This window comes from Rhinoraja longicauda, chromosome 7, assembly GCF_053455715.1.
Source record: "Rhinoraja longicauda isolate Sanriku21f chromosome 7, sRhiLon1.1, whole genome shotgun sequence".
In the NCBI taxonomy this organism is placed as follows: domain Eukaryota; kingdom Metazoa; phylum Chordata; class Chondrichthyes; order Rajiformes; family Arhynchobatidae; genus Rhinoraja; species Rhinoraja longicauda.
The window spans coordinates 53126015-53702730 of NC_135959.1; the positions used below are offsets into that span (position 1 = coordinate 53126015).

At 41.6% G+C, this 576716-nt stretch overlaps 6 protein-coding genes and 1 non-coding gene across 14 annotated transcripts; 1 reads left to right on the plus strand and 6 right to left on the minus strand.

The window, feature by feature from the left end:
- Nucleotides 1-5876: 5876 nt before the first annotated feature.
- On the plus strand, nt 5877-5980 carry LOC144595656 (U6 spliceosomal RNA). The gene has a single exon (XR_013547519.1). It is a non-coding gene; the product is annotated as a U6 spliceosomal RNA (small nuclear RNA).
- Nucleotides 5981-7238: 1258 nt separating this feature from the next.
- Nucleotides 7239-35140, minus strand: LOC144595560 (interleukin-18 receptor 1-like). The gene is made up of 11 exons (XM_078403105.1): nt 35008-35140; nt 28070-28153; nt 27166-27445; nt 24156-24330; nt 23141-23285; nt 20274-20342; nt 17591-17708; nt 16132-16277; nt 10826-10969; nt 9571-9732; nt 7239-7936 (listed from the first exon to the last, which is right to left on the minus strand). Exons 2-11 carry the CDS (start codon nt 28125-28127, stop codon nt 7608-7610), a joined length of 1626 nt encoding a protein of 541 aa, XP_078259231.1. The 5' UTR covers nt 28128-28153; nt 35008-35140; the 3' UTR covers nt 7239-7607.
- A 9642-nt stretch (nt 35141-44782) lies between these two features.
- On the minus strand, nt 44783-82841 carry LOC144595561 (interleukin-18 receptor 1-like). Its single transcript, XM_078403106.1, has 11 exons — nt 82779-82841; nt 67700-67773; nt 65026-65305; nt 62032-62212; nt 59264-59411; nt 54324-54383; nt 50648-50783; nt 48415-48566; nt 47078-47221; nt 46124-46288; nt 44783-45120 (listed from the first exon to the last, which is right to left on the minus strand). The coding sequence occupies exons 1-11, from the start codon at nt 82805-82807 to the stop codon at nt 44783-44785; spliced, it is 1707 nt and encodes a 568-aa protein (XP_078259232.1). The 5' UTR covers nt 82808-82841.
- Nucleotides 82842-97754: 14913 nt separating this feature from the next.
- On the minus strand, nt 97755-111799 carry LOC144595637 (interleukin-1 receptor type 1-like). Its single transcript, XM_078403215.1, has 7 exons — nt 111721-111799; nt 111078-111140; nt 110140-110257; nt 102287-102435; nt 99986-100129; nt 99022-99189; nt 97755-98137 (listed from the first exon to the last, which is right to left on the minus strand). The coding sequence occupies exons 1-7, from the start codon at nt 111797-111799 to the stop codon at nt 97755-97757; spliced, it is 1104 nt and encodes a 367-aa protein (XP_078259341.1).
- A 30520-nt stretch (nt 111800-142319) lies between these two features.
- Nucleotides 142320-183477, minus strand: LOC144595562 (interleukin-1 receptor type 1-like). 7 transcript variants are annotated; one of them, XM_078403111.1, is made up of 13 exons: nt 183362-183477; nt 170955-171110; nt 169199-169312; nt 166263-166348; nt 161696-161951; nt 158244-158430; nt 156303-156477; nt 153412-153477; nt 151179-151308; nt 150917-151062; nt 147619-147762; nt 147314-147475; nt 142320-144752 (listed from the first exon to the last, which is right to left on the minus strand). In XM_078403111.1, exons 4-13 carry the CDS (start codon nt 166342-166344, stop codon nt 144409-144411), a joined length of 1692 nt encoding a protein of 563 aa, XP_078259237.1. In that variant the 5' UTR covers nt 166345-166348; nt 169199-169312; nt 170955-171110; nt 183362-183477; the 3' UTR covers nt 142320-144408. The 7 variants fall into 7 exon arrangements, with proteins under 7 accessions (XP_078259237.1, XP_078259239.1, XP_078259234.1 ...); XM_078403113.1 differs by having other exon boundaries at nt 161696-161899; nt 170934-171110; XM_078403108.1 differs by having other exon boundaries at nt 170934-171110.
- A 25514-nt stretch (nt 183478-208991) lies between these two features.
- LOC144595563 (uncharacterized) lies at nt 208992-225948 on the minus strand. Its single transcript, XM_078403115.1, has 5 exons — nt 225820-225948; nt 218724-218774; nt 215735-215864; nt 212605-212750; nt 208992-209120 (listed from the first exon to the last, which is right to left on the minus strand). Exons 1-5 carry the CDS (start codon nt 225908-225910, stop codon nt 208999-209001), a joined length of 540 nt encoding a protein of 179 aa, XP_078259241.1. The 5' UTR covers nt 225911-225948; the 3' UTR covers nt 208992-208998.
- A 2865-nt stretch (nt 225949-228813) lies between these two features.
- Nucleotides 228814-476337, minus strand: LOC144595288 (mitogen-activated protein kinase kinase kinase kinase 4). 2 transcript variants are annotated; one of them, XM_078402595.1, is made up of 32 exons: nt 476021-476337; nt 475612-475677; nt 363414-363470; nt 331305-331430; nt 320126-320236; nt 318840-318930; nt 316531-316661; nt 305352-305406; nt 300988-301066; nt 296911-297086; nt 295586-295658; nt 292737-292947; nt 285472-285633; nt 273208-273294; nt 270096-270275; nt 267001-267162; nt 264998-265104; nt 263853-264004; nt 258177-258271; nt 256818-256826; nt 254183-254364; nt 252335-252458; nt 251290-251460; nt 245236-245353; nt 243498-243668; nt 242694-242837; nt 239943-240077; nt 234296-234396; nt 232600-232749; nt 231688-231847; nt 231414-231553; nt 228814-231306 (listed from the first exon to the last, which is right to left on the minus strand). In XM_078402595.1, the coding sequence occupies exons 1-32, from the start codon at nt 476075-476077 to the stop codon at nt 231223-231225; spliced, it is 3867 nt and encodes a 1288-aa protein (XP_078258721.1). In that variant the 5' UTR covers nt 476078-476337; the 3' UTR covers nt 228814-231222. The 2 variants fall into 2 exon arrangements, with proteins under 2 accessions (XP_078258721.1, XP_078258722.1); XM_078402596.1 differs by lacking the exon at nt 251290-251460 and having other exon boundaries at nt 254183-254358.
- Between the last annotated feature and the right edge of the window lie 100379 nt (nt 476338-576716).

Consider the following 576716-nt stretch of genomic DNA (forward strand, 5'->3'; position numbering starts at 1 on the left):
GGAGGCTGAGGTTTGATCTTGCAGAGGTGTATAAGATCATGAAGAGAATAGATGGGGTAGATGCACAAAATCTTTTACCCAGAGTAGGGGAATTGAGAGGCAGAAGAAGCTTTAAACTGAGAGAGGAAAGATTTAATAGGAACCTGAGGGACCCCATTTTCACACCAAGGGTGGTGGGTATATGAAATGAGTTGCCAGGGGAGGTATTGAGGCAAGTACCAAAACAGCATTTAAAAGTCATTTGGACAGGTACATAGATAGGGAAAGTTTAGAGGCAAATGGGCCAAACACAGGCAGGCGAGACTAGTGTGCAGGACAGAACTAGTGTACGGGTCATCACTTTGTCGCTGGGGTCTCATTGGGCCGAGGGGCCTGTTTCCATGCTGCACCTCTAAACTAATCTAAACTTTATTGAGCTACTCAAAAAAAAGCATTTTAATTTAACACAGCAATTAAGTTCACACATGCCATCAACGTTTGTTGTGAGCTTGCTTTCTCACAGGAAGCGTGACATTAGAATTGCTTTTGTTTAGTGACCACATTGCTCAAACAATACCTACTTGAGTGGATCCGTTGCTCACCCAGAATATTCCAATGAAATCCCCCCATCCTGTTTTTATCGTCCCTTAGATGTTACATAGTACAATATTAAAGTTTCTGTTTGCTTATTTATGTAATAGTTATTCTCAGTTCTTTCATAAAACTACTTGTTTCATTTTTAGTTTCTTAACCGGACCGGATGGACTGCACCCTATGATTCTGAAGCAGATGGCTTGAGAGACTGTGGAGACATTAATATGATATTTCAACAATCGCTAGAGTCAGGAGTGGTTCCAGACCATGGGAAAATTGCCAATATTACCTTGCTGTACAAGAAGGGAGCAAAGCAGAATAGTGGAAATTATAGGCTAGTTAGTCTGACTTCCGTGGTTGGTAAGATTTTAGAGTGCATTATAAAGGATGAGGTTACGGAGTACTTAGAAGTTCGTGATAAACCAGGCCGGTCAGCATGGTTTTGTGAAGGGGAGATCTTGCCTGACGAGTCTGCTGGAATTCTTTGAAGAATAGCAGTACAGACCAAGGAGGGTCAGTGAATGTTCTTTTCCTAGATTTTCAGAAAGCCTTTGATAAGCTGCCACATGCGAGGTTGTTAAGGAAGCTGAGAGCCCATGGTAGATGACAGAACTTTATTTATCCCAGGAGGGAAATTGATCTGCTGATAGTCATAAAACACAAGATACATGAAACATGAAATGAAAGTGACGAATGGAACAGTTTGGGGATGTGCAAAAATTGGGGAGGGGAGGAGGGGAGTCTGTCAGTCTACCCCATGACAGAAGGGGGAGAAGTTATACAGTTTGATAGCCACAGGGCAAAAGGATTTCCTGTGGTGTTCTGTACTGCATCTTGATGGAACCAATATAAAGTGCTCCTCAGGTTAACCAGTGTGTCATGAAGGGGGTGAGCTGTATTGTCCAGGATGCTCCACAGTTTGAGGAGCATCCCCCCTCCAAGACCACCTCCCATGAGTCCAACTCCGCCCCCAGGACGGAGCCAGCCTTCATGATGAGCTTGTTAATCCTGTTGGCATCCGCGGCCTTCGCCCTGCTACCCCAGCACATGGCAGCAAAGAAGCTGGCACTGGCAACCACCGATTGGTAGAACATCTGCAGCATCTTACTGCAGACGTTGAAGGAGCGGAGCCTTCTCAAAAAGTACACCCGGCTCTGTCCCTTCTTGTACAGGGCCTCAGCGTTTCTGGACCAGTCCAGTTCAGTTTACTGTCCACACCATTGATGGAGACAGGGGACATGGGTGTTCCTCTCCTCCTAAAGTCCACCATTAATTCCTTAGTCTTGTCGGTGTTAAGCTGCAGGTGATTCAGCCCACACCACTCAACAAAGTTGTTGACTACACCTCTGTATTCAGCTTCCCCCCCCCCCCCCCTCACTGATGCAGCCCACAATTGCTGAGTCATCCGAGAACTTCTGCAGGTGGCAGAAGTTTGAGTTATATCTGAAGTCCGAGATGGTGAACAGGAAAGGAGAGAGGGCCGTCCCCTGTGGGGCCCCTGTGTTGCTCACCACTGCATCCGAGACAGTTCTGTAGCCTGACATATTGTGGTATCAAAGACCAGATACTAGCATGGATAGCAGGTTGGCTGGATGGCAGAAAGCAAAGAATGGCAATAAAGGGCACCTTTTTCTGTTGGTTGCTAGTAACTAGCAGAGTCCACAGGGGTCGGTGCTGGGGCCGCTACACTTCACGTGTACATTAATGGTTTGGACGAGGGGATTGAAGGCTTTGTGGCCAAATTTGCAGATGATACAAAAATAGGTGGAGGGGCAGGTAGTGTAGAGAAAGCAGGGACTCTTCAGAAGGACTTGGACAGGTTGGGAGAGTGGGCAGAGAAGTGGCAGATGGAATATATTATAGCAGAGTCATGCATTTTGGTAGTAGGAATAAAGGCACAGACTATTTTCTAAATGGGGAGAGAATCCTAAACCGTGGAATTGGGAGTGCTGGTGCAGGATTCTCAAAAAGTTAATTTGCAAGTTGAATCGATAGTTAGAAAGGCAAATGCAACGCTAGCATTTATTTCAAGAGGGCTAGAATACAAAAACAGGGATGTAATGCTGAGGCAGGCCGCATTTTGAGCAACTTTGGGCACCATATCCGAGGAAGGATGTGCTGGCTCTGGAGAGGGTCCAGAGGAGGTTTGTAAGAATGATCCCAGGAACGATTGGGTTAACATATGATGAGCGTTTGACGGCACTGAGCCTCTACTCACTGGAGTTTAGAAGGATGAGGGGGACCTCATTGAAACTTACTGAATTGTGAAATGCTTGGATAGAGTGGGTGTGGAGTGGATGTTTCCACTAGTGGGAGAGTCCAGGACTAGAAGTCATAGCCTCAGAATTAAAGTTTGTTCCTTTAGAAAGGAGATGAGGAGGAATTTCTTTAGTCAGAGAGTGGTAAAACTGTGGAATTCTTTGCCACAAAAGGCTGTGGAGGCCAAGTTAATGGATATTTTTAGGACAAAGATAGATAGATATGGCTGTACGGTAATTCGCATTTCACTGGACCTTAATCGGTACATGTGACAATAAAAGACCATTGAAACCTTTTACTTGATGGGCCGAATGACCTAATTCTGCTCCTATCACATGACCTTATAACAACCCATATTCCCTGTCTTTGTCACCTATCAGAATTTTAATTTCCATCTTGAACTAACTTGCAACGAACTACCACTACTACCAGATTTTAATAAAATAGTGTCTAACCACGGTGAACTCGGAGAACTTTTATCAAAACTGGAAACCATTTCTGCTCCAACATTGCCCGAGGCCACAATTGTGCCTCACTCCAGTTGTTCATAATTGCTAAATATTAGAGCATTCAGCATCTGTTCACTGTTTTTTTCCCCTCCTTAAAGGCCATGGCTTTGACTCTCATGATGTGCTTATGTACAAGGTCAGGTCCCTGCCTTTAATGGCAGGGTCAGCATGGTGGCACAGCTGTAGAGTTGCTGCCTTGCAGCGCCAGAGACCCAGGTTTGATCCTGACTACAGGTGCCGTCTGTATGGAGTTTGTACATTCTCCCTGTTCATTTTTAGTTTAGAGATACAGCACGGAAACAGGCCCTCGGCCCACCGAGTCCACGCCGACCAGCGATCTCCCCATACACTAGCACTATCCCACACACTTGGAACAATTTACAATTTTACCAAGGCCAATTAACCTACAAACCTGTGCATCTTTGGAGTGTGGGAGGAAACCCGAGATCCTGGAGAAAACCCACACAGTCACAGGGAGAATGTGCAAACTCCATACAGATCTTGGTTGGCATGAGTGAGTTAGGCTGAAGGTCCTGTTTCTATGCTTTAGGATTCTATCAAGTTCATGTAAATCTGATCATATCAAAGTAGAAAATGGAGACAGAAGAGCAGGAGTTTGGTTAATCATTTGGTTTCCTGTCAGTCACATCTTTCTGTCCAACAGCATGAGACAAGCAAGTTGACAAAACTCTTAAAGCGGTGAAATCAGAATTCTTTGCCCACTCATTGTCATGGAGAAAGTGAAAAACTAGAAAACACAAGGTAAAAGCAGGTAGGATTATGAGAGAAGAAACTCTTACATGAAGAAATAAATAGATTTTATGACCGGTGCAACAAAAACGACACATGGAAAACTCAGTGAAGGAAAGAGTGGGGATTTCACCTGACAACCCTGGGTGGGTGGGTGAATTTCCCAAACAGATAGGGTTTGAATATTGTCAGACATTTCGACAAATAAAACTGGTATCAATGACAACATACAAAACAAACTTAAAAGAGTCTTTACAGAAAAGAAACTCAACCGAAAAGGGCACAAATTTCAGAGGGCTGGAAAATGCTTAAACATACTTCTGCTCTCGTGCCCCCTCACCCCAGATGGAATAAAGATGGAGTTTCCCTCATCCTCACCTTTCACCCCACCAACCCCCTCATCCAACACATCATCTTTCGATATTTCCATCATCTCCAACGTGATTCCACCACCAGTCACATCTTCCCACCTCCACCCCTTTCTGCTTTCCGCAGATATCGTTCCTTCCACAACTCCTTAGTTCACTCATCCCTTCTCACCCAAACCACCCCTTCCCCAGGTACGCACCCCTGGAACTGCAGGAGTTGTAACACCTGTCCCTATATCTCCCCCATCCAGTGACCCTGACAGTCATTCCAGGTGAGACAGAGGTTCACGTGCATTTCGTCTAACCTCATCTATTGCATCCAGTGTTCCCAATGTGGCCTCCTGTACATCAGCGTATACTTGACGACCGATGTTATCTTCTCCATCAGCAAATTAATATTGTTCATTATATTGATCCTTGCTGAAGAATAAACAGTTATTAATTCCAAATTTCTGAAAAACACGCTAGCAATATAGGACATACATGTTTGCATTCCTTTTAAACATAAATGAACAAATTGAGAGTAGACACGCTATAATTTCACCATTGACAATAATCTCAACTTCATATTCAAGCCTACCCTTGGTAATCTTTTACTCCTTTGCTTATCAAAATATTTGATCCAGGATGATCGCAGTTTCCCGACGTTCTCCCACTCTTCTTGGATTCCTGATTCACTGCTATTTCTGGGAAGGTAGACACAAAATGCTGGAGTAACTCAGCGGGTCAGGCAGCATCTCAGGAGAGAAGGAATGGGTGACATTTCTGGGATGTTTATTGTATTCTCAAAATGCATCAGGTGGTTCGGCATATCTCCAATGATTCTTGCCAACTACTACAGATGCACTGTAGAATCCACCCTTTCGGGTTTTATCACAACTTGGTTTTGCAAGAGTTCTGCCCAAGATGGGAAGAAATTGCAGAGAATTGTGGATGTACCTCAGTCCACCATACAACCCAGTATCCCCACCAGTGACTTCATCTATACTTCACACTGCCTAGGGAAAGCAGCCAACATAATCAAGGACCATGTACATCCTGGTCATTCGTCCTTTGTCCCTCTTTGTCAGGTTGAAAATACAAAAGCTTGAAAGCATATACAATCAGATTCAGGAACAGCCTCTTCCCTACTGTTATCGGACTACTGAATGGTATTCTCACAACCTAAGGGTGTGGTCCTGATTTCACTACCTATCGCACTGCAGCCATTGAATTTTTAAAAATCTGTATATTCTCTGTAACAGTAATGTAATAATGTTCTAATACATTATTCTGTACTCTGGTATTTTTCTGTTTGTGCTACCTGTTGTCCTTGTGTATGGCTTGACTCTACTCATATATAGTATCATTTGACTGGATAGCACACAAGGTTTTTCGCTGCATACATGACAATAATAAACCAATACCATTACCAACATTTTCTTTAACGTCACATATACTAAAATTGGAACGATACAGAGAAGATTATCGTGGTATTTACAGAAGGATGACACGCAAATTCTTGAAGCGTTGCTTTTTTGAGGGTGGCACAGTGGTTCAACTGTAGAGCTGTTGCCTCACAGCGTGAGAGACCCAGATTCGATCCTGGCTGTGGTGCTGTCTGTGTGGAGTTTGTACATTCTCCCTGTGACCGCGTGGGTTTCTCCAGGTGCTCCAGTTTCCTCTCACATTCCAAAAACGTGTGGGTTTGTAGGACATAGAATCAAAGTACAGGTATTGGATGGCCTATGTGCACTTGGTGGGCCTGTTTCCACAATGTATCTCTAAACTAAACTAAACACAACACAATAGGTGTTTAAGGTTGATTTAATTCTTTAGGAGATCAAATTATTGTGCGGATGTATTGAGGTATGGTATTGTACATTGCAGATTAGAAGGGAGAGGATTTGTCAAATTTCCATTTTAGTTCCATACTTCTTTAGATTAGTTTAGGTTATTATTGTCACATGCACTGGGGTACTGTGAAAAACATTTTGTTGCATGCTATCCAGTCAGTGAAAAGATTATTGTAGAAGAAAAAATTAAAATTTGCAGATACTTAATTATGGTTGGAATTAAATAAGGTAACAAAAGGGTGTGCGGATGGGGTATTTGGCATCTCTGGTTGACCAGCTGCAGAGCAAAACAGGTTTCAGACACGTTATCTCCAGGAATGTGTTAATTGTCTGGGAAAGCGTGGTGTTGGTGAACAAAACACAACAACAATAGTTGGTTAGACCACCTGCACCCCCACCACCAGTAGTGCAGAAAAGTTGCAGACAATGGGGGCTTATGATCTGGCTCAGGGAGGGAGCAGTGGGGCAGTCTGCTTGAAAGATGAGATAGAGGAATGTCAAGATGCCCTTGTATTATTCACAAACTGCTCTCCCGAGATGCTGCCTGACCTGCTGAGTTACTCCAGCATTTTGTGAATAAATCGATTTGTACCAGCATCTGCAGTTATTTTCTTATGCCCTTGTATTATGTTTGACTTGTATTAACCATCCATTGTTGAATAAGATTAACATAAACAAAAAGTATATTATGACTAACGAGATAATTAATACCCATGTAGTAGATAGTAATAACAGGAAAACATATAGCCATGGACGAAGTATATTTTCGTACAATTGTATCTAACAAAACAAAAAGTTGTTTACTGCACTGTATAACTGTCGGCTAATTCTGTTGCAAAGACAGAGAACTGGTGAGCAGTTAACGGCTGCCATCTCTCCATGATATCATGCAATAAAGCCTCTTTAAGCAAAACTCGGTCTCCTTTTTTCCTTTAATTTGCCTCTGTTAATTTCCTCGACAATTACACACGATTTCAATCAAGTCATTCACATTGTACAGATACAGAATAACAGAAATAATGTTTAGTGGAAGATAAAGTCCAGTAAAGTCTGATTAAAGATAGTTCGAAGGTCTCCAATGAGGTCGATGGAAGGTCAGGACCGCACTGTAGTTGGTGATAGGATGGTTGAGTTGCGCTTGGATTATTGATTAGTCAATCATTTTGTAATTTCTTTTCAAGATTTCAACTACCTCCAAACTATTTATTCTATTGCCATAGACTTAATAGTTTCCCCAAATCAATATCAGTAATAGTACAGTTACTTGATCATCAGATTTCAGTGTCAAAGAGAATGTGAACACTTCTTCCATTTCAGTAGAATTCAGTTCTTTTAATGCATTTTGCTGGCATAAGGTATCTTATCTTTTTCCAAAAGTAGGAATTATGTGATAGAGATTCACTTGTCCACTTCACTGTCCTGTTTGATTTCAGAATAAGTTGAAGAGAATGTGGTAAAAATGTAACGTCTCTTATTGGATTATATTCAATAAGAATTGGCTTTATTAACCTCTCAACTAATGCCTGATGAAGACCTGACACCAGGCCATACATGGAACTCTCGTTTTCCATGAGATCAGCACAAAGTATTATAATCAATGTCCTGGATTTGTTAATGTAGGAAAATATATCATCTGCAGAAGCTGAAAAGGAAAAAAAAGTTGATGCTCAAATCAATCACATAGGCAGATATAAAAATACAAACATGAACAATTTTACAGATTATCAATCTTTATGTTCAGATATTTTTAATGCCTCATCTAATACTGTTCTGAGCTGGGGACCACATGGGTTTCTTCAGAAAATGCTGGAGTAACAGCAGGTCAGGCAGCATCTCGGGAGAGAAGGAATGGGTGACGTTTCGAGATGCTGCCTGACCTGCTGAGTTACTCCAGCATTTTCTGAATAAATCGATTTGTACCAGCATCTGCAGTTATTTTCTTATACTACTGGGTTTCTTCAGGGTGTTTTAGTTTCCTCTTGGGTCCCAAAGATGTGTGGGTTTGTAGGTTCATTGGCCTCTGTAAATTGCCCTTCATATGTAAGGAGTGGGTGAGAAAGTGGGTTAATGTATACATCAAGTGAGCAGGTGATCGACGGTCGGTGAATTTCGGTGGGCCACAGCTCCAGTATCTGTGCTGCATCTCTAAACTAAGACTAAATTAATTCAGATTTGTCAAATGTGTTAAATCAAGAATTTACTCTGAAAGGCAAATCTAAAATTACAAATTCTGACACTTAAGGTTGAAACTAAATTACTGAAAATGCTCAATAGACCAGGCAGCACCTGTGGAGAATTCTGATAAAAAATTGTTGACTGAAATGTGGAGTCTGTTTATCTCTCCATAAATGTTTCATGATTTTATCATTCCCGTGACACCCACATAAACTGGAGGAATACCTCTGGAACTCAGTACTGAATTCAACAGTTTCAGGTAATCTATGGCTGTAGCTCCATCTCATTGGCTGCAATAGTTGAACAACACACCTCACCTTGAGCTTCTCAAGGGTAATTAGTGATGGTTAATGAATGGTGGCTTTGCAATGTGCACATCCCATGAATGAATTGAAAACAAGGCATTATGTGAAGGAAGTGTTTACAATGATGGGCGACGCAGTGGAATGACTGGTTGACCTGCTGCCTCACAGCACCTCTGACCCTGGTTCGATCCTGACTCGGGTGCAGTCTGTGTGGTTTGCACATTCTCCCTGTGACCACGTGGGTTTCCTCTGGGTGCTCCAATTTCCTGCCACATCCCAAAGACATGCAGGCTTGAAGGTTAATTGGCCTGTAAAATTGCCTCTTATGTTTAAGAAGTGGATGCAAAAGTGGGTAACATAGGACTAGTGTGAATAGGTGACCAATGTTCAATGTGGTCCCATTGGGCCAAAGGGCATGTTTCTATGTTGTATGTATGAACAAAACTAAACTAAACAATGCCAGGTGAGATGCAGTCTCCAAAACAAAGTTGGGTAGACATTAAAGGAATGCATGAGTGCACTCTGAAAACATCAATTAGATAAGAAATTAGAGAGGGTGAGAGGCTTACTTAGAAATACAATGGGATAGGTTTGGCTCAGTAACAGCATTCGGAGCAGCATCAGAAACACAGAAATTGATGTAATCAATTAATCAATTTATTAATGTAATGTAATCATTCATGGTTGGTGAGACAATGAAAAGATTTAATGAACTAGATAGTGACTGCTAATCAATGTTTTCCTCATAAAAGTGTACTTTTTAAACACTGCAATTAAGTTGAAGAGACACTCCTACCTGCTCCAGGAAGAACATCACGTTCAAAAATACACAGCCGATAACCAAATTTTTGTTCTAGAATTGCAGGCAACAATTTCAAAGCAAAATATTCTCCCCCAGCGCAGATGAGAGCCTCGTTACTCTTAAGAAGCAGTACATATGCATCGTATTCCTTACTATCTGAAAGGCAAATCCAAAGCATCAGTATTAATTATTATATTCATTGTGCTAATATTTTCATATTTTTTCATATTTCAGATACAGCGCGGAAACAGGCCTTTTCGGCCCACCAAGTCCGCACCGCCCAGTGATCCCCACACACTAACACTACCCTACACACACTAGGGACAATTTTTACATTTACCCAGTCAATTAACCTACATAATTATTACATGCTGTTGAATGTTACCTTGAATACCAATGGATGAACTGCACTAAATGGAAAACTCCAGTCACGAATATGCATATTGTGAAAATCTGCTGGTCTAATGTTTTAGGCTTTCATCTAAAGCTCATTTGGGTAGTGCAGCGGTAGAGTTGCTGCCAGAGACCAGGGTTCGGTCCTGGCTACGGGTGCTGTCTGTACGGAGTTTGTACGTTCTCTCCGCGACCACGTGGGCATTCCCCGGGTCCTCCGGTTTCCTCCCACCCTCCAAAGACGTCCAGGTTTGTCGGTTAATTAGCTTCGGTAAAGATTGTAAATTGTCCCTAGCATGTAGTATAGTGTTAGTGTATAGGGATCGCTGGTCGGCGCGGACTCGGTGGGTCGAAGGGCCAGTTTCTGCGCTGTATATCTAAAATAAATTAAACTAAACCAAAGCAGACACCTTGAAAACAATATGTAATGACCTGCCCATTTTCACCAAACCTTTGGCCATTGAGTCATTCATGTCGTAGTGCTAATTTAAAATGAAATCCAAAGTTGGAGGATACATATTGGACTCGAGTTAAATGAGTTAAACAGATTTTTATTTAATGTCTTTGTGACAGGAATAGTGTGTCCCTGCTGATAATATGCAGTCTTTTGAAAATAAACTCCTCATGAAACAACTATACTTCCAATCACTATAACGTTGTAAATTAATTTTGCAGTTCCAGAATGGCAGAGATCACATTGCTACAGGAGGTTGGGGCTTGTGGGGAAGGGGAAAGGTGAAAGAAGCTGTGAAGTTTTCTGCAACTGACCTATCCCTTTGATTCAATGTTTAACTGATCAGCTTTGATGTGGATCAAAATAAGATTTGTATACAAAGGGTTTAGTTCAGAATTTTACCTTGTAGAGTTTCATCCTTGCACGTGAAATCCCTGATACAAAGGGCAAAGTATATCTTGAATCTGACATAAATCACTGCTCCAATAATGATAAGAGCCAAGGTTGTGAACAGTAGCAGGAATATTCGACCAGTATCATGCTTGTCTAAGGAAAGTAAATAATATTTGTAATTGGTCACATAAATACAGAATATTAATCACATATTGCAGCCTCTTAACCACAGGGAACATCAAGTACTACAGTTGCTGCAGTTATCTCCCACCTATGGAAGGATACACCTGACAGAGATGGAATGGGGCAATGGCTTAGATTGTTTTCCTGGATGGCAGATATGTGATGTAAGGAGATACTAAGTAAACTGGGACTATAATCTCTTGAATTTATATTTTTGAGAAGTTATTTCATTGATAACTGATAGGATGGATGCAGAGATAATATTTACTCCAGTTGGGTATCAAAAATCATATGCCACAATCTAAAAATACAGACACGGCCATCCAGAGCAGAGATGAGACAAAATGTATTTACAGGGAAGACTGTGAATCTTGGAATGGAATGTCCACTAGTCTTGTGAAGGCTTAGTCGCTGAGTACATTTATGATCTTTAGCAATCAAGGGATATGGGATTAGTGCAGGAAATCCTCTTGATGTAAAAATAATCACCTAGGACTTTATTGAAGGTGGAGCAGACATGAGGGATAGATCGGCCTTTTATTACTTTGTACTTAGTTGGTACTGGTACTGAGCAAATATCATTTGCTGGGCTTCAACATCAGCATTTTATTTTAAACATTTAATGACCTGATACCTTGATAGTCTAAATGTTGGTGTATATTGAAAATTCATAAATGGACTGTTTAGATGTAGAGGGATGCAGATTGCGAGAGCAGGTGGGCGCTGGTGAGCTGTGTGGCCCCGGTGAGCCGTGTGGCCCCGGTGAGCCATGTGGCCCCCATTTGCCGTGGCCATATGCGACATCAGGTCTGGCGCGATAACCGCAGGACCGGGAATGCACACGGAGATGGAAACAGCTGAGCTCGGCCCCTGCTCGCCCCGTGGGCAGGAGTTTGACAAGAGGACCAGTAAGCAGACTGGCTGCTGGAGGCAATGCACTGCCTCGATGGTGGAGTGGGCCGCTGGAGGCCCTGCAGCAGCCTGGGGCTCATCTGGACTGGGTGCCACTCCAAGAGGCCAATCACGAGGACTGGAAGCGACCTGCAGCAGCACAGAGCAGTGGAGCAGCGGTGAAGAACACCAACGGCCACACTTCGTCAGGCCAACCATGCAACACCTCCAGGACAACGGGCCTTCATGGCCAGGTTATGAACTCTACACCGATAACAATTGGGACTTGACAATGACGACAAATTTGGTGACTCTGTCTACTGTCTCAGTGTACCACTTGTTCTGTATCTGAGATGCTTCTCTAAGATGTACTTAAGTGCTTATGTATTGTGATACTTGTACTGATCGAAGGTATCACAAAATGCTGGAGTAACTCAGCAGGTCAGGCAGCATCTCGGAGAGAGGGAATGGGTGATGTTTCGGGTTGAGACCCTTCTTCAGACTGATGTCAGGGGGGCGGGACAAAGAAAGAATATAGGTGGAGCAGGAAGACAGTGGGAGAACTGGGAAGGGGGAGGGGAAGAGAGGGACAGAGGAACTATCTAAAGTTGGAGAAGTCAATGTTCATACCACTGGGCTGTAAGCTGCCCAGGCGAAATATGAGGTGCTGTTCCTCCAATTTTCAGTGGGCCTCACTATGGCACTGGAGGAGGCCCATGACAGAAAGGTCAGACTGGGAGTGGGAGGGGGAGTTGAAGTGCTCAGGTTGGAGATCAGGTTGGTTATGGCGGACTGAGCGAAGGTGTTGAGTGAAACGATCGCCGAGCCTGCGTTTGGTCTCGCCGATGTAGAGAAGTTGACATCTGGAACAGCGGATACAATAGGAGGTTGGTGGAGGTGCAGGTGAACCTCTGTCTCACCTGGAAAGATTGTTTGGGTCCTTGGATGGAGTCGAGGGGGGAGGTAAAGGGACAGATGTTGCATCTCCTGCAGTTGCAGGGGAAAGTGCCCGGGGATGGGATGGTTTGGGTAGGAAGGGACGAGTGGACCAGGGAGTTACGGAGGGAACGGTCTCTGCGGAATGCAGAAAGGGGAGGAGATGGGAAGATGTGGCCAGTAGTGGGGTCCCGTTGGAGGTGATGGAAATGTTGGAGGATGATTTGTTGGATACGCTGGCTGATGGGGTGGAAGGTGAGGATAAGGGGGATTCTGTCCTTGTTACGAATGGGGGGAGGGGGAGCAAGAGCGGAGCTGTGGGATATAGAGGAGGCCCTAGTGAGAGCCTCATCTACAATGGAAGAGGGGAAGCCCCATTTCCTGAAGAATGAGGACATCTCTGATGCCCTAGTGTGAAACACCTCATCCTGGGCACAGATGCGGTGTCGACGGAGGAATTGGGAGTAGGGGACAGGGTGGGAAGAAGTGTAGTCCAGATAGCTGTGGTAGTCAGTAGGTTTGTAGTAGATGTCAGTCACTAGTCTGTCTCCTGTGATGGAGATGGTGAGATCCAGAAACGGTAGGGAGATGTCGGAGATAGTCCAAGTATATTTAACAGCAGGATGGAAATTGGTAGTGAAATGTATGAAGTCAGTGAGTTCTGCATGGGTGCAAAGTGATACTTGTACTGAACTGTATACAAACATTACTTTCACTGTACCTCAGTACATGTGACAAATAAACTACCAATGAACCATTGAAGCATTGATCATTAATAGTTCCGTTCTTTAATAAACACAGTTCAATTACAATAGCATCAAAACACTTTCCAGTTTTACCTTGATCCATAGGTGATGTTTGAGTTTATTTCACACATTTAATTTTCTTCAAACAATGCAGAGAAATAGATACTGCCTGCTGAATTTTTCCAGCATTTCCTAGTTATATTCCAGACTTCTAGCATCAGCTGATATTTCAAATTTTATTGGAATCATTTATTTCAAGTGGGCATAAATGGATTTATCATCACAATAATTCTTAACATGTTCTAACTTGTTACTGAACGTCAATTTACAGTGGGTGCTGTGGAGTTCACGAGTGCAGACCTCACCTTCCCTCCTCTCATTCTCGCCTCCCCTTGGCTTCCACTGTAAATACCATGATACTTCCTTGTGCTGTGCCAAGCCTAGTGGAAATGACTAAATGGAAAATCCAGCAGTTTCTGGAAAAATATAAAGTGCTGAGAACATGAAGCAGGATAGACAGAAGGAAAAGGGCAGTCAAAATAATGATTATTTCAGGGTTGTACCCTTCCAAAGAAATGAAAGATGTAACAGATAATCAGCATTTAGAAATTAAACGAACACAAGGAAACAAAAAAATATCGCACAGTGCTATTTAGGTGCGAAGGGGAACAGCACATCTTTAAAGTGGTAGTGAAAAAGAATGCCATTTCTGTTTAAGTTGACCAACAGACATTTTTAAGGTTGGCACGGTGGACCAGTGGTAGAGTTGCTGCCTTACAGTGCGAGAGGTCCTGGTTCAATCCTGACCTTGGGTGCTATCTGTGCTAAGCTTGTTGCTCTCCCTGTGACCACATGGGTTTCCTCCGGGTGCTCCGGTTTCCCCCCACACTCCAAAAACATACAGGTTTGTATGTTCATTGGCTTTGGTAAAAATTGTAAATTGTCCCTAGTCTGTAGGATATTGCTAGTGTACAGGGTAGCTGGTTGGCGCGGATTTGGTGGATCGAAGACCCTGTTTCTGCACTGCATCTCTAAACTAAACCAAACTAAACTAAACATTTTACTTTGGTATTTTGTGATTTTCAATTTGCCTCCGTTTGAGTTATGTCATTAATCTATCTGGAGCTTTCAATAGTCATTTTACTGGTTTCCATTTGGTTTTTTTTCCTACCATGCCCTATCGTTCTATTCCTTAATAAATGTTGTTTGTCCACAATAGCATGATAACACCTTCCTGTTTTCCATAATCCATTGCTGATGTTTCTGAGTTCATCTCACACATTTAATTTTCCTGGAACAAAGTGATCCAATATTTGGAAAGAATTGGTAACTGCATTTCAATACAAAAAGAATTGTGATGAATTAGAACTGGGAAAGATCTCTTCTTTCATTCCCACGTTCCCTTTATACTAATTGCATCCCTCTTCAGTTTAGTTTAGTTTAGAGATACATCTCGGAAACAGGCCCTTCGGCCCACCGAGTCCGCGCCGACCAGCCGTACCCATACACTAGAACTGTCCCACACATACTAGGGACAATTCACATTTATACCAAGCTAATTAACCTACAAAACCGTATGTCTTTAGAGTGTGGGAGCAAACCGAAGATCTCAGAGAAAACCCACACAGGTCTCGTGGAGAATGTACAAATTCTGTACAGACAAGCAACCATAGTCAGGATTGAACCCGGGTCTCTGGCGCTGTAAAACAGTAGCTCTACCACTGTGCCACCATTCCACCCTTGTTTTGATGAACAGAGATTGGTGCTTGTGTAAAACTATATCGGTCAACAAAGACAGTCCAATCAAATTTATGGTGCAACATAGAATTATGAGACATAATCTCAGGGTAAGTGGTCAACTCAGATGAGGAGGAATCTCTATCCTTCTGAATCTTTGCAATTATCCACCTAAAGCAGCTGGATTCTGTGTTGTGAGGAATATTCCAAAGCAAGATAGATGGGTTTTGGATTGTTGGGACATCCAGCGCTACGGAGAACTGACAGAAAACGGGAAGCTAAATATCAAATAAGATAATTCATTAAATAGTGGTGGAGGTTCAGAGGACAAAATGGCCTACCTTTTGTTCTCTTTTGTATCTCCTTATTTTCTCCACAAGTCAATTCTATCCAAGTATCAACCACAGACACCACAGGCTAAAAACCCCACCAACAGCGTGGGTTTTCTCCGAGATCTTCGGTTTCCTCCCACACTCCAAAGACGTACAGGTATGTAGGTTAATTGGCTGGGCAAATGCAAAAAATGTCCCTAGTGGGTGTAGGATAGTGTTAGTGTGCGGGGATCGCTGGGCGGCGTGGACCCGGTGGGCCGAAGGGCCTTTTTCTGCACTGTATCTCTAAATCTAAAAATCTAAATCTAAAAAATTATTGCAAAAAACATAATTATTACTCGAGCTGAGGCTAGCTAATCTGACATAAAATAAACATGGAATTTTTTAAGTTACATGCTTAGCTTTTACTGATCTATATTGACCATTAGAAGTGATCTAGTGGACCAACTGCCATTTAATGTCCAACTATTAAAATGAAAGAATTAAGTACCTTGTTCCAGCAGAATGACGCTACAAATCATTTCAGTTTCTGGACATACTAAACAACAATAAAAAGCTTGATTCAAATGCTCTGCTTTGATTCTTTTGAACACAAGTTGTTTTATCAAATATACTCGATTGTTTTCTGTAATTGATCTAAAGGAAAAAGAAGTGTGAGAGTTTCATAGTTAAAAATACTGAATGGTGTTATTCAGGCATTCAGGACTCTGTGTGCAACAGAAATGCTCCTGTTTTAAGCTGTGTGTAATAGAATAAGGTGTAAGATGGAACATGTTATTAGAATTACACATTTACTCTGGATGGAACAGACGTTGGGATTTTGGATCAATAACATCAAGAAGAAAATTTACTTCTGTGAATTTTTTTCAATTAATATGAAAATAAATGTTGGTTATTTTCTTTGCTACGTGACCTGGGTGTCATGGTGCACCAGTCATTGAAAGCAAGCGTGCAGGTGCAGCAGGCAGTGAAGAACGCTAATGGTATGTTAGCATTCATAGCAAGAGGATTTGAGTATAGGAGCAGGGAGGTTCTGCTGCAGTTGTACAGGGCCTTGGTGAGACCGCACCTGGAGTATTGTGTACAGTTTTGGTCTCCTAATCTGAGGAAAGACATTCTAGCCTTAGAGGGAGTACAGAGAAGGTTCACCAGATTGATCCCTGGGATGGCAGGACTTTCATATGAAGAAAGACTGGATAGACTAGGCTTATATTCGCTGGAATTTAGAAGACTGAGGGGGGATCTTATTGAAACATATAAAATTCTTAAGGGGTTGGAGAGGCTAGATGCGGGAAGATTGTTCCCGATGTTGGGGAAGTCCAGAACCAGGGGTCACAGCTTAAGGATAAGGGGGAAGTCTTTTAGGACTGAGATGAGAAAACATTTCTTCACACAGAGAGTGGTGAGTCTGTGGAATTCTCTGCCACAGAAGGTAGTTGAGGCCAGTTCATTGGCTATATTTAAGAGGGAGTTAGATGTGGCCCTGGTGGCTAAAGGGATCAGGGGGTATGGAGAGAAGGCAAGTACAGGTTACTGAGCTGGATAATCAGCCATGATCATATTGAATGGCGGTGCAGGCTCGAAGGGCCGAATGGCCTACTCCTGCACCTATTTTCTATGTTTCTATGTTTGGTGATTGTCATCCAGCTGGAGCTCTCCATGCAGCAAAAGCTGATATGAAGCAGTAAATTATACGTTCATATGTTCATGACTTACGAGCAGGTTTAGGCCATTCGACCCATTGAGTCCACTCTGCCATTCAATCATGGCTGATCTATCATTCCCTCTCAACCCCATTCTCCTGCCTTCTCAATTAACCTTTGAGTTATGAGACAGAGAATTAACAGAGCCAATAATTGAACTCTGGAAGATATCACGTCCAATGGTCTATTTTCTCACACAGAAGGTGACATAGGATAGAGTATATTCTATATCAGTACACCTCTTACCTTGTATCTGTTTCAGTTGCATTTATCTCAAAATGGTCATATTCAGATGTCCAATATAGCATACAGTCTTTGTCTTTGTAGCCAAGAACAGCTTTGCATTCAATTTCTCTCTTATCTCCTAAAACAAAAATAGGCTCATTAATTTAAACTTTGCTTTTGTATAGGTAGTAAATTAATTTCCACCTTTGTCATTTTTTTCTTTAAAAAATAGTCTATGCCCTGATATAGGAGCAAGGAAATGCAGTTGCTGGTTTGCACAAAAGAACAAAAAGTGCTGGAGTAACTCAGCACATCAGGCAACATGTCTGGAGAATATGGATCGGTGATGTTTCTGGGCCAGAACAGATATGTCAGTTCTCCATGTTCTCCAGAGTTGCTGGTTGACCTGCTGAATTACTCCAGCACATTGTGTCCATCTATGCCCTAAGTCTATCTGCCTTACCTCTTGGGACTTTTTGCATTAAAATAAATGCTGTTTTGCCTATCAGACTTTACTCATAGACTTGGGAGCTGAATGGACTAGCTCACTTCAACCTCTATATCTGCTTCGACTTTCTGATCTGTTTCACTACCTCGCTGGGTCCCAGCTCCCATGCCAGACCAGTTTAATCCTCCTGAGTAGCTTTAGCAAATCTGTCGACCAGGATATTAGTCCCCCTCCAGTTCAGATGCAATCCTTTCCTTTTGCCCAGATTCTCTCTGGCCCAGATGAGATCCCAATGGTCCAAATAACAAATGACTCCCATCTGGATCCCCTTTTATATAAAATTCTGAATTGGGGCAGGGCCAACTTTGATAGCATTGGACAGGAACTTGCTAAAGTTGATGCGAGCAGGTGGTTTGTAGGCAAAGGGACGTCTGGAGAGTGAGATGTAATGATGAGAGTTCAGAGGATGCTTGTTTCTGTTAGAGTGAAGGGCAAGGAAGGTGGGAATAAGGAAGCTTGGAATAAGGTAGCTTGGATGACGAGAGAAACTCAGGAAAAGGAAGGACTCATGGGGCAGGCATAGACAGCTGAGATCAAATGTTTCCTTGGAAGAGTTTTGGGAACTGAGCAAGAAATCAAAAATGAGAGCAAAAACGGGGCAGGATATAGCTCCGGCAGATTAGGTTACAGAAAATCCAAAAAGACTTTATAAGTATATAGTGAAGTGTCAAAAATAGCAGCAGGATCTTGATCAGCTGGGCAGGTGGGCTGAAGAATGGTTGATGGAATTTAATACAGAGAAATGTGAGGTGTTGCCATTTTGGGAGCACTATCATGGGCATAACTTACACAGTGAATGGTAGGGCTCTGCTGTAGAGCAGAGGGATATAGGAGTGCAGGTACATAGTTCGTTGAAAGTGACATCGCAAGTAGAAAGGGTGGTCAAAAAGGCTTTTGGCACATTGGTCTTCATCAGTCAGAGCATTGAGTATAGAAGCTGGGAGGTCATGTATAGGAAGTTGGTGAGGCTGCATTTAGAGTATTGTGTTCAGTTTTGGGGATCTTGTTACAGGAAAGATGACGACAAGCTGGAAAGGGTGCAGAGAAGATATATAAGGACATTGCCAGGACACGAGGGCGTGAGCTATAGGGAGAGGTTGATTAGGCTTGGATTCTATTCCATGGAGCTCAGAAGGATGAGGGGTTTCGATTCACGACCATTGGTTCTAGCAGTTGGTTTCAGCTACAATCAGACCATGTGCCTGGAATTGTAAAGAAAAACTAAAGCTTTTGTTGTTTAATCATTCTTACAGGCAAGTAGGCAGGGGTTCAGCAATTTTGATTGTGAGACCTCCACCAATCTTGAATAACGTGTCGCATGGCACTTGAGTAAGATCCTTTCATCAGATATTGACCATTGGAAAGGGTCCAGAGGTTTACGAGAATGATCCAGGGAATGATTGGGTTAACATATGATGACAGCACTGGGCCTGTACTCGTTGGGGTTTAGAAGGATGAGGGGGGACCTCATTGAATCTTACCAAATAGAGAAAGGCATGGATAAAGTGGATGTGGAGAAGATGTTTCCACTAGTGGGAGAGTCTAGGACCAGAAAGCACAGCTTCAGAAAAAAAGGGCATCCTTTTAGAAAGGAGATGAGGAGGAATTTCTTCAGTCAGAGGGTGGTGAATCTATGGAATTCATTACCACGGAGGATAAGTCATTGGGTATTTTAAAGCAGAGATTTACAGAGTCTTAATTACTAACGGTTATGGGGAGAAGGCAGGAGAATGGGGTTGAGAGGGAAAGATAGATCAAGCTTGATTGAATGGCAGAGGGTGAAATGGCCTAATGCTGCTTCTATGACTTATGAACATGAATTTAATTATAGAATCATAGAATCATAGAGTTTTACAGCATGGAAACAGGCCTTTCGGCCCAACTTGCCTACACTGGCCAACATATCCCAACCACGTTAGTCCCACCTGCGTTTGGCCTGTATCCCTCTAAATCTGTCCTACCCTTGTACCTATCTAAACATTTACTAAACATTGCAATAGTACCTGCCTTAACTACCTCCTCCGGCAGCTCATTCCATACACCCACCACCCTTTGGGTGAAAAAATTACCCCTCAGGTTCCTACTACAGTATTTTTAAAAACGAATTATTTTAAAGAACTAAGAATTAAACTGTTCAATTGTCGATAAATATGACATTTAAACATCTATGACTTCACAATTCTAAATTGTACATACCCAGTTCAACCTCAATTTTTTCCTTTTTACCAGGATAAACTATTTTTGGTATAAATGGTTCAATATGCTCTGTGGGGAAAACAATATGATAGTTAAGAACAGATCTTTTTTTTTGTAATTAAAAAAAAATCACACCACATTTATACAATAAACATACTGAATTAAACAGCTTCCCAGCTGTTATCAGGCAACTGAATCATCCTACCACAACCAGAGAGCAGTACTGAACTACTATAAACCTCATTGATCGGACTTTGCTGGCTTTACCTTGCACAAAATGTTATTCCCTTGTCATGTATCTATCTACACACTGTAACTGGATCAATTGTAAACATGTATTGTATTTCTGCTGACTCGTTAGCATGCAAGAAAAACTTTTCACTGCACCTCGGTACACATGACAATAAACTAAACTGAAACAGAAATTAAACAAAAGCCTAAAATTCTTCCATTGCAAAACAGCCAGGATAAGGAATCGTCCTTCCATAAACTCAGGCACAGGTTCTGAACCAAAGTGCTGGATTGGGAACATTTACTTCTAATTATCTTTTGCAGGATTAGTATCTAGTGGTGGAATACGGGTTCCCTCTAGGCCAAACAAAATACTTCATCTCCACGGGAAGCAATATTGTCTGCAAAACAAATTGAATAATACAGCTATTATCCCAGACTGGGTTTAAAGTGCCATCTTTACCGTGTCGTATCTCCGTTCGCGCTACGGCCTAACATCGTGGAGTCGGCGGCCTCCAGCTGGGATCGACCTCAAAGACTCCGGTCGCAGGGCCTGGACTTACCATCTCAGAGGCTTCGGCCGTGGGCCCTGCAGACCGCAACATTGGGAGTTCGCAGGTCCCTGGCTGGCGACCGGCTTTTGGGAGCTCCAGCCGTAGCAGCTTCGACCGCCCCGAAGCGCGAGGTACGATCGACCCGCCCGCAGGCCCTTCATCACCCTGCGTGGCCCGGCCGCAGCACTTTCCATCGCCCGGTGGGGGCTCAGGACGTTCATCGGCCTGCTCGGCTCGGCCCTGGGACTTTCCATCGCCCGGTGGGGGCTCAGGACTTTCATCGGCCTGCTCGGCTCGGCCCTGGGACTTTCCATCGCCCGGTGGGGGCTTCAAAAAGTTGGGAGCTTTGATCACTTCGTGGCACCACGGGAGAAGAATGAGGAGGAGATAAGACTTTGCCTTCCATCACAGTGAGGGTATGCCTAGAGCAATCACTGTGATGGCTGTTTTGTGTAAAAAATTATATCTGTGTGTCTTGTGCTTTTTAATGTCTACTGCCGGACCCTGACGTGAGAGGACGCTGGCGTTGTGTATTCGCCGCTTTTCCGTCAGGATAGTTTGTCTGTTTGTTTCTATGTTAATTGTTTTTGTAAAGCGCTTTGAGCATGCGATAAGGCGCTATATAAAATAAATGGATTATTATTATTATTATTATCTTTCAAAAAGACCCAAATGAAGATCACACCGGATCTCAACTGACAAATATTTCGCTGAAAAACTTCCATCATGGGAGCGATCCTTGGATTTGCTGGGAAGTCTCTGAATTACATTTCCTACTTGATAATCACCTTTATTGTGACCCTATCACATGGCTAAATTAGCTAACTTTGGTACTGCTATTGGTATTTGTTTGTTGTCACATGTACAGACACAATGAAAATCTTTGTTTTGTGGGCAGCCAGGGCAAATCATACCATACGTGAGTGTACCTGGTAATGTAAAAGAGAAATTAAACAAAGTGCAGAATATAATGATACAGCTGCAAAAAGAGTGCAGATTACAAAAAAAATGCCATGGTCGCAACGAGGCAGATTGGGAGATTGGGCATTCATCCCAATCATATGCAAGGTCTGTGGAAGAGAATGATAACAGTGTGGAAGAAGCTGTTCCTAAATCTGGTGATACACATTTTCAAGCTTTTTATCTTTTGTCCAAAGAGGGGAGGAAAGGGAGTGACTGGGGTAAGAATGGTCCAAGATTACATTGGCTGTTTTCCTGAGGTAGAGTGAAGTGTAGATGGAGTCGATGGAGGAGAGGCTCGTTTGTGTGATGGACTGGGCTGCCTTCACAACTATGCAATTTCTTGTGGTCTTGGGTAGAGTAGTTGGCATATCAAGCTGTGAATTTTATGACCATAATTAAAATAGGATTGTAAATATAATAATAATGACTTTTCTTTTTAATTTTGTGACATCAGTACCAAACTTTGTGCAATAGATATATTGTTTTTCAGATGATTATTAAAAAGAGAAATGATCAAGAGGTTGTTGTGTTGTATCATGCCCTTGACTCACACTAATGGACAACCAAGATAGAGACAGGAATTCAAGTAGGTGTGATTCTAAATCTGACATAAACTATTGAAATCTTTTTGTCAAACCTTGAGTCACCACAATGGGCACCTGACCTTTTCCTTTCATTTTGTACCTGCGATCTGACTTCCTGTCAATTTTCAGCACAATCATTCTTTGCGTTTTCTCCCTGCATCATTATTGGAACAGAAGGTGGAGGATCCCACCTTGCCACATGACCTTGGTTGAGGACGAAAGAAAACTCTCTGAATTCCAATTTTGGACCATGGCTCTACAGACAAACAACAACTCATGTGGAGATGACATAAAAAAATGGGTGGGTTGAGGTATAAGTGGAACATTCCCTTGTGGGATTGAGAACAAGGAAACGGCGAGGAAGCTCTCTGGAATATATGCGACTGGTATTGTTCTATGAAGTGTTGATGAAGTGATGAATTTTAACTACAATTCATGGAAGTCAGTCTGATTGACAAATTTAGTTTTTGGTTCAATGAGGAAATGTTGTGAATAGAATGCAGGAGGTCAAAGAATTATTGATAATGACTTTTACCTATGCACAGTTTCACTGTTCTTGTAACATTATATTGCACTCCACCATTTTCTAGAGTGAGCACACACAAGTAACATCCAGCATTTGTTTCCTCCACTTTCTGAATGGTATATGTATACCCTGTGTGAACTTTGTCCTTTCGGTCCTGAAGGTTACAAGAATATAACAGCAGTACTTTCCATTAGCACCATCAGGGTTGCCATCTATTACACACTGAGAAAGTTAGTCATTTTTCATTCCATTGATACATAGTGATTAATTTCCGCAAGAGATAAGTGGTCTAATCTTAAAGATTATCACCTGAACGATGAAGGCAAATATTTTCTATTAATAGATTTTAACAGTTTCATGAATTACACTGTATAATAATCTGCAAAGTTGGCTGCTGTTGGCAGTGGGGGAATTTTTCAAGTGCAATTCTGCCTACGCAATTTAGATAGTACGGCATGTAAAGAGCCAACTCTTCCATTGCTTTGTTTTGATGGAATGTATTTAGCTTGCGGCCCACTGAGTCCACACTGACCATGAATCCCTGCATACTAACACTATCCTACACGCACTAGGGACAACTTACATTTTTACCAAGCCTATTACCCTACAAACCTGTATGTCTTTTGAATGTGGAAGGAAACCAGAGCTCCTGGAGAAAACCCACGCAGGTCATGGGGAGAACGCACAAACTCTATACAAACAGCAGCCATAGTCAGGATCTAACCTGGGTCTCTGGCACTATAAGGCAGCAACTTTACCGCTGCGCCACCGTGCCGCCCACTAGCCACCGTGCTGCTCACTTTTGAAGTGTTACTTCTTCGTGTTTTAACTAATATCTATAACTCTTCCAATAGATGTGTTTTTAACACAATATTCTCACAGACTTTATTTTAATCTTCATTTGAAGCTAACAAGATTTTTAGAACTTTTTCACATATCTTATGAAAGTAAGTAATTTAGCTCTTAAAATTGATATGTAATCTATGGGGATATATAGGTACATAAAATCTAAAAATGATTTTACCTTCAGCCATGTAACATTATTTTTCCCACAGTTGTAATCTTCCAGGTTTGGACAGGACAATGAGAAAAATCTTCCAACAATGCCGATGTATTTATAAAAGGGACCATCACACAATCGTTCCATCTTGTGCACATTTAAATATGTACCTGCACTACTAACATTATAAGTTCCATTGCTGTTAACAGAAAATCAATGCCATAAATGTAGCAATATTACAATTAATATTGATGTACAATCACAAAATAAGATAATGTTTAATCTCCACCTTTTTTAAGTGTTTTGGATATTTCTGCCTGATCCTGATTCAGATCATCAATCGTCTATAATCACTGGGTCTAAATGCTGGAATTCCCTTTGAACAATGCCGTGGGAGGACTCTCATCAGAATAATTACAGTGGTAAGGATGAGAGGAAATCTTATCGAAACGTATAAGATTATTAAGGGGTTGGACACGTTAGAGGCAGGAAACATGTTCCCAATGTTGGGGGAGTCCAGAACAAGGGGCCACAGTTTAAGAATAAGGGGTAGGCCATTTAGAACTGAGATGAGGAAAAACTTTTTCTGTCAGAGAGTTGTGAATCTGTGGAATTCTCTGCCTCAGAGGCAGTGGAGGCCAATTCTCTGAATGCATTCAAGAGAGAGCTAGATAGAGCTCTTAAGGATAGCGGAGTCAGGGGGTATGGGGAGAAGGCAGGAACGGGGTACTGATTGAGGATGATCAGCCATGATCACATTGAATGGCAGTGCTGGCTCAAAGGGCCGAATGGCCTCCTCCTGCACCTATTGTCTATTGCCTATTGTAAGGTGATCCACAACTAACTTCGCAAGGGCAGTAAGAGGCTAACAATAAATGCTGGCCTTTCCAGCAAAGGGAACATACACGGGAACAAATTAAAAACAAGTACTGTGAAACTTTGATATGTGGGTGTAGAGGAACAGACATTAGAAGAGGGTTAGAGTCATAAGGTCACTGCATTATACAGCTCACAAACAGGATATTCAGCCCAATTCATCCATGCTGCCCAAGATATCCATCTAAGCTAGTCTCATCTGCCCACATTTGACCAATACCCTTCTTGACCTTTCCTATCCACGTTGTCATTGTACCAGCCTCAACCACATTCTCATGCCAGGCATGATAATGAAAGAAGATAGACACAAAATGCTGGAGTAACTCAGTGGGACAGGCAACATCTCTGGAGAGAAGGAATGGGTGATGTTTCGGGTCGAGACCCTTCTTCAGATGAAGGGTCTCAACCCAAAACGTCATCCATTCCTTCTCTCCATATATGGTGCCTGTCCTGCTGAGTTACTCCAGCATTTTGTGTCTATCTTTATGAAAATCATTGTCAGGAGTCATTTGGGTGTTATAACAGTTGAGATCTTTGGTTTAAACTAGCATCTGCAGTTCCTTCCTACACATGATCGTGAAAGAGGGGTAGTTGCAGATCGAGTCAATCTGAACATCACTGGGGAAGATGTGGTTACCTAGTTGCAGGAGTCTAATTATATCAAGTTACATTTATCAATCTAGCATGAACCCCTCTCTGCCCTTTTTCAGCCACAGGTCATGTTGTAAAAGCGCTCAGTTCATGAGATGAGAAAGCAAAACAAGATGGAAATGTTGGTTAGCTGACATGGAAACAGAACAATTTGGAACTACTCAGTAGGGCAGGAAACACAAATTAACCTTTCAGATCAATGGCATTTCATATGGGCCAAATGCAGGCAGGTGGGATTTGATGGTTGGCATGGGCAGGTGAAGCCGAAAAGCCTGTTTCCATGCTGTATGACTACGACTCCAAGAACAGCTTTGTCCCAACAACCATCATGTTCGCCAACACTGCACACTAATCACTATCTCAGCAATAATGTCCTACTATGGACCATATCAGTTGCACAATAGACTTCAGTTTTGCACTATTTGGTCTGGTTATCTGGCATTACTAATTATTAATGTATTATATTATTGATTATTGTATATTTATTTATGGGATTTGCATAAATGAACCTACGAAGCTGCAGAAATGAAGAATCTCATTGTTCCTTTGTTGGTAAATATAAAAACACTCTTGATTCTTAAGAACTGAGGTAATTTGGCCTACCCCACGGAACTTTTCATACCATTGTATTTGTTCATTACAGAATTTAACTGTAAATATTATTTTAGATCAGATTATATCATGGCTGTTTTACTAGAAATGCTGCACATTCCTTCTGTATCAAAATCCATTACAAACAACATCTATGCATCCTCATATACAAACTAATAAATCCCTGCCTTTTTGAGGAGTGGCTACTCTAAGTTAAAAAAGTACTAGAATGCAAATGAATTGTTTTCTCTCGAACGCCAGAGGTTGAGGGGAGATCTGGTAGAAGTATATAACATTAAGGGGGGGATAGACAGGGTAAACAGTCAGAACCTTTTTTCCACAGTGGAAATGTTGGCTAGAGTGCATAGCTTTAAGGTGAGAGGGGAAAAGTTTAAAGGAGAAGTGTGCAGAGGGTGATGGATGCTGGGAATATGCTGCCAGGGTGGAAGTGGTGGAGTCAAATACAATAGTGGAGTTTTAAGAAGCTTTTAGACAGGCACATGGATATGCAGAGAATGAAGGGATGTGGATCATGTGCAGGTAGATGAAATGTGTTTATCTTGGCATCATGTTCAGCACAGATATTGTTAGCAATCGTGTCTGTTCATGTGCCACGTTCTAATGCAAAATTGTTGGTGCTCCACCAAAATAGGAATAGAATTTCTGAAAATCTTTATGTGTATGAATGAACTGCAGATGCTGGTTTAAACCAATTTCTTCTCTCCAGAGATGCTGCCTGTCCCGCTGAGTTCCTCCTGCATTTGAAACAATAGACAATAGGTGCAGGAGTAGGCCATTCGGCCCTTCGAGCCAGCATCTATCTTTATGAAAAACATTGCCAAGAGTCATTTGGGTGTTATAGCAGGTGCAATGTGAAAAATCTGTACTGTGGATAATCACTTTTATTGCTACTTACAAGATGGAACAAAAGTATTTCCCAGTGTCATTCATAAATGCAGGCCAAAATCCCAAAGAGATTCCATCATAGGTAATTCTGGCTGATTCTCCTGAAAGCTTCTCATGGCCACCTTCAGGTATATATTTGAACCAGGTGATGTTAAATCCGTGTACTTGAAAGTAGCTTGTGGCAAGTAGGGTGGTGGCATTGCACAGGTTACACTTTAGACGAGCATGCTCCCCTTCAGTAGTGACGACTGTTTCATATTTATCTGGAGAACACTTGCTAATGAGACTACCTACCAACAAAAGGAACAAAAATCAATCACTTGCAGAATGTACAATGAAGCACCAGTAACAGTGCACAGACACTGTTACATCGATTTGATCTTTGGACTTTTTACTGAGATGAGAGTTCATGCCTTTCAAAGACTTTCCTTTAATTCCTTTAAATAAGGGTAGCACGGTGGCGGAGCAGTTGAGTTGCTGCCTTACAGCACCAGAGACCCAGGTTCGATTCTGACCACGGGTGCTGGCTGTACGGAATTTGTACTTTCTCCCTATGACTGCGTGGGTTTTCTCCAGGATCGCCGGTTTCCTCCCAAGATGTGCAGGTTTGTAGGTTATAGGTAAGGTTGCAGTTAACCAGAGCACCTGGAGAAAACCCACATGGTCACGATGAGAATATACAAACTCCGCACAGACAGCACCCATAGTCAGGATCGAACCCGGGTCTCTGGCGCTGTCAGGCAGCAATTCTACCGCTGTGCTACCGTGACACCCTCTGAGCCTCCTTTCAGAAATAAAATATGTAACATATTGATAATAAATAAAATGTAATAAATAAATATAAAATGAAATTATAATAAATAAAAAACTAGATATAGCAAACTTTAGGAAGTACACACCACTGATTTGCTTACCTTGAATTCTTTCCACAACGTAATAGAAAGCAAGCAGTGCCAAATATTTCAAGTTCATTCCTATGATCTGAATACCGTTCAGCACTGCAATGACATATTATTAATGTTAATTAATTTATTAAAAACAACAAATGGCAATAACATTCAGAACACCTACCTCAATATTTGAAATTGAATTGAACTTACAAGAAAGAAAATCAGTTCATTTGTGCTGACTGGTCAAATATTCTGCTCAAAAGAGTTTTCTCCAGATCTGAAGAAAGCTTACATAGATCCATAGGCAATTAGTGCAGGAGTAGGCTATTCGGCCCTTCGAGCCAGCATCGCCATTCAATGTGATCATGGCTGATCATCCACAATCAGTACCCCGTTCCTGCCTTCTCGCCATACCCCTTGATTCCACTAGCCCTAAGAGCTCCAACTCTCTTTTGAATGCATCCAGTGAATCGGCCTCCATTGTCTTCTGAGGCAGAGAATTCCACAAATTCACAACTCTCTGCGCAAAAAAGTTTTTCCCCATCTCAGTTCTAAATGGCCTATCCCTTATTCTTAAGCTGTGGCTTCTGGACTCCCCCAACATCGGGAACATGTTTCCTGCATCTAACGTGTCCAATCCCTTAATAATTTTATATGTTTCTATAAGATCCCCTCTCATCCTTCTAAATTCCAGTGAATACAAGCCCAGTCGCTCCATTCTTTCATCATATGACAGTCCTGCCATCCCGGGAATTAACCTTGTGAACCTACACTGCACTCCCTCAATAGCAAGAATGTCCTTCCTCAAATTAGGAGACCAAAACTGCACACAATATTCCAGGTATTGTCTCACCAGGGCCCTGTACAACTGCAGAAGGACCTCTTTGCTCCTAAACTCAACTCCTCTCGTTATGTAGGCCAACATGCCATTAGCTTTCTTCACTGCCTGTTGTACCTGCATGCTTACTTTCAGTGACTGATGTACTAGGATACCTAGGTCTCATTGTACTTCCTCTTTTCCTAACCTGGCACCATTCAGATAATAATAATATAATAATAATAATAAACATTTATTTTATATAGCGCTTTTCCAAGTGCTCAAAGACGCTTTACAAAAACAGTCAAGACATAAAAACAAACAGACGAACTGTTCTGACGGAGAAGCGGCGAACAAATAGCGCCAGCGTCCTCTCACGTCAGGGTCCGGCAGTAGACAATAAAGAACACAAGACACACAATTACAATTTTAACACAAACAGCCATCAAAGTGATTGCTCCAGGCACACCCTCACTGTGATGGAAGGCAAAGAAAAGTCTTATCTCCTCCTCATTCTTCTCCCGTGGTGCCACGAGGCGATCGAGGCTCCCGACTTTTGAAGCCCCCACCGGGCGATGGAAAGTCCCAGGGCCAAGCCGAGCAGGCCGATGAAGGTCCTGAGCCCCCACCGGGCGATGGAAAGTGCAGCGGCCAGGCCACGCAGGGCGATGAAGGGCCTGCGAGCGGGTCGGTCAAACCTCGCGCTCGGGGGCGGTCGAAGCTGCTACGGCTGGAGCTCCCGAAAGCCGGTCGCCAGCCAGGGACCTGCGAGCTCCCGATGTTGCGGTCTGCAGGGCCCACGGCCGAAGCCTCCGAGATGGTAAGTCCAGGCCCTGCGACTGGAGTCTTCAAGGTCGATCCCAGCTGGAGGCCGCCGACTCCACGGTGTTAAGCCGTAGCGCAAACGGAGATACGACATGATAAAGGTCGCATCTCCGTTGAGGAGGAGATTGGAAAAAAGGTTTCCCCCACCCCCCCACCACCCCCCACATATACAGAGTTAAAAATAGATCAGAACGTACATTTAAACGATGACAATAGACAAAACAAAAAAAAAGACAGAGAGACCGCCAGTGAGCCGCAGCTGCAGAACCCAGCCACGCCCCCACTTTATAATAGAAACATAGAAAATAGGTGCAGGAGTAGGCCATTCGGCCCTTTGAGCCTGCACCGCCATTCAATATGATCATGGCTGATCATCCAGCTCAGTAACCTGTACCTGCCTTCCCTCCATACCCCCTGATCCCTTTAGCAAAAAGGGCCACATCTACCTCCCTCTTAAATATAGCCAATGAACTAGCCTCAACTACCTTCTGTGGCAGAGAATTCCACAGACTCACCACTCTCTGTGTGAAGAAATGTTTTCTCATCTCGGTCCTAAAAGACTTCCCCCTTATCCTTAAGCTGTGACCCCTGGTTCTGGACTCCCCCAACATCGGGAACAATCTTCCCGCATCTAGCCTCTCCAACCCCTTAAGAATTTTATATGTTTCTATAAGATCCCTCCTCAGTCTTCTAAATTCCAGCGAGTACAAGCCCAGTCTATCCAGTGTTTCTTCATATGAAAGTCCCGCCATCCCAGGGATCAATCTAGTGAACCTTCTCTATACTCTCCTCTAAGGCAAGAACGTCTTTCCTCAGATTAGGAGACCAAAACTGCACATAATACTCCAGGTGCGGTCTCACCAAGGCCCTGTACAACTGCAGTAGAACCTCCCTGCTCCTAATAATCTGCCTTCCCGTTCTTGCCACCAAAGTAGATAACCTCACATTTATCCACATTATACTGCATCTGCCATGCATCTGCCCACTCACCCAACCTGTCCAAGTCACACTGCATCCTCATAGCATCCTCTTCACAGTTCACACAACCTCCCCGCTTTGTTTCATCTACAAATTTGCTAGTTACTTTTAATTCCTTCATCTAAATCATTAATGTATATTGTAAATAGCTACGGTCCCAGCACCAAACCCTGCGACACTCCATTAGTCACTGCCTGCCATTCTGAAAAGGACCCGTTAATTCCTACTTTGTTTCCTGCCTGCCAACCAATTTTCTATCCACGTTAATACCCTACCCCCAATACCATGTGCTCTAATTTTGCCCACTAATCTCCTGTGTGGGACCTTATCAAAGGCTTTCTGAAAGTCCAGGTACACTACATCCACTGGCACTCCCTTGTCCATTTTTCTTGTTACATCCTCAAAAAATTCCAGAAGATTTTTAAAGCATGATTTCCTCTTCGTAAATCTATTACATCTTTGATAATCAACTTCAGCATCTTCCCCACCACTGATGTCAGGCTAACGGGTCTATAATTCCCTGCTTTCTCTCTCCCTCCTTTCTTGAAAAGTGGGATAACATTAGCTACCCTTCAATCCACAGGAACTAATCCAGAATCTATAGAACATTGGAAAATGATCATCAAAGCATCGACGATTTCGAGAGCCACCTCCTTGAGTACCCTGGGATGCAGACCATCAGGCCCTGGGGATTTATCAGCCTTCAGTCCCATCAGTCTACCCAACACCATGGCCTGACTAATGTGAATTTTCTTCAGTTCCTCCATCACTTTAGGTCCTCTGTCCCCTAGTGCATCTGGGAGATTGTTTGTGTCTTCCTTAGTGAAGACAGATCAAAAGTACCGGTTCAACTCGTCTGCCATTTCTTTGTTCCCCTTAATAGATTCACCTGTTTCTGCCTTCAGGGGACCCACATTTGTCTTAACTATTTTTTTCCTCTTCACATACCTAAAGAAGCTTTTACTATCCTCCTTTATATTCTTGGCTAGCTTACCTTCGCACTTCATATTTTCTCCCCATATTGCCTTTTAAATTACCTTCTGTTGATCTTTAAAGGTTTCCCAATCCTCTGGCTTCCCGCTCATCTTTGCTATGTAAATCGTCTTCTCTTTTATTTTTATACTGTCCTTGACTTCTCTTGTCAGCCACGGTCGCCTCTTACTCCCTTTAGAATCTTATCAGCATATCCTTCTTTATTTTCCACTTTGATGTATTTACCTATCTTCTGAATACATATATGATGTTTACTTTTCCTCAATTGCTCCATGAAATTGCAAATTCCTTCACTGTTACTTCTCCCAGGGTAAAGAAGCTTCTTCCAACTTACTTATTCTGTTTATTAGTGACCCTCACTCCTGTTTTGCTTTCCCACATTTAGGAATAGGAGGAAAAGACTGTTTCACCACTCAACAACACCTGGCTTATATGTCAGTCATCTCCCCATAATTACGTTTTTTCATCTATATACTAAAACTCTCGTTTGTTTGTTTGTTTGTGATCGAACTTCAGCCAAAACGGTACAAGATAGCGCGACAATTTTAGGCCAACCTTACTCACCGTCATCGCTTTCATGGTAAAAATTGTAGTTTTATAGAAATTGGTGTTATATTTTTAAAGTTATTCACATTTTAAAGTTTAAATCTATCTCCTTGGCAGCGAGGATGAAGTGAGGGAGGGAGGGAGATGGAGGGAGGGAGGTGGAGGGAGGGAGGTGGAGGGAGGGAGGGGTAGGAGGATAAGGGGGGTTGAGGGGGATGGGGGAGGGGAAGGGGAGGGGGAGGTGAGGGGGTAGAGGGAGGGGGAAGGGGAGGGGAGGGGGAGGGAGGGGGGAGGGTAGGGGAGTCGGGGGGGGGGGGGGGGAGAGGGTGCAGCACCAATCCAGGAGAGGTTTGGGCCCAACGGGTCCACTTGGTCTTATCCCTTAATATTCTCAATTAACAAATATTTATCAGTCCCAGATTTGGAAATAACAATTCAGCTAGTGCCAACTTCTCTGGCAGAAAGCAGTTCCACATATCTCCTACCTCTTACATGTCATTAAACTGGAAAGAGTGTGAAAAAGATTTACATGGATGTTACCGAGTCTGGATAACTTGAGTTATAAGGGGAGGCTGGATAGACTGGGGTTTATTGCCATGGAGTGGAGAAGACTGAGGGGTATGTTTATGCAAGTGTATAAATTCACAGTGGCCGTGAAGGTAATGTGAGTAGCCACAGTCTTGTCCCCAGGGCTGGGGAATCTGAAACTAGAGGGTATAGGTTTAAAGTGCAAGTAGGAAGATTTAAAAGGGAGATGAGGGGCAACTTTTTCCACAGAATATGATTAGGTACATGGCTCATTTATAAAAGCAAATCAAATCAGCCATATGTCTCATAAAGCAACAACACACTTCCACCTCTGTAAAGTTTCAGAAAAATAACTGTGAAAAGCAACAAAGACCCGGGTTTGATCCCGACTACGGGTGCTGTCTGTGCGGAGTTTGTATGTTCTACGTGTGACCACGTGGGTTTCTCCAGATGCTCCAGTTTCCTACCACACTCTAAAGATGTACAGGTTTGTAGGTTAATTGGCTTCTGTAAACTGCTCCCAGTGGTGCTAGTGTTCAGGGGCATTCTTGGGCATCATGGGCTTAGTGGGCCACTGTATCTCTAAAGTCTAAAGATGGAAATTCCCACATTTCTTCAACAGAAATAGATTTACTATTAAAATAAAGCAGGGTTGCAATTACAAAGCATCTCTTTAGTACTGCAGGATGTCTGAAACTATTTTACAATCAATGAAATATGGTCACAGTTGTAATATAGGAAATTGGACATAGTGAGTGATTGTAATATTGACTTTAATCTCATCTGCAAAATAAATCATTCTAACCACTATATTTTTGATATGAGGAAAAATGCTGGTTTAAATAATTTGTTTGATTCTCAGTATGGAGCATAAATATTTTGAACATAAGTTGATGTGATATTTCAACATTGCACAGACTTTCCACAGTTGAAATATAGTATTTCTTCATGAAAAATTGGAGATACACGTATACAGCATCACAATGGTCTACATCATTAACTAAACTAAGTTGTACTAAAAAACATAAATTATTGGAGAAAGTTTTCATGGCAGAAAATTACGACATTTATGTTTTAGAAATAATTTATTTAAAAAATGCATATTATAGTTAAATAATGTCTCAGCTTATGGTTAAAATAATTTTACCTGTAGAAATAGTATGCACTAACAATTTTACTGAAATCATCGTCGCTCACTTTTATTACACTGTTGGAAAACATCAGTCATTAACATACATTACATTAATTATGAACATAATGCAGTTTAACATAAAGCAGTCCACTTGCCTTTAGAGTATAGGAGCAAAGAGCTGATGATAAAACTAAACAAATGCAGCAGTGATTAATGGATGGGTTACAAGATCAACTCTTTAACATGGGTTACAAGACCAATTCTTTAACATCGAACCCAATTCTGGTAACCACCCACCAATCCAATTGAGACATCTAACCAGCAGAGATGAGAGATTGGCGTTAGTTTTGCTTGGTTTCTTTATATGGAGTCCTAGTATTATACATTATGGAAACAGGCCCTTCAGCCCAACTTGCTAATGCTGACCTAGGTGCTCCATCTATGCTATTCTCATCTGCCCGAGTTTAGCCCATCTCCCTCTAAACCTTATCTGAAGGGTCTCAACCCGAAACGTCACTGATTCCTTCTATCCAGAGATGTGCCTGTCCCGCTGAGTTACTCCAGCATTTTGAGTCTATCTTCCCTCCAAATTTTCCTATTCATGTGCCTGCCCAAATGTCTTTTACATATAGTTATGGCACCTGCCTCAACTACCTCCTCTGGCTTCTCATTCCATATACACACCACCCTTTGAGTGAAAAAGGTTGCCCCTCAGGCTCACATTGCCTTAAATCTTTCCCCTCTCACCTTAAACTTAATGTCCTCTAGATCACGATTTCCTGACTCTTGCCCTGCATTCACCCTATCTATTCTCCCCCGTGATTTTATACGCCGGTGTGCAACTTTAATGGCTTTGCTGGTAAGTAAGTATTGGGTTAACTTGCTCTCCAGAGGTCGCAACACAAACCCATCCACACTCAGGATGGGGAGCAGGTTGAATTGGCAACACGTTACAGTACTGCCCTTAATCTCTCGCGTTTACCTGCAGGGTGCGCATGGATTTAACTCCACGACTCCCGTAAACGCAAAGGGGGGGGGGGGGGGGATAGACAGTGGGTTAAGAGGCAGGCTGAGGTTATCCTTACGATTTAATTTTCTCAGGCAGTCGTGCAAGAACCCCCCCCCCCCCCTCTCCGCACCGACCTTCACAGTGACAGCTTGTGACGAGCAGAGGGGAGAGTGTCCGTCTTCCAGCCCCTGTCTGTGGTCGCAGTCCCAGTCCCAGTAGCCGCCCATCAGACGGAGCTCAGGTCTCGATGCGAGGAGGATGTGTCTGGCGAGGCAACCGAGAGAGGACGCGAGGTTTTTATTGAGCAAGTGGGGAAGGAAGGGAAGGGGGTGCTGGGCAATAAATAATACATTGTCCAAAAACCCCAGACCAGGTTTATGGTTGGAATGGCTCCAAGCTGCAGCCTGAGGAAGGCGGTGGATTCTCCAGGATGCACCGAGCAGCGCTCAGCAACAGGCAATGAATGGCAAACTGGCTTCTCTAGATTCATGTATCTCATTCATGTCTGTTCAAAGTGAAAATTGGAAAACGTCCAAAGGAACCAGTGAGTTTGCAATGCAGCAGCGAGCCCTTTTGGCAAGATCCTAAAAAAACAATCACAAAGTGCTGGAGCCACAGATGCAGCCTGCCCCCCTGAGTTTGTTGCCCACAGATGCAGCCTGACCCCCTGAGTTTGTTGCCCACAGATGCAGCCTGCCCCCCTGAGTTTGTTGCCCACAGATGCAGCCTGCCCCCCTGAGTTTGTTGCCCACAGATGCAGCCTGACCCCCTGAGTTTGTTGCCCACAGATGCAGCCTGACCCCCTGAGTTTGTTGCCCACAGATGCAGCCTGACCCCCCTGAGTTTGTTGCCCACAGATGCAGCCTGACCCGCTGAGTTTGTTGCCCACAGATGCAGCCTGACCCGTTGAGTTTCTCCAGCACTTTATGTTTTGCTCAAGATTCATCCCACCATCTGCAATTTCCTTGTGTCTACATTTTACTGCTCCACTGCGGAATCGCCTCAAAGTGTAGAAACAAGGGAAACGCAGATGCAGGATAACACACAAAAAAGGACACTAAGTGCTAGAGGAACTGAGCAGGCCAGGCACCATCCCTGTTCAGGTCGCGACTCCCGAAGAAGGGTCTCAATTGGAGACATCTGTGTTCTCCAGAGATGCTGCCCGACCTGCTGAGTTACTCCAGCACTTTGTGTCCTCTCCTCAAAATATGCCTACTTTGAGGAAAGTTTCCCTCTTCTCTCTGAGAGGAGGTCAGAGACCCTCTCTCAGTGGTCTCCCCCTTGATTCCTGCTGCGGTCCTGCTGTTGGATACTCCACAGATACTGCCTGACCCATTGAGTTAGTCCGGCACTTTGTGTCTATTTTGTAATGCAGCAATGTGGTTCCTTGTGTCAGCATTGTGAGCGATTTTCCAAATTATTCACGGTGCTGTTCCTACTTGGAATTTTCTTGAGTCCCTCAGGATTGAGGATGACTTACTTCCACTTGGGGTCTTTGAGTTCCCACGTGGTGATGAGGTTGATGTAGGAAAGCGCAGACTCTTCCACGGATGGAGGAGGTGATGCCTGGTGGGATGGTTTGTGAGACAGTGCGCTCCTCCCACCATCAGACAGGGTTTGTACGAGGTCCTGACATGTGGACTCAGAGTTCCCAATATGATCCTGGGTACTCCTTAAGCAATGATAGGCCAGAGATTCCCGGGAATCAATGGAGATGATGCTTCTCTTTCAAGAAAGACTTTAGACTTTAGAGATACAGCGCAGAAACAGGCCCACTTGACCCAACGACTCCTCGTCGACCAGCGATCAATCTGTACATGAGCACGATTCTACACACTAGGGACAATTTACAATTTTTACCAAAGTCAATTAACCTACAAACCTGCACGTCTTTGGAGTGTGGGAGGAAACCGGAGCACCCGGAGAAACCCCACACAGTCACAGGGAAAATGTACAAACTCTGTACAGACATCACCCATAGTCAGGATCGAACCCAGATCTCTGGCAGCAACTCTACAACTGTGCCACTGTGCCCGCTGAGAGCATTTGTTCTTATTCTCTGTCTGCCTGGTAATCTTCACTCACAACAGAGCTCAGGACAATCTGCTGTCAGCTGGGGTAAATATCTTACCAGCACCCAGTCTATTGAATCTATTTTGATGAAGTCTCCTCTTATTCTACAAAATTCTATTAAACACAGGCCTAATCAATCAAAACTTTCATTATATACTCAAGTGTCTTTGAGTATATGAAAAGCACTATATAAATGTAAAAATGTAATGCATTATTATTATATCATAGTCCTTTCATTGGAGGAGTCAGTCTAATGAACATACATTGCACTCACTCTGAGACAAGCACGTAATTTCTTATTAATTAAAACAAAACCACACACAATAAACCAGGTGACATCTCACCAAAGCCCTGTAAAATTGTGGTAAGACATCACAGCTCCTGCACCGAAAACCTCTTGCAATAGGTGCTAACATTCTTAGTACTACCCTGCACACTAGCACTATTCTGCACACTACAATTTTTTACCGAAGCCAATTAACCTACAAACCTGCACATCTTTGGAGTGTGGGAGGAAACCGGAGCACCCGGAGAAAACATATGCAGTCATAGGAAGAATGTACAAAATCCTTACAGACAGCACCCATAGTCAGGATCAAACCTGCATCTCTGGTGCTGTAAAGCAGCAAATCTACTGCTGCACCACTGTGCCACCTTCAATCTTTCAATCTATCCCCGTTTATCAACTCTGTTTCTGTTCTTTCCTCCAAAATGAGTATGTTAACATTTATTTCCTTAATGCTGCATCTCCCAAGTTATTTCCCTTTCACTCAACTTGTCCAAATTGCCTTGAAGCTCTTTTTTTTTTTGCATTCTCCTGATAACTCATGACCCCACCCAACATTGCTGCATCAACACATTTTGAAATGTTACATTCAGTTCCCTCATCTACGTCATTGACAAGCATTGAGAGTAGCTGAGACTCAAGCTGTGATCATTGTGGTACCCCATTACTTGGTGCTTTGTTCACCTCCATTCAACAACATTGTATTGATCACAAAATACTGGTGCACACGTACACCAAGTGATGAGAAGAGCAAGCAGAACGTTATCATTTAATTTGAGGGAAATTGAAGCCAAAAGTAGGGATGGAGACACAAGAGAGGGCAGATGCTGAAATCTTGAGTGGAAAACAAACCATTGCAGGAACTCAATGGGTCAGGCAGCATTCCGTGAAGGGAAAAGGACAGACAACATTTTGAGTCAGAACAAATCAATCTGAAGAAGGGTCCTGACACAAAATGTCATGAGTGACTCCATCAGTTTGTTTTGACACATAAGCAAGGATGTTATGCTGAAGTTAGATAGGGCACCCTTAAGGTGATCGCACTTAGAATACTATGCACTGGCCTTCTTATTTTTTGAAGGCTGTAAATGTGTTTGAAATAGATCAGGTTAACTAGATTATGACATGGATTGTGAATTTTATCATGTGAGGCATGGAAGGACAGGCTTGGCATATAGACAGTATGAAGGGATTAAGAACTAAAAGGGGACTTGATTGAAATTTATAAAATCCTAACAGTCTCGACAGGGTGCAAAGTGAGAGGATCTTTTCACTGGTGAGAAAAGTTAGAGCCAGCAGGTTCACTGCCTGGTAATGATTTACCCATTTAAGACAAATAAGATTACCTTTTTCTCACAGCGAGTTGTCATCTTTGGAACTGTCTTTCTTAAAGGGGAATGAAAACAGACAGAATATTTTTAAGATTGATGCTTGATTTACAGACTGGGGTTCGGTGAAATGTTACAATTGTTAGATGCAAATACCATGATTAGAATCAGATAAGGCGAGTACCAGAGCAAGCTTTTGGTGGCACATTGCATACTCCTGTTTCAAATTTATGTTTCCAAGTCATAAAGTCGTATAGCACACAAATGGGCACATATTTTGTTTGTTCACAATAATCTTATTTACCTGCATTAGTTCCTTATCCTTCTTTGCCTTGCCTATTCAAATGTCTGCCAAAATGCCTACTAAACGTAGTGAATTTATCTGATTTCATCACCTCTTCTAGCAGCATGCTCCACATATTAATCACTTTCTGTGAAAAATAATTTCCCCTCATATCCTCTTTAAAACCTATACTGTTCATGTTAAACCTATGCCTTTACATTTTTGATACCTGTACCATGGGTAAAAAAAGATTCTAACTTTATATTTAATTGATTAGTACAGGTGTCAGACGTGTTGGGGAGAAGGCAGGAGAATGGGGTTAGGAGGGAGAGATAGATCAGCCATGATTGAATGGTGGAGTAGACTTGATGGGCCGAATGGCCTAATTCTGCTCCTATCACTTATGACCTCATGATTTTCTATCCGATCCCTGCCTCTCATAATTTTATATTTCTCTGTCAGGGCATCCCTCAGCCTCTTCTGCTCTCGGGAAATTGACCCCAGCTTATCCAATCTCTCCCCATAACTCATGTCCTTCAATTCAGGCACCATCCTCTTCTGAAATCTCTCCAACACCATCATATTCTTATTGCAGTGTGGTACAACACAATACTATGCATAATAATCCATTTACAGTGTTTTGTAAAATAGTTACATAATGTACCAACTTTTACATTCTATACCCTGACTTTGAAAGCTAAGATGTTAATCCCTTTAACATCCTCTTTCCATATTTAACATGTGCCTTTCTCTGCCCCATATCATTGCCTCTTGAACACCTAGGTCGAACATCAACATTCCTGAGTGCACTACCATTTACCATAGAAATCAGAGTCGGCACTGATGACCATTATGGGCTCCGCCTTTCCTTGGTCATCAGTGCCAGCTTTGATTTGTTCGGAATCTTTTCAGACCTCTAGTTTCCCTCTCCGCTGATTCTCTGTCTGAAGAAGGGTTTCAACCCAACTTGTCACCCATTCCTTCTCTCCAGAGATGCTGCCTGACCCACTGAGTTACTCCAGCATTTTGTGTCTATCTTCAGTGAAACCAGCATCTGTGGTTCCTTCTTATTCATTGGAGACATGCCAGGCTTCCTTAGTCTTCTACGATAGTGAAGGCGTTGGTGTGCTTTCTTGGCCATAGCTTCAATGTGATTGGTCCAGACAAATTATTGGCAATGTTTACATCTAAGAATGTGAAACTCTCAACCATCCTCACTTCGGCACCATTGATGATGTACGTTACATTGACGATAATGATGTACGGCTCTATTGATGAGGCATGAACTTTACCTCCCTTCCTGAAGTCAATAGTTAGCTCTTTCATCTTATTGACATTGAGAGAGGTTGTTGCTATGCTTTTACGCTTAATATACCTGTGGAATCTCTTTGGATCTTCCTTTACCTTATCTGCCAATGCTAAGTCATGACCTTTTGTGCTCTTATGTCCCTCTTAAGTGCAGTTCTTGTTTTATGTATATTTGTTTATTAATTGATAAATTAACAAGCAGTGGTGAGATTTGAACCTTTTATCAAATATCTTAATCTAAATATATAATGCTGGTTGACATGGACGAATAGGGCCGAAGATCTGTTTCCATGCTGTCTGACTCTACTGCTCCAAATGCAACGCACACATAATATCCATTGTTGTGTTCACAAGTTATAGAAGTAGAATCCTCAATCGTCCACTCCACCATTCAATCATGGCTGATCTCTACCTCCTAATCTAATTTTCCTACCTTCTCCCCATAACCCTTGACACTCGTTCTAATCAAGAATTTGTCTATCTCTGCCTTAAAAATATCTACTGACTTGGCCTGCACAGCCCTCTGTTCCACAGATTAACTACCCTCTGACTAAAGACGTTCCTCCTCACCTCCTTTCTAAAAGAGTGCCCCTTAATTCTGAGGCTATGACCTCTGGTCCTAGACTCTCCCACCAGCGGAAACATCCTTTCCACATCCACTCTATATATGCCTTTCATTATTCTGTAAGTTTCAGTGAGTTCCCCCTCAACCTTTTAAACTTCAGTGAGTAGAGGCCCAGTGCTGTCAAACGCTCATCAGATGCTAACCCACTCATTCCTGGAATCATTCTTGTAAACCTCCTCTGGACCCTCTCCAGAACCAGCACATCCTTCCTCTGATATGGGACCCAAAATTGTTCACAGTACTCCAAATGTGGCATGACCAGTGCCTTACAGAGCCTCAGCATTACATCTCTGTTTTTGTATTCCAGTATTTATTTTCTGCTAGATTAAAAGGTATGATAAAATTAACTGTTATTTCAACACAACCCTGGCGGATTAAATCAATACACTGAGGCAACAAAAATGTAAATACTAAATAAGCCAATAAAATGTCTCAGTTTTATTAGCCTCTTGTTGCTTTAGTGATATTAATCATATGACTGACAATGTAAAATAATTCGAATTTGGAGCAGTAAAATACCACATGGTCCCTCTTCCTGCTCCACTATTCATTAAGATCAGAATGTAGCTTAAAATAATAATTTCGTAGGATTATCAATGAATGGACATGTTATTTTTATAGCCTCAAGCACCACTAAAACATATCTCTCCATTTCCTTCAGTGCTGTAGTCAAGTACCTGCTTCCATTTTGTAGAGTGGCCATCTGACACATTTTAGTGCAGGAGTGACACGCTGCATATTACACTGACAGTCCCAAATAGCAATCACAACACGGCAGATGGAAGTAAAAGCACAAATCATGAACAAACAATGTAGCAGAACCAAGTGGCAAACAACAGTCACTCCAACCCACGAAGTATGTGTTAAAACCAAAGAGCAAGTCTTCCCCTATTTGGTGCTTCAGTGGAACATTTAGAGTACACCGCAGAAGCCGAACAACAATTAAAGTGTAATGGATTATAAAACAATATTTTCTTAGCAGAAAGGCCATGAGTAAAGAAAATATGGAAGATAACAATGTTTGATAAATTTTATTTCAATAGTTATTCATAACTTGTTAATCAATTGCCGAGGTCTTGATTGACAATGCTTTATCTACATGACATTTATAAAGGATGCAACTGGGGCAAAATATAATTTTTAAAAAAAGATAAATTATGAATTTACCCGTACTGACAGCTTATAATAATATCATGAATCACACTATTAATCCCACAAACTATTTGGGCAAAGTTGGCGAAAAATTGTAATTCACTCTTTTTGGTGACCAAAGCCATCATTGAATGGAATGCAAGCAACAAGGTCACAAAATCACTCAGTAACATTTTTGGGGGGAACCTGAATTCCCAGCGCTGTAGTATTGCACATCTCTTGGTTTCCACTTGGAAAGTTACATTGAATCACAACCTACTTGGGTCCCAATGGGTGCGCTCCCAAAGTAGTTGCCACCACTTTACTGCACGGCAAGCAGAGAACGGCCTTAACAACGTACGCTCTGCCGACCAGCTGCAATACTGCTGATGGTTGCCACGTTGGAGAGAGTCTGGGCAGGGCATGGAGATCACACCAAGATTTCTGAGAGGGAACTGAAATGTGAGTAAATCCCACAAATGGTGTGAATTACAATCCATGTACAACAGAGCAAAAGGCAGATAAGACCTTACCCACACCCCACAAACCCCACTCCCTATTACGTCCCCAGGCCTGCTGCTCACATGCACCCCAACACCGGTTAAGCTATAAATGTGTTATGGTGCAGTGGAATGACACCGGTGTTTGGCAGTAACTACACCAACGCTTTACTCTCTTTATGGTGACAAGAAAGTCCAGGACTCTATGGGGTCACTGTCTCTCACGGGCAGAGCGCAAGTGCAATGACGCTGGCGATCTCGGGTTCGTCCCAACAGCTTGGTCCTGGTCTTCAAAGGTGGGAGGTTTGGCGGTCTCAGGCTTCTCCCTGTGGTTCACCCTTGCCTCGTGAGAGGTGGCTGACGGGACAGGCTTCTTTCTGGTGGATCAATTCTGGGCTTGAAAAGGCAACGCTGGTGGTCTCTGGATCATCCTGGCAGCCAGTCTTAGCAGGGGTGTGTGTGAGATGATTGGGTTAACGTATGAGGGGCATTTGACAGCTTTGAGCTATACTCGCTGGAGTTTTAAACAATTTCATTGAAACCTACCAGATAATGCAAGGCCTAGGTAGAGTGCACGTGGAAAGGATGCTTCCAGCTATGGGAGAGTCTTGCACCAGAGGGCCCAGCCTCAGAATAAAAGGATGTACCTTTAGAATTGAGATGAGAAGTAATGTATTTAGCCAGAGGGTGGTGAATCTATGTAACTGTTCTGTCATCATTTTTTAAATTCTCGGTTTGGACTTCAGTTCAGCTTGCAGTAATTCAATCTTGCCTGGTGTCAAATTTGTATGCCAAGTGATGACTGTACTACACTAGCAACGTACAGTGATAATAACAAGGGGAATGTTGCATGGCATAACTACTACTTAACTATCAACTGACTTAAAATCATGAGGTTTATTGCATTTATCCACTTTTTGCACAATCTCCTCCATTAAGCATTACCAAACTTTGAGATTCTTGCACAGAACACAAAGTGCTGATGTAACTCAATGTGTCAGGCAGCATCTGTGGAAGACATGCATAGGTGTTGTATCGGGTTGGTTATCCTTACTTCAGATGACCCGCAAAGAGAATCCTGACCCAAAATGTCACCTATCCATGCACTCCATAGAATGGCACAGATAGGCCACTATCACTCCAAAAAGGGCCCCAACCTGAAATGTGAGTCTGAAGAAGGATCCTGACTGGAAACATTACCTATCCATGTCCTCCAGAGATGCTGCCTGACCCGCTGAGTTACTCCAGCTCTTTGTGTTCTACACAAGATTTCAGCATCTGTACTTCATTATGTTCCCATTTTCAGAGGTTAGTTTAGTTTAGTTTATTATTGTCACATGTACCAAGATACAGTTAAAAGCTTTTGTTTGCATGCTATCCAAGCAAATAATATGTACTTGACTACAATCAAGCCATCCGCAATGCAAAGATAAAGGATAAAGGGATCCAAATTTAGTGCAAAGACTAGACCAAGTGGACCCGTTGGGCCCAAACCTCTCCTGCATTGGTGCAGCACCCTCTCCCCTCTTCCCCCCCTCCTCTCCCCCATTATCCCCCCCCCCCTCACTCCCTCCCTCCCCCTCCCCCTCAGGAGATAGATTTAAACTTTAAAATGTGAATTATGGCGAGCCTGGAGGCTTGTTCTTTGTTATAGAAGTTTATTGCGGTAGCAATATTCGATTACAAAGTATAACAAACGAAATTACAGACAACCATTAAATCAAACTGTTGACTTCTAAGTTCTCTTCCCACTGACTGGTTTTGGGCGCCAAAACCACCACCTGACCTTGCTGGCCAATCCGAGGGTTCGACTCTCAGGACCAATCCCTATGGTCGCTACAGAATAACTAAAAATATAACACCGATTTCAATGAAACTTCTTCCATTAACACCAAAAGGACGACGGTGAGTAAGGTGGGCTTAAAATTGTCGCACTATCGTGTAACATTTTGGTTGTAGTTCAGGAACAAACAAACAAGACTTTTAATATATAGATAGAACATTGAAGTCCAATTAAAGAAAGTTCAAATTATTCACAAAATGCTGGAGTAGTTCCAAGGTCTCCAATGAGGTGATGGAAAGTCAGGACCGCACACTAGCTGATGAAAATTGTTCAGTTGCCTGATAACATTCTTGATTAGATACACAAAAAGTAGGTTATTTTAATTAACACAAATAAATGCGCCATTTTTTAAAAATGTTGCCATTTTGTTGAATGTCTCTTTGGCACAACTGGTAGAATCTTTTCGTACCACTGCAGCACGTATTTTGCCAACCTGGTACAATTGCAGATTGATTTAAGCCTTGAAAAGATGAAATAACAGCATGCCTGAACGTACTTGCAAAAATAAAACTTTGATTTTCGAAACCATAAATTATTGATTCCCAGCTTGAACCCGGCGACCTTTTGCTGGCATCAAGTATCGTAGCTTCTTCCAGAAATAAGAATGTTTGAATTCAGATTTATTTCCTCTCCACTTCACTGTTCTTTTTGATTTTAGAAGAAGCTGAAGTGACTCTGGGAATGACTTTGTGTTGTTTATAGGCTTGAATTCAATTAGTATTGGTTTTATTTTTCTTTCAACTAATACCTGATGCAGCCCAGTCATCAATTCATACGTGGATTTGAAATCATCATCCACATAGTCTTTGCTGAGAATTATAATTAATCTTCGGCATTTGTTAATATAAAAAAGTACACTTTCTGCAGATGCTGTAAAACAAATTAAGCATTTTGTTACTAAAATACGACATGAAGAATTCCTAATATTCTGAACATAAAAACATTAAGCCAAAAGTTCTTGGCTGTTCTGCAAAGCCAGGTGATAAAGTGCTGATTTTAAGCTTTTTATGATCAACATTAACTAATTTTAAACAGTATTCCAAGTGGAGTAAAATAAAATTGAAAAAGAAAAATTGCATCTGCCACTACCTTTAGCCCTTTTACATATTTCAACATCAATGAAACCAATTTTCATTATTTGCTCCTTATAACACCAGTGATGGTGATCATCAATAATAATTTGTAGCCTGTGCATACATTGCTATAATATTGACTTGAATGTCATCAATGAAATGAAGAGAAATACAATGATGTGTATTCTCATCAGTGACATTAATATTAATGATAATCGTCATAATTTAAAAAAAATTAGCAGGTCTATTGCTAGATGTGATTTTCAAAATCTGTAAATACTATGAGCAAAGGTTCAAAGGTCAGTTTATTGTCACGTGTACCAATTAAGGTACAGTGAAACTCGAATTACCATACAGCCATACTAAAAAAAAGCAACAAGACACACAACTTCATAAAAGTTAACATAAACATCCTCCACAGCGGATTCCAATAAAGTCCAATCTGCTTCCTCTTTATTCTGCTGCGTCGGGGCAGTCAAACTATCCGCAGTTGGGGTGATCGAAGCCCCTGCATCGGGGCAATCGAAGCCCCCGCATCGGGGCAATCGAAGCCCCCGCATCGGGGCAATCGAAGCCCCCGCGTATAACACATAAAATAGAACAGAATCCATGCTTAGACACAAAGTAACTCAGCGGGTCAGGCAGGTTCTCTGAAGAAAAAGGATGGGTAGCATTTTGGTTCAGAACCCTTCTTCAGAAGGACTAAGGGTGTTCTCAATACGTTTGATTGAGCTTGAGGTCCCTCTATCTACCCGTGCTTCCTTTTTTGTATTAGCGAAACAAGAATGAATTAATCTTACCTTCTCCAGGGAGAACATCTCGTTCAAATATGCATAAGCGATAACCACATTTTTCTTCTAGTATTGCAGGTAACAGCTCAAAAGCAAATTGTTGTTCTTCATTAGCATTAAGGAGGATCTCGTCACTCTTCAGGAGTAATATATATGCATCGTATTCTTTACTATCTGAGAATTAAACAGAAGATAGAGTCATTTGATTGTTATGTTAACGTTGAAGTCATAGAGTTGTACAAAACTGGACCTTTGGCCCAACTCATCCATGCAGACCAAGGTGCCTTCCAGAGCTGACTTCCTGACTAAGAGTACACCCTTATTCCAAGAGAAAACTGCAGAAAGTTGGCTGAGCAATTCTGAATATTGAATCATCATATATTGAGGTTATTTAGTTTAAGGTTTTTGGGGATCCTTAACATTGAATGAATTCAATCTTGGGACATGTAGTTCAAGCATAAAAACTATGAGGATTGTAATGAAAAGTCACCACAATTGCTGGTAATTAACACTCAAATTTTATGTATGAGAGCTGTTTTTGTTGAACGCTACGACAGAACACAGTGAATGGATGAATTTACAGATATAATGGCAGCCATGACATTAATCAGAACACCAACACAAATGTTAAGGCTGTCTTTATTATCCTGGCCCTCACCACGAGAATCTGATGACAAACCTGATCCGAGGATTGCAACAGTTTCTGCAATACTCTTTGGTGATTTGAAATTGGTTATTGTAGCAACATAATTGAATAGATATGTCCAAATGAAGGTAGAATATGGGGGAGGGAAACTTAGAGGTGAAAGAAATATAATCATGCATTCATTTTGTAGCTTACATAAGCTTGGAAGTTCACATTAACTTTATGGTCAATGAAACTGGGACAATATACACAAACACTACGATATGAAAATGAGTGGTGGAGTTTTGTGAACATTTAGAACTTTCTCCTAATCTTACCTCCAAGAGTTTCATCTCTACCAGTCAGGTCCCTGAAGCAAAGGGCAATTTGTACATTGAAATGCACACAAACTATTGCCAGAGCGATTAGCACAACAATAATGGTAATTAAATATTTAACAGTTCGCTGCACACTACTTTTGCCTACAGGAGAAAAAAAAAGTTATTTCAGCTTCAATTTTGTTGTTCTACTGACTTTTTACATATAGATTTCTAATGATATCTAAGGAAAAAGCATTAAATGAAATATCCTTTAAAAGCAAACTTTTTGTTTAGTCTGACACGATCACAAAATTGTGACTGAATATTTCAATATAGGTTTCAGAGCCGCGAAAAGTGTGTAAAATAAATTGAAAATTTGCACGGGCTTCAAAATTAAAGCAACAATCCAAGATCTGAGTCATTTCAACTTTTCAACACATATCACTTATCTGGATAGAGTGTTTTACTTATCTTTACGTGGTTTTTATGAAGTTCCAGTAGCTTTGACAAATTTACCAAATCTATTTTCCTTAAAAGCCACTAATCTAATCCAGACGGTCTCCTAATTTATGTGTGCTATCCAAGGCCTAATGAGGCCACTAGTTCTGACTGCATTTTAACTTTGGAATAAGCAGGAAAGCCCATGAAGGTCAATGTACCAGAGACTGCGACGGAAGCAGAGATCATTCCCCAGTCTTTTTTTTTCATTATAGAACCAGAAAGACCAAAAGCAACAAGACCAACTGTAAGTTAGATATACCTCATAGATCGTAGGGCTAATGGAATCAAGGGATATAGGGAGAAAGCAGGAACGGGGTACTGATTGTGGATGATAGAAACATAGACATAGAAAATAGGTGCGGGACTAGGCCATTCGGTCCTTCGAGCCTGCACTGCCATTCAATATGATCATGGGTGATCATCCAACTCAGTATCCCGTACCTGCCTTCTCTCCATACCCCCTGATCCCTTTAGCCACAAGGGCCACATCTAACTCCCTCTTAAATATAGCCAATGAACTGGCCTCAACTACCTTCTGTGGCAGAGAATTCCACAGATTCACCACTCTCTGTGTGAAAAAAAACTTTCTCATCTCGGTCCTAAAAGACTTCCCCCTTATCCTTAAACTGTGACCGCTAGTTCTTCCCCAACATCGGGAACAATCTTCCTGCATCTAGCCTGTCCAACCCCTTAACCTGTCAAACATGATCATATTGAATATATGGCTCGTAGGGCTGAATGGCCTACTCTGCACCAATCTTTTATCTTTTATGTTTTTATCAAGGGTTGACCAAGTTTCCAATGCCCAGCTGCTTCCCCTCCCAGTAGCAGACAAGTAAATTGTTGGACTGTACCTTTCTCCTGGAGAAAGATGTATCCCATTGTCTGTGAAACCTTGTCTGATGTATGCAAAACACAGTTGAAATATTGATTCAGATGCTCTTTGTTAACTTGGGTAAATACCAATGGTCTTACAATATATATTCCTTTTTCTGTAGTTGTCTCTCTGAAATAAGCAAAGAATCTTACTTTGAAAAAGTAATATGAATGAAACATGAAAATAATCATCTCTCCACAGCTAAAGAAACTATATAAACATCAAATCAACAGTAACGTGTATTATTTGTCACCAAAAAAACAAACTTAGAGGAAGTCAGCGGGTCAGCTTGTTCCCTTTGCAGGGTCTTGACCCAAAATGTCCACCATCTCTCCACCTTCAAAGATGCTGCTTCACCTACTGAGTTCCTCCAGGAGTTTGTTTTTTACTTCAGATTCCAGAAATCTACAATCTCATGTGACTATTTTATTTACCAACTTTATCACAGAGAAAGACCCAGAGGTGAATCAAAGGCTAGTACAAAAACACATAGTTAACAAAAAACACGTAGTTAACAAACACAAGATTCAAAGAGAAAAATAAAAGCATTGATGACCATAGAGGCATGTTAGGCAAAAACCAGATGAATGAGGGGAGGGGGGGGGTGCAGGGGTGAACATTTGGGAGTGCAAATAGGTGCTGGTGGAAATGCTCTGGTTATGATATAATACAAATGTATTTTCCCTGATCTGGGCAATGGAGGTGGAACTTTGCAGGAAGCTGCTTTTATTAAACATTTCCAAGATTTGAAACAGGTGTATGAGCACACAAAGAGAAAACATACCCTGGTCATGGTTTTAGGGAATGACATTCCTGCCTTCGACACTATAGGAAAGAATGAGAGGAATTGAAAGAAAGACACCCAGTGTTTGAATAAATCAGCGGGTCAGGCAGCATCCCTGCAGAACATGGATAGGTGATGTTTCGGGTCGGGACCCTCTTCATCATTTTCTGCAGGATGCTACCTGACCCGTTGAGTTACTCCAGCATGTTGTGTCTTTCCTTGCTAAACCAACACCTGCAGTTTCTGGTTTCTAAAGCATTGAAAGATTTCATTTGGGGAGGAGTAAGATGAGTGTATCTCTAAATTAAACTAAACTAAAAGATATACTAAGTAGATTTTAATTATACTCCCTTGTGCAAAGATAAATCAAAATTCTTACAATGGAAGACAGCCTCTCAAACTGCTTCTGGACCCCATTGGACAGACTTCCTCATGTTGAAATTAAGTGACCTTTTTCCAGCTAAAATATTTACTTCCTTCTATTCTTTCCATTCCCCAGACACTGCTTGCACCTTAGCCCCCTTATGTCCCAGGGGCATTAACAGCCAGTCACTGGAAGAGTTGACTGCATCACATCAAGGTTTGTATATCCCACCCCCCCCCCACTTCCTTCTGTCAAAACTTGGAATGATGACACCCCCCCCACTTCCTTCTGTCAAAACTTGGAATGCTGACAGGAGGAAATGGAGCAGGCACTGAATAATAATGAGCAGATCCGTGGCCTCTAGCCAACCATTCAATCCGTATCACAAAAGTGTAGAGGTGGAAGATAAAAATGTAAATCTAAGCAAGGTCTTCCACCTAGTGTTTACACAGGGACAGTTTAATCTGAAACACAAAGAAAGGAAATATACTAAAGACTAAAGACTGTGTGCAGGAAGGAAATAACAATGCTCGTTTACAGTACACCCAAAGACAGATACAAAAAGTTGGAGTGACTCATCGAGTCAAGCAGCATCTCTGGAGAAAAGGAATAGGTGATGTTTCAGCTCGAGTCCTTTCTTCAGGCTGAGAGGCAGGGGAGAGGGAAACTAGAGATATGAAAAGGTACAAAGAAAAAATGAACGAAAGGCAGGAAAAAGGATAAGTGAAAGCCAGCAATGATGATCAAGGAAAGGTGGAACCCACAGCCAACAATTTAGGCCTGTGTCATATTTTGGATGCACCGCAAATTTGGAAAAAAATTATGAGGTGGCATTCGGCAAACCATTTTCATTTATTCTATTACATGAAAGAGCAATATGAAGTAGCTTCACTATAAATGTGCACTATAAATGTGCATTATCTCATCACAAACAAGTGGAAAGAAAAGCATACATCACCTCAGAAATATTGCTAAAGGTGTAATTGACAATAAATAACTTTAAGGTACAATGTGCATTAGTATGAAGGCAAATAACGAAAACAACAAGATCTAACTGCTTACCTCCTAGAATCTTTACAGACTGGCTCCATTCCCTTACAGGTGGTCACATCGCTTTTTCTGAAAAGCCAAGTTAGTACCACGTCCCGTTTACTTTCGGGGCCAGCATAAACTGTGCAATTAAAGACTCTTCTTTCTCCTAAATGTTTATGTAATTAGAGAGCAGAACATACCAGCAACAGTTGCATACCTTTTGAAGCGCTGCATTTAATTGTTTTACTGAAACATACTTAGTGTACTCTTAAACCCAGTTTACTGTTTCACATTCAATTTTGTTATTCCCTTGTAATTTATAAAAACACATTTTCTGAACATGAAGAATTCATGAGGGACATGATGTACTGAGAAGATATATATATTTTTTTTATTATCAAAAATTGTACTCAATTATTTAAAACCAATATTTACAATACAATAAAACAAAACATAACCCACCACCAGAATACTATACAAACAAATATACCAAATGAAACTATTATACAACGATATTACAATCCCCATCCAGGATACATCCAATCCCCAGCGGTCCCGGAAATCCTCCAGGGTGCCCGTGGACAGCGCATAGTCCTTCTCCAACACCACCCGGGCGCGGACGTAACCCCGGAAAAGGGGTAGGCAGCTGGCTCGGGCAGAGCCCTCTTCCGCCTGGCGCCGTGAGTCGCGGATGGCCAGCTTGGCCAGGCCCAGGAGCAACCCAACCAGGATATCTTCGGCCCTACCCTCTCCCCTACGCACAGGGTGTCCAAAGATGAGGATGGTGGGTGAGAAGTGCAGCCAAAAAGAAAGGAGAAGCCCCTTTAGATATTGAGTAAATTGTATTGGACTTCATCCCATCTTCCAACAATATCCCTTTCAGATGCGATTTTGAAATTCAGTGAGAATTAATTCAATTTGGCCACCATTCTGTCAAACATGGTATTGGTTCAGATGAGCGAAGGCAGTGAAAGACTGCTTAATCAGTGGAAGAAATGGAAAATGAAATAGGTAACAAGTATAAGAAAGCTGAATTATAGCAAGTGTTGTTTTTACAGCAAGGAGGGGTTTATGAGAACGTGAGATTTAAAATAATGGGTTTATATATGACTAGTGGAAATGGGTGGTGGATGGTCAGAATAAAACTCAATGAGTTAAAGGGTTTGTTTCTTTGTTGTATCTCTGCAATTAACTGGGAAAAAATGGGATAAGGAATTAGCCATCGAGCTGTGGGTATTTTAAAAGGGGCTTTAAAAAGCCTCAGTGTTCAAGGTCTATATCAGATATAGAGCAGTATTTTACATGTGGAATGTATAGATCACTCAGTCTGCAGAAGGGCCTCGACCCAAAACGTCACCCAGTCCTTCTCACCAGAGATGCTGCCTGCCCCACTGAGTTACTCCAGCATTCTGTGTCTTTCTAATATTCAGAAGTGTCATTAAGCATATTTAAAATTTGAGATTTTGATAATTTTTACTCCCAAAGCATATCAAAATGCTCTGATGCAATTTCTCTCAGGCAGCTGCCCTTTCTTTAAATAATCTTGCCATTTTGGTGACAATTTCTGAGCCTTTAAAAGGACTATGAACCATTTAGAGAATATGGAATGCAATGTTTTTTTTCCCTATTTTACATTCAAGAGCAAGATTCAAATGAAGAATGGCAAGATAGCAATGGATGTGTAAAAGGTGAAAATATGGGAAAACTGCCAGCAGGATTGGTAAACCATGAAACCATAGAGGTAAAGAAATGATATACAATACTGTACACATTCATTGTAGCAAATAGAATTTATTGTTACATTTAGGAATGTAGCAAAGTAACTTTTGGGAAATTTGTTTAATCGAATGGAACAATGGCATATTCCTGCTTTTTTTAGTTTAGCTTAGTTTAGTTTAGAGATACAGCGTGGAAACAAGCCCTGAGGCCTACCAAATCCATGCCGACCAGCGGTCACCCATACATTAGTTCTATCCGACACACTAGGGACAATTTACAGGAACCGATTAACCTGCAAACCTGTCCGTCTTTAGAATGTAGGAGGAAAGCAGAGCACCCGGAGAAAACCCATGCAGTCACAGGGAGAACGTACAAACTCCATACAGACAGCACCCATCGTCAGGATCGAACCCGGGTCTCTACCGCTGCACCACTGTGCCGCACTTATTAATTACTGGGCCGGATCTTACTAGCACAGACCTACTGTGCACGTTCAATCCCATGCCTAAACATATTTGCTCTATACAAAGAGGATCTACCCGGTTAGACTGAACTGTCAGAGTTTCCCGAACCAAGGTCAAAGTAGTGGCAGGGCTCCAATGCTGCCCTATGGGAGCTCTATACTAGAAATCTCCCTCAGAGTTTAATAGAAAACCTCCAGCACCCCCAGTTTTGCTGACTATTAAACCTGTAATGTAAAGCTGTCAAATATTTCAACCTAAATTGAGAAGCATTTAAAAGTTATCTGGAGCTAGTCACAGTTCTTAGTTCAGTGTAAGAAAATAACTGCAGATGCTGGTACAAATCAAAGGTATTTATTCACAAAATGCTGGAGTAACTCAGCAGGTCAGGCAGCAACTCAGGAGAGAAGGAATGGGTGACGTTTCGGGTCGAGACCCTTCTTCAGACTGATGTCAGGGGGGCGGGACAACGGAAGGATATAGGTGGCAGGAGAAATCACAGAGGGGGAGCAGCGAGAGAGCATGTTGCTAAACTCTCATCGAAGAGAGGAGGAGAACGCCTGGGCAGCTTACAGCCCAGTGGTATGAACATTGACTTCTCCAACTTTAGATAGTTCCTCTGTCCCTCTCTTCCCCTCCCCCTTCCCAGATCTCCCACTGTCTTCCTGTCTCCACCTATATCCTTCCTTTGTCCCGCCCCCCTGACATCAGTCTGAAGAAGGGTCTCGACCCGAAACGTCGCCCATTCCTTCTCTCCTGAGATGCTGCCTGACCTGCTGAGTTACTCCAGCATTTTGTGAATAAAAACAGTTCTTAGTTCTGTGTATTGAGGCTGACATCAAGGATTTACACAAAGTGCTGTATTAACTCAACGAGTCAGGCAGCATCCCTGGAGAAGGTGGGTAGGTGATAATTTGGGTCAGGACCCTTCTCCAGGATCCAAAGAAGACTCCCAACCCAAAATATCACCCATCCATGTTCTCCAGGGATGCTACCTAACCCTCCGAGTTACTCCAGCACTTTGTGTCTTTTTTTGTAAACCAACATCTGCACTTCCTTGTTTCTGCGGCACGGTAGCGCAGCGGTATAGTTGCTGCTTTACAGCGAATGCAGCGCCGGAGACTCAGGTTCGATCCTGACTATGGGTGCTGCACTGTAAGGAGTTTGTACGTTCTCCCCGTGACCTGCGTGGGTTTTCTCCGAGATCTTCGGTTTCCTCCCACACTCCAAAGACGTACAGGTATGTAGGTTAATTGGCTGGGTAAATGTAAAAAAAGATTTTTTAAAATTGTTCCTAGTGTGTGTAGGATAGTGTTAATGTACGGGGATCGCTGGGCGGCACGGCCTTGGAGGGCCGAAAAGGCCTGTTTCCGGCTGTATATATATGATATATGATATGATATGATACCTCAAGAATTTTGCATTTTCTTTTAACTCCATTCTACCTAATTTCTTCTCTTTGTACTTACCATGACTCATCTGACTATTTACATTGATAGATAGAAATCAATGCAAACTTTACCTACCCAGTGTAACTTCAATGCGTTCTTGATGTGGGTAAACCAATTTCGGTACAATAGAAGGTTCTGAAAAGGAGATTTTTATTTATAAAAAGGATAGAGAAATTAATTTCACAATTTCATTTATTAAGTTCATGACTATAATGGAACCCTGATTTTATGCACCTCTGATGTAATGTCACCAACTTCTTTAAAGAGAAGAAAGAAAGGATAAAGAACAGGAATGACGATGAAAATCATGGCCAGGAGAAAGATTTTGAGAAGGAAGAGCAATGTCTGAGGGAGATAAACTAATATTGGAATTAAATTGTTTAAAATATGCTATTAATAGCAAATAAAAAAAATGTGCAATCTATGATAATATTCCCAACATTAATTCCCATGTATCTATTGATGCCAGAGGTGAAATTTTGCAAAACAGATTGCTGGGCATTCATATGTGCTTGGCCTGGTTCTTTGATTAAAATCATATGTCAAAATGATTCTAGGAAGTTCAGTAATAATTTGAGACTGTGGGTCACAGGAATAGTTGTACCTTCTCGGTAGTATAAATGTTACAACATCCAAAAACCTATGTAATGTGCTGCTAGATTTCATTCAACCTCATTCTGAGTTGGAACCAATGGAATGGAGGGAAGGCAAGAAACAATAAGATATATATATATAGATAAATGTCACCAAAACTCATCTCAAAATTCCAAGACCTAGGACTTAGAACATAAACCAGTACAGCACAAGAACGGACCCTTTGGCCCACAATATCTGCACCAAACATGGTGTCAAGACCAACTCTCATTTGCCTGTACATAGAGAAATACAGCACAAAAACAGGCCCTTCGGCCCAACTTGCCTATCCTAACCAAGCTGCCCCATCTACACGAGTTTTACCTGCCGGCGTTTGGCCCTATCCCTCTAAACCTTTCCTATCCATGTACCAGTCTAAATGATTTTCAAATGTTGTTATAGTATGTGCCTCAACTGCCTCCTAGGGCAGCTCATTCCATATACCCATCACCCTCCGCGTGAAAAAGTTGCCCCTCCTATCAAATCTTCCAAATTTCACCATAAACCTATGTCCCCGGTACTTGATTTCCCTATTCTGGTAAAAGGGAAACTGCATTGACCCTATCTATTCCTCTTATGATCTTATACACCTCTATGAGATCTTTTGTTCCAAGGAACAAAATCCTCGAGGGATATAAAGTGCTGCAGTAACTTTGCAAGTCAGGTATCATCTCTGGAGAACATGGATAGGCGATGTAATGTCTGCTGTAAGACCCTGTTGTGGCTAGCACAATGAATATACGCCCGACATCTTGTAAGAAGATTTTAATAACGATCCTTCACCAGGAAACTTCTAGAAGGCCACCTGACCTCAATCACGAGGCACAAACACATTGGCCAGCTTCTGCTCTTGGCCTCAAGGGGGCACTGGCATTTATATTACATATACATCACATCTCCCCTTTACTTTAATTATATCTCATCTCCCCCTTCAACGTTGGGGTCAAAACTAATAACTTGAAGCTTTAATCAACTTAATGTGGATGAAACACCACAAATAACACAATGCTCTTCAAACTACAAAACTATGAATTTTACATAACAAGCCGTGCCGGGGGTTTGGACAATCGCCCACTTCTCGTGCAAGTCATATTTCCAACCCGTTCTGTGTCGTATTTATGTTGTATGCGTGTGTAGCTTGGCACGCTTTGAGCTGGTTCCCCCAACCACAGGACCTTGTGATGCGGCCTGTGATAGTTCTCTTGAATCTGGGAGACTAGCTCCTTCTAGGAGAGGGGCTCCTCTGTCTGGTTGACTCTCTGTCTCGTCTGGGAGACTAGCTCCTTCTGGGAGAGAGGGTCCTCCTTGTGGGAGAGTGCTCGCGCTGGTCTGCGTGTTGCCATGGCATTGCTCAGCTGCCTCGTGCGCAGGTCGTACGTCCTTCCTGTTTCTGCGGAACTCAGTACCGCTCGGTGTAGAGATGACGAAGCTCCGAGGGGACAGGTTTTCTCTTGCAATGCGGCCACGTTGCCACTTGGTTGGTTTGGCATGAAACCACACCTGTTGTTGTTGTTCCAGGCGCGGCAGCGGCTCGGCGCTTGCCTTCTCATTGAAGTATGCTGCCTGTTTTTCTTGCCGGGCGACCAGTTGTGGTCCCCTGCGAGGGACATGATGTGGCAGTAAGAGCGATAGAGGCGACGGCAATTTGCTTGTTAACAGTCTACTGCTCAGTAACTGTGAGGGGGCATAGCCGCCTGTCCCGTCAAGGGGGGTGTTGCGGTATTCGAGGATGGCATACATCGGGTCACGGCCGCTGCCTTTTGCTTTTCTCATGAGACCTTTCATAGTTTGTACACAGCGCTCTACCTGCCCGTTGCTCTGTGGATATATGGGACTTGAGGTGACATGGGCAAATTCCCAGTCCTCCTGGAACCTTCGAAACTCAGCACAGTCGAATTGTCTCACGTTGTTTGTCATCACCAAGTCAGGAATGCCATTCCGGGCAAACATGCCCGTCATCTCACGTATCACTGAATGTGACGTCATGTCTGACAACTGTGCTATTTCTGGGTACTTGGAGTAATAGTCCACTACAAGCAAATGGTCAACTCCATCCAGATGGAAGATGTCTGTGCCGACCTTAGACCAAGGTCTGCAGGGGATGAGGTGTGGTTGTAGCGGCTCGCTTGCTTGTGCTTTCCAAGTCACCTGGCATATCGAGCATGTTCCCACTGTGTCCTCAATCTGTGCATTCATTCCTGGCCACGCAAATAAATTGTGGGCTCGTTGTTTAAGTTTCACTACTCCCAGATTTGATTCATGTAGCGCGTTCAGCATCTGCCTTCGCATGCTTTGGGGGATGACGATTCGGTTTTCCCTCAAGACTAATCCATCGACTTCAACCAGCTCATCACGGTATGTATGAAACGGAGTCAAGTCCGAGGGCAAATCGCGCCTGTCACTAGGCCAACCCTTTCTTATGTACTCGCACAACATTGTCAGGGTTTGATCTTTTTTTGTTTCAGGTTTTTTTTTTTAGATTTAGAAATACAGCGCGGAAACAGGCCCTTCGGCCCACCAAGTCCGCGCCGCCCAGCGATCCCCGCACATTAACACTATCCTACACACACTAGGGACAATTTTTACATTTTCCCAGCCAATTAACCTACATACCTGTACGTCTTTGGAGTGTGGGAGGAAACCGAAGATCTCGGAGAAAACCCACGCAGGTCACGGGGAGAACGTACAAACTCCGTACAGACGGCGCCCGTAGTCAGGATCGAACCTGAGTCTCCGGCGTTGCATTTGCTGTAAGGCAGCAGCTCTGAACTGCGCAAGGTGCTCATCTGACATGTGTAGGATGGCTTCTACAGCCTGTATCACGATCGGCAGTGTGATGTGCTCTTCCGCAGGTGTGTCTGCATGGGGCAGCCAGCTCAGGGCATCGGGGACAAACATTTCACGTCCCGGCTTCCACCGTATTTCCATGTCGTACCGTAGCAGGTGCATTAGCATTCGCTGGAGTCTGGGGCTTAATTTGTGTAGCGGCTTGGCGAGCAAGCCCACTAATGCCTTGTGGTCAGTAAGGATCACTGTGCGCTGACCGACGATGAAGTCATGAAACTTTCTGCACGCGTACAATATGGAGCACAGCTCCTTCTCTATAGTCGCATCATTGCGCTCGGCCATGTTCACGAGTCATGATGCAGATGCAACCGGTCTCTCGTCTTGCATCAGGACTGCTCCAAATCCACTGTTGGAAATGTCTGTGGCAGCTTCTGACACCATGTAATGTCCGCTGTAAGACCCTGTTGTGGCTAGCACAATGAATATACGCCCGACATCTTGTAAGAAGATTTTAATAACGATGCTTCACCAGGAAACTTCTATAAGGTCACCTGACCTCAGTCACGAGGCACAAGCACATTGGCCAGCTTCTGCTCTTGGCCTCAAGGGGGCACTGGCATTTATATTACATATACATCACAGGTGACGTTTCAGGTCGAGACCCTTCTTCAGACATAAGAAAGTCAAGGTCCTAGCCTGCCCAACATAGAACAAAGTCCTAGCCTGCCCAACTGCTCCCTTTAGCTCAGGCCCTCAAGTCCTGGCAACATCCTTGTAAAACTTCTCTGCACTCTTTCCAGCTTAATGACATACCTCAATGAAATATGGGCAGGGGTTGTGGAAATTCTGAATAGGAGATCCAACCATGATGCCACCACCTCTACCAGGGAACAATTCCAATGAATAATACAGTCCAAAGAATAATAATGAATAATACAGTTGATGTATTGAATAAAATCAAAATCTAAGTTTTTAGATAAATTTGATGTTAAGAATTTGCTAAGTGATTAATATTGGAAACAAGCGCATTTTTGTTCCTTGTGACCCCCCTAGTTTCCAAATGCTTATTAATCTTTTTTTAAATTTTTAGTTTTAGTTTAGAGGTGCAGAACGAAAACAGGCCCTTCGGCCCATCGAGTCCGCACCGACCAGCTATCCCCGCATATTAACACTATCCTACACTCTAAGGACAATTTACACTTATTCCAAGCCAATTTACCTACAAACCCGCACGTCTTTGGAGTGTGGGAGGAAACCAAAGATCTTGGAGAAAACCCACGCGGTCACGGGAAGAAGGTACAAACTCCGCACAGCCAGCACCCGTAGTCGGGATCGAACCCGGGTCACTGGCGCTGCAAGCACTGTAAGACAACAACTCTACCGCTGTGCCAGCATGCCGCCCTTATCCGTCCTTAATGATGGATGGGTATACCAAGAGCAAAACAATGCTTCTCCAGGTCCAGCAATAATCACAGCACTCTTGCATCAGAGGAACAACATGCCGAAAGTTCCGTTTTACAAAATTGCACTTAATTGAGCCATTCCATATAACATTATCTCTTCAATCCTGACCCAAGCATTTAATCAAAAAATACCTTTCAATGTCAACTTCAATGTCCTTGTAACATTGTACTGCATTCCATAATGGCCAATGGTGAGTAGACAAGTGTAATGTCCAGCATTTTCCTTTTCTAGTCTCCCAAAGAGCAGTGATGATCCTGTGTGAACATTCTTCTGACAATCCTGCAGAACACATTGAACGAATTTAACACTGATACTTAAACGGACAATATGGCTATGGGCAATAAAATACTCAATTCTTTTCCCAATTTAACCTTCTGTATTGCAAGTAGTTACTGCATTTACAAATGAATTTCATGGTTCCCATCTCAGTTCGTATGGCAATTAAACACCCTTGGATTAATTGAGGGAACAGAAAAACACCAGTCCCAGCTTGCCAATGCACATAAAGAGCAGTATTGTCAGGAGCATGGAATCTGCAAGACAATAGTAACCAAAAGAACAAACCTGTGGCACATAGATCTCAATGTGGGCAAATAGTGTATTTCTAGTGGGGAGTCTAGGACTAGAGACCATAGCCTCAGAATAAAAGGATGTACCTTTAGAAAGGAAATGAGGAGGAACTTATTTAGTCAGAGGGTGGTGAATCTGATAGTTGTGGAGGCCAAGTCAATAGATATTTTTAAGGTGGAAATTGAGAGATGCTTGATGAGTCAGGGATTATGGGGAGAAGGCAGGAGAATGGAGTTGAGTGGGAAAAACAGATCAGTCATGATTGAATAGGGGAATAGTCTTGATGGGCCAAATGGCCTAATTCTGCTCCTATAACCTGCAAACTTATGTTTCCTAAACAGGTGAAAGAAGCTCCAATGAGCCTCTGGGGCCCACTTAGATCATTAAAAATGTGTTGGACACACTCAGAGAGTAATCAAAAAGGATAATGCACTGGACTTGCATCCAGAGGACTGGAGTACAAGAGAGAGAAGTAATGTAACAACTATACAATGCACTGATGACACCACACTTGGATTACTATGAATAATCCAGCACATCACAGTTAGGAAGGATATATTAGCTTGGACAGTGGGTAACGTAAAATTACCACAATGTACCTGGAATCTGTGGATTAAATTATGAGGCAAGGTAATAGTAACCAATAGTACTCTAATAAATTCTATTCTATATTCCAATTCTATACAGTTTTGCTTTTGATTAGAATTGAAAATTTATGGGTTAATTTCATTGTTTTCAAGATAAAACAGATAGAGAGGAATCATTTCCACTGATTGGAGAATCTAAAGCAAGGGTATAACATAAAATTAGAATCAGATCTTGCAGACATAAAATTGGAAAACTTCCAACCCCAAAGTGAAAGTGGTAGTTATTTGCAGGTAGATATTACTGAACTGGAAAGTTAGTGCTTTGCACAGGCGCTACCTAACTTGCTGAGTACTTCCAGCATTTCTCTTTATATTTCAGTGAAAACTATCAAAGTTGCATCATAAATCTTTACCATTGCTCATTCTCAGAATGAAAACCTTTCACATTTCTTAGAGGAAATAAAAACATTAAATACACAGTCCTTTTTCCTGGGCAGGGGAATCTAGAGCTAGAGTTCAAGGTGAGAGGGGAAAGATTTAATAGGAATTTGAGGGGCAACCTTTAGACACAGAGGATGGTAGAAAAACCCAAAATGGCGGCGCTGCCATAGCAGCTGCGGCTTACCTGCGGTCCATTTGTCTTTGTGTTTTGTTGTTTTTTTGTGTCTTAATTGTCGATGTGATGTCGTGTTTTTGTGTTTGTGTACTAAGTGTGGGTGTGGGGGGGAGGGGGGGAACTGTAAAATTGTAAATATGTGCCCCTTCCGAACGGAGACCCGACCTTTGTTTTCTGGGTCGGGTCTCCGTTCCTGCTGCGGCCTACCATCGGCCCAACTCCTGGAGCTGGCGGCCTCCAGGGCTCTGGTTCGCAGAGCCCGCGGATCGGACTTACCATCAGCGGAACCGGCCGTCTTCGGAGGCTGCGGGAGCGGCTGCGACTCGCCTTAGGCTCGGGCCGCATGGATGCCGACATCGGGAGCTCCGGCAGCGGCAGCGTGTTCGCCCGCCCCGGGTCGCGGACATTTCACCGTCCGGCGCGCCCTAAAATAGGCCGCGGGATTTTTCTCTGCTGGCCGGGGGCTTCAATGTCGGGAGCCACGACCGCCCCGACGTGCAGCAACAGCGGCAGCGTGTTCGCCCGCCCCGGATCGTGGGGCTTGGGTCGGCCTGCTGCGGACCGTCCGGCGCGGCCTGCAACCACAACAACCTGACCGCGGGAGAAGACGGCAGGGGAAGGGAAAAGACATTGTGGCCTTCCATCACAGTGAGGAGAGGACTGGAGGAGACTCACTGTGATGGATGTTTCTTTTTTGGGGTTGTGTAATTTGCCTATTTTAATGCTTTATTGTGTAATCTGCCTATTTTGGATGACAAATAAAGCTATCTTGAATCTTGAATCTATATGGAAGGAGCTGTCAGGGAAAGTAGTTAAGGCAAGTACATTAACAATATTAAAAACAACATTTAGGCATGCATTTGGATAGGAAAGGTTTCAAGAGATGGCCAAAAGCAGGCAAATGGGACTAACTTAGATGTGGCATCATGGTCGGTGTGGACGCATTTCAGTGCTGTATGACTATATTTAATGCCTTTACTATTATGGGTGCATCAAAGATTTGCTAGCCATAAATTGATGTTTCTTCCAATATTTTATGTTTCACTTCTCCTCACTAAAGTGCTATTCAAAGCAAGGAATAATTTCCAAAACTGGTAAGTTAATTGACTAAGCAGAATCTACTCACCTTATACCATTTCAAATCTTCTATATTATTCTTGTACTCTTCCATGTGTGGACAAGGCAATTCAATTGATGCTCCAATTACTCCATTCCGACTATATTCTATTTCTTCACTGTAACATCCGTCACTTACCAGGGTAACATCCAAACTTTCGTTTGGACCTGTAACATTGTGAGTTCCATTGCTATTAAGCAAAAAGAAAGGGTAAGAGTGAGGAATATGATGTAATTACAGTAATTACAATAAAGAAAAAATCCTAATGAAAGCAGTGGGACCGAGGACTGATAAATCCTTTGCCCCCTGATGCCCCACAAGTTAAAGTAATGTAAGAAATGACCGCAGAGATAACAGTTGCACTGGAAGTATCACCAAAATTCCTAGCTTCTGGAAGGCTTGGGCATATCAATAAACTGCAACAACGAAGGGAAAGAGAAGCAGGGAAGCTCAGGCCAACTAGTCTACAACTGTTATCCGACAATTGCAGGCCTCCATTAGTAGGAAGTAATAACAGGACGCTTTAGAGATCTACAGGATTGGTTAAATAGAAGGAGAGTTAGTTAAGTGGAAGGGAAATTGGTTAAATGGATAGCAGAGTTGGTTAAATGGAAGGAAATCCTACTTGCCAAATCCATTGGAATTGTTATGTAGAATGTGTAGGAAGGAACTGCACCAAAGATAGACACCAAAAGCTGGAGTAACTCAGGGAGTATCTCTGGAGGAAAGGAATAGGTGACGTTTTGGGTAGAGACCCTTCTTCAGACTGAGAGTCAGGAGAGAGGGAACAGAGAGATATGAAAAGGACATAGAACAAATTAATGAAAGATATACAAAAAGACAGATCAAAGCCAGCGACGATGATCAAGGAAAAGTGGAACCAACAATGGTCCCTTGTTAGCTGTGGGGAAGCTGATAACGAGTATTACAAACAGTAAGATCAAAGCCAGCGACGATGATCAAGGAAAAGTGGAACCAATAATGGTCCCTTGTTGGCTGTGGGGAAGCTGATAACGAGTAGTACAAACAGTAAAACCCAGCAGAGTTGATAAAGAGTAACCAATGGATGTCATACTTTTAGATTTTTTCCGAAAAGCATTTGATTACCATAAATGTTTTTTAACGAAATCAAAAGATCAGTTAACAAAAGCTACAGAGGTTTGGAATAACGTATTTCTCAGGTTGATAGGCTTTATGGGTTGCTATGAGGATTTCAGCTCAGGAGCCCTTGTATTGTTCATGACATCGTCGAAGGAATCAACTGTTGCCTCAGTTGATTTTTTTTTAACCACGCCAATCTCAAGAACATCCTACCTAAATTTCACCAGCATGTTTCCATTCCAACAAGGGGAGAGAACACACTGGATCACGTATACACCAACATTAAAGGTGCATACAAAGCGGTCCCACGCCCCCATCTGGGTCACTCTGATCACATCTCTGTACTGTTAACCCCGGCTAACCAACCATGGTTTAAAAAGGAAAAAACAGTCACCAGGAACATCACTGTGTGGCAGGAGGGAGCAACTTCAGCACTGCAAGACTGTTTTGAGACCACTGACTGGTTGGTTTTCAAAGAGGCAGCCACATGCAGAGGCCTCACGGACCTGGAGGAGTATGCAACGACTGTCAGCAGCTACATCAGCAAATGTGCGGGTGATGTTGCTGAGCTGTCTTGGTCTGAGCACCCTGCAGCGTGTTGTGAAGACAGCCCAGCACATCACTGGGACCAGATTCCCTGCCATCAGTGACATTTACAGAGGAAGGTGCAAAAGTAAAGCCTGCAGCATCATGAGGGACTCCTCTCACCCCTTCCAAGGTCTATTTGACCCGCTGCCTTCTGGAAGAAAGCTGAGAAGCATTAGCTGCAGAACCACAAGGTTCAGGAACAGCTTTTTCTCTCAGGCTGTTCGTCTACTGAACTACCCCGCCTGACTCGGGGGGAGGGGCGGGGGGGGGGGGGGGGGGGGGAGGGGGGGGTTAGCACCTTAGCACCTCACCTAGCACTCTGCACTTTATAATCTCATTTAATATGCAATCAATAATTTACCTGTTTTCATTGATGGTTTCAAATTCAATGCTTTACCTTTTATCGTTTATATGCTTTAATCCCCTGTCTATATGTATTGTATTGTATTGCACTGTCTAATTGTATTGCACTGTATCGTATTGTACTGCACTGTCATCCCCTGTCTATATGTTTTGCATTTGTATTGCACTATGGCCCCCGAAGGGACTCTGTTTTGTTCCATTCGTTGCATGATCTGTAAGGAGTGGAATGACAAATAAACTATATAATAAATAATAATAGTAAGTTTTTTGGTGATGCTAAGCCGTGTGGGAGAGTAAACTGAAGATGGTACATTAAAACCAGGGCTGAGCGAGTGGGAGGGAAAATGCCAGATGGAGTACAATGTGGGCAAATGTGAGATTATTCAGCTTGGAAGGAAGAAAAGAAAACGTGCCAATAAATGCATCCCTCTTTGGAAGAGCCAAATGAGTTTTACAGCAGTGGCAGTTCTTTTTCTCTACCTCGGCAATTCCAAATTTCATAGGCAAGAGCACACTGTGCAGCCATAAGAAATAAGTATTGGGATGCGAGGACTTGGCACGAGGATAGATTAAGTTGGTAGGCCTCTGTTCTTTGAAATATGCGAAGTGAGACACAAAGCATGGGAGTAACTCAGCGGGTCAGGCAGCATGTCTGGAGAAAAAGGATGGGTGATGTTTCAGGTCGGGACCCTTCTTCAGACTGAAAGTAGAGGGGAGGGTACTGGAGGTAAGAAAAGGCCAGAACAAAGCAGGGCTGGCAACAGATGACCGAGGAAGGGATGGAGCCCATAATGGGCAGTTGTTAGCTGAAGTCATTTTAGCATAAAAGATTCTCAAGGGGCCTGATGGTTTGGATGGTGAAAAGTTATTTCCCTTGACTGGAGTGTCAACCACACCCCACCACCCATCTCCATTTCCTGTATTTTACCTGGTAACCTTAATGCTACTTACAAGAGAGAACAAAAATATCTTCCAGTGTCATTGAAAGTTGCAGGCCAAAATCCTAACAAAGGTCCTTGAAGAGAAATTCTGGCCCCTTTGTTTAAGAGTTCCGCAAGGCCACGTTTGGTATTGTATTTAAACCAAGAGACTGTAAATCCATGTGTTTGAAGGTCACTTGTTTCAATTGGACTGGATCCATTGCACAACCGACATCTCAAGCGGGCATGTTCCCCTTCAAGGGCAAAGATCATCGTCGATTCAAACGGGAGACATCTGTCAATCTCGTATCCTAAACACACAGAATGATTTTTAGAAGCATTACAATCAAATAAAACAGATCTTTAACCCATAGGATAAAATGTACTTGCAAGTGGTACAAATGGAATAATAAAAAAATGAAGGAAAAATTCCAAAATCTCAGGGTTCTATTAAGGTATAATCAGGTATAGCTTGATGCTGAAACAAATATATTATTTGGTTAGGTAACTAACATCTTGGCCAATGCAATGCGTTTTTTAAAAATTTAACCTGCAAATGCTGGAAATCTGAATGTAAAAAAACAGAAAATTCTGTTACAGGTCAAAGATTTGAAATGTGTAGGAAGGAACTGCAGATGCTGGTTTATACCAAAGATAGACACAATGTGCTGGAGTAACTCAGCGGGTCAGGTAGCATCTCTGGAGATTGAGTTACTCCAGCACTGTGTGCCTTTCAAAGATCTGAAATGTGAGCTCTGTTTCTATTCCCACAAATGTGAACTGAGTACTTCCAGCATTTTCTGTTTTTACCTCAGATGTGTATTAAAGATTATCTTAAAAGAGGATGGAGCCAGAAAAATCTAGAGGCAATGCTGGTACTTGGAGCCTAGACAGTTGAAGATGCTGCTGATAGTTTGGAGACAAATTTACTGAGTAATGCACAGCCAACTTGGTGTGGAGGCAATGGAGATAGAGAAAGGTTTCGCTACAAATAGATTTAATAGAAAGACGAAGATATTAAGGTTGAACCTTTGGCAGAGAGGGAAAAAATGGAGAAATCATTTACAAAATGTTTGCTTGCTCCACACAGCCTTGGTCCTTACGTCAGTGTGGGAGTGCCTTTAATCCAAATATTCCAGCATTATTATTGCCCCCATTGTACTAAGGGAAAGAACTGCTTACCTTATCAGCAACACCACTTCCAATGAATGAACCGTAATAAATAATCTTACCATCATCAGTCTTAAAAAATGACACTCCAAATATCATTAGTTTTATTTTGTTTATTAACGTCTTGTGCACTAAGTTTCAATGGTTTTTCTGAAAATTCTACTTAATTGAATCTGGAGTAATTCTTATATGAAAAGCAAAAAATAGCAACAAAATAAAATGATCGAAGGTTATTTCCCTCCATTGTTGCTTAGCGACCTGCTAGTTACACCTCTAAAAACAGGTTTGCCAAACATAATTCACTTTCGTAGTAAAGTGTTGGATTCTGCTCAATAATTTTAGGATTTTCAAAATGCCATACTGCCAAGTCCCTAATAATCAATTTGATCACTTTCTCTGTCAGTAATAGCATAGCTAACTGACCCAAGGTTCCCTGACTGCTCTTCACTTTCTTGAATAGTATGGTCACATTACAATTTTGAAGGGACTAATTCTATACTTTTCAAAACGATTCCACCCATTAACTCAACAGTCATCATATCATATCATATCATATATATACAGCCGGAAACAGGCCTTTTCGGCCCTCCAAGTCCGTGCCGCCCAGTGATCCCCGTACATTAACACTATCCTACACCCACTAGGGACAATTTTTTACATTTACCCAGCCAATTAACCTACATACCTGTACGTCTTTGGAGTGTGGGAGGAAACCGAAGATTTCGGAGTAAACCCACGCAGGTCACGGGGAGAACGTACAAACTCCTTACAGTGCAGCACCCGTAGTCAGGATCGAACCTGAGTCTCCGGCGCTGCATTCGCTGTAAAGCAGCAACTCTACCGCTGCGCTACCGTCTTGCGTTATTCCTTTTGTCATGTACCTGTACTCTGTGGATGGCTCGATTGTAATCAAGCATTGTCTTTCCGCTGACTGGTTAGCACGCAACAAAACCTTTCACTGTATCTTGTTATACATGACAATAAACTAAACTCATAACTTTAAGCTGGTAAACTATTAGGTTCAGGTGATTTATTGGCCGTTTGGATTTATTGGCATTAACTTCTTCAGTACAATTCTCTCACTATCAGTAATTTCTAGCATAATTCCTCTTTTTAACTAGATTCTGATTACTGGTATTTTCTGAAATGTGTTTTTATTCTGTTTCAGAAAAAGAAAACTAATAAAAGTGCTTATTTCATGTTTTTGCCATTTCCTCATTTCGCAGATAATTCCCACTGTCTCTGCAAATAACCCACAGTTTTGGCAGTCCCATAACCATAGGTTTTATAAAGTGGTATTATGTCTATTGCTAGCTTACTTTCACATTTTATTTTCCCCTCTATCCATTCATTGGAGTGTTTTAGTGAATTCCAAAACAACCATCCACAGATCTACTAGGCAAAGATGATGAATGAAAAAGGCTAGCCCTTTTTGGACTGGTATTCCTGTGGTGATATTTCCCGATGCACTTTATATTCGCTGATGAATTATTTCTTTAAATGTTTGCCATTGATTATGTATTGTTATGTCTTACCTTCAGTAATGTCTCCATTTCTCATTTCAGATATGGTGAATATTAGAAAAAACATCCAGGGCAATGCATCCATCCTGCAATTCAGATAAAGTCATGAGAACATAGTTTGGCTCACTCCAGTAAATACATGGATAAACAGAGAAGTGGTGCAGCTGGTCGAGCCATGGTATTTTACAGTGCCTGTGACTTGGTTCTATCCTGACCTTGGGTGCTGTCTATGTGGAGTTTGCACATTCCAACTATGGGTCACTTTAGACTTTAGAGATACAACGTGGAAACTGGCCCTTCAGCCCAATGAGTTCATACCGACCAGCAATCCCTGTACACTAATGCTATCCTACACACTAGAGACAATTTACAATCTTTACCGTAGCCAATTAACCTACAAACCTGTTCATCTTTGGATTGTGGGAGGAAACCGGAGCACCCAGGGAAAATCCACGTGGTCATGGGGAAAACATACCATCTCCATACAGACAGCACCCATAGTCAGGATCGAACCCAGGTCACAAGGCGCTATAAGACAACTACTCTACTGCTGAGCGACTGTGCCACCCTACTGTGCTGTCTAACTGTGCCCACCTCCAGGAGCTCCAGTTTCCTCCCACATCCCAAGGACATGTGAGTTGGTAAGGTAATTGGCCATTGTGCATTGTCTTGAAAATGTAACAAAACCAGCCTCAGGAGCAGCTTTTCCCCCTCTGTTATCAGGCTTCTGAACAGTCCTTCAATAAGCTCGGGCAGGGGTCTCCAAACTATGGCCCGCGGGCCACATCCGGCCCACCATGAGATTTTATCCGGCCTGCCACAAACTCTTAACACGTTCCGTGCTGTGGGTTCTGTGGTAGCGCGGGAACATTTTTTTTAAATCGGCCTATATGAATGGTGGTTTATTGTCACGTGTGCACTGCACAGTGGAATTCTTTTAGCATAGATCACACGTGCACAAGGCACCATATTTTGGCGCCATTTACAAAAAGTCCAAAGTCCGGTCCGTGCACTGGATGTACTGGAGCAGCTCCCAATCCAGGCAAGCCCCAGGCTGCTGCAGGGCCTCCTCCGTCGGCCTCGACTGGCTCGGCCCGTCGATCGACATCCCTCTCCTTGCCCGACCAACCGCCTGTGTGTCCCGGGGGAAACGCCTTCTGCAGCCGACCTTGCAGGCGCTGGAGGCATTACCCCTCTCCTACTGGCCCCACTCACCGTGTCCGTCGTCGCCAGCGGCTCCCTCCTCCTCGGTTCTCCGGTCTTCAGGGACGTTCTCGACAGTTTCCGAACTTACACGTCATGTAGGCTATCAAGTTGACGGTTTTTATGCAGCTGCCGACTTCATAATAAGTCAGAAAAGGTCGGAAGCAGAGCAAGGACGACCGTTGGCTGAGAGCAAAGTAAGTGGTAATTGCAGAGTGAAAAGGCAGTTTAAAAAGAGCGCCAAGAGGACGCTGGTCAGAAAAGCGCATAACTCCAAGCTCGTCAGGAAGGCAGGATAGAAGTGAGTACATGGATTGGTTGATCAATCAAAGTAGAAGTTTGGTAAATTGGCCAATTAAGTAATTTAGTGACTGATATAAGCAAGACTTGCACAAGGGGTGCAGCCCTGTTGAGGGAAGTGCCCTGTGAGAAAAGTGCGAGTCTTTGGCTGCGAGTCTTCGGTGAGGAGGCTGAGGTGAGGAGGTTACGCTTGTTTTTGAGCCTGAATTGTTTTTTGACACTAAAGTAATGGCGGACAAGTTGGTGCAGTGTGTTTCCTGCAGGATGTGGGAAGGTAGGGACACCGCTGGAGCTTCTGGGAGCTACAACCTGCAAGAACTGTGTCCAGGTGCAGCTCCTGAATGGACGTGTGACGGAGTTGGAAAAGCAGCTCGAAGACCTCAGGGCCATCCGAGAATGCGAGAGTTTCCTGGACAGGACCTACTGTGAGGCTGTCACGCCAAGGGTCCAGGTCGAGCGAAGGTGGGAGACTGTTTCAGGGGGGAGCGAACGTGGACTACAGGAGACCCCGGTGGCTGTGCCTATTGCAAACAGGTACACCCTATTGGGAACCGTCGGGGCAGAAGACGCTTCCAGTCCGAGCGGCAGACATGTTGGCAGCTCTAACCCAGGCAAGGAAACTCGACCGGGGAGACCGAAGTCAGGAAGAGCCATAGTAATGGGTGACTCCATTGTCCGAGGTACGGACAGTAGATTCTGTGATGGCAGACGGGACTCGAGGATGGTCTGTTGCCTCCCTGGTGCCAGAGTTCAAGACATCACGGAGCGGCTTCAGAACATCCTAGCGAGGGAAGGCGATCAACCGGAAGTAGTTGTGCACGTGGGCACGACCGACGTCGGGAGGAAGAGGAAGGAGACACTGCAACGTGAGTTTAGAGAGTTAGGAAGAAGACTGAGAAGTAGGACGTTGAGGGTGGTTGTCTCTGGACTGCTACCTGTACCTTGTGCTGGTGAGGGCAGGAACAGAGAGATCGGGGATATCAATGTACGGCTGAGGGGCTGGTGCAGGGAGCAGGGATTTAGATTTCTAGACCACTGGGATCTCTTCTGGGGTAGGGGTGACCTGTACAAAAGGGACGGGCTACACCTTAACAGCAGGGGGACCAACATTCTGGCAGGCAGGTTTGCTAGTGCTACACATGTCGGTTTAAACTATGTAGTGGGGGGGACGGGTTGACAAATTGGGAATATGAAGATGGAATTAAAGGGGAAGTGAATACAGGAGAAATTGCAAAGGACTCTCGAATGAATGGGAAGGGAAGTTCTAGAAGGATAAGAGAGTAAGGTCAGGGCCAATTGTGACCGGTGTGAGAGGAGGTGAATACCAAAGTTAAAGTGTTGTATTTAAATGCGCGAAGTATAAAAAATAAAGTGGATGAGCTTGAGGCTCAGTTAGACATTGGCAAGTATGATGTTGTGGGAATCACTGAGACATGGCTACAAGAGAACCAGGGCTGGGAACTGAATATTCCCAACGTATAGAAAAGACAGACAGGTGGGGAGAGGGGGTGGGGTCGCTCTGTTGGTAAGGAATGATATTCACTCCCTTGCAAGGGGTGACATAGAATCAGGAGATGTAGAATCAGTATGGATAGAAATGAGGAATTGTAAGGGTAAAAAGACCCTAATGGGAGTCATCTACAGGCCCCCAAACAGTAGCCTCGACATAGGGTACAAGTTGAATCAGGAACTAAAATTGGCATGTCGCAAATGTAATGCTACGGTGGTTAAGGGAGATTTCAACATGCAGGTAGACTGGGATAATCAGGTTGGTAATGGACCCCAGGAAAGAGAGTTTGTGGAGTGCCTCCGAGATGGATTCTTAGAACAGCTTGTACTGGAGCCTACCAGGAAGAAGGCAATTCTGGATTTAGTGTTGAGTAATGAACCTGATCTGATAAGGGGACTCAAGATAAAAGAGCCGTTAGGAGGCTGTGACCACAATATGATAAGTTTTACTCTACAAATTGCGAGGGCGAAGGGAAAATCGGAAGTGTCAGTATTACAGTATAGCAAAGGGGATGACAGAGGCATGAGGCAGGAGCTGGCTAAAATTGACTGGAAGGAGGCCCTAGCAGGGAAGACGGTGGAACAGCAATGGCAGGTATTCCTGGGAATAATGCAGAAGTTGCAGGATCAATTTATCCCAAAGAGGAGGAAAGATTCTAAGGGGAGTAAGAGACACCTGTGGCTGACAAGGGAAGTCAAGGACAGCATAAAAATAAAAGAGAAGTACAACATAGCAAAGAAGAGTGGGAAGCCAGAGGATTGGGACTCTTTTAAAGAGCAACAGAAGATAACTAAAAAGGCAATACGGGGAGATAAGATGAGGTACAAGGGTAAACTAGCCAATAATATAAAGGAGGATAATAAAAGCTTTTTTAGGTATGTGAAGAGGAAAAAAATAGTCAAGGCAAATGTGGGTCCCTTGAAGACAGAAGCAGGGGAATTTATTATGGGGAACAAGGAAATGGCAGACGAGTTGAACCAGTACTTTGGATCTGTCTTCACAAAGGAGGATACAAACAATCTCCCAGATGTTCTAGTGGCCAGAGATCCTAGGGTGTCGGAGGAACTGGAGGAAATCCACATTAGGCAGGAAAAAGGTTTGGGTTGACTGATGGGATTGAAGGCTGATAAATTTCCAGGGCCTGATGGTCTGCATCCCAGGGTACTTAAGGAGGTGGCGCTAGAAATTGTGGACGCATTGGTGATCATTTTCCAATGTTCTATAGATTCAGGGTCAGTTCCTGTGGATTGGAGGGTAGCTAATGTTATCCCACTTTTTAAGAAAGGAGGGAGAGAGAAAATGGGAAATTATAGACCAATTATTGTCTGACATCAGTGGTGGGGAAGATGCTGGAGTCAATTATAAAAGACGAAATTGCGGAGCATTTGGATAGTAGTAACAGGATCGTTCCGAGTCAGCATGGATTTACGAAGGGAAAATTATGCTTGACTAATCTACTGGAATTTTTTGAGGATGTAACTAGGAAAATTGACAGGGGAGAGCCGGTGGATGTGGTGTCCCTCGACTTTCAGAAAGCCTTCGACAAGGTCCCACATAGGAGATTGGTGGGCAAAATTAGAGCCCATGGTATTGGAGGTAGGGTACTGACATAGATAGAAAATTGGTTAACAGACAGCAAGCAAAGACTGGGGATAAATGGGTCCCTTTCAGAATGGCAGGCAGTGACTAGTGGGGTGCCGCAAGGCTCGGTTCTGGGACCGCAGCTATTTACAATATACATCAATAACTTGGATGAAGGGATTAAAAGTACCATTAGCAAATTTGCAGATGATACAAAGCTGGGTGGCAGTGTGAACTGTGAGGAAGATGCTATGAGGTTGCAGAGTGACATGGACAGGTTGTGTGAGTGGGCAGATGCATGGTAGATGCAGTTTAATGTGGATAAGTGTGAGGTTATCCACTTTGGTGGTAAGAATAGGAAGGCAGAATATTATCTGAATGGTGTCAAGTTAGGAAAGGAGGATGTACAACGAGATCTGGGTGTCCTAGTGCATCAGTCACTGAAAGGAAGCATGCAGGTACAGCAGGCAGTGAAGAAAGCCAATGGAATGTTGGCCTTCATAACAAGAGGAGTTGAGTATAGGAGCAAAGAAGTCCTTCTGCAGTTGTACAGGTGTAAACAATCGTGGAGAAGTTGTTCTTCCCCTCCCCTGAGTTGAGATCTTTTCAGACACATTGATACAGGTCACATGCTCAGAAACCAAACCATTAATACAAGTCACATGCTTTTGGAGAAACACTTCAATTTACCTAGAGTGGTTTCAAAACTTTTCCTATTTTCACACGCACCCATATAAGGAGTTGTTGAGTGTGAGACCTCAGAACTGGAATGATGTGATTCACTTTCTTGGCCTTAGTGAAACTCGAGTGGCTGCTTCTGAAACCGCTGCAGCTATCCTGCTGAGCCATAAGTCCTTTAACCCTTGAGATATTCTTAAGGTGATAGTAGACTGACTGAAGTCAGTAAGCAGGCGGAGTAGCTGCTAAGAGAGAGAGGGAGAGAGGGAGAGGGGGAGAGGGGGGGAGGGAGGGAGGGAGAGAGGGAGAGGCAGGCAAGAAATGGAAGGAGGAATGGAAATATGAAGAAAGGGGTGTGGGAGGAGTTTTGGCATATTGGATGGATAATCCAAATTGTAGAGGGATAGAGTTACGTATGAAGGAAGGCGTAGTGAAAGGTTGGGATGTATTATTGGCAGAGTGCCAACGACATGATGATCAGGAGGAAAAAATGCAGTTGGCCAACAGAATTGTAAACAATTGGTAATGCAGAAATGGAAACCTAAGCGAAATAACCCCGAGGACTCCTTGTCTGGCATGGCGACCCTGTTTATAGAAGAGGAGGATGAGGAGTAAATTGGGAAAGTCAGGAATGGTGTAGAACACCTCCCCCATATGCCCCTAGCCACCTGTCCCCAAGAGCAGGAACTGCCCCACTAAGATCTCATCGGGGGGGGGGGGCATCGGCACCCCCAGAGGAAGATGATACCGATAGCGACCGGGAAACTGAAAAGGAGGACGAAAGGAGGGGAAGGGCTGAGGCAGAAGAGGAAGGAGCAGCAGTAATTGAATTCATCAGTGAGAGAGTGCAACGAAGAGCAAAGGAAACGCGAGGCTGAGAACCAGCAGGAAATTAAAAAGACTAAAAAGATAATGCTACTGAGAGCAATGCCAAATCCATTAGCAGGACAGAATGGGGCACAGGCAGTGATGCATGTATACACCCCATGGAAGTTGCAGGAAATGATGAAAAACGCAGTCTGGGGCATTCCTAGAAATTTTCATCATTTCTCAGATTTTGAAATTTGCAGATGAAATAATCCCGGAAAGACAAAGGGAATGACACTCGTATTGGACTGACCATCAGTCACTGAAAGAAAGCATGCAGGTACAGCAGGTAGTGAAGAAAGCCAATGGAATGTTGGCCATCATAACAAGAGGAGTTGAGTATAGGAGCAAAGAGGTCCTTCTGCAGTTGGAGAACCGCACCTGGAGTGAGACCGCACCTGGAGTATTGTGTGCAGTTTTGGTCTCCGAATTTGAGGAAGGATATTCTTGCTATTGAGGGTGTGCAGCGTAGGTTTACGAGGTTAATTCCCGGAATGGCGGGACTGTCGTATGTTGAAAGACTGGAGCGACTGGGCTTGTATACGCTGGAATTTAGAAGGATGAGAGGGGATCTTATTGAAACATAGGATTATTAAGGGATTGAACACGTTAGAGGCAGGAACGGGGTACTGATTTTGAATGATCAGCCATGATCACATTGAATGGCGGTGCTGGTTCGAAGGGCCGAGTGGCCTACTCCTGCACCTATTGTCTATTGACCCTTTGAGTGTATATAAGTAGATCTTATAGAGTTGTCAGGGGCACATTATGATTAAGTGTGTGGAAGTTATTCTGACCCACACGCCCTCAGCGATGAATTAATTATTTATGCACAGCAATTAACCCCTGCTTTACCAGTCCTGCATTCCCAGGTACAAGATGCACAGAAGCCACTACCAGTTACATAAGGGGACGGTCCATAATACCAGGAGACTACGTGCTGAAATCTCTCCTCGGAGTAGACAAGGTTAACGTATACTGAAAATGCACCTGGTGATCATCTGTCTTAAAGCCTTGCTGATTCCAGGTATGATGGAGGAAAGAAGTGCAGGCCGAACCAACCTAACCACGATCACCACCTGTGCCAAGGAGATGTACTCTAATGCGATGATGATAACCCGGAGGGATTTGGAAAATGGAACGTCAGCCGACTGAAGGCCTGTATTGGACTTTTGAGGCATCTTCACTTTTCGTGACTGTTGAAGGACTGTCATCATAAAATGTTACCTTGTTATTGGACTAAATGTAAAAATTGATGATGTATGTCTAAGTGCGGTAGGTTGGATTCCCATAGAACTATGTCTGGTCTCTCCATTACAGAGATGTAAACGTGATCTCAAGTTTCTCGGAGAAGTCCCAAGAGGTAACTTATTTCTCCGAGCTCACTCAGCTATGTACTCCCCACAGTCAGTTGTTGCTACCCACCCATGACCTCAGTACAGGCATTATTCCGCATGACCAGAATGGGACCCCCTAAAGTACCTTATATGTGATAATTGGAGGGAGAAAGCAAAAATAAAGGCACCTAAACCTATCCACCTTATTTATGAACCCTTTCCTGCCCCACCTGCTATTTGTCTCCCGTTACCAAAGGATAATTCACATTCACAGGATGTATGTTTGGTCACAGATATCGCCAAACCGTGCAAATTCACACCCAACGATGACCTCAGGTCATCCGAGAATTATTTCCACCAGGAAAAGGAGGGATGCTATATGTTGATAACCCGAGCAACATCACATGCTTGATGTCGTTTTGTGATAACAGGACCTGTCAGGTCAAAGACGGTCAAGGAAAGTGTAAATGTCACCACTATACCTGTGTTCCTCTTGCTATGGGAATCCAACTAGTCTGTGGAATATGCAATAGAACGCATGTGGTGGTGGGAAACTATACGTCCCCTTTTACCCAGATGACGAAAGAAAGAGGTGGCAGAGATGCGTGATGGTTCTCTGAGCAGTTTAGGATCTTGATAGAGGGAGGTGAGTTAAACATGTATTCAATATGTCATGGCACCTTGTTTTTAACGGATTCAAACCTTTTCTTTTTCTTTAATGGTACAGCCACTGAATCCACCATTCCCGAGGTGGCAATAGGAACCCCGATTCCTATGACAATAACCTGTCCCTCCCAGTGGGTCTCTCGTCAAAGGTTGGTGACTAAAACTGTTTCAGAAGAATTTTGTTCAAAGTGGAAAGATCCCACATCTCTAGGATCACATGGGAGCTCTGTGGGATAGGGATGGGCGAGCTTCTTTAGTCTAGGCTTCACTGGAGGTTATTTGGCTGCCAATAATCGCAATTACCTCATTTGTGGTCTCACTATCTTGGGTAATGCAACCACGGGGGCCCTCGACATGATTACCCAGGGACTTACTGAACTTAGGCTCTTTACTATGCAGAACAGATATGCCCTAGATTATTTGTTGGCTCGAGAAGGTGGTGTTTGTGCTATAGTGAAAGGCAGTTGTATGATGGGAGTTAGGGATCAGACAGAGAATATTACTCGTTTTATTATAAAGATAAGGGAGCAAATGGATAACATAAAGGAGTCGACTAGTTGGGGTGATTGGGGTTTCGGAGGCTGGTCAGACAAGTTGATTAATATAGCATTGTATCTGGGAATTTTAATTGTTTGTATATTTGTGGGGTTGGCTATTCTGAAATGTGTATTGAAAAGAATGCAGATGGCGTTAGAAAGTATTGGTACTTCAAGAATATTAGTGGTAAGACAAACTGAATTGTATGATAAGGAGGCTGAGGATGTTGATGGTGTGAAGGAAGAGTTTGAACGACTAGGAAGGCTATTAGATTAGGAGATAACAACGAAGGGGAAGATGAAGTGGTTTGGAGGCTGACCAACTTAATAGAATAGGTGTAGTAGATATGTGGCCTTTGGAGGGCGATACCAGAAGGATGATGCATGTGTGGAGTTTGGAACTGAAAGGGTTAAGGCGATGCAGGCAAGAAGCAGTTCATGTAAGAGATATTGTAGCAGGGCATAGTTTTTCTGGTGTCAGGGTTCATTGTTTAGAAGTGTTAATGGTGGTCTAGTATTGATGTAGTTTCCTTTCTGTAGATTAAACAAGGTTGGTTAGATTATATTTAGAAGTTTGGTTGTACTTAGTTTGTTTTCTATCCACCTGAGGGAATATGAAGGCGTTGTTTTACTCTTGAAGTGTTTAAGGTGATTTATTGTTTTAAGCTTTGATAGTTATCATAGAATGATAAAAGGAGGGAATGAGCATATAAGCATTCATTTTATATTAGCTAAAACAAGAAAAGAAACCATCTTTACTACAACAAAATACAATATCTCTAATTGACTATATCAGCTAATAGCGTAGATTCTCACAGGGCCCTAGTGAGACCGCACCTGGAGTACTGTGTGCAGTTTTGGTATCCAAATTTGAGGAAGGATATTCTTGCTATTGAGGGCGTGCAGCGTAGGTTTACTAGGTTAGTTCCCGGAATGGCGGGACTGTCATATGTTGAAAGACTGGAATGACTAGGCTTGTATACACTGGAATTTAGAAGGATGAGAGGGGATCTTATCGAAACGTATAAGATTATTAAGGGGTTGGACACGTTAGAGGCAGGAAACATGTTCCCAATGTTGGGGCAGTCCAGAACCAGGGGCCACAGTTTAAGAATAAGGGGTAGGCCATTTAGAACGGAGATGAGGAAAAACTTTATCAGTCAGAGAGTTGTGAATCTGTGGAATTCTCTGCCTCAGAAGGCAGTGGAGGCCAATTCTCTGAATGCATTCAAGAGAGAGCTAGATAGAGCTCTTAAGGATAGTGGAGTCAGGGGGCATGGGGAGAAGGCAGGAACGGGGTACTGATTGAGAATGATCAGCCATGATCACATTGAATGGTGGTGCTGGCTCGAAGGGCCGAATGGCCTCCTCCTGCACCTATTGTCTATAATAATTTTTAATATTAATGATTTCATAGTGGAGTGCCCACCTTTGAGTCGCTGCGACGGTGACACACATGGTCACTCCGCCATTATATCATATGATATTTCTATACTGTCTGCAGGCCCACTGGTGGTCACTGTATTTTTTCTGTTTTATAAATAATTATAAATAATTGTACGGTATATATATAATTCCAATATTTTAAGCTCTTTTTAAAAATTGATTACCATTTATTTGTTGCCATATAAACCTCCTTAAATTGATAAAACTAACATTTCTTTATTTTTTCCTATGGCCCGCAAAAAATGTGCCAAATATATAATGTGGCCCTCATGCTGAAATGTTTGGAGGCCCCTGAGCTAGGGTACTGTCTGGTTCACCTCTACCTCAGAGGACAAATGCCTCTTTCTATGGAGGTGATGTGTTACACTGTGGAGAACTATATTCTACACTTTGTATCTTCCCCTTTGCTCTACCTAGTGTACTTGAGCTACACATGATGCATTTATGTATGGTATAACAAAATGGGATTAATTTAGGAGTAACATAACTGGGTGGGTTGATTGACAATGCAGACTCAATGAGCCTAGGTGCCTGTTCCTGTACTGCAACTCTCTATAATTCTGAAACTTGAAACATAAATAAGCTGTTCAATCTCAAACGCCAGATACAATTACGTAATCAAAATTTAATAATGGATTTTCAAGATTTTCAAGGACAATAGTAGACTAGGATAGGTTTAGAAGGATATTGGCCAAATGCAGGCAGGTGGGACTAGTGAAGATGGTATATCTTGGATAGCGTGAGGAATTTGGGCCGAAGGTCTGTTTCCATGCTGCATGACTCTATGAGCTAAATTCACTGAAACATTCAAGTAAAATTGTTGCTGCCATTAAAGAGGGAAGCTATCCTCTAGTCATGTTTAACAAATGTGAACTCGGATGTAGAGGGAAAATGCAAATGTTAAACCCACATCCTTTACCAAAGTTACTTTGTGTTAAGTATTTAGTCGACCATGATTTTAAATCTATGATTTTGTTAAACTATGGAACTCAATTGTTGCACAACATTAATTTTCAATTGCTCAAAAGAAGCATTCGAACATTCGAACACACAATGATATATGTTAAGAAGTCAAAAGAAATGTAAATTGCAGTGACAGCAGAAACCCAACCACTGAAATCATGAGGTCTGTGGTATAAACTGTTCCCATATAGTCTGTGTGTTATTAGCTCATCTAAATGACCTACTTATTAGATATGTTCATATCTGTTGGAAAATCCCGTTTGAAAGCTGCACTAAATTATCTCGTCCCTGACTGGAAGGAGGCCCTTGCAGGGAAGACGGTGGAACAGCATTGGCAGGTATTCCTGGGAACAATGCAGAATTTGCAGGATCAATTTATCCCAAAGAGGAGGAAAGATTCTAAGGGGAGTAAGAGAAGCCCGTGGCTGACAAGGGCAGTCAATAGACAATAGGTGCAGGAGTAGGCCATTCAGCCCTTCGAGCCAGCACCGCCATTCAATGCGATCATGGCTGATCACTCTCAATCAGTACCCCGTTCCTGCCTTCTCCCCATACCCCCTCCCTCCGCTATCCTTAAGAGCTCTATCCAGCTCTCTCTTGAAAGCATCCAACGAACTGGCCTCCACTGCCTTCTGAGGCAGAGAATTCCACACCTTCACCACTCTCTGACTGAAAAAATTCTTCCTCATCTCCGTTCTAAATGGCCTACCCCTTATTCTTAAACTGTGGCCCCTTGTTCTGGACTCCCCCAACATTGGGAACATGTTTCCTGCCTCTAATGTGTCCAATCCCCTAATTATCTTATATGTTTCAATAAGATCCCCCCTCATCCTTCTAAATTCCAGTGTATACAAGCCTAATTGCTCCAGCCTTTCAACATACGACAATCCCGCCATTCCGGGAATTAACCTAGTGAACCTACGCCGCGCGCCCTCAATAGCAAGAATATCCTTCCTCAAATTTGGAGACCAAAACTGCACACAGTACTCCAGGTGCAGTCTCACCAGGGCCCGGTACAACTGTAGAAGGACCTCTTTGCTCCTATACTCAACTCCTCTTGTTATGAAGGCCAACATTCCATTGGCTTTCTTCACTGCCTGCTGTACCTGCATGCTTCCTTTCAGTGACTGATGCACTAGGACACCCAGATCTCATTGAACATCCCCTCTTCCTAGTCAAGGACAGCATAAAAATAAAAGAGAAGTATATCATAGCAAAGAAGAGTGGGAAGCCAGAGGATTGGGAATCTTTTAAAGAGCAACAGAAGATAACTAAAAAGGCAATACGGGGAGAAAAGATGAGGTACGAGGGTAAGCTAGCCAATAACATAAAGGAGGATAGTAAAAGCTTTTTTAGGTATGTGAAGAGGAAAAAATAGTCAAGGCAAATATGGGTCCCTTGAAGTCAGAAGCAGGGGAATTTATTATGGGGAACAAGGAAATGGCAGACAAGTTGAACTGTCTTTGGATCTGTCTTCACTAAGGAAGATACAAACAATCTCCCTGATGTTCTAGTGGCCAGAGATCTTAGGGTGACGGAGGAACTGAAGGAGATTCACATTAGGCAGGAAATAGTGTTGGGTAGACTGATGGGACTGAAGGCTGATAAATCCCCAGGGCCTGATGGTCTGCATCCCAGGGTACTTAAGGAGGTGGCTCTAGAGATTGTGGATGCATTGGTAATCATTTTCCAATGTTCTATAGATTCAGGATCAGTTCCTGTGGATTGGAGGGTAGCTAATGTTATCCCACTTTTTAAGAAAGGAGGGAGAGAGAAAACGGGAAATTATAGACCAGTTAGTCTGACATCAGTGGTGGGGAAGATGCTGGAGTAAATTATAAAAGATGAAATTGCGGAGCATTTGGATAGCAGTAACAGGATTGTTCTGAGTCAGCATGGATTTACGAAGGGGAAATCATGCTTAACTAATCTTCTGGAATTTTTTGAGGATGTATCTAGGAAAATTGACAGGGGAGAGCCGGTGGATGTGGTCTACCTCGACTTTCAGAAAGCCTTTGACAAGGTCCCACATAGGAGATTAGTGGGCAAAATTAGAGCACATGGTATTGGGGGTAGGGTACTGACATGGATAGAAAATTGGTTGACAGAAAGCAAAGAGTGGGGATAAATGGGTCCCTTTCAGAATGGCAGGCAGTGACTAGTGGGGTACCGCAAGGCTCGGTGCTGGAACCGCAGCTATTTACAATATACATTAATGACGGATGAAGGGATTAAAACCACCATTAGCAAATTTGCAGATGATACAAAGCTGGGTGGTGCTGTGAGGAAGATGCTATGAGGTTGCAGGGTGACTTGGACAGATTGTGTGAGTGGGCGGATGCAAGGCAGATGCAGTTTAATGTGGATAAGTGTGAGGTTATCCACTTTGGTGGTAAGAATAAGAGGGCAGATTATTATCTGAATGGTGTTGAGTTAAGATAAGGGGACGTACAACGAGATCTGGGTGTCCTAGTGCATCAGTCACTGAAAGAAAGCATGCAGGTACAGCAGGCAGTGAAGAAAGCCAATGGAATGTTGGCCTTCATAACAAGAGGAGTTGAGTATAGGAGCAAAGAGGTCCTTCTGCAGTTGTACAGGGCCCTAGTGAGACCGCACCTGGAGAACTGTGTGCAGTTTTGTTCTCCAAATTTGAGGAAGGATATTCTTGCTATTGAGGGCGTGCAGCGTAGGTTTACTAGGTTAATTCCCGGAATGGCGGGACTGTCATATGTTGAAAGATTGGAGCGGCTCAGCTTGTGTATACACTGGAATTTAGAAGGATGAGAGGGGATCTTATCGAAACATAAGATTATTAAGAGGTTGGACACGTTAGAGGCAGGAAACATGTTCCCAATGTTGGGGGAGTCCAGAACCAGGGGCCAGTTTAAGAATAAGGGGTAGGCCATTTAGAACGGAGATGAGGAAACACCTGTTCATTCGGGACTGTCATTTCTTGCGTTTTAACCATCAAATTTCCCCCAAACCGCCCCCACCTGCAAGAAGAGCTGCACCCAGAGAGTTGTGAATTTGTGGAATTCTGCAACAGAAGGCAGTGGAGGCCAATTCACTGGATGAAATTAAAAGAGTTAGATCGAGCTCTAGGGGCTAGTGGAATCAAGGGATATGGGGAGAAGGCAGGCACAGGTTACTGATTGTAGATGATCAGCCATGAGCACAATGAATGGCGGTGCTGGCCAAATGGCCTCCTCCTGCACCTATTCTCTGTTTCTAAGAAAAGGGTCCCAACCCGAAACGTCACCTACCCATGTTCCCCAGAGATGCTGCCTGACCCGCTGAGTTATTCCAGTACCGGCAAAAGGCCTTATTAGAGAAAAAAAAAAGAGACAACGTGCTGGAGTAACTCGGCGACATCTTTGGAGAATACGGACAGGCTTTTGTTTTTGTAAACTGGCATCTGCAGTTCCTTGTGTTTAAAGTATTGAATAGTCTTGAGTCTGAAGAAGGCTCCCGGTCCGAAATGTTGCCTGACCTGCTGAGTTCCACCACCACTACCTTGTGTGTGTGTTTGGCCTTATTTTATGTTCTAAGCCCCTTCTGTGGAGGACGTGGTGGCCTGAGCAGTGAGTGAGTCCACAGTGTAACCCACCCGGCTTTGGAGAGACATACATTTCAACGCTGCCACTGGCGGCTTCACTGTATCACTGGCGGCATCTCTCTCACTAACAAAGGCGGATGAAGTGTGACCACTGGAGATAACAAACCTTTCGAAAATGCACGTCCTCGCGGTCGGAAAACGCTGAAGCGATAGACGTTTTGATTAGAAAGCAGGAGAACTGCAAATTCTTGGTAAAACCAAGGTGAGATAACGAGAGTGGGCTGCGGGGCGAGGTGTCCCGGGACGTGCTACCCGCCCCCAAGCCCCTTGGCCGGGGGCCACAGGCAAGACCAGCAGAGAGAGATGCAACAACTAACTACCCGCTGGCGCTGGCGCTGGCTACTCACACGCCTTGACTGACCTTACACGCCCATTTCCAGCACAGTACCTGTTACTCGTTCTTTGAAGAAAGGGCATGAAGAAGGGTCTCGACCCGAAAGGTCATCTGTTCCTTTTCTCCAGAGATGCTGCCTGAGTTCCTCCAGCCTATTTTTTGTGCCTATTTTCGTTTTAAACCAGCATCTGCAGTTCCTTCCTCCACTCTCCCATTGCTCTTTTTTGTTGTCGTTGTTGTTGTTTGCTTCAGGAAGGCAGGCGACCCGTGAAGTTTGAGACTGTATCAGATGGACTAACTTACAGCCATAAATGGGTCACCAAGAGTCCCTGCCGTTTCGACTGCCCAGTGCCCAGGATTGTTCGACGCAATGCCGCTACTTTAGCAGCATGGAAGCGCACATTCCGGACTCCTCCATCCTTTATGGGGGGAAAAACAGCAGTGAGTTTCAGTTTTCAAAATGACTTCCTTCCGCCAGGAGCGTGGGTGTGTCACTCTCCCACTTCTCAAGAGTCGACAGTATCTGTTGCGGGAATGGAACCACAACGTTCTTACTTGCTCAGCTTTGGACGCAACAACTCAACAAATAAATATGCAATAACCAATGATGCAATCAATTATCCGTTAGGACCAGGCGACCAGACCATGACGGTGCAAGCCGGAGTGGTGGGTCTTGCAACCTGGAAGGATTTATAGTAGTTTGGTGCTGAGGTAGGGTTGTGGTTAGGGTGTGCACTGTGGTTCAAGAGCCTGGTCGCTGATGGAAAGAACCTGTTCGTCAACAGTTCTGAAGTTTTTTTTCCTGGAAGTAGCAGCGAGGCGAGAGAGAGAGAGAGAGAGAGAGAGAGGGTCAGGTTGGTGCTGTGAGTTTTTGATCATTTTTAGTCTTCTGGGCTGCGAAAAGTCCAACACTTTCGACTGCCTCCTTTGTTCTTGGGTGTTCGAGTTACCGATGCACCTAGTCAATATACTCTCTTTGCCATACACCTAAAGAGAAGTTCGATAGGGTATTTGGTGATATAGAAACATATAAAATAGGAATCAGTAACCCGTGCTTGCCTTCTCCCCAGATCCCTTGATTCCGCTAGCCCCTCGACCTCTATCTAACTAAATCCTTTATCCTATTCTTTACTGTAAAGTAAACTTCTTTTTTGCATTTTACGCCCCTTTCATCTACAAGGTTCGATGTGCACGAATTACTGAAAGTTAGCATGCAGGTAAAGCCAGTAATTAGGGGAGGAAAATGGTGCGCTGGCCTTTATGGTTAGAGGAGGGACATGCGAGAACAGAGACGTATTGTTCAAATTATACTGCGCTTTGGCTTGCACACACCTAGAATATTTTGATAAGGATAAGAATATTTCCCTGTCAAGGACACACAAGATAGAGGGAATGATGCAATGAGCTCAGCAGATTCATTCATGGAATGAGCGGGTTGTCCTACGAGGACCGATAAGAGATTGAGCTGATACACCCTTGAGTTTAGAAGACGCGAAGTGATCTCAGCAATGTGCAATACTCCTGCAGGATTTGACAAGGATCTTGCAGAGTGACATTCCCCTGGCTCCCGTGCCACAGTCTCAAAGTAAAGGATTGTCTCTTCAAAACTGATGATTCTTCCCCACAGAATGCAGTGAATCTTTGGAATTCACCCAAAAGTGCTGTGAATCAATGAGGTGTGAGTCGATGAACCACTAAGTCTACTCAAGGAGGAGATTAATATATTTTCAGGTGGGTTAGTCGCGAAAAATGGCACTGTGATAAAAGATCAGCCATGATTCTTTTAAAGCAGAGCTGGCATGAGTGGCTGATTGGCCTACTCCTGCATCTATTTCTTATGCTCTTTTTCTTAAATTGCCTAAATTTCCCTAATTTGCAGTCTATTTACCCCAGCTCTGAAGGACACATCACGTTTTATTAAACTAAAGGCTATACAATAGGATTCTTGTTTGCTGGCACCTTAATGATCTTTGTATAGTCACTAGTTACCCAGTTATGTAACATGTCTCTACTGCTGAATTTTGACACTTGACTTTTACAGTGGGTTATTACATTGATTATTTCTCATTCTGGTTTCCCATTTCTAGCACTACAACACAAGCTCTTAAGTAACAACATTTTATGGTAAAATGGACAATCGATAACAACATGAACTTTGTCACCAAGGTTTCAATCAGCAGAAAGGAACATAATAATGGTTAGTTCTTGCATAGATTACAGTTCACTTGCACTGAAACTTCAAATGTGACGCAGCTGGTAGAGCAGCTGCCTCACAGCGCCAGAGACCCAGGTTCAATCCAGACCTCAGGTGCAATCTGTGCAGAGTTTGCATGTTCTACCTCTGATCATGAGGACTTCCTTCAGGTGTCCTCCCACATCCCAAAGACAGCTTTATTGGTTAATTGCCCTCTGTGAAATGGCCCCTTGTGTGTAAGGAGTGGACGTGTAAATTGGATAACATAGAAGTGTGAATGGGTGATCAATGGTCGGCGTGGACTCAGTGGACAGAAGGGCTTTTTTTCCATGCCATTACTCCCCAAACTTCCTAGGAAATAGAGGCAATGATGAGCTTTCTTTGTGATTGCATCAATGTTCTGGGCCCAGGACAGATCTCCAGATATGAGAACCACCAAGAACTTGAAGCTATTGACTCCCTCCATTGTCGTCCTGCCCAAGGAAGACTAGTTCATGAACCCTAGGCTTTTCCCTCCTGCCATAAAAGCACAAAATACTGGAAACACCAGATAGCGTCAACGGAAAGACAAATGGGTCAGGGATAGTTTCTTCCCAGCTGTTATCAGGCAATTGAAACATTCTACCAACATCCAGAGAGCAGTCCTGAGCGACTATCTACCTCATTGGAGACCCTTGGACTATCTTTAATCGGACTTTACTGGAGTTTGGCTTGCAATAAATGTTATTTATGTTATTCCCTTTATCATGTATCTGTACACTGTGGATGGCACGATTGTAATCATGCATTGTCTTTCAGCTGACTGGTTAGTACGCAACACAAGCTTTTCACTGTACCTCAGTGCATGTGACTGTAAACTAAACTAAACTAATATCTTTTGCCATGTGCGAGCAAGAACAGGAATAGGAGATGAATGCTGGGCCGAAGGGATGATGTAGGAGAGAAGACTTCAGTTTTCTGGATCACAGAGACTATTGGGAGAGAGGGGAGGATCTGTACCAGTTGAAAGGTTGGCACCTGAACTGGAATGGTTAGACATCCTTGTGGGAGGACGTGGGTGGGTGCTAGCATTGTTGTTAGGGCTTAAACTAATTTTGCAATGGAAGGGAGAGAATAGATTATAGTAGAGGGTGGGAAACAGACGAATGTAGGAGAAAAACTAAATCTCTTCAGTAGCTAGGCAAATGGAACAGTAAGAGTACAAAAAGTAATACGATCTTAATATTGTAGTAGGAATTTTAAATTTCATTTTCAATATTAACAACTTCTGTTCTGACCAAAAGTAATCCTCGGTGTAATAACAAAAACAAATTATTCTTGAAGGATTTTCATTAAAAATAATTCTATTCAAACTAAATCAACTGCACAACAAAGGAAATAAATATTACTATCTGTATACTGAAACATTAGTGCATACCACAACAGTGGATAAGATAATATTTTTTCAAGACCCTTATTTGAGAATGCCTGAATACAGTAAAACAATAAGAAATTAAAAGGTCCTTCTTCAGGTCTGAAGAAGGGTTTTGACCCGAAACGTCACCTATTCCTATTCTCCAGAGATGCTACCTAACCAGTTGAGTTACTCCAGCTTTTTGTGTCTATCTTCGGTTTAAACCAGCATCTGCAGTTCCTTCCTACACAATAAGAAATTAAATGTGGAGATCCCTTTGGATATTCTACTTGCCTAAGATCAGTTTGGCCAAGCTTCCCTTAGGCTCCTTTTCCCTGGAGTTACTTGGAAACAGCCCTTGAACACAGTGGCACATTTGGTAGATCTGTTACGTCACTGCAATTTGGGATCAAACCTGATCTCGGGTGCTTTGCATATGGAGTTTGCCTGATCCTGTTCGCCTTGTGATCACATGGATTTCCTGCAGTGCTACAGTTTCCTCACACATACCAAAGACATGCACGTTGGTTGAGTAATTGGCCATCCTAATGTGTAGGTGAGTGGTAGTGGAGTTGATAGTAATGTGGGGAGAATAATATAATAGTTTAGAGATACAGTGTGGAAACAGGCCCTTCGGCCCAGCAAGTCTGCACCAACCCATTCACTAGTTCTATCCTACACACACAGGGCAATTTACAGAAGCTGCACGTCTTTGGAATGCAGGAGGAAACCGGAGCACCTGGAGAAAATCCAACATGGTCACAGGGAGGAAGTGCAAACTCCGTATAAACAGCACCCATAGTCAAGATTGAACTCGGGTGTCTGGCCCTGGAAGGCAGCAACTCTTCCGATGCACATCTGTGCCATCTGCCAAATAAGATTAGCGTAAATGGGTGGTTGGGGTGAACGGTGGGCTGAAGGGCCTGTTCCAAGCTGGATGACTCTAATGGGACTCTTATAATATAGATGCACTAAACCTATGCCACGTAGAAAATTTGCATCTGTTCATGCTTTAGTCACTAAGAAGTTATTTTCAATCTCCTACTGTACAAGGCATGTTAAGCACATCCCACATTGCTCAGCTTGTTAGTTATTTGTGTTCAAGAAGGCAGGGGAATGGGGTTGAGAGGGAAAGATAGATCAGCCATGATTAAATTTTGGAGGAGACTTGATGGGCCAAATGGCCTAATTCTGCTCCAATGACATGAATTTATGAAGAAACATGTACCCGTGGAGCAAGGCCTTTGCTAATTTCCATCATGTCTCCAGTACTGAATATAACCTGACTGATAAAGCACACAGCTGGAGCAGTCCATTACCAGGCTTCAAGGTCTCCCACAATTAATTTACCATTGGAGATTAAGGAAGAGAAGCAGCAGCCAGCACGGTTAGATGTGTCCTCTCAACAGTTTGTTGCAAATGCATGGTAGCTCCTGCTTTCCAGTAACAACATAGAAAGAATAATACACTCTTGCTGTAAAGGGTTCTCTTGCTCTGAAATCTGCATCTGCCTCAGGAGCACTCTACAACACTGCAGTGCTTTATAACATGTCAGCACTTTACTGTACAGGACAGCAGTTCAGGGAAACATTGTATGTCAGCAGTTCAGGGTTACATTATGTCAGGGCTAGCACCTTAAACATACATTTTTGCATGTCAGAACTTCAGGATTACACAGAGACATGCCACAAAACTGCATGTAAATCATGGCAGGCTAGTACTTTAGAAACTCATTAAAGGATGCCAGCAGGGAAACGGAACTGTAGATGCTGGAATCTTGAGCAAAACATAATGTGTTGGAAGGAATCAGCGGGTCAGGCAGCATCTACGGAGGAAAATAGACGGGCGATATTTCGGTTCGGGACCCTTCTTCAAATTGATCTGAAAAGGATGTCAGCATTTTGAACACACATATCGCATGCGAGTTGTTTTGGGTCACATTAATACAGGTCAGGGTGTTGAAGGCACAATATAACTTAGCAATGAACATAGCAATGATCGGGTTTTCAATGCTTGATGATCAATTGGGTGTCAAGCATCACATTCACAGATCTAACATGTTCCATAATTAGTCAGGATTGCACCCCGATTCCATGACTGCTCTGGGTACCAGATTGGTGACATTGTGCTCTCTAATACATGTTTTCATAAACTGCAGATGCTGGTAACCTGAAATAAAGCAGAAAATGGAGGAAAGGATCGTTGACCTAACATGTTATCTCTGCTTCTCTTTCCACAGATGCTGTCTAAGCTGCTGAATATAGACACAAAATGCTGGAATAACTCAGCGGGTCGTGTAAAATCTCTGGAGAAAAGGAATAGGTAGTGTTTCAAGTCAAGATCCTTCTCAGACCGAGAGTCGGGGAGACGGAAACTAGAGGTATGAAAATGTATAGAACCAAGTACAGAACTGTCTGAACTGCTAACTGGTTCCAGCATTTTCTTGCCAAAATGTCACATCGGTAAGAAGAATAGACTCTGTAATGCTCACGAGTATGTCAAATAAATAGATTGTGACATCAGTTCAACAGTTCAACAGTTCAACAGAGCTTTATTTCTCATTCGGTACCAAGGTACCGAACGAAACTACATAGCAGTCACACAAAAAAAAAGAACACAAGACACATGACCCCAACACAAACATCCATCACAGTGACTCCAAACACCCCTTCACTGTGATGGAGGCAACAAAACTTCCACTCTCTTCCCCACGCCCACGGACAGACAGCTCGTCCCCGACCAAACCGCACAGTCCCCGCAAGGGGATGGAAGTCCCCGCGGCCGAGCCGCACCGGGCGCTGAAACGTCTCGCGGCCGAGCCGGGCTGTGCGCAGCTAAGTCCCGCGGCCGAGCCGCACCGGGCGATGGAAGGCCCCGCGGCCGAGCCGTGCGCAGCTAAGTCCCGCGGCCGAGCCGCGCCGGGCGATGGAAGGCCCCGCGGCCGAGCCGCACCGGGCGATGGAAGGCCGCGCGGCCGAGCCGCACCGGGCGATGGAAGGCCCCACGGCCGAGCCGTGCGCAGCTAAGTCCCGCGGCCGAGCCGTGCGCAGCTAAGTCCCGCGGCCGAGCCGCACCGGGCGATGTTAAGTCCAGCGGCCGAGCCGCACCAGCGATGAAAAGTCCCGCGGCCGAGCCGCGCCGGGCGATGTTAGGCCCCGCGGCCGAGCCGCACCGGGCACTGTTAAGTCCAGCGGCCGAGCCGCACCGGGCGATGTAAAGTCCCGCGGCCGAGCCGCACCGGGCGATGTTAGGTCCCGCGGCCGAGCCGCACCAGGCGATGTTAAGTCCAGCGGCCGAGCCGCACCAGCGATGAAAAGTCCCGCAGCCGAGCCGGGCGATGTTAGGCCCCGCGGCCGAGCCGCACCGGGCACTGTTAAGTCCAGCAGCCGAGCAGCACCGGGCGATGTTAGGTCCCGCGGCCGAGCCGCACCGGGCGATGGAAGGCCCCGCGGCCGAGCCGCACCGGGCGATGGAAGGCCCCGTGGCCGAGCCGCACCCCACGCCGTGAGGAAGAGACCTAAAAGAGAAAGGTTTCCCCCACCACCCCACCCACACCACCACACCCACACCACCACCCCCCACACATACACAACCAAAAAAAAAAAAAAAAACATCCCAACACCGACACACAACAAAAAAAAAAGGAAAAAAGACAAACAGACTGCTAGCGAGCCGCAGCCGTTAGGCGCCGCCACTTCCACTTAAGGGTGAAACAATATATATGATGGCAGCATTTCCAATTTGGAGTGTGACACTCCAACTAACTATCACTTTTCATCTTAAGACAAAATAGACAGCAGATGTTGGAAACCAGAACAAAAAACAAAACTCAGCAGGTCAAGCAGGATCTGAGGAGGCAAAGAGTATAGGTGGACATTTTGGGGTGTCAGCCTGCATCAGGAGTGAGAGGTAAGAGGAAAGATTGGTAGTACTTAGCAGCATGTAGATAGGAGACGGCAGAGTCAGTGATTTGTAGCCAGAAGTTTGAGATGGCTGTCGTGGACTAACATGTGACATGTGCACCTCTGCTTCATTTAGAAGGATCGGTTAGGTCCTTGGATGGTGGAGGGAGGAGCTGAGGGGACAGGTGTTACACCTTTGTTTGCAGTCAAAGTCCAGACAACATGGCACAGTGGGTGCCGCATGATGAGTGGTCCAAGGACCTGAAGAAAGTGGTCCCTACGGAAAACAAAAAAAGTGGTGGGGACAGAGAAGGGGAAGGTGTGACAGGTTGTGGGATTACTTTGGAGTTGACATAAATGCTGGAGTGGGATGCAGTTGGATCTGGAGGCTAGTGGAGTGAAAGTGAAGACCAAGTGAATTCTATTGTGTTTCTGGCTGGAGAGGGTGAGGGTGGGGTGGGGTGTTCAGTTGGAAGGGCCCAATCAACTAGAGCAGAGGGAAACCTGAGGATTTATAAGGCACAGGTCAGATTACATTTGGAATATTGAGAGCAGTATTGGGCCCCAAATCTAAGGAGGGATGTCCTGGCATTGGAAAGGGTGAAGAGGAGGTTTATGTGAATGATTCTGGGGATGATTGGGGTAATGTATGAGGAATGTTTGAAGGTTCGGGGCCTATACGCGTTGTTTAGAAGAATAAGAGGGAATCCCATTGAAACCTACTGAATAATGAAAAGCCCAAATAGAATGGATGTGGAGAGTATGTTTTCAGTAGTGGGAGAGTTAGGACTAGAAGGCACAGACTCAGAGTAAAAGAACGTACCTTTGGAATGGAGATGAGGAGGAAATTCTTTAGCCCGAGGGTGGTGAATCTGTGGAATACATTGCCACATACAGTGGTGGAGGCCGTCATTGGGTTTTTTTAAAGAGGAGATTGAGAGGTTCTTGATTAGTAAGGGGTGAAAGGTTACGGGGAGAAGGCAAGAGAATTGGGTTGAGAGGGAAAAACATCAGCCATGATTGTATGACATAATTCTACTCCTATGACTTATGGTCCCAGAAGGAAAATATTTCATGAACTCGAGAGCAGAAGGTCCTTTCCAAAAACATGGGCGACAGGCAGAAATTTAAAAAATGGGATGGCATCCTTGCACACATGGTAGGTCGGAAGAGGTCTTGTTGAGGTAACTAAAGGAGGCAGTCGGTTTATAGAAAATGTTAATGACATCTCTAATTGCATGGACAGCATACACAGAGCAAGCCCTTGATAAAGATCATTAATTTAAATCAAACAAACACTGCGCCACATTGTGGCAGTATCAGAAAACACAATCTAACCAGTCAAAATACACTGTTGACAAAGCTAATCCAATATTGATACGTCTAAAATATTATAAATGTGAACATTATTTTGAACCCTTCATGCTTGCAAATCTGGTAATGACACCAAATACCAGGCATAAAACAACTGAAAACAAAATAAAAGTTTGCAATATGTTAGAACCTGAACCCAATATTAAAGGGAGACACAAAGTGACACAAAGTGCTGGAGTAACTCAGCGGGCCAGGCAGCATCTCTGGAGAAAAAGGGTGATGATTCGGGTCAGGACCCTTCCTCCATTTGGCCTGCCAGAGAACCACCTTGCACGATGTCATCTGTTGTCAGCCCTGATTTGGCCTAATCTTTTCTTGCCTCTAGTTCACAATGAGGTCTCATCTGCACTAGAGAAACTAAATGAGTGATCACTTTAGAGGCCAACTGAGTTCAGTACCCAGGAGGGAGAAGGTTCTGGTTGCCTGACACTTAAATTTTCCAAACACAGAGCTGGATTAACTCAGTGGGTCAGGCAGCATCTCTGGAGGATATGGATTGGTGACTTTTTGGGTCGGAACCCTTCTTCAGACTCCAGGCTCGGAACTTGTAGAAGTGTGCGCTTCAGGGTACTAAGGCAAGGCCTCCGCTGAGGACTGAAGGGTCCTGACCCAAAACATCATCTATTGATGTCCTCCAGAGATGCTGCCTGACCTGCTGAGTTACTCCAGCACTCTGTGTCTATTTTTGTAAACCAGTATCTGCAGTTCCTTGTTATCTGCATTTTCCATCCCAGTCCCAATCAACCTATGTGTACAGTGCATTAAAAGTATTCAGACCCCTTCACTTTTTTCACATTTTGTTATGTTACAGCCTTATTTTTAAATGGATTAAATTCATTGTTTTAATCATCAATCTACACACAATACCCCATAATAAAAAAGCAAAAACAGGCATTTAGAAATTTTTGAAAAGTAATTAAAAAGGAATAACTGAAATATCACATTTACATAAGTATTCATACCCTTTACTCAGTACTTTGTTGAGGCACCTTTGGCAGCGATTACAGCCTCAAGTCTTCTTGGGTATGACGCTACAAGCTTGGCACACCTGTATTTGGGTAGTTTCTCCCATTCTTCTCTGCAGTTCCTCTCAAGCTCTGTCAGGTTGGATGGGGAGCGTTGATGCACAGCTATTTTCAGGTCCCTCCAGAGATGTTCGATCGGGTTCAAGTGCGGGCTCTGGCTGGGCCACTCAAGGACATTCACAGACTTGTCACAAAGCCATTCCTGTGTGTGCTTAGGGTCGTTGTCTTGTTGGAATGCGAACCTCCACCCCAGTCTGAGGTCCAGAACGCTCTGGAGCAGGTTTTCATCAAGGATCTCTCTGTACTTTGCTCCGTTCATCTTTCCCTCGATCCTGACTATTCTCCCAGTTCCTGCCACTGAAAATATCCCCACAGCATGATGTCGCCACCACCATGCTTCACCGTAGGTATGGTACTGGCCAGGTGATGAGCGGTGCCTGGTTTCCTCCATACGTGACGCTTGGCATTCAGGCCAAAGAGTTCAATCTTAGTTTCATCAGACCAGAGAATCTTGTTTCTCATGGTCTGAGTCCTTTAGGTGCCTTTTGGCAAATTCCAAGCAGGCTGTCATGTGCCTTTTACTGAGGTGTGGCTTCCGTCTGGCCACTCTACCATAAAGGTCTGATTGGTGGAGTGCTGCAGATATAGTTATCCTTCTGGAAAGTTCTCCCATCTTCACAGAGGAACTCTGGAGCTCTATCAGAGTGACCATCGGGTTCTTGGTCACCCCCTGACCAAGGCCCTTCTCCCCCGATTGCTCAGTTTGGCTGGGCAGCCAGCTCTTTGCAGAGTCCTGGTGGTTTCAAAGATCTTCCATTTAAGAATGACGAAGGCCACTGCGCTCTTCGAGACCTGCAATGCTGCAGAAATTGTTTTATATCGTTCCCCAGATCTGTGTCTCGACACAATCTTGTCTCAGAGGTCTATGGACAATTCCTTCATCTTCATGGCTTGGTTTTTGCTCTGACATGCACTGTCAACTGTGGGACCTTATATACACAGGTGTGTGCCTTTCTAAATCATGTCCAATCAATTTAATTTACCACTGCTGGACTCCAATCAAGTTGTAGAAACATCTCAAGGATAATTTTAGATTTAGAGATGCAGCGCGGAAACAGGCCCTTCGGCCCACCGTGTCCGCGCCGCCCAGCGATCCCCGCACATTAATACTATCCTACACACACACTAGGGACAATTTTTACATTTACCCAGTCAATTAACCTATATACCTGTACGTCTTTGGAGTGTGGGAGGAAACCGAAGATCTCGGAGAAAACCCACGCAGGTCACGGGGAGAACGTACAAACTCCGTACAGACGGCGCCCGTAGTCAGGATCGAACCTGAGTCTCCGGCGCTGCATTCGCTGTAAGGCAGCAACTCTACCACTGCGCCACCGTGCCGCCCATGGTGGGCGGTGATAATCAGTGGAAACAGGATGAACCTAAGCTCAATTTTGAGTGTCATAGCAAAGGGTCTGAATATTTATGTCAATGTGAAATTTCAGTTATTTATTTTTAATTAATTTGCAAAAATTTCTAAACACCTGTTTTTGCTTCTTCATTCTGGAGTATTGTGTGTAGATTGATGATAATAAAAAATAATTTAATTCATTTTAAAATAAGGCTGTAATGTAACAAAATGTGGAAAAAGTGAAGGGGTCTGAATACTTTCTGAATGCACTGTATGTAGCCCTCCGGCACCATTACACCAAGGCCCAAAACCAGCTTGAGAAACATCTCACATTCCATCTGGTCAAGCATGTTACAGCCCTCCAGACACAAGAATCAAACTCTCAAAAGTTACCAGCTCTTTTTGTCCATATCAAAACTAGCCGTTTCTGCCAGTATTCCACCTGTGATTTTGGCTCAATATTTCTCTGTACATTAGTTCAAACTGACACGCTGGCCATGTCCCATAGCTCTGCTATAAGCAGTACATCACACACAACAATGCATGTGATCACCATCTAATTGCCCCATTAACCCCCTTGACCAGGTCTCAACCAGTCATAGATATTTCCTATGATTTCTCCATCCCACCCTCACCTTCTCTGCAACTTATCAATTACAATTACTTTTTTGTCTCTCATTCTCTCCCTACAGGTTTTAACAAATGGTTTCAGACCTGGAACATCTTTCTGAAGATGATGCTGCTAAATTGCAGAGTTTCTCTACGTGTCCTCATTGATTAGAAATCTGAAGCCTGAGTTTCAAAATGTATCACCACCTTTCCTGATACTAAAATAAATGAAGACTATGTGGTAGAGGTAGCTTCCCACTTGATATAATCTAAACACACCAGTAGAAATTAAAATTCCATTCTGTTGAAAGTGAATATTCAACAGAATGGTAAAGCTTAAACACCACTAAACAATCTCACCTGGACTGAAATTTTTACTTTTGATTGATTGATTGATTGATTGAAAGATACAACATGGAAACTGGGCCTTCGGCCCATCGAGTCCATGTCGACTAGTGATCACCCGTTCATACTAATTCTATTTTATCCCACATTTGCATCCACTTCCTACACATTTGGGACAATTTATAGAGGCTAATAAACCTGCAATCCCATACTTCCTTAGGATGTGGGAAGAAACCAGATCACCCGAAGGAAAGCCATTCGGTCACAGGGAGAACGTGCAAACCCCACACAGACAGCATCTGAGATCAGGATAGAATCTGGGTCACTGGCACTGTGAGGCAGCAGCTCTACCATAGTACCACCCTTTTGTAAGGGTGAAATCATATTCCTTCAATTTTAATCGTTAGAATTTTAAAATAATTTAATCTTTTTAACTTTCTGCTTCCAATTTTTAATCTCTTCAGTATCATCTTTCTTTCACTCTTAATTTCAGTTTCTGCACGTGATCTAACACCAAATTAATTTCCACTTCTTGTGTTTAAGCTGGTTATGACTCCAACAATATATTGGAGTGACACACAATGACTTTCTCAGCTCATATAGAATTCAGAACTTCTGCTTTGACTTTGATAACTGCAAATGGCAGCATGACCAAATATAAACCCAAGGAGCATAAGTAACAAACATTTGATGCTGAAAAGAAGATCTTGACCATATTTATATCTGTTGCTTATGAGCTTGATCACCTATGCATGATAGTATCATTATCCATTATCACCTGTGTTAAAATTATTTTCTAAACCAGAATGTTTATAAACAATAACCCCTGTATAAAATCTTATGGAACTGTATCTACATCACTCCAGCCTGACCACCTAACAATTTGATTTTTGTCCTTGCCCTGTCAGTCTAACCATGTGGCCACCTTTCCTTTGCTTCCATGTACCATTTCTGATAGAGGCACCTTCTCAGATGCCTTTTGATTAGTCACTTATTCTACAGCCATTTCATTTGCTTTGTTTCTTCTCTGAAATTTCTTTGAAGAATTTCATACAATTAGGATCAAGGTCCACTCCTTTTGAAGTCCTTGGCTGATTGTTTCATGAATCCTTCAGTACCTAGTACTTTCCTTTCTTATAGCAACCTAGAGGTTGGTTTTTCATGGATGCGGAACCCCGTGTGCCACCATTCCTTGCTGGTAGATTACCTCAGAATAATTCCTACAACTGAAACAAAATGAAAAAGGACACAAAATGCTGGAGTAACTCAGCGAGTCAGGCAGCATCACTGGAGAACATTTCAGGTCAGGACCCTTCTTCAGACTGCTATAATGTGGAGCTGTTCTTCAGTTGCCTCTGCCTCCAGGCCCTTTTCTATGGGAAGGGGTCCTCACATCCCAGTGATGACCACTTCTCCCATCTCCAGCATTCTTCCTCGTCACAGACCAACCCTCCTCCACCCGCCGGCCTACTACCCTCTCTGGTGTTACATTTTGGAATTGCTGAAACAAAACTAAATGGCCTGTGACCCTACCGATCCGTGCACCCGGTGGCGGGCGGGGAATGTCCCCCGGGGCCGTGGGCGGGAGCCGGTGGCGGGTGGGGAGTGTCCCCCGGGGCCGTGCCAGGTGCAAGAACCCTACCGATCCGTGGACCCGTTGGCGGCGAAAGCACTTACCTGTGCCCTGTGCGTGCAGCGCTGATCGGCGGCAATCAGCGGGAATCGGCGGCGACAGCCATTTGTTGGACCCTCTGCCGCCGCCTCTGGTGCCGCGTTGCACCACAGGATGAAGGCCAGGAGCGGGGGGAGTGCATTTGTTAAAGTCAGCTCCCCTCCCCATTTGCCGTGACTCCCTGCCCCCCTCCCTCATCGGCCGTCACTCGGGCGGGTCCCATTGTGACGTCACACGCTAAACATGGCAAGAAATCTTTTTTATTTAGGTCATTTTTAAACTTTAAAATCTCTCTAACTTTAAAAATATAACACCAATTTGAATGAAACTTGGACAAAAGGGTCCCCATGACAAAGGTGAGTAAGGTGGTCCTAAAATTGTCATGTTACCTTGTGACGAGGGCATGAAAATACGGTTACATCACAGGCATCGGATAACATCCCTTGGACTGACATCCCTCAGAATAACAAACAAACAGAGAGTTTTAGTAATATACTAGACCAAGTGGACCCCCTCCTTCCACCCCCCCCCCCCCCACCCCCCCTCCTTCCACCCCTCCCTCCCTAGGAGATAGATTTAAACTTTAAAATGTGAATAACTTTAAAAATATAACACCGATTTCAATGAAACTTCTTCCATTAGCACCAAAGTGACGACGGTGAGTAAGGTGGGCCTAAAATTGTCATGCTATTGTGTACCGTGTTGGCTGTAGTTCAGGAACAAACAAACAAACAAGAGTTTTAATATATAGATAAAGTATGTTTACTTTAAATATACAGCATGAAAACGGGTCATTTGGCCCATAAAATACATCAAAAGAGAGCAGAAAATCCACCTGATTAAAATTTACCTTTATATATGTCACTGTAATAAAGCAGAGAATGACTTAAAAATGCAAAAATAAACTAAAATCTATCCTATCCCAAGTTGTAATCGGGAATATTAATGTAACGTTGAAAGTTTCTAATAGTGAAGACTAACATAGAAACATAGAAAAATAGGTGCAGGAGTAGGCCATTTAACCCTTCGATATGGTTCCTGCTTTTCCCCATATCCCTTGATTCCTTTAGCCCTATGGAGCATGAACCCAAGTACAAGGTAAGGATTACACATCTGCTTTCATTTTGTGGCTTGCTGAATCATAGAAATTCCACCAGCAGGTCTTGTTTCTGGCTGGCATTTTGTATCTCACTTGCTTCCAAAATCTCGAGCAAGCTACATTAGGTTTACTTGTTTCAGGTGATTTCCATTTAATGGTGCCTTTTTTTTTAATGATATGTCTTAAGGATACTGGAAAGTCATTCAAGCAGTCAAATTTCTCCAACTCAATTAGAATCACTTTAATCTCATTCCGGATTAGAGCCTCAAATAATCCAACTTGGCGTTCAAATCCAGAGTATGCCTGATCATCAGCAGAAGGCTTCCGAGTCAAAATGATAATCAGTCTCCTGCTGCTCCGTATGCTATTTTCAATAACTTCAGCTGCAGCTGTAAATATAAACCATGGATAAAAGTTACTACAAATAAAAGTTAGCATCAAATTCAAAAATTGTTACTCATTGGTACATTGAAACCTTTGGGGGGATAATTTGTCTCTTATCATTTCTATTTTTTGGTAGTAAATTCACATGGGTGATCGATTTCCAGGTTCAGTTTCCCATACCCAATTTCATCTCCCACCACCTCCAAAAAATGGGATTACATATAAGTGGCAAACATTAAGCTGATCACAGGCTTCATGCATTCTTTAGACTTTACTTTAGAGATACAGCATGGAAACAGGACTTTCAGCCCACCGAGTCTGCTCCGACCAGTAAACACCCCATACACTAGCACTACCTTACACACAAGGGAAAATTGACAATTTTTACCAAAGCCAATTAATCTACAAACCTGTATGTTTTTGGAGTGTGGAAGGTAACTAGATCACCCGGAGAAAACCCATGGGGTCACAGAGAGAACATACAAACTCAGTGCAGACAACACCCATAGTCAGGCGCTCTAAAGCAGCAACTCTACCATTGTGCCACTGTGCCGTCCTTTCAGCAGAAACTGGTCTTAGCCTGAATAGATCTTAAACAGAGGAGTCTCTGATTTATGGGCTGTTTCCAGGGACACATTCAGAGACGGACATCAAGTGCAGCTGGAAGTCCTTCAACTGGAAAAAAGACACTCTTTTGGTCTGCCTGAAACATGTGGGTCTCCCAGCACAGTGAGATATCCGTTGGGGGAATTTTGCTGACTTTCCCATTCCAGACTGCAGGAATACAGTGTGTGCTGAGGACTGACACTGCCAACATGAAGATTCTGTGGGGGAGGACTCTTTTACCCAATGGGAACCCAACTCCCAATTTTAAATACTTTCTTCTTACCCTGGCCAGGAAGTTCATCTCTGCCATAAATGAATAATTTGTAGCCATACTTTTCTTCGAGTACTTGTGGTAAAATGTGGAGAGCAAAGTAGTTTGCATTACGTTTATCCAAAGAGCCTTTATTCTCCGATCTTGGATAAATTACATATGCGTCAAACTTCTTACCATCTGTTGGGATATCAGTAGTAATTAATAAAGATAATAATGGATAGAATAAATATTTGTTCAGAAGGATAAAAATCTATTAAAAAAATCTCTAATTTGAAGCGATACAATTCTTGACCTTCAAAAATAAACCAGAATTTATAGAACAAAACTACTTTATACTATCCTAAACTCACACTTAGCCATTAATTGATGTAAATATAAAACCAGTAATGCTACACACTGATGTGTTAATCCCTAATTGCAAGTGGTATTGTATAACTGGAGCAAAAATTGAATCATATGCTTGAAATCTATAATAAAAACCGAGGAAACAAAAGAAAACTGAGCTAGTTAGGCAGCAACTGTGCAGAGAAACTGATTCAACAATTTGGGTCAAAGACCTTCATCAGAATTCAATGTGAGAAACTAGGCATGTTTTTAATTGCAGACAGGGGGAGACAGAGAGAACAGAGACAGAGTGCAGACAAAAATTGTCAATGGTAACAATTGCTTTAAAACCCACAGTTGAAACAAAGTGATATGGAGATCATTTAACATGTAACACATTAAAATGAAGGCCAAACAATGCCTATGGAAATATGGGTTCTATCTGAAGTTGTTAACTCAATATGAAGTCCCAAGATAAGGAGATCATTAGAAATGGAAGAAAAATGGAAAGAAGAATCTAATGATCTAAAATTTGCATGACATTGTGTGTTTGATGTTCATTGCCTGGGTAATTGTCCATATATATGATACGGTTATTCACTGGATAAAATCTACAGTGAACCAAATAAAGAAATAATATTGTACTTACCATGGATGATATTTGGGGATATGAATGAATCTCTATACCAAAGGACAATCTCCACCTTGAAAATAACGTACATTGTGACACAGGCTAGAAACCCAAAGATTAGTGGAATGAAGACTGTAATCACATCATATGTCCCATCTGATGCTAGAAAAGGAAAGAAAGAATTCAACTGTAAGAAACATTGAATAATATGTTATATTTCCTTGCATGGACCAAGAGACTTAGTGGGCAAATATAGAGTATGAGAGCAAAACTAGCAATAAACATAAAAGTGTATCGCAAAATGCTTCTTTAAGTGTGTGAAACAGATTACTAAAGTAAAATGTCAGACCTTTACAGTCAAAAATGTGTTCATTAATAATGGGAGACAAAGAAATGGTGGAGGAATGAAATAAAAAGTTTGGCTCTGTCATCATGGAAGAGGCCCAATTACTTCTTAAAATACCAGGGAATTAGGAATGAATAAAAATAATTAAAATAAATTTATATTATGAAAGAATTCTAGTCACAGCATTAGTTAAGAAAATGAGTGCCGGAGAAATTAATAGGATCTAAAAGCAGTTAATTCCATGGGGCCCATATCCTGAACCCAAGAGTCCTTAAAAGACGATAGACACAAAATGGTGGAGTAACTCAGCAGGTCAGGCAGCATCTCTGGAGAAAAGGAATAGGTGATGTTTCAGGTTGAGATCCTTCCTCAGACTGAGAGTCAGGGGAGAGAGAAACTAGAGATATGAACAGGTACAGAACAAATCGGAGCTGGCACCAATGGCCAAATAGCCCAAAATGGTGCATTGTTGGCTGTGAAGGAGGTCCTCACAAGAGGTAGCCGCAGAAACAACGGATGCATTGGTTGTCATTTCCAAAATGCTGCAGATTATGGAATGGTCGCTACAGATGGAAAATTTAACCCCAAAATTTTAAATGCGAGGAAAATCAAAAATAGAATGACAGATCATATAGTCTAACGTTAAAAGACAGAAAATTGCTAGTCTATTGCAGTGGAATTTGACAAAGTAAACTTGGACTTATGAAAGAGAAATCATGTTTGGGAAATCTACTGGAGTTTTTTGAGGAAGTTATTGTTGGAATAGATAAAGGAGAAAATAGTGGTGAATTTGGATTTACAGAATGCCTTTGAATGAATCCCATGTAAGGGGATAGTGCGCAAAATGAAATCACATAGGATTGGGGCAATGCACTAGCTTGGGTTGCAAATTAGTGGACAGATTGAAAATAAGGATGTATACATCTTTTTACAGCATGCCAAATGGTGATTGGCAGGGAACAGCAAGAATCAATACTTGCGCCCCAGCCATTCACAAGATATACCAATGACTTGGATGTAATATTTCTAAGTTTTCCTAAAGTACAAAATAAGGTGGAATCATGAATTGCCCCTTGAGAGTCAAGAGTGGGGTCGGAAGCTGGGGCTTGAAATGGCCCAGAAGAAGGTGGGAGCCAGGGATGGGTCGGCAGGTCATTCCATTCACACTCAGTTTACATTTTATATTTGTTTTATTCAAGTTTCTGGCACTCCCTGGTGTTTTAGAGACACAGGAGGGGTGTCATGAGCGAGCCAGGGGTGTATTGTTGTTTCATTATCACGTGACCTCTGCTGGTCCAGAAAAAGGGATAATCAAGAAAGGCTGTGGAACCGAGGGTGCCGGAAAATCAGTGTTCAACCAGTGCCAGCATTCATCTTGCAGGTTCCGGGGGGGATTAAATCTAGTTTTGCAAAGCAAAGGAATTCAGCAACAGAAGTTCCTGCCATTTATCTTATTAGTTGGTTATGCTCAATAGGCAAGGATTACACAATTACCAGCAATAAGAATTCAGCATCACCAATGTGCCAGGGATTTATACATTCATGACACCATTATGAAGTTGCTTCAAAATCATACCAGCAAAGAGAATAGAATAACATTCAGCTCATTAACAAAATCATCTAATAGCACACAATTTAACAGATTGAATCACTTTTGTTGCCTACTTTGATGGAATGGCATTATAACAATTACTCATTTTAACAAGAAATTGAGGTCACAACAAAAATTGTTGAATAAACCAATTTGAAAATTATAGGTAATGTTGACACCTTGTGTTGTTTCTCAAGAAAGAATTAAACTAATTTTCAGTTAATAGCCAAGCCATTTTTGGACCACACTAATCCCCACACGGGGTGCACTCAATAAGTAACAAATCTTAACATTATCTCAGACTTAAATGTTGCCATACATTTATTTGGTTCACTATATAGAAATATGGAAACTTATTCTTATTTCATAATCAAAGTCTTACATTGACGTGAAAGTTTTAGAAAAGCATTTTCATATCCAAGGGAATTGTGTGCTACACAATGAAATTTGGTTTCAAAGTCTTCTTCATTGATCTTGGAGATAATTAGGGTTCTCCTGATAATTAAACCCTGACCAGTTCCTTTTTTACTTCTGTGAAAACAATAAAATAAAGGTAAGCATTTTGTCAAGACAAGTTACACCTTTTCACTGTTGTTGGCAGGCCAGCCAATCTACTTTTGATGCTTCTCGTTCCTTAAAAAAAAAATTGAATTGCATAGGTTGATAGGTTGGGTGAAGAAGCCACGTGACACACTTGCTCTCGTAGGTTGGGCAGTAGAATTAGCAAAAACACAAAGTGCTGGAGTAACTCATACCCCCAGACCAGGCATCATCCTGGTAAACCACCTCAGCGGGTCAGCTGCAGCCCTGGAGAACATGGATAGGTGAGGTTTCGGGTCAGGATCCTTCTTCAGACTGATTGTGTTGGGGGGAGGAAGGAAACCTACATTTTAATGCGAGATGTAGTTTAGTGTGAGGTGTTGAACTTTGGGAGATCAAATGTAAAAGGAAAATATATAATGAACAGCAAGACCCTTAACAGCATTGATGTACAGAGGGATCTTGGGTTCGAAGTCCATAACTCCTTGAAAGTGGCAGCACAAGTAGATAGAGTGGTAAAGAAGGCATATGGTATGCTTGCCTTCATTGGTCGGGGCATTGAGTCAGGAAGTCATGATGCAGTTTTTTACGACTTTGGTTAGGCTGTATTTGGAATTTTGACTGCAGTTTTCATCACCCCATTACAAGAAGGACATGGAGGCATTGGAAATGATGTAGTGGAGATTTACCAGGATGATGCCTGGTCTGGGGGTATTAGATACAGGGAGAGGTTGGACAGACTTGCATATTTTTCTCTGGCATGCCAGAGATAACAGGGAGACCTGACAGACATATATAAAATTATGAGTGGTATAGATAATGTAAACATAGAAAATAGGTGCAGGAGGAGGCCATTCGGCCCTTTGAGCCAGCACCGCCATTCATTGTGATCATGGCTGATCGTCCCCAATCAATACCTGCTTTCTCCCCATATCCCTTGATTCCACTAGCCCCTAGAGCTCTATCTACCTCTCTCTTAAATCCATCCAGTGATTTGGCTTCCACTGCCCTCTGTGGCAGAGAATTCCACAAATTCACAACTCTCTGGGTGAAAAGGTTTTTTCTCACCTCAGTTTTAAATGGCCTCCCCTTTATTCTAAGACTGTAGCCCCTGGCTCTGGACTCGCCCAACATTGGGAACATTCTTCCTGCATCTAGCTTGTCCAGTCCTTTTATAATTTTATATGTTTCTATAAGATCCCCTCTCATCCTTCTAAACTCCAGTGAATACAAGCCTAGTCTTTTCAATCTTTCCTCATATGTCAGTCCTGCCATCCCATGGATCAATCTCGTGAATCTACGCTGCACTGCCACAATTACAAGGATGTCCTTCCTCAAATTAGGAGACCAAAACTGTACACAATACTCCAGATGTGGTCTTACCAGGGCCCTATACAACTGCAGAAGAACCTCTTTACTCCTATACTGAAATCCTCTTGTTATGAAGGTCAACATTCCATTAGCTTTCTTCACTGCCTGCTGTACCTGCACGCCAACTGTCAGTGACTGGTGTACAAGGACACCCAGGTCTCGCTGCACCTCCCCCTTACCTAACCTAACTCCATTGCGATAATAATCTGCCTCCTTGTTTCTGCCGCCAAAGTGGATAACCTCACATTTATCTATATTATACTGCATCTGCCACCTCACTCAACCTGTCCAGGTCACCCTGCAACCTCCTAACATCCTCTTCACAGTTTACACTGCCACCCAGCTTTGTGTCATCCGCAAACTTGCTAGTTTTGCTTCTAATTCCCTCTTCCAAATCATTAATATATATGGTAAACAGTTGCGGCCCCAACACCGAGCCTTGCGGCCACTCGCCACTGCCTGCCATTCTGAAAAGGACCCGTTTACTCCTACTCTTTGCTTCCTGTCTGCCAGCCAATTTTCTATCCATGTCAACACCCTACCCCCAATACCATGTGCTCTAATTTTAGTCACCAATCTCCCGTGTGGGACCTTATCAAAAGCTTTCTGAAAGCCTAGATACACTACATCCACTGGCTCCCCTTCATCCATTTTACTTGTCACGTCCTCAAAAAATAGCAGCATGGGCAGTGGGGCAAAGAGACCATTTCTCTGTTGTACAATTCTGTCACTGTAGGACTCTTTAAATAAAAAATTCTGTTGAATGAAATAAAACTGAAGTTTTGGGTGCCAATGAGTGATCAAGTGCGTGTTTCAGTTTAGTTTACGTGTGCCGAGGGACAGTGGAAAGCTTTTGTTTGTGTGCTTTCCAGTCAATGAAAAGACTATACAGATATACAATCAAACTACTCACAGTGCACGGGTAAAGGATAAAGGGTACAACATTCTGTGCAAGGGCGGCACAGTGGCACAGTGGTAGAAATGCTGCCTTACAGCGCCAGAGATCCGGGTTAGATCTTGACTATGGATGCTATCTGAATGGACTTTGTACGTTCTCCCCATGACCTGCATGGGTTTTCTCCGAGAGCTCCTGATTCCTCTCACCATCTAACGACGTGCAGGTTTGTAGGCGAATGACTTCAGTAAAATTGTAAGTTGGCCCAAGTGAGTGTAGGATATTGTTTCGGTGTGGGGATCGCTGGTTGGCACGAACTCGGTGGGCTGAACAGCCTGTTTCTCTGAACTAGGCTAAAAATTCAAGATCGAGCTGTGTTTAAACTTTGTACTGGAGTATCTTATTAAGGCATTGCCCAGGCTCATTTGGAAATTGAATGGAATCACATGAAGACATATTGTCAAAGCTCTGATCCCCATTCTAACTCCAAACATCAGGTAATTTCCAGCAGGGCGATCCAGTCCGAGTGATCCTTTACACATCCCATTTACATGTGATCCTGGGCACAAACTACAAAATAAGTTTCTGTCTGCATAGCTGTAGAGAGAATCAAACCAACTTTATCATTTATTTATAACTCTTTCATTATTATGCTGTATGATGGATGTAGAGGAAATCAGGTGATGGTATAACTCCAGCAATGCTTTCTTTTATGAAAATTAAATGAATACAGTGTAGCGACCATAGAGAATGGTCCAGGTCGTCGAACCCTCGGATTGGCCAGCGAGGTCACGTGGGAACGCGACCATGAGGATTGGTCCAGCAAACGACATCGCTGATTGGCCAGCGATGTCAGGTGCGCGTTTGGCGCCCGATTTAGCCAGTTCGGCGAAGTCTTCAAGGAAGACAGTAAGTTTATATTGGTTGTCCTGTAACTTGTTGTTTTGATTCTGTATTCGTGTATTGCGGCTGCAATAAACTTCGTCTACAACTAGCAAGTTTCGGACTCGCCATATTGGTGACCCCGAACGTGATCTGGACGATCACCAACTGAGCAGGAACCCGACGCCTCGTTGACGATGACCGAGCAGGGCACACCGGAGTCAAGCGCGGCAGGCGTTCATCTTCCGTTATTTTGGACGTACGCACCGCAAGCTTGGTTTATCCACGCCGAGGCTCAATTCCACATAAAGAAGGTGTCGGACGATTCCACGAAGTACTTCTACCTCGTCAGCGCTCTATCGCCGGACACAACCAAGCGCATGATGCGGTTTATCATAAATTCACCTGCGGAAGACAAATACGAAACCATGAAGAAGGCATTACTGCGAACCTTCGGGTTAAATAAGCATGGTGGTGCGGCAAAACTTCTGCACCTACCGGAGCTTGGAGACCAACTGCCTTCCGTCCGCATGGCTGAAATGATGGTGCTAGCCGGTGAGCATACGGATTGCCCGATGTTTGAACAGGCATTCCGCGAGAAACTTCCCGAGGATGTCCGACTGCTGCTTACGGATTGTTCTTTTAAGGACCCCGAAGCATATGCAGCGAAAGCGGACGCGCTCATAGCGGGAAAAAACAAGGCAAGTGATTCCATCAACAAAGTCTCGACATCGGTGACCACGCCACAGCGACGGAAAGATGGCGCCACGTCTCCCGCCAATTCCCCGAAAGCCCGCCAAAAAGATCCGCACAAGCGCGGCTGGTGCTATTATCACCTACGATGGGGTAACGAATCCCGCAACTGTCGTTTGCCTTGTACCTTCGCGGGAAATGCCTCGGCCGATCGTACATAGGGGCAGTTACGATTGGCCAGAACCGGCGCCTCTATGTCCATGATCGATTCACGGACACAGAATTTTTGGTAGACACCGGAGCCATCGTCAGCATAGTGCCGCCGACCGACCTCGAAACCAGATCGGGTAAGACAGGTCCCACCCTCATCGCGGTTAACGGCAGCCCAATTCGCACTTTCGGCACACGGAAGATGTCCCTTGCTTTAGGCCTCCGCACGTACGAATGGCCATTCATCATAGCCGACGTCAAACAAGCGATCCTGGGCGCAGATTTTCTCTGGGCTTTTTCACTGGTTCCTGATGTCTGCGGTAACGACCTCCGACCCGCTGCTGAAGACGAGCACGTCGCTCCGGCAATCGCCTCCTCGCCCAGCCCTACTGTCCAGGCCGTCGTCGCGGCCCCCGACTCGTATGCTGCGATTCTGGCAGAGTTCCCAGAGCTGCTCGTCCAACGTTTTGACGCACCTTCAGCTAAGCACGGTGTGGTCCATCACATCCGCACTGAAGGCCCTCCCGTTTTCGCTCGGGCCAGGAGACTACCGCCAGACAAACTGGTGGTGGCACGGGCGGAGTTCAGGAAGATGGAGGAAATGGGAATTGTTCGTCAGTCTGACAGCCCGTGGGCCTCGCCGTTACACATGGTCTCCAAGGCATCTGGGGGGTGGAGGCCATGTGGCGATTATCGGCGTCTCAATGCTGTCACCACGGCTGATCGCTACCCCATACCGCACCTACAGGACTTTTCATCTGGACTGGAAGGAGCGGTGGTGTTTTCCAAAATCGATTTGGTGCGAGGATACCATCAGATTCCGGTGCGACCGGAGGACATACAAAAAACTGCAACTATTACTCCGTTCGGGTTGTTTGAATGGTTGCGTATGCCTTTCGGTTTAAAGAACGCGGCACAGGCTTTCCAGCGACTGATGGACCGCGTGGGCAGGGGTTTACCCTTTGTGTTTATTTATTTAGACGACATCCTGGTAGCCAGCCCCTCAGTGCAAGAACACCAGGCCCATTTGCGGACCGTGTTCCAGCGGCTCCAAGACCACGGGCTCATTATTCAACCCTCCAAATGTCAATTCGGCCTGCCTGCTCTCGATTTTCTAGGACACAGAATTACCCCTGCCGGCGCTGTCCCTTTGCCAGAGAAGGTGGAGGCTATCCGGGCTTTCCCCAGGCCTACCACAGTAAAAGGGCTGCAGGAGTTCGTAGGCATGGTTAATTTCTACCATAGATTCGTTCCGGCAGCGGCGCGAGTCCTGCGCCCACTGTTCCAATGCCTTGCAGGTAATCCGGTAGAGTTGTTGTGGTCCCCGACCGCAGAGTCGGCTTTTACGGCAGCTAAGGCAGCCTTGGCAGACGCCACCATGCTGGTCCATCCGAGCCCCTCCGCCCCCACGGCCCTGACTGTTGACGCCTCTGACGTGGCGGTGGGCGGGGTTCTGGAGCAGCAGGTTGGTGGCCGTTGGCAGCCTTTAGCGTTTTTCAGCCGGCAACTAAATTTGGCCGAGCTGAAATATAGCGCATTTGACCGAGAGCTTCTAGCTCTCCATTTAGCTGTCCGTCATTTCAGGTATTTCCTCGAGGGCCGCCCATTTGTGGCATTTACGGACCACAAGCCATTAACATTTGCTTTTTTGAAATTGTCTGACCCATGGTCGGCCCGCCAGCAGCGGCACCTGACTGCTATCTCAGAATTTACCACAGATGTCCGTCATATCGCGGGTAAGCTGAATGCCGTTGCTGACGCCCTGTCTAGACCTGCTTTTCCCCCTATTTCGGCGGTGGACTGCGAAGTGGATCCCCAGGAGCTCGCGGAGGCACAGCTCCTGGCGGATACCGTTTCGACGTACCAGTCCACCACTTCGGGATTGAAGTTGGCCCAGGTAGCTTGTGGGTCGGAGGGCACGAAAGTCTGGTGCGATGTTTCTCTTCCTCGCCCCAGGCCGGTAGTACCGCCCTCCCTTCAGCGCCGGGTTTTCGATGCCATTCATGGGCTGGCACACCCGTCCATCCGCTCCACCTCTGCCTTGGTGGCAGCGAGGTTTGTCTGGCATGGCCTGCGGAAACAGGTAGCGGGATGGGCACGTTCCTGCGTGCCCTGTCAGACCGCTAAGGTCCAGCGTCACGTCCAGCCCCCCGTACAGGATTTCGAAGTCCCGGCTTTTCGTTTTTTCCACATCCACGTGGATTTGGTCGGGCCTTTGCCTTCCTCCCGGGGCTACACCCACCTCCTCACGGTGGTGGATCGGTTCACCCGGTGGCCAGAGGCTTTCCCATTGTGTGATATCTCGTCAGCGTCTTGTGCTAGGACTTTGGCCCTTCACTGGGTAGCTCGTTTCGGGGTCCCGGCAGTTATTACAACTGACAGAGGACCACAGTTCACTTCGTCCCTCTGGGCCGCGCTGGCGGAACTGTACGGGTCCAAATTACAACCCACAACTGCATATCACCCCCAGGCAAATGGACTCGTAGAAAGGTTCCACCGCCAACTTAAGGCGTCCCTCTGTGCAAGGCTTGAAGGCCCAGACTGGGTAGACCAACTCCCTTGGGTTCTGTTGGGCATCCGGACGGCTCCTAAGCCAGATCTCGGTGCGTCGTCCGCAGAGCTGGTATATGGCTCGACCCTTCGAGTACCTGGAGATCTGTTTCCGGACACTTCAGCCCTGCTCCCTACAGTCCCATCAGCGTTAGCAGCTCTCCGGGAACGGGTGGGCTCCCTGGCTCCAGTGCCGACTTCACGTCATGGGTGTCCCATGGTACATGAACCGTCTTCCCTGAAGGACTGTGAGTTTGTTTTTTTGCGTAAAGATGCCCATCGCGCCCCGTTGCAGAGGGTCTATCAAGGGCCGTTTCGGGTTTTACGTAAGGGAACGGCTACTTTCACCTTAGACATGGGCGGCAAGAGTGAACTCGTCTCGGTGTCCCGGCTCAAACCTGCCCATTTGGACCCAGATCAACCAGTCCTGGTCGGTCAAACCCCTAGAAGAGGCCGACCTCCGTTAGTTCCACCCAGTCCACAAACCCCCATTCCGACAGTTCCTCCGGGACCTCCAGTTTCGGCAGTTCCCCTAGGACCCCCCGTTTCGGCAGTTCCTCCAGGACCCCCCGTTCCGGTAGTTCCTCCAGAACCTCCCGTTCCGGCTGTTCCACCAAGTCCGGAACCTCCGGCTCCTGTGGTTCAGGCTGTCCCTCTCCGTACTCGTTATGGTCGCGAATTCCGGCTCCCTGCTAGGTTCCGCACCTCGGGTTCTGGGGGGGGGTCATGTAGCGACCATAGAGAATGGTCCAGGTCGTCGAACCCTCGGATTGGCCAGCGAGGTCACGTGGGAACGCGACCATGAGGATTGGTCCAGCAAACGACATCGCTGATTGGCCAGCGATGTCAGGTGCGTGTTTGGCGCCCGATTTAGCCAGTTCGGCGAAGTCTTCAAGGAAGACAGTAAGTTTATATTGGTTGTCCTGTAACTTGTTGTTTTGATTCTGTATTCGTGTATTGTGGCTGCAATAAACTTCGTCTACAACTAGCAAGTTTCGGACTCGCCATAACAGAAACATTCTAACATTTTTCAAGAATTTGCCCTTTCGTCATTCAGCTTTCATTTCAGCCAAGTATTGAGATTAAAAACTCACAATTCAGGCCCTTGCTGAATTCTTAAATTATCTTTGGGAATATTCATCCAGGAAAGCCCATACATTTGCAGATTACCAGATCCTAAATGAGCTTCACAGGTCACATTCAGCTCAGAACCTGTGAAACAAAAAGAAAAAGCAGTGCAGCGAATAGTTATTCCAGAAGGCCATTGCTGTATTGTTCACTTTCAAGTTGAAGAGGTATCTCATAAATTAAATGTATCTATCAAGGCCGAGTGGACAGAGGAATGGGAGGAGGAGGTGGCAGTGGTGGAGCGGAGTGTGGGGAAGGGGGAAAAATTTACTAGGGATCTGAGGGGTAAACTTTTCACACAAAGGATGGTTAGTGTATGGAAAGAGCTGCCGAAGGAGGTAGTTGAGGCAGGGACTATTGCAACATTTAAGAAACAATTATTTCATTGTTTCATTTCATTTCATTTCATATATTTCATAGATACAGCGCGGAAACAGGCCTTTTCGGCCCACCAAGTCCGCACCGCCCAGCGATCCCCGCACACTAACACTATTAACACTATCCTACACACACTAGGGACAATTTTTACATTTACCCAGTCAATTAACCTACATACCTGTACGTCTTTGGAGTGTGGGAGGAAACCGAAGATCTCGGAGAAAACCCACGCAGGTCACGGGGAGAACGTACAAACTCCTTACAGTGCAGCACCCGTAGTCAGGATCGAACCCGAGTCTGCGGCGCTGCATTCGCTGTAAAGCAGCAATTAGACAGCTACATGGAGGGATATGGGCCAAATGCAGGCGGGTGCCTAGTGTAGGTGGGACATATTGGTCAGTGTGGGCAAGTTTGGCTGATGGGCCTGTTTCCACGCTGCATGACTCTGAACAATTGAAAAAGTGTTGTAAGGAATATTTGGTACAAAAAGCAAACATCATAGTCGACTAACTTATTTTGTTCTTACCAAGTCTTGCTTGAATTGTGTTGTTTTTAGGACTTATTAACTCTGGTTGTATCAACTTGGTCACTGAAATAATCAATTTTAAATGTTAGGATCACACCCTGAAATATTCAATGTAAATTTATAGCGAAAGAAATACATTTGTTTGATAAGGCACAGCAATAGTGTACAAAGCAATAGGTTATGGTCATTTCTTCCTTTTACAAAAAGGATCAAACATTCTCAGGGCAAAATTGTACTACTGACAGTGGCACGGAAAGAGAGGAAAATTCTATGATTGCGCTTAGAAACGTAAGGTTTCTAATATCCTCCTGGAAGTGGGACAGTGCAGTGAAGAAGAAAATGAGCAGACCTGGAAGGTGAGAGGTTTTTATCATCCAGTCACTGGAAACTACCCAACTTCATAGCTTTGTATTAAGTGAGTCCTTGCAGATAATAATTCATTTCATATGCCAAATGTTCTTAACTTCTCCCATGTCATTCCCTTTCATGTCCTTCTACATTTATGTGCCAGTATTGTGCTTATAGATATCTATCAGTATATAACATATAATGTTTCATCCTACATTTGTTTGCAATGGGGCTCTAATGTAGAATATATTGTTCAAAACCTGTATGCTTTGCATACATTTAACAATTGACTTACATTTTATTTTCAATTCCATTGTCTGTGTTACATGAAACCTTCTGCCAAAGTGCACAAATTCAAGGCTGCACGTGTACATTCCATCATCTTCAGAGTCTGCATTTTTAATGTGCAGTCTATTTTTTAACATGGAATATTTTTCATTGTCAATTTTAATAGGATTACAGTTCTGAAAAAGAAAGCAACACGGTAAGTGTACATCACCCTATTATTTCCAGCTACAGTATCTGTCGACATATATCAACATATCAAATGATCTTGATTTCTCTAATTTCAAGTAACCCTTGCATTCCCTCCCCCCTCCCCCATCCCAGTCATCCTACTAGTTCCACTTTTGGCATCCTTGTACCCCTTCGTTATCACCTATTCCCCAGCCAACAGAGGGCCATTATGGGGGCTCCACCCATCCTTGGTTATCTGTTGCCAACCCTGCTTTGTTCTGACCTTTTCTTACCTCCAGTTCCCTCCCCTCTACTTTCAGTCTGAAGAAGGGTCTCAATCCAAAAACATCACCCATCCATTTTCTCCAGAGATGCTGCCTGACCCGCTGCTTTATTCAGGCAGTTTGAGCAGCATCTGCAGTTCCTTACTACACATATCTAACGATATATTTTGTCCTATAACAAAAATCCGTAAAATGTAACCTCCCATTTTCTAACACCTGCACCATTTTCTACATGATCTTCTTTTTTTTTCCCCTGATGGTCAAATTAAGAATAGGTCAATTTCATTGCTTGTTGAATGAGCATGTGACATAAGATTTTTGCACACTGCAGTGAATATCACAGGTTGTTATTTGTTGAATGTACAGCAGCACCGAGAGGTAGTGAGCAACACAGGGGCCCCACAGGGGACAGCTCTCTCTCCCTTCCTGTTCACCATCTATACCTCAGATTTCAGATATAACTCGGACTCCTGCCACCTGCAGAAGTTTTCGGAAGACTCTGCAATTGTGGGCTGCATCAGTGAGGGGAGGGAAGCTGAATACAGAGGTGTAGTCAATGACTTTGTTGAGTGGTGAGGGCTGAATCACCTGCAGCTTAACACCGACAAGACCGAGACAATGCCTGTCCCCATCATTGGTGTGGATGTGCAGTTTACCAAGGAGTACAAACACCTTGGAGTTTACCTGGACAGTAAACTGGACTGGTCCAGGAATGCTAAGTTCCTGTACAAGAACGGACTGGGCCAGCTCTGCTCCTTCAGCGCAAGATGCTGCAGATGTTCTACCAATCGGTGGTAGCCAGTGCCATCTTCTTCGCTGCCGTGTGCTGGGTCTGATGCCAACTCATCAGGAAGGCTGGCTCCGTCCTGGGGGCGGAGTTGGATTCATGGGAGGTAGGCTTGGAGGGAAGGATGATCCTCATTCTGCGGAGCATCCTGGACAATACAGCTCACCCCCTCCATGACACACTGGTCAACCTGAGGAGTACCATCAGCAACAGGGTGGTTCAGAGAGAGAGGCACAGCGAGAATGTCACAGCGAGAGTGTCACAGCAAGAGTGTCACAGCAAGAGTGTCACAGCAAGAGTGTCACAGCAAGAGTGTCACAGTGAGTCAGAGAGAGTCACGGCGAGAGAGTCAGAGTCACGGCGAGGGAGAGAGAGGTTCAGAGGGAGAAAGAGATTCAGAGAGATTCAGACAGAGAGGGTCAGAGGGAGGGAGAGAATCAGACAGTCATAGAGTGTCAAGAGAGAGTCACAGAGAGGCAGACAGATAATCATAGAGAGAGTGTTAGAGTGTCAGGAGAGTGTCAGAGAGAGTGACAGTGGGAGCATGACAGTTTCCGAGGCAGAGAGCAAGAGCTTAGTAACACGGTGTCAAGACAACAACTTCACAAAAGTTTCATTAAAAAATGACTTTCAAATGACAGTTCTTCCTCCAAATGAAAGTCCCAAAACTCATTTTAAAAATGGAAATTAAAAAAACCTTTAGCACGACTGCAGACATGCAGCTGCACCTTCTTTCAATGGCAGTGATCGAACGATGAGCTACATCCTCTAGACCATGCCCTCCCATTTAAGGTCCCTGGAGATGATGGTTCCAAGGAACTTAAATGACTCCACAGATGTGACTGTGGTGTTGTTGATGGTGAGTTGGGGGAGGGGAGGGGGAGCCCACTGTCTTAAGATCATTGAGCTCCGTTGTTGCGAAGGCACCAGGATGCCAGTTGTGTCACTTCCTGTCTGATTCCTCCCCATCCTGGATCAGTCCAATCAGGGTTGTGTCATCCACAAACTTGAGAAGCTTGACAGAGGAGTCTGTGGCGGTGCAGTCATTGGTGTAGAGAGAGTAAAGGAGAGGGGAGAGTACGCAGCCTTGAGGTGCTCCTATGCTGAGGGTCTGTGTGTCCGAGATGTGCTTTCCCAGCCTCACATGCTGTCAGGAAGTTGGTGATCCTTGTACATCAGTCACTGAAAGTAAGCATGCAAGTACAGCAGGCAGTGAAGAAAGCAAAAGGCATGTTGGCCTTCATAGCGAGAGGATTTGAGTATAGGAGCAAAGAGGTATACAGGGCCCTGGTGAGACCGTACCTGGAGTATTGTGTGCAGTTTTGGTCTCCGAATTTGAGGGAGGACATTCTTGCTATTGAAGGAGAGCAGTGTCGGTTCACCAGGTTAGTTGACGGGATGGTGGGACTGACATATGATGAAAGAATGGGTCGACAGGGCTTGTATTCACTGGAATTTAGAAGGATGAGAGGGGATCTTATAGAAACATATTACATTCGTCAGTGATTGGACAGGCTAGATGCAGAAAAATGTTCCCCATGTTCGGGGAGTCCAGAACCAGGGATCACATTTTAAGAATAAGGGGTAGGCCATTTAGGACTGAGATGAGGAAAAACATTTTCACCCAGAGAGTTGTAAATCTGTGGAATTCTCTGCCACAGAAGTCAGTGGAGGCCAATTCATTGGGTGTTTTCAAGGGAGAGTTAGATTTATCTCTTAGGGCTAACGGAATCAAGGGATATGGGGAAAAGGCAGGAATGGGGTTCTGATTTTGGATGATCATGATCAAATTGAATGGCAGTGTTGGCTCGAAGGGCCGAATGACCTACTCCTGCACCTATTTTCTATGTTTCTATGTTTCTATCCCTCCCAACCCCATTCTCCTGCCTTCTCCCCGTAACTTCTGACACCCATACTAATCAAGAATCTATATATCTCTATATAGATCTATATATCTCTGCCTTAAAACTATCTGACTTGGCTTCCACAGCCTTCTGTGGCAAAAAAATCCACAGATTCACCACCTTCTAACTGGAGAAATTCCTCCTCATCTCCTTCTGAGAAAAAGTCCTTTAATTCTAAGGCTATGACCTCTGGCCTAGACTCTCCCATTAATGGAAACATCCTCTCCACATCCACTCTATCCAAGCCTTTCCCTATTCTGTACATTTCAATGAGGTCCCCCCTCTTTCTTCTAAACTCCAGCAAGCACAAGCCCAGTGCTGTTAAACACTCATCGTATGCTTTCTCTACGCTATCTGCCCCTCCACCTATTTTTGTATCATCCGCAAACTTGGCCACAAAGCTTTCAATCCTCTCATCCAAATTATTAATATACCACGTGAAAAGTAGTGTTCCCAACACCGACCCCTGCGGAACTCCACTAGTCACTGGCAGCCAACCTGAAGAGCCCCCTTGATTGCCATTCTTTGCCTTCTACCATCCTGCTACCAATGATACTATCTGCCCTTTCATACCAAGGGCTCTCATCTTCCTTAGCAGCCTCACGCGTGGCACCATATCAAAGGCTTTCTGAAAATCTAGGTAAACAACATCTATTGACTCTCCTTTGTATATCCCGCTATTTACTTCTTCAAAGAATTCCAGCAGATTTGTCAGGCAAGATCTCCCCTTCACAAAACCATGCTGAGTTTGGCCTATTTTATCATGAACTTCTAAGTACACCATAACCTCATCCTTTATAATGGACTGTTAAAATCTTACCCAACAGCCGGTCAGGCTAACCGGCCTATAGTTTCCACTATTCTGCTTTGCTCCGCTGCTTCTTGTGTAGCGGGGTAATATTGGCATTTTTCCAATCATCCGGAACCACTCCTGACTCTATCTCTATTAATGTCTGCACAATCTCTAAAGCCACCTCTTTCAGAATCCTAGGGTGCAGTCCTTCCAGTCATGGTGACTTATCCACCTTCAGCATCCCAAGCACCTTCTCTCTAGTAATAATCACTCTACTAACTTCCACCCCCTGATGTTCTTGAATTTCAGGCACTTTGCTGATGTCTTCCATTGTGAAGACTGATGCAAAAAAGTTATTAAACTCCTCTGCCATTTGTTTATTCCCTATTATCACTTTTCCTGCATCATTTTTCAACGGTCCAACATTCACTCTTGCCTCTTTCTTACTCTTTTTATAACTGAAGAATCTCTTGCTATCCTCTTTTATATTATTAGCTAGCTTCATATTTCATCTTTTCTCACCTTATTGCCTTTTTAGTTACCTTCTGTTGTTCTTTAAAAGCTTCCCAAACCTCTGGATTCACACTAATCTTTGTAATGTTATACGCCTTCTCTTTCAATTTTATACTGTCCTTAATTTTCCTTGTCAACCACGGTTGCCTCATTCTCCCCCTAGAATCTCTCTTCCTCTTAGGAATGAAAAGATCCTGCATCTTCCAAATTATTCAGAGAAATTCCTGCCATTGCTGCTCCACTGTCATCCCTGCTATGGTCCCTTTGCAGTTACCTTTGGCCAGCTCCTCCTTCATGCCCCTGTAGTCAGCTGCAATACCGACACATCCGATTTCACCTTCTCCCTCTCAAATTGCAGGTTAAATCTTATCATATTCTGATCACTACCTCCTGGTGGTTCCTTTACCTTGGGTTCCTTTATCAAATCCGGTTCATTACACAACACTAAATCCAGGATCGCCTTTTTCCTGGTATGTTTCACTGCAAGCTGCTCTGAGAATCCATCTCAGGGGCACTCTACAAATTCCCTTTCTTGGGGTCCAGTACCAACCTGAGTTTCCCAGTCTACCTGCATATTGAAATCCCCCTTGACCACCGTGGCATTGCCTTTCTTACATGCCAATTGTATCTCCTGATGTAACTTGTCCCCAATATCCTGGCTATTGTTTGGGGGCCTGTAAATAACTCCCATTAGGGTCTTTTTACCCTTACAATTTCTCAGCTCTACCCACAATGACTCTACAGTCATGTGACATCACTGGCCATTCCAATATATTTTCTTATTGAAGACATACATTTCTTTGCAACCCTAGACACAATCTCCCACACTCCTTTCAAACACCTATGCACCCAAACATCCTGCAAATTTTCAGTGAGGCATCATAATTGTGGTGTTATGATCCTAACCCGACACGTCACCTATCCATTCTGTAGAGAAGCTGCCTGACCCATTAAGTTACTCCAGCATTTTGTGTCTTTCTTTGGTAATCCAGTGTCCGTAGTTCCTTACTACTACTTCTTAGATTCTATTTGGCAGCTCTGTGTCCAGCAGTAGTCTTCGCAAATGTGTTATGTTGCTCCATGAAATCAGATTGTGGGTTGAACAATTAATCAGTGATTAAAAAATGTTTTCAAAGTATACCACCTTTTCTGTTTTACCTCGATATTTTGCACATACCTTGTACCATCGTAAAGTTGTCCATGAATAGTCATCTGTGCAGGAAATGTACAGAGTAGCTGGAGATTCTGTCAATGGTGGTTGGAGACAATCACGATGAAAGCACTGGTTCGGGGGCAATTGAAATACTTGTATTTGAAAAACCTCCATTATACAAATAGTTGCATTCCTGAAATATAAATATTGATCATAATGATGTCGTAACAAATTCCTGATGAAAGGTCAAATCTTGATGAAAGCTCCCTTTGAATTTCAATGGCATCATCATCTAAACAATATGTTCCTCATTAACAATGAGCCTAGTCATAGAAATATTTGTAAGGCGCAGATTGACAGATTCGTGATTAGTAAGAGTGTCAGGGCTCACGGGGAGAAGGCAGGAGAATGGGGTTGAGAGGGACAGATAGATCAGCCATGATTGAATGGTGGATTTGACTTGATGGGCTGAATGGCCTATTTCTGCTCCGAGAACTTATAAACTTATGAAATACCACCAAAATATGGCAAGTGCAAAGCTTGGTCTGTGGCACACAGCTCACCTACAACTTTAACAATACCTTTCCAACATTAATAAAACACAAATCCAGAATAGTATTCACTGTTTATAGTTCCACGCTCCATTTGACTAGATGAATATTGCCCCAATAGCACTCAAGATGTTCATCATTATCCAGAGCATATCAATAAAGCAGATGAGCACCTGTTCCACTACTTTAAGCATCCAATGTCAACCATTGACTTCAATATGTGCCATCTACAAGATACTTCCATTAAATGAAGCTTTATGAACAGCACTTACCATACCCACAACCTCTGTCATCAAGAAATATTTTTTTTAAAAGGGTTGTGTAGGAAGGAACTACAGATCCTGGTTTATACTGAATTTAGACACAAAAAGTGAGAGTAACTCAGTGGGTCAGGCAGCATATTTGGAGAAAAGGAATAGGTGACGTTTTGGGTCGAGACCCTTCTTCAGACTCAATAGGTGATGTTTCGGGTCGAGACTCTTCTTCAGTCTAGCAAGTCAGATCTGTAAACGTTAGCTCAATGGAGGTATTTAAAGAGAAAGTAGATACACTTTTGAAAGATTGTGCAGATGAAGGCAAAATGGTTCGGACTCAGAAGGGAATTTTAAGCCTGGAATAATCAGCCATGATTGGCATGATCATATTGAACAATGGGGCCGGTTTGAGGAGCATGGTAGTCACCTCTGAAGAAGGGTCTCGACCCGAAACATCACCTATTCTTTCTCTTCTGAGATGCTGCCTGACCCGCTGAGTTAATCCAGCTTTTTGTGATACCTTTGATTTGTACCAGCATCTGCAATTATTTTCCTACACATCCGGTCCAATCATCCTGCTTTCTGATGGGAGAGAAAAACAAAGCCAATATCACAAATGGATGATTTTCAGCAGAAATGACCCTTTGTGATCTCGCCAAAGAAAGTGATTTACTTGAAATTGTAGAATTTGATGCAGAATCTAAAAGACTGAAACATGTCCAAATCAGCCTCTGAGGTGTTGCTACTGAAACATACATTGAACTTGGTTCTAACAGGGCAGAAGACTACTGACAAGTCAGAATGGAAATGGAACAGAGAATTAAAAGTGTATGCAACAGGGACATTTGAGTCACCCCTGTGGACTGAATGCAGATGCTCTGCGGAAGTGGTCAAACAATCCAAGTTTGGTTTATCTGCTATAGCTGAGACCACAGTGGCCTAGCTGTTTACTGCCATAAGATGCAAAATGCTGGAGTAACTCAGTGGATCTGGTAGCATCTCTGGAGAACATGGATAGGTAATGTTTCATGCTAGAACCCTTCTTCAAGAAGGGATTTAAAGACGACTACAGAGAAGTCAATTGGAATCCTACCTATGTTCTCCAAGGATGCTGTCTGACCTGCTGAGTTGCTCCAGCATTGTTGTGTCTCCCTTGGTAAACCAGAATGTACACTTCTACATGCTTGTTTCTACATGCTGATGTAGCCTGGAAGCTGTCAAGTCTGTGGACATTTGTACAGCTCTGATGGAAGTCATGACATTGAGAGTCCAAAGCACTAGCAGCAAGGTGGGAGTTAGCACAACAGCTTAACCCCCTCCAATGCTGGATACTGGGGCTTCAGCTGAGAAAAGCAGGTATGTCCCAGTATAAGCCATGACAATGGAGCGGATTAGGAGCCCCATTGATATTCATGATGGGAAAATGGTTGGGTAATACAATGGGCTAACCCTGTGTTCCATTTGTTATAAAACTACTTTTGCTTCTTTGTCATGCTGAAAAATTATTTATACCATTTCCTAACATCTCCCCCCCCCCCCCCCCCCCCTTCCATTCTGAGGTCTTCATTTACATTTGGAGGAGAGGACGAACTAAACTTCCCCTCAGCTGGAAACTGGACCATTTTGAGGCTGTGATCTAGGAAGTCAGAAACAATATCAATCCCAGGACCCCTTCAGTGAGGCCCGAGTGCCATTCTCACAAATGTCACAGACAATACAAAAATCAATAAAGTTGCAGACTTTAGAAGTGAGGAAGGCCATCAAAGAATAAAGCAGGATATAGATTAGCTACAAATATGGATGGAGAAATAGTAGATAGAGTTTAATCCTGGCCAGTGTGAGGTGTCGCATATTAGCAGATCAAAAGTGAAGGGAGAGTATGTCGTTAATGTACAGAGGGATCTTCGAGTATAATTCTTGAAAGTACTGTAGCTTCACAAGTAGAGAAGAATAAAACCTATGGTATGCTTGCCTTCATCAGTTGTTGCATGAAGTGAAAGTGTCAGGAAGTCAGATTGCAGCTTTACATAACTTGAGGCTACATTTGGAGGTGTATGTGCACTTCTGGTCATCCCCATTGAAAGAAGGATATGGAGATTTGGAGAGGGTGCAGAAAACGTTTAGCAGGATGCTACGGCATTGGAGGGTATTGGCCATAAAGAGAGATTGCACAAATGTGAATTGTTTTCTCAGTAATGTCAGAGGCAGAGGGGAGATCTGATGGAAGTTTATAAAATTATGAAAGGGATAGGCAGGTTTGACAGTCAGAACCCTATTTTCTAGAGTGTGAATGTCAAATACTAGAAGGCATAACTTTAATGTCAGATGGAATAAGTTTCTTACAGTGAGAGCAGTACCTAGAACACATTGCCTGGGGTGGTGGCTGAAGCAAATATGATGGTGACATTTAAAAGGATTTTGGGCACATGGTTCTGTATGTGGTTACAGCTGACGATCAAAACACTTTAGACTTGTCGACTTTAAACTTGAGATACAGCGTGGAAATAGGCCCTTCAGCCCACCAAGTCCACGCCAACCAGCGATCATCCCGTACAGTAGCACTATCCTTAAGACTAGGGCAATTTACTTTTATAGAAGCCAATTAACCGACAACCTGCACATCTTTGGAGTGTGGAGGCAACCAGATCACCCGGAGAAAACCCATGCAGTCACAGGGAGAACATACTAACCCCGTATAGACAGCACCTGTAGTCAGGATTGAACCCAGGTCGCTGGTGCTGTAAGGCAGCAACGCTTTGCCACTGTGCCACACACCAGATATATTCAGTTGTTCCCCAGTCATTTACCTGCACAACATGAGCTCTTACTAATCTAGATCCAGGCAATACCTTTTAATTTTGTAGTTTAACCATTCAGTAGGGGGGTTCTCCCCATGCAGAATAAAACAAAGTTTACTCACCACAAGTAGCAAGTGTAATTCCCAGTGTCGCTCATCAATGCAGGCAAAAACCAAAGGGAAGGATTATTTACAAGAATACGCTGTTCTTGATCTGTGCTTATCAACTCATGATTATTCTTCAAGCATTGAAACATAACAGATTCATTGTTTTCTGCCTGCAGCACATCAACAAAACATTCTAATTTAAATGCCTCCTGCTGTAGAATGTTTATTTCTATTTCATTGTTGAGATCAGTGCAAGCATCTGAAAATGTAAGAAAAAAACCTCTTAATTTAGGAAACTAGGTATTGTATTCTGGGTGCTGGTTAAAATTAGTTCTTTATAACAGTACATTAATCAGCAAATAGATATTATTGAGATAGAATAAACTTTGTTTTAGTAATGCACTTTCCTTTAGGTCAGAGAATTGATCCTAACAAGGATAATTCTTCAACTCCCTAATAATACGCAGTTCATGAAGACCAATATGACTGAATGTCTCGAATATTTTTTTTTCAGATACAGACACCCGATGTAGACAATAGACAATAGACAATGGGTGCAGGAGTGGGCCATTCGGCCCTTCGAGCCAGCACCACCATTCAATGTGATCATGGCTGATCATTCTCAATCAGTACCTCGTTCCTGCCTTCTCCCCATACCACCTGACTCCGCTATCCTTAAGAGCTCTATCTAGCTCTCTCTTGAATGCATTCAGAGAATTGGCCTCTGCCTTCTGAGGCAGAGAATGCCACAGATTTACAACTCTCTGACTGAATAAGTTTTTCTTCATCTCCATTCTGAATAGTCTACCCCTTATTCTTAAACTGTGGCCCCTGGTTCTGGACTCCCCCAACATTGGGAACATGTTTCCTGCCACTAACTTGTCCAACCCCTTAATAATCTTATATGTTTCGATAAGATCCCCTCTCATCCTCTCTGTAGCCCAGAGCCTCTGGGAAGAAAGGCAGAGTTGCAGCCGGTTGGAACTATTGATAGCCTCGTTACCCAAGCCACAATTGTTACAGTGAGATGCTAATAATCAATGCCAAGTAGTGAACACTACTGGCAAATAAGTATGTGGAGATGTTTTGGGGGGATTTCTACTTTAGTCAGGTGTTTTCAGAGTTCATGTTCTTTCCCCAAGCAAATTTCTATATTAATAATCATATAACTGGGTCTGCATGTGAAATGATGAGCAGAAAACATTCATTTATATCAAAGGTAGGAGCACCTTCTGTGCATGATCATCATGTCTGGGGTGCTGCCTTTGTCTGCTGAACTATGCAGAAATACTCAATGGACCTAAACTACAGCCTGCAAGTGCAGAGGTTCATGAATATGGTCCAGGATCAACTGCTATTAGTCATCTCCACTGAAGGCCTATGCAAGGCTTCCAGTGACGATGTTTTAATTCATGGAAGCAGATGAAAGGCACCCAAAATATAAACAACATACTATATTCTAGCTATATTCAACATCTATATTCGAAAGATGAAAATACATTTCAGAATTACAACTCAAAGTTCAGGGAAAGAAAAGTACGGTTGACATTTCAGATCCACAATTTTTCATCACATCTTGAATGATGAAGCTTTAATCTACCAACAGCAGAAGACATGACAAAATGGTGCATTCATGTGCTCAGGAATGGAGAACAGGCCCTGGTGACGAGTGCCACATTAGTTAGGCCCCTATCGGAGCAGGAGGGCAGTTACAGGCTCTTGTTGGGAACTTGGGGAGTGGCGGAGATTTACATAGGTACACGAAATGGTATCACCTTTCCATTCGGTATAGGTTGTTTTAATTGTATAACACAACAATAAGTGATCTAGTGAGTTTCTGCAGAAACATAGATAAGCGACATTTCGGGTCAGGACTCTTCAGAATGACATCACCTAGCCATGTGCTGCTGAGATGCTGCCTGACCAACTGAGCTACCCCAGCACTGGGTCTTCCACGAGTTCCTGTCTATGGTTACTTTTGAGCATTTCCAACAGAACAACCTATTAACTTTTAACATGAAAAATGGCTTAAGTCAGTATTATTTGAATCAATTTTGCTAACTACCCATGCAAGAAGAAGCAGGAATAGATTACCAAAACCTGTTAAAAAGCTGGATTATGAGGAGCATGCTAAATGAATTGTGGAAGCAAAGGAGGCAGAGGAATAAATGCATGCTTTGTGTCTTGGACCCTGCAAGTACATCCACTGTGGATTGATGACCTGGGAACACACGGTTGCCAGAAGTGAAAGAGTGTGGAGATAGCTTAGGCTACAGAAATGGTGCAGAATGTGAAATCATGAAAGTACAATCAGACTGAGACCCACAAAGAGCAGAAAGCCCTAGTGATGACGATGACTGGAATTCAATTAAAATGCTTACAAAAAACAACTTTGGAAAGGGATAATTGTATGTGTATAGACAAATGAAAGTTTGACAAGGGGAATATCGGAGTAGTCAACAAAAATAGAATGCTGGAAACACTAGGTAGATCAGCCAGCATCTACAGAAGGTAAAACAATTCAAATTTAGGTGTATATTATTTTTGTCCTTCCATAGATGCTGCCTGACCTGTACAATGTTCCAACATTCTTAGTTTCTACTTCAGATTTCTAGCATCTGCAATGTTTTGATTTTCTTTTGCTGTTTGATTAGTCAAGTCGAAAGATTAAAAAGGTATGACTGGGGATTTCTGCCACAACTGAGGTGCGATCAATGTCAGGTACACTGCCTTGTTGATTAAGCTGGTGCATTGAGAGCTTCTTCTTAAGATAACTGCTGTAACAGCTCAACCTGAGACAGCTGCCACGGAACTACTAGGGAGTTTATGATAGGTACCAAAGACAAAGGCTATCACCATCCCAATACTAGGTTGGAGGAAATTTGTTCTAATTCGATTTAAGGTTGTCAATAGGAACCAATGAGTCCAAGATCTGGTGATGGAATAAAGCTGAGAATCACCAGCAATTTTGTGGAATGAGGTATTTTTGTATAAAGGATTGTTTGCAGGTGTTAAATAATAGGAGTTTGAGGGTAAATGGGGATGTTCCAATGTTCCAGAGGCACAGTGCATTTTTATTAATTAAGCAATTCAATGTAAACTATCCCCCAAAACAATTTACCTGGTATGGCCACAATTTTATGGATGTGTGCAGCAAGAATGATTGGCAGTAGGAATGCTATTCCACTTCTGTAAAAAAAAGAAAACTTTAAGAAACTTGAAAACCTCACGTCTTTCTAAATTGCAACATAGACATAAAAAGTAGCAGAACATGGAAATGCTTTGGTAAAGCAATTATGGATTTTATTAATGTAACATTTCAGATTGTATTGACTAACTTTTAAAATTATAATGTGATATAATCTGTTTCAGGAAAATAGTTGTTCCTGAGCCAAGTAGACTGTGACCTCAGGTTCCTGTACTTCCTTCCTGATAGCAACAGTGAAATAAATAGCCTGGCCCAGATGGTGAGGATGTTTAATGATAGATGCCACTTTCTTGAGACAGCGCAACATCTAGATGCTATCGATGGTGGGGAGGGTTGTGCCCATGGTGGACTGGGCTTCCACCATCCTGTGCATTCATGCGAGTATAGAATTGCCATACCAGACCATCATGCAACCAGTTAGGACAATAAGGGTACTTTCCATAGTGCATCTGTAGAAGTTTGTTCGAGTATTTGGTGAATGCCAAATCTCTTTAAGCTTCTTAGAAAATAAAGATATTGGTGCTCCTGTTTGTGATTACATCTACATGTTCAGTCTAGGACAAATCATCTGAAATTTTAACGGCTCACTCTGAAGCCGCTAACTCTCCCTACCACAAACCCACCAATGAAAGCCTGCAGGTAGACAGAAAATGGTGGAGTAACTCAGCAGGACAGGCAGCATCTCTGGAGAGAAGGAATGGGTGACGTTTTGGGTTGAGACCCTTCTTCAATGAAAACCTGCATGTGATCTCCCCATTTCCCCATTCTGAAGTCAAAGATTAGATCTTTGGTTTTGATGACATTGGTGCTTGTCATTGGGTGGTATTATAGATAGTGAAAATGATTATCAAGAATTAAAGCAGGCTCTTGATCAGTTGTGTAAGTTGAGTTTAAGGAATAGCTACTGGAATTTAACGCAAATAAGTGTTAAGTGTTGCATTTTGCAAAGTCAAACCAGGGCAGGTCCTTCACAGTGAATAGTGGGCCCTGGGGAGTATTGTGGGGCAGAGGAATCTAGGAGTACAGGTGCATTGTTTCCTGAAAGTGGCATTACAGGTAGAAAGGATGGTCAAGAAGGCTTTTCATTGGTTCATAAGTCATAGGAGCAGAAGTCATAGGGCATTCAGCCTATTGAGTCTACTCTGTCATTCAATCATGGCTGATCTACCTTTCCCTCTCAACCCCATACTCCTGCCTTCTCCCCATAATCTTTGACACCTTTGCCAATCAAGTATTTGTCAATCTCCACCTTAAAAATATCTAGTGGCTTGGCCTCCACAACCGTCAGTAGCAATGAATTCCACAGATTCATTACCCTAGCTAATGAAATTCCTCCTCATCTTTCTAAAGGCATGTCCTTTTATTCTGAGGCTATGTCCTCTTGTTCTAAATTCTCTCACTAATGTAAACATCCTTTCCACATCCATTCTATCCAGGCCTTTCCTATTTGCCAAGGTTTAACCTAAATTCCAATGAGTACAGGTCCAGTGTCATCAAACGCTCATCATATATTAACCCAGTCATCCCCGAGATCTTCCTCGAAAACCTCCTCTGGACCCTCCTCAATACCAGCACATCCTTCCTCAGATATAGGGCCCAAAACTGCTCATAAAATAAGCATAACTGCTTATTCCTACCAAAATGCATGACTCCACACTTTGCTCTGCTGTATTTCATTTGCCATTTCTTTGCCCATTCTCCCTGTGATGTATACATGCAACAATATCGTAAAGCTGCGTGTGATATATACATGCAACAATATGGTAAAGCTGTGCCTGCGCATTTGTTAACATACACAGAGAGTTAAAATGGCGATCTTGTCTCCAGACGTGTTGTGTTTTGGTCTCCAACTTAATGCGTGCTTTTGAGAATGATACTGAGTAGAACGTATCATTAGTTGGCGACGAGGATAAACTTGTTATGAAGTTTCGCCGAGTGACTTGCTTTCATGGCTACCATGGCTACAGTTGGCTCAATAGGGGAATTTGATGTTGCACATGGCGACTGGGTGCAGTACGCCGAGCGCATTGAACATTACTTCCTAGCCAACGACATTACACATGCGGGAAAGAAGAGGGCCATCTTGCTTTCCGTGTGTGGAGGACCAACGTACAGACTCATCTCGAGTTTACTTGCTCCACAGAAACCTGGGCAAGTCGAATATTCTGAGATTGTGTCAACAGTCACGAATCGCAAGGTCCTGAAACCGTCGGTCATTGTCCAGCGTTACAAATTCAACTCTCGTCATCGTCAACCCGGTGAGTCAGTCGCTGATTATGTGGCCGAGTTACGTCACCTCGCTGAACATTGTGCTTATGGTTCGAATCTCAATGGAATGTTACGTGATCGTTTGGTGTGTGGGAATGATGATGACCACATTCAGCGTCGATTATTGTCAGATGCCACGCTGGATTTCGACAAGGCACTCGGTCTCGCCACCGCTATGGAGATGGCAGACCGCAACACGGCTGATCTCCGTGATGGGAACCAAAAGCCAAGCGAAGCGATAAACAAAATCGTGAAATCAAGGGGGCCTCTCACTGGTCAGCCTAAGCTGCGAACCGTAAGAGGATCTTCGTGTTATCGCTGTGGTGGCTCTCCCCACGCTGACCCGAATGACTGTCCAGCGAAACAGGTGGATTGTTTCAACTGCGGGGAAAAAAGGGCATTTCTCACGGATGTGCAAGTCGAGTGGGAAAAATGCTCAGTGGAAGGAAAAAACAGCAGAAAAAGCAGTCAGCCAGAAAAACGGATAAAAGCCACCAACTGACCAAGGAAGGTGATGTGTATGGTCTTTATCATACTAAAAGTGAGAAGAAGAAAGTTACTCCATTCACTGTGGACATTTGTGTGGGGGGATAGACTATCCCCATGCAAATTGACACCGGAGCTGGAATTACGCTTATCAGTGAAGAGACGTGGAAGTACCAGTGGCGAAAAGGTGAAAGGTTACGCCTTCGTGATAGCACTGCGTTTCTCCGTACTTACACTGGAGAGAAAGTGGAATTGTTGGGAGAATGTTCGGTGCCCGTCTCTAAATGGAAACTATCCATAATTCGAAATTTGATTGTTTAATGGAAAAAGCTCACTCTTACTAAGATTTAATTTATAACCAGAAAAACTACTAAAATTATTAAATAAAGCTATTATTGCAGGAATAGATTTCTCTGGATTAGAAATGTATAATAACAGATCATCTGCGTAGAGAGATAGCTTATATGTCTTATTCCCACGGTAGCGCAGCGGTAGAGTTGCTGCTTTACAGCGAATGCAGCGCCGGAGACTCAGGTTCGATCCTGACTACGGGTGCTGCACTGTAAGGAGTTTGTACGTTCTCCCCGTGACCTGCGTGGGTTTTCTCCGAGATCTTCGGTTTCCTCCCACACTCCAAAGACGTACAGGTATGTAGGTTAATTGGCTGAGTAAATGTAAAAATTGTCCCTAGTGGGGTGTAGGATAGTGTTAATGTACGGGGATCGCTCGGCGGCACGGACTTGGAGGGCCGAAAAGGCCTGTTTCCGGCTGTATATATATGATATATGATATGATATGATATGCCAAAAATATTGGGGGATTTCCTAAGAGCAATAGCCAAAGGTTCCAAAGCAATATCAAACAATAAAGGGCTTAAAGGACAGCCCTGTCTAGTACCTCGAAAGAGCCTAAAGAAAGGGGATCTCTGATTATTGGTAAGTACAGAAGCCTGAGGTATATCATCATATCATATTATATATATACAGCCGGAAACAGGCCTTTTCGGCCCTCCAAGTCCGTGCCGCCCAGCGATCCCCGTACATTAACACTATCCTACACCCACTAGGGACAATTTTTACATTTACCCAGCCAATTAACCTACATACCTATATGATATATCAACTTGATCCAAGAGATAAATTTTGGACCAATCTTAAATTTTTCAAGTGTATTGAATAAGTATTCCCATTCCACTCTGTCAAATGCCTTCTCAGCATCAAGTGAAATGACACATTCTGGAATTTTATTTGAAACAGTGTATACAATATTCATTAATCTCCTAATGTTAAAGTATGAATAACGAATTTTAATAAAACCTGTCTGATCTTCAGAAATAATTTGCGGTAAAATGTTTTCCAATCTAATAGCTAATATTTTAGAAATAATTTTAGAATCTACATTTAACAATGATATAGGTCTAAATGATGCCACTTCAGTAGGATCTTTATCTTTTTTAAGAATTAAAGAGATAGATGCTTCATAAAAGGATTGTGGTAATTTATTCATTAAAAGGGCTTCTTTAAAAACTTTGCATAACCAGGGAGACAGTAAACTTGAAAAATATTTAAAGAATTCCACTGTATACCCGTCTAAACCGGGAGCTTTACCAGAGTTCATCGAAAGGATTGCTTTCTGTATTTCTTCCTCCGTGATGGGTTCATCTAACAACAAAGACTCATTATGTGATAAATTTGGCAAATTCAATTTCTTTAAAAACTCATGCATTATATTGGAATCAGTAGGAAATTCTGATTGATATAGCACGGTATAAAATTCTTGAAAGGATTTATTAATTTCATCATGATCTACTGTCAGAGTACCATCTCGTTTACTAACTTTAATAATCTGACGTTTGGCTGAAACAGCTTTCAACTGATTGGAAAGTAATTTGCCAGATTTATCACCATGTATATAAAATTGACTTTTGGTTTTAAGTAGTTGATTCTCAATCGGTGATACTAATAACAAATCATGTCTCATTTGAAGTTCAACTCTATTCTTATAAAGCTCTAAACTAGGAGCTTTTGAATATATTTTATCAATTTCTTTAATCTCATCAGCCAATATACGTATTTCATTTTTAATTTGTTTTTTTAATCCCGCGGAGTACGAAATAATTTGTCCACGAATATATGCCTTAAAAGCATCCCAGACTACCCCATTGGATATTTCTTCAGTAGAGTTTGATGAAAAGTAAAAGGCAATCTGTTCTTTAATAAAGTTAACAAAATTCAAATCTTGAAGCAAAGTATTGTTAAATCGCCATTGTTTAGCACTAGAAATTAAATCAGGTAGTTTGATTGATAGTTTCAATGGTGCATGATCAGAGATGGCAATTGCATCATACTCACATGCAGTAACTGATGAAACTAACCGGGAGACTATTATAAAGTAATCAATCCTAGAGTAACTATGATATACATGAGAAAAAAAAGAAAATTCTTTATCATTTGGATGTAAGAATCTCCAAACTTCTAACATTCCAGAATCAAGTAAAAAAGAATTAATAAAACTATCGGATTTATTTGGGAGTGCTTGATTAGATACAGATCTATCCATCGGGGGATTCAAACAACAGTTAAAATCTCCACCCATTATCAAAATATGTTTGTTTAGATTAGGAAAGGATGCAACTAACTGTTTAAAAAACTCAGGGTGATCAATATTAGGTGCATAAACATTCACCATAACAACTTTTTGGTTATGAAGCAAACCAGTAATCATCAAAAATCTACCATATGGATCAGAAATTGTTTCATAATGAACAAACGAAATTGAGGAGTCAATAAAAATAGAAACTCCTTTCACTTTTGCCTGTGAATTTGAATGGAACTGCTGTCCTCTCCAAAACTTAAAAAAACGTTATCTTCCTTCCTCACGAGTTTCCTGAACAAAGATAATCTGAGCATTTAGTCTACAAAAAAAACTTTAAATATTTTTTTCCTCTTAATAGGATGGTTCAAACCATTAGCATTCCATGAGATAAGATTAATAACTTTATCCATATTGCTTGTAAAAATCATATGGAATGTAAAGGGTTAGCTTCGTAGACCACAGTAATTCATGCGACCGGAAGGAAAAGAATCTAATGCGGAATCGGAAGTAACGACATTTCAAACATTTTTGTAGTTCTAATACAGCCCAGAAAGAAAAAACGAAACTAAAAGCAAAAGCCCCGCCACCCACCCCCGCAAAGCCCGAAACTGACCAATAGGCAGTCAGTACGCTACCTAACCACTTCCCTAACCCCGTCTCTCTAGCAACAGCTCCATATGTAGAGGAAAGGTATATTTACCACTCAATAGTCAAAACAAATTAATATTATGGTTAGAAAATACATGAAAAATGTGAAGAACAAGGACAGCTCGGTATTGTTTTCTAAAAAGAAAACCATTCGAAAGACATTTTGAAAAAGGAAAATCTTACAAAATAAAATCTAAAAAGGTCGTAACGTTATTCAAAAAAATCAGTTACCGAAATAAATTCTTACTTATTCCGAAAAACCCAAAAGCGGGTCATTAAAAATAAAAAACAATATCTTAAAAATCTTAAAGGTTAAAGTATGATACTGTCATATTAATATTCTGAAAAATACCAATATCTTAAAAAACTTAAAAGTTAAGGTATGATACCATCATGTTAATGTTCCGAAAAATAATAAAAAATAACTCATCAGGTTAAATTCTTAATTATTTACGAAGTCAAACAATTATAAAAAGGATAATTATAATAGTAAGAGAAAGAAGAAACTAAAATATAAAATCATATAAAATCATAATAAACATCCAAGAATGAAAAAGCATTACGTTGTCAAATTACAAACAAGAGATCTCGGATTGTAACTCAAACCGGCTCTCAGCAGCTCCTTGCCACAGCTCGGGAGGGGGGGGGGGGACACAGTGAACACTGTCCACCCCCAGTCACAGCGATGCCGGGAGCAATGTATAAACTAATTGATAAAGTATAAATTCAGTCAGTACCGGCAGAGAAAACAATATAAAGTTTATGCAGGGTCTTGATAATCCTCCAGAAAGCAGGAAGCATCTTGCGGGTTGTTGAAGAACTGAATAGTACCATCAGGGAGTCGTATTCGCAATCTGGCTGGATAGGTCAGGGAAGGGCGTAGATGTTTCTTAAATAACTCAGACATTACCTTATAGAAAGGCAGTCTTAGTGTCATAAGTTCACGGCTGTAGTCAGGTAAAATACGAAACTTGCAATCTTGGAATTCGATCATGCCCAATCTTCTTGCTGATCGGAGGGTATTTTCCTTCACCTGCAGAAAGTGGAACCGAAAAATCAAATGTCTCGGTTTGTCTCCGAGACCGGGTTTTTTCCCAACCCGATGCGCACTATCCAAAATCGGCAGATCTCCAAACTGCTCGGCACCGAAAATCTCCTTGAGAATTCTAGAAACATATTTAATAGCATCATCACCTTCCCGACCTTCAGGCAGACCAACAATTCGCAGATTCTGCCGACGGCTTCTATTTTCCAGATCCATATTTTTAATCTTGTAATGTTCGAACGCTCGGGAATTCTCGGTCATTTTCCGTTCCAAGCAGCAATCTTCGCATCTCTTTCCTGACCCAAGGTTAACAAATTAGCAATTTGTTCCTTCTTTTCGCGAGACTCGGCTTGTAACACACTCAGCTTGTTTTCAACTTCTTTCAGCTTGTTTCCAACTTCTTTCATCAATGCTTCCAAGCTGCAGAATCTTTTATCCAGTTTATCACTCAGTTTTGCTACTGCTTCTAAAGTACTGGGATCGGACGCCATGCCTTCACCACGATCTTTCTTTGGAGAACCTTTTTTACCTCTTGTCTCCATCCTTTGTAAGGTTAAAATGTATAAAATGTATAAAAGTGTTGTCAACACTTTTAAACAAAGTTTTTCCATGTCTTGAAATCAAGTAATATTGAAAGAGTGGTAAAAAAAGGGTTAAAAGTTAAGGGAGCTAGCAATATGCAACCTTACTACATGCTGCCACTAGAGAGAGTCCCAGTTTGTTGCAATACACCAGAATGCCGTTTGGCATTTCAACAGCACCGGCTGTATTTCAGCGTACGATGGACAATCTTCTGGCGGGGATTTCTGGAGTTGCTGTGGATCTGGACGATTTGCTCGTCACAGGTAGTTCCGAGGATGAACACCTCGACAACCTCGAACAAGTCCTCCGTAGGCTCCAAGGTGCAGGCCTACGACTGAAACGTGAAAAATGCACCTTTCTCGTCAATGAAGTCCAATACCTGGGCCATAAGGTGAGCGCTGAAGGGCTGCAGCCAGCGGATGAACGAGTCAAAGCCATCGATGAGCTGGCTGAACTGAAGAACGTCAGAGAACTGAAGGCATTCCTTAGGATGCTGAACTATTATGGCAAATTTCTGCCTAATCTCTCAACCATGCTCAAACTGCTTCATCATCTGCTGTGCCAAACGGTTCGGTGGCACTGGGGACCAGCTCAGCGGAATGCATTCGCACAAGCTAAGCAAAGCCTGAAATCGTCCAAAGTTCTGACGCACTACGACAGGAACAAGCCGCTCATTCTCTCCTGCGACGCCAGCCCTTACGGAGTAGGGGCAGTGCTGTCACATGTCATGGAAGATGGCACGGAAATGCCGATAGGCTATGCTTCACGCTGTATGAATAACGCTGAACGCAACTACTCGCAGCTGGATAAGGAGGGTCTAGACATAGTCTTCGGCGTCAAGAAGTTCCACACATACTTGTACAGACGACGATTCGTAATCAACACCGACCACAAGCCGCTTCTTGGGTTGTTCAGAAACGACAAGGCCATTCCGCTAATGGCTTCACCGCGAGTGATTCGCTGGTCACTAACACTGGCAGCGTACCATTACGACATCGCGTACAAACCGGGCTCAGCCAACGCCAACGCAGACGCGCTTAGCCGACTCTCACGATGAGTGACGGTATCGCAAACGCCAGTACCAGGAGAAATCATCCTTCTGATGAGCGAGTTGGAGAAATCGCCCATCACTCCGTCGCGTGTTTGCACCATGACGCAGAGGGATCCGATTCTGTCTCATGTTCGCGAATACATCGAGGAAGTGCATGATGCCCATCCGGGTATTGTGAAGATGAAAGTGATCGCTAGAAGTTGTGTATGGTGGCCTGGAATCGATAAGGACTTAGAGCACAAGGTCCGAGCATGTTCAGAATGCCAGATCCGCCCAAAGCACCATTGCATTCATGGGAGCATCCTAGTCAACCATGGCCGCGAGTTCATGTCGATTATGCCGGCCCGGTACAGGGAAAGATTTTGCGTGTTCTCATCGACGCATATTCAAAGTGGATTGAAGTGCATATCACAAGTGAATCAACCAGTGACGTCATTATTGACAAGCTTCGCTTCGTGTTCGCGACACATGGCCTTCCGCATACACTGGTTTCGGACAACGGCCCATGTTTCGCGAGCGAAAAGTTCGCAAAGTTCATGAAAGCGAATGGCATTCATCATGTCAAAAGTGCGCCATACCATCCAGCAACCAATGGTCTCGCAGAGCGCGCCGTGCAGAGGGCAAAGGCAGCGCTCCGCAAGATGTCAGGACCGCTGCAAACGCATGTCGCTCGAATCCTCATCTCGTATCGTTCAACGCCGCAAACTTCTGCAACGCAAATGCCAGCTGAAACTCTGATGAAAAGGAAAATTCGCACGCGTTTCAACATTGCAGTGCCAGATGAAAGAGCGACCATTGGTGACAAACAATTCTCGCAAAAGTTGCACCACGATTCGCTCCCCGCTCGAGAATTTGAGGAGGGAGAGAGCGTGCTAGTGCGCAACTACGCGAGAGGGAAGAAATGGGTACCAGGATGCACCGCAAAGAAGCTAGGTCCTGTCTCGTACCAGGTCGAGGTTCACGTCAACGGTGTAGAAATCTGGAAATGTCACGCAGACCAGATTCTGAAACGCGAAATCGACTCTCCCACAACCAACGAAACGGGAGATTCGATAGATTTCGACTTGGGTATGCCCACAGTGCGCGATGAAGACATCAACGAAAGAAGCGTTGCACATGAAAACTTCAACGAAAGCAAACACGATAACACCGTCGAGGACGCGACATCAGAGAGCAATGAAGAAAGCAATTCAGGGCGTCAGCAGTACCCAAAGCGAAATAGAAAGCGACCGAATTACTATGGATTTTGACAATGGACTTGACTATACGGACTCGGTTATATGGACAATGTAAAAGCAATGAAAATTTGGTTATCATTAATGGAAGGGATTGTAGCATGAATACTCTTATTTGGCATTTTGGGGTGGTTAGGTTATTTGGTTGATAGAATTACATTGAAGATGATACTCACATTCTAAATAAGAATTGGATATGTAAACTTTGATTTGGATTTAATTGGATACAAAATGATGCATATTTTTGGACTTACTTAAATTGGGTTTTGTTATAGGAAAATACTTTGGAAACATAATGGATAAAGATTATGATTTTTTAAAGTATCACAATTCTAAGGGGGTAGATATGTGATGTATACATGCATCAATATGGTAAAGCTGCGTGTGATGTATACATGCAACAATATGGTAAACCTGTGCCTGCGCATTTGCTAAAATACACAGAGAGTTAAAATGGCGATCTTGTGTGCAGACGTGTCGTATTTTGGTCTCCAACTTAATGCGTGCTTTCGAGAATGATACTGAGTAGCACGTATCATTCCCAGCCTGTCCAAGTCCTTCTGCAGAGTCCCTGCTTTCTCTACACTACCTGCCCCTCCACCTAGCTTCGTATCATCTGCAAACTTGGCCACAAAGTCTTTAATTCCCCCATCCAAATTATTGAGATACACAATGTGGAGTAGCGGCCCCAGCACCGACTCCTGCGGAACATCGCTAATCACCTGCAGCCAACCAGAAAAAGCTCCCTTTATTGCCTCTCTTTGTCTTCTGCCATCCAGCCAACTTGCTATCCATGCTAGTATCTTCTCTCTGATACCCTGGGTTCTCACATGTGTGCACCCTATCAAAGGCTTTCTGAAAAACCAGGTAAACAACACCCACTGACTCTCCTTTGTCTACCCTGCTATTACATCTTCACAAAATTCCAATAGGTTTGTCAGGCAGGATCACCCTTCACAAAACCACGTTGACATCAGCCTATTTTATCATGTGGTTCTAAGTACTTGGAAACATCCTTTAATATTCTATCTTAATGTCTTTTGAAGTAACCAAGGCTCTCGCAACCATTTCTTTCTATTCAAACCACGGGAAACAGATCAATTTCAGAATATTTGACCTGAAATGGGAGCCTTCAGTAAGTCTGCAATTTAAAGACATGGCATTTACTCAAGTTCCCGCCCCGTGCTCTGCTACTCTGGAACTATTACTCGTTCATTCCCGGTGCAATTACTATTACTCACTCATACACAACTATTACTCGTTCATTCCCGGTAAAATTGCGGAAACTGGTGTCAATTAAATGGAGTAATGTCAGCAAATTCTGAGTGTTTCGCTGAAATGTTCCTGAAAAAAATCATGTTCATTTTTTGGACTGCTATCTTTTTAATTCTCATTTTTAAGTTTACTCTCATTTCTTACCCATCTCTCCCATTTTTCTCTAACACAGTTTTAAAGATTATGGATGAAAACAATGATTTCCCTCACGTTTGGTTCCATAAAGGCTTTTGTAACTCTTGCTATCTGTTCTCTTTGTTCAATTTACATTGCAGCTTTTACAAACAGATCATCTCACACATGAAGAATGTAAGTTATCATTAATTTCAATGTCTTTCTGAATAAAATATGACATCCAATTTTTTTTTAAAATTGCACCAATTTTGATGGATGTTATTATCTTTTGTTTAAAGATGATTATGTACTTTACCTTCGCGTGACCAGCATGTTGCAATAGGGTGACATCCTTACACTGGATCCTCCGTGGATTTTGTTTTTCATTAGTCGTCAAGCAGTCGTCAAGCAGCTACAATACAGATATAAAGATACAGGAAATGAGGCAGTGCTGTGCTATTGATACTCTGTTCTTATTTGAGAGATGAATATTGGCCAGGACACTGGGGATCAGCTGGCCTTCTTCTGAAATAAAGTGGAGGTGTCTTAAACTTGCAGACAGGGGCTTTGATTCAGCTTCTTATCTGACAACAAGCTCGATGGCAATGGGGCACTGTTTCTCACTGCGCTCTCTCATAAAACCTCTGCACTGAAGATTACAATCTTATAATCTTGAACCTAGAACCATTTTGCATAGATGTGCATATCCAACCTATGAGCCAAAACCACACCCTGTGCTTCACAGAATCTGAGATGGATAGTTTATCTAAAGCAGAAACAACATCTAGGATAGAAGAGGGAGCAGCATATGAAAGATCAGGTTTCCTTTCTTTTGTCTTGACCTTGTCTGATCTGCATTTGCCACTTTGCTGAACTTTTGCATAATCCACAGTGTAATTATCATAATAAGAATACATAAATAATTAATAACATTTGGTATCGATGCTCTCTAATCTCTATTTTACGGATGAGGTAGGCGGTTGGGAGATAAAGATGTCACTTCCTGAATAATAAGAAAAATGATTGTTATTTTTTTATGCTGACATTTATTACTTTAAGACAAAGGCAGGATCACTGCATCTAAATTGGAGATCAAATGTTCCTAAACATGAGGATTTGACAGAGGGAGTGACTTCTGATTTCTTTTGGTCACTTGGAAAGGTTGACAAAATTCTGCCAAGTTTTTGCCAAATGAACCACTTTGTTATCGTTACTGCACAAAAGAAGATGACAAACATAATCTTCTTGTTCGATATGTTTTCGCTTATCTCTTCAGTTGAATGTGGTTGCCTTATTTGATGAGGAGAACTCTTAGCTCTCAGAAATATTTGCTGATCCTATATGATCATGGAACATAGACCACAGAGCAGTACAGCATAGGAATGGGCCCTTCAGCACTGAACATTATGCCATGTTAAAATGATCTCACCTGCCTGTACATCATCCATATCCCTCAATTCCTTGCACTTAGATGTGCCTATCTAAAAGCCTCTTAAATGCTATCACATCTGCTACTATCATATCTACCTCCACCACCATCCCTGGGAATGCATTTGAGTCTCCCACCACTCTCTGTGTAAAGAACTTACACTGCTCATCTCCATTAACCTTTGCCCCTCTCACCTTGTAGCTACTTGTAGCTATGCCCTCTAGTGTTGGACATTTCCACCCTGGGATAAAGCTTCTGACTGTTTACCCTATCTATGCCTCCCATCATTTTATATTCTTCTGTCAAATCTCCCGTCATTCACCTTTTTCCCGTAACCTTTGATACCCTTATTAATCAATCTCTGCTTTTAAAATACCCAATGTCGGCCTCCACTGCCAATGATGGCAATGATGTTCACAGTTTCACGGATTGTGACAATGATGTTCACAGTTTCACGGATTGTGACAATGATGTTCACAGTTTCACGGATTGTGACAATGATGTTCACAGTTTCACGGATTGTGACAATGATGTTCACAGTTTCACGGCACTCTGGCTAAAGAGATTCCTCCGCATCTCCATTCTAAAGGTATGTCCTTTTATTCCGAGACTGCGTCCTCTGATCCTAGACTTTCCCACCACAGGAAACATCCTCTCCTCTCCTTATCCACTCTTTCTCAGCCTTTCATTATTACCCTCCTATTCATCAAATGTGAAATTGAATTTCATCGGATTATGGTCACTGTTAGATTAAGAATAACTGTATCATTGCATGTAATGAATGTGGTAATGGTAGCACTTTATTTATGATTATATCATTCACGGTCTTGTTTTTACTGCATATCTTTAGTCTTAACACAGTAACAAAATTATTTTTCAGAAATATTCTTCAGCAGGCTAAGCCTGATCTCACAAACATTTGGTAAGTACAAGTTACTAATGCAGAGAAACATTGTGATGTAATCTATTGCTATTGTGAAACAATACCATTGAAATGTTTGATCCAGGTTTTCAGTAATAGTTCCCCAAGTGCTAGCTCATTCTAACATCATTAGTTGATACTTTTCAGTTGCAGCAATTTCACATATTATGAGATTACATTAATTAAAAACTGAAATATAACTGTCTTAGTTTACTAACAAAAGTAAATTACAAGCATCAGGTCACTATGTTCATTTCAACATTGACATTTTGAAGTACATACATAATACATAAAACATCAGTAAATGCAATTTCTGAATTAAAATTAGTTAATGTTGCTCCGCATATAAGTCGATTATGCAAAGTCCCACATGTACATAAATAGATCACAGTCTACCTGTTGCATAGAGCGAACGATTCTCAGCGTTTTCCAATGAATATCAAACCGAAAAAGATAACTCATTTGGCAATAAAACCAACATTTATTACCACACAGACCTTTCACCGTCCGGCGCGGCCTGCAACCAGAACAGCCTGACTGCGGGAGAAGACGGCAGGGGAAGGGAAAATACATTGTGGCCTTCCATCACAGTGAGGAGAGGACTGGAGGAAGCTCACTGTGATGGATGTTTCTTTTTTTTTGTGTGTGTTTTTGGGGTTGTGTAATTTGCCTATTTTAATGCTTTATTGTGTAATCTGCCTAATTTAATGTTTTTATTGTTGGACTGTGGGTGACTGAATTTCGTCCAAAAAAATCGTTTTTTTGGATGACAAATAAAGCTATCTTGAATCATCATCATATCATATCATATATATACAGCCGGAAACAGGCATTTTCGGCCCTCCAAGTCCGTGCCGCCCAGCGATCCCCGTACATTAACACTATCCTACACCCACTAGGGACAATTTTTACATTTACCCAGCCAATTAACCTACATACCTGTACGTCTTTGGAGTGTGGGAGGAAACCGAAGATCTCGGAGAAAACCCACGCAGGTCACGGGGATCTTGAATCTTGAAACACCACTGGAAAACTGTATGTCTGATGTAGATGTAAGCTGTGCTCTGACCAAGGCTTTGAATGCAGATTACAGATGATTCATCAGAGCTCATATTGAGGAAGGAGCTTATCTTTGCTTACCTTGTGCAATAAAACTGAAGTTTAACATTTAGACGAGTAATTTCCAGACCATTTGGCTTGGAGGGCCCATTTTTGGTCAAAGCATTTCAGATTAAATATGTTACCAACATTTATTACCACACAGACATTGTTGGACACGTGTAGCAACATCAGGAGTGTATACAAGTAACATGGGATACTTTGTAACTTTGTCAGCGCCCTTTCGGCAAGGGCTACTTTGTAACATTGTCAGCACCCTTTAAAATAAGATCATGTGATAGTAGGATTAGGCATTTGGCCCATAAAGTCTACTCCGCCATTCAATAATGGCTGGCCTATCTCTCCCTCCTAACCCCATTCTCCTGCCTTCTCCCCATAACCTCTGATACATGTACTAATCAGGAATCTATCTCTGCCTTAAATATATCCCCTGGCCTCCACAGACTTCTGTGGCAAAGAATTCCAGAGATTCCACAAAGAATTCACCACCCTCTGACTAAAGAAATTCCTCCCCATCTCCTTCCTAAAGGAACATCCTTTAATTCTGAGGCTATGACCTCTAGTCCTAGACTCTCCCACTAGTGGAAACATCTTCTTCACATCCACTATCCAAGCCTTTCACTATTCTGTACGTTTCAATGAGATCCCCCTCCCCCCCCCTCATCCTAAACTCTAGCAAATATAGGGCTAGTGCCATCAAACGCTGATCATATGTTAATCTCCTCTATCTTGGGATCATTCTTGTAAATATCCTCTAGATCCTCTCCAGAGCCAGCACATCCTTCCTCTGATATGGTGCCCAAAATTGCTCACAATATTCCAAATGCGGCCTGACCAGCGCCTTATAGAGCCTCAGCATTTCATCTCTGTTTCTGTATATAAATCTACTCGAAATAAATGCTAGCATTGCGTTTGCTTTCTTTACTATTGATTCAACTTGTAGATTAACGTTTTGGGAATCCTGCACCAGCACTCCCAAGTCTCTTTGCACCTCTGATTTCTGGATTCTCCTCTCATTTAGAAATTAATCTACGCCTTTATTCCTACTACCAAAATGCACAACTCCACACTTTGCTACACTATATTCCATCTGCCACTTCTCTGCCCACTCTCCCAACCTATCCGTCCTTCTGCCGAGTCCCTGCTTTCTCGACACTACCTGCCCTTCCACCTATTTTCATATCATCTGCAAACTTGGCCACATAGCCTTCAATCCCATCGTCCAATTCATTAATATACAACATGGAGTAGTGGCTCCAGCACCGAGCCCTGCGGAACTCCGCTAGTCATTGGCAGCCAACCAGAAAAAGCCCCCTTTATTGGCACTCTTTGCCTTCTGCCATCCAGCCAACCTGATATCCATGCTAGTGTCTGTCCTTTGATACCATGGGCTCTCATCTTCCTTAGCAGCCTCCCAGGTGGCACCTCATCAGAGGTTTTCTGAAAATCTAGGTCTACAACATCTATTGACTCTCCTTTGTCTGGCCTGCTATTTACTTCTTCAGATGTTTTCCGTGTGTTACAGTCAGCTCTGTGTGAAGTTTGCACGTTCTCCCTGTGACCACATGGGTTTCCTCTGGGCGGTCTGATTTCCTCCCACATCCCAAAGACGTGCAGGTTTGTAGGTTAATTGGCCTCTGAAAAATTGCCATTTGTGTGGCAGATGCAGTTTAATGTGGATAAATGTGAGGTTATCTACTTTGGTGGTAAGAACAGGAAGGCAGATTACTATCTGAATTAAGTCAAATTAGGAAAAGGGGAAGTACAAAGAGATCTGGGTGTCCTTGTTCATCAGTCACTGAAAGTAAGCATGCAGGTACAGCAGGCAGTGAAGAAAGCTAATGGCATGTTGGCCTTCATGACAAGAGGAGTTGAGTATAGGAGCAAAGAGGTCCTTCTGCAGTTGTACAGGGCCCTAGTGAGACCACACCTGGAGTACTGTGTGCAGTTTTGGTCTCCAAATTTGAGGAAAGACATTCTCGCTATTGAGGGAGTGCAGCGTAGGTTCACTAGGTTAATTCCCAGAATGGTGGGACTGTCGTATGTTGAAAGACTGGTGCGACTGGACTTGTATACACTGGAATTTAGGAGGATGAGAGGGGACTTATTGAAACATATAAGATTATTAAGGGATTGGACACACTAGAGCCAGGAAACATGTGCCCAATGTTGGGGGAGTCCAGAACCAGGGGCCACAGTTTAAGAATAAGAGGTAGGCCATTTAGAACGAAGATAAGGAAAAACGTTTTCACTCAGAGTTTTAAATCTGTGGAGTTCTCTGCCTCAGGAGGCCGATTCTATGGATGCTTTCAAGAGAGAGTTAGATAGAGCTCTTAATGATAGCGGAGTCAGGGGGTATGGGGAGAGGGCAGGAACGGAGTACTAATTGTGAATGATCTGCCATGATCACATTGAATGGCGGTGCTGGCTCGAAGGGCCGAATGGCCTACTCCTGCACCTATTGTCTATTGTGTGTAAGGAGTAGTTGAGTAAGTGGGACAACATAGAGTGAGTGTGAACGGGTGATCGATTGTCAGCATTGGCTCAGTTGGGTGAAGGGCCTGTTTCCATGCTATATCTCTAAATAAAACTAAACGCATTCCTCAGATCTTGGAGGTAAGCAGTCTGCTCCCAGGTGACAACCAGCAAAGCGCTGTTTGGAGCATTCTGAAATTTCACAGATGGGCTGAGAAGCTTAACTAAAGGGTCTCCAACCTAGACTATGCTGTTTTAGCCACTCCATCACCTGTGAGATGGTCAGGTCACCATGCACTGTGGTGTGCACTACCTACTCACTGTAAGTGGGCCTTTGTTTCTGCTAAGCCACAGCACAATTGTTTTAATTACAATTTTTTATTCCTTACATCAACATCATGTTTTTCTTAATATTGGGAATGTAATTTGCACAAGCTAAAAATCACACTTTAATGTTCCTTTAAATTATACCTGAAATGGCTCTGCAGATGACAGATATTTAGCACTGGTAAACAGGATGATGTTCAGGTCGTGGTTTTAGATTTTAAATCAAAATGCTCTTCTTTATCAATTATGCGTTTGAGCATTACTTCCTCTGCCAAAATGCAATAATTTCTGATGACACAAGAGACAGCAAAGTTGGAAACTGAAGATAAGTACAAACCGCTGGTGTAACTCAGCAGGTCAGGCAACATCTCTGGAGAAAAGGAATAGGTGACGGTTCAGGTCGACACCCTTCATCAGATTGACCCACTGAGTTACTCCAGCATTTTGTGTCTGTCTTCAGTGTAAACCAGCATCTGCAGTTCCTTCCTACACAAGTTGGAAATTGAAATACATTTCCCCATCACAGATGCTGCCTGGCCCATTGAGTTCTTTCAGTAATTTGAATTTTACAGAATTATTTTCTTGCAGTATTGTGATGTACTGAATCATTAATAGCATTGTAGTTGGGTTAAATAAATGTTATTCTTCTCCCTTGAGCAGTTTTAGTCTTTATTTGCATTATTCCATATGTAAAAGATGATTTGTTTGCCAGAGAAACTACTACCCAGGCAAAGATTATTTTAATGTAGTGAACAGTAAGGTTCCATACATGGAGCTAGCTAATGTGACTTAAAATAATGAAAATGCCACATAACCATTTATCAAAATTACAACCTAATTTTAATTGTAATGTAAGAACAGCCCTTGATAGTGCATTTTGTTGCTGTAACAATGAAGCCATATCAATTCACATATTTTATCCTATTGTTTTCTTTTAATATTTCTCGCTGTTTCATGCAAGCAGCATCTTTTTATCCGATCATTTTGATGTAGCACCTTTCAATAACCATTCCTTGGACAGGCGTGCAAACCAAGAATGAGCAAATTAACAATAACCTTACAGTCAGTTGTTTGCTAAATCAATAATATTAAACACTTCAGATAACTATAGAATTTTAAACACAGACCGGAGTTTTATAGTTTAAAACACCAAACATTTAGTCCAGAGCGGATAGATTCCTCCCATCCAGACACTGGATGGATCTCTGCTGTGACTTGGTTGCCAACTGGGTTCCAACATTTGTCAGGGCAAAGATTATTGTTCATTGGTTGAGTGTTAAGTCAAACTCTTTTGTCTACTTTGGAGACCAAGATGAAGTTAAAAAAATTATGTACAGTCTTGCCCAACAAAATATGTTGTTAACATTTGGTCATTCCTTCTTCTACTTACACCTTTACCACAAACAGTACTGGTTAGCACTCCCATTGGCACGAGCAATTCATTTAGAGGAGCCAATGATTCCTCACAAATCATTGCAGAACAAGGATTCCAGCGAAACCAGCAGAAGAACTCTACTTCAGTGTATGTGGTTCCTAGCCAAATTCCTTACAGCCTTCCAGTCGATGTAAACCAAAGAGACTGCCTACTCTTCACTACATATGTTCGAAAACATTGTAAAAAGCTTAAAAACAAAGAAATGGAATGGTGGGTAAAATACAAATTAAAAGTCCATTCAGCCCAACTCATCCTATCATCAGGAGAGCTGTCTGAGATTCTTATCCATCTTTTAAAAATGTAGGTTTATTTTGTATAATCTGATGTTTATACCATCTAATATATTTCATAGAATTTTCAGTATAAAGTATACTGATTATAAAGAACAATGAAGTGTGCAGACAAACTTAACAAAATTAGTCTGAAGAAGGGTCCCAACCCGAAACGTCAGTCCATTTCTTCCACTGATGCTGCCTGACCCGCTGAGTTCTTCCAGCACTCTGCTTTTTGCTTATTGATTCATTATGTGATTTCACACAAATGAGCTCTATATGGTTGTTTCTCATTATCGACTTTTAATAGTCACACAGGGTGTATTTAAGGTTTGTGCAAGGTGCCAAATTTATAACATTCTGTGACATACTTTTCCACTAAACAAAATGACATTTTCAAACAAAATGGATCCTATAAAAAATCTAGTTTCTACAAAATAGATCTTATGCATGTTTAAAAGCATATTTGATAGTACATGTCCAACATTACAAATCTACTTTTAGAATGTGCTTGGTTATCTTTAGATATGGCAAAATGAGGAATCTGAATCTACTAAAACTGTACAAAACAAAATCTAATTTTTGGACATTATATGCTATATTAAATATAAAGTAAAGATGTGCAGTTTTAAAATAAAATTGTCCACTAAAAAGGTATAACCTTCATAATCATATGGCACGATAGAGTTTTGAAAAAAATGGGTTTAAGTTTCCTTGAAGTTCACAATATTCCAAAATAGAATTCTACCGACCTCCTCGATCGTAACGGACAACCCATGTATAAACTAATCCCTGGTGTTTTGTGATACATCTCTTCATTTTTCATAAATACCTATAATAGTAACTTAAGAAATCTTCACCCTAGACAAAGATGGATTGGGTCTCATTTGGTGCATTTTAAATGAGGTGAATATTTTCCTGTGACCGGGGAGATCTTGATGGCATATTATATCTCACTTGTTTCCAAAATTTTGAGTTTGAAGATGGAGATTTTGCAGTCCAATCTTTTTTTTTCCATTTAATGGTTCCTTTCTTTTGTATAATATGTCTCATTGATTCCGAAAAGTCACTATAATCATTGTGATGCTCCAGCTCAATTAGAATAACTTTCACTTCGTCACACAGCAATGCATCGTGCAATCCAACTTGTTGTTCAAACAGCCATTTATCCACTGACTTTGCCATCAAAATAATCAGTCTTCTGCTTTGTTTGATATTTGTTTTTACTTGTTCAACTAAAGCTGCAAAAGTGAAGAAAAGAGTCCAAGGATTAGTACAAAATTAACCTTTCAAAAAACTTATTGAATCTTGCAGCCCTGATTCTAACAGAGTACACAGTTTAGAAGCACGTTTTATTTGTCCAGAGAGAAAAGGCATCCATAACTCCATGGTAAATCCCAGGCAACCTCCAGCCTATTTGCACCCCTCCACAGTCTCTGAGACAATGATCCTTTGTATCATTCAGGGCCCTTTAGCAAGAGACTATCTGACTTCTGTAAAGAAAAATATTTTCTTTGAGAGTCCTGATCACTTACTTCTCCCTATTCATAGCCTGCAAATTCCCTCCTAACTGAGCCTCCTAACTGAAGCTTTATGGTATTGAGACATCTTCATTCAACTTATTTTCAGCATAACCATTCACTATTGCACTCCACTGAGATACTGAATGAAGCAATGTTTCCATAGATTATTAATCAGAACCCTTTTCCCAGAGTGGAGGTTTCAAAGCTAGAGGGCACAGCTTTAAGGTGAGAGGAGCAAAGTACAGAGGAGGAGTGCGGGGCAAGTATTTGTTTACACACACAGAGCCAGGTGTGCTGGGGCAGCTGGTATTTAAGGTGTGGTGGTTGAAGCAGCGAAATTAAAGAGGGTTTTGGATAAGGACATGGATATGCAGGGAATGGAGGAACATGGAGCAGGCGTAGGCAGAGGAGCTTAGTTTAATTTGGCATTGTGTTCGATGCAGGCATCGTGAGCTCAAGGGCCGGTTCTTGTGCTGTATGAATTAATGAATGAATACGTTCTAAGTAGTAAATTACTCGGGAGACTGGAACTTTAAGAAGCTCGACACCAACACAAAGAGGTCTAATTAATTGTTTTAAAAACTGGCCGATGTTAAAAATCTGATTTTTTTTTAAAATCGGGAAAAAAGGTAACACAAGTCTCTGACCTGAAACATGAACTCAGTTTCTCTTCCAACCGCTGCTGCCTGATCTACTGAGTGTTTCCGGCATTTCCTGTTTTCATTATTGGTGCAATTGATTGGCATCTCAATCAGCATCTTAAACATCTATTCGCTCTGCCGCTAGGCCAACATGAATGTCGTGTGTACTGTCAACAAATTCATTCCGACAGCTCACCAAGGTTTTTCTAACAGCAGCACTAAAGCTGCAATGTCCATCATTTAGAAGTGCAAAGGCAGTCGGCACTCCACCTACACATTCATCCAATTCAAATATCATTCTGACCGGGAAACAAATGGTGATTATTTCTGGGTCAAAATCATGGAAAACCGTCCCAATAGCAGAATCGGAATATCTTCACCACATGGATGATGCTGTTCTGCTGTTGTACAGGAGGCATAGATAGGGTAGACAGCCAGAATCTTTTTCCCCAGGGTGGATGTGTCAAAGACTAGGGGGGCATAGCGTCAAGGTGAGAGGGGCAATGTTTAAAGGAGGTGTGTGGGTCTAGTCTTTTACACAGAGAGTGGCAGGTACCTGGAACACGCTGCCAGGGGTGGTGGTGGAATCAAATACATTAGTGGCATTTAAGAGACTTTTGGATAGGCACATGGATATGCTGGGAATGGAAGGATATGGATTATATGTAGGCAGAGGAGACTGGTTTAAATTGGCATAATGTTTGGCATGGACAATGTGGGGCAAAGGGCCCGTTCCTGTGCAGCATTGTTCTATGTTCTGTAGATTCAATGGACTGCGGGAGTCAGAGGCAGCTATTCATCAGCACCTTCTCAAGAGCAATTAATATTGAGCAATAAAGGTTGAACTCACTTGCCATGCCTACAGCAACTGCATGAATAAAATAGGTACAAGTATTTTCACCCCAGGAATGCATCATCTTTTGTTAACTACCTGAATGGAATTATGTCCGTATTTGGAACATCTATGCTTATTATTGACTATTAATGCAACATGCAAAGATCTGCGGCATAGAGCATTCTCACATGAATGGCGGCAGCGTTGGACAGAAGGAAAGATCATTGACGGTGAGCAGTTGGGGCCCAATGTTTTTGGAAAGTCTCTGGGTGGGCTGCAGGAGGCGCCCTGAGGCACAGAGACTGAATGATGGTTGTCAAAGGCGAAGGACAGCACATTCTCATGCCAATGTCAAGGAGGTATCGCAGTGGTTGAGTTAGTAGAGTGGGCACTGAAGGCCCTGGAGCAGCTTGGGGCTCCATTAGATCAGGTACCATTCCAAGTGGCCGAGCGCGCGGAATGGACGTGGGCTGCAGCAGCGGTAAATGGCATCAACACATCGCCTTCCCAAGCCAACCCCTGCAACACTGACCCAGTGCCACTGCCAGAGCAACGGGCCTCTACAACCAAGTTAAGACTCTAACGATTTTTAAAAAAAATTCAGACTTGAAGGGTACAAGATGGCACCCAAAACATGGCGACTTTTGTGTGCTGACTCGGTGTGGTCGACTATCTTATAATCTTAAACAGTACTATGGTGCCTAATGTATCGTATGATTGTCACAGAACTGTATGCAAATAAAGGATTTCACTGTACCTAGACGTGATGACAAAGGCTTATTGAGACATTGAACAAACATTACCTTCCCCAGGAGGATCATCTCTTCCAGGTATGAACAACTGATATCTGCACTGGAATTCCAAAACTCGTGGCAATATATTCATAACAAAGAGAAGTACAGCAGGACTGCTTGGTGAACAAGTGCTTTGTGGATATATGATATAAGCATCATATTTCTTACTATCTGAAAACAAACAGAGCACCAACATAACTCTCTTGAAAGTGTTTGACTTAATGTACCTTTAAATTAAATGGTATTTGTCCCAGTAATTATAGCTTGAAGTTCATATGCAAATATTCTTAAACAAGGATAAAATTTCCCCTTACCATTTTCAGGGCTATTTACTGCAAAGGTATCACGAAAGCACAGGACAATATCAATCTTGAAAATCCTGTACGTGCAAATGCAGATGAATAAAACACAGGCAAACGCACCAAATGTAGCTACGATCTCTCGTGTAAAATCAGCAGCTGAACATAAACAAAGAGTAAATTTTAGTAAAATTTTAGTAAAATTGACCATGCAGTTTACTTGCTTGGGGTTACCACAGAAACGCAACAACACTGCACAAAGCTCATATAAAAAACATGTTAAAATATAATTCTGCGAATTGGAAAGAAAAACATTCAACACAATTTTCTGACTGACTTGTCGGTTTCTGCGGTTTGACAACAAACAACATCGAAAACGTTGACCTGTATATTTATAGCTTATTCTCCCAACTAGTTCTCTTCTGCTAATAAAAGCAGACTTTTTCATGTTGAAATAGAATTTCTAAGCAGTTCTAAAAATGGTTTATATTCTAGTTAGAAAAATTAAAATGACAAAGGTATGTTTTAAAATAAATCTAAATTGATATGCACAATTCAAAGTAATTCTGAGAAATGGAATTTAGGAATGTTATTTATTCCCAAATCCAGTGCGTATATATATATATATATATATATAAATAACTATATACAAGATGAGAGTTTTAGCAATATATATTTACTAGAACTCTCATCTTGTATATTTGTGGGTGTGATTGTTTATTTGTATATTTGTTGAAATATTTGTTTTCGAAATACAGCCAAAACAGTACACGATAGGCCAACAATTTTTAGCCCACCTTTCTCACCATTGTCCTGGTGTTCAAATGTTTGTTATCCTTTAATTTTTTTTCGCTTTTTAAACTTTAAAAATCACCTTTTTGATGTTTAAAAAAATCACTTTTCTATTCACCCTGGCCGTCAGCCACGTTCGACATCACAATGGGACCCACCCGAGTGACGGGAGTAGTGGCCAATGAGCAGGGGGGGGCCACAATGGCTGTTGGGGGTGGGACCCGCCAGAGTGACGGGAGTGGCGGACAATGTGGGGGGGGCTGCGGAGCCATCCAGCTGCTGCTGCTGCTGAGCCCTCGAGCTGAAACTTTAATAAATGCACTCTCCCCCCTCCGCTGGGAGGACCGGCGCCTGTCCCGGCATGCCCTGCGCCTGACCTTCCTCCCGTGGTGCAGCAGAGGGTCAAACAAGATGGCCGCCGCCGCCGAGCTGCGAGATATTTCCACCCAACGGGTCCACGGCTCGCTCTGGCCGACGCATGTCCGCAAGGGGCCGAGGTGAGTGCCTCACTCTCCCCTTTCCTCTCACCCCTCGCCCGCCCACGCCCCGGGGGGACCCTCCCCGGCCGGCAACAGGTCCATGGATCGTCAGTTGGGGAAGGGTTGCCGGGCCCGCAGGAGAGGCTTGCACCCAACGTGGGTTGCCGAGCCCGCAGGAGAGGTTTGCATGGTGGGTCTTTGGTCATCAGTTGTACAAAACATTGTGTGGTCCAACCACTGTCATTGGGAAGCATCTGCCTTTTCAAAATATGTCAAAAGGAGCGGAGAAAGGAGTAGAGGTGGAGGGAAGAAATTCCAAAAGGTGGATCTCAGATGTCCAATGCTACAGCTTTTAATCTTTGGAAGAAAGGATGTAAAAATGTTGGATATTGGAATAGAAACAATGCGTGGTTTGCCAAGTATTGGGATATGTCAAAATTCAACCAAAAGCACTTCTAGGTCAAGTATGTGCATAAGTACAACATATAAAACTTACAAAACCCAAATTCAATTAAACCTTTGAACTGAAATATGATTAACAAAGGCACGTTGAACCATTCCTGCTTCGTGACCATGAATGTTTTGTTCATGCATCTGGCAATGAAAAATTCTCCAACACAAGATGCACAGCTCTTGGTTTTTGGGAGGTTGGAATTGTAATCAGATGTGAATTGGTATTTGGGGTTGGAGATGTGAGTGAATTATCGGGGCAAGGGCAGAATGGGGAGCAGATTTGGACAGGTGGAGGATAGGTACAAGGAGAGCAATGTGAGCTTGAATGGTATGGATGGGTTTGGCTGGTTATGAAAGATATGACCAAAAGGGATGCTAATGGACAAGTAATTTTTTTTAAATCGGATCTACCCGAGTTTAGTTCCCAAACTCCAACCTAGGATAAGCTCATGGTTTATTTCTTTAATGTTGCGTAGGATTCTGAGCAACATTGCAAGGCTGCTTCTCTTTAAGTGGACCTCATAGGTTCCTCTACAATGCGATAAAACTTTATTTATCCTAGGAGTGAAATTGGTCTGCCATCACAACAAGATACATGAAAGGTGAAATTAAAGTGACGAGTGAAAACTCCAGGATTGGGGATGTGCAATGATTGGGGGGTGGGGGAAGAAGGGGAGTCAGTCTACCCCACGACAGAAGGGGGAGGAGTTGTACAGTTTGATGGCCACAGGGTAAAAGGGTCACCTGTGGCATTCTGTCCTGCATCTTGGTGTAACTAGTCTGTTGCTGAAGGTGCTCCTTGGGTTGACATGTGTCATGGGGGAGGGGGGAGCTGTATTGTCCAAGATGCTCTGCAGTTTGAGGAGCATCCTCCCCTCCCAGACCACCTCCACTGAATCCAATTCCACTCCCAGGATGGAGCCAGCTTTCCTGATGAGCTTGTTGATTCCGTTGGCATCCACTGCCTTTGCCCTGCTACCCCAGCACACGGCAGCGTAGAAGATGGCACTGGCCACCACCGATTGATAGAACATCTTCAGTGTCTTAGTGCAGTTGATGAAAGAGCGGAGCCTCCTCAGAAAGTACAGACAGCTCTGTTCCTTCTTATACAGTCCAGTTTACTGTCCAGGTCTTGGTCCAACAAAAATGAGCAAGTGGCACCACTGTACATTACTGAATGTCACTGTGATTTCCAGTTTCCTATGTGCATAGAGGACCATGGAATGAAATTCCTGGACTTTGTGATCTGGGCAGTAGATGCCTATCTTCCACAGTAATTGTACTGCAAGCCAAGGAAGAATTCAGTGCTGCATAGTCCAATTTCAAGGCCTTCTTTTCTTTTAATACACACTCTGAATTCCTAACACAGGCATAAACATGATCTTTTAGGAGCCAAAATGCAAACCAGATTATCTTCCCGAAGTGTAGAAGTGCATCGCACAGTCATGTCAGAGTGGATTAAAACATCAATGGATATTGTCAATATTTAACATTCAATATGATCAAACAGAAATCACACATCAGAATTACCAAATAGCCTTTTGAACAAAGACTTTTGCTTTTCTTAAATATTGTAGTGAATTACTTGCCTGTTTTTCTAAAATAAACAGCTGCAATTTGAGCTCCCATACCATTTACTGCGACACATTTAAATACTTTGTTATAATACTCTTCTTTGAAATTGGTTAATATTATATTCAGTAGATAATAGTTGCCGTGGTCGTCATTAGTTTTCCTAATGGAAAAAAGTTTACACGGGTTTAAGTCAAAAATCACAAAGGCTACTGTGAACCTTCTTAATGATACCCAATTATTTGTCAATTCAAGCCCAGAAAATTCAGAAATGGATACCTTTTTTCAAGCTGGAAAGTTTCGTTGAAATAGTCTTCAATAAATTCATTGTTTACTTGCCAATACATAAGTATAACAGAAGACTCACAAAATCCAGCATATGCCACACAGGACAAATTGAAGTTTGAACCTGCACAAATAACATGCAAACATTCTGATTTACCTCATAGTCATAATATTAGAATGAAAGCATCTTGATCTAAACAAATATAAATGTTATTGTAAACTTACATTCTGTTAAATAGAAAAAAATATTTCACTGGTGAAAGTGAGGAACTCTACATCTAAAAAAGGATCTGATTTTTTAAACTAGGATCATTTACTAGTGATATTACATATAATGTGTTTTTACTGCATGATTTTACTCAAATATAAATTTTTAAATGTTATAAATTATTATGTTATAATAAATGTTATGCATAAAGTGATCATTGAAAAGGTGATTTCAGCTGGACACAGCAAATGCTCAGTATGCAGCGGTAGAGTTGCTGCCTTACAGCGTCAGAGACCCGGGTTCGATTCTGACAACGGGTGGTCTTTATGGAATTTGTACATTCTCCCCATGGCCGCATGGGTTTTCTCCGGGTGCTCTGGTTTCCTCCTACATCCCAGAGACATACAGATTTATTGGCTTCTGTAAAATTGTCCTTTGTGCTTAGGATAGAGCCAGTGTACGGGGAATCGCTGGTTGGCATGGACTCTCTGGGCCGAAGGGCCTGTTTCCACGCTGTTTCGTTAAAGTAAAAATAATGATCATGGGATGCAAAAACAGCACAGCACTGATCTCACCAAGGGTCAACATTTAAAGCAAAAGCAACCTCATTTATTTATTCGTGTCATCACACAACTGTTTGCCAATAGCGAGCAAATTTTAGTGCCACGTCGTTGGCCTCTGCAAGATCCTTTATAGTGCATGTGTCATGCAGCATGTCACAGCTCAGGAGATGTTCCATAGTCTGGAGGCCCCGTCCGCACTCGCAGTCTGACGCATCTTCAGTATATCCCCACTTCAGCATGTTCAATTTGCTTCTCCCCATGCCTGTCCACAGTCTGTTGAGACTGCGGCAGGTTACCCACAGTTGGTCAGAACCTGGTGGGAGCTTCTCAGAGGGATCGATTGCCATGCGAGTGACTTCCGGAGATTTCTCCAGTCTCTCTTCCCAGAGTTTGAGCCTTCTGGACGATGCATTAGTCCAGAGAATGGACAGAAGAGAGGAAACCTCTGCGTGATTTCAGACACTGAGATAGCAAAGGGTGGTCATGTAGGGGGTGTCTTTCATCCTTTGATTGTCTGAGGCGTTCTTTTTGACTGGCTACAGCTCTTCTGATTCCAGGAGGTGCAATGCCAGAGACTAGGTAGATGTTGTCAGTCTTGGTAGGTTTCATTCATCCACTGATGCAGCAACAGCTTGTGTTTAGCAATGGATCAATCTTCCCTGCATGAGCTGAGCGCTCCCATACTGTGCAGGCATACTCAGCAGTGGAGAAGCAGAGGGCCAGAGCTGTTGATCGATTTTAGAATTTGCTCCCCATTTTGAGGTACTCAGTTTGCTAAGAAGAGCATTTCTGGAACTGACTTTTCCTTTAAGATTGGTGATATGTGCTTTGTAGATCAGAGATCGATCAAGTCACACCGAGATAGAATGGACTGTCACAGTGCTCCAATCTGACTCCATTCCATATGATTTTCAACCTTTGATTTGCATACTTGCTTTTCAAGTGGAAGGCGCAGACTTGGGTTTTAGATGGATTGGCTCTGGTGATTCTCTGTTGTATGAGGGCAGGTTGACTAAAGCCTCACACAGAGTAGCTTCTGCCTCAAGGAAGTCAGCACTTTGGGTTGTAATACACAGGTCATCTGCATAAGTGAAACTCCTGGTGTTGGGATGGATAGGCTGGTCGTTAACGTAGATATTGAATAAGGTGGGTGCCAGGACACTTCCTTGAGGGAGGTCGTTTTTCTGCCTGCGCCAGCGACTTTTCTTTGCTGAAAGCTCGACAAAGAAGTGTCTGTTTTCAACCAGTCTTCACTAGGTTGGTTAGATGCAAGTTGTGTGTCAAATTAAGTACTTTGTGCAACAGTCGGCGATGGTTTGCTGTATCATAAGCGGCTGAAAAGTCTACAAAAACAGCGCCTGTGATAAACAGCACTGTGAAGGAACCAAACAGGAACAGATAACCAAAACACCTCAAGAATATCCTTGCCTTTATTGACAACAAAAAAACAACTTACCAGGTGATATTTCAATTGTATCATTTTTGGGGTGCATTATTTCTGGGCGTACAGTCACTTTACAGCCTGTGAAAATGAAAATAAAGTATTTTAGAGCAAGGTATACAGACATATTGTTTATTTTATAATTAATGATCTTACACATAATATAAAAATAAATGTTGAAATGTTGGCATGAAAGAAGAAAGGTCACATTTATCGTAGAGTCATTAAGGTGGTATCTGATGCCATTTGACCCACTGAGCTCCATGCTAGTTTTTAACCACTTCCACCAATTCACCTATTGAAGTCATACAGCACAGAAACAGGCCCTTTGGCCCAACTTGCCCATGCCAACCATGATGCTCTATTAACGTAAGTTCCATCTGCCTGCGTTTGGCATAAATCCCACTAAACATTTTCTACGCATGTACTTGTCCAAACATCTTTTAATTGTTATGCTTCAACTGCCTCCTCTGGCAACTCATTCTATATACTCACCACACTCTGTGTGAAAAGGTTGCCCCGCAGATTCCTATTAAATCTTTCCCCGCTTACCTTAACCATATGTCCTCCGGTTGTTGATTCCAGTACTTTGGGTAAAAGACTCTACACATTCACCCTATCTAATCCCCTCATGATTTTGTGTACCTTTATAAGATCACCTGTCAGCCTCCTGCACTCCAAGGAATAAAGTCCTAACCTACCCAACCTCTCCCTATAGCTTAGGTCCTCAAGTCCTGGCAAAATCCTTGGAAATCCTCTGCACAGTTTCCAGCTTAACGACATCCTTCCTATTGCAGGGTGACAAAAACTGAATACAATACTCCAAATGTGGCCTCACCAATGTCTTGTACAACTGTTACAAAACATCCCACCTTCCCACATTCAATATCCTGACTGGTGAAGATCATTGTACCAAAATCCTTCTTTACCCCACCCTATCTACCTGTGATACCACTTTCAGGGAACTAAGTACCTGCACTCCTAGGTCCACTCCTAGAGCCCTCTACTCTTCACTAACATTCACTGTGAAGATCCTGTCCTGTTTTGACTTCCCAAAATGCAACATCTGGCATCTATCTGCATTAAACTCCATTAACCATTCCTCAGCCCATTTGCCCAGATAATTAAGATCCTGCTGTATTTTTCTTTTAACCTGCACTATCTACAATATGTGATCGTATGATGTGCAAACTGACTAATCATGCCTTGTACATTATTATCCAAATCATTCATATATAAACCACAAACAGCAGTGGAACCAAGACCGATCCCTGAGACACACTCCTTGTCACAGGCTTCCAATCTGAATAGGAACATTCCACCATCACTCTCTGCTTACTTCCATTAAGCCAATTCTCTATTCAATTGGTTAGCTCTCACTAGATCCCATGTGATTTAACCTTCCAGAACAGCTTACCATGCGGAACCATATCAAAGGCCTCGTTAAATTCCATGTAGACATTGTCTACAGTCTTGCATTCATCAACCTTTTTGGTTCCTCTCAAAACAACTCAATCAAATTCATAAGACACAACCTTCCATGTACAAAACCATGCTGACTATCCCTAATCAGTCTTTGTCTATCCAAATGCATATGTATCTTATCCCTCAGAATCCTTTCCAGTAACTTACCTATCACAAATGTTGGGCTCACTGATCTATATTTTCCAGCCCTTCTTAACTTGAGGCACAACATTAGCCACACTGCAGTCTTTCGGCACCTCACACGTGCCTAATGATGATTCATATATTTCTCTTATATTGTCACATAAGGAAGTCAAGTGGTGGTTACATGGGATCCAGAACCAGGGGCCACAGTTTAAGAATAAGGGGTAGGCCATTTAGAATGGAGATGAGGAAGAACTTTTACAGTCAGAGAGTTGTAAATCTGTGGAATTCTCTGCCTCAGAAGGCAGTGGAGGCCAATTCTCTGAATGCTTTCGAGAGCTAGATAGAGCTCTTAAGGATAGCGGAGTCAGGGGGTAGGGAGAGAAGGCAGGAACGGGGTACTGATTGAGAATGATCAGCCATGATCACATTCAGATGTGCAGCACTTTGGTCAACGTGGGTTGTTTTTAAATGTGCTATACAAATAAAATTGACTTGACTTGACTTGACATTGAATGGTGGTGCTGGCTCGAAGGGCCGAATGGCCTACTCCTGCACCTATTGTCTATTGTTATAGCATACCATCCTATTCCACTAGATGGTGTTACTCTTTGTTTAATAATTAATCTGCTGATCTACAATAATCTTAGCACATTTTAAGGCATTTATTATTTATACATTCAAACAACTCACCAACATATTTTGTAAAAATAATAATCTTTAAAACATCATTATTGTGATTTGCATATTACAATACATAACTGTAAAAAGAGCAGACAGTGCAGCAGGTTTTTTAGAATGGTAAAGTCTGACTTGATGTACAAAAATAACAACAAAATCATACCCTTAATTCTGATAACTAAAGAAGATTATGACAATTTTAAAATAGCACTTTGATTCAATATTAATTATATTTGACTCTTTCATTGGCCTTTGTTTTGTAAGTACCAAGAGTGTTTGAAAATGTTGAGTGTGGACAGCATAGAAATTTATTTTAAATGCATCTTAATTAAATCTTGATACATTCAGTTCAATATTCAAGATGACAATAATGACCACAGGTACCTAGTCTGATCTTCTTGTTAATGTCTTCCCAAAGTAACTGTTCCGCATTCTATCAGAAGCATTTATAATAATAAAAAATTAAATCAGCATTTTTCAAAAAGATGATTTCGAAATTCCCATCTCTTACAAACAGTATTTTTTTTACAATTGAATAAAACTCTCAGAAATGTCATAATTTTTTTCTAAGAAAGGCATATGCATTACTGTCCTGCTAGGAAACACAACAGACGTACCTTTAACATCAAAGTCAATAGATCTTGATGTTTTATATTGCAAATCATTATGCATAAACTGTAGCTCACAAACATATATTCCTGCATCTGAAGGCTCCACATTGTTTACAGTAAGGTACCATCTATTCTTGCGGTAGTTGTATTTTGCTTCACCATATGAAATAGGATTGCAGTTCTGAAAACAAAATAATATACAATTAACATTCTATATCCACGTATCCTGTAGCCCAGATTTTCCAATTGGAGAAAAGAAATGCTAGGTCTGCAACATCCCTGTGGCTCCACTCGGTCAAAAAATAGCCCCAGATGTTTGCAACCAGTGTCACAGTGGTGTAATAGTAGAGCTGCTGATTTACAGCGCCAGAGATCCAAGTTACATCCTGACCTTGGCTGCGGTCTTTGCTTTGTTTGTATATTCTCCCAGTGAACGCCCGGGTTTTCTCCGGATGCTGCAGTTTTCTTCCACATCCCAAAGATGTACGGGGTTTGTAGGTTGATTGGCCTCTATACATTGCCCCTCGTGTATAGGGAGTGGATGTGAAAGTGGAATAACATAGAACTAGTGTCTGGGTGATCAATGATGGGCCGATGGGTCTGTTTCCATACCCTCTCACTAAACTAAACCTCAGAGTGTAATAGCCAACTAAAGTAAGATTAAAAACTCCAGCAGTTTAAAGGCAACTTGATTTAAAAATGCAAACTGCATGCAGAAAGATGATGCCAAATAATTACTAAACCGAATGAGAGCTCCTGCCTGCACAGATTAGGCAGTGAGGGTAGCCAGCGAAGGAAGTTTCCTTCCTACACAAGGAAGCTAAGATATTGTCCCAATGTTGCCACCTGTAGGGACAACAGTGCAGCTACAACATAAAAACAAAGAACTGCAGATGCTAGTTAATACACAAAAGGACACAAAGTGCTGGAGTAACTCAGCAGGTCAGGTAGCATCTCTGGAGAACACTGATAGACAATGTTTCGGGTCAAAACACTTTTTCAAACAATGTCAGCAGGAAAACGACATGAACATGCAACTAATGAAAGTCAAAACACTGCAGAAGTAAGAAATCTGAAATAAAAGCAGAAAGTGCTGGAAATACTCAGCAGGTCAGGCATTAAACTGCAGAGAGATAATGAGTGTTAAAATTTTAGATCAGTAATTTTTTGCATATATGGTAAATAATATGGTAAATTTTTGTGAATAAAGAACCATGGCAGTGGGAAAAACAAGTGTAGTTTCTTACTTCTCCTGCTCTCAGGCATTCGCTTGAAATATTCATTCTTGTTTCCCTCACTACAAAATTCCTTTTGATCACAGAATTTGATTTACCAGCTCTAACAAGGTAAAAGGGGATAATTTCACTTTCCAAAAACACAGTGAACTTTATTTCCCAATTGCTTTAATAATTCACCAACGCTCACTCGATTGCGTGGAGCTCGTTATCCCTACCAACATTTCTGACCTATCAAAGTGCATCTGCAGATATTTAGATGAGATCTTCAGGTACATTTTTCCCCATTGTCTCATGATGATGTGCAAGGAGTTGGTTGGTGTTGCCTTCTCTACGCAGTCTATGATCTTTGTGCCATTACCTGGACTTGATTGCATACACAGAAGCAGTTATCATTCTCACTTTATTTGTATCAATTAGGAGAAGAAAATAGGGACAATGTACAAATTCTGTACACACAGCACCCAGAGTCAGGATCGAACTCGGGTCTCTGGTGCTGTCAGGCAGCAAATCTACACTCATCATCACAAATCTACTGTTTGGAAAGTAGGAACTTGTTGAAGGTGGGCCTGGGCAGGTTTTTTTGGTCCCAATCGATTTTTGTTTTATTCTTGTATAGCACTTAAGAAATACTTCTAGAAATTATTTTAAATGATACATTATTTCAATTAGAACAGTCATAAACCAATTAACCACATTAAGGATTCCTTACCTTGTACCACTTGAGTGCAAAATCTCTATTTGAATCCACATAGTTGTCGATTTCAGGGCAATAAATTACTTTTGATGTCTTCGAATAAGATGTTGACAGATAGGAAAAGCTATTCTGTGGGCATGATGCACTGGTCGATTTACTAATTCTCAATGAAACAGCCTCTTTGATGCAAAATGTAGAATACCTGTGAGTGGACATCAAAATGTTAGAATGGCTTTTGAATGCATATCTCCCAAATAAAAATGGTCATTGATTTCAATGCACAAAGCATGCAAGTTGAATAATTAAAGGAGAAAACATGAACAGGCCTCATTTTCCTTTCAACATGAAAACAACAGCATGGATTCATAAAACAATAACCAGAGTACTTTATGATGGCTATTGTGTGGGACCCCCAATCAAGACTGATTAAGTACCAAGCTACACATTGCGCACCTCCTTTAAAATAATATAAGAAAATAACTGCAGATGCTGGTACAAATCGCAGGTGTTTATTCACAAAATGCTGGAGTAACTCAGCAGGTCAGGCAGCATCTCAGGATAGGATAGGTTTGGAGGGATATGGACCAAGTGCAGACAAGTGGGACTAGTGTAGCTGGGACATTGTTGGCCAGTGTGGGCGATTTGGACCGAAGGGCCTGTTTCCGCACTGTTTCACTCTTCTGTTGGGAGGGAGCAGGGAGATGAAGAAATTACCGGGGTAGGACAAGTCTTTGGTTATGTTATCTGCTATTCCGAGGCAGCGTTAAGTGTAGATGGAGTCAATGGAGGGGAAAGTGTGTAATGGACTGGCCGACATCAAGTTGTGGGGATACCTATAAGCAGGAGGATCACCATGAGGAAGTGATTGGTCTATCACAGTGGGAGCTTTGTTATTGTACCTTTGCAGTCGCAGTCCTAGTGAAGCCTTGGAGTGGTATCTTGTAAAAGAGGGTCAGATCAGGTGAGGAATGTTAAAGAAAACTTTAAAACACACTACAAAGATCACTACAAAAATAATAATCATACAAGGAGGTAGGGATGATGAGGTCAATGGGTAACGGGGCATCTGTTTAGCTACCATGAGGGTTAGCTTGAGCTGTCAGTTGCTCTGTGCCTATTGGAAGTGCATGATTTACAACTGTGGTTGGACCATTCTGAAGAAAGAAGAAATGCTGAAGTGCCTCCGTGAAATCTGTTCTGGGTTAGTAGTGTAAACAACAAAGAGAACAAAATGTAGAAACGTCACATGAATCTTTAGATAGAAACATAGAAACAGAAAATAGGTGCAGGAGGCCATTTGGCCCTTCGAGCCAGCACCGCCATTCATTGTGATCATGGCTGATCATCCACAATCAGTAACCTGTGCCCAACTTCTCCCCATATCCCTTGATTCCACTAGCCACCAGAGCTTTATCTAACTCTCCCTTAAATTCATCCAGTGATTTGGCCTCCACTGCCCTCTGTGGCAGATAATTCCACAAATTCACAACTCTCTGGGTGAAAAAGTTCCTTCTCACCTCAGTTTTAAATGGCCTTCCCTTTATTCTAAGACTGTGACCCCTGGTTCTGGACTCCCCCAACATTGGGAACATTTTTCCTGCATCTAGCTTGTCTAGTCCTTTTATAATTTTAAATGTCTCTATAAGATCCTCCCCCTCATCCTTCTAAACTCCAGTGAATACAAGCCTAGTCTTTTCAATCTTTCCTCATATGACAGTCCCGCCATCCCAGGAATCAATCTCGTGAACCTACCTGCACTGCCTCAATTACAAGGATGTCCTTCCTTAAATTAGGAGACCAAAACTGTACACTTTACTCCAGATGTGGTCTTACCAGGGCCCTATACAACTGCAAAAGAATCTCGATACTGCAATCCTCCCGTTATGTTTGGCGAACAGTCTAGTTTGTCTGTTCCACCCGGCCGTTGTATTTGACTTTCTTAAATAAAGTCTTGATTGCTCTGCCCGATCTTTGTAGTGTGTTTTAAAGTTTTCTTTAACATTCCTCACCTGATCTGACCCTCTTTTACAAGATACCACTCCAAGATATCCCTCCAAACCTATCCTATCCATCTACCTGTCTAACTGTTTCTTAAACGATGGGATAGTCCCAGCCTCAACTACCTCCTCAGGCAGCTTGTTCCATACACCCACCATCCTTTGTGTGAAAAAGTTACCCCTTGGATTCCTATTCTTTTCCACTTCACCTTGAACCTCCGGTCCTCGATTCCCCTACTCTGGGCAAAAGACTCTGTGCATCTACCCGATCTATTCCTCTCATGATCATATACACCTCTATAAGATCACCCCTTATCCTCTTGCGCTCCATGGAATAGAGACCCAGCCTACTCAATCTCTCCCTATAGCTCACACCCTCTAGTCCTGGCAACGTCCTTGTAAATCTTTTCTGAACCCTTTCAAGCTTGACAATATCTTTCCTATAACATGGTGCCCAGAACTGAACACAATAGGTACAGAAGGTTGAAAGCTCACATGACCAGACACAGGAATAGCTTCATCCCCTCCGGTATCAGGCTTCTGAATGGTCCTTCCATAAGTTAGGTTACTGTTCGATGCACCTCTACCCCATTGAGGACATTGAACTTTGTCTAAGGAACTGATGTGCTGCAATGTTGAGAACTATATTCGGCACTTTATATCTTCCTTCCCCATTACTCTATCCACTGTATTTGAGTTTGAACTGATTGCATCGATGTATAGCATATCTGATCTGTTTCGTTAACATGCAAATCTAAACATAATCAAAGACCTTTCCAACCCCAGTCATTCCTTCTTTTCCCCGCTCGCAACAGGCAGAAGATTGAAGGCGTGAACCACCAGACTCAGAAACAGCTACTTCCTTCTGTTATCAGGCTTCTGAATGGTCCTTCTGTAAACTAAGATACTGAATGATTCACCGCTATTTCATTGTAGTCATTGGGCTTTGTCAATGGAACTGCTGTGCTACAGTGCTGAGAACAATGATCTGCACTCTATACCTTTTGCTTCACTCTACCCATTGTACTGGAGTTTAATGATTGTGCTTATGTATGGTATTATCTGATTTGATTTGATACTCTGCAAAACCAAGATTTTCACTGTACCTCGGCACACGTGACAGTGCTAAACCCAAACCTAAACAAAGTTGACAATTTGGCTGACTTACAATAATCTGATCACTCAATTATTAAAATCGTAGACCACCACCTTGTTTGAAATATGAAACATGAATCAAACTTGAAAACTTAATGATAATGAAATAACATGGTGCACCAAATAATTCTGCATGATAAATGATAAAATATTTACAATTGGCAATTTAATGAATGAGCCTATAATGGATGAATAATTCTATTGAGAATTATTCTAGCGTCAATGTTGAATCATCTAACATTACTTGGTCTGGACGCGAGTATTGAATATAGAGAGAGCTGAGAATCGCTCATGTGAATGATCTTGGAACCTTACCTCACAACACAGATATAATGATCAGTATCTTCAATTAATGCAGGAAGAAACCAAAGAGAATCATCTTCCACGTGTATCCTTTGGTTCTTGTCTGTAGTTATTACTTCTGATGTTTTGTTGTGGTACCACATAACACTGTAATTCTGTTCTGCATGTGTTGCCTTTCCATATTCCAATGGAGGGCATTTCAACTCCCCTGCTTCCCTTTCCAGAATATAAATGCGGTCTAAATTAATACCTCGGTTCTGGCATGATTCTAAAAACAAAACGAGGAGTAACAATCAAAACCACCAGGCAAAAAGTGGATTATTAAAGAGCACAGGATCTACCCAATCCTTCTTGCATGCAATTAAAATCAAAACAGAAATATATCTCCTGGGCCAGTCATTCTAATAAGTCTACAACAAAGAATGAGAATGCTATTTATTTCGCCTTCAGTGACAATTCACTGCTGGGTTACTAATGATAGAATAAAGTTTTTCTCTTGGGCGGCACGGTGGCGCAGCGGTAGAGTTGCCACCTGGCAGCGCCAGAGACCCGGGTTTCATCCTGACCACGGATGCTGTCTACGTGGAGTTTGTACATTCTCCTTTGTGACTTGCATGGGTTTTCTCCGGGATCTTCGGTTTCCTCCCACACTCCAAAGACGTACAGGTTTGTAGGTTAATTGGCTGGGTGTAAATGTAAAAAAATTGTTCCTAGTGTGCAGGGTAGTGCTAATGTGCGGGGATCGCTGGTCGCTGCTGACTCAGTGGGCCGAAGGGCCCGTTTCCACGCTGTAATTCTAAACTAAACATAAATTTCTTTACTCAAGACTATTTTCTTAAAAATATAGTATGGCCATCTAAACTTCAATCCATCACGTAAACTTCAATCCATCATGTAAACTTCAATCCATCATGTGAACTTCAATCCATCATGTGAACTTCAATCCATCATGTAAACTTCAATCCATCATGTAAACTTCAATCCATCATGTAAACTTCAATCCATCATGTAAACTTCAATCCATCATGTAAACTTCAATCCATCATGTAAACTTCAATCCATCATGTAAACTTCAATCCATCATGTAAACTTCAATCCATCATGTAAACTTCAATCCATCATGTAAACTTCAATCCATCATGTAAACTTCAATCCATCATGTAAACTTCAATCCATCATGTAAACTTCAATCCATCATGTAAACTTCAATCCATCATGTAAACTTCAATCCATCATCTAAACTTCAATCCATCATGTGAACTTCAATCCATCATGTAAACTTCAATCCATCATGTAAACTTCAATCCATCATGTGAACTTCAATCCATCATGTGAACTTCAATCCATCATGTAAACTTCAATCCATCATGTGAACTTCAATCCATCATGTAAACTTCAATCCATCATGTAAATTTCAATCCATCATGTAAACTTCAATCCATCATCTAAACTTCAATCCATCATGTGAACTTCAATCCATCATGTAAACTTCAATCCATCATGTAAACTTCAATCCATCATGTAAACTTCAATCCATCATGTAAACTTCAATCCATCATGTAAACTTCAATCCATCATGTAAACTTCAATCCATCATGTAAAATCAGGAAATGACAATCAGTATGAATTGGTAAGAATAGTTCCTCCTCGATAACCATCATCACAGGAGCACCTCGAGGCTATATGCTCAGTCCTCACTCTATTCTCTCTATGCTTTGACTGTGTAGCCAGACAGTGGCTACTGTGTGGCCAAAGTAGACGAAGTCTTCAAAGTAGCCAAAGTCTTCAAAGACTTTGTTAAAATCACACGCAATATCATTGTTGCTGTATGAATAACAGGTAACAATGAGTCAGAATACAAGAGAGAAATTGATAATCTGAATGAATGGCGCCAGAACAACAATCTTGCTCTCAAAGGTAAGCAAGACTAGGGAGCTGATTGTAGACTTCAGCAGGGGAAAGCCAGGAATCCATGAACCTGTCTTTATCAATGGGAGAACAGTGGAGAGAGTCAACAGCTTCAAGCTCCTGGCCCTGCATATCTCTGAAGATCTTTCCTGAACCCAGCATATTAATGCAATTATGAAGAAAGCTCATTGATGCTTATGCTACCTTGGAAGATTGCGGAGATTAGGTGTGTTGTCAAATACTCTATCAAACCTCGGCAGGTGCTCAGCGAAGAGCATATTGACTAGTTGCCTCACGGCCTGGTTTGATGACTCGAACGCCCAGGAATGAAGCAGGCTCCAGAAGGTGGTAGACACTGCCCAGTCCATCACTGGTACAGAGCTCCCCCACTATCAAAAGGATCTACAGGAGACGCTGCCACAAAAAGGCAGTTAATATCATCAAAGACCCACACCACCCTGGCCATGCTCTCAATTCACGGCAACTATCGGGAAGAAGGTATTGGAGCCTGAAAACTGGGACTTCCAGATTCAAGAACAGCTTCTTCCCAGCAACCATCATGCTCTTGAAAGCTGCAGAACACTAACCACTGCCTCAGCAATGGTGATCTACTGTGGGCTTTGGTTTTGGTTGCAGTACGGATATTGGTCTTGCACTATTATGGTTGTTACCCAGTATTACTGTTTAGTAATTTATTGTATTATTGATTATTGCATATTCATTCGTGTGTTTTACTTTAATGGGCCTGTAAAGCTGCAGCAAGAATGACAGAGGGACTTTGAGGTTCAAGTCCATAGTTCCCTGAAAGTGGCATAGGATGATGAAGAAAGCATATGGCATGATTGCCTTCATTAATCAGAGCACTGAATACAAAAGCTTGGATGATTTATTGAAACCTTATGAAGGATTGGTTAGACCTCACTTGGAGTATGGTGCACAGTTCTCGTCACCACACTAGAGGAGAGAGTGCAGAGAAGATTCACTAGGATGTTGCCTGGACTGAGGAATTTAGTTATGGAGAGAGATTTGGATGAGTTGGGCTTGTTTTCTCCAGGAGCAAAGGAAGCAGAGGATGATCTGATAGAAGTTTACAATATTATAAAAGGCAAATAGTCAAAATCTTTTCCCCATGTGAAGGCCATCAAAAGCAAGTGAATAATCTACTGAAATATGTTATATTGGTTACACCTATTTAACCATAGTAAATTAAATTGTATTTCAATGCCTATGTTACATAATCTAATTGTTGTTTGTTTGTTTGCTAGTTAGGTTTTCCTTTCGCTACCATCTTGGATCTTTGCTTTCTTAGATTCTGTATATACTTGGTTTGATGGATGAGAAAAGCTCAGAAGAGGATAGTGTTCTCAAGTAATAATGAGCAAAATATCCGAAGACTTAACCAGAAACATTTTTGATTTGTACTTACCCATATGACTATGTGAACTGCACACAAAAGACCAACTATAGGTTCAATAATTAAGCAACAAGTGGTACATTTGGAAATATATTTAAAAAAAGACTAAATCTCAAAATCAACGTTTCAATCACTACTTGTCAGGCTATAGCCATTTATTATGCCATGAGTCCTTGAGATTTTTTGTGTTCAAGGAAAAGTAACACCCACCAATTCCACTTAATTGGTACATTTCAATGTCTCATCATTCTTCTAAACTCCAGTGAGTACAGGCCCAGTGGCGTCAAACGCCTGTCATGTCTTGGGTCTTCGCCATGCTATTAAACTCTCTATTTCCTTCTTTTATTCCATCTTGTTTTTGCTTGAGATCTGGCTCGCTATGCGGGTGTCACCTTCACACTTGTAGATGGAGTGAAAGCAGAATTTGTGTGAATGTGTGTGTAAATGTTTCTGGGTCTTTATCTGTGTGCTTGTGCATTTTTATGCATGTATTTGTGTGTCCATGTGTGTGGTAAGGGTGGGGGATGGTTTCGCGGAAACTGCTCACGATCAGATTCCCAATGAGAATTAAGGAGGGATTAATTGATGGTTCCCAGGATGCCGCGTGGTGGCACAAGGCTCCCGGGGTGCCGTGGAGTTGGGAACCCGTCAAGGAGACCCGGTGGCCGGATGAAGGAAAATCTGGTGAGCCGTAGCCTGTTGAGGGAAGCCGCTGTGCCCCCCTGTGGTCATGCGCGATGTCAGGCCTGGCTCACTGCGGCAAAGAAAGACCTGGTGGGCCACAGATTGCGCCGTTGTGGAAGCCACCAAGCTTGGCCCCAAAGAGCGCGGAGAGCCGAGGGGGAGGGAGCAGCTGGCAATAATGGATGCAAGTAGGCCGGTAGGAGAGGGTCCGGGGTATTGCATCCAGCACCTTCAAGATTGGCTGCAGGAGGTGCCCTTGGGAAACAATGGCGGTCAGGTGAGGAGAGGGACATCTGGGGCTTACTTGGACTGGGAGCCTCTTCAATACATCAAGAGTGTACATCGATACATCAAAAGACTTTGGACTTTTTGTAAATGGCACCAACATTTGGCAACTCATGCATGTGTGATCTATGCACAAAGAATTTCACTGTGCAGTGCAAACGTGACAATGATGCACCATTGAACACAGACGAGTTCGAACTTGATTTTTCGGTAATTAGAAACATCAATACTCTACAGCCTGGAATTGTTTACATTAAGCAGAATCTCTTGCAGTATGGTTCCACTTACCTGTAGTTAGACTGAATGATAGAGGTAAAGCCAACATTAGTGGGAGGAAGCCGAACAGGGGCACAAGAGTTGAAGTTGTCATTTTTCTGCAATGATTATATAAAAAAAAATTAAATACTCTGATGGGAAAATATTCATAGAATGTTTCATGCAAATCAACTACTTACAACTCCTCTTGAGGAGAGATTCAACACATGAATGGTAAAAACCACAAACATGGATAATAAGTTCTAATCTGGCAGCTTCTATGTCCTCCACATCAAACCGTAGGACATCCCAGGGATTCCACTCGACTGAACTGAAAATTTTCTGTCTCCTTTATCAATTATCATTAAAAAACTAAGCAGATTCAAACAGAATCTGATGCACCAGTTAAAATAAATTGTACATGCCTGAACTGCAGACGAAATATAATTTTCTCAGGAAGAATGACTCACTTTGGGGGACTGTAAATTGCAGGTTGTTGAGGATACTAAACCGAAACTAACTTTTCAGAATATATTATTAAGGAGTGTGGGTGCCACAGGCAAGGGTAGCATTGAAATCCCTCCTTAATTCTCATTGGGAATCTGATCGTGAGCAGTTTCCGCGAAACCATCCCCCACCCTTACCACACACATGGACACACAAATACATGCATAAAAATGCACAAGCACACAGATAAAGACCCAGAAACATTTACACACACATTCACACAAATTCTGCTTTCACTCCATCTACAAGTGTGAAGGTGACACCCGCATAGCGAGCCAGATCTCAAGCAAAAACAAGATGGAATAAAAGAAGGAAATAGAGAGTTTAGTAGCATGGTGAAGACCCAAGACATGACAGGCGTTTGACGCCACTGGGCCTGTACTCACTGGAGTTTAGAAGAATGATGAGACATTGAAATGTACCGAATAATGAAAGGCTTGGATAGAGTGGATGTGGAGAGGATGTCTTCACTAGTGTGAGAGTCTGGGACTAGAGGTCATAGCCTCAGAATTAAAGGATGTTCCTTTCGGAAAGAGATGAAGAGGAATTTTGTTAGTCAGAGGGGGGTGAATCTGTGGAATTCTTTGCCACAGAAGGCTGTGGAGGCCGTCAATGGATATTTTTAAGGCAGAGATAGATATATTCTTGATTAGTATGGGTGTCAAGGGTTGTGGGGAAAAGGCAGGAGATTGGGGTTAGGAGGGAGAGATAGATCTGCCATGATTGAATGGCAGAGTAGACTTGATGGGCCCAATGGCCTAATTCTGCTCCTATCACTTATGACCTTATGATACCTCCTGTCCCTCAAATTCAAAACAAAGCAGCTGGTCTTTGACTTTGAGTTTGGAATATACGTCCCAGTCTTCATCAATAGTGTTGAAGTGGAGATGATCAAGAGCCTCAAGTTCCTAGATGTAAACATCACCAACAACATGTCCTGGTTCAAACACATTGACACTATGGCAAGAATGCACATTAATGTCTCTACTTCCTCAGAAGACTAAGGAAATTGGCATGTGTCCAATGATTTACCAAATGCACCATAGAAAGGATTCTATCTGGATACACCTCAGCTTCTGCCCAGGACTGCAAGAATTTGCAGAGAGTTATGAACACAGCCTAATACATCACACAAACTAGCCAACCCTCCTCCCACTGACTCCATCTACACCATGCTGCCTCTGGAAAGCAGCCAACATAGCCCAGGATCAATTACACACCAGTCATTCCCTCTTCTCCTGTCGGGCATAAGATAGAGAAGCTTGAAAGCATGTACCACCAAATTCAAGAACAGCTTCTTCCCTGCTGTTATCAGATTCTTCATTGGACCCATTGGATATGCAAAGAATGAATTCCCGATCTACCAATCGATCTTGCTGCAACACTATATTCTGCAATCTGTTTCTTTTCCAATTTATACTGCATGGTGCACTCAAGTTAGGTACGAGATGCTTAGATAACAGGCAAAACAACCTTTTGTCACTCCACCTCGGTACACGTGACATTAATAAACCAAAACCAAAACACAAACTCACGCACATACACACACTGTAGCCTTTCCGATGAAGGTTCAAAAGGGAAAACCAACAACACTGAAAGACAGGTGAAGGTCAGGATGGTGTAATACTTGCAGGTGGTGGTTTTCCCTTTCCTAGATAGTAGGAGTTGTGTGTTTTGGAGATACTATTTTAGCTGTCATGCAATATATAAATGGTACGCACTTCAGCATGGAAGTGAATGTTGGGAAAGTGAATGGGTTTCAATCAAGTGGGCTGCTTTGACCTAGAATGTGTTGAATCTCAAGTATTGTTGGGGCTGTTCTGACCCAGGCAAATGGAAAATAGCCTGTCATATTCTTAATTTACTATCTGGAAAGGTAGAAAGATTTATAAGTACGAGGAAGTGAGACATTCATAGCACAATGCCTAACATTTGACACCTACATGGTGCAATATTTATGTGGATCCTCCAGTGATTTTCCACCTCAAGCATCATTTCCATGCCCCATCCTCATAATTCTTGATTTTTCCAAGATCAAAATCTATTGAGTTTGAATTAGGGTCATAAGTTCACAAGTCATAGGAGCAAAAGTAGGCCATTCAGCCCTTTGAGTCTACTCCGTCATTCAATCACGGTTGATCTATCTTTCCCTCTCAACCCCATTCTCCTGCCTTCTCCCCATAACCCTTGACACCCTTACTAATCAAGAATGTATCAATCTCCATCTTAAAAATACCCAGATGTCCTCCACAGCCATTTGTGGCAATGAATTCCACAGATTCACCACCTTTTGACTAAAGAAATTCCTCCTCCTCTCCTTTCTAAAGGTGTGGTCTTTCATTCTGAGGCTATGCCCGATGGTCGTAGGCTCCCCCACTAGTGGAACATCTGCTCCACATCCACTCTATCCAGGCCTTTCACTATTCGGTATGCCCTGACCCAAAATGTCACTTATCCATTACCTCCATAGATGCTGCCTGAACCGTTACTCTCCATAGATGCTGCCTGAAGTCACTCCAGTATTTGGTGTTTTCCTCAAGAATCCAGTGTCTGCAATTCCTTGTATCTGCAAAAATCTAATTTATTTGATTAGATTGATCAATCAGAGATCTATTGATCTGTTTTGAACACAATTAATGCCTTAGCTCCACAGTTCTGTGCGGTAGAGAATTCCAAAAAATCAGTATCCTTTGAGTAACAAAATTTCTCCTCCTTTCAGTCCTAAGTGCCTGTCCCTTATTTTGAAATGTTGCCCTAAATCCATCACACTTTAGCTAATGAAAACATCTTCCTCCTGTCTACTCTGCCGATCCCTCTATTATACTTTTCAACATTGCCATCATTCATTTATCTTCTGGACAATCTCTCCTCATTTACAGCCATACCATCTCAGGAAACTCAGCCAAATGCAAAGTGCTAGAGGAGCTCAATCCATCAGGTAGCATCGCTGGAGAGAATGGACAGATGATGATTCAGGTCAGGTCCTGATCTGAAACACGATCTGAACATTCCCTCTATAGATGCTGCCTGACCCACTGAGTTCATCCAACACTTTGTGTTTTATTCAAGATTCCAGCATCTACAGTTTCCTGTCTCTCAGGAAACTCCTTGCAGATATAACCTTCAGACTGACTGCCGGGAAGGAAAAGGCCATGGTGAGAGACAGGAGCTAATTGACCCAAGGCCGAGGTGCATTATCGTTTCATGTAGTGACCCACATCCCATATCTTCCTGTATTTGGAAAATTTTGTGTAAAAATACTATTTAAATTAAATCTGAAACTCGTCAAGAACAAAACTGGCACAAATTTTTAAAACATGGAAAAAACCTCCAATATCTTGAAAGTTTGCATAGCTGTAATTGTCCAGTCAAAGCACGTTTGTCATTGAGTCGGACGCCAGTTGACCAATCACGCGGTTTGTTTCAGGCTAGCTAGGCAGTGATCATGGCAGAGAGTATTTCTGACAATTCCAAGGAAGGTTCTTTGGTCCTCCGTGCAATACATGTCCTCAAAACCCATAGCAAGGTAATTGCATTTAGTGACAAAAGCTTTAAGAAGTCTCACGAATGAATGTTCAGCTAAGTGGATTGAAGTGGAAGGAAGTCTGGAAAGCAACGTCTCTGCTAAGGTACTGCAACACAAACAGGACAGCGTGGGACCATTTAAACTTGCAGCTGCAGGCATCATGATGATAATGGCCATTCTCATGGACATTGTGAAGCAACGGTGAAAGTAGTTAATGTCTTACATAATATCAAAGATGAAAAGAGTTAAAATACTCCCTTACACATTTTATCTTCTATTATTAGGAGGCAACAGTGTATCATGCCGAGTGCTATCGTCACTTCTGTAACATTACAACAATAAATCGAGCTATAGCAAGGTTTAGAAGGAAGAAAGGTAATGCTAGCCACTTACTGATAATTTTGATTTACAACTGATTTAGAACTAAATCTGGTGAAATTCAGAAATTGACTGAGACAGTTTGAATTGTCCTGTGATAAATCTCTAGTGTATATTTTCACATATTCTAACAAATAAAAGGCTTCATATACTTAGTTAGGCCAATGGCACATTTTTGTCAAAGTAAGCTTTGAAACATGAAACGATAAAGCACCTCGCTCGGCCCGCGGTCTACAGGGTGAACAAATAAAAATTCAATGTTTCTGTTTGTAAACTAGCCATTCATTACATACCTGGTAAATCAAGTTCTTTACCTTCAGTCTGAATAATCACACGTAATACTGGGTGAGCACATCAGATTTATTCCACCATGGGGTTCTTCCCGTGAGGATCTCCAGACACAACACTAGTGTCTGAAAAGATCTCAACTCAGGGGAGGGGAAGAACAACTTCTCCACGATTGTTTACTTCTTTATATAGAAAAAGAGAGGTGTGACAAAAAGAAATCAAGGACCAATTACAAATCTAATACAATTCCCATGGTTACAGAGAAAACAAAATCATTGATACAGGTCACATGCTCAGAAACCAAACCATTAATATAAGTCACATGCTTTTAGAGAAACGCATCAATTTACCTAGAATGGATTCAAAACTTTTCCTACTTTCACACGCACCCATATAAGTTGTTATTAAGAAAGAAACTTTCTTTATCTCTTTAGACGAGCAATCTCGCAGCTGCATGACCTTGCTTTACTGTTTCAATACACAGCACTCACACAGTCAGACAGAGTAGTGGGAGAGGACAAGAGCCCCTACTCTTCTGTATACTCTTTATCATTCGTGAAGGGACAAACACATTCTGTTCCCAAGGATAACATTTCTGCCACAAGCATCCATCTTACTGCTTTCCACTGAAAATAAGCATTCATTTTATATTAGCTAAAACAACAAAAGAAACCATCTCAACTACAACAAAATACAATATCTCTAATTGACTATATCAGCTAATAGCATAGATTCTCATACCCACCTATGAAATCTAAACCAAAAGCTTTGGAAAAAAACATATTTAAATAGTCAGATTTTGCTGTTCAGTGTGTCGAATGAATAAATCAATGAGTGAATGGCTTATGATTATGGTGTACTGGTGAATAACATGATGTGCTGCTTTTGTGCTGGATGCTAAGTTTGTGTGTGTGTGTGATTACTGGTGTAGCCATGACTGTCGGGGTGGGTGGGTAATAAGGGGCAGGGGACATTTTGGAACCATATTGTTATCATTATGCACATATCTACACATGCATGCACACGCAAGTGTGCATGATAATATACACATTCGGCAGGTAAACACTGACACACACATACTACACATACACAAACACTGCAACACCTTTTGTGGTATTTTAGGTTAAAGGTAGTAGCCCTCATTTCCAAGGCACCATGGGGGGGGTCTCGAACAGAAATATAGGCTCATTGTACCTTAAAATGACTACTCATGGAGTAAACATGAAGTATTCGATTCTTGGTCATAATGTGACACTTACATCAGAAATAAGGCTTTTTCCTCTGAAAGCGACTGGAAGATGCCTTACAGGTAGCCCTCATTTACAAAGCATCATGGGGGGGGGGGTCTTGAACAGAAGTGGGTTCATTCAATTAAAATAACAACTCATCATGTAGACGTATCACGTCATTCAATTCATGGCCAAAACTTCATCCTCAACATTGATGGTCTCCCAGTATCCACCTCCCCTCACATCCGGAATCTTGGAATCATCTTTGATCAAACCCTCTCCTTCGACAAACATATCAAACACATCACAAAGACAGCCTTCTTCCACCTCAAAAACATTGCCCGTCTCCGTCCATCCCTCTCCTCCACAGCTGCAGAAACCCTCATCCACGCCTTCATCACCTCCCGTCTGGACTACTGCAACAGCCTCCTCTACGGCGCACCCTCAAAAATCATCAGTAAACTTCAATACATTCAAAACTCCGCTGCCCGTCTACTCACCCACACCCCGATCCGTGACCATATCACCCCCATCCTTTACAAACTCCACTGGCTCCCCATCCCCCAGAGAATCCAGTACAAAATCTTCCTCATAACCTACAAAGCACTCCATAACCTGGCCCCATCCTACCTGACCGACCTCCTCCACAGGCACACTCCCACCTGCACCCTCCGCTCTGCTGCTGCCAATCTCCTATCCCCCCATATCCGGACCAAACTCAGATCCTGGGGGGACAGGGCTTTCTCCATCGCTGCTCCCACCCTATGGAACTCACTACCCCAAACCGTTAAAGACTCCTCCACACTCACCACATTCAAAACATCGCTGAAGTCTCACCTGTTCAGTACTGCCTTCAACCACTGAAGGTCACCTCACCTTCTGTCTCCTTTCTCTGTTCGTTTACTTATTTACTTATTTATCTATTTATTCATTTCTCTATGTTCTCTAAATCTCTGTAAAGCGTCTTTGAGTATATGAAAAGCGCTATATAAATATAATGCATTATTATTATTATTATTATTATAATGTGACATTTACATTAAAAATAAACGGTTTAACCCTTAAGGCAACTGGAAGGTGCCTTAAGAACTCAAATAAAATAAATCCAAAGTTGAGTGTATTCAAATATCATTTCCAAACTTGGAGGCGGTGTGATCTAAAATTTCACAAATACTATATTGCTGCCAAATGTCATCGACAGATTAAGTTTTATGGACATTGGGAGGATTTGCAAATGAGGGTTACTACCTTCAAGAACTCATCAAGAAAAGTGAAAGTTGAGTACTTCTCATGGAGGGGGGGGGGGGGGGGGGGGGGAGGTGTGGGAGGGGGGGGACGTTCCGGAAATATAGAAACTCTCACCATGCATTAACACAAGTTAACATGCACTACATTTCATTTCCCTCAACTAAATCTTGTCATGTATCTATAGGAATCCAGCTCCCCATAGAGCAGCGTTTCTCAACCGGGGTACCCCAACCGGGGTTCCCTGGAACACTAAGGTTCTGCTAGAGGACGCTAGGGGTTCGGCGAGAAATCCCCGCGCCCTGGAAGTCTCCCCGAAAATGTGGCACCTAGGCTGGGCAAGGCAGCCAATCTCAACCTCATTGGGACTTCCATGGCCGATCGGTGGGTTGAATTTGCTGGAGCCAGCACATCTATCCCCATAGCCAACTTCCTTGGCTGGCCTTGCAGGCCGCTATCTCGGACACCCCCCCCCCCCCCCCCCCCCCCCCCACCCCACCGCCCCAGCAGCCTAGGTGGACCGTTCCGGTACGGTTGTACCTCTATCGGAGGCCGTGATCTCCTTGGGTAATTTTATTATACACATATGGCATATTCTTGGAAACGGCATTTAGTGGTCAGTGGACAGAAGCTGTATGTGACGAATTTTTATGTAGGGGTTCCCTGAGACATGAAAATTATGTTAAGGGTTCCACAAGGGGGAAAAGGTTGAGAAACACTGCCATAGAGTAATATACGGCAACCTATATTGAGCACAAGAGGGTGCTGTTACTTTTTCTAATTAGCTTAATTATTTAGTGTGCAACTTTTGGCACTGACGAGTTATTAATTCCTTCTCAATTACTTTTAAATCTAAATCTGTGCAAAATTTCAAGTTGATACGAGAGATAGGTCACAAAAGTTAAAATCTAGACACATTTTCGATGTTCAGCCCTGCGGTCTATAAATGATCATGATCTTCAATGCTGTCGCCCCACCACACCTGATACTTCAATCCATATGAACTATCAAAACTTTATACAGAAACTGATTAACACTTTACAATGTGTGTGTGGGAATGTTTTCATTTGAATTAAAAAGATAAAGAGGCCAGAAACAAAATATTCTCTTGTAACTATTTTAGCTTGGCCTCATTGAAAACAGGTCAGACTGAAAACTTGAACTTGTGCAGCACATTTAACAATGAAAGCATCTTATGCTCTTCACAGAAGTGCTCAGATTGTAGAGAATAAACCTATATCCTCTGGTTCTTGATCCCCCTACTCTGGGTAAAAAGATTGTGTATTTACCTTATCTATTCCTCTCATGATCTAATTATGCATTATTCAATTTCACTTATCGTTCTTATGGACCAGTTCTCACAGTCAAAATAGTATTTGGAAGAAGGGTCCCAAACATAAATGTCACTCATCCTTTTTCTCCAGAGAAGCTGTCTGACCCGCTGGGTTACTCCAGCACTTTGTGTCTATCTTCAGTATATACCAGCATCTGTAGTTCCTTTCTTCACAAAATAGTGTCGTCCTCTCTGTCAGAGCAATGAGTTTGGATACAGTTCAGTTTCCAATTAAAACCATAGCATCAAGTACAATACTTCTGATTTTAATGAAATTTGAAAATATCAAGTCAATTATTATCACGGGTATGACCAGACAGTTGCAGGAAGTTGGACTGGTACTTAAAAAAAAGATATACTGAAGCAATCCTCATGCTGTATCTTAAAGGACTGAAAATGATATAATCACTGATAAGATTTGAAGATATTCATATTTTCACCATTGATTAGCAAGGCATTTAAGTCTAGAGAACAGTATTAGTCTGAATTTTATTTTAAATGGAGATGCCAAGATTTAACAAAGAACAAAGTACAAATGAGAGTAAAGCGAATTTGTTGGGCTTGGTAAAACAAAATTCTGTGGTAACGCGGCCAGACCACAAAAGTAAATTACTTTTGCATACTTCATTATTTCCATTCTGCTTTCCAGTTACAGCAGAATCTTTCAGAAATTTAGGTCACGCAATATTGATTGCGTAATGGAATGCGTGAACAGAATTAGGTCAGTTGGCCTTTATGAGCCTGTTTTGCCACCCATGGCGGATCTGTAACCATCTATCTGCCTCCATCACAGTTTGTACAGTTCTTTTGCTGAACAAAAATTATTGTAGAGGATAATGCGAATTATTGGATTAGTGATTCACCAAGCATATATAGACCCAGGGACATGTTTCAAAAATCTTTCTTCCATTATGTGCAGAGATGTTTCCTAACCTAACACTCTGAAAGGCAAGGCTCTATTTTTTATGTTATGATGAATTGGCCCAGACTCCCCAACCAACAGAGAATGTTTTCTTCATATGCACTCAGTTCCTCCTAATATCTTTACATTTTTGATCGTCCTGAACCTACCAAGTTCTGGGGAATTAAACCCTCATTTGTGCAAACACTCATAAATGTAACACTTACATTTTACACTTTGTAACATTTTATGTTTTAACATTTATATTTCATACATTTGTAATACAAGAATAAAACAAAGCACTCATAAATTTAAAACTTTGTGTTAATCTTATATTACAAATCTATACAATATAAATTTTATTTTGAATTTGTTACTTTTTAAATTTCTTGATGTCTATTTAATATGAGTTCATGTTTATGTAAATGGTTCTGGTACTATTATAGAGTCAGAGTGATACAGAGTGGAAACAGGCCCTTCGGCCCAACTTGCCCACACCGGCCTTCATAACGAGAGGATTTCAGTATAGAGGTAAAGAGATTCTTCTGCAGTTGTATAGGTCCCTGGTAAGACCACATCTGGGGTATTGTGTACAGTTTTGGTCTCCTAATTTAAGGAAGGATATCCTTGTAATTGAGGCAGTGCAGCGTAGGTTCACGAGATTGATCACTGGGATGGTGGGACTGTCATAAGAGGAAAGATTGAAAAGACTAGGCTTGTATTCACTGGAGTTTAGAAGGATGAGTGGGGATCTTATAGAGACATATAAAATTATAAAAGGACTGGACAAGCTAGATGCAGGAAAAATGTTCCCAATGTTGGGGGAGCCCAGAACCAGGGGCCAGTCTTAGTATAAAGGGGAGGCCTTTTAAAACTGAGGTGAGAAGGAACTTTTTCACCCAGAGAGTTGTGAATTTGTGGAATTCTCTGCCACAGAGGGCAGTGGAGGCCAAATCACTGGATGAATTTAAGAGAGAGTTAGATAGAGCTCTGGGAGCTAATGGAATCAAGAGATATGGGGAGAGGTTGGGCACAGGTTACTGATGTGGATGATCAGCCATGATCACAATGAATGGTGGTGCTGGCTCAAAGGGCCGAATGGCCTCCTCCTGCACTTATTTTCTATGTTTCTATGTCCCAGCTACACTAGTCTCACCTGCCAGCATTTAGTTCATCTCCCTCCAAACCTGTCCTATCCATGTGCTTGTCTAACTGCTTCTTAAATGTTGGGATAGTCCCTGCCTCAACTACCTCCTCTGACAGCTTGTTCTCTACATCCACCACCCTTTGTGTGAAATCTGATAAATGCATGGTACACCCCCTTTAAAGGCCAATATTTGGTAATTTTGTATATTGATTTTGACATCCTTATACACTTCTTTAAATACACTCCATTTACAGTGCTTACAATTTATTTTTGTTGGAGTTTGTTTTCAGATAGGAATGTCAGACAATTGACAGTAAAACACATTACAATACAATACAATACAATACAATATATCTTTATTGTCATTGTACCCAGGGGTACAACGAGATTGGGAATGCGCCTCCCATACGATGCACTAATTTAGGTAATTTAGACAGCAGCAACCCAACGAAACGAACAGTTGTAACAGTTTTGGACAGGGTAAAGTGCAAGTTGATCTATGCGTTGTGGCCATCCGGCTCAGCAGGACCGGTTCATAGCAGCTATGGCCCTGGGGATGAAGCTGTTCCTGAGTCTGGAGGTGCGGGCATAGAAGGCCTTGTATCGTCTGCCCGATGGAAGGAGTTCGAACAGACTGTTGCAGGGGTGTGAAGAGTCTTTGTGGATGCTGGTGGCTTTTCTGAGGCATCGTGTGTTGTAGATGCCCTCCAAGTCTGGTAGCTGTGTTCCGATGGCCCTCTGAGCTCTATGGACTACCCGCTGTAGAGCTTTCCTTTCTGCCTCCGTGCAGCTGAGGTACCACACAGGGATTCCATGCGTTAGGATGCTCTCTATGGTGCAGCGGTAGAAGGTCTTCAGCAGCTGTTGGGGTTGGGTGCTGGAGAGTTGGAGAGAGCTTGTACTACATTGGGCCGGCACAGTGGTAGACTTACTGCCTCACAGCGGCAGAGACCCGAGTTCAATCCTGACTACAACAGGTGCTGTCTGTATGGAGTTTGTATGCTCTCCCTGTGACTGTATGTGTATACTCCGGATGCTCCGGTTTCATCCCATATTCCAAAGAGTGCAGGTTTGTAGCAATTCTGCAAATTGTCCATCGTGTGTAGGATAGAACGAGCGAACGGGTGATCATTGGTCGGTGAGGACTCATTGGGCCTGTTTCCACACTGTATCTCTAAACTAAACTAAAGTGAAATAAGTTTGTGACGTTTCAGCAGCTGGATTCGGTAGTTTGGTCATCCTCAGGTTATGACTGGGTTCATCCCTGTCAACTCTTCCTAACCCATAGAGTTCGCAAGTCAGAAAGGCAGCCATGAAACAGTTCACAGGCAGTGGAAGTTCTCAGCCCTGAATCTGCTAGCAAGTCCATCCCGCCAGTCTCCCAAATGCTCGCATAAGTGCGCGGGCAGTGCTTCAGTCGGGTGTTTGTAACCTGGGGAGAACCTCCAGATGGGTTTATGTGGTCAGTCTCTGAAGCGACCAACAAAACAAAACACACATTGAAATTGAAAACGGGGTTGTTGGAATGGCCAGAAGATACTAAATTTGGAAGTTTACTAAATTTGTCCAGATTGCAAAGTCGATGATGTGAATAGTTTTATTATGAATCATAACTGCTGTTCTGTTTACAGGAATGTCGCAGGCTGAAACTAATTTGAAGGAAATATGTAAATTCAAAAGTAATAATTGCATGCTGCTGCTCGATCACAACGTGAACTGAAAGAAAACTGTTATAAATCCCACCATTTGTGTCATCAAAAAGCATGACTAAGAATGTCTGGTTATGTGGTTAAAATAAATCAAATTTCACATTATGATTTGGATTGTCTGTATATCGTACAAGACAAAAACATTGCGCACCCATGGATATACACCATTACTCGACGGTATTTATTTCACAAAATGCTGGAGTAACTCAGCAGGTCAGGCAGCATCTCAGGAATGAAGAAGGGTCTCGACCCGAAACGTCACCCATTCCTTCTCTCCTGAGATGCTGCCTGACCTGCTGATTTACTCCAGCATTTTGTGAAATAAATACCTTCGATTTGTACCATCATCTGCAGTTATTTTCTCACATTACTCACACCTACATTCTTCTGATTTCCACAAGATATGGCAAGGGTTTAGATCCAAAGGTCACATACCTTACGAGTAATAGCGTTTCCAACCCAAAAGTCTATATCAGCGAGATCTGAAATGTGCACCCACAGTTACACTCCAACACAGTGTTCCGATTTCCACAAGAGAGAGCAAAGGTTTAGACCCAACATTCACAATTCATACTGTTTCCAACTCAGTAAGTCTGCATCAGCAAGATCTGAAATGAAGCTATCTCTGCAGATGTGGTCACTCAGGACACCCTTCCTGTTAACAAACTTAACACATAAAGTAGCCTAGAATTTCTCGACCATAACTTGGTAACTATGTTTATTATCTATTAGTCGGTTGAATGTTTGTCTAAAATAAATACTGACTCACACTTAGTAATAAAATAGTGGACTAAATGTTTAGTCTCAAGCTTACATAATGTACAGGTTTTGGAGCCAAAACAAACAAGGACTTCCTTTCTGCCTGTACTAAATTTCCTCTCTGACCAAATGTCAGCCTTAAACAGAGAGCAACATATTCAAAGTCCATTACCAAACTATGACCTTTCTGTATGTGGGTAGCAGCACACAGCATCTCTGCTTGGTCTCTCTGGTGGTGTCCTATGAGAGGACATATTGAGGGCATCAAAATACAAAACTCAATCAAATTAAATGTTAAATGCACAAAACTGGTGGAGCACGTGAACATATTATCTTCTTGCCAAAGTGAAAGTGCTACAATTGAGCCGGTTTGGTTCTTGTAAAACTAATTGAAATATTGATGTAACAAGCCTTTTATTTTCCAGTGCAACATTTACAAAAAGTGAAGGATATAAATTATTCACACCTCTCAACAAATTTGAAAAAAGCATAAGATATATTTTCATCACTGCCAAAAATTACTAGTCATAATTGGCCCAAATCAATGTCAACGAATCACACAATAGATCACCACAAAATTTGTTAAGAACAACCTAAAACTGAAAGCATCAGCGCTATCTGTGGGATGGCTATTTATTATCAGATATCTAAATGATAAGAATACACATCTACCCATACTGATCTTAACCACTAACTGTTTCTGAATGTACTTTCACTCTGGAACCATTTTGCATAGTATTCGCAAATGAAAAATGATGGGGATTGAACTTTCAACTTTTAGTACATTTTCCTTTCCTTTATTTTCATAAAATGATGGGAGGGCATTCATCTCATAAAGTTGTTTAAGCTAGCATCATCTCAATCATCTTCCTCCCTTTTATACTCCTGAAACCCACTCTATCTCACATACCCATTAAATCCGCATATGTTCTCCTAGCACTTTACTGCACAAGAGGTAATTTACAATTAATCTACCAAACATCACGTCTTTACCATGTTGGAGGAAATCAAGGGAAATCCATGTGGCCACAGGAAGAATATACAAAATACACACAGATAGCACGTACTAAGGAAGCAGTTTTAACTGCTGCAAGATGTCACATGGCATTACAGGGCAGTCTTCTGAGTGTCATGAACCAGGAAAGCCCACACGAGAAATAAACTGGAAGTGTAGTTGCATGTATTGAATCGAGTTATGTGGTGGGGAATATATGTACATTCTGAATTGAAATTCCTAGTACAAATACCCGAGTACAAGATTGTTTTAAGTTCAGTCCCACGTGGCAAATGCGGTCTCTTACGATCAAAGTTGCAGCACATTAGTCCAATTTAAATCAACAAATACCTTAACAAAATAACACCAATTATTTCAACCACCTTTCCTTTATCTCCCGAGGTTAACTGCAAATGACCAGCAGGCCATTCTCACAGCTGAAATATACAAAGAGATCATGCTCGCCCTTCACTCCATCACACTTTGCTACTCCACTTCATCTCCACTGAGGTTTCATATCAAATGAATCTATCTCAATACAAGAATAAACATACTTGAAATGTGTAAATGATAAATAATGAACCAAACTCTCCTGCAATTTACTTGATTATTATGGGGACTCCGGAATTACTGTTTACCTAAATTATTTGTTTCTGACTTAGTAATTTGGAGCACAAGACTACAAATCCATTGGAGGGGCACTTCATGACTTTTCTCTCTTAAGTTAACTAGAATTTCTATGATATATCAAAATCTAAATCCTGATCCAAATCTAAAGACAGCGTCCTGTTCGTGTAACAATTCAGATCGCAACCTGTTCTCTTGAGTGTTTTATGCCTGCCCATTCAATGTCCTTCTCCTTACCTGGTATCAAAGACAAAAGATCCCTGTGAACTGCAGACTAAAGGGCCTGTCCCAGTTACGTGATTTTTAAGGCGACTGCCGGCGACTGTCAAAGTCGTAGCAGATCGCCGACATTTTCTTTTACCGTACGACAATGACCACGACAATGCCGAGTCAGGTCAATACAAGTTCCTTTTTTTGTGAAACTAGCACCTGGCTAAGAGATTACACCGTCTTCGGAAACATCGCAAAATTCCCACGCATACCTGACCGTCAAACTGTCGCCTCCAATCTACCTGTCAAATGTCCTGACGATAAATAAATTGGTTAAACAAAACTATCTTCTGATATCTTCAAATGCCTTTTCTTAATTTAATATTATGTGCTTCTAAATGCATCTGCGACAACCTAGCAAACCTGGGGACAGCATGTGACAGCGCCCGCAATAAGCTACGATACCTGGCGACAAGCCAGCTGTCGCCGAGAAATTTCTATCATTGAAGACTCCTCACGATCATGCCCTCGACACCCCTGCGAACGTTCAGCGACAGCCTAGTCGCCGGCAGTCACCTTAAAGAATACAAACCATTTGGATCTTATTTAGCTGATCATCAAGGCATGATTCTGTAATCCGTTATGGAGGAGGTCAGGAATGTCATTAAAAACAGGAGCAGCCCGTTAATCGACCCCCATGCTAACTATAGCTTTCCCAACATTTTTACAGTTCCTATCACTTTTTTCAAAGGCAAACATTACATTGACTCAGCAAACAATACCATGCTGGAGGAATACCAGGAAGGAAACATTCTTGCAATTATCAGCAAAAGGACCATATTTATTTCCAGTGAATCATCACTTTTCTTAGAAGTTTAAACGTAAATTCACCAGTATTCTCTACATTTTGTTTGGAAACAAAATATTCCAACTTTAGCTTAATAATGGTATTGTGCAATGTTTTAATTCTTGTCAGCAGGATTTTAGAAACACAGCTACTAATGCTTAAAATCTTGCTTTTCTTCCTCCTATGCATCATAAGGAAACAAGTCATGAATGAAATTATTAAACAATAACAAAAAAATTGGCTTCGTTGTTGGCATCCTCACCATCTGATAACATTTCATATATCTGTGGGAAATAGCTTCTCAAATCTGGATCCCATTTCCTCCACAGAAACAGAATTTTCATGTTTACAGATTGCCAATGAATCTACCAAACATCACATTGATGTTCCATTCATTTTTTTGTTAAATATCATACAACCATATATAATATACATCACATGAGGGAACTGAATAGGATATAAATAAAGAGCAAAGCACTCACATGTATACAGTATATACCATCCAAAAATTGTGGAATTATTAAGAAGGAAACAGGGGTCTTGGAAGGAGTGTAGAGTTGTCAGAGTGATGCCTGGATTTCAAGGATGACATAACAGAGTATGTTTTAAAGAAACTAGTACTGTATTCCCCGGAATATATGTTTAAGGGATTATCTGATCAATGTTTTCTAGATGAAGAAGAATAGAGTAGATGCGGAGAACCCATGTTTGCTGTTTGAAGAGTCTCGGATGAAAAAGTCTAAAACAACAGAGCAAATCTTCTATGCATGCAGGAAGACTATGGAACTCTTCCAAATTTTGCAAACCGTTCCAAGAATGTGCTCAATAATTAAGCCTCCTCAATAAAATTTAAAAAAATGCAACAGCCTGGTTGATTCATGGGGATCCCTGCCTGCGGGTCAAAATGGACGAGCAACCTCTGGGGTTGCAGTGAGTGTGCATCTGGGGTGGCAGAGCACAAGGGGATCAATGCAAAGTGTAGAAAGGTGTGCAAGAAGGGTCCCGACCCGAAACGTCAGCTGTCCGTGTTCTCCAGAGTTGCTGACTGGCCCGCTGAGTTCCTCCAGCACTTTGTGCCCTTCAGTTTCAATACAAAGGGTGTGGGGAGGCGCACGTGCACCCCGGCGCGCGCTCTCGGGCCAGAGCCCGGGGTTCCCACTGGGGACCCGCGCGCTCCCGGGCCAGAGCCCGGGGTTCCCACTGGGGACCCGCGCGCTCCCGGGCCAGAGCCCGGGGATCCCACTGGGGACCCTCGCCCTCTCGCCCTCTCTCTGCTGCACAACTGCAACCTCTCACCACCCCGCTGGGAGACGCCAAAACAACCCGCCATCCCATTCCCAGCCACTTTGCACAAAGCACGCTGCGGATTCACCTCGGTCCCTCAGAAACAACGGACAACAATTGCAATTTCGCTCCCTGAACGTTGACTTACCTTGCGCTACCTTGCTTGTCTCTCTGGGACAGGACCAGACTGCACCCCGGAGACCCTGTCCCGCCGCTGACACGAACTGAGATTTCGCAAGTTTCTTTCCTACGTGTCGGCCGCTGCACCTCCCCTTTCCCAGGCTAGGAGCCGGAGCTGTCATAGGGTTTGGCGATGACACCCGCTTCCCTGCCCGGCCCCGGTCTGCCCGTTCTCACTCAACATGACTTCTCCATAGGGATTTCCATCATTGCCCATCGTAACGTGCTTTTACAAACCTCAAGCTTTTCTGATTGATATTTTTCCCAGTTCGACAAAATCACATTTACTTCGGGTTAGAACAGTCAACGCGAGTTACATAGTCGAAACAAAGAACTGCAGATAGCCAAACACAAAGTGCTGGAGTAACTCAGCGGGTCAGGCAGCATCGCTGGAGAAAAAGGATGGGTGAGGTTTCGGGTCGGGACCCTTCTTCAGACCCTTCTCCATTATTTTTCTCCAGAGATGTTGCCCAAGGGGCCACAGGTTAAGAATAAGGGGTAGGCCATTTAGAACTGAGATGAGGAAAAACTTTTTCAGTCAGAGAGTTGTGAATCTGTGGAATTCACTGCCTCAGAAGGCAGTGGAGGCCAATTCTCTGAATGCATTCAAGAGAGAGTTAGATAGAGCTCTTAAGGATAGCGGAGTCAGGGGGTATGGGGAGAAGGCAGGAACGGGGTACTGATTGAGAATGATCAGCCATGATCACATTGAATGGCGGTGCTGGCTCGAAGGGCCGAATGGCCTCCTCCTGCACCTATTGTCTATTGACCCGCTGAGTTGCTCCAGCACTTTGTGTCTATCTTCGGTATAAACCATCATTTGCAGTTCCTACCGACACAATAAACTTCAGATGCTGGTTTTCCAAGGAAAGACACAAAATGCTGGAGTAACTGACAATAGTGCTGACAATAGTCCAGGCCATGCATGTATCTGTTAGAGTGAAGGGCAAGGCAGGTGGGCGGATGAAGCTTGGATGATGAAAGAAACTGAGGCTCTGGTCAAGAGTAAGAGACACGTTTAGGCAACTGGGATCAAGTGTATCCCTGGAGGAACGAACCTCTGATCACCACACACATCTCCAGCTCAGTTCTGATCTGGATCTGTGTACGAGATGTACAAGATCATGAGAGGGGTAGATTGGGTAAATGCAATGTCTTTTGCCCAGAGTATGGGGAGTTAAGAACCAGAGGACTTTGGTTCAAGGTGAGGGGGGGAGATTTAATAGAAACCTGAGTGGTAACTTTTTTACACAAAGGGTGGTGGGTATATGGAATGGGCAGCCAGAGCAGGAAGTTGAGATAGGTACTATAATAACGTTTAAGAGACATTTGGACAGGTACATGGTTAGGACAGGTTTAGAGGATTATGGGCCATGCGCAGGCACGTGGGACGAGTGGAGATTGGGCATGTTGGTCAGTGTGGGCAAGTTGGGCCGAAGGGCCTGTTTTCACACTGTACGATAGTGCAGTGGGTTAGGCAGGATTTCTGGAGATCATGGATAGGTGACGTTTTAGTTCGTGAAAAGTCTAAAGAAGGTTCCCAACCCAAAACATCACTTAGCCATGTATTCCAAAGATGCTGCCAAACTCCGAGTTCCTCCAGCACTTTGAGTCTTTTTTGGTAAACCAGCATCTGCAGTTCCTTGTTTCTACCATCCATAGTCGTTATAATTTCATTACAACATTTGTTCTGGGGGCCTGCCTATGTTATGGAAACAACACAATGTGGTAAAATAAACTATTGGGAAAGACCTTCATAACAAACGCTTGACGTAAGTCACTTGAAATTATTAGGTCTTCCTCACATATAAGTTTCTGTTTCAAACAATGTTTTCCACCTCAGTAGTTGAAATGGACGTGTTGCTTAATAACAATTAGGTTTGCTTATGAAGGAATATTAGGAATTCCATATTAACAAAATATTAGGAATTCCATATTAACAAAATGTGAAGTAAATTTATGCAATGTTCTGGAAAGCTCATATCAAACAAATGATTCATGTTTACCTCAAATAAAACACAGATCTGTGTCTGGGGTTGTATCATTTTTTCAGTTCTTAATCTGCACCTTTACATTTACACTTAATTTCCATAACTGCCCTATGTCCCTCCCTGAATGAATCATTATGATGTGATTTTGCATATCAAGATCAAGATTCAATTTATTGTCACATGTACCAATTAAGGTACAGTGAAATTTGAGTTACCATACAGCCATACTAAGTAAAAGGCAACAAGACACACAGCCACATAAAATAAAATTTAACGTAAACATCCACCACAGCAGACTCCACATTCCTCATTGTGATGGAAGGTAATAAAGTTCAACTTCCTCTTTGTTCACCCGCAGACAGGGCTGTTGAACCATCCGCAGTTGCCGCTGCCGACTGTCCGAGGTCCTCACGTCGGGACGATCGAATTCCCGCGTCGGGACGGTTGACAAACTCTCAGCGGCATGGAGTTCCCGAGTCGGCCTCTTCTTACCAGAGACCGCGGGCTTCCCGATGTTAAAGTCCACAGGCCCCGTGATTGGAGCTCTTCACAGTCTATCCTCGGCAAAGGATCGCAGCCCCCGATGTTAAAGTCCACACCATGCCCACGGCTTGAAGCGCGGGCCGGTCTCCAAGAAAGGCCGCCAACTGCTCGATGTTAGGCCGCAGTGGGGATGGAGATCCGATACGGAGAAAAATCGCATCTCCGTCGAGGTAAGAGATTGAAAAAAAGTGTGCCCCGATTCCACTCTCCCCCCCCCCCCCCCCACCACATAAAACAAACCAAGAAACACTAAAACATACTTTATCACATACTTAAAATAACAAAAACAATAAAGGACAGACAGACTGTTGGAGAGGAAGCCAGTGCTGGTGGCACACCTGATTTTTCATGGCAAACACAGCTCCAAATCAGGTCTGTTTCAGACAAAACTATGTTCATAAGCCCCATATGAATCCACACATCAATATGCAACTATTTATCCCAACTTCATCTCACTATTTATTCTTACACTGCTTGATGCTGACTCGGTGGGTCGATGGCCTGTTTCTATAGTCACACAGCAAGGAAACAGGTCCAATTTGCCCACACTGATCAACGTCCCATCTGCACTAGTTCCACCTGGCTGCATTTGGCCCATATCCCACTAAACCTGTCCTATCCATGTACCTGCCTAAATGTTTCTTAATCTTTGCAATACTACCTGCCTCAACTACCTCCTCTGGCAGTTCGTTCCATACACCCACCACACTTTGTGTGAAAATGTTACCCCTCAGGTTCCTATTAAATCTTTCCCCCCTCATCTCTGTGAGCTATATGTGGGACGGCACAGTGGCTCAGTAAAGTTGCAGCCTTACAGCACCAGAGACCCGGGTGCGATCCTGACTAAGGGTGCTGCCTATACAGAGATTGTACGTACTCCCTGTGACTGCGTGGGTTTTCTCCAGGTGCTCCAGTTTGCTCCCTCATTCCAAAGACATTTAGGTTTGCAGGTTAATTGGCCTCTGTAAATTATCCTTATTGTGCAGGATGCGAAACTCGAATAACTTAGAACTTGTGTACGGGGTGATTGCTGGTCGGCATGCACTCGATGGGCCACAGGGCCTGTTTCCACACTGTATCCCTAAACTAAACTAAACTAAACTAAACATGTTACAGTGAAATCTTTTTTGTATTCAGCTGAGTACAAGTATCATTGTACAAAAGCATTTAGATATATCTTCAATAAGCATCGCAGATGCAATATAAGCATACAGCAGTAGCACACTGAGACAGTACACAAAGTCGCCAGATTTGGCATAATTTTCAAGTTCCAGTTGTTGCAAGGGCCTGACCATGAAGGTTGTTTGTCCTGGTGGCATTGCAGGGTCGGCCTGGCTAAGCATAGCTGTGGTGTCCTCTGCCGCTGCTCCACCGCTGCAGGTCGTGTCCGGTCCACGGGCTCGTCGTCTTAGAGCGGCGCCCAGTCCAGCTGTGCCCCAGGCTGTTGCAGGTTCTCCAGCGGCCCACTCCAACATCGAGTCAGTGCACTCCCTCCTGCTGCCGGTTTGCTTCCCGGCCCTCCGTCTAATTCCTTCCTCTCTGGGCGGGAGAGCCAGGCTTTCCGAATGAGTTAACCACTATTTAAGCTCAAATGATCGTTTAATCAACATGCAATAATTAGCACGCACATTCATTTGATTTGTTCAGATTCAATGTAATCCCATGGCTCTCTTGCTCTTTGATTCTGTTCTCATCCATCTCCTTTCCACAGATATCCTACTGCGATCCTGTTTGGATACGATCTCTGTTTCACACTCTGTGTTGCCAAATTCCCAGTCACATAAGGTAACTAACTATTGGCAGCATAACACATTTACGTATCCAAAGTGTTACCTACCATTCCCTCCATAGATGCTGCCTGATCTGCTGAGTTACTCCAGCGCTTTGTGTTTTGCTAAAGATTCCAGCATTTACAGTGTCTTGTGTCCACATGAGGAGTCAGATTTCTAAGTTTCAGAATAGCAAATAAAACTTGAAAATATACAAAATTATGACAGGTCAAGATAGATGAGATACATGGGGGGGAGGGGGGGAGGGGGTTATTTCCACTTGCTAGGTGGTCTAGAAGCAGGGGGTCACAATCTCATGAAAGAGGGCAAGGCACACTTTTGATATAAGAAAGACTTTCTTCACCCAAAGAGAATCTGTGGAATTCTTTACCAGTGAAGGCGTATTTAAATGGACACAATAATGCATCAAGGGGTATGGAGAGCAGGAATATAGTAATGAAATAGAGGATCACGTTGAATGGTGAAGCCGGCTCAATGAGCCTTACAGCCCACACCTGTTACTCTGCAATTTTTTAGAAATTTGGTAGCATTCTTCATAGATGAAACTGCACCTCTTAGCCATGGTGCTGTCAGAAATACCACACAAAGATATGCAACTTCTTTACATAAGGAAGAAAATACTGAATATTGTTCTTCCGTATACACCCACAAGTGAGAGGTTTTCACTTTTAAAATCTGTTCCATGTTTTTCCAAGTCTAATAGTGATCTCCATCAAAGGCTGATTCAATTTCTAAAGCCAACCACACAGCCACAGGCCCAAGAAGCCAAGCCCATTACCACAGCTCACTTTCTACTCTTATCACCAGATATGTTTGCTTACAGAGAATCTAAATACTCATAAACCTGCAGAATTGAATTGCTTCAATCTGGCCTTCAGTGATAAACATCACATTCTTGTGGTCTACTTAGTTCCTCATTTCTGCTATCAGGCAAAATACAGCAAAATGAACTTGATTTTTATTGCTATTATTTATAAATCTCCAAATCCCAATGATGCTTTTGTCTTGAAGTTGAATGAAGAATATAAAAATGTAAAAGAATGATAAGAAACCTATATGCCTGATTAAATTTATTTTTCTTTACCCACAGGAAGTAATTAATTAAATAAAGACAAATTTTCAGTTTCAGCCAAGAAAAGTTATAATTACAAGGTCAATATACTTCAAACAATGGCAACATATGGAATGTATTATCATAGACAGATAGACAAGGTCTTTTTATAAAATGTTACACCAAGAAAAATATGTTATCTGTTATAACACTGTGTATTATTTTTTTTTAAAGAAAGCAATTTACAAGTTGTTATAATCTAAGTATTTCAGACAATGGATTACTTTAATACTGCTGATGCAGGAAATGTAGCATACAACCACATAATTCAGATAGGTGACCAATGCTTCTGTTTTTGGTGATATTAGTTGAGAGGGACATTTAATCATAAACTCCATGTGTCTTTGAACACTTTAAATCTGGTTAGGCAGATAAATCCCAGTGCAATCTAGTATCTCAAAGCTATAAATATTTTGTTCAAAGTTAAATACTGAACCAATCATTGGTCAACAGTTTTTTTGGTGTGTAAGTAACAGGAATTATTTACAGCACATAAAAAACAAATGACCTAAACATCAACTATAATTCAATAGTGTAAAGTGCAAGGAGGAAGATGAATTCTGGAAAAGATATACAGTAAATGGCAGATACCTCAAGAATGTTAATGCACAGGGACCTTGGGCTGCAAGTTTATAGCTCCCTAAAAATGGTGGCACAGGTGGATAGGGTAGTCAAGATATTTGGCATGATTGTCTTCCTGGGCAGAGGTGTGAATTATGAGAATTGGAATATCATATTGCAGCTATATATAACACAGCAGTCTGAAGAAGGGTCCTGACCTGAAATGTCACAAATCCACATTCTCAAGAGATGCTGCCTGGCCTGTTGAGTTACTCCAGCATTTGTGTCTTTTTTTTTGTAAACCAGCTTCTGCAGTTCCTTGTTTCTTCAAAACATTAGCCAAGCTGTGCTTGGAGTGTTGTGTGCAGTTCTGGTTGCCACACAATAGATAGTAGCAGAAGAGATAATGCTGAGGAAATTCACCAGGATGTTTCCTGGAATGGAGGGATGGTAGTTTTAAAGAGAGATTAGATATGCTGGGTTTTCTTATCACCAGAACATAAGCGGTAACCTCATGAAGCTTCAAAAAAATGATAAGAGAGTAGAAAAAGTAGATGGTCGGAGACTTTTTCCTGGGATGGGGAGCATAAAACTAGGGTGTCTAGGGTGAGAATGGGCAAATTCAAAGGTGAATTGAGGGGAATGTTTTCACGGAGAAAGGATGTTATCTGGGACAATCTGCCAGAGATAGCACTGGAGGCAGATATAATTGCAACATTTAAAAGACACTAGACCAAGTGGACCCGTTGGGCCCAAACCTCTCTTGCATTGGTGCAGCACCCTCTCCCCCCCCCCTCCCTTCTCCCCCTCCCCTCCCTTCCCCCTTCATTTTGCAGCACCCTCTCCTCCTCCCCTCCCCCTCCCCCTTCCCCCTCCCTCCCTCCCCCCACTATCCACTGCAATCCCCCCTTATCCTCCCTCCCTAGGAGATAGATTTAAACTTTTAAATGTGAATAACTTTAAAAATATAACACAGATTTCAATGAAACTTCTTCCATTACCATCAAAGGGACAATGGTGAGTAAGGTGGGCCTAAAATTGTCGTGCTATCGTGTACCATTTTGGCTATGGTTCAGGAACATACAAACAAACAAGATTTTTAGTATATAGATTTTGGCGAGCATTTGGATCAGAAGGGAGTAAAGAGATATGGGCCTCATGCAGGCAGATGGAATTAGTGTTAATTGGCATCATGGTCATCGTGGACAAGTTGGGTCGAAGGGCCCATTCTGTGCTGTACAACTCCGTGACAGGTACATTAATTGGAATAACTTTTAACTGACAACATTAATAATTTATATATGTATTGAATATACATACCATATACTGTCACTTGAAGAGACTAGGTACTTGTCATTTTCAAATCAGAATTTTGAAGAAAATGAAAGATATTCAGAACAGTGAAACTGAAGAGTGTGTAACACTGATAGTAGATATATACCAACATGCAAATTGTATCTGCACCATACAAACAAAAACCATATGTATTGTTCTGATGCCCTTGAATACCTATATGAATTGGCAGAGCGGTGGAGTGGCCTGTGTCTCAGTTTTAGATACTTGGGTTTGATCCTGACCTCAGGTATTAGGAGGATAGAGTTTACACATTCTTCTCTTGTCATCTGGTTTCCACAAGGTGCTGCAGTTTCCTCCCTCATACCAAAAATATGTTCATTGTTAAAATGATGGTAGGCGGCAAAATAATTAATCAGGGATTAATGTTTGCGAGAATAAGGATAAGTTGCGGGGCTGCAGAGAAATTCTGAAGAAAGTTAATGGGATTGTTCTACTGAGAGCCAGCAAGGGTCTGATGGGCTGAATGGACTCTTTCTGTTCCATAGAACAGTACAGCACAAGGACAAACCCTTTGGCCCACAACGTCCGAGCCAAACATGACGCAAAGACCAGCTCTTATCCACCTGTATATAATCCATATCCCCCCAATCCCTGCATATCCATATGCCACAATAAGTATAAAATCAACACAATATTCATTTTATGACCTGTTTACACAGTATCCCAGTGACTGCAAAATAGATATTTCAATATCAAAACAAGTTGTTTGATTCAGGTAGAAATGAAAGTTTTAATATATGAAGAGGAAGTAGAATATTCGTGCTGTGCAGAGTAAAAGCCTTGCTGAACAACCAAGAAGGAATATATGACAAAACATATTATTTGAAATGGAGGAAGTGAAGAAAGAAGTGGTTTGCTGCTTTGAAACTTGATTAGTAAGAGAACAACATGGAGCAATCCTGTGACAGGGGGACAATGAGCCTCACAGAAACAAAAATCCCCTTTTTGGTGAAGTACGTTAAAGAAAAACACACAAAAAAATAGGTTACCATTCCAATATGTATGTGTGGTAGACCATAATGAGCAGCAGGAAGTCACGGAGAGATAAAAATGATCAATTAGACTGTTAGGTGAATAGTACCCAAGAGTATTAAATGAAGCTGGAGGATGTATAGAATAAAATATAGTGTGGATTGGCATGGTAGAAAAAAGAAGATGTCTGTATTACAGGTCCAACGTTCAGGAAGTATTTCTCCCCTGTTGATCAGTCTCATAATTAAGATATCATGGCTTTTGTTTTTATCAAAAAAGAATATTGCAGGACATTGATGAAATATGCAGGACCCTGGAGGCAAGATTCCAACATCATTAGAGTAATTGAGGCTCAGATGGGGATGTCCAGCCTGTTGCAAAATAATGCTGTGTTTTCAGTAAATCACGTCACATAGAAGCAAAATGTCCTTCAATGCAATAAATGACACAAACTCAGTGTTTCCCTGGACACTCCATGGTTTTTCTTTCACAATCATTCAGCTAAATTTCCTCCGGTCTCCAAAGTGTAATTTTCATTCTGATGACACATTGATCAATACCATTCAGAGCCATTGAACAATATCAGAGGGATGTCCGTTGCACACTGGCATGACAGTGCTGTCCTTCTACCACTACCTTATTTCAATGATTCAATTATACTTTATTGTCACATGTGCCTAGGTGCAACAAAATGCTTTGTTTTGCATAAAACCAGGTAAAATCGTACAGCAAACCTCACTGGGCAGTACAGAAGAGTCGCCACTTTCTGACGCCGACAAAAGAAACAAAAATTCACCAAACAGTCTTATCTTCTGCCTGCCTGTAGATGTCATCCAGTTGATGGGTTATTGTGAGCAGCTATAAGGTGAGGACAGACAAAGGAGTGTAAAAACTTGTGGAACGTAAGGATGTCAGGCTCGCCCAATCCATCAGAGAGTGCAGATCAATATCAGCAATGTCACATGGTAACTTACAGCCCAAATGGCCAGTTCTGACACAGTGTTACCTGAACCTGGACATGAGAATTCGATATTGAATCCTGAAGGTTGCAATGTGCCCATATGTAAGATGAGATGCTATTTTTTAAACATTTTTAGCTCTCTGCAATTTCTTGCAGCCTTGGACAGAGCTGTTCCCAAACCAAGCTGTGATACAACCTGGCAATATACTTTCTATGGTGCACCTGGAGAACTTTGTAAGAGTCATTAGAAATATTCCAAATTTTCTCACTCTCCTCAGGAGGTAGAGACATTGGTGCGCCATCTTGGCTGTCACATCAATGTGGTTAGTCCACGACAGATCTTCGGTAATATTTATGCCAAGGATCTTGAACCTCTCCACCATTTCCACTTTGGCACCATTGAAGCTGATTGGAGCATATACTCCACCATGTTTACTGAAGTCCACAAGTAGCTCCTTTGTCTTGCCAATATTGAGGGAGAGGTTATTGTCCTGACACCACGTTTCTAAGTTCTCATTCTCTTTCCTGTACACCGTTTCATCATTGTTTGTGATCTGCACATCACAGTGGTTGCAGCAGCATATTTGTAGATGAAGTTCAAGTTGAATTTGGCCACGCAGTGGTGAGTATTGTGCAAGAGATTTCAGTCAAATAGGTCAGAGATGGGGTATTATAGAGCACTGAAGTGACTAGAGGGTCAGGATCATCCCTGTAGACTAACTGCAGGTGCTGCTTAAATCTTCATTTTTGAAATTTCAGATTTTCGGCATCCGCAGTTTTTTACATTCACATTTCACAGCAGTTTGGCCGTACATCCATAGTAATGAAATTAATTCACTGCCAGCAAAAGGGGGAACTGACTGCAACTGCCATGCATGATACAAAAATATTTAATTTCAGCGTTTCTTCCCCAACGTTTCGACATCACCTCCAAGAATTCTGTGTTATTGTGACAAACACATACTAAATCTAGTGATTCAAATGCCCACATCGTTCTTGTCACAGGCTCGCAAACACATGCTGACAACCACTGCCCACTGTTAAACACTACACTAAAAAACCATAGGCTAATCAGAGGAAGATTATTTCAAAGGTTTCAAAGGTCTTTTATTGTCACATGTACCATTAAGGTACAGTGATATGCGAATTACCATACAGCCATACGAAAAAAAAGGAAAAAAGCAACAAGACACACAACTACTTAAAAGTTAACATAAACATCCACCACAGCGGGTTCCCCACATTCCTCACTGTGATGGAAGGCAAAAAAATGACCAACTTCCTCTTTATTGTCCCATGGTCGGGGCAGTTGAACCATCTGTCGGGGCGATCGAAACTCCCACAGCCAGTGGTCGAAACCTCCGCGTCGGGGCGATCGTAGCTCCCATGTCGGCGTGATCGAAACTCCCACGTCGGGGCGGTTGCAACTCCCAGGGCTTGGAGTTCCCGAAGACGGTTTCTGACCAGAGACCACGGGCTCCGTAATGTTAAGTCCGCAAGCACCCACGGTTGAAGCTCTGAGGTCGAATCCTGGCAAAGGAATCGCGATGGTAAGTCCGCAGGTGACCGTGGTGGAGCTCTCAAAATCAGTCTCCAGCAAAGGCCGCCAACTCCTCGATGTTAGGCCTCTGTGCGGATGGAGATACGATATGGAGAAAAAAAATCGCATCTCCATCGAGGTAAGAGATTAGGAAAAGTTTCCCCCCCCCCCCCCACATAAAACAAGCTAAAGAACACTAAAAACATACATTTAACACATACAATTAAAACATAAAGAAGGAAAGAACAGACTGTTGGCGAGGCAGCCATTGCTGGCGCCACCCAATTATTACTCTGTAACAAAGAAATTCAGTATCTGAATGGATTTTTTAAGAAACCCGTTCAAAGCATACATTACAACTAGAAGGAAAAATTTCTTCCAGCTTTCTACTAGGATGAAATTTCTGTTCTGGGACTGAAAGGGTTAACAGAGTACAAAATGAAAGAATGATGAATGCAAGTGAAAAGTAAAGGCCATGTGTACAGACTGAGCTTCAGGCCAGGCCCAAGACCGGATACAGAAGAATAGACATACATCGACAATTGTCACAAAGACACGAGAAGCAATTGACCAGCTGCACAATCTCAACCTCTCAAGTTGAAGTAAATCTAAATGACCAGTGATTAGTGAATACCACACCCGCATGGGGTTTCATAAGGTCATAAGTTTCCGGAGCAAAATTAGGCCATTCAGCCCAAATTTACTTTGCCATTCAATCATGGCTAATCTATTTTTCCCTCTCAACTGCATTTTCCTGCCTTCCTCCCATAACCCGAAACCCATCCTAAACAAGTACCTATTTCTGCCATATGACATATGATGAAAGAATGGGTCGACTGGGCTTGTATTCACTGGAATTTAGAAGGATGAGAGGGATCTTATGGAAACATATAATATTCTTAAAGGATTGGACAGACTAGATGAAGGAAAAAATGTTCCGATGTTGGGGGAGTCCAGAACCAGGGGTCACAGTTTAACAATAACGGGTAGGCCATTTAGGACTGAGGTGAGGAAAAACTTTTTTACCAGAGAGTTGTGAATCTGTGGAATTCTTTGCCACAGAAGGCAGTGGAGGCCAATTCACTGGATATTTTCAAGAGAGACTTAGATTTAGCTCTTAGGACTAAAGGAATCAAAGGGCTGGGGAATAAGCAGCAATGGGGTACTGATTTTAGATGATCAGCCATGAATAGCTGGCTTGAAGGGCCGAATGGCCTACTCCTGCACTTGTTTTTCTATGTTTAAAATATCCATTGACTTGGCCTCCACAGTCTTCAGAGGCAATGAATTCCACAGGTTCACCACCCTCTGATTAAAGAAATTCCTCCTTATCTCCTTCCTAAAGGAACATCCTTTAATTCTGAGGGTGTGACCTCTGCTCCTAGACTCTCCCACTAGTGGAAACATCCTCTCCACATCCACACTATCCAGACCTTTCACTATTTAGTATGTTTCAATTAGGCCCCCCCCTCATCATTCTAAACTCCACGAGTAGAGGCCCAGTGCCGACAAACGCTCATCACATGTTAACCCACTCATTCCTGGGAACGTTCTCGAAAACCTCCACTGGACCCTCTCCAGGGCCAGTCCACCCTTCCTCAGATATGGGGCCCAGAGTTGCTCACAATACTCCAAATGTGGTCTGGGATCTGATATAATAGTGGCATTTAAGAGGCTTTTAGATGGGCACATGAATATGCAGGGAATGGATGGACATGGACCAAGCACAGGTAAAAAGGATTAGTTCAATTTGGCATTGTATTCGGCACAGACATCGCAAGCGAAAGGCCCTGTTCCTGCGCTGTACGGTTCTGTGTTCTAAAACTCTCTTTCAGTAGCGTAGGAACATTGTAACAAGGTGCACATCTGATTCAATTTTTGTGGTTTTAAATATTGCAACAGATTCATTGCTCGTAAGACTGATTTCATCAGTTGTTAGATTTTTTAAGAAGCTTCATTCATTGACGTAATAAAACTGTAACCAACTTCCACCAGCTTCAGGTGGAAGCAGCACAGGTCCATTTAATCCACGAAGCATGAGGAAAACAATCAATTGCAATCAATTCCAAGCCACATAAACCTAGTTCTCCCCTGCCTAACAAGTTAATATTGAGGGACACAAGGAACTTCAAAAGCTGATTTCCCAAAAAAGACACAAAGTGTTGGAGTAATACTGTGGTTGACATGGGTAACAAAATAACTTCATGCTCTTAATCCGATGACAAAGCCATTGGCGACGTACTGGAGGAAGAAATTGAAATAGATTAAGACCGATAAGATCAATCATAGCTGATCTATATTTCCCTCTCAACCCCATTCTCCTGCCTTCTCCCCATAAACTTTAATGCCCTTACTAAACAAGAACCTATCAATCTCTGCTTTAAATATACCTAACCTCCACCGTTGAATATTTGGCAATGACTCCACAGATTCACCACTATCTGGCTAATGAAATTCCTCCTCATCTCCATTCTAAGGGTACATCCTTTTATTCTGAAGCTGTGCCCCCTGGTCCTACACTTGCGCACTGTGGTATCAACTGGTCTTTCACTTTTCTCAGTGCACAGTTAGTGCACATCATCTTTAAAACAAAGCCTGAGAATGTGTGATAATGTAACGGATGAATACGCGTGTGTGTGTGTCGTTACACAGCCACTAGCACTCTAGCGTGTACCAGAGAATTGTGCAATTAAGCCCCACGCCAAAGACTTGAGTGCTTTAATTCAAGCTGCAATGTCATAAATATCACTTCTTTTGAGAGATATTTGTTCTGTTAGATGGAATTGTTTTGCTACAAGTCAAAACCGTTGCTTTGCTAAATGTTGACATGAACATTTTGTTTTGTTGACAAGAATTCTTTGTCTTAAAACAGAAATCCTATGAATTGCAGGAAAGTTTACCATTGCTATTGACCTGTAAGATGACTTTCAGGCAGATCTCTTCTGCACTGCTCTCAATCAGAGAAAACTGATCAAAGAGTCTGTACAAGGAGTACAGGATGTCATACAAGATATTCTATTAATATCTATATGACAAACAACATCATTTAAAAACAAAATGTTAGGCTTGATTTGGCCCACCACCCAGGATCACTGACTGTAGTTATCAGGGCTGGACGTAGAGAGCCCAACAAGCTTTCTCCCTGCACTATACGGGTGTCTGATGATGATTAGCATTGACAGGAGACAGCTGTGGGCAGAACTTGCATCCTGCCAAAGTTTCCAAGCTACAAAAATTCTGTTAAATTAGTTTAGTTTGGAGATCCAGTGCAGAAACAGGCTGTTCAGCCCACTGAGTCCGCGCCGACTAGCCATTAACCCGCACACTAACACTATCCTACACATTAGAGACAATTTACAATTTTTACCGAAGCCAACAACCTACAAACCTGTGCGTCGTTGGAGCATTGGAGGAAACCAGAGCACCCAGAGCCAACCCACGCATTCACCGAGAGAATGTACAAACTCTGACCAGACAGCACCCGTAATCAGGATGGAACCCGGGTCTCTGGCGCTGTAAGGCAGCAACTCTACTGATGCCCCAATGTGCTGCACAAGTTATTTTTTTAACAATTTAAATTGTTTAAAATAATTTACAAAATTAAAAACACGTTAAAAATACCAAAAATATTAAAATAAAGTGAAATACTTTTAAAACCCAACTTAATGAGGCTACTTGCACAATCGGGTCTCTATTCAAATCATTGAATCCAGCTGTGGAGGAAGTGACAGATGCAGAACTGCTGCTACAACCATCTCAATTCAACTCCCTCTACAACTCCTTGGTTTACTCACCATTCCCACGTGAACCATCCTCTCTCTCCCCAAGTACTTTCTCATGTTAACACAGGAGATGTAACATCTGTCCCTGTATTACTCCCTCACATTCATGCAGTTACCCCAGGAGTCCTTCCAGGTGAGACAGAAGCTCATGTGCTCCTCCTCTAACTTCATCTGCTAAATTCGGTGCTCCCCATGTGGCCTCCATTACATCGGCAAATCTAAGTGTAGACTAGGTGACTGTTTCATCGAACACTTGTGCTTGGTCCGTGGCCTTGCTATCCTTTTTAACTCCCCTTCCCATTCCCACCTAGGACTTTCTATCCTAGGCCTTATCCACTGTCAGATTGAAGTTGCAGACTGCAGGAACAGCACCTCACATTCTGCTTGGGTAGCTTGCAACCCAATGGTATGAACATTGAATTCTTCATTTTAAACAACTAACCAACAACAACCCTTTCCCCATCCCCCGATCTCCCTTCTCTGACCTCACGCATCTTCTCTCCTTATTTCATAGTCTTTCCATATCTGGGCTTTGTCCACCCATCTGCCAATCAAAACCTCCTCACCTGTATCCATCAATCACTCACCAGGTTTAGTTCCCCCCCCCCACCCCCCACCTTTCCGTCTTAAGAAGGGTCATGACCCAAAACATCACCTATCCATGTTCTCCAGAGATGCTACACAGCACTTTGAGTCGTTTTTGTAAACCAGCATCTGCTGTTCATTGGGTCTATATTGAGTTTAGAAGTTGGGACATTGTGTTACAGTTGTACAAGACATTGGTGAGATATTTGGATTATTGTGTTTAGTTTTGGTCACCCTGCTACAGGAAGGATGCCATTAAGCTGGAAAAAGTTCAAAAAAGATTTACAAGGATGTTTCCAGGGCACGAGGGCCTGAGCTGCAGGGAAAGGTGGGCCATTCTATGACTTCACTCTTAGGAGCGCAGGAGGTGGAGGGATGATCTTACAGAGGTAACATCATCCTTATAACAACATAAGAGGAATAGATAGATTGTCTTTTACCTAGGGGTGGGGGGGGGGCAAGCTGCAGAGGGGTTAGTTGAGGCAAGTACAATAACAGCATTTAAAAGATACTTGGATAAGTGCATGAATTGGAACGGTGAGGGATATGGGCCAAATGCAGGCACATGGGGCTACCTTATACGAGGTATCTTGGTTGGCAAGGAAGAGTTCGGCCGTGGGGCCTGTTTTGGTGCTGTTTTGGTGCATTATGACTCTTCGTAAACTTTACTACGATTCACAGATTTCCTGCTTTAGGACAAAATTATTCTTATCAACAAAACTAAATGTTCATGTCAAAGTTTAACAAAGCAACAAAGAGTTAGAAATTCGCAAAATGATGTAGAATGACATGATTGGTCTTTTCTTTTTCTTATCCACTTTTAAAGTCACCAAGTAGGAACACAAAATAGAAAGGCACAGTTAAAAATATTGCGATTCGCGTGACAAAATATGCTGCAATATTAAGCAAACATAAACAGGGAAATTAAAAGTAACTGCACTCATCCCAGATTCTGCTTGTCTGCAATGATTGAACTCAAGAACAATGACCTTTTTGGAGAAGTTACAAAAAAAACAGACTTGACATAGCACATTTTCAGCAGTAATGATCCTGAACAGCTTTGCTGTAGGGAAGAGAAACTGGTTTCTCTATGGAAAGGAAAGTGTTTATAAAATACAGAGACAAAAAAATTTGCCTGGAAATAAACAGAAAGAGAGGAGGATGTGTGCAAAGATAAAATATTGCCGGCCTTTGTCATTGTAATTGTACTTGCATATTTTTAATATATGTATATTTTTCTCCGGAGAAAGTCAGTTGACAATGTCAGAAGGCGCTACTAATAATTACTAATGACTTTCTGCAAGATGTCATACCGTGCCTTTTCATTCCTATTTTGACCCTGCTGAAACTAACGTGGGTTTTCTCCATTTAATGGTTTTGGTGCATCCTACCAAGATCCCCCACACAGTCCAGGCAGCATCCATACAAAATTAATATTTCAGGTCAGCGACCTTTCATCTGACCTTGCACCATCAGTTTGCAAAGTTAACTCAATTTCTCTTTCCACATCTGCTGCTTGTTGTGTAGCTCCAGCATATTCTATTTTTATTTCAGATTTACAGTACCTGCAGTTTTTCAGTTTTCATTTCTCACATATTTGGGAAGACTTATGCAAAATAGACCAAGAAATTAAGTAACTATCAAAAATAATTGGAAGAAATTCCATGAAAATCTTCCATTTCTAATTTACCACCAAACATTTATCAGCAAAAAAACCTTCACACAAAAAAACACTTGAACATTTTTCATTCGATCGATGGAGAATAATGATCAATGCACCGCTTTGCATTGACAATTCATGAGCTAATAATATGGCTCAAGTTCAGCGGCAGCACCATTATTCTGGAGACATCAACCATGCTGATATGCCACTGAAATCCATAATTCGAAGAAGCACAATGTAAACTTTGCTTTTGAAGATCCTGCTCAGGAGATATAAATATAAATGATCAGGAATGTTTACTTAGTTAAATAATGTTTCCAATTATAGAAATTTGGATTGCTTGCATCCATGTGCCAATTGGTTTTCCTAATTTAGTTTAGAGATACGGCGCCGAAACAGGCCCTTCAGTCCACCGAATCTGTGCCGACCAGTTATCCCTGTACACTAGTACTATCCTGCACACTAGGGACAATTTTTACCAAAGCCAATTAACCTACAAACCTGTATGTCTTTGAAGTGTGGGAGGAAACTGGAGCACCCGGGGAAAACCACATGGTCACGGCGAGAACTTACAAACTGCGTACAGCCAGCACCCATAGTCAGGATCGAACCCGGGTCTTTAGCACTATATAAGGCAGCAACTCTACCACTGCGCCCTAATTAAACTCCTCGACAGTTTGATAACAATTGCGTTGTTTTCAAAATAGGTAGCAATATTTTTGATGATGCTGAAATTATGCCATAAGTCAGCAAAGCAAGATATCTTTTGAAAAGGAATCTTGAATTAAAAATAGTTGCTTTGAGATTATTAATTCAAGACACATCTCAGTGGCATCCATTTTACACTGAAGAGTCTGTATCTATACTCTGGACTCTGTGATCACCGAGCCAATGAACACAGTATGGGCTGCTGCAATGTCTGCATTGCTGAAAAGAATTATATGCCATCTGTACAGAAAGCATGTGACTGAATGTGTTGCAATGTTTTTAATGTGTTCTTCATGTCTGCAAAATAGAGTATGGGAATAATAGATGTACAGTATGTGGGGGTATAAGTGTGGTGATGTATGTGTGAATGAGTGGTAGACCACAGGAAACTTAATAAGAATGGTGATTGATAGTGCCAATTAATGTTAATTAGAAGAGATGCACAAAATGCTGGAGTAACTCAGTGGGCCAGGCAGCATCTCTGGAGAAAAGAAATGGGTGACGTTTCGGGTCGAGACCCTTCATCAGATTGGGTTCCAATGTTAATTAGTGTCACTTTGTGATGGAGTTATGGATATGAAGCAGATAGTGGCATAGGTGATCCATTTATTAGCTAGTTTTTACAAAACTTCTTATAGCATTGAATCAAGATCTTTGGTTACTTAATTACTTAGTTACTTAATTACTTAGGGGGTATGGGGAGAAGACAGGAACGGGGTACTGATTGAGAATGATCAGATTGAATTATCACATTGAATGGCGGTGCTGGCTCGAAGGGCCGAATGGCCTCCTCCTGCACCTATTGTCTATTAATTCTACTGTCATTCCTTGACCATAAGCTCCCATTGTAGCTCCATTGCTGATGTAGAGGGTATCCAGGTTCTCTGCCACGGAGGACTCCTGCTGTCCTCCCCTAGTTTCTAATAAATTGAGTTATCAGTCTGAAAATCAGGGAGTCTGCAATGTTAATCTGAGTGGAAGGTGAGGCCCAGTAGTAGTAAACTCTCAAGAGTTCACTAATTGACTGATTGGAAAGAATAAGCACCTCTTCAAGCAGCAGTAATGGTTAGATTTAGCAGATGCTAGGAACTCCAGACCCATGTCATGGATGGATCCCTCTTGTCTCCTCTGTGCCCGGTAGTTCTGCTCCTATTCCCCCTTCCCCAAATAGGATAGACTTCCCCTGGGCCTCACCTTCCACCCCACCAGCCTCTGCATCCGACGTATCATCCTCCTACATTTATGCCACCTCCAACGTGATCCCATCACCAGTCACATATTCCCATCCCCACCCCTTTCCACCTTCTGTAGGACCATCCCTCTGCAACTCCTTGGTTCACTCATCCCTTCCCACACAAACCATCCCCTCCCAAGGTACTTTTCACTGCAACCACAGGAGCTGTAACTTCTGTCTCTATATCTCCCTCACCTTCATTCAGGGACCCCAGTAGTTTTCCCAGGTGAATCAGAGGTCCACGTACACCGCGTCTAACCTCATCTACTGCATCCAGTGTTCTTGATGTGGCCTCCTGTACATTGGCGTGATCAAGTATAGCCTCGGTGACCATTTCACTGAGCACTTATGCTCGGTCCACCAAGGCCTGCAGGATCTCTCAATTACTATCCATTTTAACTCGTCTTCCCATATGCATACTAACCTTTTTGTCCTGGGCCACCTCCTTTGCCAGAGTGAGGCCACACGCAAACTGGTGGAACAACAGCTCAGATTCCACGTGGGTAGCTGACAACCCAATGGAATGAACATTGAATTCTCCAATTTTAGATAGTTAAATAACACTCTCTCCTTTCCTCACCCATTAACATTCCTCCCCCCCCCCTCTCCTTTTTCCCTGTGCCCCATGTGGTATCACACATATTTCTCCCCTTCCACCTACATTCCTTTCTCTGGCTTCACAATTATTCAATCCCTTTGTCTCACACCTTCTGTCATTTAATCTCTGGTATTTGTCCAAACACCTGCCTATCAAATAACTATCCTCACCTGTGATGGCCTATTACCTGCCAGGCTTTGTCCCATCCTGCTCTCTTTTAACTTTCTCCACCACCACCCCCCTCCCCACCCCTACAATCATTCTAAAAAAGGGTTTCAAGCTGAAATGTCACCAATCCATGTTCTCCTGAGATGCTGCCTGACCCTGAGGTACTCATGCACTGTCTTTTTTGGGACACCCAGTGTTACACGCTGTGAATGAAGGCCATAACACTCAGTGTAATAGCCTCTGGGTGATTGTATCAAGAACATTAGTCAGGTGTGCATAAAGTCCTGAATAAAGTCTTGATGCAGCTCTACAGGACTTCGGTTAGGCCACATTTGGAGTATTACATGCTGTTCAGGTCGCCCCATTACAGGAAAGATGTGGAAGCTTTGGAGAGGTTTACCAGAATGCTGCCTGGATGAGAGGGTTTCAGCTGCAGTGAGAGGTTGGATGGACTTGGACTGTTTTCTCTGGAACGTCAGTGGTTGAGGCGAGACATAATGGAAGTATATAAAATTTTGTGAGGTGTAGATAGGATAGACGGTCAGAACCTTTTTCCCCCAAGGTGGAAATGTCTAACACTGGAGGCCAAAGCTATATGGTGAGAGGGGGAAAAGATTAATGGAGATGTTTAGAGCCATTTTGTTTTACACAGAGGGTGGTGGGGGCCTGTAATGCATTGCCATGTGTGGTAGTGGAAGCAGATACGATAGTAGTGTTTAAAATGCTTTTAGATAGGCACATTTGCAGGGAATGGAGGGATATGCATCAGTTGCAGGCAGATGAGATCAATTCAACCACATATCATGTCGGACGCAACACTGTGGGCTGGAAGGTCCATTCCTGCACTGCACTATTTGTTCTATGTTCCAAGTACCATAATTCTAGAGAACCTTTTGAGTGTGGTCAAATTTCAAGATCAAACTATTGGCTGTAGCTTAGGTAATTCTTTAAAGAATATTTTCATTAGCTGGCACTGATAACAGAAATCAGAAGAAGGTTACAGATGATATTATTGCATCTATTTCACAATGGTTTATAAATAGATTAAAATTCATGTCCTTTCTCACCGTTGCTAAAATTGACCTATTTACTGTTTCCTGTGCAAAATGTTCCCTTCCTTGATTGTAAACACCCAAAATATTTTCTGAGTCAGAGAACAATAAAGTGATGTGCTGACAGTGACTCCGGCTGAGTTGGGTGGACTTTCAGGATCAGGCAAAGAATTTAAATGGATATGTTGCATCAGTCTTTAGTCCCATGGAATGCACTTTTTCCCAGCATTGCAATATATGGCTGATCTGAATGAGACTCCTATCAATGCATCCTCTATCTCTGCAGTACTTTAGACTTTTATAGATTCAGTGCAGAAACAGGCCCTTCGTCCCACTGAGTCCGTGCCGACCAGCGATCACCTCCCACAGTAAAACCATCCTACACAATTGGGATAATTTACTATTTACCGAAATCAATTAACCTACAAACCTGTACGTCTTGGAAGTGTGGGAGGAAACCTGAGCACTCAGAGAAAACCCACAGTCACAGGGAGAACATGCAAACTCAGTACAGATAGGTCCTGGATCGAATCCGTGTCTCTGGCGCTGTAAGGTAGCAGCTCTATCGCTACGTCACTGCGCCGCCCCCATTTAGGATCCAAGAGAGTAATCTATCAAGTCGATGGGTCTTAACAGATCCAAAGTAATCTGTTCTCTTGCGGGTGCCATTGTAGAATCCTGGCAAGGTTGTTTTTAGGGTCATTTAACCAATGAAGAACCAGATACATGTTTGTAAATGATGTAAAGATTTAGAAACATAGAAATATATAAAGTAGATTAGATGCAGGAGTAGCTAGCCATTTGGCCCTTAGAGCCAGCACTGCCATTCAATATGATTATGGCTGATCATCCGAAATCAGTACCCAGTTCCTGCTTTCTCCCCATATCCTTTGATTCCATTAGCCCCAAGAGCTATATCTAACTTTCTCTTGAAAACAACAAGTGAGTTGGCCTCCACTGCCTTCTGTGGCAGAGAATTCCATAGATTCACAACTCTCTGGTTGAAAAAGGTTTTCCTCATCTCAGTCCTAAATGGCCTACCCCTTATTCTTAAACTGTGACTCTTGGTTCTGGACTCCCCCAACAGCGGGAACATTTTTCTTGTATCGAGCATGTCCAATCCCTTAAGAATTTTATATGTTTCTATAAGATCCCCACTCATCCTAAATTCCAGTGAATACAAGCCCAGTCGATCCATTCTTTCATCATATGTCAGTCCCGACATCCTGGGAATTAACCTGGTGAACCTACGCTGCATTCCCTCAATAGCAAGAATGTTCTTCCTCAAATTAGGAAACCAAAACTGCACACAATACTCCAGGTGCGGTCTCACTAGGGCCCTATACAACTGCAATAGGTCCTCCTTACTCCTATAATCAAATTGTGCTTCTACAAGGATTCACAAAGAAGCAATTCCATCAAATCTAGAGTTGTGTTCTTTTCTGAATATCAAGTTATGAACTGTTCACAGGGCAAGAAACCTAGGTATTAAAAAGTCCTAAAGTCCATAACCAGCACTATGTGACAATCGTGAAAATATAATAGTGACCTCTCATTGACAAAGGAATAACTACTGTTCTGCTAGGTTCCACTTTGTCACCTGGTGTCCCTGTATGATATGTTGCACGATAAGTTGTCACATTTTTGTAATGAGTGGAAGGGGAGCACAAATTTCAACAGCTGAAAATGTTGTTCGAGAATAATCTTGCCAATTGGGAGGGACCAAAAGGAAAACACAAAGTGCAAACACAAACACAAAGTGCTGGAGTAACTCAGCAGATCAGGAGCATCTCTGGAGTCATGGATAGGTGACGTTTCGGGTCAGGACTCTTCCTCAGACTCAGACCTGAGTGTCATTCACTTTAAATTAGATTTTTTTGCTACATTATACTCCAGGGGCTGATTTCCTGCAAACCATCATGAAGTAGCTGGACAAAAACCAAGAGAAGCCAAGATTGCAGCCCAAAGAAGGTTAATATTTGAGTATTGTTTATTTTTCAGCCCCTTTGGGAATTGGAGAGAAACTATTTCTGAATTGGTCCAAGAGATTATTTTCCCAGGAGGTCAGAATACGCCGATGAACAGAAAATATGGAGAGTTTGTGTTGCTTACTTTGGACATGGGATAAAGGGATAAAGTTGATAAAGCAACTGGTCTTTTACCAGTTTCTCATAGCATTGTCTGGGCTACACAGAAATATCCACTGAAAAGTGTTCACCAGCTCTGGAGTCGACTTAGATAAAAATGCCAATAATAATCAGAAAGTCTTACAGAAGGCATGAATGTTTTAAACTTTCAACTTTATTACTGACCATCTAATACTGAAAATACCAGGAACCGTTATTGATAACGAATAAGCATTTAATAAGTCGGAGCAATAATATAACACTGTTACATTGTATTATGAAGCAGTTTAAAAAGAAGTATTTTTAATTATGAGAAGTAATTTCTACAAAGGTTTTAATTGACAAAGAATTTCCAAAACACAAATACTAGAAAAAATGAGTTGCAGTCGAACAAGTCAAAATCAATGACAGAAGGTGGGGATGGACTCGTTTTTTTTTCTTGTTTTTTTAAAAAAGTAGTTTCTTCTAACTATACCACCTACTTTAGTGTCATCTGAAAATTTACTAATTATGCCATGTACATTCTCATGTAAATCATTTTTTGATGAAAATTAATTTTTGATTGTAGAGACACAGTCTTCTAATATTTTTCTGGTGCATTTGTACTAACAACATCATTTATCTGTGATAACATTGACCAGATTAATTGGATGACATGACTTAATTAAGTCGATATGGGCCTTATATCTTTTCTTTTACTAACACTGCATTCCTTATAAGATTACTGTATACTTATGGCACGTTTTCCTTTCAGCAGTTCAGTACTGTTTATTTTAGTTTATTTTAGTTTATTTTAGTTCAGTTTTGTTTAGCAGTCCTTGGAACAGGATGGTTCTATTCTTAAGAATATAATAGGTTGATAATATTTGTTCTCATTACTCAGGAATGTTCCTCATTAATGTCAGACACCTTTCTCTCATTAGTGAGGGGAAAGTATACTAAGTAGAATACTAATTGACAGTAAGCCTCTTGAATTTAGGTCAACGTCTGCCACTGCATGACCAGTGTCTGCTAGCACCATTAGCCTATGCTGCTGAAAATTGCTTTTGTGTTGCTGTTATGTCATAATTTTATGCTGGGTTACAAAACTGAGATTAACAAGATGTCTTTTGAGTCTTAAAAGTTAATATCTGGCATATTATTGACTGCTGGGAAATGGCAACATGGAATATAAAAGCAAAATTTGCAGAAACAAAATAAATGAATCCTCCAGACTCCTGTACAACACCGCATCTACAGCGACTGTAATTATATTGGTCAGCATCTTGTGTTTCTGCATTCACCTGCCCTTAAAACTGAATAAAACAAAAGGGTAAGATATGGGTCCTCCTTATTCACAGCAGCAGAAAAAGGCCAAACATATCAATTTCTTGGCATGAATGAATTTGTGTTTAGTTTAGAGATACAGCACGGAAACAGGCCCTTCGGTGCACCGTGTCCACTCCGACCAGCGATCCCCATGCACTAACACTATGCTACACATACCAGGGACAATTTACATTTACAGCAAGCCGATTAACCTACAAACCTGTATGCCTTTTGAGTGTGGGAGGAAACCGACGATCTAGGAGAAAATCTACACGGTCTCGGGAAGAATGTACAAACTCCGTATAGACAAGCACCCATAGTCAGGGTCGAACCCGGGTCTCAGGCGCTGTAAGCTAGCACTACTACAGCTTCGCCACCGTGTTCAGACCGCACCAATGTATTAAATTAATTCACCTTATGTCATCTATGCAGTCAGAATTACACAACTTCCAGGTAACACAACTATTATTTGTGCTAAAATATTTATTGCACTTTTTTTCGAGCGTTGCTTATTTTCAAAGCCAGTCTCTGATATCAAACACACCGAGCAACTTGCAGGTATCAAGAGGATAGCACAAATGTCTTGCCAAAACAAAGGATGGACTTCAGGAGCAAATCAAGCTTCAGGATGCTGTACATAAACATGTTAAGTGTCAGGATTTATAATATCTGAAACATTGAAAATACAATTAAATTAATTTTAAATAAAAATTATCAAGCAAGGCAGAAAAATTGAATGTCAATTTTAAGCACCACTTGGTTGGTGACAAGGCAGTGCTGATCACAGCTTTATTGTAGAATCTAGAATCAAGGAACTGCAGATGCTGGTTTACAAAAAAGGTGGGATGGTAATTCTGTGGGTCAGGCAGCATCTCTGGAGAACATGCTCACTTATGCACATCTCATTGCATAGAAAAACCAACCAATAGGTTTTGGGAGCCATTGAATGTGTTGATGATTTTGAAGCAGCATTTGATGTTTGTCTCAGTATGTGTCCCTGGGAACAAACCACAGAGCAAAGAATCCTCTGTGATGCACTGCATGGAACAAACCTCATCAAGGATCCTTGCAACCTTTTTGGCAAACACAGTGCATAAAAAAAAGTGGACCGTCATCTCATCCACACAACGGAGAATGTCTACTGCCTGCTCCCAGCAATGGTCAAACTCACCATGCTGGCCATGGACAAAGCTGACACCCAGATCTCGGTGCTGAGTAGTTCCACCTCTCGCTTGGAACAAAGGCACTGGGCACTCTTTGCAGTGGATGTGTCTGAGGAATGACCTCCACCAGATGCCCAGTGCAGCAGTGTTCAGCTTAAGTGGATGGCCTGCCTAAAGTACAGGTAAGCATTTACCTGGGAAAGATAAAATGCTGGTGCAACTCAACTGATCAGGTAGCATCTCTGGAGAACATGGATAGGTGATGTTTTGGGTCGGGATCATTCTTCAGACTGATTGCAAAGAAGAGGAAAGAAAGCTGGAAGAGTGGAGCGGCAAGACAAAGCTTGGCAGGGGTAGAATGCAACACTAACAAGTCTAAGCTTACCTGTAATTTTAAAAGATAACATAAGTCTGGGGAGACTTGAATTTTAAAAGCTTGTAAATGAGCACGCTGACCAGAATGATACTGGCGACCACAGCAACAGCAATTGCGATCTGCGAATCACCATTTGAAACTACAAAAAAAAAAAAAATCTACATTACCAGAAGATAAACCAATGTAAGATAATGAATCTTATGTTTGAAGTGTTTTAGTGTTACATTTAGTAAGCTTTCCTATAATCCTTCGGCTGTACAGACAAATTTAACATTATTACGTAAACATAGAAAACATGATCTGTTATTCTCTTCTCATAGTCAAATTATAATTACAGGATATAGTCATGTTCATTTGAACTGAGACTGAAGTGGCTTCATTTACTGGCAAAATGAGTTGAGGTTTGATGAGGCAGTGAATAACACACCTCCTTCTTACACGTACATAAATGTTAATGACAATACTCAACCAAACTTCTCTAGATTCTCAATAAAAACAAATGGCTTTAAACCCAAAGACAGGAATGATTTGGGAAAGGTGTAAATTGATTTACATTTGTAGGGGAAAAAAACCATAATTAATGGTCACCGTGCTGGGATAGGCATGAAAGTGGGAGGTTCTGTGTTTCTGATGCGTGGAAGAAAGCCTTTAGCACTCAGGCAAGTTTTGCCTTCCCTTCAGTTTTGGGGTGATAATGTGTACCGTCATGTTGACACGGTCAATCAGGAACCATTTGGAGTATCATGTGCAGTTCTGGCTGCCCCGTTACAAGAAAGATGCGGGGGCATTGGAAAGGCTGCAGAGGAAATCTACTCCAGAATCCTTCCTGGATTGGAGGGTTTCAGCTACAGAGGGAGCTTGGATCGACTTGGATCGGTTTCTCTGAAACTTTGGAGGTGATAAGGAACTTTTTCACCCAGAGAGTTGTGAATTTGTGGAATTCTCTGCCACAGAGGGCAGTGGAGGCCAAATCACTGGATGAATTTAAGAGAGAGTTAGATAGAGCTCTAGGAGCTAGTGGAATCAAGGGATATGCGGAGAAGGCAGGCACGGGTTATTGATTGGGGACGATCAGCCATGATCACAATGAATGGCGGTGCGGCTCGATGGGCCGAATGGCCTCCTCCTGCACCTATTTTCTATGTTTCTATGTTTCTATATAAAATTATGAGAAGCTCAGATAGGGTAGACAGTCATTTTATTTTCCCAGGGTGGAAATGTCTCACTCTTGAAGGCACAAGCTATAAGGGGAAATTTTAATGGAGATGTACGGGGTAGTTTTTTTTACACAGAGTGGTGGGGGCCTGGAACGCATTGCCAGGGGTGATGGTGATGGCAGATACAATAGTGGTGTTTAAGAGGCTTCAGGATCGCCTAATGGATGTGCAGGAAATAGAGGGATACGGATCATGTAGACAGATAAGATCAGTTTAACTTGCTGTCAGTTTCGGCACAAACACTGTGGGCTGAAGGGCCCGTTCCTGTGCTGTACTGTTCCATGTTCATCTTTGGCATTAGGAGGCAGATATTAACATACATTTCTGGTTTCTGGAACCCAATGTCATTTACTGTAAGATATTATTTGTAAGATAGCATTTGCGGACCGTTCGGCACTGCTAACCATGTGACCATCTTCTAGGGTTCATACGTATGGAGTTAAATGTAATAATCTGAAAGTTGCTGTCATTAAACATTCTGCTACCCCACAGGGTTCGCTCTGTCATCTTGGCATTGACAACACTCTTTTGTCAGAAACGTCAAAGACCAATGAAGCCTTGTTTAATGAAGAACTGTTTTCAACAGAGCACCTCCAGCTCCCAGTTCTGAAAACTTTCCCAGCCACTGATAACTGTTAGCTAACAAGATGAGTTGAATGCTTAAAAGATGCTTATTTTCCAATATTTACACATATTCCTTCATCCATACAAGTATTGAAAAATATGGATGTATATAAGCTATAATTTATATTCCCTCCTCTCCCTGTGTTGCCCAACTATGCTCCTTCAATCTGACTGGCTTGACAGACTGCCTGCTCGCTCCTTTTGTGCTAGACACCACAAAACCTTTGTGTAGAATGTCAAACCGAAACCTACATTGACACGGAGGAAGTCTGTACTCTGTAATACTTTGTGAAAAATGTTCTTTCCCTCTTAAGTGTACTAAGTGTACTCTGAAGTGGCCTCGCTGCCTACACACATGTTACAAGCAAACATGTTCTTTCCAAGGTGCTTTTCTCTTCGCCACAAAAGACCAGACACTTCTTTCTATAAAAATTGCAATGACAGCTTTCTTGGATGTAATCTACTAGCTTGGAAACCGTTTCATTCTTCTACTGTAAAGGTTGCAAAAAAATTCTGAAATCATTTGCTTGTACTGAATAGCTATAGACAGAAAGGCCTCTTCAGAGCACATTTAGGGCACTTGAGGGAAATCTGGAAGTCAAAAAGAGGATATGAGATAGCTTTAGCAGATTATGGCAAAGGAGAATCCAAAGAGATTCTCCAAGAATATTAAAGGCAAAAGAGTAACCAGGGAGGGAAAAGGGCTCCTTAATGATCAATGAGGTTGTCCACATTAGGAGCCACAGGAGATGGGTGAGGTCCTAAAAGAATATTTTTTACCTGTATTTACCTAGCGGCAAGGCAGCTAGGGAACTTAAGGAAGTTAAAATCCGTGGATTCAAGAGAGTTTACAGTATTGAAGTGGATAATGCTGCAGGTTTTAAAATGCTCAAAGGCAGAAAAACCCCTAGAGCTTGTGGAAATCTGGTGAAGAAATTGGCGGCTTTGGCACAGATATTTCCATCATCAACAGCCATGGGCGAGATTCTGGAAGACTGGAGGGAGGCTAATTGTGTGCCCCTATTTTATGAACGTTTCCAAGGAAAAGCCTGAGAACTACAGACGAGTGAGCCCAACATCAATGAAAAGTAAGTTATTGGAGTGGATTCTGAGAGACAGGTCTGGGCTGGACTATTCCACATAAGGGCTGGAATAGTATTTAATAGTACGTAAAATTAAGGATCCACACTAAGGACTGAGTAGGGATAGTCAGCTTGGGCTTTGTGCATGGGAAATAGTGCCTGGCAAATTTGGTTGAGTTTTTTTTGAAGAGGTGACCAAGATGATTGATGAAGAAAGTTGTGCACATGAACTTTTGCAAGGTCTTTGACTAGGGACCTCAAAGAAGGCTGATCTGCGAAGGTTAGAGATCACATGGGATCCAGGATGAACTAACTAAATCGGGGTGAGCAATGAGAAACATGGGGAAAACATCAGCAAAATTCAGCCCTTTGCCTTTTATTTTTTCTTCAGTATATGGAATACCCAGAATATTAAAAGAATACATGTATGTTGAAAAGAACTGCAGATGATGGTTTACACTGAAGATAGGCACAAAGTGCTTCTCTGGAGAGAAAGGATGGTTGATGTTTCGGGTCAAAACCCTTCTTTAAACGCAGGGGTCTGAAGAAGGGTTCCAGCCCGAAACGTCACCCATCTTTTTCTCCAGAGATGCTCCTTGACCCGTTGAGTCATTAATAGAATATATTTTTGTTCTATTAGCTGAAAAAAAATGGGTTGATTAATATTATTGTATAATTCTTTTCAAATAGAAAAACTCACCGACTGGCTTGATGGAAATAAATCTTTCTTGATCTAATTTCCCACTTAACATAACACATGAAAAGATTACTTCAAAATCCTTTCTTTCAACTTGCGAGAAACTCAGAGTAACTTCGATAAAAGATTTTTCGTGCCCTCTTCTTTCCCTGACAATTCAAACAAATGTGAATAAGAAACAATTAAAATGTACACATGGTATGTTTCAGACAATTAGGCTGTCCCATCAATAGAATCACCTTTTGAGGACTCGGTCAATAGTTATCTTGTAGAGATGATTCACTGTTCACTAATCTGAGTCTTTACATGTAGTTCAAAGACAAAAAATATTAATCCTAACAGAGTCATCCACAGACATCATGATCTGAAGCAATACCTTGATTATTCGATTCAAGGTATTGGTTCAGATCATGGTGTCTGATGATCTGAAGCATCAACATGACTCATTATAATTTTTAAGAAACTCCAAAGTTACAAAGAAACCATTTGTGGCATGGTTACCTTTTCAATGTAGAGTGGATACTCTTTCTCCATAAGGTCATATGGCACTAATTTAATTCTAGAGAAATCAGGCACAAACATGGGAAGAGATAGTACAGTAATTCAACTCATACAAAATTCAAAACATGGGTAGGTTTCCAATTCCTGCTCAGTTGCCATTGCCTTCACTATAATGATATTGGGTCAAAGAGATACTGAGTGGGTGGGATGCCTGACCTGCTCTGTCTCTAGTGGATCAGACCGGCTTGAATGCCTCTGGCAAAGCATAATGTGCTGGAGTAACTCAAGAGCTTAGGCGGCATCCCCACCTGTCACTCGCCAGGCTCTGTTCACCCCCCCCCCCCAATGTCGTTTCCAGGTTTCTCTCCCCAGTATAATCAATCTGAAGAAGGGCCCCGACCTGAAACATCACCTATCCATGTTCTCTAGAGATGATACCTGACCCATTGAATTACTCCTGCACTTTGTGTCTTGCTGAAGGTTCTAGCATCTGCATTTCTTTGTTTCTCCATCTGACTGCAATGCCTTCTCCTTTTAGATTGTGCATTTATAAGGTCCTTAGGTCATAAGTGATAGGAGCAGAATTAGGCCATTCGGTCCACTCTCTGCCATTCAATCATGGCTGATCTTTCTCTCCCTCCTAACCCCATACTTCTGCCTTCTCCCCATAGCCCCTGGCACCCGTACTAATCAACTTTGCTGAGAAGGTCACAACATGAGACACAGTGGTATTTGTCAACATTTATCCCAAACAGTTTTATAACACAGGACCCAAGCGCACAGGGTGTTAACAAGGTCATACACTGGAATAAACATCAGCTACTCAAAAATGATATCCCCTCAGTGAAAGGTGCACTTTTGTCTTCTTGAACTCATTGATCACCCAGCACAAGCACCAAATGTTATTGACCAACACATTCCAACATTGAGGACCATGTCCTAGGGGAATACATTGAAGCTTGCTGCAGCTACCATAAAGTTTCTATGGGAAAGAGACACAGCTTTGGACTCATTGCCACTGCACACTGAGATTCTGGAACAAAGTCAAGGACGAAAATTAGAAATGTGAGGTTTGTAACCAATGAAATGAGTAAAACACAAAGTAATGGAGTAACTCAGTGGGTCAGGCAGAATTTGTGGAGGGAATGAATAGGTGACATTTTGAGTTGGGATCCTTCCTCAAACATGCAATTGAAATGACATAAAAGGACACAAAGTGCTGGAAGAACTCAGTGGGCAAGACAGCATCTCTGGAGAACATAGAAAGGTGACGTTTCAGGTTGAGACCCTTCTTCAGACTGTTTTTAATAAACAGTTGAACGTCTGCCCCCTATGATGGAGGCAGAAAGATCAAGAAAGGGGAGAGATGTGACAGAGACTGAAAAGTATATGAAATATAATAGCTTGTTCATCTTTATTTGTTCCGGAAAGACAATGTTGGCCATTGTCTAAAGATAGCCCTTGTGAAAGCACCCTCGGCATAGTTTTAGATAGGGAACTCCAGGATTAAAAAAATTGATGAGAATCAATATGCCTGAAAAAAGTTATTTCAAATAGGAAGGGAATCATACAAAATCATTGCTGTTGTCCTTCTCAATTATAAAGGCTAGATGAAGTAATGTTGAAGTATTTATGGTGATTTAGAGAGCATTATATCAACCAGACTTGCTCCAATTAGAGGACACCAAAGACAGAGGTGCTGCCTATTGAACATAGTAAGTGAACTAATCTATGTTTAATGCTCTAATCTACATTGCATGACAGTGCCACAGATTGCTATTTCATCAACAAACCTGGATACCTGGAGCAAAAGCAAACTGCTGTTTGTGAATCAACTCAGTGAGTCAGACAGCATCCGCGGAGGGAAATGGACAGTCAACGAATATGTCTGTGGACAAACCCCCGCTTACATCTTGACTGATTCACAGATAACAAATTTCCCTATCAAAAATGGCAAGTAATGATAAAAGAAAACCAGCTGAGAAATGCCTTCATACTTCAATCTTCCTATTGTGCACAAATACAAATCAAGAGGTCTCAAACTTGTTCTTCTCATGAGCAAGAGATGGTGTCAACACAAGACTGGCAGAACTTTGAAAAAGTGTGCATGACTTCATGTTATTAATTTAGTAGAATGTTATATTCGGTCAATCAAATGTATGTAATATTAGATAGGATCAACTTCTAACTCCAAATGATACAGGTCAGTTTTTGAACCGATAATGATTATCTGGCTGAATATTGAACAATACTGATGCAAAGGTCTATTATTAAATGTTTAAATTGTCTGGGAATATCAGCCAATAACGTGGATTTTCTTTACAATCATAGCCATCTGGTTTACCATAATTTATTTTTTTAATGTTTAATTTTGTTTTGTATTAATGCTATAGAATTTTACATGAGGCTCAAGATAAAAATTCATAAAATGTAATGTTCTAAATGGTTTTTGTTATCAAAAAGGCTTGTTGTAGTTGGGTGACTTATAGGTTACTGCCCCACTCCAATGCCGACAAAGGTAAATTAGTAAGTTACAAAAATCAAAAAAATGCACGTGTTTAGCTTTTGTTTGTATCAAGCTATGAATATTTGGCATACAGCAGAAAATATTTATTAGTTGAAGTATACATACATTTTATTTTCTTTAACTCTATTGTCTTTGCTATAGTCTTCAATGTAAGCGTGATTGGCCAACCAGTACACCAATATTCCAACTGTATGAAGGTCAGATAATACTCTGCAAGTTATCTCTAGTTTAGAACCTGTTAAATGAAACACGTGTTTCAAAATGATTTGGATAGAAACTAGATAGCATTGAAATAATTGTCAGTTCCATTTGCTTTAGTGCAGTGGTGCTAATCATTTCCTCCATTATCTTTTTGAACAGATCTCAAAATGGCTTCAATTAATTTTTATCTATGGCAGTGGCAACTGATATATTTAACAAATGGCACAGTTAATGCAATTGACAAATGATTCCACATTAATTCACACTTTAAGAGGAACATAACATTGACATCTGAATATGTGGAGCTACTATAAACCCAATTTAATTTGCGACTTCAGAATTTGACTGTTTTTATTAAAACCTAATTTCCACGACCTACTTTCAAGTCGCTGTGGTTTAAATTTGCTAGAATTCCAAATTTAAAATAAAAATTGACTTTTCAAATTCCAAGAATTCATTCTAATCCTGTCCCTGTCAAGTCAAGTCAAGTCAATTTTATTTGTATAGCACATTTAAAAATAACCCACGTTGACCAAAGTGCTGTACATCTGTTTAGGTACTAAGGAAAAAATGAAACATACAGTAGCACACAAACATAACAGCACATACAAAACAGTTCACAGCGCCTCCTCAATGGGCCTCAAACGCTAGGGAGTAGAAATAGGTTTTGAGCTTGGACTTAAAGGAGTCGATGGAGGGGGCAGTTCTGATGGGGAGAGGGATGCTGTTCCACAGTCTAGGAGCTGCAACCGCAAAAGCACGGTCACCCCTAAGCTTAAGCCTAGACCGCGGGATAGTGAGTAGCCCCAAGTCGGCCGACCTGAGGGACCTGTCAATAGCTTAAGCAATTTATCATCAGTGCATGAAAAACTTGTAACATGTTCTTCACCACTCCCTACACAAACCCCTCCACTAATGTTGACTCACTGATTGCCCATCTATTGCTTCAGGAAATCTAACTCAAGGTTTTACAAATCCCAGCAAGATTAATAGCACTTTTGAGTTCGGAGGTTAAAACTTAGTTTTGGAGGAGGAACTTTATGACCAGTGAGTTGACACTGGGGACCTGCAGCTTCACATTGGGGAAGGGGGAGAGAGGGGGTGGGGAATATAGGAAAATGAATGACAAGCAAGAAAGAAGTGTCAAGTTCCAGGGTTTTACCAATTTCAAACCTTCCAGTCTGAAATGTGAATGGTCTTGTGGAGGAACTGCCAATGCTGGGAAGGGGGGGGGGAAGGCCTCATCTATGATGGAAGAGGGAACCTCCATTCCTTAAAGAATGAGGACATCTCGGATGCCCTCTTTGTTTAACTTTCAGTTCTTCAAGTTGGCTAATGATAATACCTTGCTGGGAAGCTGTTCATCACTGAGGAGACAGTCAACTGAACTTGTTAAGCACTCATTGCTGTGACACGTGCAGCACCAGTGCAGAGTACAATGGAAACAATGGGTTTTAACTATACTTTCAATCAAGCCATGGGTAGCTCAAGACCAGAAATAATGTCAGTGTAGGAAATACAGTGTTCTGAGGAAAACAGTATTGATATAGTACCAAACGCTATAAAATCCCAAATTAATTAAAATAGCCATTCTGATTTTCAAAGTCATTGAGACAAATATCAGGCAATTTCTGCTCCCCAGTGGATATATGGTTGTAACAGTTTCTGGCAATACTCAACTTATGCCTCAATTTTATGACAATACCCATTTAATTGTCATTGTAGGCGGTGTTTTATAAATGACACATTCCATATGAAGCTTTATAGACAAAAGGTGCAGGAGTAGGCCATTCGGTCCTTTGAGCCAGCACCACCATTCAATGTGATCATGGCTGATCATTCTCAATCAGTACCCCGTTCCTGCCTTCTCCCCTTACCCCGCTATCCTTAAGAGCTCTATCTAGCTCTCTCTTGAATGCTCTCTCTCCCTTTGGTAGACACAAAATGCTAGAGTAACTTAGCGGGTCAGGCAGCATCTCAGGAGAGAAGGAATGGGTGACGTTTTGGGTCGAGACCCTTCTTCAGACTTTGTTCTCCATCGGCAATTCCTCATGATCAAAGATGACTTGCTTCCTCTCTGGTTCATTGAGTCCTGAGGTGGCTAATGAGACCATGATGTACAGGGAACCATAGAAACGTCCAAACATAGACAGAAGACTCTTAATGGGTAAGTAATTTGTGAGTATCACTGCTACATTTGATTGACTCCATTTAAATGCATCACCCACTGCACATGAAATATTCAATCTCCAGATAATTCAACCAGAACAAGACAAAACCAAATCACCCCATCTGTCATGATGAAAAATTTGAAGGAAATTATACCATCATGGAACACACTTTGAGATGAAAATAACCATAGTGCCAGCTATACTCCCATGACTCACGTTTGAGTGCATTTTACAGGGGGGCATGCACATCAGCTGGTAAGGAGAAGAACATGACCAAGGGCAACGTGATGCCTGCAGGAGAAGAAACTAGAAAGCAGTCGGACAATCCCTCCTTCATTACAGAGCAGAACCAGTACCCCATCAGATTCAATCCACTTCCCTCATCTCAGGACCATCACTGTCAGACTGTTTCCACAACATCACAGCTACCAACCCCACACCAGGACGAACATGGGGCTAGTGAGTTCCCAATCAGATTCTGGAGCACATCATCCAACACTGTACCTAGTGTTATTTGATAAGCAGCCTTTAATGTACTCACAGAGTGCTGGAGTAACTCAGCCGGTCAGCGGTGTCTCTGGAGAAAATGGATGGGTGCTGTTTCTGGTCGGAACTCTTCCTCAGACTGTATTCACACTGCCACACTGGAATCACTTGCCCGCATACACAACACACAATTTGATACTTAATTTGCTACTTCCCTGTGAAGAACAAATACTTACCCGCAATAGCCTCGATAGTATTATTGCATGGATACAAAATCTGCATGTGCCCTGTGAAAAAATGTTCAATGATAAAGAAAAAATGTCATTTAAATACTGTTTAGTTCAGAAAATTATAATTTATGAAAATTTTAAGTGCCTTAAAGTTTTTTTTACAATTTTCAAATGTAAAAATGTTGCATATATTTTTTAATTGGGGATTTACTTCAAATTAAGCAAGCAAATATAAATATATAAGACAATTTAAAGGGTTTGAATTTAAATATTCATAATAACAATGAATAAATAAAACAATTGCAATAACAATAATCTCAGCACTAAACTATATTCAGTTCTTCGATGTAACCTTAAGAAATGTTGTCTATGAAAACAAAGCCTTTAACTCACTGATATTTCAGCACCTCCAGAACAGCAAAATTTTCATAGTATCCAACCACATTTTAGTGACCAACTGAAAGGTGGCTGGGTACTATGTAAAATCTGATGTTCTGGAGGTGCTGAAATATGGAATGATGATAGACACAAGGAATTGCAGATGCTGGTTTACAAGAAAAGACACAAAGTGCTGGAGTAACTCAGCGAGTCAGGTAGCATTTCCGGAGAACATGGATAGGTGACATTCTCCAGTCTGAAGAGCCCTGGACCCGAAATGTTGCCCATCCATGTTCTCCGGAGATGTTACCTGATCTGTTAGTCCAGCACAGTGTCTTTATTATAGAATGATGGTGTTGTGATTGGTAAGTTGCTGTTTCCAGGGGAGGTGACGATTGGACAATCGACAATCTCAGCACGACACTATATTCAGTTTTTCGATGTAACCTTAAGAAATGTTGTCTATGAAAACAAACTGAGATTAAAAGGTTTGATTCCAGCGCCACCTAGTGGCTATAATTATTCTCTGTAAAAAAAGAGGGTCAGATTTACAGTTAAGTAAAGTGGCATCACTCAGATTTAAGCAATGATTTTGAACCAAATTAAATATTTTGGCAGGTCTATTATCTAGAATTGTATCCCGATCTTCACCATAACTGACATAAGGTTACGCAGAATTTATTAAATGTAATAAAAATAGAATACTAGAAGTATTTAGTAGTAATTTGGTATATTAAAAGTTGTTTGATTTCCAGAAAAAATGGTATCGGCACAGTGGCGCAGTGGTAGAGTTGCTGCCTTGCAGCATCAGAGACCCAGGTTCGATTGTGACTACGGGTGCTGTCTGTTCGGAGTTTGTACATTCTCCCTGTGACCATGTGGGGTTTCCCCGGGTGTTCCAGGTTCCTCCCAAACTTCAAAGATGTCCAGGTTTGTAGGTTAATTGGCTACAGTAAAAATTGTAAATTGTCCCAAGTGTATAGGATAGTGCTGGTGTGTGGGGAGATCGCTAGTGGGCTTGCATTCATTGGGATGAGGGGCCTGTTTCACGTTGTGCCTCTAAAGTCTAAAAGTCAGGCAGCATCTGTTGAGGGGATAAACAAAGATAACATTGCACATCAATTGCATTTCATCAAAAACTCTTATGACCTCTCATTATTTATTTATGCCTTAGAGGAAATTGTAAACAAATATAGAGGTAAACATTCATCAGTCCTTATGTGCTTTACTGATGCCTCCAAAGCCTTTGATCGTGTTAATCATAGAAAGTTGTTTGTTAAATTGAGTCAAAGGGGGGTGCCCAAATACATGGTGAGAATTCTGGTTTACTGGTATGCCCACCAGACTATGCAAGTAAAATGGGGCAATATGGTCTCAGGCCCATTTGGGGTTAGCGATGGTGTCGGACAAGGGGGAATCTTCTCCCCAGTTCTCTTCAATCTCTATATTGATGATCTCTCCAAGCAATTGAAAGCCTGTTATACTGGGTGCATGATTGGCAACACTTTAGTGAACCATATTATGTATGCAGATGATCTTGTGGTCCTTAGTCCATCTAGCGCTGGTCTACAGCAGCTCCTTGCTATATGTTCTGTGTTTGGTGTGGAACATATCAAATATAATGCCAGTAAGAGTGTTGTTATGATCTGTAGAACCAAAGAAGATAAATGTCTAAAATTTCCTGATTTTAAATTGACTGATAATAATCTTAGTGTATGTAATAAGGTAAAATATCTTGGACATTTTATTACAGAACAAATGACAGATGATGAGGATATTTATAGGCAACCCCGCATGATATATGCACAAGCAAACATTCTCTAGCGCAAGTTTGGTGCATGTAGAGATGGGGTGAAGATGTCTCTGTTCAGAGCATACTGTACACCACTCTACACTGCACACTTGTGGTCAAACTATAAAAAAGCTAGCTTACAGAGTCTTCAGGTAGCTTTTAATGATGCCATGAGGATATTACTTAAGAGACCTAGATGGTGTAGTGCAAGTGAAATGCTTGTGGCTGCAGGAGTTAATACCCTACAAGCTGTGCTAAGAAATTTAATGTATAAACTTATTTGCCGAATTGATGACTCTGAAAATGAGATAATCTTGCTATTATCACTCATAAGGTTTAGTACTACACACTACCAATCACAGTTGTGGAGACATTGGTATAGTTGTCTCGTTGTTTTATCACTGATGGCTGATGCTTTAAACCATGCATTGTGCCTGTATGTAATTTATTGTGCTTTTGTTAGTAATTTGTTAGTGACTTACTGTGCTTTTGTCTGTAACTTATTGTGCTTATGTATGTTTATTATATGTAATGTCTTGGGTTTTATCTGGACCTTGAGTCTGCAATAAAGTATTGATTGATTGATTGATTGATTGATTGATTATGACTGGTGAAACATTGAATAAGCAGCTTCTAATGAAAGGTCATCAACCTCAAACGTACTGTTTCTCACTCCAGGTATGCTTCTTGTTCAGCTGGGTATTCCTAGATTTTCTCTGTTTTAGTTCACATTATCAGCATCTGTAGTATTTTACTTTTCCATGAAATGAAACATGCTGACGTGCAGGACACGACCTTTTTTTTTTTTTAAAAGGCTGACTTGTTGGATTAAGTGCCTGGAATATAAATGCTCATAATCACAAATCCATTATAGATGAACATGGCATTTGTTGGAACAAAATAACAAAAAGTAATATTTGTCCTGCATTCCAAATCCAGTCTTTCCAACTGGACATTATGATCATCAATTAATCCATAATTGTTCCAAAAGCAAAAAATTGCAGATACAAGTAGTTTAGGGGGAAAAGCAAAAATACCAGATAATCAGCAGGTCAGGCAGCATCTATGGCGAGAGAAATATGTCCTAAGCTCACTTTTATTGAAAATTAGTTTCCCTTATGTGAGGGCAGCCTTTCTTTAAATGTGTCAAAACTGTCTGCTTCTACTGTTCTGCATCCCTCTGGTACTGAGTTTCATGCTCGCACTATCCCTTCAGGTATAGAACTTTAATCTGAAATCCCTATTGTTTATCTTGTTCCCTGTCTTTTATTGATGTTACACCCATAACACATGTGGAAACATTGTCTTGTATCCATTCCATCAAAACCAAGTTTTAAAGACCTCTACTGGGTCACTTCTTTGGCTTTGTTTTCCAAGACATCTTCTCTTCATCTTCTCCAGTTGTGTGTTCTGCGTGTTCCCAAAATATTATCAATACACCTCCTGTCATATATGAGGCCCATGCACCCTTGATAACTGGTCCACCACCTAAGGAGCCTACTGCTCCATCCCCTGCTCACATTTTTGAAAACTGGGCCACCCGGCTGTGCTTCTGCACCTGGCTTACAAGCAGAAACTGAAGCATGAGGATCAACTACCGAAAGTTGTACAGTGCTGAAGATACAGATGAGATCCTTCATGACAGCTTTGAGTCGGTGACCGGTCCATGACTTCCTGACCCATAGACCTCAATCTGCAAAGATAGTTGATAATACATCCTCCACAATAATTCTCAACGTTGCTGCCTCCCAAGGCTGCCTTCTTAGCCCCTCACTATATGTTCACTACTGTGCGGTCAAATTCAGCTCCAACTCCATTCACAAGTTTCTGTTGACACCACTGTGGTGGGTTGTATTTCAGACAATGACTAGACAGAGTACAAGGACGTAACAATCGCTCGTGAGGCGGCGCTGCGCAGCAGCTGCGGCTCACCTGCAATCCGTTTGTCTTTTTGGTTTTTTTTGGTGTTTTTTGTCTTAATTGTAAGTGTTGGATGTGATGTAGTCTTTTTTGTGGTTGTGTACTGTGTGTGGGGGGGGGGGGGGGGGGGACTATACAAATTGTCTCTTCCGAATGAAGATGCAAGCTTTTTTTCTGGGTCGTGTCTCCGTTCACACGTGCAGCCTACCGTCGGCCAAACACCTGGAGCTGGCGGCCTCCAGCTGGGACCACCTGGGGCTGTGGTGGCGCTGTGAGTGTGGCTGCGACTCGCCTTCGGAGGCTTCGGCCTCGGGCCGTGGGCCCTGTGGACGTCTGAAGCTTGCAGGTCCCTGGGTGGGGGCCGACTTCGGGAGCTCCGGCAGCGTCTTCGTCCGCCCCGAAAATCTGGTGCGGCCTGGAATAGGCCGCGGGATTTTCCACCGCCCGGCGGGGGCTTCAATGTCGGGAGCCCCCACCGCCCCGACGTGGCAATTTTGACTGCCTGACCGTGGGAGAAGACGGCAGGGAAGAGAGAAGACATTCTGGCCTTCCATCACAGTGAGGAGGTGACTGGAGGAGACTCACTGTGATGGATGTTTTTTGTTTTATGCTGATTTTTGTGATTGTGTGTTTTATTGCTTTCTTTTTTATTGCCTCTCATTGTTGACGGTGGGTAACGTAATTTCGTCCAAAAACATGTTTTTGGATGACGATACTTTATACTTTATCAAGACCACAACCATCCCTTCAATATCAACAAAACAAAGGAGCTAGCCATTGACCAGGAAGCAGGGTTGAATATGCCCCAGTCTTTATCAATATCACTGAAGTCAAGAATGGCGAGAGCTTTAAATTTCAGGGCACAAATATCCACAATAGTTTGTCCTGGCACAAACACGCTGACACTGGCCAAGAAAGCACACTAATGCTTTTCCTTCCTCAGAAGGCTAAGTAAATTCAGCATGTCTCAAATGTTTATTACTAATTACTAATTTCTATAGATGGACCATAAAAAGAATCATATCCCAATGCTCCACAGTTGGTTTGGGAACTGCTCAGCCCAAGACTGCAAGAAATCGCAGCCCAGTACATCAGGCATATCAACCCTCCACTGTGCCCCTGCTTACAAGGTGGTGACCACTGATCACCATGAATTACATCTGGATATATTTTTGAATGCAGATAAAGGTAGCCGAGATGCTATTACATATAGTTAATAATTCATTAAAATGGCAGAATGCAAGATTGTCAGATACTTAATGACATTTAATTGCAAAAGGGAGGTGGAGCATGTCAAAGAAATTTCTAACTTGTCAGCTATACACTGATGCTATTAAAATAATAAAACTACCACTAAAAAAAAAAAGAGGAAACATTTCCAATGACTTCATCTCGATTTTCAAATAAAATAATAGATTGATATCAAAATGAGAATTCAGTAGGGGCAAGTGCTGGCTGGCTGCAAGGTAAAAACAAATTACCTCTAGTATAAAATGTGGTTATTTAGAGTGATTTTAGGTGGAAATTGAGTTATACAAGAATCAGTACTGGAACCACAGTTGTTTTATTTTAGCAAACGCAATTTGAGATTGAAAATACATATTCAAAATTTGTGATGAGCATCTTAGTTTAGTGTTTAGTTTAGAGATACAGTTTGGAAACAGGCTCTTCGGCTCACCAAGTCCACTTTTGCATCCTGCACACTGGGGGCAATTTACAGAAGCTAATTAACCCACAAGTCTACATGTCCTTGGAAAGTGGGAGGAAACCAGAGGACCTGGATAAAACCCACTTTGTCACAGGGAGAATGTACCAACTCCACACAGACAGCACCCGTAGTCAGGATCGAACCTTTGGTTTCTAGCACTGTAAGGCAGCATCTCTTTCGCTGCCACCTGCAAGAGCAAGAGGAAGATAGGAATAGGAATTGCTGAAGCAAAAAATAAATTAAAAAAATATATATAGAGGGATTAATATACTTGCAGAAGCAGTAACTGAACAATGAACTGCTGCACAAGTAGGTGCAAGGTTTTATATTTTACTAAGAGAAGCCGCATAATACTTGGAATCTGAGCATCTTAGTGAAGAAGAAAGAAATCTGCAAGGATAAATAGAAAAGTCATTTGGTGATTTGGGTAACAATCAAACAATATGGCTTATTTCTCAAAGGGTGTAACTAGAACTTTGTGTGAAACATCTACCTAACTTAGATTAGACCCAATGCTGTGTAACGCTATGGTCATTATATTACAGAGTAGATATACTGGCATTGGGGAAGAAACAACAAAAGATACGAGACTGATTCTGGAACTGCAATGTTAGAGCTGCCATATTCTCTTGAAAAGGCAAAGCTTGAAATTATGAAATCATTGCAGCACTAGAGGGGGTGGGGGAAATAAATACTCGAGATTATCAAGGTAAGATAGCAATCAAAAAATCAAATAAGGATTTCAAGAGATTCATCTTCAACCAGAGAGTGGGGAGATGTGGAACTCACTGCCGTGGAGAGTGATTTAATTCTACAAACTAGGCAAGATAGAAAGGAGAGAGCAGGAGAAGAGTCTTATGTTGATTGAAGCAAATGAGGAAGGATGAGATGAAGCTTGAGTGCAGGGTAAGTGGTGACCAGGAGTGGCCGGGCTGAATGACCTTTTTGTGCTACATGTTCCAAGGAAGGCTTTTCACGAAAGCAAAACATTTCTGAAAATTTCTCTGATCTTTTCAAATTCCAACTTGCTCAACTTAATTTTACAACTTTACAGAAGAATGACCTTTCTCACTTCAGCTATATGTGCTTTGAAACATTTTAAAGCGAAGTATTTTAATCGGTTATTTTTTTTGCTATAATGATCACTGAACAACTATTTCCACAGATTATAGCAAAACGTTCAAAAAATCACAAAAAACATTCTGAAACTGCCATTATAAAATCTGTACCTTCCCTTCCTCAATATGAACATGAGCTGATATTGTGAGTTACAAGCTTTACTTATACCTGCTCTTCTTTCTTACCTGGAGCATTCCTGCACGTTGCTGCGGAAGAACATACCTTGCTGCTGATAGATGCACACAAAGAGATAAATGCAGCCATTAACACAATCATACTGCAACTGTAACAAAAGGATACTCAACGGACTCTCCCCAATTTTAGACTCAGCAGCTGGTGGAGAGTAGAGTTTAACAAAATCGTCTGCGCAAGTCAGAGGAAGTAGATTGAAGCAAACACTTAATTCAGCACATTCAATGATGCAATATAGAAACCAGCCCAGCTTTCATCAGTTTTGAGCTACTGTGATTACAACAAATTTGTGGGGTAAAATACATATTTCAGTAATCTGTACAGTTGAGTTTAGTTAGTTTATTGTCACGTGTACCAAGGTACTGAAAACAAGCTCTATTGTCATGTGTACCAAGTTTATTGTCACATGTACCAAGGTACTGAAAACAAGCTCTAGGAGCAGAATTAGGCCATTTGGCCCATCGTCTACTCCACCTTTCAATCATGGCTGATCTATCTTTCCCTCTCAACCTCATTCTCCTGCCTTCCCCACAAAACCTTTGACACCCTAACTAATCAAAAAAATGTAAATCTCCACCTTATAAATATTCATTGACTTGGCCTCCGCAGCCGTCTGTGACAATGAATTCCACAGATTCACTACCCTCTGACTAAAGAAATTCCTCATCTCTCCTCTAAAGGTACATACTTTTATTCTGAGGCTGTGCCCTCTGGTCCTAGACTCTCCCACTACGTGCTAATCAGTCAGCGGGAATGCATGATTACAATCGAGCCATCCACAGTGTACAGAAACATGACAAAGGGATAAACGCAAATAATTTACTTGATTATCCTGTCCCAGAAGGCAGTTCTTTACGGTGAACTTACCCAACAATATGCCCAGATTTGAAAAACGCATCTCTTTCCTATTGGGGTCAAATTCAAAGACTCTTGAATCTTTTTGAAGGAGGCAACTTACTGAAGCAAAACTTGGAGCTAACTCAATAGATGTAATTTATAGACAATATGGAGAACAAGGCCATCTGTTTGGAATCTTTGAAAAAGTTGTCAAATGTCAAAGAATTCCTTGGTAGTTTTCCTCGTGGAACTAGCAGCAGTCTGATCAACCTGAATTAGATAACAAGCAACCTTTGCTGTCTACTTGTCCTGAGCTGTCTACTTGTCCTAAACTAAACTAAACCAAATTCAATTTTAATTGCTACTAGAACAGTGCAAATCTAAATTTTGTTATTTTCTATGCAAGGTCGTCACTACCTCCTCCAGATACCTCATCACTCTGACCTAGGTATTATTTATAAATTTAACTACTTTGTATTATTTATAAATTTAACTGCTTTTGTGTATCCCAGAATTAAGAGAAATCTAAATAAGTACTATGGATGCCCCACACAATACATTCTCAAAAAGAGTTGGAGAGAGAGATGAACAGAGGAGGTCCATGATTTCCCAGATGGGGCCTGGACTAGTAAAGATGTGACAACCAAATATGTGGAGGGAAAAAAAAAGAGTAAACGCCTGTATTGCTCACATATGGAATTGAAGGGGAGGTAACATGAGAGGGAACCAAGTGTTTCGCTCTCAGCTCAGAAAGGCATGAGAGAAAACACAGAAAAAACTTGGGGTGTTCATCACTATAATAGAAATGAATGCAAGTGTATGTTTGTCTTGGTGGGCTAGGAGAAACAAGCAGAGCCGCAGTCCCAATCAAACAAGTCCACGTGTTATGAAGGCAAGGAGCGTGAAGGTGAGAAGATAGCAGAGAGGAATTTCAGGGCAGGAGTGGTGGAGGGGGGTGGGGTGTGGTCTCATATTTCAGGGATGATACCAGTGGAACTCAATTGTGGCCTGGTCTTATCAGGTGATAAATAGCTGAAAAAATTCTCAACCTTCTGTGTTGTGAGGTCTCAGTTATTTTTGTTTAGTAACTTCAGAATGAATAAAAAACACAAGTCTCAATGCTTTGTATTTAAGGGAGGGCATTTGAGGCTCAAAAGGAACAATAAGGGTGAGAGACAAATGGTTCTGGAGGGGCACAAGCCATCAACGGTGAAGGTGACAGTGTCAATGAGCAAATGGGGGGGGAGGGAGTCAAAATAGGGGAATCTCCAGAAATGCTTGACAGATGTCCTCCAGAGATGCTGCCTGACACTCTGAATTATTCCACCACATTGTGTTTTACTCAAGATTCCAGCATCTGCAGTTCCTTATGTATCTATTTTACCTCAAGGTTATTTAGGATTTTTAATTACTTGAGCTTGCTTTAATTTTTAAATTGCTACTTCTTGAGTTCTCTTTTATTTTTACTCAATTGATTTTCAGGAAAACCTGATGAGGAATAGCAAGCAGTGTGGCACTAAACAACCTGCATTTTTCAATGTAAATGCCAGGTGTCCAGTCATTGAACAAATCCCTCCCATCCAATTCCCTCTGCCAAACACTCCTTGGAATCCATAGAATAGTTGGAGCTGGACTGGCTCCGACACAACTTTTGTCATTTAATCCCATTTGGTTTTTGCTCTATCGCATACATTTCCTTTGCTCCCCTCACTCCCCTCAAAAAACTATTTCCTGTTTCTCATCAAAGTTCATTGACCTGAAACATTAAATCTTTGCTCCTTTTCACATGTGCTGCCTGACTTGCTATGTATTTTCAACGTTTATTTCTTTTATTGCTCTGGCTCTGTAGATTTTCCCCCTACAGTAAAGAAGCATTTGCTAGATGGAGCATTTATCCTCTGATTGTACCCGCACTGTGGCAGGGAGACCTCTAATGGAAGACAGATTGACTTTTGGAATGTTACACCATTACCTTTACAAACACGAGGCATTAACACTCAGGATATTCTTGCACAGCACAAGTTAGTTTAGATTAGCTTGGGAGTAGATATTTTCCTCTGAAGTGCAGGACATTCAATTGTCAGAAGGAAGAAAACAAATACTGTACAAGCTTCATAAAACCCATTGTGTTGTGTTATGCACAATGTGCATTAAGTTGATTTTATTCAAGAAAAGATGAACTTCAGGGAAAATACAGGAATTCTCATAATACACAAAGGACATAAGTTAGACCACATTGCAGAAAGGTATTTGAAGAGGTTTACTTGTAACTGTATTTCCCAATCTGCTTTGCAGTTAGACACAGTATACCTCATTTTATTTTTATATCAGTTTCTTGGTTATCAGCAGAGTTCAGGGTTATCAACATCAAGTTTACTCGCAATACAAAACTAAAAACTAAAACAGATCATTTCAGAAAAAAAACATAAATAGGTGTGATGCACATTAGTGTAACAAAACAAATTTTGTAAACATTTTCTCGAACGTAACGTGCATAAGATAGAGACACTGCAGTCATACAACAAAGGTTATTTGACTTTAAACAAAGTATTAGAATTTAAAATTATAGGCATTTTCACCTACTCAGAAAGCACTGAAACAATGTATTGGAATTATTTTAAAAACTAAGAGATAGTGGTATTTTAATACTGTTACACCACCGTGGCACTTCTCATAGATGGGAGTTGCCAATCACAGACTCTGCTGAGAGGAATTACTTCCAACATCAGGACATTTAACAGTGTTTTCTTTTAAATCCAAAAATATTCTGCTCACAGTAAACCTACTTACGTCAGGAAGTTTCTACAATTTCTTTTACAGTTCCAAATGGACAACCTAGGAGCAAATTATTCAGTGAACAGGAGCTGCTAGAGAGAAAGATCACAGTGACATGAGTGAATGAAAGATTCCCATGGTACACGTTTTCATCTCCTTGTACCATACTGAGAAAATTTCATTGCAGAAAGAATAGTCTCCTCTAAGAGAACTAAGCCCTGTAAAGTGTTGAGAACCTGTGCACATAACAGCATAAGGCAGCTGTTTATAAAGTACCAAAAAAAGTTTAACATATCATTGGATCAATATAATGCTACTGCGCATTATTACAACAACAGTATAGTATAGTATACACTATAGGTATCTCAAGTAATTGAGTGACAATTCAACAGATTATTACTGTAGACACATTTGTAAATGTCTAACATTTGTAAAATAAAATTCTGTTTACAGCGATATTAAAAAAATCATTCCACAGCTGGAATTTTGGATCTAAATATGGGAAGATATACTGTATTGATAAGCAGTTTTACTACATTCTTGAAATTAAGTGTTTTTAGTGCATTGCATCGTAAATCAACCACCTGATCCCTACTACATTTACAGTTTATTCTAATGCAATAGAATAGCTTAGTAAAACTATTTTCAAACTGCTACTTAAATCCAATTCTGCTGAGTAACAAGAATGTTAGTTGTTGCTGTGCACTGAAATGGAGGATCACAATTGTGGCGATTGCTTCAACCACATTTAGATCAGATGATTACTTGCCTCCATCTTCTGCTTATACGCACAAAGCTGACCACAAATTTGTCTGTTTCTGCTCACAGCTGGTATCTTCCATTACAAAAAAATTCACACTGTTTGCCTACTAAAACGAGCTACAATTTAACCAACAGTCGACAAACGTTTTATCCTAAATTTGGTATTAATAAACTTTAAATTAGACAAAGATGCAAGTTTCAGATACAAATAACATTAAAATGACTAAACCACCTCTTTATCCTTTCTTAAACATATGAGGTAGGCAAAATAAATTTTTTAAAGTAGTTTGGGCAATTTATGAGTGCAAGATTTGTTAAACTGCATTTGCACTACTACAAATAGTCTAACCATGGAGAGGCAGTTTTAATACTGTAACCAAACGTCAGGTTTCTAGTCTCCCCATAAATCCATACAAACCTCGTCCTCTGCACGAATTCCGATTTACTATTTTTTTTAAAAAAGATTGCGAACACAAGCAAAACCTGATATACAGAAAAAGAGCAAAAACATCTTTCCCTTGCAAAGACCTCCTCCCAATCTGTCATTCACATTTCAATTAAAATTTCAAACTTGCATTTTCTTTCTAAAACATCTGTCACCTTACGAAAAAAGTCACTTAGAATGATATACATTTTTAAAAATTCAGCTTCCCCTTATTCGTGATACACAATTCTTTATTGTCTGTCAACCAGTTTCCACTTCCCCTTTGCCTGACTACATTAGAACAAACCTCTTGCATTCATTGGGCTCTTTTCGCAAGTAAAAAGCAGACATCTTAAGCCAAGGGATGTTGTAACTGAGATGAGGTGTTTCTTTTCTATTCTAGACTGGCGGTCACCCGACAGTAAAATGATCACAGCACCAGTAACATTGCATCCTTGTTTCAGTTCACTTTAATGTCAGTGATAGGTTTGGGCAATGCATTACATCAGTGCAGGTTTTTTTCTCCAGTTGTTAGTTCATTCAAGGCTTTGAAGATCTTGAGTAGACACTGGCTTCTCTCAAACCATGACTTGCTTTTCTACCAGCTGAGAAGTGAACTCCGACCAAGAGTCATGAAGTAAACCTGGCTGCTTCCACCAGAACGAACTGAAGCAAAAAAGACCTAAAGGGGAAAAAGAAGACATGCCACGTAAGACAAGACTGTACGCATTCGAGTTTAATCACTATTTAAATGCCTTTCCACTCCCCCTCAAAAAGAAATTCACTTACCTTGTCGTTTCTCTCACAAAGAAATTTTAGTCGTTGTGCTCTTTTATGCATAAATACACCATCCAAATGTCCAGTTTCCACTGACCGGATCTCAATGGCCTTTTCTCCCCAACCCATAATCTGATTGGATCGGATGTAAGCTGATTTTAAAAAAAATCAGAATTTCAAAAATTAAGATTTATGAATAAAGCCTGTTTCATACGGTAACCCTTCACATGCTCCCAAGTTATTTCAGCAGATGTCATTTTGGAATAATATAATCACGTTTACATACCGATTGATGTAGGCATCTCTCCCCACTGTAAAACCACATCTTTAGTAATTCTCCCATAGGTGTTAACATAGACTCCTTCATCTTCATAACATACCAACAATTCCATTCCATCTGTATTAGGAAGTATAATAATTGCATGTGGTTGGATGCTGTTTTGGATCTGTTGGAAAAGCATTTCCAGTTTATTCCACTACATTCAAGAAACAAACTTCAGTCCAGACATTTTTATTTTATATATTGTGTAAATAAACAGCTGTCTGCAATTATAAAATTACAATTGGCACAGCATTAGACAGCATTAGAGCTATAAAAATATCATTGATATTCCAGGACAAATTTTTCATGGACATTTGGAATAACAAGTGTTCAAAATTTATAACAATTAGTCCAATTATAGCATTTTGATCTTATTATGAGAAGAAACTTTTTCACCCAGAGAGGTGTGAATTTCTGGAATTCTCTGCCACAGAAGGAAGTGGAGGCCAATTCACTGGATGAATTTAAAAGAGAGTTAGATAGAGCTCTCGGGGCTAGTGGAATCAAGGGATATGGGGAGAAGGCAGGCACAGGTTACTGATTGTGGATAATCAGCCATGATCACAATGAATGGCGGTGCTGACTTGAAGGACCTAATGGCCCCCTCCTGCACCTATTTTCTATGTTTCTATGAAACATAGGGCATTAACCTTTCTATAGTTTCTAGGAATGGACAACTATAGTAGAATTGAATAAATTCCATCTTGATCAAACAGATTTATTTTAATTGCAATTAAACTATGTTCTTATTACCATGCAAGTTAGTAGCTGTCAGAACAATGACATTTCATAGGATTCAGTGTTTGAATCTCATATACCGAAAAGCTTGTAAGATTGTTTTCTTTATCTGTAACAAATGAGTAAGCACAATCTTACATGCGTTGGCAGATAAATATCATAGACTGTTCCAGAGTCCACATCAACTGCATGAAAGCCAGCGCTGGAGCCATAGATCACTTTCAACCTCTGTCCTTCTTCCACTGTGAGGTCTACTAATAATGGCCTGTGCAACAGGTCTGTGAAAGACTGCAAAAACAAATGAAAATCAAATTTGGCAAAACACTGCACTTATAGATACAAGGAACTGCAAATGCTGATTTGCAAAAAAAGACAAATAGTGGAGAAACTCAGCGGATCAAGCAGCATTTATGGAGAACATAGATAGTTGATGTAGTTGATGTTTTGGGTGGGGAGCCTTCTTCAGACTGATTGTAGTTAGGAGGGGGGCAGAGAGAGAGCTGGAAGAGGTGTGTTGATGGGATAAAGTCTAGCAAGTGATGTGATAAGTGGATACAGATGACGGGGGGGGGGGGGGGGGGGCGCCGGTTTCGATTGCGTTGTAAGCTTCCCAAGCAGAATATCAGGCGCTACTCCTTTAGTTTGCATGTGGCCTCACTCTGCCATCAGAGGAGGCATAGGATAGTAAAGTCAGCATCGGAATGGCAAGTGGAGTTAAAATGTTTAATGATCGGGAGATCGAGCAGGTCTAGGCAGAGTTCAGTGAATGGGTCGCCTCGACTATGCTTCGTTTAGCCAATGTAAAGGAGGCCACATCGGGAGCACCGAATGCAATAGATGACGCTAGAGGAGGTGCATGCGAACCTCTGTCTCACCTGGAAGGCTGCTGGGGTTCCTGGATGGACGCGAGGAAGGAGGCATTATGACAGGTGTTACATCTCCTGGGAAAGTACCTGGAGAGGTGTGATTTGGTTGGGAAAGGATTAGGGTACCAAAGAATTGCGGAGGGAGCAATCTCTGCAGAAAGCGGAAAGGGGTGAGGATGGGAAGATGTGACTGGTGGTGGGATTGCATAGTAGATGGCAGAAATGTCAGAGAATTATGCATTGGATGCAAATGCTGGTGGGGTGAAAAGTAAGGACCAGGGGAACACTATTTGTGTTATGTCTGGGGGGGGGGGGAGGAGGAGGAGAAAAAAACTGCAGGATACAGAGGATACATGCATGAGGGATCCCTTTAGACAGCAGGGGGAAACCATGTTTACTAAAGAAGCAGCACATCTCTAATGTCCTAGAATTAAAAATCTGATCTTGGGAGCAGATGCAGCAAAGATGGAGAAATTGAGAGTAGGGGATGGTGTCTTTACAATAAGCAGAGTGGGAGGAGATGTTGGCCAGATAACTGTGGGAGTCAATGGGATGAAAGTAGACGTCAGTCAATAATCTGTCCCCGGTGAAGGAGACAGAGATCAAGAAAAGGGAGAGAGGTATAAGAGATAGTTTGTGAATTATCTGTCTGTAGTACTGACAAACTGCTGCAGTGAACCGTACAGGTTGGACACATTTCAGCCACAGTGGAGAGTGATAAAGTTGGTCGATGTTTAATGAGGCAAACATGGCGCTGATCAATGGATATTATTGGAATTTTGCGATTCAAGTGAATCACACAAATGATTTACAGAATATAATTCACAATAAATATCTATTGTTCTACGCTATCATGCTTTTTTCTCCTTTGGCATGAAGGAATAATTGCAAGATTTGCACAAAATTATCAGTGTCAGCATGCAAATCTTTTCTAGTAACTTCAAAAACTTTCAGGATTTACTATTTACCTTAAAGGCCATAAATTTGTGGTATGGCTTTGGTGCCCATGCATAGACTTCAACAGAATTCTTCAAAGCAATCACTAAAAACTTGATCCTTTCATACTTTACTGAAAAAGGAAATAAATTTTAGCAAGGTTATCAACAAAAGTAAAACAGCTTCAGACAATATTACGTTAAATAGGGTAAGAGCAATTAACTATCAGACTAGTAGAGAAATGTGATCAAGCAGATAGTTGAGGACCTCTTATTTGGGGCATTGAATCCTGGATCTGGACACCTCAGCCAGAAGAAATATCATCCTTAAATTTTCAATTTCTAACCAGTTATTCTACATCTTTTGTTTTATCAAGCTGGGTCTCATCACATTCCATCTGCCAGGTTCGTGCCCATTCTATCTTTATTCCCTCAAAGCCTTGCTACATCATCTTCATAATTCAAACTTCCATCCAGATTAGAACATCAACAAAGTTGGATATTTTACACCCGGTCTCCTCATCCAAATTATTACAATAGATTGCAATCAGCTGGGACTCTGGCATTGATTCCCATGGCACTCCACTTATCATGGACGCTCAATCAAAACATGAACCATTCTGTCTTTTGTCTTTCCTTGTCCTTCAGTTTGTCCTACTGTCTTTTGTTGATTAATTGTTTGTCCACCCACACCAATATATTATCTCCAAACCCACAGGCTCTCCTTTTGTTTTCTAACCATCTGGGTGGCACTTTATCAAATACATTTTAAAAGGCCAAATGCATTAGTACAGTACCACTGGATCCCCATTCTCTGCTCACAATTCCTTAATAGCCGATTTTTATATTTTTCTTACTACGGACATCAGTCTATTGTTTTCTCTTTCCTTCCATTTGCTACCCTCCAATCTTAAGAACAGACTGAGAATCTTTGGAATTTTGAAGATGACAACAATTGCATTCATTATCTCCACAGCACCTCATTTTGGTTGTGCGATTTATCTTTGTGAAGACAAAATCAAAGTAAGAATTGGGGAAGTTATTGTACTCTAATTTTGTGACACGGGTAAATTTTTTATCTTTGGTTTCTTGTGTTAAATGCAGATAAGTATTCAGTGTGCATTGTGTAGAAAACAATGTGCGAGAGTAATTCAGCCAGTCAGGGAGCATCTCTGGCGAACAATATCCACCCCTCCAGAGATGCTACCTAACCCGTCGAGTTATTCCAGCACTTTGTGTTCTATGCAGGATTCCAGTATTTGCAGTTCCTTCTGTCTACAATGTGAATTGTACATGGTCCCTGAAATTCAGTTTGATTTACTTCACTGTAGCACAATTGCAGAATACCATGCGCAGTTGCTACTCTGGGTTTTGTGTAAGTGTCTAATATTTGGTCAAAGGGGAAGCCAAAGGAAATTGCATTGCATTTTCAACAAGGAAGTTTTATCATTTTTTTTAAAAAATGTAAACATTTTCATTTCTCTATTTTTAAAATTTCTGTTCCCCGTTTCCAAGGACACATAATTTGCACTACCACTTTAGCCTTTGGATAGAAATTACATAATTTGTCACACAAATTCGCAAAAGATGTTTAATAAGAAATATAAAATCTGAAGAATTAAATCCTTCAGGAATAATTCAGAAATCCTTCAGAAATAATTCAGGAATTATAGAATGATGTAGATATTACACATTAATTTAAACGAAAACCAGCCTTCAAAACCGAAAACATGTTCACAAAAAAAAAGACCAAGTTTTGGAGGAACTCAGTTGATAATGGAGCAACTATGGAAAACGTGGATACGTGATGTTTCAGGTCAGGACCCGTAAAGCCATAAAAAAAGTTACTAGGTGTGGGAAAGTCTGCTTCTGTACCATTGTAACTATGCTGGGAAACAAATGTCCTTGTTATATTCACAAAATGCTGGAGTAACTCAGCAGGTCAGACAGCATCTCGGGAGAGAAGGAATGGGTGACTTTCGGGTCGAGACCCTTCTTCAGACTGATGTTCAAATGTCCTTTGACAAATGTCAAAGTTAATTAACAATTTAATTAACAAACGATTAACAAATGTCCTTGTTAATTGGCCCTGATTGAGACATAGAAACATATGTGCAGGGGTAAGCCATTCGGCCCTTCAAGCCAGCACCGCCATTCAATATGATCATGGCTGATCATCTAAGGTCAGTACCCCGTTCCTGCTTTTTCCCATATCCCTTGATTCCTATGGCCCTCAGAGCTAAATCTCTCTCTTGAAAACATCCAGTGAATTGGACTCCACTGCCTTCTGTGGCAGTGAATTCCACAGACTCATAACTCTCTGGGTGAAAAAAAAATCTTCATCTAAGTCTTAAATGGCCTATGTTTATTCTTAAACTGTGACCCCTGGTTCTGGACTCCCCCAACATGGGGAACATTTTCCTGCATCTAGCCTGTCCAATCCTTTTAGAATTTTATATGTTTCTATAAGATCCCTTGTCATCCTTCTAAATTCCAGTGAATATAAGCTCAGTCGACCCATTCTTTCATCATACGTCAGTCCCGCCATCCTGGGAATTAACCTGGTGAACCTACGCTGCACTTCCTCAATAGCAATAATGTCCTTCCTCAAATTAGGAGACCACAATTGCACACAATACTCAAAGTGCAGTCTCACCAGGGCCCCACACAGCTGCAGTAGGACCTCCTTGCTCCTCAACTCAAATCCTCTCGCAATGAAGGCCAATGTGCCATTAGCTTTCTTCACTGCCTGCTGTACTTGCATGCTTACTTTCAGTGACTGATGTACAAGCACACCTAGGTCTCATTGCACCTCCCCTTTTCCCAACCTGACACAATTCAAATAATAATTTGCCTTCCTGATCTTGCCACCAAAGTGGATAACCTCACATTTATCCACAGTGTACTGCATTTGCCATGCATCCACCCACTCACCCAACCTATCACCTTGCAGCCTCATAGCATCCTCATCACAGCTCTCACTGCCACCTAGCTTTGTGTGATCTGCAAACTTGGAGATGTCACATTTAATTCCCACGTCTAAATTGTTAGTATATACTGTAAACAACTGGGATCCCAGCACCGAGCCTTGCGACACCCCTTTAAGGTGTGATCAGGGAAAGAATTAAGTGGCCATCTCCATTAACAATTAACAAATCTTTAAAGACACAGCCCTGAGACTCAATACAGTTCACATGTCTATTTTGTCACTTAATATTCTGACTGTATATTCAAGGAGGCAACGCTCAACACTGTGACAATTGTTTGTATATTTTGGGTGTCTGGTGTTTTATGCTCAGAACCCTCTTGGACCACCCCTTTGTATTTGAACATTCAGAAGTCCTGCCAGTCGGGATGAGCTCCCATTGTAAATATATAATTCTGCAAAGTTAATTACACTAAAAAAATGTTAAATTGCAGCCATTGAAAATGTAGTTGATTGTTTATTGTGTTTAAAAGAGTATAAACCATCACTGTATGGTTGAGTGTTAGGAGAGCAAAAAATTAGATTCCATTGAGAAGAGAATGTCTCCAAGAGAATGTCTGTTTTCATGGTGAATAAAGGCCATTATATCTGTTAGCTTCAGCATCTCCAATGACGCAGTTCTCGGTCAGAACAGGTGCTGGAACCAAGTGAATGCTAAAGGCAGGAAATATACTTCATCAACTTACTTTTGGAATGGGGATGGGTAAACAATGAAGAATGTGCAGTTTAAAAGCTTTTCCCATTGTTGTACAGCCAGGAGAAAGAGCAAATGAGATAGGAAGGGAAGCTGCTGCTGTAACTGAACTGCCCCCAATCTGCTGAAGGAGCTTAGAGGGTCAGGCAGCATCAGTAAAATGAAATCTACAGAAGGGGTCTCAGGTGGGAACCTTCGAGACTGAAGAGTAGAGATAGCTGGTAGAAAGTATCAGAGCATGGAAACAGGCCTTTCAGCCCAACTTGCCCATGCCGACCAAGATGCCCCACCTACGCTAGTCCCACCTGCCCACATTTGGCCCATGTCCCTCTAAACCTTATCTATCCATGTACCTGCTCAAGAAGTGAGGGGAAGGGATGGGGCAATCGCTGATGAGTAATAGATGGATCCAGGTAAGGAGGGGACTATTGCCAGATGAGTCAGATGGTGGAGAGTAAGGTGGACATAGTCAGGTGGGGGAGAGATTTTGTGTTCAGTATATTAATGAACTAATGGTGAACCTTCTGCCAGACTTCAGTTATGTGTATCCCAGAAAGTTAAATATCTATAATTTTAGCAAATCCTATATCTCATCTCCAGTTAGGTAAGAAAGGTATTCACAGAAGAACTTTGTTATCTAAACTTAACATCTTCCTATTTTTAAGTCAAGTGCCCTCTGCTATGAACTCAATGCCCAATGTTTTGAAGAAGCCGGTTTGAGACAGCAAGGGAATGATAACTACAGCCACTATAAAGCTGAGTTTCACCACTTACATGAACAAATAATGCTGACTGCAAAGTAGTATGTTTCACTATGTAGTTTATTCTGGAAACTAAAACCTTACTTTCTTAATGTTGAAAACTACCAAAAAACTGATTGATGCTTAATTAATTGGAAGTTTTGTTTTAAGTTTTAATGTTAGTCAGTGTTAATGCTGCAAATAAAATTGTGCAAAATGTCTACATGCCATAAAAATGTTCCCCCCACCCCAAATTTCCATTGTACGATCTGTTTTACAAACAGCTCTTATGAAAATGAATGAATAATATGCAAGAGCTGAGATGGAAGTAATACAGAAAGAGCATTAAGTTTTTTAATATTTGTGTCCATCAGCTTTCATCTTTCCACATGATATATTGGCAAACTCCTTGCACTATAAAAAAGTTTAGAACTAGAAACAAAATCTACGAAGGCAACATAAATTCAGGTAATTGATGAAGGGTGTCCACATGGGCCATGATCAGTTGGCTGCCAGCGTGATTATTTGAGACCACAGTTCACAGCATCGGATGTGCAAACACTGTGGATGATGTCAGAGCTGCCAGTCTGCAAAAGGGCAACAGCTGCATATAAATATGGCCGAGTCAGTGAAAGCAAAAGCAATGTCACTGTGTCAACTCTTAATTTTTGTGGTCCCCATCCTTTCTTCGTTGGTTAATTCTGGTTTTACTTTGAGTGAATGACAAAAGTCTGGTGTTTGATTTCCTACAGATTATGTGCAGACTGCAGGGCATAAGATGAAATTTCATCACAAAGTGTTGAAGGCAGTTTTGCAAAAGTATACATATACTGTGTTCAATTTGATGAAAGATAACTTGCTTGCGATACCAATGTCAAAAATCCTCTTAATATCTCGTACAATAATATTACGATTTCTCAGAACACTGAAAGAATAGAATTCAAAGATATAGTATAGAAGTTTCTTGTTCTTATTGCAAGATGCCCTTTGTAACAATTTAGCCATTGCAAACAAATAATAAGCAATGCAGCTATTTATATCAAAATAACATTGAATATTAACATCTGCTGCAGTGTCTTTACAATGATATATTCATGGATATACAATGGCAAGTTTTAGTTTAAGAATATATATTTTACACATGTTCGGTACATAAATGAGAAATCATGTGAAACAGACATTGAAAAGCCACAGATGCAAATCAAATGTTGTGATATTTTGCTACTTTGCCTAGCCTATAGTTTTAAATAATGTTCTTACCAACTTTATAATGTACACATCCTTCTAAGTCACCGACTGTTGTCCAGCCTTGCTTTTTCTCTACTTCGGGATCATTATGCAATATTTTGTTTCTCAACCAAGATAGGTAATATACTCGTAATTTGTTTTTCTTCCCTTTAAATAGATAATAAAAGCTATTGATTAGAAAATCAGAACAGGAGTACAACTATTACCATCACTTGCTGTTTCGGTTTTCATGTTGAAAAATTGAAGGTGTTCATCTCCATAATCCCAATGGGCAACTATCTGGACATACTGCTTCTGTTGAATCACTACTGCTACTTTTACTATCATATGCCATTTGATAAATTTATTTGGCAATACACTGTTATAAATTACTCTGGCATGCCCGAATACAAGGAAGGTAGAAACAACAAACTACAGATGCTGGTTTACACAAAAGGACACAAAATGCTTGAGTAAATCAGTGGGTCAGACAGCACCTCGGAGTACATGGATAAATGCAGTTTCTGGTCAGGACCCTTCTCAAGTCTAAAGAAGGGTCCCGACCCAAAACATCACCTGTCCATGTTCTTCAGAGATGCTGCCCGACCCGCTGAGTTCTTTCAGCATTTTGTGTCCTTCTGAATACAAGGAACTTCATTTGAGAGAATAATTTTAAAAAACAAACTGGTATTCGAAATATAGTCACTGAAGCATGTAGGCCTGGAATTCCCATTGAAAAATAAGACACACATAATTAAAGGAAATCTAGTTGATTCTGTCTGTGATTGTCTGTTCTTTCATAGGGTTTGTTTTTCTGCATCTATTTACACTATCATTTCAGAAATGAGCAGACTGTCAAGAAAGGCTGTGGAGGCCAAGTCAATGGATATTTTTAAGGTGCAGATTGACAGATTCTTGATTAGTAAGGGTGTTATGGGGTTATGGGGAGGAGGGAAGAGAATCGGGTTGAGGTAAAGATACTGTGCATTCAGAAATTATTCCGACCCCTTCACTTTTTCCACATTTTGTGACGTTACAGCCTTATTTTAAAATGAATTAAATTCACTTTTTTATCATCAATCTACATACAATACCCCATAAGTGTTTAGAAATTTTTGTAAAGTAATTAAAAAGAAATAACTGAAAAATCACATTTACATGTATTCAGACCCTTTACTCAGTACTTTGTTGAGGCACCTTTGGCAGCGATTACAGCCTCAAGTCTTTGTGGGTATGACGCTACAAGCTTGGCACACCTATATTTAGATAATTTCTCCCATTCTTCTCTGCAGATCCTCTCAAGCTCTGTCAGGTTGGATGGGGAGCGTCAATGCACAGCTATTTTCAGGTCCCCCCAGAGATGTTCGATTGGGTTCAAGTCCGGGCTCTGGCAGGCCACCCAAGGACATTCACAGACTTGTCACAAAGCCACTCCTGCGTTGTCTTGGCTGTGTGCTTGGGGCCGTTGTCCTGTTGGAAGGTGAACCTCCGCCCCAGTCTGAGGTCCATAACGCTCTGGAGCAGGTTTTCATCCTCTGTATTTTGCTCCGTTCATCCTTCCCTCGATCCTGACTAGTCTCCCAGCTCCTGCTGTTGAAAAGCATCCCCACAGCATGATGCTGCCACCACCATGCTTCACCATAAGGTATGGTATTGGCCAGGTGATGAGCGGCGCCTGGTTTCCTCCAGACATGACGCTTGGCATTCAGCCAAAGAGTTCAATCTTGGTTTCATCAGACCAGAGAATCTTATTTCTCATGGTCTGAGAGTCCTTTTGGTGCCTTTTGGCAAACTCCAAGCGGGCTGTCATGTGCCTTTTACTGAGAAGTCGCTTCCGCCTGGCCACTCTACCATAAAGGTCTGATTGGTGGAGTGCTGCAGATATAGTTGTCCTTCTGGAAGGTTCTCCCATCTTCACAGAGGAATTCTGGAGCTCTGTCAGAGTGACCATCAGGTTCTTGGTCATCTCCCTGACCAAGGCCCTTCTCCCCCGATTGTTCAGTTTGGCCAGCTCTATGAAGAGTCCCGGTGGTTCCAAAGTTCTTCCATTTAAGAATGACGGAGGCCACTGTGCTCTTCGGGACCTGCAATGCTGCAGAAATTGTTCTATACCCTTCCCCAGATCTGTGTCTTGGCGCAAACCTGCCTCGGAGGTCTACGAACAATTATTTCGTCCTCATGGCTTGGTTTTTGCACTGCCATGTACTGTCAACTGTGAGACCTTATATACACACAGGTGTGTGCCTTTCCAAATCATGTCCAATCAGTTTAATTTACCACTGGTGGACTCTAATCAAGTTGTAGAAACATCTCAAGGATAATCAAGGATAAACATCTCAGGATGAACATAAGCTCAATTTTGAGTGTCATAGCAAAGGATCTGAATACTTATGCAAATGTAATATTTCAGTTATTTCTTTTTAATTACTCTGCAAAATTTCTAAACGCCTGTTTTCACTTCTTCATTCTGGGGTATTGTGTGTAGATTGATGATTAAAAAAAAGAAATTTAATCCATTTTAAAATAAGACTATAACATAACAAAATGTGGAAAAGGTGAAGGGGTCTGAATATTTTCTGAATCACTGTAGATCAGCCATGATTGAATGGCGGAGTAATCTTGATGGGCCGAATGTCTTAATTCTGCTCCTAGAACTTATGAAGAATCAGGCAGTATAAAACTAGTAATGCTGTTAAACAAAACGACACGTTCTGCAAAATTTACCATGAAGCAGAAAACACCACAAAATGAGTTTGGTATTTCTAGGTTTCAAAGAATGTTTACCTGATATTGTTACCAGCACATTCAGGCCTTCAAGCACGTCCATCTGCTGAAACCGCCTCCGATTGATTAGAGGATACACCTTTCCTTGACCGCTTCTGTCCAGCAGCATCAGCCCACTCTCGGTACCCACCAATAAATTCACACCTGAAGAAATGGTTCAAAAAAAGTAAAACACCCTGCTTCATAGTACAAGGATTTATTTACATTAAAGCTGCAGTACTGGCCCAGAATAGTATGTTTTTATTATAACCATTTCTTGCATATATTCAAATTCAATGCCCTACTCCACTTCAGAGTGAGAATTGCCAACCTCTTACACTTTGGCTCATATTGTATGGCATAGAAGGCAGGCATTTGCCCCATGCCAGCTTTTATCGCAACCTCATCAACACCATTCACCACATATTTTCTCTGTAATCAAACCTTGCAAATTCACATTTACTCTACAACATCTTTGCATTGGTGCAAAGTTAAACTGCATTGGGTGTGGCATTGCTGTCGTATTAAATTTAAATTACAATTCAAGAAATAACATTGTGAACTTTAACGTGCACACACTAAATTTAAGATATAGAATCAAGTAACTACAGATGCTGATTTACACCAAAGATAGACACAAAGTGCTGGAGTAACTGCGGGTAGGGCAGCATCACTGGAGAAAAAGAATGGGTGACGTATCGGGTTGGGACCCTTCTTCAGACTGAGTTACTCCAGCACTGTGTGTCTACCTCTCACGTTAGGTAGTTACATTTAAGTTACGTTTAAAGTACAAATACAAGTGGAGAGAAAATTGAAAGAACTTGCCCCATAAGGCAGCACAAAGAATCTCCGAGTTGAATCTCTTCTTGTACTTGCGGATTTCTGGTGTATCACTCTGTGGCCTTATGTTGGTTGGATTTACATTGACCACTGAGCCTTTTCTACTTGGATCCTGCCTCATCGATTCGGGTCTAATCTGGTCATTTGAAAAAACAACTAGAAAAACAACATTTAAAAATCAGTTTGCGACAGATTCAATTCTTATTCCATTCACATCACCCTCCCTCCATCAACTCTTACATAACGATGAACAATCCAGATCAAAAATATAAACTTTCTCATTCTGTTGATAGCCTTCTATGTTGTAATCATTTTTAATTACTTCCGATTAATTTCTTAAAACTATAAACGAAATGTAAGAAACTGAGGTAGTTGTTGGCCATTCAGCACCTTGTGCTTGTTCCCGCATCCAATAACCTTGGCTAGTCCTTTGGTCTGTGTCACTTTTCTACATTAATCCAACATCACTCAATAAAGACAAAAGCACAATTGTAGGAGAATTTGGGGCACCTTGCGTTCAAGATGACCTGGCTTTCCCCAATAAACTACTCTTAGTAAATGCCATACTGAAAATAACTGATAGTATTGCAAATATTAATTCTGTGAGTTAACAATGTAATACGTATTTGAATTAATCAATTGCAATTGTTTTCTTAGTCTCCCAAAGGATCATCCTTCACCGGTTGTCCACGAAGTTGGTATTGTAGGGTATGCTACTTCAATTCTCAGATATATTTACTGAATGAGATAACTTCAAATATTTCATATTATCTGCTCCTTTACAATTTTAAAAACAGATATCATATCAGGTAGTGAACAACAAGCAAATTAGCAGAAAAGTCAACTATTTCCCCAAAATTCTGGAAAAGAAAAGCATGCTACAGCCCTTGTTATCAAACAGAAACGGAATGATAAATTAGTCAGATTAAGCATTCTTAGATAAGTTGCTGGAATTTATAGTCATGGAAATAGTGTGAAAAAAGGCCCTTCGACCTAACTTGCCCACACCGACCAACATGTCCCACCTGTGGGTGTTTGCCTAATATCTCTCTAAACCTGCCCTATCCATGTAGCTGTCCAAATGTTTCTTAAACATTGCAATATTACTCGCCTCAACTTCCTCCGGCAGCTCGTTCAATACACCTACCAACCTCTATGTGAAAAAGTTACCTCTCAGATTCGTATTAAATCTTTCTCCACTCACCATAAAACAATTGTAAAATAGGATTCATTCAGTACTGATTTCTTAAAAATAAAAGCCAAGAGAAGTTAGCTTTTCAGGCCAATAACATCAGAAAATTGCTGAACTAAATAAAAGCTGCAGTTTGATGCAGCAATATGCAAGTAGTGCATCCTTGAGTACAAGGGGGTTAATATCCACCTAAATAATGTGTGGAGATGCTGGCCATGGAAAACGCAATTTGATTGTTAACAGAGTAAAGGGCATCAGTTTACAGTGCTCCTACTCATCCAGCACCCCTCCCCCCCAATTCTGCTCGGGCAGTCTAGAAGATATTCCACTTCCAATTCCAGTGCTTATCATCCTTTTTAAGATGTTTCAGTCACTTATTTCCAAAACATGATGCATCACATAATTTGATTGGCAATACACTTTGAACATCAACATCATTCAATTCACAATCAACATCATACTCTATTTTTAAAAATCCTGTCCGTGCAACAACTTCCTACTATGAAAATCATACAGTGATTTCCCACTTACCCATAGATGATATAGTGGTCCCACCTGATGGGGATATTTGCAATAACCTGGGATCTATAAATGGCGTGAAAGATGAGGAAGACTTGTGTTTCTGAAGTGTGTTTCCTGCTGACTGGGTCTAGAACAGAAACATTGAATCGTAAGCAATTACAATTATCAGCAATTAAACTAGAAACATCATGCAGAATGCATCCCGAAAGATACCTCTGCAAAATATTTGAACATACCATGTACTTTGACAGCTATACTTAGTGACTGGTAATTGACCATAATTGTTTTGCCCAAAAATATCTTGCTCTGGTGCTATGGGTTTCTTTTTATAGACAATAGACAATAGGTGCAGGAGTAGGCCATTCGGCCCTTCGAGCCAGCACCACCATTCAATGTGATCATGGCTGATCATTCTCAATCAGTACCCCGTTCCTGCCTTCTCCCCATACCCCCTGACTCCGCTATCCTTAAGAGCTCTATCTAGCTCTCTCTTGAATGCATTCAGAGAACTGGCCTCCACTGCCTTCTGAGGCAGAGAATTCCACAGATTTACAACTCTCTGACTGAAAAAGTTTTTCCTCATCTCCGTTCTAAATGGCCTACCCCTTATTCTTAAACTGTGGCCCCTGGTTCTGGTCTCCCCCAACATTGGGAACATGTTTCCTGCCTCTAACGTGTCCAACCCCTTAATAATCTTATATGTTTATAAAATATCTATAGAATACATTACCTCAAAAAAAATCTTATCTAAAGATCCACTGTGCTTGAGAAGAATATTGTTAAAGCACACATCTTTAACTACATTTAAATGGGAGCTAGATGTTCAGAAGTTCCAGGAGCAGAATTAGGCCATTCAGCTCATCAAATTGACTCCATCATTCAAGCATGGCTGATCTATCTTTCCCTCTCAACCCTTCTCCTGCCTTCCTCCCATAACCCCTGACATCCTTAAGAATCTGCCAATCTCTGCCTTAAAAATGATCCATTGACTTAGCCTCTACAGCTATCTGTGGCAGAGAATTCCACAGAATCACCACCCTGTGACTAAAGAAATTCCTCCTCATTTCCTTTCTAAGGGAGTGCTCTATGGGTGTAAGATTTTCTTCTACATACATAGTAGAAAATGCAAAAAGCGCACTAAACTTTAAATACAGGTATTTTTGGGTAGACAGGGCAACAGATTTTTATATTAAAAATTATGGTCAAATCAATTTGTTTTTAATTTGTCAAACTTATTAATAAGCCATCTGTTTTGTACAGAAATAATTTTAAAAATCCTAATGCTGTTTAGAGTTGGTTTTGAGAATTAAATTATTTTACACTTTATACAACTACTGCCTTTCAGTTCAACAAAAGGTGACATATAATTTTATGTTCATCAGTTTAAATTTATATTGTATAAATCTGAGCAGGTAATCAATTACACCTTATTTCTGCTACTAGTTCGGCAGCTCACCACATGGTGTTAAATTAAGACCACTGGATGATTAATGAGGTTCACTGCTGCACTTAATTTCCAATGTAAATTACATAATTTGGTGCAATTAAATTTGTACGCGTAATTAGAAATGATCGGAGATTTGTACAAGGCAATTTGCATTACAGTTTTTCAGCTATAAATTTGTCTGCAATAACTAGATATTTTGAAAGATGAAAAGATGAAACTTTCTTTTAGAAAATGTACTAGGGTATATTATGCGTCAGAAAACCGAGAAGAAAAGGTATTTTAGAAAGAAGAATGCACCTTTTAGCAATGGCAACTATTCGGCATTTGATAGTTTAATTTTACTTTTCTGAATAATGTACATTATGATTTGTTACAGGGCACTGGACTGAACAGAAGAAATAATGGTTCTATGCGCTTCCTTTAAAAGTTACGGCTGTTAAAGATACCATTGCAAAGTTGGCGTTTAACATTAACACATTGCAATGCAGTAAAACATTTGAAAAGCTGCTTAGAAAAAGAATGTACTAAATCAAAAAATATCTGTTTTTAAACCATTTTATTTAAATATCTGACTTTTCAATGCATTTCAGTATCGAAGTGCTAAACTGCTTGGCAGGAATATTCTGCTGGAATTTAAACTATTCAGCAGGATAGAACTCAAACAATGCATTCACTTGTAGTAAGATTACTGAAATATCCTGGATCGCACAGCTGGAAATATTAAAATCCCTCTCAAATCTAGCTGCTGCCGCATATTAACGTTATGATCTTGCAATAATCAGTAGCATGACTGATCAGAGAAATCAATGCAGCAACTATTTTCATCTGCCTGGCTGTTTGTTCAAACACAATTTGCTAGCAACATAATTACAACAGCCAAATTCAACTTAGAGTTTGTGCTCAACTTAAATTATGATGCATTGAACTGGTTTTCGTCGGAAACTGCAGCCTTTCAATTAGTAAAGGGGGACATGTGATGGTGTTGCAGCAGTCAAGTGCAAATACTTTTAGATTACAATGAAATTTTATAATAACTATATTTTTACCAAAATTGAACTGTAATTATGCCCTGGAACATCAATAGCTTTGATGTTTAAAATGTTAACAAATGGAATAGCCAAAATTTCACAAGAATAACGTATTGTTAAGGGGACAAAACGAAACAGAGATTGGGGAAAGGAGGAGAGGGGCTGGAAGAAGAGGAGCTGAAGGATGAATGGAGCCTACAGAGGAAGGCAATGGAATAAGGAAAGATATGTGTCTGGGTAATCGGGTAGGAAGCTGGAGCAGGAAAGAGCCAGTCAGATCAAGAGAGGCAGGAATCCAGGGAAAAGGGTGGGTGGGGGGGGCAGCCTGAATGAGAGAAGGAGCAGGTGTGCCACCCAACAGCAGCAGGTTTAGACTAGTGCTGGCAAATGTGCGCAAAGCCATGTGTGAGAGGAACCCCATATGAGGAAGTTCATGCTGGGAACTGGGGTTGCAGGGAAGGGCTGGCGCTATGTATATGCCGGAGTGAAACTGAAAGTAGCTGTGCAATTATGCACTCGAGACAGAAAAAATATATACATTGAAATTAAATATCAATCAACAACAAGCTACAAATCCATTTTATGCACGAGAACATTCTGGTGAAATTCCAAAAATTGCCTTTTTTCCACTTAACCCTCTGACAACTGTAAGTCTCTCTTTGGAAATATTTACATTTTCAATACATGCAATGAAAAATGTTACACATTTAAATATAAAACATAACAAAACTTAAGTCTGTGGCAAATCAAATTGATTGTTCAGCATAGAAACAGGCCATTCAGCCCATCAGGTCTGCCACAAGAGCCTCTTTGCACCATATTTCAGCTTAGCCTTGAATGTATCATTTGGAGAAGAATTTTGGTATAGTCTACCAGGCCAAATAATTCACAACAATTTCTGGGAGAATTAAAATCTGTGCAATATTAGACCGTAATGGAGAAATGTGACTGCAGTGATCAAAGGGTTAATAATGCTTGTTTCACCCAAACACGCAACTAATCGCAAAAGCACAAAGTATGAAATGACATGGAATGTTAGTAAAATTATAGGAAATGACAGTGATACTTTGATAAAGAATAACTTGCCAGTTTAATGCTTATAAATGTTAGAATGGTTTCACCAATATGATAAAAATGGAGTAGGGAAATAACTGATCACACTTGCCAAATCACTTTTTTTTTGCCAAAATGGATGATTTTTCTTTTTAAACGGAGAAACCAAAATAGGCATTCAACGTGCATACACCTTTTTTAAAAAACAAATTTGGTGGGCAGCAACAATTATTTAACACAGAGTAGGATGGAGGTTAACCTTTTTCCATCAACACCAAGTTTCGGTGAAGTTAGAGCTTGGAATGGCAGGAGGCAAGATGTGTAAACAAATTTTGATCTTGTTACGAAAGCGAAAGATTCAGCTTTGGAACATACCCGGCAAAACGGAAGTTAATAAAGTATACCAGATTGCTATCATCTGCAGCTTTTTGCTTTACTTTTTAGAATAATTACTTCTCAATAATCTTTGCATTCTAAAATAAGATCTAAGCAGAAAATTCAGACCTTAAATCCACTTTTGAAAGTCAAATCAAATAAGAATGACCTTTACAGAACAATGAAGCAAAATCTGTACAAAAAGCAATTCTGAAAACATAAATGGGAGGTAACTATGTAAAATGGTTGGATGGTAGCAGAGAATATGGATAAACAGAATGAACTTTCAACGGCATGGTGCTTTGAGCATCTGCACTAACGCTTCAGTTTTTGTGACTTGGATATAAAGTAGGGTTTTGTATTGTTGTAATCAGGGACACGGGTTGCAGAGCAATTGTTTAGAAACAATTTTTTAAGGGACATGAACAGATTAAATGAAATGAGAGATGCAATAAATTGTGATATAATTCACATTGGATCCAAGAAAGACGATGCAAGATACTTTCTTGACAGCAATATGTAATGAAGAGTAAAGGAGCAAAAGATTACAGGTGACTGGGCACAAATCTAAAAGCTAGTGACCAGGAGCAAAAATTGTCCATCTTACTGCATGTAGATGTTCCAGAAATTGAGAAATAGACAAGGGACAAATATTCAATTAGATTTCATCAATATAATATGGAATGTCACAAATATGATTTTCAATAAATTAATAATGACCAATGGTAATTTACGCTCTCTTTAGGAGATGGGTTTGGCACTACATGCGGAACATTCCACTTCATTTTTCTAAATACAATTTACACATTGCAATAGATGTTCACAACTTGAGAGATAGTTGGTGAAGGAAATTAATAGTCAGGTGTACTAACAGTGGATTATCAAGAGGTGAGGAATGGTTGCAATTGAAGGGAGAAGTGAGAAAAAGAGTCAATCTGCCACCTGGATTGGAGCAGAGAGAATATGGAGAGGAAGGAGGGCCAGGAATCAATGGGTGCCATCATGAGGCAATGGACAAAATACACAGGGCGACTTTAGCTTCTAACCTGGGACTTAATATCAAAATATTCATTTTTGAAATGTTTTAATGCTTGCATGTTCCCAGGGAAGAGTTTGGTACTTTGGGCCACATTGTAATGAATGGTTCACCATCTCATATTTCGCTTGGGCAGCTTACAGCCCAGCGGTATGAACATTGACTTCAGCACTTCATATTTTGCTTGGGCAGCTTACAGCCCAGCAGTATGAACATTGACTTCCCTAACTTTAGATAGCTCCTCTGTCCTTCTCTCCCCCTCCCCAGTTCTCCCACTGTCTTCCTGTCTCCACCTATATCGTTTATTCGTCCCGCCCCCCCGACATCAGTCTCAAGAAGGGTCTCGACCTGAAACGTCCAGAGATGCTGCCTGACCCGCTGAGTTACTCCAGCATTTTGTGATACCATCTTTGAATGTGATATCTTTAAATATTGAGACTAACAAATATTACTGACCTGACATTGAAGTTAGTGGATTTCAAAGACAGAGCAATGCCAGAATATAGCTGATTGACATACTGTAATCAATCTGATATTTTACTGCTAAAAGAATTTAGCTCACTAATATTAAGATTTGCACACACCTTATTTGTCGTGTCATTACCCAAACTCCAATTTCTAAGTAAAAGATCATTTGTGACTTCTGTTTGACTGCTTACTGGATAATCTGCAATGGTTTTTATTTTTAATAGCTCTGTGCAAATTATTGCCAACCTGCTGAAGCAAGGATTGCTGAAGATAACTAGCCATTTCTTTGACCAGGTCCTTAACAAATAACACAGTGAGACTTTGGAAGTCTAATCCAGAACTTTGACCATAAAATAAATCTACATTTTTTTTAACTCAGAGGCAAAATATTTGTTTATGGAATGGGAACAGATCGTTTGTTCCTTTGCAATTTGTTTTAGTAGATCAAACTTTATAATATTCATCAACTGGCAAGTTTGGGGATCCAAAAATTCTACTTAGTAATAGGATTTAGTATATTTTACAATGGTGGTGAAGAATTGTTACACAGCTTAAGTTAAAGATGAAAAACAATGGAGATTGACTGGAATTCTGTTGTGGCTAACTAGTTCACAGGAGTGGTACGGAACAGCCGCTAACTATGGTGTCAAACATACCTCATTAGTAGTAAGCTCGTCCAGGGGCAGCTGAGGGGACATGATAGGAGACTGCTGGCTGGTTGGGGAGGTGGAGGAATGGCTTTGCTGTATGAGATCTGGCAAGAGGTGAATGCGGGATGCAAAGCCATTACTCTCATGGTGGCTGGCACGCTTTAAGTCACCTGCGCTCTGTCGAAAAAACAGGCATACTTGTCTTGCTGAAGAGTTGCTCGAACACCTATCACCCTAGCAGTTAATTGGCAGAAGAGTTAATGTAGCAAAGTTGGATTGTGCAGGTTTCATCTCAGCACAACTATTACTAACAAACAAACAAATGTGGTAAAATTTGACAAAACCATTTTAGTAGATAAATACTACACTCTAGGCAGAACATTGACAACAAGTGCCATCAATTTAAAAAAAGCATATTGAAAGTATTCCCAATCCTTGGATGTTGATTAGATCAGTGTTGCATGATTCACAATAAAAGTGACAGATTTTGCAAGTTTGATGTGATGCACTGTAGAGTATTCAATATTGTAATACACCCTGCTTGTAAGAATTAGTGTGATGACATTTAAAAATGATATGGAATGTCAACATGCCTCTCACTAAATGTTGCCATTTTTTATGAAAGGCAAACAGTGACGTTCAATGAAGGTAAAAACTAGTTAATGCCCGACAGTTGCAAATGTGAGCTTTTAGTTAAAAATAAAATTGAAGTTAGAGTGGAGACACATTAAAGGAGGTCTTGCAGACATGTTAGTTTCACTTAGAAACATCTTAAGCTAATGTCAGACTTGGGAATAAACATATGCATTTCTAGGCTTTTGAACTGCAGTCACCTCCTGTCCATCCAATTTTTTGTTACGATGGACATTGCAATTCATGCAAGGAAACTGCAGAAATCTAAATGCCCTGTGCTCTGGCTTAAAAAATAACTGCCTGAAGAACTGATAAAATTATTTTGATTACTGGCTATTAATGTTAAAAAGAATTAAAAAAATTAAGGGTAAATAAGAGCTTTTGGGCAAGAGACAGAACTTTCTGTCAGATACATTACCTGTCGAACTATTAAAGTGCCATCTTTAGAGGGAGTAACAGAAGTTTCAGTCAACAGCTCCAGATCATCACGAACTATCATTGTATTCACTGATTCAGTTTCTCCATTGCTCAGCTTTGACGACCTGATAAATAAAAGTCCACAGGTATATGGTATGTAATAGTGGGCAAGAGTTGGAAATCCATATAAATTATGGAGAAGGCATAAAATACAAGTTGAGCCTTGGATGATTTTTAAACTAATCATACTTCCAATGATATATTACATGTAAACCACTTCCAACTATTTCAATGAATTTATATTTTAATAGGGGCGAGGGACTGGGAGAGTCGAGATATATAGATCCTCCCTGGGTTATGAAAGCCTGACTTATGCACACAGGCTGACTTATGTACAGACTATACATACAAACGAGCATTTGGGGGACCGGTGGGAGGAATTTCCTGGCTATTGTGGGGCTTCAGGCGATCGATTCCGAATCTAGCTGGACTTTTGCCACATCAAACCCAGGAAGAATACTTTCCTGTTAACACGTTGATGTCCATTTTGCAAATCCTATCAAGAGACATGCCATCTGAGCCAGCAACAGTGTCCTTTTTTAAATCTTCAATAGACTTGAAACCTCATCTGCAGTAAAATCTTTTACAAGATTACCATTATTAGCTGGAAATATGTTCAGGCTATATTTTGTTAATGTCATCTTTATTATTAAGAATGGCAAAAGGAGATTTAAAATGCTTCCTCAGACTACCTAATCCTATTGGACAACCCACTTCTGGAGTCATGTGCTGTCGTGACGGAACTCTATTTGCGGCCGCATTTCCGATTTGTGAACAGTTCGGGGTACGAACCGTTGTCAGGAGCGGATCCTTGGAGTAACTTGGGGAGAACCGGGATGGACAATTTCAAGCCTGTTGAAAAGGCTGCTGAATAAAAAGCACTTGGTTCTTGTAATGAAGACTGAGGGTACTAAATAGTTAAGCTAACTTTTCATAAAATGCTTCCTTAGCTGGAAAACAGTGGTAGTTTCAGCAGTTATTCTTTCCAATAGGTGGTATAAATCTTGAATAAGTTATGAGCAAAAAACAAATTGCTGGAGGGACTCAGCAGGCCAGGCAGCACACTTGGATGGCAATGGACAGATGATGTTTCAGGTCAGGACCCTTCTTTAAACTCTTGAAGGATCCTGACCTGAAAAACTGTCTGTCCATTTCCCTCCACTGATGCTCCCTGGCCTGTCGAGTTCCTCCAGCAGTTTGCTTTCTGCTTAAGATTCCAGAATCTGCTGACTCGTGATCCAATTTTGAGACAGTCTTTGCAAAAACAGTATTTCCAAAAATATTGCAGGGATTAGGGCCTTTAATTCTATGTCGAGATTAAAATAACTGGGTAGTTTTTCTCAGAGCTGAGATGATTAAGGGATTTGATGGGAGTGTTCAAAATGATGAATGATTTTGATTTGATAGATGTTTCCAGTGCTAGAAGGGTTGGTAATCAATGGACATAAAATTTAAGGTGATTTACAGAATCAGAGACGGCATGAGGAAACTTCTGGAAAAGAAAAATAGCAACGTTATGAGAACTGGATGCAATACTTGAAAGGATGGTGTGGCAATTCAATATTAACTTTCAAAAGAGAATCAATTTTACAAAGGGTCTGCAGATCTATGGGAGAACCGGGTGAGTGATGTTAGTTGGATGGCTCAGCTAAACAGCCATCACAAAAGAGATGGACTCAACAGCTTTATCCTATGATGTCATTCTCTCAACAACTAAAAATTATGAAGATAAATAATGCAGAAATATATTGCATGCACTTCTTCATTACTTTTAACCAGGATTACATACACTGCCCTAGGATCATCCGACATGGGTTCCATTTCATCAGTTCCATCTTGTTCCAGGTCCTCATCATCTTCATCAGTACTTCCTGATTCATCACTCGATGAAGAATAATCAGTAACTTTCTGAGGAGGCCGGACATCATCGACAGCTCGAAGCTCTTTCGCTAAGGCAGCAAGATCCTGAAACTAAAAAAATCAGGTCACTGTTCAAGTATTGGGGTTGGGTGTTTAACATGAAGCAAACAATTGCACATCAAACAGTAGCCAGGCTTCAAATGATGAGATTTGCCATATCCCTTGATTTCATTAGCCTTAAGAGCTATATCTAACTCTCTCTTGAATACATCCAGTGAATTGGCCTCCACTGTGGCAGATAATTCCACAGATTCACTACACTCTAGGTGAAAAAGTTTTTCCTCATCTTAGTCCCAAATGGCTTATCCCCTATTCTTAAACTGTGCCCCCTGGTTCTGGACTCCCCCAACATCGGGAACATTTTTCCTGCATCTAGCCTGTCCAATCCCTTAAGAATTTTATATGTTTCTATTTGATCCCCTCTCATCCTTCTAAATTCCAGTGAATAAAAGCCCAGTCGACCCATTCTTTCATCATATGTCAGTCGCGCCATCCCGGGAATTAACCTGGTGAACCTATGCTGCACTTCCTCAGTAGCAATAACGTCCTTCATCAAATTAGGAGACCAAAACTGCACACAATACTCCAGGTGTGGTCTCACCAGGGCCCTGTACAACTGCAGTAGGACCCCATTGCTCCTATACTCAAATCCTCTCGCTATGAAGGCCAACATGCCATTTGCTTTCTTTACTGCCTGCTGTACCTGCATGCTTACTTTCAATGACTGATGTACAAGAATACCCAGGTCTCGTTGGACCTCCCCTTTTCCTAATCTAACACCATTCAGATAATAATCTGCTCTCTTGTTCTTGCCACCAAAGTGGATAACCTCACATTTATCCACATTACACTGCATCTGCCATGCATTTGCCCACTCATCCAACCTATCCAAGTCACTCTGCAGCTTCATTGCATCCTCCTCGCAGCTCACACTGCCACCCAGCTTTGTGTCATTCGCAAACTTGGAAATGTTACATTTAATCCCTTCGTCTAAATCATTAATATATATTGTAAACAACTGGGGTCCCAGCACTGAGCCTTGCGGCACCCCACTAGTTACTGCCTGCCATTCTGAAAAGGACCCGTTAATTCCAACACTTGGCTTCCTGTCTGCCAACCAGTTCTCTGTCCATGTCAATACCCTACCCCCAATACCCATGTGCTCTAATTTTGCACACTAATCACTTGTGTGGGCGATAATCAATACTTAAATAATAAGGTATATATATACACGGTGAGATGGGATACCAAAATAGGAATGCTTCCCCCAAAAAGATATTAAACAAGGAATAAACTGGCAAGGACATTTAAGATTTAAACAACATTTAAAGACATTTGGACAGCTCCATAGATAAGAAAGGTGGAAAATAGATGGAGTATTTTGGTCATAGATGGAGATGGAGCATAGATGGAGCATTTTGGTCAGCACGGACAAGTTGGGCCGAAGGGCCTGTTTTCATGCTATTTGACTCTATGGCATTACGTTATAACGGGAAAGTAAAATCTGGACATGGGAAGTTAAAGGTGATTTCAGTCAAGTGTATCAACAAAAGATCAAATGATTGCAAATTGCACCATGGATTGCAAATTAAAACATTCTAAACATCAGGTAGGTGAATAATTAAAGAAAATCAGATCCAAATTCAAAAATTATTTTAAACCAAAGATAAACATTGACTCTGAAAATAGTCAAATTGCTGTCAACATAAATGATTATTGGGTGATAAGGAAAATTACTTATCAATTGAGAGCTAATTTTTTTAAAACAGGTTTAAAAAAAAAAGATTTTTTGAACTACATTGTGATTACCACTAATGCACTCCTACAATTCATCAAAGCTGAACATTTAGACTTGACACAGCTTTAAGTTCAAAGGCACGCTACTCATTCTATCATAGAACATCTGCTGTCCTCTCTCCAATTCCAAATCATATAATTATCGGTAACACTGTGTTAGTCTGAAAAAAAATCAGCAAGCTAAAAGAATAAAAAGCAAAAAAAATCCCCTTTTTAATATTTTGACATTACAAAATAATATTTTTGTAATTTTTCGACTTTTATAAACCTAATAATTTGAATGGGAAGCATTTAAATGGTTATGGCCAAATGCAGGCAAATGGGATGAGCCCATTATGCCAATTTGGATGAGGTGCGTCAAAATGGCCTGTTTCCATGCAAAGTAGCTCTGTGACTCGATGACCAAAAATAAGTGGCATCATCTCAAGACATCAAACAAACTTATGCTTTGCTAAATGTTAGATTTCTGGATTTAGGCTATGGCAGACCACAATTATTTTATACATAAAATTTGTTAGTATTACAATAAATGAGTTGTAATATGAAAGAAACAAACTCATATTAAGAGTACAATTACTCAGATTTGTTCAATAAAAAGTTATTGACACAAGCACAACGCTAAAAACTCAAACAATAGCATTAAAAAACCCAATTCAATTAAAAGTAGAAGCAGGCAAGAAGGAGACCAGTAAAGTAGCATAACTTACCGCTTCACCCTACAATATTCAGCAGCCCAAATGAATGTGATAGAATCATGTGCCATTGGTCATGTCAGTAGAGTACAAAGAGAAAAAAGAAAATGCCAACATAAACAAATACATTTGTATTGCATTCATGTCTTTTATATTTACTAATAGTCACTGTATATAATATATAGAAATATATATGTATAAAAATATGATAAACCACTTTGCTTGGAGAAATTAGTTGCACATATTCATTTGGGAGAGTAAAAAATATCATGCTCATGTACGTAACTCATTGTGTCCTGAGAGTTAAGTATGTAAGATGCCGTTGGAAATCATGAAAAATGAATATTTTTCGGATCGATATTCATTTGTTTCTATGACGCTCAAGCTAATGCTGTCAATGCTTCTCCGGCGTCCTAATTTTCGCTGAAATCACTGACAAGTCGGTAAGTACTTGAGAGTTTTGAACTATAACACCATGTATGGGTTACTTGAAAACCAAGCTTCACTGTAACAAGGAATAAACCGGATTTACTTCCAGTTTACTAAGAGCTGTATTTAAAAAAAAAATTTTTTTAATGGTTACGTGGATTTTTGCGAAAAGTGTGTGGGGATTCTTTGAAAATGTAAGGGAGATGCATATCTGGTTTCTGGGTTGAATATCTGGGTTTGGAGCCCACTTTACATGTAATGGCGGAGGCCAAAAACATCGCGAAAATTCCCACGCTGTCAAACTGTCGCCTCCAATCTACCTGTCAAATGGCCTGACGGTAAATAAATTGGTTTACTGTCCAATTTCATTGTGGACCGCCACGGATAGGATGTATAACTACACTTTAATGAATTAGAAAAAAGAAGTTCTACCATTGCAATAAAATGCCATTGAGACACCATGTTACGTACGTTAACACTTTTATGGTAAATTTTAAATTACCTGAAAAAACTATTTGCGGTTGTGGAACTATCTTTCTTTCTTTTTGATAGAGTCAGACGGTTGTCAAACTTGTAAATAAATGTGTTTACATTGGTTTTTACAATAATTAATTTTTGGGTGTCTATGTCACGCTTCTATGTCCCAGTATCATATTTATACACATATATATATATGTTATATGCACATGGGTGCATAGAACCATTTAAAATTCAGTTTGTGCTATGGTTTTATGTCATGAAAACAAACATATAGTCTCATTAACCCTGCATTTCAATAACAACTTGGAATATAAATAAATAGCATTCAAAGTTTAGTTGCATTTTAAATGTTAATTTAGTAAATTTGCATTTATACTCCAAAGAAAACATGCACCAGAAAGCAAGCACAAAAAATAATATGCGCAGTTGAAACCACTAAAAGCAATCAAGCTTTAAGGAACTTACAGCTGGTCGGTTTGGCCCTAAATCTTTTTTATCTTCTTGCTTTCTATTCACATTTTCATGTCGTTGAGATGGTGAACCCTCAGATTTTGATGAAGCTGTGAATAAAATAATTAAATCAAAAGCCTAAGCATTGAAATACAAAATATCAGATGTCAAATCCCACATAAGCACAAGAACCACTTGTAAATTTCAAGTGGCAAAAGCGCAACTTTTTTTGAAGAAAATAAGGTTATATATCAAATGATGGCTGATGGGGATTATGTAAGGAGAAAGGAAGGGCATGGTAGTCCATGGAAGTGTGCATTATGAAACTGAATGTGAAATGAGGAGACAGGAGCTCATAATGGCAATTGTGCAGCAATAAATAAAGATTAATTAGGGAAAGGTTTAAGAAAAAAAATAAAGGCTCATCATCCAATTTCACAAAACATTCACAGAAAGATACTTGAATCAGCTACATAGGAATTCATGAATTTGACCTAGAAGCCAAATATTCTAGGGCACTTAAGTAAAAAACAAAGTGCTGGAGGAACTTAGCAGGTCAAGCAGCATTTCTGGAGGAAGTGAGTAGACATTGTTTTGGGTTGGGATCCTTCTTCAGTCCAAAGCTAAATCTGTCCATTTCCTTCCACAGATGCTGTCTGACCAGCTGAATTCCTGCAGCAATTTGTTCTTTTTCTACTCAAGATTCCAGTATCTGATCTCTTATGTTTCTATTCTAGGTACGATGCAATGGAAAAACAATGTAGAGGAGTGGCACAAAGGGAGGACATGACTGATAGGAAATATTAGAACAGCATTTGAAAAAGAAGAGCCTGGCTCAAAAGATCAGTTCTGGTGAAGATACAAAATATTGGGCACTACAATTGAGAGAAATTAAGAAATAATGGAAACTTGTAACAAAGGTAATGAAATAATCATGGGTGACTTTATGACATGGGTGACATAAAGAGTTGACAAATCAAAATTGAAAAGCTGGGTTGAAGGACAACTACATGAAATACAGCAGAATTACATTCTGAGAACAATACATTGTGGACCCAAAGAAGGAAAATGTATTTTTTTGATCTGGTTATGTGGAATGAAACAGGAATAATCTCACAATAAGATACTCTCTGGGATATATTTTGGTGATCATAACATGATGAATTTCACATTTAGCTTGGTTAATAAACTCAAATAAAAGCAATGACATTGGTGAGTGGATTAAATGGTGTCAATATGATTTTTATGAAAGGGGACAATATTTAACAAATTTGAGTTCTTTGAAGATGCAACCGACATGACAGATAAACTGTATTTGGATTCCCACAAGGTATTTGGAGGTGCAAAGTGATTTGGGAGTGCTGGTGCAGGATTACCAAAAAGTTAATTTGCAAGTCGTAACGTAGTAAAGAAGGAAAATGCAGTGCATTTATGCATTTATAAATGCATTTATTTTGAGAGGGCTAGAATACAAAAACAAGAATGTAATGCTCTGGCTTTATAAAGCACAGGTCAGACCTCATTTGGAGTTGTGTAACTAGTTTTGGGCCCCATATCTGAGGTTGTGCTGGCGTTGGAGAAGGTCCAGAGGAGGTTTACGAGAATCATCCAAGGGATGATTGGTTAACATGGGCGGCACGGTAGCGCAGCGGTAGAGTTGCTGCTTTACAGCGAATGCAGCGCCGGAGACTCAGGTTCGATCCTGACTACGGGTGCTGCACTGTAAGGAGTTTGTACGTTCTCCCCGTGACCTGCGTGGGTTTTCGCCGAGATCTTCGGTTTCCTCCCACACTCCAAAGACGTACAGGTATGTAGGTTAATTGGCTGGGTAAATGTAAAAAAATTGTCCCTAGTGGGTGTAGGATAGTGTAAATGTACGGGGATCGCTGGGCGGCACGGACTTGGTGGGCCGAAAAGGCCTGTTTCCGGCTGTATATATATGATATGATGATATGATATGACGAGTGTTTAATGGCACTAGGCCTGTACTCGCTAGAGTTTAGAAGGATGAGGAGGGACCTCAGTGAAACAGAGTGGATGCAGAGAGAATATTTCCACGAGTAGGAGAGTCTAGGACCAGAGACCATAGCGTCAGAATAAAAGGACGTACCTTTAGAAAGGAGATGAGGAGGAATTTCTTTAGTCAGAGGATGTGGAATCTGTGGAATTCATTGCCACAGAAGGCTGTGGAGACCGTCAATAGATATTTTTAAGGTGGAGATTAATAGATTCTTCATTTGCATGGGTATCAGGGGTAATGGGGAGAAGACAGGCGAATGGGGTTGAGAGGGGGAAAAAAACCAGTTGTGATTGGATTTGTGGAGTAGACTTGCTGATCCTACATCTTACAAACTTATTTGGTAGGGTGCCACATAAAAGACTACTGCACAGAGTTTGAGGGATGGGGTAACATTTAATTTATAGAAGATTGAACAACCATCAGAAAACAAAGGGTATGGTTGAAAAGATTATATTGAAATAAGCTTTGACGTGACTTTGCTCAGGGATTATCAATTATACTATTTTACATATTACTGCAGAGAAGGTGGTTATTTAGCCCATCTAGTCTATGCAGCTCCCACCAGTTCCATGACCTTTTCTACTTTCGTTGCATCCTTGCACTTTATTCTGCCTCATACCCATTAACTTCCCTTTGTTATTCTATTATACACAGTGGTGAAGTAATCCACTGGCACATCTTTTGCATATGTAGGAAACAGGAGCATCCAATAAAAACCTATATGGTCATGGGGAAATGCACAAAACTTCAGAATGAAGTTTCATATTTTCACATTTGCTGGTGATACAGGCACTAAATTGGCAATATAAAAAGGAAAAGCTAATTATCCACTTTGACAGGAAATGCAGAAAAGCAGAGTATTATTTAAGATATGCAAGTCTACTAAATGCTGGCAAACAGAGAACTGAATGTCCTCATTTAGGGAATTGTTGGCATGCAGGTGAAGTAATTAAAAGAGCAATTGTAATGTTGTACTTTATTGCAAGGGAATGATGGAATAGAAAAGCCTCTTTACAATAGGGCTGGACTTAAGGAGCCTAGATCTGGGTTACTATAAACAATCTTGTTCTCTCCATTTTGGGAACACTTCCTTTGGAGGCAGTGCAGCAAAGGTATAGTTGAAAGATTCTTGAGGATGAAGGACATATCTTGTGAAAACATATTCAAAATGGGTCCATAATCTCTGGAGTTTTCACGCTTCAGAGGTGCACTCATTAAAACATTTAAGAATTCAAACTTGGCTGATGGAGGAGGTGTCTGATGAGAGGATCTAAATGAGGCATGTAGTCCCAGGTTAATACTGCGAGGAGAATATATTTTTTTAATTGAGAGGCTTACAGATCTTTAAAATCATCCAGACTAGAACATCATGGATGCTGACTAACGACTTAGATTCAAAGCTGCACAAATTTTTGGATTAAAGACGAATCAAGATATTTGTGGGATAGGCACCCCTCCCAATCCTCCCGAATTTGCCGGAAAGTTTCCGCTTTCTTATTTCATTTCCGCCATTCCGATTTCGCCTCACATTTTTCCGCAAAACAGTCGGTAATTGCAATTTGTCGATTCGGCCGCTAGAGGTTGCTAGGGGTTCTGCGAGAAATCCCCCCGCGCCCTGGAAGTCTCCCCGAAAATGTGGCACCTAGACTGGGCAAGGCAGCCAATCTCGACCTCATCGGGACTTTCATGGCCGATCGGTGGGTTGAACTTGCAACCTGCGGCCGGGGCTCTGGAACTCCAGCCCAGCTGGAACCAGCACATCTATCCCCATAGCCGACTTCCTTGGCCAGTTGGATAAACCAGCAAAGCTCTGGAACCAAGAGTGCCAGAAAATCAGTGGTGGAACTGTAATGAGTAAATATTAAATTTAATTGCAAGATTATATAACTATGTTAATTAATTAAGACGGGGTTAAAATATAAAACGCAGCAGAAAAGCCAATTACCACCTTTTTGGGCAGATTATCAATTAATGTGCAAATTTATTTCAACAAGTACTTCCGTGTGCTTAGTCGAGTCGCATTTTATGACCATTGTTCTTTTATTCAATATCAAGAGAATTGGGATGTGCAAGGAAAAAGCAAAATAGAAAAAACAAAACAATCTTTTCTTTGTGTTGCAAAAAGTATCTCTGTTCAATAACCTTTCTGTAAATAGCAGAATATACTCATGATAGGCCTGACATTTTACATGCAGTCCAAGAACTACAGACTGTTGGAAATAATAGTCGTTTTTCACACATGAATGTAGCGCAAAGCATATGCACATTTGGCGTGCATACTTTTTTTGCTGAAAAGTTGCATTACGCGCCATATTATGAATTTTGATGTAAAATTCTGAATTTTCGACATCAAAATTATGAATTTGTAAAATCAAATGTTGGGAGGTCTGGATAGGATAGCAAAATATAGATGGGGCAAAAAAAATTTTTTTAAATCAATCACGCAAACTTGCTGAATAACAGAGGCGGCTTGAGGGGCTGTATGGCCTAACTCAGCTTCTTATGAAATCATACTTACAATACATTGAATGTGTGCATTTGTTAATTTGAATCTGAACATGAATGTGATCTTGAGGTGGAAATGCAGTCAGTGACAAAACAATGGCACTCACCACCGATGTCAAAGAAAGCTGCCCACAAAGGTCTAGCAATCTCTGTGATATGAACTATCCCTTTTCCAGCATTGGCTGCCTTCGGGCATAAGTTCTAGGGGATCCCTAGTGTCCCGTAACATTATCCTCAAGTTGGGCACTGAAGGATTCTCAGACAGTAAAACAGCAAGGAGGAAAAACAAAAGAGCACATTTTTTACTAACATGTTAATGAACATAAAATGAAGATTACAAATATATACTAGATGAAGCAGATCAAAAAGAGCAAACATTTTAAAAATAGAAGTAATTTGAATGTTATTTTGAAGTTTACATTGAACAAATGCAAGCCACAAACAAAATTTCTTTTTTTTTTAGTCCAAGAGTTTGTTACGAAATAATGATAGCTTAATAACCAATTGAAAACCTGTACCTCATGACAAACTGCAACATTTACAGATATTTACAGTGAGATTAAATTTATAATCTTCTCAAGATCCTGTCAGATCATTAATTTTGGAAGTCAATGCAGGACAAGATTGTAAAATTACACATTCCACAGAGCAGTGAGTATCACCGATGATAACTTCTGGATTCACATGTTTGGAAGTCCACGTATGTACTTGAGATACCACTGCCAGCTGTACAACATATTAGAAGCAAACTCCAAAAGTTTTGTCTTCATTTCAACCAAATTTGGACCACCATGTACTTCAGCTTTGACTTTTGATTATTGCAGGACTTGTATCCAACAATGTCAATAAGCTTGAATGGCAATTGTCCTGCGCACTACAGATGATGTTTTAGAAGAATTATTTTTCTTTGCAATATTAAATTTGAATGGTACAAGGCTGATAAAAATTTAATTACCGATAATTATTTAAACAATCTTATTTTAAATGATAAAATAAAATAAAGCCTTTTTTCATTTATATAACCAAAATCAACCACTGGAAATGTGTGCATGTTTCAGATATTTTTGCTTTTTTCCCCAAACCAAAATGGTCTCTGAGGAAAGCTGTTTATCAGGAAGGCAATAAGCAATGCAGTGAATAATATAATTGAAAGAGTAAAATCTCACATCGTAGCCTGTAACGTTCACCAGATCCAGTTTGGGAGCCGGGATGAGATCCTGGCTGTGAGCCAGAGTTACTGGAGCCCGAGGAGCTGCCACTGCCTGGTCTTGGTACGAGTTTCTCTACCCTCTCCCACAACAGTCTGGGCTCTATATTGCTGCAGAAAGGGAAAGCAGATAAATATGGAAATATTGCTCTGCAACTTCTGTGTGCAAAATTAATGCACATAAATTAAATTAAAATAATCTGAACTGTAGAATTTAATCTTATTAGCACGTTGGAGTGTATAGAAAATGAAGAAAGATTTGTGTTTAATCAAAATACTGAAAAAACGTTTATTTTGATAGTTCAATATTGACTAACATTTAACACACATTAATGTTAAATTTAATACACATCAGCTAACCCGCTGCATCAATTCCATGTATAAATTAATCAGATTCTTTATCAATATCCAGAGCAGCATTTCCTTCATTGATGTAACAAAAGTTTAAATTCTGAAATACAAAATATCTCCCTAACCTTCCTTACCATGCAGATGTCATTATAAATAAGGATTCTAAAATGCATAGTTATTAACATTGTTTAAAATTTCCTTTCACTTTTTAGTTTTCCAATATTGCCAATTTTTCCTCCTTTCCTTGTGCGAGTCTGGTTGTAAATTGTGTGCAGTTTTAAAGTAGTGCCTCATCATAAGTAAATTCTGTGTTACCCATTATTTCCCAGCAGAGGGCAAAAAGACCTGGTGAAGACAAAAGTTAGGCCCTAATTTTGTGTTCACTTTTAGTTCATGTATTAAATTTATTAAGTCCTACTGAAATGAATAACAGGATATTGTCAATTTATTGTAAAGCAAATCAAAGGTGTTAATGCAATCCTATCTCTTTGAAAAGCATATTTATGCCTTAATATGAGTATCTCTGTATCTTGAAGGGAGCATTCTGTGACTTATTGCCAGAATTAACAAACCTTGTCCCCATCCAGTTGTCACTGATAAAATATTTGTAACCAATGCAGTTAACAGTACAAATCCATCTTTATTTTGAAAAATGTAATGTAAGCGGGTCTCAGAACCTTGAAGACTGTCTGCATGCCTTGTGTACAGTCTATGAATAAGATCGCATTTAATCATATATATCAAAATCCAAACCTTGTGGAAGTTTTTGGACCACTCTGGCCACTTGACTGACTGTTCGCTTGCAATGGAGAATCCCGACGAGACAACACAGGGGATCGAGGTGTTGGTCTCACTGGAACCTTAAATAGAAAAACAGCATTTTACTCATGCCGGAAAAATAGCAATGGTACATCAAATAAATAACATCACATAAATAGAATATGAAATCCAGTCAAAAAAGATAAATATCTGATATTAAAGTTGAACAAGTTTGTCAATGTTAGAGAAGATGGGGGAATTGGAAGGAGGGATGTGGCAAATTTTAAAAGGGGGAATTGGTTAAATATAGTTAAAATATTAAAATATTGGTTATTTAAATAGTTAAAATATAAATATTTAAATAAACTTTTTACACACTGCAGCCTAAACAGGAGACACGATGTAGAGCATAAATGTTTCATTAGCAACAAAACATAATTTTAAAATTATGCAAATTACTGCTCGTGCCTTAATTGTTTCGATACCAAAATTAAGACACAATTTTATATTGTCCTTTATCATTGCTTGATTAAACACTCAACCTTTTTGAACTAGATATACAGAAACCGTCCCAAACTCTCATTGAGATTTTTTAATCAAATCAAAATTTAGCAGCAATTTATATTGAGTAATGCTGGTTCTGTTATAGTGGAAGATAGACAGTAAAAGTAACTTTGTCTGTATAATGTGCTGCAAACAGCGAGATGGTGGGACATGCCCAGGTCAGACGATACGAATAGAATAAGAAAAACCTATGAAGTGCAGAAATTGCCAGATCTGATACAGACAAAACGAAAGAGCAATCTTTTCTAACTTTACCACCTCATTACTTCTATTACCACATCTAACCAAATGTTTTGCAGGCATGTAAAAATTTTAATCTCTTATGTGACCTCTTTGCAGCACACCAGTATACTAGCATCCAGTCCACGGGATAGACTCTGGTCATTAGCCACAAGGGACATACCAGGTGAAAATGATATCCAAGGCAAGGTGGCAAACAGGATCCAAAGGTGGTTTGAGAATGGGAGAGAGTGATGATGGAGAGTTGTTTTTGTGATTGGAAATACGTAACCAGTGGTATACTCGTGAGTGGTGCCCAGACGGTGATTGTTTGACAATCGGTGATTAATGATCTGGCTATGATTAGTAAGTTTGTAGATGACAAAACAAGTGCTGCTGAAAGTGAGGAGGACAGTCTTGGGTTACATAATGATACTGATCATCTGATAAATTAGGTGATGCTGTGGTAGATCAAATTTAAGTGTAAGATTATGCATTTTGGAAGATCTAGTAAGAATGGAACCTTCGAGAATATTAAGGAACGGAGACAACTTGGTGTACAATTCCACAGATCCTCAAAGGTGTCAGCATTCCAAAATAAGGTAAAGGAGGCATATTAGTGTATTTTTGGAAAAATATGTTAACTTACACTTTACTTGAAGCGGCAATTTTATTCTGCTTACACAATTTGAAATGACGTTAACACAAATATCATATGTACAATCTGCACTTTGGATGGGGCAGAGGGAAAAATTATTAATTCAGAGTACAATTTGACTTTCTGTACTTATAACTTGACCATAAATACCGAAAGCATTTAAAATTTATTAATGAACTTGGAAAATACAAGAAGAAAGCTTGAAAATTGAGATTATAATTCAAAATTGCGTAATACTCTTGACCTTCAAAATTATAAGCAACAATCTTCACGTTCCATATTATATGTAAATTAAGTGAGAGTTATTTGTTAATTACAACTTTGTACATTTCTACAAGTATATATGTATAGAAATAATGCAGGTAATTTTCAGGCCCAACTGAATCGGGTCCGTCAACTGTAATAAATTACTGGTGCAATCAGACCCATGGCTATTTTCAGAAAATGTCTAAGAAATTACAATTTCTGTCCACTGTCCATTGCAGAGGCTAAACTGTTAACTGGGAGGAAACGTTGTTAGATCAACAGGGACACGGTATATGCTGTAAATCAGTACCTGTGACTCCATGGGCCGGTGTAATGCAACGGGATTAGATTCAGAACTTCCGTTTGAAAATGATTCTGATCTTGAAGGCACTGGGGGTTCCAAAATGTTGCTATTCTGTTTTGATTGTGCTTGAGGTGAACCCTGGCTATTCTTCTTAAATCTTTCATTAACCTAGATGTAAGATTAAAGTTAGGTTCATAACTTGTTACATATACAATTCTATCAAGTAGGAATGCAACCATTAAAATAATTGAATATGTACAGAATTTCAATGATATCGCTGCAAGTACAGCGACTAAATTCCTGAGTCACACTGATCTGCCAAATCCCTGGCATAATTTGAGTGAAGAGACCTGAACAGAGGAAATAATGGGAGCACTGCAATCAATTATTCTATAGTGCTGGATTACAAAAGGAAAAATCATGTTCAGCATCCTGTGCTAAAAGTTTGAGAGCATGAACATTATACAAGGACAGGAATGAGCTTGACTAAGATGCCCTCCACTTGCAAAAAGCCCACAGCTGTGACTTCAGTCTCTCAGAAAATAGTTGATTTCTTCTGCCCTCTGATGCAAGGTGGAACAGGATGAGGAGAAAGAAACACTTAAGAAAAGTAAATCAGGCATTGCTTCATGGAAAGGCTTCCTGAACCTCTGACTTGTAGACCCTATGAAATTAACCTGCCAACATTTAGCGACTAGTATCAAGGTTAGGAAATATTTCTTCCATCTGACAACAATCTGGCTGATACTAAATTCACACAAGGCAGACAAGGTGTGACAGATACACTTTCCAGAAAGGGAACAATCAACAAGTTGTATTTTTATAACAATTCATTAACTGTTGTGCTAACTATTGTACTTACTACCAGATCCTTGGACGAAGAATTGTATCATTCAACCAATAATTCTGACTCTACAATCTCTAGATAGGTCTCATTTGGAGAACACGCCACAAGAGTATGGGGTACAACAGCTGAAAGTAACTTTTGGTAGAACTTGGCATTTTATACATAAAATACATGGCCTCGGGTCCAACAAAGTAAAACTATAGATTCCATCACCTTTTTCAATTAAACAACGGTCTTCTTCTAGACGAAGTAAACCAAGGCTGGTAGTGTATTTTGGAAAATGTAAGAAATAATGCAAGTAACAAGTCCAGAAAAATACTAGAAACCACTAACAAAGCATTGAAGCTACTGTGCAGTACGCTATATTTGTGAAAAGTAGCAAGCTAAAGGAAGAATGACTCCGCATGGCAGATGCACTGCAATGTACTGCCTGAGAGTGGTTGAAGCTAGTTTGTTGGACTGCATTTAAAAAAACTTAGGGATGAACATGGACATAAAGGGCTTTTGACCAGTGGTTGGTTGATGGTTAATAAGGAAGGATGCCCACTGGTAGGCAAGGGCGTTGGGTGTAATGTCCTGATTCAATGCTGCACAATTCTTTCAATAGAGCAAAGATCTGTAGCACTAACACCTACCAGAAATTCGACAGTGAATGAAGAAAACAGAGGTTCCAAAAACATCCCTCCTTATGGTGTTGTCCAGTACAACAGTGGAGGTCAAGATATTTCTGCATTCTCTTAGATGTTGCCTAATCTCTACATTCAGTTTCGTTCGTATTACATTACAGGCTGAGAGCACTGGGTATGGTAAAAAAATAAAGACCCCCAACAATGTTCCTGACGTGATATTTGAAAGACTGCACCCAAAGGTTATGCATCAACCTTGCACAGTGATTTTAGTATTGGTACAAACCTGGCATTCAATTGAAAATGAGGAAGATTACTTGAGTAGTTCCTGACTACAAAAAAAATTATACAGTTAACTCAAACATTAACTACTCTTACAATTGAAGCAATTGGAAGAAACATAGGGGCTAAATAGTTACATCTGAATTAGAAAGGTAGGAAGGAAAGAAATTAAGTTGTGAAGAAGGAAGCAACACAGAGACATAACGAGTAGATATGCAAACTACAGAATGAATGTGGGGAAGTATAAAAAGTTCCATCTCAGCAGAAAAAGTAAAAAGTATTTAAATGGTGAGAGGCTGCAATTAGATACCTCCAGATCCCAGAGGGATCTAGGTGCCCTTGTGGATGACTCAGGTACAAAAAATAATTAGGAAAGCTAACAGAAAAGAGTCATACACGTGGAAACAGTCCCTTTGGCCCAACGTGCCACCGACCAACATGTCCCAGCTACACTAGTCCCACATGCCTGCGCTTGATCCATATCCCTCCAAACTTGTCCTGTCCATGTACCTGTCTAACTGTTTCTTAAATGTTGGGATAGTCCCAGCCTCAATTACCTTCTCTGGCAGCTTGTTCCATACACCCACCACCCTTTGTGTGAAAAAGTTACCCCTCAGATTCCTATTAATTTTTTTCCCCTTCACCTTGAATCTAAGTCCTCTGGTCCTCGATTCCCCTACTCTGGCCGAGATTCTGTGTATCTACCCGATCTATTCCTCTCATGATTTTATACACCTCTATAAGATCACCCCTCATCCTCCTGCGCTCCAAGGAATAGAGACCCAGCCTACTCAACTTCTCCCTATAGCTCACACCCTCTCGTCCTCGCAACATCCTCGTAAATCTTCTCTGAACCCTTTCAAGCTTAACAATATATTTTCTGTAACATGGTGCCCTGAACTGAACACACTACTCCAAATGCGGTCTCACCAACGTCCTATACAACTGCAACATAATCTTGCAACTTCTATACTTCTGTACTCAAACAACATCTGTTGTATGGAATAGTACAGGTGTCCTTATTTATGGACAGATGTTAAAGAAGTTCAGTGATCAATACCTGGATTGAACAGGTTGACTTACGAGGAAAGATTGGATAGGCTGGATTTGTATCTGCTAAATTTAGAAATATGATGCCAGGTGGGAGCAGGTTCTTGTTTATACATTGAACTGCTCATTGTTGTTTCTGAGCTGTACAGTTGATTTCAATTACAGTTGATTTCAGGTAGTAAATAATGATTTTAGCTAAATATCTCTTACCAATTGCAAAGCACAGGTTGATAGTTTTAAATTCCTTTGCTGCAGACTACTTTTTAAACAAAAGTCAAGTGAAAATTATCTCTTACCTCCCTATTCCTATCTGTTGCTTCAAAATTAGGCTTAGACTCCAGCGCATGGTGGGATTTATTCCTGTCCTGCTGTCTGTGGTCATGTTGGAGCGACATAAGGTAAGCTTGCTCTTGCTGTAACTGGCGCTGCAATCTCTCGGCCTGTCGCTGTTCCTCCATCTCCCGCCATTTATATTCCTTTAAGAAAAGGACATATTATTTAAAAGGCAGCATGTACACCCGCAAGTTTACATACTTTACCAAACAGACATGCAAATATTTCTAGTTGCATAAATACCTGCACAGGCAATTTATGTATTTCAAAAAGTCAAAACTTGGAAGCAGAACTTACAAATACTGCTAATTCACAGGCCATTGTGTAAATGTGCTGTTGATTCACAGAAAATATTTGAATGAGACGTGCCAGCATTCAACCTTGAAATATCATACCATCAGTCATACATGCATCAGGAAATTCACATCCAATTAATATGTGCAAATTTTTCTGCTGAGAAGAAACTCAGAGCACCCATCAGTAACTAAACACATTGCCAACCATGAAAATGTGCCTCGCTACTAATAGAGTAGATGACTTTCAAATAAGAGTTTATATTCAATTTTAGTTTATATCAATTTGGTCTAGAATTGGTTACATTCCAAGAAAACAGCTTTTGATTACCAAAAACAAGATGAGAAAACCATTTGTGCAAAACATATGCAAATGTATATTTAGTTTGTCACATTAAAAAATATTAAACTTACTCCTTAAATCAATTTCAAAAATTACCCAAACATAATTTTTAATTTACTCCCAATTATTTTGCCATTTTACAAACCCATAATTTGTTCAAATATGTGGCACACATTAGTGAATGCAACTATGTCAATGAATGGTATTAGATCATGTCCACGTTAATTCTAATCTGACCTAAAATTATCAGATTTATATTAGAAAGCAAAGAAGTGACTTAATATTTTGCATAGTCTAACAAACGTAGAATCATACAGTATGGTAGCAGGTCCTTCAACCTATTGAGTCCATGTAAACCGTCAATTGGCTGTTTATACTAATCCAATATTTATTCTCCACACATTCCCATTAACATTTACACACTAAAGGCAATTTAAAGTGGCCAGAAAGCCACAATTTCCAGGCAAGGGAGAACAAGGGGAAAGGGTAATTAATTACATTACCCTTAAAAGTGACGATTAAAAGTTTGTGACTTTTAATGATTTTAATTTCTACAGAAAGGATTTTATTTAAGGGATTTCATTTAATTCATAGACCATACACAATATCTGTGCCGAACATGATGCCAAGTCAATCTTCTTTGCCTGCATGTGATCCATATTCCTCCATTCCCTGCATATCTATGTGCTTAACCAAAAGCCTCTTAAACACCACTGTCATATCGGTCTCCCCCACCATCATGAGCAGCACATTCCAAGCACCCAATGCTCAGTGTAAAAATAGTGACATGCCCGCACATCTGCTTTAAACTGGTCCCCTCTATTTATTTGGAGCATTTAGAAAGACATGGGGTTGATGAGGTATAGTCAGCGTGGTCTTGTACTGGGAGATCCTCCCTCACAAATTTTAACCCGAGTAGTTGTTGGAAGTTGATGAGGTTGATGAGGGCAGTGCCAAGGACATGGTTAGCAAGGCCTTTGATGAGGTTCAGCATGGTAGTCCCCTCTGGAAGGTTAGTGCCATGGGATTCAGGGAGAGCTAGTAAACTGGATACAGAATAGGCTCAATGGTAGGAAACAGGGTTCTGATGGAAGTTTTTTGTTTGGACTAGAGGTCTATTTCTAGCAGTTTGTCTCTGGGATTGGTGGAGGGACCCATTGCCGTTTGTCATCTATATCAACAAATTGGATGAGTGTCAAGTCATGATTTGTAAATTTGCAGATTATATTAAAATAGGTGGTATCATAGATAGTGACGGTGATTTTCAGGAATTACAGCAGGATCTTCATCAGTTGGGCAAAGAATGCCAAATGGAGTTTAATTCACATAAGTGTGAAGTGTTCCATTTTGGCTCATCAAACTAAGGCCGAACCTTCACAGTGAAAGTAGGGTAGAGGGGAGTGTTGTGGAGCAGAGGGATTGAGGAGTACAAATATGTAGTTCCCTAAAGGTGGCGTCACAGGTAGATGAAGTGGTAAAGAAGGCTTTTGACCATGCTGGCCTTGATCATTCAGGGAATTGAGTATGGAAGTGGGGCGTTCGGGTACAGTTGTATCATGTAGTATCATGTTCAGTTTTGGTCACCCTGCTTTAGGGAGAATGTCATGATGCTGGAAAGAGTGCAGAGACGATTTATGAGGATGTTGCCGGGACTCTAGGGTTTGAGCTATAGGGAGAGGCTGGACAGGTTAAGGCTTTATTCCTTGGAGCGCAGGAGGCTGAGCTGCAGTCTCATATAGGTACATAAAACCATGAGGGGGATAGAGTGAAAGCATTGAGTGTTGTTTCCATGTAGGGGAAGTCAATATCTAGGAAACAAGTTTATGGTGACTGGGGAAGGATTTAGTAGGAACTTGAAGCGCAACCTTTTCATACTGGGTGGTGGGTATATGGAACAAGCTGCCGGTTGAAGCATGTACAATTAAACACTTTAAAAGACATTTGGACAGGTACATTGATAAATAAGGTTTAAAAGAATATGGGCCAGGCGCTGGCAAATGAGACAAGCTTGGATGGGCCATGATAAATGGATAGGCAAGTTGGGCAGAATGGAATGTTTCCATGCTGTATAACAGTGACTTTGACCTTAAAGCTCTGCCCTCTAGTCTAACATTTCTACCTTGAGAAGTGTTCAGACTGCCTACCGTATCTTGCCCTTGTAATCTTATACAATTCTATTAGCTCTCCTCGTCCTCTGGCACTCCAAGTAGCGCCTACATTTTATTGTAAAAAGCATATCAGCATTAATTATATGACTAAAGTTCCTTACACAATTCAGAAACAAACTTGTGCCGTTAAACATTCTCTCATCTTGTCAGACTGCTATGTTAAACTCAATGTACAAATCCACTTGTTAATGTACAAACAAAGCAGCTACTAAACCAAGATAGCACACAGGCTGTCAACTATATCAGTAATACAATGGACTGAACAAGTTACCAATAGCATGGCCTGCTCTTGGAGCAATTGCTGCTGCAGAATCTCCAAATGACGTTGCTCCTCTTCCAGCTGACGTCTGATATATTCCTGTTGCAAAATTACACAGCAGATTTTGAGCAATGTACCAGGTTTAAGCGAGAGAGAAAGTAGAACACTTCATTTCTCTTGGTACTATACAAAAATTTAAAACCAGGCTTCAGAGACCTAATACCAGAGGCTAATAGCCAAACTAGGCAAATGATCTGCTTTGTGACTTGGTAGGTTGGATTCAAAATTAGCCTGCACATAAAAGGGTGGTGGTGGAGGGCTGTTCCTCTGAATGGAGATCTGTGACCAGTATTGATATTAGCTTATCGGATATAGATAAGGGCCGCATAGTGGTTCAGCGGGGGCAGTATAGTGGCGCAGCAGTAGAGTTACCGCCTTACAGCGCCAGAGACCTGGATACAATCATGACTCCAAGTGCTGTCTGTACATAGTTTATATGTTCTCCCTGGATTTTCTCTGGATGCTCCGGTTTCCTCCCACACTCTAAAGACGTACAGGTTTGTAGGTTAATTGGCTTCTGTAAATTGTTCCTAGTGTGTAGGATAGTGCACGCTGTATCTCTAAAGTCTAAAATATGGGCAGAGAAATGGAGTTTAATCTGGGCTAGTTTCTACCCCTACCTATCTCACTTCAATAGTTTATAGGCCCCACCGGCTTCAAGGAAACCTCCATCATTTTAGTTCCCAAGACGAATAACATAACTTGTCAGAATGACTACTACCTAACATCAACTATACTGGAGTACTTTGAAAGATTGGAAATAGCCCGTACCTGTGCCAATGTTCTGGACAATCTAGATCTCTTCTTTTTGCATACAGGAAGAATAGGTTTGTGGAGGACACCATTTCCCTTGTATTATTCAGCTCTGGGTCAGCTTGATGCAATATCATTATAAACATCATATTGTGACAGCACACTCTCCCTTGGATGGCACTCTAATTCCTATAACTGGCTGACAGGCCAGGAGAGGCCAATTCCCAGCATCGTTGATAATAGCTAGGTCCAATTAGCTGATATTAGTTGGCCACTTGCACCTTATCAGCTACACCCGAGAAAACACAAGCATTGTAGCCAGTGGGTAGAAGGAAGGAGACAAAGTGGGGCATCTGCTAGCTGTGTTCCCCTTTCACAGGTTCAAGGAAGACTGAGCCACTGGGATAAATCTGAGACCACCACCAGCAGCACCGTGTGGTCAAGACCGAGTTGCTGTTAAGAAACTCTAAATACCCAGCGTCTCTACTGAGGCTAAGACTGAATGGCCAGGGCACATCTGATATGCCAGAACCTCTTCCTGCCCACAGATGAGGGCTAGCACACACACACACACACAGACAAAAACTAGCCACCAGGATAATCCAAAGGCTGTCAAGCCCAAGCTCTTCAAGCCCAAACCAGCCGCCAGAAAGAAACCCGAGCCTGCCAGCGCCTCCTCTCGAGGCAAGGGCGAACTGTGGAAAGAAGCCCAAGATGTCATGCCTCCTCCTTTGAAGACCAGGACTATGCTACTGTGACAAGCCCAAGATCGCCAGCATCATCGCACTTGCACTCTGACCACAAGGGACAATGCCCCATGTGGCCCTAGACTTTACCACTGTAAATAAAATATCATGTGAGCTCACCTTTTTGAACTATTATATATATATATCTATATATATACACATACATACATAAACATATATATATAAAAATTATGTTCATTATGTGACCATAATGTGCATATGTTGGCCTATGTTCAGGCAAACATAGAACAGTATAGCCTGTTCCTGTGCTGTAATGCTCCATGTTCTATTTCCTTCCTTTTGTCAAAATGGTGTGTTTTCCTTTCCTGTTGAACATTTAATATATTGCTGGCCTCTTCCTTCTTCTGCACCACCAAAATGTTAACGCCATAAGCACGAATTGACAGTCAAGAAATTAACCAACTTGAGCGCAAAATTATTCCAATTCCGTTAAATCAGCGAAGCTCAAACAATTTCGCAGTGAGACACAACTAATTAGAAAACGGCAAATACTAATTTGAGTAAGCAGGATCACAGTTATTGTGATAATGCCTATGTGCTGCACAATCCAAATAACTGATTTAATTATAATCATTTTGATCAGATTAGTTTTTAGGTGAAAAATGCAGCCAACATAATACTGACACCACTCAGAGGCTTTTGTTTAAACTACTTTTTAATTTCTGAAATATATTTGTGCTAAGAAAAGATCAAGCAGCACTGACCTAGTGGTGCCTGGGAATATAAATTTGTGAGCAGTGGTAAATCACAGCTTGCTTTAGCACATCCTGCAGGGCCCACTATGTCCAGTGCCTACCAATGTGAATTCTGGAGAGGAAGGTACTTTGCTGATGTAAGGGCAAAGATACAGCTTTATATTTAAAGAATCAAGTAGGCACAGCAGGACAGGGCATGCAGTGCAGTTATAAAACGTTGAAACCGCCCAAAATTATTCAGATCTGTGGCAAATTCTGGTTCAGGAACAGAAATGCAGCTCGGAGAAAGTCAAGAAATTAACATGTCAATAATATCATAGCATTAAATGCGTGGCTCAAAGATTGGTGCAAGAAAAATTAGATTCAAATCATGGGACATTAGTTTAAGTACTGGAGGAAAAAGTTGTTCCATTGGTTGGGACTTAACTTGAATGGAGTTTGAAAAGTCCGGGAGCAGAGCAAGGACGCCCGTTGGCTGAGAAGAAAAGTAAGTGTTAATTACAAAGGAAAAGGCAGTTTAAAAAGAGCGCCGAGGACGCTAGTAGTCAGTTTGAAAAGTCCGGGAGCAGAGCAAGGACGCCCGTTGGCTGAGAAGAAAAGTAACTGTTAATTACAGTGGAAAAGGCAGTTTAAAAAGAGCGCCAAGAGGACGCTAGTAGTCAGTTTGAAAAGTCCGGGAGCAGAGCAAGGACGCCCGTTGGCTGAGAAGAAAGGTAAGTGTTAATTACAGTGGAAAAGGCAGTTTAAAAAGAGCGCCAAGAGGACGCTAGTAGTCAGTTTGAAAAGTCCGGGAGCAGAGCAAGGACGCCCGTTGGCTGAGAAGAAAGGTAAGTGTTAATTACAGTGGAAAAGGCAGTTTAAAAAGAGCACCAAGAGGACGCTAGTAGTCAGTTTGAAAAGTCCGGGAGCAGAGCAAGGACGCCCGTTGGCTGAGAAGAAAAGTAAGTGTTAATTTAAGTGAGAAGTCAGGTAAATTAGACAATCAGCCAATTTAATTGGTGATATAAGCAAGACTTGCAAAAGGGTGCAGCCCTGTTCGGGTGCAGCCCAGTGAGGAAAGTGCCCAGTGAGGAAAGTGCCCAGTGAGGAAAGTGCCCAGTGAGAAAAGTGCCCAGTGAGAAAAGTGCCCAGTGAGAAAAGTGCCCAGTGAGAAAAGTGCCCAGTGAGAAAAGTGCCCAGTGAGAAAAGTGCCCAGTGAGAAAAGTGCCCAGTGAGAAAAGTGCCCAGTGAGAAAAGTGCCCAGTGAGAAAAGTGCCCAGTGAGAAAAGTGCCCAGTGAGAAAAGTGCCCAGCGAGAAAAGTGCGAGTCTTCGGCGAGGAGGCTGAGGTGAGGATGCCTTTATTTGCAAAGGAAAAAAAATCCAGCATTTTGTGATACAGTAGAATAGCCCCAGTGAGAGCCAGAACTGTTTATAGACACAAGGTAATGGCGGAAAAGTTGGTGCAGTGTGTTTCCTGCAGGATGTGGGAAGACAGGGACGTCGCTGGAGCTTCTGGGAGCTACACTTGCAAGAACTGTGTCCAGGTGCAGCTCCTGAAGGGACGTGTGGTGGAGTTGGAGAGGCAGTTGGATGACCTCAGGGCCATCCGGGAATGCGAGAGTTTCCTCGACAGGACCTATTGTGAGGCTGTCACACCAAGGGTCCAGGTCGAGCGAAGGTGGGAGACTGTTTCAGGGGGGAGTGGATGAGGACTACAGGAGACCCCAGTGGCTGTGCCTATTGCAAATAGGTATACCCTCTTGGGAACTGTCGGGGCAGAAGACGTTTCCAGTCCAAGTGGCGGACCTGTTGGCAAGGATACTCGACAGGGGAGACCGAAGTCAGGAAGAGCCGTAGTGGTCGGTGACTCCATCGTCCGAGGGACGGACAGAAGATTCTGTGGCAGCAGGAGGGACTTGAGGATGGTCTGTTGCCTCCCTGGTGCCAGGGTTCAACACATCACGGACCGGCTTCAGAAAATCTTAGTGAGGGAAGGCTATCAACCTGAAGTCGTTGTGCACGTGGGCACGAATGACGTCGGGCGGAAGAGGAAGGAGGTGCTACAGCGGGAGTTTAGAGAGTTGGGAAAAACACTGAGAAGTAGGACGTCAAAGGTGGTTATCTCTGGACTGCTACCGGTACCTCGTGCTGGTGAGGCCAGGAACAGAGAGATAGAGGGTATGAATTTATGGCTGAGGGGCTGGTGCAGAGAGCAGGGATTTAGATTTCTGGACCACTGGGATCTCTTCTGGGCTAGGGGTGACTTGTACAAAAGGGACGGGTTACATCTTAACAGCAGGGGGACAAACATTCTGGCAGGCAGGTTTGCTAATGTGACACCTGTGGCTTTAAACTAAGTAGTGGGGGGGAGGGGTTAACAAATTGTGAATATGAAGATGAGGTAAAAGGGAATACAGGAGATATTGCAAAAGACTCGGAAGAATGGGAACAGAAGTTCTAGAGGGGAAAATAAATTAAGGGCAGGGCCAATTGTGACCGATGTGAGAGGGGAGGTAAATACAGAAGTTAAAGTGTTGTACTTAAATGCGCGTAGTATAAAAAATAAAGTGGATGAGCTTGAGGCTCAGTTAGTCATGGGCAAGTATGATGTTGTAGGGATCACTGACACATGGCGACAAGAGGACCAGGGCTGGGAACTGAATATTCAGGGGTACACAACGTATAGAAAAGACAGACAGGTGGGCAGAGGGGGTGGGGTTGCTCTGATGGTAAGGAATGATATTCATTCCCTTGCAAGGGGTGACATAGAATCAGGAGATGTTGAATCAGTATGGATAGAAATGAGAAATTGTAAGGGTAAAAAGACCCTAATGGGAGTTATCTATAGGCCCCCAAACAGTAGCCTCGACATAGGGTGCAAGTTGAATCAGGAGATAAAATTGGCGTGTCAAAAATGTGATGCTACGGTGGTTATGGGAGATTTCAACATGCAGGTAGACTGGGAAAATCAGGTTGGAAATGGACCCCAGGAAAGAGAGTTTGTAGAGTGCCTTCGAGATGGATTCTTAGAACAGCTTGTACTGGATGGAGCCTACCAGGGAGAAGGCAATTCTGGATTTAGTGTTGTGTAATGATCCTGATCTGATAAGGGGACTAGAGGTAAAAGAGCCATTGGGAGGCAGTGATCACAACATGATAAGTTTTACTCTGCAAATGGAAAGGCAGAAGGGAAAATCGGAAGTGTCAGTATTACAGTATAGCAAAGGGGATTACAGAGGCATGAGGCAGGAGCTGGCCAAAATTGACTGGAAGGAGGCCCTAGCAGGGAAGACGGTAGAACAGCAATGGCAGGTATTCCTGGGAATGATGCAGAGGTTGCAGGATCAATTTATTCCAAAGAGGTGGAAAGACTCTAAGGGGAGTAAGAGACACCTGTGGCTGACAAGGGAAGTCAGGGACAGCATAAAAATTAAGGAGAGGAAGTATAACATAGCAAAGAAGAGTGGGAAGACAGAGGATTGGGACTCTTTTAAAGAGCAACAAAAGTTAATTAAAAAGGCAATACAGGGAGAAAAGATGAGGTACGAGGGTAAACTAGCCAATAATATAAAGGAGGATAGCAAAAGTTTTTTTAGGTACGTGAAGAGGAAAAAAATAGTCAAGGCAAATGTGGGTCCCTTGAAGACAGAAGCAGGGGAATGTATTATGGGGAACAAAGAAATGGCAGACGAGTTAAACCGTTACTTTGGATCTGTCTTCACTGAGGAAGATACACACAATCTCCCAAATGTTCTAGGGGCTGGAGAACCTAGAGTGATGGAGGAACTGAAGGAAATCCACATTAGGCAGGAAATGGTTTTGTGTAGACTGATGGGACTGAAGGCTGATAAATCCCCAGGGCCTGATGGTCTGCATCCCAGGGTACTTAAGGAGGTGGCTCTAGAAATAGTGGAAGCATTGGAGATCATTTTTCAATGTTCTATAGATTCAGGATCAGTTCCTGTGGATTGGAGGATAGCAAATGTTATCCCACTTTTTAAGAAAGGAGGGAGAGAGAAAAAGGGTAATTATAGACCAGTTAGTCTGACATCAGTGGTGGGGAAGATGCTGGCGTCAATTATAAAAGACGAAATTGCTGAGCATTTGGATAGCAGTAACAGGATCATTCCGAGTCAGCATGGATTTACGAAGGGGAAATCATGCTTGACAAATCTACTGGAATTTTTTGAGGATGTAACTAGGAAAATTGACAGGGGAGAGTCAGTGGATGTGGTATACCTCGACTTTCAGAAAGCCTTCGACAAGGTCCCACATAGGAGATTAGTGGGCAAAATTAGGGCACATGGTATTGGGGGTAGGGTACTGACATGGATAGAAAATTGGTTGACAGACAGAAAGCAAAGAGTGGGGATAAATGGGTCCCTTTCGGAATGGCAGGCAGTGACCAGTGGGGTACCGCAAAGTTAGGTGCTGGGACCCCAGCTATTTACGATATACATTAATGACTTAGACGAAGGGATTAAAAGTACCATTAGCAAATTTGCAGATGATACTAAGCTGGGGGGTAGTGTGAATTGTGAGGAAGATGCAATAAGGCTGCAGGGTGACTTGGACAGGTTGTGTGAGTGGGCGGATACATGGCAGATGCAGTTTAATGTAGATAAGTGTGAGGTTATTCACTTTGGAAGTAAAAATAGAAAGGCAGATTATTATCTGAATGGTGTCAAGTTAGGAGGAGGGGGAGTTCAACGAGATCTGGGTGTCCTAGTGCATCAGTCAATGAAAGGAAGCATGCAATAGACAATAGACAATAGACAATAGGTGCAGGAGTAGGCCATTCAGCCCTTCGAGCCAGCACCGCCATTCAATGCGATCATGGCTGATCACTCTCAATCAGTACCCCGTTCCTGCCTTCTCCCCATACCCCCTCACTCCGCTATCCTTAAGAGCTCTATCCAGCTCTCTCTTGAAAGCATCCAACGAACAGCAGGCAGTGAAGAAAGCCAATGGAATGTTGGCCTTCATAACAAGAGGAGTTGAGTATAGGAGCAAAGAGGTCCTTCTACAGTTGTACCGGGCCCTGGTGAGACCGCACCTGGAGTACTGTGTGCAGTTTTGGTCTCCAAATTTGAGGAAGGATATTCTTGCTATGGAGGGCGTGCAGCATAGGTTCACTAGGTTAATTCCCGGAATGGCGGGACTGTCGTATGTTGAAAGGCTGGAGCGATTGGGCTTGTATACACTGGAATTTAGAAGGATGAGGGGGGATCTTATTGAAACATATAAGATAATTAGGGGATTGGACACATTAGAGGCAGGAAACATGTTCCCAATGTTGGGGGAGTCCAGAACAAGGGGCCACAGTTTAAGAATAAGGGGTAGGCCATTTAGAACAGAGATGAGGAAGAACTTTTTCAGTCAGAGAGTGGTGAAGGTGTGGAATTCTCTGCCTCAGAAGGCAGTGGAGGCCAGTTCGTTGGATGCTTTCAAGAGAGAGTTGGATAGAGCTCTTAAGGATAGCGGAGTGAGGGGGTATGAGGAGAAGGCAGGAACGGGGTACTGATTGAGAGTGATCAGCCATGATCGCATTGAATGGCGGTGCTGGCTCGAAGGGCTGAATGGCCTACTCCTGCACCTATTGTCTATTGTCTATTGTCTATTGTTTACAAGAATGATTCCAGGAACGAGTGGGTTAGCATATGATGAGCGCTTGACAGCACTGGGCCTCTACTTGCTGGAGTTTAGAAGGTTCGTGTCCGGCAACATCTCAATCTAGTTTGAGATCAGCTCTGCCCAGGACAGGAAGGCTCTGCGGAGAGTAGTGCGTTCGGCTGAACGCACTATGGGAACTACATTCGCCCCCCTGCAGGACCTACACATCAGGAGGTGCAGATCCAAAGCCAGCAACGTTATGGGGGACCCCTACCACCCCAGCAATAGACTGTTCCACTGCTACGGTCAGGCAAACGCCTCCACTGTCACGATGTGAAAACAGAGACAATGAGGCGGAGTTTCTTCCCACAGGCCATCAGGACTGTTAACTCTTATATCACCAGGGACTAATTTACTGTATTAACTTTTCTTTTGTCTTAAATTTTTTTTTTCTCTGTTCTGTTTTAGCACAATCCGCAGGCGTTGCCACTTTCATTTCACTGCACATCTTGTATATGTATGTGACAAATAAAGTAGACTTGACGGGGGACCTCATTGAAACTTACAGAATAATGAAAAGCATAGATAAAGTGGATGTGGAAAGGATGTTTCCACAGGTGGGAGAGTCTCGGACCAGAGGTCATAGCCTCTGAATTAAAGGGTGCTCTTTTAGAAAGGAGATGAGGAGGAATTTCGTTAGTCAGGGGATAGTTAATCTGTGGAACTCATTGCCACAGAGGTCTGTGGAGGCCAAGTCAGTGGATATTTTTAAGGCAGGGACAGACAAATTCTTGATAAGAACGGGTGTCAAGAGTTATGGGGAGAAGGCAGAAAAATGGGATTATGAGGTAGATATCAGCCACGATTGAATGGCGGAGTAGACTTGAGGGGACGAATGGCCTAATTCTACCCCTATAACTTGTGAACTTGAATCAGGCTGGCACCACCACTAATGAATTGAATAACTATGGGATGTATCTTAGATTTTAAACAAAAAAGCATGGTAGGGAGTGGTGGGGAGAATAGCAGGTACCAAAAACAGGAAAATTGGAAATATAAAGAGAAAGTACAAGGAAATTGCACATGATTATGAAATGGACAATGGTTACCAGGTCTGCTCATAAAAGGACAGAACGTGAAAATGTACGAGAGCACACCTCTAACACAGCAAGAGGGGGACATTGTTTCAAAAAGTAAAAGATAAGCTCCAGATGAATGTCGCTCGTGGGTCCATTCAAGGCTAAGACTGGAAAAAATTACTTTCAGGAATAAAAAAGAGGAAATTAATTATTTGTTATTGCATGCATAGAAAACGACACAGAAAACCTAACAGAATAGCTTGAAAGTGAACAGAAATTGACATGAGCAAAGAGAATTAGCCAGATTGATTGAAATAAAAGTGATGAATTCCAAGTTACAAATGACCAACATCCCAAAGATTTGAAAGCAGTTCTGATAGAGATAGTTGATGCACTGTTTGCCCCATTCCATAATTCCACCGGTCTGAAGTCTGAAAAAGGGTTCCAGCCCAAAACATCACCTATTCCTTTTCTCGGAGATGCTCTCTGACCTGCTGAGTTACTCTAGCATTTGTTGTCTATTCCACAGGTCCTACAATGTTGTCAAATTAGAAGGTAGCAAATGTAAACGAACCATTTAAGGAGGAGGAAAATGAGAACTACAGTCCAGTTAGTTTAATATTAGTGGGAGAATAAATGCCAAAGTCACTAGATAAGTGGAAATAAGGCAAATAAAAGGAATAAACAAGTGTGGGCAAAGTAGATGTGAATTTATAAAAATGAAAGCATGTTTGACAAATCAGTTAGAATGTTTATCAAAAGTTTGGATACGAGTACCAATGTAATATATCCAATCTTGCTGATAATACAAAGCTGGGGATGGCGGAGCATGTTGGCCGGTAGATGCAGAGGGGATTAGGAGGATGCAGATGAATTATATGAATGAATTAGGACACAGTAGATGGAATACAATGTGGAAAAATGTAGCATCATCCACATTGGTAGAGAAAAGTAGAAATTCAAAAGCCCATCACTTAAATGGTGACTTATTAATAAGTATTTATGCGGACCAGTGTGAAGTTAGTCTGTGAATTACTGTGTTATCATGCAAGTACAGGAAGCAATAACAAAAGCAAATGGTATGTTGATCTTCAATGAAAAAGGATGAGTACAAGAGTGGGTGGTAAATTCTATTGGTTCCCAGTGGCACGACACCAGGAATATTGCCAACAGGTCTTGTCTGCCTCCGCAAGGGCAAATACAAGCAAATTAAAGGCAATGAAGATTTGTATATATACAATATATATATATATATATAAATTATTTGGACGAGGGGATTGAAGGCTTTGTGGCCCAGTTTGCAGATGATGCGAAAATAGGTGGAAGGGCACGTAGTGTAGAGAAAGCAGGGACTCTGCAGAAGGACTTGGATAGTTTGGGAGAGTGGGCAGAGAAGTGGCAGATGGAATATAGTGTGGAGTCATGCATTTTGGTAGTAGGAATAAAGGCATAGACTATTTTCTAAATGGGGGGAGAATCCAGTAATGGGAGGTGCAAAGGGAATTGGGAGTGCTAGTGCAGGATTCCCAAAAAGTTAAGTCGAATCGATAGTAAAGAAAGCAAATTCAATACTAGCATTTATTTCAAGCAATTATGTACAAAAACATGAATGTAATGCTGAGGCTCTATAAGGCACTGGTAAGGCCGTATTTGGAATATTGTGAGCAATTTTTGGCACCATATCTGAGGAAGGATGTGCTGGCTCTGGAGAGGGTCCAGAGGAGATTTACAAGAATGATCCCAGGAATGAGTAGGTTATCCTATGATGAGCGTTTGTCAGCACTGGGCCTCTACTCGCTGGAGTTTAGAAGAAAGAGGGGGGGGGGATCTCATTGAAACATACAGAATAGTGAAAGGCTTGGGTAGAGTGGATTAAAGGACATTCTTTTGGGAAGGAGATGAGGAGAAATTTCTTTAGTCAGAGGCTGGTGAATCTGTGGAACTCCTTACCGCAGAAGGCTGTGGAGATCAAGTCAGTGGATATTTTTAAAGCAGGGATGGATAGATTTTTGATCAGTATAGGTGTCAGAGGTTATGGGGGGAAGGCAGGAGAATGGGGTTAGGAAGAGAGAGATCAGCCATGATTGAATGGCGGAGTAGAATGGTCTAATTCTACTCCTATCACTTATGAACTATTCCTCAACTTAATTTCCACAACTAGAAGGGGCAATGCCCTGGGGGCATCAATTTAACACACTAGGTCTAAACTTAAGAAATTTGAATCCTATTGAAATATACAAAACTCTTAAGTTAATAGGAGAGCTGCAGTGGTAGTGGCATTAGTGGCTAGAATCAGGGAGCACAGTCTCAAAATAAGGGTCAGCCATTCGGGGCAGATTTGATGAAAAGGAGCAATTTCTTCACAGGACTACAATAAATCAATAACATTTTCTGCTAAGAGGGTTGTGGCGAAATGAACAGTCACAGAGAAATGTACAGTCGCTATGTTCAAACAAATCAATAGTTTTTTTAAGGAATTGAGGTATATGGTGTTACTACATGAAAGTGGCACCCATTTAAGAAACAGCCATGATCTTATGTGACTGAGAGTTGCCAAAAGGTTTGTTTCTGCTTATCTAAGTTCTTATACTGATGAATCACCGTCCATCTTTCTTTTTGAGGAGTCAACAACTAATATTGTTTTCACTCTACGTTTACATCAGTTCTAAATTTAAGTGGTTTTAACTTGCAAAGGAAACAGCATCTTGACACCCCGTCAATCTCCCTCAGAATTTTGTTCATCTCATGGGATTGTCTTTCATTCTTCTAAACTCAAGTAAAATCCTTTTAGTCCCTCGTCAAAAGACCAATTTTTTCAACCCAAGAATAGATCTACTTAATATATGTTGCTCTGAATCCAAGGTTGGTACATCCACCTTTCCTCCAAGGCTGTATACAATACTCAATATCCTTGATAATCTGAGCAAGACTTTCTTACTCTTTTCCATAGGACAATATACCATTTGTCTTTCTATTTTTTTGTATCTGCTCCACGTTGCAATGTTTCACTATTTAGATGGCTATAAGTATCACATGATCAATTAAAAATTCACCACAGAAATTTAAACACATGAATTCAGGATGTAACAAATTCATGCTAGGCTGCATTAGGATTTTGATAGTGTCTGATTTTCACTTTCCAGCAAATCATGTGATGGCAGAAGAGGAAAAAAACATACGGAAACAAACCCCTTTGAGATGGCAGCAAAATGAATTGAAAATATCAAAATTAAAATTATTTGTAAATGGACATTAATCCAATCACCACCATGAACAAGCATGCACAAATTCTTGGTTCCTTGTGTATGAAGAGTGACAATAAAAATCACCTGTTCTCTCTCCACTCGCCTCTTTTCTTCTTCTGCCCTTCTTCTTTCCTCCTCCTCCTTTCTCCGACGTTCCAATTCATCTAGTCTTCGCTTTTCCTCCTGTTCTCGCCGCCTTTGTTCACGCTCATGTTGCCTTCGTGCTTCTCGTTCCCTTCTCTGTTGCTGCAGAGGTTAAAAAAAATCTTATTAAGAACAGCCAAATTGTTGAATTTACCAGAAATCAATTCAGCCCTCAATGTTCATTGAGGTTTTTCAGTAGCCAGTTCCATTGGTACCAAGTAATGGGAAACAAATGAAAAAATAATGTCAGTACAATGAAGTGAAACTTGATTAATATTTTGCAAAATTTTGCACCTATTTTTTAAATCCATATCAACAGCTAAAACTTTCTAAATATTACGTCAATGAGGAAAAGGGCAGATTCAGGACGTATTTCTGGATTGGTTCAAATACAGGCAACCATCACTGGCTGCTTCGTAAACGATCTTCCCTCCCTTATCAACAGCTGTCAGGGTAGATACTGGAAGATATCTGCTCTTAATTTAGTCTAGAGCAAAGGGCCACGGCCTCAGAATATAGTCTCAGTCATTTAAGTCCTAGGTAAGAAAAATCTTCAGAACTAAACATAGCACAAAAAGTAAGGAAATTTGTGTTTGGTAGATTATTTCTTTGTTGTAACAATGCTTCTTGGCAATAAATCTTATACCGTTGGAAAGCCTGTTTATTTCCCTTTTAAATGGTGCCACATTTGTAAGGAACATGCATTTGTGGGATGAGCAGCAGAGCTGAGTATATGGGTTGCGCCCATGAAAAATTTGCAAATCTTCTCTGCCAATGCCAAACAGCTTATTCTGCTGTTGCTATTGACTCTTGTTTTGAGCTTCTGGTACCCCCAGGTGCTGACAATCAGGTGCCTGATTGGCAGCATCTGTGAGCATGGGCCCTGCTACAGTGGTTAGTAGGTGTCTGCTCCAAGAATCGGCATGCCACGTTTGACTGATCTGGATAGGGCCCGTGCGATAGGGCAACTTCAAGCTGGTGTTCCGCAAAACCAAGTTGCGGCATTATTTGGAGTGAGCCCTAGTACCATCTCCAAAGTGAAGGCCAAGTTCCATATAACGGGGGATGTCAGAGACAGGCCGCGAAGTGGGCGTCCCAAGAAGACGACACCCGAAGAAGACCGTTTCTTCACCCTGTCAGCACTTAGGAACCGTAGGCTGTCTTCTACAGATTTGCAGTCAAGGTTTGCAGGACGATATGGCCGACGGCTCTCTGCCCAGACAATTCGGAACAGACTGCAAGCAGCCGATCTCCGGTCTCATCGGGCTGCCAGGAGGCCTGCCATGACTGCCCTTCACCGTCAGGTCCGTTTGCGCTGGTGTCGGCAACACGTGCACTGGAACCTGAACATGTGGAGGAACGTTATGTTCAGAGATGAGTCCAGATTCTGCCTACGGCAGTTGGATCATAGGGTCAAAGTGTGGAGAAGACGCGGAGAACGCTATGCTGATTGCTGCACCGATAGAGTAACATCTTTTGGTGGAGGCAGTGTGATGGTGTGGGGCGGCATCTCCCTCACTGGAAAAACGAGGCTTGTCATCATTGGAGGCAATCTCAATGCAGAGAGATATCGAGATGAGATTCTGCAACCAGTGGCAATTCCATATCTCCACAGTCCGGGACCGAACTCTATCCTCCAAGATGACAATGCTCGCCCCCACAGAGCAGGGTTTCTCAGAGACTACCTCCAGAATTTGGGAGTGGAGAGGATGGAATGGCCTGCCAGCAGTCCTGACCTCAACCCCATTGAACACTTGTGGGATCAGCTTGGGCGTGCTGTTCGTGCCAGAGTGACCAACACAACCACGTTGGCTGACTTGCGACAAATGCTGGTTGAATAATGGGATGCCATCCCACAACAGTGTGTGACCAGGCTGGTGACCAGCATGAGGAGGAGGTGCCAGGCTGTTGTGGCTGTGTATGGTTCTTCCACACGCTACTGAGGCTCCTGTTTATTAAATGAATAAATTGTTAAATTGCCAATATGTCTTGTTTCTTCAGACTTCAATCATCCAATCCACCAAACAACACCGATCAAGAGTCAATGGCAGAATAAGCTGTTTGGCATTGGCAGAGAAGATTTGGCAGATTTTTCATGGGCGCAACCCACATACTCAGCTCTGCTGCTCATCCCACAAATGCATGTTCCTTACAAATGTGGCACCATTTAAAAGGGAAATAAACAGGCTTTCCAACGGTATAAGATTTATTGCCAAGAAGCATTGTTACAACAAAGAAATAATCTACCAAACACAAATTTCCTTACTTTTTGTGCTATGTTTATTTACTGCAGAGGGCTATGGGTGTGAAGTAGTTAAATATATTCAAGGCCTTGAACAATATTTCTGGAGAGGATAGAAACAAAGAAAGCACAAAGTGCTGGAGTAACTCAATATGTCTGGAGAACATTGATAGGAGACATTTTGCATCGGGACCCTTCTTCAGACTGATTGTCGGTGGGGAAAGAAAGTTGGAAGAGAGTTGCCCCTCCTCACTTCCAGCTTTCTTTCCTCCCTACAATCAGTCTGAAGAAGGGCCCCAACACAAAACGTCACCTATCCATATACTCCAGAGATGCTGCCAGACCCCATGGTATTACTCCAGTAGTTTGTGCCTTCTTTCTGGAATGGATGTTGGTTTAGTGTAGGACAGTTCACTGTGCACCATTGAAAGGTACTGCAAGCTAAGGGCAAAATCATCCATACTTGCTCCCAGTGTTTTGTTCTTGCAGGGTTAGACACGAGTCCTCACTCATGATTTCTGAACGTAATTTGCTATTCCTCAGACACAAAAAATTCCAGACAGCATACATGATCCTGACAAGATTTGGGCTTGGGTTGGTTGCTGAAGCTGAGTATTCTGCACTAGTTGCTCCCTTTTTGACTTCTTTCAGCATTTCACATCTAGCAAGTGGATGTCAAGAGCACAAATCAAATACTCTTAGCTAAATTAACCCCTCTTACAAAGCTTATCACCATCCAGTGAACATCAGCCAGTTTTATCAGTAACACATTGACTGCTTTAAACTGCTTCCACCACTATATTATGCAGCTGCACTTTCTTTTAGCAGGATGCATAGCAGCAAAACAGTAGGGCGTGATTGATAGTAGTTTCTCAACCTTTATCAAGAACAATGGCCATTGAACACCTCCACTTACAAATTCAAACTCATGTCACTGAGACATTAAGTCATTTCTTTATCAATGCCAAGTTAAAAGCCCTGGAACTCCGAATTTAACAGCACCACCACAGTCTGCAGCTGTGCAAGGTAGCTCACAGGTCCCTGAGGAATTAAGTTTCAGAATAATTCCAGACTTGCCAATGATGCTTAATCCTATTCATATTTTGAAAAATAATCTTTTTAAAACCACGCATAGTGAAAGTTAAAGACTGAGTTATGACTCCCTTTCATCCCTCACATTATGTTCCACATTTTGCATCGGGAACACATAATGTTATTTCATATTACTAGCTCTCCTTTTCCTGACACTATTAATATTCAATTTTTTTTAAGTCATCATAACGTTGGGCACTATTTTGAGAAACAATACCAAGTTTGAAAAGCAAAGTTAATGCTGTAAAGATATTAAGTCAATGTGGGTCATGTCTAGATTAAACCGAATGTGGTTACACGTGGAATGGTCTCCCATTCACTTGGAAAGAGGAAGGGTTGGAGATGCACCAAAGCTGCGAACAATTAAAATTAATAGTATCCATAATTCTTAAAAGTACTGATGTTACTTTTAAACTGGTGGATTGAAGAATAAAACAGATTCCTTCCTTAACACCAAAGTGGTGGCAAGAAAAAAAATCAAATTCAGTGATTAGTTTTCTGGTAGTAAAACTGAAATGAAGGCATTGGAAAGAGTTAATTGAGGTAACAACTTTTAACGGCCAACTATAAAATCTGTCAGTAGTAAATTTGATAAGAGTATTCATTTATTTAGGTCAAATATATTGAAAAATAAATTATTAAAAATCACTTTGTTTCAAATATGCACATTATTAAAAGTAAATTAATGGACAATACAAAGACAATTGCTAAATCCCTGAGCTCTTTAGTTTCTTTCCTCCCGAGCACACAAGGAATCTACAAATTGAAAAACTACAACTACGCACTGTGCATCATTCCCACTTAAATGAAAATATTACAATATTGTCAACTCTCATTCACAGATGGTATTTGTCAGCCTAGATCACTGTCAGAATACTTTGAGGAATATTGCCCATTCAATTCATTACAACTTTATTTTGCTTCTACCTCAATTGAATCCATATTTGCAAATGCCATTCAATCGTCCACCATAAATTTATCAGTGGCGTTTTTATTATGTACACGGGTTTCTACAGTTATTCCGAACATACTTGAACAAGAAAATTCTAAAATTTACTTGACTATGAAAATTCTAAAGTGTCCAACTTAATGCGGAGAAGCATGGTGAAAAAAATGGATTAAAAGTACCATTAGCAAATTTGCAGATGATACAAAGCTGGGTGGTAGTGTGAACTGTGAGGAAGATGCTATGAGGTTGCTGGGTGACTTGGACAGGTTGTGTGAGTAGGCGGATGCATGGCAGATGCAGTTTAATGTGGATAAGTGTGAGGTTATCCACCGGTGGTAAGAACAGGAAGGCAGAGTATTATCTGAATGGTGTCAAGTTAGGAACAGGGGATGTACAACGAGATCTGGGTGTCCTAGTGCATCAGTCACTGAAAGGAAGCATGCAGATACAGCAGGCAGTGAAGAAAGCCAATGGAATGTTGGCCTTCATAACAAGAGGAGTTGAGTATAGGAGCAAAGAGGTCCTTCTGCAGTTGTACAGGGCCCTAGTGAGACCGCACCTGGAGTACTGTGTGCAGTTTTGGTCTCCAAATTTGAGGAAGGATATTCTTGCTATTGAGGGCGTGCAGCGTAGGTTTACTAGGTTAATTCCCGGAATGGCAGGACTGTCATATGTTGAAAGACTGAAGCGACTAGGCTTGTATACACTGGAATTTAGAAGGATGAGAGGAGATCTTATCGAAACGTATAAGATTATTAAGGGGTTGGACACGTTAGAGACAGGAAACATGTTCCCAATGTTGGGGGAGTCCAGAACAAGGGGCCACAGTTTAAGAATAAGGGGTAGGCCATTTAGAACTGAGATGAGGAAAAACTTTTTCAGTCATAGCGTTGTGAATCTGTGGAATTCTCTGCCTCAACAGGCAGTGGAGGCCAATTCTCTGAATGCATTCAAGAGAGAGCTAGACAGAGCTCTTAAGGATAGCGGAGTCAGGGGGTGTGGGGAGAAGGCAGGAATGGGGTACTGATTGAGAATGATCAGCCATGATCACATTGAATGGCGGTGCTGGCTCGAAGGGCCGAATGGCCTCCTATGCACCTATTGTCTAAAACTAAACATTGTCCAAATAACCATGTCAGCAGAATTAATTTACTTTCATTTCTTTTTAGAGTCACAGTTGAGCCGCACAGGAATAGGTGGCCAACTCTAGCCTTGCTACATCTACATTAATCCCATTAGATTCAGGGGCAAAGGATGGTGGGTGTATGGAATGAGCTACCGGAGGAGGTATTTGAGGCAGGTCCTATCGCAACGTTTAAGAACATTTAGACAGGTACATGAATAGGATAGGTTTGAGTGGTTTGTTGTCATATGTCCCGAAACAGAACAATGAAACAATTTAAATAATCCATTTCTCTGTTGATTCAAGTTCAATATGTATTAAAATAATTACCCTCTCCCATATATAGTTTAAAAATAATATTGATTATTAAAACATTTGTAGATATACACAGATATAAAGTTTGCCTCTAACAAAATTATAAAATACAATTTTCAGTCAAGCTATTAAATGCTTGTTTATTGCCACAATGCACTTGACATAAATTTGAAAGGTATTTCAATATTAGGCATTTCTAATAGATCTTTATTCAGATCACCTCCTTACTGACTATGCAGACTATTGTGGCGGTCACAAATGGAAGCACTGTTGCTCTGCTAGTGAAACTGCTGGCATTCTTGGATCATTGCTCATCTGCCACCAAACAGCTTAGTTCGCTTTGGTACCAGTCTCAATATCTAATGCAGCAGCACAGCTGTGTCATAGTAATTCAGGCAAAGCACAGGATTCAAAACTCAACAATTTCAATGGAGATTGAGAGGCAAAGAAGCAAAGTTATCTTTAAGAAAAAAAATTGTATGCTTAAATGTTTTTATTTATAAGCATTTTCATATTTTAAATGTGTCAATGTCAGCACCATAAAAAATATTAAAATCAATCAATGGCGCAGCTGTAGAGTTGCTGCCTTACAGCGACAGAAAACCAGGTTCAATCCTGAGCAAGGGTGCGGTCTGTGCGGAGTTTGTGTGTTCTCGCTGTAACTTGCCTGGGTTTTCTCCGGGAGCTTTGGTTTCCTCCCACACTCCAAAGACATGTAGGTCCGTAGGCTAATTGGCTTGGTAAAATTGTCCCTAATGTGTGTTGGAGAGTGTTAATGTGCGGGGATCGCTGGTCGGCGCGGATTCGGTGGGCCGAAGGCCCGTTTCCGCATTGTATCTCAAAACTAAACTAAACAAAGACACATCCATATAACACTACACCAGCCTCGCTGCCTATTGAATCCTGATACAGATATTTGGGGTGGAGCCTCGTCAATGTGAGTCCAGGTTGTGGAGTACAGAATACAGAATACCTTTATTGTCATTCGATACCGAACGAAATTCATTTGCCAGCAGTCACAGAGCAAAAAAAAGAACACAAGACATACAACCCCAACACAAACATCCATCACAGCGACTCCAAACACCCCCTCACTGTGATGGAAGGCAAAAAAACGTCCTCTCTTTTCCCCCATGCCCCTCCCACGGACAGACAGCTCGACCCCTACCGAGGCGACCGACCCGCACAGCCCCTGCAAGGAGATGGAAGGTCCCATGGCCGAGCCGCACCGGGCGCTGGAAAGTCCCGTGGCCGTACCGGGCGATGGAAGGCCCCGTGGCCGAGCCGTACCGGGCGATGGAAGGCCCCGCGGCCGAGCCGTACCGGGCGATGGAAGGCCCCGCGGCCGAGCTGTACCGGGCGATGGAGGAACAGCAAGGTTAATTTTCCAGTTCCGTGTAAGCGCGAGTGGACCATGAGGAGCAATTCCAAGTAGGAGAACTCAACAAACTAAGATGACCAAATATATTTTCATTAAAAAATACCTCTTCAAGCCGTCGCCTTTGTTCTTTCTGTTGCTCGATGCGTTTTTGGCGCTCTGCAAGGAGCTGTCTTTTATATTCTTCCTGTTCCCGGAGCTGCTGTTCTTGAAGAACCTGTTGCCTCCGCATTGCATCAGAACGCTCCTTGTTCTCCTGTTGCAATCTCAGGAAGTCACGACGAAGAGTCGATTCTCCAGGCACATTAACAATTGAACTAAAAAAAACGATACCATATATTTTACTCCACGTTTTTCTCAGAGATAACTGTGAGTAGAAGTGGTTTAAATGAGGAAATTAGAGTGCAAGTGGATTTGGATATAGTTCCATGAGTCACATGAATGATAATGGCTTTCAGAAAAGATAAATGCTTAATTATGTGATTGGAAAGGCGCACACATTTTGCAGAGATTGTACTTTCAAATCAAGTTTGCAAAAGGACCAGATCATGGTTATATTGTTTAAAGCACAGCATCAATAGAATCCTGAAAATTAAACTGGAATGTAGCAATACTTCATTATCTTGCACAACTAAATACTGTGCTTTGTATCAGTTCATCACTGGATGCTTTTAAAAGTTACAATTTAAATTATGTATGGGATTAAGTTCAAGTTCAAGTACACTTTATTTGTCCCCGTGGGGCGATTTACAAAGGCACGTAGAGTAGTACAAAAACTATCGGGGGGGGGGGGGGGGTTTGCAGGGTGAGCAGCGGGTCAGGGGTGGTTGGGAGTTGAGGAGCTGAACCGCCTTGGGGACAAAGGTTGCCCTTCTCCTCTGTGTCCTACAGCCTGGGCAGCGAAGCCGGCATCCTGAGGGGAGCCACTCAAACGCAGAGAACAGGGCGTGTGAGGGGTCCTGCAAAATCCTGCCAGCTGACCTTAGCATCTACTGGTCGCATAGGGTGGAGAGGGCTCTGACAGGGAGTCCAATAATTTTGGAACAGACTTTGGCTGTGCTCTGCAGGCTGTTTCTGTTCTGAAGGCTGATGGAGTGGAACCAGGAGGTGAAGGAGAACGTGATGACACTCTCAATGAGTTAATTGAGATGGGTGAGCAATGCAGAAGCATGGCATGAATACAATGTACTTAAGTGAAACAGAAACCTCTCCAAATAGCTCAGGAAGTCAGGCAGCATCAGTGCAAAGAAAAACAGAATCACATTACAGGTAAATGGCCTTTCAGCGACCTTTTAAGATCATCAACCCAAAACTATAATGTGTTCTCTCTTCACGGATGCTGCCTGACTTTGTGACTGTTTACATTTCCTAATTTTATTTCAGATTTACAACAACTGTAGGTTTTTATTTGCTTTGCAATAGCAATTTATGAAATCATAATTTTAATAGAAAGTTGAACTATTTTCTTGTTCTCAGACAAACACCAGGACACAATCATAGCCTTCAGTTCCTCTCCTGGTCCATTTACATTCAAAACTTTCCTCAACTGCATGATTAGAACAAACCATCACAGACATTTCTTTCATGTTAACATTTTTCCAAATTCCACATTACTTGTGGCATGACTAAGAAAAGTTAAGACACAATTAAGAACATTTAATTATTGATGATATCATTTGGCTGATCAAATACCAGATTTTCACACAGATTTCTGCCCTGTGCCCCCAGAGGGAGGCACAGAAGAGAGTACAGGCACATTTTCCTTCAGAGAACAGATGGAAGAAGAAAGTGCAGAGGGAAAAAACACAAATGTTCACCTTACTAAAAGACATGTTGGAACTACAGGCCCAGCACTCGGGCAATTCTTCTATCCTATCTCATACCTTTAGTCTTTTGAACTCGGGCCTTTGTCCAAGCATCTGTCAATCCAAAACTCTCACATGTATCCACCTATCACTTGCCACACTTTATCCTGCACATCCTCCCTTCCAGTTTTCTTCCTCCCCCCATCACCACCACAAACACTTTGAAGAAGGGTCCCAACCCGAAATGTCACCTATACATGTTCTCCAGAGAGGCTGCCTGATCCATTGAGTTACTCCAATACTTTGTGTCTTCCCTTGAAAGCCTCACTGGTGCCGACCACAAAAAATCACCACTAGTCATCTTCCTCTGAGCCGGGCAGCTATTTCATTTTAAGTACGGACACACCCCGGGTTGGGCAAGGGTTCTTGGAACCATCCGTAACCCCAAGTTCTTCAACTCAAAAATGCTGTCAGCTCAGATTGTGACAGTCACACTACTGGGTTAATTAGTTACAAAATTGTACAGCTCTGATTTAGTACTGCAGATTCAAAACATGCCAGATCATGGGATATTTACTTGTAGATTTTAGTTTCAGAGATACAGCGTGGAAACAGGCCCTTCAGCCCACCGAGTCCGCGCCGACCAGCAATCACATGTACACTAGTCCTATGCTACACACTAGTAACAATCTACAGAAGCTAATTAACCTACAAACCTGCACGTATCCTTACAAATAGCACCCGTAATCAGAATAGAACCTGGCTCTCTGGCACTGTAAGGCAACAACTCTACTACAGTGCCACCCACAATGTCCAGTTTTACCGAGATCGTGCTCAGTGAGGCTCTCTGGAGAAACTGCCAGGCCACAGAATGTCAGACAAGAGATTTTAAACCTGTATTCACTTTATCCAGAGGGAATGTTGGCTGGGCATTCACTTAACTGGAGAATCATGCACCTGAGAACTTCTGTTTATACAAAAACAACAAAAATATAATGTGAAAACTAGGTGCAAAGGAGATTGTAAAGGTACTAAATGTAAAAACAGAATGTAGAGACAAAAGCAAAAAAACAAAATAAATTAATTGTGGTCTTTCTTGTGACTTAGATTACAACTGTCCAAAAAAATACTTTTAGCACAATAATATTACCTTGGCTCTCCCTCTTGCTCAGGCAATTCCTCTTCTTCTTCTTCACTTCCACTGTATTCATACTCTGTTTCATCTGTCAAATTAGACATTAGGCATTACAAACATCATTCAAAACATTCAAGTCACTTGTTAAACAGAGGGGAGATATGTTTATTGAAACATGTTGAAACATATGTTTCAATATGTTGAAAAGACCGCACTTCCTTCACAATCCTATCCATTATTAAAGAAAGCCATCGTATGGACCATTGTAGCTGTGTTAATTGTTAAGAAAACTAGCCAAACGAAACCAATATTCTCAGTCACTATAAAACTGCTTCCACCATGTATTTAAACAGTGCAATACAGAACACGTACATTTGACAAACATTTTCATCCCTTAAACCTCCTGGGTTTTTAACCCTCCTGGCAGTGGAAAGAAAATTCTTCCCATTTACTCATGTCAAAACTCAGCATATTTTATTTGACTTCCCTTCCTATCATTTTACTGTAAACAACTCCAGCTTCTCCTGTATCTCCACTTTAATGAAATCCCTCTTCAAAGTTTAAATTGTGGTGCCCAGGACTGCACAACACTGAAGATGAAGCTTAATCCATAATTGAGAAAACCCCAACATAGCTTTCTATTCAAATTAAAAAGCAATGGATTCTTACTTTTGTTTTAAAGTGCCAACTTTGCATGCCACTTCAAAGAGATGCAGCTGTGAACTCCCAGATCTCCATTTTTAAACTACACAATTCAACTGCAGATTTTACCTTTTAAAATATATCAATATGTCACAAACTGCAAAGAAATGAATTAGTCTTATAAAATGGTGTTCCTTAAGGCTAATTATTTAACTAAAAAGCTACCAACAAATACAACCCGGCATTTAATTGCATGATATGGATGTTATAGTTGTAAGGAATGTCCTACATCAGCTTCAAACATGGATTATTGGGAAAAGTCATGTAATAAACCAATTTGGATGGAGACTTGACAATGGGTATTGTCAAGGAGCATTTGGATATAAAGGAAGAACTGAAGCATTCATGGTTTAGAGGGGCTTGCCAAATAGTGACGAGAACATTGTTGTTTTAATTTCTATCATTGCATGATTAAACATAATGAGAAAATATATATTAAATTGATGATTTTAAATCTTCATACATTGAATTATGATAATGGATTTAATATTTTGATGCTCCCCTCATATGGAATGTTGGGATGAAGGAGATTAAGTCTTGTCCAGATCAAATGAGAATTATATTCCAGTGAACAATATTACTTACTATTTATATTAATTTAGCATCTTTTGTAGTCACATCAGCATTGTACCACCTACCTTTTTCACCTCTCTTCTTCCTTGTCCTGTCAATGTGATCCTTCAGCTGTATCCGAACTTGCCGTTCATTGGGCTGATCACGGATAAATGGATGTTTTAACAGGTGTTCAGTTGAAGGTCGCAGCATGTAATTCTTCACCAAACAGCTTTCAATAAAGCTAAAAAACTTTTTTGACCTGTACATACATAATAAAAAGTAAGCTTTACCAAAAAAATGAATTAGAAATTTAGTTTGCACGATGATGACATTACATCAATTTAGAATTCTCACTGAGGCACAAAACTGCATCCTTACCAGTTAAAACAACATTATTCAGTGTTCCAAATTGCATGAATATTAAATGACAGTTTGTTTCTATACAAAGCAGGTATTTATTTTGTATTACAAGGAAGCATACATTCACATAAAATTTATTTCACATTTGCAGGGGACCGCAAAAGTTCTGTGTACATTTTCTGAGGAGACACCTGCAGCACAAATGGATTCTCAAATATTTGTAGCATTTCAGGGGTGGCATGGTGGTGCAACAGTAGAGTTGCTGCCTTCCCAGAGAGTGCACCAGAGACCCGACTTCAATCCAATGGTGAGTTTGTACGTTCTCCCAGTAACCGCATGGGTTTTCCCCGGGTGCTCCGGTTTCCTCCCGCCCTCCAAGGGCGTACAGGTTTGTAGGTTAATTGGCTTTGGTAAAAATTATAAATTGGCCTTAGTGTGCAGTGGGTGCTAGTGTAATGGGGATCGCTGGTCGACGCGGACAGAAGCAGCAGATTGTTTATTTTTATTTATTTAGTTTATTTTCTTCAAAGCCAATCAATTCAAGGACTAACATTTGCATATTACAGTCCATTGGAAACTAGAGGAATCTCAATATTATGTAAAATTAGGAAAAACCAATAAGCCTTACACTAGACATTTAACAGTAATATGCAAATATTCAAAGCATTTATAAATACTGTACACTTTGTAGTAGGCTTAGAATAGGTTTTAAAAGTATCTAAGCATTCATCTGATTTATTTGGAGTTTGATCCAATAACCGTGCGATTCATGGGAAACCAGTCAACAGAACCGACGTAAAGTCCCTGAATGGAGTGGGTTATGGGAACAAAAGGAATAGGTGACTTACTGCAGAACACTTGATTTTTAGGTACATAAAAATAAATACAGAAACCAACTACATACCAGTCAACTCTGCAATTAATGCAGGTAGAGAAAATAATGACTGCAAACGATGCAGTTTGTAAAACTTAAAACAAATCATGTTTTTGGGTAGAGAAAGCGGAAACTAAATTTACCACTCAAATTCAAGAGGTTCACGCTCAAAGAAAGAATGGAAATCATGTGTTAATTAAAAAATACAAAACACCAGAGGCTACGAAGCAAATATATTCTATTTTGTTCCGGGAAAAAATAGAATCTAAATGTAAAAGAGATAATTCCTACTTAAGCATTTAATTTTCTTGAAACGGAAACTAGATCACAGCAAAAGACTAGGATTAATTTATGTGACTGTGGATAAAAACAACTGCACATTACTGCAATAGACAAGTGGACTGGTTCTGCAACATCCTATGAAAGGATCAGTGCAGTGTCATATGTACAGCCACAGGGGAAGTTAGAGCAGAACATTAAGAGGCATGTATAATATAAAACCTGAAAGACATGCATTTTATCGTAAATAATTTCCTGTGACTTATTAGTTTCCTATGTTGATCTTTGGATAAACCAGGCACACAGCTAAGAAGAAAATGGTTGGTGCACTGTGAGAATAATGAACATTCTGACAAAATCTGCCCTGTTGCAAACTAGGATCAACATAAGAATAACTCAAAATCCAGCTAATTGTGAAATTGGATAAATTAAATAGGAAGGATGTAGTTGAATGACTGAATGAGTAGATTTTTTCTCACTTCCTTCCACACTTATTTACACTTGTTTACTACCAAATGGTGTACACCACAATTCTTTTTTTTTCAATTCCCATTATTGTACAGGAAGAGCATTATATTCATTGATAACATTTATATCCTGTTATATTTTATTCAAACCATTAATCAATGAGAAATGTGCTTTTTATTTCCATTGATCAGCAGGAATAAAAGTAATTAACTTGTTGACAAAAAAAACAAAGAGAGAGAAGGGAAAACTGGCTTTCAGGTTGGGCTCTTAAAGACGGTAAAGTTTAGGGTCAATTAGGCAACATGAAAAGAGTGAGAGTAGTAGGGCAGTGGTAATTTCTTTACAGTTATGTGACTGCATAAGAGACTACTACTGTGTTATCCTTCTTTTTAATTTGCACTAAATAATTATCTAATTACAAATCTCATTCAAGGTGGTTTGCCCTCTCATACTTGAGGCCAGTTCATTGGTTATATTTAAGAGGGAGTTAGATGTGGCCCTTTTTGCTAAAGGGATCAGGGGGTATGGAGAGAAGGCAGGTACAGGCTACTGAGCTGGATGATCAGCCATGATCATATTGAATGGCGGTGCAGGCTCGAAGGGCCGAATGGCCTACTCCTGCACCTATTTTCTATGTTTCTATGTTTCTATGAGGCAGAAGGAAATATCCTTCAACTGCAGTCTCTCGGTTTTTAACTTTAGGAAAAGCTTCTACAAACATTCTGCAAAATTAACCATTTAAAGTAATTCACAATGCCAAATGTTCAATTAATCATAGCATGAACTTAATTATGGGGCGAGAAGATAAAAGGCATAAACCTTGACAGCAATACTGCTGCTTTCCATCACATCTCCTGTGCTTTGTTATATTTTTCCAATTACTTTGACATACAAGAAGATTAAAGTGAAAAATCAAATGAATGTTTGGATATGGTTTTATTTAACCACTGGATTATTAGGAAATCTTGAATTGGAAAGCAAAAGATGATTTCCATCATAATAAATTTTTTACACAATTACATAATAACCCAGTCTAATGGAAACGCTTCGGTGACCAAGCAAGAATGGAAATGGGTCCAGGGAAGGGGCATTCTTAACTATTCTGGAAATTGAGAATAACCAATTTATGGCTCCCACAGGTTTAGTGCAGAATGAGGTTACCTTTTGATATCAATTTAGAATCCAACATAAAATTAAGGAGAGTTTATCTTTTTGCAATTCACCCCAGTTCCAATTCTGCTTGAACTTGGAGTAAATTTAATTCTTCAGCATTTCTCAGATTTATCATTTCATAAGGGGCTTCATCAGGAAAAGAAATCGGATGTTTATCCAATGTTTAGGTACATCCAATACAGGACAATTACTTGTAGAAACAAAGAACTGCGGATGCTGGTTTACACCGAAGAACATAAAGTACTGGAGTAACTCAGCGGGTCAGACAGCATGTCTGGAGAAAAAGGATAGGTTTGAAGAAGTACCCCAACTCAAAAAACATTCCCTGTACTTTTTCTCCAGAGATGGTCTAACCCGCTGAGTTACTCCTGCACTTTGTGTCTATCTAAGGACAATTACCAGATGGAATGTAATTATTATTAATGGAAGCTTTACGGACTTTCAATTCAAAACCAATTGTTTTTGATTGATGTTTAAATTTCATTGTGGCATTTCATTCAATACAATCTTTGTTCATGAATAAATATAACCATCAAAACTATGTAGGAAGTTGATTTATGGGTCTATTTTTTTATACTTGGCAACAATTTCCAACATGAAATCTCATTTCTATGCAGTTAGATTTCAATATTTGCAAAATGTCAAAAGCAAAACTATATATTTAATAACATTTTGCAAATAAGATCAAAAACAAGCATTTAAAATTTACATAAGAGCACAAAACAGGTGGGGAAAAGACAAAAAAAAAAATCTAGATTGCAACAGAAATGTACCGTGGTTAAGGCACCAAAAATGAAACCCTGTTATTTAATCCGGTTATTGTGATGATGGAGGTCACCCTGATCGTGAATTATCATTTTAATTAGTGCTAGGCAGAATTCATTCTCATTGATAGTAGAGTTTCATCTTTCACCACGACAATGAGAAATTATGTACTGAAGAGGCCATGAACAAAAGAATGCAATTATCATAAGCAAACATTGCCCTTTGATGTGAAAGTACTTACCATTTCTTGGACTTCAAACGTGGGGGTGGATTCCTGGGAATGAGGAAGAGTGCTCTCATTGGGTGCATATCGCAGAGGGCTAAACGTGGGAACACACAAGAACAGTTGGCAGCACTACATTAATGCAACTCAAAATGGAAACAAATGCTTCATTCTCGGCTTATCTGTTAATCTTCCCATCTTTCACCCATCTTCTATCATTTAACTTCTAATTCAAATCCAGCAAAGACACAAAGTTATTGAGGGAAGGCTGGATTTATGATCCAAAGCCGTGGTGCATAAACAGAGATCGGTATTTTTGGTCTCTTCCCTACTCCTGTCAACAATACTCCACTACCTCTTTCCATCCAAATCACATCTCCTCTGCTTTGTTATATTTTTCCAATGACATTGATATTTCAAAAGACTAAAGAAAAAATTTGTATTTTATTTGAATGGTCCATTCTTAAGCCAAGAGTCACTTGGACCCTGTGGAACTCATGTGGTGCACATGTGTTGTGCACCCTGGGATCAGTGCAGGAGCAGATGTCTAATTGGATTTTCCTTTGACCAATCGCATTAATCATTGTTATACAACACAGAAACGGGCCCTTTGACACCAACCAAGATGCCCCATCTACACTCGCCCCACCTGCTTTCATTTGGGCCCATATCCCACTAACCGTCTCCTATCAATGTACCTGGACAAATTCTTTTAAATGGTTTGGTACCTGCCTCAACTACCTCCTCTGGCAACTCATTCCATATACCCAGCACCCTCTGTGTGAGATAGTTGCCCCACATGTTCTTATTAAATCTTTCCCCGCTGTCCTTAAACTATATCTTCTGGTTCTTGATTCTGTAACTCTGGGGGGGAAAAACTTTGCGCATTCACCCTATCTATTCCCTGCATGAGACATAAGGAAGTGCATATGTTGGCATCCTGAGCAAAACACAAAGAGTTGTCGTAACTCAACGGGTCAGGCAACATTGGTTGAGGGAATGGATAGGTGATGTTTCAGATTGTGACCCTTCTTCAGACCGGTTGTAGTAGGCTGAGAAAACTGGAAAAGGGAGATGAGGGCAGGACAAAGCCTGGCAAGTGATAAGATTAGAAAATTAACACCAGCTAACGCAGTTTCTATCACAATGTTTAAGAAACATATAAACAGGTACATGAATAGTTTAGGTTTAGAGGGATATGGGTCAAACACAGGCAGGTGGGACCAGTGTAGATATGTTGGTTGGTGTGGCCAGGTTGGGCTGATGACTTCCACGCTTATGACTCTATGACCATGAGAAGTAGAAACCTAGGGACTGTGGGCCAGCAGCAAATCTAATGGGGCAGACCCAAACCTTGAAGGACCGCAAGAATGATGAGTCAAGATGGGCACCCAAACTGGATATAAAAAGATACAAAATGCTGGAGTAACTCTAGCGGGTCAGGCAACATTTCTGGAGAACATGGATAGGTGTGATTTAGGGTTGGGACCGTTCTTCAGACTGGACACACGCAAACCCCTTGCAGCAGTGAGTGCATGGCAGGCCAGACAGGCTTATTCCATAGGCTGACAGATGCCCCAATGCTGCATATTGTGCACTTCATTATCAGAGTTACTGCCTATCGAAAAGAAAGTCTCATTTATGTTTGAGTATGTATTAGCCAGTATGCTCAGTTAATTCCACTAAAAATTGTGTCAACACCCCAATAATAAGAAATAATGAAACAGAAATATGTTCTGGTCTCCCTCACCTCACCACCACTTAAGTTTAAAAATGATTTGGCCTTTAACTGACAATTACATTCAGTCTGGAAAGCATTAAATACCCATACTACAAAGCATGAATTGTTCTTTTTTTAAGCTATTGCCGGGTATATCAACAAAAAAAAAAATCACAAATTATTTTCACAAATATCTAACTATTATTTTCAAAAATTATTTTCACAAATATCTATCTTTACTAGTTACCATGCTATTTTTACACAAGCAGGAAGGTAACAAATGCTAGTCCTACCCAGGTTCAGTAATGTGATTTGACAGGAGAGTTTGGCGTATCAAATGAACAATAATGAATCATTCATTATACTAATTATTTACTTTCTTTTGTAATTGACTGAAAAGCTGTAATAGAATAACACATGTGGTGGGCATATTTTTGTATATAAAATAATATATTTATCATAGAGGAATCACATGCTGTAAGCACTCAGCCTTCTGAAAAGAGAGACCAAAATGCTAATTCTGTTTCTCTTTCCGCAGAGCTGCTTGACCAGCTGAGTGTTTCCAGCAATTTCATTTTTAGATTTCCAGCATCTACAATTTTTTTAATTTTCAAATACCTTCATAGATCTGCAGAGAGAATACAAAAGATAGTGTAATGAATCCTAATCAAGTTCCAGGACAAAAAGCAGATTCCCAATATTGCTGTTGTGTGAGGCAGGTCAATGAAGGAGATTGTTCAACACATCTTAGCTATTGTGATTGTATCAAACTTGAATCTCTTGAATGAAAGCCTGACCTGCTGAGTTACTCCAGCATTCTGTGTCTTTCTTGAATGGACACTATGCTTCCACTAAAGCATTCATCACATTATTTTGACTGCTGAAAGTACTTTGTGCCACGTCGTTCCTGATATTTGCATAGATTGCTCCTTTCACCAATTTTAACAAATACCGATGGTTCTCATTTCCTCAACATGATTGGATCTAATGTTATTGATGAACACTATTTGTATTGTGCAGGCTCAATCGGTTATACCAAAGTAAATTGTGCAATTTCAATCAGGTACTAGAGAACCACTTAAAATGTATTTTGGAAATTGACAAGCAGATATAAAAGCTGTATTGGAAAAGAAAACTGTTTCCGTTTAGCATCCCTGCTGTAATCAGACATTGTCTCTCAAGAACACAGACGCTGCTTTCACTCCAGGGGGGCCATTGAAATTAAATGACTGCTCCTTTTGACACTTTTTCATTATTACTCAATATAGCATTCAGCCTTTAGTATGCTTAGCTTGCAGTAACAAAAATAAACAGTTTAAAAACCTCTATTTTTGAAAATCCAGCGAGGGAAGACTATCTTTGTTACTGTCTGGAACTCTCTAACCTCTAAACACCCTTATCCCCATTGACAATTGTTTTTATAATGCAATTTTCCAAAACATAAGGTTTCTGAGGAATGCAATTATCATATTATAGAACTACCTTGGTATCCTTGCACAAGTATCATGCGTTGCTTTGAAACAACGGCTTCAGATTTACCTCACCTATGCTCATTTACATCTCGTATAATGCTGCATCTGTGTCGACCATGCTGAAAGATCACTAGCTTTTGCCTTCATCTCTGATTTTATGCACAGGAAATATAATAAAATATAAGAGAATTGGCTCCATTCTCTTCTAATTTGATTCTCCTTCATCAGTCTGAAGAAGGGTCTCGACCCAAAACGCACCCATTCCTTCTCTCCAAGATGCTGCCTGACCTGCTGAGTTACTCCAGCATTTTGTGATACCTGCAGTTTTAGTATAATACTTTCTGATTTATATGCAATTTATAATATTCTACTTACAATGCTAATCTCTCCATGTGATATGACATTTTAAGAGATGAATTAAACATCAAGAACTTTCCACGTCATCATTTGCTATTTCTCACACTATCAACATTGTATTTGTGTCATCCACTTTTCCTTTATCATTGAATGTTTTAGCAACAATTTTCTACAGCAATAATTTGTCCATTTACCGGTCTTGCTCAACTGAAAGAATGGGTCGACTGGGTTTGTATTAACTGGAATTTAGAAGGATGTGAGGGGATCTTATAGACATATAAATTTCTTAAGGGATTGGATAGGCTAGATGCAGGAAAAATGTTCCCAATGTTGGGGGAGTCCAGAACCAGGGGTCACAGTTTAAGAATAAGGGGTAGGCCATTTAGAACTGAGATGAGGAAAAACTTTTTCACCCAGAGAGTTATGAATCTGTGGAATTCTCTGCCACAGAAGGCAATGGAGGCCAATTCACTTGATGTTTTCAAGAGAGAGTTAGATATCTCTTGAGGCTAACAGAATCAGGGGATATGGGGCAAAAGCAGGAACGGGGTACTGATTTCAAATGATCAACAATGGTCATATTGAATGGCGATGCTTGCTCGAATGGCCTACTCCTGCACCTATTTTTCTATGCTTCTAACTCCTTTTGCAGTTATTACTGAAATAGACTGTTTTGAGAACTTTACTAAACTTAAAATTTAGAATTCAGGCAGGAAGATAAAATGCCATGCCATTAGGCTGGCTGGATTTAAGTTTTGGCACCATGAATACAACATTTTAATCAAGAAATTGCCCATTTAAATATATGTTACATGTTTCATGATATTACTTACGAGGTGCTCCTTCAGCCATTTCAATAGCCGTGATCCCTAATGACCACAAGTCACTCTGTGAAAACAGTTAATTTTTCATTCTAATGTGGCAAAATATGGCAATATAACACAATTCTATTTTGATGTACGTGAAAATAATGTCAGAAGTCAAATGACGAATATATATATAAAAGATACAGATTAATTCCTGGAATACAGTGAATGCAATGAAGATTAAGCAAAAGGCCGCCTGCAACATTGGTGCAAGTGCACTGAAAATATTGAAATTTCTTGTAATTGCTTAGTTTAGGTTATTAATGTCACATGAACCAAGGTATAGTAAAAATCTTTGGTTTGCGATCTATCCAGTCAAAAGGATTATGCTTGGTTACAATCAAGCCTTCCGTCGTGCAGAGATGAAGGATTAAGGTGCCCGGTAAAGTCCGATTAAAGATAGTTCAAAGATTTGCAATGAGTGTTGAAGGGAGGTCAAGAGCACATTCCAACTGGTGGTGAGAGGATCATTCAGTTGCCTGGTAACAACTGGGAAGAAACTGTCCCTGAATCTGGAGGCATGCATTTTCAAACTTCTGTACCTCTTGCCTGATGGGTGAGGGGAGAAAAGGGAATGACCAGGGTAAGACTGATTCATGATTATGCTGGCAGCCTTGCCAAGGCAGCAGGAAGAGTAGATGAAGTCAATTGAGGGGAAGCATATGTCATTCTAGTAACTGGTGAAATTCATATAGTATCAAGCACACAAAACATTTTCATGATCTCATCCAGAAACTGTTAATGCCAATCAAGTACAACAAAAAGACAAAAGAAGGAAAGCCTTGGGAAGTGTGGTTTGTCACAATGATCTGTGGTATTTTACTTGAATCATTTGGGTAGAGACACAAAGGGTGGTTCATATCTGAAGATATATTTAAACTGGAAGCATGGTAAATTGTGGATCAGAATGCAGAAAGTAAAGAACAGACAAACAGATGAAGGATACAATTTGGTGCAGGTAAGTATGAAACAGTACTGAGAAAAAATCTAGAAGTTCCTTTTTTAGAAGTAGTTTAGCTATGGTCGACCACATGCATTTCTGATCAAATATTAAATGGAAGATATTGTAAGGAAATAGCACTATGTAAATCTGATAGAATTATAACACCCATGAAAGGATAGTTATATAAAGAAAGTGGGAAAACAAAGCAACGGTTAAGGGGATTCTAACAAAGATGTATTAGATTTGGTATAATCCAAGAGGCTTTTGCCCATGTTTGGCAAATTGACATCAGGATAGATGAGATTATCTTAAGGGGAATGAGGAACTAAGCAGGTATTTTGTAAATTGATTTATTGGAACATGGAATGTGTTGCTGCATATACCTACTGAAGCATAGATTATATGCTCTTTAAAAAGAAATTGAATAAATTGAAAAAATGTGACTAAGAAAATATTAGGACATACTGTTAAAAAACAGCAAGTGAAATAGAAATACATAGAGTAACATCAAGTAAAGCATTTACATCGACTGAGCAGTCATCTGCAGAACAGGTCACACTTTTTATTTAAAGAATGGGCAGACCTATTTTGGAGAAGTTATTGTGGCTGAAAATTGTGTTAAAATAATGGTTAGTTCAAAAATAGTTCATGTTAATAAAAGGGATCAGGTTAACTTTCTTATACTTAAAACAGCAAGGGATACAATTCTGCATGAAGTATACCTCAGCATGTTGCATCCATTAAAACATCAATGTGATGCCATTTTTCCATTTTCCCCGACTTTCCTCTTTTAACCCCTCTGCTCTGCTGCGGGAGCTATGTAAATTTCACTTTAAACTATATCATATTTCATCATTAGAAATGGTAGTTCCAATGAAAGATTTCGCAAAAATATCATTTTAAATATGTATTAACCCACAATTCAAAACAATTTGAGAAACCAATTAGCAATTATGCTCCATTATTTTAATTAGGCATTGAGGGAGTTCAAGTGGAATTATAAGGATTAAAAAGACAATTTTCAAAAATACAACATGTTTGAATGCAAAGTAGAAAAGCATAAATGGAATTTATTTTTTTAAACTTCTGCAAAGCAGTCATTGCAAGTTGATGAGATATTAACAGAGTGAGGGAAAACAAAGGTGAGAATTTCTTAAGATAGACACAAAAAGCTGGAGTAACTCAGCGGGACAAGCAGCATCTCTGGAGAGAAGGAATGGGTGATGTTTCAGGTTGAGACCATTCTTCAGATCTTCATGGTATCACTTCAACTAGATGTTAGCACAGGTGGCAAGCTGAATGATGTTGTGAGAAATTGGCGTGGGTTAGGACACAGGCAGCAGAGTTTTAGATGATCACAAGGTCATAAACCATCATATTATCAGTTGCAAAGAAGTTTGCAAGTTTTACTTTTCAGAGAAAACCTGTGAAGCAGTAGATTAGAAGGGGGGTAAAAATCTCAATTATCGTCCCCAATCACTACACATTTGCTTCCCTCAGAGCAGAATGCATGCAGACAAAATTAAATGAGAACCGAGGCACAACCGGGTGGTGCCACCAAGCAGTGGCTGCCTCACCAACAGTCTGTCTGTCCTTTCTTCTTTTTGTTATTTTTAGTATGTGTTAAAAAGTATGTTTTAGTGTTCCTTGGTTTGTTTTACGTGGGGGGTGGGCTGGGGAAAAACATTTTTTCAAACTCTTACCTTGACGGAGATGCGATTTTGTTCCGTATCGTATCTCCGTCCCTACTGCGGCCCAACATCGTGGAGTTGGCGGCCTTTCCTGGAGACCGACGGGCACTCCAAGCCGTGGGAGTCTGTGGGACTTTAACATCACGGAGCTCGCGATCCCTTTGCCAGGGATCAAAGTTCTAACCGTGGGGCCTTCACGACATTAACATCGTGAAGCCCATGGTCTCTGGTAGGAAGAGGGCGATTCAAGAGCTCCAAGAGGACGAATATTGAACTTTATTGCCTTCCATCACAGTGAGGAATGTGGAATCCACTGTGGTGGATGTTTATGGTAACTTTTATGTGGTTGGCTGTCTTGTTGCTTTTCACTTAGTATGGCAACTCAAATTTCACTGTACCTTAATTGGTACATGTGACAATAAACTGACCTTGAAACCTTGAAGAGCCGGCAGATGCTGGAACCTTGCCCAAAGCACCAGGCTTTTCCTACCACCCACATCCCTCCTTCCCAGCTGTACATTTCTTTCCTCTTTTTATCTGACACCCATTGTCTTCTTATCATCTCTAATCTTTGTCACTTACTCCACCCTTCGGCCAATCAAACTCCCCTACTGTACCCACCCATCACTTGCCAGGCTCTATCCCGCCCCCACCTCTCTTTTCCAGCTTTCACCCCACTCATCCATATCAGTCTGATAAAGAGACCCAATCTGAAACGTCCCCTGTTCATTCTCTCCTCAGATGCTGTCTGACCCGCTGAGTTCCTCCAGCACTTTGTGTTTAAAAGAGAAGCGAATTTGGCTTGGCCCTGATGTTACCCCAACATTCACCAGAGAGGTCTACTGAGGCTTACATAGAACATAGAAACATCGAAAATAGGTGCAGGAGGAGGCCATTCGGCCCTTCGAGCCACCACCGCCATTCATTGTGATCATGGCTGATCGTCCCCAATCAATACCCCGTGCCTGCCTTCTCCCCATGTGCCTTGATTCCACTAGCCCCTAGAGCTCTATCTAACTCTCTCTTAAATCCTTCCAGTGATTTGGCTTCCACTGCCCTCTGTGGCAGAGAATTCCACAAATTCACAACTCTCTGGGTGAAAACGTTTTTTCTCACCTCAGTTTTAAATGGCCTCCCCTTTATTCTAAGACTGTGGCCCCTGGTTCTGGACTCACCCAACATTGGGAACATTTTTCCTGCATCTAGCTTGTCCAATCCTATTATAAGTTTCTATAAGATCCCCTCTCATCCTTCTAAACTCCAGTGAATACAAGCCAAGTCTTTTCAATCTTTCCTCATATGTCAGTCCCGCCATTCCAGGGATCAATCTCGTGAACCTATGCTGCACTGCCTCAATTACAGGGATATCCTTCCTCAAATTAGGAGACCAAAACTGTACACAATACTCCAGATATGGTCTTACCAGGGCCCTATACAACTGCAGAAGAACCTCTTTACTCCTATACTGAAATCCTCTTGTTATGAAGGCCAACATTCCATTAGCTTTCTTCACTGCCTGCTGTACCTGCACGCCAACTTTCAGTGACTGGTGTACAAGGACACCCAGGTCTCGCTGCACCTCCTCCTTACCTAACCTAACTCCATTGAAATAATAATCTGCCTCCTTGTTTCTGCCGCCAAAGTGGATAACCTCACATTTATCTATATTATTATACTGCATCTGCCACGCATCTGCCCACTCACTCAACCTGTCCAGGTCACCCTGCAACCTCCTAACATCATCTTCACATTTTACACTGTCACCCATCTTTGTGTCATCTGCAAACTTGCTAGTGTTGCTTCTAATTCCCTCTTCCAAATCATTAATATATATGGTAAACAGTTGCGGCCCCAACACCGAGCCTTGCGGCACTCTACTCGCCACAGCCTGTCATTCTGAAAAGGACCCGTTTATTCCTACTCTTTGCTTCCTGTCTGCCAACCAAATTTCTATCCATGTCAACATCCTACCCCCAATACCATGTGCTCTAATTTTGGTCACCAATCTCCCGTGTGGGACCTTATCAAAGGCTTTCTGGAAGTCTAGATACACTACATCCACTGGCTCCCCTTCATCCATTTTACTTGTTACGTCCTCAAAAAATTCAAGAAGATTAGTTGAGCATGATTTCCCTTTCATAAATCCATGCTGACTTGGACTTATCCTTTTACTGCTATCCAAATGCTCTGTTATTACCTCCTTAATAATTGACTCCAGCATCTTTCCCACCACCGAAGTCAAGCTAACTGGTTTGTAATTCCCCGTTTTCTCTCTCGCTCCTTTCTTGAAAAGTGGGATAACATTAGCTATCCTCCAATCCACAGGAACTGCTCCTGAATCTATTGAACATTGGAAAATTATCACCAATGCATCCACTATTTTTAGAGCCACCTCCCTGAGGACCCTGGGATGCAGACCATCAGGCCCAGGGGATTTATCATCCTTCAGTCCCATTAGTCTACCCAATACTATTTCTCGCCTAATGAAAATTTCTTTCAGTTCCTCTACCCCCCTAGATCCTCTGTCCTCCAGTACATCTGGGAGATTGTTTGTGTCTTCCTTAGTGAAGACAGATCCGAAGTACCTGTTCAACTCTTCTGCCATTTCCTTGTTACCCATTATAATTTCACCCGTGTCTGCCTTGAAGGGACTTTGCTACTCTTTTTCTCTTAACATATCTAAAGAAGCTTTTACTGTCCTTCTTTATATTCTTGGCCAGCTTCCCCTCGTACTTCATCTTTTCAGCCCGCATTGCCCGTTTTGTTACCTTCTGTTATCCTATGAAAGTTTCCCAATCCTCTGGCTTGTAGCTACTCTTTGCTGTGTTATACATCTTTTAGACAATAGACAATAGACAATAGGTGCAGGAGTAGGCCATTCAGCCCTTCGAGCCAGCACCGCCATTCAATGCGATCATGGCTGATCACTATCAATCAGTACCCCGTTCCTGCTTTCTCCCCATACCCCCTCACTCCGCTATCCTTAAGAGCTCTATCCAGCTCTCTCTTGAAAGCATCCAACGAACTGGCCTCCACTGCCTTCTGAGGCAGAGAATTCCACACCTTCACCACCCTCTGACTGAAAAAGTTCTTCCTCATCTCCGTTCTAAATGGCCTACCCCTTATTCTCAAACTGTGGCCCCTTGTTCTGGACTCCCCCAACATTGGGAACATGTTATCTGCCTCTAATGTGTCCAATCCCCTAATTATCTTATATGTTTCAATAAGATCCCCCCTCATCCTTCTAAATTCCAGTGTATACAAGCCCAATCGCTCCAGCCTTTCAACATACGACAGTCCCGCCATTCCGGGAATTAATCTAGTGAACCTACGCTGCACGCCCTCCATAGCAAGAATATCCTTCCTCAAATTTGGAGACCAAAACTGCACACAGTACTCCAGGTGCGGTCTCACCAGGGCCCGGTACAACTGTAGAAGGACCTCTTTGCTCCTATACTCAACTCCTCTTGTTACGAAGGCCAACATTCCATTGGCTTTCTTCACTGCCTGCTGAACCTGCATGCTTCCTTTCATTGACTGATGCACTAGGACACCCAGATCTCGTTGAACTCCCCCTCCTCCTAACTTGACACCATTCAGATAATAATCTGCCTTTCTATTCTTACTTCCAAAGTGAATAACCTCACACTTATCTACATTAAACTGCATCTGCCATGTATCCGCCCACTCACACAACCTGTCCAGGTCACCCTGCAGCCTTATTGCATCTTCCTCACAATTCACACTACCCCCCAACTTAGTATCATCTGCAAATTTGCTAATGGTACTTTTAATCCCTTCGTCTAAGTCATTAATGTATATCGTAAATAGCTGGGGTCCCAGCACCGAACCTTGCGGTACCCCACTGGTCACTGCCTGCCATTCCGAAAGGGACCCATTTATCCCCACTCTTTGCTTTCTGTCTGTCAACCAATTTTCTATCCATGTCAGTACCCTACCCCCAATACCATGTGCCCTAATTTTGCCCACTAATCTCCTATGTGGGACCTTGTCGAAGGCTTTCTGAAAGTCGAGGTACACCACATCCACTGACTCTCCCTTGTCAATTTTCCTAGTTACATCCTCAAAAAATTCCAGTAGATTTGTCAAGCATGATTTCCCCTTCGTAAATCCATGCTGACTCGGAACGATCCCGTTACTGCTATCCAAATGCTCAGCAATTTCGTCTTTTATAATTGACTCCAGCATTTTCCCCACCACTGATGTCAGACTAACTGGTCTATAATTACCCGTTTTCTCTCTCCCTCCTTTCTTAAAAAGTGGGATAACATTTGCTATTCTCCAATCCACAGGAACTGATCCTGAATCTATAGAACATTGAAAAATGATCTCCAATGCTTCCACTATTTCTAGAGCCACCTCCTTAAGTACTCTGGGATGCAGACCATCAGGCCCTGGGGATTTATCAGCCTTCAGTCCCATCAGTCTACCCAAAACCATTTCCTGCCTAATGTGGATTTCCTTCAGTTCCTCCATCACCCTAGGTTCTCCAGCCCCTAGAACATTTGGGAGATTGTGTGTATCTTCCTCAGTGAAGACAGATCCAAAGTAACGGTTTAACTCGTCTGCCATTTCTTTGTTCCCCATAATAAATTCCCCTGCTTCTGTCTTCAAGGGACCCACATTTGCCTTGACTATTTTTTTCCTCTTCACGTACCTAAAAAAACTTTTGCTATCCTCCTTTATATTATTGGCTAGTTTACCCTCGTACCTCATCTTTTCTCCCCGTATTGTCTTTTTAGTTAACTTTTGTTGCTCTTTAAAAGAGTCCCAATCCTCTGTCTTCCCACTCTTCTTTGCTATGTTATACTTCCTCTCCTTAATTTTTATGCTGTCCCTGACTTCCCTTGTCAGCCACAGGTGTCTCTTACTCCCCTTAGAGTCTTTCCACCTCTTTGGAATAAATTGATCCTGCAACCTCTGCATTATTCCCAGGAATACCTGCCATTGCTGTTCTACCGTCTTCCCTGCTAGGGCCTCCTTCCAATCAATTTTGGCCAGCTCCCGCCTCATGCCTCTGTAATCCCCTTTGCTATACTGCAATACCGACACTTCCGATTTTCCCTTCTGCCTTTCCATTTGCAGAGTAAAACTTATCATGTTGTGATCACTGCCTCCTAATGGCTCTTTTACCTCTAGTCCCCTTACCAGATCAGGATCATTACACAACACTAAATCCAGAATTGCCTTCTCCCTGGTAGGCTCCAGTACAAGCTGTTCTAAGAATCCATCTCGAAGGCACTCTACAAACTCTCTTTCCTGGGGTCCATTTCCAACCTGATTTTCCCAGTCTACCTGCATGTTGAAATCTCCCATAACCACCGTAGCATTACATTTTTGACACGCCAATTTTATCTCCTGATTTAACTTGCACCCTAAGTCGAGGCTACTGTTTGGGGGCCTATAGATAACTCCCATTAGGGTCTTTTTACCCTTACAATTTCTCATTTCTATCCATACTGATTCAACATCTCCTGATTCTATGTCACCCCTTGCAAGGGAATGAATATCATTCCTTACCATCAGAGCAACCCCACCCCCTCTGCCCACCTGTCTGTCTTTTCTATACGTTGTGTACCCCTGAATATTCAGTTCCCAGCCCTGGTCCTCTTGTAGCCATGTCTCAGTGATCCCTACAACATCATACTTGCCCATGACTAACTGAGCCTCAAGCTCATCCACTTTATTTTTTATACTACGCGCATTTAAGTACAACACTTTAACTTCTGTATTTACCTCCCCTCTCACATCGTTCACAATTGGCCCTGCCCTTAATTTCTTTTCCGCTCTGGAACTTCTGTTCCCATTCTTCCTAGAGTCTTTTGCAATATCTCCTGTATTCCCTTTTACCTCATCTTCATATTCACAATTTGTTAACCCCTCCCCCCCACTACTTAGTTTAAAGCCACAGGTGTCACACTAGCAAACCTGCCTGCCAGAATGTTTGTCCCCCTGCTGTTAAGATGCAACCCGTCCCTTTTGTACAAGTCACCCCTAGCCCAGAAGAGATCCCAGTGGTCCAGAAATCTAAATCCCTGCTCTCTGCACCAGTCCCTCAGCCATAAATTCATACCCTCTATCTCTCTGTTCCTGGCCTCACCAGCACGAGGTACCGGTAGCAGTCCAGAGATAACTACCTTCGACGTCCTACTTCTCAGCGTTTTTCCCAACTCTCTAAACTCCCGCTGTAGCACCTCCTTCCTCTTCCGCCCGACGTCATTCGTGCCCACGTGCACAACGACTTCAGGTTGATCGCCTTCCCTCGCTAGGATTTTCTGAAGCCGGTCTGTGATGTGTTGAACCCTGGCACCAGGGAGGCAACAGACCATCCTCAAGTCCCTCCTGCTGCCACAGAATCTTCTATCCGTCCCTCGGACTATGGAGTCACCGACCACTACGGCTCTTCCAGACTTCGGTCTCCCCTGTCGTGTATCCTTGCCAACAGGTCCGCCACTCGGACTGGAAACGTCTTCTGCCCCGACAGTTCCCAAGAGGGTATACCTATTTGCAATAGGCACAGCCACTGGGGTCTCCTGTAGTCCACGTCCACTCCCCCCGGAAACAGTCTCCCACCTTCGCTCGACCTGGACCCTTGGCGTGACAGCCTCACAATAGGTCCTGTCGAGGAAACTCTCGCATTCCCGGATGGCCCTGAGGTCATCCAACTGCCTCTCCAACTCCACCACACGTCCCTTCAGGTGCTGCACCTGGACACAGTTCTTGCAGGTGTAGCTCCCAGAAGCTCCCGCGACGTCCCTGTCTTCCCACATCCTGCAGGAAACACACCGCACCAACTTTTCCGCCATCACCTTGTGCCTATAACCAGCTCTGGCTTAAAACAATGGTATCCTCCTCACCTCAGCCTCCTCGCCGAAGACTCGCAGCCAAAGACTCGCACTTTTCTCACTGGGCTGCACCTGAACAGGGCTGCACCCTTTTGTGAGCCTTGCTTATATCACCAATTTAAATTGCCTGATTGTCCAATTTACCTGACTTCTCACTTAAACTGCCTGTTGAACTGTGATTAGCACTTACTTTACTGCTCAGCCAACGGGCGTCCTTGCTCTGCTCCCGGACTTTTCAAACTGACTACTACTTCCTTTTGGCGCTCTTTTTAAACTGCCTGTTCTTTTAGTTTTATTCCATCCCTAACTTCCCTCGTCAGCCACGGTTGCCTCCTACTCCCCTTAGAATCTTTCTTCCTTTTTGGAATGAAATGATCCTGCGTCTTCCGGATTATGCCCAGAAATTCCTGCCATTGCTGTTTCACCGTCAATCCTGCTAGGATCCCTTTCCAGTCTACCTTGGCCAGCTCTTCTCTCATGCCTTCATAGTCCCCTTTGTTCAACTGCAAAACTGACACTTCCGATTTAACCTTCTCCTTCTCAAATTGCAGATTGAAACTAATCATATTATGATCACTGCCTCCAAGCGGTTCCTTAACCTCGAGTTCTCTTATCAAATCTGGTTCATTGGACAACACTAAATCCAGAATTGCCTTTTCTCTGGTAGGCTCCATTACAAGCTGCTCTAAGAATCCATCTCGGAGGCACTCTACAAACTCTCTTTCTTGGGGTCCAGAACCAACCTGATTTTCCCAGTCTACCTGCATATTGAAATCGCCCATCACCACAGTGGCATTACCTTTCTTACATGCCAGTTTTAACTCCTGCTGCATCTTACACCCTTCATCCGGGCATCTATTTGGGGGTCTGTAGATAACACCAATTAGTGTCTTCTTGCCTTTACAATTCCTCAACTCAATGCACAGTGACTCTACCTCGTCAGTCCCTATGTCTTCCCTCGCAAGGGACTGAATTTCATCCCTCACCAGCAGAGCTACCCCACTGCCTCTGCCCACCTGCCTGTGCTCAACTTATACATATGGCCACATGTGGACACCAACATCTGGACTCGCAGATGAATGGTGATTATTGGATATGAATGGTGTTAGAATATTACAGGACAAAAAATTCAAAGCATAGCTAGCATTAGTTTAGGTTAGTTTAGAGATACAGTGCAGAAACAGGCCCTTCAGCCTAGCGAGTTCGCACTAACCGGTGATCCCCACACATTAACACCATCCTATACATCGGGGAGAACATACAAACTCTGTACAGACAAGCACACATAGTCTGGATCTAACCCGGGTCCCTAGCGCTGTAAGGCAGAATTGTGCCCAATTTCATTTCATTATTCCAATTTCATTTTCTCCATTGTTTATCTTTGGGTAAGTAAATGAAACAACCCCATTTTTGGTAACATTTTTTGGCATTCAGTAAGCATTCTGCTGATGGTTCACCATGACCCCCAAAAAAAAAATATATATATATCACTTGTTACCTGCAAATAAAAGGATCATTGACTGCATAAAATGACCATCTTGTTTTAGTCTTTTTCTAAATACTGGGTGAATGAATGAGAGAGAATTGAATTTTAAGAATTTCCAAGACAATACCAATTCAAAAAGTGTTGAAATCTAACGTCTTACTCTGTAATCATATGTTGCATCTGGATTCTCATCACAAGCAATGACCTCTGGTGCCATCCAGTAGGGTGTTCCAATGAAGGTGTTCCTTCTTCCAACAGTTCTGTCCAATTGTGCACTAACACCAAAATCAACTGTAAAAGAAAAAATCAGGGTACCCCATGATCCATGTAGGTAGAATACAAGGAGCATTTTTTTAAATGAGTCTATTCAATAAGTACACAAAGATGTTGACAAACACTATATTTACATTAATATATAAATTCAATAAGTTCAATTTCTGAGATGGGTGTCTCAACCTAACTATAACAAGACTAACAAAACCACGGCCAATGTCATAAAAGGTTAGTTCTACTTTCCTTCTGAAAGAGCCACCAAAGATTCGGATAATTAGAAGAGCCCCATAGAAATTATTGTCTTCCAAATGCTTGCAGTTTAGTTCCATTCAACCGGGCATTTACAACTTGTGGCATGGATAACTAGAGAACCAACAATTATTAAAGTTACTATATATATATATATATATATAGAAACATAGAAAATAGGTGCAGGAGTAGGCCATTCGGCCCTTCGAGCCTGCACCGCCATTCAATATGATCATGGCTGATCATCCAGCTCAGTAGCCTGTACCTGCCTTCTCTCCATACCCCCTGATCCCTTTAGCAAAAAGGGCCACATCTAACTCCCTCTTAAATATAGCCAATGAACTGGCCTCAACTACCTTCTGTGGCAGAGAATTCCACAGACTCACCACTCTCTGTGTGAAGAAATGTTTTCTCATCTCGGTCCTAAAAGACTTCCCCCTTATCCTTAAGCTGTGACCCCTGGTTCTGGACTCCCCCAACATCGGGAACAATCTTCCCGCATCTAGCCTCTCCAACCCCTTAAGAATTTTATATGTTTCTATAAGATCCCCCCTCAGTCTTCTAAATTCCAGCGAGTACAAGCCCAGTCTATCCAGTCTTTCCTCATATGAAAGTCCCGCCATCCCAGGGATCAATCTGGTGAACCTTCTCTGTACTCCCTCTAAGGCAAGAACGTCTTTCCTCAGGTTAGGAGACCAAAACTGCACACAATACTCCAGGTGCGGTCTCACCAAGGCCCTGTACAACTGCAGCAGAACCTCCCTGCTCCTAAACTCAAATCCTCTTGCTATGAATGCCAACATACCCATTCGCTTTCTTCACTGCCTGCTGCACCTGCATGCTTGCTTTCAATGATTGGTGCACCATGACACCCAGGTCACGTTGCATCTCCCCTTCTCCCAATCGGTCACCTTATATATCTTAGTTTAAAAAGCATGGAAAATACTTGATTAGTATGGGTGTCAGGGGTTATTGGGGGGGGGGGGGAGGCAGAACGATGGGGTTGAGGGAATGATAGATCAGCCATAATTGAAAGGCTGAGTAGACTTGATGGGCCGACTGACCTAATTCTGCTCCTATAACTTATGAACAAGAAATAAGGTGACCTCAAAGTGTGTGGATTTCAAATTCAATAAAAGATTCCTTTTGAGAATAGGTTCAGATAAATTCAGCTTCAACAAACCATACCATTTGTTATAAGGCTAACTGATTTAAAAAGTTTCCCAATGCCAAATAATTTCAATGGCAATTGTAAATCTAAATCTTTTATCTTTGCTTCATGTTTTCAATTCATAGAAATAAATGTTCCCTGTAATGTTATTAATAAATGATTGACTTTATTTTATGCACAATTGATCCACTTTAGTAGGCATGATTAATAGTCAAAACAATGGACGGAGTTCCCAGTAGTGATATTGCTTCAAATTAAAAAGTGAAATTTCTTCAAAGGCCTTTAAATACTTTACACTCATTCGTCCATTTTCAGACAAGTAATTGATGGGTTATTATCAAACCTAGAATTAGGCTGACTTAAACATGTATTACTATTGAAAAACATAGAATGAACAAAATATATTTGGAGAAAGTGTCTAAATTGTCACCAATTCTTATTTATTTCTGCATATTTAAAAAATTGTTTCATTGTATATTCATAGTAAGGCAACAAATCAAAAATAAAAACGCATGACAATTCTTAGGATTATACATCATTCATTACACAGCACTGCATAATGAAATAATTGAAGACTGCCAATCTCATTGAAAACTCGAGCTCATTACTGCAAGTTGTATACTTGCCTCAAATTTTCAATTTAACCTGCTCCATCCAAGTCTGTGTACATGAATATTTGGCTTATTGCTAATTAGTGAATTTTCTCTCAGATGTTGTACCATATATTAAAACATTAATGATTCCAAAATTCAAGCTTTCTGTCGTTAATTACGTACCCAGCTTCACTTCAGCATTTTCTGTAAGCAATACATTCTGGCCTTTGATGTCACGATGAATAACATGATGGACATGAAGATGTGACAAACCCTAAGAAGAATTTAAACAAATGTGCACAATTTATATATATTTTTAAACAGCACAAAAATCTAACCTGCACATGTTCAATTGCTAATTCATTGCTTATTTCATTGCTTTTGTGCGCTAACATTTTTAAGAACCTACATACTAAAATAATATAGTACTAAGACAAAATATTAAATTAACATGAGGGCGGCACGGTAGCGCAGCGGTAGAGTTGCTGCATAACAGCGAATGCAGCGCCGGAGACTCAGGTTCGATCCTGACTACGGGTGCTGCACTGTAAGGAGTTTGTACGTTCTCCCCGACACCTGCGTGGGTTTTCTCCGAGATCTTCGGTTTCCTCCCACACTCCAAAGACGTACAGGTATGTAGGTTAATTGGCTGGGTAAATGTAAAAATTGTCCCTAGTGGGTGTAGGATAGTGTTAATGTACGGGGATCGCTGGGCGGCACGGACTTGGAGGGCCGAAAAGGCCTGTTTCCGGCTGTATATATATGATATGATATGAACATGAATTGGCACTAATTAGGGCTGCAAAGTTCAGGTTATAGCTGAACAATCCAGTCTAAAATCTGAATTTTACAACTACTGGGTTAGGAAAGGGTATTATTTCATATGAACAATATTTTTAGCTGAACCCATCTTCAGTGGTGAAATTTTGTGTAGACCACCGCTGCCAAGAAAGGAAGTAAATCAGATCATGTGTGATGCCTCGAATACTTCTGCATTTTAAATGCATTTCAAGGTCTGAAGGGCAACACCGATGGCAGTTGGCCCAGACTGTGAATGCTTATTCTGAGAAAAATCTTGCGAACAAAAGAGCTTGAAAAGTAATTTTGGATGGCTACATTGATTTGGAAGACACCAAACAACAGAATTGAAGTAATACACAAAATCTGAATATTGTTTTTAAAATACACAAATTAGTTCAAGGCCTTCACCATCAATACATCTGGAGACTTTTAGTTTAAATGATGAATCTGTTATTAATTCTCCAAATTCAACTCCCATATAAATTTGAATACAGGCCAGACCAACATGCTGCAACAGAATCACTAAATGTCCTTTTGATACTAAATCCACTGCGTTTATGCAATGGTAATGGATTTTTTCTTGCTTGGATAAGCTATGCTCTTCTACTTTGATCATAAACACCTGTACTCAACCAGCCTTTGGACTTCATTCAAAAACCTACACTCACCCGAATGATCTCTCTGCAGATGTATGCAATCCAGTCTTCCTTCAGGCAATTTCCTTTCGTGTTTTTTACCAAGTCGGTAATGGATCCTGCACCACAGAACTCCATTACAAGCTATTGGAAAACAACATTTTAGTAAAATTAAAGCAAATTACTTCAGTGGCATCTATTAACAACTATTACGATAGAGATGTGACATCTTATTTCAGTCTTGCACCTCCATAATTGTTATTAAATTCACAGAACAATATTAAATTGTACTAATCTCTACTTTACTTCAAAATCAATACATGATCTACTTAAAATAAAAATGACCGCATACAAGCTTTGCACAAAGAAGCTTTACTTGACAATCTATATCTATATACTAAAACTCGTTTGTTTGTTTGTTTGTTCCTGAACTACAGCCAAAACGGTACACAATAGCGCGACAATTTTAGGCCCACCTTATTTACCGTTGTCCCTTTGGTGCAAATGGAAGATGTTTCATTGAAATCGGTGTATATATTTATAAAGTTATTCACATTTTAAAGTTTAAATCTATCTCCTGGGGAGGGAGGTGCAGGGAGGGAGGGAGGGAGAGACATGGAGGGAGGGGGTGGAGGGAGGGGGGTGGAGGGAGGGGGGTGGAGGGAGGGAGGGGGGTGGAGTGAGGGAGGGGGGTGGAGGGAGGGAGGGGGGTGGAGGGAGGGAGGGGGGTGGAGGGAAGGAGGGGTGTGGAGGGAGGGAGGGAGGGGGTGGAGGGAGGGATGGTGGTGGAGGGAGGGAGAAAAGGAGGGAGGGGGACGGAGAGAGGGGGAGGATGGAGGATAAGGGGGTGTTGAGGGGGATGGTGGGAGGGAAGGGAAAGGAGGGGAGGGGAGGGGAGGGGAGGGGAGGGGAAGGGAGGGAGAGAGGGAGGGAGGGAGAGAGGGAGGGAGGGAGGGAAGGAGAGGGTGCTGCACCAATGCAGGAGAGGTTTGGGCCCAATGGGTCTACTTGGTCTAGTGTATGATTAAAACTCTCATCTTGTGTGTTTGTAATATACTAGACCCAGTGGACCCGTTGGGCCCACAACTCATTGCGTTGCCATTGTGATGAGGAAAAATCACACTTTTTTCTTTAAAATAAATGGCTTTTAAAAAATTAATTAATACACCCCAATGTATATCGCGATTTTTCTTTAAAATTGTGTTTTTTCTGCATTGGTCTAGCACCCTCCCCTCCCCCTCTTCTTCCCCACCCACTCCTCCCCTTCCCCTCCCACCTCCCAGTCACCATTCCCCCTTATGTCACCCCCCTCCATTCTTAGGGGCTCTCCGGCGGCGCCGCCATTCCCGCCCGTCGGGTTTCCATTGTGATGTCAAACATGGAGGTATTACTGCGCATGGGCGGCTGACAGGCACAGCAAGTGGAAAATTGATTTATTAAAGTTTAAAATGTGAATAACAAAATATAACAATTTGAACGTCAATAGGATTTCTTGATGCAGGAATTTTCAACATCATTTCCTCTTTTCACAACAGGAGTTGTCGAAAATCGCCACAACAAAAGGTAAGAATGCCGCCATAAAGGCTCATCGTTCTTTTTGCATAGATGTCGAAGAGTTCTGTCCACTGCTTCAAAGCTCTCCCTCCTAATCATCGGGCACTCATCCCAAACAATCAGTCTCACACTCCTGATCAAATGAACCATGTTGGAGTTCTTCTCAATGTTGCCCATTGTATTATCGGTCACTTCGATGGGTATCTTGAATCGAGAATGTGCAGTTCTTCCACCAGGCATCAATGTAGCTGCTATACCAGAGGATGCTACAGCAAAAGCAACGTCAACTTGACCTCGAACTTTGGAGAGGATCAAATTGGTGAGGATTGTTTTGCCCATTCCTGCTGGTGTATCAATGAAAAACATTGAAGGAACATTCCTTTCCAAGCAGCTGCACACATGGTCATACACTGCTCTTTGCTCAGCATTCAACAGAGGCTCCTTCTCTTCAACAAATCACTGTTGTTCAGGCCTATTGTACTGCAGTTCACTCAGCAATTCTGGATTGTCATCATCAAGGTTCATCCTTCCATGTCTTGGTTGTGGCACATGAAAGTATCCCAGTGTCTTGTTGTAATTCACAAGCTTGTCTTAAATATACAACAGAGCCTGATCAGTATGCCTCTCATGAGTCATGATATTTGGATCATCGATTGTTCTCCGTTCTCTTTGAAGGTAATCTTCAGACGGCGGCGGTGAATTCTTGAAGCGATCCCATAATTGTCAAGAAGAGTTGATCTCAGCAATCGTCAGCAAACCAAACAAATCTCTCATTACTTCGGGGAGTCTTGTCCGCTCAGCATCTTCCATCGTCTGTTGCCAATGGTCGCCAGTTTGCAACAAACCTCTTTCTATGCAGACGTCTTTGAAAGAAGGAAAAATATGTCCATCATGCGTCCTCGATGAATCAAAGGATACTGGCTCTTTTTTGTGATGGAGAAGCAGTCTCAAGTAGTAGAGGTCACATCTTGGAGAAACGGTATACACTCGTCCCAGAACGTTAGCTTCTAAAATACCTGGATCTTCCAGTATCTTCCCAAACTTCCTTCTTTGCCATTTCTTATTGTTCCATGTGTAAAATTGGGGTACATCAGCGTAGTACTGTGTTCTTGCACATTGATCTCAAGAACACAATTCCATGAATTCAGTTAAAGTTGTTCTCGTGATATCCTCATTTCTCACCAGCCGACCAGCATCGACTCTGATGACAACTTGTTGTTCTTGTGGTAGATGTATCTGGAGTCGAATGACAGCGGGGCGTCTCTCATGAGTTGGAAATCCAAGGATTGATCCCACTGCTTCCGACAGACCAATGTATCTGCCAATAAAGTACTGTGCAATTTCATCATCCCTGTTAACTCCAAAAACTGTTTGATCACTCCCCTTCAAGGTGTACTTGAACACGTATTTGACCTACTTTACAGAGGAGCATATCTCAACGTTGATGTGACATTTGAACAACTTCAAGAGTTTAGCATTACAGGGCACCACCCATTCAGAAGTAATAGGTTGATCCCGGTGTCCTTCTTGATGTCCCTGAAATCCTCCCATATCCGGAGATCGTCTCCTGTACAGAGGGTGTGACTCATCTCCATACCTTGTGCTGTCGATAAACAGCTTTTGGAATCTCTTTCTGCATCTTCCATTCTTCCAACATGGAGAGGTCTGGTCGCAGTATGGTTCATGAACAGACCTCCCAACATTTGGTTTTACAAATTCATAATTTTGATGTCCAAAATTCTGAATTTTACATCAAATTCATAATATGGCACCAAATGCAACTTTTCAGCAAAATAAAGTATGCATGCCAAATGCACATACGCGTTGTGCTACATTCATGTGTGAAAAACGACTATTTTTTCCAACAGTCTGTAGTTCAGGGGGGGAGGGGGAGGAGGGGAAGGGGAAGGGGGTTGGAGGAGGGGGAGGGGGGGAGAAGAGTGTGGGGCCGGAAGGGGGTCGGGCGCTGCGTGAATGCGGGAGAGGTTTGGGCCCAGCGGGTCCGCCTGGTCTAATTAGTCTGACCTTTAACTGCTCGGCGGTGGCTCCGGGGCTGAGCGGTGAAGGAGACGCCCGTGGCTGAGAGCGGCAGCAGGAGGAGCGGCGGCGGCGGTGGAGATGCTGGAGGCTCAGCGGTTTTGGCAGCGATGGAGACGCCCGGGGTTTAGAGCGGGAAGAAGCAGCGGCGGCTCCGGGGCTGAGCGGTGAAGGAGACGCCCGGGGTTTGGAGCGGCAGCGGCGGTGGTGATGGCGGGGCAAGGGCTCCGGGGCGCAGTGACACGGCAGCGATGGAGACGCCCGGGGTTTAGAGCAGCAGCGGGAGTGGCGGCCATGATGGAGATGCCCGGGATTTGGAGCAGCGGCGGCGCTGCTCCCCCCACTTGGGCCGGGAAACCATTTGGGCGTCTGGCGGGAAGTGGGAGCTGAACAAAAATGGTGACCTTCCCCCCAACTGCGCACGCGGAGTCACCCGGCGCCATCTTACGTAAGTGTGGGCGCTGGTCTGGCGGCCATCTCACATAAGGACCGCCCCTCCCCCGACTGCGCATGCGCGGGTTTTTAAAAACATTACAATGTGAATAACTTTTCAAATATAACACCAATTTCAATAAAACTACCATTTTTACCATTAAAGTGATGACGGTGAGCAAGGTGGACCTAAAATTGTCACGCTACCGTTTTGGCTAAAGTTCAATCACAAACAAGATAACAAATGAGAGATTTAGTATATAGATAGATTTATACCCGAATTACAGTCAAAACGGTACACGATAGCACAACAATTTTAGGCCCACCATACTCATAATTGTCCTGCGATGTGCAAATAACACGTTTCGTTCAAATTGGTCTTAAATTTTAAAAGTTATTGACATTTAAAAAAAATTTAATCCCTTTTCCACTTGCCTTGCCCGTCAGCCGCGCCTGCCTCAGTTTTCGACATCACAATGGGGGAAGGTCCGCGTGTGCGTAGTTGGGAGCTCGGAGGGAGTTGGGACCCGCCCGAGTGACAGGAGTGGCGGCCAATGAGGGGGGGGGGGAGGAGAGTGGAAGAGGCGAGACCTGAAGGAGGGGGAGGTGAAGGGACCCGCAGGAGTGAAGGGAGAGGCGGTCAATAAGGGGTGTGGGATTGGAGTGAAAGAGGAGGGACCAGAAGGAGACAGAGGGGGAGGTTCCCGCCCCCCTCAATGAAGAGAGAAACCGCGGGGCAGGAATGGCAATCAGGAGAGGTTTGGACCCAATGAGCAGTTGGGAGCTCGGAGGTGGGGTGGGAGCTGCCCGAGTGACGGGAGTGGCGGCCAATCGGGGGGGGGGGGGGGGGTTTGAGGAGAGCTCTCCTGCTGCTGGCCGTCTGGGGCCGGGGTGAGTGACTCCCTCTCCCCCTCGCATACCCCAGGCCCCAGGGGAAACTCCCCGGCCCGCAACAAGTCCACGGGTCATCAGTCGGGGGAGGGTTGCCAGGCCCGCAGGAGAGGTTTGGACCCAATGGGGGTTGCCGGGCCCGCAGGAGAGGTTTGTACGGAGGGTTGCCGGGCCCAAATGAGATGTTTGGACCCAACGGGAGTTGCCGGGCCCACAGAAGAGGTTTGGGCCCAATGGGTCCACGGCCGGTTAGTGTGAAATAAAAATCCCGCGCTAAAATTTCAAATCTGTCTATATCACGTCAAGATTAGAGACAAAAAATAATTTTAGAAAGACCAATACTGATCTTTTGAACAGAGTATTGTCTATACCATTAATAACTGATCTATTTTGATAGTGCACTATATGGTAGAGCACACCATATATGGAGCAAGGCCTCCAATGAATGCAAAATGTAATTGAAAACAAATTACCCTACCTACCTCAGCTGTTTCACGATTATAGATCTCATTATTAATTAGTATATGTAATTTAACTGCATGCAGAAGTCAGACACACCTGCAATCATTTTATAAGTAAATGTTAGTTTGACTCATTTGGTGACAAGCTTATTTCCACACAGGATATTGGTCAGGCTCCACTCTGACATTTGCTTACATACAAATTAGAAGCAGGAGTAGGGCATTCAACTCTTGGATGAAATGCAATCTCTACTCAACATACCTATCTATCTTAGGCACTCATTGGCCTCTTTGCTTACCAAGAATTTATTAATCTCTGCCTTAAAAATATACAAAAACTCTGCTCCTCCTGCTATTTAATGATGAGAATTCTAATGACCCATGATCTTTAGAAAATAATTCACCTCATCTACCAAAACAGACAGCTGCTGTCTATACGGAGTTTTTACCTTCTCCCTGTGACCACATGGGTTTTCCCCGGTACTCCAGTTTCTCCCCACATTCCAAGGACGTACAGGTTTGTGGGTTAATTGGCTTTGATAAAAATTGTAAACTGAGCCTAGTGTGTAGGATGGTGTTAATGTATGGAGGTGATCTTTGGTCGGCACATACTCGATGGGCTGAAGGGCCTGTTTTGCACTGTATCTCTAAAACTAAGCCAACCCTTTATTTGTAAATAGTGACTGAGTTCTGGCTTCTGCATCAGGGCTAATGTTCCAGCATGCCCCCAGAGGAGAGAGCTGTTCTGTGTTTTTTTGTTATCACATTCTCAACACATTATGTTTGAAATATTATGTTGGTAGCCCTCTGTTAAAGGTTCCTCTGACACTATAAAGAAAACCAAATGTTATCCAAATGCATGGTTATTTCATCATCTAATTCCACATAGAAAACGTGTCTGAAGAAGGGTCCCGACCCAAAATTTCTCCTGTCCACTCCCTCCACATATACTGCCTGACTGCTGAGTTCCAATAGACAATAGACAATAGGTGCAGGAGTAGGCCATTCAGCCCTTCGAGCCAGCACCGCCATTCAATGCGATCATGGCTGATCACTCTCAATCAGTACCCCGTTCCTGCCTTCTCCCCATACCCCCTCACTCCGCTATCCTTAAGAGCTCTATCCAGCTCTCTCTTGAAAGCATCCAACGAACTGGCCTCCACTGCCTTCTGAGGCAGAGAATTCCACACCTTCACCACCCTCTGACTGAAAAAGTTCTTCCTCATCTCCGTTCTAAATGGCCTACCCCTTATTCTCAAACTGTGGCCCCTTGTTCTGGACTCCCCCAACATTGGGAACATGTTATCTGCCTCTAATGTGTCCAATCCCCTAATTATCTTATATGTTTCAATAAGATCCCCCCTCATCCTTCTAAATTCCAGTGTATACAAGCCCAATCGCTCCAGCCTTTCAACATACGACAGTCCCGCCATTCCGGGAATTAACCTAGTGAACCTACGCTGCACGCCCTCCATAGCAAGAATATCCTTCCTCAAATTTGGAGACCAAAACTGCACACAGTACTCCAGGTGCGGTCTCACCAGGGCCCGGTACAACTGTAGAAGGACCTCTTTGCTCCTATACTCAACTCCTCTTGTTACGAAGGCCAACATTCCATTGGCTTTCTTCACTGCCTGCTGAACCTGCATGCTTCCTTTCATTGACTGATGCACTAGGACACCCAGATCTCGTTGAACTCCCCCTCTTCCTAACTTGACACCATTCAGATAATAATCTGCCTTTCTATTCTTACTTCCAAAGTGAATAACCTCACACTTATCTACATTAAACTCCAGCACATTGTGTTTTGATCAAGATTCCAGCATCTGCAGTTCCTTGTCCCTAAAGAAAATTAGTTAATAACTTGATGCACCATTGTTCCTGCAGAATTAATGTTGTGCATTTACCTAAAATGTTTCAGTATAATGCCTGGAACCGCATTAGCCACTAGAGAGAGAGAGAGAGAGAGAGAGAGAGGGAGAGAGAGAGGGAGAGAGGGAGAGAGAGAGAGAGGGAGAGAGAGAGAGAGAGGGAGAGAGAGAGGGAGAGAGAGAGAGAGGGAGGGAGAGAGGGAGGGAGGGAGGGAGAGAGGGAGAGAGGGAGGGAGGGAGAGAGAGAGAGAGAGGGAGGGAGGGGGAGAGAGAGAGAGAGGGAGGGAGGGGAGAGAGAGAGAGAGGGAGGGAGGGGGAGAGAGAGAGAGAGGGAGGGAGAGAGAGAGAGAGAGAGAGAGAGAGAGGGAGGGAGGGGGAGAGAGAGAGAGAGAGAGAGAGAGAGAGAGAGAGAGAGAGAGAGAGAGAGAGAGAGAGAGAGAGAGAGAGAGAGAGAGAGAGAGAGAGAGAGAGAGAGAGAGAGAGAGAGAGTGTGTGTGTGTGTGTGTGTGTGTGTGTGTGTGTGTGTGTGTGTGTGTGTGTGTGTGTGTGTGTGTGTGTGTGTGTGTAATATGTTATGATCTTTATAGGAACTAGGTCAACAAATGTAATTAGTGGCATGTGTTGCATCGAGTTGCACAGATCACACACAAGGATTTTGTTTTCATCACTCAGATACAATTACATTAGCCAATTAAGTTTTATTATTGTAATCCGTCCACACTGCAATAAACTCAAAAGCTCAGTCCCAGTCTTCTTTAGCTTACTTTTTTCACTTTTTATTTCCGATTTACAGAATGTTTGCTTTTCACAATCGCAGGCAATGCAGAGTCGTGGACTAATGGGAACAGCTGCCAATGGTAACAGAAAAACAAGCTGAATGCTTCAATAGACCAAGTACAAGAACACTGAGCTTGCTTGCCCGCATGAATATTCTTCTAACACCAGATCGAAAAGCTGCAATAATAGACTTAAGACAGCTTGTTCTTCTGCTTTAGGATTCATCCTAGCAACAGCAGTTGGTTTACATTTACCACAATTGGACATTGTGGAACTCGTGCTGATGCATGCCATGGTGTGAGATGCAAGATGCTTTTATATCAGTCTATGCAGCTGCAAGTGAAAAGTGCTTAAATGCAGTCTCCCAACGTCGGAAATCCCCAATCCTCCACTTAATGTTCGAAAAGAACGCAAACTCAAGAGTTAAGGATATGTATTCGCCATGTGCATAAGACATGGACTGGAACAATGAAATTCTTACTTGCTGCAGCTTGAGATGTTGCATCTTGAGATGCAACAATAACAATATACAGTAAATTACCAGAAACATGTGTCAATGCTGACAACTGTCTGCAGATGGTCATGTAAAGACTTAAATCATTCTGCCGGGTGCTCATCTTGATGCTATTGCTGCAGCAGTTCATAAATGGGAAGCAAAGCACCCTTGCTCCAGTTAATGGCTGGATCAACATTGGTTGGAATCTATAGATAGTTACAACAAATATAATTATTGTTGAAGAACAATTTGGTGCATTGACCAGAATGAAGTGGCAATTGAGTCTCAGAGACTACATGTTCCTAAAACAAAATTCCTTTCACCAGCCTTGGCAGAGTCAGCAGCAAAGTCCTGTTCTTCAAGAATATTAACCCTGAAAAGAATTCTGCTTGAAGTGCAGTGAGTACATGGTTTCCATGCATCAGATGATTCGAGTGAGGCCACTAGATAAAACAATATCTATATAAATTTATATTACTAAAGCTCTCATCTTGTATTTTTGGGTGTTTGTGGATAGATTTGTTCCCAAAATGCAGTCAAAATGGTACATGATAGTGCAACAATTTTAGGCCCACCTTACTCACCATTGTCCTGCGGTTCAAATGTTTGTTATATTTTAAAAGTTATTCACTTTTTAAACTTTAAAAATCACTTTTTAAACTTTAAAAATCACTTTTTAAACTTTAAAAATCACTTACTTTTTAAACTTTAATAAATCCCTTTTCACTTACCCTGCCCGTTAGCCGCGCCTGCCTCCGTTTTCGACGTCACAATGGAAGGTCCGCGCGAGCGCAGTTGGGACCTCGGAGGGGGGAGGGACCCGCTCGAGTGGCGACCAATCGGGGTGGGGGGGTGAGTGAGTGGCTCCTTCTCCCCTTTCCTTTCCCCCCTCGCCCACCCCGGCCATGGGGAGGTTTAAGGGGGGGCGGAGTGGGTGTGGAGGAGGGAAAGAAGAACCGCGGGGCGGGAATGGCCATCAGTAGAGGTTTGGACCCAATGCGTTGCCCGCCGGGAGGTGTAGTCCATGCTCCCATCCGGCTCCAGCGCCCCGGACCATCACCGGACTACAACTCCCAGCGAGCAGCGCGGCACACGCGTACACACACCTCCAGGGTAATAATAAAAATAATAATGATATAATATAATAATAATACAAAATATAATGTAAGAATATAAAATTTTATATTGTATATCTATTAATTTATATTAATCTCTTGCAGAGGAGGGGGATGTGGGGGATCTGACTGCCCGGGTTGAGGGGGGATGGAGTGGGTGAGGGGGGTGGAGGGAATGGGGAAGAGGAGGGGGGGACAAGGGAGGTTCAGGGAGGATGGAGTCCCTGAGTAGGGGTGGGGTGGGGGGGGGGGGCAGGGTAGGGTACTAGACCAATGCAGGAGAGCTTTGGGCCCACTGGGTCCACCCTGTTCTAGTTACTGATATAAATGGGCCTGCAGATGATGTCAAAGTGCATGTTTAAAAATTTTTGGTTGCTCTCTAGGTTATCAGAAATAAACAAACAGCAATTTGGCCTGAAGAATATGTAGAGAGCACGCTTTTTCAAGAGATTGTAGAATATTAAAAGACTTTGGAGATACCGACAGACTGAATCTTGTAAGTTTTCTAAACCCTTCGTACCGATGTATCTGCGCAAATATCATTTGAAAGTCATACCTGCATCTGTTTCCATAGTTTCCTCTGGCAACTCATTCCAGATATCAACTGCGCTGAGTGAAAAAGCTGCAAAGAAGGTCCTCTGAAATCTCTTCACTCTCGCCCTAAGTCTATGCCCTCTAGTTTGAGAATCGTCTACTCTGGGCATTCACTTCATCTATGCCCCTCATTATTCAATACTTCAATAAGGTCACTGCTCATCCTATTATCCTCCAAAGAAATGGTTCCTGCCTCTCCAGCCTCTCCGTACAGCTGAGGCTCACAAGTCAAGATAACAGTCTGGTGAATCTTTTGTGCCTCCTTTCCAAATTAATGACCTCACTCTGGCAATAGAGGAGGCCCAGAATAGAAATGCCAGTATGGGAAAGGGAAGAAGAGTTAAAATGGTTAACAACCATGAGATCCAGCAGGCCTTGACAGACCAAGTGCAAGCCTGCCTTCAACCACTGAAGGTCACCTAACCTTCTGTCTCCTTTCTCTGTTCGTTTACTTATTTATCTATTTATTCACTTCTCTATGTTCTAGAAATCCCTGTAAAGCGTCTTTGAGTGTTTGAAAAGCGCTATATAAATGTAATGCATTATTATTATTATTATTATTAAGTGTTCGGTGAAACAGTTGCAATATGGAGGATCTTAATTTTGTGTCAATTAAGGAAGAGCACTGATTCAAGCCGCATCTGCTTTTTAATTGGATTTAACTTATCATCACCTTCCAAGCATTGCAATGTACTTGTAATCTGACAATCTCCATTTTTACCTTACAAAAGATAACCAAAGAAAAATCTGCACTTGCCACAATTTGCTGGAAGAATAGCAGCAAAACTAATACCAAGAGTGAATTTCAGCATGATAAAAGCTTCCACATCATCTCAAAATTACCGTTCTTATTTACAGAAAAACGTGACTCCTTTATTTCCGCAGAAAACTCAATGACCAAGTCAACTACACTTCAAAGCAATTCATTCACTCAACACGAATCACCAAGATCCTTTAAGCAATATAATAAATATATCTGTTTACCCAGAGTTGATCATCGTGTCCAGGTAGACTCTTCTTTATAAAAGCACCATAGTAAGTTGCTATATTCCTGTGGTGAGAATACTTTTTCAGCATATTGATCTCCAGTTTGATTTCTTCCTCTTCATCCTGAAAGAAAAATGCACTTCATTAGATACATTGCAAAACACGAAAAATTTGATTAAAAGGTTTTATAGTGTCTTGAAATTTTTAGTTTACTTAAATTGCTAGGTATTTCATTGCATCGGAGATCACTGAATTGTCAAATTGGCCTGGTGTTTTCCTTCTTCACACTTTGGATCATCAGCTTAAACCCTTGTATCACCAGTGTATTTGAAACTTCAACTTTTACTCTCAAATATCATAAAGAATCTTGCACTAAACCAAGTCTACATTAATAAACATGTGGATGTACTCATAATTACATAACAGTGACAGAGCAATACTACCCGTGACATCTCCTTAAAAATATTTTGCGACAGTATTTCAAAGTGTTGTAATGGTTTACTAACAATGGGAAAACCAGAACTAACGTGTCAAAATATATTGCTGGACTGCAGCACCAAAAGACAAAGTTCTTTGAAAATAGTAATTCCAAAACATTTTGTCTGGTGACAGAGTTCAGTTGGCAGTAGGTCAAGAGAATAGAAGCTTGAGGTGCTGTAAGAAACAGATACCTGAACGGATGTTTCACCATTCAGACTGCTCAATGAGCCTGGCATTCAAACTCTGCCCACTTACCCCTGGAAATTTTAAATGATTACCACATATACAAGATCCAAAGTTGGAAACAGTAAACCCTAGAAATAACGGACCTCTATATAGCGGATTTTGGTTATAACGGACCGAGACCCGTGACCCCCCCCAACCAATCGCTGGCACCACATGACGTATTTCCGGTTGTGGGTACGGCGAGAGCAAGCAGTATGAAGGTGTCGTGAATACCGGACCCGTCCCCAGTGCATCCCGGACTAGGGTTAAGCTTTACTCCCCTCATTCGATTATAGTGCACAATCGGCACTTGTTTTGGATGTGAATAGAAAGCCCCCCATTAAATGCCTGCTAGAACAAATACATGCCAAAAATGTGCATCAAATATTCAACATCTGATTAGCCAAACTTTGGCGAAAAAATGGCATTCAGGAACTGAAAGCTTTCCACAAAGTGTGCACAATATCGGGAGTAGAATTGCATTGAATCTAATTATCTGCCGGAAAAAAAGCATACACATAAATCCTAACAAGCTACAAGGCAGGATCTTCGACAGGGAGTAAGAATATTCAGATTTGGGAGAGACAGCGCCCACAAGTCCACGCTGACCAGCAATCCTCGTACATCAACACCATCCTACACACTAGGGACAATTTACAATCTTTACCAAAGCTAATTAATCTAGAAACCAACACGTCTTTGGAGTGTGGGAGGAAAACGGACCACCCAGGGAAAACCCACTCGGTCATGGGGAGAACATACAGACAGCATCTGCAGTCGGGATTGAACCCGAGTCTCTGGTGCTGTAAGGCAACAAATCTACTGTTGCACCACCCCCGCGAATCCAGGCTCTGGGTTTGTCTGATTTGCCATAACACGAGGTGGATAAAACACCCACATTTACAGATAAGTGATATTCTGGATTTGTATCCTTTGTGGAAAGGATCGGTGTCAGTAATTAAGTTTATGTTCTTGACAACGTTCTTTCTAGATCTTCAAATATCCCCTTCAAATAATTTACAAGTTGCTTTAAGGAGAAAAAATATCTGCGCTTTATGTGAAGTTTATTTTCTGATTTGCTCATCAATTCTGTTTGTAATTATCCTAACATTAACTAATGATAACTATCTCCCAACAGATGTAAATAATACATCACAATTTATCAATTTTTAACCTCTAATATTAAAGACATGTCATCATTTAATCTTCAGAGCTTCACTGAAAATAATCTCAGCTCTAAGTCTCTCCAAACTACAACTCCATGCTCATTACCATTTATCAGTCCTATAATGAAGTGCCAACACAAATAGCACTATAATTTACACTTGATTACCTTGTACATTTTACATTTGCATTTGATATACAAATACAAAGAATTAATTTTCTTTTTTAATGTCCCTGAACTACTTGCTCTGCCACCTTCAATGGCTCATCTGTGTAAATCAAGGAGCTTCAGCTGGTCCAGCTCATCTGAAATTCTTGCTTTATAAATTGCACAGATCCATCACTTGTAGCTGGCATCTGAGCATAATCACAATGTATTCATCTAAGTGATGAATTGCTCCATTGCACAGACCCCTACAGGCTCTAAAAGAGCTCTTTGGTGCTGATCACTAAAATATAGACTGGAGGCAGATTAAGTTTTCACAATGCTTGTACTGTTCAATCCAGAAGTACCAATACAAAACAGGACAACGGGAACACTGGGATGGATACATGCTGCTTCTTATCATTGAACATTGGACCAGAGTTTAAGGAAACTTAAAACAAACAGCACTTATTATCCTCAGTTTGCTCTCTTTGACTCTTAAGATAATGGTTAGAAGATAGTACCATTTGCCAAATATAGCAGGCTTCCATTGTAAGTATTAATGGTACAAATAGCTACTTAAAATAGGATGGTATTTAAAATTTCCTATCTTGAGGCAATGACCATCTGCAATAAATTACAAACCTTTCTACAATTGAGGAACACATCGTGCAGCTTGTAGTTGACAGGAACGTTGGAGAGAACAAAAAATGTCTTTTTGGTTCAGTAGGGTTGATGTGAATGGGTAACTGATGGTCAATCGAACACTGTGAGCCAAAGAGCCAGTTTCACTACAATATGACTGACAAATTTAAATAGAACTTATTCAGAAATTTAAGAGCATAAATATATTTTCTCGAATAATCCTAATAAAATTCTGTGCATTAAAAAGTGGTTAAGGTATTTTTTAATGCATTCTGTAGAAACCTGCTGCAGTAAGATAGATGATTTACTTTATTTTTTACTGCAGCTGCTGACAATGCACACATTACAAGATAATGGGCCTAATTCCAGCACCTACAAATGCTAATTTGTTAAACAGGGATGTTAAGAAATTAATTTCCTAACACATTATTCAACAGTTCAGCTGTTCACGAGAGTACAAAATGATCTAGTTTTAAGTATGGAAAGAACAAATCTGAGCACATTTGTCCTTTTTTCTTACAGACACAGCTCTTTTATGCACACCTCAAGTGAAAGATTGTGTGCATTTCACCAGATGGCATTGAAGGTAAGTGCCCAATTGACCAATAACATTAACAATAATAATCCTAATCCAAACACACAGGAAGATTGCAGGTTAAAAATGTATACAACTCACTGCCTGTCCATGAATTTGCAGAACAATTTGGCACTGTCATCACATTAAATAATTTTATTGTCATAGATTCCAATTCTTGAAGAATTCGTGATGTTTTGTGTTAGGAATCTTCTTGATATTAAAGGCAATTTCTAAAATAGTTTATTTCTTATGGAATGCATTTAGTCCAACCATATATTGGTACAGAGCACATTTTTTTATTCAATTGAATGAAAGATACAGCATGGAAACAGGACCTTTGGCTCGCCGAGTCCACACTGACCATTCACACAAGTTCTATGTTATCCCACTTTCTCATCCACTTCCTAGGGATTCACACGCTAGGGGCAATTTTACAGGCCAATTAACCTACAAACCTGCATATCTTTGTGATGTGGGAGGAGTACCATCTACAAAATATCATGCAGTTATTCACTCCGGCTCCCCTAACCATTTCCAAGTAGCACACCATTCTGCCTTGGGAATGTAATAGGTCGCCCTTCGCTGCCATTAAGTCTATATCCTGGAACGTCCTACTCAACAACGCAGTGGAATTACCTTCACCAGAAGAGTTGCAGTCATTCAACACAACAGCTCATTAACACCTCTTCAAGGGCAATCAGAGATGGCCAATAAATGTCATATTTGCTGGTGATGCCCAGATTCCAGAATACAATTTAAAAGAATAACAGTAGATGATTTTATGCTGCAGTGGCTGATGAGGTATGAGGATAGAAATGCTTAAATCCACAGCCATCTGTCTTCCCCGATGCAGGCAACCACCAACCCAACCAGTCATTCCCCATTTCATCACCCCTCCGCGCACTTGGATTCCTCACTCATCTAACACCTCGTGCTTGCAGTCTACAGGCCCATACCTCTACGTGCATTCATTAAAAAAATCACATGCTTTTGTTTTAACTTGGCCCAAAATGCCTTGAAAAATACTAATCCACGAATCCTGATTTCCTTCAAACTTCTGCTCTTCCTGTGTGGCGCCACTCAAAATCAACAACATTTAAGAAAAATCTTGTTCTGATTACTATCCATTATCGTTACGCCTCTTAATTCCAATTCCATGTCCTTCTGTGCTTATTGGTTCTTGTTACTTTAACCAATTAAACATACGTAATAATCAGAATACATGCAGTCTGACAAATCCATTGGAGGTCTCCAAGCCACATTTCCTTCACTCCCTATGGTGCATTTTGTTGATATGAGATCATTATGATCTTGCTTCTAAGCTGTTGCAGCAGTATTGGATTACGCTGCCCCAAAAGCAGCAAAATCCATTAGAGGGAGATGTTAGGGCTGGGAGTGGAGTCTCACCAGACATCTCAAAACACTCTCAGTGAAACTTCTAATTCTAAATCATTGAACAGCTCATCAGTCCCATGGTGTACCATGTCTAACTTCACAAGAAGGAAAGCTGGCAGCTCGAGGACACTTGTGTCAATTGGAAAAAATGATTAATAAGGAAATTTAAACTTTCATAAAAGTTATTAAGATCCAAATATCATTCCTGTACAACATTTTCCTAGGTGTATATATGGTTTTTTTTTTAAATGGTGTTGCTTTGATGACAGGATGGGGCTCAATTATCCCTGAATTTCAGAGTCAGACAGATTTCATTGAGTCTAATATTATTACAAAGATAAAAAAATAAAGCAGATACTCAGCAGGTCAGAGAACACTTGTGGAGGCAAATGCTTAGGTGACATTTCAGGTTAGGACCCCTCTTCGACAGATCCCAGGAAGATCCTGAACTGAAAAATCGCCTGTCCATTTCTCTCTACTGCTGCTTGACCCGCTGAGTTCTTTCAGCGCTATTTTTACCTTAAGTTTCCAACTTCAGCAGTCTCTTCCATCATTACAAAAACAAAAGCAGGTTAAGATCAGCAATTTTCTGAACCAGTTGGGCATTTACAGTCGCCATTTCTGATATGGCCTTTCATTTAATGTAATATTAATTTTAATTGCCTAGTTACAGTGGGATTCAAACTCACCTGCATATCAATAGACTACCCTTCACATAGCAGTTCTGGTAACTAAACCATTGTACTACAATATCCCAAGATAAGAATATTATGCCATTTGACAGAAAGATTCAATGCAAAAGTTGAATTATGTTTCTAACCATTTGTTTTAAGAAAATTGTCATCCATAATTTTTAATTGCTGGTTGAGGGAGTTGAGCATTACGCACTCCAGCCCGAATGTGACAAAAAAACTAATTAAAATCCATCTGTACGCCTATAAAATACCAAGATGCAAGACATCAAGAAGAAAAAATATCAATGAAGCCAGCGGGATTGCTCAAAAGGTTACCACTGATGAAACTGACTATAATTTATTTGATGTTCATAAATCTTACCATTATGAAACCAATCATAAATTATGGACGAGTACAAGAAATGTGAAAGTAGCACCATGGTACATTGAAGAAAAGAGCAAGACTTAGCACTGAATAAGTTTAGTTACATTGTGAGGTTGTTGCTCATTCATCAGATCAATTGTGGGAGTATTTCAAAGACAAAACAGCACAAAATTAGTGACATTAATCATTAATTACATTCTTAATCAATTGAAATGCATAAATAGTAAAAATTATTATCTTACAAACAAATAAAATACATTGGCGAAGGAAGGTAGCAACTGGTCCAGTCATCTTCTGATTGGATTGTGTTTTTTATTATTTCCACAGAAAAAATTGTCCACTTATGTTCACAGATTTATGAATTGTAAGATTTCAAAATTTTCTGGCACTCTATGCCAAAGTAAGTGGTTAAAAACATGACTTTAAAAGTATAGACACAAGGAACTGCAGATGCTGGTTTACAAAGGAAAAAGACAAAGTGCTGGGATAATTCAGCAGGTCAGGCAGCATCTCTGGGGAACATGATCAGGCTATGTTTTGGGTTCAATTATGCTTTTATTGTCATATGTGTGAAGTGCAATTGCAGAATGAATTTTTTTCTTGAAAAACAGTGGACACAGGACAGCACAGCAGTAGGGTTGCTGTTTTACAGCGCCAAAGACACGGGTTCAATCCTGACCACGGATGATTGTCAGTACGGAGTTTGTATGTTCTCCCTGTGGCCTGCATGGGTTTTCCAGTTTTTTACTAAAGACGTACCGGTTTGGAGCTTAATTGGTATAATTGTAAATTGTCTCTAGTGTGTGTGAGATATTGTTAGCGTGTGGGATCGCTGGGCGGCGTGGTGATCCGAAGGGCCTGTTTCTGCGCTGTATCTCTAAACTAAACTGGAGTATTGCCATATCCAAGCACATCCCCTGAGCACATCCACTTTACCAAGTCTGCAGAAATAGTTCACTGATCTCATATGCAAGAGGCGGGTTGGGACTCTTCTTCAGACTGAAGAAACATTGCCTGTCCATGATCTCCAGAGATGCTGCCTGACCTGTTGAGTGACTCCAGCGCTTTGTGTAATGTTTTTATACTTTAAAAAGCATGTTAACAGTTTCTGCCAACTTCAGCAAACTAAGGACACATATTTACTTATATTGCAGCAAACTTTTCATGTTACATCATGCTGATTTGGCCACTGGCATATACAAACCCTAAAGGACTGAAAATAATCTCTACTGCTTATTTGATGACATGAAAAGATCACTGATTGAGCTCACTAGATTTTAATTAGGAACTTAAAATATAAAATTATTTGGCAGTTATATCTCTTGAAGAGTAAATGATTACAAACGTTATAAACAAAAAAACATTTTTCTCCGTGTTCTTTGCTTTTTCACTTCTTTTCATTCTTCATCTAGTTTCTGCAGTTTACTGGTATTAAGTCTGTAACATTCCCAAATAAACGTGATATTCCAACATACGATCAAGAATAGTCTGTGGCAAACAAGAATAATTGCCAATCCCTCAGGTCATAGAACATTGCAACAGTAGATTGCACAAGGTGGGTAAATTTCAATCCCATCACACAGCTGCCTTTATTGTTTTGTAGCCTGATCTGAATCATGATCACATATGCTCCCTGATATTTGTACTGTAGGTGTCTATTCATTCACACGAATTATGGAAAATCCAGCAAGCATTGCTTAAAAAAACTGAAAACCTAACGGTAGCGCAGCGGTAGAGTTGCTGCTTTACAGCGAATGCAGCGCCGGAGACTCAGGTTCGATCCTGACTACGGGTGCTGCACTGTAAGGAGTTTGTACGTTCTCCCCGTGATCTGCGTGGGTTTACTCCGAGATCTTCGGTTTCCTCCCACACTCCAAAGACGTACAGGTATGTAGGTTAATTGGCTGGGTAAATGTAAAAAAAAAAAAAAATTGTCCCTAGTGGGTGTAGGATAGTGTTAATGTACGGGGATCACTGGGCGGCACGGACTTGGAGGGCCGAAAAGGCCTGTTTCCGGCTGTATATATATGATATGATATGATATGAAATAACTAAAAATCCTCAATGAAACACCTAAATGAAAGTTTAAAAGGTTAGCATTCACGATACTTCATACCACTGACTAAAATTGCCATCAATGCTGCTTAAAATATCTAACCTTATCGCCCCCAGCCAAACCAGATGTGGTGGTAGCATAAAAGCAACTGAATGCAGCTTTGAAGAAATTGCCTATAGAATCTCGCCATGTGGAGAGAATTTAATTTTACCTAAAAATCAGGTGGTGTGCTAAATTGTTCACATTTGAATTTCTTATGTAACATGTGCCCCCAGGGGAGTTATAGAGTTTAGCATAAACTAACAACATCTGATTGTTTTCCATTCCTGTTTTCCATTACCATTAAGTTCCAAAGGTATTCCCTTTGAATAGGTTGATGAGAATACCCCCCCAAAAATATCTGAATTTAGCTATCCCCCTCACCCCGAAGTGCACACCTCTAGTAATGCTGGTCTGTAAAGTTAAAACATATTTCCTACTTAATGAAATATGCTCCAGCACCTAGGTTTTGAAGTCTGTACATCATATCATGGTCCAATGCCTTTCAAACAGCAACACAGTTAAGCTATGATTGCACAGAAAACAAGGGATTCTCTTCATCTGGACAGCCATTTTAGAGAAGGGGTCCAACCCGAAACATCAACTATTCATGTTCTCGAGAGATGCTGCCTAACCCACTGAGTTACTCCTACAATGTGTGCCTTTTTTATTTTAATCTCTCGTTAATAACTTTACAGTAAATAATTCTGTGTACGAAAACATCGCTTGGTACCTACATGAAGCAAACATATATATTTTTCAAAACAATCTAAATCAATAGGGAACGGCAAATTTTATCTGAAAAGCATGCTGATTCAGAGAGATGCATTTAGTGGTGACATCTCCAAGATTTGTTCAGCTGTCAAAAATCGCATTTGAAGCCCTCACCAAATCACTCAAGGCTTTAACTTCTGCCACAATTTGACAGACTCTTTTCTGCCTATTTACTTGCACATTTTATGCATGCTGCATCCCCAATAAAATAAACATGCTCAATATTGTACCTTTTTATTCTCGATCCCAATAAAATTTATGGAGAGGGTTTACAATATATATACAATTTAATTTAGCATTCATCGATATGCTTACTCTTTTATGGCCAAATAATTTTCTCTTCGGGTCCCCTCCATGTTATGATCACCCAACCTACAAAAGAGTATGTGGGAAACCGGTGGGATGCATGGAGATGCTGACATCTTCTGCACAAGGCAGGGGAGCAAGGCATCTCCATGTGCCTTATTTTGTCACCCGCCACGTAGCCTCAATTGGGGGCTGGGTTGAGCAGAGCAGACACCTCACTCATTGAGTCATAGATGCTGGCAGTGGCCACTCTTCCTGTGCTTGCCCGCTCTCCAGTGATAGCCATTTCTGTGATCCGAGGACACCCAATAGCTTAATCTTGGGGAGGGGGATTTCTATGGGTAAGACTGAACGTCAGTGGGATTTAAGTAAAGGCACATCCTACATGTAGGAGGCACAGTTAACTATTGAGAAGCATTCCAGCTGCAAACATTTCAAAATCCAAGCTCATGTCTGCACGACTAATTTTCAGCGTGGAGCACTATGCAGCAATCAGGAATAAGAATATTAGTCCACTATCCCCAGGTGCACGAAAGCCAATCGCAGAATGTCATCGGTTTCTCCAAGATTAATTAGCTTGAATCAAAAACTGAAATTGATAATGTTTTGCTCTCAGCACCTCTGACAATTGCTCTTCATTGATTAAAAGTTGTAGTTTACCAATGTGACTTTTAGCAGAAATCAAACAAAAGCAACGTGCACTTTTAAAGCTCAGACATCTTAACTCGAGATTTTGTAGTATATTGGAACGACTGTCATTGCTACCATATGGAGAAACATGGCGGCCAAATTGTACAGCACTGCCACATAAATAGATGGTAAGTCTATTTAATAATATAGATTAATGGATGAACAAGGAAAACTAATTTTCTTGGCAATTCCAACACACAAGAAAGCAAGAGGCTGCAGAGAGTGGTGAACATAGCCCGACCCATCACCAGCAGCTTTCCCCACCAGTTAAAGCATCAACATGAGGCACTACCTCAGGGCGGCAGCATATATCATCAAAGATACATCTGGGCCATGCCGCCTTCTCCTGTTACCGTTGGGCAGAACGTAGTCAGATACCAGCAAGTTCAGGAACAGCAACTTTCCTATGGGGCAGCACAGTGGTGCAGCTGGTAAAGCTGCTGCTTCACAGCGCCAGAAGCCTGGGTTCAATCCTGACCTCGGGTGCAGTCCGTGTGCAGTTTGCATATTCCCTGGTGACTGTGTGAACTTCAGTTTTCTCCCACATCCCAAAGACGTGTGGGTTAATTGGCCTCTGTGAATTGCCCCTAGTGTGTAGGGAGTAGAAGAGAAAGTAGGATAACATAGAACTAATACGAACGGGTGATTGGTGGTCGGCATGGACATGAAGGGGTGAAGTGTCTGCTCCCATTCTTATGACTCTAAACTATTGGGTTCTTGAACCAACCCGCACAACCACATTCCGACATTGACAACAGTTCACTAAGAACCATCTCACTTTTATAACTTTTTTCCCTGATTGTGTTTTGCACTAATGTCCTTTTTTGTAGTTTTTCTCTTTTTACTTTCTTGCAGGATGTCTAATTTACAAATAAGTTATCTCTAATTTGTGCATTGTCTGAGTGATGCTGCTGCAAACAAGATTTTCACTGTACATACGCCCCATTGTAATTGTCTGCATATGACAAAAACAACATGAAATGTACTATGGGGTCTATTACATTTAACTGGAGGGGGGCGGGGGGGATCTAAAATCTAACTGGTTAAATAGGACAAATTTTGTATTGGCATCTGCCGTTAATTAGACTTGGCCTTTCACCATTGGGTTTTTCAACATTTGGCGTGATATGTTGATGAAAGTGGGGGGGGGGGTAACAACATCACAGCAAAGAACATTAGACACTTAAACTAAACAAACTGGTCAAACTACTATAGCAAGGATTGTGAATTTTAAGTACAATGACCAGGGTGCAGATAAAGATAATTTCTTCTTTCCTCTGTTGGCAGCATTAAATATAAATAAGTGATAATTCATTCAGCTCTTAGGCCTCTTTCTCATTTCCATAGATGCAGTCTGACCAGGGTTTTCTGTTTTTATTTCAGAATTATTACATTTGCACTTTTCTTTATTTTCATGAAAAGTAAGAAAAGTGAATGCTGATCAATATTTTGTCTATTTCAACAACGTGCCTTAACTTTAGTGTGCAGAAATGTGCACTGAACTGGGTTACAAAAGAATGTGCTTATTTCTTTTAGGCTATAACATGCCAGAATTCCATTGCAAAACCATTAATTTTTCCTCTAATTTCTGCACATTTTTTCAACTGTATATTGATACGACTCCAATTATGGTGCTAATTTATTACTTCATTCTCTTCACATATTTTTAATTTCACATTGTAAATGTACAAACCGTGCAAGCCAACTAAACTGGTCATGATTAAATAACGCAGTAGAAATTACATTCCAATAGTTCGAGTCCAAAAAGAAAATATTCATTCACAAAGACCAGCAAATTTGTTCTTCCCTTCATACTGGTACGGCTTCTTCAAGCAATAGCAACATAAATCAATTGTATAAAACTTAATGTTTACATTGGCTGTTTTATATATATTATATGTATTATATATTAGACATAGGCGAGAAAGGGCAGAAAAAGTAATTTGGGCAACTCTCAAACAACTGTTTTGCCAACGTTGTCCTCATAGCTCTTTTAGTATTACTTCCATTTTTAGTGTCTCCAAGATTGGGCAACAATCGGCCCTGCACCTTAACAGCAGGGGCACTGGTAGAAATGTGCAGAATTGCAGATAACCACTTTGACTTCATGATTTTCCAGCTCTTATTGCTTAAAATCCAATTGATATATTTACTTTTGGTAACACAGGCACACTTTGCACCAGGCAGTACAATATGCAATACTCTGAGATAAAAACAGAACACATTGAAAACACTTGGAAATACCAAATGTTTTCAGAATTTTTGTTTTTATTTTCCATTTATACCACAAAGATTTTTTTTCCAATATACTAATAAGCTCTTGGCCAACAGGTATAGTTACATTATCTCAAGATTTATCATTGGAGGTCACGTCTTTCACTAAAAGGTGGTAGTGATGGGAAATGAGGGGCAATCTCAACTCTTCAGAGCTATTTATATAATGCCTAACAAAATCACTGTACACTGGTACTCCTCTCAGCACTAGTCGTGAGAGTACTCATTCATTAGAGCACTCATGGTCCTGGAGTCCAAACACTCACAGGTATATACCACCCGGCCCCTATCCCATACTGTGAATCTCGGGAATTCTCTGCCCTTGGGTGGTGGAGGGCAAATCATTACACAAATTTAAGTTGGATAAATAAATGTGTGAAATTAAGGAATTGAGGGTAAATGGGGAACTGGTGTAGAAGAGACCAGCAAAGATTAGCCACGATTATACTGAATGGTAGGAAGGCTCGAAGGGGCTTGTTTGCCAACTCCTGTTCTTACTCTCATGTTCTTGACCTTCTCTTGGGCTGCAGCTCGCTGCGTTGAGAACCAAAGCAATCCACCAACTCCAGTCCGCACTGTCATGCAGAGATGAGGTGCATTTGGCATTATCATTGTTGCAAGAATACCACCAGAGTGCTGAGCCTTCAACCGCATACTCCACACAACAGCTGTGAGGGAATGGATTTGTGTCAGATTCCGAGTACACCAGTATTGTCAGTAATATATCCCTCTACATAAAATGCGGCAACGGCCCCTTTTAGCTCTATTCCATTAACAGAATTGCCCCTGACTAATGGATCCCAAGTGGAAAGCAAAGTGCCAGTGTACTTACAGTGAGAGAATGCAGTTCAGACTGTTTAGGTAAGTGTATGAAAAAGGTCAACAGATTATCTGATGAGTTCACCATTTCACACATGTGGATGGCTCAGGATCCAATCTCAGTATATGAATTGATGGACTGACATGCCTTTAGTTCTTTCCAACTCAAAATCAATGTTCTCTATCATTTTATTGTCTCAAGATAATGTGCTAGAATAGACTCACACTGAAAGAGAATTTTCACCAATTCCCTGTGTGTGCAGGTTTAAGTTTCAAAATACTGACCATACAAATTCTCCAAATTCTACAGCGATAAGCAAGACAAAGAGAGAATGTTGACGTTTGATATCTTCTGTAAATGAGATGCGATCTATATTCCCTATTAATTTTCCTTTAAGGCCCTGTCCCAGTTCGGTGATTTTTAAGGCGACTACAGGCTACTAGGCTGTCGCCGCACAGTCTACTGTGGTTTGACACCAATGAGCATAGGTTGTCGTCTCCTGTCGTGGGCGCTGTCGTAGGTTGTCGCCAGGTGACTTAGGTTGTCGCCGGTGCTGACGATGGTTATCCACCTTTTATAAGAATTTTGTTTGTTTGAATAAAGTACATTTTGGACATTTTGACAAAAGATTGATGTTTGAAGTTATTGTATTTCAGAGTACTTACTCATGGAATTTCTTTCAAATATTTTAATTTCATTTAATTTGACCAATAAAACAAACACAAACATTGCACTGCATTGAAAAGCAAACTCTTTTCATTTATTTTGACGTTGCACTGCATTGGGTCTCTTCAGGGACAAGGACTTCAACCACACAGACCTCTTCTTGGGCTTCTTCTTCCCCATTCTTCTTGTCCTTCTGTCTTACAGCATGAGGGCCGCTGCAAGCAGCAGGGCTTGTTCTTCTTGTAAGAGCAATGCCATCATATGTTGCTCCATGGCAGTCATGATGCAGAATGATTGGAAACCCCACCCACACCCCTTTGGCGCCAAAATTATGTGAAATGGCTACAGTTGTCATCAGTTGTGACCGACAGGGTCGCAGCTTGTCGAGGGTGGAGGTAGGTTGACTTCAGTTGTCGTAGGCGCTGTTGTAGGTGGACGTCTTAAATCGCGATGACTGGGTCGCCGGTTGTCGGTAGCTTGCCGTCAATTAGGTGGTAGGTTGTCGTAGCTTGTCGTAGGGGGAGTCCAGTCGCCGGTTTTTCGGCGACCTGCTACGACTTACAGTCGCCGGCAGTCGCCTTAAAAATCGCCGAACTGGGACAGGTCCTTTACCCCGATCCATTTTGTGAATAAAGTAACAAAAGAATAGCCAAAGTGCTGCATCGTTGCAGTTAAATTAAATAATAGCGTGGAGTAAATGGCTTCCCCAACTATCTTCAAGCTTGCTGTGAATGGCATTGCAAAATGAGAAACTTCTAAAAAAAGAAGGGTTATCCTGAGATGAAAGGCAATGTTACTGCTGGTAAAGTAAAACAAGGAAAGCAAAGATCAATACTTGCAGGTTACAATTATATTAAAGCACAATGTCAAAGAACTAGATTTAAAAGTGCCTTTATCAAAGCAAAGCTTTTTTATTTGTTATTATTTATATTATGATTCATGATTGTGAAGCATCATTTTTCAGCAATTTTTCAGTGCAATGAATATTTGCAGTAAAATTGTGGGCAAGGGTGATGGATTTTTTCCAGTTTTGTCATCGATCACATTTCTATGAGATTGAAAGGCAAGATTCTCTTTGTTGTGAAATATGCCTTCAGAGAAAGGTGGGGCACAGGAATGAACACCACAGCTGTGTTGGGTTAGTAAGTTGCACCCTATCTTTTTTTTTTTAAAGTTACTTTATCCACTCCGGGTTTGATCCAATGCATATAGATGTTAACTTTGTCAGACAACACATTTATAGGATGTACACAAATGCTATAATAGCACATTTGTAAACTAGATGGGATGAAATTAAACTTTAAATATAGACTGAATGTCGGATAGGATTGATTGGATAAAATGGCTACGGGAATTTGTTCAATTTGATGGAAGGTTCGTGTTTTGACATCAGAAGAGCGAAGTTGCTCATGGCATAAAATAGGGTGGAAAATTCTGCTTAAGTGTAATCTGCTTAAGTACCCAATAATTTCATAATTATTGTAAGGGAGATAATAATTGAAGGAGAGGTGCCTCAGATGCTATTTATTGCAATATAACTTGCTTTGAAATTGTTGATTGGAGCTATCTTCAAGCAGATATATCTCACAAAAACAAATTGTGGAGTGTGTGCATCACATGATATGTTAAATTAGATTTTTTTAAATTAAATTATTCGATTGTAAGAAATCCGAATTGATCACGTAAAAAAACATACTATAATTTAGAGATTTAGGATTTAAATTAGTGTGATGTAGAAATAAATTAATATATAAAAATAAAATCAATAGGATTAACCTATTTAAAATATATTCAATTCACTGTCACTGTTATACTTGTAATACATTGCAATTTACTTGGATAAAAGAGTATATTAGATTTTATGTGCAGTTTTAATATTGTGAGGTGTCAGGCATGGATGAAAAACAAAGGCAAATAATTTTTAAAATATTTCTAAACTGTATCCTTATGAAATATGGGAGTAGTGAGTCAGTATTTTTTGCAATGTTTTCCATGTCTGCAGCGTTTACTGAGCAAATTGCTCGTAATATATTGATGAGCTAAAATAATTCATATGGGCAATGTGAATCAATTTAATTAAGATAATATATTGAAAACCAATGATCAGAAGTGACAGAGTATGTATAGGTTGCAACTGAATCATACTACCACAACTGAGAGCAGTCCTGAACTACTATCTACCTCATTAGTGACCCTCGGACTATCGGACTTTACTGGCTTTATCGTACACTAAACAATATTCCCTTATCATGTATCTATATACTGTGAATGGCTCGATTGTAATCATGTATTGTCGTTCCGCTGACTGGTCAGCACGCACCAAAAATTTATGACTGTACCTCGCTCGGTATACGTGACAATAAACTAAACAGAATTGGACGTCTAAAAACAAGATCTAGAAGAGATGAAGATAGCAAATTGTAATGTTCCAAGTAATAGAAGATTACAGAATATAAAAAGTGTCAAATTAAACATATGACAATGGGCAGGTATGCCGAGCTTAGGAACTGGCGCTGATAGGTGAAGGTAAACTCACTCAGACCAGAGGAAAAAGAAATGGTGAAGAAGCTGAACCTTGAATACCTCCAGACTACTTCTAGAGGGACCAATGAATAATAGCCACCACTGTTGCCCATCTAAAAAGTCATAACAGTTAAACCCAAAGCACTATTAAAATTGTAAAAGGAAATAATATTAAACAGAAAATTAACATTGAATTACATTTTCTCATGTCATTCTAATATAATCGAACATTTATGACAATGAGGAAAAACATTAAAATGGTGGAGGAACTCAACTGGTCAGGCAGCATCTGGGGAGGGATGGTCAGGCTGTTTCGTGTCACGACCCCGAGTCTGAAGAAGGTTCCCGACCTGAAACATCATCTGGCGACACCCTTCCCAGATGCTGCCTGACCTGCTGAATTCCTCCCGCACTTTGTGATTTGCTCAAGATTCTAGCAACTGCAGTCTCTTGTGTACCTATGGGACTTGATAGCAGAAAAGCTGATACCTTACCCTAACTGTGCACATAATCCTATCTGTACCGTTCACATGCTATTATTTTTTCATTCATTTCTCTTCTTCTGTATGATACATGCATTTTCTGCCATTAGAATTTAGCAATGTACTTATTTTTTCTATTTAGTTTTGTAGCGAAGAGCACCCAGAGAGAAGTGCATACAGGATCATACCTGAAAAACCAAGGGTTGGAGAATAAGTGCAGGGATCTAACACAGGAAGACCGAGATCATGTTCACCCTTGTCATATATTCTCATTTGCCTAATATCAAGTAACAAATCTGAATTTGAACAGAGGAATGTTTGACCTTCCAAGGTAATATGAGATTGCTCAACATCAATAAAATTACAAGTAGGTGTGATAACTGCAAGGTTTGGTGATATTTTGGCCTTTGCTATCCCTTTTCACAAAAATAAAAGATGGAGAAAGGTCAGAAAGTGAAGAAAATACCATGATCCTTTCAGGAGCTTAGGAGGAATGTAGCTATTTATTGGTATTTTTGAATAAAATTACTTAATGGTTATACTTGAAATATTGAAAATTCAGGTTAACTGCATCCAACTTTTTCCAAATCTCCCTTACCAAAAAGAAACACTTCTAGATGCTTTGCAAAGTATTCAATATAAATTTTACTGAAATTACTCAATTACTCAAATTTATACAAAAAATTACCCAAATACTTATATAAAAAATACTTCAATTTGTTTAAAATTACAAGTAACACTGCCAGCTTCCAATCAGGCAAAGCAATGCATCAATTAAAATTTTTGAAAAAGGTAGATATAGACGAAGGTCACAAACGGGAACAAAAAAACGTTAAAGATATTTTATATACATCCAGTAAAGTCAGTACAAATGTTGGTCACTTTCATGCAATGCTTGCTTGGAGGTTACAAGTAAACTGATATCATTCACCCATCTGCCTTCCAGATGAGCTATTTTCAATTAACATCCCTATAAGAAATAGATGCTTTCTCCATTCTAAACTGCAGAATAGACAATAGATTTGGATGAGGACTCTGAGGTGATTGAAACATGGAAAAAAATATTTAATCAAAACCTAGCTTGACAACTGTAAATGTAACTGGTGCCAGGAACCCAACAGTAATCAAACTTAAGAAAGACACAAGAGCTGGAGTAACTCAGCGGGACAGGGCCTTCAGACTCGAAACGTTACCCATTCCTTCTCTCCAGAGACGCTGCCTGTCCTGCTGAGTTACTCCAGCTTTATGTGTCTATCTTCGGTTTAAACCAGCATCTGCAGTTCCTTCTTACACAGAAATCAAACTTGCTGGACATCAATTTCTGCCATGGCACATAACTGCTTGAGAATCTGAAACATCTGAAAATTTCCAATTGTGTTAAGAAGGAGTCTGGATTAATTGAAAGCTACTTTTTTTTTTTTTTTTGTGATTTAGACATACTGTGTGGAAATACGCCCCTTTAGCCAACCAAGTCCATTCCAACCATCAATCGAACATACACTACTTCTATGCTATCCCATCCTACACACGAGGGGCAATTTACAGAAGTCAATTAACATACGAACATGCACGTCTTTGGAATGTAGGAGGAGACCGGAGCACCCGGAGAAAACCCACGTGGTCACAGGGAGAACAATAGACAATAGACAATAGATGCAGGAGGAGGCCATTCGGCCCTTCGAGCCAGCACCGCCATTCAATGTGATCATGGCTGATCATTCTCAATCAGTATCCCGTTCCTGCCTTCTCCCCATACCCCCTGACTCCGCTATCCTTAAGAGCTCTATCTAGCTCTCTCTTGAATGCATTCGGAGAATTGGCCTCCACTGCCTTCTGCGGCAGAGAATTCCACAGATTCACAACTCTGACTGAAAAAGTTTTTCCTCATCTCAGTTCTAAAGGGCCTACCCCTTATTCTTAAACTGTGGCCCCTTGTTCTGGACTCCCCCAACATTGGGAACCTGTTTCCTGCCTCTAACGTGTCCAACCCCTTAATAATCTTATACGTTTCAATAAGATCTCCTCTCATCCTTCTAAATTCCAGTGTATGTACAAACTCTGTACAGACAGCAGCCATAGTCAGAGTCGAAGCGAGGTCTCTGCTGCTGTGAGGCATCAACTCTACCGCTGCACCACTCTGCCGTCCTTTTGCTGGTACAAATAGTGTTCATCTCTGCAATCCATTTAGCTAAAGCCCGTCAGGACTGATTGCTGAGAGGATAAACCGACCCAGAGAATGCCCATCTCTTCTACCATTCCACTGTACATACCTCACTGTATTATTTACGACATGTGTGAATGGCAAGCCTTTAAAATATAGATATCAGTTGTGGAACAGACACCACAGTCTATTATCAAGAGAGTGACTCAAGTATGACTTGAATCCAAATGTGACCTGATTAAACAGTCACTGTGTTAAGGGTTGATTAATCCTAATTAATACAATTATTCCCAACTATTGCAGTTAAAACCTGTAGATCAGTGCATGTTCCTTTAACATAGTGACCTCACCACTACTAACCACTCCCCATTGTCTTTGGTATAATTGTAACTTCCCCACCTCCAGCTCGCTCTCTAGTGCCAGTGATGACCACGGACAGCTAGGGCATAATGTATGTGCAGTGTTATGAATAAACTTATATATAGTAAAAGACTCTGCCTACGAGTGGCATCCTTTTACATGGTGTCAGAAGTGGGACCATGCTAAGGAGCTGATGGAACGTTGCCGGCTTGACAGTTCGGACTTGTACCTTGCCCTCCTCAACCTCCGCAACATCTCCCGGGACCCCGCGCTCGGTTCCCCTGCGCAGCGCCTCCTGTCCCGCACCACTAGACCCCCCATCCCCGTCTCCCAGCAATCCCTGAAACCCACGGCTCGGAGCCCTGCCGCTGTCAGGGAGCGCATCACTGAGAAGCAGCTCATTCGGAAGCGCTCCTTTGACAAATCGTCCCGTCCCCTTCCACCTTTGTTCGCTGGCCAGGTTGTCCGGATGGAGTCGTCCTCCGGCCACCACCGGCTGGCCGTGGTCGTCGGCAATGCTGACTCTCCACGGTCGTACCTGGTCAACTACGAGGGTACCGTGTACCGTCGTACCCGCCAGCACCTGATGCTGGTAAACGAACCTGCACCGCCCCCCGCGATCCCGTATTCGCCTCCCGTCCACTACAAGGTGCCTGATGTGCCTCCTGCTCCGGTACATCCGCAGTCGCCCCAGCTACCTACCCCTCCCTCGCCTGTGCGTGCATCGCTTCCCAGTCCTCCTCCTTCCCCTGGTTCCCCGGCCTCTGTACCCGCACCCGTTCATGCTGCTCCTTCGACCGGCGGGGATGGTGGGTTGCGCACCCGCTCTGGGAGAGTGGTCAGGCCGCCTGTCCGGTACGGTGTGTACGAGTAGTCTGTTTGTAGTTTGAGCCTAGCGCATGAGCCGTGGTCACTTTGTTTCCAAGAGGAAGGATGTAGATCAGTGCATGTTCCTTTAACATAGTGACCTCACCACTACTAACCACTCCCCATTGTCTTTGGTATAATTGTAACTTCCCCACCTCCAGCTCGCTCTCTAGTGCCAGTGATGACCACGGACAGCTAGGGCATAATGTATGTGCAGTGTTATGAATAAACTTATATATAGTAAAAGACTCTGCCTACGAGTGGCATCCTTTTACAAAACCTTTTTAAAAGAATCAGCATGGTTGACAAATAGTATCAACGAATGTTGTCTAGTGAAGTTCAAATTCTCTGAATGAATCTACCAGTTTCGATTATCAGCAAAACTTAGGTGAATGTAATTGAAGGTAAGTGTAATTGAAGTGTGATAGGACAGTTACCTGTTGAAAAACAGGAGGCAGGAGATAAAATAATGGAAATGTACTATGATTATTAGAATGTGACATGAAATATTCAACCATCTCTGCTGAGCATACAATGTTTCACCATATACAACAGTGACTTGGGTTAAGGAAGACATAAAGTTCTATCCAGTTTTTTTTAAAAGAGGACATTGACCCAAATTTAGTTGAGCAGCTCCACGTCCATGTGGATAACTCATTGCTCCACAAATTCCCAATTCAGAGCTACAGAAGCGTCCTGGACCAAGTTGATAAGCATCTGCATCTGCAGTACCTCACAAAATAATCGGGTTTCAGAGTTATGCCAGAACAGTTAATATTAATTGGGGAATAAAACATCAGTTGTCAGAAAAAAACAATGAAATAACGCCATAGGATCTTAGATGATAGTTATATCTTCCGATTTAACAATACAGAGCAAGAGACTCTGAGCACAGGCTCAATTACGAGTAAAATAAATGAAGGTCATTGATTTGAAACATCGACATTTTTCTCTCCATAGTTGCTGTTGAAGCTGTTATGTATTTCCAGCATTTTTTTGTTTCCAAAAATAAATTTGCCAAATTTTCGTTTGGTATAACTGAGTTGTTAACATTTTGTAAAGTATTGATAACTGGTTTTTTTTTAATCCTCGAATCTACAAATATGAAAGACTTAGAAGGTACAACCAATGGAAAATTCCTCAAATACCAGCTGTACCTACTGGCAGAATTGCTTTTCTGCATCTAATCCAAAACACAAAGTTGTACAGATTAAGCTATTTCAATATAAAATGTGAGGATTTATTTCTAAAAGTAAAATACAAGTACATGCATTACTATTGAAAATAAACATTGGTAGAATAATGTGAGATTATACGCCACAAAAAAAGATTACAACAGAAAGTATAGCATATTTTTAAAAACAGACGCCAATTATTTTTCCTGTCACAGCATTAATAGTTATTGCATTAGTATTGATAGCACAGAAACAGGACATTTGTATTGACTGATCTTGACCATTTTACTTGCTCCATTTCAGCCTCTGCTTTTAATTCAGAAACACAAGAAATTGCAGATGCTAGAATCTTAAGCAAAACGAAGTGCTGGAAGAACTCAGAGGGTGAGGCAGGTCAGATACAATGATGCGCTTTTGTTTGCATGCTATCCTATTAAATGAAATCACACTAAAAGCAGGTACAATCAAGCCACACACAAGAACACAATGAAGATGGGTTGGGAGATCGAGCTTCCCCCATAAATTATGGGAAGACCATTCAGTAATCTATTAACAGCAGGAAGAAGCTGTTCATGAATCTGGTGGTACATGCATTCAAGCTTTTGTATTCTCTGCCCGATGGGAGAGGGGAGAAGAGGGAATGGCCGAGATGAATAACAGTCCTTTCACAGACACCCGTCACTTTGTCCGCCACCTCTGGGGTTAGGAGGTAGCGGTGGAGGGTGGACCGGTGGAAGATGGAGCGACAGAGTGGACAAAGTGACAGGAAGAGGAGAGGCAGTAGTGGAGGGGGAAGCGGACAAAGCAACGGCTAACATGAAGAAGCCGCAGCTGGTGAGAGAGCCCTGTTGTGACCAAGCGCATACTGTCTGTCGGTGGTGGTGGCCTGAAGAAAGTGGTGTCCCCAGTGGCTACAACGTGAGCCATGACAACAACCACATCAACTGGATGGTGCAGCAGCAGGTGAAGAAGGGCTCACTGGTGCACCTTGTGGAAGATGCCGGCAACTGGGCCGGGAGTTGCTCTCTGCTGCCTCTCTCGTTCTCACTCTCCTTCCCAGTGTCACACCAACAGTGGCCGAAAATGGAAGAGCAGCGAGCCCGGGCAATGTTGTTACATCTATGAAGTGGGCAGGAAGTCCTTGTCATCCTCCTGTTGCCATAACAGGTCATTCAGGAAACGGGACCACCTATTGTGAATTGTTTACCCAAGTGTGATTTTACACAACTCGCTTATTACACAAGTCAAGGAGTGTCTGTACATATAACACAGTAATATTTATACCACAAAATCCTCAAACAATTATTCAAAAATCAAATTGCAGAGGCCTTGAGTATAACAATAGCAGGAGAGAATTTTTTAAAGAAGTAAACACTAAAGTTTGCTGCAATATGTCATTATTTTCTGAAAGTTATTTGTCCGCTCCAGGCTCTTACACAAAACAGCTACAAGTACTAAACCAGGTTAAGAATAGTTGCTCATTGAATAACCTTATTGATACAGCCTATTGTTGAGTTGAGCTCTTAAAGTGAGCTTAGCCAGAAATGCAAATAATCAATGCAACAGTTCTACAAAGAATAGTTTGCTGATTTGGAAAGTTGGAACAATACTGAACACATCAACTTACACAAGTGTGTATTGATTTGGGAGAAAAATACAAAACAAAATCCAACTTTAATTGTTTTAGTGGTATTAATACAACTCTCTCCATTATGTCAAAATACAAGATTGTAGTTAAAAGTTATAATTACAGTTTATCAGCCAAAAAATGCCTGCATGTAGAAGTGCAAAGCAAAATTGAATCCTTGGTGGAAATAATTTTAGGTTGAAGCCCACCAAACCTTAGATTAAATAAAAATACAATAAATGCATTAAAAAAATGAGGGGAATGGACATGAAGGAAATAATGGTCTGCTGCAGATTTTCTTTTCAAATGAAAGCGATGAATTCTAACCACTTAATGTAGAAAATTGCAGGTAAAATTTTGTGGTGTGATTCAACTCAGATTTCCTGGGAAGAAAACAAAAGGGGATGATAAAACACAAAGTTAGCCCATCAGTATCTATGCTAGGCATCTCTGGAATTGGTGCATTCATCTCTGAACTATTGATACAATGAATAATGATAGCTAGCCATCTGGAAAGCAGACATCCATTTTTAACAGAGGGAATTGAAAGTAACTCCATTGAAGAAAACACCCTTAAAAGTCAAATCATTGTAACTCTTTGATCATACCTTTGATGGCACTCTTTACCTTATACTTGCAATTTTGAAGTACTCGTCTTTTTAATTATAGCTGCAATTATAGTGAGCGTCAAATGGCATTTGTATGCCAATATGCTCTGTGCTGTCGGTATTTTATAAAAGTCTTCCAATTTTTGTCTTTAATCACATTATGAATAATTCACTTGCAGCTTAAGCAACTCTGCTGATTAACCAATTGCTGCACTGAACTCTGGTCCTCTGCTGACCACAGTAACTGCAATGTACGCAAAATAAATATTCCAGAAACACTCAGGCTAAGGGGTTAGATCTCAGTCTACAGTAGCCTATTTTCCACTCATACTAACAGCAATGCAAGGCAGTGTTTGATTAGAGTCATCCAGTGTGGAAACAAGACCCACTTGCCCATGCCGACCAAGATGCTCCATCTACACTAGTCCCACTTGCCTGCATTTGGCCCATTGCCTTCTAAACCATTCCTATCCATGTACCTGTCCCAATCTTTTAAATGTCGCGATCGTACCTGCCTTATCTGCCTCCTCTGGCAGCTCTTACATATACCCATCACCATCCGTGTGAAAAAGTTGCCCGCAGGTTCCTATTAAATCTTTCCTCTCTCACCTTAAATCTATGTCCTCCGGTTCTCGATTCCCCCACTCTGGGTAGAAAACTCTGCTTTTACTCTATATGCTTCTGTCATAATGTTACACATTGTGGATAAAGTTTAGGAAAAAGGAAGAAAATAAACAGGAAATAGAAACGATCCTGGGGAAGATTGGAGAAGTTGAAAATCAAAGAACTACAGAAGCTGAAAATATGAAATTGGAACAGAAAATACTGGAAGTACTCAACTTGTCAGAGAGCATCAGTGAAAATGGGAACCAGAGCTTAAGGTCATTGAGGATCTTTTCTCAAAGAAAAACACGTTAATATTAAGTTGCAGAAAGGGTGGGGAGAGTTAGACAGATGCTTCTGATGGGCGAAGACCAGACTTGCCGTAGGGGTAAGTTGCAAAAAAGGTCATCCAGTCAAAGGTTTAACAGGCACAGACAGAAGGAACTTGAACAAAGGGATATTTTAAAAAAGCAAATAAATTAAGATGCTTATTGAGCAACTACACAGAGAAATGTAAAAGTTCTGATACGCAGATCTGTAGGAAGTGACTGAAAGTCAAGCCATGTTAAGAGAGTGAAAAAAACTGAGCTAATATCAGAGGTGGGCTGACCAGTTCTGACACAGATTGAGAATACAAGTTAACTAAAGTTGTAGAATTCAAAATCAAAGCGAAAATAAACTGCAACAAGAGTGACAAGTGAAAAGAACAAAACTGGACAGAGTTATACTTAATCATCAACTCCCACAAGGGATGACAGATCTGTCTCAAAACTGAAGAAATGAGACAGCAAAATTAGCAGAAAATAAGAGAAACAAAATATCTAGCAAGATAAAAGTGCAGAAGCAATGAAAAGACACCTTTGTATGAGCAGGTTCCCGTGCAATTCAACTCCAAGGTCATTTGTGCTCACTTTAACAAAAGAGAAAATCCCCAGACCGCACCGCTCTCAGTAATCCACTACAGCAATGGATAATCAAGTTATGACTCAAAACTGGGCACAACTAACAATCCATTTTAGGCCATTCGACTGTTTAAAAAAATCTGCTAATTCTTTTGAGTGATATTCACATCCTAAGTATATACAAAGTAATTCATTACCAAAGAACAGCTTTCATGGTTTTAATTTAAAATACAGAAATGTGCTAACTACAAGTAGATAGACGATAAATGATCCGCCACAACTGCTTACTGAGCTTCATGTATCCGACCAGTGATCCCCGCACATTAACATTATCATACACACACTGGGGACAATTTACACTTATGCCAAGCCAATTAACCTACAAAACATGTCTTTGGAGTGTGGGAAGAAACCAAAGATCTCGGGAAAACCATGCGGTCATGGGGAGAACATACAAACTACACACAGCACCCATAGTCGGGATCGAACCCGCGCCTCTGGCGCTGCAAGTGCTGTAAGGCAGTAACTTTACCACTGCGCCACATGGTCAACTCTCAAGTTCTTTCAGCAGATTGTTTGCTGCTCCAGATTCCAGCATCCGCAGTCTCTTGTGTCTTCATCTCAATTCAAGTCCCAGCTAGTTGTTCGGTAAACACAAGGACCTGCAAATTCTGGGTAACATAGAAAATAGGTGCAGGAGTAGGCCATTCGGCCCTTCGAGCCAGCACCGCCATTCATTTTGATCGTGGCGGATCATCCAAAATCAGTACCCCGTTCTGGCTTTTCCCCCATATCCCTTGATTCCCTTAACCCCAAGAGCTAAATCTAACTCTCGCTTGAAAACATCCAGTGAATTGGCCTCCACAGCCTTTTGGCAGAGAATTCCACAGATTCACAATTCTCTCGGTGAAAAAGTTTTTGCTCATCTCAGTCCTAAATGGCCCACCCCTTTTTCTTAAACCGTGACCCCTGGTTCTGGACAAACAATAACGCACACAAATTGTGGGAGAAACTCAGCTAGTCCGCCGGCAAAACAAACAGATTTGTTTTACACACCTTCATATTTGTACTATAACATTATGCAGCAAGTGCATTATTCTTCCAAGATTATTTGGAAGATTAGGTTGTAGAAAATAAGTGCAGGAGTAGGCCATTCGGCCCTTCGAGCCAGCACCGCCATTCAATTTGATCGTGGCGGATCATCCAAAATCCAAATCGGGCTAGATCTGCAACCTAACCCGATCCACCTTTACAAAGTATTCAATATACAGATGTGTTTCTTTTACAGTTGCAATGAACATTTGTGCTTCTCTTCAGTCACTTTAAGGTAACACAGTGGTGCAACAGTAAAATTGCTGCCTTATGGCGCCAAAGACCTAGGTTTGATCCTGATTATGCGTGTTGTATGTACAGAGTTTGTAGGTTCTCCCTGTGGCCGTGTGGGTTTTCTCCAGGTGCTCTGGTTTCTTCCCACACTCCAAAGACATGCAGGTTTGAAGGTTAATTGGCTTTTTGGTAAACTTGTAAATTGACCCTAGTATGTAGGATAGTGCTAGGTTATGGGGTGATCGGCACCGACTCGGTTGGTCAAAGGGCATGTTTCCACTCTGTATCACTAAAGTCATTTGTGTCAATGTTTAAAAAGTAGAATTTTACTAATTATCCCAAATCAATGGAACTGACCTGACGTTACATCATGCCAAGTACAGAATTGTTGCCTGAGTGTATAGAAATTTCCATGCTGAACATCTTTTAAAAAGTGCATTGAACAAATTATATAATCAGTTATTTAAATTACCCCCTTATCTGAACAAAGGCATTTCCTGAACTGTAAATTGAGCCTGAATACACATTACTTTAAGCGATGACTGCCAGTAATTTTTTTAAAATCATGTTAGCTTGGAAGCATTATTGATGCCAAGAGTGACAGGAAGTTATTCATCCAAACAGTTAATGCTGAATCAACCCCGTTTATGATCATATTCTTACTCACGCTAATTCATGTATATCTCTTTAACCCTGAAAGAATGTAACTATTGTTCTCATCAAAAGCCACATGAAACTAGTTCAAGAGTGAAGGAAAACCTATGCTATGGAAAATTATGTATTTTGAAATTACCAAGAGTGTAATGTATTCTCAATCATTAAAGCTAGCATTTAAAATTTGTGATTTGCATTTACAGAATAATGAAACTTTTTAAACAAATGTCTGGTTATCTATAACACAAACAATGAAATAACTGGGATCACTTTAACATTATGAATCATATTAACCACAAAAGCCTCAAGACATTTGATTACTGTACATCTCAAATATTCCTGGTCCAATGAAATGCGCATTCTCACAACATTCTGGATAAAAATGTTTTTCCTCTAAATTTCCCACTTAATTATTACATCTACAAAGACTTTAATAGGATCAAGAAATTTTTTATTACTGAAATTAATGAAAGTTTTCAGAGTTATATAGTTTAGAGTTTAGTTTAGAACTACAATGTGGAATCAGGCTGTTTGGCCCACCAGGTCTGTGGCAAGTAGCAGTCACCCGTGCACTTATTCTATTCTACATTCTAGGAACAATTTACAGAAGCCAAGTAACCTACAAACCTGCATGTCTTTGGAATGTGTGAGGAAACCGGAGCACCCGGAGAAACCCCATGCAGTCAAAGGGAGTACATACAATCTTGGGTCTCTGGCGCTGTAAGGTAGCAACTCTACCGCTGCACCACTGTGCTGCCCACTCAGAATTTCCCCATTGAGGATCCATTACTTGTCTTTCTAGCAAATTAGGCTGGTTGTTAGAGATCTCTGAATACAGAGATGGGGGGGGTCTTAAAATTAGATGTACAAGGAATGTGTAACAACTAAATTTCCCATTAACAGTCAATAAAGTGCCACTGAAGGATCATTACATATTATACTACATAGTACTGGAAACTAACAAATAGTACAGAAAGAAAACAGTTGGAATAAATGTGTTTTTGGCAGGGCAAAACTACCAGTATCCAACAAGAATCAGTTTTTGCTTGTCAACTATTTCTGGCTTAGATAAAAGAACAACGTAATGTATCCAAGTCTGCCAGCAATCCCAACCAAGCTTGGCAAGAACGCAAGCTGCAAGATGTAAAAGTGTGCTCTAGGATAAAGACTAGTTAAAAGGGAAATATGTTGGCAGATGAAATATAATGTGATTAAGTGAAAAGTGATCCACAACGTTAAAAGAATGGAAAAGTAGAATTTTTTTTATTCTTGGAAACCAGCAAGTGTTTACAATCAAATGAATTTGTGTTCCTTGTACATGAATTACATAAACCAAATCCACAGCAGTATATTGAAAGAGCAAAAATCTTTGGAATTCAATGGCAAACCCCTACAGCATTGAAACAGGCCCTTCGGTCCAACTTCTCCATGCCAACCAAGATGCCCCACTAAAGCTAGTCCCATTTGAACACACTTGGCCCATATCCTGCTAAACCTTCCCGATCCATGTACCTTAAACATTGTTCAAGGGCAAAGGATGCTCACCCATTAATTATTCAAACGATTGAGATAGATTTTCTGAGCACCCAAGATATCAGAAAATTGGGACAAGGTGAGGTAGTAGTGTACAACTTTGTTCATTAACTTGGTGAATGGCAAAAGTAACCTGATGGCATAATGTGACTATGAAGGGTCTCAACCTGAAACATCACCCATTCCTTCTCTCCAAAGATGCTGCCTGTTCTGCTGAGTTACTCCAGCTTTTTGTGTCTATCTTCGGCATAATGTGACTTATCCTTGCTCCTATTCACATATGTTTGTATGGAGGATGCGACAGAGATAGATTATGCCAAGTTCTGGAGAAATGTGAAGGTAACTACAGATTTGTAATTAATTATATTGAGGGTCAGGAAGCCAACATGCCTGTAAGGCTAGACTTGATGCCCAAATAGAATTTGATACCAGACAAGAAGAGCAGAGTTCTGATTAAAATGAAAACATGGAAATCAGGAAAGAAAAACATTGGCGTAACAAACCTGTAAATACGGAAGTGTGGAAAAGCTTCTATAGCTGTGAGAACATTGCAGCCAATGGTTCAAAAAGTTCTTATCCAAACTAAACATATGGAAATACTGTGTGGAATTGTTCAGATTTGACACATGGCTGATGAATTTATGCAAGAGAGCTCAAGTTATGACAAAGGCCAAAATATTCATCTTTCGAATGATCGATTAAAAGCAATTTTGACTCATCAACAAATAGTCTGATACAAAGTGAAACCAAGATGACTCAAAGTAGAATTTGAGTCATCAGCACATCCATGGAACATGACGTTATTCGATTGATGATGTCACCGCAGGACAGAACATTGGATAGGAAGCTGCAAGGATTGAAACTGAAGCTTTCCAAGAGATTGCACAAAGGATCCGATTTAATGAATCTTCTGTGGTCGAGCTGCTTAATCTCAATCCCATAGAGATCCTCAATGAGAGCAGCTCTACTATAGACTCAGAAATCCTATTTCCTTGCCGTTTCAATCAATTCAAGCAATCCAGATATAGAAATACCGTTCCAGACATTGAACATCCAACCCCTCTCTTCAGCTACCCCGTTTATTCCAGTGGACAATTCGAAACATCTCAATCATAAATCTCACTCTTCTTTACCCATTTTCATTTCACTACAAAATGCAAAGAACTGCTAGATTTCTCTTACTCATGGATTACAATCATGTTGTGCTCATCAACATAGGGTGGCACAGTGGTAGAGTTGCCGTGTTACAGCTCCAGAGGCCCGGGTTCGCTTCTGACCTGGGGTGCTGTCTGTATATTTTCCTTGTGACCGCATCGTTTTTTTCTGGGTGCTCTGATACTCCAAAGACGTACAGGTTTGTACGTTAATCAGCTTTTGTAACTTGTAAATATTCCCTATTGTGTAGAATAGTGTTAGGGGAAGGGGTGATCGTTGATCGGCATGGACTCAGTGGGCCGAAGGGCCTGTTTTCGTGCTGTGTCTCTAAAGTCTAATATTCCTGCCACAAAGTCTCCATCCTCTTAGCTTTGTCATTCCATAATAAACAAAATCAGAATGCTTATACACTAGACAGCTTTGCAAAGAAAAAAAACTAACTTTCCAAGTTGATAAACGTTTAAAGTTAGACGTTGGAAATAACAAAAGTTTCAAGATCCAGAGAAAGGAAAGCCGGAAAAAACAAAAATAGAGGAAACCCTGCGATGTGACAAAGCAGGATAAATTAAGTGACAACTTTACAAAACAAATGGGAAGTGTTAATAAAATAAGAAAACTTTGGGTCTGGTAAAGACAAAAATAACTGAATCAGGATATGAAATTGTGCATCCCAATGTGAAGTTTGGAAAGTTACAATTTGCCTAATGAAAAGATAAGCTGCTGTTCTCAGCTTATGTTGAGATTGATTAGAGCAAAGTAGGAGACAGAAAATAAAGTGGTCAGTGTAAAGGTGGTTTTGAAGAATCAAAATAGCAAGATATGGAAGTTCAGGGTAACAAGATTCCAAGATGTTCCATAAAGCAGTCTAATTCGCTTATGGTCATTCCGGTGCAGAGACCACTTCATTAACAAAAAATAGATTATAAAAAGTTGAAAAAAGTAAGCAAATCAATGTCATGTTGAAGTGGTTGTTTTGGGCTGTTGACATTGAGGTGGTGAAGAGCAGATACCGCATCTCCTGGGACTGCACAGACAGCTGATATGTAAGGGGATGGGCTTGATAAATAAATGAAAAATGAAACAGGCTACTGTGGAAAGAAGAGCACCATCTTGATATTGATTTTTTTTCCTTATCGAGAGTTGGTCTTTATCATTACTATCGGCACACAAGGTCAGGTTTCATGCCCTTAATGAAAAATTCTCTGATCATTTTAATTCCTTGATTGCCACCATGCTTGACTATTTAACTGGCACGTACTACATGGAACAAATCTTTCCCCAGGTTTCCCCAAATAAAACAATCCTGTTTCCATACTGAAACATCCCCATCCTCGGCAACTATTAGTCTCAACCTAAATAGTCACATCACTATTAAGATCACATTTTCACACCCATATCTTTGAAAGCCTCAATCCATCACAGGTAATGCATGTTTACACACATTATTTTAATGCTCAATTTGAAAGTCTATCAAATGCCACTATCCATCAAACACTAAATGATCAAATCTAGCTTGTTCCAATCGACATTCTTTTTCTCTGTCCCTCCCCTGCTCTAAACTTGATTTCTATTCCTGAATTTCAAAACTATCATTGCAAATACCTCCATGCCTTAACTTATCTCTACTCCTACAACTTCACTTGGTAAATATGAACTTGAACTGTTCTGACCTAACATTACAATTCAACATTCAATATTTTGGCCGGGTTCGATGGAAATCTCTCCCAAAACCTTTCCTCTTTCTTCTGAAGGCAATTATTCAGTGATGCTTTCAGCCAGCATATATAACTCTTCCCCCAACCTTTCATGGGTTATTTTTCCACTGTGAAATATTCTGGGACATCTGGTGTATTGATGCTGCCCAAAAATGGTAAATTATCATTCTCTTCCCAGGTGGTGTCAAAGCACAGTAGTTTAATATCATCCTTCAAGCTTAAAGGAAAGGAAAGGATAAAAGTAATATGTTTTCCTGCCAGTTACATTTTCTAGTCATGCAGATCACAGTAATGACCATGAAAAAATAAGCCAGGAACTCAAGGAACTATTATCATCATGAAACATTCCCTGCCAGTTGAGATGTCAGAAACTGCCCACAAAGTTTGTCAGATCATCATTTAAAACTGCTAATCCTTTTTGGTTGGCACTTAAAGGAAAATTGTTAAGGTACATTATGCAGAAGTCTATTTTTGTTGAATACTTAAACACATTACATTTGAGACAATTGAAAAATTAAATTCCTTCAACTTTAAATTTAAATTCAAAACATGGACAAAAAGCAAACCATGATAAACCACTTTGTGGGGAACGCTCTTTACAAACTACATAATTCACAACAAAATATCGAATGCTTAACTGAGCTGCTATTTTACAAACTAATAATAGTCAACAATTCACATTATTGTCTAAAATTACACGACAGCCAAGGCAAATCTTGAATCTCTTATATGTGGATCCTTGCTGTGTGCAAACAGACATCTACATGGTCTAAAATTCATTACCACCATCTTAGTGCCTGTAAAACATTTGGGCCATGGAAGAAATTAGATAAATGCACATAATTTGGATCAAGTATATTGTGAATTTACCCACTGCATTCATCACCATCGCTGAGAATATCAATTTAGATGTAATAAAAATAGATGCTGCATTTGCTTAATGAGCCAGTTAGGTGCTTAGTGGAGCATGAACACCAGCAGTCAATGATAAACTATGTGTTTTGTAAAACATTTTAATCAGACTTCCATTATGCCATTGAAACAAGGATGCATAATAAATAACTAGTGGAATTATAATATTTTTTAAAATGTGGACTCACCTCCGTAACATCCATAACTTTAATGGCTGCCAGCTGGCCTGTTTTGACATGGCGACCCTGAAGAAAGAAACAAGATATCAGATCGCTGAAAAACTTTAAAAAATCAGATTGTTTGTTAAATTCGAACTTGTTTTTTATTCAAAGTAAAATGCTGTGTAAGAAAACTGTTTTATAAAGTAAAAAATATTTAAAAGCCAATAAAAGTTAATTGGTACTAACACTGGGCAAGGAAACGTATGCAGGTCATTTGAGACCCACTGCATTGCACACTATATTATTCTTCAGAAATTCCTAAATTTCAATTCTCTCACAAGGTCTGTTTAAACATGCATATCCAGTATACTTTCCCTGACCGACTGGACCATAAACTATCTTGAACTTAATTTATACACCAGTAACATTCTAACCAGCCATTATAAGCAATAAATATACATACTCTCACACTCCTAGTGTGTGGACAAATAGAAATTTATACAACAGCAAATAAATAATTGCATGTCATAAAATTCTCCTGCCTGACTTGTGGGTACAATCTTTGCATCATTTCCATTGACTGCTTTCCTCATGGCCAAAATATCAACAACTTTGTACCCAACATACTCAACAGCTGTGTCCAGTGATGTTGAAAGATCAATTACCTTAAACATTAACTTTGTTTCTTGTTCTATAAATACTCCCATCAAATACTTCCAATACCTTCTGTATTTCTTTGAGCAACTACAGTATTTGTAAAAAAAAACAATTTTCAGCTTTTCCCATCCGAGCAGGAACAGTTTCCCACACGTCACTTGCATTTTCAAGTCACCTGTCTTCTACTTAGCTTTTGGCCCTTTATACATCCTCTTGCCTCAAGCTGTGAAATGGTTGGATTATTCTCTTGCACCCTTTGTTTTTGTTCATTATTCATCTATTATTCGTTTCCCCTGATGCAATTCCACAATTCTACTTAAATTAGTTTAGTTCAGAGGGCCAGCAAGGAAACTGGCCCTTCAGCCCACCAAGTCCATGCCGACCATCGATCAATCGTTCACACTATGTTATATTACTTTCTCATCCACTCCCTGCACATTAGTGCAGTTTTTCAGAGGCCAATTAACCCACAAACCCACACGTCTTTGGGAATGGGGAGGAAACCAGAGCACACAGAGAAAACCCATGCAGTCGCAAGGAGAACGTGCAATCTCCACACATGCAGCATCCAAGGTCAGGAATGATCCCGGGTCTGGCGCTGTGAGGCAGCAGCTCTACCAACTATGCCACTTGGCTGCCCTACTTGCCAACATCTTCAGTCAACATCAAAGTCAATATAGTCTTGTATCACCAGTTCCCTATTCTGCCACTCTGCTTCATTCCAGAATGATTTTCTCAGCAATTAATGCATTGATGCTTTTATCAGTGCACAAAATAAGCATGCAAGTACAGCAGGCAGTGAAGAAAGCTAATGGCATGTTGGCCTTCACAACAAGAGGATTTGAGTGCAGGAGCAAAGAGGTCCTTCTGCAGCTGCACAGGGCCCTGGTGAGACCACATCTGGAGTATTGTGTGCTGTTTTTGTCTCCAAATTTGAGGAAAGACATTCTTGCTTTTGAGGGAGTGCAGCGTAGGTTCACGAGGTTAATTCCCAGGATGGCGGGACTGTCATTTGATGAAAGAATGGAACGACTGGGTTTGTATTCACTGGAATTTAGAAGGATGAGAGGGGATCTTATAGAAACATATAAAATTATTAAGGGATTGAACAAGCTCGATGCATGAAACATGTTCCTGATGCTGGGGGAGTCCAGAATCAGGGGCCACAGTTTAAGAATAAGGGGTAGGTCATTTAGAACTGAGATGAGGAAAAACTTTTTCACCCAGAGAGTTGTGAATTTGTGGAATTCTCTGCCTCAGAAGCCAGTGAAGGCCGATTCACAGGATGCATTAAAAAGAGAGTTAGATAGAGCTCTTAGGGCTACCAGATTCCAGGGATATGGGGATAAGGTGGGAACGGGGTACTGATTGTGGATGATCAGCCATGATCACGTTGAATGGTGGTGCTGGCTCGAAGGGCCAAATGGCCTACTCCTGCATTTATTTTCTATGTTTCTAAGATGCACTTACTGGAACAAGAGTGCAAGTTCAGTTTGTGCTGAAGGGGACCATTGCAACCTTTTAGATAGAGCAGTGTTAATTATAACACTTATGTGCAGAGAACCTGGCGTGAATTCCGGCCCTTGTCGCTGGTACACTGGGAATTTCCAACGGTGTTCCCGTGATATTCAGATGGATAAATTGTTCTCATCTCGCCAAGTCTTCCTGCAAAGTTAGTGACTGGAGCGACTTGCAGGGGCCAGGTATGAGCAATGGTGTCAGCCAGACTGCATGGGCAGTGAGGAACACAGCATTGAAATGCAGGGCTTGAGACTGGACCCTGGTCAGCGAGGCCAGTGTGGGACATTGCTAGAACTGGCCGCAGCTACCACTCCATGCATTGACAAATTACTCACATCTAACAGTGTCCCTCATCACCTCCTGTTGGATGCGAGTAAGCTAATGTTTCTCTTTGGTCGACTGCACAGTTCTTCCCAGCCCCTTGCCAGCAACAAGATCAACAGTAACTCTCAGTTTCAAATAATGCCCACACTCATTATTATGCCATCTTCGAAAGCAAAATGAAAACTATTTGCAAATAAAAATTATATACTTTGTGTGCATATCTTCAGTATAAACCTGCACCTATAGTTCCTTCCACACATGAAAACTATTTTCTCATTTTAGTAAGCAGGAAGTAACAACTTTTTCAATTGCAATATTGTGTCCAAAATACTTACATTTCAAATTTGTCCGACAACTCAATGAATAGTAAGCATCAAACAGTCTCTAACTTAAAACTATTCTCTTAGAAAGCAAGTATACTATGAAGTTAATTATGGGGTGTTTTTTAAATCAAGAAACCAGGTAAGAATTGGTTTTGTGCAGCACAAAAGAAATAACATAAAATGGCTCTCTTTCAACATCAAAACAAGAGAGAACTTATGTAATAAATTACCAAACACCAGTTTGTAGAAGATGCAGAAGTAATCTAAATCTTGCCTTTTCGTCTTCTAAAGGGCACACTCTCTAATGGAATGGAATACTCTCACTGCCTTAGATGAGCACAGTACAACACTCAAGAAGCTTGACAATCCAGAACAACGCAACCTATTTGATTGTTACTGCATCCGCCATTCTCAATTCCTGCCAATGTTAGCATATACCACCTGTTTACCATCTGAAGGTGCACTACATTACTCAAAGTTAAGCATAAAGCTTGACAAAGGCAATAGCTGCAAGAGAAGATCATCTCCAAATTAATTTCCAAACACTATCCTAACTTCAAAATACACCATTGTTCCTTCATACTCCCTCTGTTCTGGACTGTCAAGCTTCTTGAGTGTTGTACTGTGCTCATCTAGGGCAGTAACCACCGGGTGGCGCCAGCAATGGCTGCTTCGCCAACAGTCTGTCCTTTCTTTCTGTGTTTTAATTGTATCATATCATATCATATCATATATATACAGCCGGAAACAGGCCTTTTCGGCCCACCAAGTCCGTGCCGCCCAGCGATCCCCGCACATTAACACTATCCTACACCCACTAGGGACAATTTTTACATTTACCCAGCCAATTTACCTACATACCTGTACGTCTTTGGAGTGTGGGAGGAAACCGAAGATCTCGGAGAAAACACACGCAGGTCACGGGGAGAACGTACAAACTCCTTACAGTACAGCACCCGTAGGCAGGATCGAACCTGAGTCTCCGGCGCTGCATTCGCTGTAAAGCAGCAACTCTACCGCTGCGCTACCGTGCCGCCCCTGTGTTAAATGTACGTTTTTAGCGTTCTTTAGCTTGTTTTATGTGGGGGGTGGGGGGAAGAAACGTTTGCCAATCTCTTAACTCGATAGAGATGCGATTTTTTTCCGTATCATATCTCCGTCCGCACCAAAAATAATAGAGCAGAGCAAGATAGACCACTCGACCCTAACAATCGTAGCATGTCATGGCACCATTTTAGGCAGAAACTTGCAGAAACATTTTAAAAGAAAAATAACAAAAATCTGTGAATTGATAGGTGAGATATATTCTGCATTTTTATGGTATCATCACACATACTGTTCCCCCAAAGCACGGATTACACTGCAAGAGGCATAACGGATGGCGGGTTTTGCTTACTAAAAAGGCTCCATTGCGTACAAAGGTTCCATTCAGTATAGGTGATTTTGACGGAGTGGTCTATCTTGCTCTGCTCTATTATCTTTGGTCCGCACGGCGGCCTAACATCGAAGAGTTGGCGGCCTTTGCTGGTGACCGACTTTTGAGATCTCCACTGGGGTCGCCTGCGGACTTACCATCGTGAAGCTCGCGATCCCTTTGCCAGGGGTCGACCTCGGAGCTCCAATCATGGGTGCTTGCAGACTTAACATCACGGAGCCTGCGGTCTCTGGTCAGAGACCGACTTCGGAAACTCCAAGCCACGGGAGTTTCGACCGCTCCAACGCGGGTTTCGATTGCCCCGACATGGGGGCTTCGACCACCAGCTACGGGAGTTTGGATCGTCCCAACGGATGGTTTGACTGCCCCAACCGCGGGAGAATAAAGAGGATGAAGTTTGGACTTTTTTGCCTTCCTTTACAGTGAAGAATGTGGGGAATCCGCTGTGGTGGATGTTTATGTTAACTTTTATGTAGTTGTAGAAACATAGACATAGAAACATAGAAAATAGGTGCAGGAGTAAGCCATTCGGCCCTTCGAGCCTGCACCGCCATTCAATATGATCATGGCTGATCATCCAGCTCAGTAACCTGTACCTGCCTTCTCTCCATACCCCCTGATCCCTTTAGCCACAAGCGCCACATCTAACTCCCTCTTAAATATAGCCAATGAACTGGCCTCAACTACCTTCTGTGGCAGAGAATTCCACAGACTCACCACTCTCTGTGTGAAGAAATGTTTTCTCATCTCGGTCCTAAAAGACTTCCCCCTTATCCTTAAGCTGTGACCCCTGGTTCTGGACTTCCCCAACATCGGGAACAATCTTCCTGCATCTAGCCTCAATAAGATCCCCCCTCAGTCTTCTAAATTCCAGCGAGTATAAGCCTAGTCTATCCAGTCTTTCTTCATATGAAAGTCCTGCCATCCCAGGGAACAATCTGGTGAACCTTCTCTGTACTCCCTCAAAGGCTAGAATGTCTTTCCTCAGATTAGGAGACCAAAACTGTACACAATACTCCAGGTGCGGTCTCACCAAGGAGACCGTGTGTGTGTCTTGTTGCTTTTTTTTTCCATATAGCTGTATGGTAATTCGCATATCTCTGTACCATAATTGGTACATGTGACAATATAAGTAAGACCTTTGAAACCTTTGAACTATCTACCCATTAAGAGTGCAAGTACCTTTGTTAGAAGCAGGCCAATGATTCAAGTCACCAGTTCATTTGGTTTAATAAGATGAAAAACATGCATGAAAAGTGAAATGAAAAGGAGAGTTTAAATAAATTAGGCTTAAGTATGGAAGAAACTGTGAGCCACAGAATTCTAAAAGTTCATGAAATTTAAAGGTCTGCTTTGAAAAAACGTAACAATGGAGACAGCAAAAATAGGTATTTCCCTAGCACTGAAGAACAACTAACAACTATAACATTTGATATTATCAATTCATATTTTTAGCAGAGTTAGTAAAGTTAAATATCCTATTACCTGAATGTCTACTAACAAAAACTGTGCATGTTAAGTAATTGATTTATTTTGTTTTGAAGGTAAAGGAATTTCTTCATATGTTATTTCAATGTAGGGTTGCAAGCAGATGATGATGGAAGTGCAGCACAAAGGTTGCATACTCTGGTTTATCAAGCTCGCAGTTATGGAAAGAGAATGGTCAGGTATGGAATCCTTTAGAGCCAAATTAGATAGATTTAATCAAATTTAAATTTTAAAATATTCAAGTTAAATCACAGCATGGCAGGCAAGCAGTCTATCAATGTGGTCAATAGCATGTTAGTTTAGTTTAGTGATACAACATGGGAATAGGCCCTTTGGCCCCCCGAGTCCACTCTGACCAGTGATCCCCGAACATTGCACTATCTTGCACACTAGAGACAATTTATAATTTTTACCAAAGCCTGTGCGTCCTTGGAGTGTGGGAGAAAACCAGAACACTCAGGGAAAACCCATGCGGTCGCAGGGAGAATGTACCAACTCCATGCACACAGCACCCGTAGTGAGGATTGAACCCGGATCTCTAGCGCTGTAAGGCAGCAACTTTACCACTGCGCCATCATGCCACTAACTTGATGAATTCTTGAGAAATAATCACAAACACACAACATATTCAATCCATAAGGATTCTACAAATGGGAGAAAGATCAACAGATAAATTCTAAGAAAAGTGACATTTGTACTGTCAAAGTTCAAACATTCCTCGGTTTTTGTGGGAACACTCAATCAGATGAAAGATTATTTTTTTAGAGTGATTATTATATTTCCCCACTTTACCAAGCAACCAAATTCTTTCAATCTTTTGCATTTTTTTTTTAAAAGATCTATCGAGACAGGCAGGGAGGGGCCTTGCTATTTGGGACCAAACAATCATGATCTTGAAATTTTAAAAAGATCCCCTACATCGTGGAAGATACTTTGCATTTACGAAAAATGTTATTTCAAATAATTATTTAAGTAGCTCACATGAAACTCCATCCTATTCATCACAATAGCAAGATAACTATCTAAACCTGTAGGCAGTCATTACAGTTCAAAACAAGATATCCTTAATCTTGCGCACCAATTAAATCCCACCAACACTGCTTACTCAAAAATAAAGAAAATTACATTCTACCACATAAAATAATCATCAGGTGAAGGAGCCCCAAAATACTAAGGCTGGGAGGGAAGAACCTGGAAGAAAAGTGTAAGGTTAAGGACCTAAGCTTGGGTATGGTTAAAGATGACCAGACTGCATGGGTGCTGTACCAAACTATCTTTTCTGTACGAAGATTTTATTTTTATTTGAGACATAGCGTGAAAACGTGCCATCAGCCTATCGTGTCCACACCGACCATCGATCATCTGTTCACGCTGGTTCTGTTATCTCACTTTCTCATCCACTCCCTACACATTTTTGCAGAGGCCAAATAACCTAGAAACCCACACATCTTTAGGGATGTGGGAGGAAACTGAAGCACCTGGAGGAAACCCACATGGTCATAGAGAAAATGTGGAAACTCCACACAGACAGCACCCAAAGTCAGGATCAAACCCGGGTCTCTGTGCCACAGTTTCTCTCTGCTGCTCAAATCACATCCATGGAAGGCAAAAAATAAATTTAAATTAGATCACCTGATTGCAAAATCAAAATTTAAAATGCTCCAGTACAGAATTAGGTTTTTCGGAAATAGGACAGGGAAATCGGATGAAAACGTAATCTTCTACTATCCAGCTGGGATCTATTAACCCAGCACAAACTAACCCGAACCCCACCACAAATCGTTCTTCCCCTGAATCAAATACAATACATAATTTTGATAAAATCTCAGATACAATGTGCAAACTGCATATTATTATAATTTCAATTTCCAACAAATGCCACACCAAGTGGCACACATCTCATTTCCTGTTGGTGATGATTAAAGAGTCATTGAGAGCAGTTACAAATTTCCATAAAGAAAACAAACTGTGCATTCCTCACTTTCTGTTTAAGTTTTATTTCCCCCAGATGATGCAGCTCTTCTACTTATCTTGTTTATGCTGGGAGAAGCAACTTTTCAAATGATCATTTTGTTTGGATAAAGCAAGATTTTGCAAATAAATATAGAATAATAGTTCCAGATACAACAACCCCTTTTCTTTTCCCTTCAAAATGCAATTTCCGATATTTAAGAAATTTCATACATACAAACCTACTCCAGATATATTAAATAGATACAACTAGTTTGAAATTATCTTTTAAAAGCAATTAAAATTATCACCCTTTTCTCTCTTCCAGCTGCTGCAAGTATTTACTTAGGTTTGACAAAAACATCTAATTCCTGAAGGAATTAAGTTTTGGGGAAATTGGATAGTGAAATAGTAACAAATAGGATGAAAATGTAATCTTCTACTACCCAGCTGAGATCTGCTTTGACAGGCAATTTTTATGATTGCAGTAAAAACAACTCCAAGCATACATTTTTATTTCAAGGTTTTCAAATGGCAGGATCCCATTCTCCTCTGCATATCTAACTTCTCCTCCCCCGCCCCAATCCAGAGGGAATTCCAGAACCAGAGTTTACTGGAACAAAGCATTTTCTGGTGAGTACAGTTGAGAGTTTGCGCTTGTCCTTCATATTCAATTACTTTTGCAAGACAGATTGTGCAAGGGTGAGGCCAATGGGGATTCCAGGATATCAGTAAATGCGTCATTTTAACCAATGAGAGATGGAACCAACAAGAGTGGAAAAGAAAATTGTATGACTTAAGTCGTACTAATTGCAAACAGAAAAAAAAATGTGGCAAGTATAAAATATAATGCAGAAAATGGATTTCACAACATCAACTATTTGCTTTCTGGACTACATTTGTTGACTGTCTGTCACATGGTGGACTCAAGGAACTACAGATGCTGGTTTACAACAAAAAAAAGTGTTAAAGTACTTCAGCCAGTCTTGCAGCATCTCTGGAGATTACAGATGGGCAACATTTTGGGTCAGGCCCCTTTTTTCAGACCAATTATAGGAGGGGTGAGAGAGCTGGAAGAGAGGTGGGCAGGACATAGACTGGCAATTGATAACTGAATATAGGTGAGGGTGGTTTTCAACGGCAGATGGGTGGACAAAAGACAAAGATGGGAAGAAGACAACCGGCTGAGAGATAGAAAGAGAAAAGGCGAGAAATGTGAAGCTGGAGGAAGGGATATAGGTGGAAGGGGAAAAGGTTGCTGTGGGCTAGTTACCTAAAAAGTTGGAGGCTTAGGTAACTAATTTTACCTCCAATGTTCATGCTGTTGGGTTGTAGGCCACCCAAATGGAATAAAAAGTGTGATTCCTCCAGTTTATGTGTGGCCTCAGTCTGCATGTGGAGGAAGCCCAGGTCGGAAGGGTCGGTGTGGGAACAAGAGGAGGAGTTAAAATGGTTAGCAACCAGCAACCAAGCAACCCAGTGGGCCTTGGTGGACTGAACACGTGTTCGTCTAAACAGTTGCCCAGTCTACACTTGGTTTCACTGATGTAAAGGATCCTACATTGTGAGCATCGAATGAGGAAGATGAGGTTAGAGGAGGTACAAACGTCTCACCTGGAATAGCTTCTGGGGTCCCTGGATGAATGTGAGGAAGGTGGTACAGGGACAGATGTTACATCTCCTACAGTTGAAGGCAAAAGAACCCAAGGAGGGTTGTTTTTTTGAGTGGGAAAGGATATGTGAACCAAGGAGTTGCGGAGGGAAAGGTCTCTGCAGAAGGCAGAAAGGGCTGGGGATGGGAACATGTGACTGGTGGTGGGATCACGATGAAGGAACTCTGAATTGTGTGTTGGAAGCAGAGGCTGGTGGGGTGTAAGGTAAAGACTAGGGGAAATCTATCCTTGTTTTGTTGGGGAAGGGGCAGTGAGAGCAGAACTACGGGTCGCAGAGAAGACATGAGTGAGGAATGCATCGACAAAGGAAGAGGGAAACCATATTTACTAAACAGAGGACATCTCTGATGTCAGAGAATGGAAGGCCTCATCTTGGGAGCAAATGTGGTAGAGACAGGGAAATTGAGAGAGGGGATAGAGTGTTTGCAAGAGGCAGGGTGGGAGGAGCTGTAGTCCAGATATCAGTGGGACTCGGTGGATTTAGATTCAATGTTGGTCATAGTCTGTCGGCTGTAATGGAGACAGAGATCAAGAAAGGGGAGATTGGTGTAAGAGATAGTCCAGGTGAATTTGAGGGTAGAATGGAAGTTAGTGGTAAAGTTAATGCAATAGAGTTCTACCTGGGTGGAAGAGGTAGCCCCAATGCAGTCGATGTAGCAGAAAACAAATGGTGCCAGGGTACATTTGGAACAATGACTGTTTGACGCAACCAACAAAAAGGAATGCATAGCTGGGGTCAATGCGAGTTCCCATAGCTTCACCTTTAACAAAGAAAGTGAAAGAAGTTAAGAGATAAGTTGCAGAGTGAGGCAGAGGGAGGCGCAGGTAACTTGCCCTGCAACCGCAGGAGATGCAACACCTGTCCCAATACCTCCTCCCTCGATTCTGTCCAGGGACCCCGACAGTCCTTTCATGTTAGGCAGAGGTTCACTTGCGCCTCCTCCAACCTCATCTACTGTATCCGTTGTTCAAGATGTGGACTCTTATACATCGGTGAGACCAAATGCTGCAGACTGGGCAATCGTTTTGCAGAATACCTTCGCTCAAACGTTGATACGTGAACCAACCTGATCTCCCGGTTTGCTGGACACTTTAATTCTCCTCCCATTTCCTACACAGACCTTTCTGTCCTTGGTCTCCTCCATTATCATACGCAAGATGCTAAATGCAAATTGGAGGAACAGCATCTCATATTTCGCTTGGGCAGCTTACAGCCCAGTGGTATGAATATTGATTTCTCTCACTTCAGGTAGTCCCGGCATTCCCTCTTACTCTATCCCTCCCCCACCCAAGTTGCACTAGCTTCTTATTTTCTACCTACAAACAGCTAACAATGGCCTGTTTCCTTTACCATCGTTACTTTTTTGCATATCTTTCATTCATTGTTCTTTTTCTCTCCACATCACCGTCTATATTTCTCGTTTCGCTTATCCCTAACCAGTTTGAAGAAGGGTCTCGACCTGAAACGTCACCCATTCCTTCTCTCCAGAGAAGCTGCCTGTCCCGCTGAGTTACTCCAGTTTTTTGTGTCTATCTTGTGAGGCAGAGGGGATCAGTTCACCTCGATTATGCTACTCTCCTCCACCTGGCAGAACTTGTCCTGACCCTCAACATCTCCTCTTTTGACTCACTTTAAGTTAAAGGTGCAGCCAGAGCATTTGCATGAGCCCCAGCTATGCCTGCTTTTCGGAGATGCTGCCTGACCCACCGAGTTACTCCTGCGCTTTGTATCTTTACTTGAAGAATACAATTTATCTTTGTTATTTGCACCTGCAGCACAATTCCAGCAATTTCATGAAATGCAGGTGATGCTGAGCAAGAGGTACTGTCTACCCCTGGCTAACAGCCCTGTGCACACTGCCCAACAATCTGTGATGCTTGGCCATTTAAGGCACCCTCTTTCTTGCACAAAATGTCTCGATATCTTTCTCATGTAAATAGCAGGACAAGCATTTATCCTACCATTACAAATTCTGGCCCCGTAAAGCAGCAGCACATTGTTAACATTAAATTGATTATAAACCATAGATTCTGTTTCCCTGAAATTGCTACACAAGTAACAATTGCCATTTGAGCAGCCAGCTTTACTCAACCCTCTGGCATGATTCCATTATAAACGTCAGTCGGTCTTTCAAAATCCTTAAGACTCTCATCTGTTACCACACTTTTACCTCTTTCTGATCACCACCTCTCGTTTCCCAATAATACATTACAAGTCTGACAAGTATCAGCAGGAATTACAATGAGGCTGCATTGTATTAAGTGTTACATTCATGATGCAAGCTTTCAGGTGATGAAAAAAATTGGAAAACATACATCATCTGTTACACCCCACCACCAATAAACCCTGTGGGAATGAAGCTAATCTTCCGAACTATGGGTAGCTGTTCAGAATGGGTAGAATGAAGGTCGTCAGAATGGTGTCTACACTTCAGAACGAGGGTCCACAAACCTCTTGTAGTACCAAAATTATGCACTGGCAAATGACTCGCATCCCAGCTCACTTAAGGCTCTCCACTATCTACAAGCAATGGGATGGAAAACTCCCCCCTTGCATGCACACAAACCAGCTCAATACCAAGGAAAACAAAGCAGTCCACTTGATTGCAAACTAATCCACTATTAAATATTAATTCTTTCCAACAACAGCGCACCATGGTTTCAGAATTCACAATCCATTGCTACCACATACTTTGGTCTTTACAAAGGCAACTCCCAAAACCACAACTTTAATCATTTTGAAAAAAAAGTCTAACAGTTGCAATTAAGCCTGCAATTTGCTCTCCCGGCCACAAACCAACTGACCTTGAAAATATATCTGCTTTCTTCATTGTTACTGGGTTAAAATCCTAGAGTTACCAAACATCACCAGGAACATGGCCTAAGGATGCGAGATTTGAATTAACAGTTCATAACCATCCTTTAAAACCACAGTTAAAGGTCGTGGGACAATAGTTTTCTCCACAACCGAAACCAAAGAAGGAAAACTACTGTATTGACATTAATGGTCCCAATACCCACACACTGGGCAAACCAGACACTATACAGAATCACATGTTAGAGATGCTGCATCATCACAACCCTTGTAGTCACGTGCAAATGCAGCCTCCAACAAACAATAAACGCAATTAAATATATAGACATCAACCCTTAACAATAACATTAGATTTATATATACAACTCATCCCCGACGGAGACCAGAATTCAAATGTCTTTTTTGGTATTTTAGGGAATAACATCTCTCAAATGAGCCAAGGCCAAAAAACTGCTTAAGCCTTTGCAATAAAATTACACCACCCAGGGCTGCACAATTTGATCCAGTGCCGATAAGCGTCACGAACCGCAGTCTTTTGCATATTTGTGCACATCACCTGGGAGTTGTCTGCAAACCACAAACTACTCTGTGGTATGTGCCACCATTGCTGAAACAAAGAAATGACCTTCAAGCAGAACCAGCTGCTGAAAGTATCGAGGCAGCTCTTGTCGTGGGAGTGCTAGGATGTATACAGAAGAATGCATCCAACACCGCAAGAAATTGCGGAGGGTTGTGGGCGCAGCGAACCATCAAGCAAACCAACCTCCTGACAATCGACTCCATCTACACCATGCTTGACTCCATCTACATTTCACGCTGCCTCGGCGAGGCCACCAGCATAATCAAGGACCAGTCTCACCCCGGTCAAGCAAGAGATACAGAAGTTTGAAAACCAGATAGACAATAGACAATAGGTGCAGGAGGAGGCCATTCGGCCCTTCGAGCCAGCACCACCATTCAATGTGATCATGGCTGATCATTCTCAATCAGTACCCTGTTCCTGCCTTCTCCCCATACCCCCTGACTCCGCTATCCTTAAGAGCTCTATCTAGCTCTCTCTTGAATGCAATTCAGAGAATTGGCCTCCACTACCTTCTGAGGCAGAGAATTCCACAGATTCACAACTCTCTGACTGAAAAAGTTTTTCCTCATCTCAGTTCTAAATGGCCTACTCCTTATTCATAAACTGTGGCTCCTTGTTCTGGACTCCCCCAACATTGGGAACATGTTTCCTGCCTCTAACGTGTCCAACCCTTTAATAATCTAATACGTTTCGATAAGATCCCCTCTCATCCTTCTAAATTCCAGTATCCTTCTAGATTCAGGGACCATTTCTCCCAAGCTGTTATCAGGCAAATGAATGGCCCTCACACCAGCTAGAGTGCGGCCCTGACCTCCCATCTACCTCATTGGAGACCTTTGAACTATCTTCAATCAGACTTGCACTAAATGTTGTACCCGATATCTTTTAGCTGTGCACTGTGGAAGGCTTGATTGTAACCATGTATAGACTTTTCTCTGAACGGATAGCACGCATACAAAGGCTTTTCACTGTACCTAGGTAAACGTGACAATAACTGAACTAAGCCTCCAATCCCCACTGGGCATCACGATAGCAGGGGTGGATATCCAAAGAATCAATAAGAGCACAGAAGGAGCCCAAGCCAAATCCATCAGTAAGGGAATCCTGCACAATGATTCAGGTCTAATGTATTAAAATCAAACAACTGTGGGCCTGCTTTTTTTACTTATGGCAAACACTTTCTACATTGAAACTTGTGGCCAAATGTAGCAAGACTATTAAATGTGCATCGCAACCTGTGCTCCTTGTGTCCTTCGTGCATTGACTTGGCACAATACATGTCTGTGCAAAATTGGGCAAACCCAAGTTTCATTGTCTGCTCAGAACGAAAACGTTCCTCTACTGATTTCACCCTAGTTTTAATCACCTACTGCATACAATTTATGCCTAACATTGAAAACATTTCTGTATAATGTTGCATTCTACATCTAACACAATCAAGCGTTATCTAACTGAACATTGAGCAGGAAATTAATTTTGTCTCATGCATATTTCTGCTATGGCATACGTTTATGGAAAAAAATATAACCGCACTCCTTAGACACTTTAACAAATCATCCTTTAGATACATCAGGGCTTCTGCAAAAAAGAAAAAAACTCAGACACATCAAAAGGCAATGGTTCACTGCACAAGATGGGCCCTCAAAATTTGAAAAAGTATAATCCTTTCATGTTTGGAAACAAATTATCTTTGGAATAGTATTCTACCTTGTAGAGCATCAACCACTTGCTAGAACTCTCAAAAACCATCAGAAAATAGTCCTAAACCAACAGATGATTTTATATTTGAAGAGCATAAAAGATATTGCTTTCTCCTACACTATATTTACAGTATATTGTTAATATGAATATCAAATCATCCAAAGATTTAAGCTGTGTAAGAAAATAACTGCAGATGCTGGTACAAATCGAAGGTATCACAAAATGCTGGAGTAACTCAGCAGGTCAGGCAGCATCTCTGGAGAGAAGGAATGGGTGACATTTCGGGTCGAGTCCCTTTACCCTATATAACTCAAACACCGAAAAACAAAACTACTGAACAACCTAAATTACATTAGCGACCAACAAACTGAGTTCAAAACATAAGTATATATATTTGCATATTTCAAAACAAGAAACTAGTTTTCAAAGGAGTAATTAAGCCAATTTAAATTATTATTCAAAAACTGCATTCCATTAAAGATAATTAATGTCACATAAACAGATCAGAATGAGAATCAGAACGCACAATAAACAGTTTAATCAACACCAGAGCACAGATAAGAGTTTTGATGCATGTCTGCTCGAGTGCTGGTGAAAATGAGATTTTATCAAGATTAAATAATGTTAGGTCATCTACATTCTTAGCTAACCATAACATTTGCAAAATAAAGCTGAAAAATAAAAGCTCTGAGTTTTTCACAGGTGCATCTGTTTCTGGTCTTTTTAAACAATGTTGTGTGTATTCAGTCGTGGCATTTCTTCTGAGCACAGTAGCCGAGTGTTCTACGGAAAGATTTAAATAGTACAGACGCATACATTCAATGTCAGAACACAGTGCAGCTTTGTCAAGAAGGATGGCACTGCAAACTTTCTTATTTGCTATTTCAGCAAGTGTGACCCTACATTACCTTCGCCAAAAACTGACACAGAATTTTGCTTTTAATCGTGATCATGATCAAAACAAAGCAAAATCGAAATGCCATTTAATGAAATGCTCACAGAGCAAAAATGTTCCAGAGCATTTCACAGATACGAAACCAAATAAAAGATTGATGTCAAGGCACACAAAAGCCCATGGGGGTCAAATGGTGAAAGGCTTGGTCAAAAACGATATTCTGAAATGAGCTGCTTAAAGAAATACAGAGGCAAGAAGAGTTTGCACGGTTTTGTGTGAAAGGTGGTATTTAGGAGCCTTGGCAATTGATGGCACAGTTTCCAACAGTGATAACCAATTTAAGCTTTGGAGGCAAGAACCGAGCGGGTGTAATGCAAATATATCAGATGGCTATAATGCTGGGATACACCTCACATTTCACTTGGGCAGCTTACAACCAAAAGGTATGAATACTGATTTCTCTCATTTCAAGTAACTTCGGCATTCCTCACCCCCCCCCCCCCCCCCCCCCTCATAGTTCCACTGTTCTCATCCTTGTATCCCTGTCATTAGCACATCTTCCGACAACATTTCAGAAGAGAAGGAATGGGTGATGTTTTGGGTCGAGACCCTTCTTCAGACTTAGAATCAGGGGAGAGGGAGTCTAGACATATGGATGGGTAAGGTATGAAAACAACAGATCCCACTTCCTCCAAACCAGAGGCGTAGCTATGGGCACTCGCATGGGCCCTAGCTATGCCTGCCTCTTTGTCGGGTACATCGAACAATCCCTGTTCCGGACGTACACTGGCCCCATCCCCGAACTCTACCTCTGCTACATCGACGACTGCATTGGTGCTACCTCTTGTACCCATGCAGACTTCATGCACTTCACTACTAATTTCCATCCTGCTCTTAAATGTACTTGGACCATCTCCGACATCTCCCTATCATTTCTGGACCTCACCAACTCCATCACAGGAGACAGACTAGTGACGGACATTTACTATAAACCCACTGACTCGCACAGCTATCTGGACTACACTTCCCACCCGGTCCCCTGCAAAACGTCTATCCCCTACTCCCAATTCCTCCGTCTACGCCACATCTGCGCCTGGGATGAGGTGTTTCACACTAGGGCGTCAGAGATGTCCTCATTCTTCAGGAAACGGGACTTCCCCTTTTCCATTATAGATGAGGCTCTCACTAGGGCCTCCTCTATATCCCACAGCTCTGCTCTTGCTCCCCCTCCCCCCCATTCGTAACAAGGACAGAATCCCCCTCGTTCTCACCTTCTACCCCATCAGCCAGCGTATCCAACAAATCATCCTCCTACATTTCCGTCACCTCCAACGGGATCCCACTACTGGCCACATCTTCCCATCCCCTCCCCTTTCTGTGTTCCACAGAGACCGTTCGTTCCCTCCGTAACTCCCTGGTCCACTCGTCCCTTCCTACCCAAACCACCCCATCCCTGGGCACTTTCCCCTGCAACCGCAAGAGATGCAACACCTGTCCCTTTACCTCCCCCCTCAACCCCATCCAAGGACCCAAACAGTCTTTCCAGATGAGACAGAGGTTTACCTGCACCTCCTCCAACCTCATCTATTGTATCTGCTGCTCTAGATGTCAACTTCTTTACATCGGCAAAACCAAACGCAGGCTCGGCGATCATTTCGCTCAACACCTTCGCTCAGTCTGCCTTAACCAACCTGATCTCCTGGTGGCTGAGCACTTCAACTCCCCCTCCCACTCCCAGTCTGACCTTTCTGTCATGGGCCTCCTCCAGTGCCAGTGAGGCCCACTGGATATTGGAGGAGCAGCACCTCATATTTCGCTTGGGCAGCTTGCAGCCCAGCTGTATGAACATTGACTTCTCCAACTTTAGATAGTTCCTCTGTCCCTCTCTTCCCCTCCCCCTTCCCAGTTCTCCCTCTATCTCCCTGTCTCCACCTATATCCTTCCTTTGTCCCGCCCCCCCTGACATCAGTCTGAAGATGGGTCTCGACCCAAAACGTCACCCATTCCTTCTCTCCTGAGATGCTGCCTGACCTGCTGAGTTACTCCAGCATTTTGTGATAAGATCAAAGCAGCTGGTGATAATGAAATGTAGAATGGTTCATTGCTCGCTGAAAAGGTGACAAGGAGGCATACAATCAGTAAATTTAATCAGAAGGACAGTGAAACTAGTCGGATAACCAGGGTGAGGGAGGAATGGAGAGAGGGAAAGTAAGGGTTACTGGAAGTTAGAGAAGTCAATATTCATACCACTGGGTTGTAAGAGGTAGACATGTTCAACTGTTACATGCATCTATAATTGAATCCTGGTTTACTCACTATTTGCTCCAGTGGCTCATCACTTAATATGTGAATAATGCTTCTCTGCAGTACAAGGACAACATTATCTTTCTGCTAATACTCACATGGAACAAAGACAAAAGATTTTAACATAACAGATAAAATACTGCACTGTAACTCACAAAAATAAGCGTCTGGTGTTTAAGAACATGTGGAATGATTACATATTACCAGGACTATACCTTAAGTTGATAACCAATAAATATCCTTTCTTGCTGTATAGAGAATTATTTTTCAAATTACTGCAAACTAAAGTGAGATACAATTTCTCTTCGACAATAGCAAGTTTCCTTGTGGTGGTACAAATACATAGAAAATAGGTTTATTCACAAAATGCTGGAGTAACTCAGCAGGTCAGGCAGCATCTCGGGAGAGAAGGAATGGGTGACGTTTCGGGTCGAGACCCTTCTTCAGACTGATGTCGGGGGTGGGACAAAGGAAGGATATAGGTGGAGACAGGAAGATAGAGGGAGATCTGGGAAGGAGGAGGGGAAGGGAGGGACAGAGGAGCTATCTGAAGTTGGAGAAGTCGACGTTCATACCACCGGGCCGCAAACTGCCCAGGCGAAATATGAGGTGCTGCTCCTCCAATTTCCGGCGGGCCTCATTATGGCACTGGAGGAGGCCCATGACAGAGAGGTCAGACTGGGAATGGGAGGGGGAGTTAAAGTGCTGGGCCACCGGGAGATCAGTTGCGTTAATGTGGACCGAGCGCAGGTGTTCAGCGAAGCGATCGCCGAGCCTGCGCTTGGTTTCGCCGATATAGATGAGTTGACATCTAGAGCAGCGGATGCAATAGATGAGGTTGGAGGAGGTGCAGGTGAACCTCTGTCTCACCTGGAAAGAATGTTTGGGTCCTTTGATGGAGTTGAGGGGGGAGGTAAAGGGACAGGTGTTGCATCTCGTGCGGTTGCAAGGGAAAGTGCCCGGGGTTAGGGTGGTTTGGGTAGGAAGGGACGAGTGGACCAGGGAGTTGCGGAGGGAACGATCTCTGCGGAATGCAGAGAGGGGAGGGGATGGGAAGATATGGCCAGTGGTGGGGTCCTGTTGTAGGTGACGGAAATGTTGGTGGATGATATGTTGGATCCCCTGGCTGGTGGGGTGGAAGGTGAGAACGAGGGGGATCCTGTCCTTGTTGCGAGTGGGGGGATGGGGAGCAAGAGCGGAGCTGCGGGATGTAGAAGAGACCCTAGTGAGAGCCTCATCTATAATGGAGGAGGGGAAGCCCCGTTTTCTGAAAAACGAGGACATCTCGGAAGCCCTAGTCTGAAACACCTCATCCCGGGCGCAGATGCGGCGTAGACGGAGGAATTGAGAGTAGGGGATAGACTTTTTGCAGGGGACCGGGTGGGAAGAAGTGTAGTCCAGATAGCTGTGCGAGTCGGTGGGCTTGTAATAAATGTCAGTCACTAGTTTTTCTCCTGTGATGGAGATGGTGAGGTCCAGAAACGGGAGGGAGATGTCAGAGATAGTCCAGGTATATTTAAGGGCAGGATGGAAATTGGAGGTGAAGTGCATAAAGTCAGTGAGTTCTGCATGGGTGCAAGAGGTAGCACCAATGCAGTCGTCGATGTAGCGGAGGTAGAGTTCGGGGATGGGGCCAGTGTACGTCTGGAACAGGGATTGTTCGACGTACCCGACAAAGAGGCAGGCATAGCTAGGGCCCATGCGAGTGCCCATAGCTACGCCTCTGGTTTGGAGGAAGTGGGAGGAGTCAAAGGAGAAGTTGTTGAGAGTAAGAACCAGCTCTGCTAGGCGGAGGAGAGTGTTGGTCGATGGGGATTGGCTGGTTCTACAGTCGAGGAAGAAACGGAGGGCTTCGAGACCATCCTTGTGGGGGATGGAAGTGTAGAGTGACTGGACATCCATGGTGAAAATGAGGGAGTGGGGGCCTGGGAACCGGAAGTTATCCAGGAGATGGAGAGCGTGTGAGGTGTCTTGGACGTAGGTGGGGAGGGATTTGACCAGGGGGGATAGGATGGAGTCGAGGTAGGTAGAGAAAATAGGTGCAGGAGGAGACCATTTGTTTCAACCAGGTAAATTCTTTAAAGTCCTTGTTTGCTCAGCTGCTTTTGAAAGGAAAATAATTATGCACTTTAGTCCTCCAATGAATACTAAAACTTAATTAACTTCACATCCAAGATAATAATGCATTTAACTGGCACTTTAAATGATCACATTTACTGTGCCACAAATGTTGTGCAATTTAACTATACATGCAGAAAAATGGTGTATCAAGTTAAGGAAGCAAGTTTTTCGGAGGCAACATTGAACAAACGGGTGTAAAGTAACCTGCATAGCAAGAAGACACAGTGTTTCGGGTATTCCATGAACACCCAAGTTTAAAAAATCCACGAGTGTAATAAAAGTGCTGAACACATTGAATGCAACGCTGTTGATCAATATTGGGGGTGGCACAGTGGCACATCGGAAGAGTTGCTGCCTTACAGTGCTCTGTTCCGACAGAGAAATCAAAGGTTTCAACATCTTAAATGTAAATTTCTATGCTACTCGCACTTTCACATGGACCAGTCTTGACTCTTCCTTTCCTTAATTTGTGTCCAACTCCATCTTTCTCTCAGAGGATGCATTATATTCAACATATAACTCACCCAGAGTAAACCCACGCAGTCACAGGGAGAACATACAAACTCCGTCGTTGGCGATTGTTGGTCAGCTCGGACTTAGTGGGCCGAAAGCCCTGTTTCTATGCTGTATCTCTAAACTAAACCGAAATAAACTAACACACAAGCTCCCACAAACAGTGACATGCTTAAGTCCATTTAATTTTATTTGAGACATAACTGATTCTGTTCGATCCAGTCTCTGAGAGCAGTCTGCACAGATTTCGTATGTCCTCTTTGTGACCACGTGGGTTTTCTCTGGGTGCTCTGGCTTCCTCCCACAATCCATAAACATAGTTTGTAGATTAATTGGGTTCTGTAAATTGTCCCAAGTGTGCAGGATAGTGCTCGTGTACAGGTGGTCGTTGGTCCGAGCGGGCTTGGTGGGCTGTCGGGCCTGTTTCCGCACTGTATCTCTAAAGTGACTAAAGTGAAGATTGAATGCCAGGAATATGCTCCCACTCTATTTCACTGCAGTGCCAAGTTTGAATGTATCGTACAAGTACTGTGTACAATGTTCATCTCTTTACCCAAAAAATAATGTACTTGAAATAGGGTAGTTCAAATGATGCCGGGTTTGTTGTATGAGCAGAGTGTAGACTGGGACTGCATCCTTAGAGATTAGAAGGCTGGGAGATCTTATCAAAGCTCACCAAACTCCCAAAAGGCTTGAGAAGCTAAATGCAAGGTGTTTTCTCCAGGCATGCGAGTGAGGTAAAAAATAAAGAGAAAAAGAGCCGAGCATTTGCACGGTACATCGGGGGTTTAAAAAATAATTTTAAAACAGGATTTTTAAAAAGATTTACACAAAATTACCAGTTTCAAGCCTCTTTTAGCGTATTTCAAAGTAAAAACGGACATTACAAAATAATGTGAATTTGTCACTGTATACTAATAACATTTTAATTTTTATTGACTTTAAAAATATTTATACTTAATGATTTGTCAATTTAGTCTTTTCCGTCTCCATGTATTTTTGTTACCTCCATGGTGTGTTTGTGCTTTGCTTTGGCTGCTGCTGACAACAAGTCCTTCTTGGATTGGGCTTTAGAGGTGGGGGCTAAATTTGGGGGCTTTGTAATCCAAACAACTTTTCTTTTTCTCCACTACAGCTTTTTCCTTTTCCTTCTCTGCTTGGTATTCTTTTTATGCCCATTTCATGTTCCTGTAAACTTTTTGATCTGCTGGGTCATGCAAGAAATCTTTCCGTGCAAAGTACTGACAGACAGTTTTTTTCTCACTCTTCAAGTGATACTTGATGGTTTGTATGGATGAGAATGTTGAGATATGCATATATCCTTTTGTTTTGTCCAAAATACCTCCCATGATACTAAATGAACTTTCCACTTCTGGGCCATGGAAACAGGAAAGTAAAGGGCCTGTCTCACTTAGGCGATATTTTAGGTGACTGCTGGCGACTGTCAGTCGTAGCAGGTCGCCGAAAAACCAGCGACTGGACCCCCCCTCCCTACGACAATGTCTAAAACAAGCTACATCAACCTACTACCTAGTCGACGTCAAGCTACGGCAAGCTACCGACAACCGGCGACCTAATCATCACGAGTAGGACGTCCACCTACGACCACACAGGCAACAACCTTCGACAAATGAAGTCAGCCGACGTCCACCCCCGACCCTAGTGGTGACAACTGAAGACAATTCACGTCATTTTCGCCTCCGGTTTTGACGCTTGTACCTGTCACCGGTTGACGTAGGTTGTCGAGAATGTAATTCACCGAAGTCAGCACGGGCGACAACCTACATCACCTGGCGACAACCTACGACAGCACCTACGCCAGGATACGTCAAGCTACGCTCATTGGCGTCAAACCCACGGTCGCCAAAAATGTTGCAACATTCTGAAAATCCAGCGGTGACCAGAAAGACGCTACGACTCTTTGGTGACCACTCACAACCATACAGACGACACCCCGGCGACAGCCTAGTCGCCTGTAGTCGCCTAAGAAAAAAATCGACTAAGGGCCTTTAAGACGGTGCCATATCCAAAGAATCTAAGCAAAGCTAGCACACACAAACACACAGGAGACATTTCGCGAACCTCTGCATGCGAAGGCCCCGCTGCACTGCAGATGCCGCTATGCGAAGATGGTGATGAAGATACACGCGGTGAATCACACTCGTAACCACACCAGCATACACCACACCGATAGAGCGCATGATTTGATAGTCTCGCGCACGAGTCTTGAATACTTCCGAATGATAACTTGCAGCACAAAACAAATACGGGGCTGCAATGCGGAAAGCAATACTTCTTGATGAAGAGCACGCTCACCGAGTCTAGAGCAAATGTACGACTAGACTAATTTACCAGCAGTTTTACACGTGCTTTGTCTAGTGTGTATGATAGGTTATTCATTGCAAGAGAACGAGTCATAAGAAAACGGTCATTACAAGTCTAAACATCGTTTAATTTCTTTTTCTTTTTTTTCCGATCCAATTTCTCCGTTGGTAGACGCAATTTTGGCAAAGTGAAAAACGCAGAAAGCATGCAAAAACGCAGAAAATTGATTTTTTTAAAAGCGGAATTCCGCGGAAAATTCACATGCCTGTTCCCCTCACAGAGTCAAAGAAAAAAAGGGCAAGTTTGAAAGTAACAGATAAGCCCCAGAAGACTGAAACAAGGAGAAATGTGTTCATTTAGAGTGCAGTGAACCTTTGTGATTTCTTTCCGCAGACAGCTGTGGTAGCTCAGTCAGTGTATTCATTTAAAATAGAGAATGATCGATTTCTATACGAGGGAATCAAAGGATATGGGAATGGTGGAGCAGACTTGGCCGGAGTGTCTATTCCCGCTCCTACAACTTATGCTCTTGCACAAAATGCAGCTGTTCTGAAAATACACCACTGCCACTACTCACTCCACTGCAATATCAACTCAGATTCTTGTTCTGAACCCAGAACATTCTCACCACAAAATGAGGGTTCTCCCAGGTGACAGATTTAGAAGTAGCTTGAGGAGAAATCCAGGGTACCACATTACATACCACATTTCTTAAGTTCATAAGTCACAGGAGCAGAATATGCCATTCAGCCCATCAAGTCTACTCCGCCATTCAATCATGGCCGATGTGACCTCTGAACCCTATTCTCGCCTTCACCCTATAACCCATGATACCCTTATTAATCAAGAATCTATCAATCTACACCTTAAAAAAACATTTTAAAAAACGTCTGTGGCAATGAATTCTACCGATTCACCAAACTCTGACTAAAGAAATTCCTCATCTCCCTTCTTTAGATCCCTTCTGAGATCTCGACCTGAAAATCACCCATTCCTTCGCTCCAGAGATGCTGCCAGTCCCGCTGACTTACTCCAGCATTTTGTGTCTATCTCTCATTTATCAAAGGTGTCCATCATGGTGGAAACTGAGTATCGGCTCTAAATACAGACCTCAGGGGATGGTTCTATGTCATTAATTGCCTCAGAAGAGCAAATTTAAAATACTACTTTTAAATAAACTGTTACACAGAGGATCTTAAAGTCACCCCAAGAAAAGTTTCATTCCCACCCCCCCCACAGAAAATAGATGCAGCAACTCTGAAAGATTGGAGGGAAATTCTAAATCATTTGCTTTGCAAAGACATTTTTGTAACATTTTTGTAACATTGCTAAAAGACTACTTCATTATTGTATTAGAAAGTAAAATTGTAACCACCACCCTCAAAACAGACAAGTGAAAGTAAACAGTTGCTGGATTTATCTAAAACCAAAGATTTACTTTTTTTTTTAAATCTCATTTGTTTATTTACTTTCTTTTCAGGAGTCAAACAAAAATCAGTTACTTGCTGATTACTCATCTAATCACCATTTCTTTGATGGGATCACTGAAGGTACAGAACCATGGCCATTTCATTTCATCTTGTACCTTCCTGAAAAAAAACAATACGGTTGGCTACCACAAGAAACAACCAGAAATGTGAACTATAGTTTCAACACCACTTATTTCACAAAGTTTACTGCACTGAAGAGAGGCCCCAATCTGTTATTTTTGAACATCCCAAAATATTGCCTAGTGTTTGACAAGAACTCCTAGGTGTTCACCCATCATTATGCTGGGAATAGGACTAGTTCCATTTTTGGTAAAGGAATCTTGATTCGTGCATCCTGATCAGTGTGAACTAATCTAGAATCTAAGGGGGCAGCATGGTGGCGCAGTGGCAGCGTTGTCACACCCAGGGCACATGGCAGGCACGAGTCCAACTGCAGCCAAATAATTAAAGTCTTACATGCTGTGCACAATTCCAAATGAGATAAGTTCTAAGACACTTTAAAACATTAATGCAACTCCAGTGTTTTATACTACACCGCCAACAGGTTTGCTTCCTTCCATAACAATTTTGAAATCTTCTTTTCAGTACTCACATTAGAGTCATAAAGCATGAAAATTGGTCTTTTGACCTTACTTGCCCATGCCAACCAAGATGACCCACCTGCCAGTGTTTGGCCAATATATCGCCCTAAATCTTGCCTATCCTTACACCTGCCCAAACATCTTTTAAATGTTGTTCTGCCAAAATTTGCTAAAGAAAGCACAATTTTCGAAGATGACTATTATAACTTAGTACCACTGAACAGCAATCCACAGGGCTGGGTCCAGTAAACTGAAACTGGAAATCTCATTACCCGTTTAACTCTCTGGTTGTTCTTCATAATGTCCATTAAAAAAAAGCACCAAAGGAAACATTGGACAGTCTCGGCCTATCCACTGGAATTTGGGATGGGTGATTGAAACAAGAGATATTGAGGAGTCTTGACAGGATAGATGCGAAGGTGATCTCATGAATTAATCCAGAACTGTTTAAAAAGGGAGTCACTTGTTTAAGATTCATCATTTTTTTCTCCGAGGACTTTGAGTCTCTCGAACCTGTTCCTTTGTTATCACCACTTCCCCAGCCAACAATGGGTCATCGTGGGCTTGCTTGGTCATCTATTGCCAGCCCTGATTTGTTCTGGCTTTTTCCTAACTCCAGTTCTCTTGATGTGCAAGGTAAAATATTTCCATGGGTAAACAGGGATACAACGTTGAGTTTACATCCAGAACAGCCATGAGCTTGCTAAATTGCCTATTGTGCTCCAAATGCTCCATGTAAGAAATCTAAGGTGTTGTTTTGCCTCATTCCACTCTATTTGATCTCCACTCGATCTTTTTGTCCTATCCAGAAAGAGGGGGGGGGGGGAAGGTAAATAGAACAAAGGGAATGACAGTATCAGAGTGGAGGCCAGGTGACAGTTAATCATGATGAATTTATCTCAGGAATTGTAGTCAAATATGAAGGACAAGGGAGAGGGGGGAAAGAATGAGGGAGCTGAGATGCAAAACATCAAAATTGCTGAAAATCCTTAATGACACTGGAAGTACTCATCTATCATCTGTGTACAGAGAAAAATTGAAACAACTTTACAAGTTGACCACCTTACATTTGAACCAGCTATCTGAGACACAAACTGGAAAAGCATGTTGTCTGAAGTTGCTGAATGTACCATTGTCTCCTGAATACTGAATTGGCTAGTTCTGATCAGACAAATGGCAACATTAACTCGGTTCTTTCTGCTCCACAGATGCTGTCTGCATCTCTGGGAATTTCCAGCATTCTCCTTTATTTCACATATCCAGTGAATGCTGTGTATATAGCATTTCAGTTCTAAGCCCCTGACATGTAATTTTAAAAAGGTACTTTGCAATAAGCTGAATGTCATTACGAATCCTGGGGTTTAAATTATTAATTGGATGCCCTAGAAAGAACAATGGTTACTTTTCTGTTTGGAAACTATAACTAATGCCTGAAAGGAACACTTGCATTGGACTGCTCATACCTGTATGGAGGAGGATCATCTGCACTTTGTCAAATTAATGGGAGTATGTAGAAAGCAAACAACTGTATACAGATTGTACATATTCTGTTGTGCTGCTACAAGTAAGAATGTCATTGTTCACTCTGGGACATATGACAATAAAACACTCTTGACTTCACTCTTGAGATTTAGATAGAGGCAATGGGGCATTTGCCAGCAATATATTTTACAGAAATGTATAGTTTTCATGTCAGCATCAATATTGCTAAACCTATACAAAAAAAACTGATGTCTCAGTGAAAGAACAAGAAACTTGATTGTGGTTCTCTTGACGGCAAATTCCACAAAGCCATAGATAAAGCAAAGTTAGCACAGGGCTGCATTCAGGATGATCAATTGTGAAACAATTGCTCAAGACTTTGGCTCAGTCCCATATATATCATTACGTCCCATTTTGGTTGACAAGTAGAACAACTAGTTGACTGTAGTCCCATACATTGGCATTGGTGTTAGTTTATTATTGTCACGTACCAGGATACAGTGCAAAACGTTGTTTTGCGTGCTATACAGGCAAATCATACTATACACAAATACAATCAAGCCATACACAAGTATAACACATAGTGCAAAGAGAAAAATAAAGAGTGCAGAATAGTGAAAAATCCTGATAGACTTATAATAGAGTTTTTAAAGAGTGGGAACGATTGTAGCAGTTGATAGTAGATCCTCTTTGGGATCATCACGCAAAGTACTGCCACGCACTAGCACCGTCCATGATCGCAATGAATGGCGGTGCTGGCTCGAAGGGCTGAATGGCCTACTCCAGCACCTATTGTCTATTGTCCCTGTGAAGGGATTGGATTGTGTGGATGCTGGCAAAGAATTTGCAATTAAAATTGGGAGCACCAGGAGACAAGGGAAGACAAAGATAAAATGTTTTTCTTTCCCTAGTGGATAGCAAAACCTGTGCAGCAAGGTATCAGCTGACCATAACACAGTAGATTTACTGCACATATTGAAAAGGTGTAGGGATAATTAATAATCAGCAACGTAATCACAGAGGCATACCACAAGTTATATTATTTGCTGCCAATAGATTAATTTTAACAGATGTCATGAGAATGCACCTGATCTTTAATTCCAAATTGCCTATGGGTTTCTACGTCCGACCAAATTTACTTAAGGTGCACATAAAAGGGATGCATAACACAACAATATTGAGCAAGATCTTTTACCTGTCCAATGTCTTCAAACATGATCTGCATCTCTTCTTACTGTTTATATTATTTAACATCACATTTCAACAATACATAATACAAACACCTTGCCATAAAATAATGTCGCAAAGGCAAAATGTTCAACTTTGAAGAACTAACATGATGGTAAACAGCATTGAATGATAAGCAGAAGTACGGCATTGTAAACTGCAATTCAAGCTTGCTGAAAATAATTTTAAACTGAAAATTAAGTTTTCTGCAACATTTGACAACTTAAGAATGCAAGGAGTTAAGCAAATTCACCTGATACCTTTACAACCTAAGGCAAACTGAGCAAAACCCAGTGCATGTCTCAGTAAAACACTGCTTTGCTTTATGTCTCATTTGCTTGTCTGCCCTCTTCTAGTAAACCGCTCAATGGCGATCAACTGCCGAAGACATTTGGTATTAACTGGTAATCCTAAGATATTTGACTACTTGTGAAGTAAACGGTAATTTCAGGTTTTTGATTCACAATTATGATATTAATTTCCTGAACCAGCAAACACTAGCAATAGCAATCTTATGTTAAATTGGCTAGAAAAACTTGCAAAACATTAAGATAAAATGCATACTAGTTTGTTATCAAGTAACTTTGATAGTTATAGACTCAGAGCAGGGAAAGAGGCCCCGACGCCACCGCCTGAAGCAGGCGCTGTCCCCAGGGCTACAACATGAGCAGCAACACCAGCCACGTCAATACATGAAAAAGGCTTGCTGTTGCAGACTATCAGCGTCTAATTTTAAGGTGAGTCAATACAAAGTGCTGGAGTAATTCAGCAGACCAAATCAGTCTAAAGAAGGTTCCCAACATTATCTATCCATGTTCTCCAGTAATGCTGCCTGACCTTCTGAGTTACTCCAGCACTTTGTGTCTCTTTCGTGTATTAACCATCGTCTGCAGTTCTTTGTTTCAGCTACATACAATGATAATACCTTACTTGGTTATAACAGACAATCTCCAATAACAACACAATTCTCCCCCGCAACGTGGTACATTATAACAAGGATTTAATGTAATTACAAAAATTAGTTGCATCAACATTAGAGCAAAGATGCGGTTAACACACCAGGTACAGATTAACTGTTAAAATGTTGTTGTAAACCCTACTCAAATATTGTGATTTTATACACTGCAAGCATTACACTTTTACGTGGAATATTATTTTTTTTCTTGAATAACTATAAGGTTTAGAACTGTTTATATGCCAGGGGGGGAGAGGAGAACAAAAGGAGGAGCCGGCGTGCTTTGTAACTTTGCCAGTGCCGTAGATGGCCGATATTTGTATACATTGGGTATGCAGCAAAGAATTTCACTGTGCCTTGTCACATGTGACAATAAAGTATTCCATTCCATTCCACTCTCCCACCTTCTTGCATTTCCATTCACTGGTCAGTTTTTAAAATGTTCTTTTGTCCTTGAAAATATGGCAGCAATCCAAAGAATTGAATGGAGGTTTTATTTTAACCAGTCTTCTAGATCATCACACCTCGAATGTCAAATTGGCAGCAAAGCTGATTTGGCATCAACACAAATGTCATCGTTTTCAAAAGAAAGATTAAGCATAACATGAATGCTGAACAATATTTACATTACAGAAAAGATCAAAGAGACACCTTGTTAAAACAAACTTAACCCAAACCCCTTAGAAATTGCAATAATTATTAAAAAGATAAAATTGTAACTTTGTATATTTGATAATGAATATTCAAAATAAATGATTTTATAATAATTCTAATCCATTTTTTCCTTTGATATTTTATTTTCTTAAACATAGATCTTCAACAATCACTTTCTACATTGCAACTGTGAAGGACAAAGAACACTTTGATACCTTCCAAGGCATCACATGGACTGATAAAGTAGTTCACAGTATATTTCAAAAGGCTAAACATTTGAGTTGAATTTGAGTGACAATGTAACTTGCAAAATATTTTAAGATACAATTTGCCCTCTTTATTTCAAAGCTGGCAATTTAGCAAGAGAATGTGGTAAACATCAAGTTTTACACGAATGAACAAAGCTTCACCCATGAGGATATGAATCTGCAGAATTTTGTGAACTCAAAATGAGTCACTGAAAAATTGCGATAAGAGGCCAAGACTGAGACTGGTTCCTGAAAGGTTGTAATTTTTAAAAAAACGTAAATTAAATATATACATTTAAACAGGTGTAAATTTGACGGTGATATTTCAAAAAATCCAGCACGCGAGCTAGGTTTTGGTATTATTCAAACAAGCACGTATTTTCAAAAACGCATAAATCAAACAAGCGCAAAATGCGAGATGCCTGTACTTTGATTTAAGTTTTTATATAATGAAAGAAACATCATGACTACAATTATGTCAGATACTAAGATTTTAACAGGAAATCTGAGATCATGCCCGTTAAAGTGGCTGAATTTTAACGTATCCCCACAGCAATTGTACAAAATCTGGCCAGTTTCTTCTTGGCTTGGCCTTTTAAAATGGATGCCTTTTGGTGTTATTTATGTAAATTTTGTTTGCCTAACTCTCACATTCAAACATAGTTTCTCCGGCACCACCATTTCTAAGGAAACCGTCTTGTTTTGGCTCTCAGACACCAGCATTTATTACAGCATTATTTAACATTTTTTACTTGGAAAAGGAGACCCAATTTGTCTTTTAATTAAGGAGCAATGATTGCTAGACCATGTTAGGAGAGATGATAAGGAATTGTTTAAATAATAAACTGTTGCCGAGCTATGAAGATAGAAATTAGAAGGAATTGCTCACTGGTTGTAATCAATATGAGATGGCTTTTGAAATTGTAATGCAAAGTGGATAGTTTTAAAGGAAAAGTTACCTGAGGCAATTCTAAAAAGCGGAATGGCAGTGAAATTAACAAATGGTGTAAGCATGGAACTAGAGCAAAGCTGGATGTGAGTGCACAGAGAGGATGGGTCAAAAGAAATGCTGATATTAAAAATGCAGAAAAATGAAGTCAGGAAATCTGAAGCTAAAGTAAAAAATGCTACAAGAACTTAGCAGGCCAGGCAGCATCGTTGGGAAGTAAATCAAGAGTGTTCACGAGCGAGAAACCAATTTAAATTTGCAGAATGTTGTTGGTAGAACAAAGGAAATATCTCTGACAAGGTTGCCCAAATGATCCTAATACAAACAGAGCACCTACTTAATAGTTTTTAAAGAGAATTAGAGAAAGGGAAACTAAACCAACAACTATATTAAGTCAAGAGTCAAGTGTTTAAGTGTCTTCTGTCCTGAAAACGGAACATTGAAATTGTTTTCTTGCAGTGCCATAACAGGTCCGTAAACAGTACTCAGTAGATAATACAATAAATGAAAGCATGTTTAAAAACATTTAAAACCAATAATAGTGCAAAATAAAAATCTGGGTCCCTGGTGCAACCAGGATAGTTCTTAATTCATGGTTTAGTTGATGTATGTAGTGTCAAAGACAACAACCCGTTGGTTGTTACAAAGAAGCATCAACAAACCTACTGTCACTGTTTTCAGACTCCTACACCTTCCTCTCAATGGTAGGAGTGAAAATGACAGCATGGCCAGGGTGGAGAAGGTCTTTGATGCCTACTGCCTTTCCGAAGCAGCATCTCCTATAGATCCCTTCGATGGTGGGGAGGTCAGTACCTGTGATAGACTGGGCAGTGCCCACCATTTTTTTAAATTCCCTATGTTACTGGACATTCGAGTTGCCGCACCAGGCCGTGATGCAACCAGTCAATATGATCTCTACCATACACCTTGAAGTTCAATGGAGTATTCGCCAACATGTTGAATCTCCTCAATCTTCTCAGGAAGTAGAGAGGTTGATGTGCTGTGAAACGAAGTTCAGAGCTGTTGCTGAAACCAATAGAAGGCTGGAAATGCCCAACAGATCAGGCAATATCAGTGGAGAGAGAAAAATGCCTTAATGTTACTGATGAAAATGGCCAGTTTGGATATAAATAGGGTAAGCCGTTACCTGAAAATATAAGCACCACCCTTATTGGCCAGAATTGGCCAGTTGGAAACTTAAAACGAATGTTTTTCACTTGCCCAGTTCAGATGAAAGTCTGAAACATTGTTTTTCTTTCTACAGATGTTGCCAATTCTTTTGATTTCATATTTAACATTCAAGAGAATGAAGTGCAATGTTAATATGACAGAAGGGTATTCATAGTGGGTTTGCATATGAAGATTATATTCACATTTGCAATCAATGGATGAAAGATTGAGCTGGATGGCTGGTTTATTAAACACTGATCAAACAGTCATGATTGCTCATGAAGGAGTGGGATCGTGTCTGAAAGAAAGATGTCATGCTAACCAGAGCTGAGGGAATGATTTCATTGATCATAGGTGCAAGAAGTCGGTGATATGTATGGAAATGGATAGTTACTTGAAATTGGAGAACTGAATGTTCATACGCCAGGATGTAAGCTACTCAAGTGGAATACGAGGTGTTGTTTCTCCAGTTTGTGCCTGGCCTCATTCTGGCAATGGAGGTGGCCCAGATCAGAATGGAAATGGGAGGGAGAGTTAAAATCATTAGCATCCAGCAGATCCAGCAGTCCCTTCATGCCAGTCATTTCTAGCAACGCATTTAGCCTTGTAGATGTATGATCCAGGATTTCCTCCAGGAACATCGATCGCCTTTAAGACCATCTTCTCTAAATCTAGAGAAAATCTTCTCTAACCTTAGTCGGCTTACCCAACACAACCTCCTTTGGTTTAACATTGTTGGCTTTCTGAACACATCTCTAAAAAGGACTTGGGTGCTTTTTATGTTCGATGTAATATAGGACCAAAGCAGTTATATGGGGAGTTACTCTGTTAAACTATAAACAGATCAAGTCAACTCTTACTGCGAAATACTAAGTGTTGACAAACAGCTTCAATCACCCTGGAATACCAAAGTAAAAATAAATTAAAAGCAAAGATTATTTTTGTATCATTACAAGAGACTAATGTTTCAATGTGGCATTGGTCGCGGCACTGGAATTCCCTGACTGAACATCAGAAATTATTTAAGCTCCTGCATTGCCTCTCATCGTGCCAAAGTACTGTTCTGGAATTATACAGACTAAAAGTGTTACTTGTGGAATTATCAAAAATAATAGTGTTCCGTGAGTTACTCCAAAGCTTAAAATAATTGGTAACGTGAAAATAAATATTAACACCTATCCAGGATTTACAAAATTAAATTCCAATATCTAGGTTCAGAATGCTTATTCAGAATTGTAGTTCCTACCCCTTATTATTCTCCTGCTCAAAAGTCTTTAGAAGACAACGCGAGAATCAGATTTGCAAAAGAAACATCGCTTGTTCTGCAAATAGCTTTCCATTTCTGCATTTTGTGTATGAATTTCCACAAAGTCATCCTACTTTTAACTATTCCTGATGTGGAGGAATATTCATTAGGTCAGCAATACATAAGCTATATTGCTCATTTTACACAGCACCAAAGATAATAGAGCAGAGCAAGATAAACCACTCTGTCAAAATCACCTATACTGAAGTGTAATATGCAAAGGAGCTATTTTAGTAAGCAAAACCCGCTGTCCGTTATGCCTCTCGCAGTGTAATCAGTGTTTTGGGGGAACAGTATGTGTGATGATACCATAAAAATGCAGAATATATCTCATCTATCAATTCACAGATTTTTGTTATTTTTCTTTTAAAATGTTTCTGCAAGTTTCTGCCTACTAAAATGGCGCCATGACATACTAGGGTTTTTAGGGTCGAGTGGTCCATCTTGTTCTGCTCTATTATCTTTGCACAGCACGCTGCAAGACCCCAAAGCAACCATCTGAGAATGTGAGAGCAATGGCCATGCACGTCGTTTGCAATTTCAAATATAAGCCGGCTATCAGAATCCAATGCAGGATATTGGTGCCTGCAGTGACAATGAGAACTGGAAATTTTATAACACAGGCTTTATTAAAAAGAATCTGCTCTTCAAAGCCAATACTACAGCAAACCAAGATAGGCACAAAAAGCTGGAGTAAAACAGGCAGCATCTCTGGAGAGAAGGAATGGGTGATGTTTCAGGTCAAGACCCTTCTTCAGACGTCTTGACCCAAAACGTCACCCATTCCTTCTCTCCAGAGATACTGCTTGTCCCGCTGAGTTACACCAGCTTTTTGTGTCTATCTTTGGTTTAAATTAGCACCTGCAGTTCCTTCCTACACTATAGCAAACCAAGTAATGGTATTGCTATTCATTTATAAACGGTTACCGGAGATAGAAAAAATCTTCTGCGTGCTATTCTGAAAAATCATACTATACACAATACAACAGGTAGTGTAAAAAGAGAAAGGAAACGGAATGCAGAATATAGTGCAACAGCAGCAGAGAAAAAGTGTAGATTTTTTTTTTAAGTGCAAGCACTGCAACAAAGTAGATTGGGAATACATCCTTAATTTATGAGTGGACCGTTCAGTATTCGGACAAGAGCGGGAAAGAAGCCATTTCTGAATTTGGTGGTAGGTGCTTTCAAGCTTTTGGCTTTTCTGTTGGTAGGAGGGAGAAGAGGAAATGACCAGGGTATAAGTGGCTTTTGGTTATGGAGCAGCATGAAGTGCAGATGGTGTCAATGGTGGGGGAGGGGGAAGTAGGTTGGTTTGTGTGATGGACAGAGATGTGTCCACCACACTCTGCAATTTCTTGCAGTCTTGGGAAGAGCAGTTGCCAAGACAAGTTGTGGAGCATCCTAATAGGATGCTTTCTGTGGTGAATCTGTAGAAATTGGTAAGTGTCATTGAAATTATGCCAAATATCCTCTGAGGAAGTAGAGACATTGATATGCTTTCAATGTGGTTGGACCAGTGATCGATGGACACAGTGGTGGGGGTTTTGATTGGCAGAAGGCAAAAGGCCATGGGATAAGGATATAAGAAAATAGGCATGATATGTGAAGTCAGAGGAAGGGATATAGATGAAATGGGACAGGGTAAGGGGAAGGCGAAAATGAAACTGATATAAATGAAGCACCTTGGTCAGCCTGGATGAGTTGGGCTGAAGGGCATGTTTCTGCTGCATGACTAATGGCAAGAATGGCATACTACTTCTCAAATACTGTATGCATAAGTATCATGGGTTTCGACCCAAAACGTCACCTGTTCCCTCTCTCCCAGATGCTGCCTGACCTGCTGAGTTACTCCAGCATTTTGTGATACCTTCGATGTAGTTGTGCAATCTCACCTACATTTTAGGGAAATAATGAAGATGCCGTGACCTTGTTTAAAACAACCACCAGACTGCATTACACCAAGTGAAAATCAATGAATGGTTGATTGATGGGTAGAAAGCTAATGTAGAACACAAATTTTAAATTGCAAGGTTTACTGCCTATCTTCTGCACATCCTTCAAAGCCATGGGCAAAAACTCCCACGGAACCATATTCTACTTACAACATAAAACATTGCTCTATCTCTTCTGATGTCTGCAAATGTAAATGCTGTAAATCAACAAAAGGCTTTGGAACGATGCCGGCAATATGAAAAAAACAGTAAATGCTGGGAGTATTTATGCAATATCTGTCGACTGAGAAGCAGGATCATTGACCCTGAAATGTAAACTCTCTCCACAGTGAGGAACCCCAGCATTCTATTTTTAAAATACATTAGTTGGTTGATGAATAACATCCCATCACATTCAGGGTTCAGAGTTTCCAAATTCAGGGCTGTTCTCATAACATCACAGTATCTTTAGTATTAAAATTCAGGTCAATTTTCAATTAACACATTATCACGATGGAAATTGTCATATACTTAACAAAATGGAACCTGAATATACTACAATGCACTACATTGTCTGAATATTCTTGTGTACTACGATGTCTGAACCCTGACTGCAACAGCGAAACAAAGCAAACAAAAAAATCAGAATCAATTTGGCAGAAGATAAACAGCATCTTCCCAGTGGGATACCAAAAGAACATATACTATGTGGGCTGACATTGGAAATTAAAAATCTGGTTGCAACTCCAATCAACAAAGTTAGAATCAGATGGCCGTGTGAACTCTGATTTTTTATTCAAAGGCTTCTAAAATATGATCTAACCCTGAAAAGTGATGCAAGATTAGCTCATTGGAAACAAATTCCATCTGTATTCAACAATCTGCACTAATGGTGGTAAAATCAATTAGAATGGCCCACGGGTGATCCATAGACATAACCATCTGGATCAATGTGACATGTAAATGGAATTGCAAACAGAAGATCTAGATGACAAACGCACTCAGAATGTGATTTATTTGTTGAATCAACACTATCTAACTGCAAGGACTGGAAGATGGCTTCCAAGATTACAGTATGCTGTTTGATTGTAAAGAAAGTTGAACAAAGAAACACAATAATCCCAAAGATTGTATGGCAAAGGCACCACAAGGCTATAAAAGGTCCTATGGTTAAATCTTGGGTTCCTCTGGGAGAAAGTGCTCGGTTCACTGAATATTTAGATGAGATTAACCTCCTGTTATCACAGTTAGTAGACAGATCAGACAGACTTCAGAATTGGCCAGGAGATTGTTAAAGAGGCATTGTGTGGAAATTAGATATGAGGCATTAACTTTTCCTGAGGCTCAGCAACAAAACTAAATTCATAACAAATTATATAACTCTAAGTGTCAACTGTGATAGACAGGGGCAATTTAAAAAACATTCTAATACTCTCAAACTTGAGATTTTTGACCCAAAGTATATCAAATGGCAATATCTCACTCAGAAAATGTATGTTTCCAAATCACAAGTTTCAAATAAAACAAGGCACCTAAACTACTTCCTTAGAACAGGTATAAATGCAGCCCTTCAACAAGGAACCAAATTCATCACCTCACAGGGAGAAGGTAATGAATTCAGTTCCATGTTGCTGGGCAGTAGTTTGAAATAATGGATTTAAAAAATCCCAACTTCTCAATTACATTATTTGCTACTGCAATTGTGGAACATGGTCAAGGTCTCAATTTTATCATATCATATCATATATATACAGCCGGAAACAGGCCTTTTCGGCCCACCAAGTCCGTGCTGCCCAGCGATCCCTGTACATTAACACTATCCTACACCCACTAGGGACAATTTTTACATTTTACCCAGCCAATTAACCTACATACCTGTACGTCTTTGGAGTGTGGGAGGAAACCGAAGATCTCGGAGAAAACCCACGCAGGTCACGGGGAGAACGTACAAACTCCTTACAGTGCAGCACCCGTAGTCAGGATCGAACCCGAGTCTCCGGCGCTGCATTCGCTGTAAAGCAGCAACTCTACCGCTGCGCTACCGTGCCGCCCTGATCAGTTTGTTAAATTGATTTTTTTTATAACTGAATTTCATAGACAATTTTTTTATCAATTGTTAATTTTTGAACACATCTCCTTTCCCCATCTTAGATCGGACGTCAGAAATGGCTCAATGTCAGTGCATCCCCTTCCCACCACTGGTTGAAGTTATCGTGATCAACATGGCTATTTTTTCCTAAAATCTTATTATGCAGCTTCCTCAAAATTGATTACATCAGGTATTTCATTAAATAAAGGTTTTCACATTTGATTGTACACCACTAAAATAGTACACATACGCAACCAATTATCAGTAAACTTTATGTGCAGGAAGGAACTGCAGATGCTGGTTTACACCGAAGATACACACAAAATGCTGGAGTAACTCAGTGGGACAGGCAGCATTTCTGGATAGAGGGGAGGGAGAGAGGGAGAGAGGGAGAGAGGGAGAGGGGGAGAGAGGCAGGGAAGAGAAAAAGACATTCTGGCCTTCCATCACAGTGAGGAGGGACTGGAGGAGACTCACTGTGATGGATGTTTCTTTTTGTTTGGTGTTAGTTGTGATTGTATGTGTTATTGCATTTTTATTGATTAATCTTATTGGTCTTATTGTTCAACTGCGGGTAATGTTTCATTTTACTACACATTTATGTGTATGTAACAAATAAACGACTATTGACTGGGAGAGAGGGAGAGAGGGAGAGAGGGAGAGAGGGAGAGAGGGAGAGAGGGAGAGAGGGAGAGAGGGAGAGAGGGAGAGAGGGAGAGAGGGAGAGAGGGAGAGAGGGAGAGAGGGAGAGAGGGAGAGAGGGAGAGAGGGAGAGAGGGAGAGAGGGAGAGAGGGAGAGAGAGACCCCATGTGACTGTGGTAGCGAGTCTGGGTTAAAACAGTTGTAGAGCTGGAAGGCAGCGAGAGAGGCTATTGCAGAACTCTCGTTGGAGAACTTCTTCAAAGTAGGCATACCTTGAGGAGATTTCACAGTGCAGCAGACAAAATGTGTAGGAAGGAACTGTTTTACATTTTACATTGGTGGTTCTAGTCTTATACCATTTACTTTTTCTTGGAAATATACAAACAGCATATCATTAATTAATCTAAATGAGAGACATGCAAACTTGTCATGTGTTTTCAATTCTATTCCGACTCAACTAATGGTCTTACTATTTCATGAGCTCATTTTGACCCCATTTATGACTCGCATTTTACCAATTATAAATTTATTGCAATTGAAATGTTCTACTAACGCTTGGTGTAGATGATTTCTTCGAGTGATTCTCAAGATTGATCTCGAAGCAGTCCCGCCAGTCTCAAATGTTAAGTGAACAGTCAGCATCAATGCCATTAAATACATATCTTTAAGACTGCAGGCTCACGACTGACTAGAAATGTCATTTTGCAACACTAACCAAAACAGATGTTCCTGGGACTCCAGGGTACTCTGCAGCCAAAAATGATCCAAGCCAATGGCTCATAAGTAACTACGCATGCTGAAGCCTGTCGATGTATTTATTTATCAGCTGCCGCCCCGCAGAGTAAATGAGGCAAAATCCAGACCAAGAACCCTTACATATCAGAGTACTTATCATCCTTGAAATACAGGACACAGCACCAATTTTGGCATGTTCAGTCAGTTAAGTAATCAATTTACCATTCTAAGTAACTGGCTCAGTCTGTCAGTACTAAACTGGCTCACTATGCCAAACTAAACCAACATGATAATTTCAATATATTTTCTTTGCCTTTTCTAGCATTGCAATATTTTAATCCCTTTAGCCTTCTATTGCACAAATTTGAATTAACAAAAGTGTTTTACAGAAATTTGAAACATAGTCAATGCATTTGGGATAGATTGAATTTTTTCCTGTTTTTGCTGTATTGTTCATTGTGATTTCATGATCAACAAGCCACATCCATTGCACACAATAGTTCAAGATGCCTGCTGGACAACTAGTTCCCAAAATAATGCATCTCTGCGAACTTATTTTTTACGTCTTCTCAGTTCTTTCCATAGGACTCAGTTACCTCAGCAAATCCAAGGCTCAATCAAAAGGGTGACTGGTGAATTTGGTCTGCATTCATCACTTAAATTTGTGATCGTTCATCTTTCCTTTGAATGCTGACGCAACTCATAATCGGAACCTGATTTCCAAGTTCTAAAATTCTGAGAATACATGTGCCAATTTCTGCAGCACTGGCTTTTTCTTTCACTCGACCTCTGCAAATTCCTTTACGCCCCAAAACCAAGATTAAACATGACTAAGCAATGGTCTTGCCGCTATTAGGATCAAAGCATCACCAGTTAGACTTTAGAATTTTCCTTCTTAATCAGATCCATGCTACGAGTACCTGAAAATTAATCTGTAAACGTCATTCCTGAATTTTAAGGTAGCAATTAAATTGCTTAATCGTCATTGAAGTGGAAAAGATAATTGAAATTAAATTTACATCATATATCATGCTCTGTTCTATGACGCCAATAAATTTCTAAACACCTGTTTTTGCTTTTTAATAATGGTTATTGTGTGTAGATTGATGATTTTTAAAAAAGAAAGGCTGTAGCGTAACAAAATGTGGAAAAAGTGAAGAGGTCTGAATACTCTCTGAATGCAATGTAACTCAGCGGGTCAGGCAGCATCTCTGGAGAGAAGGAATGGGTGACGTTTCGGGTCAAGACACTTCTTCAGAATGAAAGTCACGGGTACAGGAAACGAGAGATTTAGACGATGATGTTGAGAGATATAGAACAATGAATGAAAGTAATGCAAAAAAAAGTAATGATGATAAAGGAAACAGGCCCCTGTTAGCTGTTTGTTGGAGCGATTTGGGTGGGGGTGGAATGGGGAAGAGGGGAAATGCAGGGGTTACTTGAAGTTAGAGAAATCAATATTCATGCCACTGGGTTGTAACCTGAAATATGAGATGCTGTTCTTCCAATGTCTTGAGATGGGAAACATACTCAATGTAGCTTTGTGCTAGGCCTGAGATCTGTTTGACACTTCCAACTCAAATAAACCAAAAACTATGCCGGGACATTACAGGCAGTGGCAAATTTCAAAGTCTGCCGCTTTGAAAAACTTGCCAAAAGAAAAACTTCTGCCATACCGCAGTGAGCCTCAAGCAGAGTATCAGTTCAATGCAAGCGTGGTTTGATAATAATTCACATTTCTGAATCTCCTGAAGTGGTCCAGGTCCCAGAGTTTCAATAACTGTCCCACATTTTGGAAAGGGACAGCAATAAAATTGCTGATTCCACCCAAAGTGTTCCATAAATAAAACTCATGATTCCAATTATTCAGCTTGCGGCAGCATCATCCTTTGGATGGAACTAGCTTGTAGACATATATCAAATGCTCAGCTCTGGCTACCTTGTGCAGTACACATCAGGATACTTTCCTGCTGCCTTTAGAAATAAACAGCCTCCCTTGACTTCTGGCTCAGACAGTATTTTTAAATCAGAACCCCCACCCAATTTACATCCATAATTATATCATCAATTACAGGTGTTGAGTGACCTTTGGAATGAGACCTTTAATCTTCATGGAAAGAAAGGCTGGTTTGCATCAACCTAATTTGGGATTGCTGCATTCAACATTGCAAATGAAATGTGTGAGCCCTTCACCTCAGCCACTCACAAGAAAATAAAAGAAATTGAGATCCACACAAAGAATCAAGCACGCAAAGTGAGCAGGGGAGGGGGACACATGTGTGTCCAGGGTCTTTTATTTAAAGATAGTTGCAAATACCATTAAGTATCACACTACTGAATGTAAAGGCACTGAGCATGTACGAAGAGTTTTTGCACGGTTTTTATTTTATATATATTTTATCATGTACAACATTTATTTCTGAAATTGGAAATTATGCAAACATACGGTTAACCGTTTACAACCCAATGGTATGAACATTAAATTCTCAAATTTTAGGTAACCTCTAACAACACTTCCCAACTGTATCCACCTGTTACTTGCCACACTTTCTCCTGCCTCTCCCAGCTTTCATTCCTCACCCCCCTCTTCCAACCACAATAATCAGGCTATAGAGTCCCAACCCATACGTCACCTGTCCACGTTTTCCAGAGACGCTGCCTGACCCAGAGTTAATTCCAGAACTTTGTGTCCCTTTATGATTAATATAATCTATCTTGGAGCACTGCAGAGCATTTCAAGAAAGATATGCCTTTCTACTGAAACCTTGTGTCATGATGCTAAATGAAAGCACCTAAATAAAAAGCAGATACCTGTATTAGAGCATTATTGGAGGCCATGAATAGAACATAGTCTTGGGGATTTACAACTGAGGCACTGATTTACCTGAAAATTTAGCATCAGCTGTGTTCTAAGTCTGTCGATTCAGTTCCATAAAGTGCTCAATTCAATAGAGCCAGTGCAGCAACTGACGGAAGTAAACCAGATTTCATATCCAGAATAAAAAATATTTTAATCAAACAAGCTCATTCAACAGATTCCATTTAAATCAACAGAAAAGGCAAATGGATTACAAAGCGAACATTGACTCCAAATTAAATCAATTTCTCACAATATAAGCTGTCAATGTTATATTTCCTTCTGAGGGTCAGCTCAATGTCTAATGGAGTGCAAATTAACACAGCTCAAATATTTATTGCTTAGAGTAAATCACTCAGATGATCTACCTGATGGAATGGAAAACTTAGCAGTAGTTGCTGTAGCAATTGTCTGCTTTTATGCCAATCACAAATAAAGTGTACATGTGCAAAAATAGTTAGATGTTGGAAAGAAAATGTGCATTTCAAATTTGTCTTGTAAATACCCCATTGTGAATTAAAGTTTGGTATTTAAAGCCAAGGTTGATTGACTAGTCAGATGTCATTTTAGTAGAAATGAATGCAAATGTTTTAGAGCAGAATTGGGGTCAAGGAAAGAGCGTTCACGTCGCAGCCCTGCTTCCACCACTATGCGCAAGAAGCCATTGTATGCAGATGCTGAGATGTGTTCAGCTCTGACTGAACAATTTCTAATCTTGTGATGTGGACTTGATTAGAGCAGAATTCATTCCACTCCATTCCAAGATTGGGCCACATAAATATTTGCCTCCAGAAATTGAAATCACATGATTTTCTATTTCAAATAATCAAATATAGTAACCTACATAAACTAAAATATCCCAAATACTTGAAGACTAAAACTGCCTAATATTTATTTTACTGTTCCTCATAATCAGTCAGGAATGCATCAAAGGAAATTTTGAGGACCCAATTTCACAATAAAATTCTCCCTCACCAAGAGTTTCTGCCTCAATTATGCTGTACCACACATCGGGGAATTAAAAAACATGTAATACATTTGTCTTCTTCGGGTTTTAGCTGTGTTAGTGCAGCAATCTCACCCAAGACATAAGAAATATTGTACTTTACATGTTTTACATGTTACTCCTTACCGAGGGATTCGCCTTTGTTTTATAGTGCTTAAAGTTGCAAACTCACCAATTTTACTCCAGCTGCACAAGTCCTTAGAGGAGGTTGTTTGCTCTCAATGTACTTAGTTGTTTATGCACATGTTCTGTGAGGTATTATAAAATTCACTTATGCTGGAATCATCAAGGCAACATACCTTTATCAAGTCCATTGAACTGACATGTGGTACATACAAGGCTGCAATAGTTAATCGCTTGATACGATTTGTTAAGATAACAATGGTCTTACCAACCTTAAACAAATCACAGAACATCACCAGGCTCTGAGAACTCATGTCTCATTGGAACTAAGTAACTGCAATTTTTTTGGATTGAACCATTCAAATAAAATCACCATTTGGAGAGAGGTTCATGCTTTAAAATAAGCATGGAGAATCTAAGGTCTTCAGCAAGGTAGCAAGTGACTTGGGTTTTTAATCTGCAAGTCCCCCCCCCCCCCCCCCCAGGAGTGATAGGTGCCTGGGATGCACAACCTGAGATCGTGGTGGAAACATGACAGAGGGGTTTAAAAGGCTTTTAGATAGGCATGAATATGAAATATATATATATGGGCGGCACGGTAGCGCAGCGGTAGAGTTGCTGCTTTACAGCGAATGCAGCGCCGGAGACTCAGGTTTGATCCTGACTACGGGTGCTGCACTGTAAGGAGTTTGTACGTTCTCCCCGTGACCTGCGTGGGTTTTCTCCGAGATCTTCGGTTTCCTCCCACACTCCAAAGACGTACAGGTATGTAGGTTAATTGGCTGGGTAAATGTAAAAATTGTCCCTAGTGGGTGTAGGATAGTGTTAATGTACGGGGATCGCTGGGCGGCACGGACTTGGTGGGCAGAAAGGGCCTGTTTCCGGCTGTATATATATGATATGATATGATATGATACTGTGCAATGTTTTTTTTTAAAGAAAGGCTTTGGAAGTTATGAGATTTTCAGATGCAATTTCTACCCTAAAGACTTTTTAAAATTAAAATGCAAGAGGGAACCAGCTCACACGGGACTGAAAAGGTGAGGCTAAATCAGTAGAGGTTGTTTTCAGATGTCTTTTGTCAATCTTTTTCCGTTGACAGGCAATACTCAACTCTTCTAACTTTTGATTGCACATGACACCAGGAATTTTGTTTGACAAATTTCAAAGTCAAATGGCTATACTATGCTTTTGGATAACCTTCACTGGGGCAGCTTACAATCTTCTCCCCTTACACTCAAAACATGCCAGTTGAACCTGTGCTCCTCAAACGAATCATGTGGTACCAATTTGTTAGGGAACATGAATACATTAAAAGGAAGACAATAAAAATTGTTTTGATGTTGTCTTGGCATTCATTTTCACATGCGTCATCAGGATATGCTGGTTAATATCAAGGAGCACAGTGCAGCAGACTTTCCTGAGGAAATGCCACAAGGATGGAGTCATGCATGATCACTTCAATGAAGAAAGCACAAGACTTAACACTGAAAGAGAAGCCAGCCTCTTCCACCAAGAAAGGCTGTACTGTTTTATTAACTATTCTGATTGTAACACTGTACATGTCATTGTTCATAAAAAAGCTATTAAATCAGAGGTGCTGTGTGACGGGGGAGGATGGGGGGCTGTGGGGAAGCAAAGAGAGAGAGAACACAAAAAAAGCATGTGTATAAAATGCAGCATGCAAGATTAAAACCCTGTCGTGTTTATTGCAAACCAAACTGCAGATTTTCAGTATTGCTAATTAAAACATGTTGATGTGCACCAACCAATTAACTTAAAGATCAAGAATTCAATGTGTTGCTTATAATTACTTTTGAATGAAAAACTCAAATACGCAATTTAGTTTGTATTATTTAGTAATGTATTCATTTTTACGCAATTTAGTTTGTATTATTTAGTAATGTATTCATTTTTACGCAATTTAGTTTGTATTATTTAGTAATGTATTCATTTTTACGCAATTTAGTTTGTATTATTTAGTAATGTATTCATTTTTATGCAATTTAGTTTGTATTATTTAGTAATGTATTAATTTTCTTCATTCATAAGGAGCTTATCTTCCCCTCAGTGAGTGGGTTCAAATGGCTTCCCCCACAAAAATAACTTCCTTTTCAATGAACAAACCAAGACTCCAAGCAAAGAACCACTTTGCAGGAGACCAAAGTTGGAAAGATGATCAATAAAATTGAGATGTTATTAATTTGCGATTCCAAACTCAGATTTTAAAACATGAATCATGCGGAGAAAGAAATATTGACAAGTTACAAAGAGTTTTGCATTTAGGGTCAGAGTTAAATTAATAGCATGTAGAATTATGTGGACACGTGGAACTACAGACGCTGGTTCATAAAAAAGACACAAAGACTCAATCGGTCACGCAGCATCTTGGAAAACATGGATAGGCAATGTCTCAGGTCAGATCTGAAGAGGGGTCCTTTTACTTTCCACAGATGTAGACTGACTTGCTTAGTGCTTCCAGCATTTTATGCTTTCCCTCAACCTATTACTGTCGCCAATGGGGACACAGTCCAGAGTACACATTTAAGTAGCAAATTCAATATTAAAATTATTTATTACTGTTTTAACCTTAGGGGGAGAAAAATATATGTTTCCCCCTCAATTTTGTTCGGGGAAACAGGGGCTCATGAATAAGAACCTATCATCCTTATTTGACTACGTGAATATATAACAAGATATTTTCCATCCTGAGAATGAATGAATGAAAATGAGAGATATGAAAGGCAGTTTTTTTTTTTTAAACACACACCCCCAAATGGCGCATGCCTGATTTGAACCTTTAACTGGCAAAGTGATCACACCTAGAGTAGACAGTCAGAACCTTTTCCTAGGGTGGGAATGTCTAACACTAGAGGGCATGGCTTTAAAGTGAGAGGAACAATAGTTTAAAGGAAAGGTCCGGAGTAAGTTTTTATTTATGGAGTGGTGGGTGGGGTGCCAGGGGTAATAGTGGAGGGGTGGGGTGCCAGGGGTAATAGTGGAGGGGTGGGGTGCCAGGGGTAATAGTGGAGGGGTGGGGTGCCAGGGGTAATAGTGGAGGGGTGGGGTGCCAGGAGTAATAGTGGAGGGGTGGGGTGCCAGGGGTAATAGTGGAGGGGTGGGGTGCCAGGGGTAATAGTGGAGGCAGACACTATCGCTGCCTTTAAATAGGCATATGACTATTCAGAGAATTGATGGATATGGATCACGTGCAGGCAGAGAAGATTACTTTAACTTGGCACCATGTTCGGCATAGTTATTGTGGGCTGACAAACCTGTTCCTGTGCCATGTTCGATAAAATTCATATATTTCAAGTTCACCTATTGTTAACTAAGATGATTTTGGAAAGAATGGAGAAAATTAAATCATAAATAACGAAACTGTTGCTCTCTTATCTTTATTGCTTAAATTGACAAAATTCAAGCTCTATAGACACTTGGAAGACCTTTTCACAACTATTTTTGATGCTTTTTTTAGAAAAAAGGAGGTGCTTATTTTCTCCTGCCACAGAATAGTTAATCCAGGGTCAATTAAGATAGAAGTATCCCAAACTGTGCGATTTATTTTTAATTCCTGGAAGGAACAGGCTCACAAATAGCTGCCATCTATCAGGATTCACTCTTTCCTGTGGCGGTAAACTGAACAATTAATTAAACCGACTCTGCCCTGACCAGAGTTTGTCTGCGAGTAATTCATAAGCAATGACAGGCAGCCATTTGAAGCCTGCACCCAGATTCAAAATATCAATACAAGCAAAACAAAATCTCATTGCATTGGGACCAGTTCACATTATTCCCTATCATATAGAGCCATATAGCATGGAAACAGGCCCTTCAGCCCAACTTGCCCACACCAACCAAGCTGCCCCATCTGCACTCGTCCCACTGTATGAGTTTGGCCCACATCCCTCTAAACCTCTCCTATCCACGTACCTATCCAAATGTCTTTTAAATGTTGTTATAGTAGCAGTCTCAATTATCTCCTCTGGCAGTTTGTGTAGGAAAATAACTACAGATGCAGGTACAAATCGAAGGTATCACAAAATGCTGGAGTAACTCATCAGGTCAGGCAGCATTTCTGGAGAGAAGGAATGTGTGATGTTTCGGGTCGAGACCTTTCTTCAGACTGATGTCAGGGGGGGGCGGGACAAAGAAAAGATATAGGTGGAGACAGGAAGATAATGGGAGAACTGGGAAGGGGAGGGGAAAGGAGGGACAGAGGAGCTATGTCAACTTCTCTACATCGGCGAAACCAAACGCAGGCTCGGCGATTGTTTCGCTCAACACCTTCGCTCAGTCCGCCTTAACCAACCCGATCTCCCGGTGGCTGAGCACTTCAACTCCCCCTCCCACTCCCAGTCTGACCTTTCCGTCATGGGCCTCCTCCAGTGTCATAGTGAGGCCCGGGGCAAATTGGAGGAACAGCATCTCATATTTTGCTTGGGCAGGCAACTTACAGCCCAGCTGTATGAACATTGACTTCTCTAACTTTAGATAGCTCCTCTGTCCCTCCCTTCCCCTCCCCCTTCCCAGTTCTCCCACTGTCTTCCTTTCTCCACCCATATCCTTTCTTTGTCCCTCCCCCCGACATCAGTCTGAAGAAGGGTCTTGACCCGAAACGTCACACATTCCTCCTCTGGCAGTTTGTTCCATATACCCACCACCCTTTGTGTGAAAAAGTTGCCTCGGGTTCCTATACATCTTTCCCCCGTCTCCTTAAACCTCCTCCTTAAACAAAGGGTTCTTGATTCCCTAACACTGGATAAAAGATTCTGTGCATTCACCCTATCTATTCTAAAAAGAAGCTTTAACATACTTCACCACCTTAAAGCATTTTAATGTTGCCTCAGACAAAATACATGAATAAAACTACCAAGAGGGCCCTACCCAAAACATGTGTTCCTCCAGAAGTTTGTCTTTTGATATAGAACTATAGACAAATCTTAGTTTTTAAAACCCCATCACCCTGACTGTAAAGGTGTTGAACTGCAGGGCTTTTTTTGTTAACTGAACTAAATACAGAATACAGAGCTTTATTTGTCATTCGGTACCAAGGTACCGAACGAAATTAACAAAAGGAACCCATGTCAAGTGAAGAACCAATGTTAATGGACTTCTCATTATCTGGACACCAGACAGGAAGCTCCTTGTACAAACTGATAGGTCTCTGTAGGTCTTTATAAACATCAGACAAGTTTGCTTCCCCTTATTATCATACTAACAATTATACAGGCATACCAAAAGCTGCCAGAAATCCTCCAACTCAATGCAAGGGCTAACAATTCCAATTGTCAAGCATCCTGCAAAAGAAAAGATCACCTTTCTCACAGTGGAAAACAAGTTAACACCTATACAGCAGTGCTAAATTAAAGCTTGCTGAAGCATTACATTGAGGTGGCATGAATACAGAACATAGCCTAAAATTCTAGCACAGCTAGAAATCAAAGTAGAACATGAAAGTTAAATAAAGTTGAAGTTTACATGAAATGAACTGAAATAGGACATCTATGATGTAGCAATACAAGAGTGCATTCCTTTCCTCCAGTAAATATTTTTTAGAAAGCATAAAATATTGTTCAATAAATTCAGAAACATTTCCGAAACAGGAAGGTGAATTTTAAAATAGAGCCTGGATATCTGATAAACATTGATCACTCACCAAAATAAAAATGTTAACCCCACTGTATAAATGTTTTGTTTTAGTACAGCTCCAATACTTTCCAGGGCCACTGACCAGTTAAAACATTTTCCAATAAAATGTTACTGCCAAAAAGCTCCGATTTAATCATCTCCTGCTGCTTGACATTTTTGTTCCAGAATCCTGCACCAAATTCCATAAAATCCAATTAACTAGTTCTTTATTTTCCCTAGAAGCCACAAGACAGACAAGGGGTAGAAATTATATTGCAACTAAGCTGTGAAGAAAAATCCCTTGAAATAGATATGCATTTTGCAATCAGCAGCAATGGCACAGCACTCGCCACTGGCCTCAAAGAAAACTGTCAACGAAGATTTAGCAGGCTTTGTGGTGCGCATTTTTGCTCCTGGGAACATCAGCGTTTAGCATTTCCTGAGGCCTATCAGCACAGGCTCCCTGGGGCCCACGTTTCCTTCCAGTATTGACCAGCATTTGCTCACATTCTCAGAGCCTTGGTAGTTTTTTATGAATTGCCAGACTCCAAGCCAAATTCAGGGGAATCCCAGGTAGGATATTCAACCTGGCACCAGCAAAGGAGGATCCATGATGTTTCGGAATGGTGAAGGAATCAGGATAGCTGAGCAACCCGACTGAAGAATTTCCATGAAATTAATAATCATGGAAGGCGGAACTGACCACACAATATTATCTTGGGGTCAAAGAGATTACTCAGTTTTAATTATATCTGTCTTCGCAGGTCATTAAAAACTCAGTTACTTCTCATCCACAATTGAACATCTCCAACAGCTTTTGTAATGAGAACTATATATTAAAGGTTAAATAGAGGCATGGAGTCAGAATCATACAGTGTGGAAACCGGCCCTTCAGCCCAACTTGCCCACATTGGCCAAAATGTCCCAGCTACACTAGTCCCACTTGCTTGCGTTATCTCTCCAAACCTGTCCTGTCCATGTACCTATCTAACTGTTTCTTAAACATTGCGATAGTCCCAGCCTTAACTACTTCCTCTGGTAGCTTGTTCCATACCCCCACTACCCTTTAGAGGAATCAAGGACCAGAGGATAAAATTTACCCCCGCAGATTCCTATTAAATCTTCTCCTCTCCACCTTAAACCTATGTCCTCTGGTCCTTGATTCCCCTACTCTGGGCAAGAGTCTCTGTGCATCTACCCGATCTATTCCTTTCATGATTTTATCTAAAATAAAATCACTGATTCTGTGCTGACATCATGTGTGAGAATTAGAAAGGCACATTCAGTGAATCAGCAGCAGCTTCCAGTTTTTCCCAATGTAATTCCAAGTTTACACCAACAGTTTTGCTGCCAGTTCAAACTCCACTTTTTCCAAATATCATTGCACTTTATCCGCAAGGTGACATTTTGTGCGGCCAAAACTTTCCAAAAGAAACATCCAGCAAACATTGAGGTTCTTTGAATCAATAGGAAAAGCACCTTTTTGTTTCATTTTTTGAATGGGACCAATGAGCTTCAATTCATTTTTCTTAAACTGTTTTTAAAATCAATATGTAACATCATTCTATCTAGCTCTATTCTCATTAAACATTTCACGTTTGTTTCAATTGATGAATAAAATAGTTGCTACAGGGGTACAGTGAAACTGCTTTTTGCTAAAATCGCACTGAACGAGTCTGAGAAGACTAATCTGTTAAAATTAACTGGCAATGAGCGAAAAGTACCTAAATTATTGCAAATATATTTTAGATTCTTATGAGGATATCATAATATTAGGATTAGGCAATTTCCCATTACATGTTGCGATGCCATATTTAAAGTGTGTTCAGTTTTGGTCACCCTGTTATGGGTAAGATGTTAAGTTGGAAATTTACAAGGATGTTACTGGGACTCAAGGGCCTGAGCTATAGGGAAAGGTTGAGCAGGTTAGGACTCCATTCCTTGTAGTGCAGGATGATGAGGGGTGACCTTGTAGAGGGGCGCAAAATCATGAGGGGAATACATTGAGTAATGACTGCTCTAATTTTGACCAACTCAACATTATTGTCTTCTCACAGTTAGGTTTCACTCCCTTACTTTTCAGGTACTCATTTCCCTCCATCTTTAAAATATTCAATGGCACTGCATTCACCACCTTTTGAGGAAATCAGATCCAAAGACTTACAAACTTGAGAGCAACTGTATTGAAACTGGTCAGTCCAAATTCATTGCAGTTTCCTGCACAAATGAAGCTAACCAAAACTAATTGGATTTTAATGAACAATAGATTCTAACAGGGTTTGTAGGAAAGAACTGCAGATGCTGGTTTACACCGAAGATAGACTCAAAATGCTGGAGTAACTCAGCAGGGCAGGCAGTATCTCTGGAGAGAAGGAATGGGTGACGTTTTGGGTTGAGACCCTTCTTCACCCATTCCTTCTCTCCAGAGATGCTGCCAGTATGGCTGATTTACTCCAGAGTGTCAATTAAACCAGGCTATTGTGACTATTTTCCTTCAATATAGATCAATTGCAGAGCATTAAAACACACTATGGTTAAACTTAAAAAGCATGTATGTACCAAAATTGCAGATAGTTGTAGGTGATCTTATATTTGGCAGTTACATTCATTTTGCTGATATTTCAATTTCACTGTTCGCAAATACTGAAACACTAATGTCTATTGGGGGGGGGGGGGGGGGGGGGGGTGTGGAAACAATCAGTCTTCAGTTCAGAGGAGCAAGACTAAAAAACAGAGCTAAACCTTAAAGTTGCTGTCACATTGGGGAAGGGTTAAGGAAAGCTTATTGCTTTCAGATCTTCACTCTTCTTTCAAAGAGACGGAGAACTAGATCCATTGGGAACAATGAGCATTCAAGTAGAGAATGCCACAATGAATCCTGCAATGATCCCCTCCAGTCCAGAATCCAAAGGTGTGCTGTATATTATGTGAAAACAGTATTACATTATTTATAAATTCACAAAAGAGAAAATCATGATTCACCAACATCCTCGGTGAAGGACAATGATAGATTTGCCTGCATTAATTATATTCAGACAACTTTAACAGATGTGTATCCTTAAACTGATAAATTGCAGTTTTTAAAAAATGCCGATAACCCACAACTATAAAGTACCATTAATGTAGAAAGTATATGCAATTGAGAAGGAGAAGGGAAGTCAGCAGTAAACCAAAGAACAGTTTGCAAGAGGTTACAAAAATACTTTTTTAAACTGTAGTTTGAATATTTAGCACGAGTTGAGAGACAGAAAAACGAGGGATTAGATTGGAATTCTGGACAAGATAATTAGAAAATTAAAAGCAATTAATTCTTCCACCTAGACATAGCATGTGAACTACAGAGAGGGTGAGGACTACACTGGATCAGATTACATTTTGGTTGGGGTATGACAGAAAAAGGGAAATGTACACTTGGAGCCAAATACTTGGAGTTAGAAGTTTGAAGTCCCTAAACTAAGCAAGTTAGGGAGAAAGTGCAAACAGCGCCCAATGCAAGCAGCAATTTTTTTTGTAAAAGTTTATGGAAGGGTGTAGAAAATGATCATGCCTGGGTGTGAAGGCAAAATTATGATTGCAGCAGCAAAAGGTCATGGGCAAATAACTGAATATCGTTTGCCCTCTCCACCATCACCCCATCAACCTCTGTTCATACCTTCTTCATCTCCAGAATCAATTACTCAACCACTGTCCACATCAACTTCCTATTTGCCAACCTACACACATATCCAAAACTCTGTTGAATGTATGATCCCATTCACCCAATGCATCTATGCTTACTGACCTACTTCACTGTCCAAGCCACCCTTGCCTCAAAATATAAAATTCAAATAACTAAACCATGTCCTCAGCAAATCCATTCAAATCTTCCCCTTCCAAGAAATCTGCAAATACCCGCCTAGACGGTGACCCAGTATTACTGTTATTAATTTATTGTTTTATTATACGTTTATGCATATTACTTCATTAATGGGCCCATTAAGCTGCAACAAATAATAATTTCATTGGCCCATTGCCAGTTTAAATAACAATTAAACCCTCCTGACTCTGAGAATCCCTTTTCCCCTAACCCTTTGCTGCAGCCACGTCTTCACCCACTCAGGCCTCAAGATTGTGAATTACCAACCAAAACATTTCCATGCCAATCTCCTCAGAAATAACCACCCACACTGCCCTTTTATAAAATCCATCTCTGCCAAGTGAACGGACGCATTTCTTATCTTATATTTCCACCTTTGGCTTCGCCTCGCCTTTTGTCCAGGTCTCTGCAACACACACTGCGTGACATTGTCTCATTTTCCCCACAATCTGAAAAATCTATGTAGAAGGTCTTTTGTGAATGGCGCCAAAATATGGCGCCGGGTGCAAGAAATTCACTGAGCAGTGCATACATGACAGTAAAGAACCATTGATGCTTCCCATTAAAGAGTTGAAGCACAGTTTAAATTTGATATGGAGCAGCACTTCTGAATAGTACAAACATCTCTGGCAGTACAGCTGGGTCCTTAGTAAATAACTGGATTTGTTACAACATTCATGCAAATTCCTTAATTAGATTTGTAATTTACACTCAAGCTTTCTCCAATGATTTAAAATAATTTTCACCTGAAAAGAGAATTTGGCACTTATCACACTTAGTGAGTGCATCTTAAAAGCTTCCATCTATTGACACCATATCAATAATTAGCAAATACTGAAATGTTAGTAAAAAAGTTTATTAACCAATTCACTTGCTCGTAATCCACCTCCAATCGCCCTCTGCGACAGTTATCCTATTTAAAACCATTTATATTTAAATGTCAAATTTGAAACCAAATATGCTCCAAAGTACTTCACAAAATAGTTAGCCAGAAGAAATTGTATGTCAGAAGACAATGGAGTATTACAAAAAGAATCTGTGCAATTCTCTGCCTCAGAAGGCAGTGGAGGCCAATTCTCTGAATGCATTCAAGAGAGAGCTAGATAGAGCTCTTAAGGATAGCGGAGTCAGAGGGTATGGGGAGAAGGCAGGAACGGGGTACTGATTGAGAATGATCAGCCATGATCACACTGGCTTGAAGGGCCGAATGGCCTACTCTTGCACCTATTGTCTAACAAATGGAAAAGGAATTTAAGGCAGCCATGCAGAGATAGCCTAAAACAACCTGCGAATCCACGAGCCATTATTTTGAGTGACCGCTTTTTTGGTACAACTTACTGAATGTCTTGTAAAATACTCAATTATGCCATCTACCTTAAAACTCAATTTGTTCAGTGGGATCTCATTCATAAAACCACAATGTCCATGCTAATTTCTAAGCACCTTATTGCTATTCCCTTTATAAATCTAACCACTTACCTCGACTGACAATAACTAAATGGCCTTTAATTCTGTTTTTCCTGCACCTCTCACTTCCATACAACTAATATTTTATGCCTTCCAAATCACGGGTAATGCTGGAAAATTGCAATGAATCCCCTATTTCCACCAAGACACCCAATTCTTCTAGATGCAAGAGGCAACGTACATAAGACCCACCACAAAATATAAATCAGAATCAGATATATTGCCCAATTCTACTCACTTCTCCGGTACTTTTTCTTTAGAAAATATCACTTATTTCATATTACTATTAGACTCTCGATTTCCTTCTTTGCCCAATGATTCTCATGTAGGTTTATTATTCCCCATTCTAATTTCTTCCTTCTCAGCCTCTAATAGACTTGTTCACAACTTTTGCTACTCTACTTTTCGACATGTACAGAAGTTCTGAGTCAGCAGAAATTTATAGTGCATAAGAGGGAAAATGTTAAACACACCAATTTGATAAACAAGAGAGACACGAGGGTCTGGAGCAAATAGCAACCAGCTGGAAGAACTCAACGGGTCAGGCAGCATCCGTGGAGCCAACGGGACAGTTATAGCTTTGGGTCGAAATCCTTCATCGGGATTCAGTAGACAAGTACAGAGGTAATAAAAGACTGGATAAAGGTGCCAGGAGCCAATAGATTGAGGTGCTTGAAAATACTCTGGAATATTTCAGTTTTGAAGATATTATTTGAACAAAGTTTTTAATAATAGGATTAATATTGCAGATAGTATGTTTACTTTAAGATCCTTTGCCATAAAAGCTACCAAGAATCACTGCAATTATAACTTCAACCACTATTATTTACAAATGAAGTAATTTTCAAAGGACAATGGGCTCATAAGCAGGATTTTTGAGACGTCTTGAAAGAGTCAGCCAATATTGATACCAGGAGAGCAAGTTAAGAACAATCAAGAGACGCTATTGGGGAAGCTGGGCCTATATCCCCTTCAGACGAATATTAAGTGATATAATTGAGGCTTTTGAGAGGAGAATAAAGAAATAGATACCAAGAAGGTACTTCCTCTTGGAGGACGGTCCATAACTGAAAAGCTTTGAAAGGAAAGCAGCCCTTAGGATTCAACTGAGGAGAATTTATTTTAACAACAGGGTGATAAATCTTCGAAGGCTGATTCCTCAGTGTGTTATGGATGCACAATGTTCAAGACTGAGAAAGACACATTCTCAGGCACTAAAGGGATAAAGGACATGGTTAATGGAAGATGAAATGGAATTTCAACAGGATCAGCTATAGTAGTGAACGGCACAGCAAACGCTGTTACTTTGCCTAGACAAGTTTTTCTTTTCAATCTCAGGTAGTCAGCCATTTATAATGGAGAAAATGAATCTCATGGATGAAAGAAACTCAAAAGGGTATTTTACAGGGAGATGGAAGGCTTTGGGATCAAATGTGTGTTTTTGGAATTAGTTTCCAATTCATTTGTTGAAGATGAATAATTGGTAAAAATAACAGGAATCATCTTTGTTTGCAAGTGCTATGCAATTTTTTCGCCAACAGTTTTGGTAGATCTTCAAGAATGTGTTCGCAGCCCCCTTCTTTACTGTCCTGGTGTTAAGACAACAACCTTTCTCTCAATGTCAGCAAGACAAAGGAGATAGTGAGTCTGCAGAAGGGTCTCAACCTGAAACGCCATCCATTCCTTCTCTCCAGAGACGCTGCCTGTACCACTGAGATACTCCAGCATTTTGTCTACCTTGGATAGCGATTGAATTCAGGAAGCAAAGCGGACGGAACACATACTCCAGTTTGCATTGACGGCGCCAAAATAGAGATGGTTGAAAACGTTAATTTCCGAGGAGTCAATATCACCAACAACTTCTCCTGGACCACCCATATTGAAGCAATGACCAAGAAAGCACACCAACACCTCTACTTCCTTAGAAGGCTTAAGACGTTCGGTAGGTCCCTTACAATGCTCACCATAGATCGTGTACAGGCAGATGAGACTATAATATAGTCTTGTTCATGTGACACTTCAAAAAACAAAAAGTATGCCATCAAAATGTCACAGCTAATGACAAAGTAATGTTGATATTCACAAGCACCACATGCTATCATTACTTACAAAATCCCCACTGAGAAAATAAATGTTTGAAACATAATCCTTTCAGATTTTATATTTAGCGTTAAATTGTATAATGCTTGTTGTCAAATGCTGCTTAGTATAATGGACAACTGCAACTTTAATGGATCAGAGGAAGACTTGAGATGTGTTCAACATAAACTAGGAAAAACATGTCTTCCATTTATTGTCTTTAGGATGGTATTATCTTATGAAGACACCGATTTATATAAAGTGTTAAATTTACACTGCACTGAAAACATGTACAGGTTTTCTTGTAATTCTCTGTACCTGTGCTTAGTGGGCCAGAATGCTCGATTATTGAAAGAATGGCAAAGAATTACAGGTTGACAAAACCTGTCCAGAAAAATTCCAGCAGATACTGGATGGTGGATATCCCAGACTGGCGTCTGAAGGAGATTGGTGTTGCCTAAAACCAATGAAAGGATCAAGGTGGCCGCAAAGATGTGGAAATAAGCAATTGCAGATGCTATTCTACAACAAAAAAAACCTGGAGTAAGTCACTGGGTCAGGCTGCATCCCTGGAGAACATGGGGAGGTAATGTTTTGGATCAGGACCCTTCTTCAGACTGCTTGTAGGGTTGTAGAGGGGGGGCAAGAAAGCTAGAAGTGTAGAGGGGCAGGATAAAGGGTGGCAGGCATTTGGTGGGCACAGGTGAGGGGGGTTTGATCGGCAAATAGTTAGACAAAGGCCAGAGATTAACACAGGCCTGACACAAAAGGATTGACAAGTTGCAAATAGTGAAGCAAGATGAAGGAACGTGGGTGGGAGAGGAAATAAATTGGTTCAAATCCAGATGGGGCACAGCAGACCGCAGTGAAAAGAGCTTAATTTTTAAATAGCAAACCCAAGGAAGCGAAATATTAATTAAAATGTTACTGGACATAAGATCAAGGTATAGGAGAGGAAAAATTAAAAATAACAAATGTTAATTAAATAAGAGTGATTTGTGGAATTATGATTGTTTGGTAGAAAAAACAAAAGATTTGTTTTCTAGAGTTAATAATGTTTAGTAGTAAATTATATCTCAGTACTAGACCAAGTGGACCCGTTGGGCCTAAACCTCTCCTGCATTGGTCCAGCACCCTCTCCTCTCCCCACTCCCTTCTGGATTCCACAATTTCCAACATTGTTTCATAATTTGATCAATATTTTTTCTCTTCCACAGGTTACACACACTTCTTTTACTTCAACCATTTATGCCTTCTCCAAATTGGCTTTTTTTGTTCTCTTGGACTTAGTTTTCACTGCATTATCATCCCTATGGTCATTTGACTCCTCTTATTCTCAATTATTAACTGTTAACTTGTCATTGTGAGCAGAGCACCGGCACATTCCTTGTATATGCACATACTTGGCCAATAAACTTATTCATTCATTTATTGCCTTCCAAACCATCAGAGAAGCTGCCTGACCCACTGAGTTATTCCAGCATTTTTGTGTCAATCTTTGACATTGCCTTTATTCTGACTCATCTTCCTCTGATTTATTTTTTCAAACCTCTGATTAAAAAGATAATCAGGCCAATTTGATATGTTTTTCTCACCACAGATGGCGCTTGATCTGATGACTATTTCCAGTTTTCATTTTTAAATAACCTTCAATAATGGCCACCTTTCTGCTTAAATGCTGTCCAATTTAGTTTTATTCCATTTCTTCTTCCCTCAGAGAAAGTTGTCAAGAAAGGACGTTCTTTTAGGAAGGAGATGAGGAAAAATGTCTTTAGTCAGAGGGTGATGAATCTGTGGAATTCTTTGCCACAGAAGGCTGTGGAGGCCGTCAGTGGATATTTTTAAGGCAGAGATAGATTCTTGATTAGTACGGGTGTCAGAGATTATGGGGAGAAGGCAGGAGAATGGGGTTAGGAAAGAGATAGATCAGCCATGACTGAATGGTGGAGTAGACTTGATGGGCAGAATGGCCTAATTCTACTCCTTTCACTTATGACACAACATTTCATATCATATCATATCATATATATACAGCCGGAAACAGGCCTTTTCGGCCCACCAAGTCCGTGCCGCCCAGTGATCCCCGTACATTAACACTATCCTACACCCACTAGGGACAATTTTTACATTTACCCAGCCAATTAACCTACATACCTGTACGTCTTTGGATGAAGAAGAAAACTTAAGGATAAACAGTAGGAGTTTCCAAAGGTAACAAAAGCCAGAGGAGAAACATTTGCCCAGGGCATTGAGGGTACAATAGTAAGGATGAGTGCAGCCATCCAAGGGTATCCCCTCCAACCTAAATAACGAATACGAAAGCAATGGCAGGACTTGTTCGCAGAATTGAGAAAGGTGATTGCTGCACTTCAGAGAAGGCTGAAAAAAAGAAAGTGTTGGTGTTGCTAAGGGAATAAAATTGCAGAATTATTTTACCTTAACAAAACACATTAATAAAGTGATTACCTTCACATCAAAATAATCGACAAATATTCTGCTTATGTCCATTTTCCATGTGATGAAATATTCTTGCTGTGAAGGATAACATACCATTTCCCTCCTTTAACACCTCCAGAACCAGCATACTTATTTTCACTCAGAAGGGCACCCAGGTCTCCTTTAGATTTTGTTAGATTTAGAGATACAGCGCGGAAACAGGCCCTTCGGCCCACCGGGTCCGCGCCGCCCAGCGATCCCCGCACATTAACACTATCCTACACACTGGGGATAATTTTTATTTTTTTTTACATTTGCCCAGCCAATTAACCTACATACCTGTAAGTCTTTGGAGTGTGGGAGGAAACCGAAGATCTCGGAGAAAACCTACGCAGGTCACGGGGGAATGTACAAACTCCGTACAGACGGCGTCCGTAGTCAGGATCGAACCTGTCTCCGGCGCTGCATTCGCTGTAAGGCAGCAACTCTACCGCTGCGCCACCGTGCCGCCGTACTTGCATCTCGCTTTTTCTTGAATGTTGCTAAAGGAGGCAGAATATCATCTGGACAGATGTGGATAACCTCACATTGATCTCATTATACTGATTGTGCCATGCATTTGCCCAGTTACTCAATGGGACAGCTTAAAACACAGCAGTATGAATTTTGATTTCTCTAACTTTACGTAACCCTTGCATTCCCTCTTTCTCCGCCCCACCATCATCATCCTACTGGTTTCACTGTAGTCCTGCTTAGTTTCTCTGTTCATTACCTTTTCCCCAGCCAACAAAGGACCATTGTGGGCTCCACCATTCCTTGATCATCAATGCTGGCTTTGATTTGTTCTTTTCATACCTTTCATTCTTTTGCCCTTTGTACCCTTTTATACATCTAGTTTTCCTCTCCCCTGACTCAGTCTGAAGAAAGTTCTCGATCCCAAACATTACCCATTCCTTTTCTCCAGAGATGCTGCCTGACCTGCTGGATTACACCAGCATTTGTCTACTCAACATGTTCCAAAGCCTTCTAAAAGTTCAAATACAACATTTTACCAATATCCTTGAAAGATTCCAGTAAGTTTGAGGTATTGTTACTTTCTTAAACCTATATTGATTTTGACTAATACTGTTTCCAAATATTCTGCTCAGACAGGTTCAATAATGATCTTTAATATGTCAGGTTTAACAATTCCTGTTTTTCTCTTTCCTTTTCGTAGCGAGTAGTGTTATATTAACTGTCCTCCAAACCGTTATAAACAATTCTGAATCCTAAAAACTTCAGGGGCAGCACAGTCATGCAGTTAATAGAGCTGCTGCCTCATAGCACCAGAGACCAGAGTTCAATCCTGATCTCAGGTGGCATCTGTGTAGAGATTGCACATTCTCCACGTGACCGCACGAGTCCTCCAGTTCCTCCTCCCCCGCCCCACATCCCTTTGTGTGTAGGTGAGTAGAAGAATCTGGGGAAATTGATGAAAATATGAAGTGAATAAAGATGAAATAAAATAGTATAAAATTAGTGTGAATGGGTGGTTGCTGGTCAGTGTAGACTCAGGATGAAAGGGCCTGTATTCATGCTGTATCCTCTCTATAAAATGACCAGATTATTTCTATCACCACCTTGAGTAATCTGAGATTGAAGACTACCAACACCCAAGTGATTTATCAGCCTGCAGAGTGTGCTCTACCATTACGAATTCAGAATGCTGCAAATGTGAAATAAAAAAACATTAGCAGCCTTTGCACCTCATTTTTCTAAGTTTGATGCAAGGTTACAAATCTCAAATGCCGACTTTGCTTTTCTCTCTCTCTCTCTCCACAGATAATTAGCTCTAGCTTAGTTATATATACAGTGGGGAAACAGGCCCTTCGGCCCACAAAGTCTGTGCCGACCAGCAATCCCTGCACACTAACATTATTCTACACATTAGGGACAATTTAGAATTATACCAAGCGTATTAGCAACAAACCTGTACGTCTTTGGAATGTGGGAGCACCCGAAGAAAACACAGGGAAAACATACAAACTATGTACAGACAAGTACCCATAGTCAGGATCGTACCCAGGTCTGCGTCGCTGTAAGGCAACAACTCTGGCACAGCGTTCCCATTACCAACAGCTATTTCTGTTTTTATGCTGGTTTAAATCGAAGGTAGACACAAAATGCTGTAGTAACTAAGTGGGGCAGGCAGCATCTCTGGAGAGAAAGAATGGGTGACGTTTTGGGTCGAGACCCTTCGTCAGACTCAAATTTCTGTTTTTATTTCAGGTCTGCATACAGGATTATATTAAAAAAGAGATTTGCAGCTGAGTGACAATGCCTTCAACATTTAATTTTTCATCTTTCGCACCAGCTCTGGCTGCTTTCCCCAAGTAAACAGGTACCAATTAAAAAAGGAGAAAACAGTTATGCCTCCTTAACTAATCAGCTGTTCATTATTAAAAGTGCTGTGAAAACCAAGAAATGCAGGTTTAACCTCAGAACCCAATGTGTAGGGGGAACTTCATTATGTGATTGTTTTGAGAGAACATAATAGGATACAGACGGAATCAGGTTTTACAAAAACTCTAGGGAGAATTAAAGATTGAGGGATCAAGAATCCACACCAAGATTAATTTTCAGTGCTCAGCCAGTTTGCTTGGCGAGAATTAAGACATATTACATCATTAAAAACAGTATCTGGACTGAAGATGAAGCATAATTCTTTTTGTAGTAAATTTAACTCTGCATCTGCCATGTCGGTAGATGAACCAAATATTGCTACATTTATTTTGCAGAAGGCTAAGCAGTGAGATATTCCTCTGAATGGGTCTCAACCAAGATCTTTCTCTCCACAGATGCTGCCTGACTCACTGAGTTTTGGTAACAGTGATTTTAGCTCCACATTCCAACATCTGGAGCCCTTTGTGTCTTCATCTGCTACCATGCTTCTGAAACTCTCTGGGCAAAAATAAGCTTGAGCAAGTTTCCCTTCCAATTGTGAATGACTAGACTTCACATAACCACAGAGCAGTTAGAGCATGGAAAGATGCCATTTGGCCAGTCAAGTACATACTGTCTCCATGTGAGAACAATCCAGCTAATCCCACTCATTCACCTTCTCTCCACAACACTGCAAATCTTACAGATCCATTTTTGAACATTACAGAGCTTGAGTTTTCAGACTAGAGTAAGTGGTGCAGCTGCTCAGTCCCGAGATGTGGTGCTCAGGGCAACACTCTGGAAAGCACAGGTCATAGCTGGGAAGTGACAGCATCTGGTTTACGTGCTGACTGACTGCCCAGATCCTACATTGTCTCTCATTTCATCCTGTTGAATGTGATCAAGCTGTTGCTGCTCTCTCCATTTGGTTCCACAAAGCAGCAAACACCATTGCGCTCGTTGCCATAGCAAAATCATTGCCCGAGGGAGAGTCGTGTTACCAACAGCACTGCTGTATCTGGACAATGACCCATTTAGTTGCCGATCCCATTAACACTCTGGGAATACATTGTGAACACGAAGCTGTGCACTAGTGTGCCCTCTGAAGTCTGTGATCATCCTGCATCTCACCTAGATTAACTACCTGGTATCAGTCATATTCAGAGGTGTTTCAGTTGTGGGGCACTTGGGACAAACTAGAATCAGGAAGTAATCAACAGAAGCCACAAAATAGTTCATTTCAAAGAATTTCATTGAGTCAGGTGTGAGATACTTGAATAACCATGACTCTACACAATCACCGATTTAAAGTAGACATAAATAAAACACGTTTGTAACTCAGCAGATCAGGCACCATCTCTGGAGGACATAGATAGGTAACTTCAGGTTTGCACCAGTCTTCAGACCTAAAATGTCACCAATCCACGTTCTCCAGAGATTCTGCCCAATTTGCTGAGTTACTCCAGCATTGTAGTTTTTTTTGTTGCAAACCAGCATCTGCAGTTCCTTTGGTAGAGACACAAAATGCTGGAGTAACTCAGCGGGTCAGGCAGCATCTCTGGAGAAAAAGAAAGGGTGATGTTTTGGGTCGGAACCCTTCTTTAGACTGCAGTTCTTGTTTCTCCATTTACTTCAAGTTATTGGGCAGAACCATGCTGGCTTTTGCCATGTCTTAAATCCAGGATTTACTGGCAGATTCAGCAGAGCCAACATGTCTGCTCAACGACAATTCCAGTAATTGAGCGCTGCCTTGCTGGGATAGCTCTAAATTACACCATGAATTGCCACGGATCCAAATTCCCAGCAATTTCAATGTGAAATGTTGGCCAAATATTTCGGAGGCAGAGAAGCACACCAATGTTTTTATCTATTTACGCATACATTTGCACTTTTAATTAGCAGAATTAAAAACTAACAAAAAAAAATCATTGACAATCGCAGCTTGCATGGCTCCGCACTTAGTTTTACATCAAGGAGTATTTTTCTTTGTTGCAGAAACAAAAACCGCCATTGATCTCCTCTTTTGGAGAACTCCATTTCTCCAACTATTTAAACCGAATATTAAACAGATTATTCTGAAAGATTAACAGATAATTTATTTCAGAGACACAGAGTGGAAAAAGGCCTTTCGGCCCAGAGTCCACGCCAACCAGCGATCCCTGTATACATGCACTATCCTACACAGTAGGGACAATTTACAGTTTTTACCAAAGCCAATTAATATACAAACCTGCACCTCTTTGGAGTGTGGGAAGAAACTGGAGCACCTGGGGAAAACTCACGCTGTCATAGGGAAAATGTGCAAACTTCAAACACCCGTAGTCAGCATCGAACCCGGATCGCTGGCATTGTAAGGCAGCAACTCTACCTCTGTGCCATCATGCACCCAAGTATTGACAAATTAATTTCATTGTTGACAAACGGACTTGATTTCAACATTGTATCTTTTCCAAATCTGTTCCTAGCCAATCAGTGAAAGTAGGGTGCCATAGCCTCAATGACACTAAATCGAACCATCAAGACAGTGGGTAACTTGCAGGTTATGGAGATTACCATGCATGACCAACGAATGAAAGCTTTGATCGCTTCTGCACACATTTTCACGAGCGTATTCTGGAAATTCAAAGCCTCATTGGCCGAAACAATCCATAGCACACCTCGCATCATAGTTAGATCTACAACAAAAGGCACATCCAATTTTGAAACTATTTGTTTCAAAGCTGGTCGTCTCTCAAGTTGCAAATGTTTGATCACTTTCTGTAAGAATATTTACATCTTGCCCATTTAAAATAAGAGGCGAAGATAGACATAAAAAGCTGGAGTAACTCAGCGGGACAGGCAGCATCTCTGGAGAGAAGTAATGGGTGACGTTTCGGGCCGAGACCCTTCTTTGTGTCTATCTTCATTTTAAATCAGCATCTGTATTTCCTTCCTACACACAAGATAAGAGGCATGATTGTGTCATGCAGGAAGCAGCAATGGTGGGAGGAAGTGACAAGTAACAATGCATGTAAACTCTATTTTATGAACTTACTAATCGGATAGCATTCTAGTCACTGAAGTTCAGTGGTACTTCACTTTTTGTGGAAATGGCCATTTTTAGAATTTACAAGAAACATGTTTAACTACTTATAACCAGTAAATGATGATTCCATGTATAAGACACAAATTCCATGGCTTTTGCTATTCCCATCTTCCTGCTCCAATCACCACATTTCTGCTGCTCCCTTTCACTTTGCCCATAGCTTAAACCTCGGACAGAAACTGGAGGAAATTTTCAGCAGGGCAAACCCCCCTCTCTAACTCCAGGTCCCTCAGGTCGGCCGACTTGGGGCTACTCACTATCCCGCGGTCTAGGCTTAAGCTCAGGGGTGACCGCGCTTTTGCGGTTGCAGCTCCTAGACTGTGGAACAGCATCCCTCTCCCCATCAGAACTGCCCCCTCCATCGACTCCTTTAAGTCCAGGCTCAAAACCTATTTCTACTCCCTAGCGTTTGAGGCTCATTGAGGAGGCGCTGTGAACTGTTTGCGTGCTACTGTATGTTTCATTTTTTTCCTTAGTACCTAATCAGATGTACAGCACTTTGGTCAACGTGGGTTGTTTTTAAATGTGCTATACAAATAAAATTGACTTGACTTGACTTGACTTATTTGTGGAGAGACAGAGGTAACTATTTCAGGCCACCGACCGGCACAGTGGCTCATCGGTAGAGTTGCTGCCTTGCAGCGCCATAGACCCGGGTTGAATCCTGACGACGGGTGCTGCCTGTACAAAGTTTGTACGTTCTCTCTGTGGTGCCTTTTTGCTGGTTGCTCTGGTTTCCTCCCACCATAAACGTACAGTTTTGTAGGTTAATTAGCTTTGGTAAGTTGTAAAATGGTCCTCGGTGTGTCGGATAGTTTTAGTTTCCGGGGTGATCGTTGGTCAGCGCGGGCTCAGTGAAGGGTCTGTTTCCACACTGTATCTCTAAACCCTAAATGACTTGCATCACAAAATCCTCTTCGCCATAGACACTCTCTGACCTGCTGAGAGCGTTTGTATTCTGCTAACAACATTTGTATTATTCTATTCAAGTTTTCCGACATCTGTAGTATTTTGCCTTTCAAAATTTCTCATCGTCTTTGTTGAGAAAGTTTTCATTTCAATGGTTCAATCAGTTACTAGGATCCTGTGGAGCCCTTTAGGCAGATTTAATCTATCACAATTTTTTTTACTCTGAAAATAGCTTTCACGTATATTTCCGAAGGAGTTCAAGTGCCAAATGCTTTCTTTTAAAAAAAAAAACATGTAGCTGTTCACACCTTTCTCTCACGAGACAAACATTTCCCACACCTCAAAGTGTGGGAAATATTTCCCACACCTCAAAGCTGGACATATTTCCCCCCTCCCCGTTCACCTTCAATAGCCACCTTGCCTCCCAACAACAGCTTTATCTATGAATCACTCATGTTCATTATCAAGTGACTGCAATACTTTTTACTAAAAACTAGGCTCTCTCTGTAATCATTTTACTTAAAAACGTTTCTAACACTATCAACCTATCGCTATCGCTGCGAGCATGGACTCACTTACTCTGTTCCTCAGTGTTATACATTGAGGGATCTATGGCCATAGATGCACAAGCCTACAGTCAATAAAGGCCTTGAATGAACATGGGCCTCAAGATGTGTTTCAGGTCCATCGCTATCTTTTTTCAAGTAAGCTTGTTCTGGCTGGGTCAAACTCCTGATTCTGTGTGTGGGAGAGGTTCCAGATTGGTTGGACTCCAGGGAATGGGTGGATAGGGGGAAGGATGGGAGTACTCAATTCCACCATACCTCTGTCTGTATCCTCCACAGTATTCTTTGTCGCCTATGTACTTCTCCCTGATAATACCACAGCTTTTAGCATCTTTAAGCTTGCCCTGGGAATCCCAAGAAAGAAGCCTACAGCTGCATCAACTAGCATGGCAAGAGGCCAAACTGGAAAGATGATCTCTCACAGGACATAATTGTTAAATCAGAAGCCACACAATGGTCATCAAAAGCCAGAATTTGTTCTCCTTGCAGCAACTTGCCCACCCTGTCCAAGCAGCAAAAACACACTATTTTTCAGACCTAGTCAACACAGATTCTCTTACATTGAAGAGAAAAGTACAACACATGACCTGCTTCAAAATCATGTATACCTTTTCTGTGAAGTGAAAATAATCATTGATGACAAGTGTATGGGAAATCTACAAGTTAAAATAACTGATATTTAGCATTCATTCATTTGTTTTTTTTTGCTCAGCTTCATGTAATACAAGTGTACATGAAGCCGAGCAAAAAAAAACTGCTGGAAAAACTCACGCGATATAATTTATGGAGGGAAATGAGCAGATGATGGTTTGCATGCTGATTGCTTTCAGCATCTGCAGTCTCTTGTCACTCCAATACATGAAACTGTATAGTGTCCATTCAACACACATTACAAACTAGCCACAGACCAGTAGCTGCAACTAACTGGATCTCAACAGGTTGCCCAAGAAGCCAACTAACCCTAAACCCAGGTACAAACTGGTTAGGCTGCTTTCCATTGCAGTCCATCTGTCACTACTCATTATTCATAATCAATGTGTGTAATGACTCCATTAATTAGGCAGGAGAGGGTATAGCAACATACAATGAGCTCAGGACATATCCTGATCAATGACACAAAATATGGTTTTACACATTGAAGAACTCAATAAAAATAAATGTAATACACCAAAGAGTTAACTGTAGAAAGTAGAATTATAACAATTGCCAAAAATAGTACTAAATGTAGAATAGCTAAAAACAAATTTCAAAAATGCAGAATGATGCAAGAGTGATTATTTGGAGCCAATGAACATATACAAGCATATAAATGTTTAAAAGAATAATCACATACATTCCCACTATCTGCATCAGCAACAACAATGTTTGTGCAAAGTTATTGAAACTGGCTAGCCATCTTTTTATATCCATATTTCAGACTTAGCCTTTTATTTAAAAAAACATTTCACTACTGAGATTGAAAAATTCCTGCGTCAGGCAAATCAGTGAAATTATGAAATTGAACGTTATTGAAAGTTTATTAGACATTACGTTCAACCATTGCTACTTGGCCATAAAGATTAGTGAAAATGTTTTTCTAATAAATTGATGACTACTGAGAGCTATTGTATGTTACATGCCAATTGTACAATAGTTTTGGAAAGGGAAATTAAAGGGAATTGTTGGAGCACATCCAACAATCATATTATAAGACAGTTCCAAAGTTGCCAAAGATGCAACAATACTTAAAAAAATCAAAATGAAAGTAAATTTTCCTGGCTCAATACACTAATAAGTACACTTGTACATTCCTGTCATACAAGCTCAGAATTCATGCTATTTTGAAACAAAATTTGGAATCAGGATTGGAACGGTGATATATTTAGCCCCAATGAGTCCCCAAATTCTGGATGTTACCAAGATGTGGAACTAGACAAGATGATGCTCACACCTACTGTGAATGGTTAGTTACTTCGCACAATTTTCAGTTTGTTTCTACACTTACCAAGTCTCTTTATCACTCTAAGATAACCAGAGAAATAGTTCACACTCAATTGAATTAGAATAATTTAGAAGGGCAGACCAGTAACTATAGAAAATAAATAATATTGATTACAACCCCTAGACTAGAAATAGTTCATTTGATATTACAACATCTATTCCTTCACCTCTATCAATCTACAAATTAAGCTTCTGTGCATCATAGTTCTATATTTTTATTTAAATAAGTAATATCCTTGTAAAAAACACATTTCAGGTTTGCTCCATCCTTTTTTTGCTTTAGGCCTTTGTCATCAACTATCATCTTTTCACTATCCAAGGGATAACTGCATAGTTTGCTTTCACTTGCTAAATATGAACAAGCTAAATTAGTGTACCTAAAATCAAAGCTTAATTATTCAGTACCTGTCTACAACACAAAAAAAACACTTTGTAAATTATCAATCTGCAGGACGTTTTATAAATAATTAAAAGCAAACTGCACACGGAGGTTTGTGCAGCCTTCCAAAATTGTCCTTGGCTCAGCAGTAATGTAAAACCACTTTACAAGGTCAATATGAAGGTTCATTCAACAGCAAGTCTGCTGTGTACAGCTCTTTAGTAATGCTAACTTCTAAACACTGTAAACACAAAAAAAAAATACTTTTAGGCAGATATCAGATATTGGTCACCTGAACCTTAGCATGCAGGTGGCGTTTGGAAGCAGAGAACAAAGGAATTGTTGACACAGGGAAATGCAGATGTCAGTTTACAAAAAAATACAAACTGTTGGAGTAACTCAATGGGTCGGGCAGTATCACTGAAGACATGGACATTGAGTTGGGGATCCTTCTTCATCAATCTGAAGAAGTTGTCTTGACCCAAAATGTAGCACTTCCATGTCCTCCAGAGATGCTACCTGATCTGCTGACTTACTCCAGGACTGTGTGTCCACACCCTCATGCAATTGTTGACTTGCGAACTGAACCATTTCAAAGAATGGGCCTTGCATTCGATATCTGCAAGACAAAGTCTTCTGTCAATAATTCCTGGCTGTGCAAAATCAAAATGGAAATCATCCTCAATCTTGCTGGACTGCATGAGAAGATGGTATGTTCTTAACAGCACCAAAACTTAATGAATGTTTCTAAATCACCCAATTAATATGTTAAAGGATTAGTTCCAGTGGCAGGATGCTGGAAGAAATCTTGTCGCTCAAAAAACTGAAGTATTGCACATTTGCATTTAATCACTCCTATTTTAAACAATGGGTCTATTTTGAAAGCTACAAAGGAGGTATTCCTGGAGAACAATGTAAATATTCAATTCAATTTTGCAGTTTGCAAATTATTAAACCTTATGCCTTGTTATGCAAAGATTAGCATTAATTCTATTGCTACTAGCTTGGTACATTTGACGCATGGAGAAAGGAATGGGAGATTGAAAATCTAGTAATCTAGTCAAGAAGAGAGCTTAATTGTCATATGCACTGGAAACAGAACAATGAAAACTAGGTTTGAGGGCAGCGTTCAACCATCAAGAGCCCGATGGTTAATTTGAGATAATGGTCCTCAGGGTCCTGCATTTTCTTCCTAATAGCATCAACGAGATGAGAGTGGCCAGGGTGGTGGAAGTCTCTCCAACAGCGGAAGTGGCGGCGCCTAACGGCTGCGGCTCACTAGCAGTCTGTTCGTCTTTTTTCCTTTTTTTTTTTGTTGTGTGTCGGTGTTGGGATGGTTTTTGTATTTTTTTTGGTTGTGTATGTGTGGGGATGTGGGTGGGGGGGGTGGTGGGGGAAACTTTTCTCTTCCTCACGGCGCGGGGTGCGGCTCGGCTGCGGGGCCTAACATCGCCCGGTGCGGCTCGGCCGCTGGACTTTACATCGCCCGGTGCGGCTTGGCCGCTGGACTTTACATCGCCCGGTGCGGCTTGGCCGCTGGACTTAACAGTGCCCGGTGCGGCTCGGCCGCGGGACTTTTCATCGCCCGGTGCGGCTCGGCCGCGGGACTTTACATCGCTGGTGCGGCTCGGCCGCTGGACTTAACAGTGCCCGGTGCAGCTCGGCTGCGGGGCCTAACATCGCCCGGTGCGGCTCGGCCGCGGGACTTAACATCACCCGGTGTAGCTCGGCCACGGGACTTAGCTGCGCAAGGCTCAGTCGCGGGGCTTTTCATCGCCCGCGAGACGTTTCAGCACCCGGTGCGATTCGGCCGCGGGGACTTCCACCCCCGTGCGGGGACTGTGCGGGTCGGTCGGGGACGAGCTGTCTGTCCGTGGGCGTGGGGAAGAGAGTGGAAATTTTGTTGCCTCCATCACAGTGAGGGGGTGTTTGGAGTCACTGTGATGGACGTTTGTGTTGGGGTTATGTGCCTTGTGTTCTTTTTTTGTATGACTGCTATGTAGTTTCGTTCGGTACCTCGGTACCGAATGACAAATAAAGCTCTGTTATACTGTTATACTGTTATATAAGCTGCTTTAATGAGGCAGCACTTCCAATAGATCTTTTCGATGGTGGGGAGATCAGTATCCTCGGTGTACTGGTCAGTGCTCATCACTTTCTGCAGCATTGTTTGTTCTTGGAGGTTCAGGTTACCAAGCCAATCAATATGCTCTCTACCATATACTTGCAGAAGTTTGAAAGAGTACTCAGCGACATGCCAAATCTCCTAAAACATGAGGAAAGAAAGATGCTGCTAATTATCCTTCATATTGCATCAACGGCTGAGCCCAGGACAGATCTTCAAATTTGTGCAACTGGATCTTTGTGCGTTTTCATTTCTTTCAACCAATTTCAATTCTAAAATAACATGCAGGAGACAGAGCAAATTGAAAAGCTTGAATTTGAAAACACTAGATGAGCAGATATGACTATTTATGGCGAACAATGATCTTTTAATTCTTTGTAATTTAGTCATGATTGATGAGGCCATGGGTCAAGCAGTTTTTAAACCACTAATGAACGGGCTCTGTCTAAACATTCTAATTTACCTGTTGACAGATGTCATGTATAATAGAATCTTTGATCATCACTTAAAATTTATTACTTTCAAAGATGTTACTGGGACTGGGAGGCCCGAAAAATGCATGAGATTAAATAGGCTGGGATTTTTTTCTATGGAACATGGGAGGCAAAGGATAAGGTAGATGTTCACGGTCTTTTTCACAGGGTCAAAAATTAGAGGGCATAGATAGAAAGTGAAAGATGTAAAAAGAGCCCAAGAAGATAAACCTTTCAGAAGATGATGGGTATGTGGACGGAGCTGCCAAAGGAGGGTACAATTATAATGTTTAAAAGACATTTGGACAGGGACATGGATGGAAGTCATCTTGAGGGACATGGGCAAAATGGGATTACCTTAGGAGCTGAAGGGCCAATTTCCAGGAACTCTACATTTATTGAGCCACTAGAATCCAAGGTTCCACCTAGTGAAGTGTAAAAGAATAGATAGAAAGGCAATGACATACTCAATAATTTAAAATGGAAGTTTTTAATCCTGACATCCAATGGTAGTAATCACCTAATCAAAGATGATAGTAGCATAATCAATATGCCCTTAATCTCAACAACTACCCTCCACATTAATCCCCTATCCTTGAGAAAACCTCCAGTATGGAGGTTGCTGTTCATCCTCCATAACAAATGAAGAGTGTTTGTTCAAAAGAACAGCTACTTCCAGAGTACAAGACATGCTAAGTTTAGGATTTGCAGATTACATGTATCCCTAACTCACCTATCACAATCAGCATCAAATAAATAACATCACATCAAGACCAACCTGTATCAATAATACAATTTGATAACATATCAAATTGCTGCCTCAACGTAATCTGCTTTGTTTTGATAAACAACAAATTGAAAACTGACAAATCCTCCAACCTTGGACTAACAATTAAAACTAAAGCAAACTACCAACCTCAAATGATAATGGCTCCTGTCAGTCGTATCATTCTTATCAGCCGTGAAAGCTGGTCATGGAGATTCAGTTTCGGTTTTCCGTAAGTCATAATAACCCTAGGAGTCACTCGAGATAAACAAATCTGACATTGGCAAGGGCTGACTTAACAATCTGTGTAATCCACTCTGAATGCCCGCTGGTTTACATAGCCATGACAATCAATCTCATGCCTCAGTTGTTACCTACACCTTCTCAAAAAATGTCCACAAAGCGGATCTAAATTCAGGGACAGTCAATTGTCAAGAGACTCCCAGTCTGACTGAAAACAGCAGAAAAATAAAACTAATTTTAGTTCATTTACGATGAAGAGGAATCAGATAGCCCAAATTAAGAGCCAGGAAGAGTACAATCCCTCCAAATGATAAATGGATTGCACCTACTGCCAAGAACAATTGACAAAACTTTGTGCCGCTCCTTTCTCCTGGTAAGATATCAGCGATCTTCCTAACGATCTATGAAGTGTCTTATTTTGTCCATCACTTGCATTCATTTAATTGAAATTAAACAACATTACAGATATTGTTGCAGGAAAAGGTGAGGAAAATATTCCCCATATTGCTAGTTAAAAATATGGTGGGTAGATTACTCTATAATCATAACTGTATTTCAAGTACCTCGAATCAAGCTTAATTTCACATTTATGACCTCTTGTTCACTGTGAATTCAATAACAACATCTGTATTCAGACAAAACAGATTACAATTGAATCCAACCCACTCACAATCCCTGTTCCCATAAACATCTCCCTATCAATCCAATGGTTGAGGTGAAGATTAACATTTACACAAATTTCTCTGCGAAAATATGCTTGTTTAATCTTTAATTTGTAAAAATCAGGAACAGCATTTGAAAATATAAAGCTCTACTGTCCCATATACAAATTTAGGTAAATACTTCAGCCTGAGAAAATTTGAAGTTTCATTGAATGTTAATGTGTATGTTGAAAAACAAAGAGTATAGCATGAAATAGAAGCAAGAAACTGCAGATGCTGGTTTTATTTTTATTTTTTTAAAGAGAAAGAGTTGGAACAGCTCCGTGGGTCAGACAACATCTCTGAAGAACATGGAAATGTCACCTATCCATGTTCTCCAGAGATGCTGTCTGACCCACTGAGTTGTTCCGGCAATTTGTTCTTTTTTGGAAACCAGCATCTGCAGTTCCATGTTTCTCCAAGAAACTCAGGAAATGGCATGCTAGGTCGGAAACCTTCTCGACTGATCTATTCGTATAACATATCTTTTCTGGAAGTGGTACAAAAATTCTTTACAAAGTACAATTTTGACAGTAAAAAATACCACGAGTATTATATCTACGAATGCTGATAAATCATGCAATATTAAATGCAACAGCACCCCTATATATTATCATGTCAATTATAAAGGACCGTTTTATTCAATTAGCACACTATTTCATTGCACTGAAATATAAATCAGGAAAAATTAAAAAAGTCTCCCTTCGTATGTTGGAGAAGGGGCAGTACAGTGGTGCATCGGTAAGAGTTGCTGGCTTACAACACCAGAGACCCAGGTGCAATCCTGACTATGTGTGCAGTCTGCAGGGAGTTTGTATGTTCTCCCTGTGGCCACATATGCTTTTTCCAGGAGCTCCGGTTTCCTCCCACATTCCAAAGACGCGCAGGTTTGTAGGTTAATTGGCATCTGTAAACTGTCCCAAGTGTGTGTCGGATAGAACTAGTGTACGGGGATCGATGGTCGACGTGAACGGTGGAGAACTGCAAATGCTGGTCTATACCAAAGATAGACAAAATGCTGGAGTAACTCAGCCAGTCAAGCAACATTTCTGGAAAAAAAGCATAGGTGATGTTTCAGGTCGGGACCCATCTTCTGACTAACATGTTCAGCATTAAATTAGAGTAATTATTTGGATTGTAGCATGAAATATGCTTCCTCAATAGTGACTTTAAATGCATTTTTTAAACCGTTTGCCAATTTACGTAGATAGAGAATCAGGAAAAAACAATGCCCAGCATTTTACAGCACATTGCAAGTAGCTTACACATTTGATGCTATTTTATACACTTGTGCCATTCAATATGATCATGGCTGATCATCCAAAATCAGTACCCCGTTCCGGCTTTTTCCCCATATCCCTTGATTCCCTTAGCCCTAAGAGCAAAATCTAACTCTCTCTTGAAAACATCCAGTGAATTGGCCCCCACTGCCTTCTGTGGCAGAGAATTCCACAGATTCAGAACTCTCTGGGTGAAAAGGTTTTACCTCATCTCAGTCCCTGTGTGTAGGAAGGAACACAGGAAGGAACTGCAGATACTGGTTTAAACCGAAGATCGACACAAAATGCTGGAGTAATTTAGCAGGACAGGCAGCATCTCTGGAGAGAAGGAATGGGTGACGTTTCAAGTCGAGATCCTTCTTTGGACTTCAGACTAAAAAAGGGTCTCAACCCGAAATGTTACCCATTCCTTCTCTCCAGAGATGTTTCCTGTCCCGCTGAGTTACTCCAGCATTTTGTGTCGATCTAAGATTACAATGTCATTGGCACGGTTAATATATTACCTGAATCACCCTTATGAGTCACAATTGACACCATCCTGAAAAACTCTTGCAGGCTAGGATGATCAACTTTCAACAACCACGTTATTTAGTGCAAAGTACAACATAAGATGCCATTACCAGAACTGCCACGTATGCGCCACTTGATAAAAGTGTTGATAATCATCAGTAGTGTGTCAGAAGGGGGTTAAGAGGGGCCTAACTGAGGAAGAACTGGATGACTGGATTTGTCTTTTTTACCCAAGACATGTCCAACCAAATTTGAACATTGCCATGTTGAAATCAATGATTTAAGTGCACTCAAGCCACTTAGCTGGGATGCAGTTAGTTCTGGAGAACAAAGCTTTAATATGATAACTATGCAAAGCAAAACATTGCTGATCTGACATTAATAAAACAATACTGGAAATGAAAGCTGTTTTTAATTTCAATTAAAGGTCATTGACTTGAATCAAGTGATTCTCTCTCCAAATATTGCTTGAGGTGCTGTATATATCCAGTGGTACCTCATAAACCGAATTGAAATTTTCATGCTGTCAATGGGAGAATTTGAACTTGTACTGCCTGCATTACTAGGTTCGTATCAAAACCACTAACCAAACAATCATAATGATTACACCACAGAAGTCATTAATTGACTATGAAGTAGATCGACACATCTCCTACGTGTGAAAGACGCGAAATACGTACAATTCATTCTTAATTTGTCTCTTTCCCCCTTAAGAGACTTGCACCAAGCAATATTTTGTAACCAAAAATGAAAGATCATGATTAATCCATCCAAGGCAAGTTACTGGAGGGGATACAGTGTTTGCATCTGCAGCATTTGAATAGATAAAGGCTGATCAGGGTGTGCCAGCAAGGCTGTGTGTGGGAAAGGAAGTAATCAAGAAGATTGAAGGGGACAGGGTAATAAATGTAGTCTTTATGGTGGTTAGCAACGCCTTTAACAAGGTCCCACTTGGTAGGCTGGTCTGGAAGGTTAAATCACATGGGATCCAGGGAGAACTAGCTAATTGGACACATAATTGGCCTGATAGTAGGAAACAGATGGTTACGGCAGCAGGTTTTTTTTTCACACTGGAGACCTGTGACTAGGGGTGTGCCACAGGGATCAAAGCTAGCCCATCGTTGTCCATCATTTATTTCAACAATTTGGACGATAACATCAACGCATGGTTAGCACATTTGCCGAGGCCACTAAAATAGGTGATTTTGTATAAAGTGTGGAAGGTCATTAACAATTACAGTGAAATCTCGATCAGACAGGAGAGTGGGCTGAGAAATGGTGTTCAACTGGAACAAGCGCAAGCTGTTGTACTTTGGAAGCTTCAATCAGGGTAAACTGTGGGGCCCTGGGGAGTGTTGCAGAACACAGGAACCCAGGAGTACAGGTACATACTTCCAGGAAAGTGGCAACACAGATGGACAGAATTTTGAATGCAGTATTTGCCATTGCCTGCATTCAAAATTCTGTCAATTATTTGAAGAGATTAGGCAGACTTGGACTTTATTTCTTGGAATGTAGGAGACTAAGAAACGACCTTAGAGGTGTATAAATTCACAAGCAGCGCGGCGGATAAGGTGAAAGCAGTCTTTTTTTCAGAGAAGCAAACCATAAACTATGGTGAGAAGGCAAAAGTTTAAAAAGTTGAGGAGAGAATTCCCCCAGAGGGTGGTGCATATATGGAACAAGTTGGTAGAGAAAGTGGTTGAGATAGGTACAATAACATTTTAAAGATATTTGGACATGTACATGGATAGCAAAAGGATTTGAGGGATATGGGCAAACAGACAAATGGGACTACCTTAAGTGAGCACCTTGGTCAGCGGGGCCAGCAAAGAACTTGCTTATGTGTGTATTGCTCAATGGGGTCCATCCTAAGTATGTGCTCTGAAAACAGCTAAAAGATAATCTGTATCTAAAAAAGATACCAACATAATTTCTTAAGGGCAAGTTGAGAGGTGAAGGGTATTTAATCTTGATTCAGCATCTCAAGCCAAGAATTACCCAAATTCCTCTCTTCCCCCTGGAAGTAACTGCTAAAAGTTCATTATTTAACATGGCTCTTTTTCGCTGGTCTTTATTTTCCCACAACACGAGTTAGAAATGTTCATTTAAGAGGTATCTAAGCTGAAGCTCTTGGTGTAGTGTCACTAGTTTTTCTGATTTGTTTTTTCAAGCAGCAAGGCCATCTATAGAATATTCTTTATCAAAGGCAATAACTCTCAGCAATATCTGGGCCATGGTGATAAATTAGTACAATTAGCGAGATTTATATAATTAGCTATATTAGGTATATAATTTGCAAATTTAACTAAACTCAATTGAAACCATACAACATTAGGAAATGTAACTCATTTTCAACATGGACTTTTACTGGCAACTTGGTATCCTGTCCGACCCCGAGCAAAGATCCCTTATTTGCTCTGTCACCAAGGCTCACTCTACATTGCAAGGTAGGTGACAACTAAAACCAATACAAACTAACCACGAAGTAAACTCTAATGATTGCACCTCTCAGGACTGCCCAAGAGATTTGTGTGTTTTCAAATCCCAAGGCCTCACTACTTCGCACCTCCATGTCTACCTCCTGCACCAAAACCACATGTTCTTGGAGATCCAACTCTCAACTCAGGGCATCTTAATTAAAAAGTCTTGCCATTGTTAGTAAGTTGTACCTCCAGCTGCCCAGGCTCATGTTTCCCTTCAATTTTTACCCTCCCCTTCCTGTAACAAGAGACTACATGTTAGGTGATCTGGAAGGTTAGATCACTTGGAATCCAGGGTAAGATGGCCATTTGGAGGCAGAGGCCTTTAACAATTGGTGTACCACACAGATTGGTGTGGATAAAACCAAAATTTGTGGTGGTGTGGACAGGAAAGGTGATTATCTAAGATTATCTAAGAAGGGGCCAGGAATGGATTGTAAACAGAGACCTAGGGGGGCAGATACATAGGCCCATGAAAACAGTGACTCCGGTTGACTGGATGGTCAAGACGGCATATGGCATGCTTGTCTTCATCATCAGGATATTGAGGACAGAATTGGGGAGTACACACGATTGGAAAAACCACTTTGAGTATATATACAGTTCTTCCTATAAGAAAGATGTCAGTAAACGGGAAGGTATACACAAAGATCCATGGCTGTAACTGGGTCTGGACAGTACGAGTTAAAAGAAGGATAGGCTGAGGATAGACACAAAAAGCTGTATTTTTCTCTACTGGAGCCTCGGAGCTGGGGGGTAAGCCTTAAAAAGGTTTATAAAATCATGAGGGGCATAGATGAGATGAACAGCAACAGTCTTTTTCCCCCAAGATGGGGAGTCCAAAACTAGAAGTCATACGTTTGAGGTGACAGGGAAAAGTTTTAAAGAGGCACGTTTTCACACGCGCACACACACAAAGTGGTAAAGGCAGGCACAATTATGACATTAAAAAACACTTGGGTAGGTACATAGATAGAAAAGATTTGGAGGGTTGTGGGCTAAGTGCAGGCGGGTGGGACATGCTTACAACTTTGTTGGCATGGATGAGAAATGGTCTGAAGGGCCTGTTTCTGAGCGGTATAGCTCTGTGAATCTTTTCAAACAGTGCATTACAAGAGGATTTTAGGTTAACCATTTTACCAGCTCTATATATGGCATGCTGAAATATTACTGGATGTTTTACAATGCTGAAAGGTCCTGGAGAAATACTTGCTGTAGTCAACTCAAAACCATTCTCTTTACTATCCTCCACTGTAAAAGTGGAACCTCTTCATATTTTAGGCAGTGTTAACACGGCGCAGAATAATTAAGCCTACTGAAACATTTATGGCACAGGCATTTAAACTTCAAGAACCTTACTTTAACTTCAGTACCTGTTATTTTTAAGCTTGTCGCCAGACTAAATGCTCTCCATACTCAGATGGAAGACCAATCCAATTACATCACCTCCTGTGTAACATGGCAATATAAAATCAGGAAACTTTAAATATACAGCAGGAGAGGAGTTAGGGAAAAGGATAGAAAACAAGAAATTGGACAGCTTTTTACGCTCAACACTTGATAGACGTGTTCTAGTGAAAGGACTAGAACCATTTTTTCAGGCAATGACGAAACTCATGACCCTAGGAATGACTCAGCATGCGACATGCACTACATTATGAGCCAGAAACAGCACAAAACTAGCATTTCTGGTCTTATTTAACCTCTTCCAAGTGGGCACCACATCACACAATAGTAAGACATTTTGTACTTTAAACTAACATTAAAATTACATATTCAAAAACCACACTTCCAACTAAATATATTTAGGATCCTTTAAAAATGGACCTGGAATAACATTTTAGACGGGCATCTATATACTAAAACTCTCGTTTGTTTGTTCCTGAACTACAGCCAAAACGGTGCATGAGAGCACAACAATTTTAGGCCCACCTTACTCGCCGTTGTTCCTTTGGGTGCAAATGGAAGAAGTTTCATTGAAATTGGTGTTATATTTTCAGTTATTCACATTTTAAAGTTTAAATCTATCTCCGAGGGAGGGAGGGCGGTTGGGGGGGATCGAGTGGGGGACGAAGGGATGGGGAGAGGGGGGGAGGAGGAGGGATGTAGGAGAGGGTGCTACACCAATGCAGGAGAGGTTTGGGCCCAACGGGTCCACTTGGTCTAGTTTTGTTATTTCTCCCCACACGCATTCCTGCCACATCTCATGAACAGGAATTTGCATATAGTAGCAATAATTGTGTTTTTTCTCATTTATAAATTGTTAGTACCAAAAGCTTTAATTCGGACAATGTACACATTACTCAGATCTAATGTCACCATCCATTTCCAGCTATTTATTTTTATTTTGTTTTACAAGTCTATTTGTCTATTAGAAACTAATGCTCTGGTAGTAATCCACACCATTTATTTTGTCCACAAGAGTCAAGAGTGTTTTATTGTCGTATGTCCCAAAACGGAACAATGAAATTCTTACGCAACAGCAGCAGAACAGATTTTAAACACAGCACTCAATATATAATATAAACAAAACAAAAATTTTCGATAAATTTTAAAAAACAATATTGTGCAAACACAAAACCCCAAATCCCTAGTGCAACGCACAATTCATAGTTCAGAGTTTAGTTGTAATCTGTAGTGTTCAATAGCCTGATGGTTCTTGTGAAGAAGCTGATCTGGAACCTGGACGTTACAGTGCATTCCAACAAACTCTGATGGCTGACGAAACTAGCACCGCCGCTCAAGGAGGAAGTATAATACAAATTCATCCATTTCATGGTCATCAGGTTAGCATGAGAGAAAAACTTTCTAAATCAAATCAATTATTAATAGGCTAGACTTTCAACAAGACCAAGTCATCATCATCATCGTAAGTGATAAGAGAGTCTACTCAATCATTCAATCATGGCTTATCCATCTCTCCCTCCTAACCCCGTTCTCCTGTCTTCTCCCCATAATAGGACCACCTGAGATGTCCTCATCCAGCTCTTCATTAACTGAGAATGTGCTTCTGACAACCATTCACAAGAAACTACACCCAAATCATCTAGAGATACATCTGTATACTTGGCTTCTTGAATAACGATCAGGTGTATTGGTGCGTCCAACGTTTTCCACTGCCACACAATAAGAGGCAAACAAAAGACAAAGCAGTCTGAAGAAGGGCCCTAACCCATTTGTCGTCTGCCTATTTCCTGCCTGACCGGCTGAGTTCCTCCAGCAGTTTGCTTTTTCGTAAAGATGGATTTCCTCCGGGTGCTCCACTTTCCTCCCACATCTAAAAAATGTGTAGGTTTGTAGGTTAATTGGCCACTGTAAATAGCCTCTAATATGTAGGTTAACAGCAGAAAAGGAGAAGGAATTGATGGGAACATGGCAAAGAATTAAAATGTGGGAACATGGGAAAGAATAAAATGTATACCAGTGTAAAAACAATGTGGGGAGGGGGTGGGGTAGAGACTTAGTGGGCCAAATGGTCCCTCTCCATGTTTCCCTCCATGACCCGGAGTATCCATCATTGATCTGGTAAAGAGAACAGCAAACACAGCATCAAGAGCCTAAATAGGATGTTCTTTTGTCATTGTGGTTTACTGCCCAAACCAAATCTGTAAATATACAGTATTGATTTTTACTATTTCAAACTCTATTTTTAAATTCAAGGTTAAAGATCAAGTTCTGCAGAAGGGCGCAATAACTATTTCTAAACATTGAATTTCATGGAACTACAACCTAATATATTATTGGAGGTCATGAAGTGATTTTCACAGAAAAAAAAATGAACATGTTTTTCCCCTACTATTACCACGTCTAAGTAGTGCATCAACTATACGAATCCTTGTTTCAGACTTTATGTAATTCTCCTCTGGTTAAATGTTATTCAGCTCATATGATAACTATGATGGACACAAAAAGCTGGAGTAACTCAGCGGGACAAGCAGCATCTCTGGAGAGAAGTGTCGGGTTAAGATCCTTCTTCAGACTGCAAAAAAGTATTGATGATAAAGGAAACAGGCCATTGTTAGCTGTTTGTTGGGTGAAAACAAGAAGCAAGTGTGACTTGGGTGGAGGAGGGATAGAGAAAGGGAATGCCGGGACTACCTGAAGTGAGAGAAATCAATATTCATACCACTGGGCTGAAAGTTGCCCAAGTGAAATACGAGATGCTGTACCTCCAATTTGTGTTTAGCCTCTTGCATCTGACAATGGAGGACACCTAGGCCAGAAAGGTCTGTGTAGGAATGGGAAGGAGAATTTAAGTGTCCGGCAACCGGGAGATCAGGTAGGGTCAGGCGGGCTGAGCAAAGGTGTTCCACGAAGCGATTGTCCAGTCTACGTTTGGTCTCGCCAATGTATAAGAGTCCACAGCTTGAACAACGGATACAGTAGATGAAGTTGGAGGAGGTGCAAGTGAACCTCTGCCTAACCTAAAAGGACTGTCGGGGTCCCTGGATAGAGTTGAGGGGGAAGGTATAGGGACAGGTGTTACATCTTCAATGGTTGCAGGAGAAGGTACCTGGGGAGGGGGTGGTTTGGGTGGGAAAGGATGAGTTAGCCAGGGAGTTGCAGAGGGAACGGTCTCTGCAAAAGAGGGAAAGGGGTGGAGATGAGAGGATGTGGCGAGTGGTGGGATCCCGTTGGAGGTCGCGGAAATTTCAAAGGATTATTTGTTGTATGCGACGGTTGATGGGGTGGAAGATAAGGACTTGGGGGCACTGCTTCTATTGCAACTAGGGGGAGGGGGAGCAAGGGCAGAGCTGCAGGGTACCCAGGAGACACGAGTGAGGGCCTCATCTATGATGGGAGAGGGGAACCCCCGAGAATGAGGACATCTTGGATGTCCTGGTATGGAATACCTCATCTTGGCACAGATGCAGCGTAGACGGAGGAATTGGGAGTAGGGGATAGGGTCTTTGCTGGAAGCAGGGTGGGAAGAAGTGTAGTCAAGATAGTTGCGGGAGTCAGTGGGTTTGTAATAGACGTCAGTCAATATGTTGAAAGGCTGGAGCGATTGGGCTTGTATACACTGGAATTTAGAAGGATGAGGGGGGATCTTATTGAAACATATAAGATAATTAGGGGATTGGACACATTAGAGGCAAGAAACATGTTCCCAATGTTGGGGGAGTCCAGAACAAGGGGCCACAGTTTAAGAATAAGGGGTAGGCCATTTAGAACGGAGATGAGGAAGAACTTTTTCAGTCAGAGAGTGGTGAAGGTGTGGAATTCTCTGCCTCAGAAGGCAGTGGAGGCCAGTTCGTTGGATGCTTTCAAGAGAGAGCTGGATAGAGCTCTTAAGGATAGCGGAGTGAGGGGGTATGGGGAGAAGGCAGGAACGGGGTACTGATTGAGAGTGATCAGCCATGATCGCATTGAATGGCGGTGATGGCTCGAAGGGCTGAATGGCCTACTCCTGCACCTATTGTCTATTGTCTATTGTCTATTTCCTGTGATGGAGACTAAGATCAAGAAAAGGGAGGGAAGTGTCAGAGATGGTCCAAGTAAATTTGAGTGCAGGATGAAAATTGGTGGTGAAGTTGATAAAGTCAACCTCACAATAATCACACTAGCTCAAAACAAATGGTCACTGAATATTCAATCGTAATCTACCAATTTTACGACATGACTACAGCTTCCAACATACTGTTAGCAATCAGTACAGTCATTCTGCCAGTGAGTTTCTCATGATTGACCTCAAGGGACCTTCCTTGTAAACAATCAGATTCAACAGCATTGACATTAGGGTTGTAAATATAAACCTATTAAAATGATCTGAATCTGGCTTCATATATGTTCAAATTGACTTCAATAAATTGACTTCAATTACTCCAATAATATAATATTTGGTTTGTTTTATGCACACAAGTGACAAACAAAACTGCAATAAGTCAAGAAACAATCATTAAAATAACCAATTGATCTTACTCCTAGAATTGTAAGAGTATCAATTAAAAAAAGTTATTTTGTCAACTCTTTACCACCAACCAGGTCACAACGTCGTCATATTTGGACTTGCGGACAACTTGTTGATCATTACAATGAAGTATCTCTAAACATTAAGTTATAACTTTATCATTGTATGCCGACTTGTTTAATGCTTTTTTTCTACAAATGTACAGCAAGCCTATTGATCAAGGCATATGTACAACTATCAAGCCAAATAAACTACAACTAAACTAAACAACACTTCCTCAAAGAGGTCAGTCACCATTGATTTGCAAAAGGAATAACAAAAGATGAAACCTTGTTTCAATAACATCTCCATCAGGGTAGAGATAGTGATTTCCTTTAGGAGCGAATTTCGAACTGATTTCTAGACCAGAGAAAATGCAACTGAATTTAGACTTCTAAAAAAAATGTCACCAGCAGTCGTGTCAATAAGGTTAATTTTGAATCACATTAACTGAGCCCTGTGAATAAATAGAATATTTTCAGAATTAGTTATGGACTGACTATTTAAGCACATTTTTTAATTTCCAAAGGAATTTACCGAAGCACTACTGAGGATCACGATACACATGATACAGACAGAGTGGCACAGTGGCAGAGTCACTGCCTTAGTGGCAGAGTCACTGCCTTAGTGCCAGAGACCTAGGTTCGATCCTGACTACGGGTGCTGTCTGTACAGAATTTGCGCATCCTCCCCGTGACCACGTGGGTTTTCTCCGGGTGCGCCAGTTTCATCCAATGGTGTGCAGGTTTGTAGGTTAATTGGCTTCTGTAAATTGTCCCTAGTGCGTCGGATAGAACTAGCGGACAGAGTGATCGCTGGTCGACTCTGTGTACCTCTAAATTAAATTAATCTAAACAACAAATCTTACTATTACGCGTTCATTCTACTACACATTGACAATTCAAACTACAAAGCACATGCTCTCATAAGCAAAATCTTCTCAACTGGATAGGTATGTACAATCTCAAAATAAATTTATTGACCTACAAAGAGTTGTGCCGCTGTGCTAAATGCAGAAAAGAGTGACAGCGGTTCATAGTGATACTTGCATAATTACTGCATTTCTCAAATTATAGTTATCCAAGAGATGGTACGAAAATGCAGATAATTCTAATATAGAAATCTGTGGGAAATGCATACAGAATACACAAATATGCACCATAAGATAAAAACATGCAAAAATCTTTGAAGAATTGCTCTCACAGCTATCAAAATAATTGCTGCATTTAAAGCATGAAGCAATCTAATCCCCGCTTATCCCTGCAACAAAGCCATAATCAGGGTTTAAAATCTGAAGAGTACTTAATCAATACAATTACATTTAAAATGTGCTATTATTGGTGTTCACAGAGATCAAATCATTTAAACAGACAATGTATTGAAGTGTAATAAAATTACATTATTTCAATGCTATTATTTTTAAAGATATACCCTTTCCAAAGAGGAATGTTTGACATGCATTTCAGAAGGATGAACATATGGAGTGGATGGATATTATATCTGCCATACAATGTGTGAAGTGTTAGCATATCCAGTACTTGTCTTCAACTTGAATAAGAGCAATTATAATGGTGTGAAGGATTTGTCTAATTTGGACTGGGAAAATAAGTTAAGAAACAGGTCATTAGATGAACAGTGGCACATATTCAAACAACTGGTCCATAACATTCAGTGTAAATTTATCTCAATTGGAAAGAGGGATTTTGTGAGAAAGAGGCACAATCTGTGGTTAACAAAGGCAGGGAAACATAGGCCAATTAGATCAATATCTAATGTTGGCAAGATAATAATCAAAGAGAGAATAACTAATCAGTTATTTATTCACAAAATGCTGGAGTAACTCAGGTCAGGCAGCATCTCGGGAGAGAAGGAATGGGTGACGTTTTGGGTCGAGACCCTTCCTCAGACTGATGTCAGGGGGGCGGGACAAAGGAAGGATATCGCTGGAGACAGGAAGATAGAGGGAGATCTGGGAAGGAGGAGGGGAAGAGAGGGACAGAGGAACTATCTAAAGTTGGAGAAGTCGATGTTCATCCCACTGGGCTGCAAGCTGCCCAGGCGAAATATGAGGTGCTGTTCCTCCAATTTCCGGTGGGCCTCACTATGGCACTGGAGGCCCACCGGAAATTGGAGGAACAGCACCTCAGCCCAGTGGGATGAACATCGACTTCTCCAACTTTAGATAGTTCCTCTGTCCCTCTCTTCCCCTCCTCCTTCCCAGATCTCCCTCTATCTTCCTGTCTCCAGCGATATCCTTCCTTTGTCCCGCCCCCCTGACATCAGTCTGAGGAAGGGTCTCGACCCGAAACGTCACCCATTCCTTCTCTCCCGAGATGCTGCCTGACCTGCCGAGTTACTCCAGCATTTTGTGAATAAATACCTTCGGTTTGTACCAGCATCTGCAGTTATTTTCTTATACATAACTAATCAGTTAGTAAAACTGAACATAATCAAACCTGGTCAACATGCATTAATGATTTTAAAGAGGACCAAATATACACGGTTTCCATGCTTGCCGATAATATAAAAATAAGTGGAAGGACATGTTGTGATGACATTATGATTTGGCAATGGGAGTTTCAAGTTTTTGTTCTCATCTATATCTCAGATATATCTGAACAAGGGTTCAAACCCAAAACATCATCTGTCCATGTTCTCTAGGGATGCTGCGTGGCCTGCCTAGTTATTCCAGCATTTTGTGCCCAAATGAGAGTTCAATGTGAGAACTGCTAGGTCCTGCATTTCAGCCAGTGGAATCAAAAGGCAAATGATCTAAATGACTACAAATGAGTGAACTACTGAAGGATGGAGGAGTTTGAGTGCACAAATTGCAAAATGTTAGCAGGTGGGTCCAACAAATAGTTAAGGTAGCAAATGGCATCTTGGTTTTATTACAATAGGGTCAGAGTTTAGAAGAAAGGTGGTTATGTTACAATTGCTTAAGGTGTTCATGAATCAAAGGAACACAATTAGGCCATTCAGCAGATTGAGTCTACTCCATCATTCCATCATAGCTTATCTATCTTTTCCTCTCAACACCATTCTGCTGCCTTCTCCCAATAACCTTTGACGCCCTTACTAATCATGAACCTGTCAATCTCTGCTTTAAAAATACCCAAAGACTTGACCTCCTCGGCCATCTGTGCCAATGAATTCCCACAGATTCACCAGCTGCTGACTAAAGAAATTCCTCCTCATCTCCTTTCTAAAGGTATGTTCTTTTATTCTGGGTTGGTGTTGCGTTGGCACTGTTTACAGTTGTAGTTAACTTACCTAAAACAAAAGGCAATCACATTGGTGGCAGTCTAAATGAGATACTTCATGCTAATTCCTGGGATGAGAGGGTTGCCCAACTAAGAAAGGCAAGACAGTTTGTATCTTCATTCCTTGGATTTTAGGATGAGAGGAAACCTTCTTCAAATATACAAGATCCTGACATAGCTTGACAGGGTAGATAGAGATAATTTCACCAGTGGTCTATGTACAAACAAGGAAGCACGACTACAAAGCAATGGCCGAGTCGTTTTAAACTGTGATGCATAAAAATTTCGTCACTCAAAAAGTAGGGAATTTCCGGAATTCTCCATCCCCATCAGGGAGGAATATACCAGATCATTTAAGATAAGGTAGACAAAGATTTGAAAGGTCAAGGAATTGGGGAACAGGCACAGAAGGCCAACACAGATCTACCATTACCATATTAAATTGCAGACCAGGTTAGGGGGTGCCGGCCGAGTGACCTACTACTGCTCCTATTTTTTATGTTCTTACATTTGTGAAAACATCAGATTTCTTAGCAGCTAAGCCACTTTCTATAGTGTACTGCTATGTAAATGGCAATAGACAATAGGCAATAGGTGCAGGCGTAGGCCATTCAGCCCTTCGAGCCAGCACCGCCATTCAATGCGATCATGGCTGATCATTCACAATCAGTACCCCGTTCCTGCCTTCTCCCCATACCCCCTGACTCAGCTATCATTGAGAGCTCTATCTAGCTCTCTCTTGAAAGCATCCAGAGAATTCGCCTCCACTGCCTTTTGAGGCAGAAAATTCCACAGATTTACAACTCCGAGTAAAAAAGGTTTTCCTCATCTCCGTTCTAAATGGCCTACCCCTTATTCTTAAACTGTGGCCCCTGGATCTGGACTCCCCCAACATTGGGAACATGTTTCCTGCCTCTAGAATGTCCAATCCCTTAATAATCTGATATGTTTCAATAAGATCCCCTCTCATCCTTCTAAATTCCAGTATATACAAGCCTAGTCGCTCCAGTATTTCAACATACAACAGTCCCGCCATTCCTGCACTCCCTCAATAGCAAGAATGTCCTTCCTCAAATTTGGAGACCAAAACTGCACATAGTACTCCAGGAGCGGTCTCACTAGGGCCCTGTATAACTGCAGAAGGACCTCTTTGCTCCTGTACTCAACTCCTCTTATCATAAAGGCCAACATGCAATTAGCTTTCTTCACTGCCTGCTGTACCTGCATGCTAATTTTAAGTGACTGATGAACAAGGGCACCCAGATCTCTTTGTATTTCCCCATTTCCTAACTTGACACCATTCAGATAATAATCTGCCTGCCTGTTCTTACCACCAAAGTGGATAACCTCACATTTATCCACATTAAACTGCATCTGCCCACTCACACAACCTGTCCAAGTCACCCTGCATCCTCATAGCATCCTCCTCACAGTTCACACTGCCACCCAACTTTGTGGCATCCGCAAATTTGATAATGCTATTTTTAATCCCTTCATCTAAGTCATTAATGTATATTGTAAATAAGTGCGGTCCTTGCAGTACCGAGCCTTGCGGTACCCCACTAGTCACTGCCTGCCATTCTGAAAGGGACCCGTTAATCCCTACTCTTTGTTTCCTGTCCGCCAACCAATTTTCTATCCATGTCAGTACCCTACCCCCAATACCGTGTGCTCTAATTTTGCCCACTAATCTACCTATGTGGGACCTTAAAGGCTTTCTGAAAGTCCACTGACTCTCCCTTGTCCAATGGACAATAGGTGCAGGAGTAGGCCATTCGGCCCTTCGAGCCAGCACCACCATTCAATGTGATCATGGCTGATCATTCTCAATGTACCCGTTCCTGCCGTCTCCCCAGACCCCATGACTCCGCTATCCTCAAGAGCTCTATCTAGCTCTCTCTTGAATGCATTCAGAGAATTGGCCTCCACTGCCTTCTGAGGCAGTGAATTCCACAGATTTACAACTCTCTGACTGGAAAAGTTTTTCCTTATCTCCGTTCTAAATGGCCTACCCCTTATTCTTAAACTATGGCCCCTGGTTCTGGACTCCCCCAACATTGGGAACATGTTTCCTGCCTCTAACGTGTCCAACCCCTTAATAATCTTATACGTTTCAATAAGATCCCCTCACATCCTTCTATATTCCAGTGTATACAAGCCTAGCCGCTCCAGTCTTTCAACATATGACAGTCACCATTCCAGGAATTAACCTAGTAAATCTACGCTGCACGCCCTCAATAGCAAGAATATCCTTCCTCAAATTCGGAGACCAAAATTGCACACAGTACTCCAGGTGCGGTCTCACTAGGGCCCTGTACAACTGCAGAAGGACCTCTTTGCTCCTATACTCCACTCCTCTTGTTATGAACGCCAACATTCCATTGGCTTTCTTCACTGCCTGCTGTACCTGCATGCTTCCTTTCAGTGACTGATGCACTAGGACACCCAGATCTCAATGTACGTCCCCTTTTCCTAACATTTTCCTAGTTACATGGTCCAGACTGACTTTGGATCTCCAAGTTCGTGAATAATCCAGCGATCGCTGAAATGTTAATGTATTAGAGCCGTAAATTAGCATACTATGCTTCATCTCAGATCCCATCTGTTCCCAAAGAATTTATAGTGACAATAGTGGCAAGGTCCCCGCAAAATGGGTTAATGTGAAGCACAGGATCACTAGCTTGAATTGTTAACTTTCACTCTCCACTGATATTGTTTGATCAAACGAGGAACATCTCTATTTTATTTTAAAGGAATTGGTGTGTTCAATAAAGCATTTTATTGATTTTACTTTCCAGAACTGCTTCAACATCCATTTGATATATGGAAACCCAAAATATTCTTCCACCAGACAAAAACTGGTGACATTCTTCCCATCTTTAGAAAACAGTTGAATATTTTGTGAATGAACTAAAACAAGTCACAAACAAACAACTATGTATATAGCTGCACAACGAAAAAGTTAAAATATTCAATGACATATTTCAGGGTAATGTTAATAATATATTTCTTCACTGCATTGCATGTAGCATTTGGGAAAATGCATGAACTATGAGAAGTTCTCATTGAGATCACGTAAATACCAAATAAAACTTTCTCCAGAGAGCAGTGTGTTAACTCTGGGCCAGTTAGCCTCACTAGTGATCCCTGTGGATCAAATTGAAGGTATTTATTTCACAAAATGCTGGAGTAACTCAGCAGGTCAGGCAGCATCTCATGAGAGAAGGAATGGGTGATGTTTCGGGTCGAGACCCTTCTTCAGACTGTGGATCAAATGTTACTTGCAAAGATATTCCAAATTCATAACTTGAACGAGCCTTGCAAACACCAAGAGAAAAATACTTGCATTTATATAACACCATCAACATCACCCCAAAGTGCTTCACCATCAGATAAATTATTTTGAAATACAGTCAAAGTCGTGAACTAATGTAGTCAATGAACAGCCAACCTCAGCGTACAAACTGCATGTAATACCACCCAAAATATTGATGCAAGTAAAGTCGAGTACAGAAACCATATTCAATAGGACACCAAAGATTATTTTCCACATCCATTTAAGGACGTTGGCAGCTTTCAATTTCATGTACTATCTAAATTTTTTCAACTGCAACATTCCCTCAGTATTGCACTGGAGTATCTGACTAAATATTTGCAAACATTTCTCTGGAGTGGGACTTGCATATAAAAGCCTTGACTTGAAAAGAGAGCTATAAATGGAGCCCAGGTTGCCACAACAATTGTTGTCAATATCGTATTGCTGAAAACATGGCAACATGCTTCCAAAGAGGGCAACGTGAGAACAATCAATTAATGTGTCTCTATTATAATAGTGACGTCAATTCATCAATAAATATTGTCCAGGACACCAGGGATAGCTCACAGATTCTTCTTTGAGATAGCATAGGTAACAATTTAAATCGTCTAAATGTGAGAGCAATCTTGGCTTAATGCCTCATTCTAAAGGCAGTATCTTTCCCGCAATGCTGAACAAAGTTCTGGAGTAAATTAGCTGGTCAGGCAGCATCTCTGGAGAATATGGATGGGTGACGTTTTGGGTCAAGACCCTTCTTCAGAGTGATTGTAGTAGGGGGAAGAAAGTTAGAAGATAAATGGGGGCAGGACAAAGCCCTGACAACTGTTGTTGGATACAGGTGGATGCAGGTGAGGAGGACAAAGGCCAAAGATGCAAAGCCAAAAAGGTAGTAGGACCAAGAGAGAAGAGGCATGCAATGAGAAGCCAGAGATGAAATATAGGTAAATGGAGAGGGGGGGGGGGGGGGGGGGAGGGAAGAACTGCTAAACTGAGCTGAAGTCATCCTACGCTTTAGTTCACACGATTGAGGAAAGGTTGCAAATCCTCAAGATAATTTTAATATTTAAAGAGTAAATGTTAGTTGTGAAACTTTCAAATAAACCAACCCCCCCCACAAATATTTTGCCTTGTCTTGATCATTACAGCAACAAGGATGACAATCGTGCACAAAATACAGTATTTAGATTCTTGCCTGCAAATACATTAATTTCACTCAAGCCTCTATTAATCTCAGTTGATTTTAAATTGTTGAGGAAAACGGCAATTTTTGAATGGCTCATGCTTTCACACAATAAAAGTTTTACAGTAGAATGAAAGCTACTTTGCATCTCAATATCAACTCTTAGCAAGAGTAATGGACTGTTCGTGAGTCATATTTAGTTCAGTAACCATTATTCGCAGAACTGATTAAAGCATGCAACTTTAAATTATGAACATAGAAACCCACTGTTTCATAAAATAGCTGACGTCTGTTTTGCCTCAGGGCAACCCACTAACATATGCAAGCATTTGCAAATCTGGAAAATAATTAAACAGAGTCTAGCTGGTGATGTTGGATTTGTGTTTGTTAACTGACCTGAAGGAAAAAAGAGAATATTTTCAGAAATGTAATATTTAAATTACCAAAAATAATGTAGAAGAAAATGAAATGTACATATTAATGTGGTAACTACTGCACTTATGCAAGGATCCAACCCCCCCCCCCCCCCCTCACACTGCAAAAACAAATTTTGGCATTTTTCTGACACACCAATAAAGAGGCTCCTGCCCCAGAAACCATCAAAGAAATTAAGTCAAGCCTGTCATATGAACAAGTAAAAAATGAGATACAGGTATAGTGAAAACCAAAGAAGGATTACACAGCTGCAAAATCCCAGTGATCCAATGTTGGGGAAAAGAGAGGCATCGAGAGGTTTGTCATCTTCAAATGCTTGCAGGAAGTAAGAAAAAGGAAACCGTCAACACCTGGAAAGCATATGCAATGTTATGTAGAGGAGGAACTCGGAGTAAAAGCCAGCAACTTAGGATAAAATTTGCTCACATTATTTCCAAAATGTTTACATTCCAACAGTCTGACATCGAGGATCTGCAATTCTTCTTTGTAGGTTTGAGCAACAAAAATGTCACAGATAGCATAGCTTCCTGGAATTTTCTATCTCTGTCTTGGAGGTTTTAGACCACAAAATGTGGGAGAGTCTGGACTCGTTATTGACACTGGAGGAGCTGGCTAGTTTCACCAGTTTCCTTGAAATAAAATTTCCAGAAACTAAGGCACCACAGCTGAGTTATATTTGGCTTTGAGGGATTAGGCGGGCCCAATCTTAGTGCAAATAAAATATACAATGGTTCAAACTAACCGCATATCAGAATCCTTGAGGAAGGGCATCACCACTATAATCTACAAGCAAAAGGGGAAAGCGGGAGGTTATCAGAAATGAATGACCCATATCACTGTTGAGGTGGATTACAAGATCCGGTCCAAGGTCATTACCAATTGTTCTGGTACAGGTGATTCCTCCTGACCAAACCTGGGCAGTTCCCAATGAGGAAATCTCTAAGAGTCTTGCCTTGTTCTGGAACACCATTGCCTACACGTAGGAAAGTAGGATGGGGCTGTGTCTGGTCAGCTTGAACCTGGAGAAGACATTTGACAGAATATCATCCGCTTATGGATGCACTGCAAAATGGGGTTTAGGAAGGAAATGGGAATTGGATTCAGCTGGAGAAACAAGGAAGTGCAGATGCTGAAATCTCCTCCAGGAGAAGCTGCCTGACCAGCTGAATTATTCCTGCACTTTGTCTTCTACAATTGATTTCAGCAGCTCGACACAGACATCAGTCACGCTGTCAAAATTAACAGGTGGGAAACAAAGCTTCCCCTGCAAATCTGGAGTCAAGCAAAGCACACCAGATGCTGGTAATACAGAAAAGGACGCAATGTGCTGGAGTAACTCAGCAGGTCAGGCAGCATCTCTGGAGAACATGATTATATGGCGTTTCGGCTCAGGACCCTTCTTCAGACTTCATCGCCACACAATGCACAATTTAATTGTACATTGTTGCATTACCTATTTTTAATAGGTTTCTGCAGATAAGCATCTTTGACCACAAGTCCATCAGGCAGTGGTAAGCAAAGAACATCCCATGTATCCTGCTGGAAGCAGAAAGTCGAAGATCATGGGGGAAAGTTTCTTGAGCACATTGTCAGTTATTTGGCAGGATGCTTCACCAGCCAAACCAAAACAAGCATCGAGCCTATTTGGTTGGCACCGAGAGGGGCCATCCTGTCTGATCCTTCCCGTACACCTAGAATTATTCACATTATACACTGCCCCGTTGGCCGCGGTGTAGGAGAGAATATCATTGACCCGAAACATCACCCATTCCTTCTCTCCAGAGATGCTGCCTGTCCTGCTGAGTTACTCCAGCATTTTGTGTCTATCTTAGATTATTTACCTCATCGCAAACTGTGTGTTTATCCAGGTCTGTAAACATATGCACTGATCCTTACCAAATGCATTAATTTAAATGGCACGATTAATGCAGAGAAAGACATGCATCAACTATTCATTACGTTCAGTAAATACATAGTATATTTTTGAAATTAAAAGTGAAGCAGCTCTTAACCACTGCATTGAACTCCCATAATTTATTTTAAATACCTCAACAACTAATCAACTAATTTCCGGTTTGTTTTTCAGAGGCATAAAGATGAAGAAAACAAAGATATAGATCAAATTGGATCATATTCTCTGTGGGAAAACCTAACAATTTCACAGACTACTCATACAGAAAGATTCAGGCTTTGATTTAATACATCAGATATAAAATATTTCCCGACCTAACTCGTATGTGACAATGGAGAGGAGCAATTCCCCAAATGAAAAGGAAAAATAGTCTTCTTTTCCCAGTAAGAATTCCAGAGTAGTCTTGATCTCTTCACTTATATGATACTGAAGGCAGTTTGGCCCAGCAGTGACATGCTGGCTCCAGCAAAGCATTCCTTTCTGCATAATCCCCACGTCTTATTTCCCTGTAGCCCTACATCTTATTCTCAGGCTGATCAATTCCTCTTAGATTCTTTGTCACTTATCTACGTCAAGGGCAAATTTTAGAACAGTAAACCCCCATTAGAACAGACCATGGTGGCTGGAGTGCAGGTAGGGGTCGGTGGGAGGGGGTGGGGGCAGGCACAGCCTGGAAGCAGTTGAGGAAGCTGTGTGGGCTGGTGGCAGTAGGTCCAGCCTGGAAGCAGACAGGGAGGCAGTGCAGGCCGACATTGGCAAGCCGGCCTGGAGGTGAAGGTCAGTAGGTCTGTCCACTACAACTGGAGTCAGTTATAAAGTGGTCTGTAATGAGGACTGTGGTTAACTAACTTTCTAGCAGACCAACAGGTTGTGGGAAACCTTTGCAATCATGGGGGGAACAAGAAAGCTCCACACAGATAGCTTCCAAGGTCAGCATCAAACCCCAGTCCTTGACGCCACAGTATTAACCGCTGCACCACCCACATGTCGTGTTAGGTGACAAATTATCCATTTATACTGAATAATCTAAGTGAAGGAAAAGTTATATGCAAACCGTACACAGATAAATGTCAAGCTATTGATCTGAAAATGCAGGTGCAAATAAGAATTTTTACATGTAATTTAAATCTGAGTAGTAAAAAAACACTAAAAGGTGGGAAGATCATCAGACACGTTTTAATGCTCACTTATCCAGCTCTAGATTGTTAACAGCGTGGATTAATGCAAACAGTAAATACATGTATAAAATGTGTGAAGTTTGTCCCCCAAGTCCCTCTCATGTTATCCTACAAATATAAAGAATAGCATACTGTGAAAAGAAAACACCAATGGGTGCACAATCTAAACTAAAGCATTCACAGCATGGACTTCAATGCTGTAACGAGTGACCATAAGCTGCTTGGATTTTGTTTTTACAAGTTAGTATTTTTAAAACCATGCTAATAATCAGTAGGCATTCATTAAAAAAAATAATATGCCTTCACATAACATAATCACATATTCCACATCTAATGCTTTCCTCATGCACTAGGACTGAAGAACAAAATATCATTGGGAACAGGTGCATCAGAACTTTTACCCATCTTATGAGTATCTAAAAATTGAAACTAAGCCCAGTCATTAAGGATCTTTAAGCAACACTTTATAGGAAAAGGATTAAGCAGGTGGGAATGAACTGCAGATGCTGGTTTATACCAAAGATATACACAAAATGCTGGAGTAACTCAGTGGGTCAGACAGCATCTTTGGAGAAAAGGAATAGATGACGTTTCGGGTCAAATTCATTCTTTAGACTCCTGCATTTTGTGTTTATCATTGGCTTTACTGGTTCTATTGAATAAGACATTCAATTACTTCGGAAACATACAGCAATAACTTAGCAATAAATTTAAGATTGGTCAAAGCAGAATATACGAGGGAATGTTTTCCCCAATTAATTCTAACAAATATTGCAACTAGGCCTTAAACATATTTATAGATTTCACAGCCGAGTGTTAAATTGAGGGAATACTGTCAAGTTGTAAGCCTGATTTTTCATTGCTCAAACTGTGACCCATAACGAAGCAAAAGAAAACTTCCTTTCATGGTAAAGCTTACAATATATTTATGGGCATTCAACAATGTAATTGAATTCTGCAAATGATTACCGCCATTTTAATTTTGATAAGATTTGAATCCAAAGAATAACCACAACTTTAATCAGTCTAATAAAAAGTTTCCACCAACACACTTGCCAAATGGGTTAGCATACAAGTTTGCACATTTCACTCTCTGCAGAGGTCATGGACATGATTTACATACATCTTGGCACACAATTTCCAGCAGGAAGAGGAACAAGATCAAGACGAGAACTAGGATCTTCTTCTATCTTAAATAATACAACTAGTATCAGTCTTTCATTCTTTAATTAGTGATGCAGCAAGGACAACATTAATGCCGTGATAGTCCCCCAAAGGCAGAGATCATTATCAAAAGTGATTCAAATCCCACACCAATGCATTGTTTATTGATCATAAGATTGCAACTGTTCCCTTGTGCACAATCTCCAACGCGTTTTAATCTCACACCATTATGGTAGTAGGTGAGCAGACAGAGTAGCAACAATAAAAACAAGTTCTTCCATTTTAACTTTAATATGAGGAATGTTATCTTGGGATTAACAAAGAGTACTAGACCAAGTGGTCCCGTTGGGCCCAAACCTCTCCTGCATTGGTGCACCACCCTGTCCTACCCCCCTTCCCTGTCTCCTCAACCCCCCCCCCCCCTCCCTTCCCTCCCTCCTCACCTCCCCTCCTTTTAAACTTAAAAATGTGAATAACTTTAAAAATATAGCACCGATTTCATTGAAACTACTTGCATTATCACTAAAGTGACAATGTTGAGTAAGGTGGGCCTAAAATTGTCACGCTATCATGTACCCATTTGGCTGAAGTTCAGTCACAAACAAGATAACAAACGAGAGTTTTAGTATATAGATGACGGTGAACAGAATAAAATTAATGTCCGCGCTGCACAAGTAATTGTTATTGTCACATATTCTAACATTGGCAACTCTCAGAAGGTTGTTTGGTGATTTTGATTTACTCTGAAGTAATTATGATTTTTGCCAAATATTTTCATCTCCCTTTAAAATGCTAAAAATAATGCATTTGGTGACTTTAAAACCATTTAACAAGGTTGGAGATGTCAAAGGAGAGGAAGAAACAGTTCTAACTACACATATTCCTCTTGACCTTTCCCATTCATGTACCTGTCCAAATGACGTCTAAATATTGTAATTGTACCTATGATTGCAGCTTCCTTTGACAGTTCATTCCTTCTACCCACCACTTTCCTTTCTATTCTGCTTTTTCTACCAGCTTGTTGTTTTTATATTGAAAGCAGTTTTTTTAAAATGAAAACACAACTAGATTATTAGATTTTCAATCTCCCGTTCTTTTCATCTAGACTAAATTTACCACGCTAATAGCATTACAGATACATATTCATTTTGTCGTCAAAAATATTATACAACTATTGAAAAGAAAATCTCTTTTTTTGAGCATCAGGAAAAAGAGATAGGTTTCTCCAGTAAATCAGCGATCCTATTTCAGCTGTAAAACCTATATCAATTCATGAAACAATCTCACGTGGCGGAGTACAGCCCATCTGGTTCCAGATTGAAGGCTGATATAGCCTAAGGGAAAACCTCTTGGAGTAACGACTGCATTTGAGTTTAAGTCAAACCAGATGGCCAAATGACAAGAAAGGGGGGGATCTCGCAGTATGAGGGCTAGAGTCATTGCAAACATTTCTAGACTTTTAAAACATTTTCTAGAACTATTAAGTGTAAAATAGAGATTTACACCTCCGAGAAGCACAATCTTTGACTCTGCTATCAGATGTCCTCAATGACCTTTAACTGCAGCCCACCTACTGTTCCAGCATAGGTTGCTCCAGCAACATTGCCAAAACGAAGCAAAATGAAATTAGGCAAAGCTCCCTCTGAGAAAGGAGACAATCCCTATTAAAGGAAACTAGAACATATAATAATGACAATGTAAATAATATTTCCAGTAATGTTTTTAAAATGAGCCACACTGCTGGTAAGTTCATTTGATATATTACAGACATTCCAATTATGTAATTCTGAAAGCATTTACCACTATAACTGAAATGATCAATCCCGGTAGCAACAGAAAGTGCAGTGGCCAATGTTTAGTCCAATAGCCTAAAAAGCCACGAGTCCAATATTTAAATTCAAAGTGATTGGCAAGAGAAGAATGCTACAAAACGAAATTCACTTACAAAACAAAACCCCAAGAAAGGGAACCCATCACCTAGACATCTAAAAATGGCCTCAACCCAAAATATCACTTACCCAGATCCTGTTTGACCAGCTGAGTTACTCCAGCACTTTGTGTTTTACCCATTTTGCAGGTTCCAATCATTGGAACTGATCCATTGTTCTCTAAAGTCCCCTTACAAACCACATAAAAAGACTAGTTCCAAACAATTTAATGGTTCATTGGGTAATGCCTTGGCCTTGGATCAGAACAGACTCGGGGCAAACATAGCTTACCCCACAGTAACATCTGTGGGGTCTGGCACTCAAACTGAAACTGGTCAAAGTTTCAACAGAAACTGGAGCATAAACGGGTCAAATCAATCATCAACTGAACTTCTGGATATGTCTTATTCCATCACAGAGTTTACATTTGATGTCAGTAATGACATCCTATTAGAAAATGAGGTGAAGACAGAGCAATGCCACTCATGGAGTATGCTGTGAAAATTGCTGTATGAACTAATCAAAAGAAATGTACCAACTTTCATTTCTAAATTAGAGTTCCATAATTTTAATGCCTTTAATTTAATTTTCATTTGGCCGGATACCAATTTTCTCCTTTCACACTCCTGCCCATAACACGATTCCACAAATAATAGGTGAATATACTGGACTAGTAGAGATTTTGTGTGATCTTGCTGCTGAGCCCAATTGGGTTTTCATCATGCATTTAATCACACATTTGCACACACACAAAATCAAACTCAGATTACCTTGCATATTTCAGGAGTCACAACCTAGAAATTTACTTGCTTAAATTGTTCAAACACAGACTATAACTTGAGCCAATAGGACCTTGTTCAACCACCTAGCCATTAAAATATACATTTTTTTCTTCCAAATTATGCTGCACTGCAATGTTCCTTCCATTGTTCTAATCATATTAGTAAAAGAAAAACAAGTTTAGTTCCACATGACTTTGAGGTTTTTTTAGTAACACAAGTATTCAAGACTAACAAACATCTGGATTTTTAAAAATTCACTGATTTACACAGGTGGGTAATTAATTTTAAATAAATATTAACTTTGTCATACTGGTTAAATGAAAGGAAAGATTTACTACCCGCACTACAAACAGAATACAACACTACTAATATAGGCTCTCTCTCTAGATTACTGCCATCAATGATTTCAGTGTTCCAACCCAATGGTCTAATGCCAACAGAGCTCTTGGTAATCCTCTCAAATGTCTCCAATATGCACTTTTTTAGAAAAATGCAAGATACTATTGTCAGCAATCAGAAACAAATGCCAGCAAATCACAGGTCTCTCTGCCCACTCACTGTTCTGTTAAATTGTATCTTTGTCAGCAAACACATTAGTGTAAGAAACAGAAACAAAACACCTTAGAGGTTGACAATACAAAAAAGCTCAATGCAACATACTCAAAATCTGCATTGAAGTGTTATTTATTGTTTAAAATTGCAGTATCAAGTATAAATCAACAGAATCATCCATTTAATAACAAAAAACATGACAATGGCAGCTTCAATAGTAACATTTCTTTCATAATGGATCTCTCCCTCTGGCTCCCTCCCTCTCAAAACCCTCCCCCACCCCCTCTTCCACAGCAAAAGCCCATTCTAGTCTCAAATGGAGATCAGATGACTTAGTCGCCAGAACAGATAAAAAAGCAACCCTCACCTTCAAATCTACATGGCACCTCCTTACATCATGCAGTGGTAATTCAATATATCTTCATTAAAGTTTCTATTATGATGCAAACTCAACTAAATAAAATATAAACAAAAAAGTGAGATAAGTTTAGCAAACAGCTCCACAGCTACTTAAGAAAAGGTTAGAAACCCATTTCATATTCTCTTTATTGTCACTCTAAAATTGGTCAACATGAAGTTGCCAACAACTTAAGCTTCCCAAAGTGAGGAACATTTTTCTTCACCCAGAGGGAGGTGGCAGTTTGGAATAGTGATGGAGGAGACACCCTTGCAACATTTAAGCATCTGGATGAGCACTTGAATCATCTTAACATGGCAGGCTAAGGACTACAGCAAGTGCTGGTAAATGCAATTTTTTAAAAAAAGATGGGTACTCCATAGTTTACAAGGCAAAGATAAGATGAATGGCCCCAAACTTTGTCCTAGGGCACGACAGTCCAAACATGGAGGACTTGGATTTAAGGTGAAAGAAAACATTTAAAAAGGGTCCTGACAATGTTTAAGAGACATTTAGGCAGGCACATGCATAGTAAAGGGTTGAGTGTATATGGGCCAAATGCAGGCAAACCACAGCCTAGGTAGACATCTTGGTTGGCATGTACAAGTTGGGCTGAAGTGCCTGTTTCCAAACACTCTACGAGTCTACAGACATGGAGAGTTGAGTGGGCTGTTTCTGTGCTGTTTGACGATGAATAGACAACTCTGGAAAAAAAGTGGCATTCATGACTACATTGTCGAAGGGCACAAGATTTGAAAAAGCACCCAAAGGGAAACAATCATAACTAAGGAAATAGACTGTCAATGTTTAGGCCATTTAGATTGTTCCCAAAGTACAACTATTATGCATGGATATGATTAATTTTGTAAAGTGTGTCATCACTTGAAATTTCTAAGCCTTAAGGAAACCGTTTAATTGTGACACAAACACATTGCATCCAAGAGGTGATGAAATGCTATTGAAAATTATCATTACAACAATAAACATTTTGCTGCTCAGTTATTTTCAAATTGTAATACTTCTGGACAATACAGAGTAAACTACAATGCACTTTGGATCAAAATCGTTTTGACTAACCAATTTTGAACAATGGATTTCAACTGATTTTTAGTATATCTAATCCTGTAGATTAGGTCGAGTTTACTGTAAAACGTATCCAAACATTTTTATGCTTCTAATACATATTACAATTCACAATAATATTCCCATCTCAGCTCATGCCAAATTGCCTCCAAATTGTCTATCAATACAGTACTAATTTAACTTCAGACAGACACAAAATGCTGGAGTAACTCAGCAGGTCAGGCAGCATCTCTGGAGAAAATAAATAGGTGACGTTTTGGGTTGAAACCCTTATTCAGTCTGAAGAAGCGGTTTAACCCGAAACGTTACCTTTTCTCTAGAGATGTTGCCTGACCCAGAGTTGCTCCAGCATTGTGTGTCTATCTTCGGTCTAATTTAATTCCATCATCTCCGATAGATCACATTACATTACCAACACAACTTTCATATCCACAAACAAAATGACAAAAACAAAAACTTAAGATTGTGATGTTATGTTTTGCAGAGATAAAAATTCAGTTCAAAAAGACAGTGCAAAACTCAAGGACATGCATAAATTAATGCATAATTTTATTTTTTGTGTTGGATTCTTTAAATGTTAGCTTTTGGACAAAGCAAAATACTATAGGATTTAATATAAATCAAGGTAAAGTCTGACTATTCACATGAAGTTGGTACTCATTCTGCAAATAATCAGGCACCACTTCTGACCAGAGTTTCAGTAACACCAAAACAATTTGCTATTTTAATGTGCTCAAAATATTTCAATTTCTACTCTTATTGGGCATTTGATTAAAATGGAAATAGCCTCACTTTAACATGTAGACACCCAGGGCCAAATCTGTCATTCAAATACCACAACTAAATAGTTCATATGGAAGATATTATGCCCAGTTTCCAAGATACATACTACAGCTATTAATTCTAAAATGCATATTAATGAAAGGAACTTGGTACAAGTCACACCACAGGCAGAGTTATAGGTAACTCAAATTTAAAGTACCGTACATTTCGAATTGTTGTATGAGGCACACAAATTTGATTTTAATCAAATGCCCAATAAGAGTAGAAATTGATTTATTCACAAAATGCTGGAGTAACTCAGCAGGTCAGGCAGCATCTCGGGAGAGAAGGAATGGGTGACGTTTCGGGTCGAGACCCTTCTTCAGACTCAAATAGAGTAGAAATTGAAATATTTTGAGCACATTAAAATAGCAAATTGTTTTGGTGTTACTGAAACTCTGGTCAGAAGTGGTGCCTGATTATTTGCAGAATGAGCACCAACTTCCTGTGGATAGTCAGACTTTACCTTGATTTATATTAAATCCTATAGTATTTTACTTTGCCCAAAAGCCAAAATTTAAAGAATCCAACACAAAAAATAAAATTATGCATTAATCTATGCATGACCTTGAGTTTTGCACTGTCTTTTTGAACTGCATTTTTATCTCTGCAAAACATAACATCACAATCTTAAGTTTTTGTTTTTGTCATTTTGCTTGTGGATATGAAAGTTGTGTTGGTAATGTAATGTGATCTATCGGAGATCTAACAGATGAGAATGGACACATCAAAAATACAGATGTGAATGGACACATCAAAAATACAGATGAGGATTTAAGCAGATGTGCTAAAAGGGTGAAGCGGGTGATGATGCAGAGGTAGACAAGTCTTACAGATGGAGAGGATATGGGAAAGGTCAGAGCACCAGCAGGCTGAAACTCAGTTGTGTCAAATCTCAGGTCAAATGAGTCACAAACTCCAGCAGCAACATAGAAGTATCAAATTCCCCTACAGTCACATCCTGGAGACCAACTCCAGCGAAGAGAAAAATACAATACTGCCCCAAGGTGCAATTATACACTATTCACCTCCGGCTTGGTGATTAATTTTCTCCGTGATTAAATATCTCTGCACCACCTCAAATTAGTACAAATTACACAACATCCTGATGTGCATCCATAAAAATGAGTAAGCAAGAAATGTCAACGTTTCATACGCAGATATATTGTCAATGGAATAAGAGAAAGTGCTTTGAAATTCAATCCTGAAAACACCAGTAAAATTCCAGAATATAACTATCAATGAAAATGATTTATTATAAATTTCCAAAACCAATGTCACAACCTCCATGGCATAAAATCCAATATAATATTACTAAAACTGACTGGTTTCTACAACGTATTTGAAATTTAGAACTGGATGCAGGTGAATTGAAGTTAAAGTCTACCAATGACAGATTAGGTAAGGCAAATAGAATAAAGGTGGCCAGTGAAGACTAAAGCAAAGTCAGACACAGAATGCTGGAGTAACTCGGCGGGTCAGGCAGCATCTCTGGAGAAAAAGGAAAGAGACATTTCAGGTCAGGACCCTTCTTCTATTCCTTTTTCTCCAGAGATGCTGTCTGACCCACTGAGTTACTCGAGCATTTTGTGTCTATCTTTGGTATAAACCAGAATCTGTGGTTTCTTTTTATTACATGAAGTCTGATACAACCTTGGGCTTACTGAATATCTAGTGTTTATTCTGCAACTAAATAAAGTACACAAAGTGCTAAATACTCAGATTAGGCAGCATCAATGAAAAGATGACTGGAAGCTAAATTATCAGGAACATTTATTAGAGGGATAAAAAATTTAAAATGAACATTTAAAATTGTAGGTAACATGGGCAGTGTCTGTGGCAGGAAAGAGATGTGAGACTAGACAATGCAAATAGTGGTGGTGGCCGCTGAGGCAGAGACTGAAGACTTGCTAACTGCAGTTTATTCCGAGTACAGATGATATAAACAAATGCACAAACAAGCACAGAAAAGGAAGAAAAAAAAACAGTACTGGAACTGAGATACAAAACACTGCAGTTGTTGGAAAGCTGAAATAAATAATGTTGGAAATATTCTGGTTGGCCAGCATTTGTATAGAGAGTAAGACACGTTGGTGGTATTTCATCAGAACTGTTGTATTCAATGCCGAGTCCCGAGGACAGTAATGTGCAGACTCAGAGGAGGAGATGGAGTTCTTCGAGGTTACAAAATGCTCAAGCAACTCAGCAAGTCAGGCATCATCTCTGGAGAAAAGGATTAGGTGAAGTTTTGGGTCGAGACCATCCTTCAGAGTGAGACCCGAAACGCCACCTACTGCTTTTCTCAAGAAATGATGCCTGACCTACTGAGTTACTCCAGCATTTTGTGTCTATCTTCAGTGTTAGCCAGCGTCTCCAGCTCCTTCTGTCATTTCCTCGAGGTTACGTTGGGTTTCACTTGAACAGCCTCAGACAAAGAGTATTCACAAAATGCTGGAGTAACTCAGCAGGACAGGCAGCATCTATCGAGAGAAGGAATGGGTGACGTTTCGGGTCAAGACCCTTCTTCAGACTGATGTCAGAGGAATGGGCGGGACAAAGATAGTCAGAGACAGTAAGACTGGTGGGAGAACTGGGATGGGATAGAGAGGGAAAGCAAGGGCTATTTGAAGTTAGAGAAGTCAATGTTCATACCGCTGGGGTGTAAACTAAGAGTGAGGCCCAGTGCAAATTGGAGGAACAGCACCTCGTATTTCACTTGGTTAGTTTACACCCCAGCGGTATGAACATTGACTTCTCTAACTTCAAATAGCCCTTGCTTTCCCTCTCTCCCAATCCCAGTTCTCCCACCACTTACTGTCTCCGACTACATTCTATCCTTGTCCTGCCCACTCCCCTGACATCAGTCTGAAGGGTCTTGACCAGAAACGTCACCCATTCCTCTCTCCAGAGATGCTGTCTGACCCGCTGAGTTACTCCAGCATTTTGTGTCTACCTTCGATTTAGACCAGCATCTGCATTTCTTTCATACATCAAAGATACAGGTTAGAATGAGAATACAAGAGAGAATTAAACTTAAAGGCAACTGGGAGATCAGGGACAATGGTCATGTAAACCACATTCGTTTTTTTCAACATAGAGGCAACACTGTGAGCATCCAATGCAGTAGATTAGATCGGGAAGTAATATGACCAGATTACAGCTTCACAAAAGCATGTTTCGACATTAGTTAGTGGAAAGGTGGAGATAAAAGACCAAGTGCTGAACCTCCTGAAGCTGCATGGGATGGTGCCAGTATAAGACAAGCATGTGTTGGTGGAGTGAGGAGTGAACCAGGGAGTTGTAGAAGGAATGATCCCTTTGGAATTATGATGGAATTATGTGGAAGGCTCGATTGCAATCATGTGCTGAGTTTCAGCTGACTGGTTAGCACGCGGCAAAAGCTTTTCACTGTACCTCGGTACACATGACAATAAACTAAACTAACATTCAGGGTTCAACAAAGAACTGAATAATTTCAGAAAAATCAACTTTTACAGTTTGCATCAGATCTGACCTAGGCTATATTCCTCTCTCCAAATATTATTTGATTTGCGGAGAATTTCAACCACTCTTATTATTTTTTAAATAGATTTAGAGATACAGCACGGAAACAGGCCCTTCGCCCCACCGAGTCCGCGCTGCCCAGCGATCCCTGCGCATTAACACTATCCTACACCCACTAGGGACAATTTTTACATTTTACCCAGTCAATTAACCTACAAACCTGTACATCTTTGGAGTGTGGGAGGAAACCGAAGACCTCGGAGAAAACCCACGAAGGTCACGGGAAGAACGTACAAACTCTGTACAGACGGAGCCCGTAGTCAGGATCGAACCCGAGTCTCCGGCGCTGCATTCGCTGTAAGGCAGCAACTCTACCGCTGCGCCACCGTGCCGCCTACTTCGGATCTTATTTCAGATATCTAACCACTGCAGTTTTCTCACTATTACATAGTACTTTTATTCTGTCAGATTACCTTATTTACCTCTTCCAGATATTTCCAGTGGTGGTATGTTTCCAGTAGTGGGGAAGTCTAGTACCGGAGGGCACAGCCTCAGAATAAAAGGACTTACCTTTAGGATGGAGATGAGGAGGAACTTCTATAGCCAGAGGGTGGTGAATCTGTGGAGTTCATTGCTACAGATGGATGTGAAGGTCAAGTGATTGGGTATTTTTAAAGCGAGGATTAATAGATTCTTGATTTGGTGGTGTGTCAAAGGTTAAGGGGAGAAGGCAGGAGAATGGAGTTTAAAAGGAAAAACAGACTAGCTTTGATCGAATGGCAGAGCAGATTCGATGGGCCAAATGGCATAATTCTGCTCCTATGTCTTATGGTCATATATAATTTGCAGTTAACAAGCTTAATCATGTCCACGCTCATAACTCCCTTTGTAGTTCAACTGTCTTGTCAATCTCAGTCTTGAATAGAAATAACGTCACTTCCAGTACTTGAAGTACTGCGGGCAGTTCTGGCCAATCAACAAGAGGAAAAATTAAGATGGAAAGGGTACAGAAGAGATTCACCAGGATGTTACCTGGCCTCATGGGCTTGAGTTATAGGAAGAGGTTGGATAGACTGGGAACTTTTTCTTTGGATCATAGCAGGTTGACCTTTATAGAGGTGTGCAAGATCATTAAGGGCATGGATAAATTGAATGCTCGCAGTCTTTTTCCCAGGGTAGAGGATTCTAAAACTAGAGGACATTGGCTTAAGATGAAAGGGGAAAGATTTAAGATAGACCTCAGAAGTAACTTTTTCACTCAGAGTATCTTTCCAAAGATAGCTGAACAGATATGGATAGGAAAAGTTAAAGAGGGACCTGGGCCAAATGCAAGCAAATGAGATTAGCCCAGTATACCAACATGGTCAGCATAGACAAAGTGGGCTAAAGGGCTTGTGGCCCAGCTGTACAGTTCTACAATTCTATAAATCAACCTGTGAACTTTCTCTCCACTGCCTCAACACAAGCACAAACGTATCTATATATGGAAAGCAAAACAGTACACGGTACTCCAAGTGCAATGTCACCTGCATCCAGGGAAGATACAAAGCTTCCCTGCTTTATCCTCCAAAGCCCCATGCAATAAAAATGCCAATTCCATTGTCTCATTATCTGCTCCATCTGCATATTAACTTTTTCAGTTTAGTGCTACTACGAAAGTTCACCCTACTTCGAAAGTTCTCTGAGCTGCATCAGTTCCTTCCTATAGATTTTGTCTGCTCCACTGCAAAATCTCTTCAAGGTACGCCTATAGACAAAAGACAATGGGTGCAGGAGTAGGCCATTCGGCCCTTCGAGCCAGCACCACCATTCAATGCGACAATGGCTGATCATTCTCAATCAGTACCCTGTTCCTGTCTTCTCCCCATACCCCTTACTCCACTATCCTTAAGAGCTCTATCTACCTCTCTCTTGAATGCATTCAGAATTGGCCTCCACTGCCTTCTGATGCAGTGAATTCCCCAGATTTACAACTCTCTGACTGGAAGTTTTTCCTTACCTCCGTTGTAAATGGCCTACCCCTTATTCTTAAACTGTGGACCCTGGTTCTGGACTTCCCCAACATTGGGAACATGTTTCCTGCCTCTAACGTGTCCAACCCCTTAATAATCTTATATGTTTCGATAAGATCCCCTCTCATCCTTCTAAATTCCAGTGTATACAAGCCGAGCCGCTCCAGTCTTTCAACATACGACAGTCCTGCCATTCCGGGAATTAACCTAGTAAACCTACGCTGCACGCCCTCAATAGCAAGAATATCCTTCCTCAAATTTGGAGACCAAAACTGCACACAGTACTCCAGGTGCGGTCTCACTAGGGCCCTATACAACTGCAGAAGGACCTCTTTGCTCCTATACTCAACTCCTCTTGTTATGAAGGCCAACATTCCATTGGCTTTCTTCACTGCCTGCTGTACCTGCATGCTTCCTTTCAGTGACTGATGCACTAGGACATCCAGATCTCGTTGTACGTCCCCCTTTCCTAACTTGACACCATTCAGATAATAATCTGCCTTCTTATTCTTACCACCAAAGTGGATAACCTCACACTTATCCACATTAAACTGCATCTGCCATGCATCCGCCCACTCACACAACCTGTCCAAGTCACCCTGCAACCTCATAGCATCTTCCTCACAGCTCACACTACCACCCAGCTTTGTATCATCTGCAAATTTGCTAATGGTACTTTTAATCCCTTCATCCAAGTCATTAATGTATATTGTAAATAGCTGCGGTCCCAGCACCGAGCCTTGCGGTACCCCACTAGTCACTCGCCTGCCATTCTGAAATGGGCCCATTTATCCCCACTCTTTGCTTTCTGTCTGTCAACCAATTTTCTATCCATGTCAGTACCAGGCCCCCAAAACCATGTGCTCTAATTTTGCCCAATAATCTCCTATGTGGGACCTTGTCGAAGACTTTCTGAAAGTTGAGGTACACCACATCCACTGGCTCTCCCCTGTCAATTTTCCTAGTTACATCCTCAAAAAAATCCAGAAGATTAGTCATGCATGATTTCCCCTTTGTAAATCCATGCTGACTCAGAACGATCCTGTTACTGCTATCCAAATGCTCCGCAATTTTGTCTTTTATACTTGACTCCAGCATCTTCCCCACCACTGATGTCAGACTAACTGGTCTATAATTTCCAGTTTTCTCTCTCCCTCCTTTCTTAAAAAGTGGGATAACATTAGCTACCCTCCAATCCACAGTAACTGATCCTGAATCTATAGAACATTGGAAAATGATCACCAATGCGTCCACAATTTCTAGAGCCACCTCCTTAAGTACCCTGGGATGCAGACCATCAGGCCCTGGGGATTTATCAGCCTTCAGTCCCATCAGTCTACCCAACACTATTTCCTGCCGAATGTGAATCTCCTTCAGTTCCTCCGTCACCCTTGGATCTCTGGCCACTAGAACATCTGGGAGATTGTTTGTATCTTCCTTAGTGAAGACAGATCCAAAATACCGGTTCAACTCATCTGCCATTTCCTTGTTCCCCATAATAAATTCCCTTGCTTCTGACTTCAAGGGACCCACATTTGCCTTGACTGTTTTTTCCTCTTCACATACCTAAAAAAGCTTTTACTATCCTCCTTTATATTATTGGCTAGCTTACCCTCGTACCTCATCTTTTCTCCCCGTATTGCCTTTTTAGTTATCTTCCGTTGCTCTTTAAAAGATTCCCAATCCTCTGGCTTCCCACTCTTCTTTGCTATGATATACTTCTTCCCTTTTATTTTTATGCTGTCCTTGACTGCCCTTGTCAGCCACAGGTGCCTCTTACTCCCCTTAGAATCTTTCCTCCTCTTTGGGATAAATTGATCCTGCAACTTCTGCATTGTTCCCAGGAATACCTGCCATTGCTGTTCCACCGTCTTCCCTGCTAGGGCCTCCTTCCAGTCAAATCTAGCCAGCTCCTGCCTCTGTAATCCCCTTTGCTATACTGTAATACTGACACTTCCAATTTTCCCTTCTCCCTCTCAATTTGTAGAGTAAAACTTATCATATTGTGATCACTGCATCCTAATGGCTCTTTTACCTCGAGTTCCCTTATCAGATCAGGTTCATTACACAACACTAAATCCAGAATTGCCTTCTCCCTGGTAGGCTCCAGTACAAGATGTTCTAAGAATCCATCTCGGAGGCACTCCACAAACTCCCTTTCCTGGGGTCCAGTACCAACCTGATTTTCCCAGTCTACCTGCGTGTTGAAATCTCCCATAACCACCATAGCATTACATTTGCGACATGCCAATTTTAGCTCTTGATTCAACTTGCACCCTATGTCAAGGCTACTGTTTGGGGGCCTGTAGATAATTCCCATTAGGGTCTTTTTACCTTTACTTCACGCATTTAAATACAACACTTTAACCGGTATTCACCTCCCCTCTCACACCGGTCTACTTTGAAGTTCTCATCCACTCTCAGATAGGATTTCTGCAGCACCCTCACTCCCTGCTCCCCGTCTGTGATTCCTCCTGCTCTCTGACCATGTTTTAACCTGGTATTTATTTCACAAAATGCTGGAGTAACTCAGCAGGTCAGGCAGCATCTCAGGAGAGAAGGAATGGGTGACGTTTCAGGTCAAGGTATGTTTTAACCTGGACTCACTCCACCTTTCCCGAGTCCTCGGTGGCCTGTCTGATTTGTTCTGTGCCTTTTCATATCTCTAGCTTCCCTCTCCCGACTCTCAGTCTGAAGAAGGGTCCCAACCCGAAACGTCACATGTCCATGTTCTCCAGAGATGCTGCCTAACCCACTGAGTTACAACATTTTATGTATATTTTAAAGACCACTCTGTTTGAATAATAATTTTCTTTTTCATTCTTCCTTTCACAGTTGATATACTCACCCTTCCTGCATCATACTCCACCTGTCAATTTATTGTACACTCAAACTATCTGTGGCCCTTTGCCAGCTCTTTGTGTTAACCCTCCTTGTGTGCTTCACCGGCAAATTTCTGTCCAAGTCAGAATATGTCACACTTTTACATTAAACCTTCTACAATCTTAACCCTGATCCTACTCACTTAAGTCATTTAAAAATAACTAAAAGTTACAATACAAACTGTACGGCCTCACAGAAGTGCAATTGAACACAACTTTGATGACATTATTAACTCAGTCCTTTTAAGGACTGAAGGCCACTTTCTCTGTTCTGGTAAGAGTGAAAAATGTATAAATAGAGAAACAATAATCTGCCACTGGATGTGTTATGAAATTTGGAGCATTTACCTACGTAATGACTTAAACTGCAAAAAAGAATGTATGAAATCAGCATCCATCAGTCTTTAATGAAGATCACAATGTTTTCAAATCATAAGTGTCCTTTCAAATCATAATAGCCACATCTATAGACAATACCAATGTTATTTGAACTAAAAAAAATAGGCCTCTTATGCAAACCAGAAAATGTACACATCATGAAGGTTCTGTTCATGATTGAGACTCAGGTGTCCTTCACAAACCACACAAAATGTGCTCTTGCAGTGTAGACATAATTCATTCCATAACTCTCTCTGCTATGTGCATTTTTCCTCACTAAAAAGTTAGAATTTTGGAGCACTTTTCATGAGTCTACTAAATATAGAATTGTCAATTATTCTATGTAGTCAGTTGCATTCAATCTATTCATTAAGTAGGTATTAAACCTTCAGTAGTCCCACGATACCGCAGACCTAATTCAAAAAGGCCCAACAGAAAGCATCGTCAGATGGAACATACCTGCATAAGCAGATACAAAACAATACTATATTAAAAAATCTTCGTTGTTGAGGTAAAGCATTACAAATATTAAGGTATCTAATATTTACCAATTTTTTTTTATTTGGTGCTAGATTTGGAAAGGACAAATTATTTATTTTACCATGCAATTCTTCCTTCAGTACATTACACAGTAGGAATGCAAAAAGGATATTTCCTCCATTAGCTTTTCCACAGTTCCAAACTTTCACACCGATGTTAAATTATGCCGTCCTAAGGGAACTGCATCTTCCATAAGATAAATCAAAGTAAATTTCCAAGATAGCGCAAAACAGGTTGTTTAACATGGCACGAAACCACAGCGATCTGATCGGATCCTAGTTTGAACCATCCCTACCTAGACAGTTCTCCCACTCTGCAATTAACAGGAAAAGCAACAAAAACAACCAATTTTGGTGTTGCTCTTTTTCTTTGATGCCCACCTGAAAAGTGCAAATTGAGATTAAGTGAAAAAGATTAGATTATTTTGTGATAATAATATGCTCACTGGCAAAGTTCAGATATGCAAAATGACACAAAGTGCAGGAGTGGCTCAGCGAGGTATCTCTGGAGAACATAAATTGGTGACATTTTGAGTCAAGACCCAAAACGTCACCCATTCATGTTCTCCTGAGATGTTGCCTGACCTGCTGAGTTGCTCCAGTAGTCATTTTTTTGTAAACTAGCATCTGCAGTTCCTTGTTTCTTCAGATATGAGAAGTTCCTTGTGCCTGCAGTGCCTTGTGTTTTCAGATATGAAACATGGCATCCAAGGAATAACACTCAGCAAAAAAAATAAAAATCAATGGCCACAAACAAAAAGGAGAAAATATTTTTTTAATATTTAAGCCACCCCGTTCTGGCAATTATACATCTTGATCAATACAAATGTAAACTGTATAAAAGGATGCAAATTAAATTACCTCTCAAGAAATTGAATAAATTGGAATGGAAGCAAAATAATGATTTATTTGAATCATTTAATTTATTAAATTAATACATTTATATCATTTCATTTTAATTTATTATCAGAAACTACATTCGGGTCTTGATCAGTTGGGCAAATGGGTGGAGGAATAGTTAATGGAGTTTATTGTAGATAAGGCGATGTGTTGCATTTTGGGAGGTCTCAACAGAGTAGGTAGAGCACTGGGGAGTGTTGTAGTGTGGAAGGATCTAGTAGTGCAGATACATAATTCCTTGAAAGTTGCGACACAGGTAGATAGGGTGGTCAAACATGCTTTTGGTACACAGGCCTTCATCAGTCAGGGTAATGAGTCTAGAAGTTGGGATTTATTCACAAAATGCTGGAGTAACTCAGGTCAGGCAGCATCTCGGGAGAGAAGGAATGGGCGACGTTTGGAGTGTTGTGTTCAGTTTTGGTCACTCTGCTGTAGGAAGGACATTGTTAAGCTGGAAAGCATGCATAGAAGATTTATAAGGATGTTGCTAGGACTTCAGGGCCTGAGCTCGAGGCTGGGCAGGCTAGGACTTTATTCCTTGAAGTGCAGGAGGATGTGAAGTGATCTTATAGAGGTGTAAAACATCATGAGAGGAATGGATATGGAAAATGCAGTCTTTTACCCAGAATAGCGGAATCAAGAACCAGATGACATAGATTTAAGGTGAGAGGGGAAAGATTTAATAGGAACCTAAGGGATAACTTTTTCCACACAGAGGATTCTGTAGGTATATGGAATGCGACCTGCCAGATGGTTGCTGAGGCAGGTACTATAACAACATTTAAAAAGACATTTGGACCGGTACATGTATGGGAAATGTTTAAAGGGATATGGGCCAAACACGGGGAGGTGGGACTAGTGTAGATGGGGCATCTTGGTCAATATGGGCAAGTGAGCTGAAGGGCCTATTTCTGTGCTATGACTGTGATTCTATTTTATGAATTCCTTTATTCACAATATAATCTCCAAAACCATGCTCCTGCGTTTACTTTTGACAACACAAGGCATGTCACAAGCATCATTACAGACAATGAAAATTACAGAGAGAGTTAGATTTAACTCTTAGGGCAAAGGGAAGCAAGGGATATGGGGAAAAAGCCAAAACAGGGTACTGATTTTGGATGATCAGCCATGATGATATAGAGGTGCTGGTTCGAAGGGTCGAATGGCCTACTCCAGCACCTATTTTCTATGTTTCTATGATGAGCACTACAAATTCTAATGGTCCTTTGAAAGTTGGAGCACAACTAAGTATTAAAATACAGTATTCCAAAAACATGGACACACTGCAAATTTGCACAATAGTCACGGTGTAGGACAAAAGAGTAGCACAAAAAAATCTTTTATCTGGCATGAAGGAATTAGAAATGCTACAATTGTAACAAACAACACAATGGGTTACTATAAAACCTCCCAAAATAAGGTGATGTTTTAACAATCTATACAAATCAGCAACAGAAAAATCTCCTAGAACTGCAAAAAAAGTTTTAAAGAACCAGTACTTAACATTCATTGTGAATGTTTTGAATAGAATTGGATGCAAAGTTGCCTAACAGCCAAAACATCCAAAATAAATGCCCTTTTGAACAAATAACCTTGTTACATAATGGTATATATTAAAAAAATCAAAACAAAGCCACCTTTTCTCTCAAATAAATCTTTTCACATTAGATTTGGCATTAGGTTTGTACATGGTGAATGTGATTAGTGCTAAACAAAAAGGCTTTAACAACCCATACTTCCTCTCATCTCCCTTTCCATTTTCTGAAGCAATTACAGTTTGTGGCATTATTTATCATGCTTACCATCAGACTAAAGCCTTGCTTACTTGCAAAAACTGTTAGTAAAATGTTTTTTAAAAGTCTCCATCCAATTCTTCCAGTATCTTCAGTGGCAGTGGTCCAATTGAATGAAGTAATTGGTGAAAGGAAGCACAATCAACAAAGACTTGCTCGTTTCTAGAACCCAGCTAGCCAGAATATCCAGAACAACACAACTATGTGGTGGATGTATGTATAGGAAGGAACTGGAGATGCTGGTTTAAACCGAAGATAGACACAAAATGCTGGTAACTCAGCAGAACAGACAGCATCTCTGGAGAGAAGGAATGGGTGACGTTTCGGGTCGAGGCCTTTCTTGTGGTGAATGTAACAAGAACCACTGTAGTTTGGGAAAAGTTAGCAAGAGGTTGAAAAAATAAAGCTAAACTCAGCCCAATCTGCTCTCACTTTGTCTGATATACAACCATTACACGAGTGATGCATTGTTTGTGGATATGTCGATCACATAATAACCTGAAGAGTTTGTTACAAACTGACATATGATGATAGCTCAATCCACATAGTACAGATTTACAGAGGAAATAGATATTATGTAACATTTATTGTCTTCTCCAGTTTTATATTTGTGCCATTGTCTGGATGTAATTCTTGAAATCACAATCATCAATAATGAAGCCCCAAAAATATCAATTCTCATTGCAAATTTAAACAATTCAAGTTCCAAATCATATAAAATTTGGTTCGATGGAATAAATACAACATGCACAAGACAAAAAGGGCATAGTAATAACAACTAAACAAACCTTATACACTTGCCCGTATGTGCCATTTCCGACCACTTCAACCAATTCAAATATGCCGGCTGGGTCCTAGAAAAATAAATGTTTTTAAAATGTAATTACTGGTATAAATCCCAAATCTGGTCTAGCCGGATGATGGTGAGTGAGATGCAGCTGTTGCGCCCCATTTCCATGCACATGCCAATACATGCACAAACAAAGAAAGCTCCGAACTGTTCCTGCTTTTCCCATCAAAGCCCGACAAACTGCATAAATAATTTGACAACTGGCTGGATTTTAACATAACAACCTCAATGCCATGTGTAAATAAGTTTTAAACCTCGAATAAATTGGTTGTTGTTTCCGGCTGAAGAGTTCACATTGTCTTTCTGTGAAACTGTTATCCCTCCTTCAAAGCCAAGCCTATACTCACCCGTAAAGAGGCGAGATCTATCTCAACCAGACTTTTAGCAGGAGAGTCGTTCGCCATCTTCGTGAAATTTGCGGATTTTCTTCCCTCTCTACTCTCCCGTCGGGTATGATCCGAGCATCTAGGCGTGGATGCGAGCTGCCGGGAAGTTCTCTCCTCTTTAGACCATGTTCAGGTGGCAACAGCTGCTGCTTCTCCCAGCTCTCCCTCGCCTGAGCCACACAAACACAGGAAACCGCCCCGCTCACTCGCCCTGTCTGTCTGTCTGCCTGAATGAGTGACTTGGACGAGAGCGAGTCTCCTCTCCGCTCTGCACCGCCCCGGGAGGCGCGCGACCCGACGCAGGAGCGCGCGCGGGGGATGCGCGTGCACGTGGACGCGAACACGCGCGCTGCCAGTGAGAGGCGCGCTCCCGGGACAGGACGAGCCGGAGCCCTGAGTCAGGGTGCGGCACCTACAGCGCGCCCTGCCCGCCGCTGCCCACTGCTGCTGCTGCTGCAACAATCTGGACACCTGGGAATCTGGGCACCAGGGAATTGCTCGCCAGGGAATGCGGGCACACGCATCCGCAGGGATACAGTGCAAGCCTGCTGTTGTTGTGCTTTATTTTTGGTTCACTCCCCCCCCTCCCCTCCCGATCTCGCCAGCTTTGTGGGGTTGGGGGAGGTTTTTTTGCTAACTATTTGCCCGTGCAAACAAAGAACAGGGTCGGGGCACGTGTGCGCGCATACAGCTCGTGTGTGCGCGCACCAGAAACTCGTACAACGCGTCAAACACCAGCGGAAAACACGCAAGCTTTTGGCTTCTGGGTAACATCATTCTAGCTGTTCCCCACCCCTGCTCAGCGCTGGGAGAGACTCCTCGCAAAGCCAGACAAAAAGGTTATTCATATTCATAGAGGGGTGTGGTAACGGCTGAAAAACAAGACTTTGGTCAACTTTCCAATACATCTAATATCAGCAATTCTGGTTTAATGTCACTGTTTGTCAATTTTAACAAGAGCGTCACAAGCCACGCATGATTATTTATGTAAAGGGAGAGTTGGAGTAAAGGTAAATAAAATATACCCGGACAATAACACTACCGAGAATATTTTGGTCTTATCAACAGGAATAGTGTCATCTGAGTGCCACGCTTTTGTCTGTCCATACATGGGAGGCAATTAATGTTAAATTAATTAAACAGCAACCTTTTTGGGAATAGACGAAATGCTGGAGTAACTCAGCGCGTCAGACAGCATCAATGGAGAACGGGAATAGGTGATGTTCCGGGTCGAGACCCTTCTCGAGTGAGGCTTTCAATGAAACTCGTGGGGAATGGTAGTTGTTATTTGATACGTGGTTAGCAACTGCAAGAAATTTCACGGGACGAGCGCAACTGCGAGATTATCAACAAAGAGCGCAGACATTCAATGCAATTTTCGTGACAAGTGTCATGCGCAAACTTAAAGTGCAAATCTGTTAATTTAAATAGAAAAGCACAAGACACAAATTGCAAGTCAGTGTCAGACTTGCAAAACTGTTTATTTTTGCGTACGAGAATGTGTAAAGTGTATTTTGAAATTCTGAAATAAGAGTACGAGAATTATTTGATAATCCTACATATATGGGCACTGTGTCACGCAAGTTCAACAAGGAGTTACTTCAAGGTGTAAATCGTATTTACAGTACATCATCGTGTGTTGCATTTGATTGGCTTAGCATTACGATGTGTACCACTCTTTTGGAAGATAAAATTGCCATTAGTAAAAATGATCAAGTTCAACGTGCAAAACTAACATGGAGCAAACACTCAGTGAAATTTCAGCGAACGTGAACGTGGAGGTGTCAACAAGAAGTTTGTTTACCAACATTTGATTATAATATACGAACGAATTGCTTCATACTACTTTTTTATTAATTTCCCGGGAATATGCAAAGGCTTTTTATCAGTTGTATAACTGCCGAAAATTGTCGTTTTGTCGGCGATACAAGCAACTTTACTTTGCTTTAGATACAGTTTATACGATGAAAGAAGCGGCAATTGCGACAATGTATTCAAACCTGCGGTCGAAGACAACCCTATAAAGACCCGTAGTAAAAATCCAGTTAAACGTAACGAACTGTTCGTAATAAATGAACAGTTACCCTTTTACTCTTTCAGCATTTCTCCGGTTTCCTCCCACACTTCAAAGACGTACGGGTTTGTAGGTTGATTGGCTTGGAATAATTGTAAATTGTCCCTAGTGTGTGTGGGGTAGTGTTAGTGTGCGGGGTTCGCTGTTTGGTGCGGACTCTGGGCCGAAGGGCATGTTTCCGCTCTGTATCTTTGTTTTTGTAAGGCCAACTCGCACCGCGCAAATCACCCTTCCACAATTATCCCATCTCACTCACTTCGGCTGTCGGCTTCTACACCTGAGCGATTCAAGTGTCATCTACACACTTAAATGCTATCAGCAACCCAACCTCAACCATTCGCTGGCTGTTCATTCCAAGTGAAGACAGTGCTGCAGTAGTTCTACGGGCCAGGCAGCATCTCAGGAGAACGTTTCAGGTCAGGAACCCTGTTCGTTCCAGGTACTTGGCACTCTCTGGGGATGAAGGAACCCCTCACTCTCTTATGCCATACCCTAAATTTATGTCCCCTCGTTTTATTTACTTCTGATGTTGGGAAATGTTTCCTGCAGTGCCCTATCTACACTCCACAACATGTGGTATACCTCAGTCAATGTTGTATCCCTCTTAACCTGGTATGCTGTAGGGAGAACAGAGCGAGTTTCTCCAGTCTTCCCCGTTCCAACTCAGGCAGCATCCTGTTGAATATCCTGTGCATCCTCTTATGCACTTTCACATCCTTGGGACACTGCCAACATAGCATTCTCAGGTAAAGCTAGGGAGTGGTGCCGTGTGAAAAGCAAACCAAGATGTATTTCCTGCGATATTTGAAATAAGAATGATAATTCTTTTGAATTAAATGGCATAACGTGTTCATCTTATACATTTTCCAATTGAAAGAAAATAATCTATACCTGTACAATACCATCACCCAAACTGTCATTTAATTCCCCACCTAGAAAGGAACCTTTATTAAAACAAAGATGTTGCCATATTCAAGTGAGATTGCCAATTCATTTGAAATTTGTTTTCATTTTGGGAAAAGATAGTTCTAGGTTCATATTCATTGAGAATTGGACTATCCAAATTAATTTCATTGTATATCCCAATTGCCCTTGGGAAATTAGTTTCACAGGCTGAAATAGGAAGAAGTAATTCTTACCTAGTTCAGCATCAAATGGGAATTGAAACTGGCATTTACGATATGTATGATTTCCATGCAAAGGTAGCAACCAACAGATCAACGTTTACAAAAGTCCAGTAGCTTCCCGATCACCATTATTGATGCTAATCTTTTGTTCCAAATTTACTTAATTTCTTGAATTTAGATTTCCCAGCCACATTGAGAATTGAAATTCATCTCCTGATCTGAAGCCCAGGCCTACGGATAAACAAGGACACAATAACCATATTTAAATATTTAACTGTAGGAAGGAACTGCAGATGCTGGTTTACACCGAAGATAGACACAAAATGCTCGAAGTAACTCAGTGGGACAGGCAGCATCTCTGGAGAGAAGGAATGAGTGATGTTTCAGGTCGAGACCTTTCTTCAGACTGAGAGTCAGGGGAGAGGGAGACACAAAAATAAAGGTGCAATGAGTGAAATAGAGACCGAATGAGATGATGTTCAAGGAAAATGTAGAATAGATCATTATTGGCTAGGAGGTGACAACAACGATGCATACAGAGATAAAATTTAGTCGGGGGGGTTGGAGAACTAGGAAGGGGGAGGGATGGAGAGAGAAGAAAAGCAAGGGTCACTTGAAGTTGGAGAAGTCAATATATTGCTGGGGTGAAAGCTGCTCAAGCGAAATATGAGGTGTTGTTAGGGGAATGTGATGAACGGCACCTTAAATTTTGCTTGGGCAGCTTACACCCCAGAGTAACCTGTATATTATTGTTTTAGGCTGTAGTTGCATTTGCCACTGGTCACTTTGCACGTACTTTCTAGCTAATGAAACTGAAGAGTAAACTGGAAGCTACAGATGCCGGAAATTTAAAGTGAAAATGCTGTAAACACTCAACAGGGCAGATGCAATAGTTTCTATGGAAATTGAAAAAGAGTTAACATTTCTGGTTGAAGATCCTCCATCGGAATTGGGAAGGAGAAGAAGCGTAAGGTTTCAGTTGTAGAGAGATAGGGAATGGCTGGACTGGGCAAAGAGAATAGCCCCCATTGAATGGACAGATTTGCCATGATAATAAACTATGATGAAGCCATCTGACTGATAGACTGATGAAGATAGAGAGGTAAAAAGAACAAAGAGTCTTATCAAAGTTTTAGGAAGGAAATTAGGCAGTGCTAGTGCAGGGAGAAGAACTTAGTTCATACAATGCCTAATTCGCAACTCTTTCCATGATCCTTGTAATCTGAATGAACATCATTAGACAATGCACTCTGTTTGAAAATGAGATACGCTTGCGACATCTTCACCCTTGCACACGTGGTTTATAAATGAATCCTTGATTAACCTCTTTCGGCAAGATATTTAGATTAATTTAGGGTGAAAGCTTATAAGGTTTCACTTCATATGTGAGACAGATTGAAATAACTTACTCACATTTTTACTTGTGAAACCAATGTGCCATTACAAAAAAAAAGATACTGTTTAAGAACATAAGAAAATAGGAGCAGGAGGCAGACACTTGGCCCCTCCAGCCTGCCATGCGATTCAATGGCTGTGAACACCCCTGGCTTCATGCATCTTATGCATCAGCTCCCCAGAGCTCTCAATTTCCTCATCATTCAAAAAAAAATCATCTTCTGACTCCAAATATACCAGTTTCACAACCCCACCTCACCTCCCCACATGACTTAGTCTCAAGATAGACACAAAATGCTGGAATAACTCAGTTAGACTGGCAGCATCTCTGGTTAGAAGGAATGGGTGAAGTTTCGGGTCAAGATCCTTTTTCAGACTGAAGTAAGGGGAGAGGGAGGTACATAAATAAGGAAGTGTAACGTATGAAACTGGACAAAGGGGATGGAGATCAAGGAACATGTAGAATAGATCATTGTTAGCTGGGAGAAGGTAACAACAAAGTAAACAGAGATAAAATGTAGTCATAGACAGTCAGACTGGTCGGAGAACTGGGAAGTGGAAGGGATGGAGAGAGAGGGAAAGCAAGGGATACTTGAAGTTAGAGAAGTTAATGTTCATACTGCTGGGTTGTAAGCTGCCCAAGCGAAATATGAGGTGCTGACTTAGTCTCCCCAACTTTGCAGGAGAGAGAACTTCAGAGATTTGCCACCAACGCAAGGCATTCCTGTGCATCTCAGCTTTAAATGACCACCCCATATCATGTAATTACACCTGTGGAATGAATGAGAACATTTTAACGTCTATCCTCTCATGTCCCCTAAAGATCTTATATCTTTCAATATGATCACCCTCATTCTTCTGCACCAGACAATATAAATCTAATTTCTTTAGCCACTCCTGGTAGGACAATGCTCTCATCCTAGAATTTAACCTTGTAAATCATTTTAAGCTGCCTCCAATGCCAGTGAATACTTTTCAAATAAAGGGATCAAAACTGTGCACAGTACTCCGAGCGAGCCTTAACCAGTACCCAATTCAATTGTAACACCTCTCCTGCAATAAAGGAGTATATGCCCTTATCTTTCCTAACCACTGTGCAATTTACCTCCTAACTTTTCATAATCGGTGCACGAGAACTACTAAATCCTTCTGCACTCTGCTTATCTGCAATCTTTATCAATTTAAATAATAGCCTGCCTTTAGATTCCACTTAACAAAGTGTGTGACCTCGTATTTATCTGATACCTTTTAAAGAGCTTTGTAAAATTAAATCACATGTAAATTTGATGTAAAGTAAAATTAAATGTCACAGATAACAATAATACAATGGGATAGACACAAACTGCTGGAGTAAATCAGCTGGACAGGTAGCATCCCTGGAGAGAAGGAATGGATGGCATTTCGGGTCGAGATCCTTCTTCAAGCTCTGAAGAATCAGCATCTGCGGTTCCATCCTACACAATAGTATAATGGGAACAGAAACTAGGGTGTCACATTAAAGGCACAGCCCATGCATTTTGTTTCCTCAAATACTATCAATTGTTTGAATTGATCTCATTTAGACTGGATGTTACCATGTTTTTCATTTCGCTTTGGAATAACCTATTAATCCATTAGGCATTGCAAGTAACTATATTCTGTCTTTTCCAAAACTGCCCGAGGTTACTTACTAAACTATGTGAAGTAATTACTTTTCAAATAAAAAGTTTTCTATTCAATAATGTGAAGTGGTGTTTGAAGGAGCCATTTGTGTTTGTGCTGCCTGCTGTTAGCATATTATATTATTTTGTCTAGATATATCTTACTGTATTATTTTGGACATTTGGGGGCTGTCGTTAGATGAATACATATATGGGCATAATGGACTGGGAGGAGTCACAACAAGGTGCTATATCTGGATACAAGGACTGGAAGGAGTTAGACACAGGGAGGGAAAGGATACAGTTCTTACCAGACCTACGATGAGAGCTGTGAACAGACGGAGAGAACAGAGCAGCCAGCTATCACTTGAATGCGAAATAAGTACAGCCTGGTATGTTCATCTCTTTGTTTGTACAACTACTTAAATAAACAACTAATTAAACTGGAAAAACGTCTTGAAGATCTCTCTGTTGGGGCTTGTGTTAAGATCACTATGAATCTCTGTGGAGTAATGGCAATTAGACAAGGGTTTACTGGAAAAAACTGAAGTTGCCATTACAATTTTCGTATTGTGAGGGATAAACATTTTGCCTATTTCAGATATCCAAATTCAGGGCAGGTAGAGCGGAGTCCGTACACTAATTCTACCCGACCTACACATTGGGGACAATTTACAGAAGTCAATTAACCTACAAACCTACACGTCTTTGGAATGCGGAATGAAACCAGAGCTTCCGGAGAAAACCCAAGCGGTCACAGGGAGTACAGGCAAACTCAATGCAGACAGAAACCATGGTCAAGATTGAACACAGGTCTCTGAGCTGTAAAGCAGCAACTCTACTGCTGTGCCACTGTGCCGCACCAATTTCATTGACCTTTTGGATGTTTATTATAGTAATTAAATAGTTATGTATTATCTTTGTTACTATATATGTTATACTGTATGTGGAAATTAATAAAGATTTTTATGGAAATAGATGAGAATTATAGATTTTATTGATATGAAAAGATAGAATGGAAAAAAAAATTGTAAATATTATGAGGTATAATGTTTTGATTGCACCACTGATTTATAGCAGCTTTGGTTAATAATACATCGTATTACAATTTTATCCACCAAATTATAGTTTTGAGCTTTGAAAATATTGGTAAAAAGCTGAAACTTCAGTAGACATCAGTTTTTCTGGCAGTCGGCATAATTCCCAAAATGTTGGAAACCAGGATATGATGTTCTCTGGAACACCACAATTGTTTCCCTATATTTTAAAATTCAGAGTCATAATTGGGTGCAAAAAATTGCCTCCAAAGAATTTTTTGTGTTGTGACAAAAACAAAATTAAATTATGAATGGCAACGTTAAAGCCTTTATTTTATCTTTGCACACCTGAGTTGACACTGACCGAATGTTATTTTATTGGTAGAGCTGAAACTTGGCACTTCTTGAAGTGTGCAAATTTATGTTTTTCCATTAGGATTCAGATTAGTTTATTGTTATATCCGCCGGATTGTAATGAAATTGATTGTTTTGGCGCCATTTACAAAGAACAAAAAGTCCAAAGTCCGGACCACGTGTTAGAAGTACTGGAGAAACCCCAATCCAGGTAACCCCCAGGCTGCTGTAGGCTCGCGACCCTACGTCCTTCTCCTTGCACAACTTTCTCAGTGTCTTGGGGTGGGTGGGGTGCATCCTGCAGCCAGCCTTCTCCTCGTGTCCGTAGTCACCAGCGGCTCCCTCCTCGACTCTCTGGTCTGGGACTTCTGAGTTTCCCTCTGCAGGCAGCGGCCCACTGGGCCCTTCTTCACAGCAGCGAACCAGGTTTGCGCCGCACGGCCGCAGATGGTGGTCTGCTGATTCTTCGCTCTCGTTGTCCGCCGGGTCCGTATTTGTTCTTTGCTGGCCATCGGGACGGCTCTTGCATGGGCACGCAGTGCCTGACGGGTGCTTCTCTTGACTGGTACATTGACAGGTACCAATAACCGATAGATGATAACCATCTATAATGCTCTGCTCTCTCCATCAATCTATCACCCAAAGCATCAGCAATAATAGAAATGTACAAACAAGAAAATTAGTATCTTGGACAATGTCTCATACATAACCTGTCAATTCCAAGCCAGAATGTTCAGGTTAAGTCAGAGGATCAGGTTAAGTTGCTGGGGATTTGGATAGCATGGAACCTGAAACTATCAATAATCTTTACAACAGCTCCATTTAGAAGGACATAGTTTTGAAAAGGGGCTGCCCCATTACATTCACTCAAGCCAGTGCAATTTGAACACCTCGGACAAGTTCCAGGTGTTGAAAATGCTTTTCCCCAAGTGCTCACCCATTTGGGGTTTGGATACAGAAAGTTACAATTTGCTACAAAAATGTACAACACGTTAGTCTAAGCACAAAATTAAACATTGTTTTGGTTGATTCAAACCAATTCTTCATCTGTAAAATATGGGAGAAGCCAGGTGCAAGTCCTCTTTCTGGATATAAACATTGAGGTGCTGTTTCAAGAGGAATGTTTGATAAAAGGAGCAAGGGAGATGGCCAGTCAGACCAATTCCAACTTTGGACACACAGTCACTTGGATCTGCAAGAATGCTTGATAACGCCACCAAATTTAAGAAACATTTGGACAGATACATGGATAGGACAGGTTTAGAGTGATATGGGCCAAATGCAGGCAGGTGGGACTAGTGTAGATGAGACATGTTGGTCGGTGTGGGCAAGTAGAGCTGAAGGGCCTGTTTCCACGCTGTGTGACTCAATGACTCAAGTTAGCAAAGTAAAAAGATCAGCCACAGTTTTTAAGAGTACACATTTTGCTGCATGTAATCATTTTCCTCACTGAGCTGAGTTGCTTAAGTAACTTCCTATTCATGCATAAAATAAGTGTTAAATCGTCCACCCTTAAACTTCACCCAGAAGTATTTCTGGAGTCACAAACATATTTAATCCACCCACAAAAAAAGAATAAAAGCAAACCAAAAACCTTGTTCAAACACCAATCATAACAGTGATTCTGGATTACCCTGTAGCAGGTTATTTTTTTCTTATTCACTCTCTTTCAGGGAAGTAGGAGAGAGAAAGAAACTGAATAAGACAGGAGGGCAAAGGAATGAAAGAAGAAGGAATGAGGGCAAAATATGAAGAAAGGCAAATAGCAAAGAAGGAATAGAAAGGTGTCAGGTAGAGGAGCAGATTCTGAATCCCTCTGAAAGATTAAACTTTATTCATGTTATTATGTAAGATGAACAAGTAGTTCATTTGTGTAGGAAAATAACTGAATAAAGTGCAAGTAGATCTGTGCCGGTTCACTCTGCGATGTGACCATCCGGCTCAACAGGACCGGTTCATAGCAGCTATGGCCCTGGGGATGATGCTGTTCCTGAGTCTGGAGGTGCGGGCGTAGAAGGCCTTGTATCATCTGCCCGATGGTAGAAGTTCAAACAGACTGTTGCAGGGGTATGAAGAGTCTTTGTGGATGCTGGTGGTTTTTCTGAGGCATCGTGTGTTGTAGATGCCCTCCAAGGCTGGTAGCTGTGATCCGATGGTCCTCTGAGCTCTATGGACTACCCGCTGAAGAGCATTCCTCTCTGCCTCCATGCAGCTGAGATACCACACAGGGATGCCATGTGTTAGAATGCTCTCTATGGTGCAGCAGTAGAATGTCGTCAGCAGCTGTTGGGGTAGACCACACTTCTTCAGTGTTCTTAGGTAGAACAGTCATTGCTGTGCCTTCTTGACCAGCGCAGCAGTGTTATTGGACCATGTTAGGTCCTCCGAAATGTGAGTGCCCAGAAACTTGAAGCTGGGTGGGCATCCTGCTGTTTGCTGATGGCCGAGTGCAGCTGTGCTAGCGCTAGGTTAGCATTAGCCTATGGGGGAATTTTTGCGGCCATGATGATGACCACAGTAAACTCCCGAGGCAGATAGAATGGCCTACATTTGAGCAGTAGGTACTCCAGGTCTGGGGAGCAGTAGCTATCTATTGCGGAGTGGTTGGTGCACCAGTCATTGTTAATGTAGATACAGAGCCCACCGCCCTTACTCTTACCGGAGTCCTTTGTGCTATTGGCCCGATGTAGTGACCTGTTCGTTAGCTCCACAGCCCCGTCGGAAACCAGTGCGTTGATCCATGACAGATCATTGATAATATTGATACCAAGGAACTTGATGTTCTCAACCATTTCCACGTCTGCACCATTGATGCTGATTGGGGCATATACTCCACCATGCTTCCTGAAGTCAATAACTAACTCCTTCGTCTTGCTGACATTGAGAGAGAGGTCATTGTCCTGACACCCTGGCAAACGGAACAGAATCATGCAAGTTATTTGATGAATGCATGCCAACCTGTATCTGAGCTGATATTACAGGAATTTGGAAGGCGACCTAAAGTGACTCACTACCAAGTGAATGACCATGGTCGCAGAACCTCATTTAGTTGGTGTTCGACATCTCTCAAATGGTGTGTATTCTGCAACTGAACACCTCTTTTCATCGTTCATGCATTGCCTGTATATTATTTAAGAGGGAGTAATATCTGATAGAATATTCCTTCATTTTGCAAAGTGCTTTTCCTTTTTCTCCCTTGCTCCATGAAGACAGAAAACTGTAAAAGATGGGTTTCATTGCTGCTACTTGTGAGGGTCATCCATTATAGACATTAAATGGGTAGATCTGCATTCTATTTCAATGGCGAAATGCTAGAAACTGAAGTTCCAAAGAGATCTTGAGTGCCATGTGCATATTTTTTCTATGGTTATAGATTAAACAAATATGTCAAAAAACGAATGAAAAAATGAACTTTTATAATTAGACATTGAATATATTTTTAAGGTTTTATTACATTTACACAAGTCATTGATTGCAGACTACTTTGCCTTGCAAGACTGCCAAGTCTTTACTTTAGACTTCCAGCATGGAAACAGGCCCTTCTGCCCACCAAGTCGCTGCTGACCAGCGATCATCCTGCACACTAGCACTATCCTACACACTCGGGACAATATACAATTTACAGAAGCCAACTAACCTAAAAACCATTACGTCTTTCGAGAGTGGGAGGAAACCAGAACACAAAGCGAAAACCCACGCGGTCACAGGGAGAACATAAAAACTCCATACAGGCAGCATCCATAGTCATGAGTTCTGGCGCTGTAAGGTGCTGGTAGTGTTGTTGGTGCTAAATATATACAGTAATTATGGTTTGTTTGCGATACTTTAAGTTGAGGTTAACCTGTGTACTTTGTACCCCTGAAACATACAGTATATGCAGTTACATAAGCCGAAAATCCTTTCCTCCATTTTAACATTCTCATATTATTATTATTGTACAGTATCTTTCTGAAAATGATTGTCACACTGGTCTCCTGGTTGTGTTATCATTTACTTTTTTATTGCAGGAATAATATGGTGGCACAGTGGCAGAGTGGTAGTTGCTTCCTTATAGTGCCAGAGACCCAGCTTCGATCCTGACTAAGGGTGCTTTCTGTACGAAGTTTGTATATTTAGTTTAGTTTAGAGATACAATGCTGAAACAGGCCCTTCGGCCCACCAAGTCCACGCCGACCAGTGATCCCCTCACATTAACACTATCCTACACAAAATAGGGACAATTTAAAGTTTTACCAAGCCAATCAACCTACAAACCTGTATGTCTTTGGAGTTTGGGAGGAAACCGAGCTCCCAGAAAAAAACCCACGCAGGTCACGGGGAGAACGTACAAACTCCATACAGACAGCACCCACAGTCCGGATCGAACCCGGGTGTTGGCGCTGTAAGGCAGCAACTCTACCGCTGCACCACCATGCCGCCTATTAGGTGACCACTTGGGTTTTCTCCACATGCTCCGATTTCCTCCCACACTCCAAAGGCTTGTAGGTTTGTGGGTTAGTTGGCTTTGGTAAAATTGTAAATTGCACCTAGGGTGCGGGAGAGTGCTGATGTACAGGCTGATCGATGTGGAGTCAGTAGGCCAAAGGGCCTGTTTCCACGCTGTGTCTCTAAAACAAAAACTGAAGCTAAAACTATTCCTACTTAATGCCCATGAAATACAGGCCTGTTGAGACAGTTTGTGGGAAAATATCATCACTGGAGGATTTAGTAATGTGTAGTTACTGACTGACATGACATTCACATAGAAAGGTTCAAAGGTCTGTTTATTGTCATGTGTACCAATTAAGGTACAGTGGAACTGGAATTACCACCATCGTAGCAGCTTTGATATTCTACCCATTCCTCAAACATTCATCCCTGAGCATAGCACGCACTCATGCTTCTTTTCCACCATCTGTTTTTGCACATTCTTTACAGGATCCTGTGTGTGTTAGGTGTTGAACCATCCTCAGAATATCCAGCCATTGAGACATGGGAATTGAGAGAAGGCTATCTTGAACAACCATCCACAGAATCAGTTATCAGGAGTTCTGGTCAAGAACAAGGGGCCAATTCATTCTCATGGTCTATGTGCTCCATGATAGAACATTTTTGTATTCCGTGTACCGAGGAGGCATCTTAATATTATTAAAGTACTTGGAGTTACTGTTTAACATCCTGTTAAATGCTCCTGACTTTAGTTGGCACTCTGATAATTATGAATGGATGATATTTTATCTTCACATGTACCTAGGGTCCCTAGCTACAGTGAAATGCTTTGTTTTGCATATAACCTAGGCAATGCAGAAGTGTCGCCACGTGTTGGCACCGACAAGGTTACAAAGGTACCAAACAGTCCTATCTATTGCCTGCCCCACCCACCCTTTCCGCCAGTCCCACCTTTGTTCTCGACGGCCCCCCCATGAATGGTCTCCCTTTGTTCTCGCAGCACCCCCCACACTGGGTCCCTCATTGTTCTCGGTGATCCACCGCCGGGTCTTCCCATTGCTCTCGCTGGTCCACCCTCACAATCATTCCCTCCTTGCTCTTGGTGGCATCGACACCAGTGGCTCGGGGCCGATTCGGAGTTCACGGTGGGCATGCCGGGCATACCAAGATGGTCCTCCGTCTTCTGTCCACAGCGGGAATTCCTCGTTCCTCTGACCAGGTTGGGCATGTTCTCCGTCGTTGGTCCACGGTGGGCGAGTTCTAATTACTTGATGTTCTTATTCTCTGAAATAATAAGAAGCAAGTGCAGGGTGCCTGCAGGAGAAATGCAAAGATACCTTCAATAACAGAGCCATACAGCACAGAAGAGGACCCTTTGGCCCAACACGTCCATACCATTAAAGGTGCTCCATCTGAATAACATTCAGAGAGCCTTTTCCTATATTGAATATCTTATCCTAATGGTCATTATCCCTCTGTGAAACTGATCTTAGAGACATAGAAAATAGGTGCAGGGGTAGGCCATTCAGTCCTTCAAGCCAGCACCGCCATTCAATATGATCATGCTTGATCATCCCGTTCCTGCTTTCTCCCCATATCCCCTGATTCCATTAGCTCTCAGAGCTATATCGAACGCTCTCTTGAAAACATCCAGTGAATTGGCCTCCACTGCCTTCTGTGGCAGAGAATTCCACAGATTCACAACTCTCTGGGTGAAAAAGTTTTTTCTCATCTCAGTCCTAAATGGCCTACCCCTTATTCTTAAACTGTGACCCCTGGTTCTGGACTCCCCCAACATCGGGAACATTTTTACTGCATCTAGCCTGTCCAATCCCTTAATATATATTTTATATGTTTCTAAATTCCAGTGAATATAAGCCCAGTCGACCCATTATTACAAGCACTCTGGTATGGTATGGCAGGGAACTCCCATGGTGTAACCATGTGTAAAATTAAATATTAGATAATATAAATGCATTCCCAAAAAAAGATGTTCACTTTGGAGTTTTCAGCACTAAAACAGGATATTGAAGTAAAGTTTTTTAAATTATTTACATTGTCTTGATTTTCTTTCTTGTTTTTCCATTAGATTCTCAGAGAAAGTAGGTATGTACTTAGACAGCCACTGAATTAAAATAATAGCTAGAGTTATTTATAGAAATTATATTTTCGTTTTAATATTGTTTTTAATTACATGTTTAACTTGTCATCCTAACAGAGATAACATAAGTTGTTGCAGTAATGATTTCCAGGTAAATAAGTTTATTAATATCTGATTTACCTTTTACCATTATACCACAGTGACAACTATATACTCATTGCTAAACCAGTAAGTATATGGAATGATACTAATGCTGTCCTTGGCAGAATGTGGTTCCAGCTAATGTTTTCTAGGAGCAGACCTGGCTCCATTGTAACCTAGAAAATAGTGTACTGTTACAGACAGAAAAGACCATGCATTATGTGTTGCCAGGCTGAAAGGATGAAGTACAAATGTATATACATCAAGATAAGCATTTTGCTTTTCCTCAAGGGGAAATTGGAAAATAATCCCAAATAATGGATACAACATTCAACACCAATTTTTGACATTTTCAATACAAAAGTCAGAAGCAGATCTTTATGAATGAATGAATGAATACTTTATTGTCACATGCAAAGTATGCAAATTGTCGCCACATAGAGGGCCCTTACAAAATTACAAAGTACCCCCGCGCCAGGTCCCCCTTTGTTCCCCACCCCTCCCCCTCCATCACAGAGGTCCCCCCACACCGGGTCCTCATTATTCTTCCCCTTCCCTCACGCCTGGGTCCTCCTTTGTTCCTTCCCTTAGCAGCGGCATCCTCACTGTTCGGCGCCCTCATCGACTGCCGCACCGACCTCTCCAATATTGTCATCGGGTCCTCTCCGGTTGGCTCCGTGGCGCCAATGCATGCCCCAGCCGCGGGCTCTGTCAACCCAGGGACCGGCCGTGGGCTCCGTCAACCCGGGGGCCGGCCGTGGGCTCCGACAACCCGGGGGCTGGCCGTGGGCTCCGTCAACCCAGGGGGCCGGCCACAGGCTTCAAACTGCGAGGTGGAAGAGGTTTGCACGTGTTCTTCATCCTGAAGTTTTCTAGTAGTACTTCTGCATTGAATCAGATGTAAGTTAAAGTTTATTTATAGTCACTTGTACCGAGGTATAGTGAAAAGCTTTTCTTGCGTGCTGACCAGAATAAAAATATAAATGACAGCAGTAGCAGGATCAAAAATATTAATCCAGAGATTCAAGGCTGGGCTCACAAATAATTTCCTTTATCATCCTCCTTTTATTCATGGTTTATATGTACAATGAGGAACAATTACATTTCTCTTCTTATTACTACAGTGTATTTGTGGGAATGGAGCATATCATCAATGACAGCTCATTATCCTTCCCACATCAAACTATTGCTAAGATTTTAGTTTAGTTTAGTTGATATAACTGTATGGCAAATCAAATTCCTCGTATGTTGCAAAACGTACTTGGCTAATAAAGTACTATTATGATTATAATTTTAGAGATACAACGCAGAAACAGGCCCTTCGGCCCACTAAGTCCACGCCGACCAGCGATCCCCGCACATTAACACAATCCTACACACACGAGGGACAATTTACATATACGCCAGACCAATTATACAAGTATACAAACCAAGTATACAAACCCAAGCCAATTAACCTACATACCTGTATATCTTTGGAGTGTGGGAGGAAACCGAAGATCTCAGAGAAAATCCACGTGGTCACGGGGAGAACGTACAAACTCCGTACAGACGGCACCCGTAGTCAGGATTGGATCTGGGTCTCCAGCACTGCAAGCGCTTTAAGGCAGCGCTGCACCAGCTTACCGCCGTGTTCAGACCACACCAATGTATTAAATTTATAATTGATGGGGGAGATCCCCCTCAAATGTCTTGAACACAATTTGGACCCAATTGTGGGAGTGGGATTCATTCTATAGCCTGTTTTAGATAGGGATTTGCAGGCAGTGGGTCTAAATATGCAAGCTCTAGCTCCTAGCCTATTTTACTAAAGCCATTTCCTGTTTCTTGGAGAAACAAGGAACCGCAGATACATGTTTACAAAAAAGACACAAAGTGCTGGAGTAACTCAGCAGGTCTGGCAGCATCTCTGGAGAACATGGATAGATGACGTTTTTGGTCGGGACCCTCCTTAAGACTGACCCGCTGAGTTACTCCAGCACTTTGCATCTTTTTCCTGAGTTTCTTCCTGCTACTGCCACAAAGTCAAGTCAAGTCAAGTCAAGTCAATTTTATTTGTATAGCACATTTAAAAACAACCCACGTTGACCAAAGTGCTGTACATTTGATTAGGTTCCAATAGAAAAAAAAATGAAAACATACAGTAGCACGCAAACAGTTCACAGCGCCTCCTCAATGAGCCTCAAACGCTAGGGAGTAGAAATATGTTTTGAGCCTGGACTTAAAGGAGTCGATGGAGGGGGCAGTTCTGATCGGGAGAGGGATGCTGTTCCACAGTCTAGGAGCTGCAACCGCAAAAGCGCGGTCACCCCTGAGTTTAAGCCTAGACCGCGGGATAGTGAATAGCCCCAAGTCGGCCGATCTGAGGGACCTGGAGTTAGAGAGGGGGGTTAGAAGATTTTTGATGTAGGGGGGGGAGTGTCCATTTAGGGCTTTATACGTGAATAGGAGGAGCTTGAAGTTGATTCTGTACCGTACAGGGAGCCAGTGGAGAGAGGCCAGAATCGGGGTGATGTGGTCCCTTTTACGGGTACCCGTCAGGAGTCTCGCTGCGGCGTTTTGGACCAGTTGCAGGCGGGACAGGGAAGATTGGCTGATCCCAGTGTATAGGGAGTTGCAGTAGTCTAGGCGGGAGGAAATGAAAGCGTGAATGATTTTTTCTGTGTCGTCGAATTTGAGGAAAGGTTTGATTTTAGCTATGGTTCGAAGTTGGAAGAAGCTGGCTTTTACCACAGCGTTGACTTGCTTATCAAATTTTAATGCAGAGTCAAATATCATGCCGAGGTTTTTGACATGCAGTTTGACTAGGCAGGATAGACTTCCAAGACTGCCTGTTATCGATTTGATGGAGTCGGGGGGGCCGAATAGGATGACCTCAGACTTGCTCTCATTTAATTGGAGGAAGTTCTGTGCCATCCAACATTTTATGTCCTCAAGGCAGTGTGAGAGGCTGTTTAAATTTGACTGGTTGTTGGGTTTCAGGGGGAGGTAAAGCTGAGTGTCATCGGCATAGCAGTGGAAAGAAATGCCGTGCCTTTGATGCCTCCCTGCACAAGTTTGAGCCTGGCTGCCAAAGTGATCACCAAGATCAAGGGCAGGCAGGACAAGGACGTACAAGGACAGCTGAGAACAAGGAATAAGGATGGGCCCGGGGCCAATGAGAACAAAAACTCTTTGACAACCGAGAACAAAGACCCAAACTGCCACGTGCAGTGGAAGCTCAGAGCCCTGAAGACCAGAGAGTGAAGGAGGGAGCCACTGACAGCAACGGATGTGAAGAGTGGGCCGTCAGGAGAGGGACCGGGATATTGCCTCCAGCGCTTTCAAGGTAAGCCGTCGCTGGCATCCACCAGGACACAGAGGCGGTCGGCAGAGGAGAGGGATGTTGGATGGGACTTACCTAAGCTTACCTGGATCGGGGCGCTCCAGGATTTCCAACACGAGGGCTGGACTTTGGACTGTCTGTGTTTTCTCCTTTTTATTATTTTTTTAAATGGTGCCACAATTGTGGTGACACTGCATTTGTGGTTGTGCAAAAGAATTTCACTGTGCTGTGCATACGTGACGATGAAGAACCATTGAACCAGAATCCCAACACAGGGAACTGCAGATGCTGGTTTACAAAAAAAATGCAGAATGCTGGAGTAACTCAGCAGGTCAGGCAACATCTCTGGAGGACATGTATAGGTAATGTTTCAGGTCCAGACCTGCAGCAGACAATGATCAATTTGATGACCTAGTCATTTTCTCAAACAAATCCAGGCTTGGATCCAGGTTTATATTTTGTTGCTTGTGTACAGAGTTGGGTCCTTGGGTTACAGAAGACTGACTTGGAAAAATCTAACCACGGAAATTCACCTAGACTCTACTCTCAAGTATAGTACTCACATTTCTTCACAAGGAACCAATTGAGAGATCACCAGTGCCTTCTCCAAACTCTCCTTCAGCTGCAAATGAATTCTCATGAATGTACATTTTCTTTTATTAAATTGCCAATAGTTTTCTTGAGATTAGCAGATCAGTTTCCCCTGCCATACTGTCCAGCCTGCATTCAGACAAACATCTGTCACAGTTCATTTGTTGGTAACAAATCCTACCACCTACTCTGACCTTCCCCAGTCTATTCTTGGCAAATCAATCTCGAACAGCTGCTGAGGCTAAAGATTTTACATTACAGTACTACTTTGGGGGAAACTATTCATTTTTGACTTATGGAGAAATTCAGTTTACAGACAGTTATCATATCATATCATATCATATATATACAGCCGGAAACAGGCCTTTTCGGCCCACCAAGTCCGTGCCGCCCAGCGATCCCCGTACATTAACACTATCCTACACCCACTAGGGACAATTTTTACATTTACCCAGCCAATTAACCTACATACCTGTACGTCTTCTCAGGAACAGAACCCATATAAAACACATGGATCCAACAAAGTGGCAACAAGTCCCTACAAATCCCTCACCTGTATCCACCTATCACTTGCCAGCTTTGTTCTGCTCCAACCCGTTTTACAGCTTTACCTCCACCCTACTAAAATTAGTTATGAAGGATCCTGATCTGTAACGTCACCTATCCATGTCTTCCAGAGATGCTGCCTGACCCACTAGGTTATTCCAGCACTTTGTGGTTTTCTCCTACAAAGTCTATCTGCTTTCTTTGAAAACATAATTGGATGGCAGCTGTTGTAACATCTTCATAAATGCAGCAAAGAGTAGGAAAAAAAGTTATGCATTTGTAAGTTGAAACATTTTCCTGATTCTAATTAGTCTTGAGAGTCTAAGAACCCACTTGACCACTTGACTCTATGAGTGCTACTTATGGCACAATTAGATTCATGCCACCTTATAAAAATAATGAACTCTTTCTGCTTGAGATAAATCTGTTTGTCTTTTGATTCTTATCAGTCTGTGATTCGCTGGATACTGTGTGTTCCATAAATCAGCTTGTCAGAAAGAAGCTGCTACTACAAAAATGCAACATTTTATCCTTATCACTTGATGATATGCAAATATTCTTAGTAGACGCAGCATAGTTTAATGACTACACTACATAGTTTGTGTAAGAAGGAACTGCAGATGCTGATTTATACCGAAGATAGACACAAAAATCTGGAATAACTCAGCAGGACAGGCAGCATCTCTGGAAAGAATGAAAGGATGACGTTTTGGAGCGAGACGCTTCTTCAGACTAGTTTGGGATAAGGGAAATGAGAGATATAGACAGTGATGTGGAGAGATAAAGAACAATCAATGAAAGATATGCAAAAAAGTAACGATGATAAAGCAAACAGGCCATTGTTAGCTGTTTGTCGGGTGAAAACGAGGAACTACTGCAATTTGGGTGGGGAAGGGATAGAGAGAGAGGGAATACCCGGGCTACCTGAAGTGAGAGAAATCAAGACTCATACAACTGGGCTGTAAGCTGCCCAAGCGAAATATGAAAATGTTGTTCCTCCAATTTGCGTTTAGCCTCACTCTGACAATGTAGGAGACGAAGGACAGAAAGGTCTGTGTAGGAATGGGACGGAGAATTAAAGTGTCCAGCAATCGGGAGATCAGGTAGGTTCAGGGGGGCTGAACGAAGGTGTTCCGTGAAACGATCGCCCCCCAGTCTGTGCTTGGTCTCACCGAGGTATGAGTCTACATCTTGAACAATGGATATAGTAGATGAGGTTGGAGGAGGTGCAAGTGAACCTCTGCCAAACCTGATAATGACTGCATGGGTACTTATGGTTCTTGAAGACTCCAGGGGGTCTGGTCAGTCTTGTTTATAACAAGACTGTCTTTGTTTATAACTAGACTGACCAGGCCCCCGGGTGTCTTCAAGGACCATAGGTACCTAAGTTATAAACAAGTTATACCCATTGTTATAAACCATGTTCAGTCATGCCAAGAGCTGGCAGAAAAATGCCTGGTCATATTTTCTTGCTTCCCTTGTTCGTAATGAATCTGGAATGCATGATTAAAACCCTACATACCAAGAGAAATGAGACATACCAGAATTAACTGAAGGATCAGATAACAAAAGCTGCTGCAAAAACAGTATAGTTTGCTTATGTTGGAGAAAACTGGTTTGACCCCCTTGCAGAGAAGCTGGTGGGTGTCCTGAGTGTTCCGTTTTTTACAAGGAGGCTGAACAAGAGTAAGGATGAGTGCAATTTGGCCTTGGAGAAAGCCAATTTCCCCAAGACCCTGCCTAATTAATCAAGCTCGTATCCATTAAAATATGACAATTTTTAAGATCTTTAAATTTTCCATGCAATCCAGATTCAAATGGAATTAGCCTCATCGTAACGTCCGGTGGTGGAAGGGATAACAGTTAGTCATGGAAAAGGATAGTGCTTTGGAATGAAATATTCATCCATATGCGATAAAGATGCATCATTGAAAGTGGGGTGTTTGCCAACCCCTTGGAATTAAAGGCCTCCCTCAACAATGTTGTTAGGTCAGGTGGGTTCAGTGTTGCTCAGAAGACATGTCTGAAGGTAAGCAATCCATGGATTCCTAGACCCAGCACTTTACCCCTTCGTTCATAAGCTGTATTCTGCATCGACAGTGGCAATCTTCAGAGCATAATATAGTACACACATAATCCTCAATCATAATAATCTTCATATCAGCTTCAATCAAAGTGTAGAAACAATGAACTGCAGATGCTGGTTTACACTAAAGAACACAACGTGCTGGCGTAACCCAGCAGGTCAATCAGCATCTCTGGATTGGTGACATCTGAGAAAGGTTCCCGACCAGAAATGTTACCTATCCATGTTCTCCAGAGATACTGCTTGACCCGTTGAGTTACTCGAGCACTTTGTGTCCTTTTCAACTTCAATCATACTTTCTCAACATGTTTTTTTCCCTTCAAACACCACTTCTTGGAAATTATGATCACATTGTTAAGTACTTTGCCAATCTGCATTCTGAGAAACATGTCCAGTTCAGAACAAGTGCAAGGGAAATGTGCTACCACTGAAGACACTCCGGAGAAAAATGACAAGGCTACTCCTAAGACTGGAGAAAGATGGATGCTTCACCTCAGATGAGGGTATTTAAGAGGTGGTCTTAAAGAAGGGTTTCCGATAGTTGAGAACATAGAAAAATAATTCTGGAATATTATTTAGCATGATGGACAAATTTATGACTAATATTAGGAAAGTCTTCACACAAAGAATGATTAATGTATGAGAAAACTTCCTGATTATGAGTAATAGATGGGAAGAAAATAAAAAATAGCGCATTGTAATACAATAATATTTTTTAGATGCATCAACTTTTGATTAGTTGAATCGTCTTTCTCATCAATGTATGTCTGATCATTCAAAACCATTGGGCCACATCACGCTTGCTATAAGTCATAGGAAGGTAACAGGCTCTGGTGCCCACAAAGTCCATGTCAGTTCTCAAGCAACCATTTATACTAATACTCCACATTCTCATCACCCTGCATTACTCAACTGCACACTGCAGTTAATTTGCAATGGCTGTGGAACTTATCAACCAATGGTTGGCAGTTCCAACAGGAAGCAGCAAGGTTCAGTCATTTAAAATGAAAGAAAGTTTTTGTCTTGTGCGTGTGTGTGGTGAAATGTTGAAGGCCAAGACATATTGAGGGATGATTGTAAGGGAACATCTGAGAGCTCCCAATGGAAAAAAACAAGTGGATCCATCTTTTCAGAGATTCCCCAGCATCTTTTAGATACAGCACTAAATTTGACAAGCAGTGTTAGTTATTTAATTAGGAGGTCAGGAAGAAGGAAAATAAAAATGTTTTCATCTAATGTTCTCAGTTACTTCCATGTGTAATAATTTGTTTTAAGTTGAGTTTTTATTTTTTAAATTAACTTTTACTTTTGAATTAATTTCTCCATTTCTGGTAGTTCATGTTAGAGACATTTAAAATTAACGAAATCAATGTATTCTTTATAAATGATAAGATTCTGAAAGTGTTCGGGGGTGTTCTGAGGGAAGAACTCTACACTGCATTGCTGCCCATCACTATGTGGATAACATTGCTGGGTTCCATGGCGTAGAGGGCCAGAGAGAGGTATCGAACCCAGAAGAATAGGTATGGTATTTCTTTGTGGAAAGACTGGGTCAGTGCCAACTAGCCCAATTAAAAGACGCCCAAAATATCCCCTCCATCTTCACCTTCAGCCTTTCCCAACATTCCATCCACTCGTCAGGATGAGCAACACATATTGAAAATTCTCATGACTGGTCACCATCCTCTGAAGCTAACTTTTCTCTCCACAAATGCTGTTCCTCCTGCAGAATATTTACTTAATTCTCGTGCTTTATTTTTTAAGTTTATGACTGATTGATTGACTGCTTTCTGATCTGCAGTGAAATGGCCTCCAGATTTGATCATGCAACTTGTTTTCCATGCAAAAATAGCTTTTCAAATAACCAAAATCAGTCTAAATGAGGATGTTGGCTAGTCTCATCACTGGTAATGCAAATACATCCATGAGTGACGTCCCAATTTTGTCCCTATAATAAAACTTTGTCACACTTTAATTGGTCTTAACTTAATGGTATAACTTTAAGTGAGTTCTCTTTAGGAAGACACTCACTTTTCTGCACACCAGCACATGGTTAATTGTGAGTAACAACCTTACAGATATAAGTAAAAGTAATGTTATGGGTTATTTGGCCAATTTACAAGTTTGCACATTGTTTTATCCTATGAATAGGTTGAACAACAATTAATCAAGTTTTGAAGTCACTTTGGTGAATTATGCATACACAGTCTGGCTGCAAAAGTTACAGACAGTGCCAGACATACGAGAGTTGATCTTATCTGGCTGTGTTCCTAATGAATTTGCAAATGTTTGTTTTTCTAAGGCTGCACCATAGAATGGACTTCATTCTTGAACTTTAGAAGTTTTACCATTAAAGTGAGAGAGATTTCAACACAATGCCACAAAACTAATACAACAAAGTTATTTAAAGTGCAGTCGAATTTTTCCGTAACCTCTCACAGATCAACATTTCCAGCATGGAGGCCCTAGTTACTCTCGGTCAGTCATTCATATGCTCAGCTCTCTGCCCTGAGCTCTAAAACGAGAGAAAATTGACAGGCAAGCAGAGTAAAAGATTCAAGGGTGTACGCAAAGCTTTCTTGAAGAAATGCAACATCCCTATTGATTCCTGGGAATTGTTAACCCATGACTGCTCAAAATGGAGAACATAAGAATATAGGAGCAGAAAGAGGTCCCTCAAGCCTCCCTCGCCATTCAGTGTGATCAAGGCTAAACTACGCTGGTGTCCAATCCATATGTGCCAGTTCTACACAGCTCTTATTCCCTGATCTACTAAAAAAAATCTACCTCCACCTTAAATATTTTGAATGATTCAGCCTCTACAACACTGGGATAGAGAATTCCAGAGATTCACCACCCTCTGCAAAAACCAATTCTATGCACCTCCGTTTTAAATGATCAGTTCCTTATCATGTAACTCTGGCCCTTGGTTCAAGATTCCCAATGGTGAAAACACCTCAATGTCTGCCCTGTCATACCCCTCCGCTTAACAGTTCAGTCATAGGCCAAGATGGCAATCTCAAGCTGTGGCTGCCTAACAGGGCCAGAGGCTAAAAAACTACAGAGGCAAAGTCAGATCTGAACATGTTCTCATTAATCTACCCGATCAAAGAATTATCTGTTCATGACAGTATTGAAAGGAGTGAACGCTACACAATTCTTGTGGAATCAACAGGACACGAAAATGCTGGAGTAAATCAGCTGATCAGGCAGCAAATCTGGAGTCTGAAGAAGGGTTCCGACCCAGAAAATATGAACCATCAGGTGTTTTGTGCCTATCCCAGGAGATGCTGCCTGATCCACTGTGTTACTCCAGCACTTGTATTCTTTTGTGTGAACCAGCATCTATAGTTCATTGTTTCTATATCTTGTGGAGGCAATATCTTTGATTCATATCAAAGGTTTCTTCCAATGTATGCAGATTTTAAATGGGATGAATTCTGGATTTGTGCTCCAAGGTCCCTCCATTTCTCAATGCTCCCTAATACCTTATCATGTACGGTGTTGTCCCAACCTATTAGTACACCCAAAATGAGTCCCCTCACATCCATCTGCCATTTATCTACCCATGTCACCAAAGCATTGAGATCACTCTTTGCCTAAGACTACCCTCCACGCTAACCAGGACTCCACCAATCTTTATATCATGACTTCTAATTATCTAACCCTGCCTATTACAGTCAGTCAGCTCATTCTCAAATGTTGATACATGTTCACATATCCATATGTCTTCTTGACAGAGAAGGAGGCCATTTGGCTCATTATATCTGTACTGGCTCACTAATTATTCCCTTTCCTCCACAAATTTTCCCTGTATCCCATTCTCCAAACATTCTCATCCCACAATCTGGGGATAATTTATATTCCACTAACGAGAAAATGATGGAGAAGCAAGGAACTGCTGATGGTGGTATTTTGAGGGAAACACAGAGTGCTGGAGTACTCAGCGGGTCAGGCTGCATCCCTGTAAGACATGGATAGGTGACGTTTTGGGTCCCATTAAAAAAACATACCAAATTTCTTTCAGTAAATCATATATCTTTTTAGTAATCAAGCCAAGTAAAATCCTATTAATTCTTAATCACTTTTTTTATTTGAATGTCTGTAAATCATCTTGGGGAGAGAGATACTTGCAATAAGGAGAGTTCAGGGAAGGCTCACATAGTTAATACCTGGGAGAAATGTGCTTATTAGATTGGGCCTATTATGGCGAGTCCGAAACTTGTTGGTTGTAGACGAAGTTTATTGCAGCCGCAATACACGAATACAGAGTTAAACAACAAGGTACAGGACAACCAATACAATCTTACTGTCTTCCTTGAAGACTTCGCCGAACTGACTAAATCGGGCGCCAAACGCGCACATGACATCGCTGGCCAATCAGCGATGTCGTTCCCTGGACCAATCCCCATGGTCGCGTTCCCACGTGACCTCGCTGGCCAATCCGAGGGTTCGACGACCTGGACCATTCTCTATGGTCGCTACATGACCCCCCCCAGAACCCGAGGTGCGGAACCTAGTTGGGAGCCGGATTTCGCGACCATAACGAGTACGGAGAGGGACAGCCTGAACCACAGGAGCCGGAGGTTCCGGACTTGGTGGAACAGCCGGAACGAGAGGTTCTGGAGGAACTACCGGCACGGGGGGTCCTGGAGGAACTGCCGAAACGGGGGGTCCTGGAGGAACTGTCGGAACGGGGGTTTCTGGACTGGGCGGAACTAACGGAGGTCGGCCTCTCCTAGGGGTTTGACCGACCAGGACTGGTTGATCCGGGTCCAAATGGGCAGGTTTGAGCCGGGACACCGAGACGAGTTCACTCTTGCCGCCCATGTCTAAGGTGAAAGTAGCCGTTCCCTTACGTAAAACCCGGAACGGCCCTTGATAGACCCTCTGCAACGGGGCGCGATGGGCATCTTTACGCAGAAAAACAAACTCACAGTCCTTCAGGGAAGACGGTTCATGTACCATGGGACACCCATGACGTGAAGTCGGCACTGGAGCCAGGGAGCCCACCCGTTCCCGGAGAGATGCTAACGCTGATGGGACTGTAGGGAGCAGGGCTGAAGGGTCCGGAAACAGATCTCCGGGTACTCGAAGTGTCGAGCCATATACTAGCTCTGCGGACGACGCACCGAGATCTGGCTTAGGAGCAGTCCGGATGCCCAAAAGAACCCAAGGGAGTTGGTCTACCCAGTCCGGGCCTTCAAGCCTTGCACTGAGGGACGCCTTAAGTTGGCGGTGGAACCTTTCTACGAGTCCATTTGCCTGGGGGTGATATGCAGTTGTGGGTTGTAACTTGGACCCGTACAGTTCCGCCAGCGCGGCCCAGAGGGACGAAGTGAACTGTGGCCCTCTGTCAGTTGTAATAACTGCCGGGACCCCGAAACGAGCTACCCAATGAAGGGCCAAAGTCCTAGCACAAGACGCTGACGAGATATCAAACAATGGGAAAGCCTCTGGCCACCGGGTGAACCGATCCACCACCGTGAGGAGGTGGGTGTAGCCCTGGGAGGAAGGCAAAGGCCCGACCAAATCCACGTGGATGTGGAAAAAACGAAAAGCCGGGACCTCGAAATTCTGTACGGGGGGCTGGACGTGGCGCTGGACTTTAGCGGTCTGACAGGGCACGCAGGAACGTGCCCACCCCGCTACCTGTTTCCGCAGGCCATGCCAGACAAACCTCGCTGCTACCAAGGCAGAGGTGGAGTGGATGGACGGGTGCGCCAGCCCATGAATGGCATCGAAAACCCGGCGCTGAAGGGAGGGCGGTACTACCGGCCTGGGACGAGGAAGAGAAACATCGCACCAGACTTTCGTGCCCTCCGACCCACAAGCTACCTGGGCCAACTTCAATCCCGAAGTGGTGGACTGGTAAGCCGAAACGGTATCCGCTAGGAGCTGTGCCTCCGCGAGCTCCTGGGGATCCACTTCGCAGTCCACCGCCGAAATAGGGGGAAAAGCAGGTCTGGACAGGGCGTCAGCAACGGCATTAAGCTTACCCGCGATATGACGGACATCTGTGGTAAATTCGGAGATAGCAGTCAGGTGCCGCTGCTGGCGGGCCGACCATGGGTCAGACAATTTCAAAAAAGCAAATGTTAATGGCTTGTGGTCCATAAATGCCACGAATGGGCGGCCCTCGAGGAAATACCTGAAATGACGGACAGCTAAATAGAGAGCTAGAAGCTCTCGGTCAAATGCGCTATATTTCAGCTCGGCCGAATTTAGTTGCCGGCTGAAAAACGATAAAGGCTGCCAACGGCCACCGACCTGCTGCTCCAGAACCCCACCCACCGCCACGTCAGAGGCGTCAACCGTCAGGGCCGTGGGGGCGGAGGGGCTCGGATGGACCAACATGGTAGCGTCTGCCAAGGCTGCCTTAGCTGCCGTAAAAGCCGACTCTGCGGTCGGGGACCACAACAACTCTACCGGATTCCCTGCAAGGCATTGGAAAAGCGGGCGCAGGACTCGTGCCGCTGCCAGAACGAATCTATGGTAGAAATTAACCATGCCTACGAACTCCTGCAGCCCTTTTACTGTGGTGGGCCTGGGAAAAGCCCGGATAGCTTCCACCTTCTCGGGCAAAGGGGCGGCGCCGGCAGGAGTAATTCTGTGCCCTAGAAAATCGAGGGCAGGCAGGCCGAATTGACATTTGGAGGGTTGGATAATGAGCCCGTGGTCTTGGAGCCGCTGGAACACGGTCCGCAAATGGGCCTGGTGTTCCTGCACTGAGGGGCTGGCTACCAGGATGTCGTCTAAATAAATAAACAAAAAGGGTAAACCCCGGCCCACGCGGTCCATCAGTCGCTGGAAAGCCTGTGCTGCGTTCTTTAAACCGAAAGGCATACGCAACCATTCAAACAACCCGAACGGAGTAATAGTTGCAGTTTTTTGTATGTCCTCCGGTCGCACCGGAATCTGATGGTATCCTCGCACCAAATCGATTTTGGAAAACACCACCGCTCCTTCCAGCCCAGATGAAAAGTCCTGTAGGTGCGGTATGGGGTAGCGATCAGCCGTGGTGACAGCATTGAGACGCCGATAATCGCCACATGGCCTCCACCCCCCAGATGCCTTGGAGACCATGTGTAACGGCGAGGCCCACGGGCTGTCAGACTGACGGACAATTCCCATTTCCTCCATCTTCCTGAACTCCGCCCTTGCCACCACCAGTTTGTCTGGCGGTAGTCTCCTGGCCCGAGCGAAAACGGGAGGGCCTTCGGTGCGGATGTGATGGACCACACCGTGCTTAGCCGAAGGTGCGTCAAAACGTTGGACGAGCAGCTCTGGGAACTCTGCCAGAATCGCAGCATACGAGTCGGGGGCCGCGACGACGGCCTGGACAGTAGGGCTGGGCGAGGAGGCGATTGTCGGAGCGACGTGCTCATCTTCGGCGGAGGGTCGGAGGTCGTTACCGCGGACATCAGGAACCAGTGAAAAAGCCCAGAGAAAATCTGCGCCCAGGATCGCTTGTTTGACGTCGGCTATGATGAATGGCCATTCGTACGTGCGGAGGCCTAACATAAGGGACATCTTCTGTGTACCGAAAGTGCGAATTGGGCTGCCATTAACCGCGATGAGGGTGGGACCTGTCTTACCCGATCTGGTTTCGAGGTCGGTCGGCGGCACTATGCTGACGATGGCTCCCGTGTCTACCAAAAATTCTGTGTCCGTGAATCGATCATGGACATAGAGGCGCCGGTTCTGGCCAATCGTAACTGCCCCTATGTACGATCGGCCGAGGCATTTCCCGCGAAGGTACAAGGCAAACGACAGTTGCGGGATTCGTTACCCCATCGTAGGTGATAATAGCACCAGCCGCGCTTGTGCGGATCTTTTTGGCGGGCTTTCGGAGAATTGGCGGGAGACGTGGCGCCATCTTGCCGTCGCTGGGGCGTGGTCACCGATGTCGAGACTTTGTTGATTGAACCACTTGCCTTGTTTTTTGCCGCTATGAGCGCGTCCGCTTTCGCTGCATATGCTTCGGGGTCCTTAAAAGAACAATCCGTAAGCAGCAGTCGGACATCCTCGGGAAGTTTCTCGCGGAATGCCTGTTCAAACATCGGGCAATCCGTATGCTCACCGGCTAGCATCATCATTTCGGCCATGAGGACGGAAGGCAGTTGGTCTCCAAGATCCGGTAGGTGCAGAAGTTTTGCCGCACCACCATGCTTATTCAACCCGAAGGTTCGCAGTAATACCTTCTTCATGGCCTCGTACTTGTCTTCCGCAGGGGGGGGGGTCACCAATATGGCGAGTCCGAAACTTGTTGGTTGTAGACGAAGTTTATTGCAGCCGCAATACACGAATACAGAGTTAAACAACAAGGTACAGGACAACCAATACAAACTTACTGTCTTCCTTGAAGACTTCGCCGAACTGACTAAATCGGGCGCCAAACGCGCACATGACATCGCTGGCCAATCAGCGATGTCGTTCCCTGGACCAATCCCCATGGTCGCGTTCCCACGTGACCTCGCTGGCCAATCCGAGGGTTCGACGACCTGGACCATTCTCTGTGGTCGCTACACTATAGTCATTAAAGAATGACAGGTGATTTTACTGAAAAAGTTCAAATGACACCTGCCAACAGCTTGGAAATTTCCTCTTCACTATCAACAACTATGGTATCATTAGCAAATTTGTTCATCTTGTACCATATATATCATGAAAAGCAAACCTATTACTGAGGCCAGCAGAATCCCACTGCACAGTCACTAAAGCAACATTGTACCATGAACCTTTCTTTTCCCCCATTGGAACAATTTTTGATACAGCTTATCATTTTACTTTGGATCTCATAACCTTTCACTTTTCTGATACAGTTGCCAAGTGGGATATTATTAAACAACTTGCTGAAGTCTATGCAGACCACGTAAATTCACTACCTTCATTTACCCTCCTTGTAACCTGCCCAAAAGTTCAGTGCTGTCCCTTCAAAGTTTTTTGCCATAACCTGGTCATTGCGTTTGGTAGACTGACCAGGCTAGAGGACTCATAGTGTTCCTTTCTCCTTTCTTAAATAATGGTGAAGCATGAGAACACTTTTAATCCTCCAAAAACTATGTCCTTAGCCAAAGCAAAATGGAAAATGATAGGTGGAGCCTGCACCATTTTGTCATGGCGGACATTTAAGAGCCTGGTACATCTTTAATCTGATTCTGCTAATTTATCAACCTTTTAAAAAAATGCTAGATTCTACAATATTGTCTTCTATTTTTATTTTTTCCAATACTTCATTCTCCTGCTCCTTAATGTATCACCTCCCACTTCTGTGAAGCCAGTACAGAGTATTCATTTAGAACTACACACGTCTTCTTTCTGACTGTTGTTAGTTTCAACCTCACCCCGACGATATGTCGCAATGTTTCACAATGGGTTACTGTCTAATTTGGCAAGTGTGACAGCTCTTGAGTTAGCCAAGGAGAGATCGCTCCATCCTTCATGTCATGCTGCCAGAGGCACACTTCAGGAATGAACGAATCTCATCAGATCAATTGCTTGGCAGCAGTGACATTTTATGGCCTAATTTCAGCAACAAAATCCATAACAAAATATTTCTGTGACAAAATGAAAACCTGAGTTTTAATCTTTGTTAATGTTCACACACCTCAACCTAAAGAGTGTTTTTTTATAGCTAAAATCATCAAACTTCATAGTAATTCAGAGGCATAATAATGTGTTGAACTGCTTTGTGATTAAAAGCACCAACAGTATTCAAAGTATCGAGTTAATGAGTCATACAACATGTATGTTTGGCCCAACACCTCATTCCCTATTATCAAGCGCCCATCTATACTAATCCCATTCTTTCTCTGACATCCTCATCATTTCCTCCTCCTACCCCTCACCATTCCACCCCTCGCCCCCAATTATCCTGCCACCCACCTACACTGGGCAGAATTTACAGTGGTCATTTAAATTACCAACAGGCATGACTTTAGCATGCAGGGAGAAATGACGAGCACAGGGCCGGATTAATATAGTAGCAGAAGTAGCATTTGCAACGGGCCCCGTGCTTTTGTGTTGCGCGTGCCGCTCCCCAACTGCCGCGGTTAGAATGTGTTGCTAATGCCGCGGTTAGAAGGAGTTGGCGGCGGGGCTGCCCGGACCAATGGGCAGCTGGCGTGTCACCGCCCAACCGCCAACCCCAAGACACAGACCCTTACCCCCTCCCCACCAAGCGTGCAGTGCAGCCGGAGCTCACCAGAGCGTCGCTCCGGCACCTCTGGTTTGAAGAAAGATCTCGATCCTCCGTTTAACCACCTCCAGTTTAAATTCCATTTGGAATATTTTGGAGGACCAAGAACCAAGAACCAAGATCCAAAACATCACCCATTCCTTCGCTCTAGAGATCCTGCTGAGTTTCTCTAGCATTCTGTGTCTATCTTCGGTGTAAATCAGCATCTGCAGCTTCTTCCAACACATAACTTCCCGATGGGCTGCGGCTGTGGACTGGGAACGTGGCCGGAGGCCTTTATCGCGACGCCGCGGTCTTGTTGCCTCCCGGATCGCCGCTTAGAAGCCCGGGTCGGCGCGGGTAGATGTCCGGGTCAGGCGAAGCAGCCGAGAGCCCACAGAGGCGTGAAGTTGAGCGTCAACAACGGTGACACCTTGGCAGTGGTAGCGGTGAAGCCTCGCGACGATGGGGCGGCGGTGACGACGATGTCTTGCGGGTCGACCCGTGGTCAAAGGTCGATGAGAGCATGGAGGACTGCCGTGATGGGAGGGAGGGTAAGAACAACGGACTCAGCATGGAGGGATCGCTGTGTGGGGTGGGGGGGGGGGGGGGGGGACGACAAATGGCGGAGCCGCCGTGCTTTGTAACGTTGTCATTTTTTGAACACTGATTCAAATATGAGATTGAAATGCATTAAAAGCTATGATGCTTGAAATATGAAATAAAAATGTAAAATATGCTGGAAACACCCAATCGGACAGGCAATATTATAATAAGAGAAATGTTTAACCACTGTAGGCCACAACACTGTAGGCCCAAACAGTGTAGGCTAACTAGGGTTGCCAACTGTCCCGTATTAGCCTGAAACGTCACCCATTCCTTCTCCCGAGATGCTGCCTGACTGACTGACTTACTCCAGCATTTTGTGTTGGCCTCCAGACACTGTAAGCCCGGGCCCCGCCTAATGGATGTTGCATAGCAAGTCGCCTCCCGGCCCGGGCGGCCGCCATTGTTGGAGTGGGAGCACGTGGCCGCTTGCTGGGTGAGGTCACGTGGGGCGTGGGCAGTGACGTCACATTGTCCCATATTTAGGGCCCCTTTATAACATATGCTACAGGCCCCACACTAGCTTAGTCCAGCTCTGGACAAGCACCTGGGGGAAAATCCAGCCCTGGACAAGCACCTGGGGGAATCCCTCACTATCAAGGGGATAAGCGTAACATCAGGGTGGCTCAGCTGGTAGAGTTGCTACCTCACTGTGCCACAGACCCCGGTTTGATCCTGACCTCGGGTGCTCTGTGTGCGGAGTTTGTACGTTTTCCCTGTGACTGCATGGGGTTTCCTCCGGGTGCTCCAGTTTCCTCCCATGTCCAAAAGACATGCGGGTTTGTAAGTTAATTCGCCTCTGTGGAAAAAAATGAATGCCCCATGTCTGTAGGGAGTGGATGTAAAAGTGAGATAACATGGAACTCGTGGGAATGGGTGATCGATGGTCAGCAGGGATTCAGTGGGTTGAAGGGCTTATGCTGTACCTCTAAACTAAATTAAACCAAAATAATGTAAAGTAAGAAAGGCTGGCGATGGGTCCTGACCTAAAATACTGCCTATCCATGCCCTTCACAGATGCTGCCTCTCCTGCTGAGTCACCCCAGCCAGCACTTTGTGTTTTGCTGAAAGTTAATAATTTATTTTCCTTTTCTTTCCATTTTAATTCTACTTTTGTTACCTTCTCTAAAATTTGCCTTCCAGCATTATGACTCATTCAGTTGTAGAAACAAATAACTCATTAATGATCCCAGCCAGCCTTTTTCAGCAACAGCAAGATACTGTGGTTGAAACTAGACTTGCCACATATCTTGCCTAACAGCAGACAACTCAGATACTAATAGTCTGACAACTATACTATTAAAGGATGGGTTTCATTATTAATTTGGGCTCTGCATTTTAAATGCTTTTGGATTGCTCTAAAATGGAAGAAGGTCATGTGTTCAAGTCCCATTCCAGTACACTAATAGAAATTTAGGCTGTGACGGTGCAGTATTGCAGAAAACGCTGCAATTTCTGAGATATCTTATTTGGTATTGGTATTGGTTTATTATTGTCACGTGTACCGAGATACATTGAGAATCTTTGTTTTGAATGCTACACAGGAAAATTATACCATACGTCAGTACAGCAGGTCATGCAAAAGATAAAAATAAAATTAATGCAGAATATGGCGTTACAGGTACAGTGAATCTGGACCTCAGGTCTTCAGTGTTACAGCCAGGAAACTATGTAGTCATATACCTTTGCAGCATCAGCCTTTGTTGTTTAGAGTGAATTAGCAGCACAGCGAAATAACAAGTCAAGCTGCTGCCTCACAGCTTCCGTAATCGTGTTCGATACTCACAAACAATGCTGTCCGTCTAAACTTTGATCTTTTTCACTGACCCAATGGGTTTCTTCCAGATGCTCCTGGTTTCTTCCACATCCCAAAGATGTGCATATCGATTGATTAACTCAGCCCAAAACAAACTGTTGGAGGAACTAAGCAGGTCAGGCAGCATCTGCGAATGGAAATGGTCAGACGATGTTTCAGGTCAGGATCCTTCTTCAGCTCTGTCTTCCAGATCTCAATCAGCTTGGTCAGGGGTGGTGCTACCAAACTGCCAATTAATGATGGGCTTTGAAGCCTCACCATTCAGAGTACATTCTGTGGCCTTTTTACTTCCAGTGCTACTTCCAAGTGTTGTTTAACATGGGAGAACACAGATTGATCAGCAAGGGGAGAATGATGGGTGATAATCAGGAGGAGAATTCTTGCTTCTGTTTGATTTGATGCCAGGTAATTTCATGGGATCACGAGTCAGTGTTGAATACACCTATGACTACTTGATGGCCTGTATTCCACTTTGCCGCAACATCACGGCACAGTGGCCCGCAGGTAGAGGCCATTGCCTCACAGCACCAGAGACCCTGGTTGCATCCTGTCCTAAGGTGCGGTCTGTACGGAGTTTGCACGTTTTCCCTGTGACCGCGTGGGTTTCCTCTGGGTGCTCTGATTTCCTCCCACATCCCAAAGATGTGCAGGTTTGTAGGTTAATTGGCCTCTGTATATTACTCTTAGTGTGTAGGGAATGGATGCAAAAGTGGGATTACATAGAACTAGTGTGAACATGTGATCGATGGTCAACCGAAGGGCCAGATTCCATGTTTTATCTCTACACTAAACAAAACTGAACTAAATCTCCTGGATTTGTCCTGTGATGGGAGAGGACATTGCCTCAGATAGTAAACTTGGCAATGGTGTGCTGACAGTGAAATCACCAGTGAGGCACCCGTGGAATGAGTGTGTGAGCAGCTAAATGCTGAAAGAAGCTTTCACTGTTAGTTTGAGCACATTCTATAATCTTCAGAAGGTGTTTGAACAGCTTTCAATGCATTGTGCAGCAACAGTCAGGACTCCTGATGTCTGGAATGTCCCTTTAAATAGACATAGTACAAACAAAGCACCACAATATGTTCCTGTGCCTATTACTGAAGGCCATGGATTATGCCGGCAAGTGGGGAAGATTTAGGATGTGCAAATAGGGCATGATTAGTGCAGCAATGAAGCCAGTAGATCATCAGAGGCAAATTGCAAACAGAAGAGCCTAGGCAAATTTCCAAACAGGAGCAAGCACGCCCACATATGATTGCCAGCATAATCAAAACATGTCATTAAATCCACAGAATATAGAAGACAGCATTTGAGAGGTTCATTAACTTTTGCATGAAAATGTTTAACTTGATTTTGCTCCTGTAATGCCCTGCTCCAGTTTTAACACTGCCCTCTGCTTCGGATTTCATTATGAGGAATTATTATTTCCATTATATATCTGATCATATCCCATGAAATATTAGACAATTTTATGCAACCTGCTTTTGTAATCTAAGACTTTTAAGCCTCTATATTATTCTGGTAAATCAGTCTTGTGCCAAGGTCAGTACAGTTTCTTTGACTGTGCTGAGAACTGAACTTTAACCCAGATGGCACCAAACCAAAGTTCTACACAACAAAAGTGCCCTTTTGTATTCAAGCACTCTTTAAAACATTTAAAGAGTGTTTTTCATTACTTTCATTCAGTTTTAGTGCTGTGCCTACATGGACACTGCCTGCTTTATTTATTCCTCCGGTGTGCATAGTTTCTAATCATTAAACAAATGTTCTGATTCTATATTTATGTGATCCAAAGTAGATGACCTTCTGAAGATGATACTGAATCAATATAAAACCATTTGCTCCTGTGTTGCTCAGGCAACTTCTGCTCTATTCCATCTGCACAACGTTCTGTGCCTCCAGCAATTTTCTTTTCTTTCTTCTTATATTTCTTGTTCATGGTGCCTGGCTGTCCCAGATCCCTGGAGAACACCAGACACACCCATTAGCCTGAAATGCTTTGCACTGTGTTCTTGTTCTCCTTGAAAAACCATGTTGCCTCCCATTGTTGCTTGTTCATCAAATCAAGTTGAATGGATAATGCATGGTACTTTGGAGGCAGGTTATCATTGATACTTTCTCCTTTCTAGAACATTGAACATAATGACGGGCCACTGAGTTACTCCAGGATTTTGTGTCCATCTCTGTACCTGCAGGTTAACCAGCATCTGCAGTTCCTTCCTACACATAGAACATAAAGCTGTACAGCACAGGAACAGGTACTTTGGCCCACAATGTTTGTGCCGAACATGATGCTCAGTTAAACTGATCTCATCTACCTGTCCATGGCCCATATCCCTCTATTCCCTGCGCTTCCATGTGGCTATCTAAAATCCTCAAAAAAGCCACTATCGTATTTGCCTCCACCAACAACCCTGGCAATGTGTAACATAGAAAGATAGAAAATAGGTGCAGGAGTAGGCCATTCGGCCCTTTGAGCCAGCACCACCATTCAATATGATCATGGCTGATCATCCAAAATCAGTACCCCGTTCCTGTTTTCTCCCCATATCCCTTGATTTCGTTAGCCCTGATGTGGTCAGCCCCCCCACCACTCTTGGTGTAAAAAACCTGCCCTGCACAACTCCATGATGCTTTTCCCCCTCTCATCTTATACTGTAACTATGCCCTATGTTGGACATCTCCACCCTTGATTTTGTATGTACATTCTTTGCTCTTCCATAATTAAGATCAGGGGTATGTATGGAATTGTCAGCTCCAATTAGTTATTTGATTGTCCTCCCAACATTTTCAAGAGGATTTAGGAAGGTTGCATATCTATTACCTATGGGATTGCTCAGCTCTGTCACTGATCAATTGCAAGAATTCTCAAACTATAGCTTGTATGCCAGATCTGACCCATAGTAGAACTTGCATTGACTTCTAATGGGCCTGCAATATTCTTTCGCGCAGAAGGCAGAAGGCTTGATGGGCAGTAGAACAGTCTTTTCCTCTGCTATCTCCTGTCATTGTGGAGATCTTGGAAGAAGTAAGTGGGGGCAAAGTATCCTTGGAGTTAGCAATATGGTGCAATTGGAGATGGAGTTTGTTGATTGGGGGTTGAATGGTGGGGTGGTTGGAAAGTTTGGAGAGACAATTGCATGGGGAAGAGTAGTTTTTAATAATGGGAGAGTTAGGCAGAAGCTGACGAACATCAGATTGACGAAGGGGCAGAGGATGGGCAGATGATTGAGATGGTCAAGCAGTTGAGTTAGATGCTGATCTGTCATATGGTGTGAGGACATTGGGCGGATGACGGGAGTAAATAATGTGTTACGTAGCCAAATAAATGAGTGGATTGGGCAGGCAGTTGAAATATTGAAATTGGATTGCTGCCAATTGTTCAAACAACAGAGCGTCAAAACAAAATTCAATGTTCACAATTTAAAGCTAAGGTAAATGAATAGTTTCAGTAATTTGGCATAAGATTTTAGCTAGTTACATAAACACCCTCCCCTTGTCTGATTTCATGCTCAGTAAAGTGTATCAATACTAATGCAATGATTGATGCTTCAGTTTTCATTTTGCTCCCAATTTGTTGCAACAACCAGTAATTAAGGGCTTGCCTTGGTTATCACTCAACAGGATGGCTCAGCATATTGAGCTCTGAGTTGTGGATCCCAACATTGTTTTTTTTGAGGCAATTACATTCAGTAACCAATGCAACTCATAGGGGCTGTTATAATTCGGATTCCAATTCAGATTCAGATTATTTTATAGTGATATACACCAGGGTGCAATGATGTTTTTTTGTTCACATGAAGCTCATCGATTCACCAAAGTACATACAGTAATGATAAATACAACAATAAAAGAAACAAATGCAGAACTGCAGAGTGTGGCAAGATTATAAATGCGATATGACTTCTTTGGTGGCCAGGAATAGCTTATTATTATTTTAACCACCTTATTGCTGTTTACAGTGTGGTTATTATATGTTCCATAATCCTTCACTTATAAAGGCAAGTTATAAACTTTATTTGCAACCTGGCCAACTCTTAATTCTATTTGAAGTAACATGTTTTGTCATTGCTCCTCTAAATAGATTGAAGGATTTTCAAAAAAACATAAGAAATCTTACAAAGCCAACATGGAAATGAGTCATAATCCTATTAATATGTTAATTACTTTTACATAAATGATGCCACAAGCAATAAGCAAGCTTGTCACAGACCTCGTGTGGGATACTGCTTTGAGAATATAACTTTGTAACATTAAAATTGGCTAAATACAAGTCAATAAACTGTGGTTAGCTTGTCAAGTAATTTATTAAGAAGAAGACACAAGAGTCTGTAGTTGCTGGAATCCTGAGCAAAACAGAAAGTGCTGGAGGAACTCTATGGGTCAGGCAGCAACTCTTGAGGGAACAGACAGGCAAGGTTTTCGGTCGATGTCTATTCCCTCTCCAAATGCTGCCTGACCCACTGAGTTCCCCCAGCACTTTGAAGGAGAATGGGGTTGAGAGAAAAAAATAGATCAGGACAGAACAGTGGTGCAGCGGTAGAGTTGCTGCCTTATAGCATCAGAGATCCGGGTACGATACTGACTACTGGTATTGTCTGTACAGAGTTTGTACATTCTCCCTGTGATCGGATGGGTATTCTCCGGTTTCATTCAACATTCCAAAGACATGCAGGTCTGAGGGTTAATTGGCATCTGTAAACTGTAAAATCGATGGGCCTAATGGCCTAATTCTGCTCATATGTCTTGTGGTCTTGTGGTTATGAGCAAATCTGGTCTTTAAACATAGCTAATCTCAGTCGTGGGAACTATGAATTTATTGGGTTATTGCTCTTTAGTTCACTAATATCATTCTGAGAAAAAAATCTGTTGTCCCTATTCAGTAGGGTCTTCATGTAACTCCAGGCCAAGATCATTGGTTCTTAAAAGCCTCTTCAGTTCAGGAGCAGTTACAACGTGGATAATAAATGCTGGAATGGTCAGTAATGCCCCTAAACTTAAGTTATTCTTTAATTCCCTGAAGTGTCACAATAGTCTTAAGAACTTACGAATCAGACTGTGTGTTCCCTCAAGCTTGATCTCCTTTATACGGTCCAGGTTAATCCCGAGCCTCATTCCAATTCACCATATCTGCTGATTTTGTTATCCTGGAATTCTGACACCACTTGATCTTATTATGTACAAATTAGCTGCCGGGATTATAAACTAAGAATAAGAAAAAACAATAATTACATTCAAGATCTATTACTTTTTAATTACGTACACAAACAAGAAATAACTTTATTAATTAGCAGATGGTTATTTCAATACATCATTTTGATTAATTGATGGATCACCTATCTGTTTTTCTGAATTACAACTCTGAGATAATTGTTCTGTTGGCAGACTGTCAAGCATCTTGTTCCTATTCTTACCCGAGAAAGAACTTGTCAGACAAATAGTATTTTTTAGAATGGGTATGATTTCAGGAGGTGTGGTGTGGAGTCCATTCCCAGGAAGAGTAGAAACAACTTTCCTCATTTGAGTTCCCCAAGAATCAGGGCTTTCAAGTTAATGTTAACCCCAAATTTGGAGAGTCCATGATCTGCACCTACAACACAAAGAAGCACAGACATTACCCCTGGTAAATGTGGAGCACAGGATATTTCTTCAGCAACAAAATATTGTGGGCAGCCATTTTCACTTGATGCAAAGTTGCTTCTAGATTGGTAGCTACAATGGTTTCTATAGATTTCAATGAACATCTTAATTCGGTGTTTTCATGAATTAATAGGACCTCTTCAAATTAGTTTAATGTTGATTTTCAGCCCACTTAAAATCATGCCCGCACAAATGGGTCACATGGGGTGTTTGTGATAAAACCTTGGCTTTTGTGATAATGTAATGCATCATCCTGAGTACTAAAGCTATACTCTGGCCTGGGCCCAATAGTTAATGGACACACAGGCAATGAGCTACAAAAGTTAGCTCCCACAAGTTCATCTGCACCACTATATGCATGTACCTCTCCAATCCTCAGAGACTCAATCACTTTAATTCAAGCCTCCAACCACCTGACATATAATGGTGTTGTTCCATCTTCTCTCTGCATTTATTGGACTGATCCTCGATTCATGAAAGCATTACAGTTCCAAGAAGGAAATCCATTTATTTATTTATGATTTATTCTATGTTAAAATTCAAGCAGCAATGTTTAAATCCGACACAATGTTCTCTTGATAATTGATCTGGTCCTCCTGGTTCTGCATGAACATTGCACCCAGTGAATCCTGATATTCACAATACTCTTCAGAGGGAAACAGATGAATACAGAGATGTTTAACGTTTGCTACTTCAACTCCTGTTACGATTCACATTCACACAGTGGCTTTAACATTAAGAAGATATCAAGGTACTCCAAACAAGTGTAATCAGCCAAGATTGGCATGCATATGATAAGTAGTTGAACAGACTCAGACTGGAGAGATGCAGAAAACAACAAGGTTATCACAGGGAAATAATTGTGATTGGTTTTTTTAAGATGGGATATCAGTGCAAAACCATGCCACCACATTTTTCTTGTCTCAGTACCATTCATATTTGGGGTGTATTGTCATGGAAAATCTTGGCCAACATCTATATTCTTTAAAGAAATATATATAGTCAGAGTTTTGTTGCAATAAATGACAGCCCAAAATCTGCTTCTGTATCTTAACAAATCTGCTTTACTCTAGCTATTTATAAATTACATTAGTAAATCTACACTATTGAATATAAAATATGTAACTGAAATGATTAAAAAGTGCTAGAGTAACTCAGCGGATCAGGCAGCATCTCTGGAGGACATGGACAGGCGACGATTCGGGTCAGGCCCCATCAGACTAAAGAACAGGATGGATCGTAGAGAGGCACAACAAGAGAAGATCTCACAGAACTGTCGGAGAGAGGAGGAGAACTTCTTTAAGGGAGGCATCCTTGAGGAGATTTTGCAGTGGAGCAGTAAAATGTAGACATAAGGAACTGCAGACAGACACAAAAGGCTGGAGTAACTCAGCAGATCAGGCAGCATCTCTGGAGAACATAGATAGATGATGTTTTGGGTCAGAACCCTTCTTTGGACTCAAATTAACTGAAATGATAGTTCATTAGTATGTTTTTATTAACAACTTACATTTTCATAGGTTGCATAAATATCTTAATTACACATGGTTATATTTTTGGTTTGTTTAGTCCAATTGTTCTCTCTTTGGTTAGGATTGGAATAGTTTCAAAGGACATGTTGCACGGAACAAAACCAAGGTTGAAGGTGAAAGCACAAAGTCCAGCAAAGCACGTGCACTACCCTCAGCCAAAGGAATGTGCAGACGTGCAAGCACAATCACTACATTATATAAAAAGTCAGAGGATATTGTGCTGTTAGACGAGGAAGCATCTGCTTGCCTCTCTTTCCAAATCTGAAGGCAAGCGGCAGCGGGGAAAAAATAAGGAAGACACGTGAACAGACTTCATTGTCCTTTCTTTCAGGAAAGAAATTCTGTTGCATCAACAGGATGTGGGGAATAAAACATTTGAGATTTACGATGGTCAATCAAGGACAGTATTGCACTTTAAAAATCATGAAGGTGTCTTGGTGCAGCCAGGCGTAACTGGTTCACTTGTGTCCTACATGGTGTTAGGTTTATGCTTTTGTGAGGATTTAATCCATTATGTAAACTTATTGATATGTGTACTTTGGGCTTGCAAACCGGAACGCAAATTGCATAGAATCATGATTTCAACAAGCGATCAGCATTAATTACGCTTGTTCCTTGTCTTGGCACATCATAGTGCGATCAGAGTGGGTACTAAATGCTCAAAACATTTTGAAATAAAGAAGGAAGTGGTGTTGGGTCTCTTGGAGAGTATTAAGGTGAATAAATTCCCAGGGACTGATAAGGTCTATCTCAGGTTTATAGAGAGAGACACAACAAAGGAGATTACTGGGGTCTTGCAAAGATCTTTTTATCCTCTCTAGCCACAGGCGAGGCCCAGAGGCCTAGTGAATAGCCAATGTTATTTCCGATGATTACCAGTTAATCAGCCTACTTTCAACCTTCAGCAAAGTGATAGGAATTATTAACTCCAGTATAGTGCATCCTGTGTTATGGGGAGGTTCTGCTAAAGTTCTACTAAAACATTAAATCCACATTTTCTATTCTTCTGCAGACTAGAAAAATGGGCATGAGGGTGATAATAGATTAATTCACAATTCATTACAACCAGCACTGTAATAATAAAAATCTACAAATTGTTGCTGATGCATCCAAATAATGAAGGTGTCATTGTGGATTAATGGAGGTAGGTGAGAGAACAGGAGCTGAAAACTAGGTCCTCCATAGTTGACTTGAACGCAGTGTGAGCAGTATTGTTATTTCAATTTGACAGACCTGGCATCAAATCAATATTGCACACTCATTTACATCACAATATGGCTCCTCTGCAAAATCAGTAAAGGCTTTTCTAAAATTCCACAAATTAGATCTCATTGCAGTCATTTCATTTCTGAACAGAAGGGTAATGCAAAGCAAAGGTTCAGTAGCATTGCACTGAAGAATATTTGCATGAAAACCTTGTGAGAATTAATGCTCAAAGCTTTGAAATTACTGAAATCTCAGTCAAGTAGTTGTACACTTCCATTTCCATGTACAATTGCTGCTTTTCACTTACACTCTATATTTACTGCCTTCGACAGCCCAATGCCTGATGCTCATCCATTGCTATACAATCTATGCTCAAGCTCAGCATTGTGGATCTTTTGGGGTTATGTGACAAGCTGATGTCCCTTGTTTCAAATAACAAGTGAAGCAGAAGGAAAATGTTTGGCATGCTAAGGAGAGCTTCAGCTGGCAAGATTCTGTTGTGATTTCTCTATAGAATTTAGGTTTGTGGACTAAAATGGCACTAAATAAAGCTTGAGCAGCAGAGGGTAAACATTCTTCACATTTCAGTCATGGGTCAGTGGGCAGAGTCTTGTCTCTAAGTCAAAACTCGTTGTTTCAAGTCTCGCTTGATTTGAAAGTATAAACCAAGCTGACACCAGCATACTATTGAGGGATAAACCAACTTTGAAATGAAAAGATAGGTTAAAATCCCCCTTCTGATCTTGTGTGTGGGCATGAAGAATTATTTGCACCACTGAAATTGCAGGGGAGCTCTCCATGTTCGCCCACTAATAGTTAGTCCATAAATAAGATAACTAAAGCAGATTATCTCAGTTATTTATGGAAACCTGCTTGTACAATTTGGCTGCTACATTTCCCTACATTGTAACTATGATTACATCTCAAAATTACTTCTTTGGCTATTAGGAACATTGGGATGTCCTGAGGTTTTGAAGGAAGCTACGTAAATAATTCTGCTTCTACTAAGAACCAGGAAAGTCCTCATGTTCCTCTTCCCGGCCCATTTCCCAACTTAGACTTAATGATGCTGTTCATTGCTTCCAAAGATTTCTACTTACGATTCAAAAGCCCAATCCCAAATCCACCCCATCCTCCACCCTCGCTAGCCTGTGTTATTTTTTCTTGCAAGTAGTCAGAGAATTGGTCTCTGACACAAAGTGCTGGGGTAACTCAGCAGGTCAGGCAGCATCTCTGATACAAATCTCAATCCGAAACATCACCCATCAAGTCTGCAAAAGGGTCTCAACCCAAAATGTCACCTATCCATGTTCTTCAGAGATGCTGCCTGATCTGCAGAGTTACTCCAGGACTTTGTGTCTATTAGAGAATTGGTCTCTATCAGAATAAGCCATTTAAGAAGGTGTGTGTGTACATCTAGAGTTGGACAGTCTTACTGAAAGGCACCTGATTTCAAATGTTAACATCGCTTCACTCCCCGCAGGTACAATCTGAATAGCATTTCTTGTTTTTATCATATCTTTTAAATAACTTTTGAATCTGAAAGGGAGGAGGTCTGTTATTTCTGATATTGACCTGGGGCTCCAATCTCCCTTTACAATCAGCAGAGATTGTGGGTGGAATGCCACAGGGAAGCCTAACTCCTTAACAACTGTGAGCTGCAACATCATGACCGGATTACCCTGAATCTCTGGGACGTGTGGCACAGATGGTGTGGAGGTTGTCCTGAGGTAAGAATTTTTATTCCCCACATAGTCTGGTCTGTTACTGGAGTCTATCCAATATTGGGCCTGGACTTCACATGATGTCAAGGCCCAATCTAGACACACAATCCAGGGCAGCACTGTGGTGTAGTGGTAGAGTTGCTGCATTACGGCGGCAGAGACGCGGGTTTGATCCTGACTATGGGTGCTTGTCTGTATGGTGTTTGCATGTTCTCCCTGTGACCACGTGGGTTTTCTCTGGGTGCTCCGGTTTCCTCCCACATTCCAAAGATGTGCAGGTTTGACGGTGCATTAGCCTTTGGTGAAAAAAATTGTTAATTGTCCATCATGTATAGGATAGTGGTTGTGTATGAGGTGGTCGCAGACTCGGTGGGCCAAAAGGCCTGTATCCACGCTGTATCTCTAAAGTCTAAAATGTCAGACCCCAGTGATAGGTCTGGGCAGTAAGCACCAACCTGGACCTAACCACCAGAAGCAAGCTAATGTCCAGCTAAGTCTTTCACTGGCATCAACTGCTATTTAAAGAGCTCTTTTAAAGAGGTGTCGCAGACATAATTATATTTAGCCAGCCTCTCTACCAGACTTTAATCTTGTTGGGCATATGGTCGTGAATTTGAGGGATTCCCGGATAGAACTGACACTCTGAGGGGTTGTGCCTTTTTGATGGTGGAGAAAGGAAATACATCCAACTTCCTGACTTAAGGGAAATGGGAAATATTTGGTCTCAAAGATTAAAGTGTGAATCACTCACTTTTTGAAAAGATAAAAATGGCTTTCCTGCATTTTTGAATAGTTTCCTTTTGATTCTACTGGACCCATTTTTGGAATGGGTAACTGGCAGTGGCAGATCCTATATTGCATTTTATTCACTTTGTTGAAATATTTCCTCTAATTTCATACAGTGTGTTTTGTTACAGTGCCAATGATTGTTTGGCCCATTGCTCCAGGAATCTCTTAATGCACCTGGCCCAACAAGAAACCCCACCCACAGTTGTCCCTAATCATTGGAAGGCAATGTTGACAACCCTATGTGGGATGCAAAGGGAGCAGCATTCACTTTGCACGCTGTGTGAAATTTATAGCATTGAATTTGCTTGTGAGAGCAGTGCACGTAGTGTCTGTTACGTTCCCCACTTCATGGGCCAGCGGTTTGTGATGGCAACAAGACAGAGTTGCCTGGTAAAGCCTGGGAAGCGCACTTGGAAAGCAGTTTGAATAATTACTGGAAGAATATGCAATATCCAACCGTGATGTGGCATCGCACTTGCAGTTGAAATGCTTTTTTTAATGACAGCATTATACAACAATATACAGTATGTACAATCTCAACTCAGAGATCCTTTTATAAGCCAGCATATGGCATGAAGACCCATTGTTTTAACTCCTAACATGCCCAAACTGTTATGGGTGGCTGGGGGACAGTGATGGAGGAAGAGAAAGGAAGCACAGCAAGGAGATTTACAATATTCCAACATGCAATACCTAAAGTGTAAACAAGGAACTGCACATGCTGGTTTATACCAAAGATAGACATAAACGCTGGTGTAACTCGGCGGGTCAGGCAACATCTCTAGAGAAAAAGGATGGGTGACAAAGAAGGGTTCCGACCCAAAATGTCACCCATCCTTTTTCTCCAGAGATGCTGCCTGACCCACAGAGGTTCTCCAACACTTTGTGTCTATCTATTCCAATGTTCCTGCCTATCTAAAATATTAAAAGAATCCACAACAGCATAATTACTTTTTGATATTAAAGCATGGCCTCAGTCAGATATAGCAGATAGCTTGGCAGTAACATGAAAACAAGCAATGAAATTATCTCTGGCGTTTTGATCCATTTTCATCCTTCCGTCAACATCACCATCTGTACACAAAGTCATGAGGAATAGATCGGGTAAATGCAGAGTCTCTTCCTCAGAGTAGGGGAATTGAGAATCAAAGGACATAGGTTCAAGGTGAGGGGTGAAAGATTTAACAGGAACCTGAGGCGTAACCTTTCTACACAAAGGGTGGTGGGTGTATGGAACAAGCTGTCGGAGGAGGTAGCTGAGTCAGATACTATCTCGATGTTTAAGAAACATTTAGATAGGTACATGGATAGGACAGGTTTAGAGGCATATGGGCCAAAAGCAGGCAGGTGGAACTAGTGTAGATGGGACATGTTGGTCGGAGTGGGTACATTGGGTCGAATGGCCTGTTTCCACGCTGCATGCCTCTATGACACTATGACTCTATGGTCATCAAAGCATTGGTCTTCTGAGTGCTTGCTATTTATTGAAATGGACCAGGAGAACCTTATCAAGGTTTTGGGGAGAGGGGGAGAGGTTGAGAGGAGAGGTACAGAAATTGAAACAATGACTTTCCATTTCTGCAGTAAAGCATAGCTCTAGGCCGTAAATGACTGGTCAGTCCAGATCAGGATATTACAATAAAGGATTTTTTTAAAAATGTAGAGACTGGAAATCAGAAATAAAATAAGGAAGTATTTGTGAACATGAATCCTGAAATATTAACTCAGTTTCCATTTCCACAGATGCTGCCTGATCTGCTGAATGTTTCCAGCACTTACTGTTTTATTCAGAAAATGCAATGACGCTAAAATTAAATAGATGGTTTGCCTCACTTGGTAATTAGTTCAATTCATGTTTTTGTCTGTCGATATAAAAACTTAACAGCTGTGCAGATTTCTGTTGGAAAATATGAACCGATATAATTAATGCTCTTATGTGCTTGGCAAACGTTATCCATACTATGGTAAATTGGCATAAAATTGTAGAATACCGTGTATTCATCCTTGCTTCACACGATGCTAAGTCTGCAGAAATTCGAGTGCAGTTAATCATCATTTGCTATGCCATGGCTTTTGGAAAAAAGTATAGTGTTTCACAAGGTTGAATATGAGCAACTGTTATCAAAAGCAATAATTTTATGGATATTTATACATTTACAGATCTTGCAACGCAATTCTATTAATCAGAAAGAGAGGAAATATATACACCTCATTCTTAAAATTTGAAGATCCTTTTTGTATAAATTCAAATTGTGATCACATGGAGGTACATAATAGCAAAACACATAACCTTGAACAAAAGACAGACCCCAGGAGGAACCCAACGGGTTGAGCAGCATCTGTGGCGAGAAAGGAATGATTGTGTTTCAGGTCAAGACCTTGTATCAGGAATTTCCTTTCCCTCACAAATGTTGCTTGGCCTTCTGTGTTCCTCCAGTAGTTTGTTTCTTGCTCCAGATTCCAGCATCTGCCATCTCTCGTCTTTCCACACAGCCTTGAAGCAACTAAAGTCACGGATTCAGATTGTGAATCACTTTCATACAACAATTTATCACCTAATTTTACTGGTTTATATTATAGAATACAGGGTTAGCCATCAAATGTCGGTAATTGCAAATTTTATCACTGTTAACATCTGCTAATCTTTATTCACTACCACGATGAAAGACTATTGCAGTCCGAACCAAACTCTGCATAGGTTAGTCAAAAAGACACAGCAGGAACCATTACATCTGAGGGATTTGTAAAATAAATTTATATGTATTTTTGAGCATTTTGAGGGGTTTTTTTCCATATGTAATGCATGCTGCTTTGGTTTTCATTGTACATTCTCTCCAATTAGATTTACGTATCAACATTAATACAATCGGATGTGAAAGATTAGAAGTTAGAAATTGCCTTTAGAAAGCTAAGCCAAAACTGAAAGAAACTAAGCCATATCATCAATGTTTTTTTGTTGTTTATTTTGTTTGGGAGAGTTGTTTTCATTTTGATCATTCCTTCCCCCAATTTTTGAGTTGGTGACTTTTTTTGTAAAGCAAACTGTGGACATCACAAATTTACTCATCATCACAAATGCTTCTTATCTTGCTGAGCATTTGGTATTGGTATTGGTTTGATTTATTATTATCGTGTAGCCAGATGCAGTGAAATCTGTGTGCTACCCAACTAAATCAGACAATACTCTACATAAATACAATCGTGGTCTTGTTAATCTTGTTAAAATATGAAAGTTGGTGCAAACTCAAACCTGAGGAATCAGTTTCACACTGAACGACATGTGGATTTGACACATTGGAGATAACAAATATCAAGGAAGGAAATGGGATACAAAATCATAAGAAGAAAGTCGAAGATTGACTTATTGTTTCATAGAAATGCATATGCTTGTCTAACCTCCTCTTAAATGTATTTGTAAAATCAATAATTCCTTCTATTCACAAGTTCCGCATTCTCCATCCTTCCATTACTAATGTTATAAAATTTCATCCCAGTTGAAGAATAACTTTGACAAATTCTGAATGATTTATTAACTGTACAAGTTCCCGTCCAGGCCATCAAACGAAGACACACAAAACGAGACTGGAGTCTTGAGCAAAAAGAAAACTGCTGGAGGGAATCTGTGGGCCAGACGGCACCTGTGAAGGGAAATGGACAGACAACATTTTGGGTTGGGTCCCTTCTTCAAAACTGGAGTAGAGAGGTGGTAGGTGGTAGAAAGAGGTGAGGAGAAGGGGTGATAAGCTGAAGGAAGAGGTGGAGGAGGGGAAAGGAACTGGGTGAAGAAAGGTGGGAGGGGGAGTGGATAGAAAAGTGCATGTGAGGTTGAGGTTGATCAGAAGGAGAGAGAAGGGGGATGGATTTTACCTGGATCATCCTATCACTTGCTACCTCTTTCCCCACCCTTTCCCCTCACTTCTTTCCATCAGTTATCTCCTCTGCACCCCAGTCTCTGTACCCCAGTCCAAACTTGAAATGCTGTTCATTTATCTCCACAAATGCTGCCTGATTAAATGACTTAAGAATGAATGAATGAATGAATGAATGAATGAATGAATGAATGAATGAATGAATGAATGAATGAATGAATGGATGAATGAATGAATGAATGAATGAATAAATAGGTTTATTGTATATGTACATTTACAAGGAATTTGCCTTGGTGTTCCGCTCACAAATGACAACACAAACATACAGTTAACAATTAAGAATAAAGTATAAACACATCAAAACAATAAGGATACAACATTACGGTCTAAACATGTGGGCGAAAATAAACCAGAGCAAAAAAGAGACTACAGACTTTGGTTATTGAGTAGAACTACTACTCGTGGAAAAAAGTTGTTTTTATGTCTGGCTGTGGCTGCTTTGACAGTCCAGAGTTGCCTTCCAGAGGGAAGTGCTTCAAAGATTTTGTGGGCAGGGTGAGAGGGGTCAGAGATGATCTTGCCCGCTCGCTTCCTGGCCCTTGCAGTGTACAGTTCGTCAATGGGGGGGGAAGGTTGCAGCCAACAACCTTCTCAGCTGAGCGAACAATCCGTTGCAGCCTCTGGATGTTGTGCTTGGCGGCTGAGCCAAACCAGGCCATGATGGAGAAGGTGAGGACGGACTCAACGATGGCAGTATAGAATTGGACCATCATTGCCAGTGGCAGATTGTGTTTCCTCAGTTGCCGCAGGATGTACATCCTCTGTTGGGCCTTTTTGACTGTGGAGTCGATGGTGGCCCCCCATTTAAGGTCCCTGGAGATGATGGATCCAAGGAACTTAAATGACTCCACAGGTGTGACTGTGGTGTTGTTGATGGTTTAGATTTTTAGATTTAGAGATACAGCGCAGAAACAGGCCCTTCGGCCCACCGGGTCCACGCCGCCCAGCGATCCCCGCACATTAACACGATCCTACTAGGGACAATTTTACATTTGCCCAGCCAATTAACCTACAAACCTGTACGTCTTTGGAGTGTGGGAGGAAACCGAAGATCACGGAGAAAACCCACGCAGGTCATGGGGAGAACGTACAAACTCCGCACCCGTATAGCACCCGTAGTCAGGATCGAACCTGAGTCGACGGCGCTGCATTCGCTGTAAGGCAGCAACTCTACCGCTGCGCCACCGTGCCGCAGTGCCGTGCCACTGGTGAGTGGGGGGAGGGGGAGGAGCTCTTCGAAAGTCTACAATTAGTTCCACTGTCTTGAGGGCATTGAGCTCCAGGTTGTTGCGATAGCACCAGGGCGCCAGCTGTGTCACTTCCCATCTATAGGCAGATTCCTCCCCATCCTGGATCAGTCCAATCAGGGTTGTGTCATCCGCAAACTTGAGGAGCTTGACAGAGGTGTCTGTGGAGGTGCAGTGCTGGTGTAGAGAGAGTAAAGGAGAGGGGAAGAGTACGCAGCCTTGCGGTGCTCCTAGACTTTAGACTTCAGAGATACAGTGTGAAAACAGGCCCTTCGGCCCACCGAGTCCGCGATGACCAGCAATCCCCCCCGAATACTAACACTATCCTACGCTGGGGACAAGTTACACTTTTACCTAAGCCAATTAACCTACAGACCTGTACATCTTTGGAGTGTGGGTGGGGGAGCACCCAAACAACACCCACATTGTCACAGGGAGAACGTGCAAACTCCGTATAGACAACACCCGTAGTCAGGATCGAACCTGGGTCTGGTGCTGTAGGGCAGCAACTCAACCGCTGCACCACAGTGCTGCCCAAGTCCATCCAGGGATTTATTTGTTTTTTTGCGCAGGCTGTCTAATAGCTCTTTATTGTTACCAAGATATGACTTCATTCATTTTGATATACCTTCTCTGAAATATAACTTATTGTGTTCTAAGATTAATTAAACATAGTTCATTTAATATAGAAAAATATTATTATCTTCACCCCCCCCCCCCCCCACCTTTCAAGCTGTCAGATTTTAATAAAAATGAAGTATGAAATCCTCATTCCTGTTCCTGTAGGCACAGGTTAACTCACAGAAGAAATGTGCTTATAATAAATGCAATTTGACATAAAACACAGATGTCTGCCTGAGGTTTATTTCATGCCTTCCTTATATGACCACACATGTTTCCGTTAACGCTTTTGGAAAATAATTACTTGAATTTCAGAGCCAACATCTGCACGGATGTGCTTTAAAATTATTTTGGTTCTAATTTCATTCCTCCTTTCTAGAAGATGCTAACCTTTCAATGGCACTGATCACACTCTCCAGTGCAGAAGGAGATAATTTTAAGGGCGGCAATGTGACGCAGCAGTAGAGTTGCTGCCTTACAGTGCCAGAGACTCAGGTTCGATCCTGACATTGGGTGCTGTCCGTATGGAGTTTGCATGTGTGAACACGTGGGTGTTCTTCTGGTGCTCCAGTTTCTTCCCACTATCCAAAGATATACAGGTTTTGGGGTTAATTGGCTTCAGTAAAACTGTAAATTGTCCCGAATGTGTAGAATAGTGCTGGTGCATGGGGTGGCATAGACTTGGTGGGCCAAAGGGCTTGTTTCCATGCTGAATCTCTAAAGTCTGAATTTTAAAGTAAAGCCTAGTCTGCATGGCCATAGTGCAAAAACATCCAAAATCTGAATACTTATTTATCCAATATTCCTGCTGAAAGGATTCCCTATACTGCCAGATGCATATATTTGGGTATGTGCAAGAATGGACTGTTTTCTACAGCATAAAGTACAATGTTACCAACAAAAACATTTGTACATTTTGTCAGGTATTGCAAAAAAGCCCTGTTAAAGATCAGCATTTAAAATCCGAATATAATTGTGTAGGTCTCAAAGAATTTCGAACATAGATCTTCTACTTTACAACACCCGTCCCCATAAATATTTAACATAATTTTTTTATTTAAAAAAATAAACTTTATTCAGAATAAAAAATATATACAAAACAAAAACTGTGCAGAAAATCTTCATAGATTATCAGTGTCTATACATTCAATAGTGTCATACTCAGTAGTGTTTGCATCTATCTTTAAAGAAAACAGTCTTGCCACACATGTAGTCAGTCTTGTCCCGTCCTTTGGTTGAGGGGTGTCCCCACCTGATTCTGCCCCTTAAGTCTGCCTTCGCTGGATGAAGGCAGAATTATGGCATCCTAGCCTGAACTGCTGGCATTTGTATCCTCTTCTCAGACAGCCTATCAGGGTTGGGATAACTTGCTGTCATTTTGATTCTGTGTGCTCTGGGTGGCTGATGAAGCCAAAGTTGGAAGCATAGACTCTGTCATAGATGACACAGGGAGGCAAGAAGATGGGCAAGTGGGTGCACATTTTCTGCTGCTCACAATGGGCTTCGGTGATCTCCCAACAAGTGGACTTGTGGGTGTCACTGTTGCCTGGTTGACCAAAACCTTCATGCCTGGTCTGAGGTCTTTATCATCAAATTTTTCTTTCTTCAGATGGACAAAGGTTGTGCTGGTCCTCTGAGGTGGTGAAGCGTTTGTTATTGGTGTCTTGATTGTGGATCTTGAGATCCAACAGTGTATGGTGAGGTGCAGGTTGATAGAGATCCTTTGTTTTGCAGATGTTAATTGTGAGGTCTATTCTTCAGCATGCTTCAGTAAATGAGATGATAATGATTTGGAACTGAGCCTTCAAATGTGCCCATATGCAAACTAATGCATTAATTATAGTCTGCATGCTGTTACACAGACTGGAATCAGCTAGTTCAAGCTATCAAGCCATCCTTCTTTTATGGCTCAGTTCCACACCGTGAATCTTTTCACCACATGAAGCACCAGGGAATGTGTCTAAATTAGAATGAACTTTGCTTTGATAAACTTCCTCAAATCTCCAATGAAGATTTTCCCATTTACTTGGGGGGCAGGGGATCTCTATATAGTTCATTTCTCAACATTAATCATCCTCGTAAAGGCAGAAAGTCAGGTTGTGGATCTATTTTCAAGAGAAGGGCCACAACAAGCAGCACTTTGGTACAATAGTTTTCCCATATTTACATACATATGAGTAGATAGATATTGATGTCTAATTAATTGTGATTCTATGCTTCCTTTCACGTAACTGCAATCCAGTCAGTCTTCTACCTTAACCTCGTGCAATTTGACATACAGCCAATAACAAGAGTAGCATCATTCCTCCTTTACTTAAAGTTGGGTTCCATCCTGGAATTTAGGGTTATCAGCTTATAGAAGGGCACACATAGCCTTGCACAGTCATCCTTTATATGACATATGTTTTAGATGACTATTTGTGTGCGCCTGTCTGCCCCCACATCCTGATTTAAATGAATCCCTAACACTTTACAGATTAATAGCTGGGTTGTTTCTAATTGCTGACAAAATGTTTGAAAACACTCAGCAGGTCTAGCAGTATCCGCAGAAAGGGAAACTGATAGGTTTGAGCTTGCGATTTCCAGCTTTAACAGTTTTTTAAATTCCGTTCACCAACACCAAATGGGCTGCTGGTTTCCATTGCAAGAAGCAGCCGGAAATAACCTGAGCAGTGAATATTGAAGCAATCAATGGTAAAATTAATTATCTGTGTATCAAATCCATCTTCACACAAACTACTGGTGTTAAAGCAATGAGTTGCACTTCCTCTCCTGTACTTCACTAATGCCTGCTGCTGTGGCTTTTCTCTTCCTGCAGAAACTATCCCCATGAGTGTTGACCCATTGACTATCAAGGATGAATAGATGTGAGCAGGTTTGAAGCCTATCACCGAGTGAGGCTGTCATAGAAATTGCATAGAAAAAGGCCATTTAGTCAAGAGTGTCATATGTCCCAGATTGAACAATGAAATTCTTACTTGCAGCAGCACAACAGAATATGTAAATATAGTACACTGTAAACAATATAATAAACAAAAGGAAAAAAAAGTTCAGTGTGTATATATGCACATACTCACAAGAACACACACGCACACACATATATATATATATATATATATGTGTGTGTGTGTGTGTTCTTGTAGTTTTGGATTTCCTGCACCTTTGCTTTGCCGGGCAGGATGCTGTTCTCCGTCACGCGATGCCCGAGGAAAGTGAGTTCGCGAGCGCCAAACACGCATTTGTTCGTGTTAATGACAATCCCATATTCATTGAGACACCGGAACAGTAATCCGAGGTGTTTCTTGTGTTCGTCTTCGCTGGAGCTCGCTACCAACACGTCGTCGATGTATGCGTAGATGAAATCGAGGCCGGAGAGTACGTGGTCCATGAAACGCTGGAACGATTGTGCTGCGTTCCGTAAACCAAACGGCATTCGTAGAAATTCGAACGTCCCGAACGGAGTGACCACGGCTGCCTTGGGAATATCGGCAGGTTCAACCGGAATTTGATAATACGCGCGCGCGAGATCGATGCTTGCTAACACCTGCTTACCCTGTAGGCTAGCAGAGAAATCCTGCAAATGTGGGATGCTGTATCGATCTGGAATAGCGACATTGTTTAGTGAATGGTAGTTGCCGCAGGGTCGCCAATCTCTGGGAGACTTCTTTGGGGCCATGTGAAGAGGTGATGCCCAGCAACTCTTAGACCTGCGGATGATTCCGAGCTCCAACATGTGGTCAAATTCGGCCTTTGCAACTTTGAGATGATCTACAGGTAACCTGCGCGCTCTTGCCGAAACTGGAGGGCCGCAGGTCTGAATATGATGCGTGTCAGAGTGTTTGATATCATTGTGCTGGTAAGACGGAGTTATTCGTCATGGAAATTGTTTAAGTAACTCCTGCTATGGGCCGGTGCTGGGTTGGTGGCTGGTAAGGTGAGGATGCGGTAATCGCTAAAGCGGCGATTTTTAAAATCCACCAGCAAAGAGAAGTGTGAAAGAAAATCTGCTCCGATAATGGGTTTTGATATGTCGGCGATTGTGAAAATCCAGCGAAGTCAAGTGTGACTGATTTCTGACCATAGGTCTATATGCTCAAATTGTTCTCGGCGGTGAGAACACATCCGGGGTTAGGGTGAAAACACTCTTGGGAACTGGGAGGAACAACCGATACATCGGTGCCAGAGTCAATAAGATATTGCATACCTGAAAGGCGGTTGCTGAGAAAAAGTCGGTGGCTAGATTGCCCACGGGCAGCAGTCGCTTCTACTGCCGGGCCTCATCGTTTCCCGGGTGTTGATGTTTGTAGAAGGAGCAAGGAGGTTTACACGTCCAGGCCGCTGCACCATATTTCCAGTGTTTCCAGCAAGTGCATTGGGCGTCACCTCGGCCCTGTCCCCGACCCCCATGGTTTGTGTTAAACCTGTAACGAGGATGGTTCTGCCGGGCTGCCAAAGCCTCGACTTGCACAGTGAGCGCTGCAATTTGTTGTTCCTACTGTGCATTTTCCAGCTTTACTGTTGTTGCATTAACCACAGTCACCTGCAGCGCAGTGGTTGTCTCCATGAAAATGTCGGCCTGTTTTGCGAGCTTGTCTATGCTGACCAATTGAAACATACCTATCAGGTGCCCCTGCACCAGAGTAGGCATGCAGCAGAGAAACTTCTGTTTCCAGACATCGCCGTCAATCTTCTTGTCTCCCGCCAGCCTGTGCCATCTCCGCAGCATTTGTGATGGCCTCCTATCGCCGAGATTATCACCTCCCAGCAGCTCTGAAATGCGGGCTTGCTTCGAGGGCTGCGTTCGCTCCATGATAGTGGAATTTAGCACATAGTATAGCATATTTCTCAGGATTTAGAGCCTCCTGGAGCACATCTTCTACTTCCCCTGCGATCTGCTCTGGAAGACGAGCTGCTAGGAAGCGAACTTCGTCTGTTGGCTCGTGACCTTGAGGGAGTGAAATTGAGCTTCTGGTATTGAAAACCATGCTCTCGCATTGGTTGTAAAAAGAGTTGGGACGTCGAGTTTTACTTCGTCGACTGACACCATGTCCCTCTTATCGTCACACATTTCGTGAGTGAGTGGAAGGTTGCGTGTAGGATCACTTGAATCCCACGACAGAAAGCAAAAAAAGTCACTTAGCCAAGCCAGACACCTCGTGTCTCCCTTATTCCAGAAGCCACTTTTACCTACATTCTGCCCAATCATAACCCATGTGCAGATAAGGCCAATTAGTGCGTCTGACCTTGGAGTTGTTATTGAGCTCTTGTGGCTGGATGTCTTGTGAGGCTGCTGGCAAGTCGCCAGCAGTGCCAGGCTGTATGCAAAACCAACGTGGACGTGAAGGAGCCACATGCCTGCTGGGTCTTGTGTACCCTCAGGAGTATGGGATAGCTCACATCCGTCCCATTACATTCTCAAAGGCCTTCAGTAGATTATCAACAAATATTGGGCGACGACCTCCACTGTGTTCACTCATTCTTCCTGTGAGAGCACAGAATTAATTCCAAATAAATTGCCATCACTTCTTGAAGCTACGTTGCACCTTCTCTTTAAGAGTTTTGTTTAAGCAACTTCAGCCACCTGGAATATTTGGCTCCCGGTTATAGCCTCTGGCCAATGATCAGCACCTGGGTTGAATGTACGTTATTTAAAACAGCAGTCAGCAACAAAAAAAAACATGATATCAGCTTTACAAGAAACTGTGTGAGTTAATCACATACTGTGATCTCTACACCCATTTTTCTTTCTTATCTAAGCTCCCCCTGGTTCTACTGTTCTAGTAATCTATCAATCTTGACTTGGAAGAGGGATTACTATTCTCCCAATAACTCCCATATAGTTTTGTATTGATTCAAAGGTACTGAATTCAAAGCCTACCTAAGCTAAATTCATTGATTTAAACTCCTCAGACAAGAGTGTAGTAAGAAAAGCTGAATCTTTACAAACTACTCATAAATATGGAATCATAAAATGGATGCTGAGCCAGGTGGCATTAGAAATTCCGGCAAATGGCTTGGCAAAAGGAGAGCCTTAAAAGAGGATTGAGGTAGAAGGTGAAATATCAAATTTCAGAATAATATTGGAGCAATGTGAAGGGAACACACCACATGGAATGCACTGGTGCTGCCTGACCTGCCAAATATTTCCACCACGCTCTGTCTTCACTTCATGCCAACATTTGCAATATTTTTTACAAAATACCAAACGCTGGAGGAACTCAACAGCTCAGGCAGCATTTGTGGAAGGAATGCATTGGTGACATATCGGGTCAAGGCCCTTCTTCGGACAGGGATTCTCAGGTCACTAATATTTTGTTTTCCAGCAGCAGAGTGGTTACTGGACTCGCATCTGGAGGCTCAGATGATTAATCCAGAGACATTTTTCAACTCACACAACAGCAGGAAAATTTAAATTCAAGTAATTAATCTGCAAAAAGATGGTTGCATGAAACCAGCAGTTTGCCGTAACATCACATGGTTCACTAATATCTGTCAGAGATTGAAGTATGCCTTCCATCTGGCTCTTATGTGGTTGACTCAATGGCTGTCAATTCATGGGTAATTAGGCATGGACAATGGATTTTAGAATTGCCCTCAATGTCCACAGCCTGTGAACAGAAAATACAAAAAATTGTTAGTTGGAATTCTAGGTGTGGATAGAAAATGTGGAGAGACGCTCAGCCTTGAGATTACAGTTTGAAGAGGGTTCTGACCTAAATCACCACTAATCCATGTTCACCAGAGATGCTGCCTGACCCACTGAGTTACTCCAGCATTTTGTGGGGTTTTTTGGAAGTTACAGAAGCAAAGGTGATAACCACGCAAGACAGCATGAGCTGAATTTAAAGACATCGACAAAGACTTTAACACCAAATTAATGTTATTGTAGATCAACAAGGACAGTTGATCTACAATAACATTCAATTGGTGTTAAAGTCTTTAACTAAATAACCTGAGAACATTGCTGAAGACTGGGTCTCTTTTGGTACAGTTCCAAAACAGATTGGCAGCTCTTTATGCCCTTTAAATTGATACAAGGATGGTTGAATGCTATTAAGTTGTAAACAATGGGAACTTGTATTTTATCATTTGTTATTTTTTTAATCTCCTGTCCATGATTGCCTTGGGTGCCAGGAGAAAACTTCTGAACAGAACATTTGACAAGGTGTAAATTGGATGGAAATCACTTACAATCATAAATGGTTTCCAATTCGTTTTCATTCACTTTACATCCATTAATCAAACATGAGTACTTGGAATGCAGGAGTAACTCAGTGGGACAGGCAGCATCTCTGGAGAGAAGGAATGGGTGATGTTTCGGATCGAGACCCTTCTTCAGACTTCAGTCTTCTTCAGTCTGAAGAAGGGTCTCGACCCGAAACATCACCCATTCCTTCTCTCTAGAGATGCTGCCTGTCCCGCTGAGTTACTCTAGCACTTTGTGTCTACCTATGATTTCAAAGGTTCAAAGGTCAGTTTATTGTCACGTGTACCAATTAAGGTACAGTGAAACTCATATTATCATACAGCCATACTAAAAAAAAGCAACAAGGCACACAACTACATGAAAGTTAACATAAACATCCACCACAGCGGATTCCCCACATTCCTCACTGTGATGGAAGCCAATAAAGTCCAATGTTCTTCCTCTTTATTCTCCCGCAGTCAGGGCAGTTGAACCATCTGCAGGCAAGGCGATCGAAGTCCCCGCGTCGGGGCGATCGAAGCTCCCGCATCGAAGTTCCTGCGGCTTGGTACCCCGAGCTCCACGATGTTAAAGTCCGCAGTTTCCCGCTGTCGGAGCGCCAAGGTCGATCCCCGACAGGGACCGCCAGTTCCACGATGTTAAGTCCGCAGGCTCCTGCAGTTGGAGCTCCCGAAGTTGGTCTCCAGCTCCTCGATGTTCGGCCGCAGAGATACGATATGGAAAAAAATTGCATCTCAGTCGAGGTAAGAGATTAAGAAAAAGTTTCCCCCCCCCCACCACCCCCCACACATAAAAAGCTAAAGAACACTAAAACATGCTTTTTACACATACTAAAAAACAACAAAGAAGGAAGGGACAAGACAGACTGTTGGCAAGGCGGCCATTGCGGGCACCACCCGTTGCTTTAAACCAGCGACTGCAGTTCTTTCCTACGCATGAATATGTGGACAATTTGCTCACATCTCCACATGTGCAAAATATAAAATCTTTTTAAAAGAAAAAACTCAAGTCTATGGCAATTTTTTCATAAAAGGTATCATTTTCTCAAAGCAACAAATTATTTTGCTAAAATATAATCGTACTATCTGCAAAATCAAAAAAAAGAAATTGAGAGGACATTTTGCGGAATGGATACCCTTTTATACTTAACCTTGTCTTCCTTATTTGCTCCCCACATTCGCACATAATACTATCAGCTCTTGTCTCTGTAATATCTCCTGTCCTTTGTTTTGATTCCAATCTTCCTCTGGTTATTTTGTTGTCAAGTACTACAATCAACTGTCTCTCACTTGACTTTAGAAGATAATTGCACGGCAAAAACTTGCATCGTATCCCGTTTGTTTTGCCATTTGTTGGTGTTTTTTTTGGGTTGTTTTCACTGTTCTCCGCATCTTCCCATGTCACCTTCACGTCGCTGGAAGGTAGCCAGGTCACTTTACCATGTTCTAAACCACAGTCTTAGATGGTTGATATTATTTATTTGACCACCATTTAATGGGTGACACAGTGCAAAGCGGTACAGTTGCTGCCTTACAGCGCTAGAGACCCAGGTTCAATCCTGACTGTGGGTGCTATTTGTGTTGGTGGCGCGATCCACAGGGTGTTGCATGTGTCTAGTGCCCTGGTATAAATCCAGATGCCGCTGGCTAGCAAATTTTGCGAAAAAGGGAGCCGAGTGCATAAGCCTCCTTCTGCCAGTACATAACCTCTGCATCATCAAGACTCTCGCAGTGCCTCCTCGTGGCCACACATGGTAACTGGGGCCATCTTCAGAGATGTGACATGCAGGCCCACTGGCTTGTGGACACGTCCTAATGTCCATCAACCAGGTCCCAACTATGGGTTAAATAGTACCCTACTGCCTTGTGGGTAAGGCTCAGGAGAGTTAAAGGCACTGGAGCTGGAGTCCCTAAAGACGGTCGGCTGATCCCTCGTGCGTCCGCCTTCTGGCAACTCCTGCAACCGAGTAGGCCCCAGACGTAGCAGCCATGCCGTTCCTCTGGAATCAGCCTATTAGGTCGAGAGGGGAATGCAGATGCTGGGCTAGTTTGTATTCCCATTTACCTGCCCAGGCTCAGTGGCCAAATCAAATGGAGAGGACACTGAAAAATTCCCCTCTCCAAACAGGACAACGCCAAGCTGCACCATCATCTCCCGCAGATGTATGGATGGCAGAAAGAATGGGTGCTGATTGGGGATGATCAGCCATGATCACATTGATTGGCGGTGCTGACTCGAAGGGCCGAATGACCTACTCCTGCACATACTGTCTATTGTTTATCGGTATGGAGTTTCTACTTTCTCTCTATGACAGCGTGGGTTTTCTCCGGGTGCTCCGGTTTCCTCCCAAATTCCAAAGACGTACAGGTGTGTAGGTTAATTGGCTTCGGTAAAAATAATTGTAAATTGTCCCTAGTGTGTAGCCTGTGCTAGTGTAAGGGGTGATCACTTATCCGGTGATCCGGTGAGCTAAAGGGCCAATTTCCACTCTGTAAAGTATAAAGTCACTAGTTACTGCATGGTGATTTGTTTAGTTGTTTCATTCAAGATTTATGCCCATTGATCTTGAGATGTTCCGTATCTGTGAACTTTATCACTTTGGCCATAGAGATTTCACTCCATTCATGGCTGATGAACCATTAGATGCCAACATTTATTGGTCATCCCTTAATTGCCACTTAACTTGTCACAGTGCTTGTTATTCTATGTAAGGCTGCTGTGTGATCAGGAATAAGAAGGCTCAAGACATTGCTGAACTCCACATGGTAGAGATCAAAATCCTTCAATGTGATGGGTGGCAATTTTAACTCATTGCTGTCATCTATTTGAAGCACATTGCAGACTTTGCTTCTAAAGCAAAGAAAGTAGAATGCGGAATGAATTAAACACCTTTCGCCTTTTTTGGAGCTGTATTAGCAGAAGCAAGAAAAGAGCATTCCTTAGTGCTTTGGAGGCTGCAGCTGAGTGACCTCACAAGAGATGACGAATTGGTTTTGACAAACGTCATCAATCACAACCATTAAACCTATCTCCCAACTGATGTTGACTAACCAGGTGAATATTTCCAGTATTTTCATACATTTTTATATTAGAGTGTTCTTCACTGTCTTCAACGATGAACTCATAGAACCAATTAAAAAAACAATCCTAAGTGTGTTTGTAAAGAGCCTTTCTGGTAATTCCACATAATGCCTTGTAGATGATGGAAAATCTTTGTGATGCCAGGAGTTGAGTCATTTGCTGCAGCATGCAGTCTCTGATATGCTCCCACAGCCACTGTATTAAGTGTCTGGTCCAGCTCAGTTTCTGGTCAATGATGATCTCCAGGATGTTACTGAGCAATAATTCAAGGGCATGGGAAAACAGCAACGCTTCCTGTTAACGGAGGAGTTCACTGCCATGAGATCATAAGCAGCAACATTTTGCATAATGTTAATGTGTCATGATATTCCAGACAACATAGGATTAAGGCAAGTAGGGAAAAATGTAATAGGAACCTGAAGGGCAACTCTGTTACTCAAAGGGCGGTGGGTGTATGGAACAAGCTGACAGAGGAAGTAGCTGAGGCAGGGTACTATCAAAACATTTAAAGGACATTTGGACAGGTACATGGATAGTGTAGGAAGGAACTGCAGATGTTGGTTTAAACCGAAGAAAGACACAAAAAGCTGGAAGTATCAGCAGGACAGACAGCATCTCTGGAGAGAAGGAATGGGTGACATTTCAGGTCGAGACCCATCTTCAGACTCGCGCATTCAGACATGGATAGGTTTAAATGGATATGGGCCAAACGCTACCAGGTGGAACTAATGTAGATGGGGCATGTTGGTTGTCGTGGGCAAGTTGGGCCGAAGGGCCTGTTTCTACGCTGTATGACACTATGACACGAGGAAATGGTTGCATTTTTGTCTGAACTCGGTGAGTGAAGTTACCTTACAAAATTCAGGGAGATAAGATGTACACTTTAGATTGAGAAAATGCCTCTTTAGTCACTGACTGCCATCTTCTACTTCCTTAGCCTCCTCTTGCCAAAGCACAACTGGTTAAGCTTGTGCCCTCAATATAGTGAGACTTTGTAGGATACAACATGATAGAGTAAGGCGATGGAGTAACTCAGAATTAAAGAGTCTTGTGCATTTGGAGTATTGTGAGCAGTTTTGGGCCCCGTATCTGAGAAAGGATGTGCTGGCATTGGGGTGGGTCCGGAGGAGTTTTACGAAAATGATCTCAGGAATGATTGGGTTAACAAATGAGGAGTCTTTCAAGGTACTGGACCTGTACTTGTTGGAGTTCAGAAGGATGAGGGGGGACCTCATTGAAACTTACCAAATAGTGAAATGCCTGGATAGAGTGGATGTGGAGAGGGTGTTTCCATTAACGGGAGAGTCTAGGACCAGCCGTAGCTTCAGCATAAAAGGACGTACCTTTAGAAAGGAGATGAGGGGGAACTTCTTTCGTCAGAGTGTGGTAAATCTGTGGAATTCGTTGCCACGTAAGGCTGTGGAGGCCATCAATGAATATTTTTAAGGCGGAATTGACAGATTCTTGATTAGTACGGGTCAGTGGTTATGAGAAGGTAGGAGAATGGGGTTGTGAGCGTTAGATCAGCGGTGATTGAATGGCAGGGTAGACTCACTAACCAAAGTCTGTAGTCTTGTTTTTGCTCTGGTTTATTTTCACCCACATGTTTAGACTGTAATGGTGTATCCTTATTGTTTTGATGTGTTTATGCTTTATTCTTAATTGTTAACTGTATGTTTGTGTTATCATTTGTGAGCAGAGCACCAAGGCACATTCCTTGTATATGCATACTTGGCCAATAAACTTATTCATTCATTCATTCATTCATGAGCTGAATAGCCAAATCTGCTCCTACAACTTATGAACTTCCCAGGTGTACAGTATGATGCAGGTACGGTTCAATTATTTAGATCCCATTTTCTTGTCTGTGGCCCACAATGTGTGATAATTATGTGTACATTAATCAATTTAACAGGGCAAGCATCATTCTGCATTTTACATTGATTAACAGCACCCCTGCATGTTCTATATGCTCTGGACATGAATGCATGAAGCACACAGAAACACACGTGCAACTCTGCTCAGTGTGTGTCATAATCAACTGATTGTGGTTGTAATTCATTTTACAAAGCACTGCAGTTCCGTGGAGCTTCAGAGGCATGTTATTGAATTTCTAAAGCACATCCAAGTTGTTAATCTAACACCATAACAAGGCTACTGTACATATTTGTGGACAATGTAATGATTTATTTTGTTTTGGGTCTGGGTGTGGTAATCATGAAGTAATCATGAAGCATTGTAAGTGAAATACTAATTTGTGAAGTGTTTTATCTTGTCCAATAAGAGCAAACAAATAATCTTAAAAGACATACTCCATACAATAACGATATTACAACCTGCCCAATCACTAGATGAGATAAACACAAGGGGAACTTGAGCCATTAAACAGATTATGGGAGCAATCAGCAAGTCAACATGTAGGTGCGGCTTGGAATGTTAGTACCAATAATTCTCTGCCTTTCCTAAGCACAAAACAGGATAGCAACCTTCTAAAGTGAGTGTATATTTGATTGGGCAGGTGGCATCAGTGTAGAAGGGGCAACTTCGTTGGTATGGGCGTCAGGCCGAATGGCCTATTTCACGCTATATGACCGTATGACTACTGGACTCTCTTTGATTTTCATTACTACCATAACCTGCAAATTTTGGATGGGTTGCTGCCTGGAGCAGACCCAAGGTACCAAGGGCCAGAGATCCACTCGAGTGGTGCATCTGGCAAGGTTCAAGAAACGAAGGGATAGATAGTGGTGATTTTGAATGCTGCAGTAGGCAGTCCTAAGAGGGGTTTATTTAAAACTAGACCAAGTAGACCCGTTGGGCCCAAACCTCTCCTGCATTAGTGCAGCACCCTCTCTTCCCCCTCCCCCCTCCCCTCCACCCCCTCCCCCTCCCTCTCTCCATCCCTCCACCCCCCCTCCCTCCCTCCCTAGGAGATAGATTTAAAATTTTAAATGTGAATAACTTTAAAAATATAACACCAATTTCAATGAAACTTCTTCCATTAGCACCAAAGGGACGATGGTCAGTAAGGGGTGCCTGAAATTGTTACGTTATCGTGTACCGTTTTGCCTTTAGTTCAGGAACAAACAAACAAGAATTTTAGTATATAGAAGCTGCACACATATTCTATTGTGTTCCTTCCATTGATTGGCACTGCCATCTGGTGGTTGGAAGTGAAAAAAGTTTGTTTGTGTTGGACTGTGACCGAGTGAGTTTCCCATGGATTCTCCCAAAGAAGTGCTGGTTGAAGTGCAGGGTGTTGATGGGCAAGTGAGAGAATAGGTTATAGGGAATGATTGTAGAAGGGGTTTGATTGAATCTCACTGAGAACTGAGCCAAATTGGCCTCTTATGAGATATTTCTGCATTGAATGTTACAGTTAAGCAAAAAATATCTGTGTTTGTTGTCAAACGGCTGAAACTAAGAACAACGTCAGGGAAGACCAAGCCTCAGAAACTTTGTAGCAATTTGTTTGGGGTCAGAGATGAATGCTATAGTTTCCCTGTTGATTGGAAGAGTTTCTGGCTTACAATATTTCATCTAAATAAAGTACAAAATTATGTTAAAATAAAGGTGACACAATTTATTTCCTTACTTTTTTATCACTAAACTCCTGAAAATAAAGGTGACACAATCAATAGTCGTTTATTTGTCACATACACATAAATGTGTAGTGAAATGGAAAATTACCCGCAGCTCAACAATAAGACCAATAAGAATAATCAATAAAAATGCAATAACACATACAATCATAAACTAACACCAAACAAAAAGAAACATCCATCACAGTGAGTCTCCTCCAGTCCCTCCTCACTGTGATGGAAGGCCAGAATGTCTTTTCTCTTCCCCTGCTGTCTTCTCCCGCGGTCAGGCTGTTGAAGTTGCCACATTGGGGCGGTCGTGGCTCCCGACATTGAAGCCCCCGCCGGGCGGAGAAAAATCCCGCGGCCCATTCCAGGCCGTGCAGGACGGTGAAAGGTCCGCGGCGGGCCAACCCAAGCCCCGCGATTCGGGGTGGGCGAAGACGCTGTCGCTGCCGGAGCTCCCGATGTCAGCCCCCACCCAGGGGCCTGCGGGCTTCCGACGTCCCAGCCGGAGCCCGCCAGCTCCAGGTGCATGGCCGGTGGTAGGCCGCAGCGGGAACGGAGACACGACCCAGAACAAAGGTCGGGTCTCCGTTCGGGAGAGACAATGTTACAGCCCCCCCCAACATAACACACAACCGCAAACACTACATCATATTTAAATTACAATTAAGACAAAAACAACAAAAAACACAAAAGACAACGGACTGCAGGCAAGCCGCAGCTGCGAGGGCAGCGCTGGCTGATTATTGACAGCACTCAGGTTATTGACAGATCCCAGAGAGTGGTCCATGTAGCTTTTTTTCTGCAAAATGAAGTCACGTCATCCACACATACATCAAGAAATGGAAGTTGGGAAAAATGTCTTTATTTCCTTACTTTTTTATCACTAAACTCCTGAAGAGAATTTTTTATTGTACATCCGAGATTTATTGGTAGTGATTTATTAATTCTATTACTCGGGCTCCTGTAATGCAGGGGGAGGGGGACAGGAGTCATCTGCACAGCACTGATGCAGTACACAGAACATAGAACAGTACAGATACAAAATGTTGGAGTAATTCAGCGGTGGGGGAGGGGGGGAGGGCAGGCCTGACCCGCTAAGTTACTCCAGCATTTTGTGTCTATCATTGGTGTAAACCAGCATCTACAGTTTCTTCCTACACAGAGACCAGTACAGAACAGGAACAGACCCACAATCTTTGTGCCAAACGTGATGCCAAGTTAACCTTATCTCATCTACCTGTACATGATTCATATCCCTCTATTCCCTGCACATCCAAATGTCTATCTAAAAGCCTCTTAAACGCCACTATCATATCTGCCACCTCCATCAACCCTGGCAATGCCTTTCAGGCCCCCACTACCCTCTGTGTAAAAATCTTGCCCTGCACATCTCCATTAAACTTTCCGACTCGCACCTTACAGCTGTGCCTTCTAGTGTTGGACATTTCCTCGTTGGGAAAATGATTCTGATTGTCTACCCTATCTATGCCTCTCATATTTTTATATATTTCAGTTAAGTCTTCCCTCAACCTCCAACATTCCAGACAAAACAATCCAAGTCTACCCTGTAGCTGAAACGCTCTAATCCAGGCAGCATTCTGGTAAATCACCGCTGCACTCTCTCCAAAGCCTCCATATCTTTCCTCTAAGGGGGTGAACAGATAGCACTCAACCAAGGAATTTGTTCAACTTTTCTATTCACATCATGACATTGTACAATACAATACAATATATCTTTATTGTCATTGTACAGGGGTACAACGAGATTGGGAATGCGCCTCCCATACGATGCAATAAATGAATTAGCTAGTCAGTATTCATTTAAACAACCCAATGAAACAAATTAGAACAGTTTTAAAACAGTATAGTGCAAGTAGATCTGTGCCGGTTCACTGTGCGATGTGACCATCAGCAGGACCGGTTCATAGCAGCTATGGCCCTGGGGATGAAGCTGTTCCTGAGTCTGGAGGTGCGGGCGTAGAAGGCCTTGTATCGTCTACCCGATGGTAGAAGTTCGAACAGACTGTTGCAGGGCTGTGAAGAGTCTTTGTGGATGCTGGTGGCTTTTCTGAGGCATCGTGTGTTGTAGATGCCCTCCAAGGCTGGTAGCTGTGTTCCAATAGTCCTCTGAGCTCTGTGGACTACCCACTGAAGAGCTTTCCTCTTACTTTCCTCTTACTTAGAGCATTACTTTTAAAGTTAACTTTCTTCCCAATCTTTTGTAAACTTAGTTAAGTATTTGAGGAATGACAAGCAATATTTTTTGGTTGACATTCTAGTTTTGACTTCACAGCTCTTGTTTCACATGATCATTTATGCTATAAAAGAGGAAGATGCATGCACAATTATAATCCATTGCAAAATGCAATTATTGTACAGCTAATTTAGCATTGTCCGTGGCAACAGCTTTGTTCCACCACTGCCAAAAGAAAACTGCTCAAATTATTTTATAGCTTTTAACTATTCCTGCACTACTAAAAGTGGAAGTTTGCCTTTTGACTTTTCACTCTCCCATTAATAAAAGCAACAGAAAATACACACATGAGAAATCACATTCTGCGAAAATGTTTTTGGGTGTCATTGATGATTTCCCACTCCTTGCTGTTAGATTTTGGCCATTTCACCGGCTTACGTCCTTGCATGTTCTCCACTTTACGATGTGCCTGGTTGTGTCTTGGACTGTTGCCTGAAACTTCTTTCACATCCCATAGGGTGCTGATGCTCTGTGGACTGTGGGTTTCTTCCTGCCGCTGTGTTTCATCCGACTGATTTGACCTTCCTCTTGACAGAATCTGGTCAATGCGGAGCCCTGGCTTGGAGATTTTCAAGCATTTCTTCCGTCCCTGATGAATTTTAAGATCACAAGTTGATGTTACTTTAGTCCAGCCACACCTACATGTATGAAGAACGTTAGGTTTTTGCCACTTACTTGATTCAATGTCATGTCCATTCCGAGGTTCGTTAGCGGGAGGTCAGTCAGAAAGTCTTCTTGCGTCCCCGCTCTCGCAAACTCTGGGGGGATTATTTTCTTTGAACTTTTCATAGCCAAGTGAGGGTGGCTCTTGTGCCTTACTAAGGTGACGGAGCCTGCTGTTATGGGTACCTAGCCCATAACAGCCCCGTTGGGGTCTATTCCTGCTATCAGCTGTCTCTCCAAGCTGTCACACGGTCTTTCCCTTGTCATCAGCTGCACTTTCTTAGCAGTCACTGGTTTTCTTCCAGAAGATCAGTAGAGCTAATAGGACTTGATGTTTCAATCTCTGTGGTAAGTCGGCACTCTTGATGCTGGCAATGGGAATGGAGTGGTGAAAGGGAGGTTAGGTACGTCATCGGGGTCATCAGGTGGGCACCCTCCTTCGACGTTTTGTTGATGAGCCCACAACGTCTCCAGAGGGCTCAACAGTGATACCTGGCATCCCAGGTGCATCCCAGGTACATCCCCCTCAGTTCCATACCCTCCTGTCTTCATCTTGAAGCCCAGTTGTGGTCCTTCCTCTTAATCTAAAGCCAATTGCTAGTTCTAACACAGTGGGTCAGGCAGCATATCTGGAGAACATGAATAGATGATGTTTCAGGTCAGGACCCTTCTTTTTGCTTATTGTAGTAGGGGACACACAGCAGGAAAAGAGGTGGAGGCTGGACAAAGCCTGACTAGTGATAGGTGGATACAATTAAAGGGGTTTGATTGGTAGATGAGTGGACAAAGGAGAAAGATGAAAAGGAGACAAAAGCATGTTAAATAAGGAGATGAGTGAAATGTAATACCAGAGGGAGGAATATAGGTGGAAGGCGACCGGGAAAAACAGAAAAGAAAGTGGGTCCGGTTAGTGGGAAAAATGGGTGCGTCTAGAGTGGGGCATGGGAGAGGGGGAATGAAGGGGGGGGGGGGGGTGTTACCAAAAATTGGAGAACTCAATGTTCATACCATTGGATTGTAAGCTACCCAAGCAAAATATGAGATGCTGTTCCTCTTCTTCACCTAAAATTGGAGAATTTAATGTTTCTTACATTGGATTGTAAGCTCCAAAGTGCAATCCTGCAGTGATCCAAAACGTTGATAATGTTAAATAACATGGTAAGTAGCCTCTTCGCATCATAGTACCTTCCCTCATTCTTCCAAAGCCCTTCCATAGTCCAGATCAATGGGGCTGCGCATAATTTGCTCGAATTCCACCTGGCAAATTGTAGTCAGTGAATCAGAGCAATTGCTTTCTCATGAGGTTGTGAGCAGCACCTCGTAAAGCTGCTGCTGATGCAAATCTCATCCTTACCATTGCCATATCCAGAGTTAGTAATTCTCATGTTTTCTTCAATAATCTCCTATCCTCCACTCTTTATCAGCTTCTCCTTGCTACCTAAGATGCACCATTCGACTCACCCATCACCTCAAACTCACTCATCTATATTTTCTGTCAATCGGCAACATGTTAAATTTAAAATGCTTGTGCTCATGTTGAGATTATTTCATGACATTGTTATTTGCTATGTTTGTACCTTCTGCCAGTCCTACAGTATTGAAGAGAGCAATGTTGCTGCTTCTTTGGCTGTTCTCATAAAGTATCATCTCATTTCAGCCATCTGTCAATTCTTGGAAATGTATCAATGAACTTTTCCTTCTTGAAGATCAGAATTTAACTATTTTATTCAGTCACCATTCTTAACGTCTATTTCCTTTTAATGTCTATTTCTTTGACTCAATTTCATTGAGATGTTTACTACGATGAAAGTGTAATTTAAAAGCAAATGTCTGTAAATTACATAATCAGTAATGGCCTTTGTTCCATATCACACGTTATCGATTTCAAATTCAGGAGACATTGGGAAAATCTTCAGACTAAGAAACACTCACAGTGACAGTAAGAAAAATGATATTTTAAATAAAAATCAAGTGCCTGATATACTTTACAAGTAACATGTGTGCATTTAAGCCAATTTAAAACAGTCATCCATCTCAAAGGTTTGAATGACATCAAAACTCCTTGGGCTAAGACTCACTGTTTTGATTTATGAAGTTATTTGAAACCTCAGATTAGATTACAGCCTAATAAATCACTTGTTCTTAATCATTATTCTGCAATTATGTATTAGGACGTTAATACATTATTTATCAATACATTTCGTAAAATTTCACCAGTCGCCCATTGGAATAACCCTCACAGATTACAGATGTTCTGAAGTATTATACACAAATCCCTTAAATGCTACAGTAGAAATTAGAATGATGTTAAAAATAAAACAATTGCTTCACTAGATATATGCAATAAATAACTTGGTTTATTGTTTTTATTTTTTGCACTTTTTCTAATGGATCTTTATTATTTTATTTTCTGAATTGTCCAAAAATTGTTTTAAAATAATGTTTTATGTCAGGTACAATGACCTCAATCTCATGGTATTCGATTTTTTTTGTTATTTAAAAACATTATTAACTTTACTTGCTTGACTTAATGTTATTTATTTTAGTCTAATACTCCTGAACACTGTACTTTGAAGATATATAAAAGTAGCTTGTATTGAGGTCACCGTTGTATTTATTATGTGTTACACAATTTCTCCCTTCATTGTTACTCTCTTAACAATTCAGACCACACTTGCAATGTGTTACTGAATTGGATGCATTACCAACGCAGGCAAGGAACATTTTCTTATGCTGGGCCTCACCTTTTAAATCCTTGCACACTAATACATATGCTTTTTACATTAATTGTCCATCGTGGAATACTACCACGTATATTGAATTACCAGTCTAGTAAAAATCAATGTCACAAGTGACGTATCCAAGGAAACCAGACAGAGTTCATTCCTTCTCAGTTCCACACCCTCTTGTATCAGGCCCACTCAGTTCAGGCAGCTAATTACTCATGCAAGCAGTACATTTGCTCCAGTGTTGCCATATCTGTTACTAATGCTATTATATCAATCATCACTAATTCACAAGTATGTGAATATGCAGGTTGCTTTAAATGTCTGTTATAGTTTTCAAAAATAGCACGTTTGGTAGCTAAAACAACCCTGCAGATTAGCACAACCCACTTAATCATGTGAAATCAATGATATTAAAAAATGAGTGACTGGCATTCACAAATATTAGTTCTCTGCCTTTAACAACGGCTATCTTTATAATATCAATACCATTATTGAGAAAATAAACTATAATTCTAATGATATTGAATTTATACCTGTGTAGGAAAGAAAACTGCAGATGCTGGTTTAAAACGAAGGTAGACACGAAATGCTGGAGTAACTCAACGGGTCAGGCAGCATCTCTGGAGTCTGAAGAAGGGTCTCGACCCGAAACGTCACCCATTCCTTCTCTCCAGAGATGATGCCTGACCCGCTGAGTTACTCCAGCATTTTGTGTCTACCTTGAATTTATACCTTGTATTCGAAACAATAAATGCAGCACAATTTCATTTCACTTTGGAGGCACAGGAGACTGCAGATGCCAGGATCTGGAGCCATAAGTGGAGAGCTGCTGGAGATTAGGCAGTATGCATGGAGAAAAATGAACAGTTGACTTTTCAGCTCGGGACACTGGTGGATGAAGGGTCTAGATGAAGGTCTAGATGAACGTCGTCTATCCATTCCCCTCCACAGATGATGTCTGACCCATCGAGTACCTCCAGCATCGCTCCTTTCTTTTTCACTTCATTACATTTTACACTATAGATCTGAGTACTATTGCAAGTGAAAATTAAGCTCCTTCTTGCAGCAACCTGGTTTTTAACGTGACATCTGGGACTTTTCCGAAAGACAGCGAGAACCCGACTGCCAATACTGTTGTCCTCACTGTCTTTGTATCAGCCTCCCCAGTATCAACATCTTTTACTTATCCAGTCCCGCTGAAAATCCCACGGCCACGCTTCTTCCCACTGTTGGGAGATCCGATTCCTTGTAACCTGCTGCAGTCAGGTCGAAGAAAATAGACACAAAAAAGCTGGAGTAACTCAGCGGGACAGGCAACATCACTGGAGAGAAGGAATGGGTGATGTTTGTGGTCGAGACCCTTTCTTTAGACTGAGAGTCAGGGGAGAGGGGAAACAAGAGATCCCTGGACGTTGGTAATGGTCTGGCTGGACCTTGCTGTCCTTATGGTCAGGTGTCCATACCCCCTTTAACAGCTTTGCAGTAACTTTGTTTGTCTTTGTGTTAGTAGTGTCTGTCTTTGTGTGAGCGTTTGCTTTTAAACGTAGTGAAATGCTTGTGTATGTGTTTGCTTCATTGATCAAAATAAATTAATGAAAAGAGTTCTCGTAATGCCGTGCCTGTGTCAGCATTTTATTTCATTGGTCAAAATGAATGAGACTAGAATCTTTGAATGAGATGCCATGATAAAGTACTTAGAAACACAATAAATTCAGACTCTAATTTTTTTCTAAATCACCAAAATCAACTTTATTGCAACAAACTATATTCCTATGAAAGATGGATCACTACATGCCAAAATCTTTTTTTTAAAACGGACACTTCAAACGATCACAAAATATGCCAAAAAATTTCACTGGCCAGACCTTGCTGGTTGGTTTGTTCAAGTGTCCACCCACCTTTGATATCATCGTGTCTCCGCCCCCATTCCACACCTGGCTGTTGCAGCTGCACTTCTGTCAGCTGTCAAAATGGGTTTTGACAGTTCTGTCGGACCTCGTCTTCTCCCGATTCCAGTACCTGTCTCCGGTTAACGTTGGTAGTCGACAATGAAATTCATCCGTCCTCAGTATCGGCGACAACCTAGCAAACCTGGGGACAGCATGCGACAGCGCCCGCAATAAGCTATGATACTACGAGACAAGCCAGTTGTCACCGACAAATTTCTAGCAGGTACATTTTTCTGCGACGCGCCGAGATCCGCTACGATTCATTGAAGACTCCTCACGATCATGCTGGCGACACCCCGGCGAACGTTCGGCGACAGCCTAGTCGCTGGCAGTCGCCTTAAAATCACCTAACTGGGACAGGCCCTTTACTCTGTAGGTAGGGAATTAAAGGGCCTATACGAGAGATAGGTTACTGGGAAATGGGGGAATGGGAGTTCACTGAGTTGGTATAGACTGGATGGGATGAATGTCTTCCTTCACACTTATTACATTCCCCCATTTATTTCCTGTACCAATTCTCACCTATAATTCCCTAACTTTAAATCCTTATCTACCCAGTGTGAGGGTGATTTACAGTATCTAATCAATAAACTACCAATCAGGACGTCTTTGATGTACGGGGGGTGGCTATCCTCCATTAGGCTTGGCATTGTGTATTTCTCGGGAGTGGAGCGAGGCCTTGACATTTCGCACTGAATGAACCGAATAGTTTGGGAGCAAATAATTCTAGCTGGGCGCGGGAAAGTTTGCAGAGTAGTGGCGAGTCTTTGGCTTGGGCGGGTGGGCGCTGGACGGTTGGAGTTCTGACCTGGGAGGGCGGGCGCCGGACGGTTGGAGTTCTGACGCGGGCGGGCGCCGGACGGTTGGAGCCCTGACCCGGGAGGGCGGGCGCCGGACGGTTGGAGTTCTGACCCGGGCGGGCGTGCGCCGGACGGTTGGAACTTTGACCCGGGCGGGCGTGCGCCGGACAGTTGGAACTCTGACCCGGGCGGGCGGGCGCCGGACGGTTGGAACTCTGACCCGGGCGGGCGTGCGCCGGACGGTTGGAGCTCTGACCCGGGCGGGCGGGCGCCGGACGGTTGGAACTCTGACCCGGGCGGGCTCGCGCCCAACGGCTGCGAGGAGACCGAGTGTGTGAGGCGGTTCTTGACATGGCCGCCGCGGAGGCCGAGTCGACGCCGACGTGGCCCGCTGACAACCCACTCTGGGTGTTGGCGGTGGAGCGCTACCTGCTGAACGAGGCCCGCTCCCACCGATACGACGTGACCCTCCACGGCGGAGAGCTCGACGATCCGGCTCCACTCAAATGTCTGCTCGCACCGCAACTCAACCGTTTGGTACAGATGAATGATGTGCGCCCGGGCTGCCGGCTCAGAGTGGGGCAGTGGTCGGTGCGGGCGGACGGAGTGAAAGTAATGGAAAAAGTCGAGGTGCTGAGGGATTGCACGCCTCCCCCTCTTCTGACCATGGTGGCTCGACCTGCATCCCGCCCTTTACTCAGCCCCACCAGCCACTACCTGCCACTTTGGGAGGAAAGCGACTATTATGGGGAGGAATGGACCGTGCAAGCTTGCAGCCAAGAGCAAGTCAACTTGGAAGGTCTGCCCCAATGCCGATTTATAGTCAATGCTGAAGCAGGCCCTTTGGCCCTACCAGTCCATGCTGACTAATGTCCATCTATGTTATAGTCAGCATGGACTGGTAGGGCCAAAGGGCCTGCTTCGTCATTGACTATAATGTCCACCTATGTTAGTTCTATTTGCCCACATTTGGACCATACCACCTTAAACATTTCCTTGCCATATATCTGTCTAAATTTCTTTAAAGGGTAGTCGTTGTATCTACCATAACCATTTCCTCCGACAGTAGGTTCCGTATCTGTGCTCTATGTGGGAGAGAAAAAAGTATCTCCTCAGGTTCCTATAAACCTTTCTCCACTCAAACCAATGCCTTCTAGTTCGTGCATTCACCTGAATATGCCCCCCCCCCCCCCCCCCCATGTTTTATAAACCTCTAAAAAATCACCCCTCAGCCTCCTGCACTCAGGAATAAAATCCCAGTCTACCCAAACTCTCCCTGTAACTCAGTTCCTCTAGTCCTGGCAGCATCATCATGAATCATCTATACACTTTTTCTGTACTCTTTGGATTTAAAATCCGAAATATAATCAGTTCAACGTCACTAACTATATTGGATTTGAAGATGAAAGGGACTGTAAAAATGATCTCCCTTGTTTTTAACCATGCATTTTTGTTCATTATAAAGAAAATAGAAGAGGTGGTCTCCAGTTTGTAGGATGTGGATAGGAGACAATGTCTGATTGCGCCATCATGAATAATCAATATAGAAATATGTATATTCATTTCTCATGTAATTGTTCGCTCAGTTGCCTAGAAATCAAACTTTTTCTTGTATATATAATGCCAATGTCTCATCAAGTCCATTGCAAAAGATAATTTGTCAAAATCTAACTTTGAAATGGTGTTAGGATGGTTAGCACCCACAAATATGCTGAAACATGACCTACATTGTTATTTAACTGACCAGGCTTGGTTGAAGACAGAAGAAACTGCAGATATTGGAATCATGAACAAAACACAAAGTGCTTGAAGAGCTCAGACAAGATTTGGGGAGAGAATGGACAGATGACATTTTGGGTTGGAACTCTTCTTCAGGCTTGATTGAATGCAGATTCCAATAATTTGGTGTACACCAATCTGAGCAGGATGTCATCTTTTAAAGGACAAACTCCAAGGCAGCCAGCCGCCAGCAATAATACCATATGGCTACCTGGAGGAGTCATTATCAATGAGTGAGACAAGGGAGCTCCTTGATTCACTCAAAGGAACACGAAAGTCTTTATCAGAGACAAAGCAATGTACTGGAAGAGAGATCATCTGTGCCAAATGGTTGAACAATCACCAAAGCCATCATAGGGAAAAAAACTGGTAGGAAATTGCCCAAAGTATCAAAATCCCAATTCATTTGAGCAACACAGAAATCAGTTTCATTTCCTCCCAAGATATGTTTGGTTGAAAGGCAAAATGATGATAGAAATCAGTAGTAAAAACAGAATACTGAAAATGCTCAGAAGGTCAAGAAACATCAGTGAAGAGAATCAGCCAGGTTTATGTTATAATTTGAAGGAATTTAATTGCCACTTGTCAGTTTTGATGCAAATTGCAAAGATTAGTTTTCTGAACCTGTGTGGAGCCACAGGCTACACTCTGAGTGCCATAACATGCCTAGTGAAAATGCATGTTCTTTAATTAACATTGGATTTTATTGCAACAGTCTAAGAGGCTAAAGATGGAAGTCAGAATGAGAGTGGCTGGAAAACTAAAGCTATAGGCATATTGGAAAGATCAACTGAATGAATGTGTTCTGTAATGCAGGCACCTAACCTGCGTTTGATTTCTCCATTGCAGGGGAGACTATTTTGTCAGCAATGAGTGCCACACATTTTGGAAGAAATGCAAATTAATCTGTTCTTTACCAAGAAGCAATGCATTTGGGTCTGGTTGGTGAGAAAATGTAAAAAGGGTATTATGTCTCCTGAAATTGCATAAGAAAATGTGAGAATAAGAGGGATTGTGGGAGATGAAAGGGTGAAGCAGGAAGTTGTGAATGATATGCTCCCTTCAGAATGTTAAACGGTTGGGAAGATGTATCTGGCGGTGAACTTTTGGAAGTGGCTCCATTGATGGTTAGGAAGATAGAGGACCAAGGCAATTCTAACCTTGCTGTGGATGGGAAGAGAAGGCAGGAGTTGAAGTACAGGATATGAAACAGATGTCGTGAGAGCTGTGTAAACTATGGTTCCCTATGGAAGGGAAGCCATGGTTAACAAAAATAGAGGACAATTGGGAAGACTGATTCACTGCTGAAGTCTGGTTAATCAGCTGCTCCACCAAGAGGACTTGTAAATCAGATGAGAAGAGAGAAAATAAAAGTGCAGTTTCTGGAAATCTGAAATAAAAGAGAAATGGATTAACAGTTAAAGCTGCCATCAAAGCATATATAACAGACCAAACAAAATGGAATGGGTATTTAGAGGAAATATGGTGTTATGATGTGTAGTCTAAATAGTTGTGGGTGTAATTGACATGACCATCTTCATGCTTATATGCTTTTTATTTAATATTTGCCAAACTGATATTATTGGAGAATATTCTGGCATGAGGACCCAGGGGAATGGAAGACAGATGTCTATCAAGGATTCAATTCTTGGCCATAGAAAGTGTCAGGTGGTTCCATCTTTCTGAAGATGAAGGTCTTGTGTTGATCTTGAAAACAAACCACTGACAATCTGGAAATTCTTTGATTATCCTTAACAATGAGGAATTGGAAATAAATCCTGTGAGGGAAAAAGTCTGCGTTACTAATAGGAAGTCCGATTAATAATCCCACTCAGTGCCTGCTTTCACCAATACAAAGCCATTGATCCTGTGAAATAACAGTGCTAATTCTTCAATGAGATCAAATATGAAATCATCTCTTTGTGAATACAATTCCAGGACTTATATCTGATAATCCAGTATGTAGAAAATTGTGACACATGATAGAAATATGCTGTGGACATTTGAAAAGCTTCTGTTGTAAGGAAATTGAGTCAACATGACTTTCACCCTTATGGAGGAAACAGTCCAGACCCAAGAATGTGACTGGAGGTTTTCACACAACATTTCACATACTTCATTGATGATAGCTTTTGAATACGTTGTTCATTTGAGAGAGAGAGAATGTGCTGTTTCCGAAGACCAGGAAGTTCTTTGCAGATAAGCATGTTTTTACTTTCTGTCCCAAGGGCTCTAACTCACCTGTTGGTGGGCTGAAGAGCCTGTACAATTGAAGACCCAGAATACTGTACAACTCTTACGACTGTAATGGAAGACATAGAAGTCAATATAGAATCTATTTTTTTACTTCCCTGAATTGGAGGCTAATACAAGGGACATAATTGGTATTGGTTTATTATTGTCACATGTACTGAGTTACAGTGAAAAAATTGTGTGCTGTCCAGGCGAAGCATACCATAAATAATTACAGCACGTCAATGTAATGCAAGGGAAAGAAAGAAACAGAATGTGGAATATATTGATACAGCTGCCAAGAAAGTACAGATAAAGTTCAAGGGCGGCAACTAAATAAATTGGGAGATTAGGAATTCATCCTTGGCATATGGGAAGTTCTTTCACGAGTCTGACAATAGCAGTAAAGAAGCTGTTCTTTAATTTGGTGGCATCTGCTTCCAAGCTTATGTATCTTCTGCCCGATAGGAGAATGGAGAAGAAAGAATGACCAGGGTGTGAGTAGTCCTTGATTATGTCAGCTGCTTTCCCAAGGCAGTGTAATGCACATATGGAGTTATTGGGTCGGGCATGGGGGAGGTGGATAGAGGCTGGTTTGCGGGTTGGACTGGGCTGAATTCTCAATGCTTTGCGACTCTTGCAGTGTTGGGCAGAACATTAACCATACCAAGCAATGATACATCTGTGTAGTGCACATGAAGTGGTGCATTTCCAGAAACTGGTACGAGTCAATGGAGACAGACTGAATTTCATTAATCTTCTGGGGAAATGGAGGATTTGGTGTGTTTTCTTGGCCATCTCCCTATCTCCTTCCTGTGTTCTGTCTCATTGTTTGTGATTTGCCCCAGCTTCGTAATGTCAACTGCAAACTTGAAAAATGGGGTTAGAGCAAAATCTGCTGCTCAGTCATGAGTGTGTATTGTATATTAAAGGCCTGGGTATGCAGCCTTGCAGGGCACCAGTGTTGATAATTATAGTGGAGGGTGTATTGATGCCATTCCTTACTGATTGTGGTCTGTGTTTTGGCTGTCAAGGATCCAATTGCAGAGGAGGGTACTGAGTCCAAGGTCCAGGAGTTTGGCGATGAGTTTGGTTGGAATGATGGTGTTGAAGGTGGAGCTATAATGAATAAAAGGAGTTTGACATTGGTATCCTTGTTATCCAAATGCTCCAGTGATGTGTGCAAGTCCAGGGAGATTGCCTTGGCCATACACCAGCTGTGGTATGTCAGAGAATTACAGTGGATCAAGGCTTTCTGGGAAGCTGGAGTTGATGTGTGCCATGGCCAACTCTTAAACACCATGATGATGGATGTCAGAGCCTCTATGTATTAGTCCTTAAAACATGTTAACTTGTGTTTCTTTGACATCGGAATGATAGTGGTGTTCTTAAAGCTGGTGGGAACCTCACATTGGAGTAGGGAGAGGTAAAAGATGCTTGTGAGTTTGCCTTTCAGCTGCTCTGAGGACAAGGCCGGATACTTGTTTTCCTGCGGGTTCACTCGGGAAGGACAATCTGATGACAGCAATGGCGCCTATGGGTGCAGGTGTACCCAAGGCTGTCGAAGTGTGTGATGCCATTTCACTGAACTTCTGTTCAAAACAAGCAACACCTCTAAGTGGACAGGTATCCTCTCAAATTTATTATATCTGTAAAAAAAAAATTCAACTGTGTCGCACTTCCATAAAAGAACGTTGGGGTTTCAGCCTGGATTATGCTGAATCTCCTGAGGCTCAGCCTCTGGAATAGCACTTAAATTCACAGTCCACTCTAGTCCTGGAATTGAATTTGAATACCAATCTTATGGCATAGAGATGAGACTGAAACTAACAATGGATTTTCAAATTGTGACATTTTGAAATACGACAGCAACCTTAATCAAAAAATGAAGAATGAAGAGGATGGTTTGGGCAAGGAGTTGCAGTCTTAAAGGCATTTTTAAGGATGGGAAATGTGGAAAGAGGAGAACCAAGATATGCCCACAAGACCATTCTTGCAGTAGTGGGAAGGTTTGCAAGGAGGGTCATAGAGGAAGAATTATGGAGCGGATGGATATAGAGATAGGAACTGACATCATTTCAAATGAGCTGAAAGTAGATGTTGAAGATGGGCAGAAACGCAGGAGAGCTTTGAGATGTTCAAATCAAGAATTGAAAAAAAAATGCCAACAACAGCAGACATGCAGAGGTATTTAATGTTATGGAAAAGGAAATTGGTATGCATACAAAATCTGATTCTTGAATCAAAAGTAAATATTCCTTAATCTCATACCTTGCTCATTCTGACATGATGGAAGGTTGAATTAGTGCCTACTGTGCACAAGAGTGCAGCTGTGACCAAATAGAATGCCTTGGTACTTGCCCCTGATCACCTGAGGAAAATTTCATTAATTTCTAATCCTTTACAGGAGACCAGCATTTGTCAAGCATCATTGATGCCTTTGAGAAGGTAGGACTAGCTGTCTTCTTAAATATTCTTTGTACTACCATTTTACTGTTGAGTGGAGAGTTCCAGGATCTGGACAAGCCACAATCAGAATGGAGTATGTTGTTTCCATGCCCTGTTACTAATGTCCGTGGTGACAGAGGTCTCTATTTTGGGAGATGATGTCAATGTGAAAGTAGCATTGATAATTAATTCAAGTGCATTTTTAATTTGGTGTACTCTCCAAGCGGAGTGCACAAGTGTTGAAGGTTCATGTGAATAGATTGCTATCAAGACCTCATGCCTAAATGATTACCATCCAGTGGCCTTGACATCCACCATCATGAAATGTTTTGAGAGGCTAATTATGAAACGCATTAAATCCAGTCTGCCCAGCGTCCTTTACCTAGTGCAGTTAGCCAACAATCAGAACAGTCCACGGACGATGCCATCGCCCTAGCCCAACACTCACCCCTGGAACACCTGGATAAGAGAGACCTATGTCCTATTCATAGACTACAGCTCTGCTGTTAACACACTTATACCATTTAAGCTTATCACCGAACCCTCAGGACTTGGTGTCAGTACTCATCTCTGCAACTGGATCCTCAACCTCCTGACAAACAGACCCCAATCAGTGAGGATAGGGGATAAATCATCCTCTACGATAATCCTCAACACTGAACACTGGTGCTCCACAAGGATATGTTCTCAGCCCTGTTCTTTAATCCTTGTACACCCACGACTGTGCAGCCATGTACAAATCTAATTCTATTTTCAAATTCGCAGACGACATCATCATGTGTGCCGGATATTAAATAATGATGAGATGGAGTACAGGAATGAGATCGAGAACCTCGACCATTCTCTCAATGTCAGCAAGGCAAAGGAGATTGTGATCGACTTCAGGAAGCGAAGCAGTACACATACCACAGTTTGCATTGACGGCGCCGAAGTAGAAATGGTTGAAAACATCAAATTCTTAGGAGTCAATATCATCAACAACTTCTCCTGGACCATCGTATTGAAGTAACGATCAAGAAAGCACACCAACGCCTCTGCTTCCTTAGAAGGCTTAGGAAGTTTGGCATGTCCCCTAGAATTATCACCAACTATTACAGGTATGCATAGAAAGCATTTTATCAGGATGCGTCACAGCTTGATTTGGGAACAGTTCCATCCAAGACGGCAAGAAATTGCAGCGAATCACACAAACCAACCTCCCTTCCATTGATTCAATTTATACTGCATGCTGCCACTGCAGCGGACGCCTCCCGGCGGGCCGAGGCCAGAGCTTGCGTCCGGCTGAGTTGACGAGGCCAGAACCCCGTGGGTTGGCGATGACGAGGCTGGAGCTCCTGTGGGTTGGAGCCTGCGCCCTAAGTCTGAGCTCGCGGCTGACGGAGACTGGGTCAGTGGAGCCTGCGCCGAGGTCGGGCCCCATGAGACGACTGAGCTATGTAGCTAGGGCCTGTGTCGGCGCCACGGAGGCATCCCGGAGAGGACCCGGCAGTGATAGTGGAGAGGTCAGTGCGGTGGTCAATGGGGGCGCCGGCTCACAGATGAAAACGGACTACGTGAACTGAGGATGCCGCTGCCAAGAGAAGGAATAAAGGAGGACCCGGCGTGGGGGACCACCCAGAGAGACGAGGGGACTTCCATTCTATTTTTACGGCTGCAGCAGCCCCCCCTTGGCGGGCCACAGAGAAGCCAAGGCCAGAGCCCCTGCGGGTTGGAGACGGCGAGGCCAATGCCCCGCCGGTCGGAGCCCTCGGCCGGCAGGGACTGTTACCTAGGTCGGAGCCCGCAGCTGACAGAGCCTAGGTCGATGGAGATATTGGCCAAGGTTGGAGCCCGTGAGTCAACGGAGCTATCCAGCTCGACGGAGGCGTCAGCTCCACGGAGGTGTCCGGCAGCTATAGTGGAGAGGTCGATATGGGGTGCCGGCCGACGAACGAAGATGGACCACATGGAGTGAGGATGCCGCTGCCGAGGGAAGGTGCAAAGGAGGACCCGGCGTGGAAGGACCACCGTGAGGAAGAACAATGGGGATCCGAGGTGGGGCGACCATCGTGAGGGAGAGGCAAGAATAATGGACAATGGAGGACCCGGTGTGGGGGGGGGGGGGGGGGGGGGCATAACCATGAGAAGGAGGGGGGTTGAGCGAGTGGTGAACAAAGGGGGACCTGGTGCGGATACTGTGTATACTTTGTAACTTTGTCAGCGCCTTTACTTTTGGGCAAGCAAAGAATTTCACGTGACCTGTCATGTGACAATAAAGTATTAATTCATTTATTCAAGGCCAGCAGCATAATCAAGGACGACTTGCGCCCTGGCCACTCCCACTTCTCCGCTCTCCCATCGGGCAAAAGGTATAAAAGTGACAAAACTCTCCATAATCGGGGACAGTTTCTTCCCAGCTGTTTCCAGGCAATCATCCTGCCACAACTAGAGATCAGTCCTGAACTATTATCTACCTCATTGGAAACCTTTGGACTATCTTTGATCGGACTTTACTGGCCTTACTTTGCACTAAACATTATTCCCTTATGTATCTATACACTGTAAATGGCTCGATTGTAATCGTGTACTGTCCACTGACTGGATAACATACAACAGAAACTTTTCACTGTACCTCGGTACACGTGACAATAAACTAAACTATTTAAACGGGCAGCTTTTTCTTATTTCAATGTTGGGAAAGGCTTTTGTGAGTGGAGTTTGGGTCATTTGTTGTAGTATATGTGGCCTTTGATCTGCTCAGATGGTCGTGGTTTTTATGTGGCTGATTGAGCCAAGCGAGATGTCAGTCAAGCAGTATAATAACATTGAGGTTTTGTCGTTGATGATGAAGCAGGAGAGCTGGATGTTAATTATATGGATACAGAAATTAATCCTCTGTGCTTGCAATTCATAGCCTATTTGTATATTTTTAAGACTGACAAATTAAACTCTCAGCTGCCTTAAGTGTGGGTGTTGGGTATGTTAATATTGAAGGTGCAGATTTTGATAATATGCAAATGGGTTGTAAATCTGGTGAAAAATGAAAGCATATGCAAGAAGATGGAATCAAACTGGGCCTTTGAGGAATATAAATTAAGGAAGAAAGAACTCAAGCAGGCATTTAGAAGGGCTAAAGGGGGTTTTAGCAAGTCAGATTAAAGAAAATGCCAAGGTTTTTTATACTTACATTAAAAACGAGTGTAACCAGAGAGTTCAAGGATAAGGGAGGGAATTTGTGCTTGGAGTCAGGGGATGTAGGTAGGTATTAAATGAGTACTTTGCATATGTTTTCACCAATGAGAAGCACATGGAGGGTGGTAAGATCAGTGTACAAATATTAATGTGCAATTTGCGATTAAGGGCTCTTAATGCTCTAAATGCATTAAGGTGGATAAATCCCCAGGGCTTGATGTGATGTATCCCAAGTTATCGAGGGAAACGGGAGGAGATTACAGGAGCCTCGACATATATCTTTATATCACCCATAGGTGAGGTCCTGGAGGACTGGAGAGTAGCTAATGTTGTTCCTTTGCTTAAGAAGGGAAGGAGAAAGAATGTAGGGAATGAATAGTGGTTGAGCCTCACATCAGTGGTAGGGAAGTTATTGGAGAGGATTCTTCAGGATAGGATTTCGTCCCATTTGGAAGAAAATGAGTTTATTGGGGACAATCAGCACAGCTTTGTGCACAGAGGTCATGTCTTACTAACGATCACGTTTTTTGAGGAAGTATTGAAGGTGATTGATGAGAGAAGGGTGGTGGATGTTGTCTACATGGATTTTAGTAAGGCATTTGATAAAGTACCCAATGGTAGGCTGATCCAGAAGATGCATGAGAACAGTGGTGGTCACACGGATTCATAACGGGCTTACTGATAGAAAGCAAAGGGTTATGTTGGAAGGACACTATTTAGGCGGGAGGTCTGTGACCAGTGGAGCTTCGCAGGGATCTGTGCTGGGACTTATGATCTTTGTGATATATTTAAATGACTTGGACATAATTGCAGATGGGTTGATTAGTAATTTTGCAGATGACACCAAGATTGCTGGGTTGTGAGTTGTGTGGAAGTATACAGCAGGATGTAGATCAGCTTCAGAAATGAGTAGAGAAATGGCAAGTGGAGTTTAATCTGAGTCTGTTTGAGATGTTGCACTTTGAAAGATTGAATGTAATGGGCAATTAACCATTAACGGCAAAACCCTTAACAGCATACAGTGGGATCTTGGGGTCCAGTCCATTACAATTTGAAAGTATCAACAGAAATAGCTAGCGTGATAAAGAAGGCATATGATATACATCCATACGATACGATACAACTTTATTCATCCCAGAGGGAACATGGTTTGCCAACAGTCAAACATACAACAAGGGACACAAGAAATTAAATGTGAAAAAAAGAAAAAGACAAGTGACTGTTGGCTGGCTGCCATGCGCACAGCGCCTTCATCGGAACAAATGACCAAACAAACAAACAAATACAGGCTTATCCCCTGGGCAGAGGATTCTAAAACTAGAGTGCCCCCTCCCCCAGACCGGGTCCCCCTTTGTTCTCCCACTGTCCCTCACGGCAGTCCCCTCAGGCTGGGTCCTCCATTGTTCTTCACGGCGCCCCCCCCCCACGCCGGGTCCTCCATTGTTTTCCCCTCATTCCCTCTCACACTCCTCGACCGCTGATTGCGAGGCCCCACTGCCGCCAAGGCTCCCGTTGCCATCGAGGCCTCATTGCCGTCGAGGCTCGATTGGTCGTTGAGTATAAAGTCAAGAAATCAATACAATTTTATAGGATTTTGGTTAGGCCGCATTGCAATCTATTGTGGTTGCCCCAACGCAGGAAGGATGTGGAGGCTTTGGAAAGGGTGCAAAGGAAGTTTAACAGTGTAAGAAAATAACTGCAGATGCTGGTACACATCGAAGGTATCACAAAATGCTGGAGTAACTCTGCAGGTCAGGCAGCATCTCGGAGAGAGGGAATGGGTGACATTTCGGGTCGAGACCCTTCTTCAGACTGAAGTTTAACAAGTTTAACAAGTGAAGTTTAAAGGAAATTTAATAGCATGATGCCTTGTTTAGGGCTATTAGATACTGGGAGAGGTTGGACAGACTTGGATTGTTTTATCTGGAATCCTAGATGTTGTGGGGAGACCTGATAGAATCAAATAAAATTATGAGATGCATAAATAGAGTAGACATTCAGAATCCTTTCCACAGGAAATATCAAATACTTCAATTTTTTAGATGAAAGGAGCAGTTTAAAGGAGATGTGTGGGATACGTTTTTTTATACAGAGGGTGTGAATGCCTGGAACATGCTACTGGGGCTGCTGGTGGAGGCAGATATTATAGTGAAATTTAAAAGATCTGGATTGAACAGGAATATGGATGATATGCAGGCAGATAGGAGTTGGTCTTGGCATCATGTTCGGCACAGACATGTCGGTTGAGGGGCCTGTTCCTGTGCTGTACTATTCTATGTTCTACAAATAAAGGATTTGTGCTTCCATGAATGTACTCATCTTGTTGCAATACTGATATAGTAAACTCCCACATATTTATGGTTAAATCTAGATTTGTTCTTCTTTTACAAATTTACCATATACAGGTCTGAGAATAATCACACTAAAGGAGTTAGTACTTGCCTGGAGAGGAGGGTTGAAATTGGCTCCACTGTTGGTGAGAATAATGTATAAATCCAGATTACGGCATTATGGAAAAACTGGCAAGAACATTGATTGGCCTTATAAGGCAAGGCCTTCTTATGATTTCTACTCTACTATAAATGGATTGAAAGTGTAACTTTATCAAAGGATCAAGTTTTCTAAATTTAAGATTGCTGTTATCTAGAAGGAATGAAATTGAAGATTTAAATAAAACAAATAAATTGGCTGAAATGTAGTATATTTGTTTTAGATCCTCAACCCCCGCAAAGAACATGAGATATATAGCATGTTAGAAAACATCCCTCAGTAGAACATTATATTATTATGTACTGCTTGTTTGCTTGCACATTATGCTTGTTAGTTGACAACATCATCTGGTACAGTGGTTATTACTGCTATCTCACTGTTTCAAGGACCCTGTTTCCACCCTGACCTTGGGTGCTGACTTATGGAAATTACATGTTATCCCTGTGAACACATGGGTTTCTTCTCAAATCCCAAAGATGTGTGATCGGTAGATTAAAAATGATATACCACTGTTTACAAAGTTTTGAAATTACTCTCTCCAAACCAACCAATTTGACCATGCTTTTGCTTTTTTTTCCTCATATCTTTTATTAGCTTTGTGTTACATTCATGGAGTATTTTAGGACATTTTCAAATCTTGATTGGAGCAGCCTACGATGTATGTTGTTTTTTGATGATATTTTTACAACTAAACTTTATGAAATATCTTATTTTATAGGCACACTTTGAAGTTGGTGACTGTTCAGGTATGATGTCAATGTTTCTGTGGAATTCATTATGCCCAAGATTCTTTAGGAGTCTTGAGGTTGGGACAGTAATATTTGTGAAGCAGTACTCTGTGAAGGATGCATATCAGAAGAGAAAGCAACCAGTTTCGTCCTACCCAGACTTAAAAATCCATGATGAAATAGGTAATGTGATAATGTTCTATTTGTAATAATAAATTGTAGGACATTGAAAGAGAATTTTCTTTGTATGGATGATATTTTGTAGTTAGAATGAACAGATTGAAAGTGATTTGATCTTTGCATAACTGCTGTGGCTGTTCTCCCACACTAAATAAAGCTTACAAAATCTTTCATAATGAAAATTATATATGAAAATAAAAATATAGTGCAAAAACACAAAGTGCTGGAACCGCAGTAGGTCAAGCAGCATATGTGCAAAGAAGGACAGAGATAACATTTCAGGTTGAATACCCTTTGTCAAATATTCTGAAGAAGGGCCTTTGAACTGAAATGTCAACTCTGTTTCTCTTTGTATAAATGCTGCCTTAATTTAATCCAATATTTTTTTGGATTTAGCATCTTTCTAATTGCATTTAAATAATCTTTTAATGGATTTTGGTCTTTGGTTATTTATTCGTGTCATCACACAGCTGCTTGCCAATAGCGAGCAAATTTTAGTGCCACGTCGTTGGCCTTGGCAAGATCCTTTATAGTGCATGTGTCATGCAGCATGTCACAGCTCAGGAGATGTTCCATAGTCTGGAGGCCCCGTCCGCACTCGCAGTCTGCGGCATCTTCAGTATATCCCCACTTCAGCACGTTTGATTTGTTCCTGCCCATGCCTGTCCACAGTCTGTTGAGACTGCGCCAGGTTATCCACGGTTGGTCGGAACCTGGTGGGAGCTTCTCAGAGGAATCGATTGCCTTGTGAGTGTCTTCCAGAGATTTCTCTAGTCACTCTTCCCAAAGTTTGAGCCTTCTGGACAATGCACTGCAGTCCAGGGTATTTATTCACAAAGTGCTGGAGTAACTCAGCAGGTCGGGCAGCATCTCGGGAGAGAAGGAATGGGAGAGTTTAGCTGTTGCTCCACTGCGATTTCTCCTCAAGGTATGTCCACTTTGAAGAAGTTCTCCTCTCTTCGACGAGAGTTTAGCTGTTGCTCCACTGCAGTCCAGGGGATGGACAGAAGAGAGGAAACTTCTGCGTGATTTCAAAAGCTGAGGTAGCAAAGGGTGGTCATGTAGGGGGTGTCTTTCATCCTCTGATTGTTTGAGGCGTTCTTTTTGACTGGCTACAGCTCTTCTGATTCCAGGAGATGCAATGGCAGAAAGTAGGTAGATGTCAGTCTTGGTAGGTTTCACGCATTTACTGATGCAGCAACAGCTTGTGTTTAGCACAGGATCAATCTTCCTTGCATGAGCTGAGCGCTCCCATACTACGCAGGCATACTCGGCAGTGGAGAAGCAAAACCAGAGCTGATCGAATGGTTTTAGAATTTGCTCCCCATTTTGAGGTACTCAGCTTGCTAAGAAGAGCATTTCTGGAACAGTTCTGGAACTGGAACTGATATGTGCTTTGTAGGTCAGAGGTCGATCAAGAGTCACACCGAGATAGACTGGACTGTCACAGTGCTCCAATCTGACCATTCCATATGATCTTCAACCTTCGATTTGCATACTTGCTCTTCAAGTGGAAGGCGCAGACTTGGGTTATAGATGGATTGGCTCCATCTCTTGTATTGTAGGTGATTCTCTTTGTAGTATGAGGACAGGTTGACTAAAGCCTCACACAGTGTAGCTTCTGCCTCAAGGAAGTCAGCATTTTGGGTTGTAATACACAGGTCATCTGCATAAATGAAACTCCTGGTGTTGGGATGGATAGGCTGGTCATTAACGTAGATATTGAATAAGGTGGGTGCCAGGACACTTCCTTGAGGGAGGCCGTTTTTCTGCCTGCGCCAGCGACTTTTCTTTCCTTTGTGTAACAGTCGGCGATGGTTTACTATATCATAAGCGGCTGAAAGGTCTACAAAAACAGCAACTATTAACACCTTCCTGAAAGCCATCCTCTATGTGTTGAGTGAGATTGAGAAGCTAACCTGTGCAGGACTTCCCATGTCAAAACCCTGACTGCTCCTTTATTAGGGATGGTGCTATCACCTGGCTGAGGAGAGTCAAGAGTCTTTGGTAACCTCTTTCATTTATTTACTGCTAGTTAGAAAGACTGACTGGCTTAGCATCTTATGTTAATTTTTTTTGTTTTTTTGCATCAATTTCACTTGAAATAAAGGGGACATATTTCTGGATGACATAAAAGAAAGTTATGTGTCAATATCACATAGAAACATTTAATTATGTCTTCTATTGGTCTCAATTACTCACCAGGTCATTACTTCCTTTTAATTCTCCTGAATCATGTTCTGCGGGGCTTCTTTTAACCTAACAAATGGATTTGACAGCAGACTTTAACAAAAAGAAGGCTCCCACAGGCCACAAACATCTTTAGTTTCCAATTTTGAATACTTAAAGTCTTATTTTCTATAAATGTTTTGGGGAAAAAACATTGCTAACAGAAGATAAACGTATATAATTTTCAGTATAGTTGACTGGAACAGTACATTTGAATCTTGGATGTACAAGCAAGCTGCACAAACAAGATAGCAGTCCACATTTGTACCAACAGTTGTTAGGAAAATATCAACTCCAAACCATTGTTTTTTGGGGAGGTGACTCCTTCAATTATTATTTAACGAAAATATGAAAAGATAACAAAGATAATTTAGCAGATAAATTTAACCATTTTATTCTGAAAGTGTGTATTTCTATAAATTTGCTTTATCACAAATATTGGTTACTCAATATTTCAGTTACTGAGGAAAGTAATGAAAAAATAATTGGCAACAAATTACAATGACGTTTTATATTGATGTTATGGATCATATCATATCATATCATATATATACAGCCGGAAACAGGCCTTTTCGGCCCACCAAGTCCGTGCCGCCCAGCGATCCCCGCACATTAACACTATCCTACACCCACTAGGGACAATTTTTACATTTACCCAGCCAATTAACCTACATACCTGTACGTCTTTGGAGTGTGGGAGGAAACCAAAGATCTCGGAGAAAACCCAAGCAGGTCACGGGGAGAACGTACAAACTCCTTACAGTACAGCACCCGTAGTCAGGATCGAACCTGAGTCTCCGGCGCTGCATTCGCTGTAAAGCAGCAACTCTACCGCTGCGCTACCGTGCCGCCCTAATCATTAACTTAGTTGAAATGAAAATAGGGCAACAGTACATCAAATATATGTAAACTTGAACTGAAGTTAATGGATTATAGATGTTTTCCAATAAATTTAGAAGTTTTATACCAATAGAATAATATTATTATAGGTTTACATTTCTGTTGTATTCCAGAGATTTCTTTGAACTCTTGGAAATCAGCAGCTGATATTAAGGTTATTCCACCAAAACAAATTAAACCTGAGTGGAAACTTCCTGAAATTAAGTATCGGTTTATTACAAGGTGAGCCACGATTGCAATGCTTTTGTAAATATGTACGCACTCACAAATTATCGATTGCAACCTATATATTACTAAAGCTCTCATAAATATATGTTTTAGCGCCACAATCACCATTGCCCTGTGGTTCAAATGGTTATTATATTTTAAGTTTTTCACTTTTTAAACTTTAAAAATCACCTTTATAAAGTTTAAAAAATCACTTTTCCATTTTTACCCTCGTCGTCAGCCGCGATCTACGTCACAATGGGACCCGCCCGAGTGACGGGAGTGGCGGACAATGGGGGGGTCCCTTTTCCACCTGCCCTGCCCATCAGCCGCATTCGACGTCACAATGGGACCCGTCTGAATGACGGGTGGTGACCAATGGGGGGAGCCAAGATCACCGCCGAGGGTGAGGCCCGCCCGAGTGACGGGATTGGCGGCCAATGGGGGGGGTGCCCATCTTCCCGCTCAAAGCAACGGCAATCGCCGTTGAGCTGCTGCTGCTGAGCCGTCGAGCTGCCGCTGCTGCTCAGCCGTCGAGCTGGGGGGAGGGGGAGGGGGGATAAGAGGGAATGAGGGGGCTGGAGTGGGTGGGCAGGAAGGGGGGGAAAGGGGGGATGGAGTGGGTGAGTGGGGGGTAGGGGAGGGTGCTACACCAATGCAGGAGAGCTTTGGGCCCAAAGGGTCCACCCTGTTCTAGTGGTTTTCGAAATATGTACTCAATCACATTATTAATAGAGGATACAATTTTATTTAAAATAAATTATGAAATTAAAATAAATTTACTTCCATGTTCACTCTATTTTAGTTGTCTCATATTAGTAGAATTCAATTACATGTAAAAGTTTTAGTTCTTTGAAATTAGTTTTCATCAAGAACGATTTTATTTAAATAATTTGTGAAGAGATAGTCCTGGAGAAATGATTGACATATCCTCAGATCAGTTGGCCTATATCATAGGATTCTCAAGGCATCTGCAAACATGATGAAAGCATTATTTCGTTGTTCCAGATGTCAACTTCTCTACATCGGCGAGACCAAACGTAGGCTCGGCGATCGTTTTACTCAACACCTTCGCTCAGTCTGCCTTAACCAACCTGATCTCCCGGTGGCTGAGCATTTCAACTCCCCCTCCCAGTCTGATCTTTCTGTCATGGGCCTCCTCCAGTGCCATAGTGAGACCCACCAGAAATTGGAGGAACAGCACCTCATATTTCACTTGGGCAGATTACAGCCCAGCGGTATGAACATTGACTTCTCTAACTTTAGATAGTTCCTCTGTCCCTCTCTTCCCCTCCCCCTTCCCAGTTCTCCCACTGTCTTCCTGTCTCCACCTATATCCTTTCTTTGTCCCACCCCCCTGACATCAGTCTGAAGAAGGGTCTCGACCTGAAACGTCACCCATTCATTCCCTCTCTCCTAGATGCTGCCTGACCTGCTGAGCTACTCCAGCATTTTGTGATACCTTTGATTTGTACCAGCATCTGCAGTTATTTTCCTAAGGCAATATTTTTGATCTTGCAGAATTTCAAATTCTGAATTTCAATTTCAAATTCCAGCTGCTTTTTCAAAAAGCATTCAGTACTGATAATTTCTGGATATCTGAACAATTAGGAGAGCTAAATATATAATACCCTTCATTACAAAGAGATTGGTGTATAGAAGGAAATAAATCCATTTATTGTAATTATTTAGAAGCATTGTAAGACACATTTGAGTGGTGTACAGGCTTCGGCCGCGGGCCGCAGGCCCTGTGGACGTCTGAAGCTCGCAGGTCCCTGGGTGGGGGCCGACTTCAGGAACTCCGGCAGTGGCAGCGTCTTCCCTGCCATTATGCTTTATTCTTAATTGTTAATTGTATGTTTGTGTTGGCATTGTGAGCGGAGCACCAAGGCACATTCCTTGTATATGCATACTTGGCCATTAAACTTATTCATTCATTCACCCCGAATCGCGGGGCTTGGGTCGGCCCGCTGCGGACCTTTCACCGTCCGGCACGGCCTGGTATAGGCCGCGGGATTTTCCACCGCCCAGCAGGGTCTTCAATGTCGGGAGCCCCGACCGCCCCGACATGGCAATTTGACTGCCTGACCGCGGGAGAAGACGGCAGGGAAGAGAAAGACAATCTGGCCTTCCATCACAGTGAGGAGGAGACTCACTGTGATGGATGTTTTTTTGTTTTATGTTGGTTTTGTGATTGTGTGTTTTATTGCTTTCTTTTTTATTGACTCTCATTGTTGACTGTGTGTAACGTATTTTCGTCCAAAAACATGTTTTTGGATGACAATAAAGGCTATTCCTATTCCTACTTCTTTTAAAGGAGGTTCTTTAGATTTGAGATCTGATGAAGATTTGAGTACATTAGGCCTGCATACTCCACTAGAAGAATGAGAGTTTGGAAATAATTCTTGAGGGATTTGAGAATGTAAATGTTGATCTTTCGTCAAGAGGGGGCATTTTCGTTTCAAATTATCAAGATGGCCATTTATGGCTGAGCATAAGAGAGTCTCAACCCCAATCTCTTTTATTGAGACAGTTCTTTGGATACCAAGGGAATGATGAACATACTGAAGGAAGATGCAGCTGAGGTAGACTATGAGCCATGATATTTTGAATGGCATATGAAATAAAACTGTTCCTTTTTCTTTTGATTATTTACACAGTACTTACAATATTTTTTCATTGTGTATTTCTAATTGACATTGCAAAGAATTAAAATAAATTACAGAGGTTCCAAGAATTTCTTTTTAATCACCCATCTAAGTACGGAGCCATATATTTGATATTGCTATTTGTTTAAAAACATGACAAAATGATTTTTGTCATGAACCAAAGTAATACAATATTTCTATGACAAAGTAAGTTATCATTCTCTTAGATTTTTTTAAACTAAATCTGTTATGTAGTGGAGAATAATTCATTCTAATTGTAAAACAAATTATTTTTCTCAGGGATAGGCTTGACACTGCGCCTACTAGTTATGTTTGTGATGTCATAGGCCTTGTCACTTTTGTTGGAAGATGTGAAAGAATCAGAAAGACAGGTAATGTGTCCATAGTCCTTATTTGAAAAATAAGTAATATTCTTTATTCATAGGCCTTGTCACTTTTGTTGGAAGATGTGAAAGAATCAGAAAGACAGGTAATGTGTCCATAGTCCTTATTTGAAAAATAAGTAATATTCTTTATTTTGAATCTTCCATTCACTGTGAAAGGATAGATTAATCTGACATGATGGCTTCTATTGAAATCATATTTGAGGACTTGCGTAGAAATATTGTTTATGCCACTGAAGACAGGCAATCCTGCACATGCTATCCTGTACTGTTGATAACTGAAATTATTTTTATTTGGCTGCCTTTTTCAAGATATACAAATGCTGTAAACATTTTCATGATTCAAGACATGCAGAATACATCAGTTCATGGAATTCTGAATAGAAAAAATCCCTGCACTATATTTCTGACATTAATCAAGAAAGCACATTAGCAATTATCTATCATGCCATGTCAGAACTGTCAAAACCAATCTCTTTTAAGATGTCCTCAGCACTGTCTGGTATCATAATTTCTACATGAATCAGAATTAAATATTTTATTTCTCCAATTGATAATTAGAAGTTAAATATTATGTTGTCTGCAACTCATTCTTGAGTAAGTTCATGACACCTTGTCTATGTCCATGGAGGTCGCTGATTCTGGCTTTGAAAGTTCCATCCACACAGATTTCAGAGGTGTATGAATAACATAGCATCAGTGGATCTTGATTTCAAGATACTCATCCATTTTGGCTTCCTCAAGTTCCGTTTTTTATGCGGATATGCCAAACAATGTTTGTTGTTTCTAGATGTGTGTGTCAGTCTTGAAACTCTTCAGGAATGTTCTAAGAGAGTCTTTAAATATTTTTGTCTGTCCATTGCATGATCGATTGTCCTCAGTCAGCATAAAGTAGCTGTTTCGGTTTTGTGTCTTTATCGCTTATCTGTGTACTGTGGATGGCTTGATTGTATTCATGTATAGTCTTTTCTCTGACTGGATAGCATGCACACAAAGGATTTTCACTGTACCTCGGTACACGTGACAATAATAAACTAAACTAAACATTAAATTGCCATCAGGCATTCTTCTGACTAGTCCTGCACACCTGATCAATGTTTCTTTCAACAAGTTGTGGATGCTTGGGACATTTGTCCAGGACAGAATCTGTGTCTGGATTCTTGCTGCTTGGTGTGTTCTGCATAGACAGGTCATATGGAAGTGAGTAAGCTGACTGGCATGTTTGCTGTGTACTCTCCATGTCTCACAAACTTAGAATGAAGTCAGATTCCCAATCAACAGCAGGCCCCTTTCCTCTGTTGGTATTGCATTTGCTCCTAGCACTTCTCCACATGATAATTGTGACACTGACCTTTGAACTTCCATTGGGTTTAAGTAAGAGCAAGGTTTATTGGGAATTGCAGCATGCAGCTATTACTTCATCACAAATTCTAAATGTTCTATTTGGGACAGAGTTGAAATGCTTAGCCCATCTCTCAAAGATATGTTCTTTTTCAGTGATGGAACTTCCATGTAATGTGAACTTGCAACATCAAGATCTTCGCTATATTTGAAATCAAATGTTTCAGCTTTATACAGTTGCATTAGTACAAAGCGAATTTACAGAAAACTCTGCTTTAAGTGTCGAATAGGTCAGGAGGACACATTATTGGCAACAATGCTAGGTTATCAAGCGCAAATAATTCCTCTGAACATTAAAAAAATCTCAAATCCCAATAAAGTACCTTGAACAATTTGAAGCCTTTTGATCATAGCCCCCTTCCCAGTAGGAGTGGGTAACCCAGATATTGTTCTTGATGACACAATTAATCTTCACAATAATTTATTAATTAACTTTTAAAGTAGGTTAATAGCATTCTTTTTTTGTAATCCCCATTGTTCAATTTTTGCTGTTATTGGTTCAGCTGAATTTGGTTCTCTTCCAGCTTCATTCCTCTTAATTTGATCATTTCCTTGGTATAGTTGCCTTGATTAATTCTTAAAGAAATTGCCTATTTGATCTTACAATGCGCCATGCAAAAGGTTGATGTACTGATGTCCTATTATCCAATAAACCAATATGAGCTGACATACTGTTTATTCTTTTGTCCCGCCCCCTGACATCAGTCTGAAGAAGGGTCTCGACCCGAAACGTCACCCATTCCCTCTCTCCTAGATGCTGCCTGACCTGCTGAGTTACTCCAGCATTTTGTGATACCTACTGTTTATTCTAGATTCTCATATTACCATGAATAGATTAAAAACCACAAGTATGAAGCTTCGTAATGTATCTAATTCCTTATGATCCTTTAGGAAATTGTTGCCAATTAGGTCGTCATTGTTTTCTGTCGGTTTGATGACATGAGGTTGGGAGGTCATGTTGCAGTTCCATAAGACGTTGATGAGACCGCATTTAGAATATTGTGTTCAGTTCTGGGCACCATGTTGCAGTTCCATAAGACGTTGATGAGACCACATTTAGAATATTGTGTTCAGTTCTGGGCACCATGTTGCAGTTCCATAAGACGTTGATGAGACCGCATTTAGAATATTGTGTTCAGTTCTAGACACCATGTTGTAGGAAATATATTGTCAAGCTTGAAAGGGTTCGGAGAAGTTTTACGAGGATGTGTGAGCTATAGGGAGAGGTTGAGTAGACTGGGTCTCTATTCCTTGGAGCGCAGAACGATGAGGGGTGATCTTATAGAGGTGTATAAAATCACGAGAGGAATAGATCAGGTAGATGCACAGAGTCTCTTGCCCAGAGTAAGGGAATCTAGAACCAGAGGACTTAGGTTCAAGGTGAAGGGGAAAAGATTTAATAGGAATAAAAATAATAAAATAAAAAAAGGAATCTGAGGGGTAACTTTTTCACACAAAGGGTGGTATGGAACAAGCTTCCAGATGAGGTAGTTGAGGCTGGGACTATCCCAATGTTTAAGAAACAGTCAGACAGGTACATGGTTTGGACAGGTTTGGAGGGATATGTACCAAGCGCTGGCAGGTGGGACGAGTGTAGCTGGGACATGTTGGCCGGTGTGGGCAAGTTGGGCCAAAGGGCCTGTTTCCACACTGTATCACTCTATGACTCTATGATTTTGGTGTTATGTCTACTTTTCAAGCTTCTTTGAAGACATAAATGAAAAACTGCAATTTGTACACTAAATGTAACCAAGTATTTCTGATTGGCAGATCGTTATTTTAGTCACTTGTATTCACTTTGCTATTCTCACTTGGTGGTCCGGTACACTTATACATACGTACTGGATGCATAAAATTGGTTCATTTGAATCATTAAATTGTTGTTCTATAGTTTTTCCCACATAAGCTTAACTGAGACGTAGTTCCAATCATGTTGATTCTTAGATACTCAAAATTATTATTCGATTTATCTTGAAGTCTATTTCCAGTGAATGAATTATCCATCTTCTTAAATTGGTGCTTTGAAAAAATGAATCTGGCAAAAATTTAGAATGACAAAAAATAAGTAAATATTTAAAATCATTCTTCAAATGGTCAGCGTTGCAATTCTTTTAATATTTTAATCTTGCACAGAGAATTTCTGGTTTTAATTTGGGGGGAGGGAGGTGGTGGGGTTGTTTGATTACTTTGAGTTTAGATTCAGGTCAAAACATTTGGGGGTGTCGGAGAATACCAGACCTGTGCATGCTTTGGAGCAGCATTTTCTTTCTTCATTATCAATTTTCACTTATCCATGGCATATGAAAAATTAATATAATTTCAACCATGAATAACTTTCCACAATAAAATTACTTTTCTGGAATTAGTGACAATTATATAGTTTTAATCATGTTTCTATTACCTATTATGTGTAGGTGATGGTGATGAGTTTTGGGTTCGACGATTTGTTGAAATGGTGGATGAAACTAGTGCAAAACCATTTGTTCTGGAACTTTACTGCACATCCCAACCAGAAATTTACAAACGTCTTCATCCAGGTAACAAACTTTGTATATGTTTCTCCCAGATATCATATGCTTATTTTTATTTCTGTAATGATAGAGTAAATTAACAGAGCCTTTGTCTGTACCCAAAATGCTGTGCGCCATCACTGGCCTGGCGGTTAATTTATTTTCTTGCTATATCACAGTATAATGTGGAAAATTTATTTTAATTACTTAGATATATTTTTAACAGCTTGAATTAATGCTTTGATAATAAAGGCAGAAAAACTACATGAAACAGCAACTTGGGATATATGCTCATGTGGAAATCCCAAAATTGCATTCAGTGATTCAGTACACCTCTGCTGGCTGTGCTGATGAATGTTAAAATTAATATGAGAATCATATATGAATTTGGGCTAGTTGTCCATAATCTACTAAGTTACTCATCCAAAATCTAAAGAGGCACATAGAATGTTTCCTCTCACCAGAATGATTTTAATGGAAAAGAATGGGTGCAACATTTCAAGTAGCAAATTTTAAATCGCTTACTAAATTTGAAGTAAATACTGGAAATACTCAGCAGGTCACTTCCAGGGGAATTGATTTTAGATAATCAGCCTTGATCATATTGAACGGCAGTGCTGCTCAAAGGGCCGAATGGCCTACTCCTGCACCTATTTTTTTATGTTTCTAATTTCCTACATTTTGTAGTTATTTTCCTGCATTTCTGTTTCTATGTCAACTGTGGAGAGACAAGCAGAGCTAATGTATCAGATCAAAGACCCTTCATCAGAAATGGGAAGGAAAGAAATTAGTGACACAGGGAACTGAAGATGGGTCCCAACTTGAAATGTTACCTATCCATTTCCTCCACAGATGCTGCCTGAACCATTGAGTTACTCTAGCTGTGTTTTGTTGAGAAAAGAAAATAAGCTTGTTAGGCTGCAGGGAGGATGGGAGAGGGAAATTCTTTCATAGGGTAAAATCAGGGTGATGTGGGGATAAATTGTAAACAAGATTATCTGGCCAATGAGTGAAAGGAACAGTTAGAGAAGAAAGCATAGATGTAAGAACTAATTTCAAAAGATTTTAAATATTTCTGGTAACTGGGATGTGAATGTAAGAGGTATAATTTGTAAGTCTGTAAATGACTCGAACATTGGTGTTGTAGATAGCGAGGAAGGTTGTCTAAAGCAATAGCAAATAAAAAATTGGGTGGAGTAACAGCAGATTGAATATAATTCTGGCAAGTATAAGGTTATGCATTTTGGGAAGTCAAGTAGAGATAAGAAATGGTAGGCCGTTAAGAAATGTTAAACAGAGAGACAATTAGGTTTAAGTCCACAGTTCCATGAATTGGTGATGCAAATAGATAGGTAGTGAAAAAGGCCAATGTCATGCTGCCATCATTAGGCTAGGGCATAGAATGTAAAAGTTGGAACATTATGTGGTAAATTTATAACTTGTTCAATTGCACTAAGAGCATAGTGCGCTGTTCTGGTCATATACAATTGGAAAAATGTAGTTACACTGGACAGAGTACTGAGGAAATTCACCACAAAGTTGCCTGCATTGGAGGAGTTAAGTTAAGGGGAGAGATCAGATTACCTGGGTTTGTTTTCCATGTAGTGAAGGAGGCTGATAGTAGTATATAAAACTATACAAGGCATTGATAGGATAGATAAAATCATTTTTCCATCGCAGTGTTATAAAAAATAAGAGGGTATAGGTTAAGATGATAGGATAACATTCAGAGTTTTGAGTTTCATGGAATTTAGATTCATACCATTTAAGTGTAAGTGTGTTTGAGTTCTGCTAGAGAGTAATTTTTTTGTTGTCAATTTATATGGAATGCAGCTTTAACTGAGTTCTAATGATGGAAATTAATTTGTTGCACAGAATGATTTTTTTTAAATGCAATTTTAATGATATACAACACTTGGGAGTATGACCAGCACAGGAATTTGCTGCAAATGGGAGAAGTATTTCATGATGATGATGATGATGATACTTTGGCTGCAGGACCGGATGGAGTTCAAGGAAGGGTACTGAAGGACTGTGCTGAACAGCTGGCTGAGGTATTCACCAGGATCTTTAACCTGTCATTATCTCTAGCTACGGTCCCCAAGTGCCTGAAGTCGGCTATCATAGTTCCGGTGCCGAAAAAAGCAAAGATCTCCAACCTGAACGACTACCGCCCGGTTGCCCTAACGCCGATTGTCATGAAGTGCTTTGAGAGGCTGGTCCTCTCACACATCAAATCCAGCATCCCTGACTCACTGGACCCACATCAATTTGCATACAGGGCAAATAGATCCACAGAGGACGCCATCTCTCTGGCTCTTCACACTGTCCTGATTCACCTAGCGAGACAGGGCACGTACGTGAGGATGCTATTCATAGACTATAGCTCCGCCTTCAACACGGTCATCCCCACCAAGCTCATCACCAAACTCCACCAGCTAGGCCTCAGCTCGTCATTATGTGACTGGATCCTGGACTTCCTGCTGGAACGACCGCAGGCCGTGAGAATGGGCCCGCACCTGTCCTCCACTATCACCCTGAGTACCGGCACACCACAGGGCTGTGTTCTGAGCCCCATGCTCTACTCCCTCTTCACACATGACTGTGTTCCTGCATTCGACACCAACACCATTGTCAAGTTTGCAGACGACACAACGGTGATCGGGCTTATCACCAACGGGGATGAAACAAACTATAGAGCGGAGGTGCAGAACCTGCCGGACTGGTGCTCGGATAACAACCTGTCCCTAAATACCACCAAGACCAAGGAGCTGATCATCAACTTCCGTAGGTCACATAACGGGGAATATGCCCCGATCTCTATCAACGGGGAGAGAGTGGAGAGAGTGTCCAGCTTCAAGTTTCTGGGCACTCACATTTCGGAGGACCTAACATGGTCCAATAACACTGCTGCGCTGGTCAAGAAAGCACAACAAAGACTGTTCTACTTAAGAACACTGAAAAAGTCTGGTCTACCCCAACAGCTGCTGACGACCTTATACCGCTGCACCATAGAGAGCATCCTAACGCATGGCATCCCTGTGTGGTACCTCAGCTGCACGGAGGCAGAAAGGAAAGCTCTACAGCGGGTAGTCCATAGAGCTCAGAGGGCCATCGGAACACAGCTACCAGACTTGGAGGGCATCTACAACACACGATGCCTCAGAAAAGCCACCAGCATCCACAAAGACTCTTCACACCCCTGCAACAGTCTGTTCGAACTCCTTCCATCGGGCAGACGATACAAGGCCTTCTACGCCCGCACCTCCAGACTCAGGAACAGCTTCATCCCCAGGGCCATAGCTGCTATGAACCGGTCCTGCTGAGCCGGATGGCCACAACGCATAGATCAACTTGCACTTTACCCTGTCTAAAAACTGTTACAATTGTTTTGTTTCGTTGGGTTGCTGTTAATTACTTAAATTATTGCATCGTATGGGAGGCGCATTCCCAATCTCGTTGTAGGGCATCTTGGAGGGCATCTACCTGGGTACAATGACAATAAAGATATATTGTATTGTATTGTATTGTATTGTTGTCACTTGCACCGAGCTAGGTGCAGTGAAATATTTGTTTTTGTATACAAAGTACTGTACACAAAAGAGTCGCCACAAAGGCACCGACAAAGTTACAAAAAGTACTTGTCCCTTCTTCGTACCCCCACTGGGTCCCCCTTTGTTCACAGCAGCCTCCCCCAAGCCAGGTCCCCCTTTGTTCTCGGCGGCTCCTTCATGCCAGGTCCCCCTTTGTTCTCGGCGATGCAGCTCGTACACCACACCCCGATTCCATCCTTGGCCCAATCTCATCCTCGAGGCTCCATTCTCGGCTCGACTGCTCGAGGCTCCGACCTGACCTCGTCCTGGGCCTGACACGACATCAAGGCTCTGAGCGTGACAAGGCCCCGTCCTTGGTCTGACCTCGAGGATCAACCTCGTCCTCGGCATGACCAACCTCGAGGCTCCGGCCTGACCTCCTCCACGGGGACTCCAACTTGACCTCGAGGCTCCGACCTGACCACCGGGACTTTGTAGGCCGCGGTGCCCTGTGGAGCGAGTCTTCCTCCATCTAACTGCGGTGGGCGTGTCCGGCCTGCTTGCTGAGAGTGTCCTGGCCCGAGGTAAACCGCTGATTTCTGGTTTGTGGAAGTTTCAGGCAGTTATGTAAAAGTGATTAAAGTAAAAATTTCACAACTTTAAGCTTGCACATCTATAACTTCTCCCACTTTTAAGGAAAAGCCATGAACAAAATGTTAACTTTGCTTTTCTCGCCACAGATGCTGTGTTTCCATCTTTATCAGTATTGATTTAAGATTTCCATCATCTTCACTATTTTGGTTTTGTCAAATGTTTTGATAGTTTGTGACCTGAACAAAAGTGATGTAATTTGTTTAATATAATTTGGTACTGCATTATGAAGTGCCCTGAATGTTTATTCTACAACAAATCAAAGGTTTAACAGTGATGTTTATCTGCTTTGTGTTTTTAGTTACTTTTCTGGTGTGCACTCAGATGAGAGTTGTCAGGGAAGAATTCAATGGCTATACCTATCTGACTTCATCCAATAAGACTCAAATTTATATCACAGGTAAATAGTATTCAAATAAAACTATCTTTTGATTATTCTTATTAGAGTTATAGAGTTATACAGTGTGGAAACAGGCCATTCAGCCCAACTTTTCCACACCGGCCAAAATGTCCCATCTACACGTCCCACTTGCTTGTGTTTGACCCATATCCCTCTAAACCTGTCCTATCCATGTACCTGTCTAATTGCTTCTTAAACGTTGCAATAATTCCTGCTCCGGTAGCTCTTTCCATACACCCATCAACCTTTGCGTGAAAAAGTTACCCCTCAGATTCCTATAAAATCTTTCCCCCTTCATTTTAAACCTATGTCCTCTGGTTCTCAATTCCTCCACTCTG

Bases quoted from the DNA above. Each gene is read 5' to 3' on its own strand.
- LOC144595637 (XM_078403215.1), bottom strand. From the start codon at position 111,799: ATGTACACGTGCAGCCTTGAATTTGTGCACTTTGGCAGAAGGTTTCAT. The intron at 100,130-102,286 runs GTAAGACTTTGA...TTCCTTTTCTAG, and splicing joins TCTAAAACTTTCACGTCAAT to CATCAGATGGGACATATGAT. The intron at 98,138-99,021 runs GTAAGAAGAAAG...TTATATTTACAG, and splicing joins AGATGAACTTCCTGGCCAGG to CTGCAGCTGAAGTTATTGAA.
- LOC144595288 (XM_078402595.1), bottom strand. From the start codon at position 476,077: ATGGCGAACGACTCTCCTGCTAAAAGTCTGGTTGAGATAGATCTCGCC. The intron at 320,237-331,304 runs GTAAACAGATAT...GTTTTCCAATAG, and splicing joins GACACGATGATCAACTCTGG to CTTGTAATGGAGTTCTGTGG. The intron at 252,459-254,182 runs GTATGTAATCCT...TTTATTTATCAG, and splicing joins TCGGATGATCCTAGGGCAGT to GTCGTCAAAGCTGAGCAATG.
- LOC144595562 (XM_078403111.1), bottom strand. From the start codon at position 166,344: ATGACAACTTCAACTCTTGTGCCCCTGTTCGGCTTCCTCCCACTAATG. The intron at 153,478-156,302 runs GTACGTCTGTTG...TCATTTTCACAG, and splicing joins TATTGACTTTGATGTTAAAG to GCTGTAAAGTGACTGTACGC. The intron at 147,763-150,916 runs GCAAGTAATTCA...GTTTATGTTCAG, and splicing joins TGTTTATTTTAGAAAAACAG to CTGCTGATTTTACACGAGAG.
- LOC144595563 (XM_078403115.1), bottom strand. From the start codon at position 225,910: ATGATTGTGTTAATGGCTGCATTTATCTCTTTGTGTGCATCTATCAGC. The intron at 215,865-218,723 runs GTAAGTATTTGT...TTCATTTAACAG, and splicing joins TACTATCGAGGCTATTGCGG to GTTCTAAACTAGAGATAACT. The intron at 209,121-212,604 runs GTGAGTTTTTCT...TTTTTTTTGTAG, and splicing joins TATTTCCATCAAGCCAGTCG to TTTCAAATGGTGATTCGCAG.
- LOC144595560 (XM_078403105.1), bottom strand. From the start codon at position 28,127: ATGAACTTGAAATATTTGGCACTGCTTGCTTTCTATTACGTTGTGGAA. The intron at 24,331-27,165 runs GTAAGTAGCAAT...TTCTGTTAACAG, and splicing joins AAATACTTTTGTTCCATCTT to CAATGGAACTTATAATGTTA. The intron at 10,970-16,131 runs GTACTTAATTCT...TACTTTCCTTAG, and splicing joins CGTCATTCTGCTGGAACAAG to ACAAGCATGATACTGGTCGA.
- LOC144595561 (XM_078403106.1), bottom strand. From the start codon at position 82,807: ATGCCCTTTCTTCAAAGAACGAGTAACAG. The intron at 65,306-67,699 runs GTAAGACATAAC...CTGTGTGTTTAG, and splicing joins AAATGGAGACATTACTGAAG to GATACGAGATTGACAGATGT. The intron at 62,213-65,025 runs GTAAGTAGCATT...TTTGCTTAATAG, and splicing joins AGATATTTTTGTTCTCTCTT to CAATGGAACTCACAATGTTA.